Here is a 576,716-nt window from a genome sequence, read left to right as displayed (position 1 = left end):
AAGTGAATGCCATTATCTGTATAAAATAAAAGACACTATTATAAATATATGTTTACATGAAAATAGATGTATTACTAATCACACAGTTACCTAATAAGTAATGCAATCGCCGCCATTATTGATTATAGCTTGACTCCTTTTTGGCATACTTCTTATGAGATTTTCTGCATGTTCCCTCAGTAATCTCCATATTGTCCCAATTTTACATGACAACTGCTTCAAAGTATGTATTGTCTTTCCTTTAAGCTTGTTCTTAATATACAACCAAACATTTTTGATTGGATTTGCATCCAGAGACATTGCAGGCCAATCCATTGTGGACCACTTTGTCTTGTTTCCACACTGTACAGAGATGGCTGCGAAGTTTTGGATCATTGTCCTCTTGAAGCACCCAGTATACCTTTTTTCGATCAAAAGCTTCTTAATGGATCTCAGAGGGCATTGCTGATAAATATTGCACATTTTTAAGCATTTAAATATTTTGCACTGAATTTAAATTGCAATCAACAAAACAAAACATTCAACTCTCACACTGTTTAACTATATACTGTGCAAAAGTGCATTGATTACAGTTTCGAGACCACTACCAGAGATGTCACTGCAGATGTTACATTTAAAATTATGGCATACACTTTCTTGTGGAATTGATTGTATTTTTGTGCTTTGTGCTGATGTTAGCGCAAGCACAGTAATAGTGGTGCATGACGTCACGCGAGTGTGAAGGGGGCAGTGTATGACATAACAAACGGCTGATGGGACATGCAGGGGAGTTTCCTGCACGGACCACTAGAACAGCAGTTCTTGGCGACACTGTGAAGGAATGCTCTGTAGCGATGAGTGGCAGCAGATCTAGTGTGCAGAAGTCAGCTTGAAGAACACTGACGCACAAACTAACTCTGGTTAACTGCTACAAAGGAAAAGAAATGAAGCATTGGTGAAGGCACACTGTTTGTGACACTGAGTTTGCTTCTAAATAAACAAGGTCTCATTAAGCATGGGCACAAAAAACTAAACAAAACGTTCGCAGAGATGCTCTGTTCATAAATCGTAGTTCTTTGCTTTGTTTGACAAACCTGGCGCAGAAGCACGACGTGGCCCTTGATCCAGTCCCAGCACCTGCAGCAGAGACTATGGAGAGTTGAATGTGGTGTCATTGTTGCTCAAACATGGCTTCCGGAGCTGTGGTGGACACATCCAGCAGCAGTGTCCAGAGCTCAATGGGGACACGATGCAGCAACCAGTGCAGGAGTCGATCCTGCCTCGACACCCGACACGGTGGAGACGCGGAGACACAATGGCGATTCCAGAAGCTGTGACAGGCAAACAGCCAGTGACATGGGTAGTAGTGTCCAAAGCTCAACTGGAGATTTCTCGAAACTTCCTGGCAGATTAAAACTGTGTGCCCGACCGAGACTCGAACTCGGGACCTTTGCCTTTTGCGGGCAAGTGCTCTACCATCTGAGCTACCGAAGCACGACTCACGCCCGGTACTCACAGCTTTACTTCTGCCAGTACCTCGTCTCCTACCTTCCAAACTTTACAGAAGCTCTCCTGCGAACCAGGAAGTTTCGTATCAGCGCACACTCCGCTGCAGAGTGAAAATCTCATTCTGGAGATTTCTCGTCAGCTGGTGAGGTGGCCCACCGGAGTAAGAATCTCAGTGCTGGGCATCTGGCAGTGGGCATGCGGACCGCTGTCTGCAATGCGATGTGATGTCGTCGTGATGCAGCACGAATATTTGAAGCATGCTAGCAGCACACGAGTTGTAGTGCTTCGAGAATTTCTGTGTAAATTCTAGAACCACTTGGCCTTCCACTGTCTCGAACACCTGATATTTTACTTGTGAGTGGGAGAAAGGAACCCAATTTACTGCACATCACCTATCTGTGTGTGCAGATTTGAAGTTGATTGTGAGACGACACTGTAGATGTGGTGATCGAATGGCACCGACAAGTGTTTGCCGGTCATGCCATGGAAGCCATAGTGAAAGAACAAGGAGTGTTTATGTATTCTGTGCTGTTTTATAACTTTGACTATTGTAGTGAAAAAAAAGGAAGAACAGTTGAAATACTGTTAAATGGTCGCTCATCTTGGACTTGGAGAAGATAAAATGTGTATTCAGATTCAGGATGAGAATGGACATGGTTTTTAAGCCAACTTTCTCTTATGTGTAAGTGAACTTTGTTTCTAACCTTTGGAGATGCGAGGAGACTCACTTGACAGTGTTTGTTTGTGTGGAGAATGAGATTTGTAAAAGTTTGATGTTTAAATATAAGTTGTTTAGTGAAGCAAAAAAAACTGCTTATGTCTGCTTATTTTTATAAGTAGAAAGAGCCTTGAGAAATTCCTGTTCCTAGCAAATATACTTCAAAGACGTAGAGAAAAGGAGGTTGCAGCAGCAAGCTAACCATTGAGGAAAGTCGGCTGACCATCTCAAGTTAGTCGTATCATTAAGGAAGTGGGAGTTTACACATATACCTGACCACTTTGTTGTCCAAAGCGTTAGACTTGGCGACCTGTGTGAAAGGACAGAAGAAAACAGGAATTTTGAGACGAAAATGAGATAAGAAGATGATATGTGTTGCCATAGCAACCAAGTATAACAAGACAAGAGAACTATTACGAGAAACTGGATTAAGCCCAGCAATCAAATGAAAATAATTTGTGAATGCAACAAAGGAATAGTCATAATGTTAAAGAAGGGAGAGAAGATCTGACATATTAGACTAAGAAGAGATACAGCAAGAACAATTCAACTGAGAAGCTCTGGCATGGGGAGAATACAGCTCTCACTCCATCGCGGGGACACAGACGGGGAAACCAGTCTACATCTGATGCCGCAGGCACCAGCTTCTGTTTACCGATGCTGACCTGCCGCCACATCCGCCCACCTACGCAGTGAGAATTTTATGCCGGGCGAGCGTGAAATAAAAATTTAATTACTCTAGTAAGAAGTGTTACAAAATACTGTTGGGTGAACTTTTACTGTGTAATTGGTATAATTGAAATTAGTTTTAAATGCTCACAAGAGTTAAAGTCTATAGAAGCCTGGACAGTATACAACAAGTTGGAGAGACGTCAGTACCAGCCACAGCTATGAGAATTACTGAAGAAGGGCCTGACTTGTCTGAGATAGTAAATCTAATCAAAGCTCAGAATCTTAAGTTGGACTCAGTAAATGCTCAATTAAATGAAGCTTTAAATGCTCAGAGTCTGCAGTTAAATGTTAAATTGGATGCTCAGAGTACAACTTTAATGATAAATTAGATGTTCAGAGTACAACTTTAAATGCTAAATTGGATGTTCAGAATGGAACTTTAGGATTGTAAGTGCCAAGGTAGATTCACAAAGTAAAGAATTTAGTAATCTATGTGAAGGCATGGGAGATTAGAAAACTGAATTCGATGCTGTAAATACTAAAGTAGAGAATTTTAAGACAGATTTAAAGAATGAATTGATTAGTTCCCTGCACATTCATGTAAATCAAATGTTCACTGACCTTAGTGGTAAACAGAATGATAATTTCCATGAGTTATCTACAAAGTTAGAATTTGAGATTGAGGACAGATGCAATAATGTAGAATCAGAAATCAATGAAAAATTAGGATCTTTCAAAAAGATGTGTAATGTTAAGTTTGATGCTGTAAAGCAGAGACTCTATACCTTAAAAGGGAGCGTCGATAAGAATAGTGAATTAATTCCAGCAATCCAATCGTAAATTACAGGCATTAATACACTAATAGAAAATATAGAAAGAAGTTTACAACAGAGGGTAGCTAACTCTGATACAGTAAATGTAAGTAGTTTGGAGGAACAGTTTGAAGGGATTAGTTTGGAGGAACAATTTGAAGGGATTATAGAATGAGAAGTTGCTGAGAGAATAACCTCCGGAAACGTTTCGACTATTGCTTTTTCCAATCTTAATGATACCAGAAAGGTTATAGATGACTTGTGGGAAGAATTCAAACTTATCCAGGATAGAGTAGAATATAGAATAAATTCAGCTAATGTGGTATTGTCTAGTGAGGTGGTGATTGTTTTGCAGTGGGGAGACTTTAAAAAAAATTTAATGAGAAGTACTGGTCTGCACTTGCTCAAGTGAAGTTAATATCAGATCTGTAGGATCCTGGCAGAGTCATCTATCCCCCAGGGAAGTTAACAATCTGAGTTAATGGGGGGAGTGATGACCGTTGAGTCCCGAGTTGTTTTCGGTGTTTGTTCTGTAATAATTTTCCTGCACTGAATTTCCTGAAATTCTTAAACTATTCTATCATCCGCCAATTAAAGGTACTGAAAACAACCATACCAGTGAGAATGTGTGATGATGTCATCCAAGATTGCTCCTGGTAAGAGATTTCCTTGTTCCATTCAGTTAGACTACTAACCACCTCTAACTCCCTATATAGTCTCTTGTGGAACTAAAGAAGTGTCTGCATAAGTGCTTCTGGTACTACTCTTATCTACCCTGCAAGAGCATGCAGGAAGTAGAAATCTGCACTGTGCAGTCGCACCTAGCACACATGTTGTCTCCGATCTCTGTCATTTGGCACAGTGTTGGGACAGGATATATTAGAAGCGCCTGGTCAGCTCTCATCTCCCTCGGTTTTGACCAGTACGGTCTCCATGTATGATTGGGTCATATTTTTGCCTGGAAATCGGTTTCAACCGGCGTGGTCTCCACATGTAGCTAGGCCATATTTTTGTATGGGATGATCTTAGTGTGTAATATCTTCACCAGTTTCTTTGCAAACCTGTGTGTAGAGGTCTGGGTGAAACCAACATCATCAATTTTGTATATCGTGATGACATGAGGTGATATTACAATGACCTCAACAATGGGTTTCGTGGAGGCTGCCTGGTGATCCCTTTCTTTGTGAAGTAATTTCTGAAGTCGTGGGAATACTATTCTCATACTGAATGTAATACAGTCAAGCCAGCTTTTGCCCTTTTGCTCTGTGTGAGATTTCTGTCCTCGCTGAGCTGGCCTTAGGACACCTGCGTTACTCTTTGACAGATGTACCACCCCCTGTGGGTCCAGGGGTTAGAATAGGCCCGCGGTATTCCCGCCCGTCGTAAGAGGTGACTAAAAGGAGTCTCACCCCTTTTGGCCTTTTGTGATGGTCCCCTGTAAGGTTTGACTTCCAGATTTCAAAATCTTTCCAAAGAGCGAGCTAGTTGGTGAAGGGCGTCTTACATGGTGTATTGTGTCCGTCATGCATTGAGAACTTTAGCTAGCTTACTCGCTGTTGCATTGCAGTCCCGCTCGTTCTCCATCCCTTGGGTGTGGATACATTCCTGGGTGCGATTTCTGGCACGCACTGTGCAGTGTCGCTTTCTGTGGAGACGACACCTGTGGACTTCCTTGCACCTAATATCCAGCACGGTAGCCAGTCCGTTGTGGTGGGGCCGCCACTTCTCAGCCGGAGAAGTGTACGTCTTCTTCGGCTCCTCACAGCAGGAAGGGTTCCCTTGGGTCTCTCCCTTCCCAGGTTCTAACTAGTGGAAAAGTGGGCACCCACCAGTGGCTGAAGCGACCACAGGTGGCTGGTCGTAGGACTTCACAGTCCTCCTCAGTCCCTAAGACTGACCCAGTGAAGCCCTCCCAGCTGGAACCACCAGAGGACCAGTGTGGAGAAACCAAAAAAGAAGAAGGCACCCACGAATCCTGACCTTGTGGTGGCACCCATACCACCGCTCCCTACAAGCTCTGCGTCTGAGGATGAGGTGGCGATTCTGGTGTCCAGTGCGTACCTAGATTTTGCCCGATCCTCAGATGCAATGAATGTCACTCGCACAGGTACCCAATTGGTGGCAGTAGGTGACCCTGAGTCGCAAACTGACTCCTTGAGCGCTTCATGGTCTTTCCAGCGTAATCATGGCGTCATCCTCCAGTGGAATTGCGACGGTTTTTTCCACCATTTGGCAAACTCAGATTTTGAGCTCAACACCTGCTCTCTGTATTGCCTTCCCAGAAACCTGGTTCCCAGCAATGCGGTTCGTGGCTATCAGGGGTTTTATAAAAATTCGCACTGACTGTAACAGGGCATCAGGTGGTGTATGTCTGTATGTCCTTACCTCTGTTTACTTTGAATCAGTGCCTCTTCATACAGCTTTAGAGGCTGTTGCTGTGAGGATAAGGAAAACCTTGGCTATTACCATCTGCAATGTCTACCTTCCTCCGGATGGTGAAGTACCTCTTAATTAATTGGCTTCTCTGATTTCCCATCTCCCTCCACCATTGGTACTTTTGGGGGGACTTCAACGCCCATAACCCCTAGTGCAGTGGCGCCGTGATTACTGGCCAGGGTCGAGATGTCGAGAATCTTCTCTCTTAGCTCGACCTCTGCCTCTTAAGTACAGGACACCCCACACACTTGGTTCATGGCACTTATTCGGCCATTGACCTTTCGCTTTTCAGCCCAGGACTTTCACCATCCGTCCATTGGAGGGTTCATGACGACTTGTGAGGTAGTGACCACTTTCCGATCTTTGTGTCGCCTCAGTTTCACACTTCTGGATGGACCCTTAATTGGGCCAGTTGGCTGGCTTTCACATCTGCTGTCACTGTTGACACTCCTGCTCATGGTGCTATTAATGTGGTGGTCGAGCTCACTGCGTCGATTGTATCAGCTGCAGAATGCTCTGTTCCTCTTTCTTCCGGGTGCCTTCGGCATAAAACTGTGCCTTGGTGGTCGCTAGAAATCACTGAAGCCATCGAAGAGTGTAGGCGGACCCTCCAGCGACATAAACGGCATCCATCATTGGTGACTCTCATTCTTTTTAAGTGGCTCCGTGCCTGTGCCCACCACCTAATACAAAGACGGAAGAAAGAGTGCTGGGAAAGATATTTTGCCTCCATTGGTTCTTGTACAGCTGCCTCCCAGGTGTGGAGTCAGATTCGCCACCGTTATGGTTACCTGACACCGCTGGGGGTGCCTGAGATTTCAGTCAATGGGGCAGTGTGCACCGACTCAGCGGAGCACTGAGCATTTTTCTCGGAGTTCTGCATCTGCAAATTATCACCCGGCTTTTCGCTTCTTGAAAGAGCAGGCAGAACAACAGCATTTGTCTCTTACATTGCGCTGCCTTGAGCCGTTCAATGCTCCTTTTACTGATGTGGGATTCCTCAGTGCCCTTGCATTGTCCTGACACATCTCCAGGCCCTGACAGAATTCACTTCCAATTTCTCAAACATCTGTCTGTGGCCTCACTGTGTCAGATTCCGTCTGTCTTAAATCGCACCTGGTGTGAGGGAGTGTTCCTGTCCCAGTGGTAAGACAGTGTCATCGTACCAGTGTTGAAACCTGGGAAGAACCCTGCAGCATTGGACAGCTACCGCCCCATTAGCCTCACCAACATTCTCTGCAAATTACTCGAATGGATGGTGAGCCGGAGATTGTGTTGGCTCCTGGAGTCTCTGGGCCTTCCGGATCCATCTCAGGGTGGTTTCCACCGAGGCCACTCAATGATAGATAATTTGGTGTGCCTTGAGTCTGCCATCTGAACAGCTTTTTCCAGGCACCAACATCCAGTAGCTGCCTTTTTTTATTTACGGAGGGCCTACGACACGACCTGGTGCTACCACATTCTTGCCACACTGCACGAGTGGGACCTTCGTGGCTCGCTCCCAATTTTTATTCGGAACTTCCTCTCCCTCCGTACCTTCCGTGTTCAAGTCCGAGGCTCCTTTAGCTCCTCCCGTATCCAAGAGAATGGGGTTCTGCAGGGCTCTATATTGAGCGTTCCACTGTTTTTAGTCACTATAAATGGCCTAGCAGCAGCTGTAATGCCGTCAGTGTCGCCCTCCTTATATGCTGATGATTTCTGCCTTTACTTCAGCTCCTCAACCATTGCTGTTGCTGAACACCGACTACAGAGAGCCATTCAGAACGCGCAGTCATGGGCTCTCGCCCACGGGTTTCACTTCTCTGACGACAAGACCTGCGTTTTGCACATCTGTCGGCGATGGACAGTCCGTGCTGACTCTGCACTTTTTCTTGATGGCCATCCACTGTGGGTAGTCGAAACTTATCGCTTTTTAGGACTGGTTTTGACGCCCGGCTAACATGGCTCCCCCACATTTGTCAGCTTAAACAAAAGTTCTGGCGGCATCTTAATGCCCTTCACTGCCTGAGCAACACCACTTGGGGGGCAGATTACTCTGCATTGCTACGGTTCTACAAAGCCCTAGTTCAGTCACAACTTGACTATGGGAGTGTAGTGTATGGTTCGTCAGCGTCCTCAGTATTGATGTTGCGATCCTGTGCACCACTGTGGGGTCTGTCTAGCGACGGGCGCTTTTCGAACGAGTCCAGTGGCCAGTCTACTAGTGGAGGCTGGAGTCCCTCCATTACACATCAGGCACCACCAACTGCTCGCCCACTATGCAGCGCACATCTATAGCTTGCTTCAGCATCTGAATTACCATCTTTTGTTCCCGAACACAGTGGTTCATCTCCCGAAACGGCGGCCTCAGTCAGCGGTAACAATCGTTGTATGTGTCCGTTCCCTATTGTTTGAACTCGAGTCCTTTCCTTCACAGCGTCTCGTGCGGGTCCGTACACATATGCCTTTTTGGTGTATGCCTTGGCCGAAACTACAGCTGGACCTATCCGCATTTTCATAAGGACTCCGTTCCTCCTGAGAAATTCTGCAGTCACTTCTTATCAATCCTTGACGAATCCCAGGGTTCTGAAGTCATCTATACCAACGGTTCACTGGTTGATGGATGCGTATGCTTTGCCTGTTCTTACTCGGCGCATATCGAACAGTGCTCCTTGCCGGATGGCTGCAGTGTCTTCACTGCTGAGCTGGTGTCCATCTCTCGTGCCCTTGAGCATATTCGTTCCTGCTCTGGTGTGTCCTACCTGGTCTGAAGTGATTCGCTGAGTTGTTTACAGGCCATTGATCAGTGCTACCCATGCCATCCCCTGGTAGCAACTATCGAGGAGTGTGTTTATGCCCTCGAACGATCTGGTCGATCAGTGGTCTTTGTATGGATCCCGGGGCATGTTGGAATCCCAGTAAATGAGCTTGTTGATAGGCTGGCCAAACAGGCCACTCGTATGCCGCTTCTGGAGATTGGAATACCCAAACGCGACCTCCGATCAGTGTTACGCCACAAATTTCTCTGGATTTGGGATGCTGAATGACTCAGCTTAGTTACACCCAATAAACTCTGCGCCATCAAGGAGAGCACAACTAAGTAGAAGTCTTTTTTGCAGGCTTCTCGCAGGCACCCTATGGTCCTCTGCCGCCTTTGCATCGGCCACAGTTGGCTGACACATGGATATTTATTGCGCTGTGAGGACCCACCTCTCTGTCGATGTGGTTCGACATTGACGGTGGTCCGCATATTGTTGGACTGTCAGTTTTTAACTCCGCTCATGCTGACGTTTGCGCAGCCTGATACAGTCTCTGCACTTTTATCAGATGACGGTGCAATGGCAGACTTAGTTTTGAATTTTATTCATGCAGGGGGCTTTTATCACTCGATCTAAGTGTTTGTCCCTTTTCTTGCGTTGAGTCTGGCCTTTGGCCTACAGTTTTAGATTGGGGTTTTTAGCGTATTTCTTGGTGGTTGGCTTTTCCATTTTTGTTTCCATGGTTGGCCGACCACTGTCACACTCTGTGTGCTTTTAATTCCTTTTGTCTGGTCTTTGTCTGTGTCCTTCTTGTTCTGTGTTGTCCCTTGTCATCTCCGTTGCTTGTTTTTTTTTTTTATTCCTTGTACAATTTTATGGCCATGGAACAAGGGTCCGATGGCCTTTGTAGTCTGGTCCCTTCAACCCCCCACAAACGCCCCCACCCCCCACAAACGCTCCCCCCCCCCCCACAAACGCCCCCTCCCCTCACACACACACACACACACACACACACACACACACACACACACACACAATAAGATGTACCGCCATAATCGGGCCAGAGTTCCAGTTTATATTTCTTGACACATATTTTTCTTAGTGAACTGAAGGAAATATTAAGTTAGCAGAACATATAATATGGGATGACTAATTAAACAACTGTGATAATGTAGTATATAGATTTTCCACTTTGTATAGAATTTTTTTGTACCTTTTATGAGATGTGATGAAGATGGGAGGGTTTGTATCAGTTTTGAAAGGGGTGGGTATTGTGTATAAAAGCATGGTTTATGAAAACACACAAATCATGACTAACATGAGACACGCACCACACCTTTCAGACAACCCTGACAAACAAGTGTGCCTGATTCTTCACCATTTGCCATTTCCATAGGGTTGCTAAGATTTCCTTCAGCGACCTCAAGGGTGAAGGTGGGAATGTCCATTCTGTAGGAGACGATTTAACACCAAACCACCTCCAGCTTCTCACTCAAGTACCTGTGAGGTAGGGATCCTGGGGAAGGGGGGTGGGAAGGGTTTCCTGTTTTTGGGGCTATCTTCTTTCCCTTCTTCAGTCTTAGCAACCATTTCTACTTATTTCCTTTCTTACTTCTCATTTGAGGACCAATCTATTTTTCCTTCTTTCCATATTCATCTACTTCTATTGTAGAAGTCCTTCCTCGTTTCCAATAACCTACATCTTATCTTCAGATAAGAAGGCTGAAGAATCAGACTACACAAACACCCATCTGCATACACACAAGAAGACATTTAAACACAAACAAATTACAGATTAGAAACCTGATGCGATGTGAGAACCGCCAGATGTGGTAGGTGATGTAGACAATGTAGAACCGTCATGCACGCGCGCGCGCGCGCGCGCGCGCGCGCGCCCACCCACACACCCACACACACACACACACACACACACACACACACACACACACACACACACACACACACACACACACACACACACACAATATAAAAAAACTGTGACAATTTCCGAATTTCCGAGTACACATAAGAAGGAGGCATGAATAATGAAAGAGAACATAAGCCAAAGAGGAGGTAGTTGTGCTAGTCATTAAGGAATGTCAGCCTAACAAATATTCTGATGAATTGTAGGATAGTGGGACTCGTATAGCGTAAGTAAACATTTTATCTACTGATTAGTACATCCAGATGTGGTATATATTACAGGTGTAGGAGTTGATGAGTAGAGGAGGACTCTAGGGAGTTGATGATGTATTAAGAAAAATAAATGCAAAGTGTAGAATATATTTTTACCAGAAAATATGTAATTATAGTATAACAATACCAGAGAAGGAAAGTTGCTACTCACCATATAGTGGCGATGCTGAGTCGCGATAGGCACAATAAAAAGATTCACACACTCATAATTTTCGGCCAATAAGGCCTTTGTCAGAAGTAAACACACACACACACACACACACACACACACACACACACACACACACACACACACTTATGCAAACGCAACCTGCACACACGTCTGCAGTCTCAGAGAGCTGAAACTACACTCAAACTACACTCAGAGGTGCATACCCGGCATTTACTGAATATAAAGGGCAGGTGTACCTACATGGAGATAGGACAACCTGTAGCCTGATGAATGGGGATGTTGTATAAAGGGGCATACCTACCAGAATGGAAAGAAGAAGTGCACTCATACAGTCAGCCCACAGGCAAGGTATAGGAACCGATCCTAGGGGAAAAGGACAGTATCATGACAGAAGTCACACATTTTATAGGGATTATACTGGTAAGTTTGAATTCTATACACAACAAGTATTATTACATTTTATGTACGTTTACAAGTGTACAAAGGAACACTTTCATGGTACCCAGAGTTCCTCCAAATTACATAAAATATTGAAAACAGTAGAAACTTAAAAAAGGTAGTTCAAAAAGTTGAGAACCGGAGATAGATTGTTCATATGTCATAAAACACCTGAAAGTTATGATTGGAAAGATAGCAGAAAAAAAAGAAAAAAAAATAGTCTTTATGATTCCTAGATATTAAAAGAGCTTACACCGACATTAAGTGTAATGCTCGCGTTTTATTATCAAAGTAAAGTGAAGAAAAAAGAATAGCTAAATAGTAAATAAAAGGTTATTCATGGTTATTAAAAGATGTGGAATGTATACTGGTGAAATGTGAATTGTTATTATATGTGGTGTCAATGTACATAATAACTGTGTATAAAATATCGCGTGTTCTAGTGCTTCCGAGAATTTCTGTGTCAATTCTAGAACCACTCTGCCTTCCACTGTCTCAAACACCAGATGTTTTAGTTGTGAGTGGGAGAAAGGAACCCTATTTACTGCACATCACCTGTCTGTGTGTGCAGGCTTGAAACTTATCGTGAGATGACCGTAGACCCGGCGATCGAATGGCACCAACAAGTGTTTGCCGGTCGCACCATGAAAGCCGTAATGAAAGAACAGGGAGTGTTTATGTATTACGTGCTGTTTTATAACTTCTCCTGTTGTAGTGAAAAAAAAAAACAAAACAGAAAGAACAGTTGAAATGTTGTTAAATGGATGCTCATCTTGGACTTGGAGAGGATAAGACATGTATTCAGATTCAGGATGATAACGGACTTGGTTTTTAAGCCAACTTTCTCTTATGTATCAGTGAACTTTGTTTCTAACCTTTGGAGATGCGAGGAGACTTACTTGACAGTGTTTGTTTATGTGGAAAACGAGATTTGTAAAAGTTTGATGTTTAAATATAAGTTGTTAAGTGAAGCAAAAGAAACTGCTTATGTCTGCTTATTTTTATAAGTAGAAAGAGTCTTGAGAAATTCCTGTTCCTTGCAAATATACTTCAGAGATGAAGAGAAAAGGAGGTTTCAGCAGCAAGCTCACCAGGAAGGAAAGTCGGCTGACCATCTCAAGTAAGTCGTATCATTAAGGAAGTGGGAGTTTACACACATACCTCACCACTTTAAGTCGTCCAAACCGTTAGAGAGTTGCCATCAACTGCTGGGGCAGGCTGTGCCTGGTCGGTTGCACGAGGAGTGTCGTCTGTTACCAAGTCCTGCACTGGATTAAAGAAGTGTGTGGCAGTGGGCTCTGTCAAGCCATACGTCAATTCAACCCTGTCGATCGAGACTTTAGCTAGCCAACCGCTATACTCAGTATCTGACATCTTCCCACAGCGTTACCATGTGGTGCAGTCCCGAGAATGGCAGCTGAAGTCGTGGCTGTACTACATCAGTGCGCAGCATCACTTGCATGCAGTGCTGTAGGTCTGCATGGACAAAGAGTTTGCCAGCACAGTGCTGCATTGGTGGGTGTGGTTAGAGGCCAGCCACGTGACTGCGCAGGCGTTCTGCAAGTGGCGAGGCTGAGGTATTGTGTGGTGGTAGTAGTACTATCTCCATGAATACTTTGGGGATGGTGAGAGACTTGCATAATAATAATAATAATAAATAATGATATAATTAAAATGGAAAAAAACTAAAGGATAGTACAAATGTATTATTACTAAATGTTCTGTGTGTACTATTGAGCTATTCTTCATTCACTTTACCTTGCATCGCTTCTTTGTTTGTTGTGTGTGTGTGTGTGTGTGTGTGTGTGTGTGTGTGTGTGTGTGTGTCTCCATCACTATATATATGTTTCGATTATATTTGTCATCTTTTGAAAGTTCTTATACTTCTGTTAATCTTATGATACTTCTGTTAATCTTATGAAATAGGACTGTGAACTTCCTCTCTTGCATTTCAATTGTAGATGCAGGCAGCCGACTCCAAGGACACCAGTGCCTTTCAAGATTCAGGAAATTCTTCCAACTTGGCTACACTTCACTTCAATAAAAATACTCAGTACTGTTATTAAGTCTTCTCTTATTCAGAATCACATACAATACAAAATCTTCATAGCATGTCATACTTTGAACAATACATCTTAACCAACCTTCTACATATGAAAGAGTGAAACAAAATCATGTACAAAGAAAAGTGAATGAAGATTTTTGTTCATTTGTCTGTGCCCTATTGCACATTCATAATTAATATCTTTGCCAATGCTTATGGTCAGTCCTTACTTCTGTTGTTATCACTGTTTCTCTCTCTCTCTCTCTGTTTTTCCCCCTTGAATTAATTTTAATTTTACCATATCTGGGAGGGGGGTCTTACACCATGTACCTACACAATTGACCCCACACTATATGTTGAGATGGTATGGAGACGTACAGTATTTTTGCATGTACATATTTATATTTACATTTGCCAATAGAGGTCTGTGCCTTTCATTTGTCGACTTGTCTTTTATTTAATGGAACTGATGTGCCAGCTTATCCTAAGTATGTTAAAGTTCTACAAGAAATTGAAAGATTATATACATAATTTGATAGTTCATTACGTATTTTAATTTAGCACCCTGACGTTAATGTTCAGTTTGCTTTGGCCTCGCTGTCAGGTTTTGCGCTTGTGCACTAGTAGGTTTGGCGGCTAAGCACGAGCCACTAACAATAAACATGCTAGTTGCTACCGTCGCAAGTGTGTGCACTCATTTTGTTAATATTAATTTTACACTGAGTGTCACACTTACACCTGAGTATTACATATTATAGAATTCCCGTGGTGTTTCTCTTCTTTCTGGGTGCAGTGTTTGTATGCTTATTGTTGAAAATCCGACGCTGTGGCAGAAGATCTTCATTCTTGTGGCCTGGGTGTCATTATTACCTGTCGTACTCACATTTTCAGCAGAGAAAACCTTGGCCAACAGCATCTGTCGACTAGCTAAGTACTGGCTTGAACAATTATGGTCCACTTATTAATGTATCAGATGTTGTGAGACACAATACTCAGAGATTACTTTGTTGCATACGTATGTTAATGTCACCACACTTCACCATCCACTTTGTTGAAAGAAACACAGACACAAAGAGACATTTTATATATTGCTTGTCTTTAAAGTTCACTCCTTTGCATGTAGTATGGTTTCCAATGAAAATTCATACAAGTATTGAGTTACAACAATACAGAACATGATAGCTTATACCTATGGCTGACATTCCATCCATCGCTTACATTATGAATGTAAATTTCTAAACTTTTAAAATGTGTTAAATTTTTCATTAACTACGTTCTTCTACTACAGTTTGTTAGTTAGTTTAAACTTAGCTTCATACACATCACATGTTGTTGTTGTTGTTGTGGTCTTCAGTCCTGAGACTGGTTTGATGCAGCTCTCCATGCTACTCTATCCTGTGCAAGCTTCTTCATCTCCCAGTACCTACTGCAACCTACATCCTTCTGAATCTGCTTAGTGTATTCATCTCTTGGTCTCCCCCTATGATTTTTACCCTCCACGCTGCCCTCCAATACTAAATTGGTGATCCCTTGATGCCTCAGAACAAGTCCTACCAACCGATCCCTTCTTCTGGTCAAGTTGTGCCACAAACTTCTCTTCTCTCCAATCCTATTCAATACTTCCTCATTAGTTATGTGATCTACCCATCTAATCTTCAGCATTCTTCTGTAGCACCACATTTCAAAAGCTTCTATTCTTTTCTTGTCCAAACTATTTACCGTCCATGTTTCACTTCCATACATGGCTACACTCCATACAAATACTTTCAGAAATAACTTCCTGACACTTAAATCTATACTCGATGTTAACAAATTTCTCTTCTTCAGAAACGCTTTCCTTGCCATTGCCAGTCTACATTTTATATCCTCTCTACTTCGTCCATCATCAGTTATTTTGCTCCCCAAATAGCAAAACTCCTTTACTACTTTAAGTGTCTCATTTCCTAATCTAATACCCTCAGCATCACCCGACTTAATTAGACTACATTCCATTATCCTTGTTTTGCTTTTGTTGATGTTCATCTTATATCCTCCCTTCAAGACACCATCCATTCCGATCAACTGCTCTTCCAAGTCCTTTGCTGTCTCTGACAGAATTACAATGTCATCGGCGAACCTCAAAGTTTTTATTTCTTCTCCATGGATTTTAATACCTACTCCAAATTTTTCTTTTGTTTCCTTTACTGCTTGCTCAATATAGAGATTGAATAACATCGGGGAGAGGCTACAACCCTGTCTTACTCCCTTCCCAACCACTGCTTCCCTTTCATGTCCCTCAACTCTTATAACTGCCATCTGGTTTCTGTACAAGTTGTAAATAGCCTTTCGCTCCCTGTATTTTACCCCTGCCACCTTTAGAATTTGAAAGAGAGTATTCCAGTCAACATTGTCAAAAGCTTTCTCTAAGTCTACAAATGCTAGAAACGTAGGTTTGCCTTTCCTTAATCTTTCTTCTAAGATAAGTCGTAAGGTCAGTATTGCCTCACGTGTTCCAGTATTTCTACGGAATCCAAACTGATCTTCCCCGAGGTCGGCTTCTACTAGTTTTTCCATTCGTCTGTAAAGAATTCGTGTTAGTACTTTGCAGCTGTGGCTTATTAAACTGACTGTTCGGTAATTTTCACATCTGTCAACACCTGCTTTCTTTGGGATTGGAATTATTATATTCTTCTTGAAGTCTGAGGGTATTTCGCCTGTTTCATACATCTTGCTCACCAGATGGTAGAGTTTTGTCAGGACTGGCTCTCCCAAGACCGTCAGTAGTTTCAATGGAATGTTGTCTCCTCCGGGGGCCTTGTTTCGACTCAGGTCCTTCAGTGCTCTGTCAAACTCTTCACGCATTATCGTATCTCCCATTTCATCTTCATCTACATCCTCTTCCATTTCCATAATATTGTCCTCAAGTACATCGCCCTTGTATAGACCCTCTATATACTCCTTCCACCTTTCTGCTTTCCCTTCTTTGCTTAGAACTGGGTTTCCATCTGAGCTCTTGGTGTTCATACATGTGGTTCTCTTATCTCCAAAGGTCTCTTTAATTTTCCTGTAGGCAGTATCTATCTTACCCCTAGTGAGATAAGCCTCTACATCCTTACATTTGTCCTCTAGCCAGCCCTGCTTAGCCATTTTGCACTTCCTGTCGATCTCATTTTTGAGACGTTTGTATTCCTTTTTGCCTGCTTCATTTACTGCATTTTTATATTTTCTCCTTTCATCTTCATCAATTAAATTCAATATTTCTTCTGTTACCCAAGGATTTCTACTAGCCCTCTTCTTTTTACCTACTTGATCGTCTGCTGCCTTCACTACTTCATCCCTCAGAGCTACCCATTCTTCTTCTACTGTATTTCTTTCCCCCATTCCTTTCAGTTGTTCCCTTATGCTCTCCCTGAAACTCTGTACAACCTCTGATTCTTTCAGTTTATCCAGATCCCATCTCCTTAAATTCCCACCTTTTTGCAATACAGATTAATTATGTAATACATTATTATGGAAAAATGCAAGCATATGATACATTTGTACTTCATTTTATAGATAGGCTTTTATCACTTATGGGCACTCATTTCTTCCTTAGGTAGGAGGGAGAAAAACATCCAAAATAGGACTAAAACATTACGCTTTGTTGACCTAACTACACTTAGTACCGCCTCCTTTGTTTGGGAAGGAAGAAAGGAAATACTCATCAACTGGTTCAGGGATTTATGAGGAAATGTTACTTGTACAATCATGGACTAGTTGCCAAGAAACTCTTTATTTCATGGAAATGATGTGTAGTGACTAATGATTCGTGTACTATCATGTTGTTTCTCCTTGCACTAGTGGTGCTTACTTCAGTTCATGTGTAGCTTAGTGTTAATCATGAAGAAGATTCACCCATCATAGACTTATCTTTCTCGAATACTTGGAAATGTCATTATTTATGCTCTCATGTGACATGATCAAAATTTATTGGTTTTTGTAAAATCACATGCTTAAATGTTTATGCATATTTTGCAGTGAATAGGTATTGGTAAATGTCATGGAGCTATACTGCAACAATGCATATTTTTATTTTTCATTGCCTTCTGACCTTTTTATAAATATCCTTAGAACTAAATTGCTTACTCAAGGTGCGGCGTGTTTATTCATTTGATACCTGCTGCTCTCGATGTAATTATCTTCTTTTACACTGTGATGATACACTGATAACTGGAAGAAAAAAATTTAAAACTAACTTAAAAGTATTTGCATTATGTAGCTCGGTGGCCACTGATACATCTGCTCATTACACACGCCTGCAGATATTTCCAACTTTTCTTAAATTCATACACATTCATTTATTCTGATACCCTTTATGATCATTTACCCTGCAAAGAGAATTATTTGACATTTCCTACGGTATTTTATCGTTTCTTCTTAGCTTACACATCTCGTATATTTCCTCATAATGTAACGTGTTGTCAAGATTCATATTTGTATTGCTCTCCAATGTTTCATACATGAGCAGTATGTTGCTCTGGGAGATGCACGACATTGTCTTGACAATTGTAAACATTGTGTCATCAAGGTTATTGTGCTGTGGAATGTCGCTATCATTGGTGACACCTGTGACACTCATCTCTGACCTACTTACATTTTCTGTGGTCAGCATGCACGGCACCTGAACTTCAATTGTTTGATTGCGCAGTTCTATGCCATCTTGGCTGATTGCATTTTTGCTATTGCAGTGGACATATATTTTTCTGCCATGTTGTATGAATGTGCAAAAATAAAAATTTCATAATAAGTGGTAAAATTGTGTATGCTAATTATTACACTTGATAATTGTAATTTACGTGATGTCAAAGCCTGTTTTATGACTGTGTAGTGCTCCCAGAATTTTACAAAAGTCTGGAGACACTTGTGATCCAGCCGTTTCGAACACGCGTTATTTTAAAGCAGAGCATAAGGATGAGCATGGGATACTGCACCCATTTATTGTTTGTGCAGGCAAAACTGGAAGGGAGATAATTCTTCGGCACTGGCAAGTGTTCAGCGCGACCTGCCAAGAATAATCAAATATGGCCCGGAAGCTCTGTGGCCGGCTGCAAAGAGTAATGTAGCTTTGTATTGTTGAAAAACAAATGGAGTGACTCGCGATAGTGACTGTTCATTAGACGTTGAACTGCTGTTGAGAGTACATGGACTGGACGTGGATAGTCAGCCACGATAAAAGCTTATGTATTAACTGTGTTCAAAAATGTGTAATTAACTGATTTTGGGTGGCCGGTAATGTGTGGGCTTACATCATAAAGTTTAGTTGTTTTTTTGTACAAAGTGGAAATAAATATGTTCTGGTGCATTGAATGATATTAAAAGAGTAGCGTATTTTTTAAATAAGAAGAGATAGAGCGAGAGAGTGAAAATTTCCCCTTCCTAGCAGTGAAATCTTCGGAGAAGTGTCCGGTGCTAGTAGAAGACATAGGCGCTGCAAGGAAGCAGAACCAGCTTTCTTCAACAAGTAAGTCCACGAAAACGCTTAACATTACACAGGTGGCCCTACCGCAACTGCTATGATACGCAAACTATTGTGTCGCAATTCTTTATGTTTTTCTGTCAGCGCGCATCACACTGAAAAATTCCTGTAAATTTTCCACAATAAAATTCAAGGGAGGGAATAATGAGGAAAAGGTTTCTGTCTACATCAAAAGAGGTGCTACCAAGCTTATCCGTGCAAGCAACTTGCATAGCCATCCTCCCTTTGCTGCACTGAACAAAACAGCTTACTATGGAAAATTTTGTGTAACCTGGTTCCAATTCTTATTTCTTTCCAAAATTTTCTCCACAATTTTTTTTTTTTCCTTTTTGCTTTACTTGCTCCCCATTGTGATTCATGTAAACAGAAAATATGGACAATTAGTTTTTATGACTAATAACAATGTCATAGAAATTTCTTACTATAACAATAGTTAACAAACCCTACTTACAACTGGTGCCCTGAAGTTGTGGGACTTAGGTCACCACCAGTTGTATAATAATAATAATAATAATAATGATAATAAATTAATGATGATATAATTAAAATGGAAAAAATTGAAGGATACTACAATTGCATTTTTAGTAAGTGTTCTGTGTGTACGAAATTGAGCTATTCTTCATTCACTTTATCATTTCATCCCCATCGACGCGCAGGTCGCCGAAGTGGCGTCCAATCGAAAGACCTGCACCAGGCGAACGGTCTACCCGACGGGAGGCCCTAGCCACACGACATTTCCATTTACTTGCATCACTTCTTTTTTTTATGTGTGTGTTTGTGTCCATCACTATATATATATATATATATATATTAATTATATTTGTCACCTTATGAAATAGGACTGTGGACTTCCTCCCTTACATTTCAGTTGTAGACGCCGACAGCCGACTCCAAGGACACTAGTGCCTTTCAAGATTAAGGAAATTCTCCCAACTTTGCTCCGCTTCACTTCAATAAAAGTACTCAGTACTGCTATTAAGTCTTCTTTTATTTGGAATCACATATAATACAAAATACTCATAGCACGTGTTACTTTGTGCAACACATCTTAACCATCCTTCTATGTAGAAGAAAGTGAAACAAAATCATGTACAAAGAAAAGTGAATGAAATTTTTTGTTCATTTGTCTGCGCCTTACTGTGCATTAATTACTAATGTCTTTGCGGACACTTAAGGTCAGTTCTTACTTCTGACATTATTGTTGTTTCATTTTTTTTTAAATAAATTTTAACTTTACCATATCCAGGGGGGTGGGGAGAGGGCCTTTCACCATGTACCTACAGACTGACAGTAGATGATGTCTGTAGGTGAGACTCTGATCTCTTCCTTTGGTGTCACTCGCAGGCCAAGGAGTATGGGTGGCAGTGCTTCCATCCAGGTGGAGTCATGGCACATTAGTGACACCTTCGGCATATGATGGGGCCCAATGTGCCACCCAGGTGTCAATGACCACCTCAGTGACGATGTCCACTGTGGTGTTGTCTCTGGACAGTGGGTGGAGTGGTCCACCATTGTAAGGAGATAACACTTGCCTTGGGATGGAGGAAGTGGGCCTACAATCTCTGCGTGGATGTGTGTGAAACAGTGTATCATGTTGGGGAAGGTGCCAATTGGCGTATGGGTTATCTCCCAACTTTGGTGCACTGGTATACAATACAGGCATGCCCCCCCCCCCCACCCCCCCACCCCACCCCCCCCGATGACAGTCCTTTTGGAGTCCAGGCCAGATGAAATATACTGCCATGAGTGTCACCATAGTGTTAGAACTGGGACGTGGGCAGAGTTGAAAGTGCTGTGCCGGAATTTCATCGGGAGAAATGTGCAGTGCATGCTGTCATAACATGGCAGCAAATCTTGTAGGAAGAGCCAGGGGTGGGCACCAGTTCTAGATGTAGGCCGCTGGAGGGATCATTTCTGAAGCTATCCAGTTCTCCATCGCCCTTCTGTTCTTGCACAACCTCTTCAAAGTTCACCGGGTTGGAGATGACTACACAATTGCAGGACAAGCAATCGACGACGATGTTGTCCATCCTGGAAATGTGTCAAATGTCCATTGTGAACTGGGACACATACTGCAACTACTGTAGTTGGCATGATGAACAGTTGGTGTTGATGGCCCAGAAATCCTATGTTACAGGTGTATGGTTGGTGAAGATAATGATGGATGGGCTTCTGCCAATGAGCAGAAGTGTTTCACTGCCTGATACGTGGTGAGCAGTTTACAGTCATATGCACTCCAGGAGAGCTGCCAACAACTTCCGTGAGAAGAAGTCTAGTGGCTGCCAGCTGCCGTCAACATATTGTTAAAGCACTGCACCAATAACAATCTGGCTGGTATCCACATCAACAGCTAACTCCGCATCATGTATTGGGTGAGCAAGCAGTGCCGCTTCAGTGAGGCACTGTTTAGACGTAATAAAACTTTACTCCATTTCATGTAAATGCAGGTAACAGGAGCCCTTCCTTTCGCTATGGGGCCACATTATGCAGCAGTCAGGGGTTTGAGCACCACAGAAGTGGTACACAGATGGCACTGGCACAAGGTGACCATCCTGAGCTGACAGTGAAGGACTCTGTGAGTTTCTGGGCATGGCATGTTCAGGATCACTTGCTCGTTGTCTGGTAGAGTTGTGGATCCAGTAGGTGTGATTGTACTGAGAAACTCATTATCTCTGACCCAGAATACACGTTTCAATGGATTGATCACTACGCCAGCTTCGCTGAGGCACTGGAAAACAGTTGTTAGGTGACTGCAGTGGAGTTCAAGTGTCTTTTAACCATTGCAAGCCATCATCCAGGAAAAGCTGCTTGTTTGGCTGCAAACAAGGAGCACAGCACTTGGTCGCTTTGCTGCCAAAATGGGTGTGATACCAGCAGATGCCATCTGGAGTCTGCTCTGACGTCAGAGGGCTACCATTAAAGTGGCTCTTGCTGTGGTATTGGCCATACGAGCTCTGCCGCTGCTGCGACACCTGCTGCCTTCTTGCTGTGAGTGCTTCAACCATCGACTTGTGTGCTGAGTTCTGCTATCTGGGTAGCCAAGTTCTGCACGAGGTACTGAAGGACTGTGTCCATTGCCCGGGCTGGGGGAGGCACGTGTCACCCTAGAGTGAAGATGGCTGGTGGGGGTAAGGGCTTGTAGGCGGCTGCAGGTACCGTGCTTGGTGCAGTTGCCAATGTGTCAGGCACCCTGTCTGCCAGGTCCACTATGTCATCTAGCTGTACATCACCCTGCACTGCTTGCACATGGGTGGGGGGGGGGGGGGGGGGGGGGGGGGGCAGGCTACACAACTGGATAGCACGCAACAGTGAATCCAGAACCGTGTCGGACTGTGTGAGGCTCCGTAGATGGCGCAGGAACTGCTAAAGCCTCTGGTAGCTGCATTCTTGTTAGCACTGCAGTTGCTGTACTCATTGACCATCAGACAATGAAATCCAGCATATCAACTCATCCTTAAGCCACTTGTAGGAGGACTGTGTCAGCAGAGCAGTTATTATGTCCCATACCTTGGCTGCGTGATTCTGGTCCAGTTGGCTCACTATGTGTCAAAATTTCACGAGGTTGCATGTGATATTGTTACTTGGAAAAACTGCCTCCACGTGGCTAAACCATGTGAATGAATGGGTCGTGGATCCAAATAGGGGGCAGTCTAACCAACAGACATCCAGCACTGGTCGCTGCTCCAGCAGTGGTGGAGGACGGCAGTGTGGCACTGTTCATTAGTAGAGGGCGGCAGTGTGGCACTGTTCATTGGTAGAGGGCGGCAGTGTGGCACTGTTCTTTGGTAGAGGGCGGCAGTGTGGCACTGTTCATTGGTAGAGGGCAGCAGTGTGGCACTGTTCTTTGGTAGAGGGCGGCAATGTGGCACTGTTCATTGGTAGAGGGCGGCAGTGTGGCACTGTTCATTGGTAGAGGGCAGCAGTGTGGCACTGTTCATTGGTAGAGGGCAGCAGTGTGGCACTGTTCATTGGTAGAGGGCAGCAGTGTGGCACTGTTCATTGGTAGAGGGCGGCAGTGTGGCACTGTTCTTTCGTAGAGGGCGGCAGTGTGGCACTGTTCAGTGCATACGAATTTTCATGGGCGGGCTCTGGGTGGACAGAGTCTGCACACATGAGCTATGCCAGCAGCTCACTTTCCAACAACCTATTATGTACCAACACCTCTTCTAGTTGCCTTTGGAGATCCTCCATAGTCGCCATTGTATGACTGCACTAAGTTCTCACATGAAAGGGGACATGCTAAAAGTATGAAACACGTGCAAAGAAAACACACACAAAAAGAATAAACATTTGAGGTCCAAATATTGTTTTCATGAGACTATGGGCAAGCACAGAAATGTTCGAAAGTGAGTCCGTTTGCGATTCCTGGTAATTCACGCCTATCGAGTCCATCACAACATGTTTTTGCGTACAAACAGTCACATCAGGGTCACCACTGAAGTGAACAATGGGTGATTCTTTGTCACTTTCAAACCTGTTGTACTGTGGGCCGGCTGATTGCCACACCCACTTAGTAAGCCCAAGCTGTAGGCACAGGTGACAGTAATTAAATACATGTGGTTACACACAACACATTTATTCTAGCAATATCCATACACTGAAAAGTTATAATAATTACACTGTAATTGTCCGTGTGGACAGTCATGTGACCATAGTGAATGACTCAAGCACTGAATTCGAGGGTATTCACTCCTCAGTAATTGAGCACACAGTACAGATTTGTGGGCACAGAAGACAATGCATGTGTGTCCTGCTGAGCGTGCAAATGCTCTCTTGTCTCTTGCCGTTTAATTCACAGGCGTGAGAAATATAGGGAATGAATGGTGACTGTCCGATGCATATGTGATGGTGGGGAGTGTACGTTGTGCTCAACCCATGTGGGCTGCGGCTGATGAGATTGCAGAATGGTGCAGACAACCATTTAGTAACAGTGGCTAGCTCGCATTGGTGTGTCTCTTTCTGTCCTGCACACTCTTCAGCACCCCATCCTTGCCTTTCTGTGCCCTAATGGTACTTTTGCATGGGGTAAGATGTGAATGAATGTCAGCCCATTGGCTGTGTTGTCTGCAATTAATGTGCTGGTGTCCAAGGCTGCCACAAGCATTCCGGAGCACACTTCCTTCCAGGGGCACTGTTGGAACAACCAGCTTCATGGATTCCCATTTTAATTCCCTAAGCATCTCCGTAATACTTGCAACAAATCTAGCGGCCCTCCTCTGAACTGCTTCAGTGCCTTCCTTTAATCTGACCTGGTGTGGATTCCAAACACTCAAGAGCAGATTGCACTAGTTTTCTACATGTTTTACAGATGAACCACACTTTCCTAAAATTTTCCCAATAAACCGAAGTTGATCATTCACTTACCCTATTGCAACCCTCACATGCGCATTCCATTTCATATCACTTTTTAATTTTACATAAAGTAAGCCAACACCCTTGTCTTTAAGTAAACACAGAGAGAAATGTTCTAAGGGCATAACATGCTGAACTGAGGAGCTTCTTTAATTCTTGTATTGGCTCCATTTTAACTTGTTTTGCAGCTGTACGCCAAGGAATTTTACACGCTGTACTTCATTTAGTGTATGACCATTAATGCCTACTTATGGTGCTAAAATGATTTCTTGTTTGAAATTACGTAATGTGAGTCTCCTTGACATTAAGACTTGAAGTGTTAGCTGTGAACTACAGCTAGCATATCAAAATTCTCTGGACACCTGTTAATGGACATTAATATGGGATATGTCCACTCTTTGCCTTTATAATGGCTTGTACTCTGCGTGGTATACTTTCAGTGAGTTTTCTGGATATCTGTGGAGGAATGGCAACCCATTTTTCCTCAAGAGCTAGAATCAGAGAAAATAGTGAAATTGGACTCTGGGATGTAGAGTGAAGTCGACATTCTAACTCATCCCAGAGAGACCCAATACATTGGGTCCAGGTCAGTATTCTGGACAGGTCAGTCCTTATCAATAATGTTATTGTCCGTGAGCTACTGCCTCATAGATGCTTCGTTATGATAGGGGACAGGAGGTCGTGCTGATACAAACAATCATAACCTTCGAACTGTTCCTCCACTGTATGCACGACACAATGCTATAAAATGTATTTGTGTTCTTCTTCAATTGATATTTTCTTAAGTGCAATAGGGAGATTACAACCTGGCCACGAAAAATACCAAATACCGCATTTGACTGTTGGCGCTATGCACAATGACAGGTAATGTTCTCCAGACATTCACCAAACCCAAACCATTTCTCGAATATATCGAATAGGGTACAGTGTGATTTGTCACTGAAAATCACTCATTTTCAATCAACCAATGTTCAGAGGCATTGTTCTTTACACCACCCCAAGTGTTGCTTAACACTGGCTACAGAAATTTGTGGCTTATGAGGAACTACTTGACCGTGGTACACCATTATTTTTAACTCCCTACACACAGTCATTATGCTAGCTGGGAGAACTGTGCTAGTATTTTGGAACTCATGAGTGATTCTACCTGTTGATTTCATGTGATTTTTTGCAATCAACCTCCACAGTGCTTGCTGTTCTCTGACCATTACTACACTGGGTCTGTACGGTCTCGGTTTAGCTGTGGTTGTTTCTTCACATTTCCGCTTCACAATCACTTCACCAATAGTCCACAGGGGTAGCTACAGAAGGACTAATTTGTCCCAGAGAGATTTTTTCCTCAAGTGATATCCAATGACTAGTCGCGGAGCTCTCCTGCCTGACCACTTCAGCTGTTACTGCTTCTCTACTGACAACAGTATCTTCCCCATCTCCTTTTATACTGTTGGCTCCATCTCTCATGATATGTAGTGGTCAATTCCACATTGCATAGGCTTGTCTAGAAATATTTGACCTTATAGTGTACCTGTAGTCATGTTCAGCTGTTATCTGAGTGATACCTCACAACTAGGGTTGGGATAGCTTTGAGGAAAACTCGTGGAAGGTGGACCCACATATTTTGTCATTTGTTGTTTCATGTAATACACGTTATTACTTAAGAACAAACTTTAACAGGCTCAATTCATTAAAGACAAATTTTAACAATTATACCATTAAGAGCAGGACATGAAACTGGAAGTATATAGTTTACAAAAACAAGAAAAGGTCATACCAACTGGGCTTGGATGGTTCAACAAACAATTTTATCAACTAAATGCATTACAATAGCAGCCATTAAATGGACTAACAAGTTCCAAGCTTGGGAAATCATTACACAGTTGGATAGCATTTGTCCAAATACGAGAAGGATCACAAGTCACGCCACTGATTGCAGCTGTTGGAAAAGGCCCCTTAGCAATGTAACTGGTACAAACCAGCAGAAACGTTGACAATAACCTTTAATAAAAATACAATTGCCAAAAATTCAAAGTAAACTGAGACCTACAGTAGGCAGCTATCACACCCAACAAGGAATGAACAGCCGAGTTTCACAATAAGTGAAGTTGGCTAATAACTCTGGACCAAAGTAAGATTTGACAGTTTATACTGATAAGTAACAGGTCTTAAACTTAACATGCTGAGAAGTAATAATAATAGTGCAAAGTTTAAATGAATAGTTAAAGAAGTATAATGAGCAGGAACCTCGGGTTTCGCAAACACACCTTAAACCTCCTGAGCTTATGAATTTCACCAAATAGACCAAACTACTGGTTCCCACTTAATCAGCGACACTCCACCATGACAGACATCAACTTTACTTAATTTGAGCCACCACAATCGGCACCAGACTGCTGGTCGACCCAGACCCTGTGCGACGACGGAAGTGCTGCCGCGGCAAAAAGCAAACGCACCTCTGCTCCGGGCCGAGGGAACAGGAACCCATCATTTGCTGTCAAAGCTACCCTCCCAACACACATCAAAAGGGAACAGTAATCTGCGCAAATAAGGCTAACACACAAGAATGCCTAAGAAGTAGAACATATGAACTAATGGCACATGAGGTTACCAATATAGGTTACAAGTTTAACACTCCTTAAAATTACTGTTGTTCAGATGCAAAAATATCTGCACCTGCTGATGCAATAACTCGAGCATACACATGTACCGCAATTGCTTTGCCTCCCGCACAGATTGTTACACTTTAATTCCTTTCATGGAACTTATAACAGGGAATACTCGTACATTTGTACGACATATGGCCTGGAACACAAATTGTGATTAGTAACACTGACTGATGATGATGCACTCAATCACTTGCAGGTGCATTAATATAACAGGTACAATTTCATATAATACAGACATGGCCTTACAATATTAAGTACTTAAAAATAAGAAAACAACACCTAACTCCACTCAGGTATGAAGCAGCGCTGACTTGAAGGATTCTGGCGAGGTGTTATTGCCTCCAATCCTTACAGGGGGTCGTCGAGGTGCTGTAAAATTTAAGCTTGCACAGTAGGCTGGAAACCTGCTGACCAGGTAGCAAGTGATGTATGTAGGTCTTCCTGCAGCCCACCGCTACCAACCAGTCATGGCTTCTTGAGACCTGCGGTGGACAGCCAGAGGCCCCCAAAAGCGACAACTTGCCAGCCACATGCCCTCCAACCAACTGTCTCTCCAGTTCCTGCCAAATCAACAACAACACACACACACACACACACCTCAACCAAAGATCTTAGCTCGCAGAACGCTATCGAATTGATGTCGGCAACCTAAGTAGGTAGTGGCGCCAGTGGAATGCCGTGCCTCCAAAATTAGAGCCTCCATGGCTCACTGCACTTTGTCTAATAATGTGGAGTTTAGGCCTTTGTTTAATATTTTTGTATCATCAGCAAACAAATAGTTTTGAACTTCTCTATATAATGATTGGAAGATTATTTATACAGGTTACAAACAAAGTGGGTCTAGTACCATTCCTTGTAGAGCTCTACTTGTTTTGTTCTCCGTTCTAAGATTGGTTTCATGTCTAAGATCTAGTATGTGAATGAGACCTTCAGCTTTCTGTTATGGAGTTAAGTTTCCATCTGTGCTAGATAGATGTCATTAATTCCATAACACTTAAGTTTTCTAAATAGAATTTTGTGATCCACACAATCAAAGGCTTTGGCTAGGTCACACAATATACCAACAGAATAATTTTTCTTGTTTAACTCTGCTATTACATATTTTATTTTTGAAGTCTTGTATTGAGATGGTTTGCTTATCTTCAATTCTGTAGATGAGCACATAGCACATTTAAATGTGGCCTGAGCTGTTGCTTGATTACAAAGATGGATTAAGCATAATCCAACAATTCAGCAAAATATTTTGATATTCTTCTAGCACTTAAGTTATGAGGTTTTGTATTGCTTGCTTTGTAGACAATCCCTTATGTGAGCCAACTGACAGACAGTTAACAAGCTCTGCTCAAACACTTTTGAAAAAACTGGAAAGAGTGGTACAGATGTTTTGCTTAACTCCAGTTTTGTAGGTGGATGTCACTATAGCATATTTAAGTCTGTCAGCAAATGTGCCCCAAGTTATTGATTACTGATTAATTACAAAAATAGCTTATGGATAATGCTTTCAACAGAGCAAAAGATTTCAATATTATAGTAGAAAAACTATTATAGCCAACTAGATTTTAATTACATGATGAATTCTGCAATCTCATCAGGGATTGTATTTTTGAAACTAATGTCTGTTTATAACTTCCTCCTTCCTAATCGGCTTACGGGGTTGAGATATAACTGACCATGATTGCAAATGCCTAATTAAATTTTACAATGAGTAAGGCTATCGTTACCGAAGGAAAATAACATCAGTTAGTTGGAGGAAAGTTTACAACAGACTCCTCTGAAGGAAGAGTCTATTCTAAACTTAACCTAAATACTGATGATAATTTTGGAATGGGTGGAATATAGTGCAACCGCTCACAAACTGCACAGGGTGGAAAAAGGGTACCACGTAATAATTACTACAAAAAAAAAATACTGATTAGCTAAAAAGAGGTATAATCAAATGGTCACCAGCCCATTAGAACAATGAAACTCCAGAATCTTAAGAAAGGTAATGGCAAAGAAATTTCACCAATGGCTTTGCTGCATTGGTGACACTGGTTCCCATCAGATCACTGAAGTTAAGTGCTGCTGGGCTGGGCTAGCACTTGGACAGTGTGTAGGTACATGTTGAAAGACCCCCGGATATGGGAAAGTTAAAATTTATTAAAAAATAAAAAAGAAACAGCAATTGACCATAAGCACCATTCGGTTTTCTTTGTAGATGATTTTGTTGCACTCTCTCATCTGTAGAAGGATGGTTAAGATGTATAGCTCAAGGTATGAAGTATTACAAGTGTTATATGTTATGTTGTTGTTGTTGTTGTTGTTGTTGTTGTGGTCTTCAGTCCTGAGACTGGTTTGATGCAGCTCTCCATGCTACTCTATCCTGTGCAAGCTTTTTCATCTCCCAGTACCTACTGCAACCTACATCCTTCTGAATCTGCTTAGTGTATTCATCTCTTGGTCTCCCTCTACGATTTTTACCCTCCACACTGCCCTCCAATACTAAATTGGTGATCCCTTGATGCCTCAGAACATGTCCTACCAACCGATCCCTTCTTCTGGTCAAGTTGTGCCACAAACTTCTCTTCTCCCCAATCCTATTCAATACTTCCTCATTAGTTATGTGATCTACCCATCTAATCTTCAGCATTCTTCTGTAGCACCACATTTCGAAAGCTTCTATTCTCTTCTTGTCCAAACTATTTATCGTCCATGTTTCACTTCCATACATGGCTACACTCCATACGAATACTTTCAGAAATGACTTCCTGACGCTTAAATCAATACTGGATGTTAACAAATTTCTCTTCTTCAGAAACGCTTTCCTTGCCATTGCCAGCCTACATTTTATATCGTCTCTACTTCGACCATCATCAGTTATTTTGCTCCCCAAATAGCAAAACTCCTCTACTACTTTAAGTGCCTCATTTCCTAATCTAATTCCCTCAGCATCACCCGACTTAATTAGACTACATTCCATTATCCTTGTTTTGCTTTTGTTGATGTTCATCTTATATCCTCCTTTCAAGACACTGTCCATTCCATTCAACTGCTCTTCCAAGTCCTTTGCTGTCTCTGACAGAATTACAATGTCATCGGCGAACCTCAAAGTTTTTATTTCTTCTCCATGAATTTTAATACCTACTCCGAATTTTTCTTTTGTTTCCTTTACTGCTTGCTCAATATACAGATTGAACAACGTCGGGGAGAGGCTACAACCCTGTCTTACTCCCTTCCCAACCACTGCTTCCCTTTCATGTCCCTCGACTCTTATAACTGCCATCTGGTTTCTGTACAAATTGTAAATAGTCTTTTGTTCCCTGTATTTTACCCCTGCCACTTTTAGAATTTGAAAGAGAGTATTCCAGTCAACATTGTCAAAAGCTTTCGCTAAGTCTACAAATGCTAGAAACATAGGTTTGCCTTTCCTTAATCTTTCTTGTAAGATAAGTCGTAAGGTCAGTATTGCCTCACGTGTTCCAGTGTTTCTACGGAATCCAAACTGATCTTCCCCGAGGTTGGCTTCTACTAGTTTTTCCATTCGTCTGTAAAGAATTCGTGTTAGTATTTTGCAGCTGTGACTTATTAAACTGATAGTTCGATAATTTTCACATCTGTCAACACCTGCTTTCTTTGGGATTGGAATTATTATATTATTCTTGAAGTCTGAGGGTATTTCACCTGTTTCATACTTCTTGCTCACCAGATGGTAGAGTTTTGTCAGGACTGGCTCTCCCAAGGCCGTCAGTAGTTCCAATGGAATGTTGTCTACTCCCGGGGCCTTGTTTCGACTCAGGTCTTTCAGTGCTCTGTCAAACTCTTCACGCAGTATCATATCTCCCATTTCATCTTCATCTACATCCTCTTCCATTTCCATAATATTGTCCTCAAGTACATTGCCCTTGTATAGACCCTCTATATACTCCTTCCACCTTTCTGCTTTCCCTTCTTCGCTTAGAACTGGGTTTCCATCTGAGCTCTTGATATTCATACAAGTCGTTCTCTTATCTCCAAAGGTCTCTTTAATTTTCCTGTAGGCAGTATCTATCGTACCCCTAGTGAGATAGGCCTCTACATACTTACATTTGTCCTCTAGCCATCCCTGCTTAGCCATTTTGCACTTCCCGTCGATCTCATTTTTGAGACGTTTGTATTCCTTTTTGCCTGCTTCATTTACTGCATTTTTATATTTTCTCCTTTCATCTTCATCAATTAAATTCAATATTTCTTCTGTTACCCAAGGATTTCTACTAGCCCTCGTCTTTTTACCTACTTGATCCTCTGCTGCCTTCGCTACTTCGTCCCTCAAAGCTACCCATTCTTCTTCTACTGTATTTCTTTCCCCCATTCCTGTCAATTGTTCCCTTATGCTCTCCCTGAAACTCTGTACAACCTCTGGTTCTTTCAGTTTATCCAGGTCCCATCTCCTTAAATTCCCACCTTTTTGCAGTTTCTTCAGTTTTAATCTACAGTTCATAACCAATAGATTGTGGTCAGAGTCCACATCTGCCCCTGGAAATGTCTTACAATTAAAAACCTGGTTCCTAAATCTCTGTCTTACCATTATATAATCTATCTGATACATTTTAGTATCTCCAGGGTTCTTCCACGTATACAACCTTCTTTCATGATTCTTAAACCAAGTGTTAGTTATGATTATGTTGTGCTCTGTGCAAAATTCTACCAGGTGGCTTCCTCTTTCATTTCTTAGCCGCAATCCATATTCACCTACTATGTTTCCTTCTCTCCCTTTTCCTACACTCGAATTCCAGTCACCCATGACTATTAAATTTTCGTCTCCCTTCACAATCTGAATAATTTCTTTTATTTCATCATACATTTCTTCAATTTCTTCGTCATCTGCAGAGCTAGTTGGCATATAAACTTGTACTACTGTAGTAGGCGTGGGCTTCGTATCTATCTTGGCCACAATAATGCATTCACTATGCTGTTTGTAGTAGCTTACCCGCATTCCTATTTTCCTATTCATTATTAAACCTACTCCTGCATTACCCCTATTTGATTTTGTGTTTATAACCGTGTAGTCACCTGACCAGAAGTCTTGTTCCTCCTGCCACCGAACTTCACTAATTCCCACTATATCTAACTTTAACCTATCGATTTCCCTTTTTAAATTTTCTAACCTACCTGCCTGATTAAGGGATCTGACATTCCACGCTCCGATCCGTAGAACGCCAGTTTTCTTTCTCCTGATAACGACATCCTCTTGAGTAGTCCCCGCCCGGAGATCCGAATGGGGGACTATTTTACCTCCGGAATATTTTACCCAAGAGGACGCCATCATCATGTAATCATACAGTAAAGCTGCATGCCCTCGGGAAAAATTACGGGTGTAGTTTCCCCTTGCTTTCAGCCGTTCGCAGTACCAGCACAGCAAGGCCGTTTTGGTTATTGTTACAAGGCCAGATCAGTCAGTCATCCAGACTGTTGCCCTTGCAACTACTGAAAAGGCTGCTGCCCCTCTTCAGGAACCACACGTTTGTCTGGCCTCTCGAGAGATACCCCTCCGTTGTGGTTGCACCTACGGTACGGCTATCTGTATCGCTGAGGCATGCAAGCCTCCCCACCAACGGCAAGGTCCATGGTTCCTGGGGGGTGTTATATATTATATCAAGTGTTATATATGATATGTGAGTCTGAATAAGACTTATTGAAGTGGAGCCAAGTAAGGAGGATTTTCTTCATTTTTGACACACACTGATGTTCTTGAAGTTAGCTGCCTGCATCTACAATTGAAATGTAAGAGAGGAAGTCCGAATAGCCTAACTTTGTATACGCAGAACATTGCTAATAATGCAGTTGTACTATACTTTAAATTTTTTTCCATTTAATTTTTTATTTATTATAATACAACTGCCGACCTGAGTGCCATGACATCAGGGCACCAGTTGTAAGTAGGGTTTGTTAACTATTGTTGTTGTAAGACATTTCTATTGCATTGTTATTAGTCACAAAAACTAATTGTCCATATTTTCTGTTTACACGAATCACAATGGGAAGCAAGTAAAGCAAAAAGGAAAAAAATTGAGGGGAAAATTTTGGAAAGAAATAAGAATTGGAACCAGGTTACATAAAATTTTCTATAGTAAGGTGTTTTGTTTGGCGCAGCAGAGGTAGGACGGCTATGCAAGTTGCTTGTATGGTTAAGCTTGGCAGTGCCTCTTTTGATGTAGATAGAAACCTTTTCCTCTTTATTCCCTCTCTTGAATTATATTGTGGAAAATTTACAGGAATTTTTCAGTGTGATATGCGTTGACAGTAAAACATAAAGAATTGCGACACAATAGTTTGCATATCGCAGTAGAAGTAAAAGAGGGTTTGAAACCACGTAAATTACAATTATCAAGTCCAGTAATTAGCATATGAAATTTTACCATTTTTTGTGACATTTTTATTTTTGCATATACATACTACATGGCAGAAAAATATATCTCCATTTTTGATAGCAATAGTGAAAACGGAATTAGCCAAGATGGCTTAGAATTACACAATCGAACAATTGAAGTTCAGGTGCCATGCGTGCCTTCTGCAGAAAGTGTAAGTAGGTCATAGATCAGAGTCACAGGTGTGACAAATGATAGCAATGCTCCACAGCAGGATAACTTTGATGACAAAACGTTTGCAATTGACGAGACAATGTCACGCATTTCCCAGAGCAACATACCACTCACGAATGAAACATTGGAGAGTAATACAAATATGAATCTTGATAACACGTTACAAACACCACTTGTTCACAACACAAACATTAACATAGAAGGTACAGCTGACAGCACCACAGTAGTACTGATGCACTGCTATGACAGTTATTATCTAACATAAACATGAAATTAAGTAGTCCCAACACAAATTTCAGTGATGTGAAACAAGATATGAACAAAAAAATTGATAATTTAACACATAATCTGAACACCAGCACACAAGATCTAAATATAATAAACAAGAACAAAAATGTGTTCCAGGATTTGCAAGACATGGTCTCACAGAAGTTCAATGACTTAGCCAAAAATTTTCACACTGAAATTGATTAAAAAATGAATGACATGGAAAAAACAAGTAAAGCATGAAGTACTTTCTGAAGTTAACAGTAACATTACAGAGTTAAAACAGAAGGTAGATTCTTTTAACGACCCTCATGATCTAGTATGGCAACAGATAAAGAATATCACTGACACAAATACCTATATTGAAGCACACAAAACTAGTTGTGTTCAACAGTAAAACAGGCAACCACTGTAGTTAACAAACTAAATAAAGACTCTTAAGGTGTACCTCTAGCTGTAGAAGAGCTTACTTTAAGGGTAGCAACATTAGAAGTTGACAGTGTTAAGGAGAGAGAGAAGATAGTGTAAATCTAAGTGATATCTTTAGTCAAGCTGAAGCAGGCATGTTACGTAAGATTAATATCCTTGCAGAGGTGTTAGTAACCGATTGCAAGTTATACTCAGATGTAGTAGAAAAGGCTATTCAGAAAAAAGAAGATGAAATAGTGAACAAAGTAAACATTAACTTACAAACTGCAGAAGATAGCATCCACAATCTGTTAGAAGAAAATATTACTGGATCTTGAACTATGCACATAAATAATACACAGGCTACAGTGAACAAACCACGACCTGTCAGTATTTATCCACAAATTGTCTTGAGCCCCACGACAAGCACCAGTGACAATTGTAGAGTGCAAAATGTAAACTCACCCACAATTCCAACATCTGAGCAATTACCAGCGGATTTACAGTTTATGTAGACGACATGCTAATAGCCACACCCACTTGGTTAGAACATATCAGTCTGATTGAACAGGTACTTCAACAATTATCAGATTATGGAGTAACAGCCAATTTAAAAGAGTCTAGTTTTGGGAAGGAGCTAGTCAAATTTTTAGGACGTGCTGTGTCTAAACAAGGAGTATTACCTTATCCAAAAAAAAACTTGATGCCACACACAATTGTCCAGCTCCAAGGAATAAAAAACAACTAAAAACTTCTTTAGGACCTGCATCCTTTGTTCGTAAATTCGTACCACAGCAACTGATGAACAGTGATGCATTACTCAACTTGTTTTGAAAAAATAGGCCTTGGATATGGGATGATAAGTGTCAGGAGGACTTTAATAACATTAAGCAGGCATTAGTCAGTGCATTCTTAGCCACCCTGACATGTTCAAGGATTTTTGTCTATGCACAAGTGCCTCATCTCAGGGGCTGGGGCATACTTGTTCCAGATTCAAGAAGAAGAAGAAGGTAAAGAAGTACCCGAGCTCATCAGTTCTGCTAGTCGAACGTTATCTGAAGCAGAAAGATCTTACTCTGTGTCAGAATTGGAAAGTTTAGTTGTAATATGGGGATTTAAAAAGCTAGAATATTTTTTGTGGGGTAAGAATACCAAAGTTTACTGTGACCATCAGTCACTGTCATTTCTTTTATCATGTAACTATTGCACTGTAGTTTAGAAAGGTTGTGTCCAAATTTACAAGAATTCAGTTTCGAGATCATTTATATTAAAAGAAGTCAGAATGTTATTGCAGATGTCTTCTCTAGGATATCACAAGGTTTAGAGGAATTTAGTGAATTAACAGAGCAAGATGCAGAAACCAAAACGTTATTAGTGCAATGGTACAACACAACAGTCTTATTACCATAAGTTTCGTAAGCAAGTGAAACAAATGTACATTATACAACAGCAAGATCACAGATGGAGTAGAGTCATGCAAAACCTTGAACAAGATGAAGTTGGAAAGGTAAATAAATGGTATCTGGAGTACAAGGGCATTTTGTTTTCATAGGAAACATGAAAAATCTTACCAGTGCCGTGTGTGTGTGTGTGTGTGTGTGTGTGTGTGTGTGTGTGTGTGTGTGTGTGTGTGTGTGTGTGTGTGTGTGTATTCCTGAAGATTGTATTGACAAATTTATAAGGCACACACGTGAAGTATGGGACATTATGGAGTAGGCAATTGTACTGAAAAAATTGCAAAACTTTGTTATTTTCCAAATTTGAGAAGGCGAATCCTACAGGTATTAGTAAAGTGTGCCAATTGTCAAAAATCAAAACAGTCCAATGTATCAAAATATACTGAGTTACACCCAATACTCACAAAAAACCCTCTATATATAGTATACCTGGACATAGCTGGTCCATATCCAAGAAGTAAAGGAGGAGTAAGATACATAGTAGCACTAAATGATATTTTCTTGAAACATATCAAAATGTATGTCATTAAAAATGCAACTACCACAAATATCAGAAATGATTCGAGGGAGACAATTTGAGAAGAATAGGTAAACCAAAGGCTTAACTGATAATGCTTCATATTTTTTTAGGCCAAAGTGGAAACAATTTATGACCTCACAGGGCATAAAACGTGTATTTGTAAGCTTCTTTCGCCCAGAAGCGAGCCCAGTAGAATGAGTCTTTAAATAATGTAACCAGTTTATTAGGACATACACCCCTCACAAACACACCCAATGGGTAGAATACGTAACTCCTTTCATGCAAGTTGTCAATAACCTTCCACATTCTTCAAAAGCTTTCACACCTAATTAATTGATGTTGTGGACAAAACAAACGAATGAGTGGGAGTTGCGCATACCAAAAGTACCCACTAAGAAATGACACTGCAAGTCAAAATCAAACAAGCCATGATTACACTTGAAAACAGAGCCATGTATAAAAAGAAAATTTATTATAAGAAACTGAATCGTGTTACACAATTTTTTGAAGGGCAACGAATCCTCTTATGGATGCACCCTAAATCGACAAAATTTGGCAATCTGAATAAGATGTGGCAATTACTCCATTCAGGACCATATATAATTTCCAAAATACCACACCCAAGGAAGTACAGATTAGTTTATGAGAAAACAGGGAGAGACAAGGGTCTGCATCCTCACAAAGATATAAAAGCTTTTATAGGATGATGAAGCTAGGTAGCATTTTTTCTTTCTGTCACAAGATAGTTGTACATAGTGTACATAACTCTAGGTGTAATTTTTTCTTCTGGAGTATATTTTACGATAAATTAATGTGTATAGGTGTGAGAAATTATTTTGATTTGTACACATAAGCATAAAATCAACAGGAATTAGAAGTAATACATTGCTTCACGTGGAATGAAAGTGTAAACAAAATTAGCTTATGGCTCAGCTGTGCACGCTCAACAATACGTGCTGATGTCAGTAGTAGGAGAGGAGGTATTGACGTGTGGGCATGCGTGTCTGACTGGCAGTAGGCACAACCAAATAGGAATGCACTATGTACATGTACCTAACTTAAATACAAAGTAAGTGGAAATACTAAGCAATTACATTTACTAAGAACTAAGGAAACTACTGATATATGTACACAGAGATTTAATTAAATACAAAGCTATATACAACATATTTACAATCAAAGGGAAGCATTATGAAGAAATATATGAGATATGTAAGCTAAGAAGAAACGATAAAGTACTGTAAGAAATGTCAAATAATTCATTTTGCAAGGTAAATGATCATAAAGAGAATAAATGAATGTGTATGAATTAAGCAAAGTATGGAAATATCTGCAGACGGATGTAGTGAACAAATGTATCAGTGGCCACCGAGCTACATAATGCAATTAGTTTTCACTTAGTTTTAAATTTTTTTCTTCCAGCAATCAGTGCATCGTCATGATGCAGAAGAAGAGAATTACATCGAGAGTAGCTGGTGTCAAATGAAGAAAGGGGCTGCACCTTAAGTAAACAATTTTGCTATAAGGATATTTGTACAAAGGTCATAAGGCAAATGAAAAATGAAAATATGCATCATCGCAGTATATCTACATGACATTTATCAGTACCTATTCGCTGCAGAAATATACATAAACATTTACGCGTGTGATTTTACAAAAACCAATTAAAGCATAAATAATGACATTTCCAGGTATTCGAGAAAGATAAGTCTATGATGGTTGAAACATCTTCATATTTAACTCTAAGCTACATGTGAATTGAAGTAAACAGAGAAGAGACAAAATGATAGTACATGAATTATTAGTCAGTACACATCATTTCCATGTAATAAAAGTTCCTTGGCAAGTATTCCATGATTGTAAAATTAACATTTCCTCATAAATCCTTGAACCGGTTGATTAGTATTTCCTTTCTTCCTTCCCAAACAAAGTAAGAGGCATCAAGCGTAGTTAGTCCAGCAATGCGTAATTTTTTAGTCCCATTTTGAATGTTTTTCTCCCTCCTCTGCCTGAGGAAGAAATGAGCTCCCATAAGAGATAAAAGCCTATTTATCAAATGAAGTACAAATGTATCCTATACTTGTATTTTACCATGATAATGTATTATGTAATTAATTTGTATATGTGATGTGAACAAAGATAAGTTAAAACTAACAAACAAACTATAGTAAAAGAACCCAGTTAATGAAAAATTTATGACTTTTACAACTTAAGAAATTTATGTTCGTAATGTAAGCGATGGATGGAATGTCAGCCATAGGTGTAAGCTGTCATGTTAAGTACTGTTGTAAGTCAGTACTTGTATGAATTTTCACTGGAAACCAGACTCCATGTGAAGGAATGAACTTCAAAGACAAGCAATTTGTACAATGTTTTGGTTGGCTACATGTGTTATTCAATAAGTGCACAGTCAAGTGTGGTGACATTAACATACGTGCGCAACGAAATAATTTCAGCGTATTGTGGCTCACAATGCTTGATTCTTTAATAAGTGAACTATAGTTGTTTGAACCAGTACTTAAATCATTGACAGCTGCTGTTGGCCAGGGTTCTCTCCACTGAAAATGTGAGTACGACAGGCAATAATGATGCCTGAGCCATAAGAATGGAGATCTCCTGCCAAAGTGTCAGATTTTGAACAATAAGCACACACCCACTGCATCCAGAAAGAAGACAAACACTACAGCAATTCTTCAATGTGTAATACGCAGGTGAAAGTGGGACACTCAGTGTGAAATCAACACTAACAAAATGAGTGTATGCAATTGTGAAGGTAGCAACTAGCATGTTGACCGTTAGCGACTTGTGCTTAGCCACAGCCCCCCCTCCCCCCCCCCCCCCCCAAACCTAGTAGTGCACAAGCGCAAAACCCGGCAGGCCAAAGCAAACTCTGAACATTATTGTGTCAGCATGCCAAATTCAAATATGTAATGAACTATCATATTAATATAATAGAGGGAAACATTCCACGTGGGAAAAATATATCTAAAAACAAAGATGATGTGACTTACCAAACGAAAGTGTTGGCAGGTCAATAGACTCACAAACATACACACAAAATTCAAGCTTTCACAACAAACAGTTGCTTCATCAGGAAAGAGGGAAGGAGAGGGAAAGACGAAAGGATGTGGGTTTTAAGGGAGAGGGTAAGGAGTCATTCCAATCCCGGGAGCGGAAAGACTTACCTTATGGGGAAAAAAGGACAGGTACACACACACACACACACACACACACACACACACACACACACACACACACACACATCCATCTGCACATACACAAGTAAGGAGGATTTTCTTCATTTTTTGACATGCATTGGTGTCCTTGAAGTTGGTTGCCTGCATCTACAATTGAACATTTTTTGACATGCACTGGTGTCCTTGAAGTTGGTTGCCTGCATCTACAATTGAAATGTAAGAGAGGATGTCTGAATAGCCTAATTTCGTACATGCAGAACATTTCTAATAATGCAACTGTACTATACATTAAATTATTTTTCATTTACTTTTTATTTACTGTAATACAGTGGGTGACCACTCAGTCTGCTGAGCGCTGTTGGCAAGCGGAGTGCACTCAGTCCTTGTGAGGCAAACTGAGAAGCTACTTGATTGATTAGTAGTGGCTTTGGTCTCGTAAACTGACATACCACTGGGAGAGCAGCGTGCTGAACATATGGCTCTCAATACCTGCATCCAGTGATGCCTGTGGGCTGAGGATGACACAGTGGCGGGTTGGTGCTGTTGGGCCTTCATGGCCTGTTCAAGTGGATTTTAGCTTTTAGTTTAGTAATGGCAAGGAAATTTAAGCAAAAAACCACTGGTATGGCAATAGAAGGTTATCACGCTTTTACACAGCGTAACAGCTGATGAGAAAATAAATGAATTGGAAAGCATTGAGTTTGCAGTTTCTTGTCCTAAAATACTAAATTTTGAAAATAAAATTAAATGGAATTACTGGTGAAACAAATGACTGGCTTAACTTAAACTCTGTGATGTAAAAAATGACTACATGACTTTCAGTAACCTCAGTGTGACGTAATACAAAATTTAGAAAAAGCCAAGCAATTTACTTTTGATTATTGAAAGATTGAATTGAATTTACTTTAAGCAAATGAGCATCTGATTTTACTTTTAACAAAACAACAATAAACTATGCATCAAGCCAGCAGAAGTAACTCGCTAAGCTAAATACAGAATAAATGAAATTGCGCACTCGTAATTTGTGCTTTATCTTTAGTTATTAGTTTTGCCAGTGAAATTTTATGTTACTTTAAGTAAATGAAGTTAATACTAAAATTTGCAAATTAGTTTAGCTTCTGTTATGCAATACAAGAATGAACAGTTACTGAGACAGAAAATTTAAACTGAACTGATCATTAGCAAACACACAAAACTAGCAGTAAATAGTTAATCAGATTACATATTCTTACAGCACTCGGTGATTACATGGAAAGGAAAAGGGACCTTTCCTGGAAATAATGTATGAGGACAATGACAACACAGGTGCCCTACAAGTTTTAACTTGCAAGTTATTATTCAAGTTAGTCATACTTTGTGAAAGAAATGTAACTGGGTGAGGCCTCTGCATTCATATATCTGTCAGTTAACAATCTTACAAAGTTGTAGCTGTGCGGATGATGAAGAATATAGCTGACAACAATGCTGAGCTGCTGTTGCTGTTCAAGAACCCTGAGTCGTCTCCAGAGCTGCAGATAATCACGGGACAGGCAACAGCTAGAATAGCAGTTTCCTCCACCTGTCCACTCTTATTGTGCTCTTAATACTCGCGGGTTAATGAATCAGGTGCGTCTACTGGTACAAGCATAGCTGCACACTGCTTTGGCGGGAGCACCCAACAAGCACTTCTGCACTCTTTCATCACTCAAGCTGCTCTGGTCCCTCTCTGCTCACAATGTGACAGAGTGTCTCTGTACGCAAATATTAACAACAGCACAGCTACTGTTATTTTTTCATTGCTATTACCCAGCAATTTAATATATTTTCGTTATAATTACAATCCATTATATAGAGTTAGAAATAAATACACTATTACATCGATTACTTATTAAATATAATTTCTATAATGCAGCTTACATTTCCAGAATCAGAAATTTTTGGATGGTGCAGAAAGTATTTTATCTGCATCTTCGAAGTTACACAATGATGCTGCGGAAGTAAATCTAATATGCTTGTATTTGGTGCATTACATTACTGGATGCACTGTTTGCAGCCAGCATAAGGAAATAATCATTGAATTGGTTGGCCAGTGATTTGAAAGTGTCACTGTTTTTGCCAGAGCAATTGTATGAGAGCTCTCTTTCATTTGCACAACTAGTTTTGTTCGTTTCTTGTTTAATAATGTTCAAAATAGTTTTACCTTCATTCGTGGAGTGTTTTATATTTTGAAATTAGTACGTCAGCTTTGCTTTTTCAGTGACAGATGTGTTACCTCTCGTTGGTTGATTTTGGAATGACCGTGCTTGGAGGCAGCCTAACAGCTAACGCTGAGTGTATGAATCGACATTAAATTTATGTAATGAGAGATAATTAATACTTACAGTACTGAAATTAAAGCATGACTTCTTGTTGCAACTAAATTTGTTCCCATGAACAGTCTTCCTCGCAACATAAGAAAAATTACAATGTAACGTACCAAAACTACACAAACTGTATTTTGCAGCAACTTGGTGCTTAACAAAAAGTCAATTATTGTGGTTATTACACGTTTATATATTTAATAGAAGACACTATTAAATTACACTGATGTTGCCTCTAAAGTTCTGTGGTTGCCAATCATACGTCCACCCATTAAATCTTGATGATTAGTGGATGTTTTGCCACATAGGAGAAATTACTGTCTCCTCTTACAATTGCAGGTTAAAGTCACAGGTAGAAATTAAAAAAATCTTGTGTCTTTTATAACTTGTAATATATAATATATATTTTTTCCTTCCCCCCCCCCCCTTTTTTTAAAAAAATCACACATAGCATTCACAACACTCATTGTTGACACAGGAGTGAAAATTACACGTCCTTCTTGTATGAGATCTAAAACATCAGTACTCTCAAGCGGGAATGAAACAAAAGTTGTTAAAAAAAATTGAATATTCTCCTGGCATTTCTCGTTTGTTACAAAGATTATTTCAAAATCCTGTCTTCACCTTCCTCTGTGGTGATGTACCAGTTTCCTATTACTAATGAGGAAAAGAAAACATTCACATAAATTAATAGTGTGAGAAAAATAAATACATATCACACGCAGAGTGGAGGATTTGACAGTATTTGTGGTAATGAAGTTTCAACTCGTGACTATTGCTTGTTCTCTTAATTATGTCAAACTCTCTTTCCATCAAAAGATACAGTAATAAACCAGAAGTTATCCATCCCTTATCCTAGTTTCTGTTCAGTTTTACACTTGTTAGTTTTAGGAAAACAAGACTCCAAGAGCTGTTGCAACATTTTTTTTTTAAATAGCCAGCTGCACTAAGGGCTCTGTAGGCTCTGTACAACCTTAATCATGTATATACACATTTCATCTGTTCTGGGAATAAAAATCTCAACTATTTTTGGCTGTTATTGACATTGATACTGGCAAGACATTGATCCCAGGTATTCCAAGATTTTTGAGAATGTTTTAATTTCGGTAACATAAATGTGACATAAAGTGATGCAGGAGGCAATTGATTGTTATTGTAGTAAGCATTATTTCTCTATTAAGGCTTAGTGGGTTGCAATGGTAAAAGTCAAACATCAAGCAAGGAATGAATTTGTTGCTCATATGATGCATTTCAGAATTTACCCATCATGAAATATCGAGGAGCGATTACTGCATGTAGATATGGTATTTCAAGTTGTGTGTGAGACAATCATTTGCACACTAGTCTGTGGAACATGCCATGTGGGTAAATAGCCATTTTTTGTCTGCTATTTGATTTTTAAATTTGCAATCCAGTCAGCCTGAATTCAAAATTACTGATTGTTTTAACTTCAAGTTTGACATCAGGCAACAACTGACAAAAGAAATATTTGTTTCATGTGATATAATTACAAATCAACAATTTTCAAATTTTTTCCTTTCATTGTACTGTAGAATCTTACTTTTTGCCAAAATTCATCATTATAGATCAATGGGAAATATGCTATAGGTTTTGATGATGAGTGAGTTTGCACATATCAAAATACGAGGGCGGTTCAGAAAGTAACCTCCGATTGGTCACAGTGCGGGTTGTGGGGGGAGTAGCGACGCCATCTGTGCGTTCACGCACTCAACAGGTCAGTCGGCATCAAGCCATGGTCGAGTGAACGTCGTACCTGCGCTAGTTTAGTTTTTGTGGCAGTTTGAAATGTGTGCTGCAATAGAAAACCCCTCCAAATGTGAAGTGCGTGCTGTCATAAGGTTTTTTACAGCCAAAGGATATTCTGCAGCAGCTATTCATCGTGAGCTTTGTGCCGTGTACGGACCAAGAGTTATGAGTGAAGGAGTTGTCCGTGAATGGGTACGTTTATTTAAAAGTGGACGAGAAAACGTTCATGATGAAGAGAGGAGTGGTAGACCATCATTGGTGACTGACGAACTCGTTCAGACAGTTGATGCAAAAGTTCGTGAAAATCGACGTTTCTCAATGTCGGAGTTGTCTACTGGTTTTCCACAGATTTCTAAGACTCTCTTGTACGAGATAGTGACAGCAAGATTGGGTTACCGTAAGTTCTGTGCAAGATGGGTGCCCAAAATTCTTACCGACCACCACAAAACTCAAAGAATGGCCTCTGCATTAGACTTTCTGTCACGTTATGAGGACGAAGGAGAACCATTGTTTAAACAGAATCGTGACCGGTGACGAAACCTGGATTAAGTACGTGAACCCTGAGACAAAAGAACAATCAAAGATGTGGGCACATTCAAATTCGTCTACCAAACCAAGAAAAGCCTCGCAAGATTTTTCTGCCAGAAAACTGATGGCAACGGTGTTTTGGGATGCCAAAGGGGTGTTGTTGGTTGAATTCATGGAACGTGGTACGACCATTAATCAAGACGTGTACTGTGAAACAATAAAAAAGTTACGACGGGCTATACAGAACAAACGCCGTGGTATGCTGACTTCCGGTATCGTTTTTTTTGCACGATAACGCCCGTCCTCACTCTGCTCGCAGAACAACGGCCCTTCTTGAGTCCTTCAAGTGGGACGTTATCAACCATCCACCTTACAGCCCAGACCTGGCGCCAAGTGATTATCACCTCTTCATGCATTTGAAGAAATGGCTCGGGTCACAGCGGTTTGATGACGACGAAGAGCTCAAAGATGCGGTCACAGGCTGGCTCCAGGCACAAGCGGGTGATTTTTATGCAGAAGGAATTTCAAAGCTTGTGAAGAGATACGATAAGTGCCTCAATCGCTATGGAGACTATGTAGAAAAATAGTGCAAAGATGTAGTTGTAAGATGTATATATTAAAATATTTTTATTTAACTTGGTGTATTTTTTTAAATCAACCGGAGGTTACTTTCTGAACGGCCCTCGTATGTAGCCTAAATGGCCATAGCTTTTGGCTCCATTGGCTTAGAAACTTACAGTTATTACACCATCGTGCCAATAGACCTTAGTATGTGACAAAAATTTTGACTTGGTAAGTCTACTCATTTATGAGAAAGAGGGGTCTTAACAAAGGACAAACAGAGAGTGAGACAGATAAGAAACAACAATTTTTTTATGCAATATAATTACAAATTTACAGTTTTCAGATTTTTTCTTTGATTGTACTGCAAAAATCTTCCTTTTTGCCAAATTTCATGGTTCTAGGTCAACAGGAAGTACCCAATATGTTTTGACGAGTGAGTTTGTGAGTATCAAAATATGGACATAAATGGCTGTATCTTTTCACTACATTGGCTTCGAAGCTTCAATGTTTTACAGCACCAAGGATCATAGACCTCAGTACGTGACATAAGTTTCAGCTTGATACAGGTACTTGTTCCTCGGAAAGAGGATTTTTGACAGACAGATGGATGGACAACAAAGTGATCCTATAAAGGTTCTGTTATTATTGACAGAGGCAAGGAACCCTAAGAAGAGTTAAAATTTCCATAAATTTATTCACTTTATAAATTTCTCCCCAGTGTTCTTCCCACAGTTTGTCTCTAAATAATGTAATCAAGTCATTTTTATTTTCTGCGATACAATAATTTTCTTCTCTGGTCTGTACCTAACTGGTCAATAAATTTTATTGTTAACATTTGTCCATCATTGTCAGATAAACTGTTGACCATTGGTTTCACATTTAAATCACTGGAGGTTGTTGGATCTAAAAACAAATTGTTAGTAGCTGTTGCACTGTGTCCTTCAATCCTCATAGGGAATTTTATGTGGAAAATATTCCAAAGCTGAGCATCAGCAATTATGGGAACCCTTGATCAATACCTAAATATCAGTGATATTTGGAATTGAAGCATATGCTACACCAAGCACAAGTGATGACTGGAGGTTTCCTCGGATTCACAGGGGGCTCTTGTTGGCTGCATTTTGTGTTCACATTGAATCTCACATTAGTAGTGCCTTGTTATTAGCTCATGTTTCTGAACTGATGTGAATCTTATTGAGAGTAGGCTGGTTCAGAGCAGTCTATGGATATCATGGTGGAAGAGCCACTGATGTCAACATCAGATGTTCTGACTTGGTGCATCAGTACAGTGTTCTGACCATTGTGCTGGGGTTCCAGAGGTTTCCAAATAGTGCTGTCTTGGGCATAAATGTAATTGCAGAAATTAAAGTTGTAGAAAATGTGTGATCACTTAATACTATGTTCTTTCGATACAGCAGGAAAAAGTATGCAAATCTGCAGGCATAGGTCTTATGACAAGTCTAATGCTTCTGTGATACTGTTTGACTTGCCTGTGAGGGATTGTCCAGGTTGCCACAATGTTTGCCCATATATTAAGGCATCCATTATTGCTTCAGTAGGGGCATCAGAGATGACAGCCCAACAATGGAGGCAGTGGCAGCTGTGGTGTCAGGTGCAGTAGGGGCTGCACCAACAATGGCAGCCGAGGAGAGGGGGCAGAGGCAGGAACCCTATACAGCAATCTACCAGACAGTGACCCCAACTGCAGTGCAAACTGGACCATCTACAACACAGGAACAGGCATCGGAGCGGGGGGGTGGGGGGGTGGAGGGGGGGGGGGGGCAGTAGGCCCTCCAGAACAGACCCCGCTGTGTGAAGCTACAGCAGATCAAAGTGATGATGGGACGTCTGCCTGTCAGGACAGTGGACAATGCACAGCCACCGGTCTCGGTGCCACTCAGTAACAGCGGGAACCCAGTTCAGCCGGAGTCCGAAACTACGAACCCAGAGAGGTGCAACCGGCCAGAACCATCATGGAACCAGTGATGCCGGTAGATGCAGTGTCGGATGCAGCAGGTGGGGGAGGGTCCATGGCTAGCATCTGTTTAGCAGCTTCGCTGGGCTCTTGTCCCTCACCAGGGTGAAACAGAACAAACTCATAAAAACAGTCTGAAGCAGCTTCAGGAGAGCTGCCAGATAAATACCCCCACATCTTAGCTTTAAACATGTGAACCATGTGTTCAGCCTAACTGTTAGATTGAGAATGAAATGGGGGAGCTGTGAGGTGGCAAACACCACTAGCGTGACAAAAAGATGGCAGTTCTTGGGAAACAAACTGGGGGCCATTATTGGTAATCATGGTATACAGAAGTCCCTCAATTGCAAAAATTTTAGACGGAGCCAAGATAGTGGCCGCCATGGGCATGGATAGAAAACATTCCGCATAGGGAAACTTGGAGTAGGCGTTCACAACAGTGAGTCAATACTGATTTAGGAAGGGCCAGGGGGGAAAAGATGCCTGGGGGGGGGGGGGGGGGCACGTGTTGCTGAACACAGTGAATGCAAGTGGCGACAAGCCACACAGTATTTGTGCACCTTCACTGTGCCAAGGTCTTGTTGAGAGGCAACTGTAGCCAACGTGAGATGCTGACCTGGCTAAAAAGTAGCCAGACACTGAGCAGATTGAAGCCTAGATTTAAACAAAGTGAATGCTCGGTCACAAGCTGGTGACCAGAAAAAGGGCACATTGTTATGCTAAAGCATGTCCAGGGGCTGAGAAACAGCATATGTATCAGGTAAAAACTTATGTTAGTATGCAGCTTCACCTAGAAACACCTGCAGCTCCTTAACGGAGGTCGGCCACTGCAAAGCCACAATTGCAACAGCATAGTGACACAATGGCTTGACCCTTGTGTGGAAACCTCTAAATCTGGGTACTGAGTTGATGGCTCAAAAAATTGAGATTTGGTGAGATTGCACTGGGGAACCACATACTGCAAAACAGAAAACAACAACCAGAGATTTCTAAGGTGGTCTTCAGTCGAAGAACCTGAGACAATGATATTGATGAGGTAATTGATTCAGCCAGGTACAGAGGATGTCAGCTGTTCTAGAAAATTTTGAAAAATTGGTGGCATGCTAGCAACTCGAGAAGGCAAGCATTGATATTGGTATAGACTGAAGGGTGTAGTGACAACAAGAAGGAACCTAGTGGCCTCATCCAAGAGGAACTGGAGGTACACCTCTGACAAATCAATCTTGGAAAAGTAGTGGCTGCCTGATAATTTTACAAGCAACTCGTCAGAGCTGGGCAAAGGGTATGTATCTGTCATGGACTGACACCGAAATGACCACGGAGGTGAAGCTTACCCATCGGTTTCTTAAGTGGAATAAATAGGCCAAACGACATTGAGTGACTTCAAACAGAGTTGCGCAATGCAACAGACACCTACCGCACCCAAGAAAAACAAGGGCGGGCGGACTCTTTCATGGTAATGTGGTCCTGAAAACTGGTAGCACAACTAGCCCAGGGGAAAACAGAGATGAAAACTCAGAGTGGTGGGTCTCAAGTTGCTGAAACAGAGCTTGATCTGATACTGAGCTTACCTCATCAGCAATGGAGAAACCAAAAGCGTTAAAGGCATCTTACCCTAACAGGTCTGCAGTATGGGAATGATCCACAACAAGGAAGGAGACGGAGATGGAGAACTGACCTAGGATCAGAATCTGCTGATTTTTGTAGCTATCAAACTTCTGTGAAACCCATGCGAGGGGAGGGGAGCTGAAGGCCATGTATGTTGGTGCGTTTACTAAATTCACTGCAGCTCCTGTATCCACTTGAATTTTCAGTGGTTTAATAAACAACTCATTCGGGGAGACAGTTTAAGTCCATTAGTACTACTTGTCTGCCATGTTTGAAGAGGTTGAAGAGGAGTTACACACCATTGCAGTGTGGCCTCTCTTTCAACACTTACTGCAAACAGCCCAATGCTTAGGGCCCACCCTTGTATTCGATGAAGCAGTGTGGCCAGGATGGAAAAGGGGGTGGGGGGCATGCAACTGCTGTTGTGTCCTGTTGCTGTAACCTTTGTAATTCAGCTGCCCAGGTTGTGCAAGATGGGTTTGGACATTTTTGATAACGATAAAATTCTACATGCATCGCAATGACATGCATTCTGTCATGGTAATAGGTTGGAAGAAGGTTGCACATTTCATCAAATGATAAGCTGGCCAATTCTTGCAAAAGGACAAGTTGGCACAACAACTGATAAATACACAGTGAAAGACAGCAAAGAAAGAAAGCCCTACATAGGTTTGCTTCATCCATGTGAAAAACCTGGAAATGTTGACATAACCATGTCTCATAGGAGTCCCAGTCTTCAGCTGATTCACCATATGACAAAAAAAAAGTGCAACAGTTGCACTGACAGAACAATAACCTGCTGCAAACATGCAGATGCCACTTGATTGAGAGTGCTGATGAGAGTCTGCTGTTGTTCCACTAAAGCTTCCTTCTGGGCAGTGACATGTTGAAATAAAAAAATGTAACCCAGACTCTTCATTAAGTTTGCTGTAACAAGGACAAACATGATTTATGGAACATAGTATTTTATAGAGCCACTTGTAAGATACAATAAAGTACAGGTTGTGTGTATCACTGAACACAGTGACTGTACAACAGTAATATAAATTACAGAACAGAGCAAGCCCTCGTTTGTGATCATTTAAATAATTACTATTCCTTTGGTGGCTCACCAGAGAGTGACAGGGGGCCGCCCCAGTTGGCCTCTACAAGCAGGCCTCTAAACTATATGGATGCATGGCTCTGAAATCATGGATGTCATCAGTGAAGGTACATGAGAGAGGTATGACTTGAACTGTTTTTCCTGATCGGTGCTACAGAGGGCCGTGCTGAACTGGGCAATCCACTGATGATTAAGGTTCTGACTACAGTTTTTGCTGTAGCATCTTTTGTTGGATAGTTTTCAGTCCAGCAATAGTAGAGATCAGCTGTCAGGCAGCATTGGTATACATCTGATGACAATAAAGGCCCAGTAATGTCGGTATGGATATGTTCAAATCATTGACTATGTGGGTTGAAAGTACCAATTGGAGCTGTAATGTGGTGCAGTCTTTTGGTACACTGTCAAGCATTGCACTGGCATACAAATGTGTTGCAATCCACCTTGATCTGTGGCCAAACAAATACCGTTTTCACCAGTTGTGTAGTAGCCGTTACTACTGCAGAAGAAAGAGTGTAGAGAGAGGAAATTAAATGTTGTTGGATATCCACTGTAATGTACAGTCACGCTTATGATGTCTATATTTTGCAATGTGGGGCTATGATCGAGCATGATATTTGAAGACATCAGAGCCATAAATCTGATGATTCTTTGAATATCACATTCAATTAATTGTCCCCTTCCTGAGCACCAGAAAATGCTATGAAATTTCATCATAATGATGTCAATGCATGGCACTGTGCTCGCTGATCCAGTGTACTCATTATTAATGTATTGAATATCTGTAGCAAACTGAGCCATGAAGTCAAATACTGCAAGTGGTATGGTGATGCCTTGTCTGGCTTGTGATGAAAGACTGTCACTAATGGTTTAAGGTCATGATAAGAAATAAATTTATACCTTCAAGCATTTGTCTATGATTGCAGCATAGTTGACATACAGATTGCAGACAGACATATAAGAATTTGTTTGAGATAGTGATAATTTTTTACCAGTGAAAGTCAGAAGTTGCCATCCATGTTTTACACATTGTTGTAATACAGCTCCAATGTCAGTTGCTGATACAAGTACCATAATTGTGATAGGTATCTCAGGAAGAGGATGAGGTAAAAATGAAGACCTGCAATAGCATCTTTTACTTTGGTGAATGATGTTTCATTTTCAGTCCACTGTAGCATGTGTCCTGGTTTGGGATAACCGTTAGAAAGTCATTGAGTGGCACCAGAAAAAATTCATGCATATGCACAAAACATGGATAAAAATTTGGAAACCACAAGAAATGGAATAATTCATATATTATTGTGGACTATGGAAATTGAACAATAGCTTCTAGCTTGTCTTTAGGTGGCAGAATTTCTTATTAATTGGTTAAGCAGCCTAGGAATTTTACTTCCATTGCCCCAAAACACATTTTGATGGGTCACTCATTTGACACTATTCTTTTAATCTACCAAACAGCTATTGCAGTTGGGCTAGATGCTGCACCTCACTACACAACATTACAAGGAGCCATCAATATAGACATAACAGAACTCTTAAGTCTCTAGTTGTCTCATCCATGATGTGCTAGAAAGTCTGGGTGTCATTGCACAGTCGAAATGACATTTAAAGAAATGTGTGGAGTCCAAACAGAGTGCAGACAGTGCTTTTGCTTATGCCTCCTCATGAAACTGGTGTATGATAAAAAGCACAGATGTGTTTGATTGTGAGTAAATGTTCTGCCATGAATGTGCATATAAAAGTCGTTGATATACGACACATAGTAACAGTAGGATATAGTCATCACCAGAATATGACTGATTACTATTCTTAGTACAGTATGGAGTGCTGCCAGATTCCCTGTGCTAATATGAAAGAGAACTCTGGCTTTATGATCTTGAATTTGTCTGGAGTGTGTGAATGAGAACATACATGGACTTGGGATCGCATCACGGTGACTGTGTGATGTACCAAAGAGTGTCTTCTGGTGCTGGAGTGGGTGATGAATGGGTAACTTTGGACAATCCCTGACAACTATTTAAGTGTCAGGTTAACTGGCATGGAATAAGTGTACATTTACTAGAAAACTGTGTTGCAGAGTCAAGCAGAAATTGATGGCAAAGATCTGGGAAGAGGCCATAATATAGTAAGAAATTTGCTCCAACGGATGGGTATAGTACATCAGTGACAATAAATCTAAAAATAAATTTACATCAAAGATTGAATTTTAGAGGCAAGGTGACATGGCTGCAGGTCTTCCTGGGTGGTCCACTTGAGGCGTACAGATTCACTGTGGAAGATCTGAAGATGGACATACTTGAGATATTAGCCCCTGTACCATTTAGGAACTGAATCTTGGTAGATGCTGTGCTATAAACAGTTAACAACTGTCCAGTTTGGAATCAACCATTATCACTACAGATTTCTGGTGATATTTTCTTGTCATAAGGTGGTTTACACTGCTGGGCTGCAATTCTAAATTTTCCATGTTAACCAGCAGATATTCTCACTACTAGGCAAATACTTGTTTCTATTGGAAAAGCATTACTGTTGTGATACAGAGGTGGAATGCCATATTTGGAGAGCCATAACTTGTTAAATAAATTCTGTTGCTTGCATTTGTAGCACTTTAAGAGGACTTTCTGTCATGGTGAAGATGGTTGCAACTCCCATGGATGGACACAACTCAACATGGGTTAGCAGTTTGAGCATTTGTGTGGTAGGCATAGATTATGCTACACAGTTGTCATAGTTAGTTTCATGCAACACAATTGAAAAGGAAGCTTATGTAAAATGTGTTATCAGTATGAAGTAAGATTAAATTCTTCTAGAAAGTTAGTTGTTCATGATTCAGGAACTGTGGGTAATCATATGCAGTGTGAAAATCCTATTTATTTAACACAGTGCCCAGGGTGGTTACAGCTAAACTTTTGTATCTTGAGCCAGTGTAAACAGAAAGCTATTTACCTTATGGTTACTCACATTTATATGATGATGCTCCAATTGTGTGCTGCAGGATTTGAGTTGTGTTAGTAATGTTAGTATCATGACTTGCCATTAAATGCCAGCTATGGTACAGCAACCAAGGTTTGAAACACAAGCATCGGTGTGCATTACAGTTGCAGGCAGTCAACATGTACTGGATAAGATGAGCAGGCTTTATTTATCACGTCATTTTACTGAAATAGTAGCAATAGTGCTGATGCTCTTCATGCTTATTGACACATTAAAGGAATTTGGAGAGGTCCTTTTTCTGCACTGGGTTTGAAGAACATAATTTGAAAGTTCAGATTAACTGGCAATTTCGGAATTGCTCCAAGGAGAGGATGACAACCACTTGCACTTCAAATTGTTGAAGAGGTTACTGTTGCCATGATTGAGAATGGTGCACACTATGTGCAATCTTCAAGCAGTGAAAGAGCTGTGTCATGACAGCTGAACATTCCATAACCTCCTGTTGTCTTGGGCAGCGGTAGAGAAATCTGTAGTGTGGTTCCAGGCTGTGGTGGATGCAGGTGGTCTTCCCATTGAGCAAGTTTTGTAACCTGGAATCTAAATATAGCAGGCAATTAAAAAATGTTACTCTCTCATGTGGGAATTAAAATGCATTTCTTTCAGTGGTTTATTTGGTATTTCTCTTCCGCATATCCTTACGAATGTTTCTACAAAGTTTCATTGTTCTATGATCACATGTTTTTCATGGGGGCCCTCTCAAGTAATGAAAGTTTAATTATAACCTCCCTGTAAATTATTAATTACATCACATAACAGTAAAATGTAAAAAAGAAAATTTGTTCTTTCATTTGTTTGAAGTTCAGATACAACATGAATAATTACACAGCATGTACAATACAGCTAACAATTTACTGTGTACAGATGAAAAGGTTGGCATTAATGAGGCTAAACAGGAATTAAATAAGAAAAGTTTTGCGGGACGTTAATCTATGGCAGATATATGTAGCAAAATAGTACACCAGGGAAATCAGTTATGAAATACCACCAAGAAAATGTAGGAAATGACTAAGAGGACAATTAACAAGTCAGTCTTTTTTCTAATTCTGGAATCCACACACTTTTGCCATGTGTCTGGTTCTAATGTATTAGCATTATTTTCGGGATATTGACCCACAGTGTGGCTGAACAGCTTAATTTGAGGTAATATCTAAATATTCTTCTGTAAGTAAGATTCTTTGCCTCCTCGTAAATCTCATACCATCTTTCTCAGTACTGACTTTCATATCACTGAAGGTTCAACTCTTAACTTCATGATAAACACACCAACATTTGTTGCCATCATTTTCATATAAATATTCTCTCCCTTCCAGCCCTGGAATTTACAGAAAATGTACATCTTCAGCTACTGATTTGTTATTCAGTATTTCTCTTCATTAGCGTGCCAGATTTTGTCCATAGCTGCCAATTCTTAACCTGCCAGTCTCAAGACTGCCTTCAATGCTCATCTCTTCCACACCTGTCTGCTTCCCTAGTGTGTCCGGTACTACATCAAATAGGCCTGACTCCATTTAAAAAGCAAGAGAGTTTACCTCTTGCCCCTAAATAAGATAATTGCTTGGAAAGCATCAAAAAACTTTTTCATCAGGGCCGTAATTTCCTGAACTCATGTCATAAATGATGCCTATCTTACCCACTGTTCTCATATCACCCAGAGACCATTTTGGTTTCCCCCCTGACCTTTTCTGCATCATGACCATACTCTGTGCTACTCCTCCATCCACTCTTTATATGTATAGGTTCATCTGAAAGAACCGAAAAAGGTGATAAACTGGTAAGAAATTTGACATGAATTTTTGATGATGGCAGGTCAATTCTCCAGCCAGATTTATGTTATCTATGGTTTCCCTAAATCACTTAATGTAAATGCTGGATTCGTTCCTTTGAAAAGAACATGTCCAATTTATTTTATTTTCCTTCCCCATATATGTGCTTGTGCTGTGTGCCTAATGCCCTCATCGTCTATGAGATGTTAAACTCCAATCTCCTTTGAATATCAAAATATGTGACATAAATGGCCATATCTTTTTATTGTATTTACTTAGAAGCTTCAGTGTTTTACCCCTCCAAGGGGCCATAGACTTCTATATGTGACATAATTTCTATCTTGATATGTGACGCTATTCCCGAGTAAAAGAAGGTTTTCAACAATCAGACAGACAGATAGACGGACAACAAAATGATTGTATAAGGGTTCAGTTTTTACCAACTGAGATATGGAACCCTAAAAAGCTTATCTATTCTTTGCAGCTGTAGGTCTGGTCTATCCACCAGTGAACCTGTAAAATCTCTAGTTACAGATGTTCTGAAATGTTTTGAAAGTTGTTCGTTTGTGTGTGATATGCTCCCTAATCTGAGCAAAACATTTGTCACTGAGTCACATGATATCCTAAGACCTAAATTTGAAAAATATGGTATCAAGCATAATGAATGGACTATCATTAATCCAATTCTATCTATTAGATAGGAAAGCAGTTGTCACTAAATAATTGTAGGTAAAATGCCATACCTGTTACTGTAGATGTGCCACAGAGATTTGTCCTGGGCCCTTTTCTTTTTCTAATACACCCGAATGATCTCCCTAGTTCTTTGACCAACAGGTCATTAATATAAGCTGGCAGTGGAACCCTCATAATGACCAATCCTAATATGGTAGATAAGCCTGCACAGTAGCTGCAAAAAGAGAAACTAATACTAAATAAAAAGAAAACTGAAACAAAGTACTTCTATCTCCACAAACTAAGTGAAAAGGTAAATGAATGTGAATCTATTCGGACCCACAACTGAAGAGAGATGCACACACAGACCAGTTGTGCATTAACTTACACATATTTATTGTTCCAAAATCACCAACGTCAGTGTGAAATAATCCTTGGCACCCTCATCATTCAGTGGTAGAACTGGACAAGATGGTAGCACCTCCTTAAGCGCAACAAAAGATCTTTCTTTGTCCCTCATTCCAGGAATATTTGGTATTTCTCTGCAGTAGTTCTTGCAAGGATGTGCCTTGGTACAGAAGTCCCTTATGAATTGCTGGTAGTACGAGCACAGTCCAAGAAAACTTCTCACATCGTGAGTATGTGGAGGAATTGACTGCTTGTATTTTCTCTGGATCAGGACAAACTCCATAGCTATATTTCTTGGGCAACGAAGAAGCACTTTTTTGAATTCAGGCAGAGATGTGCAGCCAGAACACACTTCAACATGATCGTCAGGCAGCTTAAATGTTCTTCAAGTGTGTTCAGAAAAATGACATTGTAATCCAGTAGCAAAGGCATGACATCCATTTAAGGTGTCAAAGCAGGTGCTGAGAAATACTTTGCTCCTTTCAAGAAGTCTAGGTTGTCATAAAGTTTGAGATTTTGCTGGCTTCTGTCATACTCAGATTTATCATGTGGCATAGGGCCAAAGCATTACATATGTATGACTGTGTTTTTTCCCCACGTTATTGGGCCCTGTTATTCATTGGTTCTGCTACAAATTGAGCCTGCTGCTGAAAGATGTCAAACATATTCTTCAGTTCAGCCTGGTATTTGTACCAGCTACTGAGCTACTCTTCATTGTTCTTGAAACACTACTGGGCTGTGCCATCAAAGTAAAAGTACACATTTGTCAAACACGTCACATCATCCCACCTGATCTATTTAGTAACTCAGTTGAAACCTTTCATCCATTTCACTGGATCCGGACAAGTATCACTGGCTGATGAATGCCTGATGTGGAGCTGACTTACTGCTGTTTTGGAAACCATCTGCCTCCCAAATATATGGACTTTAGGAATGGTGTAAGGCTTGTATTCTGATTTCTGTCCATGCAGACTACTGACTTTACATTTGTTTTGACACAGAAAATTTCTAGACTGGAAGGTCATGAGCACTTTGTGCATGAAGGGGCTTGTATTATAGTTCAAACTGACAGTGGGATGTGTATTTGAAACTGTTGTAAGATTGTCAGTGCATTTTAGAGCTCCGTGGCATAGTAGAGAAGCAAAATATTATGTTTTGCAATTGTTAAGTTGTGCCATAAACTGTTTTTGCAGTCATTAAAGAGAGCAATTGAAAATGAATGAAATTTTCCTTTGTTGAATTTTCAAGAAAAGTAAAGTGGATTCCATAAACCCTAATTTATTCAGTGACAAACTAAATTTCACTCTGTCTGGCTACATGCAATGAGCTGACTAAATTGCTAATGTGGCAATAAAGTGCACATGCCAACTAATTTCTGCTATTCAAATGATGTTGCTTTCATGTTTTCACAAGCTCCAGATCATTACGGATTGCTTCCTGCAACAATAGCCACCCTTTACTGTGGTTATCAGAAAAGAATTGAGGAATTCAGAAACTAAAGAAATATGTTTGTAAATGATAGAACGCAGCAATCAGTCACCCCCCCCCCCCCCCCCCTGTTTTTTCTAATCCACATTTTAGCTAGTGTCTAGCCATTATCAATGTACTATTTTTTAATCTCGATACATGTTAGTTACCTGTTGTTCGGGCATCACAGTTCTTGGAATGCTAGTATTCAAAGACTTGTGATTGACACCCGAACAACAGGGACCTAGCATGCATCAAGATTAAAAAATAGTGCATTGATAATGGCTAGGCACTAGCCGAAATCTGGTTTTGTGAAAAGAAGAAAGAGAAAAAAAAAAAGAGGACGACTGATTGCTGCGCTCTATCATTTATAAATTACATAACAGCCACTGAGTGCATCCACTTTCCTAATGGAAGGTAACCTGATAAAGAAATATGTTATTCCAACAAGTGGGTAATTTCATCACTTATAATTTTGTGTTTAATGTGTGTTTACCTGTGTTAATTAAAATTGTATGTCCCAATATACATAAATAGTCCACAGTAATTAAATTAGTATTTTTATTTGTTTTACTTCTTTCAGGAAATTGGTAATATAATGAACAAAGTAAAAGTGGTAAATGTTAGAAATATTTATCAGCTTTTTTCGTTCTTACACAAATGGAAAGAAGACCTCCAGGAAATGAGGGGAGACTACAGCATTCGTCTTGTTATTATTGATTCATTACCACCACTATTTTTTAATTTTTATGGAGAGGGCCATAATGATGGTGAGAGAAAATTAATATATTATCAAATAATTGGTTTTTCTATTATTTCAACAACATTGTTTTGAAACTTTCACTGTGGTTTTAATTTTAATGGACAGTATGTGAAGGTTAAGCTGTGAATGTGCTTGTGTATTATGTTGGGTATCCTTCCTAGCAAAACTAGGAGAACAGGTTTTTGTTCGTTTTACTGAGCTCTCACTTGATAATCTTATACTGTTGTTGCATGCTTGAAATAAAACTTCTTCTGTGAAATTGCAATCTTATTAATGCTTCAGTAGTTGATCATTAGATTCAGTCAAGCTTTAGAGCCAAACTGGTGTATGAGGGTTTCAGCAAGAGGGAAAACAGTCCCTTTCTGTGCTTCTAAGAGTGTTATAGGATCTGCAGAAGTTGAGATATTCTCTGATTTCGTATATTCTGTCATGAGGGATAACTGTCAGGTACGTGGACTGACTTAAGAAATACATTAATAAATAAAAGCAGCAGGCATTATGCCACATTAAGTCCCATTAAAGTCCTATTTTTTGTTTGTGTTAACATGGACTACAGTTAAACATAGCACCAATAGTATAAGAGCATCTTTTCTGAAAAAATCTGATTTCCCAGTCATAATAAATAGCTGCTACTTGCTTAATATTTACACGACAGCACTGATTTTTTTTATTTAGATAAGCAGATAATATGTCAAAGAAATGACTAATGAGAGTGGTTTTTAATTCTTCTTTCAATTTCCAAAACTTTCCAATTTATTGTTGCACATTTCTAGTAGCTTGTTAAAGTCATATCCATTCAAATACAGATTTCACATTCAGTGTGAAACTGACATTTATTATTTCCCCCAATACAAATCAGAAACAATGTACTGGACATTTAACGAAGGAATTCCATGATCTTTGAAGAGACCTTTGCAAGAGTTATGATTATCTATCTCAGGTAGTAATATTTTCCCTTATTGGTTTGTCCCAAAATGGTGAACAAAACCCAAATAAAATCTTTATTTACACCTGCATCTGTATTGTGCAAACCACTGTGAGTGCGTGGTCTGAGAGTACTTTCGATAGTACCATATGTTAAGGGTCTTCCTGTTCCATGCACATATTGAGTGCAGGAACAATGATTCCTTAAATGCCTCTGAGCAAGCTGTAATTAGTCTGTTGTATAGCCCCAGCCAAGTGGTGTGATTGGTAATGATAAATTTACATGCTGCAACAACAACTCTTTGTTTATTAAACTTGAACTAAACTCAGTACAGTTTTAGAGGACAAAATTCCAAACTTGAGTACAACAGAAAAGCGCATCTTGATTATGTGCAGCCATTGCCCGCTATGCAGAGTCCACGATTGTCAGAAGTTGTCATGCGTTGGGAGGTACTGTGGATGATCAGCAGCTCTGTGCCATGAGGCTGTGTGCTTGTGGACTATTGAGACACAGGTCCTGGTACAGTGAAGGGGTGAGATGACTTTGTCTGATGGGAGCAGCAGCAGCAGCAGCAGTGGCAGTGGCAGACATTGTGGTCCAAAGCATATACTTGAGATGGCTAGTGGTTAGTCTGTGGCACAGAGTGTGAACTTCTGTCAAAAAGCTGAGCCATCAATGGAGGAATACAGTCTCTGGACACTTGACGCAAATAGGTGCCAGCAACTTCAGCACTGTTTGCTGTGCCCCTTATGCTGTGTATTGGCGCATCTTGTGCTCCCAGATGCTCTAGCAGCTGCAAGAAGTGTGGCGGCAAACAGCCCACTGAATCTTCTGTTGATAAACAACCTCCTGAGGTAAAGCAGGAGCCATATGTGGCCCGCAAAGCACATCTGTGAGTGAGGTGGCCGAATGCCAAATGTGCAGGGGCTCAGCCCTGCTTATACTACATTCCCTATGGGAATGATAACATAAGAGGCTGTTACTATGTTCCTAGATTCCTCACTTAATTGAGGTTCTTGGAACTTTGAAAGTAAGCTTTTATGGAAAAGTTTGCATCTGTCTTCAAAACTCTGCCAGTTTGGGCATTTCAGCATTCCTCTGATGCCCTCTCATGAGTTAAACACTCCTGTTACCATTTATGCTGCCCTTATTTGTATAAATTTAATCCCCCCATTAGTCATGTTTCACACATTTGAGCAACATTCTTGAATGGGTCACACAAGAACTCTTAAACAATCTTTTTTGTTAACTTAGTGTATTCCTCATTATCTTTCCAATGAATCTAAAACTGAGTCTTTGTGATCACTCCATTTCAAATCGTTCAAATTTTTACACCCAGGTATTTGTGTGAGTTATGACACATTATTGTCAAAGTCATAGGACACCACTTTTCTGCATTTTGTTGAGTGTACACATTTTTAAATTTCTGGACATTTAAAGCGAGCTGGTAATCTTTTCTCCACTTTGATATCTTTTCAAGACCTGATTGAATTTGCCGATTTATTTATTTATTTTTGGGTCATCAGTCTCCTGATCCTGTGCCAACCTCTTCATCTCAGAGTAGCATTTACAACTGGTGTCTTCAATTAATTGCTGGTTGTATTCCAGTCTCTGTCTTCCTCTATGGCTTTTGTCCTCTACAGTTTCCCTCTAGTAGCATGGAAGTCATTCCCTGATTTCTTAACAAGTGTCCTATCACCCTGTCCCTCCTCCATGTCAGAGTTTTCCACATATTCCTTTCCTCTTTGATTCTGCACAGAACCTCCTGATTCCTTACCATATCAGTACACCTAATTTTCAACATTCATCTGTAGCACCATATCTCAAATGCTTCATTGCTCTTCTGTTCTGCTTTTCCCACAGTCAATGTTTCACTGGCGTACAATGCTGTGCTCCAAATGTACATTCTCAAATTAAGGCCTATATTTGACACTAGTAGACTTTTTGTGGCCAGGAATGCCCTTTTTGCCACTGCTAGTCTGCTTTTGATGTCCTCCTTGCTCTGTCCATCATTCTTTATTTTGCTGCCTAGGTAGCAGAATTTCATAACTTTACCTACTTCGTAGCCATAAATCCTAATGTTAAGTTTCTTGCTGTTCTCATTTCTGCTAGTTCTCATTACTTTCATCTTTCTTCAATTTACTGTCAATCCATATTCTGTTCTCATTAGACTGGTCATTCCATTCAACAGATCATGTAATTCTTCTTCACTTTCACTCAGGATAGCAAAGTCATCAATGAACTGTATTGTTGATATCCTTTCACCTTGAATTTTAACCCCACTCCTGAATCTTTCTTTTATTTCCATCATTCCTTCTTTGATGTACAGTTTGAACAGTAGGGGCAAAAGACTACATACTTGTCTTACACCCTTTTTAATCTGAACATTTCTTTCTTGGTCATCCACTCTTATTACTCCCTCTTGGCTCTTGCAGATATTGTGTATTACATGTCTCTCCGTATAGCTTACTCATATTTTCCTCAGAATTTTGAACATCTTGCACCATTTTACATTGTCAAACACTTTTTCCAGGTCAACAGATTCTATGAAAGTGTCTTGATTTTTCTGTAGTCTTGCTGCCATTATCAACTGCAACATCAGAATTGCCTCTCTGGTGCCTTTACCTTTTCTAAAGCCAAACTGATCATCGTGTAATACATCCTCAATTTACTTTTCCATTCTTCTGTATAACATTCTTCTCAGCAACTTGGATGCATGAGCTGTTAAACTGGTTGTGCGATAATTCTCGCACCTGCCAGCTCTTGCAGTCTTCAGAATTGTATGGAAGATATTCTCCTGAAAGTCAGATGGTATGATGCCAGACTTATACATTCTACACACTGTAATCTAACCCTCCCTCACATCATTTGTCGAATGTCACTGTCTTTATGGTTAACTCTATTAATAAGCTTCAAGAGGAGTAAGTTTTACAATAAAATTTTTACTTATAATCTTTTCTTGTAGTTGGCTTCAGTTCTTTATGTCTTGGGACTGGTTCTTGAAGCTGAAATTTTTAACACTATAGGTTCTCTTGGTTCCAATTGACATAATACATTTGAAGTGAGCCTTGTATTTTTTTGTTTTATGCTAAAAAATTTATTCTCTCACATTTTTCTGTATCACACTGTCTTTACGATTTCCACATCAACAAAGCAGAAAATTATATTGTTCTTCCAAAAACTAAACACACATCTGATCACATCAGAGGCATGTCCACTACTCCCTCACTCTGCAGTACTAACAAAATTCCAAAGGGCTTATAAATTTTCTTGGCATACGAATTTCTATTAATTTATATTATCATTTTATAAATGAATCCAGAAATTGACATAATTAATTTGTAGAACATTATTCTTTTGTTAGCTATTCAATCTTTTTTCTTATGGTCACTTTCCCATCAGCAGTCCCCTCCCAGGGATCGGAATGGGGGGCTATTCCAGGATCTTTTGGGCACTATTTCAGAATCTTTTGCCAATGGAGAGATCATCATGACACTTTGTCAATTATGGGTCACATGTCCTGTGTATACATGTTATGTGTCTTTAATGCAGTGGTTTCCATTACCTTCTGCATCCTCATGCCATTAATAATTGCTGATTCTTCCGCCTTTAGGGGCGGTTTCCTACTCCAAGGACAAGAGACTGCCATAGACCTCTGTCCACTCCTCCATCCTCTTTAACAAGGCCATTGACAGACTTCTTACACTGGAAGTCTTTGGCCACCAAGGCTGATTATTTATAAAAATTTAAGTGGTGTCAGGTTTTGAACCTGGGACCAATGATGTTTTGAATACTAATCAAAGATGCTACCGCTAGATCACAAGTGTAATTATTGATATACAGTATGAACAGCAAAGGCCCCAACCCACTTCCTTGGGGCATTCCTGAAGTTATTTCTACACTTGTCGATGATTCTCCAGTGGAGATAACATGCTGCATCTTTTCTACTAGGAAATCCGAAATACATTCACTTTGTTTGATGTGCTATGTAACGACACTTCCGTTCATAGGCATCAGTATGGTACTGAATTAAATGCTTTTCAGAAGACAAGGTGTATTTCAGTGCCTAAATGCCATGGCCCATGTTTTGAGATTCTTCAACAGTGGATGTCAGTAATCTGTAATAGTGGATGGTAGTTTTGTGGATACCATTCTTGTAGACATGTGTGAAATGTGATTTCTTCTTTTACTGGGTCCCCCTTTTTCTTGTTTGAATAGTCTACAATTGATTATGGTTAAAAGAGGGTCTACGTTAGCAGAAAAGTCTGTGTAGATTCTGAAAGAGATTCTGTCAGTCCTTGGAACTACAGACATTCTAGTGATTTCGGCTGCTTCTCATCACCACTAACACTAATATCTATATCAGTCATTTGTGCAGTGGTGTGAAAATTAAATTGGAGCAGTGCTCTGAGATTTCCCACTACAAAGGATCATTAGAAAACCAAGTTCAGTATTTCTGCTTTTGCATTCCTACTCTAAAGTTCAGTTCATTCATCAAACATAATTGTCTGGACAGTACAGACAGCTCTGCGTATGACCAGAATTTCTTTGGGTCTTGTAAGAACTCTTTCGATAATATTCTGTTATGGAGATCATTCAAGGCTTCGAGTGATGCTGGCCCTTGCCACCATGAAATGTTCTACTAGGCACATATCTATCATTTGCTTGATTAAGTATTTTTGTATCCTTGAATCTTTGTTCCTCTACAGGCTTCTGCCAAGAGTTAAATGTATCAGTTTCTTCAATGAGTTATGACACTGCTGCCTCTTTATCTTGTTCATTGAATATGTTAATGTTCCTGCTTGTTTGAGTTGCCCTTTTTTCTTTGGTAATCATTCTGGCTAAAACTGACTCTTGTCACTGATGCCTGTTCCAGGGTGAACGCCATCAAAGAAGTAGGATCTATTTGTTTCTAATAGATCAAATATATTTCCTTAACGGGTGGGCTTCCAAACTATCTGCCATAAGTAATTTTTAGGGAAAACATTTAGTATTGTGAATTTAAAAAAAAATTACCAGCAGGTTGAATGTTTGAAGAAGCTTTGGGCTTGCAGCAGATCCTCATTTGTTGCACTCCACATTATTTCAAATTTGTACCTGCCGATCATCATCAGGTGAGCCATTGAACACTGATGAAGACTTCACCCATCATGCAGATTATTAGCACACTGAATGTAGTACTCCCATGCATTAAGAGTATGGTGACAAACTGACCACACGACGTAGCAGGCAGTGCCATCGCTTTTGGAATTGCAGAAATCACCTGTCTCACTGTTGGCACTCCCAGTAGCCATCAGCATACTCTGATATCTTCTTTTAGAGCAAATTGTAGGAATGATGGGGTTCCATGCATTGTCCAGCTTGTACCTGCTGTCACAGTTCATCAGATTTTCTGCCGAGCATATTCCACAGAGTCTTTAATAATGGAGTTCTAAAAAGATGTTGCTGTGGCCAAAATTATTGTTTTATCATACTCTATTGAATGGCTGGTGGAGCTACACTGTTCAGCAATAGCAGACTTGGTTGATTGCAAAAGGCAAGTGTTTTGTTGATGTTCAGTGCAAAGTTCTTGCACATTGCACATTGTCTGGCCTATGTAAGCCATACTACAAAGGCATGGTATTTTATAAATTCCAGCCTTCCACAAAAACAAATCATTCTTCATTGTCCCAGAAGGTCCACAATAGTAGACAGTGGACAGAAATCAGTTCAACCAAAGGTTTCTATAGGATTCTGACATCTTGAAAAAATTATTACTAACAAAGGAAGAAAACCTAAGATTTTGGCACCATCAACTTCCTATTTGTTGTCTTTAATTGACAGTACCCTCTTAACATGCTAGATGTTGTTGTTGTTGTCTTCAGTCCAGAGACTGGGTTGATGCAGCTCTCCATGCTACTCTATCCTGTGCAAGCTTCTTCATCTCCCAGTACTACTGCAACCTACATCCTTCTGAATCTGTTTAGTGTATTCATCTCTTGGTCTCCCTCTACGATTTTTACCCTCCACGCTGCCTTCCAATACTAAATTGGTGATCCCTTGATGCCTCGGAATATGTCCTACCAAGCGATCCCTTCTTCTAGTCAAGTTGTGGCACAAATTTCTCTTCTCCCCAATTCTATTCAGTACCACCTCATTAGTTATGTGATCTGCCCATCTAATCTTCAGCATCCTTCTGTAGCACCGCATATCGAAAGCTTCTATTCTCTTTTTGTCTAAACTATGTGTCATTCACATTCTCCACTCCATACAAATACTTTCAGAAAAGACTTCCTGACACTTAAATCTATACTCGATGTTAACAAATTTCTCTTCTTCAGAAATGCTTTCCTTGCCATTGCCAGTCTACATTTTATATCCTCTCTACTTCGACCATCATTAGTTATTTTGCTCCCCAAATAGCAAAACTCTTTTACTACTTTAAGCGTCTCATTTCCTAATCTAATACCCTCAGCATCACCCGATTTAATTCGACTACATTCCATTATCCTCGTTTTGCTTTTGTTGATGTTCATCTTATATCCTCCTTTCAAGACACTGTCCATTCTGTTCAACTGCTCTTCCAGGTCTTTTGCTGTCTCTGACAGTATTACAATGTCATTGGTGAATCTCAAAGTTTTACAAACTGCCTATTGGCTCCTGTCTCGGGTTCTTCAGCCAACATTCATCTAATGATTTTACTGATGTTTCACCAGCACGAGTGGCTGGCTTTGTCAAAGCTTCATCCTCCATTGCCGGTGGTGAACTGGAGCCAAGCTCGCGGCCACAGACTATATGTACCTGGCGCGCCAACGTTCAAGGGCTTCTCTGCGGTCATTTCCGGTGCTGTTCTCCTCTTGCTACCTGCAACAGTCGTTTGCTGCAGTACGGGAAGCCAGGATCCATTTACCTTAAGGCTTCCCTCTTTATTGTTGAAACTGTTCTCATGTTTTTGTACTTCTACAGTTTCTCTGAACAAGCATGTGATAGTGCTTCTCTACAGCCAGAACTTCAGTGTCGGCGAATTTTATTACGTTGTCAGTCTAACACAATGCGTGCTCTGCCACGGCCGATTTCTCCACCTGCCCCAACCTTCAATGTCGCTTATGCTCTTTGATCTTGGTGTTAATTGATCGTCCAGTCATTCCAACATAAACTTTTCCGCATGTGCATGGTATACGGTATATTCCCAACTTTGCAAGGGGGTCCCTTTTCTCCTTCGCTGATCTTCTTTGTCGGTTTGAAAATTGTCTTTATGCCATGTTTGCGCAATATAGGGCCGATGCTGTCCATCACTCTGGGAATGTATGGCAGAAAGGCCGTACCCAACATTTCTTTTTCTGATTCCTTACTTCGCTGAGTGTTTGGCTCTGTTACACTTCTAATATAATTTGTGGAGAACCCATTGCTCCTCAGAACACTTTGCAGGTGCTGCATTTCTCGTCTAAGGTGCTGCAGCTCACATATTCGCCCTGCTCTCGTTACGAGCGTATTAATCATGCCTCTTTTGTGGCTCGGGTGGTGGTTTGATAGTTTGTGCCGGTATCAGTCCGTGTGTGTCGGTTTTCGATACACGCTGTGTCCCAGGTTTTCGCCGTCCCTTGTGACCAGCACATCTATAAATGGCAGATTCTTGTCCTTTTCTACTTCCATGCTAAATGTTATGTTGGCATGGAGGTTGTTCAAGTGTCTTAGGAAGTTACTGAGCTGTTATTCACCATGGCTCTTCACCATGGCTCCACACCACGAAAGTACCATCGACATACCTGTACCACACCTTAGGTTTGCAAGTCGCCAAGTCCAGTGCCTTTGCTTCAAATTGTTCCATGAAGAAGTTGGCCACCACTGTACTAAGAGGACTACCCATGGCGACGCCTTCCAGCTGTTTGTAGAAATTGCCATTCCATGTGAAATAGCTCATGGTGAGACATGCATGGAAGAGCTTTTCGATGTCTTGCGGGAAAATGGAACCGATGTGCTCCAGAGCGTCACTGTGTGGCACTTTCGTAAACAACGAAACAACATCAAAGCTGACAAGGATATCATTTGGTGCAAGTTTCAGTTTCTTCAGCTTCTCAGTGAAATGTCCTGAGTCCTTTATGTATGTGTCAGTCTTCCCCATGTGTGGCTGGAGCAGAGAGGCCAAGTGTTTTGTCAGTTTATACGTCGGTGAGCCAGGAGCGCTAACAATCGGTCTCAGTGGAATGTTGTTCTTATGGATCTTGGGTAATCCATACAGCTGATGTGGTAGGGCTTCTGTGTTGTGCAGGCTTCTCTGTATGTCTGCCAGCAGAGAAGACGCCTTGATTAATTGATTCGTATTCCGTGTGATCATTAGATGAACGTTGGCCAAAGAACCCAAGACAGGAGCCAATAGGCGGTTTGTCAACAAGTGGCCACAAAAGCCTTAACAATCTCAAAGTTTTAATTTCTTCTCCATGGATTTTAATTCCTACTCTGAATTTTTCTTTTGTTTCCTTTACTGCTTGCTCAACAGACAAATTGCCGGCCAGAGTGGCCAAGCGGTTCTAGGCACTACAGTCTGGAACCGTGCGACCGCTACAGTCGCAGGTTCGAATCCTGCCTCGGGCATGGATGTGTGTGATGACCTTAGGTTAGTTGGTTTAAGTAGTTCTAAGTTCTAGGGGACTGATGACCTCAGAAGTTCATCCCATAGTGCTCAGAGCCAACATACAAATTGAATAACATTTTTATGGCTGTGTGCGCCGCCTTATAGGCGGGTGGCCTTGAACGGGACTTAGCCGCTGAGCGAGGCAGCCAGCGAGACGCGGCCCCTAGTATTACTAGGGCCGCGTCGGGCAAAAATCAAGTTTTATCAGCGGAAGTGACGTAGCGATAAGACGCTAGTGAATGGAGCGCTCGGCGCGCTTCCTGTTTCTGCGTCAGTCAACTGCAGGCAGCAGCACGCAGCACACAGCCATGCCGTACCGCCGTAGGAGATACACTAGGAGGAGCAGAATGCCAGTTTATAAAACGGTGTTCAGTTTTGATGAGACACCGAGCCCTGTCTCTCAACAGGAGATAGGCTACAACCCTGTCTCACTCCCTTCCCAACCACTGCTTCCCTTTCATACCCCTCATCTCTTATAACTGCCATCTGGTTTCTGTACAAATTGTAAATAGTCTTTCGCTCCCTGTATTTTACCCCTGCCACCTTCAGAATTTGAAAGAGAGTATTCCAATCAACATTATCAAAAGCTTTCTCTAAGTCTACAAATGCTAGAAACGTAGGTTTGCCTTTCCTTAATCTTTCTTCTAAGATAAGTCCTAGGGTCAGTATTGCCTCACATGTTCCAACATTTCTACAGAATTCAAACTGATCTTCCCCGAGGTCGGCTTCAATCAGTTTTTCCATTCGCCTGTAAAGAATTCGCGTTAGTATTTTGCAGCTGTGACGTATTAAACTGATAGTTCAGTAATCTTCACACCTGTCGACACTTGCTTTCTTTGGATTGGAATTATTATATTCTTCTTGAAGTCTGAGGGTATTTCACCATTCTCATACATCTTGCTCACCCGATGGTAGAGTTTTGTCAGGTCTGGCTCTACCAAGGCTGTCAGAAGTTCTAATGGAATGTTGTCTACTCCCGGAGCTTTGTTGCGACTCAGGTCTTTCAGTGCTCTGTCAAATTCTTCACGCAGTATCATATCTCCCATTTCATCTTCATCTACATCCTCTTCCATTTCCATAATACTGTCCTCAAGAACATCGCCCTTGTATATACTCTCTCTATACTCCTTCCACCTTTCTGCTTTCCCTTCTTTGCTTAGAACTGGGTTTCCATCTGAGCTCTTGATATTCATGCAAGTGGTTCTCTTTTCTCCAAAGATCTCTTTAATTTTCCTGTAGGCACTATCTATCTTACCCCTCATGAGATAAGCCTCTACATCCTTATATTTGTCCTCTAGCCATCCCTGCTTAGCCATTTTGCACTTCTTGTCGATCTCATTTTTGAGACGTTGCTGGATAGAATACTCATTTTTCTCGAGTATTGCCTTTGGGTGAGCCAGCTCTTCATGAAACTATCTGAATCTGAGACTGTGTGAGCTCTGTGCACAAGTTTTTTAAGCACACTTAACAGTTTGCAACAAATGGTGACAACTTAATGCTTGTAAATACGAGTAAGCATGAGTGGGCTCATTATAAACTGAATACCACTGAGAGCCATCATTTATCTGTTGCTGTTGTTGTTGTGGTCTTCAGCCCTGAGACTGGTTTGATGCAGCTCTCCATGCTACTCTATCCTGTGCAAGCTTTTTCATCTCCCAGTACCTATTGCAACCTACATCCTTCTGAATCTGCTTAGTGTATTCATCTCTTGGTCTCCCTCTACGATTTTTACCCTCCACGCTGCCCTCCAATACTAAATTGGTGATCCCTTGATGCCTCAGAACATGTCCTACCAACCAATCCCTTCTTCTGGTCAAGTTGTGCCACAAAATTCTCTTCTCCCCAATCCTATTCAATACTTCCTCATTAGTTATGTGATCTACCCATCTAATCTTCAGCATTCTTCTGTAGCACCACATTTCGAAAGCTTCTATTCTCTTCTTGTCCAAACTATTTATCGTCCATGTTTCACTTCCATACATGGCTACACTCCATACGAATACTTTCAGAAATGACTTCCTGACACTTAAATCAATACTGGATGTTAACAAATTTCTCTTCTTCAGAAACGCTTTCCTTGCCATTGCCAGCCTACATTTTATATCCTCTCTACTTCGACCATCATCAGTTATTTTGCTCCCCAAATAGCAAAACTCCTTTACTACTTTAAGTGTCTCATTACCTAATCTAATACCCTCAGCATCACCCGACTTAATTAGACTACATTCCATTATCCTTGTTTTGCTTTTGTTGATGTTCATCTTATATCCTCCTTTCAAGACACTGTCCATTCCATTCAACTGCTCTTCCAAGTCCTTTGCTGTCTCTGACAGAATTACAATGTCATCGGCGAACCTCAAAGTTTTTATTTCTTCTCCATGAATTTTAATACCTACTCCGAATTTTTCTTTTGTTTCCTTTACTGCTTGCTCAATATACAGATTGAACAACATCGGGGAGAGGCTACAACCCTGTCTTACTCCCTTCCCAACCACTGCTTCCCTTTCATGTCCCTCGACTCTTATAATTGCCATCTGGTTTCTGTACAAATTGTAAATAGCCTTTCGCTCCCTGTATTTTACCCCTGCCACCTTTAGAATTTCAAAGAGAGTATTCCAGTCAACATTGTCAAAAGCTTTCTCTAAGTCTACAAATGCTAGAAACATAGGTTTGCCTTTCCTTAATCTTTCTTCTAAGATAAGTCGTAAGGTCAGTATTGCCTCACGTGTTCCAGTGTTTCTACGGAATCCGAACTGATCTTCCCCGAGGTTGGCTTCTACTAGTTTTTCCATTCGTCTGTAAAGAATTCGTGTTAGTATTTTGCACCTGTGACTTATTAAGCTGATAGTTCGGTAATTTACACATTTGTCAACACCTGCTTTCTTTGGGATTGGAATTATTATATTCTTCTTGAAGTCTGAGGGTATTTCGCCTGTTTCATACATCTTGCTCACCAGATGGTAGAGTTTTGTCAGGACTGGCTCTCCCACGGCCGTCAGTAGTTCCAATGGAATATTGTCTACTCCGGGGGCCTTGTTTCGACTCAGGTCTTTCAGTGCTCTGTCAAACTCTTCACGCAGTATCATATCTCCCATTTCATCTTCATCTACATCCTCTTCCATTTCCATAATATTGTCCTCAAGTACATCGCCCTTGTATAGACCCTCTATATACTCCTTCCACCTTTCTGCCTTCCCTTCTTTGCTTAGAACTGGGTTGCCATCTGAGCTCCTGATATTCATACAAGTGGTTCTCTTCTCTCCAAAGGTCTCTTTAATTTTCCTGTAGGCAGTATCTATCTTACCCCTAGTGAGACAAGCCTCTACATCCTTACATTTGTCCTCCAGCCATCCCTGCTTAGCCATTTTGCACTTCCTGTCGATCTCATTTTTGAGACCTTTGTATTCCTTTTTGCCTGCTTCATTTACTGCATTTTTATATTTTCTCCTTTCATCAATTAAATTCAATATTTCTTCTGTTAGCCAAGGATTTCTACTAGCCCTCGTCTTTTTACCTACTTGATCCTCTGCTGCCTTCACTACTTCATCCCTCAGAGCTACCCATTCTTCTTCTACTGTATTTATTTCCCCCATTCCTGTCAATTGCTCCCTTATGCTCTCCCTGAATCTCTGCACAACCTCTGGTTCTTTTAGTTTATCCAGGTCCCATCTCCTTAAATTCCCACCTTTTTGCAGTGTCTTCAGTTTTAATCTACAGGTCATAACCAATAGATTGTGGTCAGAGTCCACATCTGCCCCTGGAAATGTCTTACAATTTAAAACCTGGTTCCTAAATCTCTGTCTTACTATTATATAATCTATCTGATACCTTTTAGTATCTCCAGGGTTCTTCCATGTATACAACCTTCTTTCATGATTCTTAAACCAAGTGTTAGTTATGATTATGTTGTGCTCTGTGCAAAATTCGACCAGGCAGCTTCCTCTTTCATTTCTGTCCCCCAATCCATATTCACCTACTATGTTTCCTTCTCTCCCATTTCCTACACTCGAATTCCAGTCACCCATGACTATTAAATTTTCGTCTCCCTTCACAATCTGAATAATTTCTTTTATTTCATCATACATTTCTTCAATTTCTTCGTCATCTGCAGAGCTAGTTGGCATGTAAACTTGTACTACTGTAGTAGGCGTGGGCTTCGTATCTATCTTGGCCACAATAATGCTGCTTGTGGTAGCTTACCCGCATTCCTATTTTCCTATTCATTATTAAACCTACTCCTGCATTTTGTGTTTATAACCCTGTAGTCACCTGACCAGAAGTCTTGTTCCTCCTGCCACCGAACTTCACTAATTCCCACTATATCTAACTTCAACCTATCCATTTCCCTTTTTAAATTTTCAAACCTACCTGCCCGATTAAGGGATCTGACATTCCACGCTCCGATCCGTAGAACGCCAGTTTTCTTTTTCCTGATAACGACATCCTCTTGAGTAGTCCCCGCCCGGAGATCCGAATGGGGGACTATTTTACCTCCGGAATATTTTACCCAAGAGGACGCCATCATCATGTAATCATACAGTAAAGCTGCATGCCCTCGGGAAAAATTACGGCTGTAGTTTCCCCTTGCTTTCAGCCGATCATTTATCTATCTAACCAAAATCATTTATCTATCTAACCAAAATGTCCAAGGCAGAGCGTCCTTTCTCTATTTCGTTTGTAAATTGAATGTTCTTTTGACTGGTGCTAAAGTGGTGTAAAAACTCTGTCACTTTATCTTCTTCATGAGGCCACTCTGCGAAAGTATCGTCCACACACCTACAAAATACAGGCGGTTTAAAGGTCACTGATTACAGTGCTCTCTTCTCAAAATCTTCCATAAAAAGCACTGTGCAATCTACTCAAAAAAATTCTTCATGAAGATAAAAGAAGTTGAAGAGACAATATTCCAGAACAAAGCAATAATGTCCACCTGAAATTTATTACCACCTAGTGCCAAAGACTCTGCAAAGGGACCTTTATAAAAAGTGATACCGCATCAAAGCTAAGTAAACAGTCTGAACTTCTTAAATAAAGAGACCCCAATTGATTGAAAAATCAGTCAAGTCTAATATATGATGTGATTACTTGCTTAATAATAGTCTCAGACGAAAGAAATATGCATGATTAAATTGTATGTAGGAACACCAATGTTGCTTACTGTTGGTCGTAAATGTAGATTACCTTTACATATTTTAGGAAGACCATACAGACAGGGCGTTACGCAGTCATGTGATCTAAACCTCTTGATGGCTCTTGAGGTAAAAAGGAAGAAATCAAGAATGTAGAAGTTCTCTATTGCACATGTTCTGTATGGTCATAATCAATCTTCTTATACACAGAATCACTTAATGGACCATGCACCTTATCCACATACAGACTACAAGGTTGCAGTACTGTTGAATTACCTTTGTTAGACGTAAGTACCATTATGGCTGGATACTCATGAAGACTGTGTAGTGTGGCCCTTTCTGCAGAGGTTCAGTTGCCGCCTGGAGGAGGAGTTTTCGAAAGCACATGACAGGTTTCTCTTCTTATTTTTTCTGCAGCATCCAAAGGCAAGTGTTGTAAGTTTCTTCAGCATGCTCACCAAATTTATAAAGGTTGTGCTTTTCATGTAGGTGCAAAATTCAGTTGATACCTTCCTTTGGGCACTGCAGAAGAATAAGAAGGGAAACATGCCTTGCACTTTTAAGAGCCAAAAACCAGGATGTAGAAACAGAGAAGATCATGCCAACAAAGTTCCTAGTTTTCTTCCTTTTGTTGGCAATATTTCTTTCAAGACAACTGGAATCCACAAGTTTTAGATTAAACTGGTTTTCCACTCACTATCTTCTACTACAGACCTTTTGGAAATAGTGCAGGATTACTTATTATTGTGGAAGGCTGGAATTTACAAAATACCATGTCAGTGTGTTATGGATTACATAGACCAGATAATGTGCACCATGGAGGCATGCTGCACCAAATATCAATGCTGCAGTTGCTTTTTGCAGCACAAGTTTGCTATTCCTGAATCTTGTAGCTCCACTGGACAACTGATGGAGTGTGGTAAAACAATAATTTTGCCCGAAAAAACATTTTTTAGGACTCTGTTATTAAAGAATGTATGGAAATATGATTGCCAGGAAATATAATGAGTCATGATAGTGGGTATCAATTGGCTAATGCTTGAAGCCCAATCATTTCCACAATTTGCTAAACAAAGATGTTAGAGGACAGTGAGCAGCATCTCTGAGGACAGCTGAGTTCCACGAGTGATGATCCTGCTACCGGATAGTGTGGTGAGTCTGTCGTCACAATCTTAACACAGCCAGAGTACACTAATAAATTGCAGGACAAGAGCTGCCTTCATCAATCTTAAATGGCTTATGTGAGGTTTCCAGTCAAAATGTCTAAGGGTGTAATAAATGATAATCAGCTGCAGGCCCACAATTGCTTTAAATTTGTAAATAGTATTGTTTCACAGGATGCCTTGTCACACCCATCACTTACAAAACTGAAATGTCTCCACTATATTGCAGTGCCGGTATTTTTACAATGTATTTTGCAGTGTCCTTCAGCCATGCACGCATGTCTTGGTCTGGCACAAATTTTTAGTGTCACGAGTACATTGTCCAGCTGGAGTCTGATCTTATTCACAACTGCAAATAAATTTCTTGCCATTTTTCCATTTAATTGTTGAATCACTAATGTCTCCTCTAGTGATGACTACATGATTGGGAAATGTATGTGCAAGCAAGCTGAGATTTTTTTCTAAAGGTTTTTGTTATGACAGGGCACACATTTTAGGGTCAACAGAAATATGCGGTTATGAGTTTGTGCTCACCTTTGAAACCAAGTATTGTCCAGATGCACTCACATGCAGCTTCAATTTCAGTCTCAGTGGATTTTTGATGTACTGTGTACTGCAACAGATACACTACCTCCATTTCCCATTAGCCTGGCCTTTTTATGTACACTAAGAGTTACCCCAAAAATCTTGCTGCTGTCATTTTGGATTTTAGCCAGCTTTTTGTACCTTGTGGGATGTGATCTTCCCTACATTTTACATCATCTTTCAACACTTGGAATTTGTTCCAAATGCTTCGGTTGTTGATCCATGGCATTTTAATAGTCTCATCTGTGAGGTGCATGTCATTGCTGGTCTTTTTGAATATTTTTAAAGACTTATTTTGGTGAAGTTTCTCTCTTTTCATTGCAATAACAACCATCTGTTGCTGTCATTTCCTATATGATGGAGCATGTAATCTCACAGTGTGATGCAACTATGTCACTACTGATGAGTGAGACATTTATTGCCAGACACAGATCATCACTTGAGTATTATTAAAATAATTTAGATACGGATTGCCAGCCTCTCCTAGACTCATTAAACAAGGATAAAAATGTTACCATTTCTATACTACCTTTGGTATCAACTCTCGTTTTTTTGCATTCCATGAAGATCCAAAATCTGACCACTGAACTGGAAACATACACCATTACCATTCTCCCCAGCTAGCATCATTCTGTGTCACTGTAAATCTCAGCCAACGCCAACAGCACAGACAGTCAAACACAACAATTTGGATGAAAACAGTATTTTTTATTCTCGCCTTAACAAGCCTCACAAAGTCTGTTTATATGACCAATACCTCCCCTTATTGCTTGATTTGATTCATAACACCAGCTTCTGCTAAGTCTCCATATAGTCTTCTTTGAAAATTACAAATGCCAGTCAGCTATCACAACTAAAAACTGCCACATATCTTGTGTTACCCCACAAAACTGGTCTTCAGGAGCCTGAAAGTGCTAGTGCAATTCCACACCTGTGCATGGGAACATAAGTCAAATATCATGCAGTTTTTCCACACTTGAAACATAGTTTGGCTGATCTTTATGAATTCAAGACTGCTGTCTTGAGAAACTGTTACAGTACCAAAATTAATCACCACATACAGCACCACCGCTGTGCTAAGAGTCCTCAATTTTATAGCTACCCTTGAAATTTTTTGACTTCAGGTTGTTTTCACCAGTCCACAACTACAATTTTACTTCACATCTTGCCACAACCATGGACCTTTACCCTAGTTCAGCCCACTCTGCCCCTAGTAGAACTACTCATTGATGTACTGTGCCCTGCCTAAAGCTGTAGAAACTGTAATTTTCTCTGTCACCACCAACATAGTTTCCATCACATCATAGGAAATTCTCCTATCAGCAGAACAACTGACAAATGTTGGCAAGGCACTCCGTGACATTATACAAACTAATGTATTCCAGTCAGCTTGTGAACTGCAGCTTCTGGCTCACAAGATTCATTTGTCCTTGTTACGAGAAACCACATCTTAACTGAGGTGGCTACCCGCTGTGCTTAATGACTATAAGATTCTCAGTCAAATTAAATTTGAATAATGTGACTCAAAATGCTGAAAATGATACTGTAATGACTACTCAATTCACTGTTGTGATAATTACTACTATTCTGCATGTAACTGTGTTTAATAAAGTAACATTGCCTGATTTAAATCTGAAATGAGGATCTTTACTTGGGTTGCAGAAGCTACAATTAATTTAATAATCAGTTCATTGCAGTCCTACTTTATCTGTTCTGAATTTTACTGATCATTAGTTATTCTGATGAATATGCACTGCACTTTATTCATATGTATTTTACATTTCACAAAATGTTAACCGAGGATAGGATTTCATTAAGATCTTACTGGAAAGATAGCAAGACAAATTTTTAAAAGCTGCTTTTATTGTGTCAAAATCCAGTGGATTAAAATTCTTTTTTTATTTTACTAAGATGAAAGTTTGACTATAATTTATCTACTGCATATGAAACATTGTAGTTTACTTTTTACAATTAGCTTATTCTCCATTAATTTTTTTAAACAGTATCATACATTTTTCCGGATTTCTCCCTGGCTGCAACTCACTTGTCAAAAACTAGCCTGACTACACACAATACTCCACTCGGCAAACCATTAAAACAAATGGTGGAAGGGTGGTTGTTGGCTACTTCTTGATGTTGTATAATACTTGTCAATACCTGAACTATCCATACCATTGGCAGGCTCAGTGTAAAAGCTTGATGTGAGAATTTTCATATTTGAATTTTTTTGAGACAGTTGTACAAGGTGATTTTTTTCCACCATGTAAAAATTCTAGGGATTGACTGATGAGAGGATTTTTTTTTTTTTTTGGTCATCAGTGCGGCCCGCCACGAATTCCTTTCCTGTGCTAACCTCTTCATCTCAGAGTAGCACTTGCAACCTACGTCCTCAATTATTTGCTTGACGTATTCCAATCTCTGTCTTCCTCTACAGTTTTTGCCCTCTACAGCTCCCTCTAGTACCATGGAAGTCATTCCCTCATGTCTTAGCAGATGTCCTATCATCCTGTCCCTTCTCCTTATCAGTGTTTTCCACATATTCCTTTACTCTCCGATTCTGCGTAGAACCTCCTCATTCCTTACCTTATCAATCCACCTAATTTTCAACATTCGTCTGTAGCACCACATCTCAAATGCTTCGATTCTCTTCTGTTCCGGTGTTCCCACAGTCCATGTTTCACTACCATACAATGCTGTACTCCAGACGTACATCCTCAGTAATTTCTTCCTCAAATTAAAGCCGGTATTTGATATTAGTAGACTTCTCTTGGCCAGAAATGCCTTTTTTGCCATAACGAGTCTGCTTTTGATGTCCTCCTTGCTCCGTCCATCATTGGTTATTTTACTGCCTAGGTAGCAGAATTCCTTAACTTCATTGACTTCGTGACCATCAATCCTGATGTTAAGTTTCTCGCTGTTCTCATTTCTACTATTTCTCATTACCTTCGTCTTTCTCCGATTTACTCTCAAACCATACTGTGTACTCATTAGACTGTTCATTCCATTCAGCAGATCATTTAATTCTTCTTCACTTTCACTCAGGATAGCAATGTCATCAGCGAATCGTATCATTGATATCCTTTCACCTTATATTTTAATTCCACTCCTGAACCTTTCTTTTATTTCCATCATTGCTTCCTTGATGTACAGATTGAAGAGTAGGGACGAAAGGCTACAGCCTTGTCTTACACCCTTCTTAATACGAGCACTTCGCTCTTGATCGTCCACTCTTATTATTCCCTCTTGGTTGTTGTACATATTGTATATGACCCGTCTCTCCCTATAGCTTACCCCTACTTTTTTCAGAATCTCAAACAGCTTGCACCATTTTATACTGTCGAACGCATTTTCCAGGTCGACAAATCCTATGAAAGTGTCTTGATTTTTCTTTAGCCTTGCTTCCATTATTAGCCGTAACGTCAGAATTGCCTCTCTCGTCCCTTTACTTTTCCTAAAGCCAAACTGATCGTCACCTAGCGCATTCTCAATTTTCTTTTCCATTCTTCTGTATATTATTCTTGTAAGCAGCTTCGATGCATGAGCTGTTAAGCTGATTGTGCAATAATTCTCGCACTTGTCAGCTCTTGCCATCTTCGGAATTGTGTGGATGATGCTTTTCCGAAAGTCAGATGGTATGTCGCCAGACTCATATATTCTACACACCAACGTGAATAGTCGTTTTGTTTCCACTTCCGCCAATGATTTTAGAAATTCTGATGGAATGTTATCTATCCCTTCTGCCTTATTTGACCGTAAGTCCTCCAAAGCTCTTTTAAATTCTGATTCTAATACTGGATCCCCTATCTCTTCTAAATCGACTCCTGTTTCTTCTTCCATCACATCAGACAAATCTTCACCCTCATAGAGGCTTTCAATGTATTCTTTCCACCTATCTGCTCTCACCTCTGCATTTAACAGTGGAATTCCTGTTGCACTCTTAATGTTACCACCGTTGCTTTTAATGTCACCAAAGGTTGTTTTGACTTTCCTCTATGCTGAGTCTGTCCTTCCGACAATCATATCTTTTTCGATGTCTTCACATTTTTCCTGCAGCCATTTCGTCTTAGCTTCCCTGCACTTCCTATTTATTTCATTCCTCAGCGACTTGTATTTCTGTATTCCTGATTTTCCCGGAACATGTTTGTACTTCCTCCTTTCATCAACCAACTGAAGTATTTCTTCTGTTACCCATGGTTTCTTCACAGCTACCTTCTGTGTACCTATGTTTTCCTTCCCAACTTCTGTGATGGCCCTTTTTAGAGATGTCCATTCCTCTTCAACTGTACTGCCTACTGCGTTATTCCTTATTGCTGTATCTATAGCGCTAGAGAACTTCAAACGTATCTCGTCATTCCTTAGTACTTCCGTATCCCACTTCTTTGCGTATTGATTCTTCCTGACTAATGTCTTGAACTTCAGCCTACTCTTCATCACTACTATATTGTGATCTGAGTCTATATCTGCTCCTGGGTACACCTTACAATCCAGTATCTGATTTCGGAATCTCTGTCTGACCATGATGTAATCTAATTGAAAGGTATTCGCTATTACTAGCTGAAACTTGTTACAGAACTCTATTAGTCTTTCTCCTCTTTCATTCCTTGTCCCAAGCCCATATTCTCCTGTAACCTTTTCTTCTACTTCTTCCCCTACAACTGCATTCCAGTCGCCCATGACTATTAGATTTTCGTCCCTCTTTACATACTGCATTACCCTTTCAATATCCTCATACACTTTCTCTATCTGTTCATCTTCAGCTTGCAACGTCGGCATGTATACCTGAACTATCGTTGTCGGTGTTGGTCTGCTGTCGATTCTGATTAGAACAACCCGGTCACTCAACTGTTCACAGTAACACACCCTCTGCCCTACCTTCCTATTCATAACGAATCCTACACCTGTCATACCATTTTCTGCTGCTGTTGATATTACCCGATACTCATCTGACCAGAAATCCTTGTCTTCCCTCCACTTCACTTCACTGACCCCTACTATATCTAGATTGAGCCTTTGCATTTCCCTTTTCAGATTTTCTAGTTTCCCTACCACGTTTAAGCTTCTGACATTCCATGCCCCGACTCGTAGAACGTTATCCTTTCGTTGATTATTCAATCTTTTTCTCATGGTAACCTCCCCCTTGGCAGTCCCCTCCCAGAGATCCGAATGGGGGACTATTCCGAAATCTTTTGCCAATGGAGAGATCATCATGACACTTCTTCAATTACAGGCCACATGTCCTGTGGATACACGTTACGTGTCTTTAATGCAGTGGTTTCCATTGCCTTCTGCATCCTCATGTCGTTGATCATTGCTGATATTTCCCCCTTTAGGGGCAATTTCCCACCCCTAGGACAAGAGAGTGCCCTGAACCTCTATCCGCTCCTCCGCCCTCTTTGACAAGGCTGTTGGCAGAATGAGGCTGACTTCTTATGCCGGAAGTCTTCGGCCGCCAATGCTGATTATTTATGAAAATTTAGGCAGTGGCGGGGATCGAACCCGGGACCGAAGACATTTTGATTATGTATCAAAGACGCTACCCCTAGACCACGGGTCTAATGAATATAAATGAACAAAAAAGGTCTAATGAACTTATATCCAGAAATGCATGGTTTCCATGCTAGAGACCATTTATTCAATCATACATTGTTACAGAGACTGCGGTCTAATATGCACTGTACCATGCAGCCACAGTTACAGTATGCATGGTTTCCTTCTACAGGGTGGTACCGTTCATCATATCTCATGCCCTAGCACCCTCTCCTGCCATAGTAATTAGTAATGTTGCATCTGATTCACTTCTCTTGCTGACTCACCTTGTCCTGCCCACTATCCTTCCCACCCCTCCTACCGTGGTATTCCGCTGTCCACCAAACCTACACAATATACTCGTCCATCCTTACACAACCCTTGCTCCCAATCCCTTACCTCATGGCTCATACCCCTGTAATAGACCTAGATGCAAGACCTGTCCCATACATCGTCCTACCACCACCACCTACTCCAGTCCGGTCACCAACATCACCTATCCCATCCAAGGCAGGGATACTTGTGAAACCAGTCATGTGATTTACTAGCTAAGCTGCAACCTCCGTGCTGCATTCTATGTAGGCATGACAACCAACAAGCTGTCTGTCCGCATGAACGGGCACCGACAAACTGTGGCCTAAAAACAAGCGGACCATCCTGTTGCTGAACACGCTGCCAAACATGATATCCTTCATCTCAATGACTGCTTGACAGCCTGTGCCATATGCATCCTTCCCACCAACACCAGCTTTTCTGAACTGCGTGGGCGGGAACTTTCCCTGCCATACATCCTACGTTCCTGTAACCCTCCTGGCCACAACCTTCATTAGTCTCTGTCCTCACCCACCCAACTCACTCCCTCTTCCCATCCCAGCACTACACAGCCATCATTTTACCACCACACCCAGTCTTTTAATTTCTTTTTATTTCATTTTATTTCTCTCCTTTGCGCTATTTGCCCCCTCCCCCCTCTGCACCTCCTCTCCTGCCCTCTGTCTAAACTGCAACACATCACTGTCCACCACTCCCACCATACTATACCTCCCTCTCCCCACCCCAGCCTCCTCCTTACCCCCACCCAGTCGCCACTCTCATCATGCACTGGTGTTGCTGTTTGCTGTGTGGTTTCAGCTCTTTGAGACTGCAGACGTGTATGCAAGCAGCATTTACGCGAGTGTGTGTGTGTGTGTGTGTGTGTGTGTGTGTGTGTACTGCTGACAAAGGCCTTAATGGCCGAAAGCTTTAATTGTGTGAATCTTTTTGTTGTGCCTATCGCTACTCAGCATCTCCGCTATATGGTGAGTAGCAAATTTCCTTCTCTGGTATTGTTACATTCCATCCTGGATTTTCCATTGTTTGACACACCAGATATTGTATGTAATACAGTGTTGCATACAACTGTTCTGTATTCGAATCGAGAGCTTGCCGACTTGGTGTTTACTTAGGGAAAGGCAAATGGCAGTGGGCAGCAGATAGCAAGATTGTATCAGGAAACCCATCCCCTCCAACAACAACCACAGGATTTAATGTTTACAACATTATATCGCCATTTGTCTGAGACAGGGTCATTTCAGGAAGCAGGAAATCAGGAAGGACGTACCTGAAATGTTCTGACACCACAGTTGGAGGAAAATGTGATTAAAACTGTGGAAGGAAACCACTGTGTCAGTACCAGGTAGTTGTTCTGCCTTTATAGGGTGAGGGAGATGACTGTGTGGAACATTCTCCATGACAGTTTTTACTACCCTTATCACTTACAGCATGTGCAGGGCTTACTAGCAACAGACTTTCCATGCCAGTAGCAGTTTCATCACTGATTTCTTCATCAAGCGACCACAATTCTGGGATTTGTGTTATCCATCCTATTCAAAGATGAGACCACCTTTACACTGAATGGTATCTTCAACTTTCATAACAGTCATTTGTGGGATAGTATGCGGAACCCCCATGGTATTGTGACAGCGAATCATCAGCATCTGTGCAGCTGGAATGTGTGGGTCACGATAATTGTTGCCCGTATTTTGGGACCAGTCTTCCTTCCAAGTTGTCTAACAGTCTGGAACTGTCAGTGTTTCTTGTGGATGTCTTCGCCCCACCTGCTGGAAGAAGTGCCATTGACAGTTCGAAGGTTTATGTGGCTGCTACATGATGGTGCTCCAGCCCACTTCGTTGTTAACATCCGGACACATCTCAGTCATGTCTTCCTTGGTCAATGGATTGATCAGTCCCTAGTGTTCGTACATATTGGGAAAAATCACCCTGTGTAGCTTAATTATATAACTGTGCATATAAATGTACAATAATACAATCACAAAACACATAGTCTATTTTGCTCATAAGAAAGTACTAGTTGTGTACAATGTTACACACATTCATATAATCTTATCAGGTAGTGAACTGAAGCACGTCATAATCATAATAAAACTCAATTATGTATTTGGTAGGGGTGTTGTAGGCCAGAATAATTGAGGGCTGGCTTGAACAGGCTTCAGCTAGGAGAGCAAGTGTAAGACTTTGAGAGCTGTCTATGGCTTTATTTCTGCTTCTGGAGAAATGTTTGTCAACTCTGTGATTGTCATGACTTTCAAAAGTGGTCTGAGTTGTCCTACTAAACACACATGGTAATTTCTAACTACATCACTCAAATATTCTTAACTTTTTCTCAGTTAAGGTGTGATACTGAGCAACTCATCTTTATTATCAACATAAGTCATTATTATGACAATGCGAGAGCAGTCAGCAAAACAGCAATTTGTTATCATTAAGACAACATGCTGCATGAGCTAGGAGTAGAGCTTTAGGAGAAAATGGTGACCATTTCAGAAACAAAATTGTCATATTGTATAGGACAGGAGAGGCACTCAGAATGTAAACATATTTTCACTGTGATTGGTGGAACTGAAGGCTACAGTTAGCTGCATAATAGTATAAACCTTGAAACTTTTAGATCACAAACATAAGATCAAATATTCACAGAATAAAATTGATTCTAAGATGCCCTTCTTGAAGTAAATATTAGTTTTTACTTTTTTGAACTAGTATTTCTTGGACTTTCCACATAATTTACTTTTAGCATGCAGGCAAAATACTGTTTTATAACATTACGGAATGAGTCACCTTGAAAGTTGAGTTTGTGTTTACACTTCCTCTAGATATTGCCACAGTGTTTATTCCCATGTAGATAACCAAATCTGAATTCTGATGCCATCTTGGCAAAGATGTGAGTACATGTGAAAATAATCCGTGCTGTTGCGGGTGAACAAGGGGCTGGAGTAATGAGGGAGCACAAAAGCTGGTTCCAGAACATAGCCCATACTGTTGCCAAAAAATATCATACAGACAGATCACTAAATTTTAACTTCAACTAGATAGTAAATCTTCATCAGTGGGATGAGCAACATGCAGATATAAAATATTTGACATCATCCCTTTTATTGCTCATATAGATCCAATAATTAAATTCTTTCATCAACCGAATTTGAACTTATTAATCTGAAGTTGTACGTCACTGCTTCACACTGATGTGGTGATATGCAGATGTTGAAAGCTTGCAGTTTTTGTGGTCTTCATTTCCAAGAGTTGCTTGACACTGCTCTCCACACTAGTTTCTCTTGTACAAGTCTTTTCATATCTGTGTAACTATTGAACCATACAGCCAGTTGAAACTGCTTACTATAGTCTAGCCTTGGTCTCCCTCTTTCCTCTTTACCTAACTGCCCTCCGCACTTCCCCTATCAACTGATCCCTTCTTTTAGTCAAGTTCCACCATAAATCAATTTTCTTCCTGATCTGATCCAAAACTTTTCAATAGTTACTCACTCTACCCATGTAATCTTCTATAGTATATCTCAAAACCTGTTCTATTCATGTCTGTACTGTTAATCATCTATGTTTCACTTCAACAATATTAGGAAAAAGGTAGATTGCTGCTCATCGTAAAGGTGACATGTTGAGCTGCAGATGGGCACAAAAATTGACTGTTACACATTTAGCTCTGATGGGGCAGGATGACCCTATGACAGGAATGGAACAGGAAGTGTTAGGTGGATGGGTTGGACAGGTTTTGCACCTGAGTCTTCCACATGGATATGATCGCTGTGGCAAGGGCTGAGAGTGGCTAAGGGATACTGAGACTTGTTGAGGTTAGGTGGGTGACTGAACTCCACTTTAGGAGGGGTGGCAAGGATCTTAGACAGGATATCCCTAATTCCAGGGCATGATGATCAAAGCCGTAACGAAGGCTGTGGTTAATTTATTCCAGTCAGAAGTGGTACTGGGTGACAAATGGGGCATTCTGTATACAGGAAGATGTTTTAATCAATGCTTCATGTGATTGTACTTTTTATTGTGCATATACAAAAGGATGGTCTAAGAGTGCCATCACCAAGTGACATATCACTTGGTGTGTCCACTGTTTTACACAAGTGACATATCCTTTGGGCTTCTTCCACTCTCCACAAGCAACATGTCATTTGCGCTGCTCCCCCCCCCCCCCCCCCCTACTCCCAATACGCACACTGCATTACACATAAGCTGCTGTGCAAGACCTTTATAAATGAATCTAAATCTAGTGAGCATGGAAATTGGTTGATTTTTGCTACTAATTATGATACACCCTGTGAACAAATATTGTACTTGGGCATTTCTGGCTCCCCTCCCAGATTGGTGCCCCAAGCAGTCGTCTGGGCTTTAAACTGGCCCTTCGCGTCACTCATCAGAAATATTTTAATCAATGACAAAACTAATTCTCTTGTATAACTCTTGACTGATCCGTAACAAACTTTTGCCATATTTTAATTTTTTTTCGAGCTAAAATGAGAAAAGGGAACATGCAGACTATTGTGTTCAGCTAAATAAGTTTTCATTTGAAACAGAAAAGCTGCAAGGTATAAGGAGGAGGATGATTTGCCAGAGGAAAAAAGTCCCTTTTTTAACTTATCATTTGTAGAGCTAAGCTATGAAGAATCATGTGTAATTAGACATTTTAAGTAGCACAAAAGAGCTGAGCATTTTCTTACCACACCATGGGTCACTTCAGTCTATAGAAAGCATGCATGTAATTTGTCATTTTTTTCTTAACTCTTTTCAGGTTTACCACAAATGAACCATCTAAGTAATCTCATAAGACATCTGGCTCAGGAGCACCATATTGCATTCCTTGTAGTAAATCTTGCTATACAATATTTTGAAGCAGATGGACTGCTTTCAGAAGGGAAAATTAAGAATGCTTGTGAGGAAACAAAGAATTATTCTAATGTGAAACCTGCTCTTGGAAAGTATTGGTTACATCTACCAAATACAAGACTTCTTGTGGAAAAGAGGCCGTGCAGCCAAGAAGCTCAAATAACAGTTACAAAAAGTGCCAGTATACCACTAGGAAGAAGTTGTAAAGTGAATCTAAATGGGAGAGATAGTCTATGAGTGCTGTTATATCTTTTGAGAAAAGTAATTGATTTTGTCATGCAGTTATTGACAAATGTGAAATATTTCACATTTTAAGCATGCAACACTTTTCTCCTGTGCTAAATATCTTTTATGCCATGCTAATTCATTTTTCATATATGGGTAAGTTTTAAGTGCAATCTCTGGTGATTTTATTATTGTACAAAATTCTCATTCCTCAAATAAGTGGTGTATTGATAAAATACTGGTACTATATTACTGAAGAACTGTTTGATTCCCAGTGTTCTGTATTAGTATTCTTTGCAGTATGTTCCATAATTTATAAGTTTGCATTAAGAAACTCAGGGAAATTGTAATAATGCTGAAATAGTATATTTGTAGCATTATATATTGTTATACAGTGGTTAGATATAAAGTTGAGGGAAGTGAATAGCTTACAATAAAATGTGAACAGTTTTGTATTTAATTTTTTGTGTAATGAAACTTCCATACTTTGAGAACACACCCTCATTAAAAATTGGTAGTTAATGCTGGCTTATACAGGAAAAGAAAGCCTACAAGTCAGCAGCTGTTTGGTAAATTTAATTCTGATATTTTGATATTCAGGATCATAAATTATGACAAAACATGGCTACATCAGTGTTAAGCAGTGCAGAAATGGTAATCACATCAACAATGGGAAATGCAAGGAATGTGTTGAAAGAATGATTTTCACTTTTGTTGTTACACACTCTAAGAAAATCAGACTTGTAACAGCAGATTGGCCCACTCAATGTACATTTCTGAGGTTTTCAAAATATTCCAAGAAAAACAGCCTGTGCAGGATTGACAGATTATTTGCTCAAAGGTCAATGTGAATGCGCATATTCTTGACCCATCCCAAGTCCAAACACTCCTGCTTCCATCTGATAACCAGGTATGAACTCTTATTATTTGCTTGTTTTCCCAAAAGCAAATCAAGCATCTATAGCCATCATTTCACTTTTTCTTACAAAGCATTCATGAACAAATTACGTAAGGAAACACATTGTAGAGCCTTCACCAGGTAGTTTGAGGGAACACACTGGAGGATACAACCTGTAGGAAACTATTGTGAGAAGTTATAAAGGTAAATTTCCAGAATGCTGAGCACATAATTATCATCTAAGCTGGTTCGCTTTTAGAAGAAATAAGAAGTGAAATAGTAATGCTGAATATTTTTAAGAGGAATACTTCGTGTGGTTGTCACTCAACACATACCCTCATTCTTGTTGATGGTAGTTCTACTTCCACTGTAATGTCTAAAATGCTGTTTACACACTCAGGTATTTTCATCGGCTGACCTGAGCAGTGTTTGACTGACAAATTGTTGCATATCAGTGAATCACTGACTGAAAAATTTGTGTTGCAGTCTGTGTTCAGACAAATCTGTGCAAGTCTGAGCATGTAAATGCTATGCATATTTTTGCCCAGTGGCACCATTCTGTGTTTTGCCTTGAAATAAAGCTAGCAGTAATCTTCACAGGATTTACATCATTACACACGTGAATTTATGATTGTATTCGTAGAACTGCATAAATCATTGCCAAGTGTATGGAAAATTAAGAGCAAAGACTATAGTCCCCATGGTAAAAAGGTTTATACTATGAGAAATTAGTTTCCAAATGTCAGTATTTCGAACATAATGTGGATTGTGAAATGGTTCTAAAGAAAATTAACAACCATCGGAGCACATACAGAAGGGAAGTGAAGAACGTTTAGCAATCAATGCACTCAGGATCTGGAAGTGATGATGTACACATTTCAGTATTGAGGTATTATGATTTACTATCCTTCCCACGAACTCAAGAATTGCTATGGCCATCTATGTCACATATGGACAAACCGTCACAACACATAGTGACTCTAGTGTTTGTAGGTGTAGCTCACTACCGTGGTTAAGTACAAATATAGCTCTACAACAAAAATCCAATTTTATAATTAATGTTGTGTTATGTCAAACCTGTACCAATATATGTTATCTTAAATACATCCCATTCCACAACCTGTTCATAACAGAATTTAAATCAGTCAGTGCTATATATATGAAATTGGAAACAAATGTAGATTCTGAAAAACATTTCCTATTGTGCCCTATTCGTAATCCTGCTGCATGACTTTGCTCGGTGCCAGGAGGTTCCAGATCTATGAAATGTCAGAAGAACCACCATTTCTTCATAAGAAATTATGCAATACACAACATTAATTTTGTTTTCTGCTTTCAAGGCAATAGGAGAATGGAAAATTCTGAATCTGGCAGATAAAATTCTAAGGCATTTTCCACAGCTCTTTGAGCCCTCACTTATTTCAAATTTTGGAATATTGAGCTTATTACACTCCAGCCTTCGGTAAAACTTGTGTGTACAAAAGGACACCACAATTAGATATGTGGCTGTTCACTCCAAACTAAAGCAAAATTAATTCATAGGTGGTGTTAACTATACCAAATTAAACTAAACTGTGGTAACCTTCTTAGTTATTATCTGCTGGAGGAGTTATCCTTGTATGCTATCCATCTGCAGCCTCTTATGTATTTTGGAATTTCCATTTTTCTTCAAACTCCTTTCCAATTTGTCTTCAGTCAAAAGTAACACAAAATTCACATTAGGATATTCCATAGATTTATAACTACGGGAATCTATATACTACACTGTTGGTAAATGCATCCCTGTTCTAACTATAGCCTACATCTGTTTAATTTTTATTTTATTTCAGTTTATTTTGCTTTAGCGTTTTTAAATTTCACTTTATATTATTTTATTTGTCTGTCCTCGTACCAAGTGGTCAATGACAGTCCCTCATGTGGGGGCCATGGGTTTGATTCCTGGTACTGCCATGGATTTTTTTCCCTGGTGGGAGGACTGGACCTATGGTCCACATTAACAGAGGCCGGGAGAGCCATGTGCTGACCCCATGTGCCTCCATACCACATTGTGTGCAGCTCATGGTTTAGTGGCTAACATTGCTACCTCTGGATCACGAGGTCCTAGGCTCGATTCCCGGCCGGGTCATGGCAATGTTGTCCTCATAATTTCATCATCAAGTGGTGAGACTGGACAGTGAAAAAATTGGGAATTTGTAAGGGCACTGATAACCACACAGTTGAGTGCACCACCAATCAAATATTGTCGTCATCATCATCGAGGGATGAATGCCTGACAATGAGCAGCAGCCAGTCGATTATTGTGTGGGCTTCAGGGCCTGATTGTGAACTTTCCTCCTTCATTATTTTATTTAAGAGTAGACCTACACTGTAATAATCTATTTCTATGACACAGGATGTGCCATATCCTCATCTTATAATGCAGATGCAAATGAGGATGAACTGAATAAACTGGAATTAGACTAAGGAGACTACAGTGCATTCAAAGAAGCATCAGCTTCCTTGTTCATTAGCATTCCATTGACATCATATTGTGTTTCTTTCAGGAGGTTTATCAAGGGACCAAATTAAAAAAAAAAAGTCTCCTGTTAACTGATTTAAATAGAAAAAGAAGATTTTACTGATGCAGCTGGTGAGACATATGCTAAGGTATACAGATTCACTGCAAAGAAGCTTATAGGTAACATTCTGTTCAAGGCCCAGCTCAACAATCTCACAAGATACCCTAGGCTAACAGTATTGGAAGACCAGATTAATTCTTGGCAATCTAGGTTCCACATGCAGTCATCTCAAGGGACTAATCAGTTTGAGTTGATAAGTTGTGAACAATTAGCAGCTACTGGATCTCAAAACAACTTAGTAACTCACTTTTTACAAAGTTTCAGTCCAAATGACAGCAGCATATATTAATTAACAACATAGGGTCAATGTCATTTTCGTCAAAACTCCTTTGGATTATTATTATAATTATTATTATTACCACATTGTATGTATAGGTATAAAACGTGTTGCTATAATTTCACATTATATCCTACTGCCTTGTACAGGGTGCGGCAGCATTCATAGCATAATTTGACTTGTGTAGTACAATGACATACTGCAGTAATGCGTGCCAGCTCGTGCCGCATTCATGTACTAATGAGCTGACATTTCGAGTGTGACAGTGATATGGAGCGGTGGAGTGCACAGCATTGTGCCTTTGCTGTTGAAAGTTTTTTCAAGAATAACAACTCTGTTATTGCTACCCAGCATATATTTCAGCAACATTTCAACTTGGGACGTCATGGGAAAGTTCCAGATGGATGGACCATTGTGAGGTGGGTACGTGCATTTCGATCTAAAGGTTCTGTTTGCAATGGCAAACCAGGAAGAAGTGAAAGAAGTGTGCGGACACCAGAAACCATAAAAAATGTTCGTGCTGCACTATTGCATAGCCCAAAAAGATTTGCTTGTCGTCATGCGCAAACTGTGTATATGTCCGATAGCTCATTCAGGAGAATATTGCACGAAGATCTCCACTTTCATCCATTTAAGCTGCAGATTGTTCAGGAAATTAGGCCTCATGATTGGTTTTCACACGAAACATTCTGTTTAACCATATGTGATCTCATTCACTAAAATCCACAAATGTTGCACACCATCCTGATGTAAAATGAAGCTCATTTTGAGTTATGTGGTTCAGTGAATAAACAGAATATGCATTATTGGAGAGATATAAACCCACATGAACTGCACATCAAGCCCTTGCACAGTTCTCATATCACAGTGTAGTGTGGAGTTGTTTCCTTTGGGGTTATTGGCCCTTACTTCTTTGAGGATGACAGCAGTGTGGCTGTAACTGTCACCGGTGAACGCTACCTAAAGATGCTGCAAGACTTCGTTCTTCGCCAATTAGGTATGGTTGATGTGGATGTGGAACAATTATGGTTTCAACAATACAGACAACAAGACCTTGCATACAGCTAGAATTTGCATGGATTTCTTGCGACAGACATTTCCCGGTAGAGTAATTTCCTGTTTTGGTGACATTTCCTGGCCGCCTCACTCACCTGACCTTTCATGTGCAGACTTTTTCCTTTGGGGCTACCTGAAGCAAGAAGAGTTCTGAACATGTTGTGCCACCATTCCTGAGTTGAAGGATCGCATCAGAACTGCTGTTGGCAATGCCCGGAGGAATACGTTACCCCGAGTTATGGAAAGCTTGCAATGCCACCTAGATGAATGTGTTGTGCAGAGGGGGCATTATTTGACAGGAGTCATGTTCAGAAAGTAATCCACACAATGGACAATCACTTACACATTAGTAAATGGCATACCTTTAACTATTAATTGACATAAGAGGTAATAAATAAATTACACATACTGCATGATGGTGTGTTTTTAATATCCTACTATGAATGCTGCCGCACCCTGTATAAATGAATATGTCCTCATTACACACAAGAATAAAGAAGTATAGCTATATAACAAGAGTGTATTATTATGAAGCCTAATACAATAAATAACGAAACTTCAATTCTCACCTTTAGGTATTTGTGTTTTAGTATTCCACATGTGGCTGCAGAGTAACATCAGATGGAATAAGCATATTGAATATCTCAATGCAGAACTGAGCAAAACACGTTACCTTCTTTGTTCATTAAAATCATGCTGTAGTGAGAAAACAGTATTGAATGCATATCATGCATACTTTCATTCTCGTCTTAGATATGGGGTCGCCTTCTGGGGAAACTCTAAAACAGCTAATAGCACTTTTAAACTACAAAAAAGGGCCATTAGAATCTTGTTTGGGTGCAAGCCTAGAGACTCTCGTAAACCCCTGTTCAAGAAATCTGGTATTCCTCCATTACCATGTGTATACATTATGGAAACCCTTTTGTTCTTTAAATTAAATGTAATAGGCAAGGACTGGAGACTGAAAAAAAACTGTAATATACCTGATCACTTTACCAGACAAAACAGAAACTTACATATGACTCAAATCAGCAAAGCACTGTGCCAAAAAGGTACTTTTCACATGGGAGGTAAGTTTTATAGCAAACTTCCTAAAAACATAAAAGCTATCACTGAGGTCAATATATTTGGAAAATCTCTAAAGTCATATTTACAGCATCACTGCTTTTACTCCATTGAAGAATATTTAAATTTATGAAATGTGTTATATAAATACTTACGTGTAAAGTGTATTATTGTAACCTTAAATATGTATGCCTTGAAATGACTTTCAGCGTGTATATTTATAACTTGTCTTGTCCAATGTCTTATGCATAAGCTGCTATGTAGACAACAGGACCAATAAAAAATACAATACAATACAATACATGTTTCATGAATTACGTGGCTCAACAAAGAAGGTGATATCACAGCAGAAAATTCCAGATCTGCATAGCTTCAGCCACTTGCCTAATACTGTAATGTTAGTATAAGTCTTTTGCAAGCACTTCACTGTAATAAAAAGATCTGTATTTCTCCTCATAAATGGTGTAACATTGTTGTTGTTGTGGTCTTCAGTCCTGAGACTGGTTTGATGCAGCTCTCCATGCTACTCTATCATGTGCAAGCTTCTTCATCTCCCAGTACCTACTGCAACCTACATCCTTCTGAATCTGCTTAGTGTATTCATCTCTTGGTCTCCCTCTACGATTTTTACCCTCCACGCTGCCCTCCAATGCTAAATTTGTGATCCCTTGATGCCTCAAAACATGTCCTACCAACCGATCCCTTCTTCTAGTCACGTTGTGCCACAAACTTCTCTTCTCCCCAATCCTATTCAGTACCTCCTCATTAGTTACGTGATCTACCCACCTTATCTTCAGCATTCTTCTGTAGCACCACATTTCGAAAGCTTCTATTCTCTTCTTGTCCAAACTAGTTATCGTCCATGTTTCACTTCCATACATGGCTACACTCCATACAAATACTTTCAGAAACGACTTCCTGAGACTTAAATCTATACTCGATGTTAACAAATTTCTCTTCTTCAGAAACGATTTCCTTGCCATTGCCAGTCTACATTTTATATCCTCTCTACTTCGACCATCATCAGTTATTTTACTCCCTAAATAGCAAAACTCCTTTACTACTTTAAGTGTCTCATTTCCTAATCTAATTCCCTCAGCATCACCAGATTTAATTTGACTACATTCCATTATCCTCGTTTTGCTTTTGTTGATGTTCATCTTATATCCTCCTTTCAAGACACTGTCCATTCCGTTCAACTGCTCTTCCAAGTCCTTTGCTGTCTCTGATAGAATTACAATGTCATCGGCGAACCTCAAAGTTTTTACTTCTTTTCCATGAATTTTAATACCTACTCCGAATTTTTCTTTTGTTTCCTTTACTGCTTGCTCAATATACAAAGTGAATAACATCGGGGAGAGGCTACGACCCTCTCTCACCCCTTTCCCAACCACTGCTTCCCTTTCATGCCCCTCGACTCTTATAACTGCAATCTGATTTCTGTACAAATTGTAAATAGCCTTTCGCTCCCTGTATTTTATACCTGCCACCTTCAGAATTTGAAAGAGAGTATTCCAGTTAACATTGTCAAAAGCTTTCTCGAAGTCTACAAATGCTAGAAACGTAGGTTTGCCTTTTCTTAATCTTTCTTGTAAGATAAGTCGTAAGGTTAGTATTGCCTCACATGTTCCAACATTTCTACGGAAATGGTGTAACATACTGCAACAAAACAAAGACCGTCTCTTTGTCCATTCTTACGTAGTTAAAACCAGTTCTGTTTTTCAATTTTTAACTCTTCTAAAGATTAAAATACCAAAGCATTACACAGTTCAGAAGCCACTCTCTTGTTGGTCTTTTCCCCTGTTATCTTTTTCTTTTTAGGCTTTCAAAATGATAACACTAGAAAAATAATTATCTTATCTTATCAGCAAATTTACTTAATTTGGTCATGGACTCCTGATTCAGGAATGTGCAAACACTGCAGTAGCAAGTGAGAAGAATGCGTGTGAGGGGAAACAGTTCTTTTCCTCATTCCCTTCTGCCCCTGTGGTTGTCTGTGTCTGTGCCATTGGCCATCCGAAAAATATTACATTACCAATAGACTTGACTGTCTGCCTGCTTAGCTGGGTGCTAACGTCTTGCCTCACATGCACTGGGCCCGGGTTCAATTCCCGGCCAGGTTGGAGATTTTCTCTGCCCGTGGACGGGATGTTGTGTTGTCCCCATCATAATCATTGGCTGCAAGTCGCCCAATGTGGCGCTGACTGAAATAAGACTTGCACTTGGCAGCCAAACCTGACTGGGACCTTCCAGCCAACAATGCCATACAATCATTTCATTTTATTTTCATAGACTTGACTGTCAACATTGTTGTGTGCCATTGTTCACTGATTATGTTCTCAGAGCTTCTTTCATTTTTCATTAACTGCTCCTCTGCCAAAGGGAAAAATTCTAGTTCAAACTTAATGCAGACATAATATTGACATTAAAATCAAGAAACCTATGAGAAAATCCTACTATTGATGGTGTTTCAACTGAATAAAATGAAAGATGTATTGTAATGGAAAAAAAAAGACATTTCAGTAGTTGCCTACAGTACCAGGATTACTAAATTATCAATACCGCATTTACAGATACCACGTACACAAAATGGAGAATTTAACCAATTATTTCAGATGAATCAGTGCTCTGTAGACATGAGACAATTTAGTATATTTACATCGCTCAAAACTCTTCAAGTCAGTTGCCATTTAGATGCTTTTATGAAAATATTTTTAGAACAGTGCATCTATCCTGTCAAGACCACATGAATTCACAGCCACATTAACATGCATTCTTTTCAGGTGTTGACATTACATTGTGGGTGGAAAGTGTAAATGCAAATTGACAATTGCAAACCGATGTGCAGATGGTCATTGCAAAAATAGTCTACTCAGACGAATGTGTGGCCCTTTACTCTGATGATATCCTGAAATGAACATGGCATAACAGTGATGGTTACAGATTGCTGAATAAATATTAAAAAAAGTAGTGGGCATACAGAGTAGGTCATTGTTTTTGAAATAAATATAGATTAGCCCTACTGCAAATAATTCCAGGTGTGATCATAAAGAACTCTTTGAGTGATGGCTTCAGTTGCTAAATTTATTTTGACCATTATATTTTGCTTTCAAACTTTAGAAATAGATAAGCATATCCAACAACAATGAAGTACTGTAGTTGAAATCTACAAAGGAGAGTCAAGATGACACATTATGAGCGATCTTCGAAGCAGTAAGTCTTTTGAACATTTGCGACAATTTAAAATAGTAAGCTGTACCGTGACTAAAATACAAATATGACCATTTAGCAGGCAGTACAACCATTGTACTTAGAAAACTTGCCACTCGTTCCTCTCTATGTTTTTGAAACTCCTTAGACATTCATAAAGCGATGTTAGATGTTGCACTTCGTTGCACACTGCTTGACAGTCACCACTTGTCCTGCTGTGACACACTCTTTTAACTTGTTGCAATTTTCACGGTTGTGTGAATCCGCTACGGAGTTGTGGCATCGATAGTTCATATCGACCATGAAACTTAATATCTGTGAACATTAAGTGCTCTGTCGAACATCCATCTTAACTTTGCTTTAGTCAGTTCTTTGTTCTGTACAGATGCAGTGTAAAGTGTAAATATATATGAGCTACGACATACGTGGGAATTAAGTTTTCTATATCCTGATTAGCAATTCCCGTTCCCATAGTTGTGACCCCGCAGTTTGTTCATGTTTCACGTCTTTCGTGCCGGTGTTTATGCAACAGGTTATATGCACTACGCAATGACCATGCCAAACAATGCCTTGTTCGAAAATGTAGAAGCAGAACTCCACTCACTGAGTTTTGTCATGTCTTCGCCAACAGTGTATTTATCATTTATGCACAGTGATTCGCACTCTCAATCAACGCCGTGTGCTAACCTCATTAATTTTCAATGGTCGACAACTACGCCATTAGAGCAAACAATGGACTCAGGCTTCATGTCGCCAGATTATGCCCATCTGACAGTGAAATGTGAACTAAAAAAATTTCGAATTGTGTCTCTTCTAATCGGAATAAAGTGATCTCCTTTTGAACACATGTTTATCCACCCATCAGCATGCTACATCAGTTACTGTCTGGCCATGTGCAATGCCGCCATTACTACAAACCGTTCCGGATCCGTTCAACGCATGTGGTGTTCCAGTTGTGTCTAATTTACATGCACAATTCAGTGTTTTGCGTAACATGGACCCCTTACCTCACCTCAGTGGCCCGCCACATGCATCACAGGCATGTTATGCATCAGACAGTTTCCACATGAGTGGCATTCTCAAACCACCAGCCCCAGCCCCCCCCCCCCCCCCCCCACTTACAGGGGTCCCCATTTCCGGTCGCTCAACCACCTGCCACTCCCACAGCACCGTCTGTGTCTGCTGCACTGGTCTCTTGCCCTGTTCCAGAAATGGGTCATTTCCATCCAGCACTCATCACTCATGGTCCAGTTTCTGGGCCCCCTTCGTGTGCCGTCCATCCACCCATTTCCACAGTACCATCCGTGCCTGCCTTGCTGTGTTTTTGTGACACACAGTCAACTGTGCCATTTGCCGCTACTACGGATTCACTCACCTAGTTTAAATCCGGGCCTACCACGCCGGCATCTGACTTAACCTCAGTTCAGCCGCTACCCCAGGAGACACCGAAGCCGCCATCATCACCCCTTCCTGGCTGCCTGCTGAAGCTACCGCCCTTATATGAGAACAACCCGGCATCGCGGTTCGCACTTGTCGAACATCTGTTAAAGTTACATCATACGTCTGATGACTACTCAAAGTTTCTCTGCCTCGTCACACACCTCCATGACCAATAGGATTTGATTTGTGACCTGCTCCTTTTGCCGCCGCCTGCAACAAAATACGAGTTTGCAAAGAAGACTATAATGGAACGACTTGCCTGCTCGCCACAAGAGTTAATAATCAAAATTCTCTACAAGGAGCACTTGAGGGAACGCACCTCCTCACAACTCTGGAGCCAACTTCGTTTGCTTGTGAACGAGCATACCATGCCTGACGCCATGCTATGGGCTGTGTGTTCTGCCAAACTACCTACCGATCTACAGATCCATCTGTTACCACACTCGTTCGAGTCCATTGGCTCACACCTATGCATCGCTGACCAGTTGTATTCGCTGTTACGGCAACATCAGCCAGTTCATTCCACACCGTTCATCAGCACAGCTGCCTCCGCATACTGACCTTTGGCTGGCAGAGGCAGGGCTTGCTCCACCGTCACCTCGTCTACTTCTCCTGGCAGCATCGGCTCACTCTCTCCGCTGTTCAAGCACTCCAGGATTGCCCATGCACCTTACGTACCGGTCTATTTACCGGAACAAATCAACGAGGACAAGCAGCCCCCGCTGTCGCAGTCTCCACCTCCTCCTCACCCTGCTCACCCTTTCTGCTGGTACCACAATGTGTTCGGCAACGACACCAAGAAGTGCAAGTTGCCATGCCAACACGCAAACACCGACCGCAGGAACGAAGAGACACCGATTCCTACGGGGAACCTAACAGGCATCCTCTTACATTACGCTCAGTTTACTCGTCCGCCCAGTCGAGTGGTCATTTCTATATGATTGACATTGCGTCAGATCTAGCTTTTCTGGTCGACACTGGTGCTGACGTGTTGATCATAGCTACCTCGATGGCTCCACCTGCTTCTTAACAGACGAAGTCACTTCTACAAGCCGTTAACGCATCGACGTTACCTTCCTCAGGCTCAGTAAAGGTTACAGTGACCCCATTTCCTTCTCTACGTTTTCCGTGGGCATTCTACATTGCCGATGTCGATGACCGATCCTCTGTATAGATTTTTGTTTCATTACAAACTATCTCCGAACGTCATACAGGGTTCAGTGCCCCACCATCCTACGAACACACACATACCGTGCACCTGCACCTATGTCCAACGCTCTGTTTCCATTGCAACATATGATACATGCGAGTGCTCCGCCCTCATGGGCAACATTGTGACCTGCGTTACCGACCTACTGTCAGAATATTACTTGGCGACACAACTGCGTCAGGACAACAAGAAGCTGAAACAATGCATCACATCCACTTACAGCGAACTTGTCGGGGCCCATACCTCACTTCTGCAACTGCAGTCCACCACGCCGCCATCCTAAACAAGATTGCTCGGCTGAGCCTAGCTCGAACTCTCACCAGGTTACTTGCGTGTGATGTTCCAACCCCCTCATCATGCTCGCCTCATCCAGTGCCATGTGTTTCAAACAGTGCTGCTAATGACAGTCGCACACGCGTTGCGACCACGTCCACCTCTCGGACAGCTACTGCGCATGTTGATAAACATTCCCCCTCTCTCACTCACCGGCCACATGACCCAGCGGCCATTGTGGCCCCACATGCGACGCCAGCGCTGCTCTCGCCCACGCCAGTTGTTCAGCGCAAGGTTAACAGCGGACAGTCGCCACCCGTTCCCCTTCGCTTGGTGCTGCACGTGCACCCACCCCCTCCACACAAGCGCACGCCGCGCTCCCGTAACAGACATGTGACTTTTGTGCTACTTTTCCCCACTCGCGCCCTACACATCCAAAGACTGGGCGCCAGGACATTAACCAATCTCATCTGCAATTCTCAGTTTCTTCCGTCACTGATGGAATGACACACAAGATAAGTTACCACTGCTGGCCCTCCTATTACGCATAAGGTCCGACGCCTCAACCCTATCAAATTGCACACGGCCCAGCAGCAGATTAATGAACTTTTGGCGGCAAGTATTCTGCACCCGTCAGACAGCAACTGATCTTCACCAATCCCCAAACACAACAGACCTTTTCAAACGTGCGTCGATTACAGACGCTTAAACGCTCCTACCGTCATAAACAATTACCCAGTGCCAAACATCAATGACTTCACTCATATGTTATCGGGTGCCACAATTTTCAGTGTTATTGACTGTAAACGCACCTCCCACCAGATTCCCATGGCGCCAGAAGACACTCCTAAGACGGCTATTATCATGCCGCTTGATTTATTCCAATACCACTTCATGTTGTTCGGCCTAAAGAATGCGGCACAAACATGGCAACTTTTCATTGACTCTGTCTTGTGACAATTCGAGTTTTGTTTGCTTATCTGGACGACATTCTCGTTTTCAGCAGCTCAGCGGAGGAATATGAAAATCATCTGTCTACAGTCCTCCAGACCTTGAACTCCAATGGTGTCGAGGTCAACAAAAACAAGTTTCAGTTGTGCCAGATGTCAGTCTCCTTCCTAGGTTACACTGTCTCTGCTGACAGAATACAGCCTCCCAAATCTCCTGTGCAGGCTATCATGTCTCTGCCGCCCCTGGCTACTTACAAAGAGCTACTCCATTTCCTTGGCACCATGAATTACTATCGCCGCCATCTGTCTTCCACCACTGCTGTTCGGGCACCCCTTATGGACGCTCTATAAGGCAAACAAACTTCGGGTATCAAACCCATCTCTTGGACTGCTCCAATGCTAGAGGCCTTCAAGGCTCTGAAGACTTCCTTAGCTCATGCTGTGACTCTCGCCCACGCCGACCCCTCGGCCGAGTTATTCATCACTCCAGATGCCAGTGACATCGCGGTGGGTGCAGTGTTGCAACAACGCAAGGGCAACACGCGGATCAGTGCTGTTTCCTGCATTGTTGATCTTTCCAATCTGGCCTCCCTCCAAGCTTCTGACGAAGATTCTTAAGCTCTCCTATGCGAGCCACAAACATCACTTGTTTTCACAAAGGCTAAATTTCTAGACGTTTCCGACGAGGTGTGGTGTGATTCTTCGACTGGCACCCTACGCCCTTTGCTCCCACCAGGTCTGCACTGACAGGCTTTCGTCGTCCTGCATAACCTAGCCCACCTGGGCATTTGAGCCACCACATGTCTCTTGTCAGAATGTTTTATTTGGAAGAATATCAAACAGGGCTGTCAAACCTGGGCACGCAGCTGCGTTGCTTGCCAGCGCAACAAGATCAGCCGCCACACCTCCCTGCTTCTGGGCAAGTTTGACATTCCTGCAGGGTGATTCCGTCATGTACACATTGATCTGATCGGGCCTCTTCCTCCCTCGGAGGGCCATAGATATATCTTATCAACTATCGACTGTTTGTCTCGGTGGGTCGAAGCTGTCCCTCTCCCTAACATCACTGCTGAGATGGTAGCCAAGGCTTTCATTGGCTCGTGGATCGCTCGTTTCGGGAGCCCGACTACTATCACCACCGATCAGGTTCAACAGTTCGAATCCTCCCTTTTCACCATCCTCTGCAATATCTGCATTATTAGAAAAATACACACTATCACCTATCACCCACAAAGCAATGGGTTGGTGGAGAGATGGCACCGCACCCACAAGATGGCCCTTCAATGCCATGATTGTCTCTGGTCAGATCTCCCATGGGTGCTACTTGGTCTAGGCTTGACTTATAAACCTGACCTACAGGGGACTATATCCAAATTTGTTTTTGGCGAGAATCCGGTCCTACCGGGGGAACTTGTTCTTTGCCGTCACCATATTTCATTAGCTGGATGCGCATGCATTTTCAACAAATGCGTTTGCACCCACCCATCAGTCACTCACCGTCCAAGAGGCTGGCCCCTACAAGGTCCTGCGGCGGGGGATACGACTTTTGATATCATGATTAAAGACCTCACACAGACAGTTTCTCGGCATCACCTGAAACCAGCTTTCATCAACTCCGATGGTCTCACAGCACTGCAGTCGGACTCTGCAGATGATCCATCCTTTATCGAGAATGATTATGTGCTCCCATCAACCTCACCGCACACCTCTTCCACAAAAGACTGTTCGCCATCATTCGCTGGTTTCCCGACCTCACCTTGTGTTTCACCCTGTGCAGGTTTCCCACCCTCACTTCCAATGTCAGAGACACAAACACCTACATCAGTTTGTCCTGCAGCATGCTGCCGCACCGAGTGAATGACATTTCTATAGTGACGTTCGACGACTGAGTCCTCATTCTATTGACAGATACCGAGGTCCCACTATCGGACGGTCGCTTACACGTCAACATTGCACACAACCTCACACTCCCACATGAGTGTGACTGAGCATCTCTACGTACTTTCATTTCTATGGATGGCTCGATCCACTTAAGGGCCACACACGCTTCCACCACGCCAACGCCTGCCCCGCCTGCTTATTCCCAGGCCGGCCGCCGTCTCAGCCAGCCATGGTGGCTGGCTGACTACAAAGTAGACTTGCCTCTCGCTGCTCTGCCTGCACAACCCACCTCATTTGAGATGGAAATACCTGTGGTGCACCTGCCTACGTGCATGATTTCCACCAACGCCGATGCCCGCATGCCCTCACCCTTGGACATCTGTAGTACTCTGTACACCGTGTGTGTGTGTGTGGGGGGGGGGGGGGGGGGGGTTGTGGCATCGATTGTTCGTATCGACCACGATACGTAATATCTGTGAACTCTAAGTGCTCTGTTGAACCTCTATCTTAACTTTACTTTAGTCAGTTCTTTGTTATACTTCATTCTGTACAGACGCAGTGTAAAGTGTAAATATATACGAGCTACAACATATATGAGAATTAAGTTTCCTATATCCCGTTTACTGATCCCGTTCCCATAGAGTAAATATGTGACATATAACGCAGGCCAACGATGAAAAAACTTTTTTGCAGAAAATACCTTTAACTCATGTTTTTTAGGGTGGGAAATCCAAATATGATTCTTAAAAAACTGTATCACACACCATTTCTTCACATTTTACAGTTAAATTTATTAAATTAAGCGATTTTTTAAAGAATTTAACAGTTTTTATGTAGTTAAAATAATTTAAAAAGGAGGTGTAATGAATGTAGATGACATTGGTAGCACTGCTGAAAAATATTTGCTGACAAAAAAAGGTAGATTCTAATTTTGTGTTAACAGCTGGTGTTTTTTTTACTGTCGACCTAACCTCACTTTCCCGTTTCCTGTACATGTGCTCAGTACAATGTTTAATCGTGGTTGTAAAAACTGCTCACAGTTTTTGTTATATTTGTCGTGAATCTGTGATTAAAAAACACCAAAGAAACATTACAGACTTTGTGAAAAAGGTTTATCTATCATACTTTAGATCTAAACTTGGTGATCGAGGTCAATCTTGGGTGCTGCATAAGGTATGTTATGTGTGTGTTGAAGATCTGAGAAAATGGTACAAAAAGGAGAAAAAAGCATTTAGATTTGCTGTTCCTATGATATGGAGGGAGCCAAGAAATCATTCAGATGATTGCTACTTTTGCAGTGTTGATATTACTAGTCATAATTCGATAAACAAGAAGGTAATAATCTACCCTAACCTTCCGTCCGCCATCCGACGAGTAGGGCATGGTGTAGATATGCTGGTTCCTGAACCACCAGATGATTTGAATTCTATTCCAACAGAAATATTTTTGATGTACAATCTGATTCACACGAGCCAGATGATGATGAATTCCATTGTAATACAGAAAGTCTGGAGCCCAAATTGTTTACTCAGACCGAGCTTAATGATTTGGTTACAGATCTGGGCTTAACAAAAGAAAAATCTGAATTACTTGGCTGTAGATTAAAAGAAAAAAGAACTTACTGGCATTTGGAACCAGCATATACATGTGTAGAAAGAGAGAGTAGCAATTGTCCAAGTTTTTTCCAACAAAAAGGTGATTTAGTGTAGTGCTCAGACATTCCCACTCTGATGAATGAGTTTGGTGTTGAATACAAAAAGGAAGACTGGAGGCTGTTTATTGATTCATCCAAAACTAGTTTAAAGCCTGTTTTATCACACAGTGGTAACGTGTATGCATCTATACCTGTTGGACATTCTGTACATATGAAAGAAAGCTATGAAAACCTTGAAATAGTGCTAAATAAAATAGGCTATTCTGCTCATGATTGGATGATATGTAGCGATCTAAAAGTAACATGCAATCTAAAAGTAACATGCATGCTCCTTGGTCAGCAAGGTAATCCACAACGATCTTAAATGAGAAAGAAGCATGGTTATCATTTAAGCATGTCATTCCAAAGTTCTTAGGACATGAAAAAGACCCAGAATATGTTTCTATTATAGCTACAATGTTTAAAGAAGTTTAAAACTTTAGGATGTTTAATGAGCCTGAAAGTTCACTTTTTGAGCAGTCACCTTGATTACTTCCCAGACAATGTGTGAGATGTTAGTGAGGAGCAAGGAGACCGCTTTCACCAAGACATTAAAGTGATGGAAAAACACTACCAAGGCCGCTGGAACATGGGGGACTATTGTTGGTCACTTCACCAAGAGGTTCAGCAAGTGACTCATCATAGAAAAAGCTACACAAGAAGCTTCAAAGAAAAAAAGAGAAAGAAAATACAAACCAATTCCAGCTGACAAGTGAAACCTTTATTAACACATATCATTGTTTTTAATAGCTTACTGTAAATACAAACCATGCTTATGCTGTAACAAAGTGTTTCATTAATTTCCCCATTTAGCATATAGCATAGGATTTTCATACTATATGATAAAAACTATGGGTGACACAAAAAACTAAGGCTAGATTTGGATTCAGCTCATAAAAATCTATAAAGATCAGCTATCAAAGTAAAAAAAGTTTTTTTTTTTTAAATTTTAGTTGGCTTTTTTCCATTTTGTATTTATAATTCCCTGTTCAGTATTTTGTGCTCATAAATACTTGAGTAAATATTTTGTTTCCGGTTCAATAGCAGTTTTAATAATATTACAAATTGCTCCAATCCTTAAACTTAAGGCCTGTTGTACTTCCGTGAATACTTTCCTTCTCAATAATTTTATATATTGAATTCTGCAACAAACAATCTCCACTTTGAACTAACAGGAGTTATGGTAGCTTTACATTAATTAAGACATAATGACATCTGTGCGGTACTCCAATGGGTGTAGTTAACTTTACCATGACTCTTTGGTATAATTTTTTCTTTTACTCATCTTACTTTCAATTCAATCACAGAACAGATTATAATTTTAGTTATTTTTGATAGTATTTATTACAGCCATTTTTGTCGATTTTCAATTTGTAGGACAGTAAATTTCTTTTCAGCTGAATTTATTACTAAATATTACAAGAGATTTTACTGTCTTCCTCAACATGCCAGAAACATTTGGACCTCCAAGCTTATTTATACTTTCAATGAAATTGACAGTGTTATTGTTCTTGCTGTTCCTGTTTTTATTTTAGAAATCTTGCTTTTGCAAAATAATATTTAATTTTTGTCATTGCTCAAACTTGTTGCATAGATTTGTTTTTATTTCCAGCATTACATATTTGCAGTCCATATTCACATAGTTAAATGTAATCTTCTACTCAGCTTATTTAATCCTCATAAGATATGGACACTTCTGTGTTACCTACTAAATGGAAGGCATTTTTATATCAAGCCTACTAAGTTGCTTATCAGAAGCAGCTAGTAAGAGAAATAGCTTGTCATCTAAAAGACAAATGGAGTGTCTGTATAAATTCTTACTACCAAATCCAGTTTCTACCCTTGAAGTGTAAGTGTAAGTAAAACAGTATCTCCAGTATCACAGGTGACCAGCTTCCACTTCAACTGCCTGTTTCTGATAATCTGTAGAATTAATATTAAAAATGAATTTGTGGTAGGAACACAAATAATGCAATATTTGACTAACAAGTGTGTGGTCCAGTCTCACATGTCAAAACCTGTACTGAAATTTTTACGCAGAAAGCATCCACTGAAAGGAATGCAATATCAAAATGTTAGCTGCTAAGATAAACTGTACATATTTTTTAAAAAAGCTAGTGAAGTTGCTACATGCAGAACAGTTTTTAACAATTGCTTGTACAGCCCTTCCTGCATAGTGTGCAAAACAGATGACAGTACTTGGGAAAGCATTATCACGAGTCTGAAGTTGACTCTCACAAAAATGGGATGTTGTTTCATGTCAAAGCAAGGGATGATTTTTTATTATACATACTTAACATCACGTGAAACCTACATACGAAATTTTAATTGGATGTTCCTGAAAAAGTACTAAACACGTTTTTAACTTTGCGCTTACAAGGAAGGTATATACATCCATGAATGCAGTTAATATGTGAATCATGGTCGTACAGTGCACCACAGTGTAGTTATTGTAATTATGCAAGTATTAAGTGAATGCTGTAATGAAAAGGAATAGACTGAAAAATCAACTCTGTTGCTATAAACAGAGTGTCAATTCTTGATATTTATTTTATTCCTGCACTTACAGTTCAATGATTATAAAACTTGTGACTGGTCTGGCTGGTTCAATATTATCCTTATTATATGTTTGTGTGCAAGTATTGTCCAAGAACTTTAGCCTGTGATTATGCAGGTCATTGTTCATTGGAGGTAATGTTGTGGTTCTACCAACAAAACCTGGAAAAAGTGAAAAAAGTTTTAACTTTTTTACATGCCACTCTTTCCTTTCATTTCATGATCACATGATCTTTTTGTTATCATTGTTCCAGTCTCACCACAAAATGTCTGCAATTGGTAGCTACATTTTGGACACCCTGAGAAGAAAATAACATTTAATTCCAATGACAAGTAAGTCTCGATTGTTACATTTTTTCGTCTGTGCTAAGCATTTTGTGGAAATTAATGGGGATTTTTAAACCTCATTAAATCCACTTGGAGCAGTTTGATTACACTGATAGTATGCTGACATCAGTCCTTACTCTGGTACAATTTTGTATGAAACTGTCAAAAAATGTATGACTCCTGGGACTGTCACATTTCAGATTTAACAGTGCCTTAGTAATACACTGGGTGACTTTTCAGTGTGTTGTGAAACTTTACCTGTGGAAAGTACAGTTAATTTCTAATCTAAAATATCTCTTTTGTTTTTTCGTGGAGAGTTAGGCATAAAAATTACTATTTATGCCAAAATGTTAAGTCTGAAGGGCTAAATGCGAGAAACCACTGCAGCTTGAATACACAAACACACAAAAAGAGCTGTCTGATGAATTAGAATGAAATATTCATCCTTTTTATTTCAGTTCCTGTTTAGGTTTGAAGCCTGCACTTCTACAAGAGTTTTGAACATGTAATACACTGGTGAAAGATATTTTTGTGTGTAAATGTAGACTGAAATACCGAAGGGGAAATGAAAGGAAAAAGCTGAATGCTGTTTTCTAATTTATAAAACACCCTTTCTTGTCTGCCTATTACAGCTGCAGCCACTTTCTTGATACCAGTTCGAAAAAACTTACGTATCATTTCAGCATTTGGCAAAAAGTTTTATTCACTAGGCTGGTAGGCATATTACAATTTCAAGAGAAAATTTCACCATGCAAATTGTCTGTACTTTCCACGACGGAAATTTCTGTACACATCAAAAATTACTCTGTATATTTTGTACATTTTATTACCAATTTACATTTTTAAAATAATTTTCAGGATCACACGATAAGTATCTCATGTATCTTCCATATCAGTTTTGAAAACAACTTTTGCAGATAGAAAGAAGATTATGTGTGTTTACAACAGTGTGTCTAGTCAGTGAGCAGGCATAAGCAGCTGTGACTGTGGCAAGAGGACATAGCACAGGAATCCATATCACTGGGTGCTTAACTCCCCCCTCCTCCCTGCTCCTCACACATGAGATGTTCAAGGAAGTAAATCACACCAAAAATGGTTACATATCATTAGTTTTTTGGATAACTTTCCATTTGTATTGCAGTTAAATAGTTGCAGATGTAACTCTTACAAAGGGGCTAATATGTAATAAAAATCATAGTAGGTTTTTAAACCAAACTGCAAATATCTTACATTTAAATTGGCAAGGATGTAGCCAAAGGGGTGGTCTGAATCCCCCAATCACCTAAATGAAATAACACATGACCAAGCTGCCATACATTCAAATTGAAAGATAAAAGGGGGAGATCTAAAAGCGTCCATTCGAGAGCATTGGTGCAGCATATATGTGCAAATGTAGTGCGAGTCTGATGCAGATATACAAGCACAGACATGTGGGCAAGGGCTTAGTGTGGCATTCGTGTCTTTGTTACATGCATACAGTAAATGCGGACATTACTAACACATGTGCACAAACACGACCAGTGTGCTGTTATTCTTTGCTTGGCTGCCAAAGAACAAACAGTGGTAGACATCCGTCGGAGAATGAAGAATATATATGGGGCAGCATGTCTGTTGAAAAGCATTATTATGGAATAGTGTGACAAAGGGTGCTGCCACTTCATGAAAACACACATTCCCAAACAGCAAATGTCATAATATAGAAGTTACACACCACACCTTCGGTCCCTTAAAAAAAAGGTGTTGAAGGGTCGATGATTCCCACTGTACGAGGATGTGCAGCAGACATTTACAGACATCTTTATGCAACGAGACAAGGTGTTCTACCAAACGGATGACTTCAGCCTGATGTATTGGTGGGATGATTGCCTCAATACTCGTGGCAATTTTGCCTGAGTGGCTTATCAATACTGGACTGTACTGCCGTTGAACAAAAATTTTTTATCATCACTTAAATTTTGATTTTCAGTCTTACAATGGAAAAGAGAATGCACTATTGCCATTGAAAAAGGCGTTCGACAGATTTAAACTATCACTATAGCTATAGCACTATCGCCTTCCCCTACTTTATCTAAGACCAACCTTATTCTAGATTGTTGGTCTTACTTGAGTTCAGTTCGTACTTGCATTTTATTTAATGCAAGTGCTGTCATTTATTGTTTTGGTGATGCATGCTGTTATGATGCTTTCTAATTATGGGTAAATTTTGTCACAAGGAAGTATAGGAAAACCGATAATCATTCGTCTGCTAACATCGTGATTACTTAAAAATATGTACATGCTACTATAATAGCCTAATTATCTATCCATAGCAGGCATTATTTGGAGATGGGTAGAAATTTGAGGTGGCAATATTTCAGTATTTGACAATGCAGCAGAATGTTAAATATCATTACAAGTAACACTAAATTAAAATCAGTGCATAAAAATAGTCTCTATCTTCCTGTATCGCCCAAAAATCTCGATGATCAACAAAATTTTTCTTTAAAAAATTTGCTCAAAACTCCATCATTAGTAGCCCAAATGGCAAAATATCTGGTCACCCGAGCAACACTCAATTTTTGGAGAGTGGAAGGAGTGTGTGATGATAGCACATTTTACAGTTAGTTCATTTCTAAAATATTTTTTCAGTGCACTGCTCAAATTCATCTGGGACAACTGCACCCTGCAGTCCCCCCCCCCCCCCCCCCCCTCAATCATTCAAAATCTATTTACACTCTTGTAATACTATAATAACTGAATCCACAAACCTCCTGCACAGTTAAATCTTAAAATATATATACATTCATGCACTATCAGAAATCTATATTTTATTATGATGCATTTTACTTTATTTGGAAACAATGTACAGCAACCAGCTTTTGCAAATTCTCCACCAAGCAGGGTAGCTCTGCATTTTGTGGCACTGAGCTTACGGTCCCTGGATTCAGGAGGCAAGGTGATGCGAATCCATCCACCGGCAAACTTCAAAATACTTTTCTGTGATATCCCATTTTTAATTTAGGTAAAAGCCAGGGTTGGTCCCTTAGTATAGGCCATAGCCAGTTCCTTCTGAATTCCTTTCTTTTCCGACAGATTTCAATTTAATTAAAGATGCAACCTCTCTGCTTAAATCAAAACAGCTGCATCGAAGGCGAGCCAAACATCTTTTCGGGGAGTCCCAGCACTAAGAGCCACTTTTACTTTGGAGTGCTGCTAGCGATGGTAATTTTGTGTTATGTACCTTTGCATAAATATGACTCACTTGCGGAACAGTGATATACAGTATCACGTCTTCAGTTTTACTGCAAGAAAAATGTTCTACTGTGAAATGTCTTCTTTGCAATATTCTTGGAACAGTGAGTCCAACTCACAACTCTGATGTATTTGAAAATAAATGTTATTTAAACAAAGACGTACATTGTACATCGTAGTGGACATTATTGGCATCAAAGGTTGTATGACCATATTATCGTAAATAAATACAAACTCATTTACGAGGTTGCAGCAAACATTAGAAGCCTAATTGAAGTAACTGGGTTAATCAATGTAAAGATCCCAAAACTGTAGCTCATAATATTTATGCAGTTTTTTTTCTTTTATAAATAAATTTGGCTACTATAATTTCAAGTTGACCATTGAAATAATAATTTTAAAAAGTTTTGGTGACTTAAGGAAATTAAGAAATTTAATGAAATGAAAGATATTTCAGTAAAATTTGAGACTGAACTGAGGAACTTGAGATGCTTTGAAGTGCTGAAGAAATTATGACTTGGTTTCAGATAAGGTGTAAATTTAAATACGAGATTCTAGTAGGAGAAAGATAGCCATTGTCAAAAGAGATATGAACCTGTTCAACTTTATAAGTTATTTAACCCAACTTTAAGATTCTTAGAAATGATTTTTGTGCATAATTTTATAGACTAAATACAATTTTTATGGGCTTCCCAAAAGCAAATTATAAACACAAAGTTATAAACAAATACGTGTATTTTCAGCATAAAATGCAAGGCATGAGCCTTTTTAAGGTCCTCTTTAACAAATTGCCCCCACCCCCCACCTCCCCTTTGAGAATAGCCTGCTATGTCCTTGCAATCGAGAATTTAATTTGTTGAAATGTGATAGTATGAATACATAAATCATTTTATAACAGTTCTTGCAACACAGTTCTTATGATAATTTTCAAAATTTGCTCATTTCACTCACAACAAAACAGTTTCTTGCCTACCCCTCACAGTTGTAACAAAACCGCCAAAAGATTCCAGATTTGTTCACCATTACGATCTTTGGGAGGGGACTGCCAGAATGAAGGAAACCACGAGAAGAAGATAGAATAACCAGTGAAAGGGTAACATTCTATGATTCAGAATGTGGAATGTCAGAAGCCTGAACATTTTAGGGAAGCTTAAGAATCTGAAAAGGAGAATGCAAAGGCTAAACCTACATATAATGGGGTGTTAATGAAGCAAATTGGAAAAGAGAAAAGGACAATGGAGAAAAGATAAGGACTTCTGCTCAAATGAATATAGGATAATTTCAACAGCAGCAGAAAATGCTATAACAGGAGTAGGATTCATTATAAATAGGAAGATAGGACAAAAAGTGAGTTACACTGAGAAGTTCAGTAATAGGAGTGTTCTCATTATCATAAATGGCAAACCAATGCCAACAACGATAGTTCAGATACACATGCCAATATCACAAGCAGAAGATGAAGAGAGAGTGAAAGTATATGAGGATATTGAATGGGTGATTCAGTACATAAAGGGAAATGAAAATCTAATAGCCATGGGGGTTAGAACAAGGTGGTCAGGGAAGGAATATAGGAAAAGTTACGGAGAATGTAAACTTGGTAGTAAAAATGAGGGCTGAGAAAGACTAATTGAAGTCGGCAATAAATTACAACCAGTAATAACAAACACACTGATCAAAAATCACATGAGGAAGGAGGTACATTTGGAAAAGGCCTTGAGATACAGGAAGATTCCAGATGGATTACACCATAATCGGACAGAGATTCTGGTATCAGATATTCTACTGTAAGGCATCCCAGGAGAAGGTATAGACAACTTGGTAACGATGAATTGTACGATGACATGTAAGGGACTCCTCTGGAAGAATCAATGTGCAAAGAGATGGGATACTGAAGTACTGAAGAATGATGATGTGTGTTTGAAGTTCTCTGAGGCTGTAAGTATTCCGATAGAGAAACCGCAGTAAGCGGTTCAGTTGAAGAGCAATGACCATCTCTAAAATGGGCAATCACAGTAGTTAGACAGACAACTACAAGTACAAGGAAGGTAACTGTGAAGAAACTTTGAATAACAGAAGAAATAATTTAGTTGAGGGACAAAGGAGGGAAGTACAAAAATTTTCATGATCACTTAGGCATCCAACAACATATAGGTTATTCATGAATGAAATACAGTCATGTTCAGGAAAAAAGAACACCTTGAATGACTAGAGATAAGACTTTCATATTCACAGGACATGCACATTAGTAGGCAATGGATCAGTGAGATCTGAGTGGACATACAGAACACCTCCCAGACACATGTCAGAGCTGAGTCTGAAAGAGGGCGCATTATGGGCATGAGAGAATGTGATGCATCCATACGGAAAATTGCTGATGACGTGGAACAGTGTTTTGGCTGTGCAACAGGTGTGTGCAGAGTGGTTTACAGAAGGCCTCAGAATGCGATGAGATGGGTCAGGTCGTACCACCCAGGACATCCCCCGAGAACATCGACACCTCATATAAATGGCACTGCAGAACAGATCTGAGTTCTCCTCAGCTCTGGCGCAACTGTGAAACAGTGTAACACATCTTACACATCAGGGGTGACAGTCCGTCACTGTTTATTAGGACATGGGTTACATGCAAGTCATCATCCACTACTCCACTTACCTTTGTCAAATGTGCAGAAACATGCTAGACAGCAATAGTGAAGGAACATCACTGGGGACAGGAACGGCAGGAGATGGTGTTTTTGGATGAATTCAGGTTCTGTTCGTTTGAAAATGATGGTCACATTTTGGTTTGCCACAAATAGGGAGCAGCAGCACAGTGACTGCATTCGCACAATACATACAGTGCCAACTAACTGCCTTACGGCCTGTAGTGGTACTGGGTACAACCTGTGAAATACCTAAACAACTAGCTCCCAGTATCATACCTATTTATTTTTTCTTCTTATTAATTGTATATTTGTTTTCTTTTCCTCATTGGTAATAAGAAATTTGTACATTGCTGCAGAAGATGGCAAAGATAGGCTTTTAAAATTATCTTTGTGACAGAAGAGTAATGTCAGGAGAATATTCAGTTTTTTAACAACTTTTGTTTCAGTCTCACTTGAGAGTACACACATCAGGGTGTATACGTGGAAGAGGAAAAAAAAATTCCCGCAGTTCCCGCCAGTTAAAAGTACATTTCCTCCCGGGTGAAAATAAACTTTTTCCGTGTTAAGTGAGGGTATACTTTTCCTCGGAACTGTAAAAGTTATCAGTCTTTTGAATGGTTATGGTTTTATACACCAGCGTAGAATTTCCCAGCACTTTAGCAAAAGAAACTCAGGTAACAAAACACGTTTTGGGAAGATGTCTGATGTGCAACAATACGTACACTGTATTTTCGTATTGCGAAAGTATAAATTCGAATTCCACCAAACACCGCACGTTACTTTCTGAAGCATTGAAATCGAGATTGCCATGCGCTTTTGTAAGCCAGTCATAGCTCACGTCACGTGATCTCGCCAGCCGATAACAACAGATATTCAGAACATAGGACACGTGTGTAGTTAGCCAATAGCAACTTCACTTAAGTAGCGCGAACACACGAATAAGAAAAGTTAATGGTTTAAATTTATCTACGTAGTGTTGCCACAAGAAATGAAAAGCTTTCAGACATAATGTTGGCCCTTTTTGCACGTGTTATACTTTAAGATACATCACACAAATGTGCCAGTAAAATTTTTAAGAACAACATAAATGTCAGATCTGGGCTCGAAATTATTCTAAATCATCTCTACTCAAAGAGCTGATTTCTAAATGAGAGTCAAACGCTCTGTGATTTAAGAAATTTATCGTACAGTCTCACACATAGTTCATCTTGCGTAAAAGGAAATTTACTTTGAAAGCAACGGTTTTCAACAATATTTTCCCGCGACCTCTTAGAAATATGTTCGTTTCAGCAGTTGCCACAGAGCGCGAGATAACAAGCGTCACCGCGCTTGCGCAGCTATGCAGGAAGCCCGTATGTTCGTACGTGTAAGAGCGATAGCGCACTAGTGCGGCCACGAGTCACGACCAAGGGCTGCGGCCAAACAACGCCACCTAGGTGGCGTTGAACCAAGACTGCGACTGGCCGGCAGTCGACTGGCCGCACGGCAGTGGCACGATGGACGTCACGGAGATAGCTACGGCTGTGTACCTCTGGAATCGTGAGAAAAAACAAAAGAAGCGATATTGGGTACATCCTATGTTGCAATCCCGCTCTACAAACGGAATGTTTGTTTTTTTTTTTTTTTTTTTTTTTTTTTTTTTTTTTTTTTTTTTTTTTGTGAACTTAGCGAACACGAAGATAAATTCTTCAATTTCACTAGAATGTCGACAAAAACTTTTGATGAATTGTTAAAGAAAATTGGTGACAGTATAAGGGGTATAAACACAACAATGCAGCTATGCATAGGAAATGAAGAGAAACTGCTAGTTACCTTAAGATAAGTTTTATTAAAAGTTATTTTTTGAAAATAATAAAAAAAAATTAATTTCACTTACTTAGTAATATTGACTTCATCATTCATGAAACAACTGAGTAAAGGTGACGTAGCACTATTGTAAATACTGCCATCATTGATGGTTTCTTGTGGAGACTTCGCTGTGTTGTCTTGGGAAGAAGAAGAACAACAAGCAGGTTGCGCAGGGTAGCTTTGCTGATAATATCCTTCTGCTTCACAAGGTAGCGATGTAACTAAAGGATGGCGTTGTGAGAAATATACTGATGATTGTGAAGGCTGAAATAAGTTCTGTCGGTGGTGTTCATGGCTGGATGTGGTTGGATAACTAGGTTTACATTGAGCTGCTTCGATAATGCTTAAGATACGTCGTTTTACCGACAACTTCAAGTGCTGCGGTATTTTCTTAAAACCGGGGACAAAAGATAACATAAAGAGTCTGTCATCATTTGTGCGTCTAGTTGCTGTCTGGCTTCTGCAGATTTTTGCAGCACATTGATTAATTCTCTACCAATTTCATCTTGTGGCTTCCTTTTCTTGCCTAGCACCCTAGCCGTGTACGGTCCACTTGCTGCTTCACTTTCTTGTGAGGCCTGATTTCAACGTGTTCAGGAGATGCGCTGCTGTGCGTATGGGAGGGTGGACTGGTGATATTTAAGAATGATAGCAAATTGAAATACAAATATTGTGTCTTCCTTGCAGTGGCAGAACAACTTTTACCACTTAATCTTCTCTTCCCTCGGTTGTATGAGTCTTTGATATTGCGCCATTTCTTCTGTAATTGCATACCTGCAATAATGAAACATTATTTTAACTACGAATAAAGTCCATTGTTTGTAAACTGAAACCGCAAGCAGTGATATGTTAACGAGTTTCCACATACCATAAGTTAATTTTTTAAAAAAAGATTAAAATAATTCTGCTTATTAGATTATCTTAGAAAAATGTTTCACGAAATTACGTTCAGGAAAAGGTTGCTTGAAATGTGACCTGTTTCCCAGAAGTGTGAACTGATTTAGTAATTTCTCCCTTTCAGATATCTAGCAACTGGAAATTCGTTTGTTGGTTTGCACCATACCTTTCGACTTGGAGTAACAACAATCAGAGAAATTGTAAGAAGAGTATGTTCATCAATCTGGATTACCGTGAAAGATGAATGTTTGTCAGAACCTACCAAAAACGATTGGTTGCAAATAGCAAAAGATTTTGAAACTAAGGCCAATTTCCCAAACTGTCTCGGTGCTGTTGATGGAAAGCATGTCAGAATGGTGAAACCAGCAAACAGTACATCAATGTTTTTTTAACTATAAGAAATATTTCTCTATTGTATTAATGGCTGTTAGTGATGCAAACTACAAATTTGTCGCTATGGATGTTGGATCGTATGGTAAATGTGCTGACTCAACAATATTTCAACAGTCAGTGTTCTATAAGCGAATACTGTCTAATAACTTGGACATTCTCAGTCGCACAGCATTCTGTGTCCTTAGGCTGGTCTCCGAGTTGATATGAAAAAAAGTATTTAATTATCGTCATTGTCAAGCAAGACGTTTAGAGTGCACTTTCGGGATAATGGCAAATAAGTGGAGGATCTTTCACAGGCCTCTGAATGTAGACGTTGATTTCGCTATAGACATTGTAAAGGCATGTTGTATTCTACACAACTTTGTACGAAACAGAGATGGTGTACAATTGATACATTGTATGGATATCCTCGAATTCATGAGGATACTCCACAACCAATATGCAGGCACAGATCCAATTCACACTACAGAAATGTTTTTGCCGATTACTTTGCACATAGAGGCGCTCTGCCATGGCAGTTATGTGTATATGTTGTGTTAATTAAATACAAATAAATGTAAAAGAATTTACACAGCATGTTTTGTTTCTGCACCCTCGTGGCTTCCTGTATTACTACAGGTTCCACGGGGGCGGCAGTCTGCGTGTCAGCATCCTTCTTCTGTGCTGGGTGGGGCTGGCTGGCCAGTGTATCACGGAGACTGTGCACCAGCTGCCGAGCCTCGGCTAGTTCGGCTTGTAGTGTTGCCCTCTCTTCCGCCATTACGGCTTTGAGGGCAGCTATTTCTTCATCGGCGGCGGCGCGGACCCTGGGGCACGCCTCGCTGACTGCGTCCGGTGGGACAGCAGCGTCATCGGCCACCACGGATCCGCCAAAGGCGGGGGATGGCGAGTAGGCAACGGCCTCGGCTGTATTCGCCTTCTTGGTGGTCTCGTGTCTCCGTCTAGCTTTATCACCGCGACTCCAGTTCTTGATGTAGCTGCAGCCGCGGTAATTCGCCGCATGAGCCCCGCCACAATTGACGCAGCAACGTATGGCGTCTTCCTTCGCGTAGTGGCGCGAATCGTGTGCTTGCGCACACCGAAGGCACGCCACTGGATTACGACAATACTTGGCAACATGGCCAAGTTTTTGGCATCGATAGCACTGCTCCTTCCGCTCCGCCGTCTCCTTGCGTTCCCCGTCTTCTGATGCGCCGAGCACGAGGCCCAGCAATTGCAGCAGGGCGGCGGCTTTGCCTCCCGTTCCGCGTCGTCCATACATGCTGGGGAGCGAGCGCTTAACATGCACTGATCAGCTCACCTCCGCAGCCTGAGCGGGAATGGTCGCACACTGGCAACCTAGCGTGCATGCCCATTGAGCTGCATTAACTTTGGCCGCAGCGGCCAGCTGGCCTGAGGATGGTCGCAAGACCCGACACTGGCCGCAGTCGGCTACGTGCGCGTTGCCCTGTGCACTCCCATGTAAAATTGGCCGCACTAGTGCGCTATCGCTCTGAAACTTTAAAAGATCTTACATAATGCCATAAAAGAAACAAGACATTAGAGGATACTCCAAGAGCACGGGAATTTCGTGCACCATACTAAAATGCATAATTCGGCTGAAAGTGCACATTCGTATTATCTCATGTTTGGTTCTTTATTATGGCATAATGCCAAGCGTGCTAGAAAATGAAAACGTGCACTTGAAATGCAGCGAACAGTTGAAACTAGCCAATAGTGTGGAATTAAACTCTCCGTTTCAAATAAATTGGCTGCCTCAGCGGAAAAGATTAATCAAAGCCAAATTTCTTTAGCAAATCGACAAAAATAACTTAATTGTTCTGCAACGCGATTAATGCTTGACTGTCAGAAAGGGGACAAAATAAAATCTGAAACTAATAACGTATTTTAGCCTTCCGTAATTATATAAATGTATTTTAATTGACTTGATAGCTCCCGGCCACAGAAATCCGTGTTGTTTTCATTTGATGTGAGAGCAATAAACGAAAAGGAAACAGCAAACTCACTAAACGTAAACACGGGTCACGTGAGGCTACCCACCTCCCCATTACAACTTAATACTGCTCTGTGGATCAGCCCCGGATCTACTATGTTTCCGAACCGGGGCAATACTACATAGTGGCGCCCCTCCTCTCTCGAACGTTTGAGCTAGGACGCCAAAAATTTTAAAAATCGACTTTTCAAAAATATGACAATTTTGTAGCACACATCTTTCTGAAGAGTCTGATACGTAAAACGTAGGCGTTTAGTCTTAAATGTGCCAAAGTGCAGTGCCACACCTCGTCACACAGCATTCTTCTATCGCACGTCACCGTATTTCGTTCTGTGGAACTCAAACGTGTAACATTTTGTAATGGATGCCATCAAACTGTATTCAGGACAGTGGTGCCTCTCCTGCTCCCAGTCGGCTGGTTTGACAACCTGCCCCTGTTTAGCCCTTTCACTGCTTCAGACGTCAATATACGCTAATCGTTTCAGTGCTCCAGACGTATATATGCTATTTGCTATAAAAAATACTTACAGCGGTTCCCTGCTACAGTCGTATAGTTACCTATAACGCCGAAAATCGGGCCAGCGAGTCGGAGGTAATTGTTGCGCAAGTATGCAGTTTAATTGTTGGAATACTAGGAAATACCTGAACGACTATTGAATGCTCAATTCTCTTTCTGCTGAGTTCATTCATATCGCTATATTACCTAGTTTGTGTGCGGCCGTTTCCGCGTTACCGAATAAAATGACGATCCGTTTACAGACGATGAGCTGAGTATTCTAAACCAAAGTGACAACGAAGACATCATCATGCCCAATCCAGCTGATTATGGGTGGACAGATAATGACGACGAGCTGGGAGATAAATCTGTCACCACAAATATAAAAAATATTTGTGAACCAACAAACGTTGAACCAGTAAATGCATATCCAGATTTTGATGTTATCGTCGATTCTTTCTCCGATTCCGAGGAAGAGCCTGGGCGTATGCCTGAAAACTCTCCTAAGAGACACAAAACAGTTGATTTTAGATGGAACGACTCTGATTTGGACCCTAAAGTGTATAATTTCGATAACAGTGGCTCCGGTTGCAAAATCGTCAATTTAGATGATTTATGTACTGTATACGACTGCTTCCAAGTTTTTTTTAGCTAAGAAATTGTGAGCTACATAGCTGAGCAATGTAATTTGTATTATGAACACCTTTGCAATGATGCCAGTGAGAAATCAAGACTGCGACGTTGGAAAAACACGAACAGTGACGAAGTTTACTGTGTCCTTGCTGTAAATTTTCTGATGACTCAAGTGAGAAAAAATGAAATAAACAGTTATTGGACCAATGATCAGCTACTGTCTACTCCAATGTTTGCGAAAATCATGCCGAGAGATAGATATCTTATGTTACTCAGAATGTTACATTTTGCCGATAACAGTAAGGACCCTGGAGATGACAAAATCTGGAAATTACGTCGAATTGTGGATCACTTAAGAAAAATATTTCCAGGTGCTTTCTATCCTTTTAAAAATTTGTGCATTGACGAAAGTTTAGTTATCTTCAAAGATCGTGTCTTCTTCAAGCAGTACATTCCTTCCAAACGCCATAGATTTGGTGTAAAATTTTTTGTTATGTGATTGTAAAACTGGCTATATTCTTGACTTTATTATTTATGTGGGTGCAGCAACAGACGTAAAAAAAAGAAACTGACTTTGGTGTAAATGTTGGAATACCCGGAAACATTGTTCTCACTTTACTTGAACGTTACCTTGGTAAAGGTCACACATTATATGTTGACAATTGGTACACTAGCCCAGCGTTATTTTCTTATTTGCATGACAGAGTGACTAATGCCTGTGGAACTGTGAGAACAAACCGCAAAGGCATGCCTGCTTTATCAAAAAAACTTAGAAGAGGCGAGATCAAGTTTATGTCAACAGATAAACTTCCTGCTCTGAAGTGGCAGGACAAGCGGGATGTGAGGATGCATTCAACTCTTCAGACAAGCGAAATTACAGCGACTGACAAAATTAACAGGACCACGAATGAACCAAAAACAAAACCAGCTTGCATCGTTAGCTACACTGAAAATATGAGGGCCGTCGACAGGAGCGACATGATGCTAAGTTCAGTAGAATGTGTACGAAAAACTGTAAAATGGTATAAAAAAGTATTTTTTCATTTGGTTGGATCTGTCTCTGCACAATGCGCATGCATTATATAAAACTGAAACGGGACGAAATGTTTCAGTATCTGATTTTCAACAGAAACTTATCAAGGAGACCCTAGAGATTCACCACCAACCGCAAACAGAGGGACGTCGTGGAAGGAGATCGGCTGAAGGTGACAATCCCTTACCCTAACCGAGCACCACTTTATCTCGCTAATCCCAGGAACTTCAAAGAAGGCCGCCCAGAGAAGGTGTATTGTACGTGCAAAACATGATAAACGAAGTGACACAAGATACATTTGTGTAAAATGTAATGTTCCTTTATGTTTGAATTTTTGTTTCGAGAGATATCACACTTTGAAGTATTACTAATGTAATATGTTTTGTATTTTTTTCTCATAATAAAGTACCTTTTTTTAGATTTTGCGTCTCATTTTTATCTCAATAATAACGGTAGACTGAATGGGATTATTTGTAACCGAGAGAACAGGAACTCTTCACAAAATTTGCACTCTTTATTGCCTTTTAGCTAATAACTTGATGTTTTGTGTGACATAAAATTAAATATAGGATACATAAAACCAATAAAGACAATAGACAATCAAGACAGTTCACATTTCTTCAATCTTTAAGTCCTAGCATTGCTTTTCTCACTAACCTTAGTACAGCTTTACATAGCGTGCTTTCCTTTTGGGAAAGAATAAGAATCCATTAGCTCATCAAAGTTCGTTAAAGGTTTTGCTACATGAAAAAAACCAAATACCGTTTTCTAATACCGAAAACGCTATTAATACCTACGAATAGTACCCAAGACTAGTGTGCTTCCTCGATCTGATTACGTGTATTCTGTCACTGTCTGCTAGATAATACGAAATAGGTCTGCCTAATATTGCAGCAACTGTAACACACCGCCACTGTTTTGGCACAAATGGTCATTTTTATAACACGACAGAATACAATTACGAATTACCAATATCAAATGCTTAAGTTTCACATTTCATTCATACGCTCTAGCTTCTGAAGGATGAGGTTGAAAAGTAGTAATACAAAATTTTTATATAAATTTGGAATCGTCATATTCTTCCATGATTTGTTTGATATCCCCGTTTCTTCTCCTTCCTCGTTCTAACAAACAATCCTGTCATCACTAATTCTGTAACTATTCCTGCCAGGGTTAAAACTTATTCTCCGGTTAACTTGACTAAACCTGCCACAGTTATCGGTTTAGTTGTTGTTGCTGTGGTCTTCAGTCCTGAGACTGGTTTGATGCAGCTCTCCATGCTACTCTATCCTGTGCAAGCTTCAGCATCTCCCAGTACCTACTGCAACCTACATCCTTCTGAATCTGCTTAGTGTATTCATCTTTTGGTCTCTCTCTACGATTTTTCTCCTCCACGCTGCCCGCAATGCTAAATTTGTGATCCCTTGATGCCTCAGAACATGTCCTACTAACCGGTCCCTTCTTTTTGTCAAGTTGTGCCACAAACTCCTCTTCTCCCCAGTTCTGTTCGATACTTCATCATTAGTTACGTGATCTACCCATCAAATCTTCACCATTCTTCTGTAGCACCACATTTCGAAAGCTTCTGTTCTCTTCTTGTCCAAACTATTTATCGTCCATGTTTTACTTTCATGCATGGCTACACTCCATACTAATACTTTCAGAAACGACTTCCTGACACTTAAATCTATACTCGATGTCAACAAACTTCTCTTCTTCGGAAATGCTTTCCTTGCCATTGCCAGTCCACATTTTATATCTTCTCTACTTCGATAGGAAAACTCCTTTACTGCTGTAAGTGTCTCATTTCCTAATCTTATTCCCTCAACATCACCCAACTTAATTCGACTACATTCCATTATCCTCGTTTAGCTTTTGTTGATGTTCATCTTATATCCTTCTTTCAAGACACTGTCCATTCCGTTCAAATGCTGTTCCAAGTCCTTTGCTGTCTCTGACAGAATTACAATGTCATCGGCGAACCTCATAGTTTTTATTTCTTCTCCATGGATTTTAATACCTACTCCGAATTTTTATTTTGTTTCCTTTACTGCTTGCTTAATATACAGACTGAATAACACCGGGGATGGGCTACAACCCTGTCTCACTCTCTTCCCAACCACTGCTTCCCTTTCATGCCCCTCGACTCTTATAACTGCCATCTGGTTTCTGTACAAATTGTAAATAGCCTTTCGCTCCCTGTATTTTACCCCTGCCACCTTTAGAATTTGAAAGAGAGTGTTCCAGTCAACAATGTCAAAAGCTTTCTCTAGGTCTACAAATGCTAGAAACGTAGGTTTGCCTTTTCTTAATCTTTCTTCTAACAAGGGAACCTCCCCATCGCACCCCCTCAGATTTAGTTATAAGTTGGCACAGTAGATAGGCCATGAAAAACTGAACACAGATCAATCGAGAAAACAGGAAGAAGTTGTGTGGAACTATGGAAAAATAAGCAATATATACAAACTGAGTAGTCCATGCGCAAGATAAGCAACATAAAGGATAATACGACCTCATGAGCGCCGTGGTATCGTGGTTAGCGTGAGCAGTTGAGAAACGAGAGGTCCTTGGTTCAAGTCTTCCCTCGAGTAAAAGTTTTACTTTCTTTATTTTCGCAAAGTTATGATCTGTCCGTTCGTTCATTGACGTCTCTGTTCACTGTAATAAGTTTAGCGTCTGTGTTTTGCGACCGCACCGCAAAATCGTGCGATTAGTAGACGAAAGTACGTGCCTCTACAATGGGAACCGAAAACATTTAATCGCAAGGTCATAGGTCAACCGATTCCTCCACAGGAAAACACGTCTGATATATTCTATACGACACTGGTGACGGCATGTGCGTCACATGACAGGAATATGTTGTCGACCCACCTAACTTGTACACTTAGCGAATGGGTAAAAAGATTCTTCTACCTTGCCCGATTTAGGTTTTCTTGTGGATGTGATAATCACTCCCAAAAAAGTGATGAAAACATAAGAGTTTGTCAGATAAACTGCAACAAATGAATGCAACAGTTTCCCAGTCGCACAGTTTTCCCTGTGCTCTGTCAAAACATATGCTTTTAACGCTTTCGAATTTTTCCGTGTGTAGACCGTCAAATCCTGCATATGCCCAGGCAAATCTGAACATGTCCTAGAATTTTGGAGAGCGAAGATGATTATGTGTGAGTGCCTGAACTTCGATAATTGTCTGAAAATAAAAAGTTAAACTTTTCGTTCGAGGGAAGACTTGAACCAAGGACCTCTCGCTCCGCAGCTGCTCACGCTAACCACGAGACCACGGCGCTCTTTAGCTTATAAATTGCTTGATGTTGCTTATTTTGCGGATGGACTACTCAGTTTGTATATTTTTCTTATTTTTTTCATAGTTCCACACAACTTCTTCCTAATTTCTCGATTGATCTGTGTTCAGTTTTTCAAGGCCTAGCCACTGTGCCAACTTACAACTAAATCTGAGGGGGGTGCGATGGGGAGGTTCCCTTGTAAGATAAGTCGTAAGGTCAGTATTGCCTCACGTGTTCCAATATTTCTACGGAATCCAAACTGATATTCCCCGAGGCTGGCTTCTACCAGTTTTTCCATTCGTCTGTAAAGAATTCGTGTTAGTATTTTGCAGCTGTGACTTATTAAACTGATTGTTCAGTAATTTTCACATCTGTCAACACCTGCTTTCTTTGGGATTGGAATTATTATATTCTTCTTGAAGTCTGAGGGTATTTCGCCTGTCACATACATCTTGCTCACCAGATGGTAGAGTTTTGTCAGGACTGGCTCTCCCAAGGCCGTCAGTAGTTCTAATGGAATGTTGTCTACTCCCGGGGCCTTGTTTCGACTCAGTTCTTTCAGTGCTCTGTCAAACTCTTTGCGCAGTATCGTATCTCCCCCATTTCATCTTCATCTACATCCTCTTCCATTTCTGTAATATTGTCCTCAAGAAAATCGCCCTTGCATAGACCTTCTATATACTCCTCCCACCTTTCTGCTTTCCCTTCTTTGCTTAGAACTGGGTTTCCATCTGAGCTCTTGATATTCATACAAGTGGATCTCTTTTCTCCAAAGGTCTCTTTAATTTTCCTGTAGGCAATATCTATCTCACGCATAGTGAGATAAGCCTCTACATCCTTACGTTTGTCCTCTAGCCATCCCTGCTTATCCATTTTGCACTTCCTGTCGATCTCATTTTTGTGACGTTTGTATTCCTTTTTGCCTGTTTCATTTTCTGCATTTTTATATTTTCTCCTTTCATCAATTAAATTCAATATTTCTTCTGTTGCCCATGTTCTTCCGTTTAGTTATCCCGCGTGTATTCTACGGTTGGGCGTTATTACGTGTTCGTACAACGTGTTTTCCGTGCTACTCCCAGAATAGAACTTTAGCGGCTGCTAGCCGAAGACTGTACAACTGGCCCTTACCAGTGTAACGTTCTGGCAAAAAATTTTGTGCCAAAATTTCATTACCTTGGTTACACCGAGAAGATAATACGTAATCTTTGTTACCTGTTATTCAACAGGGATGCGTTTCAAAATTATATGAATAATCGATAGACCGACGTGCGCTGGATGCTAAGCGCTTTTTGAAACAAGGTCTTCCCTCCCCCCAACAGAAATTCTGAATGTGACAGCTTGTACGCGACAGTAAAATTTTTTCCGGGTAGCCTCGATCTGGCTGCTTGCGGCTACTGCTTATACAGCCAACTGCCACACTTCTGTAGCTAGAAGCTGGAGAAGGTAGTACTCATATGCTACTCAACTGCGCATGGACTCGCTCGCAACTGCTCAAACGAATGTAATGCAAACAGTTGTGACGTCACGCTCATCGGAGGCAATTTGTTGTTATTAAGCATTGCATTGTCTTCCTAAAGTCGTTGAAATTTTGCTGTTGGCAGACTCTTGTGTGTGCACTTTGTTTTGTTGCTGTATATGGTGCAACTTAGTTTTATTTTCGTTTTTTTTCCTCTTTCATATTTTATTGCTGCAGTATTATTCTGCAGTAGCGGGGTACAGTAATATCCTTTGTTAGAGTATTGGTTCTTACCAAGCAATGTTACAAAAATTTAACTGAAAACTAAAACAATGAAAAATTCCCGGAATTCTAAATATTCCCGGGTTTCACCTGGTTTTCTCACGGATGAAAAAATTCCCGTGTTTTTCCCGGATCTTCCGGTTGTTCCGGGTTGTATACACCCTGTACATAAAAAGGGCATATAATTTTTACTCGTACGCCAACAATGTGTGTAGTAAATGCTATGTGTGTTTCAAAACACAAGAAAATATTATATATCATATATATCATATATGATTATATATCATAGTTGCAAGAATATTTTTATTTATTACGCCAAAATATTTCAAGATTCGTTCATAAGCACGACTTTTGCCTGCAATCATAGGAGGAGGCAGTAATTTCTTCCATCCTGCAAGACATCTTAAAATATATATGTGCTAATCATCAAGATTTAGTGTATGATCGGCAACCACAGAAAATTAGAGGTAAATTAATGATATCAGTGCAACGTAATAGTGACTTATATTAAATATATATGTGTAATAATAGAACAATTTACTTTTTGTTAAGTCCCAAGTTTGCTGCAAAATCAGACATTCTAAAAATCACCATGGACAGAGTAAGAAAATTACCCGTATATATTATTCATTTTTGCAACTTCAGTATTTGTACGTGGCATTGTTATTTTTCTTACGTTTCGAGGATGACTGTTCATACGACCAATTCTGTTTCAACAAGAATCCATGCTTTGCTGAAAGTAGTAATTGTCTCTCATTACGTAAATTTCATGCCAATTCATACTCTTTGAGTTAGCTGTTGGGCTGCCTCCTAACATGGTTATTCCAAAACCGATCAACAGACTAACACAATTGGCGGCCGATTTTCCAGGGCAAAGTCATAGCTAAACATGAACAGACTTTTTCTAGTAAATTTTAAATGAATATATGCAAAAATCTTGTCATTATTGTGTAAAAAGAAAAACTAATTTTTGTCTATTTCCTTATGGCATGATTAAAAAGACCAATTTATCCACCAACAGGAGACGTAAGTGAGTTGCTTGACCATGCAGAAAAGGTAGAAAATTTGCGCAATAGGTTGCATGATTACTCTTAGTAGCGCCTTTCTTGTAGTTAGCTTTCTTTCCTTCTCCCTCGCAATTTCGATAGTACAAAATTTATTAATCAAAAGGACTCAGAAATCATACCAAACTTTGACTCATCAGTATAGCGTAAATCATTACAAAAATTTCAATCATTTGTGTCGTAATACTTGTCGACAAATTGACAGGAATTTATTGAAATGTGATTTCACAGGAAATTGCAGGTTTCAGGTGTAGATTTATTAACTTAAGAATGTTTCTATTGATTTTTATTAGTAATTTGGTAATTGCTAGCTCCATCAAAATGGCTGACCAAAAATTACCCATTGATTTGCACGAACAAATAAATGAAAATGAAGTGTCAACCGCGCAGCTAGCAGAAAGCCGACATAAATCAGATAAGTCTCACAGATGTAACAAATGACAGCACAAATACACAGACGAACTATGACGATACCACGATGACTATCGAGGCCAAAGGTCTTTCTCGTTGGCCTCGGATGACTATGGATGAGACTGTTTCACGCATCTCACGAATCGATATATCACTGCTGAACGAAACAGAGGAAAGTGAAACAGCAATGTATTTTGACAACATAGGACGGGCACCGATTATCGGTAATGCGAATATTAACATGCTAAATACAGCTGTTCGCAATGATAATAGTACCACCAATGCGCTGTTACAGCAATTATTGACAACTGAATTCCATGATATGAACACGGAATTCAATACAGTTACACAACAGCTTAGTAATTTGAACACAAAATGGTAACGATTTGTCACAAAGTTTTTCAGATTTCCAAACAGAACAAGAACAGGTGTTGGAAGATTTCCAAAACAGTGTCACACAAAAATTCAATGATCTGACAAAAAATCTACGCACAGAGCAATCAGAAAATTAAAAAAATGAAAAACAAAACAAAACAGAAGGTTATTTCTGACATTAAAGAAAGTATTGATGTTTTGAACGAAAAGGTAGGTTCAATTAGTGACAATCAAGAACACGGAGAAACTGAATTAAAGAATATCACGGACATGAATAACAAACAGTATAAGACCAAATCAAAACCAAATGTGTAATACTGTAAAGAAAGTGTCCATTACTGTTAGCAAACTACACATGGACTATAAAGGATTACCATTTGCAGTAGAGGAGCTAACATTAAGAATAGAAGGTTGGAATTTGAGTCTGAATATGCCAAAGGAGAAAAATTCAGAAGAGCAGAAGTAGGTACCTTAGATCAAAGTAGTACATAAGCGTACAAGGTAGTATCTGAATGCAAAGTATATGTGGAGGTGGTAGAAGAGGCCATGAAGAAAAGGGAAACCGAAGCATCAAATGAAGTATGTCAAGCTGCTAATTTTCAACACCTGTGTCCACCATGGATGCATGTAATAGTTATCCACATCTTGTCAGCAGCCTGATAGCAAGTGAAAGTGAAAATTACAAAATTTGTAATTTACTTACAGCAGTACCTACAACACATCCACAATTGCCATACTGTGCTCCGCACACTTGTAACAACACACTGTTGTCAGATAATGCCACAAGTTTAACATCCATCTTTGCTGATGAAGGGTTGCAATTTCCCACATATTCGACAGATGGAAAGCGGATGAACCCAGAAGTTTTTGTCCAGTACGTTCCTCAACATATTTCTGTGTAACTGGACAGAGGCTCAAAAGATAAAATTTGTTGTTGGTTATGCCCAAGGTGACGTTCTTTTGTGGACCACTGAAATGGCAGAGCGTTGTTACAGTATGAGCAATTTGAACATGCTTTCTTAGACACGTACTGGTCGGAAGCCGTTCAAGAGAGATTAAGACTTTAACCTGGCTCCATTTAATAGCAAGCATGGAAGCTTGCATGGCTATTTTATAAAGTATTTAAGTAAGACCAGATATTGGACCAATCCCAAATCACAGGAGTGGATGTATTGAAGAGCTGACTTCGGCCACACGTAAAGGAAAAGTTAGTAACCACACCAGAACACGACACTGAGTACTTTTCGACAGTTTTGGATTACACTGACCTGATTTATGAAGAGACGCCATGGCAACGTAAAGCAGCAGATAAACAAACACCTCAACCCATCTTTAGAAACCATCCCGTAAATACTACTCTTACAACACAACAAGAATGTCAACCATATCCGACACAGTACATACAAAAAGGGGAATGGGTATGGTAATGGAAATGGAAAAAACAAAAGATTTAAGTGAAGTTATCAGAACAACAGGAACAATTACGATGGACAAGCAAACTACGGCCCGCCAGTATAAGGCTATCCGCGCCCGTAAGTGATAACGGCCAGCCGATGCAGCAGCAAGTGGTCGGCAACAATCATATCCTGCACGCTGTGCCACAGAGTGAAAACTATAATTTCGCAACTACCAACATGAATTCACACAAAGATGGGTCACATGCAGCCACTGACACGAGTTGGTGTAACACAACACACACTGTACAGCCAACTGAAATTACTCCACCCACCAAGGTCAATGCTCCTGCAATGGTGGAAAATTCCAACTGGTCGCAGTGAAGCCCCACACTGCTGACCAGGTAGGGAGTGGGGACAATACACTTATAAACACGTTTTGTGATATATCACGAACAAGGTGACATGAAACGTGATTTATACCGACATCAAGAGGAGGTTCAGGCATTTACAAAGACAACAATATTAGATATGGAAGTACACTTAGTTCTAGGCACAGATGCAATCACTAAATTAATGTCAACTGAATTTTTCCGACAGTTAAAGAAAAGAGGTAAAATTCCCACAGTTCACAATTGTAGAATACAAACAGACACTGGAAACAAATCAAAAGTAGTGAATTACAAGCACTTAATTCATTGAAAATAGGACACTTTAAATGTAATTTCCTCATCATTGAAAAATTAATAGTAAATTGTTTGGTTGAGATGGACATATTTTGAACTTTTAAGATTCAAATTGACATAGGAAGTGGAAAAATGCTACTTCAGTGTTAATGAACAGGTTTTTCTGTCAATTTAATAAAAATGTCAGACAAGAAGGTCAAGCAGGAGGAGGAATCTGATGTGACAGTTTAGTTTCTATTTCCTACTGTATTATTTGTAAACACTCACTATAATGAACAAGTGTCAGAATCGGATGTAATCTATGAACTGATAGAGCAAAAGGTGAGCGAGTCCAGCACCTTAAATGATCAGGAACCTACAGAGCTGTTATTTCAGTACACACATGTATTTGGAAAACAAACATGAAACTTTTCGTGTATCATCATATCCTATTCCTTGGACGAAAAGAGAGGCAGTACGATAAGAAATCAATCGAATGATTATATGGGAATCATTCAACCTTCCTTTTCACCTTATTGTGACCCCATATTGCCTGTAAGTAAACTAGAGGGGTCAGTAAGATTGGTTCTGGTTGCTCGTGGCATTACTAAGATCCTAGTACCAGTTCAAATCAGGCCTGACAACCTGGATGAACAACTGTTGACGTTCCATAATATCCAGTATTTTACCATATTGATCCCATGAGCCTCCTACCAGCAAATCAAACTCTATCCAGAACGTAGAAAGTACATACCTTTTGTGTGTGGTGGTAGAAGCTTTGATTTCTGCATCCCACCATTTGGCCTGAATATAAGTGCAGGTGCATGTATTGCAGTGTTACATAAAGTATTAGAACCAGAGCTACTTAGCAAGGTTATGGTCTGTGTTGACGACTTGTAAATCGCCACCCCCACTTGGTCAGAACACATTCAGATAATTGAGAAAGTTTTCCTTTTTTCAGAATACGGTGCGACAGCCAATTTAAAAGAGTCCGACTTTACAAGGAGAAGGTAAAATTTCTTTGTCACGCTATCTCCAAACAGGGTATTCTCCTTGAGCCTAAGAAGCTTGATGCCATACGCAACGGGGTTCCTGAGCTAGGGACTGGTAAGTGCCGCCAGTCCCCTGTCACCGTAAGCTCTGGGCGTACTTCAGTGATCACCATGTGGTGTGGCGGTGGAATGTTGTGTGTCTCAGGGAATGGGGATCTTGGCTTGACCGCCTGGATCGCAAGGATGGAATAAATCTCTATTAAAAAGAAAAAATAAAATAAAAAAAAATAATAAAAAAAAACCTCAATCTCAAGGTGTGCTGCGCACTTATGAGATGCACGGCTGTTGAGATGGAACAGTGTTAGCGGGCAACCTCTAGGGAACCTGCCACACCTCAGTTGTATAAGTCTTAAGGCTTACCTAGCCATGTGGGGCTCTGTCTAGGTGGACTTCTAGTTCCCTAGCTGCTCGTGGGACTGAGATGGATCCTCCGAAATCTTCTTTGCCTCCTCCCAGTGGAAAGGGTGGGCCACTGGTAGGTACCAACACCCAATCCAACAAGAGGGCATGTGTAGCCAGTCCTCCTGACTCAGGAGTGAAATCTCAGGGTAACATGACTAGTAACAGAACACATGCTGGCAGTCAGAATGTGTTTTTAATCATTAAAAGGAAAAATGGGAAGCTTCGAGAAAGTTTCACCTTTCTATATTCAAAATGGGCTCGAGGGCATTGCTGGCAGTTTGAAATCTGTGAAGCGATTGCGTAATGGGATGCTGTTGGTGGAAACCACTAGTTCCCAACAAGCTACAACCTACAGAACGCGCAATCCCTAGGGGAATATGCCATTCAAACTGAGCTGCACACCACCTTGAATTACAGCAAAGGTGTTGTGATGTTAAGGATCTCGTGGACATTCCCAAAGAGTAAATGAAAGATGAGTGGGCTCCAGCAGGAATAGTTGATGTGCAAAATAATCAAGAGAGGGTGGATGGTTTTCTTGTTAAGTCAGACTCTTCTATCCTAATGTTTAATAGCACGAAACTCCCTGACCATAATAAGGCAGGTTTCCTTCGCTTAAGTGTGCGGCCTTACGTACCCAACCGAATGCGCTGTTTCAAATGCCAGTACTTTGGGCATACTACTCTTGGGTGTCGTGGAGAAGCTACTTGAGGCAAGTGTGGTCAGGTCGTCCATGACTGTGTCCATTGTTCGTCTCCATTGAAGTGTGTAAATTGCTCTGGACCTCACCCCATCTGGAGTCGGGACTGCAGCATGTATCTGGAACGGAAGATATAGGGACTTAAAACTATGAAGCGCATCCCATATACTGAAGCAAAACAACTGTATAAAGCCATGCTGCCCCCATGTTTTGCCACCTGCTTCACTTTAGTTGTTAAACAGCCCACGCGGAAAGCCGTTGCTGTACAAACGGAGGCTGTTAGTGTCGGCACTAGTACCTGTATGTGTCCCTGCACTTGTGCTGCTGCAGTTGTGTCTAAGCCTGTCCCTCCCCCGAGAACTTTAAAAAAAGCTGCGCTTGCTGACATTGTGGAGCTCTCTGCCTCTCCAAAGGTTCCATCTGGTACGCTGTCAAATGCTGCCTCACCCCCAACCGCAGTTGTGGCTGCAATGTCTACCCAGGGAAAAAAATCCAAGTAAAAAGTCCAACACCAGTGGAAACGTCAACACCGGTGGAATTGGGCAGAAAACAGCCCGACGATGTCGACATCAACACCTCTGACATCTCAGTCGATTCTTCTTTAGAGGCTATGGAGCTCGATGTCGGATTGGGGCAACCATCTCCCTCTAAATCTGGGCCTCCACTCATTGTGGGCTCTCCTACATGTCAGAAAGTCAGGTTGAAAGTACTAGCCCCCCACCCCCTTCCCTGATAGATGGCTCCCACACATTTCAAAGCATCTGATGCCCCTGCACTATGGGGCTATACCCTATATCGCAAAGATGACCTGACTGGGGAAAGAGCCAAAGGAGGGGTTGGTGTGTTTGTCAGTAATGGGCACCTCTCCTCTGCTCTTCCCCTGGATACCAACCTGCAAGCAGTTGCAGTCGAAATTTCTGCACGTCAGCAGCTTACAGTTTGTTCTCTTTATTTACCACTACTGGATGCAGTAGACTCTGAGGTTCTCACAGATCTTATTGCACAACTCCCCCAACCATTTCTCTTACTGGGAGACTTCAATGCCCACCGTGTCCTGTGGGGCTCAACGTCTACTTGCCATTGGGGTCGAGTTTTGGAGAGCCTCCCGACATCTCGACAGCTGTGCCTCCTAAACACTGGTACTCTGAACTCATGTCTGTTGTGCTACTGGGTCATTCTCAGCCATCAACCTATCCTTCTGCTCTCCAGTCCTCACAGACTCTGTTCACTGGGAGGTCACTGACGACCTTCATTCCAGCGACCACTTCCTGATCCGCCTTCAGCTACTCAATGGTGTGTCGCTAGAACAGAAGCTGCCAACGTGGATGATTGGCAGGGCTAACTGGACGCTGTTCGGCCATTTGGCTGTGTTTGAACACTGTGACAGTGTCCAGGAATGGGTGGACCACATCACGCATGAGACCCCATCATGCTGCTGATCTATGTATACCAACATCTTTTGGCTCTCTTCAGAGGCGTGCTGTCCCTTGGTAGACACAAGAGTGCCATTTAGTCATCCGGGTCAGGCATGCGGCTCTTTGATGGTTTAAACACCGCCAGACAGTGGACAATCTCTCAACCTTTCGAATCACGAAAGCCAAGGCTTGCCATGTCATTAAAGAGAGCAAAAAGCAGTCATGGCAAGAGTTCCTGAACACCATCAATCGTTCCACTTGTTCTTCAAAAGTATGGAAAGTCATCCGGAGGATTTCTGGTAAATACAGCCATTTACCGATAGCTGCAGTGTTGAAGCAGGGGTGCCTCCAAACAACACCTAGAAACAATGCTCAGATGTTGGCCGAGCATTTTGCACAAACTACTGCCAATGCAAGCCAGGATCCAGCATTTCGTCACTACTGTGCGACTGTCGAGAGGGAAAAGTTGACTTTAGGTCGAACAGTTCTGAGGCCTACAACTCCCCTTTCTCGATGTGGGAGCTCGAATCGGCACTGACTGAGACTTCTGACAATGCACCCAGTCACGACCGCATCCGGTACTGCACGCTTCGACATCTGCCAGCGGCATCTAAGGAAATCCTCCTTGAATGTTTTAATCTAATATGGTAGACAGGTGTCTTCCTCAACTCGAGGGGGGAGGCAATTCTCATCCCTCTCCTCAAACCAGGAAAGGACCACACATGTCCCAGTAGTTATCGGAGTATCACCTTGATGAGCTTAGGAAAGACCCTGGAAAGGATGGTTAACCATCGTCTGTCTGGCTTTTAGAAACTAGGCAACTCCTTAGCCGCTCTCAGTGTGAATACCGAAAGTTTAACCTGACCCTCCTAGAAGCAGCTATTCAGCAGGCATTCCTCTGCCAGCATCACTGTATCGGCATATTCTTTGGTATCAGTAAGGTGTACGATACTACTTGGAGATACAGTATTCTCACACAACTGCATCAATGGGGCCTTCGTGGCCACCTCTCCATTTTCATTCAGTCTTTCCTGTCTCAGTGGTTTTTTCGGACCTAAATTGGTCACACACTGTCCGATCGATTTGAGCAGGAGAATGGTGTTTTAAGTGTTACCCTCTTTGCCATAGCCATCAACAGTGTAACATCTACGGTAAGTAGTCCAGTACAGTGCTCCTTATTTGTGGATGACTTTACTGTTTTCTGTTCCTCCTTCAGTGTTGCAACCAGGTGAGCCGTCAGTTGCAACTTACAATGTGGCGGTTAGAGGAGTCGGCTGATAAGACGGGTTTTCTGTTTTCTGCCGATAAGTGTATGTGTGTGTTCATTTCAATCGTTCTCGTCGTCCTTTCCTTGCTTATAGGGGACACTAACCTACATTTTAGTGACACAGTGCAGTTTCTGGGCCTCATTTTGGACTCCAGATTGTCATGGTTGCCACACCTGCGACACTTGAAAGCCAGAACCCTGAAGGCGCTGAACATTCTCAAGTGCCTTAGCCACAGGTCTTGGGGAGTGGACAGGGCGAGTCTTCTCCAGTTTCATCGGACTTTTGTGCATTCGCGGCTGGACTATGGGTGCGCAGTGTATGGGTCAGCAAGACCCTCTTATTTGCAGATCCCTGACGCTGTCCACCATGCGGGCATTCGACTGGCCATGGTTGCTTATTGGACTAGTCCCATACCCAGTCTCTGTGCTGAGGCGGGAGAACCGTCACTTACCAACCGGCGGCAGCTTCTGTTGGTGTGCCAGGCTTGTAAATTTCTTGCAGCTCCAATCTTACCCGCTCACCATACTGTTGCTCGTCCGCCTTGGCGCGCCTTTTTTCTAACCGTCCATGAGCCACGATGCCGTTAGGGATCCGTGTGCAATGTGTGCTGGAGTCCCTCGATGTGGAGCCCATACAGCCCCAAATCCAGGGTTTTAACCGTCTGCCACTCTGGTTACTGGAGAGGCCCAGAGTGATTTTAGATTTGGTGCGGTACAAGAGAGATTTTACTCCTGCCACCATTTTTAATGCAACATTTTCTGCCATTTTATCTGAGCACCACAACTATGTAGCTGTTTTTACGGATGGGTCAAAACAGGAGGATTCTGTTGGTTGCTCTGTTGTTTTTCCAGATCATGTCATCAAGGTCTGACTGCCTCAAGCATTTACTGTCTTTGATGCATAATTATCTGCGATCTTGCAGGCACTGGAGCAGATTGAGATGCTCTTCATGTCCTAAATTTCTTGTCTGTTCCGATTCACTAAGTGCCCGTCACTCATTGCAACATTTGTATCCAGCAGATAAAATAGTCCAGAACATCCAGGATGCCCTCCTCCAACTACGATGACTGGGGAAGAAGATGGTTTTCTGCTGGGTTCCAGAGCACGTCGGCATTCAAATGGTTCAAATGGCTCTAAGCACTATGGGACTTAACATCTGAGGTCATCAGTCCCCTAGACTTAGAACTACTTAAACCTAACTAACGTAAGGATATCACACACATCCATCCTCAAGGCAGGATTTGAACCTGCGACCGTAGCAGCAGCGTGGTTCTTGACTGAAGTGCCTAGAACTGCTAAGCCACAGCAGCTGGCCACGTCGGCAGTGGTGGGAATGAAAGAGCAGATCTCGCAGCCAAGGAGGCGTGTCTCAATCTGCTATTATTTCAGTGTGCCATCCCCCAGCAAGCACTCACCTCGCTATTGAGCTCAGGAGTCTTGCGTCAGTGGGAGGATGAATGGCTGGAAATGACTGACAATAAGCTCCGTTTAGTCAAGCCCATGACGTGTTTGTGGTGTACTTCTTTCCAGCCCCGTAGACGGGACGAGGTTCTCCTTACTTGACTTCGGATAGGCCACATTCTTATGACACATGGCTTCCTGCTCCAGCGAGAGGACCCTCCAATGTATGGTACATGTGGCGTCCAGGTCACTGTGTGCCATGTTTTATTTTCTGACCAGCAAGCTGCGGCTTACTTGCCAGCACATCTTCCATCTCCTTTAGGAAATACTCAAACGAATGTGGTTAAAGTTTTAAAGTTCTGTGACTTGTCCAATGTTTTTAACAAGATTTTAGGGAGAGAGTCTTAATTTGTTCACAGGATGACTGGCTCGCCAATATTTTACATAAATGGCCAGCCAGTGACAATTTCCTGTGGCATCCTTGATGCTCCTTTCTCATTTTCCTTACGTTTTATTTTCTTATACAACATTTTGCATTTTTTCCCACTTTCTTGGCATGTATGCTTCCATTTTACTAAATTTGTCCACATTCGTTTCTTTTAATGTGTGTCAGGATACTGATGACTTCGACGTTGAGTTCCCGTAAGCCCCAACACACACACACACACACACACACACACACACACACACACACACACACACACACACACCATACGCAGTTGTCCTGCACCTAGGAGCAAGAAACACCTAAAGCTTATTTAGGATTAGTGTTATTTATCCCTAAGTTCATACCCAAACAACTGATGAACAGTGATGTCCTGCTTAATTTATTACCCAAAAAGAAACCATGGCTGCGGGATGACAAGGTTGTTCAAATGTCTCTGAGCACTATGGGACTTAACATCTATGGTCATCAGTCCCCTAGAACTTAGAACTACTTAAACCTAACTAACCTAAGGACATCACACAACACCCAGCCATCACGAGGCAGAGAAAATCCCTGACCCCGCCGGGAATCGAACCCGGGAACCCGGGCGTGGGAAGCGAGAACGCTACCGCACGACCACGAGATGCGGGCGGGATGACAAGGGCCAAAAGGATTTCAATAATATTAAAGAGGCATTGATGGGCACTAAATATGACAACAACGAAGAAGTTAGAGGCTTTTGAAATGTGTATTTATCACAGAATGCTTAGAATAATGTGGACTGCAAGAATAACCAGCACCAAAGTACTGGAACGAATGAACAAGCAGCAAGATATGTTGACAGTGCTTAAAAGAAGAAAAACTGCATACCTAGGACATATAGTATGGAACACCAAATATATGCTTCTGCAGTTAATAATAGACGGGAAGATTGCAGGAAAAAGAAGACAAAGGTGAAGAACATCCTGGTTGGACAATATAAAGCAGTGGACAGGACCTCGAAGTGTAGACCAGCTATTACATACTGCAGTTCACAGAAGAAAGCTGCAACATGGGGTTGCCAACATCCATTAATGAATAAGTAGCAGCAGCAGCAGAAGAAGAAGAAGAAAGAGGCATTAATAAATGCAAATATACTTAGCCACCCCAATATGGAGGAGGAATTCTGTCTGTGCAGTCGCCTCCTCGCAGGGTCTGGGGGCATGTCTGTTCCAGATGAGACAGGAAGATGGTAGGATATTGCCAAAGGTAATTAGTTTCGCTAGCCGCACATTAAATGAGGCAGAAAGATCATACTCTGTACCAGAATTAGAAAGTTTGGCAGTAGTCTGGGCATTTGAAAAATTTGAGTAGTTGCTCTATCATGGTTACTTCAAGGTCTAGACGACTTTGGTGAAATTTTGGAACAGGACTCTGAGGTAAGAACTTTTCTTATGCAAAGTAAAATACTGCAATCTGACTACAGTAAGTTTTGTAAACAAATGAAATGCAACAACAGGACTGGAGCAAGCTTAAACAAAAGCTAACACAGGCAATGAATAGGTAAATATGTGTTACAGGAATATAAAGGTGTTTTATTCCATCGCAAACATCCTGATTCAGAACAATGGTGTGTTTGTCTTCCTGAGAAGTACATTGCGGAATTCATAGTGTACACCCATGAAGTGTAGGGACACTAAGGGGTAAGTAAATGTACAGAGAAGATAGGTAAACATGGCTACTTTCCAAATTTGAGATGATGAGTACTTCAAGTACTACGAAAATGTATAGTGTGTCAGAAGGTGATTTTAACTAACAAACCTCTAGATTCAGTGTCTCTGGATGTGGCTGGCCCCTATCCAAGAGGCAAGGGTGGAGTAAGATATGTTGTAGCACTATATGATGTTTTTACAAAGCATACTAAGATGTGCACTGTACGTAGTGCAACAGCAACGTCCATCAAGAAAAGTATGAAAGAAGATTACTTGAGGAGCATAGGAAAGCCACAAGTGATACTTAATGATAGTGCCTGATATTTTATAGGACAGAAATGGAAGCAATTTAGGACATAAAACACATCTTAGTATCAAGATTCCAATCCAAGACATTGCCCATAGAAAGAGTATTCAAGGAATTTAATGGTTCATAAGAATATACACACCGTGCACACACACAAAATGGATAGAATGTGTCACACTTTTCATGCAGGTCATTAACAATCTTACAAATTCTTCCACTGGTTTCACACCAAATGAATTAGTGTTTTACACGAGACAAAAGGATGAATGGGAGTCACTTCTATCAAAAATACCGGCAGTGGAAATGACATTAGAGGAGAAAACTAAACAGGCAGTAATCACACTGGAAAACAGGGCTGAATATAGGAAGAAAATCTACAATCAGAAACTGAAGTATTTTACAAAGTTTAGTGAAGGCCAATGAATTCTGTTACAAACCATCCTAAGACAACAAAAATAGGGAGGTTAAAAAAAAGTGGCAATTACTTTTACAGGACCCTATATAATTTCCAAAATCCCATATCCTGAAGCTTATAGACTGATCTACGAGAGGACAGGTCGAGACAAAGGTCTCTACCCCGACAAGGACTTAAAGGCATTTATGGAATAAACATTTTTGACAATTATTTTTACTGAAATTGACTGTACATAGCGTACGCAATAGTAATTTAATTTCTGTTTTCTTTTGAATGCTAGTGTTAAGGAAGCATGTTTAGATATAAGAGATTTTACTTGTATTTTGATATATAAAGTAGCAGGTAAGTGAAACAGAGAGATATTAAATGATACAGCGCTTCACTTGATGCGAGAAGCAGCAAAGCAGAGCAGAACTCGTGATACATGCTGTGGTGTAATCGCAACGGTGAGCTACGTCTGCTGAGGTGAAAGCAATGACTCACGCTTGTGCGCGTGTAAATACAGCCACAGGAAGTTTAATTATTAGATAGCTGACATGTTAAATGACAGCCAGCTAACATAATTAAATGTAACTTGCCCACACTTATATTTTTAAGAATTATATACATATAGGAAGAAAGAATTAAGGAAATGTACAAGGGACTATGAGTAATATCTACATAAAATAATAATGTTAACCTACCAATACAGATATGTACAGAAAGTGAATGTGTAAGATACATTTAAGGACATGAACAATGACAGCTAAGATTAAAGCAGGATATACAGATGAGGAGCATAAATATCTCACACTTTATAGAATTTTGTGGATACTTCTCTTTACAGGGTAAAGTTAAGTGAAGCTGGTGATGTGCCGGACAGAACAGGCAAATAAAACGGCTGCATACTGACGTAAAAGAAAGACTGAATCAGTGGCTACTGAGCTACTACACATTTAGTTTTAAGTTTTTTCTTTTCAATGACCAGTGCATCGACATGGTGTGGAAGAAGAGACGATAAGCTTTGAGAGTGGCATGGTACCTGCGTGTGTGTGTGTGTGTGTGTGTGTGTGTGTGTGTGTGTGTGTGTCTGTGATCATTATAAACAATGACATTTATGGAAATTAAACACATCATGAATAGTTAAACTACACATTGTCTGGAGTAAAAAATGCCTATTTCATGAAGTGGGAACATAACAAGAATTTACCATGAATAATGCTGAGTGAGAGTCTTCTTGTAACATGATATACGAGTTATGTATCCTTTCCTTAGTAATCCGATGCACCTATAGTCAAATACAAGGGACGTTTGAAAAGTATGTGCAAAGCCCGAGAGATGGTATCGAGGTCATGTGTAGTTAGTAGAATCTTTGGAAAGAACGCACACCAAGTTTCAGCCATATTGGCCTATTTCTTTGTGTTTTGCATGTGCGTGAATCGAGGAAGTCGAGTGATTATCAAAAAATGGATGAAAAAGAATTTCGTGTGGTGATTAAACATTACTTTATTAAAGGCAAAACGCCTCAGGAGACTAAAGATAAACATTACAGCGGCTGTGCACTTTCGATTAGAACAGTTTATAAGTGGTTTCAAAATTTTCGGAGTGGCCATACAAGCACAAGTGCTGCTGAACATTCTGGATGCCCTGTGGAGGTTACGACTCCAGAAATCATTGATAAAATCCATGATATGGTAATGGATGACAGAAGAGTTAAATAATATTTTGCATAAATATTTGGACATGAGGAAGCTATCTGCAAGATGGGTTCCGTGATTGCTCACGCTTGACCAAAAACGGAATCGTGTGAAGTGTTGCAAGGATGGTTTGCAGCTGTTCAGGAAGAATCCACAGGACTTCAAGCATCATTTCGTCACTGTGGATGAAAGACGGATACATTACTATAACCCTGAGACCAAACAACAATCTAAACAATGGGTTACCGAGGGAGAATCTGTACCAAAACAGATGAAGACCATTCCTTTGGCTGGAAAGGTTATGGCGACTGTCTTTTGGGATTCGCAAGGGATTACCCTCATCGACTATCTGGAACAGGGTAAAAGTATTACAGGTGCATATTATTCATTGTTATTGGATCATTTGAAAACTGAACTGCAAGAAAAACACCGGTGATTGGACCGCAAAAATGTCCTTTTTCATTACGACAATGCACCAGCACACACCTCAGCAGTTGTGGTTGCAAAATTAGTGTAAATAGGATTCCAACTCATTTCACACCCTCCTCCTCCCCCCCCCCCCCCTCCCCCCTATTCTCCAAACTTGGCTCCCTTGGACTGTTATTTGTGTCCCAATTTGAAGAAATGGCTGGCGGGACAAAGATTTTATTCAAACGAGGAGGTGATTGCAGCAACTAATAGTTATTTTGCAGACTTGGACAATTCCTATTTTTCAGAAGGGACCATAAATTAGAACAGCGTTGGATGAAGTGTATTAGTCTAAGAGGGGACTATGTCGAAAAATAAAAAAAAGGTTTACCCCGAACACATAAGTAGTTTTTATTTTTGCATGGACTTTTCAAACGTCACTCGTAGATTCCTTCCTTCATTCATAGAGGTGATGCTAAGCGTAGTTAGGCAAGCAGCGCATATTTGAAATAGATGCCGATGCTTTCCACCTGCTCCATAAATAAATAACAAGCTTCCATGAACAATATGAAAGGAATTATGTATAATGTTTCTTATGTAAAGATTTATGATACCCAAACATAGGGATGTATATATGTATATAAGGATGATTGATGTAACTGAGGTTACACATGTTTATTCTATAATATGAATGTAAATGAATCTATTATTTACAAACTAAACCGATATGACTGTTTATGAAAATAATCAAGGCTAATGTAGTGTTTTAACTATTCCAGGAAATGAAACTCAGTATGAAGTAAGTGTTAGTGGAATGTTGGCAATAATATGTAATATATATGAATGTATTAAAATTGTAACTATGTAAATAATGATTTGTTTAAAGAGTAACAGCATACTAAACCAGACACTTTATGCAAAATAAGGATTAATAAAGTTGGATGGCAGTTAGGCAAGGAACCTGTGTAAAAGTGATTTTTTTTTTTTTTTCAAAAATATGCATGTGCAAACCTACAAAATTTTTTATTAAACTACCCTCAACTCTGAATAAATAGAGAAGTGTTTTATAAGGAACTTACCTTCCTGGCGGGTGCTGATCGGCGGATTTTCTCACTGCTGAATAAACACGTTACAACACGTAAACAATGGGTCCTGGGCCATAAAATTGGAGATCTTCTGTCAAAGCATCGAAATAACCACAAGCATACACACCGTTTTCAAGAAATAAACAAATATTTCTGGAGGAATCCACTGTGCAACATACGACAACTTTGCTGTTTCACTCCATGTGAAATGGACATGCACGAGTTAAAAAGTATTCAGTGAGTATGCAACCATTAAAGTCCCAGGGCCAGGCCGCCAACTACTTGCCATGGGTGCAATAATGAAAGACACATGACTAAACCAAGCGTTGTTGAATATGCACAGTATTTGATATTTGTACCCTTTTTTATAACTTGTTTTCCTTTTAATTATCTGTATTAGTATATGTAGATATAATAAGCTCATATGATGCTACCTAATACTGTACACCTATATACACTGTCAGTGTACAATGGAAGGCAACTGTGTAATACCTAAACAACTAGATCCCAATATCATATCTTTTTATTTTTTCTCCTTATTAATTTGTATGAATGTTTTCTTTTCCTAGTTAGTAATACGAAATCTGTACATTGCCGCAGAAGATGGCAAAGATTGGCTTTTAAAATTAACTTTGTAACAGAAGAGTGATGTCCAGAGAATATTCAATTTTTTTAACAACTTTTGTTTCAGTCTCACTTCAGAGTACTTATGTTTAAGATCTCTCTAAGAAGGACATGTAATTTTTACTCATGCATCAACAATGTGTGTAGTAAATGCTATGTGTGTATAAAAACGCAAGAAAAAATATGTATATTACAAATCATTATAGCCGCAAAAATATTTTTATTTATTAAGCCAAAATATTCCAAGATTCATTCATAAGCATGACTTTTGCCTTCCTGCAGTCATAGGAAGAGGCAGTAGGTTCTTCCACCCAGCAAGACATCGTAAAATATATACGTGCTAATCATCAAGATTTAGTGGATAGACTGCATGATGATATCAGTGCAATCTAATAGTGAGTTTGTGATGGTTCGTCTTCTTTCTTTATTTCTTAGTTGATTTCCTCAGTGTCGACGTACTGGCTGAAAAAATAGGGGGTAGAAGTGCAGTACTGTCTACTGTAAAAGATGAAGCCGACAGGTACACATTTGTGTTACACAGTTGTTTACTTTCACTTTTCACAATAATATGGCCTGTGCACCATTACTTAACTTTCAATAAGCCTCATTAATAGGTAGCAGGCGAACATCCACATACTGCTACAGCAGTTTATTGTTGAACATTTATGAACAGTAAAAACCTAACCACAAAGTTCACAGTTCTTGAAGAATAGGAAGGTAAGTAAGGAGCAGACACTATCATTGTTTTAACACACGGCCTATTGGTGTAACACTTATTATTTCACTGTTAATTGGATGCATTGTTGTTGTTCTAACCAACACAGGTTCCTCATTTGAAACTCGGCTATGGACTGACTGACCCGGGATAAAAAATTGGGCCCTTATATATTCTCACAATAACAGGTGCTGAAACTACACATTGTTCAAAGTTATATTTACAGAAATTACAACTAAAACTTAACTCATTAAATTACCTGAATACATCGAAAAATTCTGTCTTTTTAACAGTTTCTTCTACTACAACAGTTAGGCCGAATTATTTGTTTAAATCATGAAATTACCACATATCATTATGCAAACAATACTTTTGACAAAACTGTTAATTACTTTGGAATTAATTAAGGGCTGGCTTTGCTAATATGTTTTCGAATAGAGCCAAATAAATCCTTTAAGAATACTATTAGTTGTTCCTCCAAATGTTTATACTTATTACATAATTTAAATTTGTTTGTGTGTCAACAATAGAATTCAATTTACAAAATAGTTTCTGATTTCACCCTATAACAAAAGATACTAACTAGGAATAGTCGGAAAAAATTAGAAAATCAATTACATATATAAGATTAAGCACTAATTAGATCTGGTGTTATATTTTTTAAAACTGAGGGCCAACCTTTCTCTTTCATGAAAATGGAGATTACACTCACATATGTTAATGGTAATTAGTTAAAACTGAAAAAACAAATTTAAGGTGGCAGATGGCAAAACAAGAGGGAAAGTAAAATTATCTCCACTTGCTTCGTCACAACTTCTATTAAATATATATCTGTAATAATCAAACAATTGACTTTTTGTTAAGTACCAAGTTTGCTGCAAAATCAGACATTCTAAAAGTCTCCACGGACAGAGCAGGAAAAATTATCCTGTATACACTATTCATTTTTGTGACTGTAGTATTTGTACGTTGCAGTGTATTTTTCTTACACTACATGGCACCAATTTAGTTTCGTAAGAATCCATGCTGTAATTCTAGCACTGCAAGTAGTAATTATCTCTCATTACATAAATTTCATGCTGATTCGTATTCTGTGTTAGCTACTGGGCTGCCTCCCAGCATGGCTATTCCAAAACTGACCAACAATCTAACACAAATCACAGTTGGTGGATGTCCAGGGCACTGTGTCCTATGTGAATAACATCACAGATGAACATTGGAACAATGTGAATGAAGCATGGATGGCCATACGACAGGACGCCATTTGCACCTCATAAACATCGATACTATCACGCATGGAACTAGTTATCAAGGCCCATGGTGGGACCCTGTGTCTACCAGGAACAGGAAACATGCTGAACCAAGGTGACTGAAATGATAATCATTTATATAGAACATAAACGTCCTGTAATTATGAACAGCCAGTCTCTAGTAGTTCAAGGTGTCCCCCCCCCCCCCGAACATGACTTCCAGCCCACAGATGGCAGTCATGTGTGTGTGCACTTGCATGTGTGATTGAATGTGTGTATTTCATTTTCTGAAGGAGGCTCTGGGTAAAGGCTAAATTGCAAATGTATTTTCATTGTACATAACTGCAACTCAACGTGTTGTCTATACAGTGAGTAGCAATCTCTCTTTTTCCTTCTACTGTGAATAAATGGGTGATGCACTGAAACCGAGGTGAAATGGTTCTAGGAAAAATGAAGAGAAATCAAAAGATTTGGTTGTCAAAAGAATTAATTCAGCAGATTCAAAAGTTAAAACAATCTTTGGCAATGTTAAAAGCAAGGGTGTCAACAACAGGAGGAAGATTTGCATGAAAATGTGATTGAGGGAGAAAGGGGACCCAATATGGAAGATGCAGGGTGATCTAGCAATAGAAACAGAATTTAGCAGAGTTTTGGAAGACCTGTGATCAAATATGGCAGAAGGGGTTCGGGGTTCCTTCAGAATTTTGGAAGTGATTCGGGGCAGTGGCAATCAAGCAACTATTCAAGTTGGTATACAGACTCTATGAGTATGGAGACATACCACCAGATTTTCATAAAAATATCATTCACACAACCCCAAAGACAGCCAGCAGAGAAGTGCAAGAACTGTTGAACGATCACATTAACAGCTGAAAAATAGGAGTAAGCCATAGGGAAAGACAGATAATATACAACATGTACAAGAACTGAGAGGGATCAGTAAGACTGGAAGACCAAGAACAAAGTGCTCGGTGCAAAAGGGAGGAAGATATGGATGTAGTCTATCACCCCTATTGTTGCCTGCACAGTCTACCACGCTGCTTTCTGAGAGGGAAGGTGTGCTGGTCCCTGGGATGAATCTGCCTGGCAGATTAGTGTCGAGGTCCGGCATGCTTTCCAGCTTTAGGAATGTTTTTAAGGCAGTTTTCCATCTCCCTCGGCAAATGCGGGCTGGTTCCCCTTATTCCGCCTCAGTTACACTATGTTGGCGATTGCTGCGCAAACACTGTCTCCACATACGCGCACACCATACTTACTCTACCGTAGTTCATTTTATACACCGAAGAAACAATGACAGTGACATATGGGCCTGTCAAATGAAAACAAGACAGGTAGAAAAAAAGGTTAACTGTTACTTATTTCTAAAGTAATCACCGTAGACATTTATCCCACTGTGAGACAAGATGGTCAATGCCTTCATACAAAAATGTTTTCTGTTGTCTATGGAACCATGACTGTACTCTGGCACCCACCTCTTCATCCGTAGCAAATCAATATATACAGATAGCTTTCTTCAGGTCTCCAAAATGTGGAAATCGCATGGGGAGAGATTGGCTTCCCAGTGAAACTTCTGTAGTGTATTTAAAACCATCTTGGCAATAAGTGGGCCAGCCCCCACCCCTCCATATGTTCCTGATCTCTCCCCATGTGATTCCATATGTTTGGAGCCCTGAAGAAAGACATTTGTGGCTGGTTATTTGCTTTGGATGAAGAGGTGCATGCTGGAGTGAAATCATGCTTTCTTAGGCAACTGCACATTTTTCTATGAAGTCACTGACTGTCTTGTCTCACAGTGAGATGTATTAATGGTTATGGTGATTTCTTTTCAAATAAGGAACAGTTTGGTTACCTTTTTTCCCTCTGTCTTGTTTCCATTTAATTGCCACTTAGACAAGAAAGTTTCAAGATCAGGATTAAAATTCTGAGGGAAAGGATATCAATGATAAGATTCACTGACAACTTTGCTATCTTCAGCGATAGTGAAGGAGAATTACACAGTGTGATTAATGGGATGGACAGTCTATTGGAGTACACACGACAGATTGAGAGAAAACAGAAAGAAATACGAAAGTAATGAGAAGTAGCAAAAATGAGATTAGCGATACACTTAACATCAAAAAGTAGACAATGTTAAGGCATTCTGCTAAATTGAAAGCAAAATAACACATCAGATGAAGCAAACAGATGAGCAGGGGCAAAGGGGACATTGCTGGCCAAGACAAATCTGTTAGCATTGAACACTGGCCTTAATGTGAGGAAGGAATTTCTAAGAATATATGTTTGGAGCACAAAATTGTATGGTAATGACTCATGGATGTAGTGGTGCAGCAGAAAGACGATGAAGATTAGGTGGACTGTTAAGGAATGAGGAGATTCTCCACAGAACAGACAAAGATAGGGACATATGGAAAACACTGACAAGAAGAAGAGACAGGATGAAGTAGATGCATTAAAATACCAGGAAATAACTTCCATGGTGCTACAGAGAGCTGTAGGATGTGAAAACCATATAGGGTGATTGAAATACATCCAACATAGAACTGAGGACACTGGATGCGATGGGTGGAAAATTATGGTGCCCCCCCCCCCCCCCCCGTGTGTGTGTGTGTGTGTGTGTGTGTGTGTACGCGCGCACTGAATGTAACTGTCTTTTTTCATACCATCAATACATGCCATTGTTAGGTCTCTATATAACAAGTGTAATGATTAAAGACAGTGAATAACCTCCACTGTTTAATTAGAGAACTGAATTCTGCTCTTCTTTAAAGCAAAATGTCCCTGGCTTATGTGGCATCTTCCATCACCACCACCACTTCCATAAAAAGTCAGATAAGCAAGTATGCATATTTAATTTTTTTAATGACTTCTAGTTTTGTCTGTATATGGTTATGTTCTACAACCTTCTTGGATAGTGAGCATGCAACTTCACCATAGAATAAGACCAGATGAAGACTTTTTGTAGTTTGTAACTCTTCCTGACTTAGGTAAAAGTGTGTAATTACAGATTGGTTGGAGAACAGTAACTCACAGAATCATTTGCTATTTCGTGTGAGATCACATTTATAAATGATATGTCTGTTCTGCTGAAATATGTCATTTCAATAGAGCTTAAAAGAAAATTTATACAGAGAAACTTAGGTCCACCATAATTTGGCTCTTGATGTAATCTTCTTGCATAGGATTGCAGAGTTCCACTGTCAACTCAATTAGTAAAGGAAAGTTATCTCAACTATGAAATATTGGGTTACTAAACTGATCATAGAGTGTATTCATATCTTGAGAAGGAGTATAGTACTGCAACAGCTATAGTACTGAAACAGCTATTTATAATTTCAGTGATGACACATTAATTATTTTATGGATAGAATATCACCAGTTGAGACCTCCAGCAAATTATCTGTAGCACTCCAATGTGTAAATCACAGCACTGTATAATGGGAGTCAATATTTGTTGCTAAAAAATTCAGAGAGAGAGAGAGATAATATTAATAAGAAGATGGTATATTGCTCTTCAGTGAGCTGTCAAACTCACTCACTCACTCACTCACTCACTCTCTCTCTCTCTCTCTCTCTCTCTCTCTCTCTGTACATTATTTTGGGAATATATGGTTTAGTGCATGCCATATTAGTTCTCATACATTTTGTTTGAATCAAGAGGCAGATAATATGTACACAATCATCAAGTAGTACATCAGGTTTTTGTGTACTTGATTTTTCCACAAATGTGGTTGGCTTCGCAATGTAGGAAAAGAAATCTGCATCCTACATCCAGCATGATCAGAAAAGCAAAATCTTCAATTAATGTAGTATACTGTTAAAAAGTTATCAGTTTTGGGGGATAGTGTTTCTTAATGAAGAAAAAGTTGTTTCTTCTTTGTAAATTCTCTCTCTATACTTCAGGAACTCTAGGACATAAATAACTAATCAAATATATACACTACTGGTCATTAAAATTGCTACACCACGAAGATGACGTGCTACAGACGCGAAATTTAACCGATAGGAAGAAGATGCTGTGATATGCAAATGATTAGTTTTTCAGAGCATTCACACATGACTGGCACCGGTGGCGACACCTACAATGTGCTGACATAAGGGAAGTTTCCAACCGATTTCTCATACACAAACAGCAGTTGACCGGTGTTGCATGGCGAAACATTGTTGTGATGCCTCGTGTAAGGAGGAGAAATGCGTACTATCACGTTTCCGACTTTGATAAAGGTCGGATTGTACACTATCGCGATTGCGGTTTATCGTATCGCGACACTGCTGCTCACATTGGTCGAGATCCAATGACTGTTAGCGGAATATGGAATCGGTGAGTTCAGGTGGGTAATACGGAATGCCGTGCTGGATCCCAATGGCCTCGTATCACTAGCAGTCGAGATGATAGGCATCTTAATCGCATGGCTGTAACGGATCGTGCAGCCACGTCTTGATCCCTGAGTTAACAGATGGAGACGTTTGCGAGACAACAAGCATCTGCACGAACAGTTTGACGATGTTTGCAGCAGCATGGACTATCAGCTCGGAGACCATGGCTGCGGTTACCCTTGACGCTGCATCACAGACAGGAGCGCCTGCGATGGTATACTCAATGACCAACCTAGGTGCACGAATGGCAAAACGTCAATTTTTCGGATGAATCCAGGTTCTGTTTACAGCATCATGATGGTCGCATCCATGTTTGGCAACATCATGGTGAACGCACATTGGAAGCGTGTATTCGTCATCGCCATACTGGCGTATCATCCGGCGTGATGGTATGGGGTGCCATTGCTTCCACGTCGCGGTCACCTCTTTTTCGCATTGACGGCACTTTGAACAGTGGACGTTACATTTCAGATGTGTTACGACCCGTGGCTCTACCCTTCATTTGATCCCTGCGGAACCCTACATTTCAGCACGATAATGCACGACCGCATGTTGCAGGTCTTGTACGGGCCTTTCTGGATACAGAAAATGTTTGACTGCTACCCTGGCCAGCACATTCTCCAGATCTCTCACCAATTGAAAACGTCTCGTCAATGGTGGCCGAGCAACTGGCTCATCACAATATGCCAGTCACTACTCTTGATGAACTGTGGTATAGTGTTGAAGCTGCATGGGCAGCTGTACCTGTACACGCCATCCAAGCTCTGTTTGACTCAATGCCCAGGTGCATCAAGGCCATTATCATGGCCAGAGGTGGTTGTTCTGGGTACTGATTTCTCAGGATCTATGCACTCAAATTGCGTGAAAATGTAATCACATGTCACTTCTAGTACAATATATTTGTCCAATGAATACCCGTTTATCATCTGCATTTCTTCTTGGTGTAGAAATTTTAATGTCCAGTAGTGTACATAAGAGTCAGATAAGCACAAACTTGCTGCAGAACTAAAACACCTAGAAGAAGTGTATTAAGGGAATTAATAATCATATTAACAAATCAAGCAGACATTGTGACAAATCGACAATGCAAGTGGAAGACTTCAGGACCAAGAAAGAACAATAACTTTCAAAAAGACTGCTCTGTAATGTTAAGACTGTCTACATCTCAAAACACCAGATGTAGGTCAGTTCCATAACAGTATGACATGTTGTGTGGAGAAGAAGAGCAAGAAAAATCAGTGTCACATCTGATTGACTCAGCCAAGCAAATTAGCTGTCATTTAGACTGCCTGGAATGTAACTGTGAAATAAGACATGAAAAGACCAGTATTGTGGTGCAGACTTTGTTTCTTGGGCAGTGTAATTAAGTAGTCTATCCAAATAAATATGACAGAAAGCTTTATAAACAATGATGGAGGTTCAAATATAGCAACATTTTGAACCTACAGTGTCTGATCAAAAGTATACAGACACTCCTATGAAATGTGGAATTGACCACCAGATGTTACATGAGGCAGACTTGACAGGCAGTGAGATGTGTTGTCAGTAAAGAAACAGTAACAGCAGAATGGTTTGGTCAGGAGAGCTCAGTGTCTCATTGGAGGTCATGTGAACAACAAATCCATCATGATCCACAAGAGTAACACTCCAATTCAGGGGCACTTCAACTACTCCTAAAGCTGTGAAGAGGACTGTTGGTGATGTGAATGTGAAGATACAATCACAGCTAAACCAAAATAAGGCACACTCTCGTACTGAGAGGCAAGGATTGTCAAGCACTACGAAGAATGTTTGTAAGAAATTGCAGGAAATGATCAGAAGGAATAGTTCTTGAGTTCCAAAGTGCACCAGCAGTCCAGCCAGCACAATGTCTGTGTATAGGGAGTTGAAAATATTGGGTTTCAACAGTGAAGCAGCTCCTTGTAAGCCACATATTTCTGTAGTCAGTGCTGACACTTGAGGTGATGTAATGAGTGATGCTGTTGGATAGTGGATGGCTGGACACAACTGTTCAGAGAGATGAATCATGCTATACCCTCAGCAATCCAATGAAAAGGTTTGGATGTGGCAAATGCTTGGAGAGAATTTTGCCTGCCTCACACGTACTGCAAACAGTGAAGTGGTGTTACGGTGTAGAAGCATTTTCCATGGTTAGAGCATGGTACCCTTATTACACTTAACAAAACACTAAATACAGAAGGATGTGAACACATTTATCAGCATTCTCTACTGCGTACACTGGAGGAACAGTTCAGAGATGACAATCACTTATAGCAGCATGGCCCCCTGTCATAAAGCAGCATCTCTGGAGCAATATTTTGTGGACAATAACATTCTTGAAATGGACTGGCTTGCCCAGAATACTGATTCTGGTGTAACAGTGGGTACCCATAACTTACACTGCCCTTTAGGGAAGCTATTTCATGTCAAGTGCAATTATGCGAACAGTGGGGGGCAAGTAGCTGGTCCCCTCCAATACTATTATTTATATACACATTTTGTTGACTCCCTGGAGCCCTACAGTTTATTGGGTTGACTATGAACTTCACTATTTCCCACCATCATTGTTCAAGATGGTGAATTCACGGGGTTCAGTATAGCTTGCCATAAATGATCAGTATATGGGTGTATACAGACCACCACTACCTATAGTGCAAACAGCAAGTTACAACAGTAGAATGAACGACGTCAGCACTCCATACAGGTAACCTGTCATAAAAGAAAACTAATATCTATATTCACAGAATAAAAGAAAAACGAAATTAACTCATGTTTCTATTAACGTGGAAATAGACTGTTTCCTTATAAATGTTCTTATGTAATATTTTATCATCAGAGTCCCCTTTACACCATCAGGACTGCTGAACATACCATACAGGGTGTCTTGAATTGGTGAGAAAGGAACGACTTCCCTAATTCAGACTATTTCAACACTGCCTCATGAGTGCAAACATGGCTAATACAAGTTACCTGCTGGACAGTACTATGGCACATGTTCTGTGAATGCGTGAGCCACCTTGTACCCTTGCCTGCAATTGCTTGGACAGGGCACCACAACTGTGTAGCTTGTTGTAAAAATTAATTGTATTTTCTATATGCACTTCAGCTCTCAACATTATCTAGTATTAGTTTCTGCAGTGTCAACATGGCACTCTAGTTTTGAAATCTTCTCCAATCGTCACATCTTATGCTGTGTCGTAAATGTCACACACATCTTATCTTCTTATTGTGGCCTAGTCAAAATGAAGGACAATCACTCATCAGTAGGGAGTTAGTGTAAATTAGATAGTTCTTGAAAAAGTGAACATCACAAATTCTTTACCATAGATCACTTGCCACCTTATTACTGTTGACTGATGTTTCCTTGTATGAATGGCATAATACTACATCCTAAAAAGATGATGATGATGATGATGATAATGATAATAATAATAATAATAATAATAATTATTATTATTATTATTATAAACAGTCTCTATGGATAAATGGAAATTATTTAAATTTATTCTTAGCACATTTATGCACAGATAAAAGTAAAATCAGGATTTGTTTTAAGTCATATATTTAAGAAGAGATGACGAATGTTCAAAGACTTTGAACACACATTTAAAAATGCAAACTTTTCAGCTGTAGAACAGTCACATCAAATGTACATTTGATTTAGTTCACATTTTAAACTATAGATACACAGTAGCACAGTAGTTGCAGAAAGTGATCTCTCTCTCTCTTACGATGATTATCCCATTTGTCTCATATATTTATATTTTACATGCATTAGTCTCATCACTTCCTGTAATAAAAAAAAAGAAAAAAAGGATTACATTCACACAGTCAAAATATTTGATTGAGATGGACTAAAAATGAAGCAAAGTATGAAAAATAGTACTACATGCTTGACACTGTATTTATGACAGAAGTTCAGACTAAAAGACACCCCCCCCCCCCTCCCCCGCACACACACAACAGTATATACCACATAATGTGCAAAATCATTGCAGATGGTATGCACAGCTACAATCACTACATCACCGTAACAAAATTAAGCATAACTGCGAAATGACGAAAATAAGAAGAAAAATGGTGAGCAGTCAGTGTAAAAAAGGAACACTCCCTGTTTGCAATGAAATCAGTGCATTTGGCTTGCAATGTCTTAGCTGTATGTGTATAGTCATTATGAACTGGGTGTCACGTCTCCATAAGGTTTCAGACACAGTGCCACACAGACACAATCTGGACCCTGATTTACGGTTTTGTATAATTTGAAGCAGTAGACATAGACAGTCTTCATACTGATATACTGAATATGGACACAAAGATATGATCTATTAACAAGACGGGAACATACAACGTAAAATGCCTTTAGTAAGTCATAAAAACAAAAACACTGCCATAAAGTAATATAATTACGTATTTTTTCCTGCAACCATTCGTTGCTACAGTTTGATGTGCCTTCTCCCCCATCCCTCAGACCTCATGGAAATGCCTTTAGTAAGTCATAAAAACAAAAACACTGCCATAAAGTAATATAATTACGTATTTTTTCCTGCAACCATTCGTTGCTACAGTTTGATGTGCCTTCTCCCCCATCCCTCAGACCTCATGGTTGATCATCCTGTTTACTTATTCATTGAAATAAACAAGACTTTACAAAGAAATAAAAGATTGCATTTCAGAAATTCTTTTTTATATGATACACTTCAAATCATAAAAAACATAGCCCAAAGTCACACTGCCATCCTCCTTCACTGTTTCTCTGACAACCTACGCAAAGCCATAACAAGTGAAAGTACAACATCTCTTTAATAGGGAGACAGTTGTTTTCTTATTCTTCTCCATTCTGATTAAACACCCTATCTTTCTGCCTTTCCACCAATTTTTGCTTGTCACGAAACTCCACACTGGCTGCCATACCCTTGTTGTGCCAATGACCATTGGACCGATTTTTAGCATTAGCTTCATGCTTGCAAGAAAATTGTCTTGAGAGTGTATGACAGCCTAAAGAGTCGCAGTTTCCAGATGAAATCAAACAATGGAAAATCCAGGATGGAATAATGATAATATTATGAAAAGAATAGATTCTTACTCACCATATAGAAGAGATGTGAGACTCAGACAAGCACTATAAAAGGACTGCTATACATTTAAGCTTTTGGACGGAAACTCTTCTTCGTAAGTAGAAAAGACGCACACATTCATGTAAGCACAAGTCACACACACATGGTTACTCTCTCTGGCCACTGAGCCTGGCCTCAGTGGCCAGATGGAGCAGGCATGTGTGTGAGAGTTGCGTTCGTGTGAATGTGTGTGTGTCTTTTCTACTTGAGAAGAAGGCCTTTTGGCCAAAAGCTTAAATGTATAACAGTCTTTTCATAGTTCCTGTCTGCGACTCAGCATCTTCTCTATATGGTGAGTAGCAATCTATCCTTTTCATAATATCATCATAGTTCGCAGATGAACTATTTTTTGGCCACTCAGAGCACTGCAGTGGCATATCCATTTATTGTGAAGCCAACAAAATTGAGATTTGAGCATAAACAAGTGGAATAATGCATTCTTCATAGAAGAATTCCTCCTTAGTTTGCAGAATTACTCACATCACTGATTCAACAGGAACACCACGAAAGAGACTAGTTTGGTGATGTTGGTGGTGTCCTGGTTTTGGCATGCATCATGCTATATGGACATGAGGAGCTTCACTCCCAAGTTGGCAGTTGGGGAAGTACTGTTAATGCCAAGAGATACAGAGAAATGAGATGCAACATTTTGAAGACCATAAAGCCTGTCCGTGTCAAATTGTTTGGTGTGTATCTTCCATTATACAATTTCTTTCTAACTAAAAGTTTGGGCACTGGAGCATGCCAATTGATTTTTAGTGAGCATTACTATGTTCTGTAACCCGATGAATATCTTGCTCAGGATAAAGGCTTTCATTTCTGGATTACGCTCAAAATTTGCACGTAAGTATATTTCTGATAGCATATCATTCACTTTTCGCTCTTTTCAAAATTAGCAAAGAAACAATGAGCAATACACAACTCAAAGCATTCAGTAAAGGCCTCCATGCAATTGCATGCTGAGGTTGGCAGTATTGTACATGAGATAATTCAGGGCTGACCACTATTGGTGTTTGATACAGTTCAAAACAACCACCACTTAAAATTGCCATGAAAGTGTCTGCATCATACCAACTTTTGAACTTTAGCCAGCAGACAAATGTGCATATATCTTTGTTCCAAGATGCTAGGTCTCCCAGCCGAGTTCAACATTGCATTTCTCTATGTGTATCTAATACAGACCATTCTATTGCCCACAACTGACATGGCAGCTGAACACCAAGTACATTGATTTGTCATTTCTTTTATGCACTTTTAATTTAGCAATCACGTTCATATATTAGCTTTCCAAATTGTGTTTCGCCAGATGATGTGCAAAATCAGCAATTGAAAATTGGTTACATTTTTGAAATTTATATGTGGAAAATAAAGATTTCAAACTATATCTGATAAAATAGTTCATCTAGATACAGATCACTATGAAATAGTGTCTACTAGGCAATTTTGCATTACTGCAATCTGAGGCAGAATTCACATCTATAGGCATATTTATTGCAAGACGCAAATTTTTCGGGTCCCTAGCTATATACATTATTATAAGACACATTTGACATCTCCTTTTCTAATGTTCCTGTAGCCATAAACAGAATGATAGTCATGAAGGCTGACTATCAACCACAAAAATGTTGTTCAGTTTTTTATGCATAACCTTGAATGTAATTTGTTCATCTGTAGACCGCAGGTGTCCCAAATTCCATTCTAAATTAGGTGGTTAAGCTCCCCACCGTTACACTGGGCAAACAGGTGTCCTTTTGTGGAAAAGCATATTTGGTTTGGAGCATATATGACTTCTGGATCCGCCATTCAGCACACAGCTTTGATATAAGTTCAGTACGGTTTCATGATCTGGATCAATTATGATTCAACTTTTCAGGATGGTCTGTGTGAACAAGTACGCCACTCAAGCTACAGAGCAGCTGCACTTACAAAATGCTATTTTAAAGGAGTCAGGATGAGAGTGAGTGAGTGAGAGAGAGAGAGAGAGAGAGAGAGAGAGAGAGAGAGAGAGAGAGACAGAGAGAGAGAGAGAGAGAGAGAGAGAGAGAGAGAGGGGGGGGGGGGGGGGGATTGCTTCAACCTGTAATGTCACTGGAGAAGTTTGTTAGTCATAACTTGTTAAGAGTGGGAGGCTAACGTTTCTCAAAATCTGATACTGTAGACGTTTATTCGGGATGAATCCCAAAAAATTTACGCATCCTGTTCAATCAGAAGCAACAGGCTTAAAACATAATCTGAGCAAAGTACATTTTTTTTCATGAAAATACAAAATATTTTGGTAACATCTGTAACGATGGATGAAACCAACAAATGACTAGCTAACAGCTAGAGAGAAAATTCACAGTGGTGCAATTTGAAGGAAGTGCAACATTTTTTGGTAAAAAGTGAATTACTATTACAAGATCACACCAAATACCTAGCCAGCTTCTTGCTCTTAAGCAACAGAAAAGGAAAGGTATAATGTTCCTTGGACATGATATTGCAAAACAATGCTCTTGATACTAAAGGTCAGATTCAAATCAATAAGAACCACATACAAATAGAATGTTTGGTGCTGGTGACAGACACATTACTGTATGGCATGGGAACTAATTGCCTCTTAAGATTCCCAATGGATTTGAATGGCCCATCACATACAAATCAAAAACACTAAATGCAGCTCGTGTAAAGTAAAAATTGAGAAAGAAGTCTTAGCAACTGTTAACAACATTTATAAGTTTCATCTTGTCACAGATCATCAACCATTATTAATTTCTTTTGAGTTCCAGAAAACGTGGTCAAATGATAACAGATGTGGGTAATATCTTGAGTTCTTTTAATTATGACACACAGTTAGAACTGCTACCAAACATGAAAACACAGATGCTCTATCAAGGTCTCCAACTGGACCTAACACAAAGATGTACTGTCAAGAAAAACTGTAATTCCACTTGGCCATTCATATATAAGAGACGTTACATGCAGTTCCTACAATGTGCCAACCACTCTGGCAGCTGCCACTGTGGAAAAAAATCAACAGTCATGCAGCAGTTATGGTCAGAATATCTACATCCACATAAGCAATATTTCTGCTGGCAATAAGACATAACCAGGAATATGAAGTTTGAGGTTTTCCAATGAAACTGGACAGCAAAGTATTGGAAGATCAGTTGAAATGAGGTTATAATATGAATTTCAACAAAAGTAAAACATGGGTAATGGAATGTAGGGGAACTAAATCAGATGATTCCAAGAGAATAAGATTCAAAAATGAGACACCAAAAGTAGTAGACGAGTTTTGCTGCGAGGCAGAAAATTAACTGACAGTGGATGAAGCAGAAAGGGTAGTAAGGTGCAGGCTGGCAATTACAAGAAAAGTGTTTCCAAAAAAAAAAAAGAAATTTTTTGACTTCAAATAAAAATGTAAGTGTTAACAAGTCTTTTGCAAAAATATCTATCCTGAGTGTAGCCTTATATACAGGGCCATTTTTTCCACAGTGTACAAACTCTAGGGATTGAGCAATGAAAGGATACAGAACAAAAAAGGTCTAAAGAACTTTATGTCCGGAAATGTATGTTTCCATGCTACAGGCCATTTCTTTAGTCATGCATTGTTACAGAGACTGCAGTCTAATACCCGCTGTACCATGCAACCACAGTTACAGTATGCATGGTTTCCAGCTAGAGTGTGGTACTGTTCCTCATACATCATGCCCTTTCCTGCCATAGCAATTGTTAATTGTGTCTCCGATTCGCTTCTCTTGTTGACTCATCTTGTAGTGGATGTGATACAGTGTTGTACACAATAGTTCCATGTTCACATTGAGAGCTTTTCAACACGGTGTTTAATTGCAGAAAGGCAAATGGCAACAGGCAGCAAGCAGCAAGGTTGTATAAGAAGACGTGTCTTCAGCAACAACCACCACAGCTTTCAATTTTTGCAACAGTGTTTCACCATTTGTCTGAGACAGGGTCATTTCAGGAAGCAGGAAATCATGAAGGATGTACCCGAAACATTCAGACACCAGACTTGGAGGAAAATGTGATTAACACTGTGAAAGATGTCCACCATGTCAGTACCAGGCGGTTGGCCCGCCAGTACAGGGTAAAGCAGACGACCGTGTGGAACATTCTCCATGACAATTGTTACTCGCTTTATTACTTACAGTGTGTGCTGGACTTACTAGAAACAGACTTTCCACATCGGGAGCAGTTTTGCCACATGTTTCTTCACCAGGCAACCATGATTCTGGGATTTTTGTCACCCATCCTATTCACAGATGAGCCCCCCCCCCCCCCCCCCAAACTTTTGTAACAGTCATATGTGGGATAGTATACAGAACCCACACGGTATGGTGACAGAAAATCATCAACATCGGTGCAGCCCGAATGTGGGGGCTGGGATAATTGGCGACCACATTTTGGGACCAGTCTTCCTTTCACATCACCTAACAGGCCGGAATTATAAGCTTTTCTTGCATTTGACTTTGCGTATCCTGCTGGAAGAAGTGCCACTGGCAATTCAAAGGGTTATGTGGCTGCTACATGACTTTGCTCCAGAACACTTCACTGTCAATGTCCGGACACATCCTAATCGTGTCTTCCCTGTTGATGGATCAGATGAGGGGGTCCAGTTGCATGGCCTCCTCACTCACCGGATATCAACCAGTGCGATTTCTTGTTACGGGGCCATAACAAAATATCATCTATGTAGAGCTGATTCCAGATGTGGAGACACTCTATCAGGATAGTCATGCTGCCTTTGACACTGTTCAGATGCAGCCTGGCTGATGTGAACATGAGAGACACAATATGCTAAGGCATGTACACGCATGCATTGAGAGACATGGAAACTATTTTCAGCACATGCTGTAACTGTGGCTGCATGGTACAGCGCGTATTTGACTGCAATTTCTGTAATAATGCACGATTGAATAACTGGTCTTTAGCACAGAAACCATGCATTTCTGAACATAAGTTTATCAGACCTTTTTTGTTCTGTATCTTCTATTCGATCTGTCCCTAGAGTACGTATGCAGTACACACAAAAAAACACCCTATAGAAGTGAAATGTGGATGATAAACAGTACAGACAAGAGAATAGAAGCTTTTGAGGTGTGGTGCTACAGAAGAGGACTGATGATTATATGGGTAGACTGAATAGTAATAAATGAAAATATTACTGAATCAAATTAGAGACAAAAGAAATTTATAACACAAGGTAGCTGAAGGAAGGGATCCACTTGCTGCAGTTGAGGCTGTGTAAGAACATCCCAGACAGCTGCAGTGAGCTCAGCACAGCTGCTTCCCGTGTCTACCTCAACCAGTCATGTAATGTCATGTTGTAAATATCTCTATGGCAATGCCTCAGTGCTGCCACAGCTCTATTAGAAGACCACTGTTTCACATGCAGTTGTTTGTACGTTACAGTTGAAAGCTGGCAACAACACTCGCACCCTTAAGGAAATCATCTGAAGCTGACTCGGCAATAGAATATACATTCTGAGGCATGAGGGAATCAGTAATTTGGTAACAGAGAGTAGTGTGAGGGTAAAAATTATACAGGGAGACAAAGGTTTGACTACAGTAAGCAGGTTCAAATGGATGTAGGTTGCAGTAGTTATGCAGAAGTGAAGAGGCTTTACACACAGCACAGAATAGTGTGGAGAGCTGCATCAAAGCTATGTTTGCACTGAAGACCACTACCACAACAGCAATAGCAATGCAATTTGTGTAACATCATTCAGTTGCAAGACAAATAAAGTACAAAAATAAAATGGGCAACAATATAAAACATAATGTTCTTACCGAGTCTGCATATCAGCACTATAACCTTTCCTCAGCCCTTGCTTTCATACGGTTGATAAACGCTTGTCCCTTACTTTTACGGAAATTTTCATACGGGTCATTGAGGTTAATGCCCACTCCTTTATACATATCCACTCGATCTCGAACCTGGAATGAATGACATCCATTAAAGCATTGCAGGTGTGAAGTATAACAATTTCAGTTACTTCCACAATAATTTAGAAATATCAATACTTTCATTCTGGTTTTGAGGCCTAGAATTGACTTTATGAGAATGTGTATTTTAAGGTGCTCTATTGAGCTGTTGTTAGTGTTGCACTCGTCATTTACAATGCATGTGATTGACAAGTTTCCCTTATATTACAATGAGAAAACTGGTCACTGATTTGAAATGGCTAGGAAAACCCAACTAGTGAACATGCCAATACACAGAGATAACTGGCATTTCAAGGTGCAACCTCAAGACAAGCTATTACCTAGAATGAAATTTTCACTCTACAGCAGAGTGTGCGCTGATATGAAACTTCTTGGAGAGCTTCTGTGAAGTTTGGAAGGTAGGAGACGAGGTACTGGTGGTATTAAAGCTGTGGGGATGGGGCGTGAGTCGTGCTTGGGTAACTCAGTTGGTACAGCACTTGCCCGTGAAAGGCAAAGGTCCTGAGTTCGAGTTTCGGTCCGGCACACAGTTTTTATCTGCCAGGAAGTTTCAAGCTATTACCTGTTTGAAAAACATCGATTGATATCAACAGTTCAAACAAGTAGTTTGCCATTATTTAAATTCAAGTGGAAAATATTCAAATTTTGTACTACATTACTAAAAGATATACAGGGTGTCCCAGCTATCTTGTCCACCCAAAATATCTCTGGAACAATAACAGATATTGGAAAACGACATTCACCGGTATCAATGTAGGGCTGGGGCCCATGAATGTACATATTTGGAAACATTCTAAAACGAAAGCATATGTGTTTTTTAACACAAACTTATGTTTTTTTAAATGGACCTCCTATATTTTTTCTTCAGCAATACATAGCATGACAAAGCACATAGACAATGGTGTTGATTGCATCGCAGTATTCCCATTACATCCCGAGATATTAAGACGCGAAGTTGACGCTTGAAACACCCGACATGCGCTGCTAGCGCACATCCTGAGGCTCAGGCGTGAACCCCATGCTGCCCGTAATCGCGATGTGATTGACATGCATAATCACACTTCCATACTTATCAAGAGGTCAGAAACGAATAATACGGTCTGCTGCCATCCTGCATTAACGTCGTACATTCCAGCAGGTATTTATCCCATAGGTGATGCGGTTCTGAAACATATCTGTGTACCGCAACGTTAGTCACAAAGTTAACTTCGCTTATCGTTAATCCGTTACTAAAAAGGTAATGCCGTTCAACGTTAAAACTTTACTTTACTGTAGATCTAGCGCAAGTGACAGTTAATCATTCACTCGTAATAGTAAAATTCATGTTGATGGTTTTAGTGAAACGAGCAAGTGGACTAAAAGTGCAAGAGGGAAATCATTATGTGCTTATGAGATTTGATGGCAGCAGACCGTATTATTCGTTTCGGACCTCTTGATAAGTATGGAGGTGTGATTACACATGTCAATCACATCGCAATTACGGGCAGCATGGGGTTCACGCCTGAGCCTCAGGACGCGGGCTAGTAGCGCATGTCAGGTGTTTCAAGCGTCAACTTCGCGTCTCAATATCTCGGGATGTAATGGGAATATTGCGATGCAATCAACGCCATTGTGTATGTGCTGTCACGCTATGGATTGCTGAAGAAAAAATATAGGAGGTCCATTTAAAAAAACATAAGTTTGTGTTAAAAAACACATATGCTTTCGTTTTAGAATGTTTCCAAATATGGATATTCATGGGCCCTAGCCCTACATTGATACCGGTGAAAGTCGTTTTCCAATAGCTGTTATTGTTCCAGAGATATTTTGGGTGGACAAGATAGCTGGGACACCCTGTATTTTAATTCACCTTCTGGGGTGGCTCCACCTCAGAGTCTTCAATTAGAAGCCATGTTTGTGCAATATTAACAACTGTGTATGTCTAGCGGAGCTTCTTCACAGTAGTCCTCCTTATGTATCAGCTGTGCATGATTATGTAAAAGTCCAAATAATAATGGCCAAAATTGTCTCTTAGAATTCCAGGCACATTAATCAAGGTATCTGCAGCCTGCTTCATACCTTTGGGGGCATAGATTTGTTTGACATGTGAGATGATTGGCAATGCAGAATACTACAAGGCCTACCTCGAAGATCATTTCCTTATCCCTATATGGATACCATACATACTACTGATTTTGAAAAATCTCTAATACTAACTGTTAAATTAATGGAATGTGCAGATAACATATTGAATTGAACTTAATTTTATTTGATCCTGTAGGATTACATGGTGTAATGTGAATGTACATGTAATATAGGACATGTCAAAAATACAAAAACCTTCATTATCACATCCTTCCTAACCATTCTAACATCATTGATTATAATTAACAATACTTACAAATTTAATGTGAACAGTACTCATCAACACTGTAAAATTCCTTTTCCACCGGGTAGTCTTTTAGGTTCTTTGAAAATTTAGTGTCGTGTACGTTGTCACGCAGTTTTTTAGGCAAACTTCTTAGTAATTTGGTACCTCAGTAGTGAGGTCCTTTTTCCAGCACTGTCAGTCAGTGAGGTATGCTTCATATGTCATTCTTCCTCTGTGTGTTGTGGGTGTGTACACTAGCATTTGTAGTACACTCTACACTATCTTTTGTGACATATAGTATAGTTTTATATATGTACAAGCAGGAAAAATTTAAGATACGTAGTCTTTTGAAGCTGTTTCTGAATGTTTCAGAAGTCTTTCTTCTTAATATGATTCTGACTGCCCCCCCCCCCCCCTTAAAAAAAAATGTGAGTGCCCTTTTTATTTCTTGTATGTTTGAATTTCCCCTCACTACCACTCCATGCCTTAGATACGGTTCAAAGAGCCCAGTGTATACTGTGCAGAGAAGCTGTTTGTTTTCATTCTGTGCTAGCTGCCTCATTATAAATATGATGGAGCTGAGTTTCTTACAGACAGAATTAATTTGTTGTTTCCCATTCAGCTAGTTACCCACAGTAATACCTAAGAAACTAGTGGATTCTACTTCTTCTAGTCTCATCCACCTCTCTATTGCTCAATAGTTACGTTTCTTCAGGATACCTACCATAAACTACAAACTACATTGCTGGCCATTAAAACTGCAGCACAAAAAAGGATTGAAAAGTAACAAAATCTGACTTACTGTGCATATACAATGAAGCAGGAAGAATACCTGATTAAATCTATAGACGATATGTGGCCTCAGTATATGATATTTAGTACACAGAGCAGCCACATCTGGCAGCAACAGTGGTTCTAACCTGTCTGGACACCGAGTTGAAGTGAGCTCAGATGACAGACACAGGTACGTCATTCCATGCTGCATGGCAGATACAGGTATGTCATTCCATGCTGCTTCAGTTCTATGCCCGCGTTCATCAACCATAGCGGCTCACAAATGGTGGCATGACTGTCTCTTGGCAACCCACAAACAGATGTTTTCGAGGTGAGAAATCTGGAGAATGTGCAGGTCAGGGCAACAGTCAAACACATACTGTGTCAAGAAACGTTAATACTGCATGCGGGTCGTATGTCTTCTTTTATCTCATTGAAAGATGACATCACGGGCACCTCAAAGGCAGGGCACTGCTACCAGCTTAAGAAGTTAGAAATGTAACACCTGATGGCCAAATACCAGCTATGTGAACCAGAGGTGATTGTGTTGTGTACCCGAGGGCACATCTTACCATCGCGGCAGGTGCTGGGCTATGATGGTGGTGGCTGCAGTACGCCACTGTTCTTTCTCCCCAGAGCCTCTACACATGGATATGTCTATCATGGCGTTGTACAGAAATCCTAACCTAGACTCATCAGAAAAGACAATGTGTCCAGAGTTGTTGACAGGCACAGCACTGTTGGTGTGCCATTCTCTGCTGCTGTGCCATGGGAAGCCACTACAATGGTCACTATGCTGACAGCCCATGATATTTCAGATGCCTTCGCACTGTCTACATGGATACTTATCTCGCTGCAAAAAAATGTATTTCCTGACTCAAAGTACGTGACACAGCTCTATGATCCCACACAGCTGAATAAATTATGTATGTATGTATGTCCTCTTGGGTACTTAGTTGTGTGGGACCACTGAGATCCTAAACGGTGTCGTGTATGACCCTCTTGAATCCATCAGCAAAACATTCTGGTGGGTGTTTCTCCTTCTTACACAAGGTGTAAGTGGTTATTCTCACAAACAAATGACATTTAAATGTTGTTTCTGAAAGAGAAATCCAAGGCATAATGTTTCCTTTGTGTGTTTGTGATGCAATGCTAATCATTTGCATATCCAAGCATGTAGTACACTTCGTAGCAATTTGAATTTGTTGCATGCAGTCTTCATGGTGCTGTGATTATACTGGTCAGTGATGCAGGACATGCCATTCTGGGAATGAGATGTCCCACTTCCGTACTCTCCATTGACTGATGAAGGACATCTTTGAGTTCAGGTAGTAAATAAGAGGACAATTACTCCACTTTTGGGGGGTGCTTTATGGTCTGTGCAGATCGGAGTTATACTGATCTTGCACTCTCAGTGATGTGGGCTCAAATGAGCATTTCTACCAGCTGGGTGAAGTCATCTGCTCTGTGGTGCTGCAGGTGTAGGACACAGAGAGAATGTGATCTCCATGTGTCAAAGAAATGCCTGCCAGTGAACAAATGATGTTGAAATAGCTTTGTACATGTTGTTAGTGTCTTAATGGACTCTGATAAACATACATATTCTTGTTCGACTAAAATATATGTAAATGTAGTCGATCTGCCCTCAACTAGAATTGTATATCATAGACAATACATCGAGTTTATACTATCTTGGTGTGTTATTCCAATGGATATATCAAACAGCAGAAAGCTCTTTCAGCACCTTTCAATGCAAAAAGGAGAAATAGTCCACTGAGAAGAGCTGATCCACCGTTAAAGGGACACTGATTTGCAGGACTCTTTCAACATAAGAAATACTGTGACCAACAAACATTTTGCAAGTACTCTGAAAAATTAACCTATGAAAATTCCACGGATCGACTAATGAATTGTTTTACTTGCCAACATCTGTCACAACATTAGGAAAAGTAGGAAGTAATACTTTACCAATAGTGTAGATCATGCTGTAATAGTGCCTTATGGTTAGAAATCTAAAGAAGTGCTGTTTTACTTGAAAACGTGTACACCACATTTCTCTGTAGGTGAAACTGGAGAAACCACACATCAGAAACCATGGCTGTCCACTTCCTGGGATTAATCTACAACTAATGATATTATCAGAAATTTTCATCAAGGCTTAGAACAAATGATGAATATTGCTCATACTTGGTGAGGTACCCATGCTGCAACAATGCTCACCTTGCACTGATCACTCCTGCTTCTTCAGTTGTGTTATGGTGCCATGTTTTACTGCAGTGGTATCAAATTAGCACTCACCAAATCAGACAGACTATAGTATTACTATATCTGCACTGGGGTGGTGCCTTCAACATCGACCAGTGCTCTGTCTTGGAAGCTGCAGAACTGTCTTTATATATGGTGCCAACTCCTGACAGATAAATTTATGTTGCAAAGAATTCAAATTTTTGAACTTGCAGCTGGACAGAAATCAATAAGCCTGAAGATGCTTCTTCACACCATCAATCATTTCTCTATTCCCACTGAATAGGAACCATTGCTCAATAGGACCACTTCCTTGATACATAGTCTGCTAGTTAAACATCACATCAAAATTCCTTCTCCTCAGCTAATAGTTTCATTCACAACTACCGTGCAAATGCAGTGGCCAAATTCAATCAAAATATTCAGTGACGGGTTAAAGATAACTGACTTCTCACATGCAAGCATTGTCCATTCATTAATCTTATGAACAAAATGCAGAGGATAGTTGAGTTATAATGTTATGGAATATCAGTGAACTTTTTCCTGGCTGCCACTGAATCAAGGCCTTCATTGAAATGAGTAAGTGGCTTACCTTAAAAACGAAGCAGGCACATATTTATCCTCCAACTCAATGGATCCCATCAAACCCGAAGTGAGGGCATGTAATGCAGGAAAAGAAGAATGTGGTTTACAGTAGACTATACCTATGATTAGATTAGATATACTTCTTGTTTCAGATATCCATGGTATGGGGATACTCTAGGATGTATGACACATCACAGGGTAAGAATAGATAATGAATATGATACTAATAGTAACAACAACAACAACAACAACAACAACTTCCACAAAATTTAAGTGAAATGCTCTTTATGGATGTGGGAATCCATCGTCAAGCAGAAAATCAGTGTACAACACTTACTTACATTGTTCGCATTACTGCACTAAATGTGAACAGAAGTCTACTTTACATAACATCTCATGTTATTTGATATTATTAATAATATGAGGGTAAGCTGAAAAGTAATGCACACATTTTTGCAGAACATGAGCTAAATGACCTTGAGAAATGTGCCAGGTGGCATATGGGAGGTAAGTTTCCCCTCTAGATGCAGCTGAAGCTTGAATGTGTTGCATTCATCCAGTTTATTTTCAGTATCAGAAGTTCTAGTGCTATGCCAATGCGAGTTAAACAGCGTGCTGTTAACAAATTTTTCACTGCTGAAAACCTCACTCCTCGTGAGACTCATAATTGTTTAAAGGCTGCTTATAGTGAAAATGCTATTGATAGGTCTACTGTAAATTGATGAGTGATAAAATTTCATGGCTGTGAGCCTGGAAAAGCCATGACTGGCAATGAAACACATAGCCAACATTCGACCACTGCCAGATAATAAGCATTACAAACTCTTCGACAACTTGGTTAAAAATAACCAGCGAATCACTTGAAAACGTATTGTGAACCATATTTTAATATCCAATAAATCTGTTGGCTTCATTAGTGAACAATCTCCTCATGCAAAGAAGTTCAAAACACAACCATCCACAAAAAGAATTCTTTTGACTATGTTTTAGGATGCTCACTGAGTCAATGTGACTGATTATCTGGTACAAGAGGCAATAGTACATTCTTGTTGGTATATGGAGACTTGGAACCATGTCAAACACTGGGTTTATTATGTTACAGGCAGCCTGGTGCCAATAATCTTCCAATGTAATAATCTCATCCACACCCCTCACACGGAACTGAAGAGGCTCTGTAAAACCTGAAGTTTGAACCAATTCCACACCCTCCTTACTCCCCCCGATCTTGCACCTTGTGATTTTTTTCCCTTCTTCTACTCAAGAGACCCCAAAGGTATTCATTACACCTTGGATGATGAAGAGAAGGCAGCTGTCAAGTCATGGATTCAAGTAAAGTCAGAAGTACTTTTCAGTGATGGAGTGGGGGGGACACACCCACTTCGTACACAATGGGAGAAATGTGCTAGTCTTAATGGTGACTATGTTGGGGGGGATTAAAGCTTGAATTGTAAATTTGTTGTAAGGTCTTGTAGGACCAAACTGATGAGGTCATCAGTCCCTAAGCCTACACCCTACTTAATCTAACTTAAACTAACTTACGCTAAGGACATCACACACACCCATGCCCGTGGGAGGACTCGAACCTCTGATGCGGCGAGCTGCACGGAGTGTGACAACGCACCTCAGACCGCGCGGCTTTTGAAACTTAAGAAGTGTGCTTTAATGTACAGTACTTTTTGCCCTATCTTCCTAATTGTTTTGCTCGTGTCCTACATGCCTGTGTACATTACTTTTCTGCCTAACTTTACATACAATATCAGTCCCGTTAACTACGAAGTTTGTGAGTGGAATAAAAAGAGATGGCTACAAAAAGTGCTTTAGGATCATATCAAACTGAAATTTATTTGTATTTGAACATTTTATGGCTGCTGGCAAGTTGTGCCTGAATAATGGATACATTTCTACAATAAAATATCTGACTTTAAGAAGATTACTCCTATTTCTGGTACTTGTTCCATGACCTGAACTTTTAGTATGAAAAATAGATAATTATGACAATATACAAATATATTGGAAACAATAGTTAGAATCCCCAGTTCCTTGAAAAGGTTTTTGTTCACACCACAAATAAGCTGTGTCCACACCGGTCATGCAAAACCATGGAAAGAAATTTGGTGCAGTGCAGCAGGGCACAAGTGGATGTCAAAACACGCTGCACTGAGCGAAAATAAACAAGTTCTACACTACATCGGTACAGCAAAGGAAATGAAGTGTTTGTACCAGGCTCTGTTTGGACAGAGAGTCTCATTTTCCATTGTTACTGACACATGTGCAAGCACACTGGAACATTGCTGAGAACCTACAAACACTCTGCTCCATTCTGCACAGTTCTGTGCTGATCTGCATCACACGGTGATGCGTGACGTGGTGCGTTCAGGTAAGGATGCAGCTTTACATACTTTTGGATCCGTGTAACTTTAGCCAAGCTTAATGAGCTACCCAAATAAGTAATCTTAAATGGCATTATGGAATTAAATTAAGTGACATATGCTGGCTCTTACTTTTATACAACCTGTGTCTGACAACATTTCACATTATGAATGATGATCTGTTCAGGAACCTCAGTATTCTGTGGTTGGTTCCCCCAATTATTGTTGTCACTGTGATCTTCAGTCTGAAGACTGATTTGATGCAGTTCTCCAAGCAACTCTATCTAGTGCTAGCAACCTGCATCCTTCTGAAGTTGCTTACTCTATTCACCTCTCAGTCTCTCTCTAGGATTCCCCCCCCCCCCCCCCCCCTTTCCCATCAATAGTAAATTGGTGAGCTCTTGCCTTAGAATGTGTCCTATCAACTGATTCCTTCATTAAGTCAATTTGTGCCACAAATTTCTTATCTACCTAATTGTTTTCAGTACCTCCTCATTAGTTACACACTCTACAAATCTAATCTTCAGGATTCTCCTGTAGCAACAGATTTAAAAATTTTCTATTCTCTTCTTACCTGGTCTGTTTTATCACCCATATTGTACTTCCATACAAGATTACACTCCAGACGAATACCTTCAGAAAGGACTTCCTAACATTTAAAAATATATTTGATATTAACAAATTTCTTTTCTTCAGAAAGGCTTTCCTTGCCACTGCCAGTCTACATTTTATATACACTCTACATCAGACATCCTCAGTAATTTTACAGCCCAAATAGCAGTACTAAAATATAGTTAAACTACAATTTCACATCTCACATTTCTCATGATTATATTACTTACATTAAAGGTGCTACTGCATAGGTGGAATGGCCAGAAAGAAAAAAATTATCATTTAATATCTTGTTGATGTTGAGGCCATTAAAGAGAGAACACAGGTTTGGATTCGGCACAGGCGGTGAAAGAAATTAGCTGTGTTTTAGCAAAGCATTCAACCCAACTAATTTAAGGAAACTGTAGGAAACTCAAACCTAGATGGCTGGGCAAGATTTTTTCTCCTGCTCCTCCCAAATAAAACCTCAGTGGGCGAACTATCGTGCCACCTTGCTTTGTGAATAGTTAAAAAACTAGGGTTGTCATCACTGTAAACTTCAATAACAGACATTTAAAATCGAAAGGTTAATCTGATCAATGTCAGTAGTGAAGTACCAGTAATTAAGAATGGGATGTTAAACAATGAACAATGTAATAGATGAGGTTTGAAGTCTAGAAACTTTTATTTCTGTTGACATGTTAATATGTTGTGTTACAATGTTTCGTGTTGCAGACGTAACTGTACTTAGTCCTAAGATAATTTGGTTTTATTTTTTAAAATGTTTTACTTCCGTGACAATTCCACTACTACCTGGTACACAGGTTATTCAAAATTAGGAACATTGTTGGCAAAATTTGTATGGCATTCCATAGGGAATTTCATTCGTATTAAAAGGGTATCATATTTTGGGAATTTATTCTACTTGAATGAAGTATATTTGGTACAACAACATTCAAGCCCAGTGCAAGTGTGACTACATTTGTCTTAGATTTTACTATCTACTAGCAAAACTGGCAATGCTTCACAATTTTTAAATATATATGGGAACATATATATGGAAGCCACGTGGCAGAAATTAATGAATCAGGCAAGACTTGGTATGATGAAGCACATGACATGCAGTATAATCAGTTTACAAAATGAGAATGTTTACTTATTCAGTGTTACTAGCAATACACCAATGGACTTCTTTAGGCTATGATTTACAGATGACATATTCCAGTATCTAGCTGATGAAACAAACAAAATTGTGAATATATTTCTGAGTGATAATGCAAAGAATGGGTCTAGGATTTGTAGCTGGAAACCTGTTTAGTATTGACAAAATATTTATATTCTTGGGTATTACATTATGTACCTGTAAAGTGAAATATATCTGATTACAAGACTACTGGAAGAAAGATACTCTGTTTCAAAAAAGAGTAATAGTGGTGAGTATGAACAGTGACACAGATACGATCATCTTACATTCATTACAGTTTGATAATAATTCAGAGCTACGACATGCAAAGCTAGATATTCAGTTATACAAAATATGACCTAAACTAAATTATTTTAACAACAGAATGTACCGAGTGCATTATGCAGGAAGAGACCTAAATCACTAATTATTTGGAGAGGTAGACTGCCATTTAAGACTCTATATTCAAAACAAAAGGCCTAAATGTGACACTAAAATGTACATTCTGAAAAATCTGACTGCTTTTATAAATAAGTGCACTGTGTACACAGGGATGTTTGATGATATGAATGGAAAGTCCCATGTTGAAAAAGTCTTTCTACACTTTTTACAAAAGAAGCTATCTGTTAGACATCATAATGACACAGGTAATTATTACAATAGCTCTGTACTAGTTAAAATCTTATTGAATATTAAAAAAAGACATGGCACTTAGACAGTATGGTTAAATGGAAGGAACACTTCTAAAAAAGTTGTATCTGCAAAAATGGGCAAAGGAAATACAATTTTTGCTATAAGCAAAGCATAACGATGAGAAAATGGAAGGACAGACAAGAGGTTGGTTAAATTTCCATGGAATTTCACAATAAAATGATACAAGTGATGAATTCACACCAACAAATTATCTACAAACCATTGCCAACTGTCAAAAATAATTTGTGTATTTATGGGACTTATAGGCAGGACCAGGCACTGTCATATTGTTTACGTGCACTAAACATGGACAGCTGGCCTAAAAACTGTTCTTCCATGTAACAGACACACTACTTTTCAGCCTGCATTACCTACACACATATAGTTGGGGAGTAAAATTATGCTTTACGAAAACTGAATAAAAACAGTTAATGGAAGTTCCAAGAGAGATGAGAAAGAGATCTCTTAATAAAATAGACATTGTGCAGAAGCAAGTACCAACTGATGGGAAAATGCTAGTCATGAGGAAGTGTAAAGTGGGTCAAACAGAGCAAAGCATATTATCATGAAAAACCATTTCTGAGGCTACAACAATACTGGATACTGTTTCAACTACTGTGCAATTACATGTGATTAGTGAGCATTTTGTTTATAATGGAAATTGTTAATATTTCCAGGCAGATTGATTTCTTTGATATGAGAATGTCTGAATGTTTTTTGTTTAATGATTTATAACTGTTTAGGTGCTCCCAAAGCCAGTTTTCTTCTTCTTCACTAAAGATGCACATTTGCTCATCATTCAAACTGCAGTGTCTTCATATTCACAATAAATCACAGGTGCTATTGAGTTTGTCCAAAATAATTCTTATGATGCTTACAAAGTTACACATGAGCAGAGTGCAACTAATGTCATGCATGTTAAATTAGATGTCAGTATTGCAGAAGTACAGAACACAAACTTCAAGACTTTGCTCGAGCACAATTCTGACTCACGCCACACACATTCTTACAAATTTCTACCTGGTAGGTTAACAGCGGATACTTAAGCCTGCAGAAAGTGTGTTTACACAATTTACTGGGTTTATCTGTACAAATCATGTTGACAAACTTTCAATCAGTGTTATGCCATATGGACATGGCTGCTGGGCTGAAGATTGCCCACAGACAAATTATTGTGTTGCCAAATAGCTGAACATAAGCCATGGTAACGCAATAGCATATGGTTCTAAAATGCATAAGACACTTATGAGATACTAAAAATTAAATACTGACACAACAAAGAAATGTCATTTTCAATCAGTCACTTATTTCAAGTGTATACGTGGTGTCCGTTCTTTTGGACATGCTTGAAATAGCAGAAAACATTTTGATCGTGCAGCCACTACGAATCATCAAGACATAAAGGAATTAAAGACATTAGGTGCCATTGGGCATTGATTTATATCAATGAGGCAGGCCAAAAATTGGTGCCGGATCTATATTCCAACCCAGGTCTCCTGCTTACTAGGCAGATACACTGACTACTGCACCTTCTGGACACAGTGGTCACTGCAACCACATGACTACCCTAGCATGTCTCCTGGCAGACCCAAATTCTCAACTTATACTACACACGACTGATTAGTGCCCCTGTTCATTAGCCTCATTATTCTCAGCATCTCTTCGATTCCACTAAGAGTCCGAGCTCAGTATAAATCAATGTCCACTGGCAGTAACGCCTTTAATTCCTTTGCGCCTTGATTGATAGTGGCTGAAGGATGAAAATTGTGTCTATTCTTCTGGGCATGTCTGAAAGAATAGACACTAAATACAGATAATTGACGTGAAGATGGCCAATGATCCCTTCAATGTGGATGCACACCAACCCTGAAACCTTATGGGAATTGGTGAGATGCCGCGAGTAATGAGGCTAATGAGCTGGAGCGCTAATCAATAGTGTGTGGTATAAGTTGAGAATTTGGGTCTGATGGGAGGCCTGCTAGGGTAGTTGATGTGGTTGTGGTGTCCACCATGTCTGGATGGTGCAGTGGTAAGTGCCTCAACCTAGTAAGCATGAAACCTGTGTTTGAATCCTAGACCAGCACAAATTTTCAACTTGCCTCATTGATATACAATGTCCAATAGAAGCTAATGTCTTTCATTCCTTTGTTTCTTATTTGCTGTGTACAAGAAGTAATTTGAAACCAGAGACTGCCCTAGTCTACATCATACAGGAATAAGTGCACTACCTTGCTGCCCAAGGTGACATTGAAGTTACATTAACCAGCTAATCCAGCACCAGTATTTAAAATTTATTGAGATAGTAATTTTGTTTTATAGTTTACATAATAAACGTAGTGTGCAGAATCTTCATTTATTCACACACAAAAAGACCAACACAAACAATTAGTCACTCAATTTTTAAAATCACAAAAATATTTAAAACCTACTTTCTAAGCTTCAGCTTTTAAAATTTTTTGACAATGTCACTAATTTCAATTCAACTTAAAAGGAGGGCCCAACTGAGCAAATGAGTCGTAAGTGTTTAAAAGCACGCCACCCATGTATAACAGGTCTGTTGACAATGTTTAAATGTAAAATACAATTAGTAATATCACAGCTTTCAGTACAAATTAATAATTAGCTTAGTGACAGATTGTACATTCAGCCTTCGGTGCTCTCTGGAGTAGGTGCCCAGGTCAGCGCACCCCTTGCTTTAAATGGGTAAGGAGGATGAGTAAATTCTCTCTTCTTGGCAGGTTCCTTTTTTCTACCTACCATTTTTGGAAAAATTCTCAGTATGACCATGTATTTAAACAGATTCAAACCCAAAGGTTAGACTGAACACCACATAGGTTTACTATGCACAATTCTGCTACAGGTGGTATGAGCTGACCTCTCCCTTACCACTGAACTAACTAACACAGTCATTTACAAGGGGATTACAGTTTAGTGTGGACTCTGAATCATGGTAAAATTTCATATTTTTCACATTAAAATAATATTGCAGCTATATATAACAGAAAACGTCCTAGGCCTGACTGTGGACTGAACACAGGACCTCTCAATATGTAGTCTAACACTAACTTTTTACATGCCAAAGTTAATTAATTTGTTACTTTATGAGATCTCCAGTGTACAACTGAATTTGCCTTTAAAGATGTAATACAGTATCAACACACACATCATAATATGAAGGAGCTACAATATGTTTACCTTGGAGTGAGTATCAAACTTCACAAAAACACTAATGTCTGACATAATCAGAAACACACACACACACACACACACACACACACACACAGAGAGAGAGAGAGAGAGAGAGAGAGAGAGAGAGAGAGGTCTTACCTCACCACCTGAAATAGGTTGTTCAATGCCCTGTTCTTTGACACCCAAGCCCGCTCCACTCCAACCCATTTTACGTAACATTTGATGTCCTTTGTTACTTTCGTCCAGCTGACGCTGAGCTTCTGTTTTCGAATATGTTGAACCGCTAAAGAAAAATATTGATTATATAATGTTAACTTAAATATGTAAGTCCATACAATGAAACAAAAATTGTAAGACTAACTTAAGATCACTCTACAGTTAAATCATTAAATGCAACCAACAAAAGTGATAGTACATCAATAGCGTCAAAGAAGTTATAAAGTTATTTTACAGCTGGTATGCAACAACAGTAGACTACACTCAAAATACTGCTCACAAAGTAAAACTCAACCAATTTTTTCATCATGAACCATTATGTTAGAAGCTGTCTCCAATTATTACATTTGTTTAACACTTGCCTGCTATGAAATGCAAACAAACCTTTATGAGGGAATACAAAACTATATAGATGAACTAAATGAGCCTGTTAGCTTTTTTATATGGTAATGAGAAGTTCAGAGTGGAATACAAGTAACAGAAGGGGTAAAGATAGGCATCGGGAAGTCAACAGACACATAAATGAGACTGAAAAAGAAAAAAACTTGAGACACTTTCATTTCTGAAAAACAGCTTGTTATCAGAAGATGTGCTGCCATTCTGTCGAGATTATACAGTTTGCCAAAAATTCACAAAAAATGGTTAACACTGCAGTGTAAAGTGAGTAATTTGGGTGAGCCCATTTACAACTTGGCTAAGTATCTAGCCACCTATTTGTAGCCCTCACATTGGAAAATGTGAACCCCATATTATTACCAAGTCAATGGTATTCATCAAGTGTTTGAAGTGTTTATGTCTTGGGTCCTCAATTTAGCTATAAGTTTTGATATAGTGTGCCTTTTTACCTGGGTTCCTCTTGAAGAGCTCTTGATCGAAGTGGTAGTGGTAAGTTCCTATAGGACCAAAATGCTGAGGTCATCAGTCCCTAGGCTTACATACTACTTAATCTAACTTAAACTAACTTACGCTAAGGACAACACACACATCCATACCCAAGGGTGGACTTGAACCTCCAACGGGGGGCGCCGTGCAAACCGTGGCAAGGTGCCCCTAGACCATGCGGCTACCCCACGTGGCTCTTCATCTTAATTAGAGAAAAACCGGACATGGAAATGATGAAGTGGTTCACTGAACCCTCTGCCAGGCACTTAAATGTGAATTACAGAGTAGTCTTGTGGATGTGCCTATACGATCTAGAAGTAGAAAATTTGCCATTGTGTGTTGACACTGACTTGATCTTTTATTGAATGCCCACAACCATTTCTTTGATCACTTTAATTGCCTTCACCCAGCATCAAGTTTACAATGGTGGACAGAAGAGATGGAAAGCTTCCCTTTCTGGAAAGGATGATGGGCCTCTGGGTCACAATGTTTATATAAACAGCAGTCAAATGAAAATGAGACAGATGGAAAAAAGTAAGTAAACTGTTTATATAAAGAAAAAAGCAGTCTTGGCTGCAGTATTAAATTTTTCAATTATTTCCCAATGACTCATTTCAGACTCACCAGATACCAGTCCCACATACTGTTCCTGCATTGTTGCTTCCTCATTGAATCCCCCCTAATGGCCTTACCATCAAATTACCCATCTCTGGCTGCCACCTCTCCTTCCACAATAACCTCCACCTGTTCAAATTCTGCCAATCCTTACTCTCACCAACATAGTCCTGCAAAACCACATTGACCAAGCCCAAACCTCCTTGTAGTACCTCGGCTCCATCTGCAAGATTCTCCTGCTATGCAATCTTAAATTCCTGGAACCCATAACACACATTCAAACTCTTGCCCTGGAGGAACTTGAGCAACATGCACAACGCCACCTCAAAAAGCTCTCCATCCTGCTCACTTCCTGCTCCCGCCTTGGAGTTCCAATGTCCACCACCTCTACAACAAGCTCCAAACCTCCCCCACACCCCCTCATAGATGATAAACCCTGTCTCGCAGACCTACTACACTTATCCCACCTTCAAAAATTCCCTCCGACCACCACACAGAATCCAGAACCTAAACAGACCTGCAACACTCTTATGAACCTTTTCTCGAGAAGCCTTAGCCCTACAGGAATATCAGCCCTTTCCAAAGGCCCCACCTTTTGCCCCACTCCCAAATTCAGTCATCTTGGACTTGTTAAAGACCTTCTCTCCTTCCCCGGTCCCTACAGTGGAAACACTTTTTCTCCACCAAATCCACCAATCAGACTCAACCGAAGACCAATACTGAACCTTGCCTAACTCAGTTCACTCCTCCATCCAACCATGATCCACCCCCACAGCCACCAAACCACCCCCTGTTAACTTTCTAGAATTTCTTAACCTCAAACCTCACCATCATTCCCCAAATTCCTCAACATGCAGAGTAACTTTACATTTGCAGAAAGAACCACAGTCCAACCATCTAAAAATTGATCCCGACCTTATTATCCTACCTGTAGACAAAGGCTCCACCACTGTTGTTCTGAACCGCAAGGATTACCTGGCAGAAGGACTCCACCAGTTGTCAGATACTTCCACCTACAAACCTTACACCATTCCAGTAATCCAGCATGATCTCCAGTTATTACTCAAATCCTTAGGCCCATCCCAGAACTGCTCCCCAGTGTCCATCTCTCTACTCACCCCTACCACTCCCTGCACTCCTACCTTCTAGTGATTCCTAAAGTCCATAAACCTAACCACCCAGGAAGCCCCATTGTGGCCAGTTACTGTGCCTCATAGATCAACACCTTCAACCTATTACCCACAACGTATCCTCTTATATACAAGATACCAACCATTTCCTCCACTGACTCTCCACAGTTCCTGTCCCTTTACCACATGGTGCCCTGCTCGTCACTATTGATGCCACCTCTCTTTCCACTAACATTCCTAATGCCCATGGCCTTACTGCTATGGAACACTACCTTTCCCAACGCCCGACGGACTCCAAACCAACAACCTCCTTCCCGTCATCATGACTAACTATATACTCACCCACAATTACTTCTCCTTTGAAGGCATTACCTACAAACAAATCCACAGTACGGCTTTGGGCACCTGTGTGGCACCATCCTATGCCAACCTATTCATGGGCCATCCTAAAATTCCAGAATCCTAAACCCCTCACCTAGTTCAGATTCCTGATGACATCTTTGCTACCTGGATTGAAGGTGAGGACACCCTATTCACATTCCTCCAGAACCTCAATAAGTTCTCCCCCACTTGCTTCACCTGGTCCTCCTCAACCCAACAAGCCACCTTCCTAGATGTTGACCTCCACCTTGAAGATGGCTACATGAGTACCCCCTGTCCATATCAAACCTACTAATCACCAGCAATACCTCCATTTCGACAGCTGCCACCCATTCCATACCAAGAAGTCCCTTTCGTACAGCCTAGGCACCTGTGGTCGTTGCTTCTGCAGAGACGAACAGTCTCTCTCGAAACATACCGAGGGTCTCACTGAAGCCTTCACTGACCATAATTACCCTCCCAACATCGTACAAAAACAAATCTCCTGTGCCTTATCCTTCCAGTCTACCACCACCTCCCAAAGTCTCACCGTCAGGCCACAGCAGAGCATTCCCCCTTGTAACTCAGTACCGACCAGGACTGGAGCAACTGAATTACATTCTCTGCCAGGTTTTCGATTACCTCTCATCTTGCCCTGAAATGAGAAATGTCCTCTCCACTACCCTTCCCACCCCTCCTACCGTGGTATTCCGCCGTCCACCGAACCTACACAATATACTCGTCCATCCTTACACAACCCCTGCTCCCAATCCCTTACCTCATGGCTCATACCCCTGTAATACACCTAGATGCAAGACCTGTCCCAAACATCCTCCCACCACCACCTACTCCAGTCCGGTCATGATCACCACCTGTCCCATCAAAGGCAGGGCTACCTGAGAAACCAGACATGTTGTCTACAAGCTATGCTGCAACCATTGCGCTGCATTCTATGTAGGCATGACAACCAACAAGCTGTCTGTTCACATAAATGACCACTGACAAACTGTGGCCAAGAAACAAGTGGACCATACTGTTGCCGAACACGCTGCCAAACATGATATCCTTCATTTCAATGACTGCTTCAGAGCTTGTGCCGTATGGATCCTTCTCGCCAACACCAGCTTTTCTGAATTGTGCAGGTGGTAACTTTCTCTGCAATACATCCTATGTTCCAGTAACCCTCCTGGCCTCAACCTTCATTAGTCACTGTCCTCACCCATCCAGCTCCTTCCCTGCTCCCATTCCAGCACTACACAGCTGTCACTCCACCCCCACACCCAGTATTTTCATTTTTATTATTTTTCTCTCTCTTTTTCTCTCCTTTTCCACTACTCCCCCCCCCCCCCTCCCACCTCTCCCCTGTCCTTCGCAAAACCTGCAGCATTTCACTGTCCACCATCCCCACCATACTATCTGTCCCCCTCCCAGCCCCTGCACGCTCCCCAGCAGTGCTTCAGTGTCCCACACCACCACCTTACTATACATCCCCTCCCCGCCGCAGCCTTCTCCTTACCCCCACCCTGTCGCCACTGCCATCATGCACTGGTGCTGCTGCAGTGTGGTTTCAGTTGCCTGACACGTCAGTCATGTGTGTGAGTTGCGTTTGAATGTGTGTGTGTGTGTGTGTGTGTGTGTGTGTGTGTGTGTGTGTGTTGTTGACAAAGGCCATTGGCCGAAAGGTTTAAGTGTGAAACTGTTTTTGTTGTGCCTATCTGTGACTCAGCATCTCCGCTATATGGTGAATGGCAACTTTCCTCCTCATAATATTGTCACTTTTATTTATTATCTTCAGACTGGCCTACAGAGGAAATACAAAATTTCATAATAGTGGCATGACTGCATTTAGTGAGACTGGACTACCAAGAAATATTAAACAACTTACTGATATTTGGTATGATGGATACTCGGGATACCACGCGTAAAAAGTCCCAGCAGGTAACCTCTTGTCAAAGTTTTAAAAGCACTGTGCTGTATCCTATAAAACTGAATAAAATAAAAGATGACTAAAAGGTATTTTGAAAAAAATATGTAACCTGTTTTGTCCCTAAGCTGAGAACCTACAGTAGAAATAAGAAAAGTCAAGCAGTAATGCTTTATATAGTAAACATGCCAGATTTGTAGCGATATACTGGTTGCACACATCACGCTGGATATGACAACGTATAAGGCACACACAACTAGCACATGCAGCTCTCGGCAAATGGCACCTGCAGGCAATAGCGTTCTGTTGCTAAATCTTGCCATAACAACAAACCAGGACAGTTATTATCGATGACTGGTGTTCTAAAAACTGGTGATAAAATGCTTACAGTAATAGCCAGAATAATCATGGTGAATGAAAATTAAAAACTAATGTATATAAAAAAAATACATTGTTGCAATGAGAAAATATAAAAGTAAATCAAACAATGGAAAATACAGGATGGAATGGAACAATATTAAGAAACGGAAAATTGTCACAGATAGGGGAAAAAAAAAGACTGTCACAAATAAATAAAGCTTTCAGCCATTAAGGTTTATTTACGACAATATTTTTGTTGTGGCTATCTGCGACTCAGCATCTCCACTATATGGTGAGTAGCAACTTTCCTTTTCATAATATTAAAACGTAAAAGTACATAGACAAGTTTTGGATACCAATTTCGACTGTCCCATGTAGTACTACAGCCAACTACATTGTGCATATGCGAATCTTCCTTAAACCAGGATTACGCCGCTCCCCCTGATGCATGAGACTGTACCATATCAATACTGACTAACAGTGTCAGTGCTACGTCTGAATGCCAAGCAAGTGTGGCACCAAAGTCATAAAATACATTTCAGAGGGATGGTGATAAATGCAAATAAAAACATTAAATATAATACAGTCACATCAACGTTAAAAACTGCCAGTGTTAACAATATGGCATCCTATATAAAACACAGAGGTCCCACGGTATAAAAGCTGATAGCAAAAATCGATCTTAAAAATTCCCCTTCCAGACAATAATGAACCTTCTTGTTAAAAACATTTACACTAGCACAAGGGTGCCAATGGCAGCTGTTTGTTACAGGGTGCATAGTAAGAATCAATGAACTTAAAAAAATTTTCATACCTCAAACTATAATGGCCTCCTTGTTACAAAATGTAAAGCTATGTCAGCACAAGAGTGCAAACGGCAGCTACATGTCACAATGTGCATAATGCAGAACACCCAGTGAGTGTAAAAACCACAAATAAAAATCTGTAAACTTTAAAAATTAGAAATTTAAAAGGATAACCTTTGAATAATGTAGTAGGTGGCACAATTCAATAATAGAGCATCCAGGGCTCAGCAATTAACATTGAGCGATGATCTCATAGTGTGGAGATACACCGGGTTCCCTCCAGCCAGCTGATTGTTTAGGAGCCGCCTCAATGTTTTCCCAATGTGCTTAGCTAATCCCATTTCTTCCAGGCTGTTGTGTGTTTTTCCTTTTTGTGCATGGTGGAGGATTTTTGAATTTTGCAATGTTTTTATTTTTATTTGCCCTGGTTATTCTGGTGATTACTGTAAACATTTTATCAGCAATTTTTACAACACCAGTCATCTATAATAACTGACAAAATTTAGCAAATGAGAACTACCATAGCTCACAGCCTGCAGATGCCATCTATTGAGAGCTGGGTGCACTAGTCATAGGGACCTTGTATGTTTTCATCTCCAGTGTGACATGTGCAACCAGAATATGCACTACACCACTGGCATGTTTATGAGGCCTGATCCCGTTTAATTTGCTTTGGGCTGCACCACATGCTGTAATAATAAGGTAATCTGCTGTTTTTCACTTTTTTCTATGTGGGTTGTCAATTTAGGAGCAAAGTAGGTCACATATTTTTTTTTTTTTAAATATGTTTCAGTCATCTTCTGTTTTATTCTATTTTATAGGACGCCTCTGACAAGGGGTAATAATCTGCACGGATATTTTATGCACTGTATCCCATTTACCCACTGCTACCAAATATCAGTAGGTTGTTCAATCTTTTCTGGTAATCCAGTCTCGCTAAATGGGGTCATGCCACTATTATGAAATTTTGTACTTCTGCCGTAGACCAATCCGAAGGTGCCTAAAAAAAGGAGAAATGTGACATTGAGAAATAATAAAAAAATTTAATACTGCAACCAAGACAGATTGTTTCTTCATCTCATGCATAGTGGTTGCTGGTTGGTGGGTTTGTTGGTTGAAAGGGGGGAAGGGACCAAACTGCTGGCTCATCAGTCCCTTGTTCCTACAAAATAAGTCCACGAGGGAAATAATGAAGCAAACAAGACTTACTGCCCAAAACCTGGAGAAAAGAAAAAGCCCAAGAATGACAGAAGGGCAACAAAAACTGCAATGGACAAAACACGATGAAAAAACCACAGAGACACACAAGAAACAGGAAGAAGGGATTAAAACAAGAGAGTAGATGACCGTGGCTGGCTGACCAAGAGACGAAAAAAGGATCAGGCAGCCACTCTGCAACACATTAAAATCTCCAGCTTAAAATCACTAGGGTAGAGAACACAGGAGTGTCAAAGGATGTGCGCTAAAACTTAGATAGAACAATAACTCCCCCCCCCCCCCCCCCTTCGTATAAAACGTAAAACTAAATCAGCCGATGAGGCGTTGTCAGCTAAAATTAACGGTAACGAGTCCAATAACGGAAGATTTCGTCGCAGGGCGGCCAAAGTGGGTCAGCGCAACAGAATGTGGGCCACCATCAACCAGCTGCCACACTGACACTGAGGTGAGTCTTTAAGCCACAGGAGATAGCCATGGGTCACCCAAGCCAGGCCGATGCAGAGCTGGCAGAGAACCACAGAGTCCTTGTGACAAGCCCGCATAAAGGACTTCCACACATTTGTCGTCTCATTTATGGTACGCAGTTTATTGTTCATACCGAGGTTATGCCATTCTGTATCCCATAGTCGAAAAACCTTCCAGCATAATACCAAATGCAGGTCAGTTTCAGAAATGCCAATCTCCAGAAACGGTTTCTGCGTGGCCTGTTTGGCCAGCCTGACAGCAAGTTCTTTGCCTGGGATTCCGATGTGTTCTGGGGTCTAGACAAACAACACTGAACGACCAGATCGTTCCAGGGCACAGACAGACTCCTGGATGGTCGCTACCATAGGATGGCACAAGTAGCACTGATTGATAGCTTGTAAGCTGCTAAAGGAGTCACTAAAACAAGAAATGACTCACCGGAGCAAGAACAGATATGCTCAAAAGCACGAGACATGGCCATCGGGCAACGAGCGCTGTTCAGTACGTCCTCTGTGAGCAGAGGCAAAGTCAACGTGACCATCAGCCATTAAGCCATCGGTGTACACTACTTCAGAGCCCGAGATGCATCAAAAATCAAGAGGAAGTGACAGCGGAGAGCTTGGGAGCAACTGAGTCATTAAGGCCATGCGATAGGTCCATATGAAGTGGCAGCCTAGGTATATATCATGGAGGTGTATGTGAATGGGCCTGGAGTGGAGGTGGTAAAGGTAAGGACTCCAGTTCACACAGAAGAGATTGGATGCAAACTGCGATCGTATTATCTGACCTGGGCCGTTGATGTGGGAGAAGAACCACCTTGGGGAAAAGGAGATGGTAATTTGGATGCTCAGGAGAGCTACGAATGTGCACAATGTAATTAGCGAGCAGCTGTCAGTGCCTGATTTGCAACAGAGGGACCCTGGCCTCCACCAGTACGCTGATCACCAGACTTGTGCTAAAAGTTCCCATTGCTAGTTGAATTCCACAGTGGTGCACTGGGGTCTAGTAACCACAATGCTGAGGTTGCCGACAAACCATAAACCAGACTCCCACAGTCAAGGTAGGATTGAACAAGGGCTTTGTAGAGCTGCAGCAGTGTAGAGCAATCTGCACCCCAGCTGGTGTTGCTCAGACAGAGGAGGGCATTGAGGTGCTGCCAGCACTTTAGATTAAGCTGACGAAGATGAGGAAACCAAGTCAATCAGGCGTCAAAAATCAGTCCTAAAAATCGATAGTCTCTACCACAGTGAGTGGATCATCTTCAAGGTAAAGTTCTGGTTCTGGTTCTGGATGAACAGTAGGTCACTGAAAGAAGTGTATGACACACGACTTCACGGCTTAAAACCTGGAAGCCGTGGGTTACTGCGCATTGTGAATGGCTCCCTGTAGGTGCCGCTCAGCAATGCCAATACTGGAGCAGCTGTACAAAACGCAAGTTTTCTGCAAACAGAGAAGGTGAGATGGACAGCCCCACAGCTGCAGTTAGACTGTAATGGCCACTAAAACTAAAGACACACTCAATACTGAGCCCTACGGAACCCCATTCTCCTGGATATGGGGGAAAATATGGGGGGCACCAACTTGAACATGGAAAGTATGGAGTGAGAGGAAGTTTTGAATAAAAATTGGGAGTGGGCCCCAGAGACCCCACTCGTATAAAGCAGCAAGGATATGGTGTCGGGGGTTGTGTTGTATTCTTTTCTTAAATAAAAAAAGATGGCGACCAGGTGTTGGCATTGGGAGAAGTCTGTTCAGATGGCAGACTTGAGGGGCACTAGATTATCAGTGGTAGAGCGACTCTGGCAGAAACTGCCTGGCATTGAGCCAGTAGGCCCCGTGACTCCAGGAGCCAACACAAACGCTGACTCACCATACTTTCTAGCAGCTTGCAAAGAACATTGGTGAGGTTGATGGGCAGATAGCTACCCACATCGAGCACATTTTTACCAGGTCTGAGCACTGGAACGATGACACTCTCTCGCTATTGCATTGGAAATACACCATCACTCCAAATGCAGTTGAAGATGATGAGGACATGTCACTGGTAGTCTGATGAGAGATGTTTAATCATCTGAGTATGGATCCTATCTGGCCCAGGAGCTGTGTTGGATCAATGTGCAAGAGCACTGAGGAACTACCACTCAGTAAATGGAGCAGTATAGGGTTCACTGTGGCACATAGTGAATGAGAGAAGTTTCCCTTCCATCCCCCATTTTAAGGAATGAAAAGCTGGAGGGCAATTCTCCGAGGCAGAGGCCCGAGCATAGTGCGCAGCAAAGTGCTTGGCAATTGTGTTTGCATTGGTAGATAACACTCCACTGATGATAATGCCATGGACACCTGATGGCGTCTGATACCCAAGCGTTTCACGCTGCAGAAATGATTGTTCTGGTGACTCGCTCAATCACCACATCGGTGTTACTGTATGAGGGAGATTCAATGATGACAGCAGAGGTGAAAGCTTCCCAGTCTGCTTTGTTTAAAGTCCATTTGGGTAGGCATGCGGGGGAATGACACTGGGGGAGTGATAGGAAGATGGGGAAGTGGTAACTACCGCACAAGTCATCGTGCGCTCTCCAGTGGGCAGATAGGAGAAAGGAGAAGTCCTGGGCTGCAAAGTGATCAATCAATGGCCAAGTAAGTACCATGAGCCACAATGAAATGTGTGGAGGCCCCAGTATTTCAGAGGCAGAGGTCGGGTTGAGACAGTAAATGTTCGACATCTCTACCTCGGCCAGTAAGCATAGTGCCACCTCACAAGGGGCTATGGGCGTTAAAATCTCCCAAAAGTAGGAATATGTTGCAGATAGTTATTTCCTGTGCTGTCCTTATCCTGACAGCCACAGCTTAAAGAGGAGTTTGAAGGGACACAGGTTTGATACATACCAAGTGCAGGACATAAACGCAAACTCCACCTGACACTCTAATTAAATTTGCTACGGTTTTTGTAACTTCCCCTATAGCCATGAAGGGCAGGGGTCCGCATTGCCACGAACCAGGTTTTCTGGAGGGCAATGCAGAAAGCATGTGTGAAGCTTAACAGTTGTTGTAGCTCAGCCAGGTGGTGAAAGAAACCGCCGCAATTCCTCTGGAGGATGACGCTGTCATGAGGCTGGATAGGCATGAAGCAATCAGGGAGGCAATTTATGCCCCGAGGTCACTTGCTGCCATTGACTGAGTACCTGTACATTCTATATCCTTTGTGTCTGAGGGTCTGGCGAGATCTAGGTCCTCAGCAGGGGCCAGAATCTCCACCTCATCCCCAGACACAGAGTTTGTGAGTAGCGGTGGTGCGAGTGCCTCCACAATTTCTTTGTTCTTGGGGGTCTTCTTCTTTTTAGATTTCTCTCGCTGATCCTTGGGTTTTCCTGACTGGGAGGGCTTCAATGATTCAGTCTCACTGACTGAAGAGGATCTTGAAGCCCTACGACCAGCTGCCTGTGGGCGTTTCAGCCACTGGCGGGTGTCCTCTTTCCCACTGGTAGGAATTTTGGAAGGAAGTGACCCAAGAGAACCCTTCCTAGTGAGAGGACCTGAAGAAGACCGAAGCTTCTCCAGCTCAGAAGTGGGGACTGATGTCCTCGATGGTTGGGATAGCATTGCTCCCGAAGCAGGTGATGCAGGGGCAACAGGGATGGGAGTGTCCGCCACCATCAAGGGGGCAGGTGTAGTCTTGCGGCTCTGGGGCCAAATATAAATGGCGGAACCGAGGGGCTGGAACCGTTGTTGTAGTGGCAGCATAAGAGGATGTCGTGCGCATAGGATGTAGCTTTTAAAATTTCCTCTTAGCCTCAGTGTAGGTCAGTCAGTCCAGGGTCTTGTATTCCACGATTTTTCTTTCTTTCTGTAGAATCCTGTAGTCCAGTGAGCAAGGGGAATGTTGCTCGCCACAGTTGACACAGATGGGAGGCGGAGCACACTGAGTATTGGGATGTGATGGACGTCCACAATTGTGACATATGATGCTGGAAGTACAGCGGAAGACATATGCCCGAACTTCCACCACTTAAAGCACTGCATTGGGGGAGGGATATATGGCTTTACATCACAGCGGTATACCATCACCTTGACCTTCTTGGGTAATGTATTACCCTCAAAGGCCAAGATGACGGGACCAGTGGCCACCTGATTATCTTTTGGACCACTATGGACGCGCTGGATGAAATGAACACCTCGTCAGTCTAAGTTGGTGTATAGCTCATCATCTGACTGCAAAAGGAGGTCCTTGTGAAATATAATACCCTGGCCCATATTTAAGCTCGTAAGGGATGTGATGGGAACAGAAACATCTCCGAGCTCGTCACAGGCGAGTAATGCCTGTGATTGGGCAGAGAACGCTGTTTTTATTAAGACTGACCCAGATCACATTTTGGACAATCCCTCCACCTCCCCAACCTTGACCTCTAAATGCTCCCCAAAAACCTGAGGCTTCATGAACATGAATGATTCCCCATCAACTCTCGTACATATGAGGTAATGGGGCGAATAAGATTCATTTCCACCTTTAGCCTGGCATTCCTCCCATGGTGCGGCCAGGGAGGGAAACGATTTGGATCATACTTCTTTGCATTAAATTGACACCTCAAACGCTTAGAGACTGCTGGTGGTTGACTACCAACAAGAGACGACATCGTTTGTTTCATGGCATGTCATCTGCCATGGAATGAGCAGAACTGCAAAACCACGATGATAAAGTATGCTAAAGATCTCAGTGCACGATGGACACGATGCACCATGTAAGGCACCCTTCCCCAACTGGCTTGCTCTTTGGAAAAGTTTTGGAGAAGGGAGGTCAAATCCTAAAGGGGATCATCATAGAAAGGCCAAAAAGTTTGAGACTCCTTTTAGTTGCCTCTTAATGACAGGCAGGAATACCTCGGGCCTATTCTGACTCCCAGATCTGAAGGGTGATATTGGTTGCTGTAACAACTCTGTTATGAACTGGATAAACTGTTGTATTATTTCGAAAGTAGTGACCATAGCTGTTTAGCTGTTAATACATTTATCTCACTCTCGAGACAGAATGATCAATGCCTTAATGGAAAAATGTACGTGGTTGCCTACAGCACTATGGTTGTTCCCAGATGAGCACCTCTTCATCCAAAGCAAATAAATGGTCATGAATGTCTTTCTTAAGAGATTCAAAAATATAGAAATCACATAGGAAGAGATTGGGATGATGTGAATGATGTGTAAGGGCTTCCCAGTGAAAGTTCTGCAGCATTATCAAAACAACTTTGACAACATGTGAGTGGGCATTATCCTGCAACAGAATGATGTGTGTGTGAATTCCTAAGGGACCAAACTGCTCAGGTCATCAGTCCCTAGAGTTACACTCTACTTAAACTAACTTATGCTAAGAACAACACACACATCCATGCCTGAGGGAGGACTCGAACCTCTGGCAGGACGGGCCCGCAATCCGTGACATGGCGCCTCAAACTACATGGCTACTCTGTGCGGCAACAGAATGATGCTTTTCATCAACATTCTAACTTTCCCATGGCCAGTGTGCATGGCTTTGGATTTTGTTAAGAGGGAATGAATCAATATGCTCTCATTGTTGGCTCCTAGGGTTGCTCTCTCGCTCAAAATGATGACACCATGTTCCATCTCACGTAACAACATGGAATATGAAAAATATTCTTCGCTGTGGTACCACTCCAATGGCAGCATGATATTGACATTCTGTTCAACCTCTGCTTCTCCACCATGCTTTGGGGAACTCATTGTGCATTGATTTTCCAGTTTTTCTAATGCTCTGTCATAATGGTATGAGCAGTACTGTAATTCATGCCTACCATGAAACTAATGTCTTCCATCATCCGCCATCAGTCACTTCTAATGGCAGTATCCATCACAGCAATAACAGATGGTGTAATGAAGCCTGACCTTAAAATCATTTATACCACACAAATACGTGTAAACAAGACATACTGTGATGGTCATGCACAACAGAGAATCAGGTACAAATTTTTCTTCCCAAGTCTCCTTCCACAGCCAAAAACTGCACTACACCTCGCTGTTCCTCTTTCCCAGCCACCACAGTGAAGTTCGAGCACGCAGGTTGAGCACAAATTAAGAGTCAAATGACACAGCAGTGAATGTTCATGCTGTTCCTTCTTTCTGCACTGTGCAGTTTTTCTTGTTTTCATTTGACTGCACTTTATTGAAGAGCAACACATACTGACCAGTATTTACAAGCAACGAGTTGTTATCCATAATATCAAGGCACTGGGCTTCTGAGGATGTCAGCAAGGAGGGTTTATGCCATCTTAGTTGCGGACACCTTGACATGAAAACCTGCCTCATGTCTGTGCAGAATGGACACAATAATAAATGGATCTGCTATGCTTAGGAGTTTGGATCACCACTGGAACCAACAAAAAAACACACGTACATTGGTTGTTTTCCTTCCACATTCCTTTCACATGATGGTAGGGCATCTTCAGCAACAAGAAATATTTAAAAAAAAATACAACATGAGAGTGTGTTTTTTCTGCCAACCAAGATTAGAGCTCTCTTTGGCTCAAAAAGTTCACTATGTTTAGAGTCCCTTGCCACTGCAGTAAAAGTATATTGGCTAGCTGATTGTATCATTCACGACACTTGTGTGGAGTACCATCACCACACACAATTACTACAAATTGAGAAATCTGTGGTGTTACAGCACTGTCTAACCAAGGGACATGGATTAATTTATGAGAGAGACATCGTGTCTCATTATTGGGACTCTGTCTTAAGGGCAGATAATGTTATAAACGGAGAGAAGGGCTATCCTTTAAATAAAATATGGAATCTGTTTTATCTGATATTATTATCTTTGACTTGATGAGCAGAGGCATATACTAAGTAACAATTCATCATTTCTATCAGATTTCACGACTCGGGCACTGTACCCTCGCATTATGTTATGGGGTGGCAGCAACGATTTTTGGTGCAGGCAGTTTTGGTTCCCTGTGTTGTATAAAACAGCCAATGTTCACAGTAGAAATAGGTTGTGGTAAGAGTTGGCAAACAGTACTCTCATCTGAACACAAGAGGCCAGACGGACTGCTGAATATTGTGTCGAGATGACTGCATAATCTAACTATGTCTGATAATTTGGATGGAGAGGCAGCAAGGAGACAGTATAGGAAAGTGGCACTGGTGAGCATAGCTTGGTGCACAAAGGAGTAAGATGTGTATGGCACATAGTGATGTGGAAGAATGGTATGGGTAGGATAAGGGATGGGTGAGAAAGGGCGGAGGAAGGGGGAAATTGTGGAGAGGAGAGCTTGTAATGAGAGAGGTGGAAGGAGGGGCATGGCGAGAGTTGAGAGATGAGAAAGGTTTTGTGAAGGCTGATGACAGGAGGATTATAGGACTGAGCAACATTTTCTTATCACAGTTCCCTTCTACACAACTCATAATCACATGTATGTTGGTAAGGAGGGAAGGTTCACCACGTGAAGATAGTGTAACTGTCAAAACATGTAGCAGATAAATAAAAATGAAACTTTTGACTGATACGGTTCTTGTAATACTTTCATTCAGTTAAACAGAAGCAGTTTTCAAAACACAGTTCTTAATGAATGAAATAACTATAACAGAATATATGACAAGCATCCAAAATGACATACACAGTATTAATATTTGGTGCTCTGCGTGAAAGCCTTTGTCTGATGTTGATAAATACAAGATAACTGCATACACCAGAGGGAAAAAATATCCCACAGAATCAAATTACAGAATCAGTGATAAATAATTGGATTCTTGGAATGGTGATTGAATACATAAATGTAATTTTATGAAATAATGTCAGTTACTGCACAAATTTCTCACTTGACATACAAACAGAACACGAAGACAAGTGACTATTAATGGTCATCATGCAATGTAGAATGGTTCACAGGGTATTGGTATATGGAAAAAGGATGAAAAAGCTTCTTAGAACTGGGGGCAAAAAAAAAAAAAAAAACCTAGAAAACCTTAGAATACAAACATACACTCAGCAGAATATACACTATTTTTGTATTTTATTTTTTTTCTTCTGCTACACAGTTGCTGATGAGATGGTACTCCTGCTACAATGCAGGAAATATGAGAGAAATAAGCCCTCTCCCTCCATGCACTGTTCCATACGCAGTGTAACTCGCTATGTAATAACTTTCAATAAACTATGAAATCCACTAACTTTTCAAAAGATTAACTAATATCAAAAGAAAAGTTAGTCTGCATTAAATCAGTTCAAAATTCTTACACTCTGTCAATAGATGATCTATACTTACAGGAATGATGGTGGTGTCGGACTCCTATCTGGGCTCCTTTCCTTGCGATTATCTCGGCTGTCAGGACTTCGCGAGCCGGACCGGGATCTTGACCTGGATCTCGATCGTGAATGTGATCTCGATCTGACAATTCATTAAAGAGAAAACCAAAAACACTTAAAGATATACAGATAAGGGAACAGAGTAAGGGAGAATAATTTCACGTATAGGGTATACAGACAGGATTTGTTGTGAAAGTAGTGATAGCATTGAATTTTAAAACACTGTTGCAATGCAGGATTACACATTTTTTAGATACAGTATCTTCTCAATATCTCAGACAGAAGGGAATCATCTACTTACCAAACGACAAAACAGGAATATTGTTGAAAGAAAAAAAAAAAAAATTGTCTCTCTTGTTATATATTCTTGTCTCAAATACTGTTAACATAAACACTTTTTTAAAAATTGTGTTTTCATTTTAAATTGGATCCATTATCTAGTCTGTCTTTCTTCTTGATAAATGCTACAGAACACAGATGAGATTGCTTCAGAAAGAGGTACGCATGGTTTCCTACTGTAGCCCATGTTGTAGCTCACAAGCTGCTTCTAAAAATGGAACTTTCAGTGTTCATGTAAGAGGCCTATATAGTACATCCCTTTGGTTGCCAGCAGCTGCGCACCACACAGAAACTGACCATGGAAGACTTTCCATGCTGTCACAATTTAAACTGATTTAAAGTATAAATATGACACAAAATTTCTGTAGTTACTCCAAAATTCACTGTGGCTGAATCACAGTTTGGCATGACAAGCATCTCTGAGGAAAGGAGCAATGGGGAGAACTTATGTACTACTGCCCAAAAGTAAACACTAAATGAAAATATGTTAATTAGCTGTATCTCATTCCTGTGTGTTCTTGTGGCTCAAACAAAACAAAATTTACCATTATCACACATTTTCACCATACACTCCAAGGCAAGACAATTTTATCATTCTACGAGAAGAAGAATTGTGAGACATATGAAAGGATTTTCTCTTTCTTCCCTGTTCTTAACTTTCTGCTTTCATGCTGTTATGGTGTTCTGTTGTTTCACATGCAGTTGGAGGAATTAAAACAGCCAGTTTTATGATTCATTACTACTTCAAAACAACAAAGAATCAAGACTATTGTTAATATGTACTTACATATTCAAAAAGGAAAAAAATCTTCACTGAAACATTCCACATTACAGTGAGAGATTCCAACTAAGTATGAAACTAATAAATATCAACCAAAAATTTCATGTAATGCACACTACAACTGACGCAACAAGTACTAGGGAATAACGCGTAAAAATATTGATAACATAAGACATTTTGAGTATATGACTTCTGGGTGCATTAATATGTCTTAAAATTCTATGTTATAATGAAAGAAGAATGCAAGGTCAGTTGTCCATAGACGAGTGCTCTTACCTGGACTTCATACTACATGACCATGATTTTTACTGTGTAATGGTACATTCTTCATTGTGTACAATTATTGCAAAACATTTCTGTGTGAATAGAGAGCTTTCAGACCATGAAGAACAGCAATAATAATAATAATAATAATAATAATAATAATATGATGATGATGATGGCAATGACAACAATGAGGATGATAATAATTAAAACCATAAAAGCAATAATAAAACATCTCCCACAAGTACGCCACCACATCAACAGAACATCACATCATGTAGTGCTGTGTTATAATAACTACACAACAGTGAACTATTTCATTAATCATCGAGTTATTTGGCTCTCCAGACAATGGAGATTGGCAATGAGTGCTGCATAAGAATGAATGACATACAACAATAGTTTCATTCAGTGTGAAATGGTAGACAGATCCTTCTTGTATTCTCATAAACTTTTTTTATATGTTAACAGTTTCATACATAGTAGTTACCACGTTCGTATGACCTAAAAACTACAAGGAAACAAAATGGCTGGCCAAAATGTACTTCCAAGAGGTGAAATCCCAATTATGTCATTTGACACACACAATAATATCAATACTGTAAAACTGTTGTGCTTGCCTATCTGTTTGAACACACTAATCTCTGAAAATACTAGACCAATTTTCATTAGGTTTTCATAGGTAATTTTAGTGTAGCTTGGGGCAACATACAGGCTTTATTTCATCAAAACTGGATCATGCGAAAAAGATACTGTGATTTAAAGTTCTATCTAAAACCGTCACATCTGCTGTCTGAACACACTAATCACCAAAACTACTAGATGAATTTTCAAGGAGTTTTCCCACATAACTTGGGCGCAGCTTCAAGCATCATATAGGCATTATTTCATTAAAATTGTGTATAAAAGCCAAAAACATCATCTTATAATATTTAACTGAAATTATCTGACCACTTTAAAAAAAGTTTCTGGCATCCTGCCCAACAATGTGATCACACTTGCATTAATGGATCTTGTCCTCTTACACACAAATTTCAAAAACCCGCACAACTTATAAAAATAATTAAAATACTACTGGCTTTCACACTTGCATTAGTGTTTGAACAAAAAAATATGTTTTAGATAAATGTTATAGTTTATTTGATGGCTCATTTTTATTACAAGTTTTAGGTGCCCTGAATGAATCTTCCCCTCCGCAGTGATGTGTGAACTGTTGTGAGAATTTGTGACAGATGAAAACTTTGTGCCAGACTTGAGACTCAAATCTGCTCCATTTTTGAGTCTCCGTCTGGCACAGTTTTAATCTGTCAAAAAGTCTCACAACAGTGGACACACCACAGAAGAGTGAAACATTCTTTCTGGAAACAATCTGTCAGTTATGACCAAGATATTTCATTGTTATAAAATTTCTTCTAGAATTACTAGTCTAGCAAGGTACCCAGAAGTGTTCCTCCAAAGTTTCAAAGGCAGTAGAGAGCTACTCTTAGAATTGAAACTGTGATGGTAGATTGTGAATCTTGTCTGGACAGCTTAGCAGTCAGTAGGACACACTGACTGTCAAAGGTCAGTGAAACAACTGTTTTAAATTTTCATTTCACTCCTTTATGTTTACAGTAATGAAGGAAGAATATAAACATAATTAATCATATCACTACATTGTAAAATTTCTGTATTGTTTCTCTTTTTTGGAATTAACACCTATATTTTTTCACACCTGCAGGTAAAATGATCTTTCCACGACATTCTCTTTAAGCTATATTTTCTTCAAACTTACAGGATCTGAAGGTCAGAGCCCAGACATCTATTTCTAGATCAAGTACCATACACTTCTCAAAAACACACTAAAAATTTGCTTTTGAAGATCATAAACACAGTTACATACAAAAAATTTTGACCTTTTCAACAGAGCTGCCAACAGCTGCACACATATTGTTTTTGTCTTGTAATTGTAAGGCCTCTGGTTTGATTCTTCAAAGATGCTATGTTCACATACAATTCTTTGCTGTTTTCATTTCTGTGAGAGGTCTATATGACACCTCGCCAGCTCTCACTATTTATCACATCAACTTGTAACAGTAATATGTTCTTACCACATGACTCATATTCTATAACTAATGTACAGTATGACAATTGCCAAGAGAACGGACACGTCTGTGACAGGATGGTAAGTTTATAATTTTATGGAAAAAGAAAAAGGAGCACAAGGGAGATTTGAACATGGATCTCCCACCTGGCAGTTCAACACTGTGACCACACAACAAGGACGTCGTGATTTTTGCAATGTGCTCGATGTTGCACATCTTAAGCTTGGTCAGTTCACCGATTCTATTTTGCTTATTTTTTCTGTGGTTCAGTACCTGTTCTTCCAGTTTTCATGGTTGATCTGTGTTCAGTTTTCCGCTGGGCCATTTCACCACTAAATCTGAGGGGGCTGTAATGGGGAGTTTCCCTTGTCAGCAGGATATCAGCACCAGGAGAAACAAAACTGGCGGTCTACAGACTGGAGTGGGGAATGTTACATCCCTTAATTGGGCATATAGTTAGAAAATTTAAAAACAGAAATGGGTAGGTTAAAGTTAGATGTGTTGTCAATTAGTGAAGTTCGTTGGCAAGAGGAACAGGACTTTGGTCAGTTGAATAAAGGGTTTTAAATACGATAGCAAACACAGGGAATGCTGGAGTACGTTTAATAATGAATAAGAAAATAGGGATAAAGGTCAGCTACTATGAACAACATAGTGAATGCATTATCATAGGCAAGATTGACATGAAGCCGATGCCTATCACAGTAGTACAAGTTTATATGCCAACTAGCTCTGCAGATGATGAAGAGATGGAAGAAATATATGATGAGATAAAAGAAATTATTCAGATAGTTAAGAGAGACGAAAATATAGTTGTGATGGAGAACTGTAATATGCACACTGCATAATAAATGCCTCTTTGTGCCATTTCTTATGAAATGGCTTTTCTTTTTGTCTTTGTCAGTTCCAATAAATTATTTCCTTCTTAATTCAATATCTAATGAAAAGTTCTCCATTCATAGCATCTATATTTCCAGATACTATTTCTCCTTGTGTTCACACAAACAATCAAAATAACACAATTTAATCCATTCTCATATGATACCAGTCAATCTGGGGGAAAAAAATAAAACTTTCTGGAGCACAATGACATTTTGGTGCCTCCAAGGCTCTCTTCAGCTGAAGGCTCTCTTCAGCTGCGTGACTATCAAGTTTTCCTCCCCCTAAATCGTTTCTTGTCAAATACCAACAGCTGTTTTTTTTTAATACATATTTTTATTGGTTGTGTCAGACAAGTAAACAGATCAGTGAGAGCTGAGATGCGTTTTGCAGGTACATTGTTTCTCTTTATCCTACTGTATTACTAACCAAAAACATGTAAAGTTGGTTAACTTTTTATATTGCCTTGATAATGTAAGCTAGGTAAGGATGATGACATTCAAAGAAGTGCATCTATGTTAGTACAGATCACAATTTTCAAGTACTTTCATTTCAACAATATTACATGCTAAAGTCTGAAAATTTTTTTTTTAAATGAAATTATTTCATTCGATGCAACGGGATGACGGATGTGTGTCTGATTGTACTGTATTCGGAGGAAGATATTTCAGGAATGAACACATTTCTGATTAATAACTTCAATGTCATAGTTAATTATTCTTGTAAGTTGAAAAGTATTTCAGGCTGTGGGGAGAAATTTTCATAATGAAGAATATCCAGGCATCTTCTAAAACGCTGAGATATACATCACTTTTACTGCATTCATAAGTGCTGAAAATGATTACGGACAATCATGTTTACCACAAGGAAGTTTTATTGAATGCACCTTATAATGAGTTGATTCTGTACCCTTGTATACATTTGTATACTGGCAGGCAGGACTGCCATTATGGTAATTACTCATGACCAATTTTTCCATCCAAGAAGTCAGCAGGAACTGAGGCAAGGCATAATAATATAATCAAGACATCATATTGACAAGATGGTAGTACCGATAGATAAAAGAGCTACAATAAAACGAAATTATTAAGTTGCAACAACTGTCATTCAAGAATTTATTATGCAAAGATGAATAGCAAAAATCATGAACATGAAACCCAAACACGAGCACTGTAGCACCTAACACACTGTACAAATTATGAAATGTATATTGACATTAAATGGACCAAAAGTGAATCCTCTCAGTTATAGTGTGTGCGAGACATTTTATTATTTCAAGTTGCACTTCCTTGTTCAATATCATTTGCTGTGCAGTAATTCTTTTTATAATCAAATTGTAGTCACGTAACAAGAGGCTAGAGAATAATATGGGTGCTAAAGGCCTTCCAATCACCACAGTTCAAACGTCTGCAACACTACGACTTATGTATTGTTGCGATGGGTTTCATAGTCCACCACCACCTCCACCACCAAGGTGGCTGGGTCTACTTGGAACATAAGCCTCTCCATCCCTTCATCTCCTTCGACATTTCTCTCACTCTGTCCTGGTCTTCTCCTCTCTTATTCACACATTTGTTAACTGCAGTGATTCATCTGTCTCTTGCCATTATTTCACGAGTCTGTCTTATTATCCTGCTAACTTCCAGTCCTTTAAAATGCTCATACCATCTTAAACTTTTGCATGAGCTACTCTTCCACTATTTCTCTCACTGTCTCATTCCTTACTCTATCCATTCTAGTCTTACCCCGCTATTCTGAAATTTCATCTCGCAAGCCTGTGTCCAGCTCACCTGCCTTTTATTCACTATCTACCTTTCTGATACATTTTTGAGTACTGAAGTGTTATATGCTTGGTATTGCTGTATAGCATTTGCTTGATTTTTGGTGGAACATCCTTGCTCCATACTTCTTACACTCTGCTGGAACCCCTGTGCTTGCCTTCCCCTTTCACTAATCTTCTTATCATTCCTCCAGGTGTTTCCTTTTATGCTCTTGAAACTTTCTACTTTTTTCAATACTTGCTCTCTATTGCTTCCATCATCTTATTCCTCATTGTCACAATAATTTCACAACTCGTTGCATTAAATTTCAATCTATAATGTTGTATTACATCTTCCCATATGCAATAATGAGCCAAAATATTATGACCAGAATGAGATTTTCACTCAGCAGCGGAATCTCGGTCCGGCACACAGTTTTAATCTGCCAGGAAGTTTCATATTATGAACACCTTGTTAATAGCTTGTCTTTCTATCTTTGGGATGAAATATATCACTGATTCTACGCATCACAAATATGACAATTTGTTGGTAGGTTTGTCGAGGTATGTGGCATTAGATGTCTAAGCACAGGTAATGTAATTCACGTAAATAAGGAGCACCCGATAGCGGCCCATTGGGTTCCACAGGATTTACATCATGCAAATTTGGTCACCAAGATGTCAATTTGAGTTCACTAAAATTCTCCTCAAACCACTGTAGGATGATTCTGCCTCCAAGACATGGACAACTATACTGCTGAAAGATGACATGGCCATCAGGGAAGGCATCAAACGTGAAGGGATGCAGGTGGGTTGCAACTGTCAGCAAGTCTTCGATTATTACCACAGGTCCCACACAAGTGCAGGAGAACGTCTCCTGTAGCGTAATACAGCTCCCACAAGCTGGTATCTGTGGTGCTCTGAACATTTCGAGCTGCTGTTCACTTCAATGACAGCGTTTTGGAGACGACCAGCGACGTAGTAGGGCGAAATTGTGATTCACTCAAACAGCCGACACATTTGCATTGATTGATGGTTGAATACCGATAGTCCCGAGCCCACTGCAATCATAATTGACAATGTCATTGGGTCAACATATGAACACGTAGGGGCAGTCTGCTGCGGAGCTCCATGTTCAACAATGTATGATGAACAGTGTGCTCCGAAACATTTCCCCAAGCACCAGCATTGTGCTCTTTTTGCATAGATGCTAGAGATCACCATCTATCCTCCTTTAATGAGCAGATAAGCTTCTGAACCCCACGATCTGTGAAGAGTTGTAGACATCCAACCATGTAGTGCCTAGTGGTAGTGTCACTGGGCTTCTACCTCTTTCCATGGTTGCTCATGACTGTAGCACGTGAACGTTTGACCAGCTTCATTTTCAAGATACTTGTTCACAGGCTCTGCGTAATAATAATCTGTCCTGAGTTAAAGTTGCTTATCTCAATGTGTCTCCCCATTTGCAGCCCATATCTACGCTAAGGTGAGCTCCTTCCTGCGTCTGCTCCACTAACATGCTTTTCTTAGAGTGTCATGTGCCCACAATGCCACCAGGTGACAGCCAGTGTTGCGGTGGGCTGTGGTCATAATATTTTGGCTAATCAGTGTATTTTGTCTCTTCTCCTCCTCTTCCCTGCACCATTAAATCTTTGGCAAACACCATTGCTTTCACATTTCCATCTCCCTTTCATGCTGCCACTTCTGCCATTATCCCATCCATAATGGTGAGGATAGTGCACTCTATCCATGCAGCTCTTTTTCTGATCTAACAAGTTTGTCTTCTCACCACCTCCTTTTACCCAACTCACATTTCTCAATACATTTCTTTTATTCTTCTCGAATCAGCCTTCCAATTCCCTCTTTCTGGGGGGTTATCCAGACCTTGCTACTTTTACACATTCTACATGTCCAGGAACACCATTACTAAATACTTATCATACTCACCATGTCTCTCCTTGCACTGCCTTATGCTAAAAATTAAATCGATTGTTGTCCCTCGTGTTCTAAATCCATATTGCTCCACTCTATGGCACCTCCTACTGTTTTCCATACTCTCTTTTCCAAGATCTCAAATATCTAGGTAGCATGACATATCAAAGTAACACCCCAAAAATTTTGACACAGTTTCCCACAATCTTTCTTAAAAACTGGCACTACAATTCTCTTTTTCCAGTCTTCAGGCATCATTTTTTTTTTTCTTTTGATATTGCTCTCATGACCTGACAGAGACACTATACTCCACCAATACCATCTGCCCTCACAATCTTCGCATCGACCTCTCGTCCAGTCTACGTGCTTTTCCTCTTTTTGTGGTCTTTATCACTTCCTCTACTTCTGTCCAGGTTAGATCCAGCTTAGCATTCTCCACATGCCTAGGCTCCTCATTTTCCTCTTACCATATATCTATGGGGGTTTAGTAACTCTTCAGAATGTTTCTTTGACATCTCCTTGATTTCCTGTATTTTCTCAATTTCTGTTCCTTCTTTATTCATTCTGATGTTCCACTGAGGACCTTTGTACTCCCCTCACTGTCTTCTAACACAATTTTTGCCCATTCTTCCAGTAATTTCTCCTTCTCACCTGCTACCACTCCCACAGCCACCTCATTCTTCTCAGTGTATTCATTTCTTGCTTCCTCTGTTTTCTCTTGAAACCATATATGAATTGATTTGCTTTTCTTAACAACATCCACCCTTACTCTGTCACTCCACCAGAGGGTTACTCTCCACCTATTCTTATCACTGATTCTTTCACACACTTCCTTTGCTGCTTCCACCACTGTTTATTTGATTCTTCACTATTCCTCCTCTACTGACTGATTTCATCCTCTATCATAATAATTTATTTATTTATATTTGTATTATGAGTGGCATTGATCCCAACAGTATTAGAGTTTCTATGCTAAAGAACAAGTTGTTGTTGTTACTGTTGCTGCCGCCGCCGCTGCCACCACCACCACCACCACCACCACCACCACCGCCACAAAAAAAAAGAGCCAATAACACATACTCTATTACCTGGCAAGCTGAAATGGTGATGTGGATGTAGGAAGAACCACTGTACAGTCAGACTCAAGTTAAATTAGTGCATGCTGTTACATCACAGAGTGAGCATGGAAGACGAGTGTGGGAAATGTCTTTGCAGACAGGCAGGAGGGCTTGCAATTAACGTAATTAAATTTACTGATGATGAGAAAGAGAATGGGTTTATCGTGCCAGTGGAGTAGGTGGTGCAGTGTGCAGCCAAAATGTTAAAGCTGAGTATGATCGCAAAAACAGTTTTTGTCTCGCAGAACTGAACTTCAAAGCTAGCAAGGAAACTCCTGGAAAAATGAATCTGTCTATGGGACTTGAATTTTAAAAGATTCCAACAAACATAAACTTTTGTTATGTGTGAATGAGAGGACAGAAGGGCATATTAAATTAAGTTTTTACGGAAGAATGAAGCATCATAATCAATCCTGAAATATTTTCTGAAATGTCCTTTGCAGTAGACTAATTTGTAAATTATTATACACACTTTCTCTTATTGCATACGGTCTCGTCCACAATCATTTGCTGGGAAAAACCATCCTGTAACTCACAAAGAGACAAGTGGGACTGACTTTTAGAAACTATCTATAAGTTCACGAATTGTGACATTGTCGAAGTAAAGTTCTCCGGTGATCAGGAAATTATTTAGATTATTATAAATCCAGTCTCAGATCACAAATGTTTATTAATTTCAGACAACGATAACCACACTCAAATCTAAAATGAGCAACACAGTTAGCATGATGTACAATGTTTCCAAATTACAGAAAATACAATTTGTGTAATACACTGCATTTATTCAGGTACAGAAATGCTGTCATATTTTCTTCTAGTGATTTCTGTATTTTGCAGAATTTGGGAACACAGTCAATCTAGCTGTATGTTGATTTAAAGGCCTGAAATGGTCATCACTGACTGAAATTAATAACCTCATTAATAAACATTTGTTGTTTGTGACTGGATTTAGAATAAAAAATCTATAAGGTGGTTGGCAAATACAAAAGATAATACGATGATTAAAATGGAATGGCTAAAGATTACAAAAACTAAATAAAATAAAATAACTGAATAAAAATAATGAATAGAGCCATTCTGAAAGATTTAAAAACAAAACTGTGTAACACCTGAAAGGAATCAAAGCCATAATCCTTTGCTAGTCACAAATGTATAGTAGAACCTTGTTAATCTGACCTCGGATGGTCCAACTTTGCACTTACTCCGACCATTCCATTTTCAGTGATTGTTTGGACTTGTCTGTGATATGGATCAACAGGCAGTTGACTGATGATAAGTGAGTTAGTTCGAATAGTTTTAGTATCTAACTCGAGAAATAATTATTATTGTGCACACATGTTTCATAAATTAGTGACACTGTTCTTCTTACATATTAAAGTGTGTAAAGCTAAATTATGGCATCAACTAAACGTAAACATGTGACACTGTCATTAATGGAGAAACTGAATGTACTTGTAAGGTTAGAGAAAATGAGTCTCTTCAAAACATTCAAAGTTAGCTAGGTGTTGAAGTAAAAAATTGTTAAAGATTGGTGAAAAATTGGTAAAATTTTTGAAAGTCACACAATGACAACTGATAAGAAGAAAAAACTAAAAATATACAATATGCAAGAAGAACCCTAAAAGTGAAATTCCAGACAATGCTTTGAGCAGGAGAGAAGACAAAGAACTCCTTCATTTGGACCAATCATAAAAATTAGATGGAGCCAATGAAAATGAAAAGTTTACTGGTGAAAGCTGGCAATAAAGTTGGAAAAAATGCCAAGACATTCAAAATGTAATTAAGTCTAGTGAGAAGATGTCTGGTGGTGAAACAGCTGCCGAGGAATTTATTCCAAAATTTGAAATCTTAACCAATGAGTTTATGCTGTTCCCTGATCAACTGTGTAACATTCATGAGTGCGACTTAAATGACAAAATGCTCCCTACAAGAACTTTTGCTGCACAGAATGGGTCAGTTGTTTGTCAATGCAGTACTGTAATAATATATCTAAAAACAAAGAATATGTGACTTACCAAATGAAAGTGCTGGCAGGTCGACAGACACACAAACAAACACAAACATACACACAAAATTCAAGCTTTCGCAACAAACTGTTGCCTCATCAGGAAAGAGGGAAGGAGAGGGAAAGACAAAAGGATGTGGGTTTTAAGGGAGAGGGTAAGGAGTCATTCCAATCCCGGGAGCGGAAAGACTTACCTTAGGGGGAAAAAAGGACGGGTATACACTCGCACACACACATCCCTTGTGTGCGAGTGTATACCCGTCCTTTTTTCCCCCTAAGGTAAGTCTTTCCGCTCCCGGGATTGGAATGACTCCTTACCCTCTCCCTTAAAACCCACATCCTTTCGTCTTTCCCTCTCCTTCCCTCTTTCCTGATGAGGCAACAGTTTGTTGCGAAAGCTTGAATTTTGTGTGTATGTTTGTGTTTGTTTGTGTGTCTGTCGACCTGCCAGCACTTTCATTTGGTAAGTCACATCATTTTTGTTTTTAGATATATTTTTCCTACGTGGAATGTTTCCCTCTATTATAATCATATCAGTACTGTAATAAGGTATATACAGTTGTTACACTGTCACTCACAAAAACAATTTTGTACCATATTATAAAGATGTATTTCACAGTTCGGACACTACTGTAAATTACACTTTCGTGTAAGTTTTTTTAGTGTGTTGACATTTTCTTTTCGTTTTGTTACTGTTTTGACATGGAAGAATATATCAGACAGTATTTCCAGTTGAAAATCAAAGATGTACCATAGTGTATTGTGATGTTATGGGTCAATAAAAGTGTTCCTCTGGTAATCAGACATGTTTTGCGTTTCGATCATACTCCCGGTTCCATAGAGGACAGATTAATGGGGTTCTATTGTATTTAAATCCCTACACTAAGCTACTGCTCTCAATAACACTAAAAATTTTATGCTGTAACACATCACGTCACATTACTTATTTTTTGTTGATTACTTAAAATGTTACACATTTGGAATATTTCTAGCTATTGTAAGTATCCAAAATGTGTTTACATAATGATCACTAGTGAGCACTTCAAAATTAAAAGAAGGGACAAGGCGCTGATAATGTCACTTCAGAGTTAACTACATCAGAACGCCAGATTTATATAATTTATTTGTGTCAGACAAGTGACACTCAGAAACTGTTATTTGATTGGGTTAGGAAAATTAGATTCAGAGGAGTGTATGCCAGTACTACTTCCCCCTCCTTACTTCTTGGGCATACACACAACAGTGCTGCCACAGTGGGGAGACTACCACTTCACTTTGCTGAGTATTAATCACACAATCACCAACATGAAGCAGAAACAGTTAAAAGACACACAACTCTTAAGTGCAGTGGTTTCAACCAGAAAAAATTCCATCAGTTTGTGAGCCACACAAACGAGCGGGCAACAAGGTAAGTACGAGGGTCACTCCAAAAGAAATGCACACTATTTTTTTTAAATCCATGTTTTATTCTACATGTTTGAAAGTTATACAGTGTGTAGATACATCCTTTTGGAACAAAATTTTCATTTCTCCACATAATTTCCATCCCTCTCAACTAACTTACTCAATCTTGGAACCAGCACCTGTATACCCGCAAGCTAAAATTCTGGACCAACCTGTTGGAGCCACTGTTTGGCAGCATGCACGAGGGAGTCATCATCTTCAAACCTTGTTCCACGAAGTGAGTCTTTCAGTTTCCCAAAGAGATGATAGTCACATGAAGCCAGGTCAGGACTGTAAGTGTTGTCCATCTGAGTTTTGTGATCGCTTCCATGGTTTTTTGACTGACATGTGGCCGTGCATTGCCTTGCAACAGAAAAACATCCTGCTTTTGCCGATGTGGTCGAACATGACTTAGTCGAGCTTGAAGTTTCTTCAGTGTCATCACATATGCACCAGAATTTATGGTGGTTCCACTTGGCATGATATCCACAAGCAAGAGTCCTTTGAAATCGAAAAGCACCACAGCCATAACTTTTCCAGCAGAAGGTGAGGTTTTGAATTTTTTTTTTTCTTGGGTGAATTTGCATGATGCCACTCCATTGGTTGCCTCTTTGTATCTGGTGAAAAATAATGGAGCCATGTTTCATCACCTGTCATAATTCTTCCAAGAAATTCATCTCCACCATTCTCATACTGTTCCAAAAGTTCGCTGCATACTGTTTTTCTTGTTTCTTTGTGAGCCACTGTCAACATCCTGAGAAACCACCTGGCACAAACCTTTTTTAACGCCAACACTTTCAGTATTCTGCAAACACTTCTTTCCCCTATCCCAATGTAGTGTGACAATTCGTTCACTGTGATGCGTCTGTCACCATTTCTTTAACTCTCTGCACATTGTCTGGAGTGTGTGCAGTACGAGGCCTGCCGCTGCGAGGATAATCCTCAATATTGCCGTGCCCGCTTTCATCATGTAGCCTGCTTGCCCACCGACTAACTGTACTGCGATCGACAGCAGCATCTCCATACACCTTTTTCAACCTCTTGTGGATGTTTCCCACTGTCTCGTTTTCACAGCACAGGAATTCTATAACAGCACATTGCTTCTGACGAACGTCAAGTGTAGCAGCCATCTTGCTGTGATGGCGCCACTCACAGGAACAGGTTGAACTAAGTTTGAAAACAAGAGGGAAGGATGTATCTACACACTGTAAAACTTTCACACATGCAGACTAAAACTGTATTTTTACAAAAATAGTGTGCATTTCTTTTGGAGTGACCCTCGTAAATACCATGCAGGACAATCAAAACTGTACAGTGAACCAGAATATTTCACACAAATGACATAATCAAGGTGCTCCTCCAGAAACTGAGAGTACCACATTGCATTCACAGTTCAGACATGTGAAGACCAGTGCCATGACCCTTCTGGTGCCTTCGTGAATTTCCACAGTAATACCTAAGCATGAAAGTGGCATCAAATGGAAAGACTTGCACCAGGCGAACGGTCTACCCGATGGGAGGCTCTTGTCACACGACATTATTATTATTGACAGTCATATGTCTGTTTACAATGTATATTCATGTTCATTATTTAATTTGTGCAGTCACCTAATTTTGACACTGTGTTATTTCCAAGCAGCTGATATTGAAATATACCATTACGAAAATCACATTAAAATAATCACATTATACTGTGATAGCTCTACTTAAATGAATGACATCAAATAATGTACATCATGTTTTACACTGTTTAAATATTGTAGTCACCTTATACATATATGACTACATGTCATAATCCATAAATAAATGTGCATAGAAGCCAAATCATAATGCTGAACCAACACGTCATTTAAAAGTAGCTACAGCTACAAGTTTTGCAACTTGACAACTACAAACAACTTTTATAATGTTGTCAAAGATATGCTTACAGTCAACATTGCAGAACTATCAATAGCAACATGCAAGAGATACATTACATTTATTGCTGGCATATTAGCTTTAACTAACATATTGTATACTAAGTAATCACTTATCAGTGACTGAATATTATGTGAGGACATACAAACAAATGTATTAAAAGTATTTTCTACAGTACATTGAAAGTAATTCATAAAATAAATACAAGCTTCATAAAATATTTGAAGATGTGTATTATATTAATAACTGGCACTCTAGACCTTACAAATGTATGGACGTACAAGCAAACCTATTGACACTTAACACAGTACTACAAAAGCCATTCGTCAAATAAATACAAATTTCATAAAATATTTTAAGGTTAAAAATCCCATACATTATTATGTCGGCATTAGCCGACACTTTTACCATTTATTACTTGTAGTAAAAGAATGGCAGCTACATTTTATTTAACAAACTAGCCTGATATACATCAAAACATGTGACAGTTTCACATTTAGTACATGGCTGAAGTTATAATAAATCTGAAATTATATTGTCCACAAAGAATAAGGAGATTCTTATCACAAAGGACATTCTATAACAACAAGTATGTACCTCTACTTCCATCTTCTATTTCATCAAAAGGTACATAAACAGCAATCATAGGTACCAAATTAGATGATGATAAAAGAGAAACAGAAATATGCCAGCAGTAACACACAATCAACATTCACTGCGGAATGCACTAATGCACTCACTGAGACACCAAAACATTCCTCTCAAGGCCAACTATTTCCTCTTATTTTAAGCAAATTACTTGGTATCACATCAAATTATTCAAAGAAAAATGGATGATAACCAGATATTCTAGCTTTTCTACATCTACATCTACTCCGCAAGCCACCCAACGGTGTGTGGCGGAGGGCACTTTGCATGCCACTGTCATTACCTCCCTTTTCTGTTCCAGTCGCGTATGGTTCACGGGAAGAACGACTGTCTGAAAGCCTCCGTGCGCGCTCGAATCTCTCTAATTTTACATTCGTGATCTCCTCGGGAGGTATAAGTAGGGGGAAGCAATATATTCGATACCTCATTCAGAAACGCACCCTCTCGAAACCTGGCGAGCAAGCTACACCCCGATGCGAGCGCCTCTCTTGCAGAGTCTGCCACTTGAGTTTGCTAAACATCTCCGTAACGCTATCGCGGTCACCAAATAACCCTGTGATGAAACGCGCCGCTCTTCTTTGGATCTTCTCTATCTCCTCAGTCAACCCGATCTGGTACGGATCCCACACTGATGAGCAATACTCAAGTATAGTTCGAAGGAGTGTTTTGCAAGCCACCTCCTTTGTTGATGGACTACATTTTCTAAGGACTCTCCCAATGAATCTCAACCTGGTACCCGCCTTACCAACAATTAATTTTATGTGATCATTCCACTTCAAATCGTTCCGCACGCATACTCCCAGATATTTTACAGAAGTAACTGCTGTCAGTGTTTGTTCCGCTATCATATAATCATACAATAAAGGATCCTTCTTTCTATGTATTCGCAATACATTACATTTATCTATGTTAAGGGTCAGTTGCCACTCCCTGCACCAAGTGCCTATCTGCTGCAGATCTTGCTGCATTTCGCTACAATTTTCTAATGCTGCAACATTTCTGTATACTACAGCATCATCCACGAAAAGTCGCATGGAACTTCCGACACTATCTACTAGGTCATTTATATATATTGTGAAAAGCAATGGTCCCATAACACTCCCCTGTGGCACGCCAGAGGTTACCTTAACGTCAGTAGATGTCTCTCCATTGATAACAACATGCTGTGTTCTGTTTGCTAAAAACTCTTCAATCCAGCCACACAGCTGCTCTGATATTCCGTAGGCTCTTACTGTGTTTATCAGGCGACAGTGCGGAACTATGTACTAAAGAAAATATATTTAATGTTTGTTTGTATGACATTATGTAGTCTCCCATCACTGATTAATGATTACATAGAATACAATACGTTAGTTAAATCTGATAAGCCAGTGACAAACGTAATGTACCTCTTGTATCATTAGTTCTGTGATGTTGGCTTAAGCATATCTTTGACAACATTGTAACAGCTATTGTAGTTGTCAGGCTACAGTACTAGTAGTTACAGGTACTATTATGTGACATGGGATGCTGTAGAATTACGATTTGGATTCTGTCTATGTTTTTGTCTACAGATTATGACATGTAACCATGTATGTGTACGATGAATCCAACATTTGCACAAAGTAAAATGTGAGGCACATAAGTTGACTTCATGCATGTAAATAGAGCTGTTACACAAATAATGCAAACTGTGTAATGTTTTATATTTAAATAGCGACATATGCAGAAAATATTATTTTAATCCACAATTGGCATATTTAAATTTCAGGTGCTTGAAAATGATGCAATGTCAAAATCAGCTAATCACACAAATTAAATAAAGAACATTAATATGCAGCCTACAATGGCGTGTATTTTCATTTGTAACATCTTTGGAGGCTGTGGATCCATGCAGAAGCAAAATTTTAAGTCATATAGTTTCTGAGACATGGTACCATATCTAGGTCAAATGAATGGTATTCTGGTCAGTCTGTTTTCTTATCACCTTATACCATACCATGTTTATGTGGCATATTTTGTACTGTGTCTCCATCTGCACACTAGTTAACTTATATGGCAACAATCTTGTGCACAGTTAAATTCTAACTAATGAGTGTTACAATGGACAAAGTTTCTGCAATTTGTTTGTATTTTTACTTGTTCCACATCTCTACATTTCTGAATGTTCTCCTCCTTGATGGGATGTGCAGCATATGACACATGAATAGATCAAAGAATGGAAGAATGAACAAATGAATGAACGCACAAAAGAAAGGAGGACATGTTTGTATCATGTGGACTCATTTATAGAGTGCCTATGAAACTCAGGTGCCACTGTAACCCTGAAATTTTTGAGCTATATTATGTGTTTAGGCTCTGTGGGCCTGTTGCCATGAATGGGAAGTGTCATACATCACAGATCAAGAGCTTTAATTTTACAACAGTATACTAAGAGCCAAGACTAAGCCATATTTAATATTTGCTGTCAGCTAAAGGTTGGGAGTTACTAGGTGAAAAAATTGAGGTTATATTTCTTTTCTTAAATTTATGATCGTGTACAAAGGAACAAAATGTGAAAATATTGTGACAGCAGAGAAAAAAAATCCCTCATCAAAATCCTATTAGTACAATGCCAAAGTTGTGTTGATCAACATTTTCCAAACATTGTCGTGATCTTAAGCTATACATTTGTAAGCTAAGAGATTAATAACAATATGGACTGAACAGTTTTCCAAAGGACGAGCATGAAAATGGTAACTTCTCATAAATGAACATGTGCTTCGGCATGAAAGGACATCACTCGCTCACTTTAACCATAGAATATACAAGTCAGTTCATGTTAACAAAAGTACAGATACAGTACATGTGTGTGGAAAGTATACAGTTATATGTTCGTGAAGTGTACAAACGAACTAACCAGAACTGTCTGAAAGAGAGAAAAATGCTGCCCCAGAAATTGCAATCACGAATTTAGTGTCCCAGGTGAGGAAGAGCAATCAATGAAGACAGTAAATTCATAATATATTGCAAAACAATGGAAGAAATAACACTTAGTACATTGTTAAGAGGCAGACAGTCCCAGGAAGAACGCAAAAGAAGCAACAGACAATAATTTAAAATTTTGGACATTTCAGCCTTTCCTGATGGGTAAATATGTGTTGCCAGATTTGTAATTAGATACTGCTCTAACGTGAAACACTTTTAAATAGAATAATATCGATCTAACAAACAATGAGATGTGCAAGGAGTAGGTGCTGAATCAAACTGGGAGAGAAAGGTATGTATGGCACAATGTGACTAAAAGAAGGGACTGATTGATAGGAAGGGATTGGTTGATAGAATACATCATGCGGCATGACGGAATCATCAGTGTGACAACATGGGGAGGGTGAAAGCTGTAGAGACAGACCAAGACTTGATACGGTCAGCAGCTTAAAATGAAAACATGTTGAACTAGTTATGCAATGCAGAGATGAAGACGCATGCACATGATACAATAGTGATGAGAGTTGCGTCAAAGCAGTCGTCTGAATACAACAATAGCAATGCAAACAAACATTTCCTATGACAAAATTTCTATCAGTAATTGAAGTTGCGAATGGTCTTTGGGTCACAGAGTACTTCCATAATGTACTACGACTTACAGTTTTTGTGCCTTTTATAATTCCTTCTGTTTACACTCTTTGTTAGTCAAAATGAAAAGCATGAAAAGTGTGTGTCATCCGCTGAAATTTAAAATTAGTTAATTTGTTGTGAGGTAGCCAATAACTAACAAATTTATATTATTTAGCAATAGATATATCAGTAAGCATAAGATAAAGATGAAATTTGACAAAAAGGAATGATTACGTTAGTAAACTCAGCTTCAAAATTTAACAGCTTCTACGCAGAAAATGTATTTACTTTCTCAGAAACAGAGAAATTTCAATGCAATGTTCTAGTATCACCAGTTGCTTTATACTTAATGGAACCAGATTAACACTATGTGGAGTAATATTAATGACAGTAAGCCAATAGTGCCCTCATACCTGCAAAGCCTTCTTTAATGTTATCTGTCCTTAATTGTAAGCTTGGAAGGACAACACTGTTCATGTCTCATAAATAAATTACTTTAGTCAATTATTTTGTTAGAAAATAAGGAATTTTACATATTAAGAATGATAAATCAGAAGTTCTTCAATAATTCGAACCTGTGCCAACAAAAAGAGAGTCATTTTAAAACAAATGTGTGTACTCTTCTTCACTCACTCAGAATTTGGTACCATCAAAAAAATTTCAATGCGCAGGTGTGTGACAAAACAGTAAATTCATAATGAAACTTCACAGCAAAGTAGTCACATCCATTAACACCTGATTTTGTGAAATGGTGACAAAAATGTTTTTTCTTCATTGACCAAATCAATTATATTTAATATAAATATCAAAGGGTGATAATTTAACCTTTCATTTTTCTCCAATGACTTGATGGATAATATTTTCTCAGGCACTCAATGCCATCAACTTGGTTGAAAAATCTTACCTTTTGATGACATCCCTATCCATTACTCTCAAGAATTAAAGAACTATTTTTAAATCTGATGATGGTGGTGATGGAAATCATCAAAAGCTTGCATTCATCTTAATCAATGGAGTTCCATGAGTGAAATGTTACTGATGAGGTGTATTTACCAGGTTTTTTATTTAACAGATAAAATTATAAATTAATATGGGAGTTTGCTGGTTTCAATTTGCATCTTACTCAACTTCCTCCTTCAAAGTTCATTGTACTACACAAGCATGACCTCACTCAAATGCTTTTCATTCACTTGCAGTTACACATCATTCATCTTCCAATAACTTCTGTGATGCAAATATGAGTCAGAAAATAGATACATACACTAGCTTTTGGTTTTTATATTAATTTTTCACATAAATTTTTAAGTGCTGATCAATACTGGGAATAAATTGGTTCATCAATTTCTTCTGAATGTTCACTAACTTCAACATAGGTATGACCTTGAACTGTGTCTTTCATTTGTATCCTAAACCAGAAGCTTTAAATGTTATTTTTTAACATTAAATATTTTTATAAAATATTTCTTGGATTTCAAACAAAATCTCTGAAAAATGCTGCTCCTTTAACATTATTTTCTTCAGCCAGGGAGAAAATTGCAGCGCATCATGAATATTTAACATGAAATAATCTGGTGCAATAAGAAATATAGATGGACTGAACTATCAGATTGTTCACAAAACTGCATGCTAAAAAGTTGTCAAAATTTCGTTATATTTTAGGATTGTCTGGTTTCCAAGTTACAAAGTTCATGAATATCTTGTAAAGGTACAACACTTAATATGAGGTAGTTACATATACCTGAATTACCATAATATTATGAAATTGGGCTAACTTATCAAATTTGAGTTCATGTTTACTTCCTTTGGTGTTATACATCTGTATCATTCCATCCAATAATGATGTCACACTACTGTAAATTGACCATACAAGCAATTAACCCAAGTTTACAATTCTATATTTCAATCTCTTTGTTTTAATTGTACTGCACTGATCCAGAATGTGATTTGGTTTTATAGTTCCACTGATGAAATAATTAAACATATAGACATATGTGATTATGTCCCTCTTATCTGTAGCTGTATTTACTAGTTAAGAGTACTATTATTTTTATGGATATCACAGGAAAGGTGCAAAAAAACTGCTTGCAATGCAGGTACTGTTATTTAATTCTTTCCCCTCAGGAATATATACACAGCTAAAATTAAAAATCATTTAAACAATATATAAAAATGTCTCTGTATGTCCTCGTGTGATTTCCATTTTGGGGGTGAAGCAATTCATGACTGTAACTAAGTCACTCAGGAACACTTTACAATCCACAATAATAACACCCAGTTACCTTGATCTGGCCTTGTAAGACCTTGGCTGTCTTCTAGGTGATCGCCTTTCACTGTTGTTCACAGGCGTACTGTTTGAATTGCTGACAGAGCTGTTTGTTACGGGAGTTGATGCAGCATTCACACTTGACCAAGAATTGTTTTCACTGATGTTGCCAATTGCACTAAATGAATTTGAAGTTGGTGGTGTTCTCGACCTCGATCTTGAATGTGAACGAGTTTTTGAGCGGCTGCGACTTCGCGATTTGCTAATGGAAAGAGCATTGATATTAGTAATTTCCTTAAATTAGTGGCAGAAATAATATAAGAATATTCAAGGAATAGTGCGTAAAATTACTGAAGTACTTATTCACTTGTCTAATCCAGTTAACATATTTTACATTCTGAGTAGCAAGTCACTCTTGCTACCCAATTTTAGGCTTTGCAGAATGTTTACCATCTCATTTTAATAGTGCAGATATGGGGAAACAATGAATTTCCATATTTACAAGAAATTGCTATAAATTACAAAACAACTTCTAGCAGCATCTACAAACTTGTTCAATATAAACATACTTGCATAACAAATCCTTTTAATATTAACTATGTAGTGAGCACCTGCAAAAAATTTTGCAATGTAATGTGGAGGAGAAGACACTCGAATAAATGGAAAACATGGCTAATTGAGATAATTTCAAACATGTATCCTTTGTTCAAAAGTATATACTAGTTCTGTGCATAGGTACTGTAGGCCTGTTTATATCAGTCTGTATGTTGGTCTGCTTCTGGGAGGAGTTGACATTTTTGCACAACTTTTCGAATTTTCCTTGCAGCAACAATGTCATTGTACCGAAATCCCCTCTGGCCCGTATAATATGGAATAGTATCAACACATTGCAGTGTGGCACAATTACTGACAAGGTCACTGTCTACATCCCCATTTTATCATTCATGGGCTTCTTCTATGTTTAATCTTCAGCCACTCATTCTTTTCTTCACTGACAACTTCAAAACTACTTAAATCCATTGCCAGATTCATTATCTGTCAGTTGTTATTTCTTCAACATTGAAACCTATAAAATCACTTTCTTCTATATCTGGAACAATTTTCCTCCACTATCAAACTGGTGTACGTGGCTTGACTTCCTGCCAAGTATCAGAAACCATCCAGGATTGTCAACTTCTTTCACAAAGCCACCAAATCATCCTTATTAGCTTGCATTTTCAGCAGACCAGCCCAGTAGCGCTGTTTTACCGACACCCTGGTCCACTGGTTGTACAATGGCAGGCATGCTAGGAGGTTAAAAAAGTTACCAAAACTAGGCATGATTGTCTTAATGGGATTGCCGCGATCGTTCTTTAAATAAAAATATGGCACTTCAGTCTTTGATCGCTAATTCTTATTTTCAATGACCGGTTCCAGGCTAGCTGCCCATCTTCACATCATATATTGCAGTTACAGAGTAACTCTGCAGTTACAGAGAAATTCTTCCTGGAAGGAATCATCAGACCACTTTGGAAAGTGAGTTCGCGAATCCCATAACACTGAATCTGTTAACCATCCAGATAAAGTAATGAATTCTCTCTCTAGCCCTATGGTTTCATAAACAAAACTAGCTTCACTGGCACACACCGTGCCTGAAACAATGACACCTTCTACCCGTTTTTGGCTAAGCCATTGCGAAAGAATAGCATCATGCTTTTTTGTGCAGATGGTCCACAACTAGAATCAGATTTTCTGACAAAATCCTGTATTTTCAGCTTATTCTTGTTAATCTCCTGAACAGCTTGTCTTGTTGTTGTTGTTGTTGTTGTGGTCTTCAGTCCTGAGACTGGTTTGATGCAGCTCTTCATGCTAAACTATCCTGTGCAAGCTCCTTCATCTCCCAGTACCTACTGCAACCTACATCCTTCTGAATCTGCTAAGTGTATTCATCTCTTGGTCTCCCTCTACGATTTTTAGCCTCCACGCTGCCCTTGATGCCTCAGGAGATGTCCTACCAACCGATCCCTTCTTCTAGTCAAGCTGTGCCACAAACTTCTCTTCTCCCCAATCCTATTCAATACCTCCTCATTAGTTACATGATCTACCCACCTAATCTTCAACATTCTTCTGTAGCATCACATTTCAAAAGCTTCTATTCTCTTCTTGTCCAAACTATTTATTGTCCATGTTTCACTTCCATACATTGCTACACTCCATACAAATACTTTCAGAAACGACTTCCTGGCACTTAAATCTATATTCGATGTTAACAAATTTTTCTTCTTCAGAAACGCTTTCCTTGCCATTGCCAGTCTACATTTTATGTCCTCTCTACTTTGACCATCATCAGATATTTTGCTCCCCAAATAGCAAAACTCCTCTACTACTTTAAGTGCCTCATTTCCTAATCTAATTCCCTCAGCATCACCTGACTTAATTCGACTACATTCCATTATCCTCGTTTTGCTTTTGTTGATGTTCATCTTATATCCTCCTTTCAAGACACTGCCCATTCCATTCAACTGCTCTTCCAAGTCCTTCGCTGTCTCTGACGGAATTACAATGTCATCGGCGAACCTCAAAGTTTTTATTTCTTCTCCCTGTATTTTAATACCTACTCGGAATTTATCTTTTGTTTCCTTTACTGCTTCCTCAATATACAGATTGAATAACATTGGGGAGAGGCTACAACCCTGTCTTACTCCCTTCCCAACCACTGCTTCCCTTTCATGTCCCTCGACTCTTATAACTGCCATCTGGTTTCTGTACAAATTGTAAATAGCCTTTCGCTCCCTGTATTTTACCCCTGCCACCTTTAGAATTTGAAAGAGAGTATTCCAGTCAACATTGTCAAAAGCTTTCTCTAAGTCTACAAATGCTAGAAATGTAGGTTTGCCTTTTCTTAATCTTTCTTCTAAGATAAGTTGTAAGGTTAGTATTGCCTCATGTGTTCCAACATTTCTACGGAATCCAAACTGATCTTCCCCGAGGTCGGCTTCTACCAGTTTTTCCATTCGTCTGTAAATAATTCGTGTTAGCATTTTGCAGCTGTGACTTATTAAACTGATAGTTCGGTAATTTTCACATCTGTCAGCACCTGCTTTCTTTGGGATTGAAATTATTATATTCTTTTTGAAGTCTGAGGGTATTTCGCCTGTCTCATACATCTTGCTCACCAGATGGTACAGTTTTGTTAGGACTGGCTCTCCCAAGGCCGTCAGTAGTTCTAATGGAATGTTGTCTACTCCCGGGGCCTTGTTTCGACTCAGGTCTTTCAGTGCTGTCAAACTCTTCACGCAGTATCATATCTCCCATTTCATCTTCATCTACATCCTCTTCCATTTCCATAATATTGTCCCCCAAGTACATTGCCCTTGTATAGACCCTCTATATACTCCTTCCACCTTTCTGCTTTCCCCTCTTTGCTTAGAACTGGGTTTCCATCTGAGCTCTTGATATTCATAACAAGTGGCTCTCTTTTCTCCAAAGGTCTCTTTAATTTTCCTGTAGGCTGTATCTATCTTACCCCTAGTGAGATAAGCCTCCATATACTTACATTTGTCCTCTAGCCATGCCTGCTTAGCCATTTTGCACTTCCTGTCGATCTCATTTTTGAGACGTTTGTATTCCTTTTTGCCTGCTTCATTTACTGCATTTTTATATTTTCTCCTTTCATCAATTAAATTCAATATTTCTTCTGTTACCCAAGGATTTCTACTAGCCCTCATCTTTTTACCTACTTGATCCTCTGCTGCCTTCACTACTTCATCCCTCAGTGCTACCCATTCGTCTTCTACTGTATTTCTTTCCCCCATTCCTGTCAATTGTTCCCTTATGCTCTCCCTGAAACTCTGTACAACCTCTGGTTTAGTCAGTTTATCCAGGTTCCATCTCCTTAAATTCCCACCTTTTTGCAATTTCTTCAGTTTTAATCTACAGTTCATAACCAATAGATTGTGGTCAGAGTCCACATCTGCCCCTGGAAATGTCCTACAATTTAAAACCTGGTTCCTAAATCTCTGTGTTACCATTATATAATCTATCTGATACCTTTTAGTATCTCCAGGATTCTTCCATGTATACAATCTTCTTTTATGATTCTTGAACCAAACGTTAGCTATGATTAAGTTATGCTCTGTGCAAAATTCTAACAGATGGCTCCCTCTTTCATTTCTTAGCCCCAATCCATATTCACCTACTATGTTTCCTTCTCTCCCTTTTCCTACTGTCGAATTTCAGTCACCCATGACTATTAAATTTTCGTCTCCCTTCACTACCTGAATAATTTCTTTTATCTCATCATACATTTCTTCAATTTCTTCATCATCTGCAGAGCTAGTTGGCATATAAACTTGGACTACTGTAGTAGGCACGGGCTTCGTGTCTATCTTGGCCACTATAATACATTCACTATGCTGTTTGTAGTAGCTTACCCGCACTCCTATTTTTTTTTATTCATTATTAAACCTACTCCTGCATTACCCCTATTTGATTTTGTATTTATAACCCTGTATTCACCTGACCAGAAGTCTTGTTCCTCCTGCCACCTAACTTCACTAATTCCCACTATATCTAACTTTAACCTATCCATTTCCCTTTTTAAATTTTCAAACCTACCTGCCCGATTAAGGGATCTGACATTCCATGCTCTGATCCGTAGAATGACAGTTTTCTTTCTCCTGATAACAACGTTCTCTTGAGTAGACCCCGCCCGGAGATCTGAATGGGGGACTATTTTACCTCCGGAATATTTTACCCAAGAGGACGCCATCACCTTGCTTTCAGCCGTTCACAGTACCACAACAACAAGGCCGTTTTGGTTAATGTTACAAGGCCAGATCAGTCAATCATCCAGACTGTTGCCCCTGCAACTACTGAAAAGGCTGCTGCCCCTCTTCAGGAACCACACGTTTGTCTGGCCTCTCAACAGATACCCCTCCGTTGTGGTTGCACCTACGGTACGGCTATCTGTATCATTGGGGCACGCAAGCCTCCCCACCAACGGCAAGGTCCATGGTTCATGGGGGGAGGCAGCTTGTCTTATAATATTATAATCAGCACATAGTTCTGCAGCAGTTCCCCCCTTCTCAAATCTTTCAATTAATTCTAATTTTTGCTTTAATGTCAACAGATGTTTCCTTTGTTTCTACATCATCTCTTCTACAAATTTCTTTTAACTTAGTTCACTTACACTACAATTAACACCAGAAAACCGAGTTTGTTTTCAATTTACATGGAACAGGCTGGCTGAAAACAACAAAAATTGTGCTCTGTTGCCATGCAGCTGGTTGTTTATTGCTGTTTGCTGTAGAAAAATATTGCACATCCTTTTTCTTTTTTAGATGCATGAATAATTTGCAAAACAGATAATACACACACACAAATAGTTGGAAGTACACTGAATATAATTATTATAAAAATCTGTAGGTGCTGGTGAGTTCACTATAATTTTTTTTTTTTTTTTTTAACTCATCTAGTAAACATTTTTGCATGCATTAAGACCGCTATTACCTTTAAGTGCTACATAAAACTTTTCAGTTACCTTCGCTGTATGCTTTAAGATAGTTATTGATTATATTGTTACAGAGAAACCTCAGGAACAAAATGGTACCACACAAGGAACGGTGACAGTATGAAGGGGAAAATTTAATTAAGGAAGCTTAACATTAGAAGGAAATAGAATATAATGCCTAACCAGTAGCTAAGTTTTCTACTTTTACTATTTTACTTTATATGTGGCAAGGGCCTTATCGACCACATGCCTGCTCTATAAGCTCGTCCATTTGTCTCTGTCAGGTGAGCTATTTGTCCATTTGGTGTTGATGTTCATCCTAGTTGTATCTTCCCAGATGTCATCTCACCACCTAACTCTGAGCCCTCCTCTTCTTGTCATTCCATCTATCGTTTTAAAGAATGTAGGTAATGCTTTCTCCATCGCCATTGTTCTTGATATATGGTCTGTCCAGTTCAATCTTCTCTTCTTTAGTGCTTCAATGACGTCATAGTGTTTGAAGAGCGCTCTTTTTTCCCCCTTACCTTCTGTTCCACATTATTTTCATCGTATACAGATTCAAAAATTTTCCTTAATGTTTTCCTTTGGGATATTAATAGTTTTTCTTTACCTTTCTTCCCAAAATTTAATGCTTCATTTCTGCATAATTTAATGGGTATAGTAATTGATTGTTAAAAGCACAATTTGAAGTTAGTACTAAGTGATTTTTTCCTTTAGAACTTTGATGAAAATGAAAACTGCTTTGTTCGCTGTTGCTAGATGGGCATCTATTTCTATACCCGTTCTACCATTATTACTAAAAAGGCTCTCTAATAGTCAACAGTCTTGAAACTGAATCCATCCACAGCTGAAAGAGCATTACTTCTGATTTCCCTACTTATGATCAGGTATTCATCTTCCTTCATTGCCACACACCCCTGTTTTCTCAGAGATTTTTTAGTAATTTTGCCTCATTCTGATTAATTCTATTTTGGAACTTGTTATTAATGCCCCATCATCTGCAGTCGCTTCCCTTGTGGATTAGTTTTACTGAGGTCTCTAATGATCTGTTCTCAAACAAGGTTACATAAAACAGGAGGATATTTCCAATTTCCTCATCATATTCAAAAGTGTGTGTCGATGTAAGGTATCATAGGCCTTCCTGAAATACAGAAATTATATGTGGGCATCTACATCAAATCCCCACCTGTTCTGAGTTATTTGTCTTAAAGTGAATAAATGATCTACTGCGGATCCCTTCATGCAGAAATTACATTTGTATTCCCAACTTAGTTTTTCAGTTACTGGGATCAGCATGTTTAATAGGCAAATTGATAGGATTTTATAAGTGAAATCTAGTAGTACATCTGGTCTTCACAACAATTCTTCTTACTCTTCAATTTATTTATTGCTTATTGTATTTTGTTTGCTGATGGGGTGCTGACTTGTATATCAACTGTATCAGATTCTTCAAATTTAAAGTAAGTAGATAACTGCAGTTGAGTAGTAGTGAAAAGTATGTTTTCCATCACTTCTGTATATAACTCTTGTTTGTCGGTATTTTCCTATGCTGAGCCTTTACAAATTGTTCCCTTTTAGTTAATTTACCAAAATATTTTTTTAAAATATTTTGATACATCTACCTTGCCCTATTATGCTTAAATCATCCTCCGCGTCTCATATCATGTTGATTCACTTTCCTTTTATCTTGGGGTTCACTGCGTTTCCTGACAGATTTTATAGCATCTTTCCTGCAGTGTCACGCTGTTTCTTTCTTAAAACCACAATTCCCTTGAATTTATTCTCTCCAGCACTTTTTCTTGGCACTTGCTGTTAAATCAAATTTTGTTATGTCTTTTCTTTTTCCTACAATTTTAGAATTTATTTCTTGAATACTGTTCTTAAGGTGTTTCCATTTGCTTTCAACATATTGTTGTTTGCTACTGGCCAGTCTAATTTTTGTTAGGTTACTTTCCATTTCTTTTATGAAGTATTCTTTTATATTTTCTTTAGTGAGATTTCTTGTGTGGTGTCTAATGATTTCACTCTGCTTCCATTTAATTTCCTTTTGAGTTTTATTTTCATATTTAATATGATTAACATACGGACTGTGTCACAATCCATACTTACAGAAGACAAATTTTCTAATAATGCCAGTAGTAAAACTTGAAGTAGTATATACTACTCCCAGCTTCCAGAACTTGTCTATTGGCTCTTCAGGATGGAAAGTGTGACTGATTGGTGAAGGATGGAAAGATACGGCGTGTAAGTCACATCCTAATTTGAGAAGGATCAACCTGTTGTAAGGATGAGATACACAAGGATGAAGGAGAAGTTCCAGAGAGAGGAGGGACATCAAAGATCGTACACTGTTAAGCACTGTGCCATATTCAGTACAGGGATGACACAAGTGACAAAATGAGAAGTAAAGACACATTTAAAGAATGGAATTCAGAGAAACTAGTACCGTGTACTGTATGGGAGCATCCAAATGTGGCATAGCAGGCAATTGGGGCAGCTGTAGAGAACACTCAGCAACTGATAACTGGCTTTTCCAAGACATTTCAATTCAGTGGTAGTCATTTCCATATAAAAACCGTTACAGCGAACACACATTATTTGGTAAACAAAATGAATTGTCTTATGTCAATATGTCTTTGACGCTGTAGGCCTTAGCAGTAGCAGGCATAGAGTAAATGGTGATGGATGGATGGATGGATGGATGGATGGATGGATGGATGCATGCATGCATGGGACACATTTATAGTGGGAACTATTGCAGAAGAATGAATCTTGGGATAGAGATAGTGGCACTGGAATGTATATGAGTTGTCAAGGATGCTGCAGAAATTATGAGGGCAATACAAGGCAACAGCAATTGGTGTCAGGAGGATATCAGAGAAATATGATCTAATATTGTGCTCAAAAAAGTCGCACCCTTTACATAATAACGGATTGAGACATTCAATAAAGGCATGGGTACTGCTGGGTGGTGGGGGCCACTTCCGATTCTTTTTACAAACAAATCTCCTGGACAGTCTCCTTCAACCCTCTGACAATTACAGCTACACAACACTGTTTCCCACCAATGGCAGACTCTGCTTGGAACACAAGCCTCACTACCTTCTCCGGCCTTCCTACCACTTCTCTGACACTCCTCTGGCCCATGGCTCTCCCATCTTCCAGATGCTTTTATCCACTAGCCATTTGTCCCCTGGCCTTCCCCTTGACCTACTGTCCATTTTCATATTGTTTATCTTCTACACATTCTCATCTCCTACACTCTCTTTCTCCAATCTTTTCTTGTATGGATGCCTTGTGTTGTCTCCTTGACCATTTTATTTATTAACTTTTCCATTTTTGTTACACCTATCTGACTTCTCAAGAACTTTGTATCCCCTGCTCACTTCTTCCTTTTTCCTTCTCCTTCATGACCCAGGTTTCTATGGTGTAAAACAAAACTGGTCTATAATATGTTTGGTAACCACCACCTTACTTTTTTATGGAGGACTTCTTTTTACCGTAACACATCGCTTACACTTGTCATAAAGAGTAAGCTTGGCTTGCCCATTCACTTACCTCTCGGTAATTTCTTCCATTTTCCTGTGTTGTCTCCCCAGGTACTTGAAATTTTCCACAGCTTTCAGCTGTACCCAACCCAGTCATGTTTGCTGTAGTGCATCCTTTTATGTTCTGTGAGCAGCATCTCACACTTCTTTCCATTAAATTTTATGCCGTATTATCGCACAACTTCTTCCCAAGCATCTAATTTCACGTAACCAGCAAATATCATCACAGTCATCCTGTATCCAATCTCTCCTGCCACTTGAGTCATCATATCATCCAACATCATGATGAAAAGTTCCTTATTTCAGACCATCCCCCTGTGTCAGTCATACTGTTCTCTCTCTTCTCTCACACAACTTACACTTCCCTGGTACTACCATTTTATCCTCAAAGTCATTTTCTCTCTCTCTCTTTCCTTCTTAGTGCCTTCCATACTTTACTTCTGAATACAGTGTCATATAATTTCTTCAAATATAAGAAGACCGTAAGCATACCTTTCCCATACTCATGGTGGTGTTACTGCAGTTGTCTCACAGTATATATCAGATTTACTGTGAATGTTCCTGGCCTGATGCCATACTGTTCTTCTTTCAGCTGCTTTTCCACTGTTCTCCAGATTCATCTCTCAGATTTTTGCACAGTAACACACAGGGTAACACCCGTTTCAATTTCCTATCATGAATGTAAGTACAATTATTGCCCTCTTCTAGTCTTCTGGAGCCATCATTTCTTTTCATATGGCTCTCACAACTGTATGCAATCATTGCGCACCCACCTCTTATGCTGCTCTCATAATTTCCACATTTAGTTCACACAAAACAGGAGCCCTTCCAAAGTAGCATATTATATTATCTATTATTTATAGAATATTATATGATGTACAGAATACTATATTATCAAATGTAATTCTGGAATCTGATTTACAGTAAGCAATGGGTATAAACTTCACGACCCATGAATTAAGCATTCAGTTATCATCTGATTGGGAAACAATTAAACATGGTGTCTCCAAGTTTCAGTCATGTGGCTATAGTGTTTTCTTGTGGACATTACTGATCTTCCATCAGTTTGTTTAATTCAAATACTTTGACAATAAATACTAGCTTGGAGAGCATATTACCAAGCTGCTACAGAGCCTAAACAAATAACTATTTGGAATCCAAACTTGTCAGAAGAGGAAACATAAGAAGATGGAATTCTTTAGACATTTTTGTTTCATTATATCATACAGTATCATACACTCCTGGAAATTGAAATAAGAACACCGTGAATTCATTGTCCCAGGAAGGGGAAACTTTATTGGCACATTCCTGGGGTCAGATACATCACATGATCACACTGACAGAACCACAGGCACATAGACACAGGCAACAGAGCATGCACAATGTCGGCACTAGTACAGTGTATATCCACCTTTCGCAGCAATGCAGGCTGCTATTCTCCCATGGAGACGATCGTAGAGATGCTGGATGTAGTCCTGTGGAATGGCTTGCCATGCCATTTCCACCTGGCGCCTCAGTTGGACCAGCGTTCGTGCTGGACGTGCAGACCGCGTGAGACGACGCTTCATCCAGTCCCAAACATGCTCAATGGGGGACAGATCCGGTGATCTTGCTGGCCAGGGTAGTTGACTTACACCTTCTAGAGCACGTTGGGTGGCACGGGATACATGCGGACGTGCATTGTCCTGTTGGAACAGCAAGTTCCCTTGCCGGTCTAGGAATGGTAGAACGATGGGTTCGATGACGGTTTGGATGTACCGTGCACTATTCAGTGTCCCCTCGACGTTCACCAGTGGTGTACGGCCAGTGTAGGAGATCGCTCCCCACACCATGATGCCGGGTGTTGGCCCTGTGTGCCTCGGTCGTATGCAGTCCTGATTGTGGCGCTCACCTGCACGGCGCCAAACACGCATACGACCATCATTGGCACCAAGGCAGAAGCGACTCTCATCGCTGAAGACGACACGTCTCCATTCGTCCCTCCATTCACGCCTGTCGCGACACCACTGGAGGCAGGCTGCACGATGTTGGAGCGTGAGCGGAAGACGGCCTAACGGTGTGCGGGACCGTAGCCCAGCTTCATGGAGACGGTTGCGAATGGTCCTCGCCGATACCCCAGGAGCAACAGTGTCCCTAATTTGCTGGGAAGTGGCGGTGCGGTCCCCTACGGCACTGCGTAGGATCCTACGGTCTTGGCGTGCATCCGTGCGTCGCTGCGGTCCGGTCCCAGGTCGACGGGCACGTGCACCTTCCGCCGACCACTGGCGACAACATCGATGTACTGTGGAGACCTCACGCCCCACGTGTTGAGCAATTCGGCGGTACGTCCACCCGGCCTCCCGCATGCCCACTATACGCCCTCGCTCAAAGTCCGTCAACTGCACATACGGTTCACGTCCACGCTGTCGCGGCATGCTACCAGTGTTAAAGACTGCGATGGAGCTCCGTATGCCACGGCAAACTGGCTGACACAGACGGCGGCGGTGCACAAATGCTGCGCAGCTAGCGCCATTCGACGGCCAACACCGCGGTTCCTGGTGTGTCTGCTGTGCCGTGCGTGTGATCATTGCTTGTACAGCCCTCTCGCAGTGTCCGGAGCAAGTATGGTGGGTCTGACACACCGGTGTCAATGTGTTCTTTTTTCCATTTCCAGGAGTGAATTTTGGGACAACTCCCCAAGGGAAGCTAAAATTTTCCATGTCTTAAAGTGTTCAATTAAAATTTCTTTTATCGTGAATATGACAATGAAATTACATCATATATACATTTGCTCAAAGTACAGGGTAAATTAACTACTACTTTTCAGTTCATATGATCCCTACTGAGAACAGCTGAAAGTACTACCTCCAGTTTTCAATCTACATCTCAGTTCCCAAGACCAATACCAAGACCAATAACAATCTGCATAAAGATTTGAAGGCCCTTACAATAGCTCAAAAACAGGCACCCATTATTCAGGAATAAAAAATTTCAATAATGTGCTAATATGTTTTGCTATTATTAAAGTAAAGAAAATTGGTTTCTGGGGCATATGGACCGCAACACAAACAGAAATGTCTGGCCAACTTCACCCAAATCTTTTTTTCAGCACACCATATATTAAGTTGATGACTAAGGTCACAGTGTCTTTGCTTTGCATGCCGGTATTCTGGTTGCTATGGTTTATTTATCAATTGCCTTTTTTATTTGTAGTTCACTGTTGTTGAAGAGTTTTATATCATCATTTGGAAATAGTGAGTGGAGCTGTGGATGCTACAAAATGGAGTGCCAAGTACATAAATCAGAACATTTCCAACATATTCTTCTGTTTGAGTTCAACAGACACGTAACAGCTGCTGAGGTAGTCAGAAGCATTTGTGCCTTGTATAGGGATAATACCACTAGCATGGCAAGAAAATGGATTTATCATTTTAACAAGAATTGTTTTGACATTAGTAACTCTCCAAATTCAGGAGGAACTGTGGGGTTTGATGATGATCGTTTAAACGCGTTAATCCACAATGATTCATGTCAGTGTACTCGAGAACTGGCAAATGTGATGAACTGCAATCACGCCATCATTGTGCGACATCTGCATGCAATGGGGAAGGTTCAAAGAACAGGTGTATGTGTACCGCATGCTCTAAGACAAAATCACAAAAATATGACCATATCTGCATCTTTGCTTGTTCATCAACAAATGGTCCATGAACAACATCTACTGCTGATGAGAAATGGTGTCTTTATGCTAACATAAGGAAAAGAAAGGAATGGTTCAGCCCAAACAAAGCAGCAACCCCATACAAAGACGTGCGTGCATCCACAAAAGATAATTTTATGTATTTTATGCATCTGGTGGAACAATGACGATGTAGTGTACTACGAATTGCTTCCCAGTGTAACCACCACTTCTTACGTTTATTGTCGAGAACTGAGATGACTTGCAGATTCAGTCCAAGAACAACAACCACGAAGAATGCATGAAATTATGCTATTCTGCAGTAACACCTGTCAACATTCTGCTAGATTGACAAAAAGATGCTATACAGGAGTCGGGTTGGGAAGTAATTCCATGTCTACCTTATTCACTTAATATTACACCCTCAGATTTTCACCTTTTCTATTTTTTATCGAATAATCTTCAGCCAACTTCCTTTCTGGATGAAAACATGCTCTGAATATTGTTCGACGAGTTCTGCATGTCAAAATCATGTCATTTCTACAGTCGCGGAATCAAAAAGTTGCCACAGCATTGGTAGAATATTGCAAATAGTGAAAAAGATTATATTATTCATGAGTAAAGCCTCTCATGTGTATCAGTTGTGTCCACATAACATGTGGAAAAATGCTATGAACTTATGCACCAGCCTAACATATTCTCTCATAAGCAAGGAAGTTGTATGAACTACAACAGACTCTAAATGAACAAAAAAAATGTAGATACTGACATACCAAAAACCAAGACTGACTTACGAAGAGGCAATGGATTTTGGGAATGACAGGCTTCCCCCCCACCCCCCCCCCCACCCCCCCAGAAATAAAACAGTCAAACAAGTCCCAAAAAACACACTTCTTTTGCAGTCAAGAAAGAGATACTAACCTCCATTTAACGTATGTAAATCCTGTAAACAACCCAGAATTGTGAAAATAAAGCATACAGACTAAGCAAAGCACACATCACTGGAAACACCAGAAGAAATAACATTTCAAATTACACAAGCTCATGTCAAAATCCTATGCACAGATAAGTATAGAAAGAAAGCACGGGAAAAAAATCGGAAAATTCCCAGCACATAAAATCAACCAATCAAAAAACAGATGAAGATTACTTGAATACAGGAAATTAAGAAGACACTTACAAAAGGCTTTCGCACACAGCCTTCATCAGCAAAAGAGAAACACACCATTCAAAGACACAAATAAGGACACAGGTCATGCACAACTCCAGCATCTTGGGCAGGAATGCAACTAACACGTGGGATGCATGTAGCAATCTGGAGGGGACGGGGAAGGGGTGGTAGTGTACAGATGGGGAGAGAGAGAGAACCACTGTCTGGTGGACTGGTTGGGGACTACAATGCCAACATGTGCAGTGTCAGGAAACTGTGCAGCAGGGAGATGGGGAAAAAAGGAACGAAGAAGGAGAGGAGCGGGCAAAGATGGGCGGGTGCTTTGGCAGAGGGGAGCAAACAAAGATTGTGGGAGACTAGAATGGGGAGAAGATGATATGACAGACTGGATGGATAGAAACTGTTAGGTGAAGGCTGTGGGGACAGTATGTTACCGTAGGTTCGAGGTGGAATAATTACAGGGTGGAGAACTTATTGTAAGGATAACATCCATCTGCGCAGTTCAGAAAAGCTTGTGGTGGATGGGAGGATCTGGGTGGCTTGGTTAATGAAGAAGCCATTGAAATCAATATGTTCAGCTGCATGTTGTGCCACAAGGTGGTCCACTTTGCTCTTGGCCATGGGTTGGCCGTGGCCATTCATCCTGGTGGAGGGCTGGTTGGTAGTGATACCATTATAAAAAGCTATGCAATGAGTGCAGCAGAGCAGGTTAATGACATGGCTGCATTCACAGGTGGCCCAACCCCTGATGCGTTAGGAGAAACCTGTGACAGGACTGGAATAGGAAGTGCTGGGTGGGTATATTGGGCAGGTCTTGCACCTGGGTCTTACACAGGGATATGATCCTTGTGGCAAGGGGATAGGGCTGGGTGTAACATTCTGGCAAGGCAGAGGCAATATACGCCTCAGGGTTACATGCAATCACCTACTGAGGGCTTGTGGTCACTAGGTAAATTGGTTCGGAGGCTCCAGTGAGGTCTAGGTCCTCGGTGGGCACTAAGATCTCCAACTCATCCTCAGAATGGCGACTTGCAGGAAATGGTAGTGTGGTGGCCACTGGGGCTCTTTCTTCTTTACGGTTTTCTTCTTCCTGTCCTCTCACTTCTCTTTTGGTTTCTCTCTGGCTGTGGGCAGTTCGAGTTTTCTCAGGAACCTATGATGATCATGAAGCCACTGGCTGGTGATCCGGCTTCACAGCAGCAGAACCCTTGGAAGGTAGTGTCCGAGGGGACCCCTTCCTTGTGAGAGGAGCTAGAGGAGGCTGTTGCTTCTCTGGCCACAGAGTGGGGACCAATGTCCCCAATGGCTTGGGAGGGGGAGGGGGGGGGGGGGGACGGTGCTCGAAATAGATGTTATAGTAACAGCGGGAGGAGGAGTGCCCCCAACTATAAGGGGGGCAGCCATAGTCTGGCAGCCCTGGAGGCTCATTTTAAGACGCATAGCAGACGGGGATGCTATTTTCATAGAGGAAAATGTCATCGTAGCCATAGCATATGAGGATGTCACTTGTACAGGGTTAAGACAGTCGTATTTCTTTTCTGCCTCTGTGAATGTCAGCCTATCCAGGATCTTATATTCTATTATCTTCTTCTCTTTCTGATAAATGGTGCAGTCCGGCGAACAGGGAGAATGGTGCTCTCTGCAGATGACACAAATGGGAGGGGCACAAGGAATGTTTGTGTGAGACAGGCATTAGCATTCCCGATGTATGGGGGCTGGTGTTATATTGAATGGACATGTGCCCAAATTTCCAGCATTTGAAGCACTGCATAGGGGAGGAACATAGGGTTTAACATCACACCATTAGACCATCACCTTGACCTTTTCAGGCAACGATCATTTTAAAAGGCCAAGATAAGGGCATGGGTAGCAATCCTGTGGTCTTTAGGTCTCCTAAACACACACGCCTGATGAAGTGAACACCTTGTCGCTGTAGGTTGGCATGCAATTCGTCATCGGACTGCAAGGGGAGATCTTCTATGGAACATAAACCCTTGGACCACGTTTATACTCGTATAGGGCGTGATGGAGACCAGGACATCACCCAGCTTGGCACAGGTGAGCAATGCACGCGACTGGGCAGGGGATACTGTTTTTATCAGGACTGACACATTCTGCAGTTTGGATATTCCCACTTCTTCCCCAAACTTGTCCTCTAAGTTCTCAATGAAAAACAGAGGCTTTGTCATCATAAAGGATTTCTCATCTTAGCTTGCACAAACTAAGTATTTACAAGAGTATGCCTCTCCTATGTTCCTTTCATTGTGTAGCCAGGGAAGGGAACAATTTGTGGTCATACCTCTCGGGATTATATTGCACCTTACCTCTCTTAAGAGTTTGCTGGAGCCTTTTGACCACCAGCATCGGACAACTGCCCTGATGCTGCCCACTCCAATTTGGAGCTCTTCCCATGGGCACCACTTAGTCAGAGCAAAGGCCACAGTGTGATGGCCATTGCCGGGAATCCTGATACCCCAAGAAGATGGGCATTTACTCCTAGGCATACATGTGGTGTTTGTAGTTCAGGCATCAGTAGTGTGATCCCTGTGTTGTCAGGGGACTACAACCAAGAGGGTACATGATGAACCCCCCCCCCCCCCCCGCCATGACAGATTGGCTACCGCACTGGATATTGGGCACAAAAAGATACATTATTATCGTGGGTGCAGGAGATGACAGTGCACAATGGATGTAAAGTATTCACCCCGTAAGACTTCCTTGCCCAAAAAGGTGGATGATGGACGCAATTACATTTCCATTAAAATAGTAGGTACACAAGCTCTCAGGGTATGATGGATACAAGATGCAACACGTAAGGCATCCTTCCCCAAATGGCCCACACTTCTGTAGAATTTGGAAAGTGGAGATCAAACCCAAAAAGGGGATCATAACTCATTAGTCCAAAAGATAGGACACTCCTTTTAGTTATCTCTTACCACAGGCAAGAATACTGCAGGTCAACTCTGGCCCCAAAGATGCAGAGGAACATCATGATAGGTAATCGAAGTCTTGATGAAGGATGTAGTTCAGTTGTTCCAGCCTGGGGTGGCACTGGGTGATAAAGGGGACACTTCTTTGTGGCTGTTTCTTGGGGATGGTGGGAGCATTGGAGGTGTGAGACCGAAACGGCATGAGATATCTGTTTGCGGACAAGGTCTGGGGGATAGTGCCTGTCTGTGAAGGCCTTGGTGTGACCCTCAGCATGCTTAGCAAGGGAGTTCTTGTCACATACAGCATCCATGGGAGGCCAGGCTGCATGGGAGGGATTTTTTGGTATGAAAGAGATGACAGATGTCTAAATGCAGGAACTGTTGGGGGTTGGTGGGTTTAGTGTGGACAAAGGCACGGATGGAACCATTACGGAGGAGGAGAACAACTTCTAGGAAGGTGGCACACTGTGTTGAGGAATATCACACAAAGCAGATGGGAGAGAAATATTGAGGTTGTTAAGGAAAGGAGATAGGGTGTCTTGGCCTTGAGTCCAGATCATGAAAGGTATTATCACTGAATCTGAACCAGACTAGGGGTTTGACCTTTTGGGAGGCTAGGAACGTTCCTGTAGATAGTCCATAAAAAGACTAGCATAGGAGGTGCCCGGCAAGTGCCCTTGGCTGTGCCGCTGATTTCTTTGTATACCTTTCCTTCAAAGGAGAAGTAGTTGTGGGATATGATAAAGGTAGTAACGTGTATGAGGAATGGAGTAGTTTGTTTGGAGTCTGAAGGACATTGGGAAAGGTAGTGTTGAACAGCAGTAAGACCATGGGCATGAGGGATGTTGATGTATAGGGATGTGGCGTCAACAGTGACAAGTAAAGATTCAGGAGGTGAAGGGATGGGGATGGTGGAGAGTCAGTGAAGGAAGTCGTTGGTTTCTTTCATGTGGGAGGGAAGATTACAGGCAACTGGTTGGAGGTACTGGTCAATGAGGGCCGAAATTCTTTCCGTGGGGCACAACAACCAGCCATAATGGGCTATGCAAGATTGTTGGGTTTGTGGATTTTAGGGAGCATGTAGAAGGTGGGTGTGTCATAGTAGTGAGGAGGGAAATGGATTCGGGGGGGGGATTTTCTGGGAAGGACCTAAGACCTTAAGCGGGGATTGGAGTTTTTGTTGGACTTCTGGGATGGGATCACTCTGGCAAGGTGGAAGTGTCAGACAATCAACTGAGGGTTTTGGTGGAAAAGTCAACAACAGTATTATGCAAATGTTTTGGCTCTGGATTTGGATTTGGTTGAGAGTTGGTAGGGAGTCTTGGGGAATGTGGGAAGTTAAAAAGGTCAGCTACGCAGGGTGTAGATGTTGTGGGGCATGGATGTGCTGGAATGCTATGGGTAGGATAGGGGCTGGATAGCGCTGCCCCAAAGTGGCAGAAGGATTTCAGTAAGTTGGATAACATATGGAGGTGGTGTCTGGAATGCTCCTCCTGGTGTAGGAGAGTAAGGGATTCAATTATAGAGATGTGATGTATGGAGTGGGGATTGCACAGGAGTATCTTGTGGAGGTAGGGGAAGTGGTTCTGGGATGCCTGCGGCATGGACATATGTTTTTGCAGTACTAGGTTTGCGATAGCCAGGGATTGACGGAATTGGAAAAGGTGTAGGTCACTGGGAAAGGAGGAGTGATATCCAGAGAAAGGAATCTTTTTGGTTAGGCTATTTGGGGGGATTCCATGGTTTAGGGAGCATCTGAGAAGCAGGATGTGAGAATGGGTTTTAGTCAGGGAAAGGTAAACTTTTCTGAACTGGTACAGAAAGATGGAGCAGAGGTCCATTGTGGCAGGAATGGTGTAAAGGAAACAGGAATGACGCATAAATGGGGCAAATAGGTGTTGATGGTTATGAGAGGAGCTAAGTAAGTTTAAAAAAGTGTGAAAAATATTCAAATACACACAGAAACATGCACAGATATGTGAAAATAGGCACAAATACACAAAACATGCAACAATGCATGAAACCATATAAAAATATGCACAAATACACTCCTGGAAATGGAAAAAAGAACACATTGACACCGGTGTGTCAGACCCACCATACTTGCTCCGGACACTGCGAGAGGGCTGTACAAGCAATGATCACACGCACGGCACAGCGGACACACCAGGAACCGCGGTGTTGGCCGTCGAATGGCGCTAGCTGCGCAGCATTTGTGCACCGCCGCCGTCAGTGTCAGCCAGTTTGCCGTGGCATACGGAGCTCCATCGCAGTCTTTAACACTGGTAGCATGACGCGACAGCGTGGACGTGAACCGTATGTGCAGTTGACGGACTTTGAGCGAGGGCGTATAGTGGGCATGCGGGAGGCCGGGTGGACGTACCGCCGAATTGCTCAACACGTGGGGCGTGAGGTCTCCACAGTACATCGATGTTGTCGCCAGTGGTCGGCGGAAGGTGCACGTGCCCGTCGACCTGGGACCGGACCGCAGCGACGCACGGATGCACGCCAAGACCGTAGGATCCTACGCAGTGCCGTAGGGGACCGCACCGCCACTTCCCAGCAAATTAGGGACACTGTTGCTCCTGGGGTATCGGCGAGGACCATTCGCAACCGTCTCCATGAAGCTGGGCTACGGTCCCGCACACCGTTAGGCCGTCTTCCGCTCACGCTCCAACATCGTGCAGCCCGCCTCCAGTGGTGTCGCGACAGGCGTGAATGGAGGGACGAATGGAGACGTGTCGTCTTCAGCGATGAGAGTCGCTTCTGCCTTGGTGCCAATGATGGTCGTATGCGTGTTTGGCGCCGTGCAGGTGAGCGCCACAATCAGGACTGCATACGACCGAGGCACACAGGGCCAACACCCGGCATCATGGTGTGGGGAGCGATCTCCTACACTGGCCGTACACCACTGGTGATCGTCGAGGGGACACTGAATAGTGCACGGTACATCCAAACCGTCATCGAACCCACCGTTCTACCATTCCTAGACCGGCAAGGGAACTTGCTGTTCCAACCGGACAATGCACGTCCGCATGTATCCCGTGCCACCCAACGTGCTCTAGAAGGTGTAAGTCAACTACCCTGGCCAGCAAGATCTCCGGATCTGTCCCCCATTGAGCATGTTTGGGACTGGATGAAGCGTCGTCTCACGCGGTCTGCACGTCCAGCACGAACGCTGGTCCAACTGAGGCGCCAGGTGGAAATGGCATGGCAAGCCGTTCCACAGGACTACATCCAGCATCTCTACGATCGTCTCCATGGGAGAATAGCAGCCTGCATTGCTGCGAAAGGTGGATATACACATATACACTGTACTAGTGCCGACATTGTGCATGCTCTGTTGCCTGTGTCTATGTGCCTGTGGTCCTGTCAGTGTGATCATGTGATGTATCTGATCCCAGGAATGTGTCAATAAAGTTTCCCCTTCCTGGGACAATGAATTCACGGTGTTCTTATTTCAATTTCCAGGAGTGTATGTTAAAACATACACAGGGTGTATACGTGGACAAGGAAAAAAAATTCCCGGATTTCCCGGTTAAAAATACAATTTCTCCTGGGTGTAAACATACACTTTCTCGTGGGTGTAAACATACTTTTTCCCTCTTAACTGACAGCACATTATATCTCGGACCTATATTACTTATAAGTTCTTTGAATGATTATGGTTTTATACACGGGAGTACAATTTCCCGGCACTTTAGAAAACTAAACACAGGGAAAAATACGGGTTTTGGAAAGATCTTTGATGTGCAGCAACATGTACGCTGCATATTTTTGTATTACGAAAGTATAAATTCGATTTCCGCCAAACACTGCATGTTACATTCCAAAGCATTGAAATTGAGATTGCGATGCACTTTTGTAAGCCAGTCATAGCTTATGACACGTGATCTCGCAGCCGATGACAGCGAACATTAAGAGCTTAGGACACGTGATGTAGTCAGCCAATAGCAACATCACTATTAAGTAGTGCGAACACACAAACAGAAAAAGTTAATGGTTTAAATTAATATACATAGCGTAGCTACAGGAAACGCAAAGCTTTCACATACAATGTTGGTCTTTTATGCGCGTATAAGCTTTCACACAAAAAGTTGGTCTTTTATGCGCGTATTACAATTTAAGATGTATCACATAAATGTGCCAGTAAAATTTTTAATAACGACAGAAATGTTAGATCTTCTGGCCTCGAAATTCATCTAAATGGCTTGTCATCAAAGAGTTGATTTTTAAATGAGAGTCAAACGCTCTGTGATTTAAGAAATTTATCATACATTATCGCACATAGCTCCGTTGTAACTGCCAGAATAGTACTTTGATGGTAACGCTTTTCAAACCACCATTTGGAGTATTTTCCCATGACCTGTTAAAAATAGGTTCATTTCTGCAGTTGCCAGAGAGCGCCAGATGACAGGCGTCACCACGCTTGCGCAGCTACGATGTCGTAGGGAGCCCGTATGTTCGTACGAGTAAAACATTAAAAGATCGCACATTATGTCATAAAGAAACAAGACATCATAAGATACTCCAAGAGCATCGGAATTTCGTGACCCATACTAAAATGTGCACATTTAAAGTGCACATTCGTATGTCCAGATTCCCAGTTAAGTAGGCCAGGATCTGATATTAAGCTTTTTAATGTGGTTTTCGGGATGTAAATTTTCTTGGAGTACCAGTACTGGGTTATCTCATGTTTGGTTCTTTATTATGGCATAATGTCATAAGTGCTAGAAGTTGAAAACGTGCACTTGAAATGCAGTGAACAGTGTGTGGAATTAAACACTTCATTTCATTTATATTGTCTGCCTCAGTAGAAAAGATTAATAAAAGAAAACTTCTTTAGCAAACCGAGGCAATTAGTGCTCGACTGTCATAAAGGTGGAAATAAAATAAAATTTGCAACTAATAACATATTTTAGCCTTCCGTAATTATGTGAATGTATTTTAACTCACTTGATAGTTCCCGGCCACAGAAATCTGTTTTGTTTTCATTTGACATGAGAGCAGTAAATGAAGAGGAAACAGCAAAATCACTAAATGTAAACACAAGTCACGTGGAGATTACCCACTTCCCCACTGTACCTCGGACTGCTTTGCGCATCAGCCGCGGATCTACGATATTTCCGAACCGGGGCAATACCCCACCCCTCCCTCGAGTGTTTGAGATAGGACGTCAACAATTTTTTAAAAATTGAATTTTCAAAAATATGTTCATTTTGTAGTGCACATCTTTCTGAAGAGTCTCATGCATAAAACATATGTGTTCGAGGAAATGTAAGACATGTTATTTGGTCAAAAGTGTGCCAAAGGGCAGTGCCTCGCCTCCTCACACAGCATTCTTCTATTGCACATCACTGTACTTCACTCTGTGGAATTGGAATGTGTATATGTTGTAATGGATGCCATCAAACCATATTCAGGACAGTGGAAATGAAAAAGTCCTGTGGTGCCTCTCCTGCTTACAATTGGCCGATTTGACATCCTGTCCCTCTTTTTCTTTTTTTTAATAAGAACTCTTCAGAAAATTTGCACGCATTATTCCCTATCAACTAACAACTTGCTGCTTTGTGTGACATAAAATTAAATCTAGGATACATAAACCCAGTAAAGACATGAGACAAACAAGGCAATACACATTTCTTCAATCCTTAGCTCCTAGGATTTTTTTCTCTCTAATCCTGCTACAGTTTTACATGGCGTGCTTTCCTTTCTGTGAAAGAATCTATTATCTCATCGAAGTTCATCAAACGTTTTGCTACATGAAAAGTCGAAATGTCGTTGTCTAATACTGAAAAAGCTGTTAATGCAAATAGGACCCAAGATTGATGTGGTTTCCCGATCTGATTACGCCTATTTTGTCACTGTCTGCTAGATAAAACAAAATAGACCTTTCTAATACAGTTTCTCAAGTATGAGATCGAAAAGCAGTAGTACGAAATTTTTATACAAACTTGGAATCATCATATTGTTCCATAATTTGTGTGATGTCCCTGTTTCTTCTCCTTCCTTGCTCTAACAAACAGTCTTGTTATCACTAATTCTGTAACTATTCCTGCCAATGTCAAAGCTTATTCGCAGGGTAACTCCACAAACTCTGCCAGAATCACTGTTTTAGTTATCCTGCATTGCTACAAGTTCGTACAACGCATTTTCCGCACTTCTTCCAGAATAGAACTTAAAGAGGATGCTAGCTGGGTACTGTACAACTGGCCCTTACCAGTATAGCGATCTGGCCAAAAATTTTCTGGCAAAATTTCATTTTCTTGGATACACCGAGAAGGTAATACGTAATCTTTCTTACCTTTTATTTGTTTATTTCCACTCCTATAGTCTGAATTTATGGATTTAGCTAGTAATTATAACAACACTATCATTCGCAAACCTGATCAACCACACAATCAGACAGCAGTTGGCATTCATCCATTCAGCCTTACTCCACTCAGCTCGTATAGCCCTTTTTGTCTGTAGGAAAGTTTGTTCCTATAAGCGACAAGGATTCCCCTGACAGAGAAATCATGTACACTATGCACACATTCACAAATCAACTTACGATTCATTCAGAAATCAACTTAGAATGTGTTCAAATACCATTAGGTATGTGTTTCAAAGTCATATGAATAATTGATAGACTAACGTGTGCTGGATGCTAGTCGCTTTGTGAAACAAGTTTTTTTCCCTCAAGAGTATGAATTTGCCCCCCACCCCCCTCCTAGATCTGGGCCTGCTACGCATGCAAGAATCTGGCAGCTTGCCAGCAGCCCAGTAGCATGTAGCTGCTTGCTGCGACTGCTTACACAGCCAACAGCTATATTTCTGTAGCCAGAAGCGGGAGAAGGTACTACTCAACTGCGCATGTACATCATCTCGCTCATAACTGCTAAAATGAATCTAATGTAAACAGTTGTGACGTCATGCTCATCGGAGGCAATTTGTTACGGAACATTGCCTAGTCTTCCTTTGACACATTTTGCTGTTGGCAGACACTTGTATGAGCACTGTGTTTTGTTGCTATATATGGCGCATTTCCTTCGCAATTTAAGTTTTATTTTCGTTTTTCTCTCATTCATGCTTTATTGCTGCAGTATTATTCTGCAGTAGTGGGATACAGTGATACCCTTTGTTAGAGTATCGGATCTTACCAGTCAAAATTACAAAAATTTAACTGAAAACAAAAACAATGAAAAATTCCCGGAATTCTAAAACATTCCCATTTCTCCTGGATGAAAAAATTCCGGGGTTTTCCTGGATCTCGTGGGTCATTTATACCCTGATACAGAAACATGGGAGAAAAGAAATGATGGTGTATGGGAGTGCGCGTGTGTGTGTGTGTGTGTGTGTGTGTGTGTGTGTTTTGAAGATAAGGGAAGAGGGGTGGGCAGGAGACGGGTTAGGTTGAGGATCAAAAGTTCATGTGTCATGGGCAGTGTGGAAAATAGAATGCTAAAGTATGTCTGGATGAGGGATGAGGTGGGGTTAATAGGAAAGAGGAAAAATTTGCGAGTATCAGATTCTGCATCAATAATCCACACGGTCACAAAGTCTGTGCTGTACACGGACAATCGTTGATACAGTGTGGCTCGAAAGAAGATGCTATTTGGAAGGCAGTGAATAAATATAAGAAGAATGGACACTGAAAAGAGTAATGTTACAGAGAAGCTTAAGAAAGGAAAACTTCACAGGGTTGTGGGATGGAAGGAAAGCCATTTGGCAAATTCAAACACTGGAAACTCCAGATACGAATATCAACAATGTAGGAAACGATACATTGCTACTTACTGTAAAGAAGACATGTTAAGTTGCAGATAGGAACAATTATGAGACACTTACATAAGCTTTTGGCCACAACCTTCATCAGCAAAGAGAAACACACACTACTCATACACACAAGCAAGCAAACCTCATGCACACATGGCCACCAACACCAGCATCTCGGTCCAGAATGCAACTATCATGTTGGATGCAAGCAGCAACCTGGAGGGATTGGGAAGGGGAAAGGATAGTTGTGTATAGGTACATTTGTTTGTTTTCTTCTAGGGCACAAAACAGCTGAGGTCATATGCACCCACTTCAGATACTCAGAACATTAATACGAAAAAGAAAATAAAAGTGACTATATTACACTTTCTGTTGTCATTATTTTCAAATAACACACACACAAAATTGCATGCATGTGTGTGTGTCCTTGATTGTCAAAGGATTTATTGTCAAAGCTGGCAAGCTTTATTTCTCTTTTGTGTTTGCCTCCCGATGACTTAACATTTCTGCTATTTCATGAGTGGTATACACTACTCCAAAATTATTTACATTCTGCCAGATCTTTCCTTATAGTATTTACATAATTAAAATAATGCATAAAATTTTGCCTGCTACACACATTTTTTTCTGTAGAGGGAAATAGTATCTAATCATTGAAGCAATAAAAGAGACAAATTACAGGGACAGCCATTGAATCACACAAAGCATATCACACAAAGACATGAGAGAATATATTAATGTAGGAGGAAAACGCAGCTTATCAGAGAAGAGGTAAAATACACCCTTTCAGGTAGCTCATTTCGGATGCGTATAGCATGCAACATTCTATCTGCACACAAAGATATATACATGTTGCAATTAATTTATTTTGAACAACTTACATAAATTCTATTTACAAGTATATATTCAATCATGTCCCTCTGTTCATAGTATAGGATTTGTATCAGGATGATCAAAAACAACAGTAATGTAATGACAGTGATTTTAATTTAGATTTGTTGCTTACTCGTCTTTCTTATCAACATCCTATTACACTTTCAATAAACATTTCTAATTGTGTTTCCTCTTTCCTGGTTTTTTTCCTTAATTTGAAACCCTTCCAGTATTTCTCTTTCCTGCTATCACACTGATGAAATAACAATTTTTCACACTAATGTATGATGACCTAATGTTCAGAGCAGGTAAATGTCAAGACTACAAATAGAAAGCTCTAATATACAAATCTCAGCCAGCCATGGGATTTCTCCCTCTCACTTTTTGCTTCTCTCCCCTTTGACAATGATTTCTACATGAAAAATGTCAAGTTGTAAGTTGATAAATAAGCAATTTAAGGTAAATAAATAATAATTACATTCAACACATATGACTAGTACAGGCAAACAACATTAAATAGCTTATAAAGTTCATAACTGAATAAATGAACATAATACCTGCGGTATCTCTTCTTTGGTGGAGATCTGCTCTTTGACTTCCGGCTTATCACAGGAGAGGGTGATTTGGAACGTTCCCGCAGACCACCTTGAATCTCTTCCTCCTTTTTCTTTCGGGCTGCATTCTTGGCTCGATAATATTCATAAAGTCCGAGTTTCTCCCAGCCTTCGCTGTCAATAATCCGTCTGAATAGAGTTAGCATTTCACAAGCACATAAAAGTATTCAGTACAGGAATATAAAATGTCATGCACATGAATCTATATTATCGAAATCAGATTAATTTCAACATGAAAATATGTAGTAGTCAGAAAGCTAGAGCTTTATGAGTTATTAAGGATTCACATACATTAATTGCAAGCATAATTTTGTATATTTTCCTATATATTGCTTTGTAAATGACTTAATAATACACACTCTTGCATCCTTTATTCCAGTATTATTTTAGCTTTCAATTTTGTCAAAGACAAAGGAAGTATAGAAATTTTATCTTAGTCTCTACAAACATTTTTATTTATTAAATTCCCGGCATTTTGAAACTTATCATGTACAACATATCTTCATCCTTAGGGTATTTTTTCCTTATGTCATTAGAGGGAAATGCATTGTTATCTTTTCAATAACAGCATGTGGTTCTCATTCTCTCTATTTCTCTCCTTCCTAATATAAGAAACTGGGTACTCTGGGTAATACTGTTTGAGATTTCTCCAATGCAGTAGCTGTTTGAAGGTTCCTAGTCACCGTGTTGGATGCTATTATGTGAACAACAGCATGTGCAGAAGTTTCAAGCTCACAAAAGTTTAGCTTACCAAACAATAACATATATACAATCATCATAAGGCGGGTAGTCGTCTTCGGTTCATTGGTAAAATTTTGGGAAGATTAGGTTCATCTGTAAAGGAGACCGTTTGTAAAACACTAATACGACCTATTTTTGAGTACTGCTCGAGCATTTGAGATTCCTATCAGGTCGGATTGAGGGAGGACATAGAAGCAATTCAGAGGTGGGCTGCTAGGTTTGTTACTGGTAGGTTTGATCATCACGCGAGTGTTACGGAATTGCTTCAGGAACTCTGGTGGGAGTCTCTCGAGGAAAGGAGGCGTTCTTTTTGTGAATTGCTACTGAGGAAATTTAGAGAACCAGCATTTGAGGCTCACTGTAGTACAATTTTATTGCCGCCAACTTATATTTTGCGGAAAGACCACAAAGATAAGATAAGAGAGATTAGGGCTCGTACAGAGGCATACAGGCAGTCATTTTTCCCTCGTTCTGTTTGGGAGTGGAACAGGGAGAGAAGATGCTCATTGTGGTATGAGGTACCCTCCACCACACACCGTATGGTGGATTGCGGAGTATGTATGTATGTAAAGAATATAATAGAGAGAAACATTCCACGTGGGAAAAATATATCTAAAAACAAAGATGATGTGACTTACCAAACGAAAGCGCTGGCAGGTTGATAGACACACAAACAAACACAAACATACACACAAAATTCAAGCTTTCGCAACCAATGGTTGCTTCATCAGGAAAGAGGGAAGGAGAAGGAAAGACGAAAGGATGTGGGTTTTAAGGGAGAGGGTAAGGAGTCATTCCAATCCCGGGAGCGGAAAGACTTACCTTAGGGGGAAAAAAGGACAGGTATACACTCGCATACACACACATATCCATCCGCACATACACAGACACAAGCAGACATTTCTCCTTCCTTCTTTCCTGATGAAGTAACCGTTGGTTGCAAAAGCTTGAATTTTGTGTGTGTGTGTCTGTGTGGATGGATATGTGTGTGTATGCGAGTGTATACCTGTCCTTTTTTCCCCCTAAGGTAAGTCTTTCCGCTCCCGGGATTGGAATGCCTCCTTACCCTCTCCCTTAAAACCCACATCCTTTCGTCTTTCCTTCTCCTTCCCCCTTTCCTGATGAAGCAACCGTTGGTTGCGAAAGCTTGAATTTTGTGTGTATGTTTGTGTTTGTTTGTGTGTCTATCAACCTGCCAGCGCTTTCGTTTGGTAAGTCACATTATCTTTGGTTTTAGATGTATGTATGTAAATGTAGATACTAAGAATCAGGATTTGAAGTAATCAGTCAATGAAAATAATGAAAATATTAGGATGTTTCAAGAGTGATCACAATAATAAACCATCCAATGCTTCATTATTTATAGTATTCAGTAAAGTACAAATTCATTTGTAATTCAAACGTTGTCTATACATGGGGGTAAAAAAAAATATTTTTTTTCATTGTTTACAAAACAACCTTATCTGCTTCAAAATACTCCCCATTACAACTAATACATTTGTCCCAACAGTGCTTCCTCTGTTCGAAACATTTTTTGTAATCATCTTTAGAAATGGCTGACTGCTTGTACCTAGTTTTTTTCCTTGACTTCTTCATCGCTGTCAAATCACTGTCCTTTCATGCTCCTTTTCATGCATGTAAATAAGAATAAGTCACACGTAGCCAAATCAGGGTTGGGTTCGGTCGGGTTGTTTTAGGCGAGGAGGCCAGACAGCAAAGTCATTGGTCTCATCAGATTAGGGAAGGATGGGGAAGAAAGTCAGCCATGCCCTTTCAAAGGAACCATCTCAGCATTTGCCTGGAGCGATTTAGGGAAATTACGGAAAACCTAAATCAGGATGGTTGGATCCGGGATTGAACTGCCATCCTCCCGAATGCAAGTCCAATGTCCAGGTCTGGCAAGTACGGTGCATAAGGCAGTGGAACCACGCCATTTTTAGCCCAAAACTGTCTAACAGAGATGGCTGTGTGTGCAGGTGCATTGTCATGATGGAAGAACCAGTCTCCTGCCCGCCAAAAACCGGGTCTTTTCTGATGAACGCTATTGAACAATCCTCTTAAAACTTCCAAATAAAAGGCTTCATTGACAGTCTGACCTGGGGGAGCAAACACTGAAAGAAGTATGCCCTTGGCATCAAAAAAGTAAAACAGTATTGTTATGCTTGGTTTGACTTGACGACATTTTTTTAGATGGGGTGGTGATGATGTCTTCCACTGGCTTGACTGTTGCTTTGTTTCTGCATTGTAACCATAGCACCATGACTCATCACCAGTAATGACCTTTGACAGAAAATCTGGATCAGTTTCAAGCTTATGCTTCAAAGCACGACATGTTTCAAATCAACATTTCATTCGATTGTCAGTCAGAACTCGAGGAACAAACTAGGCAGCAACCCTTTTCATCCCCAAATCTTCTGTTAAAATTTGCTCGACAGAGCTCCAAAATAACCCACTAATCTTTGATAATTGATAAATTTTCTGTTGATGGTCTGTGAGCACAACCTCTTGAGCTTTTCCCACCACATCATCTTTGTAAGCTGTTTTCAACATTAAAACAATTTCACCTACATTTTTACTGAGCAGAAAACAAATTTCACAACTGTGCATTGTTCACTTCAGCTGGTCATAATAAAAAACAAAACGAGCAAACAGTGCTCGCAAAAATAATCACAGCAGATGAACAGAACAAGCCTGGTCGACAATACAGGTGGCACTAAACTGGCAATGAGTTGTGCTATAAATGCCTAGCGGCAGAAATGAGTACTACACAAGCTCCATCTGTGGCAATGTTATTCCAGCTTTTTTTGGGTACCTCCTTGTACATTACAAAAACGATACTGTTCACAAGACAAGTTACTAACAAGTCAGTGTCTCTACATGTGACACACACAAGACTGATGTCCAAGAAAACTATTATTTAATTATAATGCAGTCACAAACAGGATGTGAAACTGAATAATAATAATAATAATAATAATAATAAATCCAAAGAGCTTGTTGGGGTTCTTATCTCAATTTATAACATGGTTTTGGTTTCAGCACTCAACAACATGGTTATTTGCACTCTTAAACATAATTCACGAAAACATTATCTGTTTTTCATATGTCTAGCACAAAATCATGTTCATTGCACCAAAAAACTGAAACAGCTGCCACAGACTTTGCATTAAAAACAACTATTTAAAAATTAATACAAAAACAGAGCAAAATACTAAAAAATAAACTCTCAAACATGTGGTTTCCTGATCACTTATATAAGATGTGGATGAGTGCGCACATGCCCACACACACACACACACACACACACACACACACACACACACACACACACACACACACACACGCAGGGGGGGGAGAGGAGGAGGGGTGGGAGAAAGGGCGAGGGGGGGAGGAGAGAGGGAGGGAAGAGGGAGGGAGGGAGGGGAGGGAGGAGAGAGAGGGAGAGAGAGAGAGAGAGAGAGAGAGAGAGAGAGAGGATATATTGTGCTGGCTGATTATATGTAATAATGACACACAGCACTCCTCCTTAAATTATTCTGACAGATGTATGTACTACAGTGACAAACACTGAATGATTGACAGAGTTTGTAGTGTTTCGAGAATTTCCACATAAATTCTAGAACCACTCGGCCTTCCACCATCTTGAACACATGATATTTTAGATGTGAGTGGGAGAAAGGAACCCTACCTACTGCGTGTCATGTGTCTGTGCGTGCAGGTGTGAAATCAGTCGCGAGCATAAGGTCGACGCGGCGGCTGAACGGCACTGAGAAGTACCTGTCGAGCGATCCATGGAAGTCGTAGTGAAAGCACACAGAAGAACCAAGGAACTTCTGTGTTATTCTGTGCTGTTTATAATTGTGACTACTGTTAGTGACTAAAGAACAACTGAGATTCGGAATTGTGAATAAACTCTTATCTTGGGTTTGCTGGAGGCAAGACGTATTTTACGATTTGTTTGTAATAGTGTTATGGTTGCTAAGCCAACTCTTTGCTAAATGTACTTAAATCTCTTTCTAATGTGAGACGATGCGAGTGACTTACAAGAAGACTAACGTTTATGTGCGAAGTGTGAATTTTGTTCTTTATGAAGCTCAAATATATCGATAGTTGTTGAAAAGTATTCTTCAAGTACCAAATTATTTCGCAAGTAGAGAGACAGTATTTAAGGTTCCTGTAACTAGCATCATTCTTCGGAGAAGAAGTTTATAGAGTTTCCAGAAGCCGGCTATCCAGAGAAGAAGATCGGCTGTGTGCACCAAGTAAGTTGACTCGTATAAGAGAAGTGGGAAGTTTGCATATGTACGTCACACAACATTAGAACTTCTGAAACAGCCAGGGAAGCAACTACCAATGAAGTTGAGGCACTGAGCAGCTGATAGACAAAAGCATTAAAAAGTTGATAAGCTTATGGGCTACACCTCTCTTCACAGCTAACAAACAACACACATGGTTACACTGTACTCTCCTGACACTGCAACTCGCCTGGGTGAGAGGTTTAGCCACATGGAGTGTGAGACAAAAAAAGGTGGTGAGGACAAATGATGAGTGGAGGAAAATGTCCCAAAGAGCTAGGAGAGAGAGGGGTTGTAAATGGGAAGAGATACACACATGCTTCAGATCAGGCAAGGGAAATCTCATGTGGCATACAACACAATGAAGAAGTCAGCGATAGAATGGAGCAAGATGGGGACCATAAGGAAAACACTGTGGGTGAAGCTTATTGGAATCAAGTGGGAAGCATAGGGAAAGGGGTGGAGGTGAGACAGGGCTAGTGGAGGACTGTGGGATTGATGGATGTATTGTACAGACAATTGCCATCTACATAACAGACTGACAGTACAGAATATGCAGCAGAGATGGTGTATGACACGACTGCTTTCACATGTGGTCCTGCCCATTGGTGGGTAAAATGTGCCTGTGATCGGAGTGGAGCTGGATGTGGTGGGTGGGCACAAAGAACAGGTGTCGCACCTAGGTCTTCCACAGAGATACAGCCCATGTGACAAGCCTACCCCTGTCCTCACTAGAGGTGATTTCCTCTCATCCTGGAGTAACCTTCCCCAACTTGGCCGGCCGAAGTGGCCGTGCGGCTAAAGGCGCTGCAGTCTGGAACTGCAAGGCCGCTACGGTCGCAGGTTCGAATCCTGCCTCGGCATGTATGTTTGTGATGTCCTTAGGTTAGTTAGGTTTAACTAGTTCTAAGTTCTCGGGGACTAATGACCTCAGCAGTTGAGTCCCATAGTGCTCAGAGCCATTTGAACTCCCTTCCCCAACTTACCTGCAGATCGGTAACTCTGTGTCATCAATTATTAGATTTTTCAATTAAATTTTCCTTTGATACAGAATACACACACACACACACAGGCATGGTTACAGTGTCCCAGCCTACAATGATGTGCTTATCCAGTCAAACTGTAGTGCAAGTCCAATGTAGCTGGTAAAATGAAAATGTCGTGTGACTAGGGCCTCCCGTCGGGTAGACCATTCTTTCAATTTGACGCTACTTCAGCGACTTGCACATCAATGGGGATGAAATGATGATGATTAGGACAACACAAAACCCAGTCTCTGAGCGGAGAAAATCACCGACCCAGCCGGGAATCGAACCTGGGCCCTTAGGATTGACATTCTGTCTTGCTGACCATTCAGCTAATGGGGGCAGACAATGTAGTCAGTAGGGACAATGTAGCGTGCAGGTGTGTGTGTGTGTGTGTGTGTGTGTGTGTGTGTGTGTGTGTGTGTGTATTCTGTTAGTTATGAAGCAAGTCTTTTCCAAAAACTCAGTAACATTCTCAATTCTTGTTTATGTGCCTACTGACGACTCAGTGCTTCACTTAGACAATGAATTGTTACCTTTACTCCTTTCATTATTTAAAGCATTAATATAACAACCAACACCCTACAGAGATGAGACCATCTGATAAGATTAATTATTCAACAGAGTTATTTTACTGGAACAGTAGTGGAAGTCTAACTTAACTGAGAGCTTTTATAAAGCACATCAACAAGGTTCAATCATCCAAACAAATCCTACAATTATTTTAAAAATTACTAGTATGCTGAAAAGAAGGGAAAGTCTTTATTACTTTCTCTTCACTACACAGTTTTATCTGTTTTCGAAGCCAGTTCACCTTCTCTATTTGGTCTTTTGCTACAGTTATAAATTTGCAGAACTGACCTCACGTCCCTTGTGTTGTCAGTCCTGTTGTGGCTGTTCTAGTTTGAAGAAGTGTTAAATAACTGTTCTTATTCTGTCCCTCAAATTATTTTTACGTCTTTTTTTTTTTCTTTTCTCTCTCTCTCTCTCTCTCTCTCTCTCTCTTCATGTGTCAACACTGTACTCATATAAATCACTGATACAATCAATAGCAAGAACACCATTTATGTGATTGGGTTGATAAAAATCACTAGCATTATGTGATGTGCACATGTTGGTTCTGGATATAGCAATCTGGCACTGACACTTGGTTGCTCCGCCTATAAAGAGTGTGTACGTCAAAGGTAAAAATAGCATAGACTTCTTCCAAATGAAAGAAGTGTATGTCTGGCAGAACAATGGTACATTCTGGAATTATATGAAGTGCATTAAGACCAAGGTGTTTGTGTGGCTGTCGTCGTCGTCCCCCCCCCCCCGCCCCCCTCCTCTGGATTGGGGGGGGGGGGGGGGGGGGGACCACCCATGAACAGAAATCATAACCGATTATACTTATGGCAAATGAAAAATGGATCACTGAGAAAATAAATTTGTCTGTTTTCCTCTGAAACAGAACACAACACATTGCTGTCAGGTACATAATTGGTTACAAGGAAATGTGTTATGCTCAGGACATACCACTGTAAAATTTAAAAGAACACATTGAATCCAAATTTTCAAATGCCCATAAGCTCCAATAAAATAAGAAGTTTTCATATCTTATAGAAATAATTTCAACAGAATAGCATAAAATCTGAAACATTGATGAGCAATTTCAAATTGTGAATAATATTTATCAGAAACAGAAAAATGCATACACAAAGCTATTTTCTATATCTGTTTGTTTTATAAAATGCTTAAACAAAATGAACAACTGTTTTCCTACTCACTTACAATGCTGTAAAATAATCATTTTGAGCAAGATATACAACTTTTGCATTACATGCACTGAACATTAGTAGTCAATTTAAATTTTTAAGTGTCCAGGATTTGTTGACCTTGAAAGTAGCTAGGTCTAACATAAAAATTTCTCAAATTCTGCACTGCAAAATATTGCCCACTCTGATTGCACCTTCCATAAGTACAATGACCAACTAACACACCATGCAGTTTCTAGAATTTCAGGATGGGGGTTTTAGAGCAAATATTTATAAAGAATCAAAAAATTTCAGGCATTAATGTCATAGCTGACAGTAGTCTTTCCACCTCATCATTTCTCAAGAAAGTTAACATCCTGTGACTATTCATATTTTCAAAACATAATTTTTAAATTTGCTAAAAGTTATGAACGTTCATAGTTTATTTTTCCAAGTTAAAGATGAAAAAATGCCCAAAAGTATATATGTGTCAAACTTGTCTGATAGTACTGTGAACTAAGATTTTATAAAAAATAATTTCAGATCTCTATTGCTTGTAGTTTTTTTTATAATTTTCCCTTTCATTATGCCATTTTCACAAATACTCTCATTTAGAGAGATCTATAATCTTTTAACAAATCATTAGAAAATAAAATTATTTCAGTTTTGAGAGGTGACTTGCGGAACTTCAAAACACTTTTTTTTCCAGAAAACTTTGGAATAATGATGTGACACAAGCCACTCTTGACCTGTATGATCTGAGATTAAATCGCTTGACAATATAAATGCGATAGCTGCTACTATGTAAAGAGTCCAATGGTATTTACCTGTCACGTGGTCTGTCATGGCAAGGTGGTGCATAAAATGCTTCTACAGCAGCAAGTAGCCTTTCACTTGGAGGGGCAGGGGGTGGAAGTCTTATTTTTTCTGGGTCCAGTGGCTTATAGTCACCATCTTCCAGCTGATAAAAAACAAGAAGAAAAATTAGATGGACTGTGTAATCAAAAAATGTTGTATCCAGGTTTTGCTTAAATTGTGAAACAATGTCAATAACTGAGAGAAAAACCAAAATTTTCTGAAATGTTTGTTTATTATTTTAATATAACTGTGGAATAAGTCATCAAATTAGGTCAGGTTAATCTTATTTAAAAATCTATACCTACTGTTATGTGTATTTCTTCGACAAAATATACACACAATTTTTTATTTTAGCTGTTCTAAGATTCATCAGATAGTTATTTGTACACATTTATACTTCTGAAAGTATAGCATGAATGAATACATTCTGGATTATACTTCATTTTGAATTTACAACATACGGCTACAAATTATTGCAGATCATTTAAAAAGTCTCTGCTTCCCACAGAATCACATTGTTGGCCTACAATAGTTAAGGATCCTTGAAAGGTGTCATAATCAGTCACAGTGCACATATACATGTGGAATGTTTGATGTTCTTAGATGTAAATTTCATTTTTTTATTAGAAAAATAAAACCTTAGTGGAAGTATCGCATGTTCTAAGATTACAATTAAGTTGGTGCACCAACTGCACCTGTAAATTAATTACGAAATTTTTTACTGAAGGTATAATTATTCATTTACAGATTTTGTAGGGGTTTCTAATGAAATGACCATTTACAATACCTGCCGCCGTGACATGCCAAATTGTCTGAAAACCTCAACAAGCGCTCTCTCACACACTCACATATGAAATCTCTATGGACTTTTGATTGGTCACCATCTGTAAGCCATACTCATAAAGTTTGATTTGTATGTTAAAGACATTGGTCATGCCTGAAATATGTTCCTGTTGCACTCATACAGTTCAATTTCATCATTTCCTCCATTAATATTCTATACATACCAATCTGTTTCCTGTTAAAATGTTCTCTCACCTAGCATTCACCTTACAGCAAGCCAATGCTGTACTTCCATTTCATCGTAATCAATTTTATACCAAACAATAACGATTCCTACTTTGTTGTTGTCTGTGTTTGTGGGAGAGGGGGTGGCGTTACAGCAGTGCAGCCATTACCTCATTAATGGAGTTAATACGTCGTCATACAACAAAAATTTATCAAAAAGAGCCTTAAAAATGTATAAATTTGGGAAGTATAAAATAAAGAGACAGAAAGGCCAGCTATGATCTACCATGAGGAGGAAAAATCTGAAGTACTGTTGACAGACAGATAAGAGTTGGCCAGTCATTCTTTCCTGTAATTTTACAATTTTCTGAAACAACTTTTGGTTTTGATATAATATTTTAGGGGAGAGCACATAAAAATGGAGTGCAAAAAAAAATCTGAGATGTCAAAATAAAAACTGTGTTCCTTTCCATCTCAATGTTGAAAAGTTGCAAATTAGGAAACATTCTATGCTTAGTCAAATGTAAACTCTAAAATATGGTACATACAAAAACTGTGAACTGGAAAGCACGCTTGCTGTAGGATTATCTGATCTTTACTTCAGAAGGCTGTGTCCCATCCAAAGGTATATTAAGAGTAATTAAGGATTGCACAGCTTTTAATGGCTGAAGTGTTGAATAGAAAATAAATGAGAGTTTTATTTGGGTGGCAGTTCTTGTTATGTTGCCTTTGGGAGGGAAAAAAGTAACGTTCACTTTCAATTGGTTATACTGACATTGATGCATGGCCCTGTCCCTTTACCTCATCAGCAATGAAACTGCGTGTAGAGGGATGGCACACACTGTTACAACAGGTATTGTGCAGGCCTCTTTGTTCTGATACCCATAAGAATATCACCTCCTTTTCCCTATTCTTTAAGTGAAGAAGGGAGTTCTGAACACACGAACTGTATAGCTTGAAGTTCACTGAGGGAGTCTGAGCTGATGACGAATTTTGAGCTTGAGTACATCCCATCTGCTCAACTGCTTCCTGAAGACCATATGAATCTCTGCATTGTAGACAGTGAGTTCATTCAGTAAACAACTCTCATGGACAGAATCACAGAAAACAAAGGCCTCATGGTTAAGGTCCATCAATGAAGACTCTCATAAATTTGCAGTGCTGTTGCAAAATAACAGTCTGAAAAAATATCTGGAAACTATATTTTTAGTGGTCAAGTAAATGTTAAATATTTACAGGTGTCTAAATTAATTGGGTTTGGAACTCGGCTCCATCCCTATGAACGTTATGTGTCATTAAGATGCTTTATGTAAATAGCTTTGTACCACTTGGTCATTAGATAATCCAATTTTTTATGGGCATATGTTCAATAAGCCCTCCCAGGGGACACTGCCTTGTAGTAGGCACCTCCAGTGCTGGGCGGGAGGGCTCGCGTGCTTCCGTGAAGGCGAGAGCTGTGCCGGCTGTAGCATAGCCACTGGAAGGGTCACCCAAGCTGAATTGGTCTTGACTGAGGAGCCAGACAAAGTGTGTCCCACACAACATAAGGGAAGGAGGACTCTAGAGGTGTAGTGAAGCCTCCTTCTCAAGGAGAGTAAACCTAATACAAATCCTGGTCCTCAGGTTGGGGGTTGGGCTCGAGGCTAACATCTTCTTCCTGTAAAAGAAATAAAGTTACAAAAACCCAAGGAGCAGAAGCCAGACGAATTAATAGATGATGACATAGCAAGGATCTTGGAAAATGAATGGTTAAAAAGTTGAAAACTGATCTTTGAGTTGGTACCTGGGCTCCCTTAAAGAAGTTATTAGACCGGAAGCTCAAGGAGAGCATTATTGCCATCCAAGAAATTCGATGGACAGGAAGTAGGGTATTGGAAAAGAAAGAGGGCACTATGTTTTATAGATGTGATGATAACAGACATGAGTTTGGTACAGGTTTCCTTGTTTATAAAGATTTGAAACATTTGGAGATGCATTTTACACAGTCTATTAATCCCAGGCTATCAGTACTTAGATTAAAGGAAGATTCTTTAATCAAATCACAATTAATGGACATGCACCAGCAGAAGAATCTGTAGAAGACATGAAAGATGACTTCTATGATGCCCGTGAAAAAGCTTAAGATAAAGTGTCCTAGGAATGACATTGTGCTGAGGGATTTTAAAGCACAACTGGAAGAGAAGACATGTTCCAGCCCGTAATTGGAGCCCATAGTAAACATGGATCCACTAATGATAATGGAATAAAATTGATCCTCTTTGAAGTCTCCCGGAATATGATAGTGGGATCTACCAGGTTTCCCTATAAGGAGATACACAAGGGCACATGGAAGTCACCTGATGGTGGAAACATTAATCAAATTGATCAAGTACTGATAGACCAGAGGAATACATGTAACTTGTTGGATGTTCAAATCTTTCGTGGCCCTAATGTGGATTCAGATAATTTTCTTGTAATGGCCAAGATAAGAGCAAGGATATCAAATGATCAGAAAGACATACTAGGAAAGAACGGTACAATATTGCAGCACTGCAATTAACAGAAACTTACGAATCATACTGTCAGAAAGTTTCTCAGGGCCTAGAACAAGAACAAGGAACAATGCGAGACATTAATGACATAGAACAAAAATGGTTGACTACAAAAAGAGCTACAGACATTTCAGCTAAGTAAACACCAGGATTGGAGATAAAATCAATAAGGCCCACATGGTTTGATTAAGAGTATAAGAGAGTGACTGAAGCAAATAACACTGCATACCAAAAGACATCACAGGCGAACTGCACAAGAAGCTTGTTGGAAGATTATCGAGAGAAAAGGAGGATGGAAAAGATGGCACATTGCCGAAAGAAAAGGGAATGTACTAAGGCTGAAGTAGAATGCATGGAACTGTCCAAGAAGAAGAATGAAACAAGGAAGTTCTTTATGAAAGTATACAAAGCTATGCTAGAAGACAATTTGCTCCAATAACCAGCTTGTTTAGAGACGAAGAAGGAAACATAACAAATGAGAGTAAACAGACACTGGAAAGATGGCGAAGATACTTTAATGACCTGCTGAATCGAGAGAGAGAGCAAGCAGAGGATATATCTAATGATTGTGAGCAAGTATTGGATGATGAACAGCCACTGGATCTCCTGGGGTTAGAAACACATTAAAAAAAGCTTTAAGAAAACTGAAGAACAGCAAGGTCCCCAGCACTGATACCTTTCCTGCAGAATTGCTAAAATGTAGAGGAGCAACATTAGAGCAGTCTCTGTTTTAACTTATCATTCTCATATGGGAACAGGAAAGGATACCAGATGAATTGAATGAAGGAATATTATGTCCGATACATAAAAAGGGTGACCAAATGGAGTGTAAAAACCACCGTGGAATCACCCTCCTGAAGCTGGGGTACAAGGTGTTGTCTAATATTATTTTTGATTGGCTACTCCCATAGGTGGATAAAGAAATTGGAATATACCAAAGCGGATTTCAATGAGGAAGGCCAACAATAGTCTAGATTTTCAACCTGTGCCAAATTTTGGAAAAAAACTGTTGAATATAGAATTGGAACACATCACCTATTTATTGACTTTAAGGTTGCATACGGCAACATCAATAGAAACCAGTTGTTTCATGCCTTATATGAGATATGGATACATGGACAGCTCCTGAGAATGGTTAAAATGATGATGTCTGACATAAGAAGCTGCATTCGAGTTTGAGCAAATTACTCAGACCCCCTGGAAATAAAAAATGAGCTATGTTAAGGAGATGCATTAGCATGCTTTTTATTTGATGTAGCACTTGAGAAGGTGGTTAGGGAAGCAGGCCTACAGACCAGGGGCACCATCTTCTACAAGGCAGTGCAGATTTTAGCATATGCGGATGACACAGACATCATAGCACGGACAGTACCAGCACTGACAGAAGCTTTTACGGGTCTTATGATAAATCAAGATAAAACTAAATATATGGCCTGTGGGAAAGCATATGAACCCAATATGCTGTCAACTTTCAGTGTGAATGGATACACATTTGAAAGAGTTGACAGCTTCAAGTATCTTGGTTCCAAAGTCACTTGATTTAATGACATCTCAACTAAATTAAGATTAGGCTGATGTCAGTAAATAAGGCATATTTCACCTTGAGTAATTTATTCCGGTCAAGACTCCTCAGCCACCCAACAAAATTCACTATTTATAAAACCCTCGTGAGACCAGCTCTCATTTATGCTTTGGAAACATGGTCCTTGACAGAAACCGATGCAAGGCTGCTCGACAGATTTGAGAGGAAAGGTTTGAGGAGAATAACTGGCCCTGTGTATGACAGAGAACAATGGAAGAAAAGGTACAGTGCAGAATTGTACACTATATATGCCGATGCTCCTGTAACAAAACTCATATGATCAGTAAGGCTAAGATTTGCAGGTCATGTGGCAAGAATGGAATGGAGGAGTCTGAGGTGAAAAAGAAGATTCTCTTTGGCAATCCAGGAGCACAAAGAGGGTGAGGTCGACCTTGAGAAAGACGGCTGGATAGAGTGGAAGAAGACCTATGGAAACTTGGATGCAGAAACTGGAGGAGGGTAGCATATGAACCTCATGGATGGCGGAAGCTGGTTGGGAAGGCCAAGGTTCATCCTGGACTGTAACGTCACAGAAGAAGATGTTCAATCAGAAGCAACCCATACATGTTTCTGATGGCTCAGTCTCAGAGTAGAGGTTGGCTATGGATTTGACACTATTGACACCTGTGGCCACCTTCATCCTCTCACAGTGAATGGGAGGGAAAGAGAGAAAGGATATGCTAGGAAATCATAAGTTACTTTTTCAAACGAATCATCGCTTTGTTGCTCTTGAAGGAAACCAAATTCTGGAGGTGGGGACTGATGTTTATATCCTTGTCTTTTCAAATGCAAGTGAGTAGCTTCATAACTGTACTGACTCCCTCAGCCTGTTAGAGCACGTTTACGCTGTTCGTACATTGTTACTCGCTGCAGGAACATCACTGCTTGCCGGAGCATTTATGATGCAGCTGATTACATTAGTAGCTAAATAAATTATGTGCAGTGATATGAAGCAAAAACAATATTCTCATCACCCTCACCCTCCTCCTCCTCCTCCTCATCATCATCATCATCACCATCATCTGACTATAGTGTCAACAACATCATTATGGGCAAGGAGAAAGAAATGGGTGTATAGATTGCAGAACTCCATACAACAGATACTTCTACCAGCTCTATCGACAACTCAAAAATATCCAGGCTACTTTTCCTGAAAGTTATGAATCAAACATTAAAATTTCCAACATATTTTAATTAATATTATCTAACCAGAAATAAAAATCAGGAAGACATGGCCTAACACTGTGAATGCATTTTTTTCTGTAGAAGAGCGACCGATAGTCACTTTGAGGTAACACTGTCAGTTTCCACCTACATCTGCTACATGTACTACATGCAGCACACGTAGATTTCTGACCTGATACTAAAAATGTTGAATTAGGTCAAGCAGTGTTACCAACTAAAAAAATTATTACATCTAATTATTAATGGCATATCCCATTTATTTTTGTATTAGGTGCTGTATTATACGGATCCCAAGAAGTATTATTTTATTGAAAATTACAAAACTATCACAGAAAACAATTTAAAAAAATAAATCGCTTTTTGGGAGTTTTACATTTAAGCAGTAAAATGTTGAAGAAGAAGAAGAAGACCAACTTGCCTTTCAAGGGACACTGCTAAAGTAGATCCACGACTTTCAGTTCCATCTGAATGATCCTAGACCCTAACATCATAGGAGGTGAGATCAAAAAGTAATTTTTTTTTTTTTTTTAACCTTTAAATATCCAGCTGAAACATTTTTTTTTTTTTATCTTGTACGTACATGTTTCTGATTTATGTTTACATTTTCAGCTGTTTGATTATTTAAGTTATTGTTGACAGTCAAAAAGATTAGCAGTGCTTTGAATTTTTACTTTTGAAAAAGATGGATCAAAGAATTTGTATTAAATATAGCTTGAAAAATTGAATAAAGTGTGGCACCACATTAAAAAGGTTGGCTGTGGCTTTTGGTAAATCTATTATGAATGAGAAGTCTTCCAGCCACTCTCATATCCGGGAGCCTTTTCTGCATGTTTGGACCTTCATTAACAGTCTGCATGACTAATGCTGTCTAAATCAGTGCTGCTTTGTGGACAAAAGCTTCTCTGTCTCAAAAAAATTTATTATACTGGACCTCAGAATGTGTTCAAGAATATTGCAGAAAATTGAAGTTAAGGATTTTGATCTGTAATTTTGCAGGTTCATTATTTTAACCTTCTTACACACAGAGTCATCTGCAGTATGGGGTGAATGCTGCAGACTACTCTCTGTAAAAGCAAAGTGGGATTCCACCTGGACCCAGCGACCTATTTGTTTTCAACTCTTTCGACTGCTTCTCTGTAACAGCGATGCCTATTATTATGTCCTCCATATTGCAGTCTGTGTGATGATCAAAGACCAGAGTGTTAGTATATCCTCCTGCATGAATGATTTCTTAAACGTAAAATTTAGAACTTTAGCTTTCCTATTGCTGTCTTCTGTTGCCACATCAGACTGGTCAATGAGTGACAGTTTAGAATCCTTTGACCCACTAAGCCATTTTATATAGGATCAGAATTTTCTTGGGTTCGCATTGAGATCTTTCGCTAAGGTATCAAACCTTAGTGAAAGATCTTGATGAGAACCCAAGTTGTTGCATGCTTTGTACATTGATCGTTTTACATACTCATAGGTTTCTACTATTTTCTGTTTGTCATTCTCCTTTTAACCTAAATAGCATTGTCTCTGATTCCCCAGCATTTTCTGAATTTTGATTTCAAACACGGTGGGTCTATCCCATCCTTAACCCACTTATCTATGTCAATGAGTCTAGGATATTCACTGCCCTCAAATCTTTTGCTTGTACATTGATCCTTTTGATGTAGTAAGTACATGAACTTTTCAGTAATACATATGGGCCCATGATTTCTTAAAACTTCATTTTAAATGAAGATGAATCAAAAAATTATTGTGGACAGTTAAAATGCACATATACTGATTTTTTAGACTTCAAATCATCAAAGTAGAGGTCTATGATTTCCTGAAGCTTAATTTTAAATGAAGGTGGATCAAGGGAATAATAAGAAAGTTAGAACGCACATATAATGGCTTCTTGGGCTGAAATCTAAACCTACACTTTAAGACATACCCCACAAACCACAATATAGTTGATGGTGGAGGGTATCTTGTATCATTGCTAGTTATTGCCTTTCCTATTCCACTTGGAAATAGAGTGAGGCAAAAACTACTGTCTATATGTTTCCATATGAGCCCAGATTTCTTTTAGACTGTCTTTCTGGTCCTTATGTGAGATACATGTTTGTGGTAGTGGGATTGTTCCACACTCTGGTTCTTTAAATTTTCTCGAATGTTTGATGAAAAGGACATCATTACTACAAGGATTTATATTTGAGTTCATGGAGCATTTGTTTACTACCCATGTGTTGATTGAATCTACTGGTAACAAATCTAGTAACATGCTTCGGAATTACTTCAATTTCTTCCTTTGATCTGACCTGATGGGGTCCTAAACACTCAAGCAATACTCAAGAAACTGTTGCACAAATATTCTGTATGCTGTCTTCTGTATAGATGAGGTAAGCTTTCCTAGAGTTCTCCCAATGAACCAATAAACCAAAGTCAACCATCTGACTTACCCACAATTGATTTTACATGTTCATTCCATTTCATGTCACTTTGAAATGTTACACCTAGATATTCAAGCGGTGTCAGTGCTCTTTGCCTGCTTCTCCAAATGCTGTATCATCAACAACAGTTAGTGAGTAATTCATCTACATCTACATACATACTCCGCAATCCACCATACTGTGGGTGGCGGAGGGTACCTCGTACCACAACTACTATCTTCTCTCCCTGTTCCACTCCCAAACAGAACGAGGGAAAAATGACTACCTATATACCTCTGTACGAGCCCTAATCTCTCTTATCTTATCTTTGTGGTCTTTCCGCGAAATGTAAGTTGGCGGCAGTAAAATTGTACTGCAGTGAGCCTCAAATGCTGGTTCTCTAAATTTCCTCAGTAGTGATTCATGAAAAGAACGCCTCCTTTCCTCTAGAGACTCCCACCAGAGTTCCTGAAGCATTTCTGTAACACTCGTGTGATGATCAAACCTACCAGTAACAAATATAGCAGCCCACCTCTGAATTGCTTCTATGTCCTCCCTCAATCCGACCTGATAGGGATCCCAAACGCTTGAGCAGTACTCAAGAATAGGTCGTATTAGTGTTTTATAAGCGGTCTCCTTTACAGATGAACCACATCTTCTCAAAATTCTACCAATGAGTCGAAGACGACTATCCGCCTTCCCCACAACTGCCATTACATGCTTGTCCCACTTCATATCGCTCTGCAATGTTACGCCAAAATATTTGACTGATGTGACTGTGTGAAGCGCTACACTACTAATGGAGTATTCACACATTACAGGATTGTTTTTCCTATTCATCTGCATTAATTTACATTTATCTATATTTAGAGTTAGCTGCCACTGTTTACACCAATCACAAATTCTGTCCAAGTCATCTTGTATCCTCCTACAGTCACTCAACAACGACACCTTCCCGTACACCACAGCATCATCAGCAAACAGCCACACATTGCTATCCATCCTATCCAAAAGATCATTTATGTAGATAGAAAACAACAGCGGACTTACCACACTTCCCTGGGGCACTCCAGATGATACCCTCACCTCCAAAGAACACTCACCGTCGAGGACAACGTACTGGGTTCTATTACTTAAGAAGTCTTTGAGCCACTCACATACTTGGGAACCAATCCCATATGCTCATACTTTAGTTAGGAGTCTGCAGTGGGACACCGAGTCAAATGCTTTCTGGAAGTCAAGGAATATGGCATCTGTCTGATACCCGTCATCCATGGTTCGCAAGATATCATGTGAAAAAAGGGCGAGTTGCGTTTCGCAGGAGCGATGCTTTCTAAAGCCGTGCTGATGCATGGACAACAACTTATCTGTCTCAAGGAAATTAATTGTATTCAAACTGAGAATATGTTTGAGAATCCTGCAACAAACCGATGTTAAGGATATTGGTCTGTAATTTTGAGGATCTGTCCTTCTACCCCTCTTATATACAGGCGTCACCTGCGCTTTTTTCCAGTCACTCGGGACTTTACGTTGGGCAAGAGCTTTGCGATAAATGCAAGCTAAGTAAGGAGCCAATGCAGTAGAGTACTCTCTGTAAAACCGAGTTGGAATCCCATCAGGACCTGGCGATTTATTTATTTTCAACCCATTCAGCTGCTTCACAACCCCAGGGATGTCTGTCACTATGTCCTCCATACGGGAATCTGTACGAGACTCAAACGGCGGTATGTTTGTACGATCCTCCTGCGTGAAAGATTTCTCAAATGCTAAATTTAAAATTTCAGCTTTCGTTTTGCTGTCTTCCATTGCCAGGCCAGACTGATCAGTGAGTGACTGGATGGAAGCCTTCGACCCGCTTCCCGATTTTACGTAAGACCAGAATTTCCTTGGGTTTTCAGCAAGATCTCTTGCTAAGGTATAACGGTGGTAGTGGTTGAATGCTTCGTGCATCACTCTTTTTACAGCAGCACGAATCTCTACTAACTTTTGCCTGACCTCATTCTCCCGATCTTTCTTGTACCGCGAGTGCAACTGCCTTTGCTTCCTGAGCATTCTCCGAATTGCACTGTTAAACCACGGTGGGTCTTTTCCGTCTGTAACCCACTTTTTCGGCACATACTTGTCCAATGCGTGATTTACAATGTGTTTAAAATTTGCCCATAATTCTTCCACGTCCATCAACCAGAAGTAAATGAAGTCGATTCATTTACTAAGTGGGATGCTAACAACTGCTTATCTGCTCTTTCTAGTAAGAATACTCTCCTAGCCTTCTTGACCGACTTTTTAACTTTCGTTGCCATGGTCGTAATGACAACATCATGATCATTAATCCCTGTCTCAACACTGACACCGTCGAATGAGGTCTGGTCTGTTCGTGGCTACCAGATCTAAAATATTTCCATTACGCGTTGGCTGTCGATTTAGCTGCTCAAGACAGTTTTCGGATAATGTGTTCAAAAGTATTCACATGTCGGCTTGTCTGTACCACCTGTAATGAATCCACAGACATCCCAGTCTATACTAGGTAGGTTGAAGTCGCCTCCGACTAAGGTAGCGTGATCCGGGTACTTCTGCAGTACATAATGTAGACTCCCTTTCAATGGTTCTAGAACTGTTACGGTGGAACCTGGTGGCCGATAATAACACCCCACAATTAACTTTATTTCCCCTAGCCATATTAAACGTGTCCAGATAACTTCACAATCACACTCTACTTCAACCTCAGTAGACACAATATTTTTGTCAACTGCGATGAAGACACCACCTCCTACGGTGTCTAATCTGTCTTTCTGATACATGTTCCAACCCTCACTAAATATTTCAGAACTTCCTACCTCAGGGTGAGGCCAGGTCTCAGTCCCGAGAATATTTTGTATGCCACACGCTTCCTGGAGGGCAGTAAATTCAGGAACTTTATTCCGAACACTCTGAAAATTTACTGCTAATATCTTGATAGCCGAAGTGTCTTTACACTGAGCACATCCTGATTTCTCTGCCTGCATGTCGACTGGTGAGTGTTCATCAGGACACCTCACACTACTGCCTAGCCTAAAGAACCTCCATGTGTACACCCCAAGTACTCTGCTACCCGAGTAGCCGCTTCCTTTGTGTAGTGCACCCCTGACCTATCTAGGGGCGTCCTACAATTCCCCACCCAATAGCGCAAGTCTAGAAATCTGCAGCCAAGACCATCACAGAGTCGACGAAGCCTCTGGTTGAGACCCTCCACCCGGCTCCAAACCAAAGGACCCCGATTCACTCTGGGAACGATGCTGCAATAGAGAGCTCTGCTTGCACCCCGCTTGCAAGACCAGCGGTCTTCACCAAATCCGCCAGCCGCCTGTACGAACTGAGGATCACCTCAGAACCCAAGCGACAGGCATCATTGGTGCCGACGTGAGCAACTACTTGCAGATGACTGCACTCCGTAAGCTCGACAGTCGCAGGCAAGGCCGCCTCCACATCTTGGATGAGGTCCCCTGGCAGACAAATCGAGTGCATGTTGGATTTCTTTCCAGCCCTGTACGCTATTTCCCTAAGGGGCTCCATCACCCGCCTAACGTTGGGAGCTCCCAATAACCAGCAAGCCTTTGCCCCCGTGTGCCTGCTCCAGGAGCGGCCACCTGCCCACTGACAGGATGAACGGGCGGGGCCAGCCTCCACATTGGCCCTCCGTCTCGAGCGACGCGAATGCGTTGCACTCTGCCACTCACCCTGAGGTGAGGGCGGCCCCAACGAACCGGGTACACTAGAAGGTGCCTCGGCGGCTGAGTCAGCGGACGCAGCAAGTGACACCTGGGGTGTCTCAAGAGACGCGCGCAGACCCTCCGCCGTCAATGCACCTTGAGGCAGCAGCCTGAAGGCGGCTGACTGTGGCCAACAGCACGCTCAGCTACTTGCGAACCGCAGTCAGTTCCTCCTGCGCCCGAACACAGCACGCAAACACCCTATCCATCCTACTGCTAATATCTAACGACTCCGCGAATTTATACGCTACGGCTATCAATAAGCAATATTACTCCTCTCAAATACGAGAATATGCAAGGATTTTATGCAATTAAACATGCAAGAGCACAAACACTCGGAAAGAAATTAAGAATCAAACTACAAAACAAATTTGAAAGCTAAATATGCGACTCGCTACTGCACTGCTGCTGCACTGATACTTCACCAGCGGCTGCTCAAGGCTAATTATTGAAATGTTGAAGTAAGAACAGGAAATAGCATTCATTTGTGTTGATGAGCACTATTTGATGATTACACTATAAATACTGCAACATTAACAGCTATGATGAACATCGCAGTACTCAAAACTGCTTCTTGAGAGACGACATTCTCTTCCTTGGGCCAACCTGATACATTTTTATCACTGACCTTATAGTTGAAGAAATCATCTGTCCATCGAAGCCCCATTGGTGGAGCTATCCAAGAATATTACTCCCCCATTTTGTGTTACTGGACTTCTTACGACCAAACAAATGTACCTATAATGCATTATCTGCATACAAAAGCCTTAAGAATTTGCTAACTAACTTTAAAGATTAAAGGTCTTGAGTAAGATATTGTTCACCAGGATCTTTTCCAAATTGAAATAAGGGAAAGACAATGGTAACTACTGTGTTATGTATGATCTGTTTCTGGTCAGAAGGAGTAGGGGTGGCGTCAGGATTGTCTGCTTTCACCAGTAGAGAAAGTCTCTAATCAAGTTGATTTCATTAGAAAAAGCCGTTCTGACTTTTTCTACATTATTTCTATGGTGCCCAATATAATGTATTGGACTCAGTAATAGCCAAAGGCACTTTTCCTAGTTATGGGCAGTTATGAAAACGGCTCCTAATGATAGAATTTTAATTTTGAAGGACAGGTTCATGAACAAATCTATGATGTATCATTGGAAGGGGACTTTTTTTATTACAGCAACTGCATCATTGGTCACACACAGTGATTTTAGCTGGACTTCAGGACCATCATGGGCACTATCTGATTCTATAAAAAACCAATACTTTCAATATATAGAACCATGGCACACCCAATTCTGAATTTAATAAAATACTTGATATATTTCCAGACAACAAATTATAAAAGTCTTTTCATGAATCTCCTATCACCTTCTGAAAAGTTAAACTCTATCTCATAAATGCCCAATTTCATACACAAGTGTGAATCAATATCCCAAAAAACATAAGAGTACTTGAACTTCGGCTCTTTCCATCATTTCCATATAACATTCTTCCCACTTATATATGACAAAGTTATAAATTCTGATATTTGCTATAAAAATTATACAGCTAATCATAGTACTGTCTTCACAGCTCACCACTGCCCTACCAATCTGATTCTCAACTATATTTTTCACGCATCTCAGTCAACTTGGGAAGAACTGACTAATCTCGAAAACAACAAAAGAGAGTACCTCTTGCCACACAATGCTATTCTGACCTTGCATGCATGAACTTTAAACCTCTCCTGGTTACCACTTTCTTAACTCTTACCATGAAACATATACGACTCCCTTACCACAATATGAGACCCACACTAACCACTACTCTCCCCACTCACCTCTGAGCAACATTTCGTCATCCCACCAATCTCTGCAACAATTTTCTATCTGCCTGGTGTAGACAGCATAAAATCTACTCCAGTCTAAGCACACCTATTACATAAATGATCATAAAATCTACCCCAATCCAAGCACAGGTGCACACCTATTATAAATGGGGCAGATGACTGAACTCTTATATTAGCTGAAGTGTTCTTAATCTGGCATGACAAACTCTCAAGTATTAGTAATAATGAATGGATCCCTTTGCATGCACCTCGAATCCATATCCAAGCAATACATGCAAGTATCATCTCTTTGGCCATTGGAACACCATTGAGGGAGATGCAGGAAAAAAATATGGCAATAAAATAAGCACCTGCGTTGTTGCCAACTGCATCTCCTGCAGCCGCCATGGAAACATATGGTGCCAGCTTTGCTGCTAGCAGCATGAGAGGTTCCACTAATAAGCACTGCCACTGTGGGCACTGATTCTTCCCCCACAAGTCACACACCAGGCCATTGTCACAGCAGTGTTCTTCCACTGGACAGCTATAAAGGACATCATTTGGCCACTCTGCATAAGTTTCACATTGGGAGTTGCTTCGGGCAAACTGCATCTGCCAGTCCTCAATCGGAACTACCTTTGGCACGGCACAGTCATTCACTCCGAGCTGTGTTGGGTCCTCACTCAATGTCTGGTCCAAGTTCTCCACGCAGAATACAACGTCAGCGATACCCAGGCCATTAATGTGCAACTCACTGTTGCTCCCATATTACAACGGTTGCATCCATAATTCATCCAATGGAGCTCAACTCTCCACATCATCCACAACAAGCATGCTATCCCCACGCAGCTATTACCTTTCACCTTGCCAAGTCCTCTCTCCAGAATCGTTCTCAGTTTCTGCAATGCCCTAGCGATATGGCTGAACAGGCATCGTGATTGGAAGAGCTCTGTCAGTGAAACGTTAGAGACCATCAGTGGATTGGAACTAGTAGTGTGGATTCATGTCCGAGTGAAAATAAAGTCCATTATTCTAGCTACCTGGGACACATTAATTGACATGCCCCTCTTGGCCGTAACAAAAAAGTTGGAGACGAGGTGTGGATTTCATCCTATCTGTGACTCTTAGACTTCTTCATACATTCCATGCTCGTTGATAGTAGCTTGACATATCTGGGACTACCTGCAATGGTTGCTGACCTTTTTTCTCTTGCCATAGATGTGTGTCTCATTTCAGTATGGCCCCACTGTCTCTGACCATATTAGGCAGTTGCTGCTACTACAGCATATGCAATGGAACAACAACATTCTACAGAAGCTAACCCGCAAGTTGCTCACCATCACAAGCAACACCATTGCCACGCTCCCAACCAAGCTCATCAGCACGCTGCTGACATAACAGCAGCACATCACGAGCCTGTCGGTCCCCTGCTGACAACCCACTGGTCCATGGCTTCCAGCTGAGATTGTCAGTCATGCTGCCATTCCATCTCCAGCCAGCCGAGAGCACTGGCACGGCCATGATGTCCCACTGCTCATTGCCTTCCAGCCAAGTTGGCTGATGTCCCACAGGCACCTTTGCAGCTGCCCGTCACTGCACTGATGTCAGGTCAGGCAGCAGTGTAGATGCCATGTCTTCTGCTGCCACTTATGGGTTTTGATGAGTCTCCAGCCCCTGCCACACTTCCCATTGCAGCCAGCCCCACTAACACTGGCAAGGCCTCCTTCAGCCACAGGCACAGCTAACTGGCTCACACCCAGTCTTGTCACCCTCACCACCTACCAGTAGCCGGTATGCCTTTGTGAACGATGACCCTGCCTGTCTGTTGTTTTTCAGGTCTCAGACCATCGTGGCCTTACGTGTAGGCCATATCAGTTACACACAGGGTGCCTTGCTAGCACTGAAACATCTCAGGCACCCACCATTGGTTTAGCATCACCTCCAATGACCACCAACATTTGCCGCTGCTGGCTCACTGGTCCCAGGGCATCTCCTCCAGTGACATCCACTTTATCTTCAAGGTGGCTTTAGCACCTCACCTTAAGGGGGTTGGATATTGTCTCCACCTGGAGCGGGACTGGTCCAGACCCAACTGCAAGCAACACAGGCATATACTGTGAGCTGCTGCCTCTCTGTCCACTGGAAATGCCACCGAGGTAGAGGCAGGAAAACATTAATGGTAACAACATAAGTGCACTCTATTGTTGTTAACTGCATTTCTTCTTCTACTGGTGACACACCTGCTGATTTTCATCGTATTCTTCCATCAAATGGCTATAAAGGTATAAAGGACACAGCCTGGCCACTCTGCAGCAGTTTCACAATGAGTCACTTCAGGCCCAGCACCGAAAGCATCTGGCAGGCAATCTATTGGAGCTCCCTGTACCCCAGCGGTCCTTCACTTCAAGCCCTATTAGAATCTGCACTCCATGTCTCCTCCTAAGTTATCCACAAAGGGCTAGATGTTGGTCACCCCCACCACCCCTCTGGGTCGCCAGTGTGCAACTCACCTTTACTCCAGGGTTATATCGGCTGTGTCTGCAGCTCATCCGATGGAGCTCAACTCTCCACATTGTTTTCAGCAGCCATGCACTCTCCAACCAGCTCTAAGCTTCCACCACACCTTCCGGATTGTTCTTGAGCTCTACTGGTCTCAAGTGATACAGCCACACTGGCGTCACCATTGTAAAAACTCTTGTCACTGCATCGTCAACTGGAAGCTAGTACTGTGGAGTCATGCTTGAATAACTGTTTTTTTTTATATTTATTTATTCAGTTTATGAGTGTAAATAAAGTTCATAGTTCATTTATTCTTGGTATTGCTCTTTCCGCCAAGACACAACAGAAACAATAGTCCGTCTGAACTGATAACTCAAGCACACACAGTCATGAAGTATGCCCTCCAACAAAATAACCTGGACTTAAATGTTTGCTTTATCTTATGAAGGATATACATTCTTCCTCTCAGTTTCTGTATCTCTAAACTATGAAGACAGGAATTTGACCCAAGTGTGTGATTGGATATTATAAACTAGTAATTACTCTGTGTACTACGTACATTCTTTTGACTCTAAAAATTAAGTTATAGCAATCGGTTAAAATGCCAACAGCCTTGCCGCAGTTGTAACACTGGTTCCCATCCGATCACCAAAGTTAGGTGCTGCTGGGTTTGGCTAGCACTTGGGTACAGGACTGTCCAGGTCTGGCAAGCATTGTGGCAAGCGGGGTGCACTCAGCCCTTGTGAGACCAACTGAGGAGCTACTTGCTCGATAAGTTGTGGCTCAGGTCACAAAAACTGAGAATGGCTATGAAAGCTGTGTGCTGACCACATGCCCCTCCACATCTGCATCCGATGATGAATATTGGCTCAGGATGACATGGCAGATGGCTGGTACCATCAGGCCTTCTGAGGCCTATTCGATCAGATTATAATTTGTTAAAATATGAGGAATGTATAGAAAATAAGTATACTAGATTTTTATATTTTTTCCTAAAAAAAGTGTATTTGGAAAAAAAAAGAAAGAAAGAAAGAAACAGCATATTGTTGATACACTAGCACCTGTTTGCGCACCTGCTTTTCAGCTGAAAACTTAATTCAACTGGCGTGTTCCTTCAGTGACATGAAAAGATGATGATCTGAAGATGCCAAATCAGGGCAATACAGAGGGTGGTTCAAAACATCCCAACCAAATGATTCTAAGATTGCATTGATGGCTAAGGCTGTGTGAGGATGGGCATTGTCGTGCAACAAGCACCCTCCTCTCATCAACACTCCCCTCCTTTTGTTTTGAATGCTCATTTTGAGTTTTTTTAGCATCTCATAATGTCGTTCTGCATTGATGGTGTATCCCTGAGGTAGAAATTCAAACAAAGTGATGCCTTTTTGGTCCCAAAACATTGAGGCTATGATTTTTTTTGTCCAAAACTGTGGTTTTGAATTTTTTGGCACTTGGGGAATTGGTGTGACACCACTGTGATGACTGTATTTTTGCCTCAGGTGTGTAATGAGCCACCCTTGTTTCATCTTGTCACAACAGAGCCCAGAAAATCCTCACATTCCAATTCAAGTTGCTCAAGAAAATTGCTGGTGATTTTGATCTGATTTGTCTTGTGCCGTTCTGTCAGCTGCTTTGTGACTCATCTTGTGCACAGTTTCTGTTATCCCACGTGTCTGTAAATGTCTCCTTAAGAGAGTTCAGGAGAGTTGTGGAAACATCACAGAAATTTCATCCACTATCGATCAGTGGTCTTCACAAACAGTTTCCTTGATTTTTTTGCACCAACTCATCAGTCGGAATGGTAGGTCTTCCACTCCTCTTTTTGTCATGAATGTTTGTTCTGCCTTCAGTAAACTTCACAAATCACTTAAACACACTGGTTCTGCTCATAACACCTTCGCCATACACCATTTTGATTTGCAAAAAAATTCTGATATTTACTATTCCTTTTGCAAGTAGGAAGCGGATCACAACATGTGGCTTGCACTTGGTGGGATTTCTTAACAATGTGTTTCACACAACTAGATACTATAATGTGAGTTTGCATACTACCATGTTGCAGCAGTGATCACTCTGCTTAGGGGGATCCCCCTCGGCCACTCAGTCTTGCAAACACTCCAGAAATAAAAACTGCAACCCATCATGATCACAATACATTTACTTTCTGAACATGACTTGCAGTTTATTTAGAATGCAAGTTGTAACAAAGCAGGACTGGTCCAGACCATTCTACTTTATCTACGACCATAATTTATAAGTTTTTTCCCTAATATTCTTATTCACATATCCATGGTAATCTAACAATAGTGAGTACGTGTTATATAAAATGTCAGTTTTGCATGAACGGAAATCCCCTTAAAAACCCTATTTTCAGATCGTGCTATGTACTGTTCTGATTGTATCGCAATAATTAGTTTAACTAAAAATGCAGTAGGTTACCTTCCACTAGGAACGTGGGTGCACTCAATGATTGTGATATGACTTTCAAATGATAGAGCACAGCAACCAGTCATCCTTTTCTTGCACATTTTATTCTGCAAATCTACATTTCAGTTAGTGCCTAGCCATTATTAATGCACCATTTCATAGGATCAATGCATGTTCTAGTATGTTGTTCGAGAGTTTGTCACAATTCTTTCACGTAGCCTTGAAAGAACTGTGACAGACGCCTGAACAACAGGGGGCTGACCTACTAGAGTATGCACTGATACTATGAAATGGTGCACTGACAATGGCTAGGCACTAGCCAAAATATAGATCTACTGAATAAATCCTGCAAGAAAAGGGCGACTGATTGCTGTCCTCTTTCATTTGAAAAACTGCAGTAGTTCAAAAGTTACTGTAATTATAAAATTTTTTACCTCCACCTATCAACAAAAACACCATGAGCTATTACATTAATCTATAGGAAATACTCCATTCCTTACAAAGTGTAATTTCCCTAATTTTAGAAATGTAATTAATCTGCCCAGACTTAATTAGTTTATCTGATATTCTTAATTAAATATTCAACCAGCCAAAACTTCCAGAAGAGATTACAACCAAATTACTGTAACATTCCACAATTTATTCATATACTTTTGTTAATCTGAAGTTTCTGCATTCAATGACACCCATATTATGTGACAACCTTCTCTAATTAAGAATTATGTAATTTTCAATAACTAAATTTCATCATTCAATATGGGTGCCATACTGTTAATCCAGTGAAGCCTGGTGAGTATACATAGTTTGGTTCTGTACATTTTAATAGCTACTGCTCATAGCCAATATCTCTTACATCAAACTTGAGCACAGTTTCAACTGCCTGTTAGGAATGAATTTTTTAACCTGTGCGATTTTCAAACTGTAAATGGCTAACCAAAATTACTTAATATTCCAGTGCGAATCTTTACAGGGCCATAGATCACACCATTTGACTCGGTCTGCTTTGAGTCTAAATTACTCTATATTCAGTCTTAGCTTTTGACTTAATTTCGGTCAATATGAGTTGAGTCTGAGCTTTCTTTCCCAGTCTTAGCACTGAATTGATCGTATCATTGGATTATGTTTGTTATTCCTTTGGCACCACATTTCTGTTACAGAAAAGTATTTGTGTTTATTTACATCAGTTTCAGCAACCGTTACATTGCAGTATAATGTTGCATAACCAATACCATGTGAATTCATTTGCAGGTTGTGAGCAGTATCCGTTAGAATGCAAGTAAAACACTTTAAGTATATGCACATTTTATGGCCATTGTATGGGGTGGGAAAATTACTAATATTTTGTGTATTGGTAATATACTTCAGAAATGCTTAGATTGGTTGTTAATGAACAGCTATTGTTTCTATTAGTAGGTATTTGTTAACACCACTAGTGTAATGAGTAGCAGAGAACATAACATTTAATGTTTTTTGTGTGATTAGCAAAAGTCTGTTTTCCTTACCTGTTAGAAACATTTAAACAGTGTGACAACTGGTCATTGTTTATAGGAAATCAGTGACATAAATAAAAATAGGAAGAATTTTCCACGTGAAACTATAAAGCAACTGTTTGACTTTTCATTTCGTTTGACACAGAACCCTGTCACATAGGTTTTCAGGTACCGAATAAGAGTGTGTGCACAGCTACCGACTGCAGGTACTTCCACAAGTAGGTGTTGAAACATGACAAAGCGTGCCAATTACACTTTTCTCTCATCACTCTTTCACCCCCCAATTTATCCACTGTATGCCTGGTCAGATAGGATAAAACAAAGATTTGTTCTAGTTTACTATAGAAATCCTTATTTGTTTAAAGGCATCCTTGCAATATAAGGAAACATCCTACAGAATCAGGAGTCTGTTACACGAAACTGTTTTGCCTTGGCTACTAGTAAGTCATAGGTAGTTATTAACTGGTGTTTATGCTGGTTACACATAAAGAGACTCTGCTGTAAAACAAAGCTGATTCAGTTATATGTTAGACATTTTCAGTTTTCTGTAAATACCAAATAGCCAAAGTTGGCATCATGTATCTTATTTCAAACACCACAACACCAAGTTTGATGTTACATACTGCATATGGAAACTTATAAAATAAAAACATTCAACAATGCATAAAACCAAAATCATATAAATGGTATTTCAACAGTATTAGGAACAGAATAGACTGACATTCACTGTAAAGATGACCTGTTGAGTTGCAGACAGGCAAAACGAAAAGACTGTTAAACGTCAAATCCTTCTTCAGCAAGGAAAATACAAATACGTTCGCAGAAGCAAGCATACCTCATGCAAACATGACCACTACCAGCAGCAGCTCTGGTTTGAGCCGTCAGTGGTAAAAGTTTCCCGCATGAGGTGTGCCTGCTTTTGTGAATGTGTGTGTGTTTTATTTGCTGAAGAAGGCTTTGGCCGAAAGCTACAACGTGTAACGTTCTTTTTTGTGGCCTGTCTGCAGTTCAGTGAGTCAGCTTTATGGTGAGAGGCAACTTATCCATTTCCTAACATTGCTGATATTCAAACCTGGAGTTTCAATTGTTTGTTTAAATGGTACTTCACCTTGATTAGAGGTACCATGAGTCCAGCAGGCAATTCAAAATACGGAACACTTGGCATTAACTCGTCCAACAAGACTTCAGGAGCAGGCGTGGTCACTGCAGGTAAAGGAAATCCTGGAGGCGGCTTACTGAGATCCGGTAATTCCACTCCTGAAAACAGATTAAATGTTTCAAAAATAAATTTTAATGAAGAAAATACTGCATAAAACTTAGCTATATTGTTAAAGTCTCTGAAATTATAAGCACATTTAGAAAACTCTGATCCAGCATACTAAGTAATTTTCTTTGCACTTGAGAACATTCCTGCCTGGCAGATCTATGACATTATTAGCAATTAGGATTGTGAAAGAGCCACACTGGTTCCTCTCAACCCTTATTATGAAGTATCTATCTTATGCTGGAAGAACAGACTGTGCATCTAGAGGATATGTAGCACTTATGAGTCTTTAATAACAATCCAAAATACAGGTGTTTTACAAAAGATACCAGGTTTTAAATTATCTACATGTCATTGGCAACCAAATCGATCTTAGTAAGATGAATGGATTATACAAAGAATATAATGGTATCACATAACATCACTCTGCAGAACAAAGGGTCAGTATTATCAGCTTCACTGCACAAGTCACCTGCCTATCATAGTACCATAGTTCTGCCTTTCCAGTTGTTTTATCTCTATTTTAATAATTTTTCTTTCATCATACTCCTTTTCTCCCATCATGTTATTAAAGGGCATAGCACCACCAAGCATTCACAGGAAAGCAGCTGCAGAACTGAAAAAGAAGAAACGGGAAGCTGCTGATCCCAGACATCCCTTGCTTGGATATGAGCCTAAACAACCGAGACTCAGATCAAGAAGGAGCTTTATCCAGACAACTACAGCAACTCTTTCATCTCCTAGAACTCACCAAGAAATACTCTCTGCCTGAGTTGCACCAAATTAATGTTAAACAGGAACCAGCCCGAGGCTCACACTTGCATTATGGGACATGGAAGGCACTGAGCAGACAGAGAACTGGGGTGTCATGATGCAAAATCATCATCAGGAAATAGAGCTTCAGCCTGTGTGGCAATCTACAGGACCAACAACATCTGCTAATCTGCAGGAACTGGCAGAATACCTGTGCTACCGGTGATCTTGCTGTATCTAATAAAGCAGCAGCCAAAACCACTGAATATTGGGCTCTCCACAGGACAAGAAAGAGAACTATCTTGCTATCTTTTTACCTCCCTGTCTGTATTTCATGAATTCTTGTTGAGCGAATAAATCCTTGTATTTTTATTGTTGTTACTTTCTGTCTTTATTGAATTTTCTAAAATGAATGCTTTGTATGTAATTAACCTCTGTATGTTATTAATCCTCTACCAGTAATGTAATAATTTCATGTCCTGAGCACACAAAATAAATAAATCCCATCATGTGTTTTCACGTTATGTTATTCTCTTACATTTTAAGTCACACCTCATACTATTTTACCTATTGCCACTTCTATTATCCAGTGTATATGCTTTCTGTACTTTCACAATACTTTGCTTTTAACTATGGCTCCCCACTGCCATATCTTCATTCTAATCTCAGGTTTTTATAATCTTGTCTACAACATTCCACTGTTAATATTTATTTTATTTCATTTCAGTTCCCTTCCTTAGATCACGAGTGGCTTTCTTTTATGACCTTACCAAAGTTTACAAGATATTTCTTCTCTCCTTTCACAAGGAAAAATAGTTACTGTTTGGAGAAATTATATTGAGTGTTACTGGAAATTCTTCAATGGTGCTGTTGCTGTTTTTCACTTTATCTTTGTTGTGTTTGATGTTTAACTTTTTAATGCTTTGAGTCTCATAAACTCACACTCTGCATGCTTCTCCATGTGTTGTATAAAGCAGTAGTTAATCCTTGTCGAAAACAATATGCACTGTGCAGTGCTAATGGGACACACGTAATAAACACCATGGTGTAGCTCTTGTATTATTTACAGGTAGATTCAATGGTGCAGATTATGTGAAAGGGTGTTGTTACATCAGAGTAAAAAGTGAGATTGAAATTAAGAGCTTCTGATCCTTACTAAATGGGTATTACATCACAATAAAAAGTGAGGTTGAAATTAGGAACTTCTGAGCCTCACTGAAAAGTATTAGCACTTACAAGAAAGAAAATAATATTTCACAAGCTGGATGCACAAAGTTTTCCACGAAAAGCTGTATCATTTTGAAGTTAAATAGCTTGGGGACAAGAAGATTACAAGTGGTCTCTTTATTGTGAACATTGCCATTCAATTGAAAGATGCACCCTGCTGTTGAGCCACAATTATTATATACTGCAAAAATATAATTCAGAAGTTTCACAACAAACATTAAATGGTGCTGAAAGTGACAATGGAAACTGTCCTTAACACTTGGAATCAAAGAAAAAGTTATAATAAGCTGCAAACACAGCTGTTGCACTCACATCAAAAGCAATTCTAAATGTGTATCATGTTCAGCACTGAGATGGTGCAAATAAATAATGAAATTAGTAATCAGCTTTTGAATATGTCATCCGAAACTGACACACTTGCCTGGACAGTCAATTCTTTCTTCAAGTTTGCCTAGTGTTGAAGGGCTGTTACAGAAAACTGTGTCATTCAACAGACACTAGACTCAGTATGTACTAGACGGCAGTGACTGAGGCTCAGCTGCAACATCTCACACAGGCCTCTTAGATTATGCTTAATAAACACACAACTGTTGCAACAATTTCCAATGCAACTATAATTTGTGAGTGGCTAACATTTTTAACAACACTTTTACTACAGTAGCCAAATACTGTAATTTGTTATACAGATGGTGAATGGTTTTCATATCCACACACTTTACAGCTTGCAAATGAACACGTTTAAAACAGAAATGCTGGCCAGTACTAACTTCCAGGTGGTGAAATGTTTTGTGCTGCCAACAGACAAACACAAAAATAAAAGTGATGACATTATCTATGCATATGGAGTTATTAATTCTTTTTTCAAAGAAACTGGAGGAACATAGGGGAAAATTTAAGAAGGAAAGGCAGGTCACTGAGACCCCAGAACGAAGGGACCCACCTGTTTGGTCACACCAGCCAACTTCATCCTTACCCATAACTACTTCACTTTTGAGGGTTAGACCTCCAAAAAATCGGGGGGGGGGGGGGGGGGGGGGGCTGCTGTGGGAACTAGGACAGCCCATCCTATGTCAATTTTTTCATGGGCTGCATGGCAGAGGCATTCCTCAAGACCCAGAAGCTGGGGATCCCAACTCAATACACATTTATCAGTGACATCTTTGTGATCTGGACTCAAATTGAGAGGAACTGCTACATTCTCTGCAACAAATTAACTCCTTTTCCCCGGAACCTTTCCAAAACCAAAGCAACCGAGTGAGGTGGCGCAGTGGCTAGGACACGGGACTCGCATTTGAGAGGATGACGGTTCAATCCTGCGTCCAGCCATCCTGATTTAGATTTTCCGTGATTTCCCTAAATCGCTCCAGGCAAATGCCGGGATGGCTCCTTTGAAAGGGCATGGCCGACTTCCTTCCCTGTCGTTCCTTAATCTGATGACCTCGCTGTCTAGTCTCCTTCCCCAAACAACCTAACCCACAAACAACGCCACCTCACTGAAGTCCACAACCAAAGCTCAGTCCATATAAAACCAAGCAATAAGCAACAATACCACATTCTGAATGCTATCAACCCCTCCACATCAACTGCTCTCTTCCATATAGCATAGGCATCCACAATATACATACCTGCTCCATTAGTGAATCCTTCAGCACTTACACCAACAAACTCTCCCAGACTTGCATCTTCCATAACTACCCCACACATGTTATTCACAATCTCATCTCCCCAGCAGTATCTTCTTCTGAGTCAGTTCTCACTTACAAAAATCTCAGAAGCACTCAATGCTCAAGTCAAGCCCTAAAATGAGATCCTCCCTCCCCGATATCCTATTAACATCACCCAACGTCAGCTCCCATCACACGCCTAGGCTCCATAACATCCTAGTCAAACCATATGACATTCTCAAACCATTATACCTACCCCTAGTTTCCTAACCCTCTAACTGTCCCCACTGATAAATCTGCACCATTTACTATTTATTCTAGACTCATCATTGGTAAATTGTGCAATATCGAATGTAGAGCAACTCATGAAACCACACAAGTTGTTTATCAACTAAATTATGTCCACTGCACAGCATTTTATGTGGGCAGGAGCACCAGTAAACTGGCTGAGCATGTGAATTGACAGAAAAGAGCTCCCTACCTTAGGGAGATTCTGTACCTAGTTTCCAAAATGCTTTACTAGATGACTCATGCCCCCAATGCCTGCTACATCACAAGGGCTACTTGGATCCTCCCATGCGATACAAGTTGTTCTGAAAGTCAGAGATGGGAACTTGGCTTCAACCCATCCTTGCACCCGACATCTTCCTGAATTTAATCTCTGTTAATACGCCCTACCTCTCTTTTTTCATTATACCTTTATTTTTCTCAGTTTTGTCTGCCTCCCTCTCCACTTCCTGTCTTGCATTTATTTGCATTCTCAACTGAATTTTCCATTGATGCAGCTGAATATGCATAAACCAAGATAAGTGAGTGAATTTACTGATATTGGAAGGGCTGTAAGAAAGCAAGAGGATATATAGAATAGGTTATGAATAGGTAAGTATAAGGCCTATCTGTATAGGGGGGAAAAAAGTGTTAGTTCATACAGGCTCCAGTGGAATATTAAAAATGCTATAGCTTAAAATTTTATTTTAATGCTTGTAACATAGTTCTTCTGTTCTAATTTGCCATGGTCTAGGGACGTATCTTTTTCCATATATGCCTAACAAATAAAAAGTGGATAGCTCATGGAAGAAAAGTATTTTATTTCTACGAGTTTTAAGCACACCTGTTCCCCACTATGTGCATCATGAACCATTAGATCAAATTTTTGGATGGACGGGAATAATCTTCAAGAAGACAACTGCCGCATCATCATCGACATTGTCGTACTACGACGGACCTACATCATGTCCTGCAGGATGCCTGTGTGGAAGTAAAAACTTTCGACAGGAGCTGTCGATAACGGTATTATCATCATACCTCTCTCTCACCAAATTAACTGTATTTTTACACAGTTAATAAGAAATTTAAAATTGTGCACAGGCAGAAATTACACGAAATCAAAGTGACCACAGAAGACGCTATATACACTGATCGGGAAAAAAATAACAGAACCAAGAAGGAGATGCGCAACATAAACGAATGTTGGTAGGCATATTTCTACATCTAGAAGATGATGTCTATTCCGATTTTGTGCCAGTTGCATAGGAGTGCCACTAATAGTGGCACTATGGGAATGCAAATCAGGTTTGCTTTAAACACATGCTGTAACAGTCATGAACATTAGTTACTTTTGAGATTGGATGTGTGAGTTGATGTTAGTCAAGAATGCCTTTAAGATGACAAAGATGGCATTATCAACACCTAACTGAGTTTGAACGAGGTTGTGTAATAGGGCTACGAGAAGCTGGGTGTCCCTTCTGCATTATTGCAGAAAGACTTGGCAGGAACGTAGCCAATGTACATGACTGCTGGCAGCAGTATCACGAGAATGTATGTTTCCAAGAAGACCAGGCTCAGGCCAGCCATGTGGCACTACTGAGAGACAAGACCATCGTATTCAGCATTTGGCTCTGGCACATCATACTGCATCTGCACCAGCAATTTGAGCAGCAGTTGGCACCACAGTGACACAATGAACTTTTACAAATTGGTTAGTTCAAGGACAGCTCCAAGGCAGACGCCCTGTAGCATGTGTTCCACTGACCACCCAACTACCAGCATCTGCGACTTCAGTAGTGTCCAGTGAGAGCTCAATGGAGGGTAGGGTGCAGGTCTGTTGTGTTTTACGATGAAAGCTGGTTCTGTCTCAGTGACCGTGATGGCCGTGTTAGTTTGAAGGAGGTCAGTTGAGGGTCTTCAACCGACTTGTCTGCGTACTAGATACACTGGACCTATACCTCGAGTTATGGTCTGGGGTGTGATTTCATATGACAGCAGGAGCACTCTCATGGTTATCCCATACACTCTGATTGCAAATCTGTATGTCAATCTAGTGATCTTATGTGTTGTGCTGCCATTCATGAAGAGCATTCCAGGGGGTGTTCTCCAATGGGATAAGCTCACCCACATACCAATGTTGTAACTCAATGTGCTCTACAGTGTCGACATGTTGCCTTAGCCTGCTCGATCACCAGATCTCTCTCCAGTCGAGCATATATGGAACATCATTAGACAATAACTCCAGCATCATCCACAAATAGTGTTAAGCTTCCCTGTATTGACCAACCAAGTCCAACAAACATAGAACTCTGTCCCACACACTGACAGCCATCACCTGTACAACACAATGTATGCACATTTGCATGCAACACTCTGGCATTTACACCAGTTATTAATGTCCAGCATTTCACATTTTCAATGTCTTATCTTGCACTTACATTAACCTGTGATCTTGCAATGTTAATTCCTTAAATATGATACCAAGGAAAATGTATGCCCAAAATTTCATTATTCTACATTAATTACTTTTAGGTGTTGCAACTTCTTTTCCATCAGTGTAAGAAGCCATCAACAAATCTAAAGACAATTATCAAAAAATTGTTAAGGTTTGATGCCATGCTTCATTAAGGAACAACATGTAATTTCTGGCCAGTTACAGGTACAAAAATAGGTGCACAGTCAAGTGATAGCAAAAGAAAGGCAGTAATTCTTATGGAGAGATAACAGACATTCCTCTCCTCAACTGATTTATAGAAGGAAAATCTTACAATTTAAAGGAAAATGCAATCAATCTACACATAACAGAGGATTACACCAATGCTGGTCACTGTTTACCAAAGATTATTCAAGCAGCTGCGCATTACTTAAAATTCAAGGACGACACAAGGCACTCTATTAAGTTGCATAATGGCACATCAATAGTGTTCATGCCAGACAGCTTTCGAAGTGTGCAACATATATGTGCTTCAATATGAAGGGATTTGTTGAGGTTTATGAGTTCCTCTCTCAAAACTTCTGGATTTGGAGGCAACAATTATATGAAAACCACTCTGTTGCTTTGAATTGTATGCTGTTGACAAGTTTACGTATTAAAGGTGGACGTAGTCATCTCCAACACACACACACACACACACACACACACACACACACAGGCCAAAGCAAACCAACCTTGCAATAGATCTGTGAAAACATTCAAATAGCTTGTTTGTCATAACAATTTAAAATGAAGAAAGGAATGTAGTTTTCAATATCCTGTCTCGATCAAGTAATTATGCATGGTGTATTAGCTAAGATTAGGAAGATCGGGCACGGCCTATTCAGAGAAAGCCAGATGCAGGACCAGCACTAACATACAGGCAACAAATGCAACCATGTTGGGTGCCATAACTTGAGAGGTGCCAAGTTTAAGTGAAAATCCAGAAAATTCCAGTAAACGTAAGTTTTACATCAACAGCTTATGGTTTTGTCTCCAGGCCAACAAAACATAAAAGCAGGAACTTGTTACTTAAATGACAATTATCCACACATTATCTGATACCTCTGCAAAGATTTCAGTTTTGTTCATGAGTCCGTTGACCACTCAATATCTAGGCCATATTTAACAGTGTTATTTTTATTTCACTTAAGACTTTTTCTTATTGTGTTAATGTTGTGCCTGAAGTGTGACTGTGATGAGTGCATATAGAATTTATTGTCGTTTTTGTGTAGTTGATGATTACAAAAGAGAAGGGAGGAATGCTGTGCCTGAAGTGTGACTGTGATGAGTGCATATAGAATTTATTGTCGTTTTTGTGTAGTTGATGATTACAAAAGAGAAGGGAGGAATGAAAGCACGTGCCCCCCCCCCCTCCCCCCCCAATAGAGAGACTGCCGAGCTTATGGGAGAATTACTATCAACAGTGTTGAAAGCCCTCACTCCGTAGAAGGTTGGAACTGTTCGCCACTAATCTTCTTCCATTTCTAGCCTGCAGCAGGTGGGGTGAAGTAACCATTCGTGTTGTAATAAGATGATACACCAGCAATCTTTTATTAGAAAAGTAACAAGCACATATTTCATTACAAAAATAAAAGGACCTCTGTAAAAGCCAGAAACAAAATGCAATCACAGATAGTGTGTATCGGAAAAAGTCCAAAATCTCAAAGCAGAACAAACACACTGGTGTCGACTCCTATAGCATTTAATAGATGATTTGAGTATACTAGCTACACATAACTTGATTTTCTGTGACAGTATAGGCTGTGAATTCACAATAACGTGCTTCAAAAAATTATCACCTTGAATGAACATCTCTGGAGGATGAGGATACAAGACACATGAATTATTTGTGAAAAAAATATTCAACATGAATTCGCATGATACCATCAAAACTGCAGAAAATATAGATGACCCAAACCTGCATGTCCATTGGGAACTTTCATCTCGAATGTAAGTGCAATGTCTCAGCCATTGTGCCAGTAAGACAGAGAGAGAGAGAGAGAGAGAGAGAGAGAGAGAGAGAGAGAGAGAGGGGGAGAGAGGGGGAGAGAGAGAGAGAGAGAGGGGGGGGGGGGGGAGAGAGAGAGAGAGAGAGAGAGAGAGAGAGAGAGAGAGAGAGAGAAGAATGGATAAATCTCACAGTCAGAAAGCAGGTGCCAGATTACAGTTCACTGGAAGGTTTTGTTATGCATTCAATCTTGGAACAATACCTACCCACCTGATACCCTTCACAAGTCAGAATGACTGAAGAAATTTAAGCAGTTCACTGAATAGCAATGCAAATGGCTGTAGATTTTATCTAATACACATGAAACTTAAGCAGATGTTCAAGAAGTTCCTATGGGAGCCTGTACAAGAACGGTATTAGAATTTAAAATTCCAAATATTTGTCTGCAAAGAGGATTTCAACATACATCCTTTCCTATAAACAAAACTCGTAAAACAACTACACTAATAAAAGTGGAGGAATCAGAGCACATAGATAAGTGGTAAGGTTGTCATTTATATGCACAGCATCTGTGAATGGAATGATATGGGCAAAAAGTAACTGTTACCAGTACTCTCTATCATAACCAATATGATGCCTCATGCAATAGTAATCTACATTCAAAATTCAATCAGAAAATTTAGTTGTAGTACATGATACATTGTACAATATTACAAACACAAATAACCAGATATGATTCATCTGAGAGTGTACAATTTCCAGGTAACAGCATATTAGAAAAGGTTGTCAACAATTTTATTCACAATTTCTGTACAACTTAAAGAAGAGCACTCACCTGGTGGAAAATTAACAGGAGGGTAGCCTGGTGGTGGCTGACTGAAATTAATTTCAGGAGGAGGACCAGCTTCATTCTGTTGGTGTGGTGGAGGTGGTGGAGGCGGTTGCTGTGTTGCTGCTAGAACCGGGATGTGTGACTGAACACTCTGGGCTGCAGCTAACTGCTGATGTTCTGTGAACAGTAACATTGTCTGTTAATACAAGAACCATCAAAAAGTAAGGTGAACATGTGGTCAGGTGAGTAAGTTATCTAATAACTTTCAATATAAAAAGTTAAATATGGAAGACCAAACAGGGTGAGCCAGAATATGCAACTGCAGCAAGGCTGACAACTATATGAACAGGGAAAATAGCCTTATGCTCTTGGGAATTGTTCCTTAAGTAGGAGGGACGGAAAATTGAGCAATGTTTTTGGGTTGGGGATAATTTTTTTTTTTTTTTTTTTTTTTTTTTTTTTTTTTTTTTTTTGGGGGGGGGGGGGGGGGGGAGTTATGGGTGAAGGAAAGAAGAACAGTCCTTCCATAATTCCAGGCATAAGACATAGAAACAACAAACAGAAGAAAAAAAATGCTAGTGGGGGGAAAAAAGAAAACAAAAAAAAGTTATGTAGATTATAGATGGTAGCAAAGTTGGGGGGGGGGGGGGGAGTATTCCAATCAACAACAGAGTCCAAAAGGAATCAATGGAAGCATGAGAGAAAGAAGAAAGCTGTATTTGTGATAGCGAAAAGAATTATTACTCAGGGCTACAGGAAATGATTGTGGCCATTCTGCTTGTTCGTACATGTCAACCCAGACACATGACTGACAAGTAGGATATTTTTACAAGTATCCTGTCACTTGTTTTTGCTGCTTAAATATGAGCATAGGTGTTAGGAACAGAATCTAGCTTTTTGTAGTGACTATTCTGGTCAGTCATAGCATAAAGTAGCGAATTGAGTGTGCCACAAAATGTAATTTTATGAATGTGATACCACTTTCAATCAACAACAGGTATTTGACACAGATCAAACAAAGTCCTCCACAATCGTCCAGGGTGACAAATGATGGTCTTCTCTTGCTCAAAACCAATGGAATGGATGGCAGAATAAATCTCAAGTTCAATCAGCATTATCAATCAGCATTATTAAAAAGCAACAGGACACAAAATGAAAATCCTGTCATGTTAATGACGGTGGTCTTCTAGCCACAAAAAGCACTGATGGATATTCCGTTAACAACACACATTATAGTCTGAAGCCACTGGTCAGAGGAGTGTGCGTGTGTGTTTATGTGCACATATGTGCCCTAATGAATTGCAACTTTGTTGTGAGCCTGAAAACTGACCCCAAATGTTTGTAAGAAACAAATTATTATTGTGCAGCCGCACCAATGCAGAATGAAGCAAATGTATACACATACTCAAGGTTTTTTTTGAGCGAAAAGTATGTAGACAAGCTTCTATGAAGTTTTACTGTGCTATAAATGATGCTGTTAGTGATTCTTTCACTTGTATGGACAACCGAATTTGTCTCTATGGAGTTAGCTGTTTGATAACACACTATGGTAGGTCACTTAGTGCATCAGAAGTATTCTTCTTGGACATGAATCATAACGAACATGTCCTGTGGGTCAATGAAAGATGTATTGTTGATATTCTAATATCTGCCAGGCTGTTGTCCTACTTGTGGAGAAGCAAAATGTTTCCCAAGAATCAACCAATAATATCATAAGATGAAAGCATTTTTCTCTCACAACTGTCTTGCAACACTGGCCATTCAGTGACCATTAGTTACAGCAGGACAGGTTTGGTGGAACGGCAGTTCGACAGGTGGGTTAGGTTGGGCAAAGGTTCTATCTATTGGATGGCAAAGGGAGAGAGAGACAGGCAGGAATAGGGGTTGAGGGTGTATGGCTACTGGCTCAGAGAGAGGCACCTGGATTGTTGCCTAGGAATGCAGGAGGGAGGGGTGGCAGGTTCATTGGCTGGGCATGTGATGCACAGGTGTTGAAGCTAGTGAGGAGTGGCGCATGGTGAAGTTGACACGTGGACACGAATTGGAAGGGTACGATAAGTCAGGGGGAAGGGGAAAGTGATGGGTGGAAGGTGTGGAGACAGTGGATTATCGGAGATTGAGGCAAGAATGATTATGGGAGCAAAGGATGTATTGCAAGGGTAACTCTCATCTGTGTAGTTCAGAAAAGCTGGTGGTGGGGGGAAGGATCGAGATGGGCTGGGTTGTGAAGCAGCCATTGAAATTGAGCATGCTGTACTCAGGTGCATGTTGTGCCACTGGGTGGTCAACTTTATTCTTGCTACTTGTTTGGCAGTGGTCTTTCATCCTTGTGGCAAGCTGTGGCAATTTGACTGTTACCATTCCTTCTGCACCAAAAATCCCTTCCTTACAGCCCAGCCATCAGTGGACGATGTATCTGCAGTGACAACAACTGCCTTGCCCAGTATGCTGAAGGTCTTACAAAGGCCTTCAAAGACAGGCACAACCCAACCCACCCTCCCCCCAAACCAAGTCCATAAACAAATTTCCCACACCATACCTTGAAATACCCACAATCGTCCCACCACCCCCAAGAATCAACTACAAAGGTGCATCCCCATTAACATCCAACAGCACCCTGGACTTGAACAACTGAACTATATCCTTCATCATGGCTTTGATTATCTATCACCATGCTCTGAAATGGAGGACGTTGTACCCAAGACCCTTGTCACTCCTCCTAAAGAGGTGTTTCATCACCCACCCTACTTACACAACAGAGTAGTCAATCCCACTCTCACTCCCGCTGCAACCTGTCGCCACAGGGATCATATCCCTGTGAGAGACCCAGGGGCCAGACCTACGAGTCCACACACACCCAGTACTTCCTACTCCAATCAGGTCACAGATTTATCCAACCCCATCTGAGGCCGGGCCTAATCTATCTAAATTATAGCTTAATAGCAGGTGTTCACTTTCAGATAGGTATTCTGTATTTTGCTACTGTTGTGTAATGCCGCTGCAATGCTGCGCACTCAAAAGTGAATGAATATTTTTTATTTTTTTTAAAAACATCACAGGAGATCCTAATATATCTAAATTATAGCTTAATAGCAGGTGTTAGCTTTCAGATAGGTATTCTGTATTTCGCTGCTGTTTTGTAATGCCTTATTTAGGCATTTTTGCATAGGCACTTTTTACTGTAAAGGTCTTTAGTGAAACCATATGCTCTCCCCATTTTATGCACCCTTTCCTCTATTGCAGACTTTCTCAAACCATTTTCTTTGATTCTCCCCCCAAGATATCTGAATTTTTTTACCCTCTTATTTGGCGAATATTTGTTTTGAAGAATTTTGGAGCATCCTTCACGTTTGTTACATATTTTTTTTTTTTTTTTTTTTTTTTAAAACCAGTTCCACTGGCTATTTCTTCAAGGAGATTTATTTGTGCTATAGGCAATGCCATATTTTTAGAAAGTATAGGAAAATCATCTGCAAATGCAAGACATTTGAAGTAGATCTTTTTGCTTCCTCTTCCTAACCTCACATGCAAGATGTAAAGTTCAATAAGCTTCTCATTCCAAATTCTTACAATTATCCCTGACATAATATTAAAAAGAATTTGGGATAGACCATCACTTTGTTGTACACCTGTTTTTGTTCTGAAAGGCTGTGAAATTTCTCCCATATATTTTACTTTGCAAACAGTATCTGTAAGTGTTTCATGGATTAGTTTTACCAGTTTAGACTTTACACAAAATTCTTAAATTATGTTATCTATAATTCCACTGTCAACAGTATAAAAAGCCTTCCTGAAATCCACAATCACAACTACAATTTCCTTTGAATTAAGTAATGTGTCGCAATTACTGACTTGAGATTAAATATTTGTTCTGATCATGACCTCCCCTTCCTAAAACCACCTTGATATTTACCTAAACGTCTGTCTAATGTTGTTTCTGTTCTGCTTGATAAAATCTTGGAAAATACTTTATATGCCACTGGCAGTAAAGAGATTCCTCTATAGTTGTTTAAAACCTGTTTATTATCTTTTCTGTGGAGTGGACATATCAAGACAACCTTCCATTCCTCGGATTTTTTCTGTTTTACAGATTTCTTCAAACGGTAAATTTAGCTCAAGTGCTATATTTGGCAAGGACAACTTCAAAAGTTCAGCTGTAACAGAATCTTCTCCACAATCTTTGTTGTTTTTGAGGGTTTTAGTTGCTTCTTCAATTTCTTCACTAGTTAGAGGTAAATCATCTTCCAAATTTTCATTAATATAGGAGAATTCCGGTTTATGACTCTGTTCAGGACACTTTAGAACAGGGCTTAACAACTGGCCGGTTTTGAGCGCAAGTACTCGCGTCTGCTAGGGCACGTGCTCGCGAGGAGGTGCAATGTTGCGGAGTAGGGCCTATTGAATTCGCGCCGACTGTGTAACGTTAAAAGTACTACGATCAGCTCTAACTGTCACTTTGCTGGTTAAGAATCATGTCAAGTCGCCATTGTGTAACCCCAACCATGCTTTCGCAGTTCAACCCCCATTGGGGGGAATTGTATCTGTTTACAGAAAAAGATGGTGTTGCAAAATGTTTAGTATGTCACAAAACGCTGAATTCTTTTAGGAAATTTAATTTGCAGCGACATTATATGTCGTACCACGCGAAAGACTACGGAAGTGGAAAATGTGATGGACCAGATCATGCACAGGAAGTTATTAAACTTAAAAGGAAGCTATCCGAAGAAGATCTGGATGACGAAGAAAAATCAACTGAGGCAGCTCTCAGAGTGAGCTACAAAATTGCTTTGTTTTTAGCAAAATCCCTGCGCCCCTTCACCGATGGCAATTTAATAAAAGAAGTTTGGTAGTTGCAGCGGAACATTTGTGTCCATTTCAAGTTGAACAGTTTCGGATTGTGCCATTATCTGACATGACCATTATGCGTTGCATACAGGATATGGCAGATGACGTCCAGAGCCAGCTTGCAAATATCTATAAAGATTTTATGGCGTATTCTCTAGCTCTGGATGAAAGTGTTGATATCACTGGAACAGCGCAGGTTTCCATATTTATTAGAGGTGTTAATAGAGATCTTCAAGTGAGGAAGGAGCTCCTCGATGTAGTAGCCATGAAGAACACTACAATCGGAGGTGATATTTTAAGTAGTGTTGAAGAAAGTGTTGAAAATATAGGATTGTCGTGGAATTCTTTAGTTCCAGTGTCTACAGACGGTGCACCAGCGATGACAGGGAAAAAATTAGGTTTCGTTGCGTTGTTGAAGGAGAAAATGCAAAAACTGACCGTGCCGAATGAAATAAGGGGCGTTCACTGTGTGATCCACCAGGAAAACTTATGTGCAAAGAGTATCACTCTAAAAAATGTGATGAGTGTTGTTGTTCGTACAACCAATTATATAAGGAAGAATGGGCTACAACACAGACAATTTAAAAGCTTTCTTGAGGATGTAGAAAGCCAGTATGGTAGCCTGCCTTATTACAGCGAGGTCCGCTGGCTTAGTCGTGGCGAATTATTAAATCGAATTTTTTGCCAATTAGATGAGATAAATATGTTCATGGAAATAAATAACATGTGTGTTCCTGAATTGAAAGAGCCTTCATAGAAATGTGATCTCGCGTTCTTAGAAGATTTAACTTGCCATCTGAATGCTTTGAACATTTCACTACAAGGTAAAGATCTGCCAATTACTCATTTCATAGATCGAATATGAGCTTTTAAAATGAAATTGACACTTTGGGTGAGTCAGCTGGAAACAGGAAATCTAGCTCATTTTCCTAAATTATCATCCATGCAAGATGTTCACAAAGACTGTGAACATTATTCACATAGTTTAGATGCCCTTAAGGAAGAATTTGATCAACGCTTTCAAGATCTGACAGCACTAGACAATGATTCTGATCTGTTCTCCTCTCCATATTCAGCGAATATTGAAGAGATTCGTCCTGAGCTGCAACTAGAAAGTATTGACCTGCAGTGTGACAGAGAATACAGAGACAAATTTCAGAATAAGAAAAACATTTTGGAATTTTACAGACACTTCCCTCAGGATATATTTCCTCATTTGCACAAACTGGCGGCTACAATAATATCAATGTTTGGTTCCATGTATGTTTGTGAATAACTGTTCTCTGCAATGAAATGTAACAAGACGCACCTGAGAAACGCATTGTCTGATCGAAATTTAAACTGCACGCTGCGCCTACGATGCACAAGAACAATTACTCCGAACATAGACGCAATTGTAAAGGGCAAAAAGTACAAGATAACAGAGAATCCCACACTTCAGTGACACCTTTTATTGTGTAACAGTTCACAAATTAATACGAATGTAGAGGCATACAGTAAGCTAATAAAATTGTGTGGCATGTGTACATTCTCCTTTATTTGTTTCATTTGTCACAGTAATAATTCGTGAGTGATATCCCTGCAGGTGGCCGCAGATATTTACATTGACTAGCGGTAGTGGGGGAAGCGTGCTCGCACTGCTCCGTGCTCGCTCCTTGCTGCTCACAGCTTGCTCCGCGAGCACGTATGTTGTGAACCCCTGCTTTAGAAGCTGATGAAAATATCTTGCTAGTATTTCACAATTTTCAATTTTACCATTTTGATTTTTGAAACAGACATTTGGAGTTTGGTACCCCTTCAATTTGTTCTTAAATTATTTTTTTTACAAACTTTTTGTCTATTTCCAAGACTTTCTCCCTTTCAGATGCTTGTTTGGTATTTCTGATTAACCTGGCTGTTTCCTTTCTTTGTTGTTTAAACTGATTACAATCTTCAATTTTCTTTGAGCCTTCCCATTTTTCCCCATTTTTTAGCCTTCTCTTCTGTGGCTTCCTTGCATATTTCATTTCACCTTATTTTACTTTTATTTTTTATTACCCAAAAGTTTTGTGTGCAGTATTATTAATTGCTTAGGATGTTTCCTGCCATTTTCCATGTGTAGCCACTTTAATTTCATCTTGATAGTTTTTAATTGATTCTTTTGTTATAAGACGTCTGTCTGTATTAACCTTTGTGACTTTCTTCGTTCTTTATTAGGTAGGAGTTTGACTTTAATTTTAAGCAGGGAATGATCAGAATCAAATTCACAATTCCACCATTAACTGAAAGGAAAGATATTCTCTCTGAGGTGGATTTAAATTCTGTTACACTTCCTATTATACTTTTATGAACATAGAAAGTTGTACCCAGTAATGGCATCTGATTCATAATTTTGATTGCTGGTTTCCCTTTGAATATTCTGTGGTTACACGTATCTACTACATTTTCATCTAGGAACCTTGTTTCTTGAGCCGCCTAAAATCTGAATTATGTTTTTTTGTAATAGTATTTCTAGCTCCTTTTGTTTACCCATCTTGATAAGAGAATTTACATTTAAAATGCCTATAAAGAACTTCTTTTTGAATTTTATTTTAAAAGGATTCCAAGGTTGCTCCGATTCAACCTTCCGATTACAGTTGTTGGGACTTTCAGAACCCTTGGTCCCAATGCATTGCATGATGCAATGGTGGATTTCTCTCTTGAGTTACCACCTCGGGTAGTGCATTCATTTTGGGGACTTCACATATTGCAATTGAAATTGTATTATGTACAAAGTACGGAGTTGAATTACAAGATATGATTGGACTGTTGTCATTATTTTATTTTTGTTGTAGTCTGTAGGTTATCAGAATATTCACGAGAATTATCAGGGATTAATTGTTAGAGTCGAGGATGAGGCCAAGTTTAAATAGTGTCATGATTTTCGATTTCCATCACTGGGAAGAGCTAACAGCTGACAGATAAAAACTGTCTTGTTTATAACTCAATATTGTAATTAATGATGTCTTGGATGCTTAAACTTTCCACATTAGTTAAACAACATTGTAATTGCTATTTTGCTTTCTGAAGGTGAAAAACTGGCTAAAATCTATTCTCGAGTACTTTTATATTGTGGTGAAAGCTGAATGAATCTCGGAAGTTATTGTAAGTGGGCAGAACAGTTCACGAGCAGTTGAACCTCAGTGACCGACATGCAGTGTCCTGGCTGGTAGGTAGAAGTGTTAACTGCTTCGCTTAATACCCACAATTCATGAAGACTGACACATTATGGTTGGACTTATAGCAAAAACAATTCCAATACATGTAGGTCATGTAGGTGCAGTTCACACTATTATCAGTAATAGGCTCAAGAACAGCAAAAGAAGTGAAAGACGGGCCCGGAAAGAGTTAATGCAACAACACAAGTAATCAAGACTCACAGCTTATAGACTTAAAAGAATGCTATGGAAGGAAGTGTGACCCTTTTCTAAACAAGATTCTAGCATTTGACGAAACTACGATTCACCATTCTGAACCAAAGTCCAAAAGACGATGACTTGTGGTAAAGTGACGCAGGCAGCAAGAAAAGAAATATTTGCATCAAGTATAAAAAAACAAGTTCATTGTTGGGAGAAGAGTATCTATAGTGGTGGAGATTATGTTGAGGAGCAGTAAAAGTTTCAGTTTGTAAAAATGCACAATTTTTTTATTACATCAGTATGTCTCTTTAATTATTGAATGTCCATCTTATTAAATGGTCTAGATGGTTTTGATAAAAAACCATAGGTTCGTGTCAAGCTACTTCAATCTTAATTGAGCACCAAAGTTAAGTGAGAAATCATGTGGCGCAGAACTGTGTATTAAGCCCTTTTATATGACGTTCTGGTGGTGGACATTGCCCGTAACACATAAACAAATAAATTTTTGACAAGTGGCCTGTCATTGTCAGCAACTGAATAAAGTGGTGAGAAGCTAATTTTCAGTATACACATACTGGTTGCAGGTTTTTTGCGTGACTTTATGACACTCATACTTGTTAATCACAGCAGTATGCCATATGCTCATAGCTTTCCGTAGACAATTTAATATCTTCCAGAACAGAATGCCACTTCATTGTGGAGGTGATAAGAGTAACAGTTTATCACATTACTGTGCACCCCCGAATATTCCCCTCCGATATTCGACCGTGGATTTCTTGTAAATTATGATTCTGAATGCAAATTAATGCTCTGTTATGTGACAATATTTCCCTGTTTTAGCTTTCATGACAGATGTTGTATAGAAGCCTTCTCAAAGGTAGGTAAACAAAACTAATTGATTTCAATTCCTGAAGTGCTAGGCACGTTCAAAACCAGTAAAAAAAGTCTGCAGATATTATTGATCTGCTCAATTTCTACTGAAAAATTTGCAGTTGCTCAAATACAGAGACACCAACTAATGTTTTCACAGCCCCTTGGTCTCTGTTGGAGACTTATTTTGGAAGCCTGAGGTTGCAGTCTCCAGTGTAGGCCTATGTGGTCCCACTACTGCAATGTCAGGATTCTGCCTGTCAGTCCTGCCAGTGCTGTTCAGTGTGAAGTAAGTAAATACAGTACTGTAAATTATACTATTCAACACAGCCTGCATAGAGAGAACTTTTACCTCACAAATATGATTTTTCATGTAAATAATTATTTATTTCCATTGTACTTTTTTTGTGGAATAGCCACGTGTTCTAACTGAAATTCTCTTAACATTCGATTGGGAGATATCCATGTTTTAGCTTTTCTTGGGAGTTTCGTAAAGAAGGTTGACATTAGTTTCTGGTGAGAGCTCTGACACAAATTGATTAGTCTCATACCATTTACATTGGTTCTTCTATGAGCTGAGTATTGTCCAACTACATTTCTTAATTTCTCTTCTCTGCCTATTTCTACACTGAAGTAGCCTAATAGTAATATGGTGTTTTTCTTTGGAATTTAGAATATTTCTGTTTCTAAAAGATCCCAGAATTTTCTTTTTTTGTGGATTTTTCCATTTTCTTCACTTATTGGTGCATGGCAATTAACAAGTCGTGTATCTTGTTTTTCCACTTAATGATAGGAAAGATATTCTCTCTGAGGTGGATTTAAATTCTGCTATTTCCTATTATGCTTATATGAACATAGAAAGCTGTATGCAGTAATGGCATCTGATTCATAATTTTCATTGCTGGTTTGTCTTTGAAGATTCTGAAGTTATAACTATCTACTACATTTTCATCTAGGAAACTTGTTTCTTGAATTGCTTCAAATTTGAATTTTGTTTCTGTCTGAAAGTATTTCCAGTTCTTTTTGTTTACCAGTCTTAATTAGAAAATTTAAATTACAAATATTTCTTTTTGAATTTCATTTTAGAAGGGTTTCAAGGTTGCTCCAATTCAACCTTTCGATTGCAGTTGTTGGGACTCCACAAAACCCTTGGTCCCAATGCATTGCAGATGCAACGGTGGGTTTCTCTCTCGGGTTTTCACTTTGTGTAGTGAATCCATTTTGCAGTCTTTCCATGCTGCAATTCCATACCTACAAAGTAAGGAACTGAAATCCAAGATAAGATCAGATTGTTAGTCTGAAATTTTAATTTCTGTTTGTGGTTCACTGCACTAGGCTCTCCAATTGGGAAGTAAATCAGACTTCCTCTTCCACCTAAGACACCAGTGGCAGGGTGTATTACCTCTCTAAAATTAAAGTCAAACTTCTACCTAATAACAAACGAAGAAAGTCACAAAGGTTAATAATATTTAATACAGAAGGGCTTATTATAACAAAAGTATCAATTAAAAACCATAAAGATGAAATTAAAGTGGTTAAACATTGCAAATGGCAGGAAATATCCTCAGCAATTAATAATGCTGCACAGAAAACTTTTGGGCCAATAAGAAAAATAAAAGCAAAATAATCTGCAATGGAATCTGCAAAGAAACCATAGCAGAGGGGGCTAAAAAATGACAAAAATGGAAATGTTCATAGAAAATTCAAGATTAAGATCAATTTAAACAACAAAGAAAGGAAACAGCCAGGTTAATCAAAAATACAAAACGAGCCTTTGAGGGGAAGATACTTTTGGAAACAGACAAAAACTATGCAAAAAATAATACCAAATGTCTGTTTTAAAAATGAAAATGGCAAAACTGGGTTAAGCAATACTGCAAATTGTGAAATACTTGCAAGATATTTTCATTAGCTTAGAAAAATGCAAGAATAAGGCATTACAACACAGTAGTGAAGGCAGAATGTCAATACAAAAATGAATGTCTGGCATTGACCTATAATTTAGATAGATTAGAAGTATTAGAAAGGCAAATTGTAATGGAAATATTATGACCACGAAACACAGCAGAAGGTTGGAAATTACGAAGTAATGCTGAAATATACCAAAATACAGAAAATATTTCAAATGTAATGAGAAAAAGAAGACTCATGTATTTTGGACATTTATTCGGAACACAAGACAGCAGATTAACTAATAAGATTTTAAAATATCTGTGGGGGTAAGAAGTCCACAACAAGCTAGCTCAATGAAGTCAAAAAGGATTTGTAAAGAAACAATGTAAAAACGGAAGATGTAAACAACAGAGAAGCCTTTTGGGAAAAAGTACTGAAAATGGAAGGATTCCAACATAGAGTAGCCTGGTTCAAAATGCTCTGAAAACAGAAAGAAGAAACATAGTGAACAGATGAAAGCACAGGGAAGAAAAGAAAAGAACAAACAATTAAATATGTTGTTTCTGATGAATTACAACCACTTGCTTACACCTTTCATATTTCAAGTATTTGTCAATGTGAGAGATGCTTACACTGCATCTTTGAAACAGAAACTTTACACCTGGATTGCTAGCCTTCTCAAAATGCTCATGGGCTTTGGACATAAATTCCATCCTGCTACAATAATGATTGGGACTTGGCAAACATTGTAGATTAAGAAACTTCCTGGCAGATTAAAACTGTGTGCCCGACCGAGACTCGAACTCGGGACCTTTGCCTTTCGCGGGCAAGTGCTCTACCATCTGAGCTACCGAAGCACGACTCACGCCCGGTACTCACAGCTTTACTTCTGCCAGTACCTCGTCTCCTACCTTCCAAACTTTACAGAAGCTCTCCTGCGAACCTTGCAGAACTAGCACTCCTGACAGAAAGGATAATGCGGAGACATGGCTTAGCCACAGCCTGGGGGATGTTTCCAGAATGAGATTTTCACTCTGCAGTGGAGTGTGCGCTGATATGAAATTTCCTGGCAGATTAAAACTGTGTGCCCGACCAAGACTCGAACTCGGGACCTTTGCCTTTTGCGGGCAAGTGCTCTACCATCTGAGCTACCGAAGCACAACTCACGCCCAGTACTCACAGCTTTACTTCTGCCAGTACCTCGTCTCCTACCTTCCAAACTTTACAGAAGTAAAGTAGATTAAGTCTGGCAACATAGTCGAGATACTTCCTGGAGGGACACAGAATTATCCTGCTAAATTTCCTTGATATTGTCTACATTATGAACAATTCTCACTTACTGTTTGTCATCTAATGATCAAACGCAAGTTTCAAGTCCAGGAACTAATGTCATCTTCATTGCAAATTATCCCTCAAAGCCTTCACTAGCACTATAAGGGAGAAGTGAACGCTTCAGTACATCCCTATGTCAGTGGAAAAGATATCACCAACCACAGCTGAATTTTTGATGGTTTTAGGTTCTAATCTCACAAGAGCCTAAAATGTCAATTCTTATGTGACGGAGCTACAGCAGTTCTGCTTGCTGACGGTGGCAAATAATTCATGTTAAAACCATCCACCTGACATGAGAAAGCTGTTATTCAACTTCATTTCTTTGATAACACTCACCCCCTACACGGCACAGATATTCAAGCTTCCTACCTTCCCACTTCTACCAAATTGCCACAAACCTTTGCACCAACCTCCTCCTTCCTGGCACATTTTACCCATAGTAGTGCATTACATACTTAGTATTCCTCACGTAACATGCTGCAAGGATACTGGTTACAACATTGTTCTTACTGCCTGGTGTACACACTGTTTATAGAAAATATTTCATGCTGAAGGTGAAACTATTTTAAGTAATATGATGTTTGTCAATGTGAGGTTATAAACATCCACTGCAGATTATAGGCACGATCCATCACAATCACCTGGGTTGACGCTGGGTAGTGTAAGGTGGACTTAGGATGATGGGGCAGAAATTGTTCTTATCAGGATGGGCAGCCACGAGCTGATCATGGAAACGTTTTGCCGAGGTTTTGCTGTTACTGGCAGGTTATAAAATGTATTATATCACATCTTTTTAGAGCTAGTCAGCAATGACGATCAGTTCTGTGATTGAATCTTGGTCAGGCACGAATATTTTGCTTGGTTAATATTGGGTCTCAATCCACATCCAGAACAAAACAGTTCATCATATCATTTAAATTAGAAACAAATGCATGGTTACCTATTCATTAATAACTTTCATTTATAATGTCACTCTATGTTAGGTAACTACTGCAATGAGTGGTTTTTGAACTGCACATAGATCAATGTGTCATCATGAAGATGTCGAAATTACTAGTGACTCATTGTCGACAGTGAGGTTTTCATAGAGCACTTGATGATTTTAATCACATGAATGATGGTTAATAGCTGGTTGAAAATATATTAGGGGAAAAGATTTCAAAACTTACATATGTGTTAGAATATTATGAAAGTAAAAGTTGTTACTTACCATATAGCGGAGATGCTGGGCCAAGGATAGGCAATAGGCACAACAAAATACTGTCACAAATAAAGCTTTCAGTCAGCAAGGCCTTTGTCAAATATAGATGACGACGATGACAACACACACACACACACACACACACACACACACACACACACACACACACGACTGCAGTCTCTGGCAACTGAAGCCACACTGCAAGCAGCAGCATTAGTGCATGATGGGAGTGGCAACTGGGCAGGGAGGGGGAGGGATAGTATGGTAAGGGTGGCGGAAAGTAAAGTGCTGCTGGTTAGATGGTAAGCAGGGGAGAGAGGGGTGGGTGGTAAAAGTCGAAAAAGAGAAAAGTAAACAGACTAGATGTGATGGTGGAATGACGACTGAGTAGTGCTGGAATGGGAACAGGGAAGGGGCTGGATGGGTGAGGACTGTGACTTACGAAGGTTGAGGCCAGGAGGTACGGGAACATAGGGTGGATTGCAGCAAAAGTTCCCACCTATGCAATTCAGAAAAGCTGGCATTGGTGGGAAGGATTCGTATGGCACAGGCTGTGAAGCAGTCACTGAAATGAAGGATGTCAAGTTTGGCAGTGTGCTCAGTAACAGGCTGGTCCACTTGTTTTTGGCCCCAGTTATCAGTGGCCATTCATGCGGGTGGACAGCTTGTTGGTTGGCTTGCCCACATAGAGTGCAGCACAGTGGTTGCTGCTTAGCTTGTAGATCACATGACCGGTTTCATAGGTAGCCCTGCTTTTGATGGGATAGGTGACGTCTGTGACCAGACTGGAGTAGGTGGTGGTGGGAGGATGTATGGGGCAGCTTTTGCTTCTAGGTCCATGACAGGGATATGAGCCATGAGGTAAGGAGTTGTGTAAGGATGGACGAGTATATTGTGTAGGTTTGGTGTACTGCGGAATACTACTGTGGGAGGGGTGGGAAGGATAGTGGGAAGGTCATTTCTCATTTCAGGGCACGACGAGAGGTAGTCAAAACTCTGGCAGAGAATGTAATTCAGTTGCTCCAGTCCTGGGTGGTACTGAGTTATGAGGGGATGCTCCTCTGTGGCTGGACGCTGGGACACTGGAAGATGGTGGGAGACTGGAAAGATAAGGCATGGAAGATTTGTTTTTGTAGAAGGTTGGAAGGTATAATTACAGTCTGTGAAGAGTTCAGTGAGAGCCCCGGTATATTTTGAGAGGGTGCACTCATCGCTGGAGAAGTGATGACCACAGGTGGCTAGGCTTGGTATGAAACGGGTGGCAGCTGTCAAAGTGGAGGTATTACTGGTGGTTCACAGGTTTTATATGTCCTGCCCACTATCCTACCCACCTCTCTGACAGTAGTATTCTGCCATTGCTGAACATACACAATATACTCATCCATCCTTACACAGCCCCTGCTTCAAACCCCTTACCTTGTGGCTCATATCCCTGTAATAGACCAAATGCAATACCTGTCCCCTACATCCTCCCACCACCACCTACTAAAGCCCAGTCACAATTATCGCCTATCCCATCAAAGGCAGGGCTACCTGTGAAATCAGTTATGTGATCTACAAGATAAGTTGCAACCACTGTGCTGCATTCTATGTGGGCATGACGACCAACAAGCTGTCTGTCTGTGTGAAAGTCCACTGACGAACTGTGGCCAAGATACAAGTGGACCACCGTGTAGCTGAGCACACTCCCAAACATGACATCCTTCATTTTAAGGACTGCTTCACAGCATGTGCCATATGGATCCTTCCCATCAACATCAGCTTTTCTGAATTGCTCAGGTGGGAACTTTCCCTGCAATACATCCTACATTCCTGTAACCCCCCTGGCCTCAACCACCATTAATCACTGTCCTTACCCATGCAGCCCCTTCCCTGTTTCCACTGAAGCACTACACAACTGTCATTCCACCATCACACCCAGTCTCGTTACTTCTCTACTTTTCCACTATTTCCCCTCCCACCCCCCCTCTCCCCTGCCAACCCTACCATACTATCCCCCCCCCCCCCAAAAATCTCCTCCTTACCCATACCCAGTCATCACTCCCATCACACACTGGTGCTGCTGCTCACAGTGTGGTTTCAGTTACCTGAGAAGGCAGTCATGTATGTGAGTCACGTCTGAGTGTGTGTGTGTGTGTGTGTGTGTGTGTGTGTGTGTGTGTGTGTGTGTGTGTGTGTCATGTATTGTTGACTGTTGACGAAGGCCTTACTGGACGAAAGCCTTTTTGTTGTGCCTATCTGTGACTCGGCATCTCTACTATATGGTGACTTGCAACTTTCCTTTTCGTAATACTGTTTCATTCCATCCTGGATTTTCCACTATTTGGTGTGCTAGAATTACAATCACTATTTGCGTCAAAACCAGTGAGAATTGTAAAACATTACAAATGTCACTTCTTGTAACAAATTTGATTTTATAAGCGTTAAGAACTGTCTCAGGTATTTCCTGATGTCTGTAGTATCATAGTATTAATTTATATCTGAAGTTATCATCATACAAAGCAGTATTTTCTGGTCGTCACTAACGGTAACGATTTTGTACAGTCAAATGACTGTACCAGAACAAGATTAGAGGACCCACATGGCAATTACGTTATGTGGGCTCCACGCAAATCATGCAAAGCGCAATTTGGATCGTTCAGATACTTTTGAGCATGGGAGGACATAGGGGGAAGCAATATATTGGTCAACCCTGCTAGGAACTAGTTCAAATTCAAATGTGTGTTACATCTTATGGGACTTAGCTGCTAAGGTCATCAGTCCCTAAGCTTACACACTAATTAACCTAAATTATCCTAAGGACAAACACACACACACACACACACCCATGCCCGAGGGAGGACTCGAACCTCCGCCGGGACCAGCCGCACAGTCCATGACTGCAGCATCTTAGACCGCTCAGTTAATCCTGCATGGTAGGAACTAGTGCTCTTGGCGTTTTAACAGCATATCACACTGTGATCTTTCACAGTGTGTGCCAATGGAGTTGGCTGAGCATCCCCATGACACTTTCATGGTTAGTACTAACTGAAATTGTAACGAAACACACTGTTCTTCTCTGAATATTCTCTGTTTCGTCTGCCAATCCTATGATATGGATCCCAGACTGAGGAGTCAAATGTGGGTTTTCTAAGGCAAGTCTATTGTGGATGGTTTATATTTCCTGGCAATTTTTCCATTCTTAGTCGGGCACCTGGCTTACTTGCAATTAATTTTATGTGGTCATTCTACATTAACTCACTCTGTATGCATACTCCAGATATTTTGTGGATGCGACTGCTTCCAACAACTGTTCTGCAATTGTGTATCATACAATAACTGGCATTTCTGCCTATTTATGTGCAATGTGTTATATTTGTTCATGCTGAGGGCCAACTGACAATCCCTGCACCAACCATTGATCCTCTTTAGGTCCTTCCTGCATTTCCCAACTTTCTAGTGGTGAGACTTTTCTGAACACAGCAGTATCACCCAGAAAAAGCGTCATGAAATTCCTGGCACAATCCACTAGGTCATTTATACATATTGTGAAAAGTAACAGTCCCATAACTCTCCATTCGGGTATCCCCTAAGTTACTTTTGCTTCTGCAGATTTCTCTCAATTCAGAATGACATGCTGTGTTCTGCTTGCTAGGAAGTCTTCAATACTATCATCCAGCTGATCTGACATTACATACACTAATTTTCTTCATTATGTGGCAGTGCTGAACTGCAATGTATGTCTTCCAGAAGTCAAGCAACACCGTATCAATGCGAGCACCAATACCTATTATTACCTGGGTCTTGCGAACAAACAGAGCAAGCAGGGTGTGATACGATCATTGTTTATTGAACTCTTGTTAATTCCTACATAGCAGATTTTCAGTCTCCAAAAACATAATACGTAGCATAAAACACATTCCAAAATTCTGTACGTCTGTTCGACGACCTTTCTTGAAAACTGGAATGACCTACATGTTTTTCCAAATACAGGGTGTACATAGTCCAGGAACACTTTCAATTATTTACTGTACAAGAACCAAACACTGTACAGATATCAAACATATGTTATTTTGAAGAGAAACCCTGAAAGTTTTTTCTAATGTAAACCGCCACAGCGTAGTTTGGTAATTTGTTGATAGTCAGCGATAGTTGCAGAGTTCAGGTGTGGAGCGAGCTTTCTGTGTGTTGGAGTTTGACAAAAACAAGTTGCTACAGCTATTCAATGGATGTTTAGTACAAAGTACAGTAAGAAGCCACCAACAAGGAAGGCCATTTACCACTGGTACAACAAATTTGTTATGACAGGTTGCTTGTGCCCAGCAAAGAGAAGCGGATGTCTCAGTGTGAGTGAAGTGAATGTGGAGCGCATCCAAGAGACATTCAAAAGGAGTCCAAAGAAATTGGTGCGTCACGCATCTCGTGAGCTCGAAATGGCTCCTATGGGACTGTGGAAAGTCCTGCGACAGAAGCTGTCTATGAAACCATTCAAATTGGAGCTAGTGCAGAAGCTCAATGATGGCGACAAAGACAAGCGTTTTGAGTTTTGTTCGCAGTTGCAACAACTGAATGAGGATGGGGATAGCATCGTTGATCACTTAATTTTTAGCGACGAAGCCATTTTTCACACTAATGGGAAAGTGAACAGGCATAATTGTCGAATCTGGAGTACAAAGTATCCATACGAATGCGTTAAATTTGAGAGTGATTCCCAAAAAGGTAAATGATTTTTTGTGCCTTGTCACGTCGAAAACTGTACAGGCCATTCTTCTTCGCTGAGAGCTCTTTCACTGGATATTCCTACTTGGACATGCTGCAGCAATGGCTGATACCTCAAATGCAATTGGACTCTCCGTTCATCTTTCAGCAGGATGGGGCTCCACCCAATTTTCATCATGAAGTTTGTGGGTACCTGAACATGGAGCTGCCGCATCGATGGATCGGCCGTGCTACAGAAGCGGACAGCTGTTTTATGAAATGGCCTCCCCAACCAACAGATCTACTCTGTGCTACTTTTTTCTGTGGGGACACATTGAAGATCTAGTGTATGTACTGCTTCTACCATGTGATGTACCAGAGCTCCAGGAGAGAATATGGGCAGGGGCTGCCACAGTCGACGATGCCATGCTGGGATGGGTATGGTAACAATTCGATTACCGTATTGAGGTCTACCGGGTCACTCATGGTTTGCATATCGTATATTTGTAAAAAAAAAAAAAACTTTCAGCATTTCTCTTCAAAATGCTGTACATAAGGCATTTGTACAATGTTTAGTTCTTGTGCAATAAACAATTGAAAGTGTTCCCAGACTTTATGTACGCCCTGTATTATGAATGCTTCCCTCTTCTAATGATCTATGGTGCACTGCTACCAGGAAAGGAGCAGGTTCTTTTGCATACTCTATGTAAATCTTGTTGGTATCCTGCAAGTTTCGATGGCCTTTCTTACGCTGAGCAATTTCAGTTGCTTTTCTATCCCACAGCCACTTACTTTCGATATTTGTCATTTTGATGTTCATGTGATGATTTAAAGAAGGAAATACAGTTTTGAAAACAACTTTTAGTTTTCAACCTTCTCTGTGCCATCCACCATTACAATGTCATTATTGTCACATAGTGTCTGGATTGATGGCTTTGATCAGCTTTACTGATTTAGCAAGACTAAAACTTCTTAGGATTTTCTGTCAAATCAGTAAATAGAATTAACTTTTAAAGTCATTGAAAGCTTCACACATGACAGTAATGCTAATTTTGGCTTCATTCACGTTTTATTTCATCTGTAAGGATTTGTCTACATTTAAATTAGCAGTGAAGCTCTCCTTGCTTTGTAAGCAGCTTTATACCATAGCGGGTCTTTCCTGTCCCTCAGAGCTTTGCTCAACACACACCTGTCTAAAGCATAGTGTACAATATTCTTGAACATTGTCCATTGATGCTCAACACTGTTAGGGCTGGAGATGAAATTTTCATGCTGACGACTCAGGTAATCAGAAATTTGTTTCTTGTCATTCTTCTTAAGCCGAAATATCTTCCCACCTTTATCGTACTCATGTTTCTAGCTGTTTTCAGTGATGCTGTAATGGTCTTATGACCACCAATTCCCTGTTCTATGCTGAGTCCTCAAGTTCTGGCCTAGTGGTGACCAGGAGATCTAATACGTCATTTTCACGAGTCAGTTCTCTGATTTTCTGCTGTAGAAATGTTCCACCCTTATTGTTACTGAGACAGGGGGTCTACAAAAGCATCCAGTGACTTCTCCTTTGAAGGCATTACCTACAAACAAATCCACAGTACGGCTATGGGCACCCGCATGGCACCATCCTATGCCAACCTATTCATGGGCCATCTAGAGTAATCCTTTCTAAAAACCCAGAATCCCAAACCCCTCACCTTGTTCAGATTCATTGATGACATCTTTGCTATCTGGATTGAAGGTGAGGACACCTTAATCACATTCCTCCAGAACCTCAACAACTTCTCCCCCATTTGCTTCACCTGGTCCTACTCAATCCAACAAGCCACCTTCCTAGATGTTGACCTCCGCCTCAGAAATGGCTACATCAGTACCTCCGTCCATATCAATCCTACTAACCACCAGCAATACTTCCACTTTGACAGCTGCCACCCATTTCATACCAAGAAGTCCCTTCCATACAGCGTAGCCACCCGTCGTCATCGCATCTGCAGTGACGAGCAGTCCCTCTCTAAATATACCGAGGGTCTCACTGAAGCCTTCACTGACCATAATTATCCTCCCATCCTTGTACAAAAACAAATCTCTTTCCAGTCTCCCACTACCTCCCAAAGTCCCACAGTCCGGCCACAGAGGAGCACTCCCGTCATAACTCAGTACCATCTGGGACTGGAGCAACTGAATTACATTCTCCGCCAGGGTTTCGATAACTCTCATCATGCCCTGAAATGAGAAATGTTCTACCCACTATCCTTCCCACCCCTCCTACCATGGTATTCCACTGTCCACCAAATGTACACAATATACTCGTCCATCCTCACACAACCCCTGTCCCAAATTCCTTACCTCATGGCTCATACCCCTGTAATAGACCTAGATGCATGACCTGTCCCATACATCCTCCTACCATCACCTACTCCAGTTCAGTCACTAATATTATGTATCACGTCAAAGGCAGTGCTACCTGTGAAACTAGTCATGTGATCTACAAGCTAAGCAGCAATCACTGTGCTACATTTTATGTAGGCATGACAACCAACAAACTGTCTGTCTGCATGAACGGCCATCGACAAACTGTGGCCAAAAAACAAATGGACCACCCTGTAGCTGAACATGCTGCCAAACATGATACCCCTCAATGACTGCTACACATCCTGTGCCATATGGATCCTTCCCACCAACACCAGCTTTTCTGAATTGCGCAGGTGGGAACTTTCCCTGCAATACATCCTACATTCCCGTAACCCTCCTGGCCTCAACCTTCGTTAGTCACTGTCCTCACCTATCAAGCCTCCTCCCTGTTTCCATTCCAGCACTACACAGCCATCATTTCACCGCCACACCTAGTATTTTAATTTCTTTTATTTTTATTTCTCTCCTTTCCGCTACTTACCCCCTCCTCCCTTCTCTCCTACCCTCCATCTAAAGTGCAACACTTCACTGTCCGCCACTCCCACCATACTATCCCTCCCCCTCCCCACCCCAGCCTCCTCCTTACCCCACCATTGCTACTCACAGTGTAATTTCATCTCTCTGAGGCTGCAGATGTGTGTGCAAGTTGCGCTTCCGTGAGTTTGTGTGTCTACTGCTGACAAAGGCCTTAATGGCCGAAAGCTATGATTGTGTGAATCTTTTTATTGTGCCTATCGCAGCTCAGCATCTCAGCTATATGGTGAGTAGCAACTTTCCTTCTCTCGTATTGTTACACTCCATTGTCAATCATAAATGTGACAAGAGAACTTGTGTACACACTGTCATGTATCTCAATGGATCACTTCATGACAAGAATAATCATCGATATCTCGTATGTCGGCAGGACTGGCATACTTCACAGTGACACCCTTCAAACACTCGACAGATATCATGAGACACAAACTTTGAAGATTTATCTTGTAGTGGTTGTTTGCAGCCACAAATCCCAGCTCATGTCCACTACCTCCAATTATGATTCATAGGTACCCTCAGGAGAATAGGACAGCACTGCATACTACGTTCTTGATGAGATATATTGATCTGGACAGCTTGCAGCCATTCCACGTAATAAATTTGGTCCCTAGGCAGCCGTTATGAAAACAGATCAATTTGTGCAGAATTGTGGTGCGAGTAGAATGTGGACATGGGAACACCTGGAATGGAAGCAGGATTAATGTCTAGGGTTCTCTTCACTGATTAGAGCAGGATTTTTCTGAAACCTGATAATCATCACAGAAGAAGGTAGAGATGGCCAGGTATCATAGTGCATTTCAAACATGCAGTCCCAAAGATTCTGGAGAGAGATAGGTCAGTATGCATTGAGTTCCCATCACGCATAGATACTGTTTCTTTCTCACGACTATCAATTGTAATTTGAAAGCTGTGCAGTACTGGAACAGGACCCTCCAACCTATTATCCAACCCTAAAGTTAATATTTGATGACATGTTTATCTTTCAAGTCTATAAGGCATTAGCACATCATCCTTAGTCCATGAACACGTTCCTCCAGGATGCAGAAATCAGCTGCAGTACTCCCACCATGAATCTGATTGAGCATGCTTGGGACTGAAACTTAGCAGCATGATGTCACAGGAATTCTCATTACAGATTGGATGACTTCAGGAAGGCTACTGTCAAAGAATGGGGCAAGTTTTAGCAGCAATGTATTGAGAATCTTGTTTGAAGACATGCATCTGGTGCAAAATTAAGAACTCGCTAATAGCATATGTGAAAGAAATCTGGTTGGGAATACTGATGAAGGAGAGACTAGTGTACAAGGGCGGTCTGAAAAGTTCTTCATCTGATACCGAAAATGACAATTTCTGCTTTCAAAGAAGTCTTATTTTTCAACACAATCTTCTCTAATACAAATAAATTTCATCCAGCTGTGTTCCAATGTCATTATCCACTCTCTAGAGGACTCCCCCTGAAGTGCTGCAAAGAACCCATCTACAGCCTCAGTGGCTTCTTGATTTGACAAAAGTGCTGACCAGCAATGAATTTCTTAAGTTTTGAGAGTAAATGGAAATCTGAGGGAGCCAAATCTAGGGTGGGTGTTCCAGCACTTCATAGTGCAAATCATTCAATTTTCCCACTGCCAAGTCATTTTTGTGGGCAGGTGCATTGTCCTGATGGAAGATGTTTTTTTCCTTCTTTAAGCCACGTCAGTTTTCACAAATGCTTGCCTCCAGTTTTGTTAGAAGTTGAGATAGTGCTCTCCAGTTACAGTTTTATATTTTTCAAGATAGTCAGTCAGCAAAATTCATTTAGCATCTCAAAACATCAATACCATGATCTCTCCTCGACTTCTTTGAAGCTGAAGAATCGGCTTCTGTCTACTTCATAGATTACTGTTTGGATTTGGGTGTGTAGTGGTGAATCAAATATTGCATCCACTGTCACAGATCGATGAAAAAAATCACTTCTATTTTCCCTAAAATGCACCAAGCACTTATTGGAAAGTGTCACGCAAATGTTTTTGTGATCGGTAGTAAGCTCACGTGGCACCAATCTCGCACAAAGCTTTCTTATGTCAATTCTGGTGCAAGACATTGCAACACATACCTTTGATATCCATACAGCATTTGCAAATTTTATGCATCTTTGTATCCAATTTTCCAAAATCATGTAATGCATTTCTTCAATGATTTCCGGTGTGCTCACACTTTTTAGCTGTACATCACATGGATAACCTTGAATGCATTCATGGTCAAGTTTAAAATTGGCCGCCCATTTCTTCATGGTGGAAAATGAAAGTGAAGAGGTGTCATACACATTTAAAATTAGTAAATGAAGTTCGTATGGCATTAAATCTTATTTTACGAAGAATTTAATCACTGTACAACACTTGATTCCCTGCCTCCAACGTCACGCACACTACAACTGCTTCAAATGATTGCCTACTGATGACTGCTGCCTGAACTGACTTGCAATTTTACGTGGCGTCTACTAATGTGTGTACCAAGGCAACGTGAAAAAAATTACGCAAATGGTGCTTTGATCTCTGGGCAAGGGCAAGAAGTTTTCAGGTAGCCTTCGTACATAATTCAAACTGGTAATTAATGAGAAGTTAGAATTTTCCACTTAAAGCATCATACCACAAAGACACCAATGGAAAATAAACTATCTGGATGGAGAAACACACGTCACTGGTGACAGAACTATGACAACATATACAAACATTTTGTTTTACATTTAACAGTTAGTGCGTACACTAAAACTAGAATCATAATAATACTGAATTAGTACAATTTGATTTTAACTACACTGATAAGACTGACATCACACCACACTACATACCATTGGTGACTGACTGTACTGCTGCACTTGCAACCGCAGCTGCAACCTGCTGCTGCTGTTCAAGGGTTTGCTTCTGTTGCTCTAGTGCCTGAAAATATTATTAGACAAATAAACTCTAGACAACCTTGTTAATGTATTAATAATTATCAAGCTTGCTCTAACATATACACACAAGTTGTCCTGTGATGAGGGGCAATCCTCAGCACAAAAGCTGGGAATAATGCTGGTCTTAAAATTTTCTTTTGCTCTCCGATTTCCTCATTAATGCACAGCATCAACCATATTCAGAAACAACTGCTGAAGTGGATTATATACTGACTGTCCATAATCCAGCTGGAATACACACAAGCCTTGTAGAACTACAACAGACACTCTCAAGCTAGCCCCTCTACCCTTTTCCCCATCAATTATCTGTGGCTGAGGCAATTTAAGATGTTCTTTATCTGGTTGTCTTTTGTTTTCAGATGTATCAAGTGTCGTAGCCAGGCTAATTCACTTCAAACTTAGGCCCCCATACCTACACAAATTTTCGAAACTGAAAGCAGCACTCCTTATTTTCAGTTCAGGTGGACTGAAAGCAACACAAGACAGTGAAAATTACACACTTTTTTATGGAGAAAGTTTGTAACCACAGCTTATTTTGCCCAATCTACTAATCATCAGAAGAAGCTGGAAATGTCTTATCATTATAGTGGAGGAGGAACTAATATAGCAAAATCGTCCACAAAAAGCCAATACTGAATGGAACTTGCATAACAGCTACTGCAAATTTGGTTGTATTTAATAAGGACCCTTGGGAGACATCTTTCTCTATAGGACATGCATAATCCAGTATACAAAGGAAACATTGTACAAAAAGAATTGTAAAAAGGTCAGTAGTTGTCACTGGAATTCAGTTCACTGAACTGTCTGAAGATGATGTATTTCCAAGTAGTAGCAGCAGCTTTCAATATGTCGAACAAACCTCCAACCAGGTACTGTTTGCATAAGAAAGACTTGTATTTTGACCTCCAGACAGATCAGGTTATCAGGAGTTGAATATGTCATGAATCCATACTGGAAGCAACTGAAGAGCTTCTTGGTTCCTTAACTCAAGTTAATAGGCGGTTCACCATGTACAGTAGGGTCTTTCCTGCACAGCTTGTAAGAGTGACACTACAATACCTACATGGAGATGTGCAGTTATCCCTGGCTTCAGCAAATAATTAAGACTGCGTAATTCCAAAAATTTATATTTCCTAGTCTAAAACAATGAAAATAATCAACTATTGACAATTAATATAAATGGATAGGTAAAAAATCTACTCACCAAGCAGTAGCAGGAGAACACAAAACACACACACACACACACACACACACACACACACACACACACACACAAACAAAATTAACTTTTACAAGCTTTTGGAGCTTCCTGCCAGGAGGAGGAGCCACTGGCTCTGAAAGCTTGTAAAAGTTAAACATTTTTGTGCGTGTGTTCTTCTGCCACTGCTTGGTGCAGACTGCCTTTTGTGACAGATACTGGCAACATTCCAATGGAGTTTATAAAATTAGTGGTTCATGGTATGCTTAACTGGGCTCATAAACCCTTTATAGGATCTTCATTTGCTCTCCCCATTATACAATTGTCTTTTGCCTTCATTATCTGAAAGTTGTGAGGCCCACAACAGTTTGTCGGCCTTGAAATGCTGCATACCTGATCGCAGAACTGCACTATTCACTTTGTCAATGGCAGGTGATCAGAAAACTGTGGAATAGATGCAACATCAGCTCAGTGGCTCACATTCATAATCATTCTTGAATGAAAAAACGACCAGCTGGCTGAACAGCATTCTAACAATGCCTAATCTGCTACATGTATACACATTGGATAGTGACCACCTGAGTGAAAAACTGACCATCACTTCCCACTGAGCAATCTCAAGAAGGGCTGGGGACCATACTGGAATATTAACAACATGGGATGACCTCTGTAGAACTGCTGAAGTGTGTTCACTGTCCTACATTCAGAAGGCATAACATTTCCCTTTGCGCAATTCAGTCAACAGCTCTGCCAATGGAGCAAGTCGTAATGAGAGCCCAAAGCACATTATGTGACTTGAAGTCCCAACAAAAAGACGAATGGTAAAGGGAAATGTGTGATTAGATGGTTGAGTGATTAAGTGTGTATCTCTTTGTTTGAGGGCACGTAATGAGAACATACTGCTACCCTGTTTGGTGCATATTCTACAGAGGCAACTGCTTGTGCAGCAGTATCTAGGGGAAGGAGAGTGGAGTGGTTTTCTTTCTCGACAAATACTCATATGACCACTTCCTCTCCCTACTGAGACCCACTTTTCCTATGGAAAATATAACCTCTCGACAGAGTGGTGTCAACTGTTTTAAATCTATCTCTTGCACAAACATTAAATGCAACCTCCACTGTGTTAATAATTTCAGCTTCTGCATGTGAGGGGAAGCTGCACTGTAATATATGGGAGCCCCACTCTATTAGTGTTTCTCCAGGCCCTTATTAACTCCTCCCCCCCTCCCCCCTCCAAAGCCCCTCCCTGCTTTTCAATCCATTTATACGGGGAATTTGTGATGTTTAGGAAGAAAATAGAAGGTATCTTTGGTTCCCTAGATTTCCAGGTATCTTAATCACATTCATTGGACAGCATCAGCTCCACCAGTTGGATATGTTTCCTTTAATTATTATGTTAGTGCATAAGTTCATAGAGTTCCTGTTCTGCATGATGGTATTCCAGTTGCCTTGGGTTTACTTATTGATTGCCATTTTGTCATTTGGAGATAGTAAGTGGAGCTGTGGATGCTAGAAAATGGAATGCCATGAGGAGAAATTGGAACATCTACGCCTTATACGGGGATAATGGTCAAGGACAGAGCATGGCAAGAAAATGGTTTTCTTATTTTAAGAAAAATCATTGTGACATCAGTGGCTCTCCATGTGCCAGAAGAACTTCTTGGTTTGATGAAGATCATTTAAATGCATTAATCCACAATGATCCACTTCATGTGTATCTGAGAATTGACAAATGTGATGAACTGTGATCATTCCGCCATTGTGAGACATTTGTCTGCAATGGGGAAGGTTCAAAAATCGAGTGTACAGGTACCATGTGCTCTAAGCAAAAATTACAAAAATCAGCGACTGGGCATAAGTGCGTCTCTGCTTGCTCGTCATCAATTGGCTCACAAACAGCACTGACCATTCCGATCCTGTATCATTACTGGTGATGAGAAATGGTGTCTCTGAAAGCAGCAGCTCCCCTTAAAAAGACCTGCACCTGACCACAAAAGATAATGTTATGCATCCGATGGAACAGCAACAGTGTGGTATAGTACGAATTGCTTCCCTGGGCTGTAACTGTTGAAATTTATTGTCAATGATTGAGAGGTCTTGCAGATAATCAACAAATAATGAAGAGGAAGACTGCATGAAATGATACTACTCCACGATAATGCCTGCCTGCATTCTGATAGACTGATAAACACTTTACTGGAGTTGGGTTGGGCAGTGATTCCACACTCATCTGATTCACCTGACCTCGTTCTCTCAGATTTTCACCTTTTCTGCTCTCTAGGGAACAACTTTCAAGGAACTTCCTATCTATATGAAAACGCACTCCGAACATGGCTCGATGAATTCTTTGACTGAAAACCACTTGATTTCTACATTTGCGGAATCAAAAAGTTACCCCCGTGTTAGCAGACTGTTGTAAAGAGCGAAGGAAAATATATTATTGATGAATAATGACTCTGTTATGTGGAACTGTTGTGTTTATCAAAATTGTGGAAAAACACTGCAAACTTACACACTAACCCAATATTTTGAGTCTTCACACAATGTTTCTCTTTTGGATAATACATGTTTGCCTTATCTTCTATGTCTGAACGGACATATGGGAACCTTTGGAAAAGTACCATATTGCAAGTTCACTTGCAAGCAGAATTATCAACACTAGGGTTCTCTGTGTTTGAGTAGCTGCATAAACTTTTGGCACTGCCTTTTTAATAACTGAAGTGTAGGACGTATTAAAGGCAGGACGTTATTGATACTTCGTGAGCTTTCTTCACTTCAGATACACTTTTGTGATTTTCAGCAACTGCACCTTTTTGCTGTCAGTGAACAATGAACATTTGTCTCATTATACAGTTGCCCAAGCAGTTCACCCAAAAGAGCGATGACAAAATTGCAATAACTGGTTAATGAGCTGCCTGTCTACACCTCTTATAGCTTCTCTGAGTTTTGTATGGGTTTTGCACGAAACTAAGAAGTGCTCAGTTAAAGAATACGACATGTTAAAAGAGCAAAAGTAAAATCATAATTTTTTTTACTAACAAACTTCATGTTCTGTGCAGTCCCTGTAAGAGTATCCCATCTTTTTCTATCATTGTGCTACAGAAATGAGAGGAAGTAACCATTTCATTGCTTTGAACTTTTTGGTTGTAATGGAGAGTGAACTTTAATTAAACATTTAACATTACATCACTTCTCTACATACTCCATCGGTACATTAGAGCCCTTCAATAACAGTTGTTTTGTTTACATTTCTGTTAACAACCATCTAATGAAGATCAACTTAGTATCCAGTAACTTAAATGTTTATTGTTCGTGTTTTATCACAAAGAAAATTCACTTGAGAAAACTACAAAATTACAAGGAGAGAGAATGCTGGCCAGTAATATCAATAGATACATTTAAAAGTGTAAAATTATTCCCAGCTTTTGGAATTATTAACTAAAAAGGTGGAGGCAGTCGTATACTTGCATAGGCTGTTCTTTTATTCTGAATATACACTTTATTCAATTATTAGCAATTACCTAATTTTGACCTTGGGAACTGTCAAGGTAAATAAAAATAATTCTTTTGTAATATCCATAGCATGATGCACCTAGTAGTGGGGCGGGGGCGGGGGGGGGGGGGGGGGGGGGGGGGGGGGGAATCCCTAACAAGAGTTCAGCATAACCATAGTAGGTAATGGCGTAACTGCCATAGATTTGAAGTCCATATGTAAGAGTGCTTGCAGGTGTGAATATTGTCAAGCTATCAGTTTAATAAGTCATGGATGCACAATACTGGCACATATTACTTACAGAACAATGGAAAAACTGGAAGAGGCCTACCTCAAGGATGACTCTACAACTTATCCTAGAAGGTAGGTTAACAAAAGGCAACCCTAAACTCTCTGAAATTCTGAAGGCAGAAAATATAAAACACAGGAAGTGAAATGTTATTTGCAATTTGTACAGAAACCAGACTGCAGTTGCAAGAGTCAAAGGACATGAAAGGGAAGTAGAGCTTGAAAAGGGAGTGAGACAGGGTAGTATCCCCAATAACATTCAATGTGTACACTGAGCAAGCTGTGTAGGAACCAAGAAGAAATTTGAATTGTAAATTAAAGTTTGGGGAGAAGAAATAAAAACTTGCCAATGGCACTGTAATTCTGTCAGAGACAGCAACGGACTGGGTGTAGCAGAGGAATGGAATGGGTAGTACCTTGAAGAGAGGTTATAGGGTGAACATCAACAGAAGTTAAACAAGGATAATGGAACTGTCAAGACAGTGCTGAGACAATTAGATACAAAATGAGATACTAAAAGTAGAAGATGAGTTTTGCCATTTGAGCAGCAAAATAACTGATGATGGGTGAAGATGAGAGGACATATAATTCAGACTGAAAACAGTGAATTTGCTAAACATCAAATATAAATTGAAGTGTTAGGAAGTCTTTTCTGAAGGTATCTGCCTGGAAAGAAGCCTTGTAGGGAAGCAAAATGTCGGGGACAAACAGTTCAGAGAAGAAGGCAATGTAAGTTTTTGAATGGTAGTGCTACAGAAGAATGCTGAAAATTAACTAGGCAGATCACGTAACTAATTAGGAGGTCCAAAACCCTCTTTACTGGCATTCATCCTATTTTGAGTATCTGCAGATGACTGGCAACTGGCCATCAGAATTTTATTTCTGTCACTAGATCAGTATTTGATATAAGAGGACATGAAAACTTGTGAGCATCAACTGTATGTATGAATGTCTTGTACATGTCGTGCTCTGTAGCTTATAGAGATTATAAGTAAATCATAATAATCACTAAATTGTTTGGCATAAGTTGCTTGTTGGTGGTAGTTTATTTTCCCAACTAGTTTCGGGCATTGCACATCATCAGCAGTATTTGTATCACACAAGAAGACAGTTATTTTTTATAATACATCACTTACAGTGTATGCAGTAGTTTTATGGATATGTGACTTTTCAATTAATTGTAATGTGAACTGCCTTATAGTAATGTTTTTTAGCGTATGTCCATGACAGATCCTAACATCATTTTATAAGGACAGACTAATTTAAAAAACAAAATTTAAAAAATGTCAAAAATTTTGCTAGTATTCTTTAATGACAACAAATTTCTACGTTCTGCTAACAGAAATAATACAAACTAGAAGTAGCATTATACAAGGTGGAGAAAAATTGTGTCAGAAAATTTTAACCCCAGATTGTTGATGCCAGTAGGAACCAAAATTATTAATGTTGTGTAGGATGACAACGCACCATTTTTAAACTACGGAAACTTGGCACCATGTGCTCCAAGTGGCTGTGGGATTGCCCTGCTGCCATTTGTTGGTTGATGGGCAGTGCTACGGTTGGTTGTCAGTTCACACATACGAGGGGTGTCTGAAAAGTCCGTGCAAAGTCCAAGAGATGGCACCACCGGCGTGTATTGAGGTCATGTTCAGTTAGCAGCATCTTTGGAAAGAACGCACACCAAGTTTCAGCCATATTGGTCTATTTCTTTGTGTTTGGCATTCGTGTGAATCAAGGATGTCCAGTGATTGTAAAAATGGACGAAAAAGAATTTTGTGCTGGTGATTAAACATTACTTTATGAAACGCAAAACACCTCAGGAGACTAAAGAGAAGCTTGATAAACATTACGGTGACTCTGCACCTTCAATTAGAACAGTGGTTTCCAAATTTTCGTAGTGGCCCTATGGGCACAAATGATGCTGAACATTCTGGATGCCCTGTGGAGGTTACAACTCCAGAAATCACTGATAAAATCCATGATATGGTAATGGATGACAGAAGAGCTAAGGTGCACGAGATTGCTAGTGCTGTGGGCATCTCAAATGAGTGGGTACATAATATTTTGCATAAACATTTGGACATGGGAAAGCTATCTGCACGATGGGTTCCGCGATTGCTCACGCTTGAGCAAAAACGGAATTGTGTGAAGTGTTGCAAGGATGGTTTGCAGCTGTTCAGGAAGAATCTGGAGGACTTTTTCAGCGTCATTTCATCACTGCGGATTAAACATGGATACATTACTATACTCCTGAGACCAAACAAATGGGTTCCCAAGGGAGAATCTGCACCAAAAAAGACGAAGACCATTCCTTTGGCCGGAAAGGCTATAGCGACTGTCTTTTGGGATTCGCAAGGGATAATACTCATCGACTATCTGGAAAAGGGTAAAGCTATTACAGGTGAATATTATTCATTATTATTGAACCATTTGTGAACCGAGCTGCAAGAAAAACACCAGTGATTGGACTGCAAAAATGTCCTTTTCCATCACGACAATGCACCAGCACACACCTCAGCAGTTGTGGTCGCAAAATTAATGGAAATAGGATTCCAACTCATTTCACATCCCCCCTATTCTCCAGACTTGGCTCCCTCGAACTACCATTTGTTCCCCAATTTGAAGAAATGGCTGGCGGGACAAAGATTTTATTCAAACGAGGAGGTGATTACAGTAACTAATAGTTATTTTGTACATCTACATCTACATTTATACTCCGCAAGCCACCTGACAGTGTGTGGTGGAGGGCACTTTATGTGCCACTGTCATTACCTCCCTTTCCTGTTCCAGTCGTGTATGGTTCGCGAGAAGAACGACTGCTGGAAAGCCTCCGTGCGCGCTCGAATCTCTCTAATTTTACATTCGTGATCTCCTCTGGAGGTATAAGTAGGGGGAAGCAATATTTTCGATACCTAATCCAGAAACGCACCCTCTCGAAACCTGGCGAGTAAGCTACGCCGCGATGCGAGCGACTCTGTTGCAGTCTGCCACTTGAGTTTGCTAAACATCTCTGTAACGCTATCACGGTTACCAAATAACCCTGTGATGAAACGCGCCACTCTTCTTTGGATTTTCTCTATCTCCTTCGTCAACCCGACCTGGTACGGATCCCACACTGATGAGCAATACTCAAGTATAGGTCGAACGAGTGTTTTGTAAGCCACCTCCTTTGTTGATGGACTACATTTTCTAAGGACTCTCCCAATGAAACTCAACCTGGTACCCACCTTATCAACAATTAATTTTATATGATCATTCCACTCCAAATCGTTCCGCACGCACACTCCCAGATATTTTACAGAAGTAACTGCTACCAGTCTCTGTTCCGCTATCATATAATCATACAATAAAGGATCCTTCTTTCTATGTATTCGCAATACATTACATTTATCTATGTTAAGGGTCAGTTGCCACTCCCTGCACCAAGTGCCTATCCGCTGCAGATCTTCCTGCATTTCGCTGAAATTTTCTAATGCTGCAACTTCTCTACATACAACAGCATCATCCGCGAAAAGCCGCATGGAACTTCCGACACTATCTACTGGGTCATTTATATATATTGTGAAAAGCAATGGTCCCATAACACCCCCCTGTGGCGCGCCAGAGGTTACTTTAATGTCTATAGACGTCTCTCTATTGAGAACAACATGCTGTTTTCTGTTTGCTAAAAACTCTTCAACTTGGATCAAAAAATTAGAACAGCGTTGGACGAAGTCGAAAAGGAGACTATGTCGAAAAATAGAGGTTTACCCCAAACACGTAAGTAGTTTTTGTTTCTGCACGGACTTTTCAAACACCCCTCGTACAAACGTGCCACGCCCCGTCACTGCCCTAATGCGACATGCACAAGTGTCGAATACCACCGAGCATGCGAGCTGCCTTGGATACATTGTGATCTCCAACAGGCAAAGCATTTGCAGTCACGCATTTTCCAGAGCATCCGGCAACAGGGCAATCCCATAGCCAATTGGAGCGTGTGGCGCCAATTTTCCGGAGTTTAAAAATGGTGTGTTGGCGACTTACACAACACTAATAATTTTGATTCCTACTGGCACCAGCTATCCAGGGTTAAAATTTCATGACACAATATTTCTCCAACCTGTATGCATTTCATGATGTACAACAAAAAGTAATCCTCATATGTATAGCAATTGCCAATGACAATGAGACATATTTTCATGTAAAAATCCTTATGCTGATTACAATATGCATATATAAATCAAATAATCATATTATTACACGAATATTATGAAATTTTGACACCGACATGTGCTGGAGAACATTACTATAAAGTAAGTCACATTACAATGAGTTGAAAAATCACATTTGCATAAAACACTGCTATATACATACACTGTAAGCTTTTGACAATGCTGACTGGGATACTCTTGGGATGGGGTTGTAGCCTGTCCCCGATGTTATTCAATCTTTACACTGAGCAAGCAGTAAACAAAACCAACGAAAAAATTGGCGAAGAAATTAAAGTTCAGGGAGAAGAAATAAAAACTCTGAGGTTTGCTCATGACACTGCAACTCTGTCAGAGACAGTAAAGCACTTGGAAGAGCAGTTGAATGGAGTGAACAGTGTCTTGTACGGAAAATATAAGATGAACGATAACAAATGCGCAACTAGGATAATGGAATGTAGTCAAATACAATCCAATGATGCTGAGGAAATCAGATTAGGAAACAGGACACTTGAAGTAGTACATGAGTTTTGTTATTTGGGCAGCAGAGTAACTGGTGACACTCAAAGATGAGAGGATATAAAATGTAGACTGGTAATGGCAAGGAAAGCACTTCTGAAGAAGAGAAGTTCGTTAACAATGAATATGGATTAAAGTGCTAGAAAGTCTTTTCTAAAAGTATTTTTTGGAGTGTAGCAATGTATGGAAGGTAAACATGAACAAAAAACATTTCAGCCACAAAGAGAATAGAAGCTTTTGCTTTGTGATTTTATGGAAAAATGCTCACGATTAGATATGTAGAACATGTACCTAATAAGGAAGTACTGAAGAGAACTTGGGAGACAAGAAAACTGAGGTACAACTTGGCTAAAAGGGATCGGTTGATAGGACACATTAAGAAACATCAACGTGTCACCAGTTTAGTACTGGAGAGAATTGTGGGGGTTAAAATCTAAGAGCGAGACCGAGAGATGAATTCAGTAAGCAGATTCAGAAGGATGTAGGTTGCAGTAGTTATTTGGAGAGGAAGAGGCTTACACTGGAGAGCTGCATCAAACCAGTCTTTAGACTGAAGACCATAACAACAACAAACACTGTAAGTAACATATAAGAAATACATGTTTTTGTGTAACACAGACACTGCTGATAATGACCAATGCCTGAAACTAGTCTGGTAAAATAAATACCAACAAGCAGCTAATAGCAAATAATTAATGATTAAAATAACTTATTTACAACTGTATGTACATCAATTTATATTCAATCAAAAGGTTTGGTGTTTTAATTGTATGGACATTGAGTTTTACAGGTGGAGATGAGGGACTAGTCTGGTAGAGCTGCGCCATATGAGACACGGTGTTTTGTGCTCTCATATAGATAAGAGATTTAGACCGAAATAAAACTTAGTTTTATAGTGATAACTAATTAAATACGTCTGTTAGTGTGTTTTTCAAGCTTACCATTAAAGGTTTCACATTTCTTTGTGTATTTTTGTAGAAAACACGAGAAGATCGTGAAGTACGGTTACAGTTTTACTTCTGTTTTACATTTTGGACTGGTAAACTTAAAGAATCTCATTTAATTGCACTTTTTTTTTTCTTTCTGGCCAGTTAAGTAAAGCATATCCCTTTACTGCTTTAATTCTTTTTTGTGCAGCTCAGCATAAATTTAATTTTGTGGATCTACAAACTTTGCACATGGTAGCTTTTTTTTTTATACACAGTTGCCAGTAGACATAATTTTCATAAATGTGTTTTCGTGTTTTCTCATAATTTAATTGATTTATCCTCACCAAAGTATTATTTTTGCCATAAGCGAAAAGTGTCTGACTTGCCACAGAATTGTTAGCTCTGGGGCTTGGTGTGATGATGCAGTAGTTTTTTCCGTTGGGATGGCTGTGGTGGCATGGGAATTAGGGAAGTGAATCAGACTCATCAGTGGTTCTGTAGGATAAGTACTAGAGATTGGAAGGAAGTGGAACAGGAAAGGAAAATTGCTGCCCTTCTGGTAGAGTTAGATTGGGCTAGGAAAGATCTGGGCATGTTAAAGAGGGAGAATGGTAAAGTGGAGTGGGAAGTGGCAACAGATAAGAGTGGTGGCATGGGAATTAGGGAAGTGAATCAGACTCATCAGTGGTTCTGTAGGATAAGTACTAGAGATTGGAAGGAAGTGGAACAGAAAAGGAAAATTGCTGCCCTTCTGGTAGAGTTAGATTGGGCTAGGAAAGATCTGGGCATGTTAAGGAGGGAGAATGGTAAAGTGGAGTGGGAAGTGGCAACAGGTAAGAGAATGAACAGGGTTAGACAGCTTTATGGTGAATGTTAAAAATAAGTATGACCTGTTGCTTCGTTTAGAAACTGGTGAGCTTCATGCAGACGTTATATGTAGGCAGGGCAGAACAAACTTCCAGCTAAAAACTGAGTAAGAATGTAGGGAAGTCAGCAAATAGAAAGAAAGTTCTGTTGTTAGGTAGTTCTCATGCCAGAAGTGTAGGCCAGCTTTTGCATGATGACTAAGGATCAGAGAACCAGGTCATCAATCTTTTTAAACCTAATACTGGGCTCTGTCAAGTGACAAAGGATGTAGGTTCACTCTGTTATAGGTACAATATAGAGTGCAAACTATAGACTAATAAGGATTGCATCAGCGTCAAGACATAATAGAGTGGAGTTTGTGTCTCCGACATCATTTGGACTCTTCTGTCAGGAAAGTTAATTTGGAGTCAGAACGGCTGCTTGGGTCAGATGTGGGGGTCACATATTGGCGTAATTCCTGTTGATTTCCTCAGTAGGATTATATTAGGTATGGCCCACACCTCAACAGGAAAGGGAAGGGTAAACTGGCTGGGCTAATACAGATAATTTAAGGTAGGGAGGCACTGCCATAGTGGTAAAACACCAGTGCCTACAGGTCTTGGAGCAGCAGCTTTTTTAGGATAGAAAGGACAGAAACAAGTCAAGTCCTACGAAAGATTAGGATTGAAATGAACCTTCAGTTTGAGAAATAAACTAAACAGCATAATTCTGGCACAATGTATCAGCAAACACAGCTGTTGCTTGAAATTTTCACAAATCAGCAGAAATTTTCTTTCAACCCAGTTTCATCTCAGTCAATATGAAATGCCAACTATCTCGAGTGCATCAAAATATTCGAGGCTAAGAAATAAAATTAATGAATTATTTATCTACACTGATGACTTAGTCAGCCAACCCATTTGACATAATCTGCCTCTCTGAACATCAAGTGACCAACTGTATAGACGTTTTAAGTGTTGCAAGGATTTAGATTGGTTTCTCACTTTTGCAGAGTGGAAATGGTGGATGGAGAAGTTGCCACACACATCAGGAATTGTCATAAATTTAATAGCACAGACATTCATAAATTTTGCCTAGAGCAGCATGGGGAAGTATGTGCAACAGAAGTAGAATTTCACAATAAATCATTCATAACAGTAAGTGTACATCAATTATCAGCAGGTAATTTTTTATCAGTTTATAAATCACTTTGAAGCTCTATTGGCCTATCTGACAAAAAATAAATAAATAAAAAAAAAAAAGAATTAGTGGTTGCTTGTGATTTTAATGTAGATTTTCTCAGAAACCCTTCCAGTAAGAACTTTCAGTCAGTAGCATTGTCATTCAACTTAATTCATAATGTTAACTTTCCAACTAGAAAAGCTAAGAGTTCGAACATGGCTATTGATAATATCTTTACAGAAATTTCTAATGAACAAAATTATATTATAAAACCAATAATAAGTAGCATCTTGGACCATGATGTGCAGTTCCTCTTGCTAAATGTTAATACTGATCAGGATGTAAAACCTACTAAACCTCAGTTCAAGAGGGTAGTTAGTAAGTTAAAAATTGATTGATTAGATTAGATTAGATTAGATTAGGTCCCATGGATCATGAATACGATATTACGTAATGATGTGGAACGAGTCGAATTTTCCAATACATGACATAATTAGGTTAATTTAACAACATACTTAAGTTAATATAACAACTTTTTTTTGTGTTTATTTTATTTATTTTTTTTATTTTTTTAATATTTTTTTTCTTAATTTATATCTAAAAATTCCTCTATGGAGTAGAAGGAGTTGTCATTCAGAAATTCTTTTAATTTCTTCTTAAATACTTGTTGGTTATCTGTCAGACTTTTGATACTATTTGGTAAGTGACCAAAGACTTTAGTGCCAGTATAATTCACCCCTTTCTGTGCCAAAGTTAGATTTAATCTTGAATAGTGAAGATCGTCCTTTCTCCTAGTATTGTAGTTATGCACACTGCTATTACTTTTGAATTGGGTTTGGTTGTTAATAACAAATTTCATAAGAGAGTATATATACTGAGAAGCTACTGTGAATATCCCTAGATCCTTAAATAAATGTCTGCAGGATGATGTTGGGTGGACTCCAGCTATTATTCTGATTACACGCTTCTGTGCAATAAATACTTTATTCCTCAGTGATGAATTACCCCAAAATATGATGCCATATGAAAGCAATGAGTGAAAATATGCGTAGTAAGCTAATTTACTAAGATGTTTATCACCAAAATTTGCAATGACCCTTATTGCATAAGTAGCTGAACTCAAACGTTTCAGCAGATCATCAATGTGTTTTAGGAAACTCCTCAAAGACATGAATTGGAGTGATGTGTACAATGCTCATAGCATGAATGAGAAATACAACACTTACGTACCACAAAATATTGAAGAAAGTAATACGGACATCAAAACAAATGCATTATCCGAAAATGATAGTCACATTAGGTAACAAAATGCAGACAATATGGGATACAGTGAAGAAAGAGACTGGTAGAACCTATGGATAACAGGTGTGTGTAGTGTTGCTGAAATTTACAATAAGCACTTCATAAATGTTTGTGAAAAGATGAGGTTGTCAGGTTCAGTAGATGCTGCATGGAATAACTAAGACCAGTCATTAGAAATAAGGACAATAATATGTGTATGGCCCTCACAACACCAGCAGAAGTAATGTCCACAATTAAATCGTTAAAATCAAGAAATTCTTGTGGCTCAGATAATAAATATATCAACTAAGTTGATTAAACAGTGTGCCTCTGAGTTTAGTGACCTCTGAAGTTATTGTGAAATCAATCTTTTATCAGTGGCACATTTCCTGAATGGTTGAAGTACACTAAAGTTAAACCTTTGTGTAAGAAACAAGATAAATATATACCATCAAACTTCCATCCAATTTCACTTTTGCCCACATTCTCAAAAAATATAGAAATGATAATAAACAATCCTCATCTTAACCATCTGACTATAAATAAAATATTATCCATGTCACAATTTGAAATTCAAAGGGTTCCAATGTACTCCATTCATTAGACAATACATTATTGGCACATGTTGTGGTCTGTCCGACACTTTTGACTATGTGAATCACAATGACCTTTTCAATAATCAGAATATTACAATATAACAGGAAATGCTGCAAAATGGTTCAAATCCTATCTCTCTGACAGAAAACAAAGGGGGTCAATAGGAAATAGATGTGCATTAAGCTATCAGGTATCATTCAACTAGGAACCAGTAACACGTTGTGTCCTCCAAGGTTCCATCATAGGACTATTACTTTTCCTTGCGTATATCAATGACCTTTCATCAGTAACACTACCAGATGCCAAGTTTGTTTTGTTTGCAGATGATACAAATGTTGTAATAAATAGTAAATCAAATATAGTCTTAGAAAGGTTGGCTAATGAAATTTTCATGGACATTAATAAATGGTTCCAAGTCAATTCTCTGTAACTAAACCTTTTTAAAGAAAGAAAAAGAGAAAGAGAGAGAGAGAGAGAGAGAGAGAGAGAATATAATATATGCAGTACGGAACTCATAAAAGGTTTCCTGCTATATGATGACAAGTAGATAGAAGAAGTTCAAAATGTTAAATTCTTGGGATTACAGCTTGATAATAAATTTAACTGGGAGGAGCATACCACAGAACTGCTGAAGTGCCTAAACAAATCTCTATCTGCTACACGAGTGTAGTAAGACTTAGATGACATAAAAATTAAGGAGCTAGCACACTTACACTTACTTTCATTTCATAACATCATACAGGATTATTTTCTGGGGTAACTCATCAAATCAAGCTAAAATTTTCCAAGCCCAAAACCATGCAATTCAAATTATTTGTGGTGTCAACTCAAGAACGTCCTGCAGAGGACTGTTTAAGGAACTGAGGATACTGACTACTGCTTCCCAATATATCGATTGCTTGGTGAAATTTGTCATTAAAAACATACATACATTTTTTCTCTCCCAAACCAACGGCTGAGTTCATAGAATTAATCTAGAAATAGAACTAGCTTCCACAAGTATTTAAAGTCACTTACTTTGGTCCAGAAAGATGTCCACTCTTCAGCAATACACATTACCAATAAAATGCCAGCAGTCATTAAAAAGTTTAATAACGAAGTTCAGTTTGAGATGAGTCTAAAGATTTTATTGGTGACCAACTCCTTCTACTCCAGTGATCAATTTCAAAGCAAAACCAGCTGATGCTTGCATATTAATAGTGATATCACATAAACGTGAATATTGTGTACAATCTAACTTCTGCACAAATTTTGTGCAGTAATGTGATCATTGTAAATAAGTGCTGTAAAATAGCATATCTGTTCTTATTTTGTAAATATTTATTGTGTATTCTTGTTTTCTGACATATTCCACAACCTAGAGGACTGCATCACTATGGATCAACTGGAACAAAAAGTACCTCTAGGCTAATCTCTGGAAAACCATGTGAAAACCCCACTCAGGAGAGGCAGTGTACCAGAGCAACGGCTGTTAAAACTGACACTGGTTCTAGATCTGGCTCACCGTCTTGTCTTGTACTTTTCTCAGTTTGAGAAAGTCACATGGAATACAAAAGTTACAATACCTTAATGACTAACAATAACAAATTTATCATTTAATCTAAACAGCCAATAATGCGAAAATACGATATTCCAACAGTACCTGTATCTGCTGTAAAGCATGCTGAACAAATGCCTGGTGCTGTGCTTGGTAACCTTCATAGGTCTGTTTTGTTGCAGCCATTATTGGGGTAATGACAGCAGCATGCTGTGTAATGAGTGCTGCTTGATATTCAGACCAAGAACGTGATGGGTTTCGTAACTTCTCCACAACTGAAGAGTCAAAATAGTTATTCTTGGACTCCCACAGGTTTAACAACTGTATTAAAAAAAAAAAAAGATGAATTAGAATTGTTACTGAAGAAAGGGACATTGTAAAGAGTGAAAAAATGCTTGTTAAATAAAACATTAATAAACAACTACAGCAGCAGTTTCGGCCAGGCCTCCCTTATTTATGTAAAAAGTTGTGATGCTAAAAGAATTCATTCACAAAAATTGATAGAAGAGAAATGAACCACGTGTGTGAAAGAAAGGTGCCAACTGTAAATATGTTCGATATTAACAACAGAGCTTCTAAAATCAAATGCTGGCAGTCTATTAACATTTGGTCAAACTTGCAATCAAGAACACACAAACCAAACAGAAGTGGCAGAAACTAATTTCAGGGACTAGAAAATTTTGCCCTGAGAATTAATTTCAATGTTATCCTGGCATTTACTTTATTAAAATGCTTTGAATATTAACAGAAGTTTCCATGATTTCGATGTCAACTGAAACAATGGAAACTCTCAGTTGGAATACCAACAAATGTAGGGAAAAGACAGATTGCTACTTACTGTACAGACGATACATTTAGTTGCAGATAAGTACAACTAAAAGACACTTACTATGTGCAATGTGTGTCTTTTAGTTGTGCCTGTCTGCTACCTAATGTGTCATCTTTATGGTAAGCAGCAATTATCTTTTTCTTACATTATCTATCTGTCCTTACAGTAGCAATCTGTCTTTTCCAACATTGTAGATTTTTCTTACATTGTTGTTTTAAAATCCTGCCAGACAAGAAATAAAATAATGCTATCCAGTAAAAAAGATGTCACTGACACCTGTCTGATTCTCCGCTGCTTTATACCGTGTGACTCTAGAGAGGATGTTAAATGTTTCTGTATCACTGAGTTGTGGGACATGATCTTTGGCCCCAAAACACGTTGAAAAACTTTTGCCTTGCTGTATTGCTCATGATCATAACGTGACTGACACAATATAATTTTAAAGTATTCTAAGTCAACTAATTACACGATAGAAACACCAACAGGCCATTTTTATACAAATGATGAGTCATGATATACCAAATTTGTTTGAAATTGCTCCAGGTGTAACTGAGTTATACTTTCATGTCATGCCTTTTCACCCCAAACCCTCTGCCACATGGGAGCTAGGATGTCTTATTGTCACAGTAAACACCAAGTCACATATGTGCCAATTCCTTTTTAAATTTCTTGTCACCAATAACTCAACAACCTCAAAAACTATTGATCTGACACCAATATCAGTCGTTATTGAACATCGTAAGCCATGTCTTCTCAAACCCAGCACTCAGGGTTGGTTGAGGTAAATTACCAGCATATTACTTTTATACAAATTGTGAGTCATATATTAACACGCCCCCCCCCCCCCCCCCCCCCCCCACACACACACACACAAACATTTGACTGATATTGCTTCAGATGTTTCTGAGTTAAGTCTTTTCACCCCCACCCCTGTGTGTGGTAGTTGGTTCGTACCCTCTCTGTAATCTTCATGTGAGTGCACACAACTCATCAAAGTTTCATCATAATCAGATGAATGGTACAAAAACGCACAGAAAATAAACAAACAAATATTCAGTTTTGTACATTACATAATGAAAGAAAACTTACCTTATATTTTAACATCTTACCTGTTTTTCTATGCTGTTGCCACTCAAATTTAAATATTTATTGCAGCACTCCTGCTCTCCTATGCCCTCTCAATACATAGTTGCCTATAAGTTGTTGAGCTAGTCACTTTCAGTTTGTTGTTATTTCTATAGGGATGTCCAACCAAAGAGTTGTTTAATTTGGGAAAAAGATGGTAACAATTTGGGGCTAAGCAACTGAGCTATAAGGTGAATATTCAAAACCTTCCCACATAAAATGCTGAAGCAAATCCTTTGGCAACACATTTATGGTCTCTCCTCCGAGCTTAATGTCAGTGAGCAGGACAACCTTTCAATCCCAAAAACATTGTGGCCATAACATTCTTGGGGCTCAGATTTTGAGACCATGAGTGACTCAATTTCACTGACTGGTGCTTTGATTCTGGACTTTTGTGGAAAACTCATCTCTTACCACTAGTAACAAAGTGGTTCAAAACTCTTCACCATCTTTGTCGCATCTTGTGAGAAAAGTCAATGCAGCTCCCTTTCACTGTTCTTTCTGTTCATCTGTCAAAAGTCGAGGAACCCACCTGGCACATACTTTTCTATAACCCAAATCACCACTAACAGTTTGATAAAGAACTAACAACATAATTTCAGGAAACCACAAGCTCAATACTTCACTAGTGAAACATTTATCCTGTTCAATTTTTCCCTCAGTCCTTGATTAGAGTTTACCAGTCGTAACTGACAGTCAGGCTGACTGTTGCTCATCAAGAATATTATTCATTCCTTTGCAATTAAACACGATGCGCCATTTTTTAACTGAGGCTTCAGTCCACACGTTTCCATAAACTTTAGTTATATGTCCATAAAATTTAATAATAATAATAATGTTGTTGTTATTATTTTTCCCCTATGTGGAAACTGTACTTACTACACTACAAGCCTCAAACCTGGTAGGATTGTAAATTTATCACACATTTTAAAACCCCAAAAATAAGCGGTATGCCACCATTCCTGCTCACTGCTAGTGTTATACTGGTACCAATAACAAGGAAGATCTGTGACATGGCCAGGAGAATACAGGGAAAACTGCCCACCTTGTCAGACTCTTGCAGTTCCCACATTATAATCTGATATCTTGTTGGGCAGTGACACTTTTGTTATTCATGCATTTCTTACTCATCAGAGTTAGCACATAGGACCAAATCCACCACAGTGGTTAACAATGCCTACAATATTCTTACATGACATTACCATCTTTGTCCTCTTCCAAATTCTGGAAATGGATGTCCCAGCCACATAACATGCAATATTCAAAATCTGCAACTAACTGACACAAATATGCACTTGAGATACATTTGTGCATCTGCAACCCTCCACACATTAGGCAACACAAGTTCACCATGCCAGCATAACAACTTCAGTTGTAATTGTGTGCAAGAATGACTTTGTTTGGTGACACAAACAAACAAGGTGCTGAACACCAGCTCCGTTTCCTAAATTCCATTCATTTCCCTGAACGTGCAACCCCCCCTCCTCACCCCCTGTGCACACACGAATCTTATTTGGGGGTGTTTGTTCTCATACTCCTATCACCTCTTCTATTGGCCTTCCCTCCTCCCTATGCCTTCTCTGTATGCATATGTTCCAGCACAGCAGTTTCAATTTTTTCAGAAGACATGGACACTGGAAAATCACATAGCAATGCATGGTTGGATATGTTTTCCTGGAGTGGCAGTGACAACCCAAAATACAAGAAAGGAAGGACACAAACAAGAGGAGTAAACATCTTTCTTATGCTTAGTACTGCAGAAACCAACAAATAAGAACAAAAACAGCCAATGACAGCCCTCAAAGAAGGCGTCTGAAATTACAACCCCAGACAGTGAGGGATGCCTCATATTTCCGGCACACTAAAGATCTAATATTCTACAAAAATACCAATGGTTTTCCAGATTTCCCCTGCCACAATGTGTGCAACAAGTTTGTCAGCATTGTTAATGAAGGTTTCATACATCAGTGTCCTCACATAACCCCAGAGAAAGTAATCAAGGAAAGTGATGGCTGGTGATCTTACAAGCCAATGAACCCGACCACTCTGGTAGCTCCAGTGTTGCTGACATCAAGTGGTAATACACATCGAGGCTGTAATGTGAGAGGGCCACATCATTCTGAAACCGTACGCCAGAACTAAGCATAATAAACATGTTTCTCACCCTGTTCATGTCATTCTTTCCTTGTGCTTTGCCCACCAGGAAAGTGCTCCCAGCCATGCTTTGCTATGTGATTTTCCATCACCTAGGTGTACTCTCTCTCTCCTGAAGGTTTGTTCCCCATGCTGAAGCACCTAATATATATTAGGTTCGTGTATAAGTTCATAGCAATTTTGTTTTGCATATTGTTTTTCTGGTTGCTATGGGTTTATTTATCAATTGTCATTTTTTATTTGTAGTTCACTGTTGCTATTTGAGTTAACATATTGCCATTTTGTCATTTGAAGATGGTGGGTGGAGCTGTGGATGCTAGAAAACAGAGTGGTAAGTGGAGAAATCAAAATATTTCCAACATATTCTTCCGTCTGAGCTCAACCAAGGGGTGACAGCAGCATAGGCAGCTAGAAATGTCTGAATCTTTCCTGGGATAATGCCACTGGGCATAGCTTGGCAAGAAAATGGTTTTCTCATTTTAAGTACAATTGTTTTAACACTAGCAACTCCTCCTGTTCAGGAAGACCTTAAGCATTTGATGAAGATTGTTTAAACGGGGATAATGCCATTGGACACAGTATGGCAACAAAATGGTTTTCTTGTTTTAAGGATAATTGCTTTGACATTAGTGACTCTCCCCTTTCAGGAAGACCTTCAGGGTTTAATGAAGATCATTTAAATGCATTAATCCACAATGACCCACATTAGTTTATCCGCTAATTCGGAAATGTGATGAACTGTGATCATTCTACCATTGTGTGACATTTGCATGCAATGTGGAAGGTTCAAAAATATAGAGTATCGGTACTGCAAACTCAAAGCCAAAATCACAAAAATTAGTGGGTGGTGACATGTGTATCCCTACCTCCTCATCACCAATTGGATCATGAACAACACTGACCATTCCTGTCTTGTATCATTACTGGTGATAAAGACATGGTGTCTTTATGCTAACATAAGGAAAAGACAGGAATGGTTGAGACTAAACAAAGCAGCAACGCTGTGCATAGACCAGCGTGCACCCATAAAAGATAATGTCACACGTCTGATGGGACAGCAACTGTGTGATATACTATGAACTGCTTCTCTGAGATGTAACCATCGCTGCTAAAATTTACTGTCAACAACTGAGACATCTTGCAGACGCAATCCGAGAACAATGAACAGGGAGTGATGCTACTCCACAATAACGCCGATCTGCATTCTGCTAGATTGACAAAAAACACTGTGCAGGAGGTTAGATGGGAAGCAATTCTACATCCACCTTATTCATCTAACCTTGCACCCTCAGATTTTCACCTTTTTTGCTCTCTACGGAACAACTTTCAAGGACCACCTTTTCCAGAAGAAAATGCACCCTGGACATAACTCATCGTGTTTCTTAACTCAAAACCATGATTTCTACGGCTTGGGAATAACAAAGTTACCCCAGCAGTGACAGACTGTTGTAAAAAGTGGAGTATACTTTTTTTGATGACTTAAGTCTCTGTTGTGTGTATCTGTTGTACTTATTAGACTTATGAAAAAAAATGTTATGAACTTATGCACTAAGCCAATACACATATCCTCAACAAGGACACCACCTCCCTTTGCTGCACAAAGACCTCAAAACAGTAATTTACTGTGTATCTGTGTACTGAGAAGGCCAGTGATAGCTTACTGATTATTCATTCAGTTTTACATGGCACAGCTAGTGTTACAGAATCTGAAGAACATGACTGTGCTATACTGTAGAAAGAAAAAAACTATTTCTGCAATAGAAGAAGGAAAGGGAGGGGGCAGCAGGCGGTAGTGTGAAATTTCAAAGCTGAGAGTCCTTGGGTTCCTCTCCAGGAATTGGATCCTTCTCAAATTCTATGGGATGCAAACACAATGCCACAGTCATAGATCTATAAATTATACAGTTTAACTGGCATGGCTGCACAACAAGGTGATAAAACTAAATTGACAGGGGCTAGTTTGGTTCACTCCTAGGCCATTAAAAGTTGATTCTACCAGCCAAACTGAGGGTGGGTTTGGGATATTTCCCCAGTCATCTAGTTGTCTTACCCTTTACGCAACTGTCCCAAAAAATGTTGCTTCCAAAACATATTTTATTCAACTTCTGTTGGGTCAGCCACCATTAGAAAATATAAATCATGGAAGTAATGCAATAAATCCCTTATATTCATCAGAAATGAATTTTTGTAGCAAGCAAAACGTTATATATGCCATCAAAGTCAAAGTAGTGTTTTTATACGGCAGAGCTAGTGTAACAGACTTGTTTCTCCGCTTCGAAGAATCTTAATCTGGCATTTTTTGTTGGTATCAGCTAGGATTTTGTCAACTGTTCAGATTGTTTTCAATTTTAGAAATTCAATTTATCAGTAACTTTACTGGGTAAATTTTTTGAGAATATTTGCTAGCTATATTTCATAAGTCGTTGGATACCTTAGACTAAATAATATGAGGATAAAATTCCAGTTCACTGAATCGGAAAGGTGGAATCCACATTTATATTAATGATACAAAAAGGTGTACTTTTCATATATTCTCATTAATTTTATAACGAGTAATCAAGCTAAAAAGCTCTGAGCAGATAATAATTTAGCCCATGATGTGGCACATACTTTTTGTAATAACCCTGGGACACTCAATGCCAAGCAGCAAAGAGAATTCTATTCCATATGAAACAAAAACAAATGCAACTTAAACTTGATTTTTATAAGGCAAGTGGTGGTGCAGTCCCAAGGAACTGCAGCAAGAGGCCAGGAATAGTCCTTCTAGAAGGGAAGAAAAATACATGGCATTGACCACAGGGTTCCAAAATACTTAATGGATGCAAAAATTCATGAGAGAAATGTCTCCAGCTCTCAAATCAAGTTCTATCAAGCTAACTGATAATAAGGAATCAATCAGTTCAGAAAACAAAACTGAATCAGAGACTTGCACCAAGAACATCGACACTAAGAATATGTTAATACCAGACAAAACTGAATTGATAAAATCACTATGGAACACATCTAAATTGATCATATTTGCTACCATGAAATAATTCTGGCACGGATATTGGTTATTAGTGCATTGTACAGGGTGGCACATGAAATGTCATACTCTGACATTTCCTAATAAATATTTTATTTGCAGGTTGGCAAATGTTGAAATGTTGTGACAAGTAGCTATAGTTTGTGCATGGCTCACAAGTAGACAGGATTTGTCAATATCAATCATGTGTGTTGCCACTGCTTCAGTTTGGTAAAATGATGAAGTTTGGTAAAATGATGAACAATGGCTGGTTGACATTAAAAATGAAAGTAAAGACTGTTGTTTTATGTGGAAACAATGAGTGTAGCAGACACTCAGTGATGTTTTATGTTCTTATACGAGGTGGGCCCCCTGCAGACTAGAGAGTGTATAGACTACACAAAATTTGAAACTGATAGCAGTACTTTAAAGCACAAGTGACCTCATGCCAACACAATCCATACTCCACAGAATACTGAGGCTCTAAGAGTGACTTTGAAAGGAAGAGGGAATATCAGATTTCTTGCATGAGAAGCTCCCTTTGCTGTACACAAGATTGAAAATGGAGGAGAAAAAGTGAGTATATGGTGTGTCATGAGGTGAGCTTCAGGCAAATTGGGCATATCTTCTTTTCAGAGAATACTTCACGTTGACATGAAATTATTCCCATAGAAAATAACAAAATTGTACATGCTGACAGAAAATGACATGGAACGGCAATTACAAATTGCAGCTTTCACTTTTGGTAATGATGAAATGATTCATAGCACATGGTTCTCTAATGAGGTATACATTCACCTGAATGGCAGCAGCAAGAGGGAATATCAGATTTCTTGCATGAGAAGCTCCCTTTGCTGTACACAAGATTGAAAATGGTGGAGAAAAAGTGAGTATATGGTGTGTCATTGCCAGCCACGGAATCACTGCATTAATCTTTTTCAATAGCACAGTTAATAATGCACGCTACATGGACATATTGCAGGATAATTTTCTTCCAGAACTTAATGCAACAGGGTTACCAATGGAGATACAATGGTTCATGCAAGAGGGATTTCATCCTCCCACAGCAAACATAATTCTAGATTTCTGACACGGGCATTTCAAACACTCTGTGATGTCCCATTGAAATCCAGAATATTTTCAGGGTGGTCTAATATGGCTGCCACACAGCCTGGGTATTAGTCACTGTGATTATTTCTCATGTGGAACATTTTTGAAGAAGACAGTCTGCTGCAACAAACCATGTAATCTAATGCAACTGCAAGCAATTACCACAACAATTTTCCATGGAACAACAAAAGATTTGTGTCATAGCATGGTGAGAAACACCACAATTTGTCTCAAAGACATGGTACATCAACAAGATGGACATTTCAAATGCATACTGCATGCTTGCTGAGCATACACATTCTGATGTAATGTAAAAAGAAAAAAAATTCTGTTCATTAAAAGTTATAGACACAGTTCTTAATGTACAGCAAGTTGTTATTGTTGTCATCTTATTTCACTGTGGTATGTGCTGAGTAAATTACATTCATCAAACACAACTATTCCACAATTTTGAGAAGAAATAAGGTTGCAGGATTTCTTTCATTTATGCAGCAGCTGAGGTTTAAGGTTATAACAACTGCATACATCTACTTATATCATATTAATTTGTGCCAGACAAATAAATTTACTGTTTTATTTTTGCTATTGCAATTTCAGTGTTTATGCCATTATCAAGCATATATCAGGAAGACATAAATAAAGGGAAGACTCAAACAATTTCCATATATAAAAGACTATGTCCTGATTGACTGGCTGACTCATCATCATACAGCCTAAACTGCAACAACACAAAACCAGAAGGTGTGGATATTACACTGTAGGTGTCATGCAAGGAAAGATTTTGCGAAATTCCAACCCTAAGGGCGTAAAATAGAGGAAGAAAGTGTTCTTTTTTTTGGTCAAAATAAAGAAATACACGTTTCAGCATTTTTGGAAATTTAACAGTATGGGAATGAAGTAGTGCATGAAAGCTGCTTCTTCTTCTTCTTCTTCTTCTTCTTCTACTTCTATTTCTCCTCCTCTCCCTCTCCCTCTCTCTCTGTTTTTAAAGTATATCATTATTAAAGAACAACTAAAGTATTTTTAAGCCACATCTATGAACACTGGTATTTGACTTCTTCGTTACAAATAAAAAAATGGCCAGTGATTAGCACACTGGACTCGCATTCGGGAGGACGACGGTTCAATCCCGTCTCCAGCCATCCTGATTTAGGTTTTCCATGATTTCCTTAAATCGTTTCAGGCAAATGCTGGGATGGTTCCTTTGAAAGGGCACGGCCGATTTCCTTCCCCATCCTTCCCTAACCCGAGCTTGCACTCCGTCTCTAATGACCTCGTTGTCGACGGGATGTTAAACACTAACCTCCTCCCTCCTCCTCCTCCTCCGAATGTTGGAAATTGAACCCCTAATGGGGAGAAATAAGGGGTGAGATTTATTATGAAAATATCTTATTATTGAAGCATTTTAAAGCTTTTGGGGGTGAAATGGGGGATGGAAGATTTTATAGGAATATTTCATTGTGCAAGCATTTTTGAAGCTACATCTATGAAAATTTGTATTTGGCTGCTCTGCTAGAAATAAAACATATGCATGTCATTATTTCTGGAATTTCAAACCTAAGGGGGTGAACAAGGCAGTGAAACATTTTATGAAAATATTTCATTGTGAAAACATTTTTAAAGCTAAATCTTTGAAAATTGGTGTTTGGCTTCTTGGTTAGAGATGAAAAAAATACATGTTTAACTGTTTTGGAAACACCTAAGGGAGTGAAATATGGTCAGACTGATTCACTGACTCACCATCGGTCAGCCCAAACTGCTAAGGGTAGAAACTTGAAATTTGGAGAGGGTGTGAATCTTCTACTGAAAGCACCATTTAAGAGTAGATTGTCCGAAATTCCACTTGTAAGGAGATGAAATAGGGGATGAAAGGCTTCCCGAAAGTATGTCTCTATTAAGGGAATTTTGTAGCTAGACCTACAAAACTGGTTTTTGGTTTCTTAGTCTGAAATGACTAGAAGGGATCGATAGGTAGGACATGTTCTGAGGCATCAAGGGATCACCAATTTAGTATTGGAGGGCGGCGTGGAGGGTAAAAATCGTAAAGGGAGACCAAGAGATGAATACACTAAGCAGATTCAGAAGGATGCAGGTTGCAGTAGGTACTGGGAGATGAAGAGACTTGCACAGGATAGAGTAGCATGGAGAGCTGCATCAAACCAAGACCGCAACAGCAACAACAACAACAACAACAACAACAACAGTCTAAAATGAAAAATACATATTTCGGCATTTTTGGAAATTCAACCATTAAGCGTAAAATAGTGTGTGAAACTTTTTTTTGGAAATAAATAATTACTAAAAAACTACTAATCAATTTTTAGGCTACATCTATGACAATTGGTATTTGTCTTCTCTGTTAGCAATAAAAAAAGTGTGTTGCAGTGTTTCTGGAGATTCAACCCCTAAGGGAGTGCAATAAGGGTCAAAGATTTTTAAGAAAATATTTTGTTACATATAAAAAAATTTAAAGCAAATTTATGAAAGCAAGTATTTCACTTGTTGGTTAGATTTAAAGAAATATTTGTTATCGCATGGATGATGCTGTGGAAGTATCTCCACAAGAACACAAAAGGCATGGTTAACAAAAGCTTTGGACTCCAGCTACCAGAATCGCTTTTTGGTTAGAAGTACATTTGCGAAAGACCATGCTTATAGGGCCTTAATTTGCATGAAAAGCTTGGAAGGTGTTGCAATTTGTGAACAACATAAAAATTCGATTAAATAAAAAAAAATAAAATAAAAAAATCTCAGCAGGTCATACAGTCTATGCAAGCAACACAGCGGGCACTAAGCTAGTTTGAACTTAAATTTCTAAACAGTGTTAATACACACACCCTTAGAAATAACTGATGCTGTGTCACAGCAGTGATATGCATTATAAATAATGGTAGTCTTACTTTACAACCGGTTAACAAATCATAGATACATGAATTTTATAAAGGGTACACAAGAACTCCACTGACAAACTTTCAGATGTTGTTCAGGGTTATCTTCTGAGTATTTTGGTATAAGGGATCAAGAGTCTCCAGGGGCTCATACAGAGTAATATAAATATGATTTATTCAGTTAGTTACCACAATCACCCTTGTTTCTGTAAAAAATACCTTCACAACAGTGAAAAAGCTTATAACATGCAATAACCAAAATGTACAACAAAAAGTCATGCAACAACCCTCAGACATATACAAAACTAGTGTGACTTGGCTGCCGTCAGTGCAGAAACAGCTCAGCATACTGTCATCATGCTGCTATTCCACTGCATTCAGTGAACCCATACGTGAGGTGCACATCAACCAATTCTTCATCAGTAAATCTATCCATAGAATTGCTTTGTACCACTGTTAATTCCCAACTTTTTTGAGTGATACTTGTACTCCAGTTTTCATTTTTCTCCTGCATTGCTATTACTGTGTCACAGTTCAGGTATGGAGATACCCAGGATGGCTTAGCAGTCCAATCCTGGCATGAAACATGCCCAACTAACGCTTCCAGAAAACAACATTCTAGATGTTTCATCCTGTATAATGCCACAAATTCAGATTATGAGTGAGTATGAAGGGTGGCATTGCAAATGACAGAAATAATACTTATAATGGAGGCAATAGCTGCAACCACTAATAAAAATAACTTTTATTACTTCATTTGTGCCAGTTCTAGAGAAAGTTAAAATACAAATGCGGCTGTAAAAAGTAAAGTCATAGTGTGGTAGCAAGAATAACAAAAGGGGGCATCTGCAACCCACAGATTAACTAGTCAGTAGTACATATTGATGTTTACACACTGAATGACAGCAGCATGAATAAATCACATAGTTGCATAATGGTAAATAAAGAAAGTAGATTGTTTAACAAAATCAATTCCATTATCATAACCTGAGGTTAAAAATAATATAGTACTCATAAATAACTATGTAGCCTAGCAAAATATATATAAAACTTATTTGTCAACACAATGAACAATAAAATAATAATAGTACTCTAAATTGGTGATGCCAACAAAGAGACTGAAACATTACTGGTCAATGAGCCTACCAATAAATTCAAATACTGTTACAATGCTAATAAGACAAAAACCACAAAATGAATGTTATCTAGCAAATAGTTTGCCAAATTTCATACACACAATAACCCTGACATGTTTAATAATTACTTCTCCAAAGGCTGGATTAGACAAAAGCCAAACCAATGAGGTATGCTTATCAATTAAGAATCATTTAGAACATGTGACTGTATATTAATTAAACAGAAACACAGGTAAGTGCAACCAGTCATTTACAATATATTTGTTTATTACCATAAATTGGTTTTAGAGCCTTCAGTTAGTGCTTCCAGTAGTTATATACTTATTTTTATAGTGTGATGTTGGGTACTGGCTCTGTGACAAGAAGAAAGGAAACTCATTAATATATCATCATGAATGATTGTTATTTAGCAAGTTGAGTTGAAAAATGAATCAATAATACATCACCTCATATACTGCCACACTACATAGAGATTCATTTGTCAATACAACTTGCCATATAACTATCATTCGTGGCACTACATTAAAATGATTTATATCGTCTTGCCAAAGACCAAGTACTCAGCATCGTGCTATGACAATAGATGTGTAACTTCTGCATGCCCCATTTGAAAATGAGCCAGAAGAGGTGCCAAAACTGGTTTATGGAAGTAAACAAATATACCATAAGTAAATAGGGGCAGCTACCTGTGTTTATATCACAAACTTACACCTTCAAATGCGAAAATATTTTGTTGATGCCGACCTACATATGGAGAAACAATAGTCATAATAAAATAAGGAAAATCAGAGCTCGCGCGAAAAGATATACGTGTTCATTTTTTTCCATGTGCTATTTGGGACTGTAACAACCCTCTGCCAGACACTTAAGTGTGATTTGCAGAGTATCTAAGTAGACATAGATGTATATCCAGTGAAACAATGGAAACTACAGGAAGGAATAACAACCTCACATCCACAGAAAAAATTGCAAACTACAATCTGCAACTGATCCTGACATAATATTGCTACTTGCTGACAAAGGCTCTAACACAATGGTTATAAACAGCAGCACAGTGCCCAGATCGTCACTGTCGACACCTCTTCCCTATGCATTAACATCCACAATGACCAATGCCCATGGCCTTGCAGCTATTGAATAAGACCTTTCGCAATGCTTGACTCACTCCAAATCTACAACTTTCTTCCTGGTCAACATAACCAACAATATTCTCACCCATAATTATGAGGGTAATCCCAAAAGTAAGTTTTCCTATTTTTTTTATAAGTACAGAACTCTGTTTGTGTGGCAGTTGGTCACACTGTTACGAAGAGTGCTTCATGCACTGTGTGTAAACATGCGCACACCACACTGAGGCCCTAAGTCTTGGCTTGGCAGCCGTTGAGACTGGATCTCCCGTTGGATGTTACCGCCAAGTGTGAATTGCATGCTGTTATTCGGTTTTTGAACGCAAAGGGCACTGCGCCGATTGAAATCCATCGCCAAATGACGGAAGTGTATGGTGAGTCATGCATGGATATCAAAAATGTTCGTAATTGGTGTAGAGAGTTTGCAGCTGGTCGGACTGAAATTCACGACAAACAATGGAGCAGGAGACCGTCAATTTCTGAGGAGACAGTGTTGAAGGTTGAGCAAACCATGCATGAAGATCGACGGGTCACCCTGGATGATCTCTGCACGTTAGTTCCTGAGGTTTCCCGAAACACTGCTCACAGAATTTTAACGGAAACACTGAACTACCGGAAGGTGTGCGCAAGAAGGGTGCCACGCATGCAGCAACGAGTTGATGCTTCCCGCGCAGGACAACTTTCTGGAGTCAATTGTCGTGGGTGACGAAACCTGGGCATACTACTTTACACCTGAGACCAAGCAACAATCATTCCAGAGGCGGAATCCTTCTTCGCCACAGCCGCGGAAATTCAAACAAACACAGTCTGCCGTAAAGTCATATCAACCGTTTTTTGGGATCGCAAAGAGGTATTGTTGGTCTACTTTATGCCCACTGGGACCACAATTAATGCTGACAGGTACTGTGAGACTCTGAAAAAACTCAAACGGGCAATTCAGAACCGGAGAAGAGGAATGTTGAACAAAGGCGTACACATTCTCCATGACAACGTTCGCCCACACATTGCTCGGCAAACTGTTGCTCTCCTCCAACAGTTTCAGTAGAATATAATCACCCATCCACCCTATAGTCCTGACCCTGGCGCTCGGTGACTATCAACTGTTCCCTAGGTTAAAAGAACATTTGGCTGGAAAGCGATTCAGCTCTGACGACGAGGTGAAAGAAGAGGTTCACAACTTCCTAAACAGCATGGCAGTGAGCTGGTATGACATCGGCATACAAAAACTGCCACAGTGCTTACAAAAGTGCATTGATAGGAAATTGTGATTATGTCGAAAAATAGCTAAATGTTCAAGCTGTAAACAGATATAAACCATTGTAGAAATAAACAGGTCTATATACTTATAAAAAATAGGAGAGCTTACTTTTGGGATTACCCATGTATTTCTCCTTCGAAGGCATCACCTACAAACACATCTGTGGTACAGCAATAGGCACCCATATGGCACCATCCTATCCTTACCTGTTCAAGAATCATCTAGAGGAATCCTTCACGACCACCCCTTACCTGGTTCAGAACCACTGATGACATCTTGATGATTTCAACTGAGGGTGAGAGCACTGCATCCACATTTCTCCACAACTTCAACACCTTCTCCCCCAGTCACATGACGTGGTCTTCTTCAGCCTAAACAGTCTACTTCAGTAATGCCAACCCCCACCTCAAGGAAGGCTACACCAGTAGCTCTGTCCACACCATATCTACCTATCAGCAACAATACCTCCAATTTGACAGCTACCACTCGTTTCACCTCAAGAAGTCCCTTCCACACAGCCAAGACACCCAGGGTCATCATACTGTAGTAATGGGCAGATCCTCTTCAAGTATGCCAAGGGTCTCGCTGAGGCCTTTACAGACCGAAATTATCTTCCCAAACTTGTCCAGAAACAAATCTCCCACAACTTGTTTGACAGTCACCTACTATCCCCTACATATCCACAGTTGGGATATAAATGAAGATTCCTGTCATGACTTACAAGGGGAGGCCATGACATTGGGGTCACAGATTTACTTCAAACTTTGTACACCTTTAGTAGGCCATTAAAACAACAGAATGTGAAAGTAGTAAGATGCACCACTCTGGCAATTCTGGAAAAATTGCAAGAGAAGTTTTATGCATCTATTATGTAAAACATGTATCTGTGCAATGGGGCTGAGTGTAAGAATTCATTGTGGTCATGTGGTTAGCGTTTGTGCATGGCAAGTGGGTCATGGAGGAGGCGATGGTTTGAATTCTGGTAACACTTTTTTTTTTATCACTGCTCTCATTGGTTTATTTATATGACATTTGAGAGGTAATATAATGAAAAAATCCTACATGCATTTTCATGAAGTTGTAGCAAATTTTATATGTTATTTGACTATTTACTATTTGAACATCTTGTTTAGGTGCTAGTCAACAGCACATACGAATTTTAGAAAATACATTACACTGTGCTGTCTGTGATAATGATATTTATTCTGCTACTGGTTTCAGTATTAAACCATCTTCAATGGCAGAAAATTATTGCAGAATTATCACGTCATACATGCTTTGAAATACGTTACACTGAAAATCATAATTGCCAACATAAATAAAAAATCGTAGCAAGATTACAGTACGATGGCACGATAACAAAAGGCCTGCGATAATTTTTCTGCAGCTGAAGATGGTTTAAGACCGAAACTGGTATTTACTACTTTTAATTAAATTTTTTCAGGATGAGAGCAGACTTGGAAAGCACAAATAAAACCTCAATAAATAATTATGCAAATGACGTTATTCCAAATTAATGATACAGTAAGTCACAGTATGCCAGACTGAAAGTGTAATGTAGAATTATTTGTGGGATGTGCTCTCGACATCACACATTGCAGGATATTATTTGTCATACGGACATGGAAAACATAAATTGAAACTTCCTGCAAATACACATGTTCTTTTTTTTCCCCTATTATATTACCTCTCAAATATCATACAGATTAAATAACGAGACCAGTGATGAAAGAAATATATATTACGAAATAAGCGTCAGTGGGATGCAAACCGTCACCCTGTCTATGACCCTCTTGCCATGCATGAACGCTAACCATATGACCACAAAGAATTCTTACGGCCAGTCACTTTGCACAGATACATAGTTTACATAATAGATGCGTAAAACTTCTGTTGTGATTTTCTTGGAAGTGCCAGAGTGTGCAACTTAACCACTTTCAGATTATGTTGTTCTAATGGCCTATTAAAGGTGTGCAAAGTCTGAAGTAAATCTGTGATCCTAATGTCATGGCCTCCCCTTGTTAGTACCATCCGAGAATGGAGCAACTAAATCACATTCTCCGCAGGGGTTCTGCCTCTCTCTCATCCTGTCCTGAAATGAGAAACATCCTCCCTACCCCTCCCAAAGTGGTATTCTGCTGTCCTCTCAATCTTTGCCATATCCTTGTCTGTCACTACACTATCCCTGCTCCTGACCCATTGCCTCATAGCTTGTACCCCTGCAATATATCCAGATGCAAGAACTGTCCCATACATCCTAGAACTACCACCAACTCCAGTCCTCTCATTGGCATCTCCTATAACATCAAAGGCAGGGCCACCTGTGAAAGCAGCCTTGATCAACAAATTTAGCTACAACCAGTGTGCCGCACTCTATATGTGGGCACAACTAATAACAAGCTAACTGTCCACAGGAGTGACCACAGCCAAACTGTGACCAAGAGACAACTGTACCACCCAGCTGCTCAACATACTACCCAACACGATGTGTTTCACTTTAATGACTGCTTCACAGCCCACGCCATCTGGATTATTCCTACTAACACCAGCTGTTCTGAATTCTGCAGATGAGAACTCTTCCTACAATATCCTTTGCTCTCATAATATCCTGACCTCAAACTTCGCTAGAATCTGTACTACCTGTCTATTCCATTCCCGTGTAAGTCTACAGTTCTATCAATGTTACATCCAATTTTTTTATCTTCAACAACGGTATTTGAATAAGAAACTACACTAATGAAATTAAACTTTGCTTTTACCTTTCAGGTAACAACAAAGTAGTTACAGCAGATGGCTTTGGCTGCTGCAGGACAATTGCAATCGAAGGACTTTCATGGGTTAAAAACTTCAAACAATAGCACAGAACTCAGCAGATATAAGCAAAGATGATGTGACTTATCAAACGAAAGCGCTGGCACGTCGATAGACACACAAACAAACACAAACATACACAGATGGACAGATGGGACTTTCATTTGGTAAGTCACATAATCTTTGTTTGTATATATAAATATATGTCTGCTTGTGTCTGTATGTGTGGATGGATATGTGCGTGTGTATACCTGTCCTTTTTTCCCCCTAAGGTAAGTCTTTCCGCTCCCGGGATTGGAATGACTCCTTACCCTCTCCCTTAAAACCCACTTCCTATCGTCTTCCCCTCTCCTTCCCTCTTTCCTGATGAGGCAACAGTTTGTTGCGAAAGCTTGAATTTTGTGTGTGTGTTTGTGTGTCTATCGACCTGCCAGCGCTTTCGTTCGGTAAGTCACCTCATCTTTGTTTTTTTATATATATATATATATATATGAAGGAAACATTCCACGTGGGAAAAATTATATATAAAACCAAAGATGAGGTGACTTACCGAACAAAAGCGCTGGCAGGTCGATAGACACACAAACAAACACAAACATACACACAAAATTCAAGCTTTCGCAACAAACTGTTGCCTCATCAGGAAAGAGGGAAGGAGAGGGGAAGACGAAAGGAAGTGGGTTTTAAGGGAGAGGGTAAGGAGTCATTCCAATCCCGGGAGCGGAAAGACTTACCTTAGGGGGAAAAAAGGGCAGGTATACACTCGCACACACGCACATATCCATCCACACATACAGACACAAGCAGACATATTTAAAGACAAAGAGTTTGGGCAGAGATGTCAGTCAAGGCAGAAGTGTAGAGGCAAAGAAGTTGTTGAAAGACAGGTGAGGTATGAGTGGCGGCAACTTGAAATTAGCGGAGATTGAGGCCTGGCGGATGACGAGAAGAGAGGATATACTGAAGGGCAAGTTCCCATCTCCGGAGTTCGGATAGGTTGGTGTTGGTGGGAAGTATCCAGATAACCCGGACGGTGTAACACTGAGCCAAGATGTGCTGGCTGTGCACCAAGGCATGTTTAGCCACAGGGTGATCCTCATTACCAACAAACACTGTCTGCCTGTGTCCATTCATGCGAATGGACAGTTTGTTGCTGGTCATTCCCACATAGAATGCATCACAGTGTAGGCAGGTCAGTTGGTAAATCACATGGGTGCTTTCACATGTGGCTCTGCCTCTGATCGTGTACACCTTCCGGGTTACAGGACTGGAGTAGGTGGTGGTGGGAGGGTGCATGGGACAGGTTTTGCATCGGGGGCGGTTACAAGGATAGGAGCCAGAGGGTAGGGAAGGTGGTTTGGGGATTTCATAGGGATGAACTAACAGGTTACGAAGGTTAGGTGGACGGTGGAAAGACACTCTTGGCGGAGTGGGGAGGATTTCATGAAGGATGGATCTCATTTCAGGGCAGGATTTGAGGAAATCGTATCCCTGCTGGAGAGCCACATTCAGAGTCTGGTCCAGTCCCGGAAAGTATCCTGTCACAAGTGGGGCACTTTTGTGGTTCTTCTGTGGGGGATTCTGGGTTTGAGGGGACGAGGAAGTGGCTCTGGTTATTTGCTTCTGTACCAGGTCGGGAGGGTAGTTGCGGGATGCGAAAGATGTTTTCAGGTTGTTGGTGTAATGATTCAGGGATTCCGGACTGGAGCAGATTCGTTTGCCACGAAGACCTAGGCTGTAGGGAAGGGACCGTTTGATGTGGAATGGGTGGCAGCTGTCATAATGGAGGTACTGTTGCTTGTTGGTGGGTTTGATGTGGACGGACGTGTGAAGTTGGCCATTGGACAGGTGGAGGTCAACGTCAAGGAAAGTGGCATGGGATTTGGAGTAGGACCAGGTGAAACTGATGGAACCAAAGGAGTTGAGGTTGGAGAGGAAATTCTGGAGTTCTTCTTCACTGTGAGTCCAGATCATGAAGATGTCATCAATAAATCTGTACCAAACTTTGGGTTGGCAGACTTGGGTAACCAAGAAGGCTTCCTCTAAGTGACCCATGAATAGGTTGGCGTACGAGGGGGCCATCCTGGTGCCCATGGCTGTTCCCTTTAATTGTTGGTATGTCTGGCCCTCAAAAGTGAAGAAGTTGTGGGTCAGGATGAAGCTGGCTAAGGTGATGAGGAAAGAGGTTTTAGGTAGGGTGGCAGGTGATCGGCGTGAAAGGAAATGCTCCATCGCAGCGAGGCCCTGGACGTGCGGAATATTTGTGTATAAGGACATGGCATCAATGGTTACAAGGATGGTTTCCGGGGGTAACAGATTGGGTAAGGATTCCAGGCGTTCAAGGAAGTGGTTGGTGTCCTTGATGAAGGATGGGAGACTGCATGTAATGGGTTGAAGGTGTTGATCTACTTAGGCAGAGATACGTTCAGTGGGGGCTTGGTAACCAGCTACAATGGGGCGGCCGGGATGATTGGGTTTGTGGATTTTAGGAAGAAGGTAGAAGGTAGGGGTGCGGGGTGTCGGTGGGGTCAGGAGGTTGATGGAGTTAGGTGAAAGGTTTTGCAGGGGGCCTAAGGTTCTGAGGATTCCTTGAAGCTCCGCCTGGACATCGGGAATGGGGTTACCTTGGCAAACTTTGTATGTGGTGTTGTCTGAAAGCTGACGCAGTCCCTCAGCCACAAACTCCCGATGATCAAGTACCACGGTCGTGGAACCCTTGTCCGCCGGAAGAATGACGATGGATCGGTCAGCCTTCAGATCACGGATAGCCTGGGCTTCAGCAGTGGTGATGTTGGGTGTAGGATTAAGGTTTTTCAAGAAGGATTGAGATGCAAGGCTGGAAGTCAGAAATTCCTGGAAGGTTTGGAGAGGGTGATTTTGAGGAAGAGGAGGTGGGTCCCGCTGTGACGGAGGATGGAACTGTTCCAGGCAGGGTTCAATTTGGATGGTGTCTTGAGGAGTCGGATCATTAGGAGTAGGATTAGGATCATTTTTCTTCGTGGCAAAGTGATACTTCCAGCAGAGAGTACGAGTGTAGGACAGTAAATCTTTGACGAGGGCTGTTTGGTTGAATCTGGGAGTGGGGCTGAAGGTGAGGCCTTTGGATAGGACAGAGGTTTCGGATTGGGAGAGAGGTTTGGAGGAAAGGTTAACTACTGAATTAGGGTGTTGTGGTTCCAGATTGTGTTGATCGGAATTTTGAGGTTTTGGAGGGAGTGGAGCTGGAAGTGGGAGATTGAGTAGATGGGAGAGACTGGGTTTGTGTGCAATGAGAGGAGGTTGAGGTTTGCTGGAAAGGTTGTGAAGGGTGAGTGAGTTGCCTTTCCGGAGGTGGGAAACCAGGAGATTGGATAGTTTTTTGAGGTGGAGGGTGGCATGCTGTTCTAATTTACGGTTGGCCTGTAGGAGGATGCTCTGAACAGCCGGTGTGGATGTGGGAGAGGAAAGATTAAGGACTTTTATTAAGGATAGGAGTTGACGGGTGTGTTCATTGGCTGAGTTGATGTGTAGGTGAAGGATTAGGTGGGTGAGGGCAATGGATTGTTCAGTTTGGAACTGGTATAGGGACTGATGGAAGGAAGGGTTGCAGCCAGAGATGGGAACTTTGAGTATGAGGCCTTTGGGGGTAATGCCAAATGTCAGACAAGCCTGAGAAAATAAAATATGCGAGCGTAATCTGGCTAGGGCGAAGGCATGTTTGCGGAGGGAATGTAAATAAAACTTAATGGGGTCATTGTGGGGGTGTTGTGAGGGTGACATGGTATTAGAAGGTGGAAAGTGTAACATGAGGTGAAATGAAAATGAAAATAAAAATATATGGGGAGAGATAAAGGTGAACCGGAAAGAAACTGGAGATCTGGAATGAAAAAAGGCGAAAAGGTGTTGGTTACAGCTGGGCTATGTTGGACTTGGGTTGGTAGACAACGATGTGCATAAAGGTTAGGTGGTTGTGTTGCCGCCAAAACACGTTAAAGGATGGAGAAATTCGGGAAAATTTCGAAAAAACCTCACTCACCCTTCACAACCTTTCCAGCAAACCTCAACCTCCTCTCATTGCACACAAACCCAGTCTCTCCCATCTACTCAATCTCCCACTTCCAGCTCCACTCCCTCCAAAACCTCAAAATTCCGATCAACACAATCTGGAACCACAACACCCTAATTCAGTAGTTAACCTTTCCTCCAAACCTCTCTCCCAATCCGAAACCTCTGTCCTATCCAAAGGCCTCACCTTCAGCCCCACTCCCAGATTCAACCAAACAGCCCTCGTCAAAGATTTACTGTCCTACACTCGTACTCTCTGCTGGAAGTATCACTTTGCCACGAAGAAAAATGATCCTAATCCTACTCCTAATGATCCGACTCCTCAAGACACCATCCAAATTGAACCCTGCCTGGAACAGTTCCGTCCTCCGTCACAGCGGGACCCACCTCCTCTTCCTCAAAATCACCCTCTCCAAACCTTCCAGGAATTTCTGACTTCCAGCCTTGCATCTCAATCCTTCTTGAAAAACCTTAATCCTACACCCAACATCACCACTGCTGAAGCCCAGGCTATCCGTGATCTGAAGGCTGACCGATCCATCGTCATTCTTCCGGCGGACAAGGGTTCCACGACCGTGGTACTTGATCGTCGGGAGTATGTGGCTGAGGGACTGCGTCAGCTTTCAGACAACACCACATACAAAGTTTGCCAAGGTAACCCCATTCCCGATGTCCAGGCGGAGCTTCAAGGAATCCTCAGAACCTTAGGCCCCCTGCAAAACCTTTCACCTGACTCCATCAACCTCCTGACCCCACCGACACCCCGCACCCCTACCTTCTACCTTCTTCCTAAAATCCACAAACCCAATCATCCCGGCCGCCCCATTGTAGCTGGTTACCAAGCCCCCACTGAACGTATCTCTGCCTACGTAGATCAACACCTTCAACCCATTACATGCAGTCTCCCATCCTTCATCAAGGACACCAACCACTTCCTTGAACGCCTGGAATCCTTACCCAATCTGTTACCCCCCGGAAACCATCCTTGTAACCATTGATGCCATGTCCTTATACACAAATATTCCGCACGTCCAGGGCCTCGCTGCGATGGAGCATTTCCTTTCACGCCGATCACCTGCCACCCTACCTAAAACCTCTTTCCTCATCACCTTAGCCAGCTTCATCCTGACCCACAACTTCTTCACTTTTGAGGGCCAGACATACCAACAATTAAAGGGAACAGCCATGGGCACCAGGATGGCCCCCTCGTACGCCAACCTATTCATGGGTCACTTAGAGGAAGCCTTCTTGGTTACCCAAGTCTGCCAACCCAAAGTTTGGTACAGATTTATTGATGACATCTTCATGATCTGGACTCACAGTGAAGAAGAACTCCAGAATTTCCTCTCCAACCTCAACTCCTTTGGTTCCATCAGTTTCACCTGGTCCTACTCCAAATCCCATGCCACTTTCCTTGACGTTGACCTCCACCTGTCCAATGGCCAACTTCACACGTCCGTCCACATCAAACCCACCAACAAGCAACAGTACCTCCATTATGACAGCTGCCACCCATTCCACATTAAACGGTCCCTTCCCTACAGCCTAGGTCTTCGTGGCAAACGAATCTGCTCCAGTCCGGAATCCCTGAATCGTTACACCAACAACCTGAAAACAGCTTTCACATCCCGCAACTACACTCCCGACCTGGTACAGAAGCAAATAACCAGAGCCACTTCCTCGTCTCCTCAAACCCAGAATCCCCCACAGAAGAACCACAAAAGTGCCCCACTTGTGACAGGATACTTTCCGGGACTGGACCAGACTCTGAATGTGGCTCTCCAGCAGGGATACGATTTCCTCAAATCCTGCCCTGAAATGAGATCCATCCTTCATGAAATCCTCCCCACTCCGCCAAGAGTGTCTTTCCGCCGTCCACCTAACCTTCGTAACCTGTTAGTTCATCCCTATGAAATCCCCAAACCACCTTCCCTACCCTCTGGCTCCTATCCTTGTAACCGCCCCCGATGCAAAACCTGTCCCATGCACCCTCCCACCACCATCTACTCCAGTCCTGTAACCCGGAAGGTGTACACGATCAGAGGCAGAGCCACGTGTGAAAGCACCCACGTGATTTACCAACTGACCTGCCTACACTGTGATGCATTCTATGTGGGAATGACCAGCAACAAACTGTCCATTCGCATGAATGGACACAGGCAGACAGTGTTTGTTGGTAATGAGGATCACCCTGTGGCTAAACATGCCTTGGTGCACAGCCAGCACATCTTGGCTCAGTGTTACACCGTCCGGGTTATCTGGATACTTCCCACCAACACCAACCTATCCGAACTCCGGAGATGGGAACTTGCCCTTCAGTATATCCTCTCTTCTCGTCATCCGCCAGGCCTCAATCTCCGCTAATTTCAAGTTGCCGCCACTCATACCTCACCTGTCTTTCAACAACTTCTTTGCCTCTACACTTCTGCCTTGACTGACATCTCTGCCCAAACTCTTTGTCTTTAAATATGTCTGCTTGTGTCTGTATGTGTGGATGGATATGTGCGTGTGTGCGAGTGTATACCTGTCCTTTTTTCCCCCTAAGGTAAGTCTTTCCGCTCCCGGGATTGGAATGACTCCTTACCCTCTCCCTTAAAACCCACTTCCTTTCGTCTTCCCCTCTCCTTCCCTCTTTCCTGATGAGGCAACAGTTTGTTGCGAAAGCTTGAATTTTGTGTGTATGTTTGTGTTTGTTTGTGTGTCTATCGACCTGCCAGCGCTTTTGTTCGGTAAGTCACCTCATCTTTGGTTTTTTATATATATATATTTTGCTTGAGGGTAGTCATTGTATAAAGAATAGACCTGTCTATTTTGAGCAATGTTAATATGTTTATAATACTGCCTGTGTCTGTATATGTGTGTGTGTGTGTGTGTGTGTGTGTGCGCGCGCGCGAGTGTATACCCGTCCTTTTTTCCCCCTAAGGTAACTCTTTCCGCTCCCGGGATTGGAATGACTCCTTACCCTCTCCCTTAAAACCCACTTCCTTTTGTCTTTCCCTCTTTCCTGATGAGGCAACAGTTTGTTGCAAAAGCTTGAATTTTGTGTGTATGTATGTGTCTGTTTGTGTTTCTATCGACCTGCCAGCGCTTTCGTATGGTAAGTGACATCATCTTTGTATATATATATGGTCCAGTCACATTAACGTGACCTCTGCCTATGTCAGACATCGATGTGCAATAACTCCTCACAGACAGCAGGTGGGTTGGCAGCACTAGCAGTGGTGGGGATATAAAGCATGTTTGGGGGGGGGGGGGGGGGGGGGGGAACAGTGCAGACATTGTAGTTATTGCAGAAACTGAGTGATTTTTCTGACATCCAAAGGGAAGGATCATTGGCTTTCATGCCAAGAGTGGAAACATTTCTGAAATGGCTAAGTTTGTGAAATATTCGCGTGCTGCTGTTTTAATGTATACTGTGCATGGCAAAATGGCACCATCTGAAACCGGCACTGAGGCAACTGTGGTGCACAAAGGGCTATAGATGACAGGAGTGAATGATGGCTGCAGAGATGTGTACAGGTGAATAGACACGCAGTTGTTGAGCAACTGCCTCCCCAGTTGAATCAAGGAGCTGCTAACAGTGTCTCCTGAAAGACCATTCAGCGAATGTTGCTGCAAATGCACCTCCGCAGCAGGTGCTTGGTTCGTACACTATTTCTGACTACCCTTCATTGGGAACGAAGGCTGGAATTTGTGCTGCAATATCACAACCTGAGCGGCAACAGGTGGCCTTTTCAGATGAATTATGTTTCATGTTATGTCTGACAGATTGCTGTTGACATACACAGAGTGAAATGTCTGAAAGCAAACATCCTGCAAGAATCGTTGGAAGAGCCCAGGCTGGAGGAAGGAGTGTTATGGTCTGGGTAAGGTTTTCTTAGCTTTCCCTGAGTGATCTCGACATTCTGGAATGCACAATGGATCAACGTACGTATGCATCTATCCTTGAGGATCGTGTCCACCCCCACAAGCAGTTTGTTTTTCCTCAGCATGACAGTGTCTACCAACAGGGTAATGTAGCATGTCATACAGCTTGCATTGTATGTGGGTGGTTCGAAGAGTACCAGGGTGCATTTGCTGTACTCTCGTGGGCACCAAACTTCCCAGATTTAAATTTAATCGAGAACCTGTAGGAGCACCTCAATCGAGCTGTTCGTGACATGGATCCTCAACTAGAAACCTAGCACAGTTGGCGATGGCACTGGAGTTGGCACGGCTCCACATCCTTGTCAGTACCTTCCAGAACCTCACTGTCGTTCTTCCTGCACATCATGCAGTGGTCCGTGCTGTGAAAGATGCTTATTCAGGCACTTTTCAGATGGTCACAGTAATGTACCTGGTTAGTATATGAATAACAGGAATCTGTGAATCAGCAAGAAACACTAGAAGGCGCGAGAAAGTCTCAAATGCAGACAAAGGAAATTACCCCAAATTTGGACAAAAAGCTATGTTTAACATAGACCACTGAGGTTGCCAGTACCAGTCAACTTATGACAGTACTGTCACTGGAAAAAATTCAAAATGTGTGTCTCTTAACACTTTTGATACGAAAAAGGAAACACACTTATACAAAAAAGGTAATACACTCATACACGGCACAATACGCCTGGTGCATTATTACCACAAGTGTTTTTTGTGATTGCAAGAAGCCACACTAAAGTTTGGTCTAAGGGTTCAGAAACCTGTTGGAAAGTTGATGACAGACTTCCCAAAAGCCATTTTAACAAGTTCAAAATCTGGGAAACTTACCACACAGCTCAAATTCATTTTTAACAAACATCATGCTTCCTTACGTGGAAAAGGAAGGAAAAATGCTTGCTAATAACTGATTTTTGGTGTGTGTGTGTGTGTGGGGGGGGGGGGGGGGGGGTTGGGGGGTTAACGAATCCTGGTTCATACAATGACATCTTTACCAATGACGCAGGTCCTGGAACATGCACGGTTGAAGTCATGCTTGCGAAATATACTCGGATCTGCCTTCTGTAAGATGTTTATTTGTAAAGGAAAGTTAAAAACTTTATCAAATGCCTTCAAAATTGATCATATTTGACTGACAATGAATAAGAAATTGCTTCTTATGAAGATGTTACTGAAATACATTCTATTGTATTAAAATACATTCTATCGTACATCAGCACCAATATTTACAAAAATGTAATGTTATGAACGGTTTGCACGCAAACTGTCAGAAGAAAGAAAAATTTTTCAGAATGTTAATGACCTTTGTCTTTCCTTACAAGCTCTGAAGAATCCTTGTGTATGTGAAAACACTGCATTCATTGGAAGCAATAGTTGCTGTTTTAATATATGTTTTCTGTGTCTGTTATGAAAAATATCGTCTTGCAACTTGTAATGTTGAAACGATATTCAATGGTTATTATAAATGTAATATTTGTTGTACTAATAAAAATTAGTAAACAGTCAAACAACATTGAAAATTTAATAAAAGTTCATGCAAATACACACAATTTTTTAATTATATTACATTTCAAACGTAATATATATGAAATAAAATGACCAGTGTCGCGAGTAATGTGGGGAGTAGGGGGGCCTGACGACACAGAGAGATGACATTCGACCAGTGTCGCGAGTAAAGTGGGGAGTAGGGGGGCCTGACGACACAGAGAGATGACCTTCGACCAGTGTCGCGAGTAATGTGGGGAGTAGGGGGGCCTGACGACACAGAGAGATGAGTGGGGAGACTCAGTCCACCAATTACAGAGCATGAATGTGAACCAGATAATCGCCGACATCTTGAGCTCAGGGTCACAAAGCACCTAAGTAGTACACCTTACTACTTGCACTTTATGCTGTTGTAATGGATTACTAAAGTGTACTAAGTCTGAAGAGAAATCCACGACCTGAACATCATGGATTCCTCTTGTCAGATGGATTAATCACGTATTTCTGACTAAATAAATATATCTAAAAACAAAGATGATGTGACTTACCAAACGAAAGCGCTGGCAGGTCGATAGACACACAAACAAACACAAACATACACACAAAATTCAAGCTTTCGCAACCCACGGTTGCTTCGTCAGGAAAGAGGGAAGGAGAGGGATAGATGAAAGGATGTGGGTTTTAAGGGAGAGGGTAAGGAGTCATTCCAATCCCGGGAGCAGAAAGACTTACCTTAGGGGGAAAAAGGACAGGTATACACTTGTACACACACACACACACACACACACACACACACACACACACACACACACACACACACACACACACACACACACATATCCATTCGCACATACAGACACAAGCAGACATTTGTAAAGGCAAAGAGTTTCGGCAGAGATGTCAGTCGAGGCAGAAGTACAGTGGCAAAGATGTTGTTGAAAGACAGGCGAGGTATGAGCGGCGGCAACTTGAAATTAGTGGAGGTTGAGGCCTGGCGGATAACGAGAAGAGAGGATATACTGAAGGGCAAGTTCCCATCTCCGGAGTTCTGACAGGTTGGTATTAGTGGGAAGTATCCAGATAACCCGGACGGTGTAACACTGTGCCAAGATGTGCTGGCCGTGCACCAAGGCATGTTTAGCTACAAGGTGATCCTCATTACCAACAAACACTGTCTGCCTGTGTCCAGGTTTACCCAAAACCTCTTTCCTCATTACCTTAGCCAGCTTCATCCTGACCCACAACTTCTTCACTTTTGAAGGCCAGACATACCAACAATTAAAGGGAACCGCCATGGGTACCAGGATGGCCCCCTCGTACGCCAACCTATTCATGGGTCACTTAGAGGAAGCCTTCTTGGTTACCCAGGCCTGCCAACCCAAAGTTTGGTACAGATTTATTGATGACATCTTTATGATCTGGACTCACAGTGAAGAAGAACTCCAGAATTTCCTCTCCAACCTCAACTCCTTTGGTTCCACCAGATTCACCTGGTCCTACTCCAAATCCCATGCCACTTTCCTTGACATTGACCTCCATCTGTCCAATGGCCAGCTTCACATGTCCGTCCACATCAAACCCACCAACAAGCAACAGTGCCTCCATTATGACAGCTGCCACCCATTCCACATCAAACGGTCCCTTCCCTACAGCCTAGGTCTTCGTGGCAAACGAATCTGCTCCAGTCCGGAATCCCTGAACCATTACACCAACAACCTGAAAACAGCTTTCGCATGCCGCAACTACCCTCCCGACCTGGTACAGAAGCAAATAACCAGAGCCACTTCCTCATCCCCTCAAGCCCAGAACCTCCCACAGAAGAACCACAAAAGTGCCCCACTTGTGACAGGATACTTTCCGGGACTGTATCAGACTCTGAATGTGGCTCTCCAGCAGGGATACGACTTCCTCAAATCCTGCCCTGAAATGAAATCCATCCTTCATGAAATCCTCCCCACTCCACCAAGAGTGTCTTTCCGCCATCCACCTAACCTTCGTAACCTCTTAGTTCATCCCCATGAAATCCCCAAACCACCTTCCCTACCCTCTGGCTCCTACCCTTGTAACCGCCCCCGGTGTAAAACCTGTCCCATGCACCCTCCCACCACCACCTACTCCAGTCCTGTAACCCGGAAGGTGTACACGATCAAAGGCAGAGCCATGTGTGAAAGCACCCACGTGATTTACCAACTGACCTGCCTACACTGTGAAGCTTTCTAAGTGGGAATGACCAGCAACAAACTGTCCATTCGCATGAATGGACACAGGCAGACAGTGTTTGTTGGTAATGAGGATCACCCTGTGGCTAAACATGCCTTGGTGCACGGCCAGCACATCTTGGCACAGTGTTACACCGTCCGGGTTACCTGGATACTTCCCACTAATACCAACCTGTCAGAACTCCGGAGATGGGAACTTGCCCTTCAGTATATCCTCTCTTCTCGTTATCCGCCAGGCCTCAACCTCCGCTAATTTCAAGTTGCCGCCGCTCATACCTCACCTGTCTTTCAACAACATCTTTGCCACTGTACTTCTGCCTCGACTGACATCTCTGCTGAAACTCTTTGCCTTTACAAATGTCTGCTTGTGTCTGTGTATGTGCGGTTGGATATGGGTGTGTGTCCGAGTGTATACCTGTCCTCTTTCCCCCTAAGGTAAGTCTTTCTGCTCCCGGGATTGGAATGACTCCTTACCCTCTCCCTTAAAACCCACATCCTTTCATCTTTCTCTCTCCTTCCCTCTTTCCTGACGAAGCAACCGTGGGTTGCAAAAGCTTGAATTTTGTGTGTATGTTTGTGTTTGTTTGTGTGTCAATCGACCTGCCAGCGCTTTCGTTTGGTAAGTCACATCATCTTTGTTTTTAGATATATTTTTCCCACGAGGAATGTTTCCCTCTATTATATTCATATGACTAAATAAATATGTTTATTTGGTTACATATCCCCATATCTTCAGTTCCTTGAATTTAAATAATATATCTGAAATCACAAAACAGTGAACTTCAAATGAATGTCTATGGGGAAAAATCTAGCTTGATCATTCCATATACACAACCCCTGGCATTCCTTTAATGGTTTTATCAGCAGAGTACCGGTAACAAAATGTTCACAAGGTATACAAATATCTGGGGCTAAATAAGGCAGTAATTTCTGTACACTTTTTGCTTCACAGTTCTCAACTAAAAATAACTGACTGTTTATTTAATTTCTTTGTACCACTGTAGAGACAAATCACCTCACACATAAATAGTAAGGTCCTTTCAACCATGGGAGTTATCAGAAAGATGGGATAATGTCTCATCTATATAGCAGCAAAATATTACTACTTTGATTCAAAAACAAGTGCACCTTATTTCTAACCAAGAGGAAATGAAGAAACTATCAGGGTATAATTGATGAGAATGGTAAGAGGTACAAAAGTATCCCTTTCATACTCTTTCCAACTCCTGATTTTTATCTTCCCTTTAATAAATTATTTTGAGATATTTACTTCTCTGCAGCAGAAACTGGATTGAAATATATTCTAAAGGCATCTCAAATCTTCCTTTCATCATGTTTTGAAAATCAAGATATAACTGCGTAAATTTTTCAGTATCTGGAATATTGTTGCAAAATATGTACTTGCAGAATATTTCACAATTTCAATCAAACGGTGGTATTTAAGGAGTTGTGCCCCCAATATTTTTATTTTGTGGTTCAGCTACCACATGGCAGAAATACATACCATTTGCTATTAGTTATACGAAGGGTCATCTGCTACACACTGACATTGTATATTGTTTTTAAGAAATCACATTTTAACACAAATGAGCACAGGATTGCAAGATAACGCTATTAAATGTTTTATCATCAAAACTGGGACAAACTGAACAACTAAAAGTAAACTGGTAAAGCAATAAAGATCATCAAAAACATTATAAATATTTTGTCTCTGCCTTCCTTATACCCCAAATGTTCAAGCCCAATGCACTTGCACGCTTTCTAAAACACACCATTCTCAAACTTTTTAATGACACCACGCATCTTTCTAGTTGACAAATTGAAAACAACTTTCTGACAGAAACACATTCATATTATTTCATATTTAAATAAATGGTTCATAAACATGGAAAAGATATATAGCCTCCTAAAGGACATAATTTGATTTTGCAATGTAATTAACATCAGAATACAGAAGGCAAATGTCCTTCTTAACAAGCTATTGCCCTATAAGGAGGACAGTACTACAGGCATCAAGTCTGAATGAAAACTTCTTGCATCCTAGCTACTATGGTGAAGTCTTTATTGTAGTAGGCAAGCTGCCAGTTATTATTTCAACAGTTCAATGTGGCATTAGCAACATGTGTATTCTCATCGCAAAGAGAATTAAAGCAGCCTGCAACTACATCTATATCTACATATAAGGGCAGTCAAATGAAAATGAGACAGATGGAAAAATGTAAGTAAACTGTTTATTATTTCAAAAGTAATCTCTGTAACTGTTACGATGGTCAATGCCTTCACAGAAAAATGTTTGGGTTCCGTGCAACTCTTCATTTGAAACAAACTGATGGCTGCGGACATCTTGCTTCAGGGCTCCAAAAATATGAAAATCACAGGGGAGCAATTGGGATTGTGTGGAGGATGTGTAACGGGTTCCCAGTGAAATATCTCCAGCATATTCAAAATAACTTTGGCAATATGTGGGTGAGCCCATGTGTTGTCAAGGTTCTTTCAAGTATGCTGCAAAAGTTTCACTGGGAAAACCTTACATATCCTCCGTACAATCCTAAATTCTCCCCTAGAAATTTCCATAGATTTTGGAGCCCTGAAGAAAGGCATTCATGGCCATTGATTTGCCTCGAACAAAGAGGTGCATTCCTGGGTACAATCATGGTTACATAGGCACTCACCATTTTGTCCCACAGCGTGATAAATGTATTAACACTTATGGTGATTACTTTTGAAATTATAAAAAGTTCGTTTACCATTTTTCTATCTGTCTTGTTTTCATTTGATTATTCCTTACACACATGCCGTAAGTTACCATATGGTGCAAGGTGAGGACCTATGCTTAAGAGGATATAGTTTGGGGCACTCCACATCAAGGTTATTATTGCTCTTATGCATACAAAAACATTTTGAAACAATTTCTGATTTTTTCCAACACAAATATATATGTCACTTTCACATTCATTCTTACTTTATGAACACAGATATTGTTGAGGTAATTTGATTTCCACTGAGAAATTGAGACAATAAAACAAGCATAAGTATGACTTTGCAGCTGTAAAATGTATGATGAAATTATCATATAGGAAGATGTTCTGACACAGTATAACATGAAAAATAACACAGTATTATAAACATATTAACATTGCTCAAAATAGACAGGTCTATTCTTTATACAATGACTACCCTCAAGCACAATATACACATTATTAAAAGTAACTAGTATACAACAAGTAATAAATTCTGGCTGATTATTTTCTTGCAACAGATGACTGTATCTTGGAGAACAATGGTTGGTTGGTTGGTTGGTTGGTTGGTTGTTTGGGGAAGGAGACCAGACAGCGTGGTCATCGGTCTCATCGGATTAGGGAAGGAAGTCGGCCGTGCCCTTTCAGAGGAACCATCCCGGCATTTGCCTGGAATGATTTAGGGAAATCACGGAAAACCTAAATCAGGATGGCCGGACGCGGGATTGAACCGTCGTCCTCCCGAATGCGAGTCCAGTGCCTAACCACTGCGCCACCTCACTCGGTGTTGGAGAACAATACTCAGTATGAAGACCATAAGGGTCGCTACCAGCTTCACACATGGTCAGAAGAGAGGCACGCCACAGTCTAAGACTTGATTGCACCCTCCACAGTTTGTTCATTTTTAACAACTTTTTTCACCATATTCATCAACCTCTGTGGTTACCACTGGGTGATAAACAGGTAAGTGTAACTAGCATTTAACTGGTGAGGTGATTTCAGTGTTTAGTTATCGACTAATTAACTCCTTTTCAAATCACATTCACTTTAGCATCATTCCATGGTCGTGGACATAACATTTTCACAATTGAAGAAGAAGTGTTCACATGAAAATAAAAAACAAAGAGACAGGAATATGAAGATTTAATGACACAAGCTGTGTTCATCTGCCACTAACAAAGGCACAGGAAGTTATAAAGGCATAACAAAACCTTCACTTTTCCTGGAATTACCCACTAGTGTCTACCAGAATTTTCTCTTCTCCTCTTGTCTCTAGATAGTATGGACTAATCTTAAGTACTGCATATGTGCTGAGGTATTTGTAAAATAAAGTATGAGAGACGCCTGACACCAAATGTCTTACCAATCTGAGAATATGAGGTATGAGCACAGAGAGAGTACATTGGCAACTACTGTTCCAGTTTCAGCAAAGAGATGACGAAGAGTAAAAGAGGATTAAGATGAAGAAAAATGAACACTACAATAAAAAACTAGAGCAAAAGAGGGAGAGCAAAAATGAAAAAGTAAAAATAAGAACAAAACGAAAATAAAGGTGTGTGTGTGTGTGTGTGTGTGTGTGTGTGGGGGGGGGGGGGGGGGGGGGGGCACCGTGTGCGCCTAATCAAAGTGGAATCTTAATGCAAAAAGAGAGGGGGAAATGAGTTAATGAGGTTCAGTTCAGAAGGGAGGATGGTTGTGTTGGAGGGCAAATACCTATCTCTGGAATTCAGTGACACCAGTGTCAGGGGGGAGGATTCAAATAATCTGCATAGTGTAGTGAGCAGCCAGGTCCACTGAGTCATTCTGGCTATATCAATACTGCACAGTGCGTACTGGGTGTCCCCATGGTGGACAGTTCTTCTATGCACATTCACGTTTCTGGCTTCTCTTACCTCCAGAAATGGGATATAGTCCCCACCACCACCACACACGTTTGCTGTATTTTTTCATCTTTCTCCCCGCCTCCATCTTTTTTCTCTAGTTCTTTATTGCATTATTCACTTCTCTTTATCTTAATCCATTTTTTATTCATCATATCTTGACTGAACCTGGCACAAGGCTGACAGTATCTTTGACTTCCCACTTTCTCTGACACCCCCCTCCCCTTTCATCTTTGTCTTCCCTCATCCTCACAACATATGGATTACTTTCATCCTGGGATCTGAATAACCTGCCCTTCCTTTTCAAACTTCCCAACATATTCATCTCTGGGTAACACTCCTCCTTTCACAATCATCTCCTAGTCTTTGGATCCTGCCAATTCCAATTCCATGAACTACAAAAATGAATTTCCACAGCACATACATCTCTGAACTACCTCCTGTTGTATTGCTGTTGCGGTCTGCAGTATGAAGACTAGTTCTATCCTGTGCAAGTCTCTTCATCTCTGCAAAACTACTGCAAAATACATGCGCTTCAACTTGCTTACTGTATTCAGGCCTTGGTGCCCCTCTATAATTTTTATCCTCCATACTTCTTTCTGTTACTGTACTGACAATTCCTTGGTGCCTCAGGATGTGTCCCATCAAGCGATCCCATATTCTGCCAAGTTGTGCCATACATTTCTTCTTTCCTCAATGAATTACAGTGCCTCATTAGTTATTCACTCACCCATCTAATTTTCAACATTTTGAAAGCTTCTATACTCCTCTTGCCTGAACTGCTTATCATTCATGTTTTACTTCTGGATATTGCTATGTTATTACTATGCAGTTCCCATTTCCCACACCCAATCTTCCAAATTGCACTCTTTGCTGCAAAATCATCGGCAAAGTAGCCCCGTCTACCGTATTCCTACTCTTGCCTCAGAATGCCACAATATAACAGGATCCTACTCATCACCAGTGTACACATCCCACACCACTCAACCCTTAATAACATCCAGTTCATGCCTCACTGACCACCTCTATCTGTCACACCCCCCAAAACTAACATAAAAAACAGAAGAACAAGCACAGAATAGTGTTGTCAATCTATCCATTTAGAATCTCAATCCAACGGGAGTTTCGGTCCTTTCCAAAGGCCTTGCCTCCTGCCTTGTAACAAAATTCTATCAGGCTGGTCTGGTCAAAGATCAGTGATTATACTAGGTCTGTACAGTACGAACATTTTTTTTGTTAATGACTCCTCCAACAAAAATTGAAAAAAAGCAAACACTTAATCTTACCTCTCACAGTTCATATCTTAGCCCAACTATGATCCACCACTCCCTGGCTACTACTTAAGAGTTACTTAACTACAACTTTGCCCCACCTTTCTTTTCTCTTACCAAAAACACAAAGCTTTCAGCAGAAGATAGAATTACTATCTACAATCTTAAAGCAGATGCAGATTTGATCATCCTCACTGCAGATAATTGTACCACTGTTATCGTGAAACACAGCAATTACCTCGCTGGAGGTGCCCACCAACTTTTACGTATGTTCCCCGATAAAGTAATCCCATCCCAGAAATATAGCATAATCTTCAATTTCTATACAAATTCCATGTCCCCCAAAGAACTCTCTCCTGAACCCATTCCCCTTCTCACTAACTATAACCCACACACTCAGTTTGCTTCCTAAAGTCCATAAATCCCCCCTGGATATCTCCTGTAGTTGATTATAGTGTTTCCACAGGAAAAAATCTCAACTAATATGTCGTACCTAATGCCTAACTTTCAACATCAAGGACACACGTGTGGCTGCCATCACCACTCCATTCGCACCAGGCTCCTTGCTTGTCATGGTTACAACCCAATCCTTCACCTCATAAGACTACAATAGCCCATACTCATGGTTTGCTAACTTTGAGCACTATCTCTACCAATGTTTAACTGAATCCCAATCACCCACACATTATATCTTATATATATCTTATACACTTGGCATACTATATCATTATTTACAACTATATCTCATTCAAGAGAAAGATGTAAAAACAAATCTGAAGCATGGTCATGGGTGCCCACATAACATCCTCACATAATAAACTGTATACAGTCCATCTAGAGGAAACCTTCATAGCCATCTAAGATCATAAACTCCGCGTCTGATTCAGGTCCACTGATGATATTTCACAATCTGAACTCAAATTCAAGGCACTATTTTGATCCCACCATGTTCCCTCTTATTTGTTTCATCTCGTCCTCTTGGGCTTACAGCACACCATCTCCTTGGACACGGACAATCATCTTTCTGCTGGCTCCAAACATACCCTCCTTCCAAATCAAACCCACACTCAAGAAATCTCCACTTCAGTAGCTGCCATCCTATGGACAAAAAGTGTCTTTCATATAATCCAGCCTCCTGCAGACAGTTCATTTGCTTGGTGAACAATCCCTTGTGCAGTATGCTGAAGGTCTTACTAAGGCCTGCACAGGCAGGCACTATTTCTAAAATCGGCCCACAAACAGATCTTCCATGCCACATCAATACATGCTTCTAATTCTCCAAGCAACCCCCAATGAATCAGTTGACCCCTCCCAACCTCTTGTTGTCTGCGCCGTATTATTGTTATGGAAGTCTCAGGTGGAAGTTTTCTCCCACGCATCCACCTAACCTAGCATCTGCTATGACACGCCCACGAGATACAAATCCTTTCCCTAAACAGAGTTACCTGTGATAGTAGGTATGTCATATAACTTTACTGGAATTTCTGTATAGCCTATTATGTGGGCATTATCATAAAACAACTGTCCATTCAAATGATTGACCATTGCCTAACTGTGGCCACGAGCAAAGTTGACTAACCAGAGGCAGAACAAGGCAATGAGCACAACATTCTTTACTCCAACTGCTGCTTAACTACCCTTATCATGTGGATCTCCCAGCTCCTGCCTGCCGATACCAGATGGGAAAAGTCCTTACAACATACTCTTCAATATCGCAATCTATTAATGGCTGCTGTAGATGCAGTGACACTTCAAAAAACATTCTTAAAAGACAATTTTCCATCTCAGAATAATGTGTCAGTACACTGCTGACTCAATAATGAAAAATTGCAATGAATGGAAAGACTTTGGATAAACAAAAATTTCTCTAAGGAATTGTATACCAGGAGTAAATCTAATGATTGACTCTAACTAGAAGTATGTAAATATATGTGTATACGAATTAGCTTATTTTAAATTGATCTAATTTCTAAATACTTTGACATGTCCTATATCCCTGTAAAAAGATATCTATGGATGAATAAGCTACTACTACTACGGTGGTGTAATAGTCCAAGGATACAATGTCCCAGTTAGTTTCATAGGCTTTCTCACACACCATGCTGCTAGAGGGGCAACACTATACTAGCTACTGGTTTGAGTTGGTAATAAACATTCTCTCTCTCTCTCTCTCTCTCTCTCTCTCTCTCTCTCTCTCTCTCTCCCTCCCTTCCCCCCCTCCCCCCAATCTCTCTCTCTCTCTCTCTCTCTCTCTCACTCTCTCCATGAGTTGGGAAAATAGACCATCAGCCAGATATTAAGAAAGACCAGAAGGATCCACTATGGGAAATGTAGATTCTTAAAATAACTAAGATTTCAAGACAGATGGAACTTTGGCAAGGTCAATCGTAGTTGTACTAACACCCAGGCAATTCTAAATACAACATGTGTTCATGTCACATTTTTACCACTAAGTATCCAGTGGAAAATACTATTTCTGATAGATAGATTCAGACTGGTAAATGATCAAATGAGTGTAACTTATCCACTCTGTCCCACTGAGTAGTGTATGCAAAGGATTGGATAGAACAAAGGAGGAGAGGGGGGAGGGGGGTTGCAGGAAAAGATATCCATGCCAGGCAGCGACAATCTTACAGTGTCGGAATGCATGTCATAACTGTTATCCAAAGTCATACCTCTTCTAGCAGCGGAAAAATGTTCCTATCAGAATACAAAAAAATATGAATGTGTTCCTGTTTATTTTAAAGACTCTGACTGAAAAGTGGGGGTACCAGCTGCCTCAGTCACCTTCCTCAGCAGCTTTACAAATTTTCTAAAAAATTTTGGCATGCTAACATATTCATGCTTTTCTTTAAGATGCAACTCACCTCAAACTCCCACAAGCTCCCCTAACTACAACTCACTCACACCCAATAGCCCATTGCTGTAAGCAGCTCATACCTCTCATATCCGTCCACTCCTACTTGCTCTTTCTCATTCAACCATTCTGTTCACCTCATTGCCATTACCTCTTTCTTTCTCTCTGCCATTGTCTCCCATGTCCACAGCCACAGCCCCTCCATTCTGTCTCTCTCACACACACACACACACACACACACACACACACACACACTATTCTCTCTCAGCATAAAAAAGTGTGAATACATTCACACACCACCATTTTTGAGAAATTTTTTTAAACTTGCTCAGAGAGGTACAATGAGGCAGTTTTCCCTACTTTTTGGCCAGAGACTTTTAAATAAACAACAATATATGTGTTTTTTTTGTACTCCGATAGAAGCATTTCTCTGCAGGCTCCCTTGTTCTCCCTGCTGCAGCAGCGCATATAACTCATATGAAAAGAAATGCATTTGTCCATAAAATTTAGACAGTTCACTTATGTGAAAGCTAATTTTACACGTCAGGCTGTATTTTACATGCAAAAAACTTTCTTTGCATGTGCTTAAGTACTACAAAGTGGTGTTCCCAGATAATAACACAGACACTTTACTGCACATTTCACTGTGTCATACTGTTTTATAAACTACCTTTTCACCTCACACCAGATTTTACGTGCATATTTTAAGTGTACAAGTAGCGTAACTCTGAATCTCACTATCTCAGAAATGGATGAAGATATGAAGAAAATTTTCATGGTTGTTTGAGATTGGATTTTTGCTATGCACAGCCATCTCGCAAAATTGTGGCTGGTTTTGGTACTCTTAAAATAGTTTTTGGGGAGTTTTGCAAACAGATAAAATTTCTGAAAACAGGGAGATGGAATGAGTTTTTTGGAAGTTTCTCGATAACGAATAAAGATTTCTGAAAATGGGGGATCGCTCTTCTAGATAAATGCTTAGAGAATGTACGTTAAAATCTGAGCAATTTGCAGTGGTTATAGATTATTTAGATTTTGCTTCATACCTGATTTTATGAGTACAAGTAGCACAACTTTGAACCTCTGTATCTGGCAAACAAATAAAGATATAACAAAAATTTCAAGATTGTTCGAGATCGGGCTTTTAGGACTATATCGAAAAAACTTCAGCCATTTGTTGTGCATAGCTGTCTTGGAATCCTTGGCTGAGTTTTGGTCAATGGTTGACAATATGGGGGGGGGGGGGGGACTTTTTTTTGGCAGTTTTCTGTGGAACTGCCCATGAATTAAATATGCTTCAACATATCCCATCAAGACCACTTGTGGGCCACATCAAATGTAAAAAGAACCAACCAATTTGCTCACTTGCCTAAGCAGAAGCAGGTGTGTAATACTCATATTTTGATGCTATAGTGTATGAAGGGTAGTGGCACTAAGACAATCTATTATGTTGGGTATGCAAATGATCCCAGCCCAAGAACTATCTAAAACACTTGACCCTACCTTTTTTATCACCAATAGAACCCAAGGTATGAGCACTGGAAAATCCGATTACTGTATTTTGTGCGGATATTAGGAACATATTAGGTACACATACTGCTGCACATATACCGATTAACAAGATATGCAGAATCTTGGAGTACAAAATCCCACAGCAAATTATATCCATTAAATTTCTTGCATGTAGTAATAGTTGGAGGAGTTGTGAACTGAAATAAAAGAGAGCATCTCCATCTAGACTTCTTGGATGACACACACAGGGGGCCGGGTGTTACTATAGCATTACAGCCTTGACATTTATATGTTATTTATCTCAAGATTTATTGACAAATCAACGATATTCAGGTTTTTGAGTTTGCAGCTAAGTTAAAATTGTCTGTTTAAAATATGTTATGACAGCTTGCATAGGTTTCTTCTTCAGGCACAATGAGTGCAGGTCTCAGACATTCGCTGTCTAGTTTCCAGCAAAAACTGACTTTTATAATGTAAATTGTTTCCCAACCACTGCACACCATCTCCTTACGTACTGCAAAACTGGCTCAAAGTTGTGGCAAGGTTTGGGAAATTGAGAGAGTTTAGAAATGTCGTCCAGAGCTATGGGTCATCTGAGACCCACTGGATGGAGTGAAAAGGAATGAGTGATTGTTGGGAACTGCATCAGATGACATTCAAAAAACCTGACAGTTGAAAGGTGAAAGACAGGATAATAACCAATACAGAGATTACTGACAAAGTGTTAACAACAGCTTCAAGGTGGAAGACAGGGTAATAAGCAATACAGAGATTATGGACAAAGAGTTACTAAGATCAGAAAGATAAGTGCGTTGTATATGGTAGAGGTGGAGGGAGGGGAAAATATATAGATCATGAAACAAAAGTAGAAAACTAAAAGCAGCGAAGAAAGGAATATTTACGCAGAAGAAATACTGAAACCAAAGAAAATAATGTAAATTAAGGTAGTGGGTGGTAAGAACAAACGACATATAAGGGCAATTTCCACCTGCAGAGTTCTGAGAAATTAGTGTCCGGGGGAAGAACCCAGAGGGTGTATGTGGCGAAAGCAACATCATGGTCATGGACTGTCATGTAATAAAGTGTGCTGGACAACAGGACATTGTGCATTGACAGTATAAACCTTCCATCTATGTCTATTCATCCTAACTGATAAGTTCTTGGTAGTCATACCAATGTAAAAGGCCACACAGTGTTTACATAACAGCTGGTACACAACGTTTCATTTAACAGGTGGCTCTCTCCTTGATAGTACATGTTATGTAAGTGACAGGGCTTGTATGAGCGGTGGTAGCAGACTGCATACAGCAAATCTTACAGTGGGTACGGTCACAGGGGTAGGAGCCACAGAGTAAGGAAATGGATAGAGCAGGGTTAGACCAGGACACTGTGGAGATTGGAGGAGTGGAGGGATGGCGGGGGGGGGGGGGGGGGGGGGGGGGGGGGGGGGGAGCTATTGTAGGTGTGGTGGGCAATGTGACGGACAGCACAGATCTCATCTCCGGACATGATTTTAGGAAGACATAGCCTTGTCGAATGTCGAATTAGCTGCTTAATACATCCAAGGCCAGGATAATACTGACTGACAAAATGCGTACTCCTAAGCTGTTTTTATAGAGGTCAGCAGTACCAGGATTGGATGTGATGGTCGAGGTTATGTGTTTTTGAACTAGACTGATGGGGTAATAATGTCCAGTAACTGCTGAGGTGAAAATGGTGGTGTATTGCTGCACTGAGTATGTATCAGAACAACTATGTGTGCCTTGAACGCCAAGGTTGTACGGGAGGGAACATTTGACATAGAAAGGACGGCAACTGTGAGAATGTAAGTATTGTTGTTCAGGTTTAATATGAGAGTAATCCCAAAAGTAAGGTCTCCTATTTTTTTATAAGTACAGAACTCTGTTTGTGTGGCAGTTGGTCACACTGTTATGAAGAGTGCTTCACGCACTGTGTGTAAACATGCGCACGCTGCACTGAGGCGCTCAGTCTTGGCTTGGCAGCCATTGAGAATGAAGCTCCCATTGGATGTTACCGCCAAGTGCGAATTGCATGCAGTGATTCGGTTTTTGAATGCAAAGGGCACTGCGCCAATTGAAATCCATTGTCAATTGACAGAAGTGTATGGTGAGTCGTGCATGGATGTCAAAAATGTTCGGGTGAAGTGGTGTAGAGAGTTTGCAGCTGGTCGGACCAAAATTCATGATGAACGAAGGAGTGGGAGACCGTCAATTTTTGAGGAGACAGTGTTGAAGGTTGAGCAATGCATGCATGAAGATCAGCGGATCACCCTGTATGACCTCTGCACATTGGTTCCTGAGGTTTCACAAAGCACCACTCACAGAATTTAAACGGAAACACTGAACTAACGGAAGGTGTGCACAAGAAGGATGCCGCGCATACTGACTGAGGACCACATGCAGCAACAAGTTGATGCTTCCTGCGCATTTCTTCACCGCCTTGCAGCCAAACAGGACAACTTTCTGGGCTCAATTGTCATGGGTGATGAAACCTGGGCATACCACTTTACACCTGAGACCAAGCAACAATCACACCAGTGGCGACATCCTTCTTCGCCAAAGCCGCGGAAATCCAAACGAACACAGTCTGCCGGTAATGTCACGACAACCATTTTTTGGGATCGGAAAGGGGTATTGTTGGTCTACTTTATGCCCACTGGGACCATAATTAATGCTGACAGGTACTGTGAGACTCTGAAAAAACTCAAACTGGCAATTCAGAACCAGAGAAGAGGAACATTGAACAAGGGCGTATACCCTCTCTATGAAAACGCTCGCCCACACATCGCTCAGCAACCAGTTGCTCTCCTGCAACAGTTTCAGTGGAACATAATTACCCACCCACCCTATAGTCCTGACTTGGCACCCAGTGACTATCACCTGTTTCCTGGGTTAAAAAAACATTTGGCCGGAAAGCGATTCAGCTCTAAGACGACGAGGTGAAAGAAGAGGTTCATAACTTTCTGAACAGCAAGGCGGTGAGCTGGTATGACATGGGCATACAAAAACAGCCACATCGTCTACAAAACTGCATCGACAAAAATTGTGATTATGTTGAAAAATAGCTACATGTTCAAGCTGTAAACTGATGTAAACCATTGTAGAAATAAACAGGTCTATGTACTTATAAAAAAATTGGAGACCTTACTTTTGGGATTTCCCTCGTATGAACAGAAGTGTGTAGTTGACCCTCGATAAGGATGAAGTAAACATTAAGAAAGTGGAATGGTATCTAGAAAAGAACCATGTGGAATTTAATTGGGAGAATATATTTAAAGTCCAAGAATTTTAACAGGTCAGCTTCACCATGAATCCAATGGCAAAGATGTCATCAATGTATGTACACCAAACCAGTGGCTGAAGGCTTAAGGATCCTTGGACAGAGCCCTCCAAGCGACCCATGAAAAGGACTTCCCAAGATCCATATGTCTTCAACCACTGATTTGGTGAAGATACACTGATGACATCTTTACCATGGTGAGGCTGACCAAATTATTGGAATCTCTAACTACACTCCCCCAAATAAATTTCACATGGTTCTCTTCCAAATACCATGCCACTTTTCTTGATGTTGGCCTCACTCTTACTGAGCATCAGTTACAACTTTCATTCACATTAAAGCTACTAATGAACAACATACTTTCTGACAGTTGCTGTCCTTTCCATTTCAAACACCCTCAGCATTCGTGGCAAACATATTTGTTCTGGTGCAGACTGTTTACAGCAGTTCACCACCATTCTCATATCAGCATTTACTGGACATAATATCCCACCAGCCTAGTCCAAAAGCAGATTTCCTCAGCCATCACATCCAATCCAGATATTGCTGATACTTCCAAAAATAGCTTAGGAGTACACCTCTTGTCACTCATATCATTCTGGTCTTCAATGTATTAATAAGCTACTTCGATAAGGCTATGACTTGCTAAAATCATGCCCTGAAATGAGGTGTGTTCTGTCTGGCATATTGCTCACCACACCTACAATAGCATTTCGCCCTTCCCCTGACCCCCACCCCCTCAATCTCCACAATATCCTGGTCAGACCCTATGCTCCTTCTGTAACCATTTTCGTCCTCTGTGGCTCCTACCCCTCTGACCATTCCCAATGTAAGATTTGCCCTATGCAACCTGCTTCCACCACCTATACCAGGTCCGTAAATTGCAAAACATATACTATCAAAGAGAGACCCACCAGTGAAATTACACATCATGTACCAACTGTTATGTAAACACTGTTTGGCCTTTTACATTGGTAAGACTACCATCAACTTGTCAGTTAGGATAAATAGACATAGATGGACAGTTTGTACTAGCAACAACAATGTCCTGTTGCAGAGCACACACTACTGGGTCAATCCAACTGAACTGGTCCAATAAAATTAAGTTGGTTGCTTGACCGTTTTTAAATATTTTAATTTTTTATATGTGATTACCCTATATTTGAGAAGTTCAAAACAGTTTTTAAAAAAATTTAACTTTCTCATTTACTGAATGGCAGCCAGTTTTATTTGTAGGCGCGCAACAGTGTTTCAGTTTAGAGATATTGGCAAAAATATGAATATCTCTGCACTGGGTTAACTTACAACATTGCAACTGACATGGTTGTTTTTAGAAAAGCGTCCTCTACAACACTGTCTATTACACAAAATACCCTAAATTCAAAAATAGCTAGTCAAAAATGACCTCCAAAGTTTGGTATCCAAATTTCCCAAAATCCACTTTTTAGGCCCAAAAATGGAAAACAAAGAGTGATTTATGAGAGTCAATTTTTTCCTATAGTTAGATATCATACACTACTAGCCTCATATAGAGCAAGAACACTTACAAATGTTTCCTTATTTTTTTTATGAATTTTTGAAATTTGAAAATTATCATTTTTGTTAAGTTTGGGGTTAGTTATCTCAGGTGGGACTGAATATAAAAACATGATTTTTGCATACTTTGTACAACTATATGAGAGCAACGTACTGTAAAAATTTCAACATTGATATCTGACTGTAAACAAAAACATGAATTTTTGAAAATGAGGAGATAAGTCGCATTACTCTACAACTGATCTTATGCTGTTGCAGCTGGGTGGTAAAAATGCACAAAAACATCATTGTTTTCCAAACTTACTCTTTCAACCTCTGCAAACCACCACTGTCCATCATACACACGTCACTATGTCATTCAACGGTTAAGACAGAGATGTAATTTTACTGACACAATGATCCTCATTAATTTTGGTTTCTGATGTTACATAGCATCGAATTAAGTTTTCTGCAAAGTCAAGGAATTTGTGGAAATGCCTTGTTTCTTTTATTGCTATACAGTTTTCAAATTTGGTTTGAAGTTTTGTTTTCATATGCAGAACCACTTCTTTCTTGATAAGAAAATAGGTAATGCCTCTAATATTATCCTTGAAAAAGACATGTCCTGTACTGTGAGAATTTGGTCTTTAGTTGGTCTTTGTAGGCTGGCTTTACTTACTTCACATTTTGTTGTGCTTCCTACTCCATCACATGCAATTTTACCATGGCAAGATGCAAACAAGAGCCATTAAGCCTCAAGCCCAAAGTATACTATGTGGTTGCACAGATTTGAAAAATTCTTTTTATTCTTATATTGACTACCACTTCCATCTGAAAAGTATATCAGCTTCTCAACCTTAGGAAAATTCTCTCTTACTTAATTTATTACATACCTTTGAAACAGATGTACAACCAAAGTGTTGTGCTCCAAGTAGTCACTTAGAATGCAAATTGAAGAACTGCTAACTTCATCTTTCTCATTTTTAAAGTAGAGAATAAATGGATGCACAGTTGCCTGGTCATTGACCCAGTGGTACCCTTGTATTGCATCCTGAACCACAAATGTAAATTTTTTGCAAAATCAGCTAGCATTATGCATTCAGTTTCATGAAGTTGTACTTTTTTTGTCCTTCAAAAACTTACTTTGGATTTTAGAAACATAGTGGTGACTTTTGAGTTTTTGTAAGTTATCAATTAAAGATTCCAAGTACTCTTCCTGAGACTTAACCATTGTTATCATTTCTCCCTGTCAGTTGTGACCCACTGTTTGAAGTTAATACTTACTGGCATTTACTCATCACATTCATGAAACAATTCAGTAACGGTTTCCTTACCAGGGCATTTATTGCACAAAATCATCATGCAGTCATAACTGTTAGTGTCACAGACGATTAAATCTAGTAACTCTTTGTAATTAAGATCACTGAGTTTTGTACCCGCAATCATCAGTTTGACATTTTGATGATATAAACAAACACATAAGGAGTGTGTCTCTGAGGATTCAGCCAAAATACACCACTTAGGGCGGAGGTCACAAAATTTTGACTTTCCAATTTTGCATTCAGTATGAGAATTTTTGAAAGCTACATAAAGTTCATTTAAATTTGACAGTGCTAGTCATTTCTACAATGTTACTTTAACTCCATTTATAACAACTCTTTTGCTATCCTTGCAACCTGGGCACATTCTACTGTTTTCATCATCTTCAAAAAAGTGCTGGATCTTTTTAATTGTTTCATCACTTATACCTACTCCTTTCTTCTTTCCTAAAACTGGAAGAATGCCTTGCTTTTTTACTAATTTTTGGGTTATTTTAAATGATGAGAAATGTTGAATTCATAAACTATTTTTTCTCTTGACCATGAGTCAGAGAGCAAACTTAAAATCTCAACTTTTTCCTCTTTAGATGTCACTGAACATTTAATTTTTAATTTCTCTATTAAGCTCAAATATTCAGTGTCAGATGATGCTGGTGGTAAGTTTTCTTCTTCTTTAGAAATAATGTTGGTATATGTATTATTAAAGCATGATTCCAAGTCCTTTCTAACGTTGTCTGAAACTTGTTGTAGGCCTACCTTATTTTCAATAGCTGCTCTTCTTTTTCTGTAACTTAATTTTATTATTTTCGAAGCAGGAGATACGTCTAACTTAGAACAAGCAAACTCCAATATGCTAACAGCTTCCTCATTAGGACTATAAATGCCATTAACAAGGTTACACGATTCTGGTTACGGATTCACAACAAATATTTTTGAGTAACAATTTGGGCACGGGGAATTTCCAGGAATCACATTATGTTTCACTTGGGAAGCTGTTTCACTCTCACATAAGAAGTACAAATGTTCGAGTTTTATCTCCCTCAAACCTTTAGTAATAGGCTTTTTATGAACTTTTTAAGTGCATCACAGCACTTTCTTCCACATATGTGGTTGTACTTCAGAATATATTTCTTCTCATGATACTCACACACTGCTGTTACAGAAGAACTTACTCGAAATTTAAACAAAGTTTGTCTAGCTTCATCAAAGTCATTGACATTTTTCAAGTTTTTTGAAACTGAACCATAAACTGTTTTGTGACACACTTCACTTGCTAACTGTCCAACATAGCACTGTTCATCCATGTTATTGCATTCCAGTTAATCTCTCAAAATTAATTACAAATTACACACAGAACTAAGCACATAACACATTCTACACTCTCGATAAAGTATGTACACCCACATTAACAGAGGTTTCACAACAGACTGACTACAACAATGCCACACCCACCAATAATGTACTTCTACAAAGTCACACCCAGCAATAATGTACTTCTATATTGAAAATAAGCCTAAATGTAAATGGGCATTTTTATTACCAGAGAACAAAAGCAATAGCCCCTATTGTTTAATATTGCATTACTAAAAACAAATAAACTAAATGAATATTGGGTGATAGTGTTAACTAAATATATGTCACAATTAAATTTTATTACAATGAAACAATAAACCATTTAAATGAGCAACAGCCATAAGATCAGTTGTAGAGTAATGTGAATTACCTCCTCATTTTCCAAAATTCATATCTTTGTTTACAGACACATATCAATGTTGAAATTTTTACAGTACATTGCTATCATATAGGTGTACAAACTATGCAAAAATCACTTTTTTAAATTCAGTCCTACCTGAGATAACTAACCCCAAACTTTACAAAAAATGAAAATTTTCAAATTTTAAAAATTCATAAAAAATTAAGGAAACATTTGTAAGTGTTCTTGCTCTATATGAGGCTAGTAGTGTATGATATCTAACTACAGGAAAAAACTGACTCTCATAAATCACTCCTTGTTTGTTATTTTTGGGCCTAAAAAGTGGATTTTTGAAAATTTGGATACCAGACTTTGGAGGTCATTTTGACTGGTTATTTTTGAATTAGGGTATTTTGTGTAATAGACAATTTTTTAGAGGGCATTTTTCTAAAAACAATCATTTCAATTGTAATGTTGTAACTTAACCCAGTGCAGAGATATTCGAATTTTCACTAATGTCTACAGACTGAAAAATCGTCGCGCGCCTACAAATAAGAATGGCCACGATCCAGTAAACGTGCAAGATAAATTATTTTAATAAATTGTTTTGAACTTCTCAAATATAGGGCAATCACATATAAAAAAATTAAAATATTTAAAAAATGGTCAAGCAACCATAACTGGACAACTTCATATGGATTGACCCTACTACATGAAAGTCATGACCTTGGAGCCGCTTTCACCACATATGCCATCTGGGTTTTCCCCCAAACACCAGTTTCTCAGAACTCTGCGGGTGAGAACTGGCCTTTTAAGTCATTTATTCTTGCCACCCACCAGATCTAACTTGCATTATTTTCTTTGGTCTCAAGCATTTCTTCTCAGTAACTATTCCTCTCATCACTGCTTTTAGTTTTCTACATCTTTTGTTTTCTGATCTATGCATTTTCCCCACCCTCCACCTCTATCATATGCAATGCACTTAGCTTTCTGCTGTTATTAACTCTTTGTCAACAATCACTACATTGCTTACTACCCTAGCCTCAACCTTGAAGCTGTCAGGTTTTTCAAATCTCGTCTGGTGCAATTTCCAATAACCAGTCTTTCCTTCTCATTTTTTTTTAAGTGCTTTATCTGAAAACTACCTTGAGCAGTTAAACAGAGAACCGACTCGTGGCGATAACATATTAGATCTTCTGGTGACAAACAGACCCGAACTATTTGAAACAGTTAACGCAGAACAGGGAATCAGCGATCATAAAGCGATTACGGCATCGATGATTTCAGCTGTAAATAGAAATATTAAAAAAGGTACGAAGATTTTTCTGTTTAGCAAAAGTGACAAAAAGCAGATTACACAGTACCTGACGGCTCAACACAAAAGTTTTGTCTCAAGTACAGATAGTGTTGAGGATCAGTGGACAAAGTTCAAAACCATCGTACAATAAGCATTAGACGAGTATGTGCCAAGCAAGATCGTAAGAGATGGAAAAGAGCCACCGTGATACAACAACCGAGTTAGAAAACTGCTGCGGAAGCAAAGGGAACTTCACAGCAAATATAAACATAGCCAAAGCCTTGCAGACAAACAAAAATTACATGAAGCGAAATGTAGTGTGAGGAGGGCTATGCGAGAGGCGTTCAATGAATTCGAAAGTAAAGTTCTATGTACTGACTTGGCAGAAAATCCTAAGAAATTTTGGTTTATGTCAAAGCGGAACGTGGATCAAAACAAAATGTCCAGACACTCTGTGACCAAAATGGTACTGAAACAGAGGATGACAGACTAAAGGGCAAAATACTAAATGTCTTTTTCCAAAGCTGTTTCACAGAGGGAGACTGCACTGTAGTTCCTTCTCTAGATTGTCGTACAGATGACAAAATGGTAGATATCAAAATAGACGACAGAGGGATAGAGAAACAATTAAAATCGCTCAAAAGAGGAAAGGCCGCTGGACCTGATGGGATACCAGTTCGATTTTACACAGAGTACGCGAAGGAACTTGCCCCCCTTCTTGCAGCGGTGTACCGTAGGTCACTAGAAAAGCGTAGCGTACCAAAGGATTGGAAAAGGGCACAGGTCATCCCCGTTTTCAAGAAGGGACGTCGAACAGATGTGCAGAACTATAGACCTATATCTCTAACGTTGATCAGTTGTAGAATTTTGGAACACGTATTATGTTCAAGTATAATGTCTTTTCTGGAGACTAGTAATCTACTCTGTAGGAATCAGCATGGGTTTCGAAAAAGACGGTCGTGTGAAAACCAGCTCGCGCTATTCGTCCACGAGACTCAGAGGGCCATAGACACGGGTTCACAGGTAGATGCCGTGTTTCTTGACTTCCGCAAGGCGTTCGATACAGTTCCCCACAGTCGTTTAATGAACAAAGTAAGAGCATATGGACTATCAGACCAATTGTGTGATTGGATTGAAGAGTTCCTAGATAACAGAATGCAGCATGTCATTCTCAATGGAGAGAAGTCTTCCGAAGTAAGAGTAATTTCAGGTGTGCCGCAGGGAAGTGTCATAGGACCGTTGCTATTCACAATATACATAAATGACCTTATGGATGACATCGGAAGTTCACTGAGGCTTTTTGCAGATGATGCTGTGGTGTATCGAGAGGTTGTAACAATGGAAAATTGTACTGAAATGCAGGAGGATCGGCAGCGCATTGACGCATGGTGCAGGGAATGGCAATTGAATCTCAATGTAGACAAGTGTAATGTGCTGCGAATACACAGAAAGATAGATCCCTTATCATTTAGCTACCAAATAGCAGGTCAGCAACTGGAAGCAGTTAATTCCATAAATTATCTGGAAGTACGCATTAGGAGTGATTTAAAATGGAATGATCATATAAAGTTGATCGTCGGTAAAGCAGATACCAGACTGAGATTCATTGGAAGAATCCTAAGGAAATGCAATCCGAAAACAAAGGAAGTAGGTTACAGTACGCTTGTTCGCCCACTGCTTGAATACTGCTCAGCGGTGTGGAATCCGTACCAGATTGGGTTGATAGAAGAGATAGAGAAGATCCAACGGAGAGCAGCGCGCTTCATTACAGGATCATTTAGTAATCGCGAAAGCGTTACGGAGATGATAGATAAACTCCAGTGGAAGACTCTGCAGGAGAGACGCTCAGTAGCTCGGTATGGGCTTTTGTTGAAATTTCGAGGACATACCTTCACCGAAGAGTCAAGCAGTATATTGCTCCCTCCTACGTATATCTCGCGAAGAGACCATGAGGATAAAATCAGAGAGATTAGAGCCCACACAGAAGCATACCGACAATCCTTCTTCCCACGAACAATACGAGACTGGAATAGAAGGGAGAACCGATAGAGGTACTCAGTGTACCCTCTGCCACACACTGTCAGGTGGCTTGCGGAGAATGGATGTAGATATAGATGTAGATCTAGTAAGTCTCCCCTGGCCTTGTCTCTTGGTGGCTTTTCCAAATTCTCCCCACTTCCAAAACCTCACCAGTCCTTTTCCTCCCGCTTCAAGGCTTCTACCAGGAGGCGGTGCACAGTAACTTAACCTTTACAAGTTTTCTTCTACTGCCACTTGATGAGTATAGATTTTTTAAATCTATCAAATTATATTTATATTTTCAAAAACTGATTATTTTCATTGATATATTAACTTCAGTATCATCTATGATGCAATCATCGCTATACGATAGAACTAGAACTCTGCTGGTATATAACTCAGTTCTACTTTTTAAATATGTTCTTACATTTTCCTGGAGCTGTCTCCCTCAGAGGAGTGTCTCGCACAAAAACCAAATGGCAGTGTAATCTCTCTTTCCCTTCCTCTTGTGGCACTCCTATATTCTGTTGACGTCCCAATGTCCCAAGATCTGCTTGAAATTAATAGATTTCAACAATCCTCACACCTTTCTTTCAAAGGTATACCACTTCACCAATGGATCTGATGGTAATTACTGAAGCATGCATATAGCTTACAGTAAAACAGGAGTGGAAGCACAAACCACTCTTTCAAATAGGGGAAACTGTCAGCAGTGATAAGCTGTAGCATTTGTCTGTCATGCACGACCAACCAATTAAACAGCAGGTGAAATCAATAAGACTCAATTTGTGTACTGTAGTATTGCAAGCTGCAAGGAATCTTAACTTTGCCAGCAGAATTCAGTGCGTGATTAGCAACACAGTGAGAGCATTAAGTGGAACTACCTGTGCACACTCTTAGGGGTGTGGTTTCAAGAAAACATAGGAAACTTTTGTAGTGTATGCAAAGTTCTGAGAGCTGTACCATATCAGCAAGTGAAGAAGCCGCTGGACAGACAGGAAGAAAAGCCAAATGTAAGAGATCAATTGAATACAACCATTTGCTGCGAAAAGACAATTTGTGAAGAGGAAAAGAGGTTTCCAATGTCAATTTTAATTTGTTGCAATTCGGGTCAAATGAGTAATGTTTATGGGTAAAAAAATTAAGGAAGTTTAGAGAACATATGGCTACACAAGACTGGATTACACATGGTCAGTAAGGAATAGTTAAGTGTAATTTGGTGTAGATACTGCCTGGTAAACATGAGGAATTTATTGAGTAAATCAATTTATTTTTAAGTACTTATTAGGGAATGAGTCAAGAATAAAGAATCCGGTTACATGTAGAAAGGAGAAAAGCCAGTGGCCTAATCATGGGTGTGTTATTTAGGCTAAGTACACATCCAGTGTAACTTGTGGTTTAAGCTAACTCCTGAAAAGAGAAAGCTGAATGTACTGTACACAATTATCAATTTGTAGGATGTACATCAAGTCTTTGCAGAATTACCATGAGCCGACATATGGAGGCTGAATCTACTGAAAAAGGGACATGTGCACTGTCCCAACTATACTATAAAGTAATGACTCTGCCACAGCTAATAGAAGATGCCAGGGAAGTGGGTCAGGCCGAGGTCAAACAGATGTTTTACATGAGTGTTGCCTGCCGATACAACAAGAATAGACACTACGACACCAGGCAATTACCACATCTCCAGGGCAGACATGTGAGTAGAATTGCAATATCATTGATAAAGCTGAAAGTCAGAGCCTCTGTAGTGTTCGTAACCTGACTGCCTCATGTCCAAGTCGTGGGATCTGTTTGAGTTTACATGATGAGAACAAATGCCATGGCAAAACAAGTATGCCCCTAGCCCATATATATATACCCTTATTCTTTGATAAATAAATGCAGTCAGTCAGCCACAAGAGGAGGTCTATGCCCATCTATAAACTGACATGAACCTACATGCTGCCACTCAAGGCTTGGCCTTCACTAACTGCAGGTGTACTGCCGGCTCTGAGTCCGATGTTGTGAATGTTGTGCCATCAAACCTGTGAGGCATCTCTGGCTCTACTTCTAGTCACAGTCAGCCTCTTACCTGGGAGGGTCCTCTTCAAGACTAGAGTCAGGCAGCCATTTGGTCACCTTTGCCCGTGTGGGCATACTGTCACCATCTTCCTCCGCTTGCAAGAGCAGGCACTATTGCCCAGAACTGTCTTCCTCACAGAGACTGTGGCAGGATTCTCCACATTACAGCATGTCCTATCCTGAACTGTGAAGCTGTGTCCAGTCAGCACACAGGCAGCCTAGGGTGCTGAACACACCTCATGTCAGTGCTCTGGGTGAGTTGCCAGCATCATTGTTTCTCTTGGCACGTGACACTGAGAGCTAACCAGAGACTGCAGGCCACTTGCTTGCTTCAGCACCTCTGCACATGTCATCTACAGCACACATCCTAGAGGGAGTTTCCACTATTGAGCATCACTAAGGCTGTTGTTGTATGATCAGCAATGAAATAATGTTTAATCGATGATTTGTCTGTGATACAATGGACTGCACCCAAATAACTACATGTTGCTCCATTGCTACCCTGCCTGGTGTGCTGCACTACCTAGTACCTTCTGACACTGAAAACCCAGTTCTACCACTCACCATAGTGTCCATCCACTCCTGGCCATTGTAAATCTTGATTTTTTTAAAGTAGCAATTGTACATAATTACACAAAATAGCTTATTCCCTATCCATTCTTTCTTTCATTGAACTTTATTATTATAGTTTTTGGACTACTAATGATAATAGTACATTCAGTTCATCTGGAAATACTTTATTTAAAAAAATATTGATATCAGATCCATACAAAAAACGCAGAGGTGAAATTTTCAGTGAGCAACCAGCAGTTTGTTTCTAAACTGATATCGTTCATTTAAAGGCCCTCATTCTCTTTTCAACAGATATTTAACTTTTTCCAGAAATTTCTTTTTCAAAATACATTCATATTCAGAATTTTCATATTCCAGAATGTTTGAATCTTAAATAACAATTATTTTCAAAAGTCAGTAGCACAGTTTTGAGCCTAGATTTTCCTGATTCCAAAACTGCCTACTTTCACTAGAATAATTTATTAGTTTGTTAATTACTCAATTTGGAAAACTTCATCTTCTAGAAACTTTTTGGTGGGCTTTGTGGAAACCCACATAAGTAGAAATCATTTCCATAAAATAGTACATAAAATTTTGCATTTTTTTTCTGTCCCTACAGACTTGACTTTTGATTTTTAATCTCATGCATAACTATAAGTATGCATGATGGAGAATTATTGAGATGGTTCATGGTCAGCAACCAAAATGTAAACTTCTCCAAGTCAGTTAGTGCCCATAGTCAAACGATAAACATTTCTGTGTCACTGTCAATCAGCCCTTGGTTAGCTGTCAAAATATACAGTTACTTTATGTGAGTCAGTGCCCAACAGCTGAACTGTAAATGTTCCTGTGTCACTATTAGTCAGTCAGCGGGTATCAATTATTTTGTTAACATCTTGTAATCAGCCAGGCTATGTATGTATTGCTGTCAGTAACTTGGTTTGTGTTCAGTTATCAAAGTGGTGCTTTAATCACCAAAAATGAGCATTCATCTTCATCTTCTCTTCAGGTATTCAGCAGGAATTTCCTGTTACGGTACCCATCTCTGTCAGAGTCTTCCTCTGTCTCTTCTCCCATGGCACTTATAATGTCTTGCCTTTAAGGGAAGTCTCTCACTCTCCATTCTCTGTAGATGTTTGTTCCATTTTCTTCTGTAATCTCAAATTTTATCATCGAGGCTAAAGATTTGCAGTTCTCCTTTCTATTCTCCAACAATCAAAGGTTGGCAAAGGACCTTGGAGTCTGCTCAGGCTGCCGGTACCTGTTTGCAGAAACAAAACTCTGGGAAATGTCCACTGAAATTTGAGAAATGAATCAGACCTCCAGGATTTCACTGCAGCTCTGCCAACAGACCCTGCTCCCACATCCTAGAAGGCATGAGTCGTGAGATCCCTAGACAATGTATGACACACAGTGGCTACAGACTACAAAGCCAATGGGAGAGGATGAAAGGCAAACTTATTTCCAGCACCTTTAAATAACCGGAACATATCGAAAGAAAATCCTGGTCCTCCTACAAGGGGGTTGAGCAGATGGCTGGTAACCAACTCAGAAAACACAGACTACTCCCAGTACCCAAATGAGCCGCAGAAACAGGATGGTCTCAAAGGTAAATGACAAGGCTATGAAAAAAAAGCATTTCTTCTCTAAATAGCGTGAATCTATGTATCAAGCTGCCACTTGCAAACTGTACCTTACAGTGTCTTGGAATGTAACTGCCCACCTATATGCTGAAATTATTGCTTGTAACAATGCTGATCATCAAGTAGTAAAGAAAGTGAAGTCATATGGCATGGTTGGCTAGGAGACCCTGAAGGGTAAGTTCAGCCATCTATTTGGAAATATCTTCCCTACCCTTAGCTTACACTGGCGCCTCTTCTTTGTGACGTGTAATTTTAAAAGATTGTGTGCGTGGTGGTGTGTTTGTATAAGATGGTGATGATGAGTGATGGGGGTTGGGAGAGAGACAGGGAGAGCCAGGGAGAGCCGGGGAGGGAGGTTAAACCTGCTGTCAGCACACAGCCTGATCCTCTTGAATAACACTATGGGAGCTACTCAAATTAATGTGCCCATTCAACAGACGGATCTCCATCAACAGTGTCAAATGTGCCGACTTCGTGACATGCCGCGCAGAGATTTGGAATTTAATTCAGGACACTGACGTAAAGTCTTGTGACCAGGTAATACACATCACCGCCCCCACTTCCCTTTGCTGTAAAGGCAAAGGGAAAGCAGCCAACAGTATTCACAAGGCTAGGGCATTGGCATCAAACATTGGCACTGGTTATAAACACACAGGAAGAAAATGAATATTCATTATTGCAGTGTGATGTACATTATTTGACATATGTCCATCAGATACTCTCACAACAGAAAGAACCATCCACACTCAATGCCAGAGCAGCTTCCGAGTGTAGACTAACAGATGAGCAAAGTTACAGCTGAAAGAAAGTGCTAATCCTCAGTTTCATATGGATTAACCTGATCACTTTATCTGTGTTTTCAAATGAACCACATTCTGGTGACAATTAGTTTCATTTGTAGGACTAGAAAATGCTGTCTCCAACATAAATTGCTTTGTCTTATTGTATTTATGTTTTTGTTTTTTAATTTCATCACACATGTAACATGCAATAATATAAAATACTCTCCCATGTGTCCCCACTTTCTTCCCACAACCCCTACAAATCACATGCACTAAGATTGAGTTTATGATCAATATCAAAGATGTCCCATGCCCACTGGAGATGGGTAATGTGGAAATGAAGACAGTTTAAAGATTCAACTACCTAGGAGAAATAATACAAGAGAATGGACAGGAGAAAATTGAGACTAAAGAGCATCTCAGGAAAACGGACATCGCTTATAAAATAATCAGAAAAATTTGTTCGATGGGTCTAAATTAAAAATAAATGGATACAATTTTCAGGCCTGCATCAAATGGAAACACTGAACATGACTGGAAAGAGACGTCTACGGGAAATCAGAAAAAGAGAAAAATGGTCTGAAATATCTTATGCTTTAACATGAAATGTGTACCAGAAAACAGGAGTTGTAGCACTGATAAAGAAAAGAAGACAACAACTTTATGGGCATTTATTAAAAATCCATGACAACAAATCAACAACAAAAAATGCTGAAAAGAATTACAAAAAAGGAAAACTGACCTACCAAATTAAGAACAGAAATAGAGAATGCAATAAATAGAATTAAATATAAACTTGGGTGTGCAATTAAAGAGGTTTACAGAAGATTGAGAATGATTTGGTGAATAAGTATAGATCCTACATAGAAGAGCAGAACAAAAATGTTACTGAGAAGATACTGGTAGAGAATGAAGGTAAGAGTGGTGGAAAATAATTGAAAGCCACTCAAACATGTTTCACAGAAGGCATAAATGAAATCTGAATGTATGAACATTTTTCTGACGTGGTATCTGGTTACACATGATTGCAAAGTATGAATTAAGTATTTTCAAGTGAACAGATAATAGTCAAACTTCCACCGAATCTGCAGTATTATGTCCTCTATTACTGGACAGAAAGAAACAAAGAAACACTGATCAAGAGCCAGTTCTAGTATTATAGATTAGTTGCATTGGAAAGCCAGGGTAAAAAAGAAAAGCAACCAAAAAATCTCAATTTGTTTGCAAAAAAAGTGAAAATATCTCTGCAGTTGGATGAGAACACTGCTTGCAAGGACAGAGAATGTAGAGTTCCTATGACTAGAATTTAAATGTACTGTAAAACACATAATTTATTGGCAAAATAATTTAATTGTAGACATAAAAAATCAATTCACCAAGCGATGGCAGAATACACATAAAAGAGGCTTGTAATTAGACAAGCTTTTGGAGTCAGTGGCTCCTTCAGGCAGAAGGGTTGAAGGGGAAGGAAGAGGTGTGAAGGTAAAGGACTGGAGAGGTATAGGAAAAGGAGTAGATTTTGGGAAGCTCACCCAGAACTGCGGGGCAGAGTAGACTTACTGCACGGGATGAGAAGGGAAGACTGATTGTTGGAGACTGCATCGGACAAGATTTGAAAACCTCAGAGCTTAAAGATGGAAGACAGAGTAATATGCAAGTCAGAGATTACTGCTTAAACATCATGCAAGAGTTAATAAGAGTGCATAGCCAACTGCATTGTACGTAACAAAGATAGGAGGGGGCAGTGAAAAATAGAAGAGTAAGACAATGAAAGGCGTAGAAAACTAAAACAGAATTAAGAAAAGAGTAGCTACTATGAAGAAACACTGAGACAGAAGAAATTAACGCAAATTAGGGCGAGAATCAATGACATGTTGTTGTGCAAGTTCCCACCTGTGGAGTTCTGAGAAACTGGTGTCTGGCAGAAGAATCCAAATGGTGCATGTCGTAAAACAGGCACCGAGGTCATGATTGCCATGTTGTAAAGCATGTCCTGCAACAGGATACTGTGTGTTGCCAGTATACACCATTTCCCTATGCCCATTCATCCTAATTGATAATTTGGTGATAGTTATGCCGATGTAAAAGCTGTAATGTAAACACTGTTTGACCATTTACATCAGCATGACTACCACCAAACTATCAATTAGGATGAATGGGTACAGGCAGAGGGTGTATACTGGCAACAAGCAATACCCTGTTGCAAAGCACGCTCTATAATATGACAATTGTGACCTCAGTGCCTGTTTTACCACACGCACCATTTGGATTCTTCCCCCAGACAACAGTTTCTCAGAACTCCGCAGATGGGAACTAGCACTGCAACATGTCCTTGGATCTCGCCACCCACCTGGCCTTAATTTAATTAACTTCTTCTGTCTCAGCATTTTTTCACAGTAATTACTCTTTTCTTCACTTCGTTTTAGTTTTCTACATCTTTCATTGTCTTACCCTTCTATTTTTCACCAGCACCCTTCCACCTCTGTTCTGTACCGCCTACATTATGTACTTAGCTTTTCACTCTTATTAACTCATGCACTATGTTTAAGCAGTAGCATTTCACTCTTATTAGCTCATGCATTAAGTTTAAGCAGTAATCTCTGACTTGCATATTATCCTGTCTTCCACCTTTAAGTTCTCCGGTTTTCAAATCTCATCCGATGCAGTCCCCAACAATCAGTCTTTCCTTCTTGTCCCGTGTCGTCAATCTACCCTGACCTGCAGTTCTGGGTGAGCTTCCCAAAATCTACCCCTTTCCCTAGACCTCTCCAGCCCCCACCCCCTTTCCTTCCTCTTCAACCCTTCTCCCTGAAGAAGGAGCTACTGGCTCTGGAAACTTGCGTAATTACAACCCTCTTTTTGTGTGTTCTGCCACCGCTTGGTAAATAGATTTTTTATCTATACAATTAAATTATTTTGTCAAAAATTGATTGTTTTGTTGTTACACAATTTATTGGGGTTGTAAGAGGCATGAAAAGATAATAGGTAGATGACACAATTATGAATAAAGAAGTTGTAAGATGGTGAGGGGATCCATGTTGTTCAGCATCTTAAATGTCCTCACAACATTTAAGTGAAGTATCAAGAGCTGGTATAAGTGATTATGAAAGGAACTGAGTGCAAATTTAATTATATCTGTGAGACAATGGATAAAATATATGCTACAAAAGTGTGTGTGTGTGTGTGTGTGTGTGGGGGGGGGGCAAGCAAGTGAATTAGTGACAGTTAAAAAGAGCAGCAGCAGTATCACAGAAAGGTGCCCTGAGTGAATGAAAAAGGATAACAGAGATTACCAGCAATATGAGGGGCAAAAGAGAGAGTGCACAGACAGTGCTGGACCAAACTCAAACATAATCTACAGCCGTGCCTTCTGAAAGCAGTAAAGAAAGTAGTCAGAGGCGTTAATGTTTTAAGGTAAATCCACAGCTAGACCATTCGTAGCTGTAACCATACCTATACAATTGAGGACGACATCAGGCACATAGCTAAGAGCACTCCTCACACTAATGTGAAGACTGCATCACTCTTTTGGCAACATGAAAAGCCCTAGAAAATGGATTATGCAAAGTATGCAAATGTAGAGCTTCAGGAGTTGCTGAAAGTGTGAGGCAATTATTCATGTGTATCACTGGCGCATTGGCCCCTCACAGGAACACAGCACACAAAAGGTCCACATCTGAATACCTCCGAAGACTAAATTCCCACAGCATTTAATATAATTAGAGCAGTGTCTGTCCAACCCCTATGACTGTCAATATTTTCACTTTCCTTTTTTGTGATAACTGTTCACAAAAGACAGAGCAGTTGAGTGACAACAAAGAGAAATAACAAACGGCAACTTGCACAGCATGAAGGTAGCAACTGAAATAAATTTGGATTTTTTCATTAAAACATAAGCAGCCTTTTAAATGAAAAACATGTGCTTCTGTCATCATTACAGAAATCTGTAAAGTCTAAAGGTATGCCTCCACATGAACTATTGTTAAACAAATCAACTTTTAGAATTTACAGAAATTGAAAAGATGCACCGAGTTAGATACAATTTGACATCACATTACTGTAGCCGTAATACGTAAGAGAAGAACAGCTACACACACAGAGAAGTGAAATAAAATTACTGGCCTAAATCTATGCTTATTGTAACACTCTTGATTGCAGTGCTTTAATAACAGACTTGGAAACACACAAGTTGGCAGCTGTGACAGCATACATACCCCTTGCAAGAAGGCAGGCAATTGGAGAGTACTAATATGACTTCAATACAATAACTGAGCATTTATTTAATCTCAGATAGAACTTATTAAGGTAACCCAGAGTTATTGATGTACAACTTTGGTTTATGCCCCACAGTAACATTCCAACAAAAGTATGATGGCATAACACAACAGCAATGATAATTTATTTCTAAATTCGACTGTCTTTCATCAAATAGTTGTGAGCCTCATAATAAAAGGTTAGTCTGATATTGGTGGTCAAATGGCAGCAATAAAGCACCCCCATAATCATGTTCTCCCAAGAATTATAAATGCAAACTCACTCTTATTATTTAGGGAAAATTTATTGGATTAAGTGTGTGAATAAGTTTGTCAAGGCTATGCAGTAGATGAAAAATTTAATGTTTCCCAAAAATATTTTTACAACACTGTCAACCCAGCTTTTCTTTACTACAGGTCAGGATAACCACAGTGCAAGTCAAGACATGGCTAGCTTTTGAGATAAAATTATCCTGTGTCTGGAAGAGACAACTTTTCAATCAATGGTTCAAAAAAATGGCCCTGAGCACTATGGGACTTAACATCTGTGGTCATCAGTCCCCTAGAACTTAGAACTACTTAAACCTAACTAACCTAAGGACATCACACACATCCATGCCCGAGGCAGGATTCGAACCTGCGACTGTAGCAGTCGCGCGGTTCCGGACTGAGCGCTTAGAACCGCTAGACCACCACGGCCGGCTTTCAATCAATGCTCAGGACTATTTTTAAACAAGATTTAGAGACGCACTACAAACAACACTGCAAAATTTTTCACTGTGTCATCAGGAAAGTGGAAACCAAGCATTATGCACAAAAAATTAAAACTTCAAGAACACATTAATTGTAATTTGGAGTGTTACTAGGTATGAAACAAATCAACTATGCAGGATGAATAATCCAGCTTCCTGATGACTTTAGCAGCCAGGCACATGTGAAAATTTAGTTCACTGGGCACCAAATACAATGAATTGTCCCTATTAATTGCTGAAAGCATAGGAAAAATGGCCCACAGGAAGCACATATATTATATTTATGTTGCAGGAATCTTAGAAAGGATAAAATACTCCACCAGTACACAAGTGTTTTGCCAAATCAACTTTAAAAGAGATCGAAAAAATTATTAGATCACTGAAAAGGAGTAATTCTTCTGCTCTGATATTATTTCAACTAAAGCAGTAAAAGCCTGTGCTAACTTGATAACTTCCATAGAATTCTCTTTGTAATCAATTGATGAGTTAAAGTGTTTTTTTTTCCGAAATACTGAAGTATATGGAGATAAGAGCCATTTATGGAAGTGGGGATACACAAATGATCAATTATAGACACATCACCCTCCTTCCCATGTTTGGTTAATGCATTTTTGTTAGCAATAAATACTTGTTAACAGTTAATAGGCAAAGAGAGGATACAAAAGAAAATAGATTGAAACTTAGGCAAAGACCAATTTCACTTCAGAACAATGAAAGTAACGACCACAGCAATACTAGTAGTGAGTCAAATTCTGAGCATTTATTGACCTATAAAGAGCATCAGATGATGTTGATTGGAAGTTACTATTTCATGCAAATGTGTGAAGTAGAACTTGACTGTAAGGACAAGCAATTAATTTTGCAGTTACATGGAAGTCAAAGTACTGAACTCAATATTAATAGTGACATGAAAGAAGCAAAAATCTGAAGCGGAGTATGACAGGGAGGGGGGTAGTGGACCATATTTACCTTATTTACTTACAATGTTCACTGAGGAGGCAACAACAACAGTAAGAAAGCATGAGTGGAATCAAAATTAATGGTGTTCAAATTCACTGCATCACATTTGTCGGATGATGATGCAATAGTGGCAAACTCACAGAAAGAACTAAATAAAATGCTCACTGTCTTAAATAAAGAGATAATAAAATTAAATCCCAATAAAACAAAAGTCATGGTTATGCCAAGAATAGGTGGTGGAGGTAAAAATTACATCAAAATAGGCATTGTGGAACATGAGGAAGTAACCAAGTTAAACCATCTCTGTAGCACCGCAGAGAAAACCAACAGATGCCTCAAGGAAATCAAGAGAAGAATAACACTGGCAAGAGTGCCTTCCAAAATAAGAGGAACCTTCTATTGAACAAGCACATCAGCTTCCACTCTGAGAAAAGACTTGTAGAAACCCATGTGTGGAGTGTGTTGACATACAGGTATGAAACCCACACATTAGTAAAGCAAGAGAAAACCCATCTTGAAGCTGCGGCATTGTCATTCTGGAGGTGAATTACAAAAACTAGCTGGACTGCCATAAAAACGAATGAGAGGGCTCTGCAGGAAATAGGAGGGAAGAAAAAAACTACTGAAAATTATAGATCAACACAAAGCAAAATGCACTGGACACTTAATCAGACATGGTGTTCTTCTACAAAACATTTTCAAAGAATCCTAAGAAATAAAATGAAAGGATGACCGTCCGCGATTCGCTATGTCGCTCAGTGTTGGCTTGGCAGCTATCAGAGATGGAAGTATTGGTCGCTGCTCCCGCCAAGTGCGAGGTTTGAGCAGTAATCTGGTTTCTCCACACAAGGAACTTACCACCTATGGCAACTTATGGATAACTAGCTGAGGTTTGTGGTGAAGAGTGCATGTCTGTTCAGCATGCCCGCAAATGGTGCATGGCTTTTGCTGAGGGTCGCACAGAAGTTCACAATGAAGAATGGAGTGGAAGGAGGTCGGTTTCGGATGTGATTATATAGAAGATCAACAGTGAGCTGCCCAAAGATTGGAGGGACACTGTCTGTGAACTTGTTGAATGCATTCTTGAAGCTTCGCACAGCACAATTGAAAGAACTTTAACAGAAATGAGTTATCGCAAGGTGTGTGCTCACTGGGTCCCCCAGATGCTGACTTCCGGACACATGGAGCAACGCCTTGACTGTGTTCGCAAGTTTCTTCAACAATGTGAGGGGGTAGGCAACAAGGAAAAGTTGTTGGACTCTGTCGTCACAGGAGATGAAATGTGGGTGTTTCATTACACCCTCAAAACAAAACAACAATATCGTCAATGGCATCACTCCAGTTCACAGCCACCAAAGAAATTCCAACAAACGCAATCAGCAGGAAGGGTTATGACGACTATGTTTTGCGATCAGAAGGGGGTGTTCCTCATTGATTTCATGCAACCTGGGACGACAATAAACTCAGACAGATATTGTGAAATATTGATCAAATTCTGGCGAGCAATCCAGAATCGCCAGGGAAGACAACTGAAGGAGGGAGTAGTGCTTCTTCATGACAATGCTTGACCGCATGTAACTCGTCAAATGCAAGAGTTTTTGAAGAAATTTGGGTGGACTTTTATGCACCATCCCCCATACAGCCCGGATTTAGCCCCCAGCGGGAGACTTCTTTGACTTAGGAATACAAAAGATGGAGCACCATCTTCAAAAGTTTCTTGAAAGAAATGGAGACTATGTTGAGAAATAGACAAAAGTGTAAGCTTTTCGATTATGTATAAATTAATAACAATAAACAATGTTTTCTATTTGTAAAAAATATGGGAACCTTACTTTTGGTGCCACCCTCATACATGGAGATGAAGAGTACTATAGAAGAGAGGAAGCTGAGGTGGCAAAGACCAGGCTTAAACTTTTGGAAGAAGAACAACTTTTTCCGATAGAGCTAAATAAGAAAAATTACCATGTTGATATTTTCTATGGCCTCGCCATGACCTTCACTTGTGGAGTTCACAAAACTCTGCTATGGAAACTAAAACATTATGGTGTTAAAGCCATTCTTCTCACATAGATGCAGTCATATGTCAAAAAAATAGAAGGTCACACTGGCAAATGATACTGTAAGAAGAAAACTAAAATTGGAGTGGGGACATATTAAGTGTGGAATCTCAAATAGATCGGTACTTGGCCCACTCTTGTTCCTGACCTACGTAACTGATTTATCGAATACCTTGGGCTCTTTGAAAAATGTGATATTTGGGTATAAATATGCTGAGCAAGGGCTCAAAAACAATTATAATAGATACCACCAGCAGAATAATGAAACATGCTGTCAGTAATAAAATACCATTATCTTACCCATGTTTCACTTCCATACAAATACTTTCAGAAAAGGCTTCTTGACACTTAAATCTATACTCGATGTTAACAAAATTCTCTTCTTTAGAAATGCTTTCCTTGCCATTACCAGTCTACATTTTATATACTCTCTACTTCGACCATTATCAATTACTTCCCAGATAGCAAAACTCATTTACTACTTTAAGTGTCTCATTTCTTTATCTAATTCCCTCGGCATCACCTGATTTAATTCAATGACATTCCATTATTCTTGTTTTGCTTTTGTTGATGTTCATCCTATATTCTCCTTTCAAGACACTGTCCAATCTGTTCAACTACTCTTCCATGTCCTTTGATGTCTCTGACAGAATTACAGTGTCATCGGCAAACCTCAAAGTTTTTATTTCTTCTCCATGGATTTTAATTCTTACTCCGAATTTTTCTTTTGTTTCCTTTATTGCCTGCTCAGTATACAGATTGAACAACATCGAGGATAGGTTACAACCCTGTCTCACTCCCTTCCCAACCATTGCTTCCCTTTCATGCCCTATGACTCTTATAACTGCCATCTGGTTTCTGTACAAATTGTAAATTGCCTTTGGATCCCTGTATTTGATGACTGCTACCTTCAGAATTTGAAAGAGAGTATTCCAGTCAACAATGTCAAAAGCTTTCTCTAAGTCTACAAATGCTAGAAACTTAGGTTTGCCTTTCCTTATACTATCTTCCAAGATAATTCATAGGGTCAGTATTGCCTCACATGTTCCAACATTTCTACGGAATCCAAACTGGCCTTCCCCGAGGTCAGCTTCTACCAGTTTTTTCATTTGTCTGTATAGAATTTGTGTTAGTACTTTGCAGCCATGACTTATTAAACCGATAGTTCGGTAATTTTCACACCTGTCAATACCTGCTTTCTTAGGGATTGGAATTATTACATTCTTCTTGAAGTCTGAGGGTATTTCGCCTGTCTCACACATCTTGCTCACCAGATGGTAGAGTTTTGTCAGGGGTGGCTCTCCCAAGGTTATCAGTAGTTCTAATGGAATGTTGTCTACTCCCGGTGCCCTGTTTCGAATTAGGTCTTTCACTTCATCTTCATCTACGTCTCTTTCCATTTCCATAATATTGCCCTCAAGTACATCGCCCTTGTATAGACCCTCTGTATACTCCTTCCACCTTTCTGCTTTCCCTTCTTTGCCTGGAACAGGTTTTCCATCTGTGCTCTTGATTTCCATACAAGTGGTTCTCTTTTCTCAATGGGTATCCTTAAATTTCCTGGAGGCAGTATTTATCTTACCCCTAGTGATAAATGCCTCTACATCCTTACATTTGTCCTCTAACCATCCCTGCTTAGCCATTTTACACTTCCTGTCAATCTCATTTTTGAGACTTTTGTATTCCTTTTTACGTGCTTCATTTATTGCATTTTTATATTATGTCCTTTCATCAATTAAATTCAGTATCTCTTCTGTTACCCAAGGATTTCTACAAGCCCTCATCTTTTTACCTACCTGATCTTGAGGCTGTCTTCACTATTCCATCTCTTAAAGCTATCCATTCTTCGTCTACTACATTTCTTTCCCCTGTTCTTGTCAATTGTTCCCTAATGCTCTCTCTGAAACTCTCTACAACTTCTGGTTCTTTCAGTTTATCCAGGTCCCATCTTCCTAAATTCCCATCTTTTCGCAGTTTCTTCAGTTTTAATTTACAGTTCATAACCAATAGCTTGTGGCCACAGTCCATATCTGCCCCTAGAAATGTCTTACAATTGAAAACTTGGTTCCTAAAAATATGTCTTACCATTACATAATCTATCTGAAACCTTCCAGTATCTCCAGGCCTCTACCATGTATACAACCTTCTTTCATGATTCTTAAACCAAGTGTTAGTTATGATTAAATTATTCTATGTGGAAAATTCTAGCAGGTGGCTTCCTCTGACATTCCTTACCCCCATTCCATATTCACCAACTACTTTTCCTTCTCTTCCTTTCCCACTATCGAATTCCAGTCCTCCACGATAATTCAATTTTTGTCTCCCTTCACTATCTGAATAATTTCTTTTATCTCATCATACATTTCTTCAATCTCTTCATCATCTGCAGAGCTACTTGGCATATAAACTTGTACTACTGTGGTAGGCGTAGGCTTTGTGTCTATCTTGGCTACACTAATCCATTCACAGTGCTGTTCATAATAGCTTACCCGCATTCCTATTTTTTTATTCATTGTTAAACCTAGTCTTACATTATCCCCATTTGATTTTGTATTTATAACCCTGTATTCACCTGACCAGAAGTCTTGTTCCTCCTGCTACATAGTTTCACTAATTCCCACTATATCTAACTTCAACCTATCCATGTTACTATGTAACACATACAAAACAGTAAAATTACAGAAGAATAAAAAGCACAGAGATGTAAATGCAACTTTTGTTCTCATGCACAATCTATGAACAGCCTACTGGGAAACAAATCTTACTTGTACACGAGACACCACCTACCTCTCAAAATCATACAGCAGCGTCCACAGTTTGAATCTGTACAAAAATATGAAATCAATGCTTGAGAAGAAAAACAGCCCATGAACATCACTGCATGTTAAAGATATCACTGAACAAATGATGTCCCAAATCAAGAAATAATAGGAAAATATACTATGCCTGTGCATATACTTCAACACATAAAATGCCCTGTGCATACTTTTTCTCCATAGAATTTGTATTTTGAGAGTGCCTGTTGAACTGTAATTTCAGTGTTTGGTTAATAAATTGCATTTTGTACCTAATAAATGCTAATCATGTATGAATATGCAATACTGTTGAGTATGGAAGGAGGTGCTTTGTGCTAGTACTCTGTATTGAACACTGATTAGTTTACAACATAACTGAAGTATTACTGTCTTTAACTGATACGCTAACACAGCAGGATCAATATTTTAACTGAAAAGTAAGAAGATTAAAGTCCTACCAACAGCACCGTCATTAGAAATGCAGCATGAGCTCAGGTTATGAAAGGCTGGGGAAGGGAATCGCCAGGCCCTTTTCTAAGAAACCAATCTACCATTTGCCTGGAGCAATGTAGAGAAATCACAGGAAACCTAAATTTGGATGACTAGACAAGGACATTTTATTGTATATAGCTTACACAAGTATACACAGCTACAACAAAAAATAACTGTTTCAGCATGAATAAAGTAACTAGAAAAGTACTATGATGAATGAATACCAGTTAGTATACAAAAAGTGTTGGGCAGTAGATGGCCACATAAAAGACATGTTGAGCACTATTTTTCAACTTCCAAAGCTGTGTAAAACACACACACACACACACACACACACAGGGAGGTGAGAGATAGAGGGGGTAGACAGAGGGGGAGGAGGGAGAGGGGGGATGAGAGAGGGGGAGGAGGGAGAGGGGGGATGAGAGAGGGGGAGGAGGGAGAGGGGGGATGAGAGAGGGGGGATGAGAGAGGAGGGATGAGAGAGGGGGGATGAGAGAGGAGGGATGAGAGAGGGGGGATGGGAGAGGGGGGGAGGGGAGAGGGGGAGCGTGGGGGGAGGAGAAAGAGGGAGGAGAGGGGGGAGGAGAGAGGGAGGGGGAGGAGGAGGAGGGAGGAGAGGGGGGGAGGAGAGAGGGAGCGGGAGGAGAGAGAGGGGTATGAGAGGGAGAGAGAAGGGTATGGGAGAGAGAGAGGGGGTGGGAGAAGGGGAGAGGTGGGATAGGGGGAGACAGAGGGGAGGGTGGAGGGGGGAGGGAGAGGAGGAGATAGGGGGAGACAGGGAGAAGTAGAAGGGGAGGGAGAGGAGAGGAAAGGAGAGGGTGCAGGGGAGGGGGGGATGCTCTCTATGGTTCAACATGGTTCAATTTTGCTGAGTTTTGGTTTCGATTGGAGCAGATACTGAAAATGTGGAAGGCATATAGAAAAGAGATAGGAAGGGTCAGCAGGGCTAGAGAATAGCTATATAATAATAAAGAACTCATCCAATTAAAAGCACAGATAGTGGCATGTTACATATTTAAAAAGCAGGCAATGGGGGATGAACAGGTGATAATGATAGATAGAGACCACAGTGAAAACACTTTGGAGAGGATAAAGAACAAAAAATGGGACTGAATCCACAGAGAATGGTAATATGTTTATATACCACCTATGGTTACAATTATTGTGAGGACGTACCAGCAGCATCAAAGACAAACAAACAGTTCATAATTCGTCAATGATGTGAGTGGTATGTAAACAATTATCAACAAAAATAAATGGAACATCAACAAAAATAAGTGGAATGTCAATATATATTGTTATGTATCACTACATGTAACACATTCAGTCAGTAATATGTAACATATTTGTCAAATTATTATTTTTAATAAAATACTCTCAGGCCTTGGGCCACATGAAGTAATTATATGTCCACGAGCTTTCAGCTGATTGCACCTCATGCACTGTCTACTGGTAACTGAGTACCATATGGTTGCTGATCTCATCCTTATGTAGCTGCGGCACGTACTGTGATGTTATTAGTGTTCAGTTCATAACTGCGTGAAGCAATGTTTTAGTTCTGTGTCTGCAGCACCTGCTTTAACCTCACAATGCTTGGGTTCCATGTTGTGCTGCAAACCATGATATTTATTCATAATATCATTAGCAATTTTGATCCTTAAAGCTATTTCGATTATGATACCACCCCAGGAACCATTAGTCTGTGTGATGACAAAAATGTTGTTGAAAGAAATTTTAAATTCAATTTCTACCCCATTTTCAGCTATCTCCAATTTCTCTTCATATCACAGTCAAAGACACCTCTTGTGTTCAACCCGACATAGTTCTATCATACACACGGCCCACCAAAATTAATACTGCAATTGTACTGTATTTTGTAAACACAAGGAGTTCTGAGCCCTGCATTGTCTTTCACAGGTCTCATGAGTTGAAGTATTTTAACTGAAAACTGAGTAGATGTTATGTCTCTTCAGAAAATAGATAATTTCCCCCGTCACTGAACCACATAATGCCAAAAATGCAAGCTTTTTTTTTTATTCTTCTCTTTGATGTTGTTCTGCTTGATGATCCTGCTTGATGATGCTTGCTAAAATGCTTGCAATATCTGTTTGTTTCTCAGATAAATTAATTAAAGGACCTGTAGAGATCACATATCTACTAACACCATCAATAAAAACAGCAATTTGCAGCTGAGTGCAGCACAAAACTTGGGCATTGTGATGTTACAGTAGGCATGGTATGAAAACATTGCCTTAAACAGCAGTGAATTGTGCACCAGCAACTTCACAGCAGGTACCAAAGCTAGTTAAGGATGAGTCTAGCAGCCACACGGCAGTCTGTTACAATTTGACAATGGCCCGGGAGCAATTAGCTGAAAGTAGGAGGTGAGTGTGTAACTGCACGACACGGCTGGAAGACTGGGAGATTTTATTGCTGTATCTCATTGAGACAGTGGAGTAATATATTATTTTAAAAAGTTCAGAGTGAGACATGTACTAAAAGCAAGCACATACAGCCAATGACACATTGCTGTTTACCGATAATCAGCAATTTCAACAATGTACAACAGCTACCAAACTTGAATTTGCTCATCAGTTTACATTCTCCTACAGCACTGCATGTTTTGAGATGATGTACTGGTATGACTGCCAAAAATTTTATTTCAGATGCAGTTAAGACCAAAAATCAATTGCAATAAGATTTATGATGTTTTTAGTTCGTCACAGAGATGAGAACTCAAGATTCAAAAAACCCTGTGTGTTTATGTGTCTGATTCCTTTTAGTCCACAATGATCGCCACCACCACCCCTGAAAGTGTTGTAGATTATTAGTTCTGGAGACATTCATTGGAAAAGATCTGTATGTTAGTTGTCCTGTTACACTGTAACCAGTTCCAACAGTTTAACATTTCCCAGTATAACTGTTGCTTCCAATACTACTTTGCCTGCTTTGTCATTTATGGAGTAACACCATTCCACACACTGTATCAAAAAGATGTGTGGATAATGGTAAAAAATTATGTAATTGCCGGCTGCTGTGGCTGAGTGGTTCTAAGTGCTTCAGTCTGGAACCGCACTGCTGCTACAGTCACAGGTTCGAATCCTGCCTCGGGCAGGGCTGTGTGTGCTGTCCTTAGGTTAGTCAGGTTTAAGCAGGTCTACGCCTATGGGACTGATGACCTCAGATGTTAAGTCCCATAGTGTTTAGAGCCATTTGAACCATTTTTGAATAATGTAATTTTGAGATCTATTGACACACCAAATATTACCGGAAACACAAAACTCAAAAAATTTACCATGAGATATGGCACTTTTGAAAAATAAGAAACCACAATGCAGCACTGTAGTGGTGGCCTGAACCTGACAACTGAGGGTTGATTAACGCAAATAGTAACATCGTAAAAGAAAAAAAATCTTAGAATGGAATTTTTTTGCTGGGCACACAAATTAAGACATAATTGCATGTGTTATGTCAATTTAAAGCCTAATAAACAAAGAAACACAAGAACTGATCAAGAAAACAGTACAAAGTGAAATGAGTAAGGTAGTTTAATTTCTTTCATGCATAGCTGTAACATGAAATGGAACAGAGGATACTCATGAACTTTTGGTTCCAAATTCCTGTGCATCAACACATAACTCTAAAATTAGATATGACAACTAATTTCTCCAACTGACAAATCCCTAAGTACAAACAGAAAGTGACATTATGTCCCAAAATTTCACTAACATGTGTCCCATTAATGTTCAATATCTTCTAGAAATCACAGCTTGGGATGACAAAAGTGAAAGAATGGCCCTACAAAGTAAAACACTTTGTAAGAGACAATTTTATCCTACTCGTATACTGAAAAGGTATTATTGTGTAAGTGCAATGACAAACCCACACACTTATTTCAAGTGACACTTCTGGAATGCAAAATAAAAAGACAGAAACGATAAATTAATCCAGCATGAGAGATGACACTACGCTGTCAGGGAATTTCAGGAACTCCATAATTCATAGCAATTAAGAACATTACCTTATTTAATTTGTTTTGCTGGTCCTCTGTGATGCCAATAGCTGTATTGCAAAACATGGGTACCACAACACTTTCCATTGCTTTTTTCAAGTTTTCAGCATTCTTTCGTGCACTGTATTACAAAAAAATATCATTTAAAATTCAGCTTACACCTCTATAAAGTTGGAGTTACAAGAGCTCTAGTATAGTATAAATTCTAAATGGAGCAATGCAGAAAAGGACATAATATTTCATTCTGTTGGACCAGCTGTGATTAAATTCCACAGTAGTCGTGGTTATACAAACTACAAGAGCGATAACAGGGTCCTTTTAAAACTTCTGCTAAAAATTCTGAAGAATACTATGGTGACATACTAATCACACTCCTATTCTTAAGATGAAAGCATTACGCTACGAACAGAAAATCAAAGCATATAATTCTTTAAAATCAGATGGTACGTTACATCAAAAGCTAAAACAGTATGTAACTTCAGATAGAACTCTTTCAACATAAACCGCATAAGTCATTAACATCTGTTGAAAAGTCTCTTGGAAACAATAAAAACTGCACAGAACTTGAATATACAAAGGTTTTCTGCTATGAAATATCTGTCCATATCAAAGTAATGCATTAGGTTTCAACATTTTGTAGATCTATCCTTAATACAACATTTATATAGTTTCTTTTTTGTCCTGAATGCCTCTTGGCAGAATTCTACAAGATTTAGCTTCTCCAGATCAGATTAACGACTGGTTGAAACATGTATCTGTATCAGTATCTCCTACACAGATATATGCACGAAGAGCAAATTTAACTCGCGACATATTATTACTGTAAACTAAGCAAAAAAATCCATTATTTATTGTAAATACAGGAGTTCAGTATTTGAAGATTTTTATGAACGCTTTCAATTTTGTATGTCAGTACCTTTGTTCTCTATTTCCCATGCCAAATCTGCCAAAGACACCAAAAATATTGGAGTTGGGAAGTAACATGCCTGACATTGCGGCTAATTTGGTACTGAAGTACGCTGCTGTCTCATGTCACAACACTGATAGTATTGTATATTTCATAGCTCATGTACAACAAAAAGTATTACAAAATGTGAACCAATCAAGGAGAATATAGTGCTAATGCAATCTCATTTTAAGTCCCTAAATTACTGTTAAACATTCAAGAACAAAATAGGCACCACGTCTTCCCACTAATGTTACATAACATACTATGCAGTTTGAACACAGACAACTAATCCACATGTCACCCAGATTGAAGGAAAAGAGGAGTACATGGTTTTGTTGGCAATGAAATTATTGAGAGGAGGAGGTGGAGAGACTATAAACTCTGATTGGACAAGTATGAGGAAGTAGGTCAATTACATCATTCATGAAGAAACTATACCAATTTTCACCTTAAACAATTTAGTGAACTTAACCCCACTCTTCCTGGTTGTAAAACAGTGTCTTAGCACACAGCACCATCTCACAACTGCCACAGTATTCAGTTTCACTGTGGTGACCAAACAGTTGCAGCTAAGAATAAGTATGCGGACAACTGACCCATTTTTCCACAGTTACTCGAAAGTATAACACACAAAAATTACCAGAAATAAAAACATAAAACTATATTGACATAAAAAGTAATTATACACAGCAGACCCCTGCAAAGCTATGCTGTGGCTCACAGCTTTAACACAAGTAGTGCAATAAATCAAATGCTTTCATAATTAGAAATTACTTTCTCAGTTTCTTAGAAGAAAACACTTTAGGAACACACTATGGGCATGGTGCAAAAAACTGAAGCCAAGCAGCAGAATATAACAGACAAGACTGATCTCTGTTTTCAGTTTTCCTGCTCTACTTGCATTTCTGTTAGTTAGGAAACTTTACGATCTTTCCTCTTCTCCCAATTTTTTCACAAGTCATCAAAGAAGTTGCAGCACCCATGACTAAAGGTCATCTTTTGCAATTTCATATGCAACTACATTTAGCAAAGGAACACAGCTCAATGCAATAATCTCATTCCATGTGTGGATGCAATATTGAAGAATGATTATCAGAGCAGCGTATTTTAGGTACTGTGCACTTTTAATACTTTACAATACAATTTTCTGCCAAATGCGTATCCTCTGCTTCATTTATTTTGGGCAGAAAGTAGGTTAGTGAATTGCTCCTTATGATCTGGCAGTTTTAAGTTATTAAGGCATACAAAGGTCATCACATCTATTGTTCATTACATTCAATAATAATATTTTGATTTATATGTAAATTTTATATCCAACTGCAAGTGCACTATCATCATTTTCTTCTTCAATACTTCCATTTTTATCATTCCATATAGAAAGAGTTTCTTCTTGTTCACTCTCCTCATTTCATCCTCCAAAAGCTATAGTGTATTATCACCACCACTGACATACTATGCTCACACAATTTTTGTACAAGCAAAAGCTGCCATTCTATATTGGACACACCAAAGCATCGGGTGTATTGTGAAACAGAGTGTACAGTTTATGCTATTTGTTGGTTAGAAGATAATAGGTGAATAAATGTGTCAGACTATCTGCAAAGCACAAAAAGAAAAATAACAAAAAGATTGGGTGAAGCATCGCTGATGCTGAAGTACAAGTACAGAACTATTACTCTGGACAAAATCTGAAATGGGATTCACAAAAAATAAGCACCCAGACTAGCAACTGTGACAACTTATTCTCATATATCTTGACAAAACTGTCTCTTTGTTTGTCTTTGAACAAAATCAGACAGAAGGAAATTAGGAGAGCAATAGCAGAATACTATCGAATGATCTTTCACAAAACCCAAAGAAATTCTGGGCACATGTAAAGGCTGTTAGTAGCACCGAAGTTAGCATCCAGTTACTCAGAGATAACACATGAGGGTGCAAAGCAAAGCAAAAGCTGAAATGCCTCATGTGCATTTTCAAATATTCCTTCACAAAGAAAACCAGGAAAATAGCTCCAATGCAATCCGCATACCACGGAAAAGATGGGTGAAATAAGTGTTAGTGTCAGTAGTGTTGAGAAACAGCTAAATCATTAAAATTGAACAAAGCTCCAGGGCCGGACGGAATCCCTATCAGATTCTATACTGAATTTGTGGCCAAGTTAGCCCCTCTTCAAACTATTATCTATCACAGATCTCCCAAACAAAAAACTGTGCGCAGTAGCTGGAGGAAAGCACAAATCACACCCACTTACACGAAGGATAGTACATGTGATCCACAAAACTACCATCCAACAGCCTTCACATCAACTTGTTCTACAATTTTAGAACATATTCTGAGCTCAAACAAAATGAGATACCTCGAAAAGAGTGATCTTCTTGCCAATCAGCACGAATTCCAAAACCATCCATCAAGTGAAACCCAACTCTCACTTGTTTCATATGACATACTAAAAGATTTGGATCAAGGCAGTGAGATGGATGTAGTACTTATTGATTTCCAAAAAGGATTTGACTCAGCACCAAATCTACGCTTATTACCAAAAGTACTATCCTATGGGGATCAAGTGAAATTTGTGAATGGACTGAGGATTTTTTTTGTAGGAAGGACTTTTTGCAGTTATCTATAATGAAGTACTGTCTAAAAGACGCTGCAGAAATATTCACTCAGATCTTGATAAAATTTAAAAGTGGTGCGAAGTTTGGCAACTTGTTTTAAATGTTCAGAAATATAAAACTGTGCGCTTCACAAAACAATAAAACCTAGGAATATTATGACTTCCAATAGGAATTCAACCTTTTAATCCTATACAAATTCCATTACTTAATAAATAGTATTCTATGACTGTAATACCAACGAGTCACAGGTGAAATCAGTTAATTCATACAGGTAACTTAGTGTAACACTTTGTAGGGACATGAAATAGATTCAGCAGACTTTTTGCTCGAAGGCTCAGGCATCATGGGTAAAGCAGGTGATAAACTTCAGTTTACAGGTAAAATACTGGGGAAATGCAGACAGTCTACAATGGAGATTGCTTACAAAACACTCGTATGACCTATTCTAGAATACTGCAAAAGTGCATGGAACCTGCATCATACAGGATTAACAGGCGATACTGCATGTGCATGAGAAGGACAGCATGAGTGGTCATACATCTGTTTGATCCATAGGATAGTACCACAGAGATGCCAAAGAAATTGAACTGGCAAACTCTTGAAGACTGAAGTTAACTATCCTGAGAAAGACTACTTACAAAATTTCAAGAACAGGTTTTAAATCACATCCCTATGAAGATACTACAACCTCTTACACATCACTCCTGTAGCGATCATGAGGACAAGATTACATTAATTACAGCGCACATGGAGAGGTGTAAACAATCATTCTTCCTATGCTCCATACATGAATGCAACAGGGAAAAACCCTAATAACTGGTACAAAGGGACATACCCTCTGCCATGCACTTCACGGCGATATGCACAATATAGTTGTAGGTAGATTACCTGTGCACCCTTCCTTGGTACTTTCACATGGGGAGGATAAAACTGTCCAATTTCATGATTGCATGGTGAGAGATGCCGTGAGAAGAGGATGTAGATATTGACCAATTATTGCACAAAATACTCAAAACTGAGAACAAGAAAACAAAAAAGTTGTTCAACAACAGTACTCTGATGGCACTGCTCAGCAGTAACGTTTAGTCATAAGGTTAGCAGACACTGATGCGGACTTGCTGCTTACCCAAAGAACTAGGGTTGGCAGCGACGAGGCAAATTATGAACACCAAGTGTCACAATTGCTGCTAATTAAGAATTTGGTAGCTGAGGTGCAAATTGTGATGATAGTACATCACTGGGGTTGGCATGTGCAGCTCTTCCTCTGTATGACTCCTGTATTTTGTATAATTTTTCTTTGTTGACTCCATTAAAGAAGCCAAAACATAATATGAGCCCAATAAGAATGTTGCACACAGTTAAAAAGTTCAGTGGTGACAGAATTCAGAGTAATGGAACAGTTGCAAGGTGAAATTTTTGTGATGTCTCATTTACTATTGATGTTAAACATACAAACAGAATCAGATTCTGCAGAGTTCGGAAAGCACATTGAGGAAAGGGAACTGCACCTACGTAAAAGAGGGATAAAATTTCAATTTATTGATAATGTGGTGGCAGTTAAGTTCCAAGAGGTAGAAATGAGTTTTTAACGCAAAAAAGAGATATTTGGAAAACACAATGATCCCCTTTCTAAGTTTATCAATACTGTTATTATAAAATTTATTTCCGGTAAGAGAATCTTTATCATTTCTTCAAGAAATAGAAATTTCACAGATTAGATGATTAGTGGCTCCTCACATCACTAATCATTTGACATTCACTAATAGATACAGGCCTCATTTAGATTTTGATCTGCATTATGTTCTTCAATTACATGCATTGACACTGTTACTACAAGTTTTCTACCAACAAGCTTACACCTTCCATAAAGTTGTAACGGTGGTATATCTTTTCTCATGGAACCTAGCAAATAATTTCTTTAGTCCACATGCCGCTCACTGACCTGGCTAAAATTCCCACCAACAATTATTGTATGAGGTGATCAAAAACTTTGCGTTTGAGGGTGTTGCAGCAATGTATATGCAACATAGTACAATTCTGGTGTAAGTACCAACGTATAGGCAAGGGATCAGTGTGGCATTCTTGTCCTTCGAACGTGCATGTGGTAAATGTGGAATCATCAACTACAGCAATGTAACTGCCAAATGCATCCAAATAGGACTAACATGTTGTTATTGTTTCCTTGCCTGCTGAAGGACAAACACTGGTACACATTCAGCAGAGAAGGAAGAATGTGTATGGGGTAGCACGCCTGTCAAAAACCACCATTGTGGAATGTTGTGCCAAGTTCCTTGCTGGTTGCGATTTGACACAGGATGCCGCTAGACCTGGGAGGCCAGCCTCGTCCATTACAGATGATGCCAACTCAAGTGGGAGACACTCAGGCACCCGTACTATAATCCTGATCTCTCCCCGAGGAACTGAAGGGTTGATGATTCCTATCGGACGAGGATGTGAAACAGGCTGTTATGGTCTTCACATGCAGCAGGGCACAATGTTTTTCCAAATGAGTATGTTCAATGTGGTGCGTTGGTGGGATGATTGCCTCAATGCTGACAGTGATTTTGCCATACAATTCTCGACTGTACTGCTTTTGAATGGAAACTTTCTGATTGCCCCTTATATTTTGGTTAAGGTCATAATTACACTGCAGTCTGCTCCACGATCCATTTATTTGTTTTCATCTCTCCTGATTCACAAAATACCTCTCCCCATGATACTATGAGTAACCCTCGGTTTCGAATTGTCTTTGTATTAAGTCCATGTCTTACCACCATAAAAAATAGTAATACACAGTGGTTGTACACGTTACATTTCAGACACATTGGAAGTTTAATTTTGAAAACACTGTTTAGTTTCCCTCAAAGCACTGAAGTAATTTTTACATTTTGTTTATTTCTTTTGCTGCCTATACGATAGTTGTCTTCAACTCCCCAAAACGCAAAAGCTCATCAAATGGTTCTAATGAGAGAATTGAATAGATCAAGTTTGCAAGTAGGCATAAGAATGAAGCACAATTAGAGTAAAAAATGTGTAATCAACACATAAAAAATAAAATAGTACAAATGAATGGGTAATGCCGCATTATTATATTACATTATCTAGTGATAGGCATAATAGATATGCATTAAACAATGGAAAATCCAGGGTGGAATGTAACAATGTAATGACAGATACATGTTAAATATTTTAGTGGGGCCTATGAAGTAAAAAGAAAATACTGAAAATATCCCCAGCCAGAAAACTAAACTTTGTACTAATTAAAAGACTTAGTTTACAACTAATCTTCAAAAATCCTACAATTTGCCACAATTTTTTAAGCTGTACAAAATGTTTTAGATAATTTGCCTAACAACTTCAGCAGGAGAAAAACATCTTATTAATGGCTCTTGATATTATAGAAGAAAACTCCTCCAGTAACCATAGAAACACGCACATTGGTGGTAGGATGTGAGTAAGAAATTGTAACGAAGCTGGATCATATATTAGTCAAAATCCTTGATGAAATAGATACTGCAACAAATCACAATCTAATTAACAATTTAGAAACATAAACTGTTCCTGCTTTATGTTTTAATGTCTGCTGAGTGATTACAAATATAGTTTAAAATTAAAGTTATTTTGTTTCACGAGTTTTCTCAATAAGTGAATTAGGTTACAGTTTTCTAGAATGTATTTCAGGAGCTTTATGTGTCACAATTCCTATACACTGTGACTTTTGTATTCGGTCTTGTAAACTGACAAAACGGCCATGCGAGTGGTATGCTGACCACATGTCCCTCCATATCAGCGTCCAGTGATGCCTGTGGGCTGAGGATGACATGGCAGCCCATTGGTACCGTTGGATCTTCACGTCCTGTTCAGGCAGTTTTTAGTTTTAGTGGCTTTTATGATACCAAATTGTGATATTATAGCACTTGCCCTCCCAAGGCAGTTATCGGAAACACGTGGCAAAGTTAAAATAACAAAAACCTTATCTGTTTTTTCAACCGTTGTGCATGCTATGGGAGTCCAGAGAGCTTCATGAGCAAGTTGTCGGGTCTTTACAGCAGCAGAGCACATTCTACTGGCATTCGATTGCACAGGAACACATGAGTCGATCGAAGTAACCTCATTCTCAAATGCAATAATATTGTGGTCAACTAACAAATATATAGCTGTGTTCACAATAAATTTTTACATTTATATTTGGCACCAGCCTAGCAATTTTTCCACTTATAAAAAATCACCCCTTTTTGGACATATTTGTTAAATTTTGGCATTCAAAATATTGAACACTTGAAGGTTACTTCACTGTGATGTTGTACACAGAAGAAATCAACAAAATTCACTGGTACATGTTTCTGGCATTTTGACATTGCAATTGAGGTTCTTACATAATAACAGAAGAGCTGATGACATTGTGACTTTGAACTGTACATAGGCATAGTGAAAACACCATGACAAGACAAATTATTAAGACCTTCACATATATATCTCTATTAATCTAATTTTCTCTTTGAAATGACTATATGCAAGACACAAGGAACTGAAGCACATTCTATTATTTCTCAATGAAAGTTGATAATGTAGATCTTTTCTGCAGCACTATAATGCCAAGAGAATAAACAAATGGTAAGTCAAGCCAACCTGCTCAACAGACAGCTAAATCACCTTATCACTCTACTGCATTCGATGGCACACACCTAGCAGTACTCTAGGACAGACTGTACCAACTTTTTGAGAACACTTTCATAAATCAGTTGTGTTTTCCCAGTACCACAATATGCTACACACTCAACTTTCTAATGCATCTGTTTGATTATATTATTACACATTGCTATTGGCAGTGATATTTCTGATTCTGTGACTTGAAAATTCACTTTCTAGCACTAACATATATTCCATTATAATAAGAGCAAAATTAACTCTTCTAAGCGGCAGTCCTGCTAAAAACAATCTATTTATCTGAGTGACTTCCTTACAACTGCAAACTGCCACAGATCACTGCCATCCATGAGAAACTACACCATAAAAAATGCCAATCACTCTTCTCTAATGTCAAGTATTCTGCATCAGCCAATTGCTATTCATCATGGTTAATATACCTCATCATTGTTAATATGCCACATAGCAAACTCATAAAGTTCTCAGAACAATTCCATATCAACTGATATGTCTTGCAGCTGCATTCTGTTTATTAAGTGACAGCATATCACTGAGCTGACTACTTTCAGGAAGTTTAATTAGAGCAGCAGCGAAACCCTTGTTTGTGACAAAAGTAACACTGATACCTGGCAACACCAAACAAGCTCTGTGCTCAGGACTGGCTATCTTACAGTCTACTGCACTGCACCAAACACTTCTATTCTGTTCCCCACTCCCTACTGTTTTTCAACCATTCTAGTAACATCCCATGTTCTGTACCCATCAAATTTTGGGACTTCCTTAATTATTTCATTTCTTTCTATCTATTCAATTTTGGTTTTGCAAAGCAATTACTCTTGCCACTCCCTACTATCATCTTTGTTTTATTTGTTCCCACTGTCTCATTCACATTTATCAGTCTCACCAAAAGTCAACTCTCAGATTGTAATAAATGAGTTTCTCCTCTTGGAATATGAAGCCTGCATGCTTCGTTTAACCATTTGATTAATATTGTACCATCCTAATTTCATTCCTACAGCAAGAAATTTTATGGGTCAATGACTTTCAAATAACTTAAAAATGTTATTCTTATTAAAATCCAATTATTTGTAAAGACACTTTCCTTTTAGTTCAATAAGTGTGTTCCAACAAAACTCCACAAAAATATGACCTCTACAAAACATACATTTATTTTTATCTTGACTATGATCTCTCTGTTGTGATTTTAACATCTTCGTGAAGAGAATGTACTCACAAATGGCTAAATGTAGATAATATGCTGTATGAAGTGTAAGCATGCAGCACAATTTAACAATACTGAGCTCTGAAATTACAGACCCATGAGCAGATCCATTTACCTAGTGAGAGAGAAGTGCATGGGTAGATGGGACATCTATTCAGTTCTGATTTCCTCTAGATATCCTAGGCATTACACAACACTACTACTCATGCAATTAGAAGAAAATTCGGTGAATCACTTTCAGGACATAAAATGCATCACAGCAGAGGCCACATATTACTTTTACTGTTTCTACTGCAGCTGTTTCTTAAGCACTCCTCCCCCCCATCATCGGCCAAAAGATCCACTGCTCTGGTAATTTGAATTTGCTTCCTGAGACTGAGCCAGATTTCTGGGATAATAACAAAAAACTGAGATCATAGATAAATTCAATCATGTGATTAACTACAACTGTGCCTTCTTGTACTTGTTCTATCATCAAATGGTGTACAACTAATTGCAGGTACTCTTTAGTTTGATCATTTAGTTTACTTGTTTAGTTCTGTTGTCTTGCTAAATGTATACTTCACTCACATAGTAACATTTAACGACCCCATGTTTCAAGCTGCAACCAACATTACATTCATTTTGCAAGTATCTCACACTGGTGATAGGATAGAAAACGATACATCTACTGCAAATACACTTAAGTTTTTGTATGCAGCATCAAATATCGCAAGCTACCCTTAATCTTTCCATATAAAGAGGGAAAAAAGATAAATGCTAAATCCACACAGAAAGTTAATGATCATATGCCAGTCACACTGCACAGCTTCAGTATTTCAGACGGTTTCTTGCAACTGTTTACATAAATGATGTGTTCATACATCCCTGAAATCTAAGGCATGTGGACATACAGAACTTGTTTTGTACAGTTCAAAGACAGGTGCACATCTCAGTGAACCTTTACACTAATGTCAGATGCCCAGTCCAGGAAGTTTGGCTATTCTGATAACTAGGTGTGAGCAACACTGCACAAACAAATTGGGGTCACTGAAAAAGTATAATGGGGCAACAATTTCTTACACAACGACCTCCACCGAACCCCAAAAAACTGAATCCACATGCTTTCATCAGAGTAATATCCTGGCCAATCACAAACTGGACATATACTCTGAAGTAATCACCTAGCCCATAACAAATACCCACTAATTTAGCATTATATTTGACAGAATGCTGTCATTTAAACAGCATGTAACAAAGACTACAGCTAAATAGAGGTCAAGAAATAATATTCTGCAAAAAATATGGGGTATAACATGGGGTTCTGTAGCTTCAACCTTACAGTTATCTGCCGTTGGCTTTTTCTACTTACTGGCAGAACACTGCTGCCTGCCTGGATAAAGAGCAGCCACACAAAACTGTTACACGGGCGACTACATCAAACAATGCGCATTATTACTAATAGAAGTAAGTCCACTTCAGTATTCTGGTTACCTGCTCTGAGCCGCTTTCCACCATCTAACTTGAGAAGAAAGAATATCCTCTGAGGGAATAAAAGAAAATTTGCAACAATCAACAGCTGCCTATTCATAAAGATATACTTGCTATACGATCCAACAGACTTCACTCCACACATTCCCACTTAGAATAGATAGCAAACTTCAACCTCCGCGAAGCTTGGACGCAAGAAAAGTATATAATAATAGTCCCTCACAGCTTCATAGCTTTCTCCAAGACAACAATAAATAATGGAAACTTGATCTGCTCAGTAGGACACTTAACAGGATCTAACCATGGGAAATGCAGTGACTTATTATACAGATGGGAAAAACAAGCAAGGTGGAGTGCACTTGCAGCTTTCCAAGACAGACTGTCTGACATATTGTTGAAAGGTGCCATAGAATTCGAGCCCTGTAAACCCCTCAGATGTCTTGTAGACTCCGATGTAAGTGATCTACTACATACATTTGTAAATTATGTACATGCTTTGCCTGCATTTCTAATATGATAGGGTATTGTCATGGGAGCTGAGATGGCTCCGGCCTTTTCATCAGGCTATTAGATGGGGCTTTCTTGAAGGTCATGGACCTTCTATCACTAGCGGGTTTCAGTAAATGATGACATTCGTACCATATAGGTCCAGGGTGAGACTAAAATGTCAAAGTTTTATGGCATTTTCGGAAAATCGTTATTTGCACACAGTTACATTACCACTTTATTAAACAACCTGTTTCTATCAGAAACAGTCCATCCTCTGGTATAACGTGATATCGTTAATCAGATGTATGACAAACCACAATTATTGACAAGTATTATACCATAATCCAACATGTAATACCCAACTATAATGCTGGGATACATACAGCACACAGCTGACAATGGAGAAAAACACTGCAAGACTCGAGAGGAATGCGATCTTCAGTCACGACTTACTGTGTGTGCATTGTACGTACGCCAGCATCACAGCTGGATTAAATACAATGATTTATGGCATGGCACTTGTTAATAGTTATGATATGTCATGCATCTGATAAATGATGTCACATTATAGCTAAGGATGGCCTGTTTCTGCTTAAAACTGGTAGTTTAATAAAGATACAGACGTGCTGAAAGCATGATTTTCCAAAAACTTCTAGAGGCTACAAATATTTCAGCGATTCAGCTACCTAAACTGGAAAGGCTTTCTTTATTTTCACCCACTGAATAATTTCTTATGCAAAATGTGATAGTTTTGTCTAATGTATGACTGTTTCGTGTAGGTGACTGTGAGGAGATGGTAGGATTTCTTAGAAGCTCTGCAACTATTTTAGAACATAAATTTCAAATGTTCCTTGATGATAGATTCCACATAAATGACGACCATTTTTACACTTCAGCACGCATCAAATCGACCAACATGGAGCAGTACTTACACTTTGACAGTTACCACGCTTTCCATGTGAAATTGTCTCTTTCCATCAGTCTTGGCTTCAGCACAAACGTGTTTGCTCAGATACTGTCTGCTTACAGAAATACACCACCAGTTTCACCTCTGCCTGGAATCGCCCCACACATCTAGTTCATAAATAAATATACTAGGTCAACTCAACAAACTTTGAGATTGCAGAGATCATCTCAAAACCAGAAAAGGATTACAGGATCCTAATCACATACCATGGCCTACCGGACCATGCCTTGCCTTGTTCTCATCCGTTTGACTGCCTCTGCAGTAAGACCTGTGCAACGCATCCTTCTTATTATGTATAATTTATGAACACTTAAGTTCAGTACCTTCTTCAGTTATTTTTACTGCTAGTATGTGTAATATGTAACAGTACAAAGACTAAATTTGCCTTTCGTACCTTCGTTTGGTGTTACTGTGTTTGCTTCTTTTTCCCTTAGTGGCCTAAAATCTTTCCACTTTTTAATGTATAGCACAGAGGCAGGCAAAACAGTCTTCACCTGTATATAATGCTTATATCATCTTCCTACAGTAATTACAATACTGTAGGTATGATATTTCTGTATCTTTAGTTTTCAATTAAAATTATTTTTCTATATTGTGACAATCTAAGATATTATGTTTTTGCTTTTTTTTATTGATTTGAAGGTTATAGTAACCAATTGAAACCTGAAACATCTTTTTACAATCAATATCACACTGATTAATATTTATTATTGACAGGCAGTTTTGACAGTTGGAACTGTCATCTCTTAATTTTCAAAAATTTTTTGGTTATAAATTGTGTTCCATAATGAGTTTATCACCACTTCTGAAATTATTAGAAGAGTTTATCACCACATTATCATCATGATAAACTCATTCATAATCAAAACTTTTTTGAAGATTAGAAAATAACAGTTTCAACTGGCGAAACCAGTTGTCAGTAATAGAATTAATTATTGCGATCTTGGCTATAAAACGTTTTTTCAATTTAAATATAGATCACTCATTCCACTTCCTGATTATGAGAAACACATTGTGAGGATCATTGTCATCCTTGTGATGAAGACTAAGAGTTATAATTATTATATAACATTCTGATTGCATATTCAATTACTTGACCACATCAAAACCTTCCTAAAATTACCTTCAGCCTTTTATGTCAATATAACAGCCACCAAGTTGTGAATATGGGCCCTAGCAGCTGCTTATTTATTGTACAAATTATGCTCAGTATTTATTGCCTACTTTGTCTCAATTTACAGTAATTTTCTGTTTCTTTCTTTTATCATTTCAATTTTTTCGTCTTACCTTTTCATTTATTTTTTTTCTCCTTTGCTACCATTTTTCTTTCATTTATTCCCTCTTTTTAGCTTGTTTCTGATGTATTTGAGCTCTTTTGTGACTTGTTGACCACATGCTCTGTAACATCTAACTGACCAGATTTTCAAATCTCATCCAGTTCCAACTGTTCATCTTTCTCATGGAGCTCAGTATATTTCTCTTGGGTGTGGTTTTGTGTGTGACTTTAATCATAAGGGTTATCAATCTCTCATGCACAAACCCTTTCCTTTTCTGCAAGAAGAAGGCACCCTCATTCTGAAAGCTAACAACTTCGCATCTGTGTGTGTGTGTGTGTGTGTGTGTGTGTGTGTGTGTGTGTGTGTTGCCACACTGACGCTAATTTTGTTTTCACTATCCACATAATATACTGAAGAAACTGTCAAAACACTGCACCACGTGATACTGTACTGTAATTTAAAGGTGCAAAAATAAAGAGTACCTCATTTTATATGAATAATTAACAATCGTAGCACTTTCAGCAACTCCTACTGATTTTTAATGTGGTTGAAATGTGAGCTGACCACTTCATTCCAGGGACAAAACTGTCCAAAGAACTGAGGCGAAATTGATGAGCCTCTCTAAAAATGTGCAACATCAATACCATTTGATACCAGTATTTTCTGTCATTTAAAGAGGTTTCTTCTAAGTTACACTTCTGCCTTACATCCTCAAATGATTTCCTTCCCTTCTAGGAAGTGAAACCAACCCTTGATGAGCAGCAGTTTGAGTGATATCAGAAATATGTATTTCTAATTACAATGCACTCCTGAAGACTGTCACAAAATGATTTAACCAGGTGAACCAGTACCTATAACTTGAAAGAGAGTATGTTGATAAGGTATTTTCAGAAAATGACAAATATCCATTTTTTCATAAAAATTGTACACAAACTCTCAAAAAACAATTATTTTCCATAACTACAATGTCACATCAATCAAATGGAATTTGGTTGCAGATCCCTGACGATTGTGGTGCATGTCCAACAAAACAATGTGTACTGATACAGATTGTTAAGCTAGTATACAAACACATAAAATGTTAATAAACCAATGAATTTGCATTCACATTGTTTTTTCAATGATTCCTCTACACAGAAAAATGTAAACTACTCTAAATTATTTTCACATTAAAAAATCTATATTCAATATTTGTATTATTATCCAGGGCAGTATCCTTGCAATAAGATTATGCTAACAGGAAGTCTATTTTTGTCCGAGTTATAAAAATTTCCCCAACCCCTTTAAGGTACTCCTGTTACAGGTATGATCCATGTGCACAAGTGACATATGTTACACCTTAGCTGTATCTGATGAAAGAGAAGTACCAACATCAGCCACTTGGGGCACTGAAATAATTCAATGGTGACGAGTGAAGAACTCGCACCTGACTGGAGCTCGAATCTGGGATTTTCCAATTTATAACCATTATCCAAACATATTTCCCATCCAATCCAAATTTACTTCCCATCTGAAAGAACAGGAGACACCATGCATTTGATAGTAATATTTGTTGTATTTATTAGTATCTGTTTATTCTGTAGCATGTTGTTAATGTGAAATACAATGCCGAAATTTTCCCAGGCTTATTTATTGTTTCAAGCAATTTACTCTGTGTGGGGTGAAAAGGTGGGGCAGGAGACGACTACTACTCAAATGATGTACAGTGTTAATGTGAGGCTTTTTAACAAAATGTTGTAATTATAACAATATTTGTTACAGAGATTTCCAACTAGAATTTCATACTAAAATGTTCTTCTGACTTGGCACCAGAGGACTGTTTACAATGCTGTAGGGAACACCTACATAACTGCTTTGACAAGATGAACCAGTACCTGTGGTTTTAAGGAGAGTACTTGAGAAGTTGTGTAAAGCACGAGTGTGTTTCTCCTTCGTAACTGAACTGTAGTTCTCTCTCTCTCTCTCTCTCTCTCTCTCTCTCTCTCTCTCTGTGTGTGTGTGTGTGTGTGTGTGTGTGTGTGTGTGTGTGTGGAGGGGAGGGGGGCAATTGGGAGGGATGGGGAGTGTGGGGAGGGGGAGGTGTTGGGAGGGGTCAGAATGGGTTTCAATGCTGTCTGAAGAGTACTGCTAGTCTGGAAGCTATACTGCAAGTAGTGATATACTGTCACTTCTTCAAAGGCAAAGTGTATAGAACTTCCTGTAACAGTAACAGTAATCACACATACATACATAAAAAACTGATTTAGTGATAATGACATGCTCAAGGAAATTTTTTATCATTGAAGTAGTACTAAGTTATCAAATATAGCAACTTGAGATACATGTCTTGAAAAACTTTTGTATTATTTGATGCAAAATCAAACTGAGACCTACACTTACTTTTACATTCCACACAGCACAATATATGTCTTCCCTATTCCACTTCTTAAAATGGTCTATAAATGGACAGATTACCAGTATACCTCACTTCAAGAGGCCCTAATATATTTGCAGCATAGCCATTACATGATATGTATGAAAGACGTAGTAATACAGAGTGATTTTGATAAATGGGGACAAACTGCAGGAAACGATCCCAGCAAGAATATGGAGCAAACAAAGGTCAGTCAGACATACAGCCAGTAATGCATTCTTAAAGAGGTAGAGCCACTCAAAGGTGGACAAAAAAGATCTTTGGCAGTGACTGCGATACCGGCGTCACGCAGATGGTCTGCCAGCAGGAGGACAGCCATTCTCCATGACAACTGCCACTATCCACATCACTTACATGTGCGGCCTGTGTTACCTACAGACTTGGCTCCACAGTAACAATTTTGTCACTAGTTTGTTGCACAGGTTGCCATAGTGCCGGGATTTCTGTTGTCCGTCCTATTCAAAGACGAAGCTACAAAATGCAGGGTGTTATCGCCCAACATTCACAGTACCCATCTGTGGGCTTTGGAAAATCCCCACGGTACAGTGGCAGTGACTCATCAGCACAAGTTGGCAAGTGACTCATGGGTCAAGTCATACTTCCACAATGCCTCACACATGAGACATACATGCACTTCCTCCAGGTGACCTGCCTCCCCTGCAGGAAGATGGGCCTTTAATAGTACAAAGGGTAATGTGGCTACTACATGATAATACTTCAGGTCACTACCCTTGTATGTGGAGCTAAAACCAGCTAGCACATTCACACCTGCCCGGTGTGTTCTCACATGTGCTTTCAGTCACTGAAACATACACATTAAAATCTATCTCCACTTTCAGATGGGAGTATCTCTCTTAGAATGTATTTCTGGCCACATATGCATATGACCTTATTTGCCCCTTATTCTGTCAGGGATCATTTCTTGCATTTGTCCCCTTTTTGCAAAATCTTCCTGTTTATTCCTGAACTACTCTTATCCGTATTTTGAGAATAAATCTTTCCACAGTATGACATCCCTCCTGCTGCACCCCCTTATTCAACATATGAGGTGTGATTAAAAAACATGGTGAACAAATTTTTTTAGCAGCAACTGCTGACACTACAACCAACGGGTGAAACTGTCTGACAGCCTGATCTGTTGAGACAATAAGTGTCAAGTTGAAACAATTTCAGACTTGTCAGTCAGCATCCAGAGACAATAGAGTGAGATTGTGCTTATTAAGTCTGATGGATATAGAGGATTTTGAACAATTCATGAACACTAAGTTCTGTTTCGAGTTACAGAAAAGTGCCAAAGAAACTCATGAAATGTTGAAATTGATCTACAGTGACAATGCTGTGATCCGAAGGCTGTTTACATCTACATTTGCATCTAAATCTACACTCTGCAAACCACCACGAGATGCTCAGCAGACACACTGTACCAGTTAGCATGGTTTCTTCCCATTCCATTTTATGGGGCATGGAAAGAATGATTGTCTGAATGCCTCTGTGCATGCAGTAATTATTCTAATCTTGTCATCAAGATCGCTATGTGAGTGATGATTTAGTCCTATTTGCGTCCCACACACTTGAGTAATATTCTAGAATTGGTCGCACTAGTGATTTGTAAGCAATCTCTTTTGTAGAATGATCATACTTCTGAAGTATTCTACCAATAAACCAAAGTCTACCACCTGCTTTGTCCACAACTGAGCCTATGTAACCATACCACTTCATATCCCTACAAGGTGTTATACCCAGGTATCAGTATGAGATGGCCAATTCCAAGAGTGACTCACTGATATTGTCACAGGATATTATGTTTCTTTGTTTTGTGAAGTGCACAATTTTACATTTCTGACATTTAAAGTGAGTTGCCAATCTTTGAATGACTTTGAAGTCCTATCAAGATCTTACTGAATATTTATACGTAACAACGAAAACAAACAGTTACTGACAAAATTATTTAATTGGATAGATAAAAAATCTACTCACCAAGCACAGGCAGAACACGCACATAACTGGCTAGCTTTCGGAGCCAGTGGCTCCTCCTTCAGGCAGATGGGTTGAAAGAGAAGTAAGAACGGTGAAGGAAAAGGACTGGAGAGGCATAGGAAAGTGGGTAGATTTCAGGAAAGTCATCCAAAACTGCAGGTCAGGGAAGACTTACCATAAGGGATGAGAAGGAAAGACTGATTGTTGGGGACTGCATCGGATAAGATTTGAAAACCTGAGAGCATAAAAGTAGAAAACAGGGTAATATGCAGACAGAGATTACTGCTTAAACGTCATGCATGAGTTAATAAGAGTAGTGATGATGATGATGATTGGTTTGTGGGGCACTCAACTGCATTGTTATCAGTGCCTGTACAAATTCCCAACCTTTGCTCAGTCCAATCTCACCACTTTCATGCATGATGATGAAATGCTGAGGACAACAACAACACCCAGTCACTTGGAGGTAGATGAAAATCCCTGACCCCTGCCGGAAATCGAACGCGGGACCCCGTGCTCGGAAAGCAAGAAAGTGACCGCGAGACCATGAGCTGCAGACTTAATAAGAGTGATAAGCTAAGTGCATTGTACATAACAGAGGTGGGAAGGGGGTTATGAAAAATAGATGGGAAAGAATTTGAAAGATGTAGACAACTAAAACAGAATGAAGCAAAGAGTAGTTACAGTGAAGAAATGCTGTGACAGAAGAAATTAATGTAAATTAAGGCCAAGTGGGTGGCAAGAACAAAGAACATGTTGTAGGGCTAGTTCCCACCTATGAAGTTGTGAGAAACTGGAGTCTGGGGGAAGAATGCAGATGACGCGTGTGGTGAAGCAGGTGCTGAGGTCACGAATGTCATGTTGTGGTGCATGCTCTGCAACAGGATATTGCAAGTTGCCAGAATGCACCCTCTGCCTACATGCCGATGTAGAAGGTCAAACAGTGTTCACATAATAGCTGGTATATGACATGTTGTTTTGCAGGTATCTCTCCCTTTAATAGTATATGTTTTGCCAGTTGCAGGCAGTTATAGGTGGTGGTAGGAGGGTGCGTAGGGTAAGTCTTTCAGTGGGGATGGTCACAGCATCAGCTATCAAGATCCCATCCCTGTGATTCAAACTGACCTGCAGTCCATCCTAAAACCTCAGGCCCCTCACTTGGATTAACACCTCAATCCATAGACCTTCTCATCCTACCCAAACCATGCAGCCCCGTCTTTTACCTTCTTCCTAAGATCCAAAAACCCAATCATCCTGGCCATCCTATAGTTGCTGGCTTCGAAACACCCACCAAACGTGTATCTGCCTTAGTTCATCAACACCTGCAACCCATAGTACAAAAGCTCTCCTCCTACATCGAAAATACCAGTCATTTCCTATATTGTCTGAAATCTGTGCCTGTCTCACTCTCACCACACACCTTTCTTGTCATCATTGATGCCACCTCCCTTTACACCAACATCCGCCATCTACATATTTTGTCTGCTGCTAAACATTTCCTCAGTCCCCACCCACCAGATTCCAAACCTATGACATCCTTCCCACTCACCTTAATCAACTTTATGCTTACCAACAACTACTTCACTTTTGAGGGGCAGACATACAAACAGATCAGGCGTACAGCCATGGGAACGAGGATAGCTTCTTCCTATGCCAACCTTTTCATGGGCTGCTTGGAGGGGGGCTTTCCTGGGATCCATAACTCTTCAGCCCCTGATTTGGTTTAGATACATTGATGACATCTTTACCACATGGATTCATGGAGACACCGACCTGCTAAAATTCCTGGAATCTCTCAATATCTTCCCCATTTAAATTTCACATGGTTCTATTCCAATTCCCATGGCATTTTCTTTAATGTTGATCTTGTCCTCACCTCAGGCCAGCTACACACTTCCATCCACATCAAAAATACCAACAAACAACATACTTATATTTTGACCACTGCCATCCTTTCCATGTCAAACGCTCCCTCCCATACAGCCTTGGCATCTGTGCCAACCGTATTTGATTGGATGCAGACTCTTTACAGCAATACACCACCATTCTCACTTCAGCTTTCACTGCACATAATTACTGCACCAACCTAGTTAAAAAGCTGATTTCCTGGACCATCACATCCAATCCTGGTGCTGCTGATCCCACCACAAAACAGCTTTGGAGCACACCATTCATGACTTAGTATTATCTTGCTCTAGAATGTGTTAATCAGCTTCTTCGACAGAGCCACGACTTCCAGCATGCTCTGAAATGAGATCCATTCTGTCTGAAATTTTGCCCAACACACCTAGAATAGCTTTCCGTTGTCCTTCTAATATCCACAATATTCTTGTGAGACCCTATACCCCTTCTGTACCGATAACCCTAGCCTATGGCTCCTATCCCTGTGACTGTCCCCACTGTAAGACTTGCCCTATGCACCCTCCTACAACCACTTATAACTGCCCTGTAACTGGTGAAACATATACTATCAAAGGGAGAGCCACCTGCAAAACGACACGTCATATGCCAACTATTATGTCAACACTGTTTGGCCTTCTACTTCGGCATGACTACCACCAAATTACCAATTAGAATGGACGGGCATAGGCAGAGGGTGCATTCTGGCAATTCGCAATATCCTGTTGCAGAGCATGCTCTACAACATGACATTCGTGACCTCAGCACCTGCTTCACCACATGCGCCATCTGCATTCTTCCCCCAGACACCAGTTTCTCAGAACTTTGTAGGTGGGAACTAGCCCTACAACATGTTCTTTGTTCTTGCCACCCACCTGGGCTTAATTTGCGTTAATTTCTTCTGCCACAGTGTTTCTTCACTGTAACTACTCTTTGCTTCACTCTCTTTTAGTTTTCTACATCTTTCATTGTCTTTCCCATCTATTTTTCATCGCCCCCTTCCCATCTCTGTTATGTACAATGCACTTAGTTTTTTACTCTTATTAACTTTTCCACGATGTTTTAGTAGTAATCTCTGTCTTGCATATTACCCTGTCTTCTACTTTTATGCACTTAACTTTTCACTCTTATTAACTTGTCCACGATGTTTTAGTAGTAATCTCTGTCTTGCGTATTACCCTGCCTTCTATTTTTAGGCTCTCAGGTTTTAAAATCTTGACCATTGCAGTCCCCAACAATCAGTCTTTCCTTCTCATCTCGTACGGGAAGTCTCCCCTGAGCCGCAGTTTTTGGTGACTTTCCCGAAATCTACCCCTTTTCCTAGACCTCTCCAGTCTTTTTCCTTCACCTGCTTCCTTCTCCTTCAACCCTTCTGCCTAGAAGCTTGCCAATTACAACCGTATTTTATGTGTTTGTTCTGCTGAATGTTTATGTACCTTCTTTTAGATAGTATTTCATAGTAGATAACTGCATCCTCTGCAAAAAGCCATATGCTGCTATTAACATTGTCTGCAAGGTCATTAATATACAACACACTACACCGGAGCACAACCAAAGATACTTCTACATGTGTTAATGACTCTCCACTCAAGATAATAGGCTGTATTCACCTACCAAAAGTACTCAAACAAGTCGGAAGTTTCACTTGATACCACAAATGATTGTACTTTTGATAATAAGCATAGGTGTGGTACTGAGTCAAATGCTTTTCAGAAATCAAAGAATGCTGTATCTACCTGCCTACCTTGATCCAAAGCTTTCAGTATGTCATGTGAGAAAAAGGCAAGTTATTTTTCATTTAACAAATTTGTTAGAGTGGTAGAACACTTGATGTCAGATACAAAGAACACATGAGAGCTTGGAAGTAATGGACAAACCACTCCACATCTGCAGAACACCTAAGAGAACACAATCACAAACCAAGCACTAGAGAGGAAGACATGAAAATAATAAGAATCAACAATAAAAAACACCTCCTAACCCTGCAAGAAAATTACCACATACAGAAATCCAAAGCAGATAGGAAAACCTGTTGAATAGCCAAGTACACATGCCAAACCAGTCACTGTTTACACTAATACACATACATAATATGAGGGTCAAATGAAAAGTAATGCCTCCACCTTTGTTAATTGGGTTTGGATGGGAATATTTTAATAAATCAAATGCAGAAATAATCCTTAGAAATTACCAATATTCACTTTTCCACATAACCACCAGCCAATTGAATACATTTCTGCCAACGATGAACAAGTTTTCTCAAGCCGTCACGGAAGAAGTCGACACACTGTTTCCCCAACCACAGTCTCACAGTTATCTCAACATCTTCATCAGAAGCATAATTATGTCCCTGAAGATCGTCTTTCATTATCGGGAACAGATGGAAGTCAGATGGTGCTAAATCTGGACTGTTTGGAGGATGCTGTACGGTGGTGGGATTCAGTCTTAAAGTTCTGCTCTGTTGGCACGTGAAGTGAGTAGTTTGGCACTGTCATGCTGCAGGAAAACATTTTCTTTTCTTTTCGGACATTTGTTAGCCATAATTTTAGAGTTCGCAGTGTTGTGATGTAACACACTGAATTTATTGTTGTTCCATGATCAAGGAAATCAACAGGGATAGCACCATCTGCGTCCCAGAATATTGTGACCACGATTTTTCCAGCTGAGGGCTGCGTCTTGAATTTCTTTTTCTGGGGCGAGTCTTTGTGTCAATATTCCATAGACTGACATTTCATCTCCGGGTTGTAACGATGTACCCACATTTCGTCTCCTGTCACAATTTAATGGAGAAAGGCCTCATCTTCATTCTTGTAATGCGAGAGGAGTTCCTGGCAAATTTCAAGTCTGTGCGCTTTTAATTCAGGAGTCAGCATCCGGGGTACCCACCGTGCACAGATCTTCCAATAGCCAAGCAAAGCAATAACGTGACCCACATATTCTTGTGAAATGACAATTGTGCTTGCAATTTCTCTCTGAGTGATACAACGATTGTCCTGAATCAATCTGTCAACATTTTGCTTATGAAACTCAGTGGTTGCTATCACAGGACGCCCAACTCTTTTGTTTGTCATGCAGGTCAGATGTTCCCGCTTCAACATCTTTAAACTTACTCGCCCAATGATGCACAGTACTCCCGTCAACACAATCACCATAACCTGCTTTCATTCTCTGATGAATCTCCTTTGGGGTGATACCTTCTGCTGTCAAGAATTCAATGGCTACACACTGTTTAAATTGCATTGACGGACCGTCTGTGCAGGGTTCCAAACTTTACACTGTAACAAATGAACCGTTCAAAGCTATGGCTTCCCGCCAACTGGAGCTGTAGAGAAGAGGATATGGAACAAGCCAGTACCTGTCGCATACCAATGCTGCCAAATACTGAAGAGTTACGAAGGTGGAGGCATTACTTTTCAGTCAACCCTCGTAGAATAACACTCCAAAAGTGGATGATGATGCTAATAATAATAATAATACCACCCAAAACCTTTTCACTCAGTTGTTCGTGAACCCGTGCAGAGAACATTTAAATCAAAATTGAAATCAGCTGATCACTAAAGCTTTCAATTTCACTCTAACTCTTTAACAGCTGTTACATTCATATCCAATACTCTACAACTCAAAACTCAAACAACCCCCCCCCCCCCCCACACACACACACACACAGAGAGATATAAACATCATGAATAGATGTTAGTTTTCAACATATACTTTGTTAGGTTGGCAATAAATAGGTAAACAAACCAAACAGGAGGAAACACACAATGAAGTCACACTATTTACGTTGTTAAAATCAGTGTTCCAACAAATAGTTTGAAGTAGTGACGAAAGAACAATAGTGCACCACGAGAAACAAAGAGAAACACAGTAAACAGTGTGAAAGAAAAACTTCCGATTACAAAACTGCTTATGTTTCGGAAATAAAGTGGTAGAGCAACCTCCAGACCAGATGAAACGCAGATGCCAAAAAGCTGGAAGTAATTACTTACTTAAACCAAAAAATGTGATGTGAACTGTTCGAAAATAACAAAACTGTATTGTTCTAGATCCCACTGAAGATGCCTTAGAGTAAGAAAAAGGCGAAGCACGTCTGGAAAAAATAAATTCAGTTCACCACGAAAAGGTAGTTTTATTTACAAAACAAGTATGGGTTTCACATGATCGATATATTCAGGATCCATGCAGGTTGACATGGAAGAGATTAGTCTGTTCAAGACACTTCATTACGTTTGTACTCAGAATATGTTATAAGATTATACAAAAAATCAATATCAAGGATACTGGACAGTAGTTTCGTGCATCAGTTCTACTACACTTCTCATTGACGTGAGTTACCTGGGCTTTTTTCCAAGAAATGGGCAAATTCTTTTGCTCGAGAGATCTACAACAGATTATAGTTATAAGAGGGGCTAACTCATTTGCAAATTCGGTAGAACATGACAAGGATTGCATCGGGCCATTGAGTTTTGTTCAATTTTAACAATTTCAACTGTTTCTCAACAACACTAACACTAATACTCATTTCATTCATTTTTCAGTGGTACAAGGATTAAATTGGGGCAGTTTTCCTGGGTATTCCTTTGTAAAGTAGCATTTGAAAATGGAATTAATCATTTCACCTTTTGCTTTGCTACCCTCAATTTTAGTTTCTATCTCATTCACTAGGGACTGGACACAAACTTTGGTGCCACCAACAGCCTCTATACAAGTTCAGAATTTCCTTGGGTTCTGTGAAACACCATTTGCCAATATTCTGCTACAGTAGTTATTGAAGGCATCATGCATTGCTCTCTTGAGAGTCAAAGACATTTCATTCAGCATCTCTCTATCTATAGCCTTATGCTTTGTTTTACACCTATTATGTAATCACTGTTTCTTCAGAAGTTTCTTCATAGTGACTGTATTCCATGGAGGTTCCTTCACATTATGAACTGTTCTGCCACGTATGTATCTATCCAGTGCTATGAGTGATTTAAAAGTGGAAGTGAGTCGGCAGAAGATGAGTAACATCCAGGACATCCATTAACCTCAAAAACAGAAGAAAATCTGCAAAATGTTGCAATAATTATTCAATTCGGTGGAGATCAAAGTGAAACATACATTACAGATTTTGGCACTAGATGTGATTTGAGACACTTTTACACAATGGATGAAACAGTTTTATAAATACCTACTCATTGTTTTGCTTTCTGATGCAAAGGTGTGTTCACCAGCTGCAACTTCTGTAATCACTTACTGAGACGTTTGCAATAGTACAAAAATTTGCATAAATTTACTTTCACACGTCACTTGGGCAAGTTAATTTCAGGAATTTGCTGCAAGTACTAATAGAAGTGTTTTGACTAGAGTCGCACTGTGAGATAGACAAAAACAAGTGGCAGTCTATGGCATGATGCTCAAAAAACACAGCAGCCCTTAACAGTGTTATATTATTATTACTGAAGAAAAATTGTGACATAAACCAAAAATTTAGGAAAAGAGAAATGTCTGAATAAAAAAGTCGATAAAGAGGCATGCATATTTAAGTTATCACAAAACACTTTCCAATCGCCTAAAATCGGAAGACTTGGCTTGATTAAAAATTTTCTGAGAATGTCATGTGCAAGTTTTGAACATCACTAGTCTACTGAACAATCAAATATCCAAAAACAGGATACAAAAATGTGGCAAGTTATACCACCAAGAGATCACATTTTAATCACTTTTTTTGCAAAGGATATTTGTTACTTTTATTACAAATGTAATACATTTATGTTTACGGTAACATTAAAAAATCGATAAAATTTAGATGTCTGTGCTGCCATTCTAGTTCCCCTTCTGGTGAAACAATGCAATTTGTGAATTCATTTCACACTCCCTCAACTGACGGTTGCCAATTACACATTTTTCAAGTTTCCAAGTTCTTTTGAACACTGATATTTTTGTACCAGTGCTGAAGATCAAAACTTCTTTAAGTCTGAGAAAAACTTGTAACAACTGGTAAGTACTTGCAGCAAGATGCAAAAAAACTGTTCCCCCTAGCCTGCGGAAGTTGGTAAAACTTGAAAGTCGACTTGATGCAGGGGTGTTTCCAATATCAAAGAAATTTGCAGAAGTAGCTTCTGTAAGTAACTTGTGGAAATTTACTTGCTAGTGGAAAAGCCACATATAAAAAAAAGAAAATGAAAACGTATGTTCACGGGGGGGGGATTGTAATTCAAAGACAAGGAATAAATAAATGTGAAAAAGTGGTATGACAGTGGCTGATTTGAGGGAGAGGTAGGGACATGAACTACCGACAGGGAGAGAGATCAGAATTTAAAGAGGCAAAAGGGGCAGGGGAAAATATGATCTGCTGTGAAGCAATTTTTCATACATGACAATGGTGCTAGGAGAAGCAAGAAGAGTCAGCAGCAATGTAAAGTAGGGACAAAATGGAGTTCCTTCATTTTGCACATTATATTTCTTGTACCAGTTCTATTTCATCTTTCCAATCTTCGTAACATCTTGCTAATGCCCTATGTCCATCCTATGCTCACTTACTTGCCACACATTTCACATATTTGTGGAAGCTCTGGTTACAAAATTTATTTCATAAAATTTTCAGTCAATAACTGTTCCAGGGGCAACAACCAGAAGGTCAAATTCAACAAAGGGAGAGCTGTATGTGAAGCAATCAACATCTTGTAACAGCAGATGTAAAATCACATTTCAATATTCAGTGTCAGCATGACGACTACCTACCATATTTACCAGACTATTAGACAATGTTTTTTTCCCCAAATTTATTTTTCAAAAATGTAAAATGGACAAGGTTGTCTTACATTTGCAAATAAAGCTTCCATTGTCAAGTCAAGGCTATATATTGTGTTTTGGATTTACATAAGGACTGTCTTACATTCGCAGTTGACACTTTGGTAGCTGAGATCACGCACAGACTTAATTTGATAATTTCAGAGAGGTGGGACAGGGTGCTGTGACAACAGTTTGGCTAAATGTGGGGAGGGTAGTGATGACCGTGCAGAAAATTTCATCATACTGGCAACTATGGGAATGCATTCCACATACCTTGTTTTTTTTTATGAATATCTAACATGTCTAAACTTCAGTTCACCTGAATTTAAAGGCACAACTGAACTGACCACAAATCAAAAAATACTCCACAATAATATACATTTATACAGGAGACAAATCAATTCTAACAAAAGTATGTCCACACAGAACACACTAAATGCAACACAACACTGAAAGACAAGGTTTAACAATGGTAAAAAAGCAGTTTTTGCACAACAGGCATGTTAATTCTCAAGGTTGGCAACAAATGATGAGATGAACTGCTAACCCAAAGTGGGTTCAGTATTAGGGAGCCGAGAGGATAATATATTGCTGTTATTCAGGTTGCTCAGGGTCGTAAGAACAGTAAATTCCAGCAATTCATAATGAATGCAAATCACGGCCATGAGAAATGTCGATCTATGTCCACACAGACCACGCAATATCGTTTTTTAGTTAACAGTTTTTCATGAAGCGAGGACCACAAACAACTGTGCACCAGGGAGAAGATTTGATTCTTAAAAAATTCTTATTTATTCTTCAGTCTATGTTGTGTATTTTTAATTACACAACATGTTTTAATCTCTCTGGATCATCTTTATAGATCTAAAACAAAGTAGTTTTGTTTCAGATTTGAAAACAATTCAGAGAGATTGAAACATGTCATGTAATTAAAAATGTGCAGCTGAGACTGAAGGATAAATGAGAATTGTTTTAAATATCAATATAGTTGCTGATTTTCTAGAGACAAATACATCAGCCATAGAAAAATTTTGATGTCACAGAAGCAAATGTTCGTATTTGGTGTCAGATGGAGACTAAATTAGAAATTGCCAGTTCTGCATGACAGACTTTCAGGAGACCAAATTAGGAGCAACAGATTGTACAAAATGTGCAAGGGAGAAACAATTAAGGCTTCCTAATTACTCGAGAAATTATCCACTGAAGGTGCTGAAGGTAAAGAGGAATTTACCAAATGCATGCATTGCAGAATTCGAAGCTAGTATGACTTGGTGTTTGATAATGATGGAGAGAGTGAGACTCATGTTAAGAAGCAGAATAACACTAACTCAGTGACTTTTTGTTTGACAGAAAACTACTTGCACATCATTGTCACAAAAACTATGGAAGAAAACATCACAATTGTTTGCAATAGGATATATTAACCTTTTGAGAGAGATTGTACGATGATGTATATCAATAAAACAGTTTGTAAATTTTAATAGCCAGAATATGTTTAAAATAAACATTTCCCAAGGAGCTGCTTCAAAAAAAGGGGGGGGGGGGGTCATTTTACAGTCGATAAATACAGAAGCTGAGGCTGGATAGAGGCAACATGCTTAAACTAGTATGACACAAAGCCTTCTTGTAGACAATGTTCGGTATACAGCAGTCATTATCATGCATCTACATCACCACATGAGCAGGAGTACCTCAGTTTATTGGTCAAAGGAATTTATTCTATGACACTACTTGATTCCTACTGTTCACATGGCCACACTAATGTACCGTAATCAATGGCTATAGCCTTTTCATCTAAGTCCTTTGTTTTTGCCATCACATCCCCTTTCTTCAGAGTAAAATTAAATTTTCATTTGCTTTACACAATTTGCACCTTGTCTTGCTTCTTTTCTGTGACTTCTTCTCGCATGCTATTAGCTAACATTTCCCTTCTCTACTGTTGCACACTTTTGATTTATCTATTCCATTCCATCCCTCACCAATCTCTGAAGGCTGACTGCCCAATCTGCCAGCTTTAAGCTGGCAGTTTAGAAACCTTGCCTTATGATACATTTCATACAATTTTTCTCTGTCACACACATACAAATCTTTCGAACAGTGGTCCAAGGTGAATCTCCCATTTCATTCACATATCATCTCATTTTGCCCAAATCTCTCCCTTATAAACCTAGATTCCACAAGCTAGTGTTTCATCAACCTTTGTTGTGCCACTGTCTGTTTCATCCAGTAAGAGGACACTCTTACGTCTTTCATTTCATTTGGTTTTGCACTGTTTCAGAAAAGACAGCTGCACAAGACTTTACTTCAAAAATGCTGAAAAGACTAAGTCTTTGATACAGTGAATGAAGAGTGGTTACTTTTTAATACACTGTTGATAGCAAGTTCATTAGCTTTTGTCTAGTGCAAGGAATCACCTCGACATTTGTCCGAAGTGATTTAAGGCTAATATGGGAAAATGAAATCTAGCAGAAATTTGAAACCAACACCTCTTGAATATGAGTCCAGTACCTTATCTACTGCATTACCTCACTCAGGTAGGAACATGAGGCCATACACTTAGAAGTAAAGTTATAAAACACAATTAATATAAAGCAATAATGCTAAGATATGTGACTTTTGATATTGGTGTACACACAATATTTTTTGACATAGTTTCCTCAGTAAAAATGATTCCAACATTTTTAGTATTATTTCAACAGAACTCAACCAGCAAATACCAAAACAAATGCCAGATATTAAGAAAACTGTTATCGCCATAGCACACATAAGAACTTGTTATGCCTTGTAAAGAATATGTTCAATGTTTTTGTATTTATGCCGAACTGATGTAGCTAAAGCATGACTTAGATGTGACTACATCTAGTAAGAATGGAGACCATTTTCTAAAATTCATTGTGACCAAAAAAGCATCAGTGAGAGTAACTGGCTATAGAGCTTATTTTTCTTTATAAATTAACACGGCTCAGTCTGATTAAATGTGAAAAAAAGAAAAGAGAAAGCACGTTTCTAATATGTATGGGAATTAGGACATACGTCCAAAACTCCTTCTCTGTCCTGTCTTATGTCAATCTGTCACTCTCCCTTTCTTTACCTGTCTCCTTGCCTTTCCCCCTCTCTCTGTCTCCTCCTCTCCCAGTCCATCACGTCCTCCCATCTTTTTCTATCCGTCTTCTCCTCCACCCCCTCTCTGCCCATCTCCTCCTGCCCCCCTCTCTCTGTCCACGCCCTCCTTTCCATTTTCTACTTCCCTTTCCTCCCACCCCTCTGTCCATCTTCCCTTCCCCCTCTCTCTGACCTTAAGCTTTGTTTATTGTTACTGCAAATTCAGATTCTGTATCAGTATTCTAATCATAAACCAATAAGCCATGAATACAACTTTCCTGTCAGCCTATTAGCTAACATCTCACTATTTTGTGTGTGTGTGTGTGTGTGTGTGTGTGTGTGTGTGTGTGTGTGTTTGCTAAAAATATATAGTCTATATGTGTCTAAACATTTATTACAATAACATAGAAAAATTTGAAATATCAGAAATATATATTTATATATTATATCTATTAAAATATACATATGTTAAAAAATAAGTACCTAAAAACACATCTGTACTGGAATTCATCACTGTGTCAAAATTTCAAAGCAATAGGTCACAAACTTTCAGAGAGTAATGATTTTTAACGGACCAACATCTACATTTACATTTGCCCTTTTATCACATGTATACCATACAGCATTCCAATAGGTATATAAAAACACATGAGTATTCAAATGCAATGTTGTGTCAAATTTCAAAGCAATTTGTGAAAAACCAAATGCTTTGAAATTTTGTCACACTATTGCGTTGGAATGTATTTTTACGTACCTAATCTCTTAATATAAGGGGCTTTCAAAAAGAAACGAGCTGGAGGTCTAATTACAGAAACCAGTAACTGAATGTTAGAAGTATTGACCTTGGCAGTTGAGACACTTGTCCCACTGTGACACAAGACGGTGAATGGCTGTCTCATAAAATTCCCGGGGCTGCGATATTAACCAGTTCCTCACGTACAGCTGGATGTCATCATCCAAGGTGAATCGTTTGCCTCTTAGAGCCTTTTTAAAGGGACCAAAAATGGTGTAATCTTCTGATTCACTTCATGTAGCACAGGACAACAGTGAATGCCCAGCATTACTCGCAGACCTTGACCACCCTTCGCCAAGCGATCAAATCAAAATGACCAGGCAATCTCAACCATGGGGTCATTCTGCTCCATGACAATGCAAAGCCTCATACAGCCAACGCAGTCGCGGCACTCTTGCAGAAATTCAAATGAGAGGTTCTTGACCGCCCTCCATACAGTCCGGACCTCTCTCCCTGTGGTTACGCCATTTTTGGTCCCCTTAAAGAGTTGCTGAGGGGCAAACGATTCACCTCGGATGACAACGTCCAGCTGTATGTGTGGCACTGGTTAACATTGCAGACCCAGGAAATTTATGAGACAGCCATTCACTGCCTTGTGTCACAGTGGGACAAGTGTCTCAACAGCCAGGGTCAATACTTCTAACATACAGGTCAATACTTCTAACATACAGGTACTGGTTTCTGTAATTATGACTCCAGCTTGTTTCTTTTTGAACACCCATTATATATATAATACATAATTTTTAATCAATTTAATAACAGCAAAATGTTGTTACAAAAGATCTCAAAATACATAAGTGCCAAAATTTCAAAGCAATTGGTTGAGAATTTTCGGAATACATGATTTTGGGAAGAGAGAAAAAAAAGAATTATATTTTTATTTATATAGATGTATACAACACTCACAATCAGTACTGCATATCTTACTTGTATTCCAAAACTAATTCAGTTGCCGGCAGAATTGTGATATTGTTAAAAAGCCAAACAGCATTCATTAAAGGCAAAAAAAAAATTGTAATAGAGTTTAATGGCTGATCAATAGCACGGTAATCAGAAGCTCATGTTTAACAAGTGATACCTGACAAGTTCTCCAATTAATATCACAGATAAATATAAACATGCATAACAATAATGGAACAAACACAATTTTAATTTCAATATTATGAAAAGGATAGATTGTTACTCTCCACACGGAGGAGGCGTCCTGAAGCAGATTTTGGACTAAAAAGTCCTTCTTCAGAAATAAAAACCACACAAACACAACTTGCATACATGCATGGCCCTTGTCTCAGGCATCTGTGGCCCGACTCAGAGAGAGTCGCCATGTAGGTGTGAGTTGTGCTCCTGCGAATGTGTGTCCATTTTCTATTTCCACAGAAAGAATTTTTTGTTGGAAAGCTTAAATGTTTAGCAGTGTTTTCATTGTGCCTATCTGTGACTTAGGCCTCCCCTATGTGGTGCACACCGGTCTATCCTTTTGATACTGGACAGGTCTCACCAAACAGTGGCAGGAGAATACATATATGATTATACAGAAATCTGCAAGCTTTTGGAGCAGGTGGCTACTTCTGGCAGATGGGCTGAAGGGGGAGGAAGAGGAGTGAAGGAAAAGAACTGGTTAGGTTTAGAAAGTGGTGAGAGTTCAGAAAAGTTGCCCAGAACCCCCTCGTCAGGGGAGATTTACCACACAGTATGACTGGTTGTTAGGGACTGCACCAGATAGATTTGAAAACCTGAGAGTTTAAAGGTGGAAAAAAGGACAATAGCAATACAGAGATTTCTGAGAAAAAATTGTGCATGAGTTAATCAGAGCAGAAAGTTACATGCTTTTTATGTGGTAGAAAAGGGGTGGGGGGGGGGGGGGGGGGGAGAATAGACAGGTCAGAAAATAGAAGATATAGGAGACTTAAAGGAAGAGGAGAAAGGAATACTAAGTCTGAAGAAATTAGTGTAAATGAAAGCCAGGTTGGTGGCGAGAATCAAGGACATGTTGCAATGCCAATTCCTGCTTGCTGTGTTCAGAGAAACTGGTGTCTGGGGGAAGAATCCAGGTAGCATGTGTGGTGAAACAGGCATCAAGGTCATAACTGTCACATGCAGCACGCTCTGCAACAGGTTACTGCATGCTGCCCATATACATTCAGTGTCCATTCATCCTGAATGATAATTTGGTGGTAGTTGTGAACATGTAAAAAGGTGAATGGTGTTTACATAACAGCTGGTACAATATGTGTCGTTTCACATGTGGCTCTCCCTGTGCTAGTAGATTTTTTATCACTTATGGAGCTGGTATGCGTTCTCTGCAACATGACAGTCATAGTCTTGTTACATGTTTCACTACAGGTGCCATCTGGATTTATCCCCCAGAAAACACGTTCTCGGACCTCTGCAGGTGGGAACAGACGTTACAGCACATCCTTGGTCCTTGCCATCCTCCTGGCCTTAATTTACACTGATTTCTTTGGTTTCCATATTCATTTATTCACTCTTTTTCAGTTTTCTATATGTTTGATTTTCTGACCTGTCTATTTTTCCCTGCCCCCCCCCCCTCCCCCCCCCCCTCTAATGCACACAATGCACTTAGATTTCCGCTCTTCATGCTGAATGTTGTTTCAGTAACCTCAGTATTGCTATTGCCCTATCTTCCATCTTTAAGCTCTCAGATTTTCATATCTCATATGGTGAAGATCCCATCAATCGGCCTTTCCTTCTCATCCCGTCCATTAAGTCTTCCCTAGCCCTGGCTTCTGGACAACTTCAAAACTTCTGGCAGAAGAAGGAGACACTCATTCCAAAAGCCTGCTAACGTCTATACATTTATATGAGAGTTCTCCTCTCACAACTTGGTGAGTATATTTTTTTTCTATTAAATTATATTTTATTTTCAAAAACGGATAATTTTCGCTGATATATCCTTCTGATAATACTGCTCTTATTCCATTCTGGACTTTACATTTTTAGTTTCAGCTCACGCAGCACAAAATTACAATCAAGGATTTAAAGGGCTCTGGTATGCAAGCAGATAAAGTTACACTTTAACAGAACTGCACAGAAACAATTTCTGAAGACAGTTCTTCAAAATAAACACACACTCATTTTCTGAAGACAATGTCCACCTTTACTGGTCTGAAAAAGCATTGTGATGAGTGCACCAAGGTCACATTGTAAAGTACAGAGGACATAGACATTCAAATCACTGGGTGTATCACTTTGTAGGGATAGGAAAAGGAATGATCACAAAGGTTCAATCGTTGCTAAATCAGGTGGTAGACTTCAGTTTATTGGTACATTACTGGGGAAATGCTGCAAGTTTACAGAAGAGTTTGCCTCCTCATGCGACAGGTTCTAGTATATTGCTCAGGTGTGGCGGACCCTTATCTAACAGGGGATATTGAATATATAAGAGAAGGGCAGCACGAATGGTCACAGGTTTGTTTAATCCATGGGGGAGTGTCACAGAGACACTGCAGAAACCAAACTGGCAGACTCTTGATGACAGACATGAACTATTCCAAGAAAGTCTAACTATTCCAAGAAAGTCTAAGAACTGAAATGGCAGACTCTTGAAGACGGACATAAACCATACCAAGAAAGTCTATAAACAAAGTTTCAAGAACCGGCTTTAAATGCTTACTCTAGGGATACACTAGAATGCCCTGCGTATAGCTCACATAGGGATTGTGAGGATAAGCTTAGAATAATACTACACCCACAGAAGCATTTATATGCAAATGTAAGTTTGTAGTGGTTGATTGTTTTAAAGGAGGGGTGGAAGAGACCAAACTGCAAGGTCATAGGTCCCTTGTTCCCGGTAAAATAACTAAACAAGGGAAAGAAGAAATGAAAGAGACATACAGCACAATAACAGGAGACTGGAAGAACCAGATGAATGACAGAAGGACAACAAATACTACTATGGACAAAACAGGAAAAGAAAACCACAGAGAGAAGAAAGAAACAGGTAGAAGGGGTAAAAACAAGAGAGCAGATGACCGTGGCTGGTCGAGCTCGAGAATAAAGCGGAAAAGAAAGCCACCCTGCGACACATTAAAACACCAGCCTAAAAGCATTAGAGTGGAGAACACAAAGGGACAAAGGACATGAACTAAAACTTCAATAGAATGATAAAACCCACTGTCATGTATAAAACGTAAAACTAATTTAACTGATGGGGTGTCAGCTAAAATTAATGGCAACGAGTTCGGTAACTGAAGTGTCCATTGCAGGGAAGCAAAAATAGGACAGCTCACCAAGATATGGGCCACTGTCAGCCGGGCACCACACTGACACTGAGATGGCTCATCACGGCGCAGGAGGTAGCCTTGTACCACCCACGCGTGGCCAATGCAGAGCCAACAGAGAACCACAGAGTCCCTGCGTGAGGCCCACGTAGAGGTCTTCCACACATTTGTAGTCTCCTTAATGGCATGCGGTTTGTTGTGCGTACTGAGGTTATGCCATTCTGTCTCCCAAAGACGCAAAACCTTGCAGCGTAGTGCTGAACGCAGGTCAGTTGCAGAGAAGCTAATCCCCATAAGCGGTTTCCACGTAGCCTGTTTGGCCAGCCTGTCAACAAGTTTGTTGCCTGGGATTACGACGTGACCAGGATTCCAGGGCATAAATGGACTCCTGATGGTCGCCACCAAAGAATGATGAGGGTAGCACAGGTCGATAGCTTGTAGGCTGCTCAAGGAGTCAGTACACAGAAGAAACGACTCACCAGGGCATGAACAGGTGTGCTCAAGAGCACGAGATATAGCCACTAGCTCGGCAGTGAAACCACTGCAGCCATCGGGCAAGAAATGCTGCTCAATATGTCCTCCATGGACACATGCAAAGCCGATGTGATCATCAGCCATCGAGCTGTCGGTGTAAACCACTTCATGGCCTCAGTGCCTGTCAAAAATTGAGAGCAAGTGGCAGCAGAGAGCCGCGGGGTTAACTGAGTCCTTAGGGCCATGTGAAAGGTCCAAGCGAAGCCGTGGCCTAGGTGTACACCATGAATGTGTACGTGAATTGACCTCAAGTATAAGTGGAAAAAGGCAAGGACTCCACTTCAGAAAGAAGGGATCGGACACGAACTGCAATTGGAAGCCCTGACCTGGGCCGCCGATGGGGGAGATGAACCGCCGTAAGTGAGAAAAAGAGATGGTAATTCGCATGCGCAGGAGAACTACGAACATGTGCAACGTAACTGGCCAGCAGTTATGCACGCCTAACCTGCACTGGAAGGACTTCGGGCCACCACCAGGACATTGGTCACCGGACTCGTCCTAAAAGCTCCTGTCACTTGGCGATGCCACAGAGGTGCACTGGGTTAAGTAAATGCAATGCTGAGGGTGCCATCGAACTATAAACCACACTCCCATAGACAAGGTGGGATTGAACAAGGGCTCCGTAGAGCTGCAGCAGTGTAGAGTGATTTGCACCCCAGTTGGTGTTGCTCAGGCAGTGGAGGGCATTGAGGTGCTGCCAGCACTTCGACTACATTGAGTGGATTGTCATTAAGGTAAAGTTCTGGTTCCGCATGAACAGTACGACACCGACATAAGTACGTAAAACATGACTTTGCGGCTGAAAACTGGAAACTATGGGCTAGAGCCCATGACTGCGCCTTGTAAATGGCTCCCTGTAGGTGCCGCTCAGTAACACCAGTACTGGTGGAGCAGTACGAAATGCAGAAGTCATCTGCATACAGAAAGGGTGAGACGGATTGCCCTACAGCTGCTGCTAGACCGTTAAGAGCCACTAAAAATAGAGATATATTTAATACAGAGCCATAGGGAACCTCATTCTCCTGGATATTGGGGGAACTATGGGAGGCACCAAAATGGACATGGAAAGTACGAAGCAACAGGAGATTTTGGATAAAAATCGGGAGCGGGCCTCGGAGACCCCACTCGTATGATGTGGCAAGGATATGATGTTGCCAGGTCATCATACGCTTTTCATAAATCAAAAAAGACGGTAACCAGGTGTTGGCCTCTGGAAAAGTCTGTTTGGATGGCAGACTCGAGGGACACCAGATTATCAGTGGTAGAGTGACCCTAACGGAAGCCGCCCTGACATGGAGCCAGTAGGCCACGTGACTCCAGGACCCAACCCAACCGCTGACACACCATACGTTCCAGCAGCTAACAAAGAATGTTGGTGAGGCTGATGGGCCGATAGCTATCAACATGAAGCGGGTTTTTACCGGGTTTGAGCACCGGAATGATGGTGCTCTCCTGTAAATGCTATGGAAAGATGCTATCACACCAGATCCGGTTGAAGATGACGGGGAGATGTTGCTTGTCGTCAGATGAGAGATGTTTAATCATCTGAATGTGCATCCAATCTGGCCCAGGAGTAGTGTAGGGGCAATGTGCGAGGGCACTAAGAACCTCCCACTCCATAAATGGGGCATTATAGGATTCACTGTAGCATGTAGTGAACAAGAGGACTTTGCCTTCCAGCCACCATTTGGGAGTGTGAAAAGCTGGAAGATAATTCTCTGATGAAGAGGCTCGAGCATAGCGCTCAGTACAGTGCTCGGCAATCACAGTTGCGTCTGTAGATAACACGCTATTTATGTTAACACCGGGAACACCTTTTGGGTTCTGGTACACGAAAAAACATTTGATCCTTGCCCAGACTTGGGAAGGTGACATATGGAACCCAATGGTCGAGACATATCTCCCTCAACACTCCTGCTTCTGCCATTTGACAAGTTGGCCAACGCAAGCACGGAGCTGTTTAAAGGCTATAAGTTGCTCCAGGAAAGGGTGCCACTTATGCCCTTGTAGAGCTCGTCGAAGCTCCTTAATTGCTACTGCAACTTCCAGTGACCACAGAGGGACTGCCTTTCACCGGGAGCCCCCTAAAGAGCGAGGGACTCCGTTTTCTGCTGCAAAAAGGATTGTTGTAGTCAAATGCTCAATCTTCACATCGATGGTCCCGTGTGGAGGAGATTCAATGGTGACAGCAGAGGCGAAAGTTTCTCAGTCCGCCTTATTTAAGGCTCATCTCGGCAGGCGTCCATGGGCCTGATGCCGGGTTTGTAGTGGACAATCTGTTAAAGTCTCCTATTATTTTGTGGCTGACAATCTGTTTACGTGCCTCTGTGGAACTGAAACCACCAGTTACCAACAATGGTTGGCTGAGGAACATGGTCTGCTTACTCGTGTTACCAGTTTCAAAACAGTGATGGTCATGCAGGATACATCAGCTTCCAGTACTTCTGGTGAACAATTACATTACAGGACCACCATAGGATAGTGGTGGCAGTGTTGTGCTATCCAGGATACACATCTGGCCTCTATGGGCACAATGATTATTAGAGGAGGCTCTAAGGTGTTATTAAAGGTGAGGATACTGCCAATATTACTGTTGACTACCTATGTCTACTCTGATGAGATCTTGCCTCTTGGATGTTCCATTTATAATGAGAATCCTTAAAATTTCAGTCACATAGTCACTTAGCAATTTAAAATTTGGAAGAATTAAAGCTATAGCCCTTTGTAAAAGGAATAATTTCCTGAATTAAACTACATAAAGTTAGCATAGTGTAACTCAAATATTGCTTCAGCAATTACGTGAATAGAAATTAAATCTACCACCACTTGCATTTAATTTCTATACACGTAATTGCTGAAGCAATATTTGAGTTACACTATGCTAACTTTATGTAGTTTAATTCTGGAAATTATTCCTTTTACAAAGGACTATAGCTACTATAGGGACTATATCTACCACCACTTGCATCCTCCCCCCCCCCATGAACCATGGACCTTGACGTTGGTGGGGAGGCTTGCGTGCCTCAACGATACAGATAGCCGTACCGTAGGTGCAACCATAACAGAGGGGTATCTGTTAAGAGGCCAGGCAAACGTGTGGTTCCTGAAGAGGGGCAGCAGCCTTTTCAGTAGTTGCATGGGCAACAGTCTGGATGATTGACTGATCTGGCCTTGTAACACTAACCAAAATGGCCTTGCTGTTCTGGTACTGCGAACGGCTGAAAGCAAGGGGAAACTACACCCGTAATTTTTCCCGAGGGCATGCAGCTTTACTGTATGATTAAATGATGATGGCGTCCTCTTGGGTAAAATATTCCGGAGGTAAAATAGTCCACCATTTGGATCTCCGGGCGGGGACTACTCAAGAGGACGTCATTATCAGGAGAAAGAAAACTGGCATTCTACGGATCGGAGTGTGGAATGTCAGATCCCTTAATCGGGCAGGTAGGTTAGAAAATTTAAAAAGAGAAATGGATAGGTTAAAGTTAGATATAGTGGGAATTAGTGAAGTTAGGTGGCAGGAGGAACAAGACTTCTGGTCAGGTGAATACAGGGTTTTAAATACAAAATCAAATAGGGGTAATGCAGGAGTAGGTTTAATAATGAATAAAAAAAATAGGAGTGCGGGTAAGCTACTACAAACAGCATAGTGAACGTATTATAGTGGCCAAGATAGACACAAAGCCAATGCCTACTACAGTAGTACAAGTTTATATGCCAACTAGCTATGCAGATGATGAAGAAATTGAAGAAATGTATGATGAGATAAAAGAAATTATTCAGGTAGTGAAGGGAGACGAAAATTTAATAGTCATGGGTGACTGGAATTCGACAGTAGGAAAAGGGAGAGAAGGAAACATAGTAGGTGAATATGGATTGGGGCTAAGAAATGAAAGAGGAAGCCGCCTGGTAGAATTTTGCACAGAGCATAACTTAATCATAGCTAACGTTTGGTTCAAGAACCATAAAAGAAGATTGTATATATGGAAGAATCCTGGAGATACTAAAAGGTATCAGATAGATTATATAATGGTAAGACAGAGATTTAGGAACCAGGTTTTAAATTGTAAGACATTTCCAGGGGCAGATGTGAACTCTGACCACAATCTATTGGTTATGAACTGTAGATTAAAACTGAAGAAACTGCAAAAAGGCTGCAATTTAAGGAGATGGGACCTGGATAAACTGAAAGAACCAGAGGTTGTAGAGAGTTTGAGAGAGAGCATAAGGGAACAATTGACAGGAATGGGGGAAAGAAATAGAGTAGAAGAAGAATGGGTAGCACTGAGAGATGAAATAGTGAAGGCAGCACAGGATCAAGTAGGTAAAAAGACGAGGGCTAGTAGAAACCCTTGGGTAACAGAAGAAATATTGAATTTAATTGATGAAGATGAAAGGAGAAAATATAAAAATGCAGTAAATGAAGCAGGCAAAAAGGAATACAAACGTCTCAAAAATGAGATCGACAGGAAGTGCAAAATGGCTAAGCAGACATGGCTAGAGGACAAATGTAAGGATGTAGAGGCTTATCTCACTAGGGGTAAAATAGATACTGCTTACAGGAAAATTAAAGAGACCTTTGGAGAAAAGAGAACCACTTGTATGAATATCAAGAGCTTAGATGGAAACCCAGTTCTAACCAAAGAAGGGAAAGCAGAAAGGTGGAAGGGGTATATAGAGGGTCTATACAAGGGCGACGTACTTGAGGACAATATTATAGAAAGGGAAGAGGATGTAGATGAAGATGAAATGGGAGATATGATACTGTGTAAAGAGTTTGACAGAGCACTGAAAGACCTGAGTCGAAACAAGGCACCTGGAGTAGACAACATTCCATTAGAACTACTGACAGCCTTTGGAGAGCCAGTCCTGACAAAACTCTACCAGCTGGTGAGCAAGATGTATGAGACAGGCGAAATACCCTCAGACTTCATGAAGCATATAATAATTCCAATCCCAAAGAAAGCAAGTGTTGACAGATGTGAAAATTACCGAACTATCAGTTTAATGAGTCACAGCTGCAAAATACTAACGCGAATTCTTTACAGACGACTGGAAAAGCTGATAGAAGCCGACCTCGGTGAAGATCAGTTTGGATTCCGTAGAAATGTTGGAACACGTGAGGCAATACTGACCCTACGACTTATCTTAGGAGAAAGATTAAGGAAAGGTAAACCTACGTTTCTAGGATTTGTAGACTTAGAGAAAGTTTTTGACAATGTTGATTGGAATACTCTCGTTCAAATTCTGAAGGTGGCAGGGGTAAAATACAGGGAGCGAAAGGCTATTTACAATTTGTACAGAAATCAGATGGCAGTTATAAGAGTCGAGGGACACGAAAGGGAAGCAGTGGTTGGGAAGGGAGTGAGACAGGGTTGTAGCCTATCCCCGATGTTATTCAATCTGTATATTGAGCAAGCAATAAAGAAAACAAAAGAAGAGTTCGGAGTAGGTATTAAAATCCATGAAGAAGAAATAAAAACTTTGAGGTTCGCCGATGACATTGTAATTCTGTCAGAGACAGCAAAGGACTTGGAAGAGCAGTTGAACGGAATGGACAGTGTCTTGCAAGGAGGGTATAAGATGAACATCAACAAAGGCAAAACGAGGATAATGGAATGTAGTCGAATTAAGTCGGGTAACGCTGAGGGAATTAGATTAGAAAATGAGACACTTAAAGTAGTAAAGGAGTCTTGCTATTTGGGGAGCAAAATAACTGATGATGGTCGAAGTAGAGAGGATATAAAATGTAGACTGGCAATGGCAAGAAAAGCGTTTCTGAAGAAGAGAAATTTGTTAACATCGAGTATAAATTTAAATGTCAGGAAGTCGTTTCTGAAAGTATTTGTATGGAGTGTAGCCATGTATGGAAGTGAAACGTGGACGATAAATAGTTTACACAAGAAGAAAATAGAAGCTTTCGAAATGTGGTGCTACAGAAGAATGCTGAAGATTAGATGGGTAGATCACATAACTAATGAGGAGGTATTGAATAGAATTGGGGAGAAGAGGAGCTTGTGGCACAACTTGACTAGAAGAAGGGATCGGTTGGTAGGACATGTTATGAGACATGTAGGAATCACCAATTTAGTATTGGAGGGCAGCGTGGAGGGTAAAAATCATAGAGGTAGACCAAGAGATGAATACACTAAGCAGATTCAGAAGGATGTAGGCTGCAGTAAGTACTGGGAGATGAAGAAGCTTGCACAGGGTAGAGTAGCATGGAGAGCTGCATCAAACCAGTCTCAGGACTGAAGACCACAACAACACCACTTGCATAAATGGTTTATAAAGGGCACTGTGTAGTATCCAAACTGAAAATATGAACATACACAAAAAAGTATCAAATAAGACATCTTAAATATCTGTAAACACCATCATCAAAAATAAGAAGACAAGTAACAAAATTTGACTGTTTTCAACTAGGAAGACGGCATAGAAAACATCCACAAAAACAGAAACTGAATACACAACTTGAGCATTTATGAAGAGAGTGAGCTCAAAATAACAGTGTAAAGCAAAACTGAAAAGTTGTTGACAGTAATTCACATATCTTGTTGAATGGGTCTAAAATAAATAAGTGGGAAGTTACAAGTAACAATTATCTTCATTTGTTGTGATTGTGGATAGCTTAGACAATGAGTAAGAGCAAAATAGCCTTGATTGTACATACTATCACAAAATTATATTTGATGAAAAATAAGATACATACAACTAGTTTATTTGTATAAACCACTAAATGAAAGACACAGTGTTACTTTTATAAACCACTAAATGAAAGACACAGTGTGCTACTCGGGCATTTTCAAGTACAGCCAACAGTCAGAGACAGCAACAGCACTTTTTACGAAGCTTCTTGAAGAAAGTCTTTATATGGAATATGACACTGCTGAAGCAGACACCAATGTGGAACATACCGTGACATACTCATTAATTCCCATGACCTACACACTGTAGTCACAACCACCAGATATTGTGTGAAGAGCAAAGTATGTGACTAGAGCAGTGTGTGAATTTCGACAAACATGACCCAAGTGTAAACAATCACTCTCCACCAACTAAGGATCTAAACTACAGGATACGTTTGTGACTCCAAGTAATGTGATATGAAGACCGCAGTCTCACACCTCAGTCCAGTTTTTTTGGGGACCCTGTAACTGCAGGTGAAATCGTCAGTGTAGGGACATTTTCTGACATAGTCACTCATCATATTGCAAGACAACAGTTAATGAATGGGGAGTAACTTAAGGTGGCAAGTATTTTGTACTACTGCAGAGCCTCTAATGCAAAGTGCATGGTGACGTAGCTACAATTTATAAATGAATAATAGCATTAACTTCAAATTATCCTCCATGATAACATAAAATTCAATCTGGCGAACAACATCTGCATGACAACAGGTCACAGCTCTCAAAAACAAAGAGAGACAGTGTGCAGGGAAAAGACATTTAAGGGGAGTTAGAACGGAAAAAATTTTTTTTTCACATTTTCGGATTTTTATCTCATTATAAAATTTGCAATTTTTTGAATAAAATGATATATATTTCACTTATAAACTCACATGGGAAGTATTTTATTTTTTTTTAATATAATCTACACTGGTTGAAAACATTAAAATTTTTACGTATATTACTTCAAGACCTAATGAAATCGGTAATTTTTTATATACAAGGCTGTGGATTGCTGTATTATAAAGGTTAAATTATGTTTTTGTACTGCTAGCACTGTCAAAAACAGTATTGTATCGTTTCATAGTATAAACACGCATTGTATGTCAAAGTGCTAATGTTTTTTTCCAAGAAAAAGTGACAAATAAATTGTCAAATCTCTCAAAATGTAAAATATGACGCCAAAACGAAGTGTTTTTAAGAAACGTGGGTTTTATAGTAACAGGTTTTCGAATAAAGGGAAACATTGTGTTCGACATGTGGCGTGTGAAGTTACTCTGAAATACAGGCAAACTTGTTAGTATCTAGAGAAAAAACCATTAGTGCTTCGAAGATTAAAATAAAATCTTGTGATAAACAGTTTTCTCAAAACATAAGTGATGTAAATGGTTGGTTAGGTTACATTCTGATAGATTTACACATCCTAATAAGAGTGTTAGGTGAATGTGTGTGTTGTAAAATTTGTGGAGGGGCTGTTAGTTTACATGAAGATAGTGAGGTATCAAATGGACTAGCCAGGAAACTTATTATTGATTGTGCCAGTTGTAGATATACTCATACATTTTGGAATTCTGGTAAGTGTAAAAATAATTATTTTGAAGTAAATGTTAGGTGGTTTTATGGATTGAGAGCTATTGGCAAAGGACACACTGCAGCAGATGAATATGCCACACCCACCTTGTAAAATCGAGAAGTATGCAGGATTTATTGGAGCTGCTGTGAAATCTGTTGTATGTGAGTCAATGAAGGGTGCTGCAAATGAAGCTGTTGAAATAAATGATGGTATGACTGATATACCAGTAGCTTTTGATGGCACTTGGCAGAAGCATAGCTACAGTTCTAAGAATTCTATTGCTACAGTGACCAGTGTGGATACTGGAAAGGTAATAGATTTCCAGATTTTAACCAAACATCGTTATAAGTGTAAATCAGGAAACGAAGAAGGCCATATCTGTGACAGAAATTATGAAGGTACAAGTGGTGGTATGGAGGTCTCTGCAGTTACTGAAATATTTAGTTGATCTGTGAACACAAGGGGAGTGTGTTACACTAAGTTCTTAGGAGATGGAGACTCAAAGGCATATAATAGTGTAGTAGCCACTCAGCCTTATGGTGGGAAGATATCACAAAACTGGAATGTGTTGGTACTGTCCAGAAGAGGATGGGCACCAGGTTGAGGAAGCTGAAACAAAGTTTGAGAGACAAGAAACTTTCTTATGATAAAACCATAAGAGACAGGCTGACAGACAAAATGATTGATGAACTACAGCAGTATTATGGGATGGACATTAGAAATAATACTGACAATTTGTTGAAAATGCAGCAGGCAGTATGGGCTACCTTCTTCCACAGACAGTCAACTGATGAAAAACCAGTACACCACCTTTGCCCTCCTGGACCTGATTCATGGTGCAATTACTGTAATGCCCAGTACTCAAACAGTTCATACAGCCATAAACATTACATATCAGCAGCAGTCATGGATATCATAAAACCTATTTACAGAGACCTGGAAAATCCTGAATTGCTGAAGAAGTGTCTGCATGGTCAGACTCAAAATCCCAATGAGTCATTCAATAATCTTATATGGACTCGCCTACTATAAAATGTCTTTGTTGGAATGAAGACACTAAAGTGGGGGGTCAGTGATGCTGTTATTGCTTTTAATGATGGTAACATTGGTAGGGTGAAAGTGCTACAGTATATGGGAATTAATCCTGGAGCAAATTGCATCTGAGAACTTGAACGGCTGGACAAGGTTCACATTGATAAAGCAGGGTAATCAGCATAGTTGGCCACTAAGGCGTCCAGAAAGAAGAAACAACTTGGGAACAGTTCAAGAGAATAATATACAGTATGGTGCAGGTTGATTCCGAGTGACTACAAATAAAAAATTAAGCATATATTAAGTGAGTTACAATCTTTTGAAACTTTAGAAACCATTCCTGAAAATTTACATTTTCTGTTGCATTTTTCCATAAATCTCAGAAACCACTTGGAGTAGAGTATTCAAATTTTCAGGGAGTAATAACATACATATCCCGAGTCTACTGAACTAAAAGAAGAACATAATGTTATGTATAATTAAAATTATTTAGGGTACCGTACACAAAATTTTAACCGTGTACTTAAAAAATTGTATTTCCAAAAGCAGTGGCTGAAATGCAATTATTGTGCTTCAGTAGTCTCAGAACATACCATTTAATGTCCTGTAAAAATTTCATGTCAATGGCTACAGTGGTCCCTGAAATACACGGAAGCCAAGTCACTAAATTTAACATTGTTGGGATACGGCATTCCAACTACCCTTAAATATGACAATCGATTACTTAGCTTGCGGAGAGAGTTCTACTCTCACATACACAAGTTCACACAAGCATGTGTGCGCTCGCTCACTCGCTCACTCTCTCTCAAAGAAGGATGTTGTCCAAAAGCTAAGCAACCAGTGACCCAGTATAGAGGGTGTAAGCAATAGCTGTTTACAACATACAACAGTGACACAGGACACTTGTGGCATAGTAAGCCAGGAAACAACTCCAAATTGGTCTACAAAAGCCACCTAAGTTACAGCACATGCACACACGTAAGACTTTGGATAAATGATCTTTGAATATTAAAAACCTCATCTTATTGCATTTACTATATGTAGAATTTATACTTGTGTAAATTTTACCTCAAAATGTTGTAAATTATAACACCATAAATTTAACAATTAAATCGCTTTGTTTGTCTGGCCTTTTTACAACAAAACTACTGTGCTCATAAGGTACGAATATCAATTTAGGCTCAACTGTAAACGTAATTAGTTTTTGCATGATGATAACGTAAGTCTTTTTTTCATTAGCCTCTCAGGACAGTTTAAATTAACAATGTCAACAAAATAGATGGTGGAATAAGAGAGCAGAGGGTAATGAAAATCTCAGGCAGCATGCATGAGCTGTAATTTAGGTCAACGTAGTAAATTGTAAACAATTGACATTTACACCCTGTATAAATATGTTATAAACTAAGACAAAATTATATGAGAACAACATTTGAAATTAAAAGTTTGCTGTTAGCAACAAAGGGGATGCAAGCCTGTGTGACTTGAAAGCATAATATAAATTCACATTTTGTAGAAGTATAAACCATCTTTTGCAGTAAATTATGTCCTTCATATTCAACACAAACATAATGTTTTATATAGTACATTTGGATATTAGCAAGTGTAACAATATCTTACAGTAGATACTCACCAATGATGAAGCACATCATTAACTAAGTAAATAATGTGTAGTTTCTGAGTGAACTGAGCTGCAGGATTTATAACTCTGGAAACAACAGAAAGACATTTCAATCACTTTAAATTCATTACTTTCTAAAGTATAAACTATTTCGAGTGTGCAAGAATGCAAATGGTCAAACATAATCTGCAAAACACTATTCGCTGAAAAAGGATAGGTGGGGGAAAAAAAAGAAGAGTAAAATTGGCTTGGAGAGGGTTTGGTAAACCAAATATAGTTTTCAAACTGAATATCACAGTGTACTGAAACAGAAAATCTACAATCAGAGTATATTGCCAATTTTGAATCTATGACTGTGAGACATGCACTTTTAATGATAAAACCATTCCAAAACTAAAGGTTACTAAGTGAGCAATGGAGAGAGACATTTTGAGAATTAGTAACACAGATATGAAAATTAAAAAAAATTGAGTGGAAGACACAACTGTAACGGTGCTGAAAACGAAATGGAGATGAGCAGAAAACATAGTAAAAAATGGGTGGTTGTTGGAAGTCCTCTGCTGAGTTCAAAAAGATATGACTGGGACTATGATCTTATAGAAGATGTGTAGACAATATTAGAAAACTTTCAGGACCCACATGGCTATATATAAAGTTGAAGTCCGTAATACATGAAAGGTCTAGGCCAGGGTTTATCTAGAGCTGAAATGATGACAATCAATTGTCAAATGTATAATAATTTTTCACCTTACACTTAACACTAGGCAAATTTAAACTAGTTCGAGTTTTATCCTTATTTAAAAAGTCCCGCTATCCTTGTGTGTTCCTTCCCCTGCGAGAAAGGTTAGAAAACACATTTGCTCTCTATTTTGTTCTTGTATACACAAACTGACCATATTCAGTGCATTGGTTTTATCAGCATATCCACTATACAACCTGTTATCATCTTTCAAGGTTACTGACTTTTTGATAAAAGACAATGTGTCAAAAGTGAACATAAATTAATACACTTATATATTAAGAGTGTGTGTGTGTGTGTGTGTGTGTGTGTGTGTGTGTGTGTGTGTGTGTGTGTGTGCGTGCGTGCGTGTGCGTGTGTGTGGGGGGGGGGGGAGATCGGTGTGCGTGCGTGATGTGTGTGTGTGTGTGTGTGTGTGTGTGTGTGTGTGTGTGTGTGTGTGTGTGTACTGAGGTCTAAATTTCCAGCTATCTACATATTTAAAGGCTGCTCGTGGATGAGTGGCTGCAAAGATAGTGCCCAGACACTCAAGAGATGAGACAGGGACTGAAATTGAGGGGAGCAAAACAAAAACATAAGTGTTTAACTGCATTTGCAAATGTTTCTTTACCGATGAAAATCTAGTGTTATGGCCCCAATTTAATTATTCCACTACTGCAAAAATGAGCAATATGGGTTTTCGTGTCAGTGGTGATGAGAAACAGCAGACACAGCAAAAACTGAACAAAGCTCTAGGTCCCAATGGTCTCTTTATAGATTCTATACCAATTACGTGGCTGAATTAGCCCCTCTTTTAACCAACCATGCATCCTTTGAACAAAACTCTGTATCCAGTAGTTGGAAGGAAGCAGAGGTCATACTCATCTATAATAAGAGTAGCAGAAGTGATCCATAAATCTACCATCCAGTATACTTCATATTCATCTGCTGTAGAATCCTAGAATATATTTCAAGCTCAAAGATAATTAGGTACCTCGAACAGAATGACCTCCACCATGCTTATCAGCAGGGATTCCGAAAATATCGATCATGTGATACTCAACTTACACTTTTCTCACACGACACCTAAAAAGCCATACATCTAAGCAGACAGCATTCCACAATTTCCAAAAAGCATTTGCCTCCATAGAGCACCTATAATTATTGTCAACACTATGGTCAAATGGGTATAAAGTGAAATTTGTGTCTGACTTGAGGATTTCTTGGTAGGGAAGACACATTGTGTTATCTGAGACGGACAGTCATCGAGGGATATAGAAGCAACTGCAACTGTGTCCTTAGGAAGTGCATTGGGACCCTTACTTTATCACGTTTTTAATAAAAGACCTTGCAGACGATATTAATAGTAAACTCAGGCTTTCTGCAGATGATACAGTTATCTGTAAAGAAGTACTCGCTGAGAAAAGTTGCACAAATATTGAGCTGGACCTTGTAAGATTTCAAAGGGGTGTAACAATAGGCAACTTGCTTCAAATGTTCAGAAATTTAAAATTATGCACTTCACATAATCAAAAATACACAGTACTCTATGAATACAGCACCAACAAGTCACGAGTGGAATCATTCAACTCATAGAAATACCTGAATGCAGCACTTTGTAGGGATATGAAACAGAAATTCTTCTGTTTTAATCCCTTATCTAATACCAACTGAATATGATAATGGTGATTCCTCAGTCCCCTTAATAGTCACAGAAGGTTGCAATTTCAGCAGTGGATTAAAAAAATTTGCATGTTTGTTCCTCAAACTGTTACAAAGGCCCAAAATCACACAGCTCTAAAAATCTCCAAATTTGCACTAATGTGTTTGCACTTATCATTCAGTTCCATACATTATGTTTTCTTTCACAAGCCATCTCTTTCACTTGACCTCCATCTCTAGAGAGAGAACTCCTATTGAAATGTGGCATATAATTTATATTTTGCAGCTAACTAGCAACAGTGTACAATGCCACTCACTTCTTTAGCAAGTACTGTGCGAGTACATGGTCCGAATGGGGAGATGAGTGCTGAAGAATCCACCCTTTTCCCGAAGAAATTGAATCTTTGGTGCAAGAGTCAATAATAGGCTGAAGGACTGCATCCAATTCAGAGAAGTTGATATTGGCCTCTGCAGCTGCCTGGTTCAGTGAATCATGTTGTGCCTTTCGTAAAGCTTCTTCAATCTGCCCCTGTTGCTGTTGCATTAGAACCTGCAAAGAAATACTGAATAAAACATCACCTGCATGGCATGTTAAGGACAAAAAATATATCTAAAAACTATAGGCCATAAGATAGCTTCTAGAAAGGAAAATTCAATTAAATCCGAGATTCTCCATACTGCCCCATACTCACTGGAAATAACTAATGGTCATACCTGAAAGACTACACTATACTGAGTAATCACTGAATTATGCTGGTACTTTGGAAAGTGTGATAGACATAACAGCATTAAAGAAAATAAATTTCATGTGGTTATTACGATAACAATAGGACATATAACAAACTTTCTTATATATATTTTAAAGTTATAAGCTTAAGTTTCTTCTCAACATAATATTATGCAACATTAAGGCATGTATAGCAGTTGTGAACTAGCTTCTGTATACATGCACATTGCATCTCTGTGTCCAGAAACCTTACCCATGATTTGATGGAATCCCAAAGCTCCCCACTGCATTTAAAGCCCTGCAATGAATGCAATTTTTTCACATTGGGGAAGAGGTAGTAATCACTGGTAACCAAATTGTGGTTGTTTGGGAAATAAACAAACAATACTCATTTCAAACTTGCTAACTACTCAAATTTTCAGATAGTGAACTCTGTAACTCAACATGCCAATTATTTTTTTAACTCCTCACTGTAACTGTAAAATTGACTGGTGCCTCTTTCCATAAACAGAATCAACCAAACACTTAATAAAAGCCCCAAAAGTCTATGGCTCTCATCTTCACTGAGCACAAAGAGGGGGCAGAAGGGATGGAGGATGACAACCTAATGGTATTTCATGGGTTCTATGGACAACTTGTGTGATACTATTACTTATACTACCATTTCATCTCAACATCCAGATACAAAACTCATGTCTCTTCACCAGTAACAAATCCACACACAACTAAAGAACAAGACCCACACCAATTCTATGGGTGTTACTATTGCCGAGAAGAAATTTTGGACTAAGTGTGCTCAAAACTTGAGCTAACCTAATATGTTAATTACAGTGTCAAACAAATCTTTGTGGATTGTGAGCAAAAGTATCTGTTAATTATGATCATGTAAAGTGTCTATTTTCTCCAAGTATTTTGTGCACTTTTTGCAGTAGTTCACTGGTGACTAGATTGTTATCCAATCTTCGTCTGGTTACACACATCACATTGTTCTGAATTGTGCAACACCTTAGTTTCACCCCAATGTCATTCATAATATTTTCTTCATAAATTGCCAATATCACGCTGAATGCCTGAGAGGCCTTTTTTATTATTATAGAAAATTAATGACTGAGTACCTCTCACAGTCAATGGTATTAGAAACAAAAGACATACAGGTCTGCAGGCTTTCATGGCCACTGTCACTGACGGAAAAATCTTACACATCATTATGCTGTGTCATATTCCTCTCCATACTTCTCAAACGCTCAAAATTTTGATACCTCTGCTGGGATCTTCTTAAGGATTCCACTGATGTTCTTGGACAACTGAACACTTTCAGAAAACAGTGTTGCACTGGCTTATATTGGGTTGGTGGATAAGCTTGTAGTTCTCTTCTACAAATTTAATAAACACAACAGACACACATAACACAGACATAGACTTTAGTCATCAATAATATATTCTCTTTCGCCATTTGCAATTGTCTGCCAACAACAGGATAATTTTCAATTCTGCGATTGCAGAAATCACTTGGCTTTGAGGCAAAGAACTCATCAAGATGGGTTCGGAGCACATTTTCATCTGGAAAGGAAGTCCCTTGAAAGCTGCGGGAAAGAGGAAAATCTGAGCATGCAAGGTCAGGGGAATAAGGTGGGTGCAGAGTAACTTGCCAGTCTAGCAGAATGCAGGTGGGCATTATCATGGAGTAGCATCACTTCTCACGGTCTTCCTGGTCACTATTCTTGGATTGCGTCCACAAGACATCTGAGTTGTTGACAATAAATGTCAGCAATGAAGGTTAAACCTCGGAGAAGCAATTTGTAGTAGATCATACAGTTGCTGTTCCACCAGATGTGTAACATTATCTTTTATGAACGTGTGCAGGTGTTACTACGGGGAGTTGCTTCTTTGTTTTGGCTCAACTATTCCTTTCTTGTCCCTATGTTAGTATAAAGACACCAATTCTCGTCAGCAGTAATAATACATAATAGGAATGGTCAGTGTTGTTCACGGGTCAATTGATGATGAGCAAGCAGAGACGCATATGTGACCAACCAATTGTGATTTTGGCTTAGAGCATGCGGCAGCCCCAGATCTACAATATTTCCAAACCAGAGCAAAAACATGATAGTGGGATCCTGCCTCTCCGACCCCCTCAAGCGTTTGAGATAGGATGTTAAAAATTTTATAGAAAATAGATTTTTCAAAAATATGTTCATTTTGTAGTGCACATCTTTCTGAAGAAAGTGATATATAAAATGTATGTGTTCGAGGAATGTAAAACATGTTATTCGGTCTTAAGTGTGTGAAAGCACAGTGCCACACCTCTTCACACGGCATTCTTCTATCGCACATCACTGTATTTCCTCTGTGGGATTCAAACGTGTATATTTTATATTGCAAGCCATCAAACCTATATTCAGGACAGTGGACACTGAAATAACCTATGGCACCTCTCCTGCTTCCAGTCGGCTAGTTTGACATCCTGCCCCCTTTTTAAAATAAAAATTATTACTGGGAGAGATTATTTTTGGCTGGGGGAATAAGAACACTTCTGTGACTGGGAGGATAAGAACTACTCCGAAAATTTGCACTTTATTCCCTATTAGCTAATAACTTTCTCTTTTGTCTGACATAAAATTAAATATAGGAAACATAAGACCAGCAAACACAAGAGACAAGCAAGACAGTATACATTTCTTCAGTCCTTAGGTCCCAGCAGTTTTTTCTCTCTATCTTACTACAGCTTTACACAATGTGCTTTTCTTTGTAAAAGAATCTATTCTCATCAAAGTTCGTCAAATGTTTTGTTACATGAAAAATCAAAATTTCGTTGTCTAATACGTACTGAAAAAGCTGTTAATACAAATTGTACCCAAGATCGGTTTGGTTCTGTTGAGTCGCTGTCTGCTAGATAAAACAAAACAGACCTTTTTAATATTGCAGCAATTGTAACACACACTAAATAAGCAAGACCATTTAGGCACAAATGGCCATTTTTATGTACCTCATTTACATAAATAACATAACAGAACATAATTCAGAAATACTAATATCAAATGCCTATTAAGCCTACTACCAGCAAAACGTTTTATGTTAGGAAATAGTTTCACATTTCATTCATACGCTCCAGTTTCTCAAGCACGAGATTGAAAAGTAGTAGTATGAAATCTTTATATAAATTTGGGATCATCATATTCTACCTTGGGATCGTCATATTCAACAATATAATTTCTGTAATGTCCCCGTTTCTTCTCGTTCCTCATTTTAACAATCAATCTTGTCATCACTAATTTTGTAATTATTCCTGTCATTGTCAAAACTTCATCCCCAATTAACTTTACTAACCCTACCAGACTCAACAGAGCAGTTATCCTGGGTTTATTCTCAAATTAGGCATTATTACACGTTCATACAACATGTTTTCTCCACTATTAGGAGAACAGGTCAACAAATCAGTTATCCCACATTTATTCCCTAGTTAGGTGTTATTACATGTTTGTACAATGTGTTTTCCGCGCTATTCTGAGAACATAACTTAAAGCGGCCACTAACTGGGGACTGTACAAATGGTAGGGTAGCAATCTGGCAAAAATTTTCTCTCATAAGTTCATTTTCTTGGATACACCAAGAAGATAAATGTAATCTTTCTACCTGTTATTTCTGCTGGTCATTTATTTCCACTATGGTGTTATAAAGCTATGGATTCACTAATAATTATAACAACGCTAATCATTCGCAAACTCAATCCACCACATACACAAACAGCAATTGGGATTCACCTGTGTGGGTTTATTCGGCTCATTCTGTACAGCCCCATCCCCATTGTCTGTAGAAAAGTTTTTTTATTTCTAGATGTGACAGGGAGGTACACTACACACGCATTCAAAAATCAACTTATGATTCATTTAGAAATCAACTAAGAATGTGTTCAAAAAACCAACTGGGATCTGTTTCAAAATCATGTGAATAATCGAAAGACCAATGTACGCTGGATGCTAAGCACTTTCTTCCTTAAACTGCCACCCAGGGCAGATACCCCAGTTTGCCCTGCCCTAGATTTGGGCCTGGCATGGCTTTTCAACCTTGCCCATCGCATCCAAATGTCTCCCGATGGTAGAATGATCGAAGTCCATCACAATCACCATTTCTCGAATATGCTGAAATGACCAATGTGGATTAATTCATTTAAACGTCTTCATCAAACCTCGGAGGTCTTCATGAACAGGGAGAGTCACTAATGTCAAAATGATCCTCCTTAAAACAAGAATTAACCATTTTCTTGTCATGCTCTGTGCAACGACATTAAATAAACTGATAGCAATCGGAGTACCAACATGCAAAACAAAAATGCTACGAACTTATGTACCAACCTAACAAAAGGTTATTTTTCCCCACTATTCTGAATAAGTAGAGTTACTGGATAAAAATCTTCTGGCTGCCAATGAATGAATATACTAATATTATCTTAATATTATAAACAAGAGTCCGCATTATTATTTTCTTCGATATGTAACTGTGTGGGCATGGCTGGTCGAAAGATGATTTTACTAGAGAAGACAAGTGTGCTCTATGAAAAATGTGACGGTGTGGTGAGGATTTAATAGGAATCATAAGCAGACAGCAGCAGTTGAACCAGAGAGAATTAATTTTGGAAGTGGCTTTTCTGACTTTATGCAAGACAACGATGGGCTGAAGGATATTTTATAGAGGAGAGAGGTACGATGGTTCTAGCAAAGAAATCAAAATCAACTTTAGAAACAAATGAAAATATTGTATGTGAACAGGAAGATAACTGTAAATTTTATTACAATGTGTAAAAAGTATGTCTTCCGCTTATTTTATTTACTTACCCGTGAAAATTATAATAAAAGTCTAATTTCTAGTTACCTAGTAGTAAATGTTGAACAATATGTACTGTCAGCTTTTTGACACCGCACAGGTGACCTGTGGAAAAGTAAGATCACGTGGCATGCCCAAACGTTTGAAGCAAATTCTAGTGCACCATGATTTCATATGTTGCACTGGGAGTGTTAATATGCTGTTTACGTCCAACTACAAGAGCCAGAATTCAGAGAAACTTCGTAGAGTGTCACAAAGTTATTTTAACAGGTTTTCCCCAGTTTTGATGGACAGGTGCACTGTACAACAGCTAGAACTATTTTAACTTCCTGGCAGATTAAAACTGTATGCCGGACTGAGACTCAAACTCGGGACCTTTGCCTTTTGCGGGCAAGTGCTCTACCACCTGAGCTACCCGAGCAGAACTCTCAAGCTGTCCTCACAGCTTCAATTCTGCCAGTACCTCGTCTTCTATCTTCCAAATTTCACAGAAGCTCTCCTGCGGACCCTGCAGAACTAGCACTCCTGTAAGAAAAGATATTGCAGAGACATGGCTTAGCCACAGCCTGCGTGATGTTTCCAGAATGAAATTAATGGTAGAGCACTTGCCCGCAAAAGGCATTGGTCCCGAGTTGGAGTCTCGGTCCGGCACACAGTTTTAATCTGCGAGGAAGTGTCATATCAGCGCATACTCTGCTGCAGTGTGAAAATTTCATTTTGAGAACTGCTGTAAATTTATCATATTTTCACCAGAGACATCACAGAATACAAAATACTTCATTCTTAGATATTTTATCTGTTTCCTGGACTTCCCTTCCATAAATATTCCATATCTGTGAAAGTTTGACCTCGTGATTAGAGTTGGCTTTCCTGAAGGAAACATTATTATCTAATGGTATGATGATCTTTCCATAAATAGAGCCCTAAAATGAAACAGTAGTAGTAGTAGTAGTAGTAGTAGTAATTATGCAAACAAGAAGAATGAGGAATCTCCTGCACATTCTGTAAGATTACCACTAGTTACTAGAATAAATGTCCTCTTCGGTAGGATCCTTTGGAAGAATGTTAGAAGGACTACATTTTCCAGACAGCACAAAATAGAAGGCTGCAACAGATTGCCTGGCCAAATCCACACTAAGAGGATGTATGAAGTGACATGTGGTTATGACAAGGAATCTATGGGTGAAACTGGAAGGACAACAAGAAAATGCATTGAAGAGCATGAATCCCACACATGTTTAAGACAAAATGTAAAATAAGCAGTAGCAGACCACCGTGAAGAATGTAATCAAATTAAGGATTTTAAGAACATACAAGCACTAGCTAGAAAGAGTAATATTTATAAAAAGATAGTCTGTAAGCAGTTGAAATATTGAAGAATAAGAGGAATTTCAGAAAAGATTATGGCTACATGCTTCCATCTTTGGAGCTACCGTCTATTAAGTAAGTAAACACTCAGACGTGGCAAATGATGAACACAAACACCTTCTGTGAAGCAAACAAGGCAGCACAACTAGGATAATATTTTGGATTCCCTCTCTCTTTCAATGTCTGCTTTCAGGATTTACCCAATGATAACGGTCCTACAATGACAGCCCAATGATTTTTACCCATTAATTCCACTTCTTTACAAAAGTACAGGAAGATAGTCTTTTCTAACTGAATGTGACTCAGTCTTCCTCAAGTGCTCAGGCGTCCAGGGACACCAGTAGAATCTTGAAGATGGTCCCAACAGAAGGACCAAAGTGTCAAGCACTGATGAAGTCTGAAGAGGAATGTGATGCGCCCCAACAACCCAGAACATTATCGCATCAAAGGAAGACATATTCAAAGTGCTAGAAGGAAATTTTTTAAGGGTACCAAAGATTGTAAAAGGAAAGATGGAATAAAAAATTAGGATATCAGGGAAGATTTTTTTAAATGGTATAAAAATCCTGAGAAAATAATTTCCATTTTATTTTGCTCAGCATCTCATCTCCTGATATGACAGAAGTGCCAGCTAATTTATACATCTTTCATCAGATGGGTACTTCCCCAAGTTCTCATCTGAAGTTGCAGTTTTGAGAAGTCTTTTTTTTTATGGATTCTCTTCATGATAATTACAGCCATGTTGAATTTTGCAGTCCGTTTATTAACATTTGACATGAAAAAGCAGACTCCTCTTCAAACTTGGTCAACCCTGCATGAAATTATGTTGCCAATAAACAATCCAGAGAATTTTATGACGGCACACTACTACAGCTTGTGAATCAGATGAAATATACAGACAACAATTACTTTAAAAAGCCATGGAAAGAAAATCATTCAGTAGATCAAGCTGGCATCTGATTACACTATTTGGAAACATGTACCACGATCACAAAGACAAAATTTCATTGGTTACAAATATTTTTATCGAAAGGATGCAAACTTTAGTCACAATATTTTACTCTCCTACTCTAATCTGACTTCTTTTGGAACTTTAACTTCATTACCAAAGACAAAGTTGACATTCTTTGGGCATTACATCTGCTTCGGTTTATCCCCTTCATTTGGCTATCAAATTCTTGTTTTCTGTGTCAGTGGAAACTACCTCATTTGCATTTACAATTCAAATAATATTTCAAGTGACTGACATTATTTAAACAGTGGTTTTCAATTATGCAGACAACAGGAATACAGTAATTTAGCAATAGGTTAAATTAATCTGTTTGTACAGGAAGGAAAAAAGCTGTTGTTTTCCTATACAGTCTGACCTGGGTCCAAATTAGATACACCACAATTTTCTCATGAAAGAACACTATGGAACACATACACAGGTAAACAAAAACAGAAGAGATTAGCATAGGGTGATAAAACAATTAATTGTCTGATAGTCTTAAATGGTTGATTCTGATAGTACCAAATTACAATGTTTGAACCAAAATCCATAGAAAATAGGCTCTTAACAGTATATCATTTTTTTGTGAGCAATATCACTTTCTTTGTTTGGCATACTTTATATCAATTCAGGCAGGCTAAGAAAAAGTCTTACCTTCATAGTCTTGGATGTGATTGAACTTAGCGTATGTTAAAATGAACGACTAAGTAAGGAAGAAGTATTTCTTTGCTTCCTCCAAAAAAATTTCTGCCTCAAGATACAGCTCTGCAAAGATGACAATGCACATACCATTTTGAAGATGCGAATTTTGGAAAAATTTTAAAACGCTGTAGCTCTGGAACAGTTCTACATTTTTTTTTTTAATTTGAAGGATAATTGCTTTATGATTACAAAAAAACCTCCATTTGGACTTATCTGTCAAAGTTCTTTTACTATAGCATTCTGAATTTTTTTATAATTTATGGAAAAAGCTTTTTTTCAAAAATGCAATCCATAAAATTTTGATTTTTTTCTGTTAATTAGTACCATATAGTTCTACATTCCCTGAAAAAGAGAGCTTCCACTTTTAGGTTGAACAGGTTTTATAAACAATTGAAATTTTTGCCATACATAAAACCTGTTTTATTACCACAAACCATATAACAGGTTCATAAAAATCAAAACCTAGCCTTATTAAACATAATTTTAGTTTTGAAATATGATTAAGAGACTCATTTTTGAAGCATTTTAAATGGTTCCAAAAAGTGTGTGAAGGGTCCAGAGACTTTAAGGTTTCAATTTATGCAACTTCTGTGCACTATGTTTTGAACTGAAATTAGCCAGTCAATCAACTAAAAATGTATTCCACTGCTTCAGTATCTTCCTTTGATGTAGAGTGATGCCTTCCTGTTGAACCAATAGAAAATGGAGCACTTACATTCTTCCAAACATTGTGAACAGGAAGTGAGCACTGATCACACATCACATTGGTGCTGTCCTTCAGCTGGAAACCTATATCCAGCAGCCGGCCCATGTGGTAGCATAAAGTTCATTACAATTTTGGTTAACTCACAACTGGTGTCTATAATCTGCAATCTACCAGTCACAGTCACACACACACGCCACTAACATCCCCCTTCCCAAGTTGTCAATCTGAATATGATCCTGCTGTTTCTGAGGTGTTCGCCAAACAAAAGAAATTTCTTCTTTCTTTCTAGCAGATAGGGTACAAACAGTAGAGATAACATATACTTGAATCAGTAAAACACTTATCAGAACCAAAATACATTAATATAGGGGTTCCGCAAGGTAGCACATTACGACCAATATTACTACTACTGATATACATCAATGACTTTCCCAGTAGTGTTACTCATGGTGAAAAAATTCTCTTCGCTGATGACAGCAATATTATAGTCACTGAGAAAACAAGAGAACGCCTTGCCTAGAAAGCAAATGAAACTCTCAAGGAAGTTTATGATTGGTCAATAAGCAATAAAGTGACACTGAACATAAAGAAAACTAATGCCATGAAATTCAGTTTGAAGAGGAAAAATGACAATGTTAAATTAAATGTAGATGGCACCTCTATAGACTGTGTAACAAATGCAAAATTTCTAGGAATGAATACTGATTCTCAGTTGAAGTGGTGTGAACACTGGAAGGTACTTGCAAACAGAATGTCTCAGCATGTTATGCCCTTAGAATCCTATCATCAGTGTGTAATATGCAGTGTCTTTTAGTTACATGTTATTCGTATATACGCTCAATTCTTGGCTATGGCGTTCTTTTTTGGGGAACAAATGCACATAATACGAACACAATTTTCAAACTCTAGAAAAGAGCCATAAGAATAATAGCCAAAAATACTAGTCGAGTTCACTATAAAGATCTGTTCAAAACACTGGGGATTTTAACTGGTCCATGTGAATACATTTACCTGTCAGTTGTAAACATCAAAAATAACATTGGTAATTACTGCACAAACAGCTCTGTCCATGACCATGTAACAAGAGATAGACTCAACTTACATTTACCAAGAAAAAATAAACATAAAACTCAAAACATCATTTTCTGCCAAGGAATACAACTGTACAATAAATTACCAAAAGAAATTTAAAAAATTGCAAAAATACACTAATTTAAAAAGGCACCTAAAAAGTACCTGTTATGCAATAAATTTTATACACTGAAGGATTACTTAGATAAAACAGAGTAGGGATTTGATAAAAAAATTATACAAATAAATAAATAATAATAATAATAATAATAATAAACCCGTGGAGGCCCGGGAAAAGAATAGGCCTCCGGTATGTTCTGCCAGTCGTAAAAGGCGACGAAAAGAACAAACCACTAATAGGGCTAACCCCCATTTTAGTGTGATTACTTGGTTCAGGACAGAACTAAAGAAGCCTCGGTCAAGCGCCGTCATGGTCGGGGACGACGCTTGAACCCTATGCCCACCCACAATGGTAACGACACTGCTAGCCAACTGGAAAATGATTTAAATCCAAATAGAGGTGTTTTGCAGGATATGCTTCCTGCAACCACCCTAGAAGGAAAACAAAGACAGAGGATGAGATGGTCAGATGAAGTTAATCGACACCTCATGTTCTGTTATTACCAAGCAACAAACCTAGGAACCAACACAACTGGATACAGATCACAAGTATACACAACATTTATTACCAGATACCCGGAATTAAAATTTTTAACAGAACAACGACTAGCTGATCAGATCCGTGTAATAATAAAAAATAACAGGATACCCCAGTCAGAATTAGAAAACATCAAACAACAAGTACAACAAATACTGGAACAAAATTATGTGCAATCAGAAGAAGAAGAAAATACAGTAATGGACTCAAACATCCCAGAGAAAACAAACAAAGAACAAAACGCGTCAATTACACAATCAGAGGAAAACGAAATCTTAAGACAGCCACCAGAACAAGCACAAATAGAACACGAAGTGACACACATATTAGATATAGAAGAGAAATTTCAGTTGACATATATAGAATACAAAGACACAAATACAGACATTAGACCAATCTTGCATAGACCACCAAATAACCCACAAGTCGAAACAACAATAACAACTATCAACACAATCATACACAACAAAATAAATGAAAATACAACTATGGAAGAGTTACAACTACTGGTTTATGTAGGAGCACTCACTACACTAAATATACACACTAGGCAGAGATCAGAACCAACCAACACACAGAAGAAACCCACAAAATCAGCATGGCAACACAAGCTACAGATCAGAATAGAAAAACTGAGAAAAGCTAACACAATTTATAAGAAATGAAATATCAGACAAAAAACGAAAAAGGTTAGGTAAAATCTCACAACAAGAAGCAATAGAGCAATTAGATGAAAAGAAGCAGAAATTACAAGCATTGGCCAAACGACTTAGAAGGTACAAAAAAAGTGAAAATAGAAGGAAACAAAACCAAACATTCAACACAAACCAAAAGAGATTTTACCAAACAATAGATAACACACACATTAAAATAGACAATCCACCAAACATAACAGACATGGAACACTTCTGGAGCAACATATGGTCAAACCCAGTACAACATAACAGGCATGCACGGTGGATACAAGCAGAAACAGACTGATACAAGATGATACCACAAATGCCTGAAGTGATAATTTTGCAACATGAAGTCACCCGAGCAATTAATTCTACGCACAATTGGAAAGCCCTTGGAAATGATAAAATAGCAAATTTCTGGCTAAAGAAGTTCACCTCAACACATTCACATCTAACTAAATTATTTAACAGTTACATTGCAGACCCATACACATTCCCTGATACACTTACACATGGAATAACTTATCTGAAACCTAAAGATCAAGCAGACACAGCAAACCCAGCTAAATATCGTCCCATAACATGCCTACCAACAATCTACAAAATATTAACTTCAGTCATTACACAGAAATTAATGACACATACAACACAGAACAAAATTATAAATGAAGAACAAAAAGGCTGCTGCAAAGGAGCACGAGGATGTAAAGAGCAACTGATAATAGATGCAGAGGTGACATATCAAGCTAAAACTAAATAAAGGTCGCTACACTACGCATACATTGATTACCAAAAACCTTTTGATAGTGTACCCCACTCATGGTTACTACAGATATTGGAAATATACAAAGTAGATCCTAAATTGATACAGTTCCTAAACATAGTAATGAAAAACTGGAAAACCACACTTAATATCCAAACAAATTCAGATAATATCACATCACAGCCAATACAGATTAAGCGTGGAATATACCAAGGAGACTCATTTAAGTCCTTTCTGGTTCTGTCTTGCTCTGAACCCACTATCGAACATGCTAAATAATACAAATTATGGATATAATATTACTGGAACATACCCACACAAAATCACACATTTGCTATACATGGATGATCTAGAACTACTGGCAGCAACCAATCAACAACTCAACCAATTACTAAAGATAACAGAAGTATTCAGCAATGATATAAATATGGCTTTTGGAACAGACAAATGTAAGAAAAATAGCATAGTCAAGGGAAAACACACTAAACAAGAAGATTACACACTAAACAAGAAGAAAATATCTAGGATACAGACAAAAAATAGGAATAGATAATACAAATATTAAAGAAGAACTAAAAGCAAAATATAGACAAAGGCTAACAAAAATATTGAAAACAGAATTGACAGCAAGAAACAAGACAAAAGCTATAAATACTTATGCTATACCAATATTGACCTACTCATTTGGAGTAGTGAAATGGAGTAACACAGACCTAGAAGCACTCAATACACTTACACGCTCACAATGCCACAAATATAGAATACATCACATACATTCAGCAACAGAAAGATTCAAATTAAGCAGAAAGGAAGGAGGAAGGGGATTCATCGACATAAAAAACCTATATTATGGACAGGTAGACAATTTAAGAAAATTCTTTATAGAACGAGCAGAAACTAGCAAAATACACAAAGCAATCACTCATATAAATACATCGGCTACACCACTGCAATTTCATAACCACTTCTACAACCCTTTAGATCACATAACATCAACAGATACGAAGAAAGTAAATTGGAAAAAGAAAACACTACATGGCAAGCACCCATATCATCTAACACAGCCACACATCGATCAAGACGCATCCAACACATGGCTAAGAAAAGGCAATATATACAGTGAGACGGAAGGATTCATGATTGCAATACAGGATCAAACAATAAACACCAGATATTACAGCAAGCATATTATTAAAGATCCCAATACCAAAACAGATAGATGCAGACTTTGCAAACAACAAATAGAAACAGTAGATCACATCACAAGTGGATGTACAATACTAGCAAATACAGAATACCCCAGAAGACATGACAATGTAGCAAAAATAATGCATCAACAACTTGCCATAAAACATAAACTAATAAAACAACACGTTCCCACATACAAGTATGCACCACAAAATGTACTGGAGAATGATGAATACAAATTATACTGGAACAGAACCATTATAACAGATAAAACAACACCACATAACAAACCTGACATCATACTCACCAATAAAAAGAAGAAATTAACACAACTAATCGAAATATCCATACCCAATACAACAAATATACAGAAGAAAACAGGAGAAAAAATTGAAAAATACATCCAACTGGCTGAGGAAGTCAAGGACATGTGGCATCAGGATAAAGTTGACGTTATACTGATTATACTATCAACTACAGGAGTCATACCACACAATATCCACCAGTACATCAATGCAATACAGCTACATCCAAACGTATATATACAACTACAGAAATCCGTAATTATTGATACGTGTTCAATAACCCGAAAGTTCCTAAATGCAATATAACATATACCGTACAGTTAAAAGGAAGTCACGCTTGATCAAGGTCCGTGTCACTTTCCATTTTTGACCAGACATAACGTCTGAGAAAAGAAAGAAAGAATAATAATAATGATTATAAAACATCCAACATTCCACATAACACCTTCACTTTATGTTTTTTTTTTTTCCTTTCTAGAAATACTTACACCGAAACTATGCATAGCACAATACTAACACCTCTTCCTCTTTCTAAGCTCAATATCTCACTCATTATGGAGGGATGCTTACTCAGTTTTTCAGGATAGCAAATGGGAAGTTGTAGTACAGAAAATGGCCCAGAGATCACCAGGTGTGTGTGTGACATATGAGTGAACAGTGTGGCATTAAGTTACTTGTAAAAAAAGTATTGTATACCAGGAGTAAATCTAATGATTGTCTCTAACTAGAAGTCTGTAAATATATGTGTAACGAATTAACTTATTTTAAATTGGTCTAAACTTGTAAATACTTTGACATGCCCTATATCCTTGTAAAGAGATCTACGGATGAATAAAGCTGCTACAACAACAACAACAACAACTACTACTACTACTACTACTACTACTTGCTCTTTAATGTGCGTGCAATATGAGTTCGCCCATAACTTTGAGTCCAAAAGTGTGTCTTCTGAATTCCTTTCACAGGAGTAGTTTGTTTGGACCATTCTTCTTTTTCCTGCTCATGGAATACTTCGATTTCCTCTTTGGACAGAAGAATGAGGGCTGTGGGTGTGTATGATTTCACGACTCTCATAAAATCCTCAGTATTCTGAATTGCAGCAGCTGTACTTGGTCTGGAAAGATTATGTTTTGTAGCATGGTGCTTCAGCAGGCCTCCTATACCATCACAAGGCCCCTTCCCATGACCAGTAGCATTGTATACCCAGTCAGTTGGCACAAGCGACTTACTCAATTCAAACAGCTGGTAAGAATTTTTAAAATGACTACGAGCACCATCAGAAATAATGATCATCTTCTCTGCTCCTGTTTGCAGTTGAAGAATTTTGCACATTGCTAGCAAAGCATGTGCTGAGTCATGTCCTGTGTCATCACTTATAACTGCAACATTTGTGGTCTTGTTTTGAAAATATGTCAAACCTGTAAAAATGTAAACTTGGTCATTACTTCAATGATACCCTTGTACTTCTTGTGGGAGAACTACAGACTAGTTCTCAGAAAAATCACAGTGAAGCATTAAACATAGTTCTTCAGCATGTACACACCCTTTCACTTCTCCAATATGTTGTTGCAATTTCTTCAGATGCTGGTGTATTACTGCTTTCATTGACCATTTACCAAATTCATCAATGAAACTGTCAAAGGCAACAGTTTTCTTAATTAGTTTATTTTCCTCCCACGTCACATACGTAATTTTTGCAGAGTTATCTGCTACGTCTTCCAGGCCACGTGTCTGTAAAGACAGTCCTCCCTTTCCAAGGCAGTCACCACATTCTTGAAACAAACAAGTCTCCCACTTTACGTCACAGACTACTGATGACTTCACACACCCAACCAAGGTGCCATATGTCATGTGCTCCACTAAGTTCTTCAAAGTTACCACACAAAGTTCAAAATTCGCACAGTACACACATAAAAAGACATAGTGCATGAAGTTTTCATCTTCCCATAGGTGAAGTTATAAAGTTGCTCTTATAAATTGCAAAAATTTATTTAATACTGCGAGTCATGTATCTCTTCACTTCCACAAGTTTTTGACCTGTTACAGTTATAGTGTCTTTTTTGTTGACACTCTAGTGAGAACAATCCCATCTATCTTCCTGATAAGATGACTGCACTATCTGAACTTGAGCTGCTTCTATACGATGACCATAATAGGAATCCGGTCTTCCAAAGACTACTTTTACAGACCTCACATTTCTTGATTTGTCTACTATGTAGGCCCTACTGTGATATTGATGAAACATGGTTCAAAATTGTTTTCTTTGAAAATGTGTCTGGAATAATAGTTAAAACTTGCACCTTTTCACTGTAGGATTCACAATATTCAACAGCTGAAGTGATATTTGTGAAAAACTCCTGGCAAGAGGTACAAGACTACTTAGGTTCATTTTCTTCTGAAGATGGAATTTCTGCTTTGAAGGGTGTGGTCAGTTTTGCTGCGGTGTATTCATCCATATTTTTAGTACTTTCTCTGCACTTTCTTGATGCATAGAGCTTATGACTCGACTTCACTGACCACTGTTTCTTTCTTAACAGGACTAACACCTACCTCTGTAGCTGACTGATTCAGGGTATTTAATTCTTCCTCTACTAGTGCAAAATCTGCATCATCTGCACCATGGGAGGCTTCACCTTCTTCAGATACTATCATTGTTGTTATTCTGTCAAAACATTTAGAACACAAAAGGTCATCACTGGAAACATCTTCACTTTGAAACAGAGTCTTCAAATGAGAACACTTATTCCCAACCTGAACAAAGTCTGTTTTTTTTGTTTGTCTTATATATCTTATATATGAAAATAGTCAGCACATTTCACTCTACTGTGGCCAAAGTCCGATGGCATTTCAAATAGTCCTTTTCACAAAACACACTGCAACTGTGTCAAATGGCAAATTCCTCACGAAAACACAGAACTCACTGTATGACCTCAGATTTCTTTGAAGCCTCTTCAGTAAACAAATTAGCACTGAACAACTACAATACAGAAACCTGCAATGAACAACCACAACAAAGAAACTGACAAGAAACTAAAACAAAGTGTAAGGAACATCTGCAACAAAGAAAGTGATAAGAAATAACTGCAACAAAGGCAATCGAAAAAAACACTGTAACAAAGAAATTAGTAAGAAACAACTTCAGTGAAGACATACATTACCCTTCAACGTTAAAAAAATGATTTTTTAAAATAAAACTTGACCAACTTAAAAGAGGAAGCTCTCCTAGACAGAGAATATATTACTACATGGTAGTAATCAATAGAAAAAAAATCCAACTTTTATGGATTGGCGTTATTGAAAAAAAAAATTTCTGTAAATTATAAAAAAAATTCAAAAGGCGGCAGTAAAAGAACTCTGACAGATATGTTCAAACAGAGGATACCATTGTAACCATAAAGCAATTATCTTTCAAATATAAAAAACTCTAACAGCATATCTAGAACTATTACAGAAAAAAAAATATCTAAAATTCGCGTCTTCAAAATGTCATTCGCAGCGTCATCTTTGGAGGCCTGTATCTCAGGGCAGAATTTTTTCGGAGAAAACAAAGAAATACATGTTTCTTACTCCTGAATTTTAACATATGCTAAATTCAATAACATCTGAGACTATGAAGGTAGCCCCCCCCCCCACTAGAAGTGATACTAATTATGCCCTTTAATAGTTAGTTGCAGAAAATAAAACTGTTAGTATTAATTTTATAAATGCCAATTTACTGTAATAAGGTCTACAAATGAATGTCTAATATTTGTAGAAGTGGTTAAATACTATTGATCTGAAAAAGTAATTGTTAATGTGCTGCACAACAAACAGTTAGACACAAGACACTGATAGGGACAACAAAAAGATTGTCATACAATAAGCTATTGGCCAAGAAGGCCTTCGTCAAATACAGACAACATACGCACGCACGCACGCACACGACAACAGTCTCTGGCAGCTGAAGCCTGACTGGCATCAGCTGCCAGCCTGACTGGCATCAGCTGCCAGAGGCTGTGATCATGTGTGTGTGTTGGCCGAAAGCTTATTGCGTGACAGTCTTTATATTGTGCCTATCTGTGACTCAGCATATCAGCTATACGGTGAATAACAATTATACTTTCGATAATATTGTTACAATCCAGCCTGGACTTTCCATTCTTTGACACAAGACACTGAGCAGTACAGCATGATTGAGATGGTCAATACATTGTGATAGAGCTCATCCTTAGCGAGCCAAATCTTGGCATGGACAAAATAATGTGATGGCCATGTGAAACCGCTCAATGATCTGAGAAACAGATCCTGCTAGATGAAGATGAGTGGAATACATTCATAATCAAGTGTTCAGCAGCATGGACCACACAGTTTCATTACTGCAGATTCCTGGTAATAAGTCAACTCTGGATCGTCTACATGATTGGGACTATATTTTCCTTGTGAACATGTCCACTCGCATCATTTCCACTGAAATCTGAGTACTATATGAATTACCAGATGTGGTGTAATGTTTACCTAACTGACGCATGATGACTGTGATACCTGAAACCACTTTTAGTAGCTAAATAGAGACAAAAATAGTTTGAAAGTTTTGTGACTTTTTTCCATGTCAACTGATACAGATGGATGCCACACGCCTTCAAGATGGGACGGTGATCGCAGCATATACACATGTTGTGGTACCTACTGGACACTGAGTTAGTCTGTGCTTCAGTGCCCCAGCATGGAGATATAGGGCATGCCATTGATTAAAGAGTGCATCATGACAATGCTGCAGATTCAGCTGAAAACTTAATACGAGACGTTATCTGTCAAATTTATGGGCATTCTGTTGTTGTATCTCAAGTTGTCAATTTTGGCATTTACACTGAGACTGACTGATTATTGGTAGTGTTTCTTCTGAAAAAAATGTGAAGATGAAGAGAGGGTTTTTTTTTTTTTTTTTTTTTTTTTTTTTAACTGAGAGAAAGAATGCTCATCACATTAACTGGAAAAGTGTCATATTTATTTATGAAATTACATTTATGCTAAACTCTATATACCTCCAGCAACTGCGGAATCTGAAGACAAAGCCGAGCTTTATCAACCATCAATCATAATGACAAGCTTAAGTTATAACCAACGATCATCATTCAAGAGAAACTTCTACAAAAACTACTCTTTCACAACGGGAACTCTGCACATGTCAAAAACTTAACGGTGTGTTTGTGTAAATCACTTTGCCTAGTGCAAAATAATTCCTCTGTCCTGAAAAATAGTTAAATTCTGTATTAGGTAAAAAGAAATTATTTTATTCAGCCAAATTAATAAGAACTGAATTATATGCTGCATTACACCAAGGGGCCATTTAGGATAGCGACTGTAATAAAAGCACTGCACTACTGTTACTAACAACGCTTTCTAATTTTTATGGGTTGATGATAGGATTTTTTTAAGTGCCGTGTGTGTGGGAGTGTGAATTATGCAAGAATATATAAGAAGTTGTTGTTGTTGTTGTTCGTGTCATACATCCTTGTCCATGAAAACTTTTATGTATTGTTTCAGATGTTTTGGTTTTATGATGACGGAAGATTACATTTATGTATAGTTAGTTACTCATTACAAAGATAAAATTCATGATAAATGTTACCACGTTGAATATGACAAGAAAAGAAATATAGAGCACTTACAATCATGGTGTGATTTCGGACTGTTTGGTGGTTATTTTCACACTAACTTCTACAGGTTTTGTTAGATTACAATGTTTGTTACATAATAATGGGGTATATGTGTAACAAATAAAATATCCTATCTGTGTGTCCCTATATTATACTAAGACAGACAAACAAAAAGTCTGAAATCAACCCATGGATTGGCGTGATCTCAGACACGTGTGTTTTTTAAATCTCTGTCAGAAAAATTCTACATTCTTTCTATTTAATTTTAGTGACTTTTAACACATTTTAAGGTCGTTCACAATTACAAATAAGTGATAAGGATGGAAATAATGAATTTTATATACTGAAGATAAATTTTTATTTTTGGATGAATTAAACTGCAAATTTTAAAAGTTCAAAATCAAAATATTAAAAATAAAAACAAAACAAAGAGATTCTACTGAAAGACCAAAATCAGTTTTCTTACTGAGCATTCACACCCGAGTTGCAAATGCTTCAAACATTGTCCATAAAGTTACAATGGCCAACAAGTATAAAGCACATCTTCTCAAAAATAAACATCCCTCTCTTCTCAACTGGTATAGGAAGTACTCACGAAGCTCAGTCTTTTTGTATTGTGTCTTCATCTGGGATGATAGGAAATATACACACTTTTCTACTGTTCCCATGTGAGTGCAAACACACTTCCCTCTACTGCCGTGTATGCTCCTTGTTTTTGGAAGTGTATTTTAATATTAAAAAAAATAAAAAAATAAAAATAAAAAAATAAAGAAAAACAAAAAAACACAAAAAAATAAAGGTGTTATATTAACTTAAGTATGTTGTTAAATTAACCTAATTATGTCATGTATTGGAAAATTCGACTCGTTCCACAAAATTACGAAATATCGTATTCATGATCCATGGAACTAGTATTAATCTAATCTAATCTAATCTAATCTAATAGTTTGTAACAAGAAAAGTCACTTCTTCCAGCAATAAAGCTTCATTGGATGAAAGGTTGTTTCCACTTTCTCTGCCATTAGAAGACCCATCACTTGTTTCCACACTTTCATTTTCCTGAAAGTCATGGGCCCTAACTGATATGTTGCTGCGTTGCTTTGCCAGCCCTCCTTATTATCAGGCAATTTCCTTAAGACTGATATGGATCAAATGGGATTAGGTCTGTTTTATGAAATGCTTGCTGAAATCCTAGACAGTGTCTGCTTCAGGAGAGATGGGAAAGCATCCTTGCAAATGGACCTGCGAATTTATTTCCACCTCTAAGTTAATACGGCTCGCCACTCTGCTTTCATTTGTCTGAAGAAACTTACATCCAGCATTTGGAGGAGAAAGGGGCTACTCGGGGAAGGCAAGTGAACGAAATATTGTTCTGCTCACAGTCTTCAATAACATGTAAAGACACGTATTGGATAAGCTGTCCCTAATCATCACTGTTGGCCCATTTTGCTTCTTCAAATAGGGCAAAGTGATTGTAAAGAACCAGTCTTCAAATATCGGTAGATCAGTCCATCCGTTCTTATCTCTATTGAAACAGGTTCCTTGCCGGCCACCTTCTTGCCACATGTCCCACAAATGCTCAGATTTATAAAGGACATTTGGAAGAAGCAGTTTACCAATGGCACTTGCTGCCAACATTATCGGAACACTAAATTTCGATGAATCTGTCACTTCATCAGCATGCTTACTCCTTTGTTTTGTAAGTATCTCCTGCTTGCCCGTATCATTTGTCATGTTGGTTTTGTCAAAGTTGATTATGTTGCTAGGTAAGAGATTTTGCAGCATTGGTTTTATATTGAAGAAATATATCTAAATTGTCTCTTTGTTGCCTTCTGTGTGAGTTTTCTTAGAATTTTCGCTTAAGAAAATGAAGATATCTTCTGAATGCTGCTTGAGGAATAAATGCACCCATTCATCTGTTAAATTATTCGAAAATTTCTTCAGTTTTTGGCCAGATCCACGAAGGTAACCTTTTGCTAAATATCTAATATCCAATTTAGTGAAAGGAAATCCCAAATGTGCAGCCCTCAAGAACTTCACTTCAACATTTTTTTCTTCTTCCTCATTTAGTACTGGTTGTCCTCCCAATTTTTGGGGTAAATTTCCCACACTTTATTTTATAGGGTTGTACTAGGTGCACCATACAAATAAATAGAGTGCCACAGTGAATATCACGAACAGCTTTATCTTAGTTCCGGATCGTAATTATACCATACTTTAGGACCTTTCCTGCTTTTATACATTCTTAGCATTGATCGAAATCACCCCACATAGTACACAATTTTGTAAAACCATCGTTAATTTATAACTTTACACAAAAAAACTCGAAAAACCTGTACAGGAATTGTCTCAATGCCATAAGCTACTTAGCTCATTGACAACCGCAGTTACCATATTTTCTCATCATTTGCAACAACAGAACATTTCAATTTGACAGTACTGCTTGAACTTTTCACAATGAGATTGTTGTTCAGATATTTATGTAGATAAATAAATGGCACTGAATATGATAAATACAGTCTTGTGTTTAAAATAAATGGTGTGCAGAATTGAAAATGAGTGGCAATTTGTTGCTATGGAGCATGGAGGAGCAAATAAACCATGCTGTCTAGAATCCCCCTTGAGTCTGAAATCACCCTGTTTGGTGGTACAACTAAACAAAAAATAAAAAACAACATTTATATAGCAGCATGCTGGCCATTTACAGGTTTACTCTTCTGTTTTTCTTAGTGACTGATTACCTCTACTCGAGAATTCCTGTGTGGTATATGAGTTGTTATTGAAAAGGCTTTTTTTATCTATATTTGAAAACACTTCTGAGATCTTTCAGGCATCTTATTTCCATGTTTACATTTTCAGAGTTTCATAGCCGTATATTTCAGCCCTTTCTGTGTCAAAGTTACACTTATGAAAGAGTAATGCATGTCATTTTTGTCCTTCTAGTGTTGTACTGGTGATTTTCTCTGTTAACCTAAACTTAGATGGACAGCTGACAAGAAATTTCTTAACCGAATAAATGTAGCGTGAGGCTGTGTTTAATATTCCCAGCTGCTTATTTTAAAGAGATGTACATGTGTAAATTCCACGCATAATTCCAAGTATCTGTTTTTGTGCAATGAACACTTTTTGCCTTAGCAATGAGTGACTCCAAAATATTAGCCTACAAGACATCAATGGATGAAAATATGCAAAATATGTTAACTGAAATGAAATGATTGTGTGGCATTAGTGGCCAGGAGATCCTGTTGTGCTATTTGGCCACCTGTTGCAAATATTTATATGTGATGCCATTTCAGCAACTTGCGTATCAATAAAGATGAGATGAAATTACTAAGACAACACAAATACCCAGTCCACAGTGATGCTAGCCACTAAACCACAAGCTGTGAACATACGTTAATGTACTGACTTCTACATCCTTAAAGTTGGTAGTAAGTCTTATGACAAAAGTAGCTGAACCACAATAAGTACAGCTTAGAATTTACGAGTTCCTATCCTGTTCATTATTTCTGGTTGGTGCACACAATTAAAAGGATGTGAGATATTTTCCAAAGAACAAAACTGAGTGAACTACATATTTAAGTATAAAGCTAGCCCATTTGTGCAAAACCATTCACTAACTTTCACAAAAGCATCATTTACTATTTTCTCTGTTGATGTTCCTTTGTTCAGCCTCACAATAATGCTTATATCATCTCCAAACAGGACTAATTCTGCCTCCTGATTCAAATGAAATGGCACATAATTAATATAAAGCAAAAAAGGTAGTGGGCCAATGATTGAACCCTGCAGGACTATCATTGTAGTTTCTCCCCACGCAGATGATGTGGCACACTTCTTTGTATTACTTGAACAGCCTAAAGTACTTTCAGCACCCAATTTATTAAATAAGAGGTCAACCACGTATTTGCTGACTACATGTTGATTTTCTTATTATTATTGTCAGTCCTTAATGTCCCTTAAGACTAAACCCCTTTATACCTCTTAAAACAACCAAAACATGTTTAAATATATTTCATTTCTGTTGATACTTTATAACTAGAGAATATTTATCTGCCCATGATAAACTTGACCATTATCCTGTACAGTGCTCCTTACTTAATGATATATATTCCAAAATCTCCATCAGCTTCATGATTCTTTTGCTTTTTGCTTTGTAACTTATGTATCGACTCATCATTTCTCACATACTCTTTCCCTTATCTTGGACTTTACAAGAACTTACCTCTTCCCTTTTCCATTTCCATTAGTGAAAATATTTATACTATGTAATTCAGGTTGCTTAGTTAAAAGATAAGAGTGTCTTTATAATAGGATTCTTTCACACTTAACATCATTGAAATTAGGAGTGTATGACTGATTCATGATACTGTTGCTCATTAAAAATATCAACTGGCAAACAGTTTTTCCCCTTTCGCTTTTCATTTCTCTTGTGTATGAGACTTACCTTTGTACAATCACGTAATAATATTACATTTACATTGTTTCATTTCTGTAGATCAGAACATGAGAGATACTTGCCTTGTTTACTCAGCCTATCATTACATTTATGATTTCTTTTAATTCACTGGTCACAACCACATATGTTTCTCAAATTTATTGAGACAAAACTTGTTTGGGTCCATCTTTACCGTAATGAGTTACAATTGGACTTTACACAATTTCAAATCTCAGATCTGGGGTAAGTCAACTAAGAGTGGAAACATCAGTTCATGGAATCATCAATGCCCAGGAAAGTCTTTCAGCCTTTAACTATTTTGGAGAACGTTTCAATTGTGTGACTAACCACCGCTGTCCAGCTTCCTACCTCTGTAAGAGCTGCACTTACACCTTCTTCTATGGGAAGATATTGTATAAATATCTTATTGTATTTTGTTGTTAGTGCTGTATTTTTAATCCCTATGTACATAAAAATGGTTCTCGTCATTCCATACATGGATTCACCTGACCAAGGAACAGACCTTCCCTTCCTTGGGTTCACCTATCTTTCTCTTCCAATGCCTACATAAAAATTGGTATACCCCACCCTTATTCCTCAACCATATGCACAGCCTCTGAGCCTATCTTTACACTCCCAATACTGAAGTTTCCCCATGGCCTATTTACCCTATCTAATTATTCCTAACATGGGTTTCCTGGCTTCTTCATTTGTATCTTTCTATCTGTCCTTGCACAGCCATAGCTTACATATATTAAATCATCTTATAATAGTCCTCCTCTCATATTATCCTTCCTGTGTTATCTTTACCTTTTCTCCACATGGTCTTCACTTTCCCCTAAACATTACTATGAATGACAGGAACCAAATGTATCAAATGTACTTTTTCATCCTTTCAAACAAGAACTCATTATATATTAACGGGTAGCCTGTCAAGTTCTATTGAAAATACTTCTCTAAGTTTGCTCTTAATGTCTGTTTAATCAATATAGTTCATATAAGACAAGACACATCAACTAAATAGCTAACCAATCGCTCTACTTTGCATTAAGAGAATTTGAGCCTTCCATGTCACTTTCGTTGCATCAATTGTTAAACAATTCATAGCACGCTTTCACTGCAGATAATTAAAGGCTTGGCTATATCGGCAAGATAATTTGCTTGCCAAATTACTTCTTTTCTTTTACTTACATGTTAGCATGTCATAACTGCCTTCAGTTATTCCTATTCCCATCCACTCTCTGTTTTTGTGACGTGACTAACGTTTGTATGGCCACCAAACATTACTGTCTGCAGCAATTAACTGTGTTTTTCTTTTGTCGGCATATGTGTGTCACTGTCCCATGCTATCACACATTAGTTGATCGTGATTACCACAATGTGGTCTGCGGAAAAGAAGGGTTTCAGTGACAGAGACACATGAATGTGTAAAGAGGGATGATAGAATAGGTACTCCTGTCAGAGAAGTAAGAAAATGAAAAATCAAGAATGGGATTTGGGGGGAAAAAGGCAACTGCAATGTTGGTCTATGACAGGGGAAGATAAACTGCTTCGGAGAAAACTAAATGGGTACTAGTAAAACAGTTAACTCTGACACCCAATGATCGATAACCTGTCGAATCTGCAAAGCTCACAAGTTCTCCTGGGGGTCTGAATTTCTTTAATATGTCAATGTTGTATAATCCCTTTTCCTGATCTACCTCCAAATCTGCTGAGTATACTGCATTTGGAGGAGGAAGACCCAGTATCTAGAAGACTTCCCTAAGACGTGGAAAAAGATTGTTTGTTTCCTTCAGCAAGATAGAACTAGGATTATAATCTTTAACTAAACTGTCAACCTGGAACACAAATGTGATCACTTTTTCAAAGTATTTTTGTTGAAGGTGGCCATTTAAATAACTTAAATGGTGGTTCACCAACGAAAGCATTATTCATAATTTCTACTGGTGACAAACCTGGAGATATATGAGTTAGTTCATTGAAAATAATTTGGAACTCAGGAATCATCTGAGCCCATTCTATTCATCACTTAATATTAAATAGATAAATAAACAAGCAGACTGCTATACTGCATCAGGCAACTGGTAATAAACCTAGCTTAACATAAAGAAAACGTTTATACAACTCTCCTGAAGTAAGTAAATACAACACACAGTCTAGTACCAGGTCATCAGCGACATTGCGTCCCTACTGCTTCCAAATGTTCTCTACCCTAAAACTTACAATCTCCTCCCGGATCTGGAGAGAAAATTCATCATAAATTTCTTCTATCAGCCTCTCTAATAAACAATGTTCTTTTAACTGGTGACTCTACAAAACGTAGTGAGTGTGACACACTGTACTGTCCACTACCACCAATTTTTATTCCCTTCAAGGCCAAAACTTGGCCTGGTGTCTTACATACTAAATACCTAGGACTTAAAGATTCCATTACGATTGTCTTTAATGCTCACATAATTGTCACAAAGGCCCTTAACATAAGAAATTGTATTAGTGTCATCAGCTGTGATCATGTTTTATTTACATACACTGCTCTCAAAGATCAAATCATTGTCACCATCATATTCTTTACAAGGTAAATATTTAACATACTTACACAGAACCCCTTGGGTGCAAGTCACAAAACACCAACGATGTTTACGGCATTTGACACCCAACGTACTGTCTACCACACAATCACAACACTGACTGCTAATGGCAACACGAGGCAGTACTGGTGATGTCCAACAGTGAGCACAGCACGAAGCTATGGAGTGTAGCTGAACCGCATAGGCAATGAGTAAATCACTACAGCCCTACAGTGCCAGTGGTGTTCATATAAAGCAGAGCAATGGCAAAAGTAAACAAAGCAAACATTGCATTATATCTGCAACAATGGTTACCAAAGTTGATATTTTGTCAGAAAGGAAACCAAGGATTTTTTTTTCAGAGTGGGAGAGGAGTGGCAGATGAAATATTAGTATTTCCAGATGACGAGTCAGTGGAACATGTGGTGTCATATACACTTGATTGTGTGGAAAATGTACTTGAGGAGTACCTTGATGATGATACATTCTTAACAAGTGAAAGTGATATTGAAAGAGATGTCGAGCCACGTAGTCTATCATCCTTGTCAGTCAGGGAGCCACAAATCTCTCATCTCCAGTGAAACATAGTAAAGGACAATTGTTGTCCACGGAGCGGGTGCTAAACAGAATTATACACATGGAAAATCATTCACAGCATACTAAAAAGAAAATAAATAGATAAAATAAAATAAAAAAAATTGTTAACAGATTTCAACAGCAATATGACCAAGTAGTACACAAGAAAAACTACAGATATTCAAGGGAGGACAACGGACATTTGTTTCAGAAACTAGAGTTTGCACATTTCAAGGAACCTCAATACAGTTTAAAAAGTGTGCATGATAGTCACCTAACTAGTTATGCAAAAATCTTGTGCACAACACAGATTACAGTGATTTCAAGGTAAGCAGGGGATGGTTACATAATTTCAAACAGTGATACAGCATTGGAAGACGTAAAATAACGAAATTTCAAACAAAGTATCAACTTGAAGATGCATATCAAACTCCAGAATTGCCCTGAAAATTTATAGATGAGATAAACAAACCTATCCTATCATTTGTAAGGAATTTGTTTTCAACTCTGACCAATCAGGATTTGAAAAGAAAATGCATATGAAAAGAACCCTGTAAATTGCAGGTAGGAACCAAGGGAGTTGTATCCAAGATCAATTAACATCAATCTTTTAACGCATCCCCACACAATTATGCTGACTGTTAATCTGCACGGTAATTTGTCTGGAAAGTTATTTATTGTGCTGCAAGGAGTTGGAAATGCTCTTCCTCATATGATTTTTTTCTCATGTGCGTGATCTTGCAAGGACAGCAAGCATTATTTACACCACAGCAAGCAAGAGTGGCAAAATGGCAGTTGCATTGCATCACATTCCATCAGTTCTCATTACCCCATTACACCAATATGATTCTGTACACATTCTTTAAGAGTGGGTACCTAGCTCAATGTCCTGCCGAGTTTGTAACTCCCAAGGAGTTTGCCTTTTAACTTGATGATGCAAACCTTTGTGATCACTGTGCCACAATAATTTTCATTTGGTACTCATGGTACATGTAAATGGTTTGTTTCGAAAATTTCTTTAATGTCAACAACGTCCATTTTGTGAAGTGCAATACATACATCCCACAGTGTGGATCTTTGCACCTCCCAGACATTGATTTTCTGTCATCCTCCTGATGCACATGGTGAGTCATTAGAAGCTAATTGGGGGGACTGATGACATTAGCTGTTTAGTCCCCCTTAAACATCCCAACAACCACCACCACCATTAGAAGCTAATTGTTTTCCTGTCATAATTGTTAACACAACCTATTCAAATGAGCCTTACTAAAGATTGAACTTGTGACCTCATACTGACTTTGTTCCTTGTTAGGTTTACGATCATCGTATACTATCTAATGTTCAACAGTATGGCCCAAAGAATTAGTTGTAGCACCAGCGGATTCAACTTTCTCTTGTGCCTTTTGTTCAACTAATTCTTGTAGGTGCTCCTACAGACTAATGAAAGCATCTGGGGCACCAATTACTTCACCAAAATCTCTACTTTGTACTAAAGCCTTTACTCAGCCTCGTGTAGCTGAGTTTTGATTATGTACACTTTCTAATTCATGATTACACAATTCCTCTATCTGTAGCTTCTTATTGTTTACATCTTTAAACTGTTCTTGAACCTCTTTCCTGACTAAAGCACACTGTTTTACAATTGTAATCTGCAACTCCTTACGTAAATTTAATAAGGACTCTTCTATATTAGAGATACTGACTACTTCTGTAGCTACCTCCTCCCCTTGTCTTTTTAAATCTGACAATGCTTGTCCCTTGGGCTGTAATACTATTAGACAACCCATTTAACTTTTTAAATTCCTCCCCTTGGGCTTTTATTTCTTTTATTGTGTTCAGACAGACAGAAGGCATCAATTTCTTTCCAACTACTAAGATGTTGCAAACAAATTAACAATTCATTTATTGTATTTTTCACCTCCTAATATTTTGATGAAGCAAGTAATGTCGGCTTTTGCTCTATAATCATGAAATGAACTGGGAGTTTCGGCCAATTTAATTTCCCTTATGCTATCAGTCTGAGATTTTAATTTGACCTAATGTGTGTGTCACCTACCCCAACCACAGGTATTTGTCATTGTGTGCTGGTGGGCTCCCTTCATGTTTTCTGCTAACTTGTCCTTACCACTTATATTCAGATGTAGACCATGAGAAGTGCAGGGTGATTATAATTAAAGCTAAACTTTCAAAACACTGTAGAAATAACACCACTGGTCAGAATGGCGTCATACTGCAACGGAATGTTATTGGAAGAGGAGGAAAACGTATGGCAGAAGAAAAAAAATAGTGTGAAAATTGATCAATAAGTGTCAGAATACGTAAATGAAAACATCTGACATGCACATGGCCCACTGAAGTTGGTATAAACAAGTCGGGTACACGACTTTTCCTCCTTTCAGGGCTGCGACATTTGTCATGACTCTGAATGCATAATCACGCTCTGCTTGTAAAGCTGTATTACAAGAATGACGACTGTGCACACTCTGCAGAAGGTCCTGACAATGATGGGTTTGAAAAAAGGCGTCGGTCCGATGATTGCCAAGGGTCTGGAGAAAATGATTTGGAAAATCGAAGACAGGTTCTTCTGGTGTGCAACCTGGTAGAGGGAGGAAACAAATTGATTCAATGTCAGTGGAAGCAGTGGCCACAGAAATGCAGGAGGAGATGAATGGTGGTGTGCAAACATGTAGTGAATGCAGAATTGCCCGAACATTGGACATACCAAAGAGCATGGTGCGTAAAATCCTACGAAACATCCTTCTTTGCTATCCATTCAAAATTACCTCTGTGCATGAGTTGCATCCTGTTGACCTGCCAGCAAGAGAATTTCTTGCTCGCATGGAAGTGGGCAATGATTGGCCGTGGAAGATTTTGTGGACAGATGAAGCCCACTTCCATCTGACAGGATATGTCAATACACAGAATTGTCGAATATGGGCAATGGAAAATCCACATGCAAATCAACCAGTGCCACTTCATCCTGAAAAATGACTGTGCTGTGCGGGTTTGCGACATCATTTATCATACAGCCATATTTTTTCAAAGAGACATGTGCTTCTAGTCCTGTTACCTGTACCGTCAATGGTAAGTGCTATGAGTCTCTTTTGCGCAGCCACATCATTCCAGCTCTCCCACAGTGTTGATGTGTGGATGGGATCATTTTTAGGCAAGATGGCTTGCCTCCCCACATTGCAGATCCAGTTAAACAGCTGTTGAAGCGCCATATTGGAAATGCTAGAATTATCAGCTGCCATTTCTCTAGAGCCTGGCCGTCCCAATCACCTGATCTTTATCCATGTGACTTCTGGCTGTGGGGCTACCTGAAAGATGTTGTGTTCAGTGTACCAACTGCAAACTTAGCTGCAGTGAAGGCACGCATTGCGTAACACATTCTGAATGTGACCCGGAAAAACTTCGATCAGTTGTGGAACATGCTGTTTCTCGATTTCACCTTGTTGCAGAAAATGGTGGACAGCATATTGAACATGCTTGGCGCCAGTCACATGAAAATTAATAATCTGATTGATTCTTTCTAAGCAGTTTTTGGTCTCATGACAATTAAAAACCGACATGATTGATGCTTTTTATATGGTTTTTGGCCTCAGGACAATTAAAAACCGATGTGAGTGATGCATTTTATGCAGTTTTTGGCCTCAGGACAATTAAAAACCAATTTTTCCCATCCAATGCGATATGAAAATCGAAGACAGGTTCTTCTGGTGTGCAACCTGGTAGAGGGAGGAAACAAATTGATTCAATGTCAGTGGAAGCAGTGGCCACAGAAATGCAGGAGGAGATGAATGGTGGTGTGCAAACATGTAGTGAATGCAGAATTGCCCGAACATTGGACATACCAAAGAGCATGGTGCGTAAAATCCTACGAAACATCCTTCTTTGCTATCCATTCAAAATTACCTCTGTGCATGAGTTGCATCCTGTTGACCTGCCAGCAAGAGAATTTCTTGCTCGCATGGAAGTGGGCAATGATTGGCCGTGGAAGATTTTGTGGACAGATGAAGCCCACTTCCATCTGACAGGATATGTCAATACACAGAATTGTCGAATATGGGCAATGGAAAATCCACATGCAAATCAACCAGTGCCACTTCATCCTGAAAAATGACTGTGCTGTGCGGGTTTGCGACATCATTTATCATACAGCCATATTTTTTCAAAGAGACATGTGCTTCTAGTCCTGTTACCTGTACCGTCAATGGTAAGTGCTATGAGTCTCTTTTGCGCAGCCACATCATTCCAGCTCTCCCACAGTGTTGATGTGTGGATGGGATCATTTTTAGGCAAGATGGCTTGCCTCCCCACATTGCAGATCCAGTTAAACAGCTGTTGAAGCGCCATATTGGAAATGCTAGAATTATCAGCTGCCATTTCTCTAGAGCCTGGCCGTCCCAATCACCTGATCTTTATCCATGTGACTTCTGGCTGTGGGGCTACCTGAAAGATGTTGTGTTCAGTGTACCAACTGCAAACTTAGCTGCAGTGAAGGCACGCATTGCGTAACACATTCTGAATGTGACCCGGAAAAACTTCGATCAGTTGTGGAACATGCTGTTTCTCGATTTCACCTTGTTGCAGAAAATGGTGGACAGCATATTGAACATGCTTGGCGCCAGTCACATGAAAATTAATAATCTGATTGATTCTTTCTAAGCAGTTTTTGGTCTCATGACAATTAAAAACCGACATGATTGATGCTTTTTATGTGGTTTTTGGCCTCAGGACAATTAAAAACCGATGTGAGTGATGCATTTTATGCAGTTTTTGGTCTCAGGACAATTAAAAACCAATTTTTCCCATCCAATGCGATATGACCTTCCCATGGTGGCTGGCTTATGTACATAACAGTATCACACCTGTACACCCATGCACACTGTGTAGTACAGTTCGTTTAACATCAAACATACACCTTAGGCATTGTTGTATGATTCATTTGTCATTTGTAGTAGACCACTATTAAATCATGACACGTACAACACCATCTATTGTTACATTTTGTAAGTATTTATTTTTCTTCTGCCATATGTTTTCCCCCTTCTCCAATAATATTCCATTGCAATTTGACATCATTCTGACCAGTGGTGTTTTTTCTACAGTGGTTCGAAAGTTTAATTATAATCACCCTGTATTCCCCATCTTCTTCTAACGGCTACTGGAACAGCACCAATATGAGACCTTGCATCCATCTAATGTAACCCCGTCATCTCCATGTTTATTTGCTTCACAGCAGAGTTAACTCAGGGCTAGTCACGGTGCCACAGACAAAACCAACATTTGTGAGCTAAGTAGCTGTCCCTATTTTGTCCAGGCTACTATTAGCCTGTATTTTACATTTTTAGTCAGACTGTTTCCACCTCCCTCAACTACTAACAACTAATTATCTTTGTTGAAATCCTTACAAATTTGTCTTAAGTTTTCCATTACCTGCCTAAGACTCACACTTGGTTATTGAAAACTCGTAATCTGGTGCTCTACATCTAATTTATCATGTAGTTGGTGGCCTACAGCCCTCCTATGTCTGCTACCTAGCAGCAGAACTTTTTCTGTGTTTCACCCAACTAATCTAAGTTCCTGAGTATTGTTCCACTACACCTTTCATTTCTCTACATCTGTACAATGCTCTTCCTTCTCCAGTTCTGGTAACAAGCAAAATCTACTGCTTAACTGAATTTCAAATTTGGTAACAGAATTTTCTCATTTGCTCTCTGCTTGCCATCTTTCCTTAACACCCCTTCCCCATACAGCTGTCATAATTCAAATTTTACACTTTTTAACTCTGACTGAAAGCCACATATCTTCACCTCCTGTTCATTGATTTTCCAGTATTTCTGGCATAAGCTACAATTCTACGGGAGAGTCCCACTGGTCACCCCATTCTCTCCCCACTGCTTCCACCCTGATGAAAACAATAGCCTGTAAGATTCACAGAACACTCTTGGTTTAATTGATCTTAGGCAACTTCTACACTTATCTCACACAGTTGGTTGATTCTGATGCTAGATGCAATGAAACAAATTACAAGGAAATTTAAATTACTATTCTGATACAATTCTCATGTGTAAATGTAGGTCTAAAATTATGGTTGGAGGCACAATAAGAAAATATACTTTTTACACAATTTTACCTTATTTTGACATGACACTAACACTTACACTAATGTAATTACATGTGTAACAGCAATTATGAAAAAGATAGTTTGCTACTAACTGCAAAGAGGACACATTGAGCTGCACACATGCACAATGAAAAGACATTCACACAAGCAGGCACATGCACATGTCTGTGTGTAAACATGCATGTGTTTTCCTTTCTTTCCTGAAAAGGGCTTCAGCTGAAAGCTCAGTGTGCAACAGTATCTTCACTGTGCCTGTCTGCAACTCAATGTGTCCTCTTTATGGTGAGTAGCAATCCATCCTTTTCATAATTGTTGATACTCCATCTAAAATTAGCTTCTAATCTCTTATTTAAGTAATTATTTATGAGAGCAGAATTGCAAAAGATCTCATTGTCACAGTGTTGCCCAACACGAATATTTTAATTATACTGCATAATGTTGTCTGTTACTTGGTTGGTTAGTGAGTACATGTGTCCAGTCTGATAACTAGACCACGCATTTTTAGGTCGTAAAAAAGTGTGTTTTAGGCACCTAAAATAGGCTCCTTCAGTAGTTCATTTAGGCTATATAAAACCTAAAATAGGCTCTAACAAAAATGAGGCAGAAAAAATAAAAATAAAGTAAAATACACAGTGTTGACAGTATGAACATCTTATTAGTCATTAGAACAAGGAGAATGAATATTTACACCGTTACAGGGCACAGCAATCTACAACATTAATGTTGAACATAATTCCAAATATTTTTGAGTTTCTGCAAGATAAAGATCTCCGTAAAAAAGATGTGGCAATGGTTTAATTAATACATTCGTAGTTTCACAAATTCTGAGCATAGTTGGCTTTTCAATAAATAACCAAAATCTTTCCTAGGCTTTCTAGTGAAAAACTGTGGCGCTTGTCAGTCAGAATCAATTTATACGCTGAAAAAGAATGTTCTACATCAATAAATGTGACAGGGGCGTACTTCATTTTCGGCACATGTTGGACAGGAATGCTGCAGTCAGGAGTGCTGGATTTTCCACTAAGTATGTCGGCAGCTGCACACGACTCCTTCAGGCCAGTGCTCTTCTGCAAAACCGTTTGCATTTTTGCCCATACTTTTTCCCCTACTTCACCTGGCGCTTCATTAATTTTCATTTTGACTTCTTCAAGCAAAGAAATATTGTCGCAGATAGGTCTCCCTGAGCCTTCTAATTGTGAAATTATTCTTGCCATAAATGTGTAGTGGGCCCTAATGTAAGATAAGTTCTGTTTTAAAGAAGAATCTTTGAGTAGCTCTATTGCTGCAGTTACGGATGCAGCATCCTCTGGTATATTTTAAACCATCTTCTGGACAGCTGAGAGATGCGTACTATAGTATTCTGCTGCTATCAGCCACGTGCCCCAGCGGGTGACAACAGGCTCTGGCGGCAATGGGACATCTGGAAGCTGTTCTTTGAATGCCCGTATTCTTGATGGTGCCTTAATAAAAAATTTCTTCACCATAGATATTACTTTATTTACTTTAGGAAATTGTAGCCTTACTTGCTCTGCTGTGCGGTTGATCCCATGCGCTACACAAGTTATATGCAACATCAATGGGTAGAATACTTTTAATAGTTGAAACGCTGCTATCATATAAGCAGCAGCATCAGTGACGGCCAGAAGCACTTTATTCTCATCCACTCCATTTGGGTATAGCACCTTAAGCCCATTGTTCACAAACTGTGCTATCGTTTGTTGGTTAGTTTTTGCAAGCTGTTTTGAGTAAATCAAATGAGCCCTGGATGGAGCATCTGGATCTAGCTTGCCAATAATCAGGTTTGCAATGTAACGGCCAAGACTGTCAGTAGTTTCATCCACAAAAATCCATATACAAGATTCTCCAACATCTTCTCGGATTCTGTGCAATGCAGCATTGTAAGCTGAATCCACATAATTCTTACGTAAAGTTGACTCTGCAGGAATACACCGATGGCAGTACTTCTCAAGAAAACCTCAGAAAATAGGGTTTTCTGGTTCCGAAAGGGGATGTTTGCTGCCACAAGTGCATGACACAAATCCCTGCAGAACTAGGTTTTTTCGGAGGATTCACCAGATTTATTGGTTAAAAGAGTTTACTTCAATTTTTGACTTTCGATCAACATTAGCTGTATGTGCGATTCCATCTGCATGCTGAGTTAAGTGAGATTTCTTAACACTCTAAACCTAATACGAGAGAAAATGGAGATTCAGTTTAGAATCGCATATAAAGAGTATTTCGTATTACTAAAGGATAGCGTTAAAGGAGAATCCTAAGTGACGGGAAAATAAGAAGTCTAAGAAAAACATCAACTAACCTCCTTGTTGCATGCTTGGCAGAAAATAATTTTCCCATCTGTTGTATAATGTGGAAAATCTTGCAGCCACTGCCTTATATGAGTAGACTTTGAACTAGCTGTTTTCGGCATGGTGTAGTATTCTCACACAGAAACTAGAATTTATTTTGCACTTAGAACATTTTGCACTTAACATGTCGGTCGCTACACAATGTACTGATTTGTTTTCACTGGGAAAAAGTGAACGATGACCTGTTCTTTTTTTTTTCCTTTTACTGCGGTGCATGGGAGCGGTAGGGGAAGTACCATACTCGTTGCTGGACATATGGCACCTGACAGATGGCCGCCCCTTCTGAACAAGCGAATGGAATCTGCCGGTGCTTCAGATGAAAACATCTCACTACTGGCAAATTATTTTTCGAACCGGAAAATTCACGTATAATACCTTTCATGAAACAGAGTAGTTTGATAGGACTGCCTGTAGACAGCAGCGAGAAAATGCGCGAAGGGCAGTAATTTATCTATAGAGGGCATCTACGATTAACATTGTGATTTTTTAATCCGTGCTCAGCTTAAGGCCTACGAAACCGTTTCTTTGCGAAAATACACAGCTGGCCAGAATCCTACGAACGAAATATTTTCAAATATAACATTTAGTACTCCCACGTTCGATTCTAATGTGTAACTCAAATCTTTGACCGGTTCCCATTCGCTCACCGAAGTTAAGCACTGTCGCGCTCGGCGCGTACTTGGATGGATGACCATTCAACCGTGCCAAGTGCTGTTGGTAGTAAGGCAAGTAAAGGAATTGTAAACAGTCTCTAATGACCTTATCCTTCGATGAGACGTAAAGCCCTAAGTTTACTTCCTTTTTCTAATCTTTGAAAACACAAGAACTCTATGTCAGATTAACGAAATAGGTACTTTTTTAGATTTTGATGGCGAAATAGGCAAAATTAGGCATCAACGTCGAAATACGCAATTTTAGGTCCTACAGAACTAATGGTATTCAGTTTAGTTCGTCATGAAACGCATAAGTACCAACTTATATGCAAATTGGAGCTTAAGAAAAAAATAGGTTTTAACCTAAAGATCCGTGATCTATTTTTTACATACGAATAATAAAACACCTATAAGGAGTACTTGGTATTAACAGGGATAGCGATATAAAAAAATTAAAAAAGACCGAAATGTTAGGCAAATACGAAGCGTGAGCGCATATCAACTAGCCACCTTGCTGCACAATGGGCAGAAAATATTTTTTTCCATCTGTCGTATAGTGTGGAAAAACTTGGAGCCACTGTCTTATATGATGAAATAGGCACTTTTTAGGATATTAAAGCCGAAATAGGCAAAAATAGGCACTAACGTCGAAATAGGCTTTTTTTAGGTCCTATAGAATTAACGCTATTAAATGTAAATAGTCATGAAACGCATAAGTACAAATTTTTATGCAAATAGGAACTCAGGAACAAAATAGGTTTTTACCTAAAATCCGCGGTCTACTGATAATTAATCATTAGAAATTAGAGGGTATTACGTGGTAGAGGTTAAAGTGTGTCACTGCTGTAGATAAATATTTTATTTCACACATAAGTTGCGACAACAGTTTCCAATAGATCTACTTCAATACTGTTTAACACAGTACCTTTACAATCAATGCCCCTATTCACCCCACCCTAACAGCAGAATGTACATCAGCTGGCAAGCATTTGTCTAGAATTTCAAACAGAAAAGAAAAGTCTGTTACACATTCACCTTCCAGAAAGGAGTGCTGAACATAAAAATGAAAAGTGCTTACAAAAGAATGATAAACTTTCAGGAATAAAGCAGACGACTCACTGGAAGGCCGCAGAAGTGCTGCATCTTCGGCAGGCACACAAACAAAAGGTATGGAGCTTGACTGGCTTTTGGGATGCATTTCTTTTTTCTAGCTGCAGGAAAAACATGCATGCAGATTCACACACACACACACACACACACACACACACACTTGTCTCCCTACATTTTGCTCAGACAACTGCCAGCTAACACAATGTAGGGAGACAAATATGTGCCTATCGAAGAAGCAGCACTTGTACCTTTTGGTCAGTGGTCTCCTTTATTCCTAAATATTTAGTAAATTTCAACCAGAACTTTACGTGCATCAATGATACACATTCATTATTCTCTAAAATTGTTCTCCAGCAGCTGGAATATATTGATTTCAACATATGGTAACTGATGTACAGGAGAATTATAAGGGGAAATCTGATGATAGGATAAGGGACTCTGCACAAACTCTTGTCTTCCATCACTGAAAAATCTTCCATTCTATTGACATGGATGTGGAATTGTCTTATAGAAGGTGACTACAAAAGAAACTAAAGAAACAGTTCTGTGTGAGCGCTGTGTGTAGAACAGTTGCAAAATATACTGCCATATTACAGAGGAAGTTACATGTTTCAGTGAACAATGTACTTACAGTATGCTGTGCAGCTAAATTTTGCTCACTCTGGACAATCTGTTCTTGTAACTGGTTCTGTTGAAGAGATAATGCATCAAGTGTTATGGTTGCTGGTGTTTGTTGTTGCTGTTGCTGCTGTGTCTGCTGTGATGGCTGCTGCTGCTGCTGTTGCTGTTGCTGCTGCTGTTGTTGCTGCTGCTGCTGTGCCACAACAAGCCACTGAGTGGCAGCTGCCAGCGAAAGGGGGTTTCCTCCACCAGCAATAACCGTGGAAGCAGGCATTAGAACTTGCTGGGGCTGTTGTTGCTGCTGTGCCTGAGGAGGTGGTGCCTGTTGTTGTTGTTGCTGCTGTTGCTGCGAAACATTCATACCACCTCCTGGGATAATGTTGCTGTCACCTCTAGCAGCTTTCTGTTTCAAAACTGCAAAGAAAAAGTAGTTCTTGAGCATACAAATGTCCCAAATCAGATATACATTACTTTATTTTGGTGCAAATCACACACATATGGCTGCAGCCTCTGGCAACTGGCTTCAGTTGCCAGAGACTGCAGTCATGTTTGAGCAAGTTGCATCTGATTGCGTGATTTAGTGTGTGTGAGTGAGTGTGTGTGTGTGTGTGTGTGTGTGTGTGTGTGTGTGTGTGTGTGTGTGATCTATTGACAAAGGCCTTCTGGTCAAAATCTCATTTGTGACAGTCTTTTTGTGTCCCTATCTGCGACTCAGCATCTCCGCTATTTGGTGAGTAGCAACTTTCCTTTTCATAATACTGTTGCATTCCAAAACAGTATATATGTGTAATGGAATGTCATTAAAGTGAATCAATATCATCCTGACACGTGACAACATAAGCCTCAGTCGCAGAGCCAACAGTCGCTTCCCACACCATATAACTTTATCTGAAGTAGTTCAGGCAATGATACACAGCCTCACACATAATAAATAAATCTGAGTTCAAAGCAGTTGATACCAAAAATTGAAATACCAAAGCAAACAATCTACAGTGCAGCTTGTAGGGCGAACAGTATTAACCAACATGAATATGAATGAAGCCATTGCATTAAGAAAATCAATGGTCATAACACCAAATGTTTTTATTGAAACACTGGTAGTAATTCTGTAATCTTAAAAGTAGGTCAATCAAAGTCAATTAAATACAGTGCACATACTTGTTCTGATCCTTTTTATGGGGAGTATATAGAGGATACTGCACCCTACATAGAGACAGACAGGGAGAGGAGTAGTGCAGGATATGTAAGATTTGCTTTCCATTGCAGTCTTTCCACAAGATTTTCCTATTTCCTATTTTTCGGCCCTCTCTGTGGATTAATGCTTTCTTTTTCAAGGCATAAAGCTGGGTAGAGCCAACAATGGACCAGAAATGGTTTCAGCAATCACTTGAGCACAAAGAATTCAATCACAGTACATAAAAATCAAATAAAGCATTCAGCAATCTTCATAATGGCCATTCAGTAGTCTTCCAATGCAGAAATTAGTATGAACCACAGAAAAAATAATTCACTCACAGTCTCGCAGCTTTTGCTGACTCAGAGCCAGGAATCAGAGGAGTCTCATATACATGGTAAAAAGTATTTTTATTCTGACATCTGAATAAAGTTCTCTTACTGTGTCTACTCTGCAAAATGATCACCACTTATGTGGACATATGTGTGCCAGTTCTGAAGGGGAGAAAGGGAAGAGCTACATTCCCAAGCTATAATGTGTAATATCACTGGTGATACTGGAAGGGTACAAATGTTGACATTTTCTTCATAGATTCCTCTTACGTTTGTAAATTGTAATCTGAGCATACAATCAACAGACAGCACTCAACGTCCGTCTCACTTTTGGCTAAGAATATAGAACAAATCAGAGCCTGCACCCTAAAAAAAATGTCAGGCTCTGTTTTAAGGAGAAAATATTGAATACTCTGATGATATTAACTGTCAGTTTAATCACGTAGAATCTGAAACAGTGACACTTCATTACATTCTTAAAAACATTTAACACTCATGTCTCTAACCCCCTCACATGCATTAGTCAAATTAATTTTAATTACAATATTTCATTTACTTCTTTTTATAATAAATGGAACATTTTTATGTAGATAATTATTTAAGTTACTTTTTACAGAAACAGACACTATGGCAAAAAAATTTGCTTCCCACACAAGATGTTTTTCTCTAAACATGTGGTTTACTTATGTATGCTTGAAAAACATCTTAAAATATCTTACTGTAGTTTGTTTAGCTACATGATAACCACATCTCGAGTGCTCAGACGCTATGAGACAAATTTGGTTGAAAATAATCAAATAATGAAAATTTTAATAATAATACCCCCCCTCTTGCTCCCATTGTTAGTTCTAAAAAACAAAAGATCCTCTCACAAGTGAAAGTGAACAGTGCGGTATGAAATGTTTGTTATACGTACAGTATTTCATGGGTTTTCCACAATGAGAGGCTACCACCTGACGTTAAGTGGTGGCTCACCAGCTTCAACCCAGATGTTGAGAAAAAGGCTAATTATACAAGCCCCAATGATCATCCTAATTCCCTCAGGGTTTAGCACATTTAAATTTTTTATTTATTATATCTAAATATGTTGGCATAGCAGACGAATGAATCATACACCTTTAAACAAACTAGGACTGTACACATTGGAGCACATAGGTACAGTTTACTCCCTATAAATTATGACATTGCGATATAAAATACTGCTCACACAGCCCAAGTCAACAGTCAGTGCTGTGGCTGATATGAGGGGCCATGAAAGAATTTGCCAATTACAGTGCCTCCCATTGATCAATGCGCCGAACGTCAGCTTGGACTGTGCAAATAGCACTCACTGCTCTTGGTGATAGTACTTTTATGTGCTTTTAAGAAGTGGCAGCCTCAAAATCAAAATGTGAGGTCTATAAATATATTTCTTTAAAAATTAGAACAATGTTCTCAGTATCACCCGAAGAACTCTCCATCATATATTGTAGGGTGACTTATTGAGTGTACAGGTAAATACTGTGTGAAGTCTAGAGTAAAAGCGACCTCCACAGATAACGTGCACATCTCTACTCTAATGGAAGAAAATGGCGGTGGAAGTGGTGAGAGTACTGAAAATGGATGTGAGATTGTTGAAAAATAATTTTATGTGACTGGAAATTAATGAATTGTTTCCACTCATGATCAGTTTTGGAAGATTTATTTCACACAAGACATTGAAATAATCGAAGCTGCAGTGCTATATTTACTGAAAATTGGGGAGATTTTTAATGAAATTTTTATTTACAACTATTCATATCTGAAACTCTTCATAATACATCTCTTGCCTAACAGAGCCTGTAAAGAGAGAGTTCGGCATAGAATTTCTCCAAGTGCCACACTGATCAAAGGAAACAGTGTGAAGAAAGCATCAATGATAAACTTCCCTATAACATTAGAATTTTGGTTGAATAGGTGATGGTGCCAATCTGCACCAGCCTTCCCCTGCCCCTCTGAAATCTTGATTGAGGTGACAGACTGGTCTGTAGCATAACCCAAAGAGCAGGTAAGGCTGAAATATGATAACCTTGCTGAGTGTTGTCTAAGAGCCCATTTACACACTTCTTTTAGAGTACAAGAGTCTGTCAAGTTTACAGACTGCCTAAACTCGCCACACAACCTTGCTCCTACATGTTGCATAAAAGCTCACCTGGTTTCAATGCTGCTTCCAATAGAGTATTAAAGATCTGTTCCCATATAATAACTCTGGTCTTATCCAAAACATGTAATGCATCACTAAATCAAAGTAAGATGTCATTAGCTTCCAACCTGTTTCACTGTTGATATTTTCCAAAATCTTTGAGAAGGTGGTGTATTCTAGCATAGAATCTCACCTTAGCAACAATAATATCCTTAGCAAATCACCATTCGGGCTTCAGAAAAGTTGCTCTACTGAGAATGCCTTTTGAGTCATTCCATACCAACTGAATCACGGCACACAATCCACCAACTCAGATTTTCATGAAATTTGGTACACATGGTTGGTTTATAAATATAATGACTGGTTTAAAATTTCAGGCCTCTATCTTAAGCCATTCCACAACGATAACAACCTGATCTTCCGCCTAAAAAAAATAAAAATCATTCGCAGTGCTTGTGAATTCAGTAAGTAGTTTTATCCTAAAATTGAAGTATGAAAGAGTTGAGATTTTTCATAGTTATATAAATTTTTCTGCACAATTCAAGTATTGTATCAGGTTGTAATAACATTGTGAAAGGTCATTTGAGCCTTGAAAATAGAAATATTATGTTCACAACTTAAACTACAAATTCTGTGTACGGACTGCAGTTACAGTGTCTCAATATTATGGCTAGTATAACTGGAAAGAGGAGAAATTTTCCTTTAAATCAGACTAAAAAGTCTTTGGGGAAATGACAGCTAGGCCTATGGTAGAGCTAAAAATGGCAAATTACAAAAAAATATCACTGCATCACAGAAAACTTCTCAAATTTCTCTCCCACACCATGTGTCATTGCTTATTATGCCTCTTTCAAAATGGCTGCCAAGAGAAATTGTAGCTATTGTGGTTTGTCCACAATCTGAACATTATACTTTAATTACATTGGTAAGTTAAAACTGAATACTTATAAAGCAGCATGATTAATGTACTGTTAAGCATTTTACAGGAGAAATAAATCCCTTGTTGTAAAAAATTAACTTAAGTGGAGGAGTTTGGTAAGTAGACCTGTAGATTTCACAAATCACCCACCATGCAGCATTGGTACTTTCTTTCCTACAAGCAGAGTGCCTTTAGACTATCTGTTCACGTGTTATAACGAACAACGCAGCTACGACATTTACTGATTTACAGAAAGAACAGCTGCTTGGCGAACAGGAATTGAGCAACACGATAATTTGAGGAATGTTTGTAAACACCGAAAAATTGAGTACCTGAATCAGATGAAAGTTATGCTCATGTGCATTGTTGCAATCCATTCAAAAAACACAAAAAAACAATAAAGCAGGATTTGCGAGTTGTTTCACTTGATCTTGCTAAGCAGTTCCATGAGATGTTACATGTTAGGCCCACTGTCATCCCACGGCAGAAAATGTGTTCAACATGCCATAAGCAAGCCATAAGTGAGATTTCAGGTGCAGATCAAAAGAAGACAAATGAAGACAGCAGTCTGGAAAGTGACAGCAAAGTGAAGACTATGTCCAATGAAGATTGGGCGGATGGCAAAGCAGCAGAAGATACAGAGGAACTGGATAAACTTAATGCAAGTTTAATAGGTATAGACGACTTACCAGTGCAAATGCATTCTCTACCTCCACGCCAGAAAGAAAGTTATTGGAAATGAAAAATAAAGGCAGCTAGGTAAAATTTATGAAAGAAATGTACGAGAAAAAAATTATGCAAGGACAGCAGTTCTGAGTCTGAAAGTATAGTGACTAAACATGACAAAAGACAAAAGGCTAATGATTTAGACAGACTGGTTGAATTAATGAAAGAAAATTTACCAATTGTCAGTAGGCAGGAAAAGATTTGTATGCTCCTGAATTGCGGAAAGAGAAAAAATTCAAGGAACCTTTGGTGTGTCACAAAGAACGATACATGAATCTAGGGACAATCCTAATGCAAAAGGAATCTGCTCACTACTGGCCCCAAAACAAAGAAGACAGTTACCCGTTGAAACTGTATTACTTGTAAGAAATGATCATGCTCAGAAACATTTAATAATTAGTAATTTATATGAGCTATATGCAGCATTGTAGCAAATTCATCCTAACATTAAACAGAGATAATCAAAATTTTGTGAAATGCATACTAAATAGTGGGTACAGCTGATTCATCAGGAAGACATGCTGTTTGTGTATGCACCATACACCAGAAAGTTGATTTGCTTTTATGAGGTCTAAATTTAAATATGAAGGATGAAGTAAATTCTTTTACAGATAAAATTGTTTGTAGTAAAGAAAACTGGGATTGCATGTTAAGAATTTGTGAGAAATGTCCTCCTTCAAGAAATTCAACAGATTACACTGACACTAAATTTCAACTTGAGGAAGACGACGAAAAATTTTCTATTAGTGGACGTCAGTTGACAGAACTCAGCTTATTGATACGATCCTACCATTTAATAAATTTACTGATATTTTAGTAACTAAACTAGAAACTTTAGTTCCACACAGTTATATGGCAAAAAGTCAAGCAGCATTTTTGAAAGAGAGAAAAAAATAATATGAATGAAAATGAGGTAGTAGTATTAATGGCTTCCACTGAAAATTATGATCTTATACTACGAGATGCAGCATAAAATCTCACTGAACTCATATGTCATGCACTTGCATCCTGCTGTTATATACTATAAAAATCCTGATGCAAGAATTGTTATATTTCTGATTATTTAAATCATGATGCTGCTTTTGTCTATAACATTCAGTCCAAAATTGTAGAGTCAGTTAGTATCACTGCCCTGTTGTTAATCAAATAGGGTACTTCACGGATGGGTGCAGCAATAAATACAAAAATTGCAAAAGCTTTTTAATGATCATGAGATTGATTTTGGAATCACTGCCATGTGTTCTTTCTTTGCAACAAGCCACGGAAAATCACTTTGTGATGGTCTTGGGGGCTGCATGAAATGGATGGTGACAGAGGCAAATTAACAGAGGCCATATAAGGAGCAAATTTTTGATCCTAAAAAAAGCTCGAGTTTTCCAGAGAAAAATTTTCTAATATCCATTTTTTTTAATTTAGAAGAAAAAGAAGTAAATTCTACATGAACTAATCTGCGACAGTAATTAACAAAATCAAAAACTGACGCATGCACCAGAAATCTCTACCAATTTGTACCTTTATGAACTAATACTCCGGCTGCAAAAAGAGTTAGCAGTGCAGCAACTATTCTATGCAATTTAATTTTTCTGATGTGCAAACATATAGTGCAGAGTCCTTCAAAGTTAATTCATTTGTTTGCTGTAAAAATGATTCTAATTCATGTATGGGTCTTATTGAAATTACTAATTTAGATCAGGGAGACGAGAGCATTAAATTTATGCATCCAGCAGATCCAACAGTGCCTTTTTGCTGGCCAGATAGGGTTATACACACAGAAAAAAAAAGTTTTGCATCATCCCGGTTCCCAGAACTCCTGAAGACAGATGTTGACTGTGGATACTATATCACAGACACAGTCCCTTTGATTGTTCAGAGATGTCACTAAACCTGCCTAAAGATGTAAACAACCACGCACGAGCAGCGTCTATTAGACAGAGGGGTTCCAACAGCCAATCAGTTCCAGTCATTCCACCAGGGAGGAGATACAGGCTTGTGTTCTCTGTAGTTCAACCATGCCTAGACGGTCAATATTGCAGTTCGATCGCGTCCACGTTGTTACTTTGTGCCAGAAAGGGCTCTCAACAAGGGATGTGCCAGGCGTCTCGGAGTGAACCAAAGTGATGTTGTTCGGACATGGAGGAAATAGAGAGAGACAGGAACTGTCAATGACATGCCTCCTTCAGGCCGCCCAAGAGATACTACTGCAGTGGATGGCCACTACCTACGGATTATGGCCCAGAGGAGTCCTGACAGCAATTCCTGTTTTTCGTGCAGCCACACAACATTGTGTTACGACTCAAAACTGTGCACAATAGGCTGCATGATGCGCACCTTCACTCCCGATGTCCATGGCAAGGTCCATCTTTGCAACCACAACACCATGCAGCGCGGTACAGATGGGCCCAACAACATGCCGAATGGACCGCTCAGGATTGGCATCACATTCTCATCACAGATGATTGTAGCGCACGCCTTCAACCAGACAATCGTCGGTGACGTGTTTGGAGGCAACCCAGTCAGGCTTAATGCCTTAGACACACTGTTCAGTGGGTGCAGCAAGGTGAAGGTTCCCTGCTGTTTTGGGGTGGCATTATGTGGGGCCGAAGTATGCCGCTGGTGGTCATGGAAGACGCCGTAATGGCTGTATGATACATGAATGACATCCTCCAACCGATAGTGCAACCATATTGGCAACATATTGCGAGGGATTCGTCTTCACGAATGGCAATTCACGCCACTATCGTGTACGTCTTGTGAATGATTTCCTACAGGATAACAACATCGTTCGACTAGAATGGCAAGCATGTTCTCTAGACAAGAACCCTATCGAACATGCCTGGAATAGACTGAAAAGAGCTGTTTATGGGCAACGTGAACTACCAACTAGTCTGAGGGATCCATGCTGAATCACCATTGAGGAGTGGGACAATCTGGACTTACAGTGCCTTGATGAACTTGTGGATAGTATGCCATGACAAATACAGGAATGCATCAATGCAAGACGACGTGCTACTGTGTATCAGAGATATTGGTATGTATAGCAATCCGGAACTCTCGGAAATGAGGTGATGCAAAACTTTTTTTGATGTGTGTATTTCTCAGATCCCATTTCAAAATATAGTATGTACTGTAGAACAATCAACAACAATGACAGGTGAGCAATATTAATTTTCAGTAGGGTGAAAAAAATTGGCAAATGAGGACTGGAGTAATTTGTAGCTAACTAATTTTTTAGAATACTTTGTATTTTTTTATGTACGTGTCTCCTGCTGTCGCTTAGTGAGTAGGTTTTTTTATCTATCCAATGACATTTTGTACTCTAAACTGTAGTTTTAGATAATCAGCTGAATAAATTTCTATACCTGCACATGTAAATGTGGGTATTATCTTGAAAAAATTTTTGTTTCTGCGTGTAAAAGTGGAATAATTTGTTAATATGACCTAAATATTGTTTTTTATGATTACTAGAGTAGTTTTCACTGTCATTTTCCCAAAGATTTTTTAAGTCTGTTTTTAAAGGCAATTTTCTTCTCTCTCCAATGATACCAGCCAGAATAATGGGACACTGTACCTATAGTCCGCAAACAGTAACATGTAATTTAAGATGCGCACATTTCAAAAAGTAATAATTCTATTTTAAACACTCAAATGGCACTTTATAATGTGATTACAACAAATCTTGTACAATATTTGAATTCTGCAGGAAATTTTACATAAGTGCAGAAGTTTTCAAATCTTTCCTACTTTCATTTTAGGATAAATTAAATAAATTTGAAATTACTTATTGAATTCGCAACAGCCGCAGGTGAAGTTTTCTAGTATTTTAGGCCATGACTATCAAAAATTGGGGGGGGGGGGGGGGGGTCTGGGAGAGTTGGGAATCCATTGGCCTGACATTGCTGGGTTTCTGATTTTGGAACAGCAACTGTCATCACTTGTAATGACTATGTTCAAAAGTTTGGATCCCTTTCAATCTCTGTTTTCAAATCCTAGCACACATTCATGAGCATGGTTTTTTTCCTTCTTTGTGGGAAGGTGTGGAACAAATTTAGTGACATCATGTCACATGTAACAAATCCTCATTCAAAATCCACTGGCAAGAGCTCCAACTCACGCCTGTCTCTGCTGAAATTTGGTTGACTGTGAAATGATGATTCTCGTTGATTTTTTTGGTGAGGTTTTCAATGTTTTCCTTGTTCTGCAATGTCGCGGGGCATTTAGAATGAGGTTAGTCTGCAACACTCATCTCACCTTGTCGAAAGCACCCAAACCAGCCAAAAACTTGTGTGTGTGACACATAGCATGTTCCTGAAAAGCCTTTTTAAGCCCTTGTGATTCTCCGTTATCGATTTTTTAGGCAGGAAACGAAATTTCACACACACTCTTTGTTCTTTAAAGTTGTCATAATGACTTCACAAGCAGAATACGCCAACAGACAGAGAAACACAACACAACACTTACACGTTCATCTACACACTGATGCCGTCTGCACAGTTGTTTCGTGAACATTTCTACTCCAGTTCTTTTTTTTTCTTGGGAGGGGGGGGGCGGGCTCATATGCCAACAATCTCCCATTTAATATGGAACAAGAAAATTATGTTTTCTTTTTGCAGATGACACTACTATTGTAATCAATCAAAGCATACAAACAGAAGCAGAAGAAATGGTAAATAGAGTTAACAATTTTTTACAAATGGTTTCAGCCTCAATTTTAAAAGACACAATATATATAGTTCTGTGTATCTAGGGGTACTACACCAATGATAAGTGTAACATCTGGTGAGGAAATAATAAATAGGGTGGTAACTTCAAAACTCTTAAATGTCTATATTGATGAGAATTTAAAAAGGAAAAAGCACATTTTGGAACGCTTAAAACAACTTAGTTCAGACACTTTTAGATTTATAATCATTGCAAATCTTGGAGAGAGACAAATCAGTAACTGACATTTTTGCAAAATTTCATTCAATAATGTTCTGGAGTAACCCAACTTTAAGAAAGAAAGTAGTCATTGTTCAAAAACATGCTGTAAGTGTAATATGTGGTGCTCACTCATAATCATCTTATAGACATCTTTTTACAAAGTTGGCATTCTGATTACTGCTTCACAATATGTTTATGTCCTAAAGAAGTTAGTTGTAAATAATCCACCACAGTTCAAAAGAAACAATGATGTACATAATTAGAATGCCAGAAGGAAGAAAAGACATTCATTACTCTGGGTTGTCTTTAGAAAAAAAGGGGAGAAAAACGCTGTAACAAAAATTTTTGATCACTAAGCCAGTGATATAAAATGTCTGACTGACAGCAAAGAAAATTTGAAATGAACGGAAAAAGTTCCTCCTTGACAACTCCCCCTACTCCGTAGAATTTCTATAACTCTAATGCGTGAAAGGTGGTGGGTAGTAATTACTGATGCACATCTGTATACTTTAAAAATAAAAAATAAGTTTATGAATGGTCAGCATGTAGCCAAATTTTCAAATTAATTTGCAATGTGAATGAAAAATGAGTTATTCCACACCACCACAATTTATCGTGCAAAATGATCCATGGAAACATGAAACTACCTAACTAACTGTATCCATGCATGAAAGTTGTACAGGGTGTTTCAAAAAATGACCGGTATATTTGAAACGGCAATAAAAACTAAACGAGCAGGTGATAGAAATACACCGTTTGTTGCAATATGCTTGGGACAACAGTACATTTTCAGGCGGACAAACTTCGAAATTACAGTAGTTACAATTTTCAACAACAGATGGCGCTGCAAGTGATGTGAAAGATATAGAAGACAACGCAGTCTGTGGGTGCGCCATTCTGTACGTCGTCTTTCTGCTGTAAGCGTGTGCTGTTCACAACATGCAAGTGTGCTGTAGACAACATGGTTTATTCCTTGAGAACAGAGGATTTTTCTGGTGTTGGAATTCCACCGCCTAGAACACAGTGTTGTTGCAACAAGACGAAGTTTTCAACGGAGGTTTAATGTAACCAAAGGACCGAAAAGCGATACAATAAATGATCTGTTTGAAAAATTTCAACGGACTGGGAACGTGACGGATGAACGTGCTGGAAAGGTAGGGCGACCGCGTACGGCAACCACAGAGGGCAACGCGCAGCTAGTGCAGCAGGTGATCCAACAGCTGCCTCGGGTTTCTGTTCGTCGTGTTGCAGCTGCGGCCCAAATGACGCCAACGTTCACGTATCGTCTCATGCGCCAGAGTTTACACCTCTATCCATACAAAATTCAAACGCGGCAACCCTCAGCGCCGCTACCATTGCTGCACGAGAGACATTCGCTAACGATATAGTGCACAGGATTGATGACGGCGATATGCATGTGGGCAGCATTTTGGTTTACTGACGAAGCTTATTTTTACCTGGACGGCTTCGTCAATAAACAGAACTGGCGCATATGGGAACCGAAAAGCCCCATGTTGCAGTCCCTGCATCCTCAAAAAGTACTGGTCTGGGCCGCCATTTCTTCCAAAGGAATCATTGGCCCATTTTTCAGATCCGAAACGATTACTGCATCACGCTATCTGGGCATTCTTCGTGAATTTGTGGCGGTACAAACTGCCTTAGACGACACTGCGAACACCTCGTGGTTTATGCAAGATGGTGCCCGGCCACATCGCACAGCCGACGTCTTTAATTTCCTGAATGAAAATTCGGTGATTGTGTGATTGCTTTGGGCTATCCGAAACATACAGGAGGCAGCGTGGATTGGCCTCCCCTATTTGCCAGACATGAACCCCTGTGACTTCTTTCTGTGGGGACACTTGAAAGACCAGGTGTACCGCCAGAATCCAGAAACAATTGAACAGCTGAAGCAGTATATCTCATCTGCATGTGAAGCCATTCCGCCAGACACGTTGTCAAAGGTTTCGGGTAATTTCATTCAGAGACTACGCCATATTATTGCTACGCATGGTGGATATGTGGAAAATATCGTACTATAGAGTTTCCCAGACCGCAGCGCCATCTGTTGTTGAAAATTGTAACTACTGTAATTTCGAAAGTTTGTATGGCTGAAAATGTACTGTTGCCCCAAGCATATTGCAACAAACGGTGTATTTTTATCGCTGCTCGTTTAGTTTTTATTGCCGTTTCAAATATACCGGTCATTTTTGAAACACCCTGTATGTTACACAAATGCTGCTGATAGAAATGTGCTGTGAACTTCGCACCTCCTACTACAGCATGCTGACAAAGTGATTTCAAGAAGAAAGAAGGTATAAGTGACAAGTTGGTGCAAAGAATATATTTTAATTGGACAATATTACATCTTTTGACAGCAGAAGTAACAATTACAATAACAGGAAGAAACACGCTACAGCACTGAACATAACATACTTTATGTTAAAAAGAGTATAGGCCACAGACAACAGTAGAGGACATTAAAAAGAAAGAAAACTGCGTTCAGAATACTGCTGAGAACTGCGTGTCACACAGACCTCAAAGACAAATGGTGTTGACAGTAAGGACACTTACATGTCGTAAGTCTGGGTTTTGGACAGACTTAAATTCACCAGCTGTGGAATCTTATAGCAGCCAGTAATGTCTCGGAAGAAGTAACTGTTGTTCTAATGACATTCATTTCTATTGCACAAGATTCAGTAGAAATCCATAATAATCCTACCTCATTCTCTTTTAATTTTAAATGAGTGTCCATCCTCTAAAGGAAATAATATTTGATTAAGTGTCAAGCTTCCCTCTTCTCCAGTCTGCTTATCCCCTTTTTACACCTACAATGACAGATTTACTTTCACGTTACTCAGCAGCCACAGAGAAAGCAAGAATTGTTGATTTCCTGCTAGCATTTGACACAATGATGGCTTGTTTCTGTGTGTACAGTACTGACATGCGCCTTGTGGCCCATCTAACCATACACAACTTTTCCCCTTCATTTTAGTGTATGCTTTATGGAATGTGTAAATGAGCACTAAGCCAAAGAATGTGAATGCAAAATAATGGTTGCGGGAGACTGATCTGTAGTGGAAATTGTTTTCTAAACTAGTGCAATTTTGAAGTACTATTGCGTATAAAAACTATAGTGGAAATACAAATTTAGAAAAGCTGTCTTACATAGAAGTTAAATCTCTGGCGAGAATTGTGGTGCATATTATGTTTTTATGTCACACACAAAAACTATGGAAAATGTAAAAACAGTTGGGGAGTATGTCACTATGTACCTTTACCTATGTCGGACTCTAGCACCCAAAGACATTGGCCGCGTTTGTTGGAGTTGTGCAACTGTGAGGGTCTCTACTGCAAGAGAAGGACTCCGTCTAATAGATTTAATATTATATCAGTATTTTCATTATGCCTGTCTGCAATTCAACACTTCCTCTATACGCTTGAGTAGCAATCTATCCTTCCTGTATTGTTGTTTTCTGTTCTTACATGTGATCAAACTATGCCCCATCATGTAGTTTTATTCTGTCATTTGTCTCCATTTTGCATACTGATAACTGAAACTTTCATTCTGGAGCAACAATGGAAAAGCCAAGTACCAACTATAAAACAAAAGAAAGAGCCCAGTCAATTACCGTAGGTTTGACACTTCTGCTTTACATGTCTATCATAACGAATCATATAATGCAGTTTTGCCAAAGATCTGTGTAGTAATCCCTGAGTGTCTCCGCAACTCAGCGACTATCGTTTTCAGTTACGTAGCTTCAACACCACCAACAGTCTTTTGCATTTCACAGCTGAAAGTTGGAATCAGTGATGCTAGATGTCAAGGCTCTTCTTTTGCCACACACAGCATAGCATCATGTGTGAAAATAATTTATTTTTCTGCCCTTTCAATGAAGCGAATTTTTCATCCATAGTGTTAACTATTAGAAATTATGAACATGCTGACTACAGAATTTACACAAGTCCATGTATCATAGGCATGATTCCAAAGTGTTTTCTAACCCTCAACTACACACAATATAGTACTGTGCTGAACATTCATTTACCAGTAGACACAGAGATTTAGAGACATTACTTATATGAGCAACAAGTGGACGGTTTCTATACAAGGAAACTCTACATTATGAATGTTCCCTGTAACACAAAGAGGAGCACAACAACTTCACCTTTTAGTAAGATGGAGCACTTCCACACAGTTATACGGTTATTCGACACTTCCTAATTGAATTTCATTGTTCACGTTAGACAGAAAAGAGCATAACAATAACAGCCCACCTGCTGTCCACGGACTTTAATTGTTCTTGGGCACTGATGTTACCAGAATCTATAATTGTCATTCCGATTTTAATCATCAGTGTACTGACTTATTTGATGTAGTCTTGCAGATTTCACATGACCTATACAGCTTGAATGAAACTACACAGTTCCAGACACGTTTTCAAATCTGAAAACTCTATGATGTATATATTCTGGCAGAAGTCATTAACGAACATCAGAAGCCTCGTTGTCAAATCCTGGCTTCGGTAGAAATCATCATTTGTCACTTCAGTCTACATACTATAGGTGCAAACTATGTCCACACTCAGTGCAGTGGCTCGTGGGAGCAACTGTAAAGGCATTTCCCATTTATAGCCATTCCCATCAGCCACTGTGCTGAATGTCAACTTAATTTGTATGAATAATATATACACCCATATAGCTCAAATGCAACCAATAATACCAAAACCTCATTCATTAATCAAAAACCCAAACTCCAAGATTCACTAGACTGATTAAAACACAAATAATGAACCCAAAACAAACACAGCATAAAAAATGCCTCAAAACAAAACAAAAAATTACTTACCAACCAAAGCCAACAAAAAATACACCTATGCCCCCCCGCCCCACACCCCACACACACACACTAAACAAATATTCCAAAGAACATCCTAGAGCCCCAGCTTCCAGCCTTAAACCAACACCAACTCACCCTATACCACTCCTAAACAAAAGGCAATTTAAAAAATATGACAAACAAAATCAAAAAAACATTCACATCTTTCTTTTAAAAAAATCCAAGTAAGTCCTCAGGAAAAAAAATACCCCAAACCACCCCCACAAAACATGCCCCATTAAAAGAAAAAAATTCTCTGGGACGCTCTCTGCCCGCAATACTCATCTAAACGAGATTGCAAATTGGCAGAGTGCCTCTTCCCCTCCCTATCACAGATTTAATGCCCCCTCCCCTGAAACCCTCTATAGTAGAATGAAACAATAATCACTTTACAGTGGAATGTGTGCTGATATGAAACTTCCTGGCAGATTAAAACTGTGTCCGGACAGAGACTCAAACTCGGGACGTTTGCCTTATGAACTACCCAAACATGACACATGACCTGTCCCCACAGCTTCAATTCTGCCAGTACTCGTCTCCTACCATCCAAATTTACCACAAGCTCTCATGAGAAGAGGTACAGCACTTGTCCATGAAAGGCAAGGATCCCGAATTCGAGTCTTGGTCCGGCACACAGTTTTTATCTGCCAGTACTCGTCTCCCATCTTCCAAACTTTCCATGAGCTCTTACGAGAAGAGGTAGAGCACTTGCCCACGAGTTTGAGTCTTGGTCCAGCACACAGTTTTAATCTGCCAGGAGTTTCACCCTTTACATTAGTTGTGCAAGACCCTGTGTCTTAATCCTTTAACTGAATACTATGGTTAACCACCATACCTCCTTTTGCCAAACCCATGTAACACAAAAATGCATCTGGCGTCATTGTACTCTCCTCCTCAATGTATTCTTCAATCAGTCCCACAAGTTCCCTCTTAGTATGTCCACACAAAACACAATTTGCATACCCACCACCCACATAATAGCCCCCTACACCCACAAACCAACTCAGGAGCTACCCATCCCAAACGTCCTCTTACCAAACTGAGACCTGTCAATTTCCGGGACTAGTGTAGCAGGGGATACAACCCGTCGGCTTTGGACAATGACGTCACAAGTGGCCAATCGAGAAGCGATTCTTCTTAGTGTTGTAGCTCCCTTCAGTGGCTGATAAGTGTTTTTTGGCTTTAAAAAAAAAAAAAAAAAATCTCACGAGATAGAATAAACAGATCCACTTTATTAAGCAATCAGTAAAAAAACGAAACTGAAACATAACAGCAAAAGCGAAAATGGTAAACTGCTCTCTGGCGACTTGTGACGTCATTGTCCAAAGCCGACGGGTTGTATCCCCTGCTACACTAGACCCCAATTTCCTCTACCAACCCAGTCCCCCCTCCACCGCCCAACTCCTCATGAACTTAATATACTCTGAACACATTCCCCTACAATGGAACACACTTCTCATACTCCAGTCTCATGCACAAAAATTTAAAGAGGACCGACTACAAAAAATAAAAGGTCAGCGAAACAATCTGGCTCAAGGGCAACCCAGCTCTCTCGAACAAGATTCCACATTGACTCAATCACCAAATATTATCACAGTAACACAAGCCACAAAAAAAAGCACTGTTACATTTCATTCCATAGAACATATACAACACTATATATAAAATAAAAAAAAAAAAACATAACTCACTTATGACAAAACACAATCCTCTGAACAAAAGTTCTTTCAATGATTATAATCAGAGTACAGTGACCGAATACCACACGTAACACAAACAACTTCAAGGCTCAACATCCAAAGAGCACACCACAAAATGCTACTACATGACATCTACAAACACAAACCATGTCACTAACACCATGCCACAATGATGTTACACATACCGCCACCATTATGTCACAGGTCAAATTAGAAGAGTGGAACAGGACATCTCCAATAACCAACAACATTTACAATATAACTGATAATTTTCAGAGACTTACTGACTGCAGACTGAGTTCATGTTAAATCTTTAGGTAGAGGCCCCTTTGCTGCCACTCCCCTCCCCAACCCCCTAATTTTCCATAGTTGATGAAAGATATCTGTACATAATACACACCAAAATGTCCATCACAGACTAATATGTACCACACAATAGAGGTTTTCTGAATTTAACTAACAGTTTCAAACATTTGTAATGAAAGGTGTAAACTACGGAGAGAATGTAGACACTGGATGACACTAAAGATCAATCTGTTACCAGAACCTTTATTACATATTCATATTCATTGACTTCATCAGCTCACAAGCAAAATGTCACCTTCCTACACAATTCAAACCTAGGGCTATTCTGTGGATCAATCTGTCATCAAATTTTCCAATTTATGTAAGAATGCATCGAAATGCAGAAAATCAAGCACGTTTCTCAAGTACAAACTGTCACTATAAATGGATATTTATGCGGAACCATTAGATGGTGTGATACATCTGTAAGATGGAGTTCATCACAGATTTTCACTAGACACAAAATTCCGTACAACACAAATCAATCAAAGGTTGTGAGCGAATAGGTATTAATGCACACACACATCAATCAACTGCTAAATTTAAGCGCCAATCCACAATTTTTAAACTGTCCCAAGATAAGCTGTGTGCATGAAAATATGCCGCTGTACAGAAAACTAGGGCCTTAAGGAACCAGTGAAATCTAACATGGGAAAACCACTTTCAAAATAATACTTGCGAAAAGAATGAAATAACTAATATTCAGTTTGGAATGGTGTATGTATTTTTCTTTTTCTAATAGTGGGGTTAAATATTTTGCAGCTTCCAAAACGACATGTACTTACTAGCTTGTTCTGTTGTGACTTTATATTGGTAATAATTAAAGTGCTCTCCTCCAAAAAGAAATGCAAATTTAGGGTTGCCTTTCTGTTTGTTCTTTGTCATTTGCTCGAACTCCGGTCCATTTCGTGCTACAAACTGTGCTAGTTTATCAATTATATTCCGTTGCTCAATTTCTAAAACAGAAATGAAAAAGTCAATAAATAAATGTTAACGAGGTTAGCTACACAACACAAGTCTTATTTTTTCCTGCTATTGGTACAAATTTAGGGAGCACCAACATTTACTACCAATGTTGGTATAAATCCTTAAGTGTAGGCTCCATACTCTAATGCCAAACGCTTTGAGTTACAATACCATTACCGAATCACGTTTGCCGTATTTGCAAGTAGGTACAGTGCCGCTTCAGATGTTTGTTGATCTGCTAAGCGTCCCTACCTTGTGGTGGTTTCGGAAGTTCCATTTTTCGAACAAACTAATAACAAAAATCAACCGCTCCACGTAAACAGGTTTATTTCTCAAAATATAAACTTCACAATAACACAGTACACTATCAAACACACTCTTTCAAAAACATCTTCTTTCCTACGATCAGTTAGCTTCTTTCCAAAGATAATATCACACAATAAACATTTTCAACTATCGCTCTCCTATATTCGATTTTCAAAATATTCTGTTTCTTCAATATACTTTATCGCATACAGTCTCTTTGAATTATCACTATTTCTCCTATTAATTTAAACGTGACAACCGGTTATCTCCAGTGTTAGCCATAGGCGTTAGCTCAATGAAATACTACGTCTCTGCTCGTTCTGTAATCTTTGACTACGGTGTATAGGGAATTTCAGACGTGCGAGCATTTCAGCGAAGGTGAATGTGATTGGCTTGAATCCATATTGTATATTAAATCGTGTCTCATCATCAGTTTTGCATCCGTGAGTGCTATACAACGTTTGCCAGAAGGTAATATTTATGTTACATGAATGTTTTTTTTGACGTTGACATAATTCGTTATAGTTATTGGGGCATATCTGTTGACGTGCAAGCACCAGACCATTGTGTGGATTTCTGCAGTGAGACTATTATACTTTCGTCTGTGAAAAAGGTTTTTGTCCCTTTTTTATTGAACCTCAGTTATACTCGGAAACTAACAAGTAGACAGCTGTCGTACTTTAAAAAAACGTGGCGTTTAGGAAGATTAGTTTGATCCAGCGTAACCAGTGAAATGACTTATCAGTTTACCTCGATTTGAATTCTACAAAGCATATGGACAAGCACTTATAACACCGCGTATATCCATGTCGTCTACCCAAAAAATTGAAGTCTGCCGTATTGCTGCTTGTAATTTTCAGTCATTTTACTGTGCGTGTAAGTCTTGCAATTGGATCATTCCGTGTAAAGTGATGTGGGATCTCAGCTCGACCAACTTCTGATATGTTGGAATTTTATAGTACTTAACTAAAGAACCTGCATGAATTAAAAGTTTATAATCCATCATCTTCTTTGCGTAGATACTAAACCCATTTCTCCAATGCCCACCCTCTTCAGAATTAGAAAATACTTAGAACTAAGATCCCGGAATTTGCCTTTCTTACAAATACTTGTTCTGAAGTAGCCGTAGGTCTACCGATCAGGAAACAGGCACACTAACTAAATTTTGTTTCAACAAATTTGCCCATTAGTTAGTGGAAAGCACCCGCCAACATGATTATTTGGCAGTGCGTTGAGTACTCGCGTGTGAGAAAATTCTGCATTATGAAGTTTCCCACCACTATACTCACTACTTTATCAGCCTCTGAAGCTACTACATTTACTGTATTTTATAATTGAAGAAATGTCTCAGAACTGTGACCACAGTAATTATAATGAAGAATGAAACCATCTGGATCATTTCATATGTTTCATTCAGTCAGTTGGTTTAGATTTGTAGTATAGATTATCTTTGATCTGTTCGCATAGTTATACAAAAATGTCATGATTATGAAGTTGAAGTATCCTAGCTCACTTACTTCAGCAACAAAAGCTTGCAAATCTTCATGATTTTTTTTTCCCCCCTCAAACAATTCCAGCTTCCAAGAAAATGGCCCTTGTGAACACAGTTCTAGTGTGATCACAATGTTACAGATGCAACTGAAACTTAGAGGTATTTTCTTTAGGTACATTGTGTCTAAATTGAAAATGGTCTTCCATATTGGATCACTTCACCCATGATGAACTAATTACTGCTTGCATCAGTGGAAATATGTGTACATGTTCATTTTATTGTCTTATATGCCACTTTTATTGCCCTGCAAGTTAACTATGATTGTAAACAATGTGGTTAGTAACACTCTTGCTTTTAAGTCCTTTTGTGGCCCTTACTGGCTGTCTACTATGTGCCTGCATTATGACAGCGGATTATAATGAACTATACATCACCTTTGAAATTTTCAAATTTGTTATCTAATTGTTTTTTTGTGGTAAGCACATACAAAGTGATAGCCTAGATACAATGAATAATAGGTCTTTAAATTATTTCTAATTTGGGACGAGCAGGGTTCAGCCACAGATTCAGGTTAGTCCCCAGCACCCTCCAGCCAAATGTTAGGATTATTCCTTTGAATTTGGGGCATCCTTTTATCACAGAGTTTTTTCCATGATGAAACAATAAGATTGGTAACATTGTCACTTCCTCCTTTTTGTGTTCACATAGGGAAAAGGACTTGTTAGACACAAGTGCAAATGAAGAAAGTCTATGGGTAGGCCAGTTTACAAAGGATTTTGATTGAGACAAATTTAATGTCTGTGTGTAAAGTTTTTTCCCCAAGTCAGTTGCTTCGAACAAATGCAAATCTACTTCGTGGCCACAGCTTACCACATCAATGTATCTGAAACAGGGATTGCCATCTACCACAGTACTTGAACAATCAGAGTAAACAGTGCCTGAGCATTGTATTCCTCCTCCCCCCCCCCCCCCCCCCAGAAATATCAGTTGACACATTCGATAATACTTTGAATGGTATTGGCATATGCCTTCAGTTCCTGATGTAGAAGGAACTTCACCTCGTCTGCCCTGTCACCTAGTACAGGGTGGTTTAACAATTTCCTCTGCTGGCTTTGACTCTACGACAATGAGTGAGTAATAAATTTAATGCAAAAACTGAACTGTTGTGTAATGACACACTGTTCAATGCTGTTTACAATAAATTGGTTCTCCAGTGTGTATACCTGGTAGCCTCACTGCCATTGTGTGGCATTTTTTCCGGAAATATGGAAGCGTCCAATCCCGCCCGTCTGCTTTGACCCATGAAGTCACAAATATGGTGGAAACGACCATAAACCACGATTGTAATATGGCGCATATAAAGTCGTTATGTACACATTATGAGGACGAAAATACATCGAAAAACACACACACACACTTTCCACAAAACGCCTAATGACACTACTACGGGACAAGTGCGGGAAATGGGGTGTTTTTGGGTCGGGGACAAACTAAATATAAACAAATTTAAACACCCACTCCCATTCAAAACCACACAAGATGACGAAAAAAACCGACATCACCAAAACTCCCCACATACCACTAAACACAATATCATCTGGAATCCGACACTTCCCTTGACCTATATAGCTCAACAGCAGCTCCCGATCCCATAAATTAGGATCAAACACTTCCCTTGGCCTATATAGCTCAAAAACATCTCTCGATACCAATACCAACATGCACAGCTACACATTGGGATCGAACACTTCCCTTGACCTGCGCACTGTTAATTTTATCCGTCATATCCATTCCTGAACAAAAATAACAACCGATAAATTTTACTAAAATTACCACACGATGTGCAGCAAACAACACTAAATTAACCTTCACACAAAATCGTTAAAACTCACTGAAACGAATTCCACTACAAACACAGCCGACACTCGAACAGTTCTGGATAATGAGCTAAAGCAAACTGAGTCCATTACACCACACAAATGAAAACCCTGAACATACCACCAGAGAGCACAACAAACCACAACACGACGACATCTACAAACATGCCACACTCACAAACCAAACTCCGCGCCGTCATGACGTCACACACGACAACACCCTTACGTCATGGGTCAAAGCCAACGCGTGGGATCAGACGCTTCTGTTGACCCTTTTTTCCTGCTCTGTGTGACCAGAACTCGTGCTGAAATTTCTGCCATGTTTTCCTCCAGATGGAATTCTGCTGGGAAAATGGCAGATATGATCATAGCCTTAGTGTTTTGTTTGCTTTGTAACCATATCAGGAGGAAGAAAAGTTTTTAAATAATGTTTGAACAAGAAGTCCATGTAAAGAGGTGGATTTCTTGTCCAGAACCTAATAAATGCAACCACTGATTTTGGCTTCATTTTGTAAGCCTGTGTCTCACATGATGGCAGTCTTAGCTGAAATAAATTGTCGTAGATGTGCAAGTCCTAAGGCGAATTTGCCTCTAAACCTGTAGTTTCTTCCAGGAAACCCACATAAGAAATGTGGGGCACAGAAACGATATGTCCACCAATCCGTTGAAGTAAAACACATTTGAATATCCCCAGCAGTGAAATCACCACAAATGGACAGTTGTACCTCAAAGAGCTGAAATGTGCAGAAAACTAGTCTGAAACAACCTGATAATGACTTTCCTACATTTTTATAAGTCTAATAAATTCAGAAACTTTGGACTAGGGCAACTGCGTATGAGAACTGTCTAGCTTATCAAGTTTACTCTGTTCTAGCCTCCTTCACTGGACTTTGCCTTCACAAAAAGAAAAGATACTTAGATAAATGTCACTGATAAAATGACTTAAGTATTACAGTGGAACATTTGTGGTTTCAAATTCATCTTGAGGTATAATATCCTTGGCACGAGTGTGTGACTTTGCCTAAAAGAAAATTGAGATGTTGATACCATATGCTACATACTTATATAGCCTTAACAGAAACTATAGTCTCAGTAGGAAGCAGATTAAAGGTGCCATATTCTTAAATCTTAAAAGACCAGATTTTCCTCCAGTGGTATTGGTGGGTAGCAAAGTCTCAGCAGAAGAAAGCTGTAGAAAATTCCTGGAAGATCTGTAGAGGATAGATGCTTGGAGCAGAACTATCACTTGTATTATACTTAAATAAGCAGATTGACATAACATTCCAGTGACATTGTTAAGTACACAATTTGTGATCAGTGGAAGCATTAGCAACAGTAGAATATCTGTTGTCTTATGTGGAGAAACAAGAAAAACTAGTTGTAGGGTAAGCAGATGCCACACAAATACATTGCAGGAATCCTAAGGAAATGTAAGTCTTCCGCGAAAGAAGTGACTTTCAAAACCTCATGTGACTGATTGTTCAGTATTTCTCATAAGTCTCGGTTCTTCACCAGTCAGTGTTAACAGAAGTGATATGGATGTTCTTAAGAACAACAGTATGTCTTCATCGGTTGGGTGTGAATCGGACGTTCGACAAAGCTACAGTTCGCGTTGAAATTGTCCTCCGCAGATGGGATGAAATATTGGGTTGTAAAGTGAAATCCATTCGACCATGGCATAATAGCCTGGAATGTTTTATTAATTGTAGTACATCACTTCCCTCCACATACATCTTGGGAAGTGAGTCAGTTGTCATTGCTATGCCCCATTTGTGAATGGAACAAGATAAGAGGCTATGATAGTGGAACAAAAGTATTGACCCTCTGCCAAAAAACGCACACACACACACTCTTTCTTTTTAGCATCTAATCTAGTGTCTGCAGTGACTGAATTAGACTCTTCAAAAGTCTATGAAGTGGCCTCCTTTTTCAGTCTTTCGTGCAGTCCATGTTGTCATACTGTTTTCATCTTCCCACCATTGATTGCATGTCCTATTATACCGTGACGTCGGCATGTTGTATTGTAAAGCGCCACATATACCGTTTGTATATGTATACGTGTATGTCGTCATTGTCGTCTCTTCTTTCCCTCGTCGATATCAGAGCATGAGAAATGTTTGTGTTTACCTATTTGTTGTTGACAACACACAACTACATGGCCATGATACCACCTGATTCCAGTATAACTAGCTTAATGTAGTATAAAGATAATGGGTTTTGATGCAGAATTATTTAAGTGTGATTTTATTCTTCACTTAATCTTTGAGACTCTAAGAACCAGCTACTCTTAATCAGGCCCAAAACTCGACTTGTAATGAGAGCACTTACGACCAGTCTGTCACAATATTAATAATACGTAAGACTCTACACTAGTATAAGAAAATATCACTGTTCATGAAATAACAAAATATACAAATAAACTTCTTTATATCTTGCCTTTTATTCAGTCAAATGCTTTCAAATGTTCATTTCGCACCCACAAATCATTCGCACCTCGATGTAGAGTGTAAATGTGTGCATGAAAAATAGTACACTGTTTCTGCTGATAACTACATATGAGCTTTTGGGTTGCTAGGCTACCTCGATCAACAGGATTTATATTGGATTTTGAAATCCTCCACAATGGCCCATCAACAGTGGTATAACCATCAAATATTCTACCCTTTCGCGATAATTAAGAATTTGTGTAAATTCTCGCAAGTTTAAAGCAAACCATCAGCGGCGCGAAAGCAGTCTTGATACCGTGACACACTGACGACGCTTACTAGCCTGTCACGAAATTGACCTGCATACATCTACAATTAATTCCAAGATCATAATTCACCCCATGCGATTATGTGCAATTGAACTTCGTCAAATCAATTATTTCTCGAATTGTAATCACTGATCCCGACACTGACCATACTTAAACACACAATTAACACTTTTTTTCCTAAGAGTAAAAGAATGGCGTCCCATCATCTACATAGTTACTAAAATATTATTCCAAATGACCTCAAACATTTATCGTCATTATATTTTAACGCTAATCAGAAAAAATAGTATTTATTATCAGAAAATAAAACATAACAGATTGCAAATCGCATGCAACTAAATGACAGCTTTGCATAGTGTCAGGACACGTAAAACTATATAAAGAAATGCCCGAAATCTCAATTTCTCCCTACCAACTGACATATACAAATAAGATATTCAAGACTTCATGGATCAGTCCTGACCTGTAATGTTACACCATGACAAACTTTTTTCTCCCTTAACATACTGAAAATTTTTTGTCCCATCATCTTTTATTCTCATCTGCAGAGTTAATAGGCATGTTTGCTTGAACTAATGTGGTGAGTTGTGGATTTTTATTTATCTTGGTGTTGTTCACCAGCATTTTTCTTGTTATCCCTATTTAATTTTATGTTAAAGTTGTAATCACTTGAGCAGATATGCTGTTCTTCCTGTCACGATAACTCACCAGTTCCTTTTATATAACTTCAATCTATTTTATTTTGCTTTTCAAGTTTCCTAACCTGTTAGCTGATTAAGTGATCTAACGTTCTGCAGTCCAACCCTTAAAAAGTCAGATTTATCTTTTAATTTGACTGTATCCTCCAGAGCAGTCCTTGCCAAGAGATCTGTTTAATAATTCAATCACTTCTGAAACATTTCACTTGGGTAGTTTCCATCAACATCACAACCACCATTTAATGATGTGTAAGCAATTCCTGTGGATGTTCCTTTAGCTCTTGGTTTGAGACACTCCATACTAGCACTAGATTTTTCCAACTTTGCTTCTGGTAACCTGGCCAACCAACTGCCCTTTCCAAGGTGTCACTGATACTCATTAGATCACATCACTTGCCCCCACTCCCCTCTTTTTAAACTCTAGCCTGGACCATTCCACAGCTTTCTCAACTGTTCAAAATTTTCCTTGTGTGATCCTCCTCATTCTTCTGTCTCAAGGCAATACATAAGCAAAGGTGAAACACATTGGCGATAAACATTTCCATAAAGTGGGACAGTGATGGTGGAGTTTGCTATGATTGGATTATTTTTGAGAAGTCTTAAGTACAGACTTAAGGGAAGACATGGAGATGTGCTTGGGGCGAAGTAGCATGCTTATGGGCCTAGTCAGTTTTGTGGACAGACTGAAGGAGAACTAGGGACATACTAACATGTTTTTGGCCCAGGATTCACCACTGGATGCCCATATGGTGTGCAGTGATAGTGTAGAGATATGCAGAGAAACAGCACAAAACTCCTTTTTATGAGTTACCTTGTGCAGATTGTCTTTAATCAAGTGTGTTGTACAGTAGGTACCAACTGAGAGAGATAGTGTAATTGTTGCAATATTGGCCTCATTCAGTGGAATAGAGTTTGTTCTGTCTGGGTTCATAATTAGTGTTTTATGGTTTTCTTAATCATTTCAGGCAAATGCCTGGATGGTTTCTTGTGGAAGCCATGGTTTACCATATGTTATACCCTTGTAAAACCATCCTTACATATTCTGTATTTGTGTTTATCTGAGCTATTTATTTTCATTGTGTTATGATCACAAATCCTTTGTCATTGTAAGGTGATTACTTCATGAATAAATAAGTAAAAACAATTATTGCACTACATGACAAATTTTAATAGTCAGTACAACTGTCTCCAGATAATATTACTGTCATGGCAGTAAGTTAACAAATGACACATTCAAATAAAATAAATAAATAAATAAATAAAATTAAAAAAATATTAAATTTCAATGACATAAGGAGGATAGATTGTGATGTTGAGTTGCAGAGGCACAATGTGTCATCTTTATGGTGAGTAGCAATCGATCCATTTCCTTATATTGTTCATGTTCCAACCCGGAGTTTCCATTGTTTTAATTTAAATTTCACGTTTGATGTCCTCACATGTGGGAACACATTACTTTTTAATTATTGCCATGGCAGTAATATGGTCTGAAAGTAATTTCCTTTGATAAGTGAAACTTAATTTATTTTTTTGTGTGAAGACTGGTTTGATGCAGCTCTCTGCATAGTATATCATATGCAAACCTTGGCGGATCTCCATAACTACTGCAACTTTTATAAACGCAAATGTGTTCAACATAGTAAAGTGTTCTTTCCATTACTAAATGGACAATTCCTTAATTGCTCAGAATGTTCCTTTAAACTTTTAGTCAACAACAATCAGTACTTGTGTTCTTTGGAATTTAAATTATTAAATTCTTCTTGAAGTCTGATGTATTTTGCCTGTTGTACCTTGCATACCAGATGGAATAGTTTGGTCATGATATGTTCTTCCAAAGCTGTCAATAATTCTACAGGAATGTCATCTATCCCAAGTGCCTATCTCCATTACAGCAGCACCTGGCATTCAGATCATTTGTTTGATCAGTATACCACAAGCTTCTAAATGGAAATGTGTTAAATTGAACTTGCTCTTCATGCTTCTGTAGTTTAATCTTTAACTTCTTGTTTGTGTAGTGCATATTTATACTTTTTTAGCATGGATAGGGGCTGTGAATGTTGTGCTTGGGTTTGAGCTGCACTGGAATACCTTCTCTCACAGCTCCAACTAGTGCTGGCTTCTGTCATGTAGCTTGAGGTTGTTACCAATGTTCATCACTGTGGTCTGGACACCCCCCCCCCCCCCTCCCCCGGGCTCGCCACTCTTTGGTGAGTTCGTGCTTGGCTGCTAAGGGGCTGCAGCCTTTGTAGCACAGTTTTCCTTTCCGTGCTGCATGTCTATCCTCCTGCTGTTCTTTTTCCCTATTCTTTGGGGAATTATTGCCAGTGTGTTCTGAAGTTCTAGTAGCGGACATCAGCACAGCCCTTCCTTTTTTTCTCCTATCCTTCCTCCACTTCAGTGTTGGGGCTTCCTCTTTGTTTCTTCTTCCTCCCTCCTTAAGGGGGTCACACCCTGCAGGTCTGGGGGTTAGAATAGGCCCGAGGTATTCCTGCCTGTCATAAGAGGTAACTAAAAGGAGTCTCACACATTTTGGCGTTTATGTGATGGTCCCCTGTTGAGTTTGATCTCTGTTTTTCCAAATTTTCCCGAAGAGCAAGCCAGTTGGGGTAGGGAGCCTTACATGGTGCACCATGTCCATCATGCGCCGAGACCTGTCACATCCTTTGTTGACATGGATCTGCACTTTTGCTCATTCTCCAGCTGTTGGGTGAGGTCACCCTCCTGTGCACATTTTCCTCCATCCACTGTGCAGGATCGTTTTCTGCGCTGACGATGGTAATGAACCTGTTTGCTTGGTTGCACCTGACATCCAGTATGGTAGCCCGTCCATTGTGGTGGGGCCGCTGTGTACCCTGTTGGTTGTAGCCCCCTCTGACCACACAGGGATGGCTCTGCTGATGCCTGCGCTGTTAACTCCCCGCATATGGCAAGGAGTAGATGCTTGTCACCTTGGGCCATCGGGACTCCTGGCAATTGCCATACTGCCAGGTGGCCTAGCTGCGGTTGAGTGGTGACGGTGGGAAGGGCCCCTGGTCAGAGTGGGCGGGATCAGGGTGGATGATGTGCAATGAAGCATACCACATCATCACTTGCTGGTGATCACACACCAGCAGTCTTAAGTGTTAGTCTCACTACAACACAATGAAGTATGACCCTAAATCATTCTCCTCCCTGGCCACACCCTGGGAGGAACACCAGGCTAAGAATGGCGGTGAACCTTATTTGCCCCGATATCTCATATGTACGAGACCTGATGGGGACTCATTTGTTTCAATGAAGCCTCAGAGATGTATTGAGCATTTAGAGGACAAATTTGGGGAGGTGGAGAGCTTGTCCAAGATACAGTCAGGGTCAGTATTGATAAAAATGGCATCCTCTGCCCAGTCACGGACATATTACTCGCTTGTGATACACTGGGGGATGTTTCAGTTACTGTCACACCTCATAAGAGCTTAAATATGGTCCAGGGTATTATATTCCACAGGGACCGTCTCTTGCAGTCTCACGATGAGATGAGCTGTGTGCTAGCTTAGACCGCCAAGGTGTTCATTTAGTCCGGTGCATCCATATGACTCCAAGGAATAATCAGGTTGCCGCCGGTGCCTTCATCTTGGCCTTAGAGGGTGACACATCGTCCGAATAGGTCAAGGTGATGGTCCACTGCTGTGATGTCAAGCCATATATCCTTCCCCCGATGCGGTGCTTTAAGTGATGGAAGTTCGGCCATGTGTCGTCCCGCTGTAATTCCAGCGTCACATGTCAAGATTGTGGACATTCTTCACACCCCAATACTCAAAGTGCCCCGCCTCTCGTCTGTGTGAACTATGGAGAGCACCATTTGCCTTGCTCGCCAGACTGCAGGATTTTACAGCAAGAAAGAAAAATCATGGAATATAAGACCCTGGACCAACTGACCTACACTGAGGCTAAGAGGGAATTTGAGTGCCTCCATCCTGTGGCTATGACCTCCTCTTATTGGCTTCTCCTTTTTATTCTCGTGGTTGGCTAGCCACAGTAATCTGCTTTCTTGTTTTACACTCTTCTGTTTTTTGCATGTTTTCTTGTTCTCTTTTGTTCCTTCTATTGATTGTTACCTTTCCTTTGTTCTTGTGGTTTTTCCTTTCTTTCCGTTTTGTGTTGTACATCTTGTTTGTTTTATTCTCCCCCTTGTAGCATTGTTTTATTCGGAACAAGGGACCAATGACGAAGCAGTTTGGTCCCTTGCCCACTCTTAAACCAAACAAAACTAAACCCGAAGGGGGGCCCATGTACCTTATGCGTAACAGGTGACTGGGTAACGTGTAATTCCCAGCCCTGGGTTGACAGGTAGGGTTCGCACCTACCCCCAGGTACAGGCTAGGTCCAGGCATGGGTGATTGCCTGAGCTATCTCCTTCACAAATTCTCAGTTGTTCCCTCTGTCCGAAGATCAGGAAATGTGAACTAGAGGGGGGGGGGGGGGGGGGGGGGGGGGGGAGAGAGGGTTGGAAGGAGCACCACATAATCAGAGATGCTAGCAATCAGGTGATTTTTACACCATGAGCCACTCTACATGTCAGTCCATGTCTACTGAATGTAAGCAGTGTGAGGTTAGACTCACTGTTGCAGCTGCGCCACAGGTCCTAGCAGTATGGAAGGTGGTCAGTTCTTTGCTGTGGTTAACCCGTTTATTGTTAACAAAGATGTTGATGCAGTTGTTGGGCCTGTGAAATCTTGCTCTCATTTACTTAACGAGACTTTACTTTTGATGACCAATGTGTGATTTTTGAGCCCAACGACTGTTACAGCTTATCTCCTCCACAGCTATCCTATTTGTGTCGAGGCCCATCAAAACATTGAATTCTTCACCCGGTGTTATTTATACTAGGCAGCTCGATGGTTCTGACTGAGGGCAAAATCCAAACTCTCCTCTCCAAGCAGGGTATCACTGCAGTCCATTGGGTAAAGAAAAAGGTTGATGCAACCTTAGTGCCTACATTTGATAGAGTAGTGCGTCCATCAAAGATCAAAGCAGGCTGTGAAATGATCATGGTCTGACTGTACATTCTAAACGTGAAGTGCTGTTACCATTGTCAACATTACAGCCACTTCGAATGTCCTGTCGTAACAGGGCAAATGTTCTACTTGTCATAGGGATGCTCACGAGGGTGATCGCCTGCCTCCTCCTCCCTGCTGTATCAATTGTAATAGTGACCATGCCTCATCATCCCGAGTGTGTCCCATGTATCTCCATGAGTGGGCTGTCCAGGAGATCTGGGTGAAGGAAAAAGTGCCTTATCCTGTTGCTCTCAAGTTGTTGGCCAGCCAAAAGGCCTGTGTCATACTATTCTTGCTATGCCTTGCTCCATAAAGGACATGGCCACACAGACTTGCAACCTCTAATTCAGCACTGACATTGTCAAGTCTCAGTGTCATGGTAGCATTCCTGTCTCCTTCCCTCTAGCTGTGAAACGGGCCACCAGATCATCTCCTCCAGTGGCGAAATGACCTGCTACACAATTGGCAGGCCAAAAAGGACAGAAGGAATACTCCCGTGAAGACTTTGTCCCTCCTGCCAACAAACATCTGGGACTTAATCTGCCAACTGCAAAGTCTCAAAGAAATCAAACACAAAAATCTTCTCCTTTGCTGACTTAGAGATCCTCATCCGCAGTGTTGCCGCATGATGCCTTTGTTGGACCAACCTCCGTTTTGCTGGTGCGCACACCAACTGGTCTTCTGCACTAGAAATGTAGGAACGGTCCAGAGAGACTGGTGCCGCCACTGGCCGTTCTTCTACGGCCGCCTCTTCAGTTGGTAAAGGATCATTGAATGCTGCTTCTTATGATCCTAAAGCTTTCCAGTCCCTGGCTGCACCCTGTTGGAGGGCCAGGCTCGCCAGCTTGGGGTGAAACTCTGCCTGCTACCTTGTCTGTACGGGGACGGATGGGGACACATTCACCACCACGAATCCTATTTTAATTTTATTTTAAAAATATGGAAGACAAATTTGGTGGACTCTCTCCATAAGATGCAGTCACGTTCACTCTTGATGAAAACTTAATGTGCTGCCCAAGCTGCAGCCCTTCAATCTTCTGTTCATTTTGGTGACATCCCTGTGTCCATGACACCTCCCCAGTCTTTAAATGCGGATCAGGGAATCATTTTTCATAGGGATATCATATTTCAAACTGATTAGAAACTTCAGGCCAATCTGGAACACTGGGGGTGTTAATTTTGTTCAGCGTATGCTGAAAGGGTGTAAAGATAGTCATAATGATACTGTTGCTGTAATTTTGCCGTTAGAGAGCATTACCACCCCAGAGAAGGTCAAGGTTTTGTGTTATTAGTGTCATGTGAAACTGTATGTCCCACTGCCCATCAGGTGCTTTTGATGCTGGGGTTTGGGCATGTCTTCCTGATGTATGGCAGAATGTTGCACCCATTTCATGAGGGAGCTCCTTTGTTCCACTACCTTTATACGTCAGTTATCACAACCATGACACTATATGCTCACTCCATGCCCCAGGTCATAAGAAAGAAAAAGTGATGGAGTATAAGTCCCTCGATCGTTTATCTTATGCTAAGGCTTGTCAGAAATATGACACTTCAACCTGTGTTGATGACTTTTACTCTTTGCCTGTGTTACATCCTTTCCACCTCCTTCCTCTTCCTTACCCCAGTCATGTCCCCTGTCCGCTCCCCCTCCCCTGCGGTTCCCACACTCTCCCTCTGGATGTTGCTCCCATCCTCGGCCAAAGAGATGTCACCTGCCAGTAATGGGGCACCCTCTTGGGACCCTGCCCTTTTTCCCTATGTGGCATCTCTCAAACCTGATGCCTGCTAAAAAATCACAGGACACAGTCCGTGTGTCCCTAGGTCGCCTGCTCTCTTTTGGTCCCGAATCTTGTAGAAACCTACTGTGCAATGCCCTCCTCAACCTATGAAGGAGGAGGAGGAGGAGAAGAAGAAGAAGAAGAAGTCCCAGAAAAAAACCTCCCAGTGCCCCCTGGAGATTCCATCTTTCCCCTCACATCCTGAGTCGTCTTTCTTTTATTTTTTTTTAATGTCACCCCACCCTCATTGGTGATGGCGACCCAGCGGCCTGATTGGCTGGAGCCCGTTCATAACCTGTTTGTATACCCACTCTGTGCTTATTCCGTGTAACTGTAATCAAATACTACCGTCACCTCCCAGAGTTGCAATCCCTTATTGCCTGTTACTCAGCAACTTGTCATTCTCCAGGAATTGAATCTTGGGACCTTTTACTTCATTACCAGTGCAGCTTTTGGGAGGGATCGTTTCTGATTGTCTGCTCCAGTTGGAAATCACAGTTCAGCAGGCCTTTTCTCATCACTGCCATCTTGTCGTAGTTTTCCTCTATGTTCACAAGGCCTGTGACACAGCTTGGTGCCACCACATCCTCCTTATGCTCCATGAGTAAGGTCTTTTGGGGAGCCCCACCCAATTTCTACTCACCAATTCCTGCCTCATCAGCCATCCAGAGTCCTTTTTGGCCCTGTTCTCAGTTCTTCATGGACCCCCGAGAATGATGTTCCATAGTGCTCTGTATTAAGTATCCTTTTTCTCAGCACTGTTAATGGACTTGTGGCCTCTGGACTACTGCCAGACTGTTGGTTAACCTGCTCTGTATGTGGATGATTACTGTATTTAGGATAGCTCCTCTATTGCTCTGTTTTCTCCCCTTAAGTTGAGGGTGGTGCATTTTGTCGCCATACTATGCTCCATTCTTACCTGGAGTTCTACCTTGATGCCCAACACGTGACCTTGGTCCCCAAGAGCCATCTTGGGTCTTCTTTTTGACAACAAGCTTACTTGGTTGCCCCATATCCATCATCTGAAGGTTGGCTGTTTTCATAAACTCGGTGTCCTTCACTTCCTTGTCCGCACCTCTTGAGGTGCAGATCCTACTCTGCCTTTAGCAGGGATTAGTTCTGTTTCACCTAGACTATGGTAGTTAAGTTTATGGATCAGGAGCCGCATCCACACCGCTTTCTTGGACCCAATTAACCCTTGTGGTATCCGTTTAGCCATTGGTGCCTTTCACACTATCCCTGTCAATAGTCTTGTGGTTGACAGTGGGATCCCTCCCCTTTTGATTCAGCGGTCAAAGCACCTGGTTTCCTGTGCCATCACTATCTGCTCTTCTGTTCACCCCATCAATTCTATTCTATTCCATTCTTTTCACGGCTTTGGGCATTCACCTGCCTGCTGTCTTTCCCCATGTTCTCTCCTGACCAACCCCCCTTGGTAAGTTCCCCAGACCTGGATTGGGATGGCACTCTTCCAGGTTCCAAAAGCTTCCACTGCTGCAGTCATTTTCTGTTGTTTATTCTGTATGCTCTTATGGCAGTTTGACAATGCAATTCTGTTTTACACCGATGGTTCTAAATCCACTAACCATATGGGATATGCCTTAAAGTGATCTGTTGGCTCAGATCATCATCCCCTGCCTGCCACATGTGGGTGGGGGGTTATTGTGGAATTAATGGCCATCATCGGGCCCTCTGATTCCCTAACTAACCCCAGTTTTGTTATGTACGGACTCGGTGAATGGCCTTCAGGCTATCGGTCGGAGTTTTTCCTGCCACCCCTTAGTCTCTGCCATCCAAAACCTTCTCCAGCATCTTGGTGATGCTGCTTGTTTGGTTGATTCCATTTGGGTTCCTGACCATGTAGGTATCCCAGGTAATGAACATTGCATATCACCTTGCGGGGGCGGGGGGGGGGGGGGGTTGACCACCCACCCCGTGTTCTCCATGTCCACTCTGGGGTTGGATTTGTGGCTTTACATCAAATCCCTGTTTGCTTCATGCAATCAAGGAGACTCCCACCACATGGCGTTCTTCCCTCTGCATTTCCCAGTGGTAATCCACCATCCTCTGCCATCTTCATATTGCCCATACCTGGTTGACCCATGTTTTTTTACTCCCCAATAAGCCGGCCCTCCTTTGTAGATGTGGGGCTCCCCTCACAGTGATCTATATTTTCTGGACTGCCTTGTGTTTTGCCCTTAGCACTAAATGTCTGCTCCCACCTTCCTTGTCTCATGTGTTGGCAGATGACCCTCGCATGTTTACGTCTATCCTCAGTTTTCTTCCTGAAAGTTATTTGTGCTCTAAGGTTTAACACCTTGAATTTTCCTCTGGAATTAAAGGCCTTGAACTTGCTTCCACAGCTATCAGATTCTCCCCACCTTTTCCCTTCATTTCATGTGGTCTGTTGATTTTTCTCCCTTTTCTTATATCTTTTTCCCCTGGTGTTGTCCACATTGTATCATGATAATGGTATGATATGGGTGTCGGGACAGGTCCACGGGAATGCTGGTAACGCACTGCGCATAGTGCTTCTGGGACACCCCTGTTCTGCCCATTTCCACCCACCCCTCTCTTGCTCTTTACTCTTTCTGCTGCCCTGAAGTTCATTTTCACTCTTTGTTTGCTCATTATCCCTTCCTCTATACTGGACTATGCTGTTTGTGTTGTTCCTTCCTTGATTTCTGCCATCGTAGGTCATGGGACCGGTGACCTCACTGTTAGTGCCCCCCCCCCCTCTCCCCCAGAAAAAAAAGCCAGATTGACAAATTTGCAGTTGTGGTGTGTGGGATAATGAGGAGAGTGCTCCTGCTGTCATATGTCCATCCTTCGATTGACACCACTGAAGTTGCAAGTGGGGGTAGTTTGGGACCAGTGGAATGCATGCTCCAGGGCCTCTGGCTTGGAGCTGTCCTTGAGGTAAATGATTTGTAACAGTTCGTTGTACCACTGTGGTGCTCAAATTGCTGCTGCAGATGCAGTACAGCATGCTAGAACCATACACTAAACATCCTCTTGGTAATGCCCCTTTGCTGTCCCGATCCTGGTCGTTGTGCGATCATACAGTCTCATGACCACCACTGCAATCATTCATGTACAGTTGCTACATTCCTGCCAAGTCTTTTTGCAATATGGCAGAAGGAACTTCCGGCTTCTTGTAGCTCTAGTAAATTACTAATCCAGTCAGTGAGACATTGATGAAGGCATTCTTTAATAATTTCAACTTACCCTGTCTGGTCTCAAAAGTAACTAATGCCCAGAACTGTTACAGCATGTATTTATAACAAACTTGATATGCAGTCTCATAGCAGCACAAATAGTGCCGCTCTTAAGAGATTGGTGCAAAATTTTAACAGACATCACCATCCAGATGTAGAAACACCTACCAACTGTTGTTTGTGTTGCACATCTCCTTGGTGTTGCAATTATTTTTTCTCCCCGTCAGTGTATGTACAAACTGACCAAATAAATAGTGTTGATGGCAGTTAATGGATGGAATGTATCCCCCACACTACACAAGGTTTATCAGGACATTGATACAAAAGCATCAGTGTGAAGTGTATCAGATTAAAAGAACACAGTACCTAAGGGATCTACATCCATTCTCTGTAAACCACGGCGAAGTGCTTGGTAGAGGGCAAGTCCCATAGTGCCATCCCCCAGGGGGCTCACAGTACTTTTGAGAGTTCGTGCATGGTGCACACGGGGCCCCAAGCTATTGCAGCTCATTCATTCCCTCACTGCTCCTCACTGCTTTCCTTCTTCCTGAGCCCTCCCTCCCTATCCCTGCTCCTTCCCCGTTGCCACCTCCTTCCCCTCTCTCGGTGTTCTGCTTTGTCGACCTGGCTATTCTCTGATTTCCTGTATTGGTTGCAATTTTGTTCCTTTTTCCGGTTCTTTCACCCTTTTGCCGTTTCAGTCTCCACTTGAGGTTTGGCCTCCACTTCAGAATATCCTGTTTTTAGTGTGAGCCATATGGGGAAGAACTTCCTCCCTAGCATTTATGGTGTGGATTCCTCTCCCTTCCCCACTATAGCCCCCCTTCCACCCTGCTAGGTCACCAGCATGTGTAACCAGTCCGTGTGGTGGGGCTGTTATGTACCCATGTCTCTGAACCCCCTGACAACACGGGGATCACACTACTGATACTTGAGCTATTCCTGCTCCATGTATGCCAAGAAGTGGTTGCTTGTCTTCTTGGAACATCAGAACTCCTGACAACAGCTGCCGTGCCAGACGGCCGTTGCTGTGGCTGGGCGGTGCCCATGGGGAGAGCCCCTGGTCAGTGGGTGGTATCAGGGCGGATGCCTGGCGCATGAAGCATATCAAGCTACAAAAATCTGGCCTTTCTCACATGGCCACCTTTTCAATGGTGAAGGATCCTTAAATGCTGTCTCGTAGGACCCGGCAGCCTTCCCTTCCCTGGCTACCCCATGGGAGGAGGGCCAGGCTTGCTGTCTTGCGCTAAAACCTTTTCCCTGTTACCTCGTCTGTACTAGGACGGATGTGGACACATTCACTGCCACAAAGCCATTGTTTTTCGTGGGAACTATCAACTAGTCCGCAGCTCTTCGTGCCTGTGATTGTCTTGGCAATGTCCCAGTGTCTATCCCTCCTCATCAATCTCTGAATATGATCCAGTGAGTCATTTTTCATAGGGACCTCACCCTGCAAACTGATGAGGAACTCCGGGCTAATCTGGAGCAGCCTGATGTTCATTTTGTTTGACATGTGCAGAAGGGTCGCAAAGACAACCGCACAGGTACTGGCGCCTTCATCCTGGCTTTCAAGCGGGATACCCTCTCATAGAAGGTCATGGTTATGTGCTACAGATGTGACGTGAAGCTGTACATCACTCGCCAGCCGCGGTGGTCTAGCGGTTCTAGGCGCTCAGTCCGGAACCGCACGGCTGCTACGGTCGCAGTTTCGAATCCTGCCTCGGGCATGGATGTGTGTGATGTCCTTAGGTTAGTTAGGTTTAAGTATTCTAAGTTCTAGGGGACTGATGACCACAGATGTTAAGTCCCATAGTGCTCAGAGCCATTTTTTTTGTACATCACTCCACCTATGCGGTGCTTTCGTTTTGGGCCTATGTTTTCCTGCTGTATAGCAGACCCTTTTTTTTGTGACTGTGGTCACCCCGTCCATGAGGGAACCCCTTGTGTTCCGCCGCCTGTGTGTGTTAATTGTGCTGACTACCACTCCCCTCACTCACCGGATTGCCCAGCGTACAAGAGGGAAAAGAAGATACAAGAATATAAGTCCCTGGATTGTCCATCTTACACTGAGGCTCACCAAAAGTGTGAGACACTCCATCAGGTGTCACTATCTTCAACTTTTGTCTCTATTACTTCCTTTCCTCCTCCTCCTCCTCCCCCCCCCCCCCCCTCGTCCTTACCCCAACCCCGCCCCACTCTCCCCACCATCTCCCATGCCATCCCACGACCTTCTGTCAGGGAGTTGCCCCCCACCCCAGCCAAAGAAGTGCCCCCCTTCTCTCGGCATCTGCCGGTGACCGGGCCCCCTCCCAGGAACCCTCTCCCCAGCGTCTCTCAGGCCAGAAGACTGTTACCACCAGTCGGCCACAAGGCGCACCTCCTGTGGGCCCCAAGGTCGCCTGCTCTCCTTCGGTTCCCGATCTTGCAGACGCCTGTATTCCCCCTGTGTCCTTCTCAGAAAGAGAAGAAGAAGATACATAAATCCCAAGAGAAGGCATCTCTGGTGCCCCTGGAGGTGCCAACTCCCCTCTCTCAATCAGAGTCTGACATCTTATTTGTGGATGTCACCCATTCTTGTTGGTGACTACTACTGACCAAGTGACCTGACCTCCTCGGCTCCTTCAAGCCTGCCTTGGACTCACACCACACGATCATCCAGTGGAACTGCAGCGGCTACTATTGTCACCTACAGGAAATGTAACATCTTGTCTCCTCTTATTCTGCATTCTGTCTTGTTCTCCAAGAAACGCATTTCTGTGACGACCACTCACCCCTTTTATGTGGTTATCGGGCGTTCTGTCGGAACCGTGCTGGCTCTGGGATAGCATCTGGTGGGATCTGCAATTTGGTTCGCTCCAATGTCCTTAGTGACTGGAGACCCCCTACGTATTATCTTGGAAGTGATAGCGGTTAGAGTGCAAACGACTCCAGCACTCGCCATTTGCACTGTCTACCTTACATCAGCAACTCCCGCCCAGTTTCTCCTCCTTGGGGATTTCAATGCCCATCATCCACTGTGGGGGAGTATTACATCAACGGCTGGGGGTGTTCTAATTGACCAACTTATCACGGACGGGTTACATCAGGAGATGTCACAATGATGGTTCCCCTAAACCGTTCAGTGCCGCTCATGGCACTTTCTCTGCTATCGATCTCGCAATCTCTTCCCCTGCCCTCGTGGCTTTGCTACGTTGGTCATCCCATGATGACCTTTGTGACAGTGACCAGTTCCCAGTGACACCATTGTTCCCCTGCTGCCACCAGGCAGTCCCCCACGTTGGGCATTCCACAGGGCCAGTTGGCCTTTATACATGTCTGCTTTGACACCTTGCTCTCAAATTCAATTGATGATGTAGTTGTGCAAGGCATCTCTGCCAATCTTCTTCATGCTGTTTGCACTGCTGTCCTCCTATCCACGGGGCCCCCTAATCATCAGCCAGTACTTTGGTGGACCAAGGACATCGCAGTCGCTGTCCAGGACTGCCGGTGGGCGCTGCAGCAGTTTGACAGCTCTCCCAGACCAACCTCCTCACTTTTAAGCATCTTCATGATAAGGCTCGTTACATTATTAAGTGGAATAAAAAGGAATGCTGGGAGTGCTATGTTTCCTCCCTGGAGACATATGCCTCTTTATCGCAGGTTTGGTCAATGGTTCGTAGCGTTCCTGGCTGCCAGCAACAGTCAACTGTCTAGTGTCTGAACATACAATGAGCTCTGTGCACTGATCCATTGGTTCTTGCAGAACACCTTGCGACACACTTTGTGATGGCATCATCGTCCGCTTCCTGTGCTCCTGCCTTTCTCCGGCAGAAATACAGATTTGAACAGACCCCCCTCCATTTCATCCTGCACCACTTTCAGCCCTACGATGTCCTTTCACAGAGTGGGAATTGGTGCAGGCTCTTAGCTCTTCGCGAGACACAGCCACAGGGCCAGACTCCATTGACAATCAGATGATTCAACACTTGGACATTCCCCAGAGGCAACAGCTCCTCGGGGTCTTCAATCACATCTGGCTCACGGGTGCTTTACTGTCACAATGGCGAGACAGTTTAGTTATCCCTGCCCTTAAGCCCGGGAAAATCGCAACGTCTCTCGACAGTTACTGCCCCATTAGCCTTACATATGTGCTTTGTAAACTGCTTGAAAGGATGGTCAACTCCAGATTTTGTTGGGTACTCGAATCTCTGATCTTTTCGTCACCATACCAGTGTGGCTTCCTGGCAGGGCAATCTCCAACTGACCATTTACTCCGATTATAATGAGCCATCCAACAGGCTTTTACTCACCACCGGTGCCTTGCTGCAGTGTTATTTGACCTACATAAGGTGTATGACATGGCTTGGCGCCATCACATTTTAGTTACTCTCCATGGCTGGGGCCCCAGTGGTCCCCTTCAGATTTTTATCCACGAGTTTTTATCTTACTGACTCTCCTGGGTTAGAGTTGGCACTTCACTCAGCACCCCTCAGATTTAGGAGAATGGTATCCCACAGGGTTCTATGCTAAGTGTCACGCTCTTCCTCATTGCCATAAATGGGTTTGTGACCTCTGTTGAACCTCTGGTTACCCTGGTGTTTATGTTGACAGATTTTTGTGTCTTGTGCTGCTCCCACTCGATGGCGTCTGCTGAGTGCCAGCTCCAAGGCGCCATCCCACGAGCCTCTATGTGGGCCACCCATGGCTTCCAGTTTTCCTCCTCCAAAACACGAGTTACGCATTTTTGTCGTCAACCCACAGTACACCCTGATTCAGAATTTTATTCAGGCAACCAGCTCCTTTATGTTGAACACAGCCCCATTTCTTGGGCCTTATTTTTGAGAACAAGCTGACGTGGCTGCCCCACATTCATCACCTAAAGACTACATGTATGCGGAAGCTCAATGCAATCTGCCTCCTGGCCCACACATCTTAGGATGGAAACCGTTCCATTCTTCTCCATCTTTACCGTTCTCTGGTTTTGTCCAGACTCGATTATGGTAGTCAGGTTTATGGCTCATCAGTTCCTTCCACTTTGTTGAAACTCCTCGACCCTGTCCATCATTGTGGGGTGCGTCTGGCTTTGGTGCCTTTCGCACTAGTCCTGTTGATAGTCTCCTCACAGAAGCACAGGGATTCCCCCTCTACACATCCGACGGAGCCAACTCCTTGTTTCTTACGCTGTCGCCTTTTGCCAATTCCCTACCATTCTGTATACCCTGTGCTCTTTGCCTGTTAGGGATGTTTCCCTTCTAACACCCGCCCATGGATGGGATTGCCAGTTGGCATGCGCCTCACTACCCTCTGCCGGGATCTCCATCTGCACTCACTGGACTGCGCCTCGTGTGTTTCCTCCTGTAGCCCTCCTCGGATGGTGCCTAGACCACGGATTAGGACCGCTCTCTTCCAGGGTCCTAAGGTCTCTGTTGCTCCTGTGGTTTACCGGCATCTTGTATGTGCCATCCTTTCAGAGTTCCAGGGTGCCACCATCCTTTACACTAATGGTTCTAAGACTACTGATAAGGTGGGACACGCTTTCACATCTCCTACCAGCTTCGAGCACCATTTGTTGCCAGGATCATGTAGTGTATTTACAGCAGAGCTTCTAGCCATTTACTGGGCCATCCTGTTTGTTTCTCAGGCCTCTCTCCATAGTGTTTTAATTTGTTCCGACTCCATGAGCAGCCTTCAGGCTATCAATCGATGCTACTCTCGTCACCCCTTGGTCTGCCATCCATGACCACCTCTCTGCCCTCGAGTGTGCCATCTGTTCAGTCATCTTTTTCTGGGTCCCGAGTCATGTGGGAATCCCAGGGAATGAATTGGCTGACCATTTGGCTAGAGGAGCAGATACTTACCCTCTTTTCTTTTCACAATTCCAGCCGTGGATATGTGGATCTACATCAAATCTCTCTTTGCCCAACAGTGGAATGCCATCTGGAGTGCCACTGCTCATAGTAATAAACTCCGCACAATCAAGGAGTCTACTGCAGTTTGGGGCACTTCTTTCCCTCTCAATTGTAGTCCACTGTTTTATGCTGTTTACTCATTGGTCATACCCAGCTCCTCCTATGTAATGACCCACCCCCACAATGTGGTTGTGGCACCAGACTGACAATATCTCACAGATTGGTGGCACGTCCTCTTCTTTCGACCATTCATGCTAAGTATAGTCTTCCTGCTTCCTTAAACTTAATATTAGCAGACAATCCACAGATGTTAGACCTGATCCTCGGTTTCCTCCTTGAAAGTTTTTATTTCCAGATATAAGGTTTCGTCTTGGAGCAGGGGCAGGTTGGTCGTGATTGGGACTCCTTTTCCAGTCTTCATGGTCTGTGACCCCATGACTGCCCCCCCCCCCCCCCCCCCTCTTTTTCCAGTTTGTGGATTTGATCTCACTTTTTATGCTTATACTGTGTGTGTTTAATGTTCATTCGTTTATAATTTGACTCCTCTGGCTGAATCCATTCACTTTTATCAGAGTCTTTGTTATGTAACCCCCTTTGGAATCGCTGGACGGATGACCTTGCCATTTGGTCCCATACTCTCTCAGTTAATCAATCAATCCCATTGTACCAGTTATAAGGGTTTATTCCCATTCCGCTCACATATGGAGCATGGAAAGAATAACTGAATGCCTCTGTATGTGCTGTAATAATTCTAATCTTGTCTTCACAATCCCTATGCGAGCAAATACATAGGGATTGTAGTATATTCTTAGTCGTCATTGAAAGCCTGTTCTGGAAACTTTGTTAGTAGAGTTTCTCGAGAGAGTTTACATCTGTGTTCGAGTCTGCAGTTCAGTTTTTTCAGCATCTGTGTGGCACTCTCCCACGGGTCAGATACTCCTGTGACCATTCGTGTTACCCTTTTCTGTATACGTTAAATATCCCACATTAGCCCTATTTGGTAAGGGACACACACACACACACACACACACACAAAAAAGCAATATTCTAAAATTGATCGCATGAGTGATTTGTAAGCTGTCTTGTTTGTAGACTGACTGCATTTCCACAGTATTCTACCAATAAACCAGTCTGCCACCTGCTTTATTCACAACCGAGTCCATGTGATCATTCCATTTCTTATCCGTACAAAAGTTAGACCCATGAATTTGCATGAGTTGGCTGATTCCAGCTATGACTCATTGATTTTATAGTCATAGGATACCATGTTTTTCATTTTATGAAGTCTACAATTTTGAATTTTGCAGTTTTGAACATTTAAAGCAAGATGCCAATGTTTGCACCACTTTTAAATCTTACCAAGATCTATTTGAACTTTTATGCTGCTGCTTTCAGACAGTATGTCATTACAGATAACTGCATCATCTGCAAAAAGCCTGAAGTTACTATTAATATTGTCTGCAAGGTTATTAATGTACAACATGAACAGCAAGGGTACCAACACACTTCTCTGAAGCACGCCAAAAGTTACTTCTACATGTGTTGGCGAGTCTCCATCCAAGATAACTTGCTGCATCCTCCCAAAAAAAAAAGGGGGGGGGGCCCAATCCATTCACAAATTTCACTCGATACCCTTTGTGATCATACATATGACAATAAGTGTAGGTGTGGTACTGAGTGAAATGCTTTTCGGAAATCAAGAAGAAATACTGCAGCTATCTCCCTGCCTTGATCCAAAGCTTTCAGTGTGTCATAAGAGGAGAAAAATGTGAGTTGGGTTTCATGTGATCGATGTTTTCAGAGTCCATGCTGGTTGACATGGAGCAGATCGTTCTTTTCATGGTATCTCATTTTGTTCGAACTCGGAATGTGTTCTAAAATTGTAGGACAAGTCAGTGTGAAGGATATGGTAGTTTTGTGGATTGCTCCTACTATGCTTCTTGTAGATAGGTGTGACCTCCCAACTACTGGACACAGTTTTTATGAGGGCTTTATAATAGATTGTAGCTAGAACAGGGGCTCACTCCATTGCAAATTCAGTATAGAATCTGATAGGGATTGCATTGGCCCTGGAGCTTTGTTCAGTTTTAACAGTTTCACCTGCTTCTCATTTCATTCATCTTTTCAGTGGTAAGAGGATTAAATTGGGGCAATTCTCCTGGGTTTTACTTTGTAAAGGAACATTTAAAAACTGAATTAAATTTCAGCTTTTGCTTTGCTACCCTCCATTTCAGTTTGTCTCTTACTCGCTAGGGACCGGGCAATAACTTTGGTGCCACTAACAGCCTTTACTTACCCAGAATTTCTTAGGGTTTCCTGAAAGACCATTTGACAGTATTCTACTACTGTAGTCATTGAAGGCTTCACACAGTGCTCTCTTGACAGTCAACAGTTTCCAGATGCTCAGAACTTGGTACTGACTTCAAAGCGAGATGCATTTAGTCATTTCCACAACATAACTCTCTAAACCTGCCAGAATATCCAAAGAGATTCAGGTGTTATTAAAGTATACCAGTGGCAAGACAGAATGCTCAATGGCAATGATAATATTACTGTTGGCAGTGCCACAAAAGTGGAGTTACTAAAGTTTCCCAAAGTTTTCACCAAAGAAGATGCAGTAAATAATCCAGAATTTAACTCAAACAGCTGCCAACACAAGTAATTTGGAAGAGATGCCATATTTGTACAAAGAACTTCTCACTTAGTAAAGGCAGGTCTCCTGGTCCAAATTGTATACCAGTTAGATTCCTTTCAGAATATGCATATGAAATAGCTCCTTTTTCAGCTGTTGTACGCAGACACTTACTCGATAAAGGATCATATCTAAAAACTCGAAAGTTGTACAGGTCACACCAATACACAAGAGAAGATATAGAAGTAATCCACTGAATTGCAGATCCATGTCATTGGCGTGGATTTGCAGAAGAAATATGGAATGTATACTGAGTTCAGACATCATGAATTATGTTGAAGAAAATTATCTATTGACACACAACCAACACAGATTCAGAAATATGGTTCTTGTGTAACTCAGTGTCTCTTTGTTCACACAAAATTATCAGTGCTATAGACAGGGGCTCTCAAGTTGATTCCAGCTTTCTACATTTGACACCATTCCTAACAAGCTGCTTACAATCAAATTGCGTGCCTCTGTGGTATCATCTGTTGGGTGACTAGATTAAAGATTTCCTTCCAGAAATGTCACAATTCACAGTAGTTGACAGGAAGTCATTGAGTGAAACAGGAGTGATATCCAGGGTTCCTCAGGGAAGTGTTGTACATCCTCTGCTGTTCTTAATCTATATAAGTGATTTCAGAGACAATCTGGAAAGCATTATTAGAGGCTGTTGTCCAGCCTTGTGGTACATCTGATATTTGTCAGATATCGTATGTCCATTAGTTTATTATACTAGTTTTGTTAGTTGTGACTTTATAAAATGAAATTTAGCTTGCTTGTAAATCTTTATTTAATGAAGAGTGCAGTATTATGAATTAGCTAACTTCAGCCTCCCCCCCTCCCCCCCACCCCTCCATCCCAGATGATAGTAGAGGTATGTTTTATAACCTTTATAAAATTTGCTGCTTTTCTGCCAACATAAAATAAAATACATTTTACGTATTGAACACTTATTCAAATATTGTGTTGTTTTTAGGTGCACATCGAGAGTTAAATAATGCCTGCTCTGGAAGAAGTGAAATCCAGTTGGGCTGATGATGTTGAAGAAGAAGGACCAGCATCATCTGCTGCCCTACCACCTACTTCAGAAGTGATTGAAAATGGTTATAAAATTGTCACAGATTACAAAGTAGATGAAGATAATCGGAAAGTGAAAGTCATTACCACTTACAAAATTGAACGCATTAAAGTTTCAAAGTCAGTTGCCCAGAGGAAAACCTGGAAGAAATTTGGAGAATCCAAAAATGATAAGCCAGGTCCCAATGCTGCTACAACAACTGTTGCTGAAGATGTGATTATGCAGTTTGTATCAAGCAAGGAAGAAGACAAGCCAGAAGAAAATATTTTGGAGAAACTTAAAGACAAAGGGGCTGTTAAATGCCGCAACTGTGCCGGTGACCATTGGACAACAAAGTGTCCACATGGAACAACAAATCTAAATTTAGATAAGTCTATTGATAAAGGTCCAGGCCTGGGAGGAATTGGAGCAGATGATAAGAAACCAGGAAATAAATATGTAGCTCCTGGTTTTCGCGATGGTGGCGCAAAACGACTTGATCTCCGTGGAGGACGTGATGAAGCTGCAATTAGAGTTTCTAACTTATCTGATAGTACTACAGATGTTGATTTGGAAGATTTGGTTAAACAGTTTGGTCCCATACAAAAACTCTATCTGGCAAAAGATAAGAACACAAACTTGTGCAAGGGTTTTGCCTACATACACTTCAAGAGCAGAAGTGATGCTGAAAAGGCCATTAAATCTCTTGATGGGCATGGATATGATCATTTGATATTGAATGCAGAATGGTCAAAGCCACTTAATCCTAATTGACATCTTAGCTATACTTTACTGCTGGTTTTGGTGCGAGGCTTCCTTGCCGTATGTCTGCTTGATTTGTCACCTAATTAATATCAAACAACATTGTATGAAAACTGAAATTTCAAATTCATTTTAAGTACTAACAAAATAGTTAATAAATTTATTTGTATCACAACAGTGGAAGTAGTTTTTACTATTATGTAGTAATAATGAATTGTCCACAGTATGACCATTGTGAAAAGTTTTTGTTGGCCGGTTAAGATATATATGCATAATTTGTAACCATTGTTAATTTCTTGCTTTACTGAAATAAATAATTTACATATAAAGAGTCTGCAATTTCCTATTATATCTCTCTGGGCATTCCTCAGGAGTGAATTTCAGCATTTTTGATGACAAAGGCTACATTATTGCCATGAACAGGGGAAATATCGAGTAAGATGGCAAACTCATGAAGCTATTGAACAAGTCAGGAGTGTTCCTTCAGTAAAATCAGAGTTATGCTTTGCCTCTAATGGCCAGGAAACAAAGTATTGGTACTGATTACTTTTACACCCTTGAATATACTTAATTTCATATTGTCTTTGTGTTAGCAGTTGACTATCAGTCAAGCAAAGTTTCTGTACCTCTGATTTATTTCCACATTTTGCAGCCTTTCAGTTCTTTGCTGTGGTGAAGGCTTCACAACATTCCCAATTATATTGCAGACTGTCATGTCTGTTGTTTAAGTTAGTAATTGCTTAGATCATTTGTAACGGGAGACAATTTGCAATTTGAACTGCATGAAACACATTGCTTAGCTGTTGTTAAAATATTTTCAAAACAACACGTAACGTTAGCGGCAGCCCCAGATATGGCACAAGTACCGCCCATTCAACCCCCTCCACACCTAAGCCCTGCCCATGGTCCTCCCCCTCCTCCGGTGGGCCCAGGACTTAGAATAGGACCAAGGTATTCCTGCCTGTCGTAAGAGGCAACTAAAGTGTCTCACCTTTTGGCCTTTCTGTGATGGTCCCCTGTAGGGTTTGACCTCCATTTTTCAAAATTTTCCTGAAGAGCAAGCCAATTGGAGAAAGGCGCTTTACATGGTGCATGGTGTCCATTGTGCATTGAGATCTTCAGCCCACTTTCTTGTTGCGACATTGCGGTCCTGCTCATCCCCATCTCTCAGGCGAGGACACCTTCTTGGGCACGTTTTCCTCAGACAGCATCCCCAGCCCAATCCCGGTGTCACTCGCCTGTGACAAGCTGGGTGATATTCCTGTTCCGTCACTTCCCGTAAAAGCCTCAACATGGTCCAACGGATTACTTTCCATCGTGACCTCCTCTTGCAGTCTGACAACGAGCTCCACGCCAACTTAGATTGGCGGGCTGTTCATTTCATCCGACGCGTGTACAGGGGACCCAAAGACAACAGAGTTGCTATTGGTGCCTTCATCTTGGCCTCTGAGGGTGATTCATTGCCTGAAAAGGTCAAGGCGAAGGTTTACTGCTGTGACGTTAAACCATACGTCCCTCCCCCTATGTGGTGCTTTAAGTGCTGGAAATTTGGGCTCGTGTCTTCCCGCTTCACTTCCTGCACCACATGTTGAGATTGCGGACGTCCACTGCACCCAGATACTCCATCTGCGCCACCTCCCACTTGCGTCAGCTGTGGAGAGCACCACTCCCCCTGCTCGCCGGACTGCCCAGTACTCGAAAAGGAGCTAAAAATTATGGGGTAAAAGACCCTGGACCAGTTGACTTGAAAGATTACACGCCATTCAGTTGACGTCGACATAAGCTGAAGCCACATCACCATCGCCGTCCCAAGTGCCAGGGGTTCCTCACTTTGTGCCACGAACAGTGGGACCTCTGGGCCACCAGAATAAACCCGCCCCCCTTGGTGGTAGGGGGCAAATATTCCTCCATTGCTCCCAAAGCACCTACTTCCGGAGCAAGGCCCCCCAAACACAGGTGACATTGGTCCCTCCCCCCTGCCGTAGAAGCAACAGCATCCTCCAGCTCCTCTCATGCGGAAGGGGTCCTTTCGGGCCCTCTCTCCCAAGGTCTCCACTAATGCCACGGCGGACACTCGCCTGTGGCTCAAGAGGCCAAAAACTGCTGGACTGAAGAGCTTTATGGTTTTACTCCATGCCTGAAGCTGCTTCGGAGAAATCTTCCTAGCAAGCCCCTAAGAAGAAGCGAAAGAGCAAGAAAACTAAGTAGTAGTCTGCTAAGAAACAGGACCCTCTGGTGGCCCCAACACCACCACTCCCTATCAATTCTGCATCTGGGGATGCATTGGAGATCTTAGCATCCCCTGCAGACCTGGATCTCACTGATGTCTCATCCACCATAGAAATAGCTGCAAATACTCATTCGGAGGCAGCAGGTGACCGAGGCATAACCTGCCTCTTCATGCCTTCCCAGCCTCACTATAACGTCATCTTTCAGTGGAATTGTGGTAGTTTCTTCCACCACCTGGCTGAGATACAGCAACTGTTAAGCTTTACACCTGCTTTCTGCAATGCCCTCCAGGAAACCTGGTTCCTGGCAATGTCGACCCCCTGCTCTCTGTGGCTGTAACATATTACAGGAACCTTAGCAACTATAATAGTGTCAGGTGGAGTTTGTCTATGTCTGAACTCAGTATGCAGTGAACCTGTGCCCCTTTAAACCCCTCTTGAAGCTGTGGCTGTCAGGATAAGGACGATGCAGGAAATAACTGTCTGCAACGTATATCTTGCTCCGGATGGTGCAGTACCCCTGAACGCGTTGCCTGCACTGATTGATAAACTCCCGAAATCTTTTCTACTTCTGGGAGATCTTAATACTCATAACCCCTTGTGGGGTGGCACAGTTGTTACTGGCTGAGGCAGAGATGTTGAAAATTTACTGTCACAAGTCGACCTCTGCCTATTAATACTGGGGCACATGGCACATTTGGCAATTGATCTCCCGGTTTGCAGTCCTGGCCTTCTCCCATCTATCCACTGGAGAGCACATGACAATATGTGTGGTAGTGACCACTTCCCCATCTTCCTGTCACTGCCTCATTGTCAGACCCACAGACACCTGTCCAGATGGGCTTTAAACAAGGCAGACTGTGAAAATTTAACCTCTGCTGTCACCGTTGAATCTCCCGTACATAGTAACATTGATGTGGTCCTGGAGCAGGTGACTAAAACGATCATTTCTGCGGCAGAAAATGTGATCCTTCGTTCTTTAGGATGCCCCACGTAAAAGACAGTCCCTTGGAGGTTGCCGGAAGTGGCTGAGGCAGTTAGAGAGACATCGGCGAGCTCTACAGCGACATAAGTGGCACCCTTCCCTGGAACACCTCATAGCCTTTAAATGGCTCCGTGCCTGCGTTAGCCAGTTTGTCAAAAGGTGGAAACAGGAGTGTTGGCAGAGGTATGTGTCAACCATTGGGTGCCGTATGTCTCCTTCCTAAGTCTGGGCAAATATCAAACGAGTTTTTGGGTACCAGACACCAACAGGTGTTCCTGGTGTTAAAATAAATAGCGTGTTACCTACCGACGCAAAGACGATTGCCAAACACTGTGCTCGCACCTATGCGTCTGAGAATTAACCCCCAGCCTTTGCACTCTCAAACGGTGAATGGAAGAGAAAGTCCTCTTGTTCATTACATGCCATTGTGAACCCTATAACGCCACATTTACAGAGTGGGAGCTCCTCAGTGCCCTTGCACATCGCCCTGACGCAGCTCCTGGGCCCAATCGGATCCACAGTGAGATGATTAAACATCTGTCGTCTGACTACAAGCGACACCTCCTCATCATCTTCAACCGGATCTGGTACGATGGTGTCTTCCCATCACAGTGGCGGGAGAGCACCATCATACCAGTGTTCAAACCCGGCAAAAGCCCACTTGATGTAGATAGCTATCGGCCCATCAGCTTCACCAACATTCTTTGTAAGTTGCTGGAACGTATGGTGTGTCAGCAGTTCGGTTGGGTCCCGGAGTCACGTGGCCTACTCGCCAGGGCGGCTTTTGCCTGGGTTGCTCTACCACTGATAATCTTGTGTCGCTCAAGTCTGCCATCCAAACAGCCTTTTCCAGACACCAACATCTTGTTGCCATCTTTTTTTATTTACGAAAAGTGTATGACACCACCTGGCAACATCATATCCTTGCCACATTACGAGTGGGGTATCCGAGGCCCGCTCCAGATTTTTATACAGAATTTCCTGTCCCTCCATACTTTCCATGTCAAAGTTGGCGCCTCTCATAGTTCCCCCAATATCCAGGAGAATGGGGTCCTGGAGGGCTCCGTATTGAATGTATCTCTGTTTTTAGTGGCTCATAACGATGTAGCAGCAGCTGTAGGGCCGGCTGTCTCACCCTGTCTGTATGCAGACAACTTCTGCATTTCGTACTGCTCCATCAGTACTGGTGTTACTGAGCAGTGCCTACAGGGAGCCATCCACAAGCGCAGTCATTGGCTCTAGCCCTCAGTTTCCAGTTTTTGACCCCAAAGTCGTGTGTTTTGCACTTACGTTGGTGTCGTACTGTTCATCTGGAACCATAAATTCACCTTAATGATCATCTACTCACTGTAGTGGAGACATAGCGATTCCTAGGACTGGTTTTCGATGCCTGATTGACTTGGCTTCCTCACCTTCGTTAGCTTAAGAGGAAGTGCTGACAGCACCTCAATGCCCTCTGCTGCTTGAGTAACACCAACTTGGGTATCGTTCATCCTACACTGCTGCAGCTCTACAGAGCCCTTGTTCAATCCCACCTTGACTAAGTGAGTGCGGTTTATGGTTCGGCGGTGCCCTCAGCATTGCGTTTACTCGACCCAGTGCACCACTGTGGCGTTCGACTAGTGATGGCAGCTTTTAGGATGAGTCCGGTGACCAGCGTTCTTGTGGAGGCTGGAGTTCCTCCATTGCTGGTCAGGCATGCATAACTGCTCACTAGTTACATTGCACATGTTCGTAGTTCTCCTGTGCATCCGATTTACCATCTCTTTTTCCCACCCACCGCGGATCATCTCCCACATCGGTGGGCTAGGTCAGGTCTTAAAATTGCAGTTTGCGTCCAATCCCTTCTATCTGAACTGTAGTCCTTGCCTTTACCATCTATACTCAAGGTTCAATCACATACATCTTCATGGTGTACACCTAGGCCACAGCTTCACCTGGTCCTTTCACATGGCACAAAGGCCTCTGTTCAGCCCGAAGCTCTCCGCTGTCACTTCATCTCAATTCTTGACATGTACCAAGGCCATGAAGTGATTTACACAGACTGCTCGATGGCTGATGGTCACATCGGCTTCACGTATGTCCATGGGGGACATATTGAACAGCATCCCTTGCCCGACGGCTGCAGTGTTTTCACTGCCGAGCTGGTGGCTATATCTCGTATTCTTGAGCACATCCATTCAAGCCCTGGGGAGTCGTTTCTTCTGTGTACTGACTCATTGATCAGCCTGCAAGCTATCAACCAGTGCTACCTTCATTGTCCTTTGGTAGTGACTGTCCAGGAGTCCATCTATGCCCTGGATTGGTGCAGTCATCCAGTGGTTTTTGTGTGGACCCCAGGACACGTTGGAATCCCAGGCAACGAACTTGCTAACAGTCTGGCCAAACAGTCTACACGGAAACTACTTATGGAGATCGACATTCCAATAACTGACCTGTGTTCGTTTTTATGTCACCACGTTTTCTGGCTTTGGGAGTCTGAATGACATAGTCTCAGTTTGCAGAACAAACTGCATGCCATGAAGGAGACTACGAGTGTGTGGCAGTCATCCACGCGGGCCTCTCGCAGGGACCTGCCTCAGTGTCAATGCAGTGCCCAGTTGACTGTGGTCCATATTCTGGTGTACTATCCCACTTTGACAGCCCTGCGACAAAATCTCCAGTTACCTGACTCGTTGCTGCTAATTTTATCTGATAACGCCTTATCGGCTGATTTAGTTTTACGTTGTATTCGTGGGGGTGGGTTTCATCATTTGATCTAACTTTTAGTGCATGTTCTTTGTCCCTCTGTGTCCTCCACCCTTGTGCGTTTAGGGTGGAGGTTTTAATGAGTTGCAGAGTGGCTGCCGTCTCCTTTTTATTCTCATGATCAGCCAGCCATGGTAATCTGTTTTGTCGTTTTAATCTCTTCTACCTCTTTCTTGTGTTTCTTTGGTTTTCTTCTCCCCTTTTGTCTATTTAAGTGTTTGTTGCATTTCCGTAGTTCTTGTGATCTTTCCTTTCTCTCTATTTCCTTTTGTCAGTCTTGCTTGTTTTATTCTCACCCTTGTGGCATTGTTTTATTTGGAACATGGGTTCAATGACCTAGCTGTTTGGTCCCTTCCCCCTGTTTTAAACAAACCAACCAACCTATCTATGATCCCAAATTGTTCCCCTTCCTAGCCACACCATGGGAGGAACGACATGCTAAGAATGGCAGTGAAGCTTATTCACCCTGCTACCTCGTATATACTAGAGTTGATGGGGTATCTTTTCAAGTGCATGAAGCCTCATTTTTGTGGAGCATTTGGGGACAAGTTTTGGGAGGTGGAGGGTTGTCGAAAATGCGCTTTGGGTCAATCTTGATAAAAACAGCATCCTCTGCCCAGTCACGGGCATTACTCGCTTGTGACAAGTTGGGGATGTTTAGTATCATCAAGCCCCATAAGAACTTAAATATGGTCCATGGTATTACATTCCACAGGGACATTCTTTTGCAGTCTGACGATGAGCAGTGTGCCAATTTAGAGCAGTGAGATGTTTATTTCCTCCGGCGTGTCCATTGGAGTCTGAGGGATAATCAGGTTGCCACCGGTGTCTTCATCTTGCCCTTCGAGGGTGACACATGGCCCGAGAAGGTCAAGGTGATGGTCTCCTGCTGTGACATGAAGCCATATCTCCCTCCCCGATGAGGTGCTTTAAGTGCTGGAAGTTCGACCATATGTCTTCCCACTGCACTTCCAGTGTCACATGTCGAGATTGTGGACATCCATCACATCCCAATTCTCCATGTGCCCCGCCTCCCACATCTGTGTCAACTGAAGAGAGCATGATACACCTTGCTCACCAGACAGCAGGATTTTGCGGAAAGAGAGGAAAAGCTTGGAATATAAGACCCAGGACAGACTGACCTAAACTGAGGCTAAGAGGAAATTTGAGCACCTCCATCCTGTCACTACGACCACCTCTTGCACTGCTGCTACCGAGAACAGTTGTAGCCCCATCAGTTCCTCGCATTCCTGTCACCTCTCAGAACCAGAAGACTACACCTGCCCTCTTGAAGGTGGGGGGCACGTCCCTACCTGTTGCTCCTGCACCACCTACTTCTGGAACACCTCCCCCCCCCCCCCCCCAACCATCAGGGATATCAGTCCCCCACTTCAGAGCCAGAAAAGCATAAGTCTTCTTCGGATTCTCTCGCTAGGATGGGGTCCCTTGGATCACTCCGTTCCCAGGTTTTTGCTAGTGGAAGGTGGCACCTGCCAGTGGCTGAAGAGCCCAAAAGCAGCTGGTCGTAGGGCGTCATGCTCATCCTCAGTTCCAGAGAATGAATCAGTAAAGTCCTCCCAGCCAGGGAAACCCACGGAACAGTGAGAGAAATCGAAAAACAAGGTCCCGAAGACTAAGGGAACTGCGGTGACACCTACACCACCGCTAACCTACAGGTCTGCGGATGAGTTGGAGGTTCTGGCATCCGTTGAGGACCTAGATCTCGCAGGACCGTCAGACGCAATGGGTATAGACTGCTCAAGCAAAAAGCCGGTGGCAGCAGGTGTGTGTTCCATGCCTTCCTAGTCTCATGATGATATCATCCTCCAGTGGAATTGGTGCGGTTTTTTTCACCGCCTGGCTGAGCTACAGCAACTGTAAAGCTTTACACCTGCTTTCTGCGTTGCCCTCAAGGAAATCTGGTTGCTGCCAATGCGGACACCTGCCCTCTGTGGCTATGGGATACTACAGGAACCGTAGCGACTATAATAGTGTGTCAAGTGGAGTTAGCGTTTATGTCCTAAACTCAGTCTGTAGTGAACCTGTGCCCCATCAAACCCTTCTTGAAGCTGTGGCTGTCAGGATAAGGACGATGCAGGAAATAACTGTCTGCAACGTATATCTTCCTCCGGATGGTGCAGTATCCCTGAACGCATTGGCTGCACTGATCAATCAACTCCCAAAATCTTTCCTACTTTTGGGAGATTTTAACATTTGTAACCCCCTGTGGGGTAGCACCATGCTTACTGGCCGAGGCAGAGATGTCAAAACTTTACTGTCTCAGTTCGACCTCTGCCTCTTAAATACTGGGGCCACTACACATTTCAGTGTGGCACGTGGCACATATCCAGGCGTTGATCTCCCATCTATCCACTGGAGAGCACATGACTTGCGTGGTAATGACCATTTCTCCATCTTCCTGTCACTGCCCTGGTGTCAGGCCAACGGACGCCTGTCCAGATAGGATTTAAACAAGGGAGACTGGGAAACTGTCACATATCTGCTGTCACCATGGAATCTTCCCCACATATTAACATCGATGTCATAGTTGAGCAGGTGACTAAAACAATTGTTTCTGTGGCAGAAAACATGATCCCTTGCTCTTAAGGGTGCCCCTGGCGAAAGTCGGTATGTTGGTCGTCGCTGAAGCAATTAAGGAGCATCAGCGAGCTCAACAGCGGCATAAGTGGCATCCTTCCCTGGAGCACCTCAAAGCCTTTAAACAGCTCCATGCCCATGTTCACCAACTTACCAAATGATGGAAGCAGGAGTGTTGGGAGAGATATGTCTCGACCATTGGGTGCCATACGTCACCTTCTCAAGCCTGGGCAAAAATCAAACGTGTTTTAGGGTACCAGACCCCAACAGGTGTTCTCAGTGTTAACATAAATGGCTTGTTATCTACCGATGCAAACACGATTGCTGAGCACTGTGCTTGAGTCTCTGCAACGGAGAATTACCCCCCAGCCTTTCACACTCTCTAACCGCAGCTGGAAGGGAAAGTCATTGCGTTCACTACACGCCATGTGAGATCGAACAATTGAAGTTCAGGTGCCATGCATGCCTACTGCCAAAGGTTTAAGTAGACCAGAGACGAGTGTCACAGGAGTAACAAATGATAGTGACACCCCACAACAGAATAACATTGATGACACAATGTTTACAGTTTATGAGACAGTGTCATGCATCTCCCAGAGTGACGTACCGCTCATGAATGAAACGTCGGAGAGCTATCTGAATATGAATCTTGACAACAAGTTACAAACACCACTTGGTCACAACACAAACATTAACTTGGGAAGTACAGGAGATACCAACCACAGTAGTACAACTGGAGCACTGCTGTGGCAGCTACTATCTAACATAAATGTGAAATTTGAAGATATGAAACACAATATAAACACCAATTTCAGTAATTTGACACAAGTTATGAACATGGTAAAACAGCAATAAAACACTGTTACACAAGATCTAAATACAATGAAACAAGAATGAAACCAAGTATTGAAGGATTTGCAAGACACAGTCTCACAGAAATTCGATGACTTAGCCAAAAATTTTCACACTGAAATAGACAAAAAATTGAATGATATGAAAACACAGGTAAAGTGTGAAGTACTTTCTTAAGTTAACAGTAACATTACAGAGGTAAAACAGAAGGTAGATTGTTTTAATGACCATCCCAATCTAGTTGAACAGATAAAAAATCAGATGCCAACACAAACATTGAAGCCACACGAAACCAGTTGGTTTTGACAGTAAAAAAGGTAACCACTGTCATTAACAAATTAAATAAAGACTACGAAGGCATACCTCTAGCTGTAGAGGACTTTAAGGGTAGCAACATTAGAAGTTGACTTAGCATGTGGTAAGGAGGAGAGAGAGAGATTAATGAAAATCTGAGTGATATCATTAGTCAAGCTGAAGCAGGTACTTAAGATAAAGGTAACACCATTGCAGAGAAGTTAGTAACAGATTGTAAGTTATACACAGATGTAGTAGAAAAGGCCATTCAGAAAAAAGAAAATGAAATCGTGAACAAAGTAAACATTAACCTAAAGGCCGAAATCTTTTAGAAGAAAATATTACCGTATCTGAAAATGTGCACATAAATAACAACCTGTTGGTATCGATTCACAAATTGTCGAGAGTCCCACAGCAGGTACCAGTGACATTCGAAGATTGCAAAATGTAAACATACCCATAATTCCAATACCTGAACAATTACCAGCCAGAATTTATTAGGATTTCCAGTATATATATATATCACTTTTCTAGTCCCCCCAACACTATTCAACATGTAAGCTATATGTAAACTGAATGGGATGTACTCAATGGCGAAGGTAAATTAAAAAGTTGTTTTGTTGCAAGGATATTGTTTTGCTACATCTCCATGAAAAAAAAAAAAAAAATAAATAAATAAATACACTCTTCAATTTAGTAATTCCTGTACCTTCACCTGTTTGTTTCTACAAGTGGATAGTGTGTGGCTGTATGCTTGGATCCGTCATACCATCATTATTTAAAAAATGTGTATCTCAACCGTACATTAAAACTGTCATAAAAAATTATTAAAAAATGGCAAAAATTAATTCACATATGTGAGATGTGCATCCCTGTGTGTTCATCATTTTGCCCCCCCCCCCCCCCTCTCTCTCTCTCTCTCTCTCTCTCTCTCTCTCTCTCTCTCTCTCTCTCTCTCTCTCTCTCTCTCTCTCTCTCCTCCTCCCCCCCCCTCTCTCTCTCTCCCCCCCCTCTCCCCCCCCCCCCCCACACACACACACACACTCTCTCTCTCTCTCTCTCTCTCTCTCTCTCTCTCTCTCTCTCTCTCTGTCCCAGTAATCCGAACATTCGGTTAATCCAGACGTGAAAAATGTTAGTCTACGTATGGAAAACTGCAATAAACTGCTGTACATACACACTATTTTAATTTACACAGTGAAATAAACATGTATTAGAAAAATTGGCAAGAAAACATTAGGTTTAAACAATAAATAACAATGAAATACAAGCCGTGAAACTTCCTAAACTACAGCAAAAATTTTATCCCTACTTTTTAGATGACAAGAACTCAGTCATTGTGTTTTGGCATAATGAAGATGTTCTGTTATATGATGCATAGTTGCTCCATCATCTTATAAACATCAAATCAGCAGGTGTAGTGGTGGGCTGTTGCTCCAAATAACGTAGCACAAGGCCAAATGCTTCTGCTGCATCGATGTGCGGCTCCAGCTCTTCTTTGTCGCTTTCAGGCTGATTGTCACTTGCATCACAGCAGTCCACTTCTTCCTGGTCTTGAGTCACAGAAGCAACTAAATCAGTGTCAGTAAGGTTCTCCACACATGCCCCATCTGCTGCCATCCACTCATCTACGTCTCCTTCACTAGCTTCTTCACATCCAAGGATTGTCTGTATCATTTGTAGTAGATTTTCCTCTTCATTTTCAACTAGGTTGTCCTGAAATTCAAGAGGTGTCCACAGTTTTCTCCACGATTTTCTCAGAGTATTTTCTGAAATAATCTGCCATGCCTCAGCGGCCCAATAATCATCTTCCTTCACATTGTTGTTGTTGTTTTTTTTTCCGCTAAAGGAATGTTATCTTTGATCAACTCTCTTAAAAATTGTTTTCTCTAAATCAGTTTTAATGTTTGCAGTTCGCACTGGTCTATCGGCTGTAACATTCAGCGGCAAAAAGTTCGCCACAATTTCTCCATCAGATAATTTCTCAGTTCTGCAGTGAGATGGTGCATTATCAATCAAAAGAATTGCACGGGGAGACCAATGGTTTTCCGTAGAAAACTCAGAGGGATCAAACTGACTGTGAAACCATTCTTTGAACAGTTTGTCATCCATCCATGTTTTTTTTCTGGTTGCAATAATATACGGGCAGGGACTCCATGTTGCAGTTTTTAAAAGCTCTGGGCCTAGCAGATTTTCCAATCAACATTAAAGGCAGCTTGTGATTACCAGCAGCATTGTTGCACACTAAGTCACACAATCTTTGCACATTTTAAAACCAGGAGCATGGTCTTCTGCTTTTGATGCCAGGCTTTTTGTTGGCAATGTCCTAAAATTAAGGCCAGTCTCGTCAGCATTATAAATTTGTTGGGGAGAATACTTTCCTACTCTTATCATTTTTTCAAACTCACCCAAGTATTCCTTCATTGCATCATGGTCAGAAGAAAACTTCTCTCCAGTAATTGTTAGCTGACGGATTCCATGACGTTTTTTGAATCTGTCCAACCAACCCATACTCATCACTATTCATTAATTTGTTCAGGTACACAGCCTTCTCCTGAACCAGTGCTACACTCAAAGGAATTCCCCTTTTTCTTTCCTGCATAAACTGGAAGAAAAGATCTTTATCGTACTGGGACTGTTTCAAAGTGACGAATTTCGAGTGTTTTTCCCGACGACATTGAACAGGACTGTTCAAGCTTCACTTGGTTCTTCTTCCAATCACAAATGGTTGCTTAACCAACACCCAGTTCTGTTGGCAGTTTAGATACTTTCTCACCATTTTCTATCCACTCCAAAGCATCAGTTTTTCTTTGAGAGTTAACGTTGTATGTTCTCATTTACTCATGATGAAAATACGTACACCACTACACCTGAACAAATACAATACAACTGTTATGCATGCCAGCAATCGATAACTAATGTAACAAAGTGCTTTGCAAACCAACTGGTGGTGCACTGACCTCAGACACTACAAATGTCTCAACAATGCACAACAACAAGGGCAGGGAGTGAAAGTGAGCCATTGTTCCCACACTTGTTGCCATGGTGTACCTACTTATCTGCTTGATATACTTCATTCTAGAAACTTGTCACTGTAATTCTGGCTAATCTGAACAAGAGGTCTGGTCCCAATTAGTTCGGATTAATGGGACTCTGCTGTGTGTGTGTGTGTGTGTGTGTGTGTGTGTGTGAAAAGTACCTCAGTGATGGTGATTCCAATGCTTTTAAGACTGTTTCAGAGAGCAGTCCTTATTACTCACAAACTAAAATTGAAAAACTGGAATGTGTGGGACATGTTCAAAAGTGAATGGGACGTAGACATTTCAGACTGAAGAAAGAAATGAAAGGCAAGAAATTAGAAGATGGATGATAATCCTCAACATTCTCTTTGTGACATATCGTGGTGCAAATATCTTCAGGCAGAAGACAGTGGAAAGCCATACACACAGAAACATGATTTGCCACTTACTGTTTTAGATGTTATAAAACCAACTTTCAGGTAGCTAGCCAATCTAGAATTGCTGAAAAATTTGTACATGGGAAAACACAGAATACAAATGAGAGCATCCATATGGATGTGTTGTCCAAAAATTTTATTTGTATCTTCAGTTATTGTGAATATAGCTGTCTGTGATTTCTGTCTTATGTTCACTAGTGGAAATGTAAATGGGATTAAATGCCTGCAGAAACTAGGCTTCCACCCAGTTGCATTCACACTGAAGATACTCGGAAGCATTGATGAAGGTACTACTGGGCAAATCTCAAGGAGCAGAAGAAAAAATGCAAAAGTGGGCTAGGCAAAGGAAGATATTACCCCAGGAAGATGAGGAAGAGAATACAGTGTATGAATATGGACAGCATTAGTCACTAGAGAGAGAGCAATATTTTCAAAACTTGAAACACACACTTTAAATGCAAACTGCCAGAAAAGGCCTTTTTTGAGCTATAATGTACCTTTTTTCAGGAACTATAAAAGCCTACAACTTGAAATTTGACGTAGTTTTAAGGATTAATTACTGAATAACCCTATGCAGCACTTTCCCGTTATTTTTTCTCTGAAAAAACATCTCCTTCAAATTTGAAAAAAATAAAGCAGTCCTAGGTAACACAAAACTGAAAAATTAGTTTCAAAGCAGCATCAATAAAAATCTGTTCCACACTTTTTATTAGCCTCTTACACAGATATAAAATGTGAAATTCCAGTGAATTGATTGATTTGTTTATAAGAAAAGGCACATTATAGATACAATGGTAATTAAAAATGCAAATCCTTATAAAATGTATGTCGATGTGCACTTTCAAACATAAATTGCACAAAACATCAAGCATTATGTTGTACAAAATAGTGTCAAATTTTACTGTTTTAGCTGTAGTATCTTTGGAGATATATATTTTAAGCACAAGAACACATTTTGCCCTACATCTGTCCTTAAGCAGTTATCTCAGTAAGTGGTCAGTGTTACTTTATATGGGATGATTCAGTATATCGATAGTTGATCAGCAAGTGTTTCAGCATCATAAGAAGCCAGGAAGAAACCCTTTTTTTCTATTTCTGTATTGCAATCTTTTGAACTAATATTTTTGTGTTCTGCCAGATGTTCTTTTCATCTGAGAGGAAGAAACTGACTAACCTCCCCCCCCCCCCCCCCCCAACCATTTATATCTCTTTTCTCTGTAGTTAATACCTGATTCCAGTTCATCACATAGTAGGTTACCTGATGTGTGCAATGTGGTGGTTTATGTAAGATGTTACAAGTTTGGACATACTGTTACCCCAGTGTACATTACAACAATCTTGTTTCAATTTTTCTTACAAGTATGAGAATTTTTTAATTAGCTGTCTTTGTTTACAAATTCATTTGTTAACTCTCTTGAACGTCATGATCTATGTATGTGTTAAACGCATGGATATCCCTACCTGTCACTTGTGCTAATTGCGAGTTTTGGTATTACCACCTTCACACCCTCCCAGCTGCCTGGACAGCTGTTCAGAAACCTATTGTTTGGCAAACAAATTACGTTCTAATTGTTAGTAAATATCATCAAACACACACTGTCATGCAGCTCACTGAGTTTCAGCTTTGCATTCATGAAAGCTGGTTGCTCCATACTGGTGTCATAGATAGTGAAGTTACTTTGTTTAAATGAGAAACCAAGACACCCTCTTGCTTCTGCACAGTTGTCGTGATATGTGAACCCTTGTTTGTACCTGCTGATGATAGCTTTCTGTACTCAGTACCACGGCTAACAGTAGTAGCACTTCTCTGCTGTAATTATCCATTCATCTCAACTTGCTACGTTATTTTAGCTGACAGTGGACTTCTAGTCAAAAGTTCTTATTGTGATGTTATAGCACCCACTGTTTGATTATCTACTTGTTTACTTACATACCTAATACAAGTTTCAGATATTTTCTACCGTTTTTGCCTAAAATACCTATTGTGCTGCCACAGCCTACTATGCTGCCTAATAACTTGAACGCTCACGTTCTGCAAAGGAATTATTAGCTTGACAGTGAAGCCAGGTAACTCCTCATCATGCCACCTTATACATTGCTGATTGGAACACACAGGAATATGTGCATAATGTAGTTATCCCAGAGCATACCTGCTCTGCTAACTATGTGACAGAAGATAAATAAGTGATTCAAATTGCCAAAACCAGCTGTACACGAGCAATGGCCATCGTGTGAAATCATAACTAAAGACATTTTGAAATATGCCTTCTTCAAGGCATGAGACCCTCTTATTGTTAAGAGTTAGGGTTAAGATGTTTACATATTAGCTCGTTTCCATTAAATATACTAGTACTCTTGCATACTCTGTAATACGGAAAGTATATCAGCTGTCATACATTGGTGAAGGGAATGATGTGTTATGTTATAATGTGTTTGGGTAGAAGGCCAAATGAGTAATTTCTCATAGGAAATTTGGATTTATCAGTTAATATCAACCTCATTGGGATAAATACATGAATCAATTAAAATAAAAAAATGTTTTAAAAGACTGTAGTGGTGTTATTAGTACATTATAGAGGCCACATGAATAGATAGTTAGTTCATGCTGGATTCTTCATTAATATTTGACGTTATAACTTTAATACACCAGAACTGTGGAATTTACAGAAGATATAGTAAATTCTATCAGCTTAATCAAAGTAACCCCCCCCCCCTCATTTTGTGTTGAAATAAACCTCCAAAAGCATCCACTGATGTGCCCATTTGATGGAGTGTTTCAGTCTCTCATAACCTAAGGCCTGACCTTTACACCTGACAACCACCCTTGCCAGCCCCAGTGCTGTCATTCCCAACCACAGTAGTCCATAATGAGATTTTCACTCTGCAGCGGAGTGTGCGCTGATATGAAACTTCCTGGCAGATTAAAACTGTGTGCAGGACCGAGACTCGAACTCGTGAGCTTCTGTAAAGTTTGGAAGGTAGGAGACTAGGTACTGGCAGAAGTAAAGCTGTGAGGACGGGGCGTGAGTCATGCTTGAGTAGCTCAGTTGGTAGAGCACTTGCCCACAAAAAGCATAGGTCCCAAGTTCGAGTCTCAGTCCGGCACACAGTTCTAATCTGCCAGGAAGTTTCACAGTAGTCCATCTCTCCACCTGGGTATTGCCAACACATCTGCCTAGTCAGTATCCAACTGATGCATCACAGCAGCCCTTGCACTGTCTCTGCCAGCTCAGTACATTGTTGCTGCATCTGGTCTGCAGCTCGTGGTCTAGTGGCTAGCATTGCTGCCTCTGGATCACAGGGTCCCAGGTTCAATTCCTGGCTGGGTTGGGGATTTTATCCTCCTGGGGACTGGGTGTGTGTGTTGTCATCATTTCATCAATATCATCATCACTGTCATCATCATTTGTGACTGTGGCTAGATTGGACTGTATAAAAGAATTGGAATGTATAAAAATTGGGACTTTGTACAGGCACTGATGAAGGCGCAGTTGAGCCCTCCACAAGCCAAACATCATCGCTGCATCTGGTCTCATCTCCACACCACCAAATAAGCACACCACTTTGATTAGCTACGTAATTCCATTATTGATAACTAAACTCAGTCAATTCTGATCTCAAAAATTATTGTAATATTACTTGTAAAGAAACTAAAATTGCCAGACTTTGTACCCTTGCCCCTTTTTACTGACTTTAGAGATTTTCAGTGCGTGAACTGTCATTAACAGAAAATAGCACCCCGTAGTAAATGCCACCTGTCCAAGGGATCACTTTTATAAAGTTAACCATTCCAACCATTTAAATGATTCAACTATTGTATTTGCAATCTTGAAGTCAGTTAAACTGCTCCTACATAAGGGAGAGGTAATGTGCATAGTGGCCCAACAGACTGACTGGGAGAAGCTTTACTTTCAAATGAAATTTTTACTTTTTCAGTTTTTGTTGTTTGTATGGAGTAACTGTGTTTCACTAGCGAGTCATAACTAGGCTTGTGCTGACTTGGTACTGGACACCACGGGATGTCACTGCCAACCCAATCCTTGTTCACATGCATCTCATCCTCATAGTCAGTAACGTAGATGGGGTGATGTTTACTTCCTAAGTACCCTCAAGTAACCAATCAGAGGGTTGCAAATGGTCATTTTGGGGGCTACAGGGTGAACTGGTGAGTGTGAGCTGAAACAGACTTCAACTTCTCTTTGCGGCCAATCAAAAACCAATTCAGGTATGTGCCTTCTCATCTCTCTCTTAGGTAAGATGCCCCTTAGTCTGTTGGCGGCCTCACTGGTGCCACACTTTGTAATTTCTTACACTCCCAGATGCCCAGTTTCTGCAGTAGGTTTATCCTCATCCAGTCCTGGACACAGCCCTCTGAATTTGTCATTTTCACAGAATGTAGTTATAGTGTTGTTCTCGGACTTCTTGAAGAGGTCACAGACAGTAATAGATTGTGAAAGATCAGAGCCCCAGATTGAAGAAGTTGTTCCAAAAATTACACACAACAGAGATTGCTCGGGATGGTTGTTTATTATTGAAGTTGTTGTAATTCCACTGTCATCAACAAACTGAACTTCAGTCATCAATCTAGATGCTGAGTTAACTGGTGAAACTTTTGTCAAGTCCAGAAATTGATTAATTTCTGTATCTTCACCTGTTCGTCTCTATAAGTGTTAGTGGACGGACATACGATGTGCTCCGCAGTGCCAGAATTGTTCGAAAGTGTGTATTCTAACCATACATAAAAAAGTGTTAAAAAATTTATTAGGAAGACCAAATCGTGCCGGGAATCCTACATCAAGATGATTGAAGCAGACAAGAGGAAATTGTGTGAGCAGCGCAGGGATGATCCGGTGATGGCATTGTCATAACCAGCTCTGTGCACAGTGGAGATAACAAGAAGTAGTACATAAATTTAAATGATGAATACTGATTTAAATTGCATTGACATTAGTGCCAGATAAAGTTCACCCAGGATATGTGTACCTTCCAATATCTTTCAAATATTCTTTCCAATTTTTTCATTACTCAATCAGAAATTATCAATCAATTTCCATTATATTTTATGCCGCCCCCTATTCTGCCACTATTCAATGGCAGTCATGTTTCCGAGCGGAATATGACCTGACCTTTCAATTGTTGAGATAAAAAAAATTTGAAATAAATAATGCATTTTATCATTACAAGAAACTAATGAGACTTTTGTTGCATTTGTTGCATGTTCGTGAGATTAGGACCAATAAAAACTTGAAGGAGCAAATTATAATTAAATTCTGCCTAAAAACCAAATGTGACGGGAATGCTGATTTCAGTGGTTAAGCTGTTACGCTGTATTCTTATATGACCGTGCTCGGCACTATCTCTCTCACAGTAGATAATCTCGTAGCCTTCCAATTAATATCCTATACGGAAAGTGCATTTTAAAAGAAAAGTTGAAAGTTTGTATAAAGTCAACATTAAAGTACAAGATAGCTCATCAAGTTCTGTAAGACGATATCAGAGAATAATTATGTTCTTTAGTGAATATGCAGATAAATCTACTTTAATTGAAAAGTGCCGATAAAGACAAAATTTCTCTTCAAAAACTTTATTTCGTGATATTGTTAAACACTATTCACAGTGGAGTAAAGGAAATGGCCATTTTTGAAAACTCATTACAAAATGCAAGATGTCAGAAATCCCAGCTTGGCAACAGTTGAAAGTAACACACCAACTTGTGGACTGACTGATGGCTACCAAAACAATGAGGTTGGCGTCCCACTATTAAAACATGATGACACTGGTAATATAACTAATTATGATGTCACTTTTATTATGCTTAATGAGCCAATTTCTCAGTTCGACCCAGGAAACATTTTTTCAAATAGTGAAACTGAAGTTTGTGACAGCGAGACTTTCTTTGACTATTTGCTCATGATGTTACAAATGCAAGAACAGGAAACACTTCATAAATACAATGTAAATACTAGTGACACACACAATTTGACACAACTCATGCAACGAACACTTAAAAAAACAACAGGAATTTCAGCAAAGTGTAACACAACAACTTAAGGGTATAGGACAACAGTTTACATGACAAAATTGGGCATTTAATGATTTCAAGAATAGTTTTAGTCAACAGTTCAGTGAGGTGAGCAAAACTATATGCATTGAGTTATCGGATGAACTATCTGGGAAGGTGGCAGAGCTAGGTAAACAACAAAAACAAGAAATAATTACCAACATGACCCACAATATAAATACATTAATGGAAAAAGTACCATTCATAGACGATAAACAGGAACACCTTTCAGGTGAGTTACAAAACCTTAATGAAGCATATTCTCAAATTCAGGAGATGCAATCCCAAGTGGATGTGTTGGTAAAAAATGTGACGAATGCAGTCAGTGAGCTGCAAGACATACGTAAAAACTTACCTACAGAAGTGAAAAAGTTAAGTCTAAGAGTAGACCAGCTAAATTTAAAGTCAAAATTTGCCAAAAAACAGAGAGAAGAAGAAGATATGTGCAGATGTAAAGGAAATAACTGAAAAAGCTGAAGCTGGGATGTGGGATAGGGGCAGCACCCTTGCAGAAAAGGTAATGTCAGGGTGCAAAATCTATGTAGATACTGTAGAATAATCTCTAAAAGAGAAAGTAAGTCAATTTCTAGCTAAAATAAATTCAGATTTAAAGGAAGCAGAGATAAGGTTATGAGGCAGAATTGCTAAAATACTGACATTTCAAAACAGCATTTGACACAAAACAAACACATGGTTTTAGAGAAGTCAGATACTTTCCCTGGTTACCCACAATATGGGGTAAAGAGAAGTGTAGAGATACACTCTCCAATTGATTCATTTCTGTATGGTAGTGGACAGATGTATGATGAGCTCCATTGTGCCAGTATTGTTCAAAATTGTGTATTCTAACCCTACATTAAAAAACCATCTGTTCATCATTTTGCCCGTGCCGAGAATCCTGCATCAAGAGGATCAGAGCAGACAAGAGGAATTAGCGTGAGCACTGGAGGGGTGATCCGGTAACAGCGTTGTCATAAACAGCTCTGCGCACGGTGGAGATAACATGTAGTAGTACGTAAATTTAAATAATGAATATTGATCTAAAATGTATTGACATTGGAGGTCTGTTGATATTAGTGCAAGATAAAGTTCACCCGGGATATGTGTACCTTCCAATTTATTTCAGTTATTCTTTCCAATATTTTTTAATTAATCAGTTAGCAGTTATCATTCACTTTCCATTATATTTTATGCCCCCCCCCCCCCCCCCCATCCTGGCACTATTCACATGCCAAAGACGATTCTGAGCATTCTAAGTGGTCAAGAAGAAATTTGGATCAATAATTGTCATGACCAACCACAACTCATCATTAAATTTATGTGCATGGGAGCAGCTGAACTAGTCCAAGGTGGGCAGCTCAGTGACACTGACGATGATTCAAGGTCTGCTACCACTACAGAGAATGCAGTGGAGGAAGCTAACTATCAAACTGCCAATAGCACCGGCCTGAGGTACAACACTGGCTAGTGACAGCCTTTCTGCAACAATTTCCAGATGCTTTCAGGTCAGGAGCAGAGAAAAAAAAGAGACCAAGCAGCTTGCAATAAAACACTACACCACAACTGGGGATCATCAAGCAATTATCCAGCACTCATACAGCATGTTGCCAACTGAACGACGGAGAGTCTGTGAAAAAGTGGAGGAGATGCTGCAAGATGACAAGTGTTGAACCTACAGAGAGTCTTTGTTCATCTCCTGTTGTCCTTGTGAAGAAGAAGCATGGCACATGAGATTTCTCATTCACTACCAATGACTTTCTGCTCATTGTTGACATAATTGTCTGTTGAAAGGAGTGAAGTTTTTCTCAACTATGGACATGCAGGCAGGCTATGGACACATTTATGTTGTCAAGGCTAACTGGGAAAAACTGCTTTCATATCTCTTGATGGGCTCTAAGATTTCAAAGTTATGCTATTTCTGATAAAGCAATACTGTAGCCACCTTCGAACATAAGATGGGCAACCTGCTTTGACACCTTAAATGGTCAATGTGTCTTTGTTATCTGGATCAAATTATCATTTTTTTAAGATATTGAAGAACATCTAAATCACCTGACAACTGTGTTGAAATGTGTTTGGACTGCTGGCCTCTGCCTGAATCCAAAAAAAGTGCCTCTTTGTTGTTCAAGGAATAAAAATCTTGAAGTACCTACTGAATGGTGATTCTGTCCTGATCCAGAGGAAATAAGTCACGGATTTTTCTGACTCCTCAGCACATCCATGGCATGAGCAGTTTTCTTGCCATCTGCTTGTACTACTGGCAATTCATAAGACTTCTGTATCAAAGCACATCCATTCCCAAAAACTCCTGCAGGGATACACCAAACTTTCCCAAAATGAGGCTCAAAATAACCCTTCTTTGTCTTTAAGAAAGTGGTAACATTTTCTTCATTTCTAGCATTGTATAGCAACAATGCTGAGAAGGTTATAGCTTATGCTCCCAGAGTACTTTTCAGGTCCAAGATGAACTAGTCTACAACCATGAACAGCTGCCTTGGAGTTGTTTGGACCATCAAGTTCTGGCCATATTTGTTTGGCAAACTGTTCACCATTGTGACAGATCAACATTCTCTTTGTTGCCTGATTAGTCTGAAGGATCCGTCAGGTCAACTGATGAGATGTACACTGAGGGTTCAGGAGTACGTCACCACAATAGCATACAAAAACAGCCACAAACACAAGGATGGTGACTCCCTTTTATGGAATCCTATGGCAAGGCACAGCAGCATGGATGAAATCCCACAAGGAACCTCTTGAGTGCAAGGTCACTAGTTCAATCGTTAGTAAGGCTCATTTCTAAATATTGTGTTAATAATCATGCCAGGAAAAATATTAGCTGCTAATGGCTCACCATTTGCATATAGATTTACATCTACACTCTGCAAACCACCGTGAGCTGCATGGCATACGGTATGCCCCATTGAACCAATTATTAAGGTTTCTTCCTGTTCCATTCATGTATGAAGCATGGGAAGAATGATTGTGTGAACATCTCTGTGCATGTGTCTAATCTTATCCTCATGATTCCTACTGAGCGATACTTAGGGGGTTGTAGAGTATTTCAAGCCAGTAAGGAAGGCAACTGAAAACCAGTGTCCAGGAGGTGCAGAGATCCAGATTCTATGGGATGTATGTATTACACTTCACAAAACGGACATCACTGACATTCAAGAAATGTTGTCAACAAACCATTAACTTGCACTATGAACACCAAACGAAAAATGGCATGCCACAGTGACCACATAGGTTTGCACCATCAAGATCGGAGGTGAACTCATTGGGAGTCACAAACCATTCAGGATGTTGAGGTAGGTATTCTGTCTTGAGGAATGCACACAGAATCACATTGGGATAATGGGATGATTACTGATGGATTGTGATGGCATGCAACTGAATGTGAAACAGTCTGTTGTGAAGCTTATCATCATTCAAGTCATAGCTGCAGATAGTGCAATAATATGTTTTACAGGCATTAAAAAACAAACATCTAGAGGCTGAAATTGTTCAGTGGTTCCAGGTGAGAGGAATTGTGATGTCACACACTTTTCAAGAGGGATAGTTTCCTCTAAATGAGTATGATTTTTATACACAGACCAGGAATCAAGTAAATGAAAGTTATTTTGACCAGTTATTGCCCAAAACCAGTGCTCATACCATAGTTGTAGTTCTCTTATTCTAATTTTCCCAATCTTGTTCCTGTGACATAAATATTTCCTACTTCCCTTGTGAGATCACACACACTACATCTACACCTAGACCAACATCTATACTCTACAAACCACTGTGAAGTGGGTGGCAGAGGGCAAATTCCACTTATTGATTGTTAGGTCTTCCTACCATTCCATTCATTATTGAGTGTGGGGAAATGATTGAATGCCTCTGTGCATGCTGTTATTATTGAAATTTATACTCATGATCCCTATCTGAGCAATCTGCAGGGGATTGTAATATATTACTAGAGTCATAATTTAAAGATGGTTCTTAATTAGATTTTCACAGGATAGTTTACATCTATCTTCAAGAGTCTGCCAGGTGACTCTCTCCCATGGATCTAACAAATGTGGGACCATTTGTGCTGCTTTTCTCAGTATATGTTCAATATCCCCGGTCGGACGAGAGATTTGTGAGCAATCTCCTTTGTAGACTGATTGCACTTCCACAGTATTCTATCAATAAGCCGAAGTATACCACCTGCTTCACCCATGACCGAGTGTGTGTGATCATTCCATTTCATACCCCCACAAAGCATAACACACAGGTATTTGTTTGAGTTGGCCAATTCCAACAGTGACTCATTGATATTATAGTTGTAGGATTCTACGTTTTTGTGTTTTGTAAAGTGCACAATTTTGCATTATTGAACATTTAAAGAAAGTTGCCAATCTTTGCGCCAGTTTGAAATCTTGTCAAGATCTGACTCAAAATTTATGCAGCTTCTTTCAGACAGTACTTCATTAGAGGTAACTGCATATCTGTAGGAACTCTGAGGTTATTGTTAACATTGTATGCAAGATCATAATGATACAACAAGAACAGCGAGGGACCCAACACGCTTCTCTGGGACATATCCAAAATTACTTCTACATCTGATGATGAATGTCCAGCCGAGATAACATGCTATGTCCTACCTAGCAAAAAGCCCTCAATCCAGTCACAAATTTCACTTCATACCACATATGATCATAATTTTGATAATAAGCATAGGTCAAATGCTTTTCAGAAAACAAGAAACACTGCATCAACCTGCCTACCTTGATCCAAAGCTTTCAGTATGTCATGTAATAAAAGTGCAAGTTGGGTTTCACATGATCGATGTTTTCGGAATCCATTCTGTTTGAGATGCCTCATTCGGTCTGGACTCACAATATGTTCTAAGATTCTACTACAAACTGATGTCAGTGATATTGGATGGTAGATCTGTATTATAGTTAGAAGAGGGCTATGGCTGTAATTATATCAGGCCCTGGTGCTCAGTACAGCTTTAACGATTTCAGCTGTTTCTTAACAGCATTAAAACTAATACTTATTTCACTCATGTTTTCAGTGGTACAAGGATTAAATTGGGGAAATTCTCCTGGGTTTTCCTTTTTAAAGGAATGTTCAAAAATAGAGTTAAAGCATTTCAGTTTTTGCTTTGCTGCCTTCAGTTTCAGTTCATAATGATCAATTGCAGTTCCTGTCTCTTTACATGGGACCAGAATTTCTTTGGGTTCTGTGAAAGATCATTTGACACTAATCTGCTATGGTAGTTACTGATGGCTTCATGTATTGCCATCTTGACAGCCAAACAAATTTCATTCAGCATCTGTCTGTCTGCCTGCAGCTCGAGGTCTAGGGACTAGCGTTGCTGCCTCTGGATCACGGGGCCCCGGGTTTGATTCCCGGCCAGGTTAGGGATTTTTCTCTGCCGGGGGACTGGGTGTTTGTGTTGTGGTCATCATTTCATCATCATCATTTGTGACTGTGGCTATATTTGACTGTGTAATAAAATTACTGTGTTAAAATTTGGGACTTTGTGCGAGCACTGATGACCACACAGTTGAGCACCCCACAAATTAAACATCATCATCATCATTTGTCTGTCTATAGCCCAATGCTTTGTTTTACCTATTATGTAGTAATCTCTGTTTCCTTAGAAGTTTCTTTACAATGACTGTATACCAGGGAGGGTACCTCATGTTATGAACTGTTCTACTGGGTATACAATTATCTATTCAGTGCATTGTCAACTACTCTTTTAAACTTCAACCATAGTTGTACTATGTACTTTGGTAATCATTGTTACCACAACTGCGCCATGTGTCACTGATACCAGTTTTGACTTATATGTCCTCAAAGAGGTCAGGTCTATTGTTGGCATTAGGTCCAATGTATTTACATCACGAGTGGGGTTCTGAGCTGTATGTTCTAGGTAGTTTTTAGAGAAAGCATTTAGAAATGTTTCACAGGCCGTCTTATCACCCCCTTCACTAACAAAACTAATTTTTCTAGTTAATTGTCAGATGATTAGAGTCTCAGTTGGTCATTACAGTATGATTGGGGAACAAGTGAACTGAGGTTTTTCTCTACCTTTCTTGGTTTGTCAGGAGATTAGTCTGGTGGATGACAGAAGGATCCGATTATCATTTTATGATCCCCCCCCCCCAATAATAAGTCTTGCCCATAGAATCTCCATGCAGCTTCAATTTCTCTCTCAGTGTATTTAAGTTTCTTGTCTGCTGCCACAAATACATCATCTCCATTTCCCATATGCCTGTCCTTTTGATATACACTTAAATTTTCCCCAAAAATCTCACTGCTATCAATTTCAGGTTTCAACCCGCTTTCTGTACCTTGTATTATGTGAGTTTTACTGCTCTTCAGGAGTGCTTCATACTCCGACATTTTGTTGCAAATGCTTCGGCAGTTTATCATTAGGATTTTAATACTCTAACCCATGGGAGGCATTTCTTTTGATCTTACACTGATACTTCTGGGTTTCCTACAGCTGTTGTTATCTGGACTGTATGGAGAGTCACCTAATCTAAAAAAAAACTCTTGTGTACACCCCTCACACAGTCAGCTACCAGAGTAGCAGCCTTTGAAGTGTAATGCACCCCTGACCTCTTTAGGGAGACCCTACAGTTCTCTATCCTATGGCGAAAGTCCAGGAAGTCACAGCCTAGCTTGTTACAGAACTTTTGAGGTCTCTGGTTCAGTCCTTCCTCTTGACTCAGAATCAAAGTGCCTTAATCAGTTCTGGGGACAATACTGCAGATTGTGAGCTTCATTGAAACTCCATGCACAAGTCTGGTCTTCTCAAATTCTCTGCCAATCATTGGAATGACCCAAGTGCGACCAAGGAGCCCAGACGACTGGCATCATTTGTTCTGACATGTGCTACAATCTGCAGTTGGTTGCAACCTGTTCCCTCAGTGACTGCCAGAATAGCCTCTTCAACATGTTTAATGAGGCCTCCAGGTATACACACTTAGTGTGTCTCGTGTTCTTTCCTGTCCCTTGCTTCCATTTCCTTAAGGAGTACCATCGCTTGCCATACATGTTAACTGCTAACAATTAATAGACCCCTACCATTTTTCTTTTGCCTCCTCTTGACACCAGACAAAACAGGTTTCCCTCAAATGTGTGAAGTGAGTCACCTCAGTGTCAGTGAAAGACAGCAGCTCAAACTTGTTTGTTAGAGAGATTGGTACAACACTCTGAGTCCAGTACAGGATGTCTACTCTTACCACTGAAATGCCACTCACAGTCAAGTGGACAATTGATCACAGATCCCATACTTTCTATGAAAATATATTTTTATAAGCGTCTGAATATTCTCAAAAATAACCTATTTCTCACATAATTATAAAATGAAATTAGAGAACTATTGTTCTGAATGATGATAGGCCTACTGTTGTCAAAACGTTCCCAAGAGCACAAATTAGTTTAAGCCTGTAATTGACAATAACAGCACAAGTAATTTCACAATACAACAGGTACTGCATCATCAAGTTGATGCTTTGTTTGAAATTTTGTTATCTTATGTTTTCCATTTCTGTAGAACTATTTGAAGTTATGCAAGCATTCACTGATTACACTGAAGTAATCTAATCTATATCATGCACAGTTTGATGTGCATAATGCAGTAGGTCACTATCTTGCACATCCTGTAAATTGCATCGAGCGTCCTTGAAACGTGCAAACACCAGTTTTCATAACACATGTGTTTTGTCCTCCCTTGAATATCCAGTGTCTTTCTTATGCACTACATGGTTATATTGCTGTGGACTTATTCTAAATCTATTCATAATGGGTTTCTTTTTAACTATGCTGTGGGTATTGTTCCATGTATGTAGTTATGTTTAGTACCCACTCCTTGGACAATGATTATTATGTCTTACTGGAGACAGGATTTGTGGCTCCCTGTCTGACAGTGATGATGAACTATGTGGCTGAACATCTGTTTCAATATCATTTTCACTTGTGAATTACATATCAATGTCACTGTAATCCTCATGTACATTGTCCACACATTTGAGCGTATATGACACCACACATCCCTGCGCCTCATCTTGCTATAATGCAATGTTTGCTTTGTTTATCATTGCATTGCTCTGCTTTGTATCAAAACTACTAGCACTGTAGGACTACTGTGAGTTACTCATTGACTAAGCAGTTCAACTACACTCCATAGCCTTATTCTGTGCTCACCATTCGATACCTCATGTCCCACCCACTGTTGCTGTTAGCAGCCCTTATTGTGATTGCATGGTAGACAATATGTGGGGTGTCGAATGCCATAGACATCATTGGCCTTTTGAGACCTCGTACTCAAGGGGTTCCTTGTCAGTCATTGCTGCATTAAATGTCATTGCTGCTGAACAGAGGGAAGATCGAGCATTGCTGAAAACCATAGAAGAGGCAGAGGAACTGACCAAATAAAGATTCCAGTTAACAAATCGAATATTGTATAAGAAGAAGGATCATATGATGTGGCAGAAGTAGTTGGTCATTATGAAGTTTTTCTATGACACTCCACCATCTGGTTATCTAGAATTCGTGAAGACCATAGACAGAACCAGATGCAGATAAAGGTCTCCATCAATCCACTAGACACTGCATGAGCAAGGTTAAGCTATGTCAGCAAGAGAAACACATACCACATATAGTGCTCATTCTGCCTGCAGCAGTGCAATCCCACTGAATTGAAACTGACATCTTGGGGATGTTTCTGAAATCAGCAAATGGGAGTCAATGAATAATACTCTGTTCTGATTCCCTATATCCAAAATGCTGTCATCAAAGTGTGCTGATTGCTGTGGCTTTGGAAATTGTGAGGTTCCTTGTAGAAGACACCAGTTTGAAGCACCTAACATCGATGTGATGATTTATGACTGTGTAAAAGTTTTCCAGTCTAGACTAGTATCATAAGTACTTTTGTATTGTGATATCTCCCACACAATGGCAGCTGCCTACAACTTCTGATGCTTTCCACCTTAAAAGTGTCTTCTCAAAGACTAATTATACAATGATGTCATTCAGCATGAGGTTCTCCAATGTTTTACACCACTGAAGAATAAAGGGGGAAAACATTAAGAGTTCATACGTGAATGGGCTGATAATTATCAAACTAGTTTGTGACCTCTTTTTTGTCAAAGTGCATTGTAGTTTCTTCATCATGTAGGCCTATAAGGATTACTTGTTGCTGTTGGTTGCAGTAGTATAAATAGGTTCAGCTTTTGCACTGGACATTAATATGAGTAACAAAATCTGTAGGTGGTCTACACACATTTATTCCACTTTCCTTCAGTCTAACATTTTTAACCACAACTACACAAGTACCTAAAACAAAGTTAACAAACACATGTTGTTTCACACCAAGCATGTACTGCTGTTTACAAACCAAACAGTACAAAGATAAAATGTGCACCAAAGACAGAAATGTGTAACTACAAAGACAACTTTTTTAAAGATTATTATATTCACATTCACAGAGATTTATGTGATTAATAGCTTACATTACAAATGTTTTTCAAGTTATGTTCCAAAAAATACAGAATTAATAATGACAATATTACTACTACAGCTGCTACTACTAATACTACTACTACTACTACTAATAATAATAATAATTTTAATTGTCCTTCCAAAATTTAGAAAAATATAGTTACCATAAATTTGTAGTATTTTTATGTTTTTACATTTTTATAATTAAATAAAATAGTACTTTACTAATTGTTTCCTCAAAAATAAGAAGCAAATATTCCTATGAGCTCAGACAAATGTTTGTTGTTGAGTGATCTTGTTGTCGTAATGTATCGGATATTTAGGTTGACTGTGTGCATTGAAAACAATATATGACAAAAGTGGGTCACTGAGCAGTTCAGTTACAATAGCCCACTAAGAATTTTGCACTCATGGAAATATGAACAAAATACTGATGCCAAGATAACCGAACTGACCAATGTTTAATTTTGACAAACACAGTGGTAATTAATTTTCTGAAAAACATTTTCCTGAAAGAGAAATTTTTTGATATGTGTAGGTGTTGTCACTACAATGGTGTTTAGTTAATATAATTACAGAAATTAAAATGACATATTATATTGATATTTTGCAAAAGGATTTTACTACTTAACTCAAAGTTTCCAAAATTGTCATCATAATAGTATAAAATAAGATTTATGCTTGTAAATTTAAGTCTTTTACTCTAGACATATGCAAATTTATTGTTCAGTATTAGAAGACTGAAAAATAAGATTAATAAAATTAGTACCCTTCACAAGAAAAGTAATTACACCTATGTATTGTTATTAAATATATCTTCACAAAAAATAACAAAACAGGCAAATTTCTATAAAGAATATGAAAGAGTTTTATACAGCTAGCAAATTGAAATAAAAGTCAGTATTATCTCATTATCAAATACAGGATGAGTCACAAAAGTCTTTACAACTTTGGAACAATATAGAAATTTATTGACACACAATACAGAATCAGCAGATAAGCCATTTTGTAGCAAACAACCTCACGTATTGCGTAGAAGAGTCAAGCGTCATTTTGTTTTGATGTTACTGCCATTTATGATGTGACAAACATCCCGTCAGTAATCAATTTCTTCCCACCATCATTACAGCAAATCAGGCATAACTTGTGCAGGCAGTTGTAATCTTACCCTCCCATATGTCAGCATTAAATTTTTTCTTAGTCTCTTAATTATTTTCAAAAGCTTTGAGAGGCATATATATATATATATATATATATATATATATATATATATATATATATATATATATATATATATATATATATATATATATATATATATATATATATATATATATATATATATATATATATATATATATAAAAAGAAAGATGATGAAACTTACCAAACAAAAGCGCTGGCAGGTCGATAGACACACAAACAAACACAAACATACACACAAAATTCTAGCTTTCGCAACCAATGGTTGCCTCGTCAGGAAAGAGGGAAGGAGAAGGAAAGACAAAAGGATATGGGTTTTAAGGGAGAGGGTAAGGAGTCATTCCAATCCCGGGAGCGGAAAGACTTACCTTAGGGGGAAAAAAGGACAGGTATACACTCGCACACACACACATATCCATCCACACATACATATATATATATATATATAGGGGGAAAAAAGGTAAGTCTTTCCGCTCCCGGGATTGGAATGACTCCTTACCCTCTCCCTTAAAACCCCCTTCCTTTCGTCTTTCCCTCTCCTTCCCTCTTTCCTGATGAGGCAACAGTTTGTTGCGAAAGCTTGAATTTTGTGTGTATGTTTGTGTTTGTTTGTGTGTCTATCGACGTGCCAGCACTTTCGTTTGGTAAGTCACATCATCTTTGTTTTTAGATATATTTTTCCCATGTGGAATGTTTCCCTCTATTAATGTGACAAACATCCCGTCAGTAATCAATTTCTTCCCACCATCATTACAGCAAATCAGGCATAACTTATATATATAAAAATAGAGGGAAACATTCCACGTAGGAAATATATATCTAAAAACAAAGATGATGTGACTTACCAAATGAAAGTGCTGGCAGGTCGACAGACACACAAACAAACACAAACATACACACAAAATTCAAGCTTTCGCAACAAACTGTTGCCTCATCAGGAAAGAGGGAAGGAGAGGGAAAAGACGAAAGGATGTGGGTTTTAAGGGAGAGGGTACGGAGTCATTCCAATCCCGGGAGCGGAAAGACTTACCTTAGGGGGAAAAAAGGACGGGTATACACTCGCACACACACACACATCCATCCACACATATACAGACACAAGCAGACAACTGTACATCGGCCCCACTCAATGCCACCCCAAAACAGCAGGGAACCTCCACCTTGCTGCACTTGCTGGACAGAGTGTCTGAGGCGTTCATCCTTACTGGATTGCCTCCAAACACGTCTCCGACGATTGTCTGGTTGAAGGCATATGCGACACTCATCGGTGAAGAGAATGTGATGCCAATCCTGAGGGGTCCATTTGGCATGTGGTTGGGCCCACCTGTACTGTGCTGCATGGTGTCATGGTTGCAAATATGGACCTCGTGATGGACATCAGCAGTAAAGGAGCGCATCATGCAGCCTATTGCGCACCATTTGAGTTGTAACACGACATCCTGTGGCTGCACAAAAAGCATTATTCAACATGGTGGCACTGCTGTCAGGGTTCCTCCGAGCCGTAATCCATAGGTAACGGTCATCCATTGCAGTAGTAGCCCTTGGGCAGCCTGAGCGGCCTGCCTCTCTGTATCTCCTCCATGTCCGAACAACACAGCTTTGGTTCACTCCGAGATGCCTGGACATTTTCCTTGTTGAGAGTCCTTCCTGGCACAAAGTAACAAGGCGGACCCAATTGAACCATGGTATTGACTCTCTAGGCATTGTTGAACTACTGCCAACATGAGCCGTGTACCTCCTTCCTGGTGGAATGACGGAAACTGATTGGTTATCGGACCTCCTCCGTCTAATAGGCACTGCTCATGCATGGTTGTTTACATCTTTGGGTGGGTTTAGAGACATGCCTGAATAGTCTAAGGGACTGTGTATGTGATACGATAGCCACAGTCAACGTCTATCTTCAGCAGTTCTGGGAACTGGGGTGATGCAAAACTGTTTTTGATGTGTGTATTTTTAAAGGAAAAGTAATTTTAGCTGTATCATCATCATCATCATTTAAGACTGATTATGCCTTTCAGCGTTCAGTCTGGAGCATAGCCCCCCTTATAAAATTCCTCCATGATCCCCTATTCAGTGCTAACATTGGTGCCTCTTCTGATGTTAAACCTATTACTTCAAAATCATTCTTAACCGAATCCAGGTACCTTCTCCTTGGTCTGCCCCGACTCCTCCTACCCTCTACTGCTGAGCCCATGAGTCTCTTGGGTAACCTTGCTTCTCCCATGCGTGTAACATGACCCCACCATCTAAGCCTGTTCGCCCTGACTGCTACATCTATAGAGTTCATTCCCAGTTTTTCTTTGATTTCCTCATTGTGGACACCCTCCTGCCATTGTTCCCATCTACTAGTACCTGCAATCATCCTAGCTACTTTCATATCCATAACCTCAACCTTATTGATAAGGTAACCTGAATCCACCCAGCTTTCGCTCCCATACAACAAAGTTGGTCGAAAGATTGAACGGTGCACAGATAACTTAGTCTTGGTACTGACTTCCTTCTTGCAAAAGAGAGTAGATCGTAGCTGAGCGCTCACTGCATTAGCCTTGCTACACCTCGCTTCCAGTTCTTTCACTATGTTGCCATCCTGTGAGAATATGCATCCTACGTACTTTAAACCGTCCACCTGTTCTAACTTTGTTCCTCCTATTTGGCACTCAATCCGTTTATATTTCTTTCCCACTGACATTACTTTCGTTTTGGAGATGCTAATCTTCATACCATAGTCCTTACATTTCTGATCTAGCTCTGAAATATTACTCTGCAAACTTTCAATCGAATCTGCCATCACAACTAAGTCATCCGCATATGCAAGACTGCTTATTTTGTGTTCACATATCTTAATCTCACCCAGCCAGTCTATTGTTTTCAACTTATGATCCATAAATAATATGAACAACAGTGGAGACAGGTTGCAGCCTTGTCTTACCCCTGAAACTACTCTGAACCATGAACTCAGTTTACCATCAACTCTAACTGCTGCCTGACTATCCATGTAAAGACCTTTAATTGCTTGCAAAAGTTTGCCCCCTATTCCATAATCTTGTAGAACAGATAATAACTTCCTCCTAGCAACCCGGTCATATGCCTTTTCTAGATCTATAAAGCATAGATACAATTCCCTGTTCCACTCATAACACTTCTCCATTATTTGTCGTAAGCTAAAGATCTGGTCCTGACAACCTCTAAGAGGCCTAAACCCACACTGATTTTCATCCAATTGCTCCTCAACTAATACTCGCACTTTCCTTTCAACAATACCTGAGAAGATTTTACCCACAACGCTGATTAAAGAGATACCTCTGTAGTTGTTACAATCTTTTCTGTTTCCATATTTAAAGATTGGTGTGATTACTGCTTTTGTCCAGTCTGATGGAACCTGTCCTGACTCCCAGGCCATTTCAATTATCCTGTGTAGCCATTTAAGACCTGACATTCCACTGTACTTGATGAGTTCCGACTTAATTTCATCCACCCCAGCTGCTTTATTGCACTGCAATCTATTGACCATTTTCTCCACTTCCTCAAACGTGATCCTATTTCCATCATCATTCCTATCCCATTCTACCTCGAAATCTGAAACATTACTGATCATATTTTCACCTACATTGAGCAACTCTTCAAAATATTCCCTCCATCTGCCCAAGGCATCCACAGGATTCACCAGCAGTTTTCCTGACCTGTCCAAAATACTTGTCATTTGCTTCTTACCTCCCTTTCGAAGACTGCTAATTACACTCCAGAATGGTTTTCCAGCAGCTTGACCCAATGTCTCCAACCTGTTTCCAAAGTCTTCCCAAGATTTCTTCTTGGATGCTGCAATTATCTGTTTGGCTTTGTTTCTTTCTTCAACATAACTTTCTCTGTCTACCTGAGTTCTAGTATGTAGCCATTTTTTATACGCCTTCTTTTTCCTTTTACAGGCTGCCTTGACTGTGTCATTCCACCAAGCTGTTTGCTTCTTCCTACTTTTACACACTACTGTTCCAAGACATTCTTTAGCCACTTCTAGTACTGTGTCCCTGTACCTTGTCCATTCCTTTTCCAATGACTGTAATTGACTACATTCAACTAATTGGTACCTTTCTGAGATCGCTGTTATGTACTTGTGCCTGATTTCCTTATCCTGAAGTTTCTCCACTCTTATCCTCCTACATATGGACCTGACCTCCTGCACTTTCGGCCTTGCAATCCCAATTTCACTGCAGATTAAATAATGATCAGTGTCATCAAAGAATCCCCTGAATACACGTGTGTCCCTCAGAGCCTTCCTGAATTCCTGATCTGTTATTATATAGTCAATGACAGATCTGGTTCCCCTGCTTTCCCAAGTATACCGGTGAGTGTTCTTATGTTTAAAAAAGGAGTTTGTGATTACTAAGCCCATACTGGCACAGAAATCCAAGAGTTGCTGCCCGTTCCTGTTGGCCTCCATATCCTCTCCAAATTTACCCATAACCTTTTTGTACCCTTCTGTTCGATTTCCAATCCTGGCGTTAAAATCACCCATGAGCAGAACACTGTCCTTGTCCTTTACTCTAACAACTACATCACTGAGTGCCTCATAAAAACTATCCATCTTATCTTGATCAGTCCCTTCACAATGCGAATATACTGACACAATCCTAATTTTCTTGCTAGACACTGTCAAATCTGTCCACATCAGTCGTTCATTTACATACCTTATTGCAACTACGCTGGGTTCCATTTCTTTCCTGATGTAAAGCCCTACACCCCATTGTGCTATTCCTGCTTTGACTCCTGAGAAGTAGACCTTGTATTCTCCCACTTCTTCTTCTTTCTCACCCCTTACCCGAATGTCACTAACAGCTAAAACGTCCAGCCCCATCTTACTTGCAATTAGCTGTATCAATTGTAATAAATTAATATCTTTTATACATTTTAGCCAGAAATATAATACGTTGTTTTCCAGCAGCTTGACCCAATGTCTCCAACCTGTTTCCAAAGTCTTCCCAAGATTTCTTCTTGGATGCTGCAATTATCTGTTTGGCTTTGTTTCTTTCTTCAACATAACTTTCTCTGTCTACCTGAGTTCTAGTATGTAGCCATTTTTTATACGCCTTCTTTTTCCTTTTACAGGCTGCCTTGACTGTGTCATTCCACCAAGCTGTTTGCTTCTTCCTACTTTTACACACTACTGTTCCAAGACATTCTTTAGCCACTTCTAGTACTGTGTCCCTGTACCTTGTCCATTCCTTTTCCAATGACTGTAATTGACTACATTCAACTAATTGGTACCTTTCTGAGATCGCTGTTATGTACTTGTGCCTGATTTCCTTATCCTGAAGTTTCTCCACTCTTATCCTCCTACATATGGACCTGACCTCCTGCACTTTCGGCCTTGCAATCCCAATTTCACTGCAGATTAAATAATGATCAGTGTCATCAAAGAATCCCCTGAATACACGTGTGTCCCTCAGAGCCTTCCTGAATTCCTGATCTGTTATTATATAGTCAATGACAGATCTGGTTCCCCTGCTTTCCCAAGTATACCGGTGAGTGTTCTTATGTTTAAAAAAGGAGTTTGTGATTACTAAGCCCATACTGGCACAGAAATCCAAGAGTTGCTGCCCGTTCCTGTTGGCCTCCATATCCTCTCCAAATTTACCCATAACCTTTTCGTACCCTTCTGTTCGATTTCCAATCCTGGCGTTAAAATCACCCATGAGCAGAACACTGTCCTTGTCCTTTACTCTAACAACTACATCACTGAGTGCCTCATAAAAACTATCCATCTTATCTTGATCAGTCCCTTCACAATGCGAATATACTGACACAATCCTAATTTTCTTGCTAGACACTGTCAAATCTGTCCACATCAGTCGTTCATTTACATACCTTATTGCAACCACGCTGGGTTCCATTTCTTTCCTGATGTAAAGCCCTACACCCCATTGTGCTATTCCTGCTTTGACTCCTGAGAAGTAGACCTTGTATTCTCCCACTTCTTCTTCTTTCTCACCCCTTACCCGAATGTCACTAACAGCTAAAACGTCCAGCCCCATCTTACTTGCAATTAGCTGTATCAATTGTAATAAATTAATATCTTTTACACATTTTAGCCAGAAATATAATACGTTGTACACAAAATCATATGAAATTCTTTCAATGAAACAGCCGAGATAATGTGCACCCATATGAGTTTCCAGATTAACACTGGTATCGGCTACTTCTATAAGAAAAAGAAAATAAGTTGTGTTAGAAAAGGGTGTCCTATTATAATATACCCCTCACAAAATTTGGAAACAGTGTGTTTACACATTTTGTGACAGACTATAAGGTTTGCGAAACAATGTACAAAATAATGCCAAAAGATGGATTACAGATGTATAGAAGTATCTCATACATAACATATTACAGAAAACATAAAAAAATATCTATGATACAAGTTGTAATCTATACATTAATCAGGACACGGCATTCAGATTTTCAGGTCAAAACTACAACATTACACCACTAAACTATAGAAATAATTACAGATACAAGGTGAATTACTATAATTACAAATTGTAAGTTTACATCTGTACAACTGAACTTTCAAAATCTTGAAAAGAGAAGAGAAAAATTTCAGAGCCTAAGTGTATGACAAGTGAGCCGACTCGAAAAACTCACAACAATGGGTACAGACCACGAGAATATAATCAATAATGAGTAGGAATCAATAAGCCACATAAACCATAGTATTTAAGGATGTGTTAATTCATTAAAGGGCAAAATAATGGAAAAATACTAGGGTCTAAGTTTACGATATAGGTATCAACCCATGAACCCAAACCAGTCTGGTACAAACCAGCATAAATTCTTTTGACACAACAAAATGAATAACGTTCATAATCATATCAATGAGTTCAATTATATGCAAAGAATAATTGTGAGAAGCATCTGGCCTCAGTCAATGGTTGTATGCTCTCCTTGAGTGCACACACACACTGTCGCAATGATCATGGTTACCCAAAACAGAGTTAAGAATGAACCTGTCCACAGCTCAAGTTCCAATCAGATACAATATTACAATACTCAGGATAAATACAGATATACAGAGTCATAATTATCTTCGAATGGGGACAAAATCCAGTAGCTTTTATTTGTTTATTTATTTATTTATTTAGTCCTTCAAATCCTATATGTATACAGGGTGGTCCAAAAGTCCGGAAACACCCTCATAAAATTCAAATGGAGTAGCAAACAAGGAAACAGAGTCCCTACACAAGAGGAACGGGAAGGGGGAAACTTTATAGGCTATGCCACCAACATGGCGGCCATCTTGAAAGCCGCCATCTTGGATTCAACTCCAAAATTTCAAATGGGAATGTGGTCATGTGACATATCAAGCAGATAGAGAATTTCACCAGAAAAACAATGCCATTGTTATTTTAAACATAGCTTTATTCATTCTCGGGCTATAGCCAATTACTTGCGGCAGCAGTGGGACGCTCGGCAGTGTGAGTATTACCTACTGAGAAGTCATAAAATGGAGTCTGAAACGGTGCAGAGTGACTATCTCATGCCTGATATGTTACATGTGTTTAAATGTTAGGTATCATTTATTCATGCTAACGTTTTAATCATTGTTTCCTTATTTACAGGTTACAAAATGTCCTTAACACATGAGGAATGCATTGAAATGATCTTGATATCAGGAGAAAGTAGCACACGGGTCATTGCTGAGGATTTAAACAGTCGTCACCCAACCAGACAGCCCATCACTCGAAGCGCAGTTGCCAAGCTTTTGGCCAAATTCTGAGAAACAGGTTCTGTCTGCAGATAAACCTAAGGCTGGAAGACCAAAATCCGCCACCGATGAAGCAACAACAGTGAGCGTGTTGGCATCATTTAGCAAGAGTCCGCAACGGAGTACTCGTCGCCTGTCACATGAATTTTATCGCAGCACAAATGGCACTCGTACAAAGTTCAGCTACTCCAACACCTGAACGAGGATGACCCAGACCGTCGCGTACAGTTCGCAGAATGGGTGACACAACAGCTGCAGATAAACCCACATTTCCCCTATCAGGTGCTGTTCAGTGATGAAGCCAATTACTTTATCAATGGTGATGTGAACAAGCAGAATCACAGATACTGGTCTGACACAAATCCGCACTGGATTGATGCTTCCAAAAAGGTCGACTCACAAAAAGTGATGGACTGGTGTGGTGTGTGGGGTACCAAAGTCCTTGGACCTTTTTTTATTGATGGTACGTTAATAGCCAATGGTTATCTGAGGTTATTGGATGAAGAAGTGTTTCCCTCGTTGTTAACAGAGGACGAGACATTTCCGGAATTCTTCCAGCATGACTGAGCCGCACCACATTACGGGCACAATGTGCGAGCATACCTGGATGTGCAGTTCCCTCAAAAGTGGATTGGTCGTAGGGTGCTGTGGAGTGGCCACCACGTTCACCAGATTTGACTCCTTTGGATTTTTATCTTTGGGGTCATGTCAAAGCACTGGTTTATTCTGTGAAAATACGGGATTTGCATCATCTAAAGCAGCGCATTGTTGATGCGTAGGGTCAAATTCAGGCAGATGTGTTGGTCAAAGTTCATCAGGACTGGGTTCGGAGGATAGCATTAACAATCCAACATAATGGACAACATATCGACCCATTCCTATGACTGTTGGTGGTCTCTCGGGAATGTGTAACATCGGCGTAATGTCTCTTCGGTACATAACACACATGCTGCCGAGCGTCCCACCGCTGCCACATGTAACTGGCATTAACCCGAGAATGAATAAAGCTATGTTTAAAATAACAATGGCATTGTTTTTCTGGTAAAATTCTCTATCTGTTTGATATGTCACATGACCACATTCCCATTTGAAATTTTGGAGTTGAATCCAAGATGGCGGCTTTCAAGATGGCCGTCATGTTGGTGGCATAGCCTATAAAGTTTCCCCATTCCCGTTTCTCGTGTGTAGGGATTCTGTTTCCTTGTTTGCTACTCCATTTGAATTTTATGAGGGTGTTTCTGGACTTTTCGACCACCCTGTAGAATATATACAAGGATATTGGACACGGTTAGGAATTTACAAGATAAAATACAGTTTGTATTGCAATCCTAAGGACTAGATATTGAAGTAATTTACCAAAGATTCATACATGCAACAAACATTACAGGCAACATAGAAAGTAGAATATTAATAATGCATCTTTATTTTTGTTGTTTGGCTTTTATATATTCTGTCAGACTGTAAAAGCAATGATCAATTAAATTTGCCTTTACTTCAGCCTTAAAACTACAGAGTTTACGTATTTTTTAAATATGGTTAGGTAGATTATTGAAAATCTTTATCCCAGTATGTAGTGTGCCTTTTTGGCACAATGATGTTCTCACCTGTTTCATATGAAGGTCAGATTTTTGCCTTGTATTGTGTGCATGTATATCTTCATTTGTAATAATATATCTGGGTGTCTATCGATAAATTGTTTGATGAAAATTGCTGTTTCGTAGATAAAAATGCAAGGAAGAGGAAGAACTGACAGTTTTTTGAATATGGGTCTGCATGATTTCATATTGTTTACCCCTTCAATAATTCTTAGTATTCTCTTTTGTACCCTGAAAAGTTTAATATTTGTTATTGTATTGCCCCAGAAGATTATGCCATATTGAATTATAGAATGCACATAGTAGTAGTATACATTTAACAGGCTGGCTTTGCTGCAACAAGTTTTTAAGATCCGTATCATGTAACAGGTTTTGCTTAGTTTTCTTTGCAAATGTTCAATATGTACCTCCCATTTTGTGTTGTTCTGGAGCCAGAGTCCCAGAAATTTAGTGCTGTCAACACTTTCAAGAACTCTGTCCCTAAGTTCTATTTCTATGTTTGGGTGGTGTCTTCCATTTACATTATAGACGTTCAGTGCTACTGTCTTTTCTTTGTTTATAATTAGCTTGTTGTAGCCGAACCACTGTTTTACAGTGTTCATTGTTTGGATAGCGGAGTCTTTTAGTTTTTCTTCTGTTTTACCACTAATAAGGAAGCTTGTATCGTCTGCAAATTGGAGGGTAGTTTGGCAATACTTGTTGTACATAAGATCATTGACATAGAGGAGAAACAGAATGGGTCCTAATACTGATCCTTGAGGGACGCCATATTTCACATTTTCGTATCCTGAATAGTAGTAGCTGATATTGATATGGTCAGTATATTGCACTTCAACCACCTGTTTGCGACCACATAGGTATGTCTTGAGCCACTCATTGGACATACCTCTAATTCCTAATTGGTCAAGCTTCAGCAGTAGGGCATTATGGTCAATGACGTCAAAAGCTGTAGATAAATCAAGACATATGCCTATCACAAACTCACTTGCATCCAGTTTAGTATAGATTTCATTAAGAAATTCAAATATTGCACTTTCAGTCGAATAGCCTTTCCTGAAGCCATGCTGTGAAGGAGAGAGAATTTTATTTTTATTTAGGAAATCAATCTCTTATAAAAAACTTTTTCTAAAATCAGTAAGGCTATTGGTCTATAATTTGAAACACATTCTGGATTTCCTTTTTTGAACAGTGGTTTCAGTTTTGCTGTTTTTAAGCATGAAGGGAAGGTTCCTGATGTCAGTGAGCTGTTGCACAAATGTTTCAAGGGTTCAGCTAAGGCAAGACACCATTTTTTAATAATTGCATCTGGTATTCCATCAGTTCCACATGAGTACCCTGTTTTCAAGGTTTTTATAACTGATAAAATTTCTTCAGTATTTGTGGGTGAAAGGAACAAAGATGTAGACACATTTCTCACACTATTGCACGATGGAGGTGATATTTTGTTGTGTTCTTCTCGTCCACTCGCCAACTGTTCACTTACGTTTGCAAAATATTTGTTGAAGTCTGTGTATGGAAGCAGACATGTATACATATTGTTATACTGTCTATACTAGTAAATGTCTTCCACACTATTTGCTGATTGACCATACAACTAACCCATGTATATAAAGACCTAGAAGATTCACTTACAAAAGATAAAAAAAAATACCTACTGATGTAAAGTTATATTATGTATGGGAAAGTCAATCCCCCTACCTGAAAAAACAAGCATTTATGCTGAATAACAGTATCTTCAGCGGCCTTGGCTAACAGTTCACAAATATCAATTACAATACTGATGTAGTTGACAGATGCTTGAGTACATTACCCAGCCCCCATGATCTCTTGTAAGTTGACTGGTCCAACAGGGTACAGTCGTACAGCAGTTTGGAGACAGGATCCACCCACATCTTTCAGTTTCCTCCTTAGAGTTCTCATCACATGCTCCAGTGGATAAGTAACTGCCTGTCTAGCATTCACATCAAATCCTAAAACATTGTTTTGTGTACTAAATACGCTGTTCAATAGCTTTTACACGTCACGTAAGATATGCTCTCCCTATTCATATTTGAAAGTCAATTATGTGGGATTTATGTCAGTTGTGATTAAAAAGTGTTCACATATGAAACATTAATGAACATAGTTAAATGCAATAAAAATATGAACTGACAAGATGATACACACAGTTATACTAAGATACTATTCCTAATTTTTACAGTACAAATTATGAACATTTTTCCATTTCAAAATTGCATCTACTCATTTGGTCTCATGGCATATATGTACCGAGTTCTAAAGCACAAATCTATTACAGAACATATTTATATAATGTATCATAGATTTTAACTCAGTCAATAAATAAGAGACATCTTTAAAAATTACTTCAGCGTACATACTACATTAATGACGAACAAAACACACTTATGTAGTCTTATAAATCTACAGACATAGTGTAAATTTTCTTCTAGACTAGGTATCAATATGCATCCATGTTCAAAGGTCTTGTCCTCTATATCAAACATTAACAGTACTTCACATTTTACATACTTTCTTTGCTCACCACTAGCTTCTCTTATCTAAATTGTTCAGATATGCCACAAATCAGGCTACCTGTATCAGACAAACAGTTCCCTTTCCACTGTTCGGTTTTAATCTTAACGTAAGGACATCCAAAATCTGAATCATCATCTCTGTTATTTGACACTTCTTGTAAAAGATCACTTCCAATTTCATCAAATTCTATAGCCACACTGTTTTTGCAGGGTTTTATCAGTTTTACTGGTATCATAACATTACTTTGGTTACACATGTTTTCAGGAATAGATTGAAAACACTGAATTGGTTCCATAGCACAACTAACATCACTTATCACAGAAAGAACACACAATACATTACTATCAAAATTACATGTCCTACTTAGATTTCTTGCACTTCATTCCACCAATTTGGATACAAATTTTGAGTAGCCACAGCTAATTTATTCCACAATGCACATTTATCCATGTTATCATCAATCTCGTCCCAAACAAACTTCAAAAAGTTTTTACCTTTATTGTCTAGGCTTACATGTAACTGACCTATACTGTTTGGATCATTACTCTGTATGACATTAATGAAAAACTCCTTTGATTCAACTGTTATGCCATGACTCTCACTTACATAATCACAAACATCAGTTACCTTATCTGTATTTGCAAATAACACTAAAACTTCATTATTCTTAAACTCCACAAATACCTGATACTCACCATAATGTCCCACTGGTTAGTGAGTAGTTATAAATGGATTAAATACCTGTGAATATCTTGCCTTCAGTGTCCCTCTACGACTGCATAAATGAGCTAAAATATGCAAGTTCAATAAATACAGGATACCATTATGGATTTCACTACAATGATGTAGGCCACAACTGAAGTAAAGTAAGTATGTAGATTTATTCACTTCAAAACTTGTATCTTATGAGCTCATGATCAATCTTCAGTGTAATAAGCCTCGTTGTTACTACTACAGCTAACCAAAGGTAGCACATACCACACTGGCAATATTACATAGTCCAGATGCAGTAATTTGATAGAAATGAGTGTGTGAGGTCCATTGCATTGTTCAATACTAATATTCAACAAAGTACGAATATAAAGTCACATACCATTCTGCCTTTTGCTATATCAAATAAAACTGTTTACCACTCTGAAAAAATCCATCACTGCACTGTTCTAATACGCTGTTTTAGACAATGTCCAACACACAAGTTGCTCTATTGTAAATCCAAACATGAATCATGTACCAAGAACTTATCTCAGCTGTATTCACAGGTCTATCCTCTACTGGGTCCAGCACTCATCTCCCTGACAGTACTCTTCCTACAATGTACTGCCAGTTACAATAATGCAAAACATAATTTATAATATGAAATAGCTTAATAAAACTATCAAACATTCTATAATATTCCCTACTTTGCTAGAAATAGTTTAAGACATTTTCTAAACACATGAAAATCACATTAATATTGAAATTGCAGAAAGAAGCATTCTAACAGTGCTAAATTATCAGTTATCTATATTTTGTTAATTAGGCTCGAGATTTAATTCCTACCATTTATAGATGATGAGAACAAAATATAATATTCTTTTATCTAAACATTTTACATGTATTAATTTCCTGAACCTGATTTTAATTGTTTATGGTACAAATGGTATTGTAACTACTATTGTTTGTTATTGCTATTATTCTTCTAAAAGCTTTTTTCTTATTATCGAAAAGTGATGGAATTTAATTATAGCTGGAGATATAAGAGTATTGATCTAGTAATACATAATGCAGGAGTGGTAACCATAAGCCTGGAATGTTACAACTGGTAGATCCATTGTGACCGAAACAATGTGAGGTGGTACACGAAGTTCATACATGATGAAAACAAGCACAAAATAACTCGCGATGAGACGATGATGGTGTCGGGGTCACCACTGTGGTTAGCACATACGGTCTGTCGGTAATAATACTCACTAAGTATTGAATATGTATTTATTAATTACTGAGACAAAATGAACAAACATTGCAAGTAGACTCGTAGAGCAAGTTGCCTGTCGAGAATGAGCTAGAAGTAGAACAAACCAGTCCAAAGAAATAAAGAGTCAAAGATAGGGCACTCTGCACCAGAGATGCCGCACACTCAAAATTAGATTACCAGAGAGATTGCTGTGGGATTTAGTACACAGACCTAATGATTGCCTTGAACAATTTTTATTTTATGTTGACAGGCTGGATAGAGCATCAGAAAGAAGCATGCACCATAATAAGTGAAGTGATAGGGATCACAACGGTAATAACTACAGATAGTGGTATATTCTATCAGGGTCAATATATTAATAGAGACAGAAATTTTGAACACCAGCAGAATAGGAATAATGGGGATCACCATGGGCAATTTAATAGGGAAACAATCATAGAGGTAACTATTCAGGAAGCAGAAGTCTGCCTCAATGAAGGTCCACAGTTTTTTGGTATGGGAAAACAACAAGTACAGGACCCCCAATTTACACTTGCAATTAGAGAATAATAACAGTGTTAATAATGTGGCACAGTATCTGAAGTTGAAAAGAAGGAACATCAGATTTCTTATGTTTTGATCACAAGTTTTGGGATACTATGTTTAATTATAGTGATGTAGCTACTATTCACAAACCAGAATGTGAGAGCAATGAGAATTTTTATGTAGTGTGTACAAATGATTTCTTCTCTTGGACAGAAAACAGTGTTTTGGATGTGTGTAAAACTGAGGATGACTGTATTAGATCTGAATTAAGTGGTATTTTTTATGTAGATGTGAATGAGAGCTGTGAAATAACTGAGGTGGGTAAGTCTGAGATTGCTAGATTATTGCAAATGTATGTAGGTGAGGGACATGACTTTGATGGTGATGATATTTGTGTTGTCAATGATGTTGTTGGTAAATTAATTTTGGAAGAATATGATGATGATGATGATCATCATCATTATTATCATAATCATCATCATCATCATCATTATGACTTTCACAAGGCCTGCAAGCCACCGTGCTCCACCAGACAACCGGCTCTACTGTTCCATGCTCACACGAGTTTAGCACAACTTTACCCTCCACCTCCTTGCCTAAGCTTTCCACATGTGCATCCCTGCTTGAGCGAGGTCCCTTGCACGGCTCTCTGACCTGTCGGACGTGCGCTCACAAATTGACGAACTCCACATCCAGAATGCCGCCTTATGTACCCGCATTGCCTCTACCTCTGCTGAGTTGTCACATGCACAACGTACAGTATGTCACCTGTCTGTAGAACCACAACAAGGCGACCCAAAACATGCCTCTTCTATGCCCTTTCGCCAACCTGCTCCTGTGTCGAGCATTCCACAGCCTGCTGTCATTTTTGCATTGCCGCAGAAGAATCTCTAAGAAGCACATGCATGCGCACCTCCTGATTCTTTGCACTGCACACCTCCTCCACCACACCTTCCATTGTCAACTACAGTCGACACTCCGCCTACACGGTCCTGGTTCATCAAGTTCAGTGATTCAACGTTGCCTGCAGATTTCTTCTTGACCCCTCTTACCGATCCCCCTTCGCCAGTATCGGCCATCAGTAATGACACTTATCATAGGATCCGCACCACCGATGGCCCACCTGTAAGTTATAAGACCAGACGCCTTAACACTTCCAAACGTGTGTGCACTGAGGGCATTGTTCAGGAGCTGTTGGCTCCAGGTGTCCTCCACCTCTCCGACAGGAACTGTTCTTCACTCATTCACCTTGTTCCTCAAAAACGAGGGCACGTTACACAAGTGCAGGGACTACAGGTCCCTTAACACTCACATCATTACTGATAACTGCCCCATCCCCCAATACAGGATTCCACACAATTACTTCATGGTTCTAACTTGTTATCCATTTTAGATTGTTCCAAGGAGTATCATCAGATCCCTATGCATCCACCTGATAATCTGAAGATGGCCATCATCACACGCTTTGGCCTATTTCAATACTGTTACATGCCTTATGGACTGAAGAATACTCCGCAGACGTGGCAGCAGTTCATTGATTCCATTTTGCTCCCTCTGTCATTTGCTTATGCTTAAATAGATGATACACTGATCTTGTCCTCCTCCACTGAGGAGCATCAAGTTCACCTTGTTGCAGTCAATTTGGCCCTCACTGCCAACCACGTGATGATCACCCATGATAAATCCTAACTGGAAACTACATCTGTTACCTTCTGTGCATATAATTGGTTGTACTATTGGCATATTTGTTTTTTTATGAATTTTGCAGTGATTAAATCTGATGTTCCCTCTGTTCAACTTCAGCAGATACTGTGCCACATTATTAACACTGTTATTATTCTCTTTCACTTTTGAGCCAGTGGTGTCGTGAACTTACGTCTGGTATCCTTGGTCATGTTCTTCTTCTACCATGAGTATTTATCTCTTGAACGAGTGTTAAACATTGGTTCTTGATCGGGATTCTTCTTCCAATGAAGGCCGCCTGTTGACCTGACATTGAGCTGATGCGTGGAAGAAAGGAAACCTTTCGTGGTTTTGCACAAAAACGAACTTTTAGACATAATATTTTCATAGGATTATTATTCAGACAACACATTGATTCACAAGAAAAACTTCTCTCCACAAGAACCCAAGAGAGAGTCTCTCTATTAATTGACAAAAAAATTGAATGAGGTTTCCCTCATTTGTTACCGTCTTCCGTCATAGTACAATACAAATTTTGGTGATGCTTACAGCGGTCTCGCTAATGTTTTTTGTCAGGGCTTTAATTACGTACGAATACAGTTGCCCCCACACTGTGCGGTGACATGCAATGGAAGCGCATAGTGCTTTCAATATATATTTGTATAGCTTAATTTTAAGTTGTTGCAAAGGGGGTACAATGACCTTTATTTGTCGACGTATTTCTCTTTGTATTATACATTATCTTATAGGAAAACACACAACTTACATATGGAATGATAATTTACTAAGTATTTACATGAGGGCGCTCCGAGAGCGATTACTTGTCTCTTTGGCAACATTGCTAGTCTCGGTGCACATGCGCGCTAAATATGTTTGTTGATTGCGCAACAACCGTTAAATGTTCCACATATTACTGGGTACAGTCGTCCGCGCATCCACTCACACTTTTAGGGTCACTTTCACATTGAGTGCCGTACTATCCGTCGAATAATTTGCTATGGCGTGGTCTTCCATTGTGAGTGCAGTGCGTGTGCGTTTATTCTCCAGGAACCAATGCTGTGGCAGATAATTCACCTTTGCTACGGCCCGGGAAGAATCTTCTCTGTCGTATCCACATTTTCAGTGGGGTGAACACTGCACATCAACACCCGACGTTAAGGTAAGTGACGCTTGCACAATTGTAGTTTGCTGATTAATATATCAGACGTTGCCAAGCATGACATTACCATAATTGATTCGTTGCACTATTGCACACTCGTTTGGATACCACAGTCTATTTCGTCGTTCACTTTGGTGTGAGAATTGTTTTTAGTCCTTCAGGTTTTTTTTCCTTTTTTGTTAGCTTTTCAAGTTCATCTTTTACATATGGCTCAATATACACCTAAAATTCACATAAACATTTCGATATAACAATGCATATTACAATGGCTTACATCTAAGGCTGACATTCCACCCATTATTTGTATCAAACATAGAAAATTCTTAAGTACTAAAACATTACAAAATTCCTTTTTTGATCACAATTACTGGTTAGTACAGTTCGTTTGTTAACTTAAAAATATACCTTTGTACATAAATACAAGTAACTTATTTACATTCCTTTACATCATGTTACTATATGTGCATTTAATGTATCCACATTTTATTTTCCAGTCATGCATACATCAGTTATGAGAGTTTAATATTTTCCTAGGGAGAAACAGAGAAAAACATTTACATCAGGATTTTACTTTACGCATTGCTCACTTAACTATGCTTTGGTGCCGCTTCCTGCGTTGGTGAGGAAATAAGGAATACTATTCTACTGGTTTATGGATTAGTAAGGAAATGTTATTCGTCCTTTCTTCAATCATTTATTAGGGAACTCCCTTTTAATGGAACCGAAACGTATTAACGATTCATTTACTATATCCCACTGTGTTGCTTATAATTGTTTACGTGTAGCTTTGTGTCCGTAAAGCAAAAGTATCTGCATTACGTCATGCTTACCTCTTTACGATTATGTGGAAATGTCGTCGTTTATATTCGCATGTGACGCGATATGAATTGATTAGTTTTATTTGAGGTCACATGCCTCTGTGCTTATGTGCACTTTGTAGTCAGTATGTTACGGGTAAATGTTTTGTAGTTGCACTGCGACGATGTATATTCTTATTCTTCATTTGCTTGATGACCAAAATATTCACATTGACATACTAATGACTAAATCATTTCTTTGAGGTGTGGCCCGTTTTTTTTCATTTGGTACCTCAACACCCGTCGTAAATCTCTTCTTCTACGCCAGGGATTCACAACATACGTGCTCGCGGAGCAAGCTGCGCAGCAAGGCGCGAGCATGGAGCAGCGCGAGCACGCTAACCCCACTACCGGACCAGAGCGGAGAGTGGGGAGAGTCACATGGGGCACACAACAGCTGCCGCCAGTCAATGTAAATCCGCGGCCACCTGCATGGATATCACTCACGAATTATTACTGTGACAAATGAAACAAATAAAGGAGAATGTACACGTGCCACCTAATTTTATTAGCTTAGTGTATGCCTCTACATTCGTATTAATTTGTGAACTGTTACACAATAAAAGGTGTCATTGAAGTGTGGGATTCTCTGTTATCTTGTACTTTTTGCCCTTTACAATTGCGTCTATGTTCGGAGGAATTGTTCTTGTGCATCGTAGGCGCAGCGTGCAGTTTAAATTTCGATCAGACAATGCGTTTCTCAGGCACGTCTTGTTATATTTCATTGCAGAGAACAGTTATTCACAAACATACATGGAACCGAACATTGATATTATTGTAGCCGCCAGTTTGTGCAAATGAGGAAATCTATCCTGAGGGAAGTGTCTGTAAAATTCCAAATTGTTTTTCTTGTTCTGAAATTTGTCTCTGTATTCTCTGTCACACTGCAGGTCAAAAATTTCTAGTTGCAGCTCAGGACGAATCTCTTCAATATTCGCTGAATATGGAGAGGAGAACAGATCAGAATCACTGTCTAGTGCTGTCAGATCTTGAAAGCGTTGATCAAATTCTTCCTTAAGGGCAACTAAACTATGTGAATAACGTTCACAGTCTTTGTGAACATCTTGCATGGATGATAATTTAGGAAAATGAGCTAGATTTCGTGTTTCCAGCTGACTCACCCAAAGTGTCAATTTCATTTTAAAAGCTCGTATTCGATCTATGAAATGAGTAATTAGCAGATCTTTACCTTGTAGTGAAATGTTCAAAGCATTCAGATGGCTAGTTAAATCTGCTAAGAACGCGAGATCACATTTCCATGAAGGCTCTTTCAATTCAGGAACACACGTTATTTATTTCCATGAACATATTTATCTCATCTAATTGGCAAAAATTCGATTTAATAATTCGCCACGACTAAGCCAGCGGACCTCGCTGTAATAAGGCAGGCTACCATACTGGCTTTCTACATCCTCAAGAAAGCTTTTAAATTGTCTGTGTTGTAGCCCATGATTCCTTATATAATTGGTTGTACGAACAACAACACTCATCACATTTTTTAGAGTGATAGTCTTTGCACATAAGTTTTCCTGGTGGATCACACAGTGAACGCCCCTTATTTCATTCGGCACGGTCAGTTTTTGCATTTTCTGCTTCAACAACGCAACGAAACCTAATTTTTTCCCTGTCATCGCTGGTGCACCGTCTGTATACACTGAAACTAAAGAATTCCACGACAATCCTATATTTTCAACACTTTCTTCAACACTACTTAAAATATCACCTCCAGTTGTAGTGTTCTTCATGCCTACTACATCGAGGAGCTCCTTCCTCACCTGAAGATCTCTATTAACACCTCTAATAAATATGGAAAGCTGCGCTGTTCCAGTGATATCAACACTTTCGTCCAGAGCTAGAGAATACGCCATAAAATCTTTATAGATATTTGCAAGCTGGCTCTGGACGTCGTCTGCCATGTCCTGTATGCGACGCATAGTGGTCATGTCAGATAATGGCACAATCCGAAACTGTTCAACTTGAGATGGACACAAATGTTCCGCTGCAGCTACCAAACATCTTTTATTAAATCGCCATCAGTGAAGGGGCGCAGGGATTTTGCTAAAACCAAAGCAATTTTGTAGCTCACTCTGAGAGCTGCCTCAGTTGATTTTTCTTCGTCATCCAGATCTTCTTCGGATAGCTTCCTTTTAAGTTTAATAACTTCCTGTGCACGATCTGGTCCATCACATTTTCCACTTCCGTAGTCTTTCGCGTGGTACGACATATAATGTCGCTGCAAATTAAATTTCCTAAAAGAATTCAGCGTTTTGTGACATACTAAATATTTTGCAACACCACCTTTTTCTGTAAACAGATACAATTCCCCCCAATGGGGGTTGAACTGCGAAAGCATGGTTGGGGTTACACAACGGCGACTTGACATGATTCTTAACCAGCGAACTGACTGTTAGAGCTGATCGTAGTACTTTTAACGTTACACAGTCGGCGCGAATTCAATAGACACGCTGCGGTTCTATTCATACGTGCGCGCGCATTTCCCCTCTGTCCCCTCCCTCACTCCTCCACGACCTTGCACCTGCTCTCGAGCACGCGCCTGAGCAGACGCGAGTACTCGCGCTCAAAACCGGCCAGTTGTTAAGCCCTGTTCTACGCCGTGTCAATGCACTGGTCGCTGCAATATAAAAAAACTTATAACTAGCTTAAAAACTAATTGTGGTTCGTAGCTCATAGGCCACGCGTATACTCGGCCATCACCTTCGTTTGCAGACATTTTTCATATTTCATTCTTATTTGTTTATATATTTATTTATTGCGTTTGTATTCCTTTTATTCATTTACTCTGCAAAGAAAATTACTTTGACATCTCTTATGATATCTTATCCTTTTGTTAGCTAATACGATCTGTATGTTTCGTTGCAATGATTTCTTTTAATTCTAGTTACAATGTGTATATTTTAGTATTGATGCAACTTCGCATGTTGATACAAATGTAATTTTATATTCCTTCATTATCTGATAGTAAATATAGTTGTTACATGTTATTATTTATTTTGAAATTGGGCTTAATACTTTTGCAGCTTCACGTTTCTATTTGGTTTCGCCGCGAATTAGCCTGTCGCGCTTGCGCAAGGTCAATGTCTGTTCCCTAGTACTGACGTAAATATGCATTGTTGAGCATACACAGCTGAGTCGTACGCTGCTCCAGCTTGGATTTCGCTTCGCGTCAAGCTGTGTTTTTTCACTTCCTCCAAACAAATGTTTGTCTTTGCCTACAAAACAAGAAAATTACTTGAGTTTATACACATTTTATTTAAAATACACACAATAAAATTTCTTATTTACAAAACTATGACATTGCATATAAATACATTTTATGACAAGAAAACAGCTGTGACATTGTGTCGCTACTCGTGAAAAGCTTTTAAGTCTTTGTGAGGGTGGAGACTTTTGTCTCTTCCTGTTCTTTCACATACTAACCTATAAGTTCCAGGATAAGGTATTTTTGCAATAATATAGGGCCCTGAGTATAGTAACTGCCATTTTTTGTTCAACTTACCGATATTTATCGATTTGTGATGTGTTCTCAAGAGGACCCGTTGCCCTTAAAAAAAATGTATAACTCGTTTTAACTTTTTGTTGTATATTCTCTTTCTGTATTCTGCTCTATTCTCCAGCGTAATTACTGCTCGTTTGATTTTATCCTGAAAAGTTAACTCTTTAATAGATAACTTTTGGTATGGGTGATTCCCATTCGTCAGTTTGCTTTGTGTTAAACATAAGTTCATTAGGAGTGAAACCTGTGGAAGAGTGGGGGAGATTGTTTCCTATTTGCATAAATAGAGTCCTGTATTCAATCCATCATGAATGTTATTAAGAGCATAAGTCCTTATAAATCTATCGAATTCTGTAAACACCCTCTCCACGGGACTTGCTTCTGGGTGGAAAAAAACTTACCAAGATGTGTTTAATGCCCTGTGTATTCATGAATTGTTTCCATTTTCTTCCTACGAAATAGGCTGCATTGTCTGTTAATATGACGTTGGGTTTCCATCCGAAGGGTAGAACTTGAAATTCACAACTCTTGCCATTGTGGACAAATGCTGTGTATTTTCTACTCTCCTCGTGAAACTTTATTTGACAGTAAGAATTTTTAAAGTCGAGGGTGCTCAAATATTTGGTGTTATGAAATTTTATTAACTGTTCATCTAAGTTACCTGGCTTTGTTCTTACTGGTACTAGGATTTTGTTTATGCCCTTAACATCTAAAACTAGTCGTACTGATCCATCAGCTTTGCTAACTGGTAGTATTGGGCTGCAATATGGATAAAATGATGACTGTATGATTCCCCATTCGCACATTCTATTGATTTCCTGCTTAACTGCTTCACGCTTTGCCCATGGTATAGGGTAAAGCCCGGTCCACACGCAACGATCTGTCTGCGCAGACATCGGCGCAAATGCCTGTACATGCAAAAGATCGCTTCAAATGTGGTGTGTTCACACGACACAAACCCCAATCTACTACTCGCCCACCATCTGTCGGTGTAGAAAAGAAATATCAGTGGCAAGCGACTACCCTCCCCGTAAACGTCAAAAATTTAATTCAGTTATTTCGAAATATAGAAGACCAACCACAGGAAACAGAGAAAGCGGTCAAAATGGTATAGACAGTGGCTGCTAAAGCGAAAGTAGTTTTCTCACATAAATTTACTGCGAGAGTTGCAGGGCGAACCTAAAACATGGACAAGTATATTCATGTTTCTTTTTATAACAGCAGTTAATTTTCTATTATGTTTGCACACAAATATATTATTTTGAATAAACTTTTGTGAAATATAATGTTTTACATTACCTCGTGTTCCATTTCCTCGCACATTGACACTCCAATTTCATCTTCATTTGTACTCCTGCTTGGTCTTGGCGTTTCTTGATCACTAAGAAAGCCAAGCAGATCAAAATACCATAACGTTGGCTGGTATACTTGATCTATTCCTACACCAGATCTTCTAGATTTCTGAACTTTGGATAACTCTTTTCGGTAAACAGTTCGCAACGATTTTTGTTTTGTTTTTATTACTGTTTCTCTGTTTGCCGAGGCGTCAACTGCCCGCAATTTTTCAATTAGAACATTGCATGCTGCTGTCTTTTTGCCTCGGTCACTATATTATTTACTTTTAATCTCCCACAAACATGGGTGGTTTCTATCTATTTCAATCAATTCACTTACAAACTCTCGAGAACACTGACGAGCATCAGCCATTTTAATGCCCTGTGCGCAAAAATACAAACACTAGATTGAGCAAACAGCTGTTTCGCGCCAGATTTGCGGCGATCTCCTGTCCACACGCTCCAACTTGTCTCCGCAGATGTCGTTTGAACCCACAGATTTGAGTGGTTTCGCTCAAACCTCCAACTCCAACTTCCAGGTTTGCACACACCTCAGGTTGGTGCAAATCTTCTGTCCACACACAACGATCTGTCTGCGCAGATCTGATGTGTGCAGACATTTGCGCAGACAGATCGTTGCGTGTGGACGGGCCTTAAGACATACCACAAAATGTTTCATGAGGATAGACATTAAGTTTATGCTCATAATCTTTGATTACTCCTGGATTCTTATTAAAAACACTTGCATATTTAAAAAGTAAGTCAGAAAGCTCTTGTCGTTGTGTAGCATCTAGAATATTTGATTCGTTCAATTTTTGCTCTACTAATGCCTGATTAACTTCAGTGATGGTATCGTGTTCTTTATCACATTTGTTCAAAAAAATACATGGTGGGATACGAATACTGTAGAGTGACATGGGGTTCTGGGTTTACTTTGTCATACCTCTCCTGTGTGGTAATCAGGCTGATAGAAAATCTTTGGTCCTTCACAAAGAAATGGCACTTACCATTAGCTATGTCTATTTGAGTTCTGTAGGTTCTAAATGTGTCCATACCTATCAAGCAGTTGACTAAAAGTTTATCTACTATTAAAAAATTACACTGCACAGAAAATTGTTCAATGTTCACGGTGATAAGAGCTTGGTGTTTTACTAATTTGGTTTTGCCGCCTGTAGCGGTTTGTAGTTTGCAGTTTTGCACTGGCAGAACAGGAAATTTATCCCATCTTTTTCATTCAGTGAAAAACGCCTCAGACATTAAATTAGTCGTGGACTCTATATCAGGTATTAACTGTGTGTCTTTACCAAAAATTTTCACTCTGATTACTGCTTGCATTTGTTCTTCCAGTGTATTTTTCGCCGATTTTAGTTCATGTATAGATCGTCTTTTATGTCTCCTTGTTCATCGAATCGTATGAAACATGTTTGCAAATCTGGTTTGCCCCCATTGCTTAGATTAGATTAGTTTTTCGTTCCATAGATCTGTGCTGAGGGGATCCTCGTGGATGTGGAACAAGTCAATTTTTTTTAAGATGATATAATAATACTAATAGTATGAGTATATACAAACATCGTTTTTTTTAAAGCTGAAATAACAATACTCATAGTATGAGTATATACAATACTTCATTTGTTTCTATTAAAAAATTCGTCAATGGAGTAGAAGGAGTTGGCCACTAGTAAGTCTTTCTTGCTCCTTTTAAACTGATCTTTATTTGTAACAAAATTTTTTATGTTTGCTGGCAAATTATTGAAGATGAGTGTTCCTGAGTAGTGGACCCCTTTTTGAACTAAAGTAAGTGCTTTTAAGTCCTTGTGCAGATCATTTTTGTTCCTGGTATTGTATGTATGAACTGAGCTGTTTGTTGAAAAAAGAGCTATATTATTTAGGACAAATTTCATTAAGGAGTAAATATACTGAGAGGCAGTAGTTAGTATACCCAGTTCTTTGAAGAGGTTTCTACAGGATGTCCATGAATTTACTCCACAAATAATACGTATTACACGCTTTTGGACTCTGAAACCTTTTGTTTGACTTGAACAGTTACCACAAAATATTATACCATATGACATTATGGAATGAAAGTAGGCAAAGTATGCAAGCTTTTTCATTTTTATGTCGCCTATGTCTGCTAACACTCGAATTGCAAATACAGACTTGTTAAGGCGTTTCTGCAGTTCTGTGGTGTGCTCCTCCCAACTGAACTTATTATCAAGTTGTACTCCCAGGAATTTAAGACTGTCGGCCTCTTCTATCTGCTCTTCTTCATACTTTATGACCATGCTGGGTGGAAACCTCTTGCAGGTTCTGAATTGCATGTAGTGAGTCTTTTCGAAGTTAAATATCAGTGAGTCCGCTTTAAACCATTTATTAATATCCATGGAAATATCATTAGCAGATCTTTCTAGAACTACACTCAACATAGTATTTATGTAGTACTTTTGTCATCTGCAAACAAAACGAACTCTGCTTCTGGCAGTATAACTGATGAGAGATCATTAATGTAAACAAGAAAATGCAATGGCCGTAAGATGGAGCCTTGTGGGACACCACATGTAATTTATTCCCATTCTGATGATGACTGATGACTTAATTCACTAGTCCCTTGCACTGACACCCTTTGTTTCCTGTTAGTGAGGTATGACTTGAACCATTTTGCAGCACTGCCCGTGACACCATAGAATTCTAATTTATTTAAAAGGTTGACAAATCACAGAAAATACTTGCTGCTTGTAATTTGTTATTTAATGAATTAAGTACATTTCACTGTAGGTGTAAATAGCCTTCTCGATATCAGAACCCTCAAGAAATCCAAACTGTGTTCTTGATAATATATTATTTGTGGTCAGATCGTTGAGAAGTTGCCTGTACATTACTTTTTCTAAAATTTTTGAGAATGCTGGCAAAAGTGAAATCAGTCTGTCGTTTGATGGTATCTCTTTATCCCCTTTCTTGAATAGAGGCTTAACATCTGCATATTTTAGCCAGTCAGGAAAAGTCCCAGATATAATTGACTGATTACACAAGTAACTTAGAATTGTGCTAAACTCACTAGAATGTGCCGTAATTAACTTTTTTGATATTTCATCGTAACCACTAGAATGCTTTGTTTTTAAAGATTCTATTATGGAAGTTATTTCTTTTGGTGAAGTGAGTGACATATTCATGTACCTGAAGCTATTTGCAAAGGTTAGTTTCACATATTCAAGGGCATTCTTTACTGATCCTGACAATGCCATTCTATCAGTAACAGATATAAAGTACTTGTTAAATAGATTTGCCACACTATGCCTGTCGGTTACTAATGTGTCATCTACCCTTAATGCTATTTGCTCCTTTTTCTTTCTGGTTCTACCTGTCTCCTCTTTCTCTATATCACATATTGTTTTTATTTTGTTCCCTGATATTGCTATCTTCTTCTCGTAGTGCATTTGTTTACATGTCTGAATTACTATTTTTAATATTTTACAGTACTCCTTGTATTTAGCTAAATCATCAGCATTGGAGCTATTCTTGGTCGACAGATAGATTTTACTTTTTGTCTTACAGGAAGTCTTTATTCCTTGTGTAATCCATGGTTTTATTATGGACTTCTGTATAATTTGAGTAACTTTTAAAGGAAAACAGTTTTCAAACATGGTACTGACATTGTTCATGAATGTGTTATATTTTTCATTCATGTCATGAGCACTATAAACATCTTTCCAGTTCATATCTTCGAGCAGTTTTCTAAAACACTCAATTTTTGGTTGATTGACTACTCTCCTGTACTCAGATGTAGCAGTCTTGATAATCTGCTTTGAATTTACATCTAAAACAAGGAGCTGCATGTCACGATCTGATAGTCCATCTATTACAGGTTTTATGATTATGATTTTGTTCCTTTGATTTGTCTATAAAAATGTTGTCAATGGCTGTCCTTGAGGATTTAGTGATCCTAGTTGGAAATTTTACGGTGTGAGTTAGATTGAAAGACAACATTACTAACTACAGTAAATGGTTACTGGAAGATTGCATTAGAAAATCTGTATTAAAGCCACCAGCAATCAAAATTTCTTTGTTTCTTCCTGTTAAATAAGCTTCTAGATGATTTATGGATAGATTATTATTTCCTGCAGGTGCTCGGTAAATAGGATCTGTTATGGAACTCTACTTCTGTTACACATACTTCTAGATGCTGCTCTAAACAGAATTTATTAATGTCAATGTTCTTGAATTTATGGCAGTTTTTAACAAATGTAGCAACTCCTCCTCCATCCATATCTACTCTGCAGAAGTAGAAAGCTAGCTCAAATCTTGAAATGCTTATAAGGTTTATAGTATGGGGCTCAACTACAACCAATTCGGGTTTTCCTGCACTGTAGTCTGATCTACTTCGGTACACCGGACAACTTCTGTCAGTTGTACTGTATGATTGTTTCTCCAGTTCACAACAAGCTTTCTCGTGTGGTCATATGGCTGTCGTGAAATTTTGCTGTGCAAAGGTTGGGTGCGGTACGGCGTGTTGTATGTTATTGTTATTCCCGTACGCTGGCTTTTGGTACGGTTGATTGTTTTTATTGACACACAGTGCAAAGTTTTGAGAGGAGGGATTGAAATTAGCTAGTGGGCGAGTGGTTCTAGGAGCTTCAGTCTGGAACCGCACGACGGTCGCAGGTTCGAATCCTGCCTCAGACATGAATGTGTGTGATATTCTTAGGTTAGTTAGGTTTAAGTAGTTCTAAGTTCTGTGGAACTGATGACCTCCGAAGTCAAGTCCCATAGTGCTCAGAGCTATTTGAACCATTTTTTTGAAATTAGTTTCTGGATCGTAATCATTCATGTTATACGGAAAGTTTTGTTTGGATCTCTTGTTCCTCCCATTTCCATTCCTGTATAAATTACCATGGTTAATGTATCCTTGCAGTTTCGTATACCAACCTTGCTGAATGTTCACGTCTGGCTTTTTGTATTGACATTGGAGTTATGTTGTTGTGGTGTTTGGCTATCTGACGTCCTGTTTGTTACTACTTTCTCTTCATATATTAGGTCGATTGAATCTAAAATGGATAGAAAATATTCTGTGTCGTGCTTAGGTGCAGTAATTAATTTTTCGCGAATGAGCGATGGCAAACGACTTATTAAAATTTTTTAAAACATCCACTTGAGAAGTAGCACTCGTCCAGTTTTGTTTATATACTTCTCAAAATATCTTCGCAAGCTTCCATATTTGCTATTAAAAGGGGCGGGGTTAAAAACCTCTCGCCTAAGTCTCTCTTGTACGGCTTCTGACCAGTATTTGTAAAGAAATGCCCGTTAAAATTGTAAATATGTGGCACAACGCTCAGCTTTCACAGTCGTCCACAAAAGTACATCGCCTTACGTGTAATCCAACAACAAACCTGATCTTTTGTGCTTCCATCCAATTTCTAGGAAACACATGTCGAAAAGCACTAATAAATACAACAGGGTTCATCCTCTTACCTTCACTCGTAAATGTTGGGAATTGACGGTGTCTTAATAGACCTTCATCAGCAAATATAGTGGAGAAGCTGTTTGCATGTTGTGCTGTGTTTACATAGCTGTCATAATTATTGACATTTCTCGTAGGTACCGGTTCAATTCACGACACTTTACCGTCACCCATCACACGAAATTCAAATGTTGTTTTGCAGAGGACAGTTGTCAACAACGAAAGTACATTAAACAGCAGCCAAAATAACGTACTTGCCGCGATACTTCAAAAACTGGATGGTATGAACACCAATTACACCAGTTTGCGTGCAGACATAAAAAATATAAACACCAATTTGCGAATGGACATAAATACAACATTTGACAGTTTATCGCAAAACCTTACCATAGTCACAGAAGACACAAATCACAAAAAACAATAGAAGAAACAAGTTTTAAGAGATTTTCAGGATACAGTCACACAGCAGATCAGTGATTTGACAAAGAATTTTCGCGAGAAAATGAATGTAAAATTTAAAGACATGGAAAAATAGCTAAAGCAAGATGTACTTTCTGGAGTAAACAATGACATTACGGAAATAAAATAGAAATTTGACACTCTTAACGAGCAGAATGACACAGTACAGCAAGCGATTGAAGACACACACAAACTTGGAAGCTACACAAACACCGTTAACTTCCACAGTAAAGAACATTTCTACCGTAGTAAACAAACTTCACAAGGATTGCGAAAATATACCAACAGCTATTGATGAACCAACTTTAAGAGTAGCACCACTTGAAATCGAATCAGTCTGTGCCAAAATGGAAAGAGACAAAATTAATGAAAATTTATCTGATATAATTTAACAAGCTGAAGCAGGTACTTTAGACAATACCAGTACCACAGTGGAAAAGATAGTGAAGGAATGTAAACTAATCAATGATGTAGCCGACAAGGTTATTCAGCAAAAGGAAAGTGACATTATCGACAAAGTGAACACCAATTTGAAAGCTACAGAGCACAGGATACGCAACTACTTGGGTGAGACTGATACAGACACCAGTTGTACACATAAACAAAGTGCCAGACAGAGCAAACCAAAGTAATGTATGCTCACACATCATAGCAAACCCTACAAACAATGCCAGTAGTAATGATAGAACGAAGAGTGAATTGAAACTTAACGATTTACGCACCGTCAAGCGTTAAATAGCTACTTTTATGACGCACGAAATGATATGACACAAAAACTTCAAACTTCTGAAAAATTCGT

At 40.0% G+C, this 576,716-nt stretch overlaps 3 protein-coding genes across 6 annotated transcripts in view; 2 read left to right on the top strand and 1 right to left on the bottom strand.

Moving 5' to 3' along the window:
• The window catches only part of LOC124802232 (DNA repair protein RAD51 homolog 4), a 177,064-nt gene extending 91,680 nt beyond the window's left edge, over positions 1–85,384 (top strand). Inside the window, exons 4-5 of the mRNA XM_047263134.1 lie at positions 57,397–57,583; positions 84,605–85,384. Coding sequence (XP_047119090.1) covers positions 57,397–57,583; positions 84,605–84,936 — 519 coding nt within the window. The 3' untranslated portion in view covers positions 84,937–85,384. The remainder of the gene's footprint in view (positions 1–57,396; positions 57,584–84,604) is intronic.
• Positions 85,385–149,141: 63,757 nt separating this feature from the next.
• On the bottom strand, positions 149,142–490,211 carry LOC124802124 (calcium homeostasis endoplasmic reticulum protein). Of its 4 annotated transcripts, none has more exons than XM_047263124.1 (17): positions 489,893–490,208; positions 489,460–489,630; positions 471,532–471,935; positions 433,765–433,997; positions 431,080–431,154; positions 384,817–384,928; positions 314,039–314,254; positions 297,772–297,859; positions 273,813–273,986; positions 264,487–264,635; positions 242,677–242,810; positions 233,999–234,184; positions 208,029–208,274; positions 186,964–187,086; positions 170,856–171,000; positions 156,584–156,730; positions 149,142–149,475 (listed from the first exon to the last, which is right to left on the bottom strand). In XM_047263124.1, the coding sequence occupies exons 1-16, from the start codon at positions 489,915–489,917 to the stop codon at positions 156,602–156,604; spliced, it is 2,610 nt and encodes an 869-aa protein (XP_047119080.1). In that variant the 5' UTR covers positions 489,918–490,208; the 3' UTR covers positions 149,142–149,475; positions 156,584–156,601. The 4 variants fall into 4 exon arrangements, with proteins under 4 accessions (XP_047119080.1, XP_047119081.1, XP_047119084.1 ...); XM_047263125.1 differs by having other exon boundaries at positions 233,999–234,169; positions 489,893–490,207; XM_047263128.1 differs by lacking the exon at positions 273,813–273,986 and having other exon boundaries at positions 489,893–490,211.
• Positions 490,212–490,265: 54 nt separating this feature from the next.
• Positions 490,266–517,513, top strand: LOC124802170 (eukaryotic translation initiation factor 3 subunit G-1). The gene is made up of 2 exons (XM_047263129.1): positions 490,266–490,417; positions 516,342–517,513. Exon 2 carries the CDS (start codon positions 516,363–516,365, stop codon positions 517,194–517,196), a length of 834 nt encoding a protein of 277 aa, XP_047119085.1. The 5' UTR covers positions 490,266–490,417; positions 516,342–516,362; the 3' UTR covers positions 517,197–517,513.
• Positions 517,514–576,716: the final 59,203 nt, after the last annotated feature.

This window comes from Schistocerca piceifrons, chromosome 1, assembly GCF_021461385.2.
Source record: "Schistocerca piceifrons isolate TAMUIC-IGC-003096 chromosome 1, iqSchPice1.1, whole genome shotgun sequence".
In the NCBI taxonomy this organism is placed as follows: domain Eukaryota; kingdom Metazoa; phylum Arthropoda; class Insecta; order Orthoptera; family Acrididae; genus Schistocerca; species Schistocerca piceifrons.
The sequence above is the reverse complement of the archived record's forward strand: the minus strand, read 5'-3'. Positions and strand labels throughout refer to the sequence as shown.

Excerpts from the sequence above, each read along its gene's own strand:
- LOC124802170 (XM_047263129.1), top strand. The coding sequence starts at position 516,363 with ATGCCTGCTCTGGAAGAAGTGAAATCCAGTTGGGCTGATGATGTTGAA.
- LOC124802124 (XM_047263124.1), bottom strand. The coding sequence starts at position 489,917 with ATGGAACTTCCGAAACCACCACAAG. Across the intron at positions 471,936-489,459 it reads AGTCACAACAGAACAAGCTA|TTTTGAAACAGAAAGCTGCT; the intron begins GTAAGTACATGT and ends TTTTCTTTGCAG. Across the intron at positions 314,255-384,816 it reads AGCAAAACAAATTAAATAAG|TTGTTAAACCTGTGGGAGTC; the intron begins GTAATGTTCTTA and ends TTTTTAATACAG.